A 542,791-nucleotide genomic window follows, 5' to 3' on the forward strand; every position below is an offset into this window, starting at 1 on the left:
CCAAATGGCGGGTTTCAGATGAGCCCTCAAAACAAAGTAGATTTATTTCATTAAAGGGACATAGTTCATTATCTTTCTAAAAACATCTTGGGTGCACATAATTATGCTTAGTTTCATTGAAAAAACTTAATAATTACATAACTTTGATTCGTACCATGGTTTGAACTACACTGTTCATGGTTTGAACTAAAATCGTACCATGGTTTGAACTACTGCAGCAGCCAGCAGCTCCTAAATATAATACTAATCACATGCATGAAACGCTGAGGAAATCTATAGAAAAGCAAATTTGTTTTACTATTCATCTTCTCGCATTAGATTACTAACTCGAAACGTGTGAAAATTGTTTAAATTATCGATTTAAAAACTGGGATTTTTTTCATACTGGAAATGTAAACAAAATGCTAAAGCTATTCGCATGCAGCGTTCATAGCGGACAACAGTAGATTATGTCTGCATGTACAAGTTCCAACCAAGATACGTTTTAGTTCAAACCATGAACAGTTTTCACCTCGTATAAATGTTTCTATTTTAACTAATTAAAAGGGATTCTCAATTGTACGATGATGTCAATCAATTACAGATAAAAATGGCGTTCTTTTGATATATTGATCTCAATCCTGTGTCATAAAATGCGTCCTTTACGAGCTTTTTGAAATTATGCCACTGGTGGGGGGAATTTAGCGCAAATTCAGGACGTTTTTAAATCGCTTTATTTTATTACTTAAACAATATGTACAAATGTTTAAATAAACTCTATCACTTCCAGTATACCTAAATATGCCATTCATACTGTTTGAGGTTCATTTCCTGCCAATGAGATGGTAATTTCTACTGATTTCAAAATGGTTCAAACCATGATACGCTTTTCACTAGTTCAAACCATGATTGGATACCCTATGAAGCGAACAGAAATTGAAATTTTTTAGTAGAGGGCCAGTTGTGAGAACAGCATTGTTGAAATCGCTGTTATTCTGCCTAACGTCCACCCAGGAACGGCTTGGGTAGTAGCATGGTGACTACTCTTACCAAGACAGGCAAAATAACCACCGATCGCTAGAACTGTTCTCATGCGCCGAACAGCATAATAGTAGGTTGAAATCGCTGTTATTTTGCCTGTCTTGATAAGAGTAGTCACCATGCTACTACCCAAGCCGTTCCTGGGTGGACGTTAGGCAGAATAACAGCGATTTCAATAATGCTGTTCTCACAACTGGCCCTCTACTAAAAAATTTCAATTTCTGTTCGCTTCATACTCGTCGCTCGCTTGTGACACCTATCCATACTGTTCTTCATTGTTGCGCTCCCTCTTACTTTGAGCTTTAGATGTTGTACTCACCGATAAATGCCAATAAATCAATAATGATTGACTCCTCTATGAAGGTCCAAAAATGGGTGGGATGGTTCTATAAGCAAAGACACTTATGCGAAATCCACGGGATGAATAGAGAATCTACTTCCAGAAAAAAGTTCGTACAAATAATAATACAAACACGCCCTCGTTTCGCAAATTGACCCAATAGATGGGGAGAAGAGCCCGCCCTTTATCCACGAAATGTTAACAATAGGAAGTTGGCGATTCCACTCTTCCTATCCAAATCGCTTCAATCGGGTGCCCTGATGGTTGTTTAATATGCAGTTAATCAAATAGTTTTTATTCAATTATTTGTATATACAATGGAATTCCCTCACCAAATTTTCTTCTGTTTGTCTGGGATGCACGGGATCCTTTCTTCAAAACCAGTATGTTTCTGAATTGATTGTTGGGGAGGCAAAATCTTGAGGCAGATTGTATTCAATGTTTGAAAAATACAAGTTAGAAATCCTTGAAAGATGAGATAAAAAACAGAAGTAGCATCAAACATTATAACAGCAGCGTTTAAAAAAATCTCTGGTTACTACATTACTACATTACTTTGAAAAAATATATTGTAAGTTCGTGGAAGTAGGCTGATGTGCAACACGATTAAATTGTTTTGCCTCATATTGGTGATTTGAATCCTATTTTTTATGATAACGAAGTGATAAGATGCGGGTTTGTTTGCCCTTTATTACTTCAAGACGAAGGATTACATTGTTATGTAGCGTTCTGATATAACTGAAAAATCTTTGAAATACTTTTTCGGATGTTCTAGGCCGTCCGAACTATTCTGCATATCCTCGAATGCATCAAGAAATATGTCTACAAAAAAATTGTCCTAAGCTGAGATATAAGCCCAAAAATATTAATATGATCATAAGACATAAACAAATCGCCTGCTTTGAGCGTGTTTACAGCAGCATACTAGGAGTTAACTTTCTCAAATCAATATGGCGAAAGGCTTATTCCGATTTTGTCACTGTTACGATTTTATCAACTGAAACTCACGTTGAAACCGTGTTGATAAAAACGGAACATATCTGTATAAGCTTCATTGTAGAGATCCCATTTTTCTGATATGTATGACATGCTAATTACAAATGTGTATTACCTGTCTAATCATTCTTAATATATTTCAATTTTATGAACACATAATTATTAAGACTTGTCTCTTTCTACGAAATAACTTGAATAAAAATTAAAAGATACCGTTTCATTGAATAGCTGTCTTATATGTCATATTGAAAAGCATTATGATTCTCCAGATTACTTTGTTTTTCAATTAAACCCACTTTCATTTTAAGTTTAGTTTGAGTTTAATTCGATAAATCAGATGTAGCTTAGAAGCAGATAGACGAAACATATGGGAAACATGGTTTAAGATAGATCGTTCATATTGGATGTGTCATTTCAGGTTTTTCTCAAAATATTTAACTTTGATACGGGAAGCACGAACAATTATCAACTCGTCATAATTTACATCATTGAATGCTAAACTTTTTTTCTAAAACAAATATAATTAAAAAAAAAAAGCCGACGCATGCTTACTCTTGTTATTCTTGTTATACTCAACGTATCCCCGGGCAGTAATCAATCTACATTGTATGACACTAGGCAATACGTTTACACTGCTGGCTCTAGCGACTGCTATGGAACCTATTTATTAGATAATTGTTTGTAGAGATAGAAACGGTTGTGTTTATGTTCATGATAGATTTTTAGACAGTTCGGGATCGCTACGATAGAGTTTGTTATAGCTTAGATGATTTATACTTATGGTAGAAGGGAAATGATAGATATCCGTTTTCTGGTGATTGTCGAAGAAGCTATGTAGATTGATTTGATAGAGGTACGTGCAGTTTGGGATTACCATGATCACGTTGGTTTAAGTTTGGAAACATAAAATAGAAAAGGAGGGAGCAGGAGGGGTGGGGGAACAAATACCTAATTATTTGACGCAGAAAGATTAAAATAATGAATTAAGTAAATCAATTAAATTTTACACTTTTGGTCGAACTTAAGTTAAAAATGTGTTCCAAGCGTGCCCACCGAATTAAGTATATTACGAGTACTAATAACCTATGCAACTAAATAAAGCTCGTGATTAAAAAATAGAGGTTGGCATTTTTATTGCTCATCAAATTATAATCAAGGATGTTATCGATCATTCAGCAATTCGCGTTCGATCACCTAGCAGTTCTTCAATAACTCATTCCAGAAGCTGAATTTCAAAATGTGCTGCATGGCGGACCTCCAGCGCGAAGGCTCCTCTACAACTCTGCCCAATGGCTCGTTGTCAGAATTCAACTAATAACGGAGTTATAACGCTAATTGCAGTAACTTAAACTGAATGATTGCAATTTTGTGATCATTTAGTCTAAGTCACAGAAACCACAGCTTTAACTCCATTACCAGTGGCATTCAAACAACGAACCACTACGCAGAGCTGCAGAAAAACCTTCGCACTAGAAGTCCACCATACAGCACACCAGGGCCGGATTTAGCCGGAAGGGGGCCCCAAAATGTACAAAAAAAAGTTGGTTTTGGTACATAAGATTTGGGGCTGTCCACAAACCACGTAGACCGAAATTTCACTTTTTCAAACCCCCCCGTCCCCCTAGTAGACTTTCGTAGACTTTTTCAAAACCCCTTCCTACCCCCCATGATGTCTACGTAGACTTTACCAAATTTTAAAAAACATCATATGTGATTGGAAAAATATGGAAATCAATCACGTTTTAAGCAATTCAGCTATTCAATTCCATTTCCATGCAAACATTACAACAAAATTCAAATTTCAAACTTAACAAAATCACACTGAACAAAATCCAACAAAATAAAAATCAAATTGAAACGAAACCCAATTTAATCCTCTGTCCATAACTCCTGAAATCAAATCTCAAAGCCAATTAATTTAATTACTGTTGAATTCAATTCCTCCTAGAGGTGTGCACCACCATCGCCGACATTTCTGCATCGGCGTGCCACTGATAAAATCTGTGACACATCTGACCTATAATTCTCAACTCCGGTTCACAATTGTAAAAATCGTGGAAACCTTGAAATACTCCAAAGAACTCTCAGTGATAATTCCGATGCTTTTCTTGAAAATTTCATGCAATAATCTTCTGTTGAAACCGAGTAATTTTCCGTGAAAATTTGAAATTATTTCCCGAGGTAATTTTTAGTTTAAACGGATATTCCGAAATATTTCCCGTGGAAATTTAGAATGGTTTCCTACAAATTTTTAAATTTCTCTTGCAAATTTGGAGCAATTTCTTGAGGAAATTTAATTAAGTCTTATGGGCAAACCAAAATATATTTTCTGAATAATTTTCGGTGGGTATTATGGAGAATTTTCAGTTGAACTTTTTTTTAACTTCTCGTAAAAAATTAAATTCGAATAAATTTTCATGAAAATTAGAAGGGCTTTTTTACAAAAATTGTATTTTTTTGTGGAAACTCAAACTGTTGTTGGTGAGAAATTTAAATAATTTCTCGTGGAAGTTTCAACAATTTATTTAGAAATTCCGAAAAAAAATTCCATCGATAATTCCAAAGAATTTGCATTAGAACTGCCGAAGAAATTTACGAAGGAGAACGGGCATTTCGAAAAATTTTGCTTTTGAAAATTTCGAAGAACTTCCGAAATTAAGCAAAAAGTTTCGGGGACTTTCCAGAAAATCTCCATTCTGAAGGGTTTCTCGTGGAAATTTCGGTGAATTCCCTTTACAAGTTTCAAAAAATATCTTTTGGGCATTCCAAAGACTTTTTCTTGGATATTTTTCACATAATTACCATAGTTTGCAAAGAAGTTCCTGCCGAATATCAAACGAAATTCTAGTAGAATCTGCAGTAAGATCCAAGTGAAGATTTTGGAAAAAATTTGAATGTTTTTATAGAATACTTTGGAGAATTTTCCTGCTCAACACAGAAGAATTTCCTGTTGAAATCCATGATAGTTTTAAAACGTAGCTCAGACTTTTACTTTAGTGAAATTCATATTTTTTTTAAGGAGAAATGCAAGAGATTATTTCGGTAAAGTCTTGCAAAAAAAACCGGAACATCTCAAAGAAATCAAACAAGTGAACTTCACACAAAGCTACTGTATAAATCGCTTTTAAAAAACATTAAATTAAAAAGTCTACGCAGACTTTTGGTATACCCCCCCCCCCCGTCCACCTTCGTAGACTATCGTAGACATTTTCTGAACCCCCCCTCAAGAGTCTACGTGGTTTATGGACAGCCCTTTGTGGGGCCCAGGGCCACGCCCCCCATAAATCCGGCCCTGCAGCACACTTTGAAATTCAGCCTCTGGAATGAGCTATTGACAAACTACCAAATGAGCGAACGCAAACCACCAAATGATCGATAACATCCTTGAATATAATATTATTCTAGATATTCTCTTAAGTATGAAAACTAAATCAACAATTACCATCATTTGTGATATTTCAACGGAATCTTATTGGGAATTCTGAAAACGCAGACAATCAATGCAGTTAGATTGCCAGGTAATACGTGCACATCGTAGCACTGGTGATGCATCTCAATCGTATATATATACAGGAGTATATGCAGATTTTACAGTTTCCAGACTACCAAAAAGAATTTATAATAACAACTGATGCATCCAAAATAGCTTGCGGAGCAGTTCTAGCTCAACGGCATGGAGATTTTGAATTGCCAATCGCATTTGCCAGTAAGGCTTTTACGAAAGGCGAATCGAACAAATCAACCATAGAGCAGGAACTAACCGCAATACATTGGGCAGTCGACTATTTTAGGCCTTACATTTATGGTCATAAATTTATCATTCGTACAGACCATCGACCACTCATTTATCTATTCTCTCTAAAAAATCCTACATCTAAACTCACGCGGATGAGATGGGATTTGGAGGAATACGATTTTGAAGTGGAAAATATTAAAGGAACCACAAATGTTTTATCTGATGCCTTATCTAGAATCCAAATAACGTCAGACACACTCAAGAAGATGTATATATTAACTAGATCTATGACAAAGAAAAATGCCACTACAACAACTGACAGTCAAACACAGAAGCCTGATCAACTTCACGTATATGAAACCGTCAGTAGTTTGGAGGCATTTGATTTATAAAATTAACATTTAATTATAATTATAACACATCGTGTATAGACATGATTATATATGATAAAAGATTCAGAAAGAGGCTAACCCCACCAGTTACCCTCGCATTAAATTCTAATCTAATAAACGATTTACAAATTTTACTACAACATATAGATGGCAGGCCTGCCCAAACAAAAGTACAATCAAAAATACAAAACGATATGCAACAAAATATCAAAATTAAGCCAAGAATAAAGAAGCTAGCAATTCAAATGAACGATGTTATTTTCTCATACATTGACATAAATACTTTTAAACAAATCGGCAATAACATTCTTCGGAATACTGCCATAGTAATTTATAAAAAGCCAGTTGAATTTCAACCGAAACTCAAATAAACAATATATTGAAACAATACCATGACTCTGCAATTGGAGGTCACATTGGTATAAATAGATTATATAAAAAACTCAAATCACTCTACACCTGGCCCAATATGAAACAAACGGTTTCAAATTATGTCGGGGTATGCAATCTCTGTAAACTAAACAAACACGCTATACCAGCGAAAACTCCAGCTGTAGTAACTACTACACCACACACAGCCTTCGATGTTGTGTCCATTGACACCATCGGTCCGTTTGTTCCTACTGAAAAAGGAAACCGCTATGCAGTAACACTGCAATGCGATCTATCCAAGTACGTAATCGCAATTCCTGTACCAGACAAATCAGCTGTTTCAATAGCTAAAGCAGTCGTAGAAAAGTGTATCCTCATATATGGCCCAATGAAATCCATCAAAACAGACCAAGGGACCGAATACAAAGGCGTATTCGATGAAGTTTGTAGATTGTTACAACTAAACCACACTTGCTCTACAGCGTACCATCCACAAACAATCGGCGCTCTAGAACGTAACCACAAATGTCTAAATGAATATTTAAGGACATTTACAAACGAGCGTAAAGACGATTGGGATGACTGGCTGTCATTTATTGTTTCTGTTACAATACAACCCCGAACATTCAACATGATTTCACGCCGTTTGAATTAGTTTTTGGAAAAAGATGTAATACTTTCGAACTTTGCAACAATACCATTGAACCTCTGTACAATTTTGACTCATATCAAAAAGAATTAAAATTTAGATTACAGGTTACGCACAACAACGTCATGCAAACACTAAACAAAGAGAAAATCAAAAGAACAAATATTACCAACAATAAAATTGCTCAAACAAATATACAATTAGGTGACATAGTGTATTTACATAAAGAAAACCGACACAAATTAGATTCCGTTTACAGCGGACCATTCGCGATATCGAAGCTAAATTTGCCAAATGCAACTATTATTGATAAAGACAATAAGCAACAAGAAGTACATATTTCCAGATTGATTAAATAACATAGCAGCACAAGAATAACTAGTTAAGACGCTTTTCTCCATTAGGGGGAAGGGATGCACCATAACTCCTCCCGTATGAAAATTTTGTAAAACAAAAATAATAAGGACAATACATTTATAAAAAAAAATAAAATTGTGAGAGATATTTGAAGCCAAACTGAATCACTTCTAGTTTACCTTTTTGGCCCGTAGGGGAATGGTGTAACATGTGCATCACACATGTTATTCATATTTCTTCTTTAACACACTTTCAGCAGACTCAGTGGGAACATGCTGAGAAGGTCAATTTCATCCGGCATTGAACCTTCAGTTCAATGCCTAGCAACTCTAGCACCGTTGGCGACAAGCAGAAAGTGTCGCATTACAAATGTATCGAGACATGCTGTTACCAAGTGAACAGTCATGTATTTTTCGAGGGTCTCTGTCCCTCGCTCTTTTGCGTTAACAACGATCACTGATTGGTGATCGATGTACATAACTAGGTTCATGTATTGGTGCTTCAAGTATCTCCCGTAGGTTAAATTATATTTCTTTAAATTTCAATAAAGCATTAAGATTCCAACCTTCTAAGAGGATGGTAATTTATTTTAACAGTGAATATCACTACCCAACGAAAAGAGCTATAACAACTATATGATGACATTGACCGGAAGATTAGATAAGCATTTATTTCCCCCCAACAATATCTAAGGCTGGATATAAGGATAATAAGGAAAAAAATATATGGCTTTCAATATCGATAACTGCAATCATATGATAAATTGAAAACGTTGTAACTCACTCCTCTTTGATATATTTTATGTATCTACATCGCTTTGTGACGTTAGAGCTTGATGCCACTTGATTACTGAAGAAATTTGGCTATAACAAAAAAACACAGACATATTTAAAACTCATGAACGCGGAAAGGGATCTAGTGGGTCTAGGTCAAAAGAAAGCCCTACTAATCCCCTTTGAGAAAAGCCCGAGGTCATGAAAATCGGTCAGCGCATTCCTGAGAACGAGCACTTTGAACGAGGTGAGTGTCGTCCCGGCCTTTCAAGGGCGACTATAAAGCAAGACCATGCTGCGGGTGGCTGGGTTCGATTCCCGGTGCCGGTCTAGGCAATTTTCGGTTTGGATTTTTTTTCGACTACCCTGGTCATAAAAGTATCATCGTGTTAGCCTCATGATACACGAATGCAAAATTGGTAACTGTGGCAGCGCTCACCAAGGATGGAAATCTTTTACGATGGCTCAATGTACTCTTAAGGATGTTCAGGACCCTGTGAACCTCAGAATTTAAGATTGAAAAGGATTGTAAAGATTGAGAATTATGTCGCCGATTAATGATGGTTTGGCAGACATTGCAGAAATCTCTCTCAATAGATAACGAACAACGATAAAAGAGAGGCAAAAACCTCTTCGAATCATAACAAGCCATGAAAACAAAACGACAAAACTATCGCACTTTTATTGTACAAGTTGGAAAAAAAAAAACTGATTCGGATAGGCAGCCCCCACCGAGGGGGTTTGATAAAACGCTTTGTTTTCGCTCATTTTATGTTGGGGACCACATTTTTATCGCACAGCTGTGTAAAACAAATTGAAACGCATCATCAGAACCGGTGCCCCCCGCAATTGGGGCTTATTAAAAAAAAATTATCATGGGTTGTAGCCCCCCGCATCAGTTCTAATGAGTTGCTGCTTAATAAAAGCACGTCTACTTCGTAGCTAGTGTAGGAACAAACTAATTTATTTCAATTAATAATTCCATAGGTTACTATAATCTAACATCCCCTCCTTAACCGGGAATTTATTTTAAACCTAATAACTTCACCGCTTCACAAAATTTAGGAGCTGGAACAGGTTTCGTGAGAACATCCGCCTTCTGTTGTTTTGATCCAACGTGATTGATTTCAATTTTCTTCATTTGGAGTTGTTCCCTTACGAAATGGTGTCTCAAATCGATATGTTTGCTTCTGGGTGAGTAGCCAATCTCATTTTCTGCCAAACAAATTGCGCTGCGATTATCGCAAAACATTGGGACCGGTTGCTCTATTCCAAAAAGCTCATCGCGGAATCCTCGCCACCACAACGCTTCCTGTGTTGCAGCAGAAAGTGCCATGTATTCCGCTTCTGTTGTAGAAAGCGCAACGGTCGGTTGCCTTCTGCAGCTCCATGACACCGAACCACCAGCGTATTGGAAAACATAGCCAGTAATTGATCGTCGAGACTCGGGATCGTTACCCCAATCTGCATCAGTAAACCCCTCGAACAGCACTTCATTTTGCTTCCGGTATACTAACTTCACCGATTTCGTTCCTTTCAGATGTGTGTTTTTCCGGGGTTGTTGTTATAGCTGCTTACGACATTAACCGCATAAGCGATGTCTGGACGAGTGCATTGTGCTAAGAACTGCAATGATCCAACTAATTCACGGAAAGGAATGTCCCGCATTTCTTGCTTTTCTTGTTCATTCTTCGGACTCATTGATTTGTCCAAACGTTGACTTGCATCAGCTGGGGTTGTCGCCGGATTACAATCAACCATGTTAAAACGATGAAGCAGCTCTTCGATATAACTCTGCTGGTCCAGTTCAACAGTTTCATTTCCTTTTGAGATCCTAATACCAAGAGCATGGTTTGCTTCGCCGAGATCTTTCATGTGAAATTTATCCATAAGCTGATGCTTGACAATTTCCACCCACTTCAGTTGATTTGAAAAAATCAAAAAATCATCCACATAAACGGCGATTATGATAACGCTACCACCACAAACTTTGTAGTAGACGCACGGATCGTAACCGGAACGCTTGAGGCCAACTCGCTTCAACACTACATCTAACTTTTCGTTCCACACGCGACTAGCTTGTTTTAGTCCGTAGAGTGCTTTCCGAAGTCGACATACTTTCCGTGGAGCTTTGCTGTCAACGAACCCTTCTGGTTGTACCATATAAATCTCCTCCTCGGCAAGATCACCCTGGAGAAATGCTGCCACAGCATCCATCTGAAACACTTTAAGATCCATTTGCGCTGCCAGTGCGAAGAAGTAGCGAATGCTGGCATATCTGACTACAGGTGAATACGTTTCGGTGTAATCCAGCCCTTCACTTGAGAGAAAACTTTGATGACGAGCCGGGCCTTGTACCTCTCCACCGATCCATCATCTTGATTTTGTGGTACCCACTTACTCTTCAACGCTTTACGACCTGCTGGTAAATTTCTCAGTTCCCATTGTAGTGGTAGCAATGAGGTTATTTAAAAAATATTAAGAAATTAAAGTTAAGCAAAATTCAATATTATTTTAATGTTATACATCTTTGCATATCACAAATTCTTGAACATGCGATGTAACCAAGTTATGAAAGTTCAGTGCGTATTGCTGACAATTCGCCAAAATGTAGGCAATTATATTGCAACTAATGAGCTTGAAGGCATTAATGGTAAGACATGGCAACAAGGTATGAATGGCACGAATGGAGTGTTAACTCATCACTAGTGGACCATGTCTCATATGTCCATAGATATGAGTAAAACAGGCAAGAATGTTTCGAATTTTTGGCCGATGTGTTGGAACGCATCGAAGGTGGGACGTACACCTGGGCGGAGACTACCATAGCGTAGTGCCCATTCCTGGACCAGGACGCAGGACCTACAGGAGTAGGTCCAAGCGGCGGAGGACCTACAGGAGTAGGTCCGTGTTCCCGGTGGCATTGGTAGGCAGCGGGTAAGCGGGTGGCACCGCCCCTGCTGGTCGAAATGTCGCCGGAGGTAGCAGTTCCCGATGACGATTAAGTCAGAGAGCGGGTAGAACTGCTCTCTACTTAAATTGTCGTTCGGAGGTAGCAGCATTAGCTCCGATGAGGAGCTTTGGTTGGTCTGGTCGCGACAATGGCGCAAAAGGTAGGCTTGGTAGGCTCTCCGGTGGAAATAGACGGAGAGCCGAGGAAAAGATAAGACTCCGGTTGAGGAAAACGGTGATCTGAATAAAGATAAAGATGGCTCTCCGGTGGAGATAGACGGAGAGCCGAAGAAAAGATAAGACTCCGGTTGAGGAAGATGGAGGTCTGAATAAAGATAAAGATGGCTCTCCGGAGGAGATGGACGGAGAGTCGGAAAAAAGAAGACTCCGGTGGTGGAAGACGGAAGTCTAAGAATAAAGAAGGACCGAATGAATTGTTTAAATTTGGATTGGTCGTAAAAGATCTGGGATGAGCTTCGGAAATGATTTAGACTGGAATGGGAGTAAATTAGATTTGTATTTATATGGATTGGATTCAGATAAAATTAAAACAGATTTGAAAGGATTTTAGTTGTGATTGAATTAGGATTTACAACATGGTTAGCCTAACAAGTGATCGTTTCCAAATTATCCATAGGGATTCTATGAGCCTGGCAAGCTCGTGAATTCGGATTCTCATGTTTAGTGTGGAAATGTTTTCAATGATTAGGCTTGTCCATGAACTGTAATTGCAGTGAAATCGGATTGGATTTTCATTAGATAAGATTTGGATTCGAGTTGAATGGATTTGAACTGGATTTGAAACAGATCTTGATTGGATTGGATTGGATTTGGATTGGATTTGTATTAGATTAGAATTGGACTTGGATTGGATTTGGATTGGATATAAATTGGATTGGATTTGGATTTGCATTGAATATGGATTGGATTTGTTTTGCATTTGGAATTGGAGTTAAATTTAATTTGAATTTGATTTGGATTTGCATTGCGTGTGGATTGGATTTGGATTGAACTCAATTGGATATGGATTGGTTGGAGTGGAGTTGGACCAAATTTTGATTTGGATTGGAATTGTATTAAATTTGCAATGAAATTGGATTGGATTTAGATCAAATTTGGATTGAATTGGGATAGCATTTGGATTGGATTAAATTTGAAATATACTCAAATATGATTTTTATTTGGATTGGATTTAGTTTGTATTTGCATTGAAACTGTACTGGATTTGGATTAAATTTGGATTGGATTTGGATTCGAGTTGGACTTGGTTTGTATTCGATTTGGACGATTTGGAGTAAATTAGATTTGTATTTATATGGATTGGATTCAGATAAAATTAAAACAGATTTGAAAGGATTTGGTTGTGATTGAATTAGGATTTACAACATGGTTAGCCTAACCAGTGATCGTTTCCAAATTATCCATAGGGATTCTATGAGCCTGGCAAGCTCGTGAATTCGGATTCTCATGTTTAGTGTGGAAATGTTTTCAATAATTAGGCTTGTCCATGAATTAATCTGAGTATCTGGATATGAATCGTAACTGATTCGTACTTAGTCGAAAGGATTTGGATCGAATTCGGATTGAGCTGATTGCATTCAAATATAAAATTGATTTCGGATTGAACGTGGAATAGATTTGTATTGAACTTAAAATTGAATTTAAACTGAATTCGGATATGGTTTGAACTGAATTAAGGATTGATTTTGGAATTGTTTGATCGCGATCTTTTGTATTTTAATGTATTTAGTATTGATTTACGATTGAGATGGATATGAATGGATGGTAACTTAGCCTTAGCCTAGTTTTGATTGAATTTGAAATTGCCCGAGCAACACACATGTGACATAGAGGGTTCTGCAACCTATATACAACTGAATTTAGCTACATTTGAGTTGCAGCAAAAAAATCGGTTCAACTTGTGCTACTAGGGTGATTAAGATTGCATGTGGACTGGTTTTGTATTGTAATTAGATTGGATTAAGATTGAATTAAGTCGAATTTAGTTGTAATTTTAGTTTAATTTGAATTGGAATATATACCGCAGGAGGTCTGAATAAAGATAAAGATAGCTCTCCGGTAGAGAAATAAAATAAGAGACTCCGGTGGTGGAAGACGGAAGTCTAAGAATAAATACAGCCCAACGAAGATAGACGGAATATAGAAATCAGGCAAAGATTTGATATTAAGACATATGTTTGGATTCCAAATAGAGTACATATTGTATTCGGTTTTTATATTATTTTAAAAATTATACCACTATTTGAGTTGGAAAACCAAATCATTTTGATTAGAAGCGACTTACAAACAATTTAATAACTCTCTTAGATATCGAATACATGTGATACTTTGCACTGGATTCAGATTAGATACGGATTGGATTGGAATTGGACATGGATTGGTTTTGGAATGGACTTGGAATAGAGAGAGAATTGGTGTGCATGGATTTGGATTGGATTAGATTTGAATTGGATTGCATTGGATCTGGATTGGATTCAAATTGGACTTGGATTGAATTTGAATTGGATTGTATTTAGATTGCATTGAACGTGGAATAGATTTGAATTTTATTGTATCTGGAATGGATTTGAATTGTATTTGCATTGAAATCGGATCCAATATAATTCTATTTGGATTGGATTAGATTGGATTTAAAGTGGATTAAATTGGAATTGTAAATTGGAATCGATTTGAAAAGGATTTGTATTTGGACTGTAATTGCAGTGAAATCGAATTGGATTTTCATTAGATTAGATTTGGATTCGAGTTGTATGGATTTGGATTGGATTTGAACTGGATTGGATTTGGATTAGATTAGAATTGGACTTGGATTGAATTTGGATTGGATATAAATTGGAATTGGATTGGATTTGGATTTGCATTGAATATGGATTGGATTTGTTTTGCATTTGGGATTGGAGTTAAATTTAATTTGAATTGGATTTGGAGTTGCATTGCGTGTGGATTGGATTTGGATTGAACTCCAATTGGATATGGATTGGATTTGGAGTGGAGTTGGACTAATTTTGGATTTGGATTGGAATTGTATTGAATTTGCAATGAAATTGGATTGGATTTAGATCAAATTTGGATTGAATTGGGATAACATTTGGATTGGATTAAATTTGAAATATACTCAAATATGATTTTTATTTGGATTGGATTTAGATTGTATTTGCATTGAAACTGTACTGGATTTGGATTAAATTTGGATTGGATTCGAATTGGATTTGGATTGGAGTTGGACTTGATTTGTATTCGATTTGGACTGGATTGGATTTTGGATGTGAATAGGATTTTGAATGGATTTGGTTTAGATTGAATTTGGATTAGATTTGTATTGAATTCCTGTATGATTAGAATTGGACTTGGATTGAGGTTGGACTAGATTAGATTTAAATTGCATTTGGATTGGATTGAATTTGCAATTGATTTGAATTGGATTTGATGTGGTTTGAATTGTGATTGAATTTGGATTGGATTTGGATTGGATTTGGATAAGATTAGATTGTATTTGAATTGAATTTGGATTTGAATTGTATTGGAATTGTATTGAATTTTGATTGGATGTGATTTGAATTGAATTTGGATTGCATCTGGGTTGGATATGTATTGAATTATTGAATTTGTATTGGATTTGGGTTGTGTTTCAATTGGATTTGGATTGGATATAAATTAGATTTGGCTTGGATTTGGATTGGATTTGGATTGGATTTGGATTGGATTTGGATTGGATTTGGATTGGATTTGGATTGGATTGGATTTAGATTGGATTTGGATTTGGATTGGATTTGGATTGGTTTTGGATAAGATTTGGATAGGATTTGGATTTGGATTTGGATTGGATTGGATTTGGATTGGATTTGGATTGGAATGGGTTGTATTTGGATTGGTTTGGATTGGTTTGGTTGGTTTGGATTGGTTGGATTGGATTTGGATTGGTTTGGACTGGTTTGGACTGGTTTGGATTGGTTTGGATTGGTTTGGATTGGTTTGGATTGGTTTGGATTGGTTGGATTGGACTGGATTTGGATTGGTTGGATTGGTTTGGATTGGTTTGGATTGGTTTGGATTGGTTTGGATTGGTTTGGTTGGTTTGGATTGGTTTGGATTGGTTTGGATTGGTTTGGATTGGTTTGGATTGGTTTGGATTGGTTTGGATTGGTTTGGATTGGTTTGGATTGGTTTGGATTGGTTTGGATTGGATTTGATTGGATTGGATTTTGATTGGGTTTGGATATGATTTGCATTAGATTGAATTTTGATTGGGTTTGGGTTGTGTTTCAATTGGATTTGGATTGGATATAAATTAGATTTGGCTTGGATTTGGATTGGATTTGGATTGGATTTGGATTGGTTGGATTGGTTGGATTGGTTTGGATTGGTTTGGATTGGTTTGGATTGGATTGGATTTAGATTGGATTTGGATTTGGATTGGATTTGGATTGGTTTTGGATAAGATTTGGATTGGATTTGGATTTGGATTGGATTGGATTTGGATTGGATTTGGATTGGATTTGGATTGGATTTGGATTGGATTTGGATTGGATTTGGATTGGATTTGGATTGGATTTGGATTGGATTTGGATTGGATTTGGATTGGATTTGGATTGGATTTGGATTGGATTTGGATTGGAATGGATTGGATTTGGATTGGATTTGGATTGGATTAGATTTGGATTGGATTTGGATTTGATCCGGATTTGACTTTGAATAGATTTGTAATTGGATTGTATTTAGTTTGAATTGTATTTGGACTGAATTTCGATTTGAGTTGGAATGATATTTGATTTGTATTAGATTAGCGTTGATCTGTTGGTTTTTTATTGGATTTAAAATAGGCTTTGAATAAATGAAGGTATTCTATCATAATAAGAATACCAATTGAATAAATAATAAAAAAAATTAAATCCCATGTTGTACAATGTTGGATGTTGAAAACGTTTGAAAATGAAATACTAATAAGTTGGATCCTGAAGATCCTAAAAAATAATAACATAGAAATAATATTTAAATGTACATTAGACAACACTGTCACATCTTAGAGAGTAGAGGTGAGCGGGATTGTAGTGGTAGCAATGAGGTTATTTAAAAAATATTAAGAAATTAAAGTTAAGCAAAATTCAATATTATTTTAATGTTATACATCTTTGCATATCACAAATTCTTGAACATGCGATGTAACCAAGTTATGAAAGTTCAGTGCGTATTGCTGACAATTCGCCAAAATGTAGGCAATTATATTGCAACTAATGAGCTTGAAGGCATTAATGGTAAGACATGGCAACAAGGTATGAATGGCACGAATGGAGTGTTAACTCATCACTAGTGGACCATGTCTCATATGTCCATAGATATGAGTAAAACAGGCAAGAATGTTTCGAATTTTTGGCCGATGTGTTGGAACGCATCGAAGGTGGGACGTACACCTGGGCGGAGACTACCATAGCGTAGTGCCCATTCCTGGACCCAGGACCTACAGGAGTAGGTCCAAGCGGCGGAGGACCTACAGGAGTAGGTCCGTGTTCCCGGTGGCATTGGTAGGCAGCGGGTAATTGGGTGGCACCGCCCCTACTGGTCGAAATGTCGCCGGAGGTAGCAGTTCCCGATGACGATTAAGTCAGAGAGCGGGTAGAACTGCTCTCTACTGAAATTGTCGTTCGGAGGTAGCAGCATTAGCTCCGATGAGGAGCTTTGGTTGGTCTGGTCGCGACACCCATGTCCGGTTTGCATCCAATGCATGGAACTCTCGCTATGCCGTACCACAAGTTGTGGGTCCTCAAATTGCAAGGGGAGCGCAGAAGTTTCCGCTGGAGATGCTTCGATGGTTTCATCGGCACTGTCGTAGTCAGTTTCGCTATCGGAGAATCCTCTAAAATCACCACTGGCACTGGGTGTCGATGGTTCTTCATCCGCAACTACTTGATCACTACTGCTTTCGTAATTAGCATCAACAATAACTTCAATTGCGTCGTTTTTACAGCCTAGTTCAGTTTCACCTTGCTGCATGGAAACTTCAATGGCCTCGCTCATAAAGACAACATCGCGACATACTTCCACCCTTTGCGTACTGGGAATATACACTCGGAAGGCCTTGGATTGTGCTGCATACCCCACAAAAATGCCGGGAACTGATTTCGGATCCCATTTTTGCAGTTTGACCTTAGGAACATGACACATTACCATGGCTCCGAAGACTCGCAATGCTGACAAATCCGGCTTCTTTCCACTGAACTGTTGCTCTGGTGTGACATTCAAGCCTTTTGTCGGCGAACGGTTTATCAGGAAAGCTGCCGTCGCTACCGCCTCCGCCCAAAATCGCTTCGGCAGTCCAGCATCGAAGAGTAAACACCGCGCCTTTTCCACCACAGTCCGGTTCATTCGCTCAGCAAGTCCGTTTTGTTCTGGGTTGTAAGCTACGGTTTTTTCGTGGTGAATTCCAGAATCGCGCAGAAACTTTTCCATTTCATGGTTGACATATTCTCGACCATTGTCAGTTCTAAGCCTCTTGATGCTCCTACCACTTTGATTTTCAGTGTACGCCTTGAAATCCTTGAAACATTCTAGTACTTCGGTTTTTGACTTCAGAAAATAAATGAACACTTTCCTGCTGAAGTCATCGATGAAAGTAAAGCCCGCAGTCCACTGTTTGTCATAATGACAAATATTTGTCAAGTTGATCCGGACATCTATCAAACCGATTAGAAATCGACATGGATATCAGGCTGACTTGACAAATATTTGTCATTATGACAAACAGTGTACTGATAGCTTAAGAAAGAATCTACTTCCACCAATTGAAGCATTTTCCATCGGTCCACACAGGTCGGAATGTATCAGTTCCAACAATCCACTTGCTCGTGATCCCTTCCTCTTGAAAGGCTGACGATGGTGTTTTCCCTGGAGGCACACGGCACACACAGGAATCTTCACATCGTTGAAATTGATGCCTGTTGCCATCGTGCGCAATTGCTTCAAACTGTGTTGGTTCAGATGACCCATCCGACGATGCCACAGGATCAAATCATCGTTCTTCTTCGCTGCGCAGGATGACTGCTGGTTCAATAATGCTAACTTGTATAAACCAGCTGTTTCTTTGCCGACAGCTACCACTTCGCCAGATTGTTTTCGAACCTCACAGGTGTCCTTATTGAACATAACATGGAAGCCATAACTGCAGATTTTGCTCACAGACAGCAGATTGAGCGCTAACTCTGGAACACATAACACATCAGAGATGGTTAATTTGCACGAATTACCTTCGATATCTGCATTTAGTTTCACGGTTCCAGTGGCGACTACCGATGCTTCTGCATTATTCGCAACGTTGATGTGCTGTGAAACTTCGTTTGCATTCTCGAGAACTACCCCACTGCGGCACATGTGGGAGGTAGCTCCAGAATCGAATATCCAATCATGATTAGGATTGCCAGACATCTGTGAAACGCTGAACGCTGCATGCTGATCGGTCTTCTTTTCCTTCTTTTTTTCTTACCTTTTGCTTCGCCCTTCCTGCACTCCGAAGCAAAATGCCCCAGACGCCTACACTTGAAACACTTGACGTTGGATGTCAATAATATGCACCATCGCCAACTGATCGTGGAGTACTGCTCATCTTCACATCCTGTAGAATTTTGGCTTTGACAGCATCTGCCGTCATACGCGTTCCGGATGCTTCCATACCCATGATCATGGGCTCGTACATTTCAGGTAGACCCATCAGCAAAAGACTTGCAAGCCATGTGTCATCGACTTGAAAGCCAACTTCCGACAACTTGTGACTCGTTGACATCAGCTCACTCACGTATTCCTCGACAGAGGAACATTCGGAAAGACGTATGCTGGTGAGTTTTCGCAACAATCCTATTCGCCTGGTCATACCGTCGTCCTGGAAAGCATTTTTTAATTTCGTCCAAGCTTCTTTTGCAGTTTTAGCACTCTGAACCAGACTATAATTGACAGGTTCTATACTTAGGCAGATCGTTGCTAGAGCTTTCAGCGAATGGCCATCGGCTAAATCCGCCCCTTCGCGTTCTACAGCGTCCCAAGTACCTTCACGTATCAGGATCATCTTGGTTGCAAACGCCCACGAAGTATAATTCTCGCGCCCACGCAATCGCTCTATCATCGGCAGTGATACGCTTCGTCCATTATTTCCGGCTTGAATTACGCTACTGCTTCCGATTCCATTTTCGCTTCCGTTCTGCGCCATTTGACTTGAAAATTTTTGCACTTGTTATATTGTTGCTATGGAAACTCTAGAGCCCATAACCTAATGAGTTGCTGCTTAATAAAAGCACGTCTACTTCGTAGCTAGTGTAGGAACAAACTAATTTATTTCATTTATTAATTCCATAGGTTACTATAATCTAACAAGTTCATTATCGTAACAGCTTCCGAAAAACGTCTCTCACGGTATGCTACCTATCGAGAGTGTATACAGACATGATAAGTGAGAGATTTTCTCATTCTCCTTGGGATTCAAACTCTGTGGTTTGGTTTAAAGGTCCACCATGACTGAGCCGAGAAAGTAGCAACTGGCCGATGGAAAGACCTGATCAGAGTTGTGATAAGCCACTATCAGAAGAGCGAAGTTCAGTAAAGCACGATCACTGCAGTTCTAATTGATATCATTCTGTGCATTGGCGTCCGATTATCCAATCCACCTAACTTTGATCCTCTGAGCAAACTTTTTATCGCGTACAACATGTTCCATGCCTACCAGTAGATGCTACTTGCTTCCATATCAAACGAACAAACGACGTTGGAATACGTTACCGGGTATCAGACGTTCACGCGAGCAGTGACGATTAGGGCCGATGTCCACGTAGCGTGTTTTCAAGCTGCATGCACACCGCTTCGACGCGAGGTACCCGGCATCAAATGTAGTCGTGCACTCGTATACGTATGCATTTGATGCTGGGTACCTTGCGTGATCGCGGCGTGCACGCAGCGTGAAAAAACGCTACGTGGACATCGGCCCTTATATTCGCGTGATATTCATCAAAACAAACGACGGCACATTCCGGAGAGGAAGCTCGAAAGTGTGACATATTTTCAAGGAACTCCAATCTCCTCCGCTTTGGCGCGCTTTCATTCTACTTTCAATCACTCGGGATTCTCGTACCAGTTCAACCAGTCTGGTTATTGTCCAGTACAGCATTGTTAACGTTCATTACCGAATATCGTTTTTCAATCCATTTCAAATTCGTAATCGTCGTTAAAATTAATTTCTTTTGTTCCATTCCACATGATAAAAAAAGTGAATAAGTTGAAGGAAATTTATTAATTTTTGTTCTATACCTAATAGGACTTCCTACAAACTAATCGAACAATTCCGAATTGATACATGCGGGTCCATTCTTGTCACTCTTATTCCCAACTACTAGAAAGCCTACCAAGTATGTATATATGAATCTACAGACAATTTGGTTTCTCTCTCTCAGGAGGAACTATTATCTCAATCCATGACATTGCTCTAATTGCTTTGCATAAAATTGCTGCCGGCACGGGCGTGTGTTGAAATCAACAAAAAAATGCGTCCTGAAATCTGGTTACAGAAGACTTAGAAAAAAATAATTGTCAACAGCTACGTACACAACACATACTGCGCGCCACTCGTCCGTACAATAATAAGAACGAATGTTCGCGTTAATAGTTTTATTTAGGATTCTGAGGGATACGGTAGGACACATTTAGTAGTACAAAAAATATATATTGACTGTTATCCAAGCGTATTAGGTTAATCTGTTATAGACTATTCAAATTTATCGTTCGTCTCTCGAAGGTGGTTCGTTCCAATTTGATTCAATCCGGCCGGTTCGACAGTATATCTAAACTAAAGCTTAAAACGAAGATAAAATGGAGTCTACCCCAGTTGGCATAATGTCGTTATTGAATTGTAATACAATGTAATGCGTTGGTTGGCTGAACTGAAGGGTTTTTTTTTAATAGTTTCCAAAAATAATAACTATTATCAATTGAGCAAAAGAGAATCGAATTTAACGGAGGGGTAAAATTGTAATTGCAAGAAAATTATCCCAAGATTGTCAAACGTTTTATCTATTAATTAAAATTCATTCAATATTCACATGCTTGGGATTGGATTCCATCAGTATTATATCAGCCCTTTTAAAATTGTAGCCACGTTTTAAAACTGTATAATAATGTCATTTTCCCAACAAATACCGATTGGTCATCGGTTCAGAAATAGAACATTGCTAAACGAAGATATGCCAAATCGGGTAGACCTCTAAAACGCAAAAAAAAAACTTACGAGAAAAAACTAGAACATTCGTGAATAAAACTAAGGATCAGTATTTTGCATTTCAGGCGCTAAATCTCACTCTTATACGCGTGTATGTATGTATGGGAGGTGGGGGGTGGTTAGTTGCCATTAAATTATGCGAAAATAAAAATAGAATGAAATGACTCCCGTCAGAAGATTAGATCATTTGAAAGAGAAACAGAACACAGATCATCGAAACAATGGTTAGCACAGCGCAAATGAGGACGATAAACGAAATGACCGATCGGCGAGTGATTCGGATCGGTGAACCCTCTGACCCTGTTCTGACCGATTCAAGGTCCTGCCCGACTGCGGTACCGAGGGTTACTTACGGTTTTTGAAGAGTAAATGCGAGATATAGCAAAACGGAAACAAACAGATGAAAGAAGAGAAAGAAAAGGTAGCGTGATTAAACTAAAAAAGCAAATCATACAATAAATAAAGCGACGACTAAATTAGGATGTTTGAATGTCTTCTCTTGGGTGACTTTCAAAAGAGATATCAAAATGTTCCGACTATTTTTGTTTTTTGCCATGTAAAATATACACATAAATATAAGTATATTATTTCTATCGATGCGCTTAAAATATTTCATCGAGCGCAACCCAGAGTATAAATGGAAAACTATAATTTTGCATCGGATCGAAACGCGCGAACCCCCCACGTTCCTACCGCATAATTGTCGAGGTGGCCATGGTTCAACTCTAGACTTCGTCGGCTTGTATAGAAGAAATGGTACCTGCTGGTTGTTGGCTGTCGACTTCGGCTCCACTCTTCTTGTCCACCTCGTCCTGCTCTTCCACCTCCATTTTTTGCTTATCGGGTGAGTCGTCACTTGTCCTACTGTTTTCCAACGATTTCGAAGCATCGTTATCGCCATCATCTTCGTCTTCTTCCTCGATCAGCTTCCGAGCCAGCTTGATTGCCTCGAACTCGTTGTAGTGAGCCTTCCGACGTCGCTCGAACTCCAGTTTATGTTGCTTCTGCTCTTCGGTTAGGTCTTCCTCTTCTTCTTCGGATGACTCCTCATCCGAGGGGGAATCACTTTTCGAGTTAGCAGCCACACGAAGTCTATGGAAAGAAAAAAAATGAGAAAATTAGTAGCACAAAAAGTTAGGTGTAGTATATTAGATGCGTTGGAACCAGTGGAAGCTTTTCCGAGTCTACTAGGGTATATGGCTCAAACCTTAGCATATTCTGCTGTGGTTGGTTGTACATCAGTATATATACATTGGAACTCTAACCAATATTATGTCATCAGGCGACTTGCCTACTTTTGGTTGTTGCGCCAAGTCGTTAAAAACAACGATAATTGCCCACAATTTCTTATTTAAGCCAGCAGGGACTATGTCTAAGGGCTTGACGGCCAGGCCATCTACGAGTTGTGGGGCTTGCCTAGGATGTGGTGGGGTTTGACAGTGGGCCCTGGTAAACCTCTATAAAAAGCTGCATGTATCCGCAAGTAGGCCCCACCAAAGCGACCGTGTGCCGTTCAAAGCGCACAAGCACAAGTCCTGGTGTTAGGTAGGACGCTAAACAGCCCTGACACGACGGCCCTCCGACGAGACAGGGAGTATGCGCAGGCCCAATAAGCCGCCTGGAAAACCAATAATTACGAACAATATAAGAGATAACAAACGAAAGATCACAGTGAACGATGCGTTACAATATCCAACGATTATCGACGGAAGGAGTATCGGTTGAGTACCGCCAGAAGCTCGACGAACGGATAAGTGCAATCAACGTTAGCGACAACATCAACGATCTATGGGAGTCGACCCATGGAGCGGTGAGCACAACAGCACGAGAAGTGGTAGGCACTGCACAGAGGCGACCCAGGACGGGTTGGTCATCTCCCGTCATGTGCAACGACCAAGAAGGGAATTTGCTGACAGATAAAACCGGCTGTCAGGTGGAAGCAACACTTCGAGACTTTGTTGAATGGAAGTGACGGTGCATCGGTGAACAGAATAAATATTAGCTGTGGAGTCACCTACACTAGATGAGTTTAAAAAGGCGGTTGAAGAGCTGAAAACAATAAGGCTGCGGGGAAGGACCAGCTCCTGGCTGAACTTCTCAAACATGGCAGTGAGCAGCTTTATGAAGTTCTGCACTATATTATGTCGAAAATATGGGAAGACGAGGAAATGCCTGCTAGCTGGTTGGACGACCTCATTTGCCCTCTCTTTAAGAAAGGGAACAGACTGGAGTGCGCCAATTACCGAGGAATAACCCTCCTTAATTCGGCGTATAAAATTATGTCCCATATTCTGTTCAACAGATTGAGACCCCTTGAAGAGTCCTTCGTCGGCGAATACCAAGCAGGTTTTCGTGAGGGCCGATCAACGACGGATCAAATGTTTACCCTGAGACAAATCCTTGATAAATTCCGGGAGTACAACTTGCAGACACAGCATCTGTTTATTGATTTCATTCCGTACGATTCAGTGAAACGGAATGAATTATGGCAAATTATGCTTGAACACATGGTGATGCACTCTCGAATCTACTGTTCAATATAGCGCTCGAGGAAGCGATTAGGAGAGCTGGTGTGCAAAGAAGCGGTACCATTATCACAAAATCGCATATGCTCCTGGGATTTGCGGACGATATCGATATTATCGGAATTGATCGCCGTGCCGTGGAAGAGGCTTTTGCGCCTTTTAAGAGGGAGACAGCGAGGATTGGACTCACGATCAATACCAGTAAAACGAAGTACATGGTCGCTGGCAATCAACGTGGGTTCATTAGTGGTGGTGGTAGCGAAATGGTGCTGGATGGTGAAAAATTTGAAGTGGTAGAAGAATTTGTGTATCTTGGAACATTAGTGATGTGCGATAATGATGTTACCCGCGAGGTGAAAAGGCGTATTGCAGCTGCAAATTAGGCTTATTACGAACTTCGTAACCAGCTTAAGACCCGTAGTCTGCAAACGAAAACAAAACTCGCGCTGTATACTACTCTGATTCTTCCGGTGGCTTTATACGGCCATGAGACATGAACGTTAAAGGAGGCTGATCAGAGAGCTTCCGGAGTGTTTGAGCGTAAGGTGCTGCGCACAATACTCGGCGGTAAACAGGAGAACGGTATCTGGCGGCGTCGCATGAATCACGAATTGTACCAGGTGTATAAAGGGCTGGATATTATTAAGCTTTTACAACACGGCAGACTACGGTGCACAGTGGTTCGCTCCAGAACAAAGGTTGGCCAAAACCTCAAAATGCCCCTAAAAATAAGTTTTATGTTTGTATTGTGATTTTTTTATGGTCTTTATCACATAAAGACTTAAAGATAGATGTGGGAGCTCTACTTTGGCAATATACAGCCGCGTTTTGGCATCCCTGGGGTAGTAAATACTTTCATTTTACTGCTAAATTCGCCTTTTGAAAACAGATCGTTTCGCAACAAAGACTATCTCACTTGCTATAAAACTAGTTAGTACTATTCCATTTAATTCCACCACTTGATTGTTACTTTACAGAACCGTATTTCGACTTTAACAGTAAGGCCGTCTTCAGTGTCTCTCACTTGACTCAAGTGGTGGAATTAAATGGGATAGTACTAAGCGGTACTAACTCGTTTTATGACAAGTGAAGATATTCCACAAAAAAAGCTATTAATAATTTTCTTATCAAAAGTCTTATTTGCTGAATACTGTGCTAAGACAAGACAAAACAAATAATTTTATGCTGTGCTAAGACAAAACAAATAATTTTATTCGGAACATCCTCAATGATGGAATATTTTTGACAAAATGTTGTATTTAAATTGAATCAATTAATTTGAATGACAAACGAACAACTTTTATTGCCACTGTATAATTACATTTGTATTCTTTATATTCTTGATTCGAAACAGGCTTTCTTTTTTGCTCATTTCAAGGTAGGTATCTGTCTTTTCTATAATTATGAGCACTAGCAGAATAACTATTTTCACAAATATGAGACAGTTCAGCTTTTCAGTTCAAATCTCAGAACCAACATTCAATAGAGAATTCAATCAGTGCAAACATTCTCTATTGCTGCTAAGAAGAGCGTGTTACAGCTCAAACATTTAAACTTGAAACTCTTGATATGTAGAATCACTTTAATGGCCAAGTATTGAACAATGCCAATTTGCTAAAAAATACTAAGAATTTTCATTTCATTTTTTGCTTTAGAAAAGTTTTCAACATGATTACGTAATTCGGATTATTAAACATAAACAAAGTCATTTGAAAGAATTTTAAAATTCGTAGATTCGCAAATGTCAGGAGAAAGTTTTGGAAGTAAGAAATTTTGTGTGTTGTAACTTCTAGCCGTTTGGGAAGAAAACTACTCAATAATTTCATTTACAGCAATAAAAATATTCAAATAAAAATATACAAATGATTCCGGCATTGAATTATCGCTTTCATTACACATGTTTTAAATGTTATATAATTATATCAAACGTTTCAACTTCAACCAAATAATTAAAAAAAGGCATTTTTAAGGTTCTTGTGAACAAAAAATGCGCATTTGTAAGGTTTTAGTTAGAAATAGACCAAAAATACTATGTACATTTCGAACTAAACGGTTAAAAAAGCAGCTTATCGCAACTTTTCGCAAAACAAAATAGTGATTAATAGAAAGCTTTTGCTTTAAGCTTTGTAACCGTTCGGTTCCAATATATACTTGCTGGCTCCACCACAAGTCCTTTTTACCCATATTCCCCTCTAAATATGACCAATAAAAATAAACAATAATTCATCTCACTCTCATTGTGAACAAATGTCAACATGAAAGTGTATTGTGTAGATTTTGTTCACTCATACCACAAGATTGACATTTGATCGGATTCGAGCAGTTTGAGTTTTTTCTAAGAACGAGCACAACCTTATCACAGACAAACAGACGTAACACTAGAGAAATTTCCATCGACCATGACTTCAACGATCAATTTGAATTTGATCGATTGCGCGTTTCACAACTAGAGGCGCTAGCGTCGTAATCCTTCGAGTTTGACATTTCACTCCAGCGCCTTCTGGTGACAATGTCATACGAAACATTGTTTCGTGCAACATGCTCGCGTGGTGGTGGTAGAGGAGTAGGACGATGGATTTTTTTGAAAAATGTTCAAACTGTTACGTCTGTTTGTCTGTGACCTTATGTTGTCGTCATGCTCGCCCACAGATGGTGCCACAATACAACAGTGTGCGCAAACAGAAAAGCATTAACATAAATGCAAATGGCCAATTTTATGCGAAATGGCATTATAAAAGAAGGCCGATTTCAAAGGAACTCCTCTTTTCTGACTGTGATCCTAAAAAGTAGTTGTAGTGTGCGCGTGTGTAAATTTTAATTATATTGTTATAAATCCTCAAATGTGGTGAAATTTCTAACTCTTTGTGGTGGCTTTTCTCTAATAAATTAGGATCAGCTAAGTTGCAAAAACGCGCCTGATGATTGTTAGTTTTGTTAGTCCATTAAAAACATAATTGTTAAGTGTTTGTATGGTTAGTATTTGTTTATTTTTTAATCCAAAACCTAAGACTAATACACGTTAAAATCTAGTAATATGATACATAATACCGGTCGAAACAAAAGAAGGCGTTAAAAAAACTTAAAAATCCAAGAAAAGGGTAATTATATACAAGAAAAGGAAAAGAGTGAGGTTTGGTGAAGTGACGTTACGGGGGACTAATTCTTGATGGCCAGGTCCATGACAAGGGCCTTTTTCTTTATGTTCATTTCGAATTTTCTGTAGTGCAGTGGAGGTGATTTCCGGAAGATAGTGCGATTCACGGGCAAAGTATATTCCGACGCTACAGCCGCCGTTCAGTTCTGTGGGCACAGCCGTGGTCGCATTCTCACGTGGTCACGTGGGTCGGCCCTGTTCATCGTCCGCTTGCATCAGGCCGCCATCTTCCAATGCCCGCCGAAATCCACATAGCCAAACCAGGATCGCTCGACGTTTCCGTCTTTCAACCATCGCCGCAGTCGATCGGCTGTTCCAATCGGGCCTCGATCCCTGATCGGCCAAGACAAGTCGTCATCGCCGCGTGCCGTCTATGACGATCAGCGATTTCCTCGATGCTATCCGCCATCACGATTTCCTCGAAGCCACCAAACTGTCAGCTACCACCACCAGGATCCGGATCCCAACGAAACAAACCAAGCAAGTACCCCTAATATGTGACGTCACTCAATAAATATGTAAAATGTAAACTCTTCAGGTAGCTGTTTATTAGAAAGAGCACCCCAGAGTAATAGGTCTTTCACCATAGTTGCTTTGCCTCGTTCTCCGGGTTCATAAAGGGACCATCAAGCCTCGACTTTCGTGGATCTTAAGTTAATTTAGTTTACCCCCCCCCCTTTGTATAGTGTTCTGTTTGCCTGCCCTCCGTACAAGTGACCTCCGTGGGTAGAGGTTCATTATAAATTGACTCCTGCTCGAAAAGAACATTTGCCACTTGTATATGGTGTACGAAATGTGTCCAACGACCCTAAGATCCAATCCCCATGAGTTAGCGAGTTTCAGCTTTGTAATGAGCATAGAATCATTGCGGGCACTCATCGGCGCCTATACTTTTGGACAACTTCAATCTGAAAAATGTGAGTATTTTAATTAATTTTGTATTTAAAGTTAACTTAAGTTGAGTTCTGTCACCTATATTTGACATAGACATATTATTTAAGACCCTGACAATGCAGTCTTGAAATAATATTGGGGTTAGCGATGTAGTTGAAGCCGTGCGATGCTGATCTAAACGCGTTGTCGAACAGCGTTTTCATTCGAAAATCAGCATTCATGTTGAATTCAAAATGATGTAACAAAGTCAAAACTCAACAAAACTACTTCAAATTTTGAATTTGAATCACGTAAGTATTCTATAAAATGAGAAAAATATAATTCCGACGGAAACACGAATTTCGATTTTTGAGGGTTTGGCTGCACTCGAACCAGTGTGCGGTGGGCTGGTCACGTTGTTCGTATGCCGGAAGAACGTCAAGCGAAGATAATATTTAGTAGAGAACCCGGAAGAGGCCGCAGGCTTCGTGGAAGGCCGCGTACACGATGGCTTTTTGCAGTTGAAGATGACCTGAGGGCGCTCAATGTTCAGGGCGACTGGAAGCGATTGGCCCAGGATCGAGTCCAATGGAGAAGGATACTCCATTCGGCGTAGGTTCATCGAAAAGCTGTAGCCCATCAAAACAAAACAATAAGAGATAATGCGACTCGATATAATCGGCAAAGACCTAGGCGACGAATAAAAGATCACGATTGGAAGCTTGGAACATGGAACTGCAAGTCGCTTGGTTTCGCATGTTGCAATTCAGGATGATCTACGATGAATTAAATCCCCACAACTTCAACGTCGTGGCGCTGCAGGAGATTTGCTAGACAGGACAGAAAGTGTGGAAAAGCGGGCATCGAGCAGCTACCTTCTACCAAAGCTGTGGCACCACCAACGAGCTGGGAACCGGCTTCATAGTGCTGGGTAAGATGCGCCATCGTGTGATTGGGTGGCAGCTAATCAACGCAATGATGTGTGAGCTGAGGATTAAAGGCCATTTCTTCAACTATAGCATCATCAACGTGCACTGACCTCACGAAGGGAGACCCGACGACGAGAAAGAAGCGTTCTACGCACAGCTGGAGCAAACATACGATGGATGCCCACTGCGCGACGTCAAAATCGTCATCGGTGACATGAACGCACAGGTAGGAAAGGAGGAAATGTATAGACCGGTCATCGGACCGGATAGTCTGCACACCGCATCGAATGACAGCGACCAACGATGCATAAACTTCGCAGCCTCCCGCGTAATGGTTATCCGAAGCATCTTCTTTCCCCACAAAAATATCCACAAGGCCACATGGAAATCACCTAACCAAGAAACGGAAAACCAAATCAACCACGTTCTAATAGACGGTAAATTCTTCTCCGACATCACGAACGTCCGCACTTACCGCAGTGCGAATATTGAATCCGACCACTACCTCGTTGCAGTATGCCTGCGCTCAAAACTCTCGACGGTGTACAACACGCGTCGAAGTCGGACGCCGCGGCTTAACATTGGGCGGCTACAAGGCGGTAGACTAGCCCAAGAATACGCGCAGCAGTTGGAAGTGACACTCCCAACCGAAGAGCAGCTAGGGGTCTGTTCAAATATTACGTAACGCGAAAAATGTTGTTTTTAAGACAATGTAACAATGTGTAACAGATTTCATAACTACCCACACCCCTATGCGTAACGCGTAACAAATACAGTTTTATGAAAAAAATACGTAGAGTTTTTTTTTTGTTGGGGCGTAGGACCACTGCGTCCATTGAGTTGAACTTTTGTGGTAGCACCAAACGATACAATAATTATTATGTACATGTATATTGTATGCTGTTTTAAAGATAATAAATATTTTTTCTCTATGCAAATAATTTGTTACGCGTAACAAAATCTCGAAGGACCCCCTCCCCCTATATTTTGCGTAACAAATCGTAATCAAAATTAAACAACCCCCACCCCTACTGCGTTACGTAATATTTGAACAGACCCTAGGCGCAGCGTCTCTTGAAGAGAGATGTAGAGATATTCGATCCGCCATTGGAAGCACCGCAACCGCTGCACTTGACACGGTGCCCCCGGATTAGAGAAACGACTGGTATGACGGCGAATGTGAGCAGTTAGTGGAAGAGAGGAATGCAGCATGGGCGAGATTGCTGCAACACCGCACGAGGGCGAACGAGGCACGATATAAACAGGCGCGGAACAGACAAAACTCGATTTTCCGGAGGAAAAAGCGCCAGCAGGAAGATCGAGACCGTGAAGAGACGGAGGAACTGTACCGCGCTGTATACTGTACTGTATAACGCACGAAAGTTCTATGAGAAGTTGAACCGTTCACGCAAGGGCCACAGCCCGATATGTGCAAGGACATAAACGGGAACCTTCTTACAAACGAGCGTGAGGTGATCTAAAGGTGGCGGCAGCACTACGAAGAGCACCTGAATGGCGATGTGGCAGACAACGGTGGCGGTACGGTAAGGGGCCGTTCAAAAATTACGTCCAAGGTTTGAGGGGGGGGAGGGGGGTCAGAGTTTTGTGACAGCTTGTGACAGGGGGAGGGAGGGGGGTTCGTCTTATGTGACGTCCGTCCACAAGAAAAAAATACTGAAAGCATTTTAGAAACAACTTGCATTTTAAAAACATTCAAACTGTTAGTAAGGGACATAACTCACTATGTTATTGTGAAAATAGTGTACGAAAAAGATAAACCACAGTAATCGCTAAAATATAAATGAGACATGTACGTACTGGGGGTGGGGGGGTCAATTATTTGTGACAGTTTGTGACAGGAGGAGAGGGGTTGAAAATGCCGAAAAACGATGGACGTAATTTTGAACGATCCCTAATGAACCTAGGAGCACGCACGCAGGACATACGACTTCCAGCTCCAAATCTCCAAGAAATCCAGAAGGAGATCGGCCGGCTGAAAAACAACAAAGCCCCTGGAGTTCACCAACTATGTACAAGGAGAGCTGTTTAAACACGGTGGTGAGGCACTGGGTGATTACCAAGGTTTGGGAGAATGAGGTTCTGCCGCAGGAGTGGATGGAAGGTGTAGTGTGTCCCATCTACAAAAAGGGCGATAAGCTGGATTGTAGCAACTACCGCGCAATCACATTGCTGAACGCCGCCTACAAGGTACTCTCCTAAATTTTATGCCGCCGACTAACACCAATTGCAAGAGAGTTCGTAGGGCAGTACCAAGCGGGATTTATGGGTGAACGCTCTACCACAGACCAGGTGTTCGCCATACGTCAGGTATTGCAGAAATGCCACGAATACAACGTGCCCACACATCATCTGTTCTTCGGATACTCAGTGAAAAAGGCAATGGACTGTAACTTGCAAAAAGAAATTTTTATTAAAACTAGAATTCAAACACGCGCCCTAGAACACGTCTGTACGAGCGGAAAACTCCAAACACTTTCAAATTTTTGTTCTCTCTCCTTTTTCATCTTCCTTTCTATTTCCGCCATGTGGAGAGCTAACTCTCCACATCTGATGTTTAATGCACGGTAATGGATTTTTTTCTAATTTTAGAGCAACATCCTCCCCCAGGTGAGGGGTGACCTCACTACATCTTGGTTTCCGTCTCATCTATGATGTCGTCGATTGGAAGAACTGCGATCTGAGTCGTTGGCCGCTTGTAGATGTTATTGTGTGAACGGATTGTAACCACACGAACAGTACTGGAATTTCTCAATTTCAATGGGAGATGTCATGCGATGTTTACATATCTGCCTCTTTCAATATCTATAGAAACGCGAAGGATGAATGGCATGCTACAAAAATCTCAAAAAATCTTTGTCCCGTGCCGGGGCATGAAATTGTGCAATATCTGCTTTATTTTTGTGTTTATTACCATTTTCAACTCGGTAAATAAAAGGAACATGATTAATTAATTGACTAGTCACTATTCTTTGCATGTAATTATTGAAATATTAAGAAATATTAATTTTAAAATAAAGCACTACATTCTTTCAAGGCTGCCTTTCATGCGAAATTGATCAAAGTACCCACGATTCTTTCATTTGGTCGCTTGAAATAGAAAAAGGCGCTTTTCTCTCTGTCTGATGACGATCACGACCTTTTCCAGTACTGCACACGAATTACTCCATCCTTGCCTGGATGCGTATCGATTATGCGGCCTAGCTTCCATGATTTGGGTGGCATGTTATCCTCCTTCATGATCACTAACAAGCCATTCCGTAATTGTGTAGGATCCTTGTACCACTTGCTGCGTTTCTGCAATCCTGTGACGTACTCGTTGGACCACCTTTGCCAAAAATGCTGCATTATATTTTGCACCAGCTGATACCTCGTTAAGTTGGACTCCTTCAGTTCACCGTATAAAGGCTCTGCTACAGCGGTCAACTCACGTCCAACTAAAAAGTGACCAGGACTTAAAGCCTCGTAATCAATTGGATCATCCGTTAGCTGCACCAAAGGTCTGGAGTTGAGTATACCTTCTATCTGTATCAGCAACGTATTCAACTCCTCGTACGTGAGATAGCTCTCGTTTAACGTCTTGCACAAATGTATCTTCATACACTTTATATTGGCCTCCCAAATGCCCCCTTGATGAGGAGCTTTGGGTGGATTGAAACACCACTTAATCCCTCTTGGCTGGCAGAATTCGTTCACTTTCTCATTTAGTATCTGGGATTTCAATAACTCAATCAATTCCGTGAGCTCGCGATCCGCTCCTCGAAAATTTGTCCCATTATCAGAGAATAATTCCGATGGGTTCCCACGTCGAGCAACAAACCGATGAAGTGCCGCCAAAAATCCTTCGGTTGTCAAGGAGCTCACTAGCTCGAGGTGTATAGATTTGGTGGCCATACAAATAAACAGACACACATAAACCTTCACCTTTGCTCGCATTCGCCCGACCTTAACAAAAAACGGTCCTGCGAAGTCCATGCCAGTTCTCGCGAAAGGTTGAGCCGCTGTAACTCTACAGCTCGGTAGATCTCCCATATACTGCTGCACATCTCTAGGATTTGTTCGAAAACAACGTATACACTTTTTCAGAACACGATGGATTGTTCGTTTAGCGTTCACTGGCCAGAACCTTTGTCGAACTATTGCTAGAAGTCCGTTCAGACCAACGTGAAGATGTTCTCGATGTACTGCTTGGATCAGGATCTCCGTGAAATGATTTTTCTCCGGCAAAATCATCGGGTGTTTCTGGTCTTGGGGAAATTCAGCGTTCCTTATGCGGCCACCGACACGCAGCAACCTATCATTCACATCATACAACGGGTTCAAATTACGCAACTTCCCTTTCACCGCTTGATTCTTCCGGATACGATCAATTTCATCCTTATACACCATATGCTGAACAATGATTACCATCGTCTTCAACGCTTCATTGTAGTCTTCACTAGTTAGCTCTCCATTTCTTCGTCCCACATTATTATGCTTCGCACGGCAATTGTAGACAAAACGTGTTACGTAGGCAAAGATACGTTGCAGCTTACGATAATTGCTGTACTTCAAAATCACATCATACAGTTCATACTGTTTCTTTGGAATAGTCAGAGAACCTTTTTCTGGTTGAACAGCTAGCGTCACAATTTGATAAGGAATCGGTTGCCCGTTTTCTTCAGTTCGCACTAACTCTTCACATTCGTTTCTCAAACCGACAGTATCAGGAAACACACTGGGACCGTACCACCATTCATGGCAACGCAGCATATCGGAAGGAAAGGAATCAACTGAGTGAGCAGCTCCACAGATAAGGCATCCTTCATTTGCTTTCGAAACCAGCACAGTGTGCGTTTTACTCGTCGCAGTAGACATACGTGTTTTAACTGTCACAGGTTTGGTCTTTGATACTGTAACATTTTGTTCACACCGCTCTAGAATGTGGCAGTGCTTTCGCAAAAAATCAATAGTATCCTTGAACACAGGTAGCTTACCGTGCTCGCAAGATACTTCCCAGCTTCTTCGGGTACTTACGTCCAGTTTTGACGTCAGCAACGTGATAATGATTGCTTCTGCCATCTTGTCCATCTTGAGTTTGTGGAACTCCAAGGACTCAACCCGCTTCGTGCAATCATCGATCAATGTTCGTAGTTCTGTCGACGACTCTCTGGCCATTGGCTTCAGGTTCAGCAACTTCGTGACATGGCCGTGAATCACCATCGGAAGATTTTCATACCGTTCGATCAAAATTCTCCAAGCGCCTTCGTAGTTGTTATCGTTCAGTGTTTGTTCGTCAATTGCACCTTTTGCCTCTCCAACTAATGCCTTGTCCAAATAGTGGAGCTTTGTCGCCGGTGAATCCTGGGTACAGCGATCGACAATATCTCGAAATCTTGCCTTGAACTTGTACCACTGCTCGTAACGACCATCAAATGTAGGCAATGGTGTTTGCTGCAGTAACAACGATGGCGGCATTCGATTATGTATACTGCTTGCCTGCAGGGTACTGGTGCTACCTTGTCCACCCACTGCTACTGTACCACTGGATAATTTCATAGCGAAAAGTTGCTTTTCCCGTTCCAATGCTGCTATATCCGCTGCTATATCAAGCTTTTGTTCGTCTTCGAATTGCTGAATCATTTCGCTCAACGAAATTCGCACAAACTCGTACAGCTCTTCGAATTCGATAAAGTTCGGTTCGAATTCTGCCTTTCTCTTTGGATCCGTAAGGTAAATACGGTTCTGGAAATTGTTGTATTCCTCATAGGCAGAATCGACCGTCTTCAGGTACAGTTTTAATGCATGATGCGTAAACTTACTGTGATCCTGATCGGCAGCCAAAATGGCCGACCTAATGCGCTCTACTTTCGACATAGTTGCCTGGCAACACTGACTCAAAGCATCCACACTTTCCGCCATCTTTTTTTCTTTTTTCCGGTTTTCAGCTTCTTCTTTCTGTTCACGAACACGAACCGCATGGAGTTAAAAATGGCGGCGTAGAGAACAAAACTTTCTTCACTTTTCCAGAGCGCAAAAACATTACATAAGTTCTTCTTATCCTTTTCTTCGAGGTTAAACCTCCACTTTTCGGTTCTGATTCCCTGTTAGTTGCACATTTCCGGAGCTCGCAAGCTACCGGATTTCTTGGGCTACTGTACCAGGTTCAATTTCCGATAACCTCAGCTATCGGAATCACTGTCCGATGCAGCGCATGCAATCGGATTTCCTCCACGGTTTCCGACCGTCGCAACCGCCGAAACACGCGTCGATACTTTCCCGTTCCGCGCACGAACCGAGAACTCAATGTCCTTTAATCCACTAATCCGACATCCGGCTCGTCCAGGACCAAATGTTCTTCGGATACTCAGTGAAAAAGGCAATGGACTGTAACTTGCAAAAAGAAATTTTTATTAAAACTAGAATTCAAACACGCGCCCTAGAACACGTCTGTACGAGCGGAAAACTCCAAACACTTTCAAATTTTTGTTCTCTCACCTTTTTCATCTTCCTTTCTATTTCCGCCATGTGGAGAGCTAACTCTCCACATCTGATGTTTAATGCACGGTAATGGTTTTTTTCTAATTTTAGAGCAACATCATCTATTCATCGACTTCAAAGCCGCATATGATACAATCGATCGGGACCAGCTATGGCAGCTAATGCACGAAAACGGATTTCCGGATAAACTGATACGGTTGATCAAGGCGACGATGGATCGGGTGATGTGCGTAGTTCGAGTTTCAGGGGCATTCTCGAGTCCCTTCGAAACGCGTAGAGGGTTACGGCAAGGTGATGGTCTTTCGTGTCTGCTATTCAACATCGCTTTGGGGCCCTCCTTAGCCGTGCGGTGAGACGCGCGGCTACAAAGCAAGACCATGCTGAGGGTGGCTGGGTTCGATTCCCGGTGCCGGTCTAGGCAATTTTCGGATTGGAAATTGTCTCGACTTCCTTGGGCATAAAAGTTTTATCGTATTAGCCTCATGATATACGAATGCAAAAATGGTAACTTGGCTTAGAAACCTCGCAGAAACCCCCCTAACTGTGGAAGGTGGTTCGAGGTGGTTGAAGAATTCGTGTACTTGGGCTCACTGGTGACCGCCGATAACGATACCAGCAGAGAAATTCGGAGGCGCATAGTGGCTGGAAATCGTACGTACTTTGGACTCCGTAGAACGCTCCGATCGAATAGAGTTCGCCGCCGTACCAAACTGACTATCTACAAAACGCTTATAAGACCGGTAGTTCTTTACGGACACGAGACCTGGACGATGCTCGTGGAGGACCAACGCGCACTGGGAGTTTTCGAAAGGAAAGTGTTGAGTACCATATATGGTGGGGTGCAGATGGTGAACGGTAAGCGGAGGAGGCGAATGAACCACAAGTTGCATCAGCTGTTGGGAGAACCATCCATCGTTCACACCGCGAAAATCGGAAGACTGCGGTGGGCCGGGCACATGGCCAGAATGTCAGACAGTAATCCGATGAAAATGGTTCTCGACAACGATCCGACGGGAACAAGAAGGTGGAAGGAACAAGAGGTGTATAGCGGGCAAGGTGAATCGATTAGGTGGAGGACGATTTGCGGACCCTCCGCAGGCTGCGTGGTTGGCGAAGTGCAGCCATGGACCGAGCTGAATGGAGAAGACTTTTATGTATTGCACAGGCCACTCCGGCCTTAGTCTGGTAATAATAATAAATGATTCGGCCTTATGTAGGTTTCGGCCTTATATGCTTTCGGCCTTTTGTGCATTCGGCCTTTTTTGGACCCTTTCTTCACAGGAGTTCTAAGAGAACGTGTGTTTCTGCAAAAAAAAATTTCTTAAGTTTTAGTTAATGCCTAAGATTTTTAGCGAAGGCAAAAGTTTTCAGCACAATAAAAATTGATTTTAATGATTTTATTGTTCAATTGATTTTACTCCAGTTTTATGAAAATTAGTATTGGGATATTATTTTTTATCATACTGATTATAGACGCTGGCAAAAAGAGAACCCACTCCCACATAGCATACTCAAGAGCTTTTACTCAAAGCAGGGCTGGTAGCGCTCAATGCCGCTCAAAATAGTGACTTTAGTGACCAACACTGTCGAAAGAAGGGACAAAAAAGTGACCAATTAGTAACTTTTAATTTCATTTTCAGTGACAAAAATTGACTTTTATATGAAGTCAATAAGGCCGTTACGAATAATTTTCAAAAATTATGTTTTCCTCTAATATGCTTTGGCCGAAAATTCTAATTTGAAGGGGCAATAAATTCCGCAAAAATTATGAATTGCTAGAACATTATTCAACAAATCCGATGAAAAGAAAAGTATGTGCTTATGTTATGTCTTCACTTGTCATGAGTTATTTCATTCCATTACTTTGCATTTTTACAAGTATACAGTAATAACAGTAAAAACGTCTTTAGTCTCTCAAGTCGAGTCATGTATGAGACACTGATGGAATTAAATGGAATAGTTCGTCTTATGACAAATAAAATCTGATCAATTTGTTTTGTTGAGAAAATTATTTTGAGCTTTTTAGTGAAATGTCTTCACTTGTCATAAGACGAGTTTGTACAATCCCATTGAATTCCACCACTTAATTGTATCTTGACAGATACGTATTTCGACCTCAACAGTAAGGCCGTCTTTAGTGTCTCGTACTTGACTCGACTAATTTGTTTTATTTTATTATTTTTTATATTTTGTTTTTGTATTTCCCGCCCCTTTAACCACTGGAAAACACAATTTAAGGCAAGTCATAGACAAAAAAGGTGCAATAATGTTTAATATGGGTTCGAACATATTCGGAAAATCTTTGCTTGTGTGTGAAAATTGCACTTTTTTATGATAGAAATTTATTTAAATAATGTTTCGACATAGATTTAACTTGACTTGCAAAGTTTATAATCTGAACCCAAGAATCATTGTTTCACTAGGTTTCCCCGAAACAACAGGAATTGTATCTAAATCTGAAATTGTATCGGATTGAGATGAAAATATCAGACTTTTATTGGAAACATGAATCTGAATACTCAACAGTTCAATTGATAACATGTAGAGTTCAATTGTTTTGAAAAGAGGTTTTAAAAAAAGCAGAGGGTCTGCTATTATACTGCCTGTAATCGCATAACTGCCCCATATAAATAGGAAACCCAGCAAAGATGGGACAACTATGCGGTTACAGGCAGTATTATAAGCCTTGTGAATATATTTAGATTCTAATTTCCCTGTGCCCATCCTGCTCGCCTACCCAATTGCATCACTGTGACACACAAATTACAAAGTGATCATTTTTTCTAAATCCGTCATGAATTTTAATTCCGCTCGATGCTATTAGAAACCTAGTCAATAGATTCAAAATAGTGACTCTTTCCGAGAAAAAGTAACTTTAGTGTCATGAGGTCGTTAAAAGAAATTTCGAAAATTTCGAATCGCCCTAATGGCTACATGTTACAGTAAAGAAAATGAACTTAACATCACCTCATACTAGTTATCTACAATTTTCAAACAGGATACCAAAACGTTGACCTTTTAAAATGCTAATAGCACATACCAATACAATGATTCAACGACTCTGCCCAATCAAGTGAGAATTATTATGACAAATCCCTGGACATGCAAACAAATTCATTTCCATAAAAGTTTACGTCAGTTGTAAATAGGCGATAGCCGGTAAATAAGTAATGATCATCGCACCCGCAGACAATCGCAACTCGGCTACCTACTTACGAATTCTTGTTATTATTATTATTTTGTAAATATTGAAACTTACTTCTCTGCAAGCAGCTCCGCATCCAATTGATCGTAATCCTCCGGCACCTCGTAGTTATAGGGCGTCTTCGGTTCGTCCACTTTCATGTGGCCATAATCTTTATCCGGTGGATGGTACGTCTGCAGCACATTCAGTTCATCAAACTTTGCACTTTTTCGGTGGCTGCTGAAACGAATTGAAGATCGTCTCAAATTTCATATTCCTTCCGAAATAAAATTCAGAAACCTACACTGACGAAGCGGCTGCCGCCGTTGTGGCATGTTTGTCGAAGCTGCTAGACGACTTCAGGATGCCCTTGCAGGGCTTTTTCGCATCCGGCGAGTCCGTCTGCAGGGACATCTTACGAACTCTCGATTCCGCGCTAATTTTGACTAATTTACACTTGCTCGGGTTCACTGCAATAAGAATATCATACGGTCATGGGAATTGTCAGCGAAATGGAACCAATTATGGCGATGATGATTCAATAACATCCGGCACAGGGGGGAAAACTGGCAAAACTAATTAGTCAACTAATCACCCAGCTTGTGCACTTTTATTGTTGTTGCTGCTGTTGCACCATCATCGGGAAAGCAAACAAAAGACAAGGCATTTTTACGGGCTTTGTTTGATGCGCTTTGTTTTTTCCAATTTTCCCCAGAGCTCAATGTTACAGAATCCGAATTGGAGAGCCATTATTCCGCCGAGCAATATTACTTACCAAAAATTGTTTCGGTGCAATCCTGGTTCCACCCAATAATTCGTACTTTTACGGATGCAGCTTATTGCCCTTCGTTGCAAATCAAGATTTTCCGGAAAAACTAGAATTTGGATCCGAAGCGTTTCAGGCTACAAACCAGGGACAACTTTTCAAAACAATTAACTTTGCCGTTTCTTCTTCACTTCAAATTTGGGATGAAAAGAAACTTAATCTCAGAGATAACGGAGATAATCTAATCACTACTGTTGTTTTACTGATGGGGTTTCTACTCGGTAGAAAGTGACTGCCGTTCCTTTTTTTCTGATGGCTTTTGCAAAAGACGGCGGTTCTTCGATATTTTTGATGGATCATAAAAAACAAGATGACAGTTTGCTCCGCTGTAATGAAATCGGCGTTGTTCACTTCGCATTTTTTCGAGCTGCATGGGGTTCTGCACAGTGCACAGTAAAAACGTTCCGAATTATTATTCGCGAAATCGAAGCTGAGCACAATGTTTCAATAAAAGATATTTTAGTTACTAGATAAAGATTGTCGCTGTCGTCGCTGTTCGGAACATCTTTTGCTGGCGAGGATAGGGGAGCTAAAATTCAAAGAAGGAAAATCCATACGATTTGACAGTTATGTACCACACATGTTTCGGACAGCAGAACAAAGGGAACCGAAGCGACAATCTTTATCTTGTAACTAAAATATCTTTTGTTCCAATACACAAAAACAAAAACCTTCCAAGAACTTAGCCAACGGTACTGGAACCAGGACATTAACGCAAAAGAGGTTCACAAACTATTTCATTCTTGTTCCGGTTGCTGTACCGTTAACTAAGGTTGTGAACCATTCCAACGATTCGTTTAACTTTTAGTTAAAATTTGACAGTTCGATGGTTATATTTTCACATCGTGGTTAAAATAGGTTAAAATTTTACTCCGAAGCCGACCCATTTGAGTTTTGACAGATTCATAGTTATTTATTTGGAGCAAAATGGATTTGGCGCCAATTTTCTCGCGAGCAAAGTTTAACTATCGAACTGTCAAATCTAACCAAGCTCCGGAGCAGGGTTATTTTTAACCACGGAGAAATAACCATCGAATTGTCAAATTTTAAATAAAAGTTAAACGAATCGGTGGAATGGTTCACAGCCTAAATTCACGACATGATAAATTTGCGCAAAATGGGAAGCAGTTTGTGGTAGAACTGATACAAGAATGATCAGTTGCAGACAGGGTTGTAAATTTTCTGCAGCACTGGATGAAGGTGATGTTTTTTTATATCATGTTTTTATTTTCTTCCTGCTTTGAAATCAACCTCACATTCCCGGAGAGGCAGAAAAGTAAACAACAGAACTCACATCACCCACTGCGCCGCGAAGATGAAATTTACCACAGCAAATTTACCCAGCAAATTGAAAAAATTCACCACGCGTTTAAATGGGCCACTCACAGTCATACGGTAAGGCGCGAACTGAGCAGCATGTCAGAGCGACTTGTGAGTGGCTGAATGCGAAATTGAACGGTCGGTGTTGGAAATGATTTTTCGGCTGCACCCAGTCGCACTCACCACGGCGGCGATGAAGGCGACTGCAGATTATACTGAGATCCATGTTTTTCACTGCATTGACTGTGAAATATTTCTACCCTGGTTGCAGATACATCGATGCCGATTATGCATTCATATAACTTCATTTCATTTATCACATCTAAACAGATAACACTGAATCAACAATTTGACGCCACAATGCACGGTTCGAGGCCGCATCTCTCCATCCTCGGATACGCCCCACGCTCGCCAAGTCGTTTTGCACCTGGTCTGCCCATCTCGCTCGCTGCGCTCCACGCCGTCTCGTACCTGCCGGATCGGAAGCGAACACCATCTTTGCAGGGTTGCTGTCCGGCATTCTTGCAACATGCCCTGCCCATCGTACCCTTCCGGCTTTAGCTACCTTCTGGATACTGGGTTCGCCGTAGAGCTGGGCGAGCTCATGGTTCATTCTTCGCCGCCACACACCGTCTTCTTGTACACCGCCAAAGATGGTCCTAAGCACCCGTCTCTCGAATACTCCGAGTGCTTGCAAGTCCTCCTCGAGCATTGTCCATGATTCATGTCCGTAGAGGACTACCGGCAAGGGGTGTCTCACATAGAATAAATTGATTATATTTGCTGGAAATGAACCAAGCAACCGAAGCGACTTTTTTTCGATGTAAATCAAAATCGTTCGAAGACAAATTGCTGATTTTAGCAACGCCGCGAGTATACCATCTGTCAAATCGAACAGTGGAAATGCTTTGTGAAGTTGGTACCGAAAGAAGGCTAGCCGGGCATGTTTTTAATAATAAAGTGCGTGGATCAACTGCAATACTGCAAAATTGACAAGTACGCGATGTACCACCGCCTTCAAATATACTGCAGAAAATTTTCGAAATCTAACGTCTCTTTATGTCGCAATGGTCATTACGCAATGGGAGGAGACAACATTCGATTTGGGCTGAAAATATCTCAATGCAATCGTTCACCGTGTACGATCGACCGTATTATCACATTCAATCCAGAGTCCTCAAAAATTTGAGGCTGTGGGAGTGTTAAAGCCTCAGTGGATACTGTAGTACTTTTGTGCAATTTTGTCCAGTCCCTGATATGGTGAACCTTGAATACATGTTCCACATTATTACCAGACGAAACTGAGCTGTCGACGAACGACCCACGATACTTTGGTAATCAGAAAATTAATTGGTAATCAGCAGTGGAATATAATGTGGAATATAACACCCAAGTGTTTCCACAATGGAACAATGTCAGAGCATATTAGTCCTGTCTAATGAGCAGCTTGAAGTCGCTCGAAGTTATTCCCATCCTGCCCGTTTCCATATTTTGTCAACAGAAAAGATCGAGCAGCATAAAAGTAACTTCGACTTCAATCTACTCATTACACGACTATTGATTAAGTCTAGGAATAGATCTAAATACTGGTCGCAGTGGTAATAAAGTCCCAACAAAAAAAGCCTCGGAATTCAGAAATTCAATATCTGAGGACTTAGAGTATGTGTGTATGTGGACAATAAAGTATTACACGGATTACCACGGATTGTAAAAGTTTAGTTCTCAAGAACATTGTTATATGAAATAAAATATGTAACACTATAATTTCTGTCGAAGTTTCTTTATGTTTTCCTAATAAATCAATCAAGCTATAGCGATAGCGTTGTCTTGAAGCATAATTTTGCAGACAAAACCTAAAATAGAAAAGCAGTTAGTTAATTATTAGTGCAAATTATAATTACATTCAGGAATCATGTCCACTGACTTGTTGAGATAAAAACAAACAACTTACTTGATGTCATTGGTAACGTGCAAAAATCATGATTGCTTAGACAAAAACGAGCAAAAATTACAGTTCAGTGTTGTTAGATGGTGGTGTTGCAATATTGATCAAATAGCACCTTCTGATAAAATCAATACAAATCGACTTTATTTCGATTGAAATTCGCTGTCATCGTTAGCAGTGAGACACCCCTTGACTACCGGTCTTATTAACGTCTTGTACATGACACATTTGGTGCGGTGGCGAATCTTTTTCGACCGCAGTTTCTTCTGGAGCCCGTAGTAGGCCCGACTTCCACAGATGATGCGCCTTCGTATTTCACGACTAACGTTGTTGTCAGCCGTTAGCAAGGATCCGAGGTAGACGAATTCCTCGACCACCTCGAAGGTATCCCCGTCTATCGTAACACTGCTTCCCAGGCGGGCCCTGTCGCGCTCGGTTCCGCCCACAAGCATGTACTTTGTCTTTGACGCATTCACCACCAGTCCAACTTTTATTGCTTCACGTTTCAGGCGGGTGTACAGTTCTGCCACCTTTGCAAATGTTCGGCCGACAATGTCCATATCATCCGCGAAGCAAATAAATTGACTGGATCTGTTGAAAATCGTACCCCGGCTGTTACACCCGGCTCTCCGCATGACACCTTCTAGCGCTATGTTGAACAACAGGCACGAAAGTCCATCACCTTGTCTTAGTCCCCGGCGCGATTCGAACGAACTGGAGTGTTCGCCCTAAATCTTCACACAGTTTTGCACACCATCCACCGTTGCTTTGATCAGTCTGGTAAGCTTCCCAGGGAAGCTGTTCTCGTCCAAAATTTTCCATAGCTCTACGCGGTCTATACTGTCGTATGCCGCCTTGAAATCAACGAACAGATGGTTCGTTGGGACCTGGTATTCACGGCATTTTTGAAAGATTTGCCGTACAGTAAAGATCTGGTCCGTTGTCGAGCGGCCGTCAACGAAGCCGGCTTGATAACTTCCCAAGAACTCTCACTAATGGTGACAGACGACGGAAGATGATCTGGGATATCACTTTGTAGGCGGCATTAAGGATGGTGATCGCTCGAAAGTTCTCACACTCCAGTTTGTCGCCTTTCTTGTAGATAGGGCATATAACCCCTTCCTTCCACTCCTGCGGTAGCTGTTCGGTTTCCCAGATTCTGACTATCAGTTTGTGCAGGCAAGTGGCCAGCTTTTCCGGGCCCATCTTGATGAGCTCAGCGCCGATACCATCCTTACCAGCTGCTTTATTGGTGTTTAGCTGTTGAATGGCATCCTTAACTTCCCTCAAGGTGGGGGCTGGTTGGCTTCCATCGTCCGCTGAACTGACGTAGTCATCTACTCCTGCCTTGACTTTCACTGCCTGTACTCTCCGTGCCATTCAGTTGTTCCTCGTAGTGCTGCTTTCACCTTTCGATCACCACACGTTCGTCCGTCAAGATGCTCCTATCCTTATCCCGGCACATTTCGGCTCGCGGCACGAAGCCTTTGCGGGATGCGTTGAGCTTCTAATAGAACTTGCGTGTATCTTGAGAACGGCACAGCTGTTCCATCTCCTCGCACTCCGCTTCTTCCAGGCGGCGTTTCTTCTCCTGGAAAAGGCGGGTCTGCTGTCTCCGCTTCCGTCTATAACGTTCCACGTTCTGCCGGGTACCTTGCTGCAGCGCGACCGCCCGCGCTGCGTCCTTCTCCTCCAGAATCTGTCTGCACTCTTCGTCGAACCAATCGTTCCGTCGACTTCGACCCATATGCCCGACGTTGTTCTCCGCTGCGTCGTTAATGGCTGCTTTGACTGTATTCCAGCAGTCCTCAAGAGGGGCCCCATCGAGCTCACCCTCTTCCGGCAACGCTGCCTCGAGATGCTGCGCGTATGCAGTGGCGACATCAGGTTGCTTCAGTCGCTCTAGGTCGTATCGCGGCGGTCGTCGGTACCGAACATTGTTGATGACGGACAGTTTTTGGCGCAGTTAAATCATCACCAGATAGTGGTCAGAGTCGATGTTAGCGCCACGATATGTCCTGACGTCAGTGCCGTCCATCAATCAGAACGTGGTCGATTTGTGATTCTGTCTGCAGTGGTGATCTCCAGGTGTACCGATACGGGAGGCTGTGTTGGAAGTAGGTGCTGCGAATGGCCATATTCTTGGAGGCGGCGAAATCAATTAGTCGTAGGCCGTTTTCGTTCGTCAGCTTGTGAGCGCTGAACTTCCCAATAGTCGGTCTAAACTCCTCCTCTTGGCCAACCTAAGCGTTCAAATCTCCTATGATGATTTTGACGTCGTGCCTTGGGCAGCTGTCGTACTCACGTTCCAGCTGCGCGTAGAATGCGTCCTTATCATCATCAGTGCTTCCGGAGTGTCGGCTATGGAAGTTGATTATGCTGAAGTTGAAGAATCGGCCTTTGATCCTCAACCTGCACATTCTTTCATTGGTCGGCCACCACCCGATCACGCTCCTTTGCATATCGCCCATCACTATAAAGCTGTTCCCAGCTCGTGTGTGTTGCCGCAGCTCTGGTAGATGGTACGATTACCTCTAAACGTTCGCACCATTGATCTCTTCCAACAAACCTCCTGCAGCGCTGCGATGCCGAATCCACGGTCCTTGAGCACATCGGCGAGTATGCGTGTGCTCCCGATGAAGTTGAGAGATTTGCAGATCCACGAACCGAGTTTTCAATCGCTAGTCACTTTTCGTCGCAGTGGTCTTCGCCGATGGTTCCGGTCCGTACTCTCTTGTTGGTTGTTCGTTGCTTATGATTTTTAAAGGCTGGCTTGCAGGGCCTGACACCAAACCCCCTAAATTTCCGGAGGACCATTCCTCCTTATTTCCCGTGGACCATGGTGCACAGTTTCACTTAGAGTCCCTCGCTGGCACTCGGACGATGATCAGCCGCCCCTAACATGGAGAACAGACGCTGTTGTGAGCCGATCCTGACATGGAGAACAGACGCACAATAAGATTTGCACCTCCGGAGAGGAGCAAACCCCCCCATTCCCTGTCAGCATACGACCATAGTTCCCACCGGGGTTGGTTACCCGATCTTCCCTAAGGTTGCTTGTATCCCGGCCAGCGCCGCGGAGAGGTAGGGATAGGAGTTGCTGGGTAAGAGGCTAAGGACCGCGAGATGGGGTCTATTTTATTCATCAGGTACGCGAAGTACCAATGGTACGCTTTACCCAGCATTTTCCGTGCCATTCATATAACTTGTTTGTCAAAAAAAAAAACTTTAGAGGTTGTTGCATAGAACAGTACCTAAATATATCAAAAGAAAACCAAGGATATTATTTCTTCTTTGTTTGTCATTATAACAGGATCTTGACAGTATACCACACGAAAATATTCTTTCTAATCTCAAAAAGACCGTCCAATTTGAAATATTTTCATCTAAGACAAAAAAAATATGAATAAAATAGGCTCTCAGCTAACAACCACTAATAGCAAGATTACCGGTGGTGAATATATAAGCCGTTTGGCAGCGCAGTATCATTACTTGACACTTTACCGGTCGCTATTAAACGCGCTGTTAAACCAGTAGCGCAACTGACAGGTGACCAAATTTGGCAACGCGGTAAGAGCGCTGCTATTTATTGAACTGTCAAACGTCACTGGTGCGGAATACAGCAACCAAATTGATAGCCGAAAACCGCCGAAAACAGTGACTGGTACGGAAAAGACTGAACTAAAATGACAGCGCAGTGCGGGTGATCAAAACACTCGCGCCCGTAATGATGCTCTGAAAATTGGCAGAGCTCTGTGCCTTCTATCGAATGGAAGTATGTAGTAAATACAGTAAGCAAGGAATAAAAAAAAGTTCATTTTTACGTTTGCGACTTTCGGCTTTGTGAAACAACAATGTCCACCCCCCTGGCGTCCTGTACTATCACAAGGGATTTGACAATAGCCACCATGTCCACGGACGGTAGCGCATTACCGTCCGTTGTTATTGTACGAAAATAAACATCATGTGTTTTGTTTACTATTTGTTTTGGTTAAATCTAAAAATTGTTTTCAAAATAATTTGCAAGATTTACATCTTTGACCATGGGAATTATGTTATTTGATGATAAAATATAATAAACTTACGAATTGGAGGGAATCTACAGGTGAAATCAAGCGCTACACGAAATCATTTTTCGTAACTTGTTCTCCCGCTCCGAATCAAACAAAAGATATTATTATTGTTTATACTGTGTTGAGCATCACAGTTGAAATGGTCCGGGGATGCAAATCGAACAACATTCATTAGTGAAATTGAAATGAAATAAATGGTGTGCTGAAAGATGTTTTAGGATTATATTTTCATGCCCATAATAGCTGGTATTATTTTTAAACAAATTGAAAAAGTGTAGCAAACAATATTTTGGATAAAATCCAGTTGCTTATAAAGGAACGATTCGGGAGAAGTACTTTTCAAAATGTATGCTGGATATATTCATGAAGATGTTCGCTACGCTGAGAAGCATCTCTTGCCACGGGGCTGACAATGTCGAATTATTTTTGATGTTGTTCTTGATGTTCAGCGATGTCAGCCCTACGCTTGGACTTTCAGATTCGTTATTCTTTCCGCGTGTCTCTTTATAAACATCTCTCATTTTGTGAAACAAAAGTGCCGCTATAAAATAACAACAAATCAAAACATTGCTCTAGTGAGCTTAAAATGCTTCTGCAAAAGATATTTTAGATAGTAACTAAAATATCTTTTGCTTCTGCCAACATTTAATAGAGCAAAATGCTTAGTAATTATTTATTAAACCAACAAAAAATCATCCTTATCAAAGGTAAGTACTACACGGTTCTCTTTATGATAAATATAATCAGTGCACATACAATGCGACTATAACTTAAATTCTTGCAGACCATCTAGGAATTGAGAACTCTGCCTTGGAAATAGTCACGAAATGGCTAAGCGACGGAAAATCACCAGATGCCGTTCCGCAACTGACCAAATCACTGGAAGAAGTTGCACCATTTCTTCTTGCTCGGATATCGAAACTTATCCGTTCGAAATCCGCCGAGGAGCTGTTTAAATTCGTCCAACGTTGCAAGCGTAGCAGTTCAGTTCAGTACCTGTTTATTTGGGCGGCGGAAAAGAATATCTCGCAAAGCTTCTTGGTACCTTATCTGGAACATCAGAGCGAGTTGATTGTTACGATCGAGGACGAACGGCATCTGACGATTTTGACGAAAAAATCTGGCGGCTCGATTAGCCACAAACGCTACCAATATCAGCTGCAGGAAGGTAGTTTTTCGGTGAAAGAGCTAAAGAAAGCAGACATGGCGAAGACGGGTGCTGCGACGAATGATTCAACGGCGGTCAGCATAGACCCGGCATCGCTGGGGACGTTTAAAATCGGTGATTTGAAAAAGGAGGAACAGGAAGCGAAAGAAGCGCTCACCCTGCCGTTTGAATTGTGAGTATTCTAATGCTTTGGCCAATTACATTTGTTGGTTTAAACAAGGTTTACTCCTAAATAAGCGTTTTATGGACACTCCCCATGGAATCCAAATTTGCAAGTACTCGCGTTTTCGAGGAGTGTCTTTGAAGGCATTAGTTTACAAATTTTGAAACAATATGCCAGATCATTATGTAATTTGCCCTTCAAGCACGAAATTTGATTTACATTTTGTTATTTCTAACAGCTTCAAAACAACTCCCGAAGGAGGTCGTGTGCTGTATCACCCTGATGCCGAGGACGATTTGGATGAAGAAGATCCTGATGATGATTTGCTGATATGAAAATCAAAAAGGCGAAACTGTTTGTTTTCGAAAATACAATCTTGTACATTTTTATTAACGATTTTCGAGCAGATTGGTAAAAGTCTATTATTCTATAGCTAGCAAATGAGAGGGGAAATAGTGTTTCTGCTACTTGGAGGTAAGTATGAGCTTGCTTTGAAAATAAAAGCGATTCACTTGGCTTAATGAGTACGTCCAGAAATGCAACTTTTGATAAATGTTTGTGATACAAAGCATTGGTAATACTTTTCTCCCTTTTGGCTTATTTTAAAGATGCTACAACATTTGTTCCTTTTGAACTGAAGAAATATTTTATATATAGAATCAGATGGGTAAAAGTTTGGTAGGAATTTGAATACTATTCAAGAATGATTTGAATAAAAGTAAGTCATGAAAGATTTTTTTCAATTTTTAGAAGTTTTTTTGGTATAACATTTTTGCAATTTTGCGATTACTTATCGCATATCATTATGCTATTCTTTTGTCAATACAAGAGTATTCCCTTGAACTAAAATTAACTACACAAATAAAACCACCTAACACGATAAACCGATGTATTATCAATTAATCCAATCTTTTCGATGCATTTCGTTTAGATTTAAAATTGAGTTTTACTCAAGGACAATGGCTTTCAATCATAGAGCTAATAACACCCCTGATGAATTTTAGCTACACTCAAAGAAAATGGCACGAACTTAATTTCCTGCTTTTTTCTTGGTATTACTTAAAACTAATACACAGCTAAACACAACAAAATAGAATTATTAACAGAAGAAATTGCAACCGACAGCAATTTAAATGCTTAAAGAAATCCTATCCCACCATCAAGATATTTGTTATCTGCAGCAGCGTGAATATCACTCTTCGGATCCGGTGCGTGACTGCTCCAGTTTGTCTCACTACATTCTCCCAGACCTTCCGGCCGGGCCACTTGTCTTTCTTCCCCTTCCTTCCCCACCCAACAGGTTTCCTTAATGTTGAAAAATTGTTGCACTATCCTATCTAGCTGCTCTGTCTGATCTCGAAGCAATTGCTCTTTGGTAGTCTGATTTGTGTTTGGAATATCCGCCTCCAGCATCGTACTATTGACGACCAGAAAGCGAGTCACCCCCAGTAAAACCTTTTTGAGGACCAATTTGGCAGTCCAAATTCCCGCCAAAAGAGGTGACTTCAAATTGGCTGCCCTACAGAAATGGACCAGATTCTCCGCCGGACCGGAGGGGGTGTCTTCAATACTAATTTCGGTAGTATCAGCCAGTTCTCCTCTGGGGTCCAACCACAAAACGGTCAAAGCGTAGCTGGTCGTGTTCTTTTCTGTTCGTAACCCGGCCAAACGGAAAATCAGGTTCAGGTCTGCGTTGGTTCCGATAATCCTTTGGAAATTACGCGAGATTTGTTCCTTCTGATCAAAATCGCTGCTAACTTCGAGCTGTGTTATCCGTCGTCCGAGAGCCGCTGACTTGGACACTTGAGCGGAAAACGTTGGCTGAGCACGTGTCTCTAACAATACCACCCCGTCTCCCAACATAGCCTCGTACTTGATCAGGAACCCTCGGTAACGATCGCGATCCAAGTAATGATTCAACTCTCGTATCCGAAAAGGTTCCTGAAATTGACTGAACTCCGCCTTGACATTGGTCCTCAAAATACTGTGGACGACATTCAGCAGAGCTCCATCTACAGTTACCAATTTATCTTCGCTGTGGAAGAAATTTTGCCAATACGAGTGAAGATTCAAATAATCGGCAGGGTAAGGCCCATTCACCCACTCCTCCAACTGTAGAATCACTTCCTGATTGATGATGGGTTCAAACTTCCTGGCAAAATAAAACTGTTTGGCTTCGGTACCCTGCAGTTTGGCCCAGTCCTCTGGCTTGAAGTCGTTCGGACTGCATCCGCACCAGTCCACGATCTGCTTGTATTGACATTTGCAGCCTAGTCTCCGTTTCCAATTGGTCACATGTAAATTATTGTCCACGTACGTATTGCAAAATTCGGAATTGCGGAGAACCGTGTGAAAGAACGACTCCGCTGGCAGTATCGTTTGTCTAAAAATAATTAACAACCCGGACACGAGTGGATCTTCATTTCTTCCCTCTGTCACGTATTGAGCGAACTCTCTCGACAGGCAAATCCAATCGCTGCCTCCATCGATCTGAATCCCGGACGGCAATATTCGATCGCCAATACGCCACATATGGTTATCACATTCGACGAACGTCCGGTCCAAGCCCTGTTTCTGAATGAAGCGCTGCACTTCACGGCCGTGACTCCGCACGAAGTTCTTACCCCGGTTCGCACCCAAAAAGTTGACCAACTTGTCCAATGTTTTCACGGGAAAGTCACTTTCGCTCAAATTCAGCACGAAGTCCCATCTCCAGTGAGGAATCTCCTTCAACATGTACTCTATCGAACCGAGCAACATCTGCAGCAATGATGCTCCGCCCCAAATAGTAGACCAGCGGTTCCGGGACAACCGAATGTTGGGAAAATATTGCTCTAACTTTAGCAACTCCCGGTAAAGATACTCTTGACGCTGTAATGAATTAGAATAAATATTTTAGAATTTTAGAATGGTTCTGATAAAAAAATAAACCTACCGAATCGATATGTATAAAGTAATAATGTCTAGGACTATAGAGAGTTTTCAACAAACGATTGACTTGTCGCAGGGCTCGACCATTCAAGGTGAGCAAGAACACAATTCGTATCGGTTCCACGCCGGCTCTGGTTGTCAATTCCGTCGTCTGTGGACTGAATTCTGTAACGAAAATCGTGCTTCTTAAATAACGGTTTACCATAAAAAAAAGATCTTATCTTACTCGCAATTCCGGTTTCATAGACGTTAGCCGTGAAATAGCCTCCACAAGCCTGTTTGGGATCGCCGGAGCATTTCATATTGCAGCTGGAGTCTGGAAGTTTGGCGGAAGCTTTGGGTAATTCGTCTCCGCAGAAACATTCACTCCTAAAAATATAAAAATGTAATTTTTGCAGTTTTTTAAGCCATTTCGAATCCACTTACGAGTATTGTACGCCGGCATAGAGAAACCCGGACTGCAAACATAGCTGAATGCACTGCCGCGGCGAGTTGTTGGTTTTGAAATTCGTGTAATAACCGGACAAGAGGCGGAAGTTTTTCTCATCCTGAAAGCAGCCCAGCTCTCGATTCGGAACGAACGCACCATTGGGACAATAGTTGGGCAACTTTCGTGGGTAGAACGTCCCTTTCTGAATCTCGCAAGCAATGTCCAGTATCTGTTTCTTGCATGCTTGACTCTTCGCTCTGTGTACCGCCGAAATAGTTTCCTTGCTCCGGATGTCGCACGGTGGTACAAACTCTAATTCATTCACATTGAGATATGTCCTACCTTGCTCCTTCCTGACTTCCCTCTGCTCTTTTCCGCGGGGATTTGCTGGCTGCTGCTGTTGCTCGACTTGGTTCCCGCCGGGATCCTCATCGTCGGCCGAAAGATTTGACCCGGCAACCCTCTTGACATACTTCTCGTACAGCCGCTTGCTCAAGTCCCGCTCTTCGGTGTTTCCACTGCCAGAGACGGGGATCTTGAGCAGTTTATAGGCCAGAAATATCTGCGCTCCCACAATCAGTAGGCCAATGAGGAAGAATACTTTGTAACGACGGAACCATCGCAGAGCCAAAGTTTGCAGCATTTCCGGGGTCACACTAGCTGGGTCATCTGGAAAAAACCACGATTGTTGGCCACACGTTGCACTATCAGGTCATCGAACCAGACACTTGCAGGATATCCGTTTTCGTTGACGTTGGAGTTTGCGTCGAATGTGTGAAATTCGAACCCCAAAACGCTAAGTCTTGCTGTATTTGATAACCTCGTGATGAATGGTGAGCTGCGATGAATTATCTTATATGACGAAAGAATAAATAGATCGCGTTTAATAACTTATGAGCCGACAATTTATTTGGAACATTTTGGGCGATTACAGATGAGAAATTAAAATTTTAATTTTTGTTCAACAGTTTTGTTTTGTTCGTCTGGTTTTGTGTTTGACTCTTTTGACAGCAGTGTGCCCAGAAACAAAAATTACCCGGTAAACGATATAAGCGAAGTAAGCCCTTTGGCGGGATTCTCATACACTAAACAAAAATGTTCGTCGGAAATCAGGTGGCCTCGGAAGTTCGCACTCCAAATAATCTAAACGTTGTTTCCACCTGAATTTTCAGGTACATTTTACGTGCACACGTAACTGCAAATGCTCCAGAAAATTCAGGTGAAACTTACGTGTCCGGTGAATTCTATGCAAAACTCAGGTAGATCTTACCTGACTTTCACGTAGAATAAAAATTCTATCAAAAAATCAGGTAAAGGTTACGTGAATTTCAGGTGGAAAGTAGATTGTTTGTACTTTGTACTTTTTCAGGTGGAAATAACGTGCAGATTTTTTTGGGTGCGGATATTAAGGCTTTGGTGCGATTCGTGAATCAAAATCGAATTAAACTTAGAAGTGACAGTTCAAAAATTCAACCGTCTAAGACGAATTAAGTACTCTCCATGGAGTGCTCTCCAAAAGGAGAGTACTTAATTCGTCTTAGACGGTTGAATACATTCCACTAAAAGAGCTCTATATATTTTTCTGGAGTTCAAAAATTTCCAAATAAGGGATCGTTCAAAAATCACGTCCATCGTTTTTCGGCATTTTCAACCCCCCCCCTCCTGTCACAAACTGTCACAAATCATTGACTCCCCCTCTCCCTGTACTTACGTGTGTCATTTTTGTTATGGCGATTATTTTGGTTTTTCTTTTTCGTACACAGAAAGAAAAATCATTAATGAAATTAAAAAAAAACATTGGTTAAAATAAAAAATTGCGTTGGTTCTTTTTCGTAGAGAGTTGCGTATGTTTAAAATAAAAGTACAGAAACATTTGCGTCAGCAATGGTTCAAAAGTGGAATATAACTCTGAAATCAAAAGTTTAAACTTTCAAAACAAAACTGTACAACTGTCAGATCCAAATGGTCCCACTGTGAAAAAAACAGTGAAATATTTTAATTTGGAAATTGAATTTCATTTTGCCCCAAAAGAAACCTCCATCCCATTACCATTTGTTCATATTTTCTTTTAAAATGTAATGAATTATTGGCAGTGGCTGATTTTCTACTCGCCGCGGCCACATCCAGGCGCTATAGTATATGTACAAAATAGCCAGCAAGAGTTAACCGCCAGAAATTTGTATGGCGAAAGACATCTAACGCTGGTTTTCTCAAAATTAGGAACTTTTCATGAAAAACTATTTGGTATCGGTTATGAGGGATGGTGTCCGCTACTACGCCTACCAAATATTTTTTCGATTAAAGTGCTTAATTTTGAGAAATCGAACCTTAGATGCCTTTCGCCATACTGATTTCAGAAAGTTAACTCCTAGTGTGCCGCTGTAAGCACGCTCAAAGCAGTCGATTCATTAAACCGTAATCATCTTAATTTTGTTTTATTTAATTATTTTAAGCAATAAGTATTCCATCATGTTGTGTCGTAGTCTCAGGTAAACTTTCAAAATTGTCGCCAAGGTGGCCTTTTCCTGGCCACTTTTTGGGCTGCGCATTTTAACATGCAAATAAAGTCTTTCTCTCCGATCAAAAATGACAAAATATTGTACGTGGATTTCTCGCTTAACTTTTCAAAAGAACCTAAGTAACATTTTTTTCATGAATTAATTTGAGTACAGTGATCGTTCGCTAATTGGGGCACGACCTCGCCCCAACTAGCGAATGCCGTTCGCTAATTGGGGCGTTTTGACAAGCTTCAATGTTGTTTACTTTTTGCATTGAACAAAAGGAAATTTTACGCGCCAGAAAATATCGATCCCGCCAAACACGGAAACAAAACGTCAACGCGTTTTTGACATCGAATTCTGACGTTTAGCTGCTTTTTAATTGGGTTTCGCCCCAATTAGCGAACCCCCAACTAAAAAGCGCCCCAACTAGAAAAACCCCAATTAGCGAACGTTCACTGTACTGCAATCAAAAGCTTGCATGTTGTTCTGTTGATTGCGCTAGTCAAATTAAATCATGAAAAAAATGTTACTTAGGTCCTTTTGAAAAGTTAAGCGAGATTTCCCTATTGGACCCGACCGTTCGAAATAGTCGCTCCTTGAACGGTCGTTGAAATCGCCGTTTTCACCTTCACAACCATCTTCATAGTAAAATCTGTCAAAACTGGCAAGTCTGACACGTGCTTTTTGCTGTTTCCCTCGGACTTCTCTTTCTTTTTCCGATGTTTTGACATCTGTTTTGATAGACAAGGAGCAAAAAACAAGGTAATCTACCAAACATTTATTGAGTTTGGCAAACCTTGCTGGAAAATGGAACGTTTGAAATAGGCAAGTGAACCGACCTTCGAATCCATTGGTCAAGTAAATCCACAATATTTATCTGTAAGAAATGAAACTTGCATTAGTAAAAAAAGTATGCCAAAAAATTATAATGTGAACCAGCAAAAGCCGCATCTAACTTCGTTCTCGCCATCGAAGTTCCAGAGTTGGGCGCTACTTTTGATGGCTGTTTACACACTGTTGTCTACTGTTTATATTCTTGATTAACAAATATTACTTACCTCCCGGTTCCGTAAGATGCCTCGGTATATTTGGCATATGCGCAGACCTGTCCTGAAGACCGAAACCGTCGACGTTCCGCTGATTTATCACCGTTTCGTATAAATAAAATGTTCCGCACTTGCATGGATCACGATGATGTTTTTGTTTATTTTCTTTTTTTTTGTGCTAATGTTCATCGTTGCTTAATTTGACAGTTTTACAATTTTTTGGTTGAATGGAAAAACTTTTAATTTCACATTGGGTACAAGAGAAAAATAACTTTCAAACAAATAAAACACTTTGATCTGATTTTTTTTTAACTTTTGTTTTTGGGAAAACGGAGCACTTTTCAAATTAAAAGTGCAAAACTTTTATTGAAACTATATTATTTGTTTTTTGTGTGTACACTATTTTTACAATAGACGATTGCACGAGCCAAAAACTCCATATAAAAAAAATGTAAACATTGCCCTCATGAAACTTCACTCGCCATTTGAATGCGGGTAAAAAAATGCCCTCATATGATGTCATGGTGCAATGGTTCATAACATAATGAGTTATGTTCCTTACTAACAGTTTGAATCGAGTTGAATACGTTTTTAAAATGCAAGTTGTTCCTAAAATGCTTTCAGGCTTTGGTCCGATTCGTGAATCAAAATCGAATTAAACTTAAAAGTGACCGTTCAAAAATTTCCAAATAACCCTGCTCGCAGAGCAAGATTACTTTTGACAGATATTGAATCATTTTTGATAGATGTTTTGTTGGTCTCGCAGGGTAGCACCAGCCATTCTTACACAGAAAGAAAAATCATTATTGAAATTAAAAAAAACATTGGTAAAAATAAAAGGTTTCATTCACGGATAAAAATATAAAAGCTATTTAGCTTAAATTTTAATCTAAAACCATATTCGGTCTATCCACTCATCCTAAAGATTATTTTCAATATAAGCCTTCAAGGATTAAACTTAATTTAATTATTGGAAATGATTACTTTGAAAATAATCCTACATCAATGATTATTTTTTCGATGTTTATGTTTATTTATTTTCCAATGCTAGAATCAAAACAAATTCGATTTAAAAATTGTTGAATTGGGTTGTTTAGGGGTATACATGTTTTTACATATTCTGAATCTGCATAAAAAACTAAGCCTAACCCCAATTTTTCAGAATTTTTGGAGCCCCGGAACTATTTTTAATTTGCATTTTTAATTTATATGGGACTAAAAATTTGTTCTTATGCTGCATGGGCCAACTGTCATTCTATGAATGTTAGTGTCATTCTATCGATTAAAATAGGTTTTTGTTTGCTATACAAAAATGAAAATAAAAGGTTTACAAACAAAATAAAAATATGTTGGAGATCAGAAAAGCATGCTCTTTATGTTAAACTATAAGAAACCTCATATTTTTTTCTGCTAAACAACCCAATTCAAATGTATTTCCATATAATAAGCTTCACTTTTGTGTTTATGTTATTCACCGGCATTTTTAGATGTTTCTTAGAGGATTTTCAGACGGACGGGAGCGATTACGGCGATGATATGTTGATATTGTTTGCGACGGCAGGGGATGTAGGAAATCCATTTCAACTTTACATTAATCGTGCACGAAATGCATTAATCATGCACAAATTCTTCATGGAGACACTGAAGGTTTGCTTAACAGCTTTGTGGTGGAAGTGAAAACGGTGTATAATCTTACGTTTACGTTTCCGGCCGAAAAATTGATTCCTAATTAGGGGTTTTATTAAAATAGTAAATAATTTATGTTTTTTTTTTGCGAAAACGATTGTAATGTATTACCTGGGGATTGTTTGCTGACGATTCCGAAAAACGGCCGCGACATTTTCTGCCGATTTTTTTTGCTGCAGTTTGTGTTGGCAGATTGGTATTTGTCCATCTGTGAATGGGTGAGGAATCACGGTGCTACATGAGCAATATCTGTTGAACAAGATTGAATGCCACTACGTACCCGTCCACCATCTGACTGTACTGCCGTTATCTTCCACGATCACCTGGTCCAAGATGTTGATGCTACTGTTGTTTTCCGTGGACCATACTTCTCTCCGGCGGTCATCGGGAATGTTGTCCAGCAATGTCATTTTAGGATACATGCTAAAAGCATATTTTTCATAAAATCCGAAAAAAAAACTTAGTGGACTATGGCCGTTACCTACCTTGCAAACCTTGATTTTTTCCTAAGTCCCAATTATACTAAGCGATGCAAAGAATACATTTTTTAAAAGCATTGCAATGCATAAAATGAAGCTTAATTGTTAAGCTTCAGATGGAATAAAATTTGAAAAAGATTTAAGAAGATTAAATATTAAGCTAACTTCCTTTTTCCTTTTTCTCCGTGTTGGTTCTTTTTCGTAGAGAGTTACACTGAAAAAAAATCCATGGTAACGGTTACTATTTTGTAGACTACGCCATGTTTTTAAAACAACCACAAATTTTCAGTTAAATTAACCACGCATTCGGACAAATTCACCACTGATTCAGTTCATGCAACAACATTCCACCAGGACCACAGTTGATTTTTACTGCGCGCATGGTAAAATCAAACGGGTTTGTTGTCTGCTGAAAATCGTCGGTGCGTATTCTTAAATTAACCCTCGGAATGGTAGTTTCGACCGCAACATTTTTTTGCGTGTATGAATGTTCAAAAGATATTTTAGTTACTAGATAAAGATTGTCGCTGTCGTCGCTGTCCGGAACATCTTTTGCTGGCGAGGATAGGGGAGCTAAATGTCAAAGAAGGAAAATCCATACGATTTGACAGCTTGGTACCCAACATGTTCCGGACAGCAGAACAAAGGGAACCGAAGCGACAATCTTTATCTAGTAACTAAAATATCTTTTGAATGTTCAAACTAAAAGTACGTTAACTTTTGTGGCAACGATGCTTTCAAAGTAGCATGCCGTTCTGAAATCAAAAGTATGAACTTTTAAAAACAAATTGTGGAACTGTCAAAGTGAAATGGTAGCACTGGTATTCGGTACAAATGTTATTGATCTGACTCAACCACCAAAACCTGCCAACTCATCCCCATCCCGCGGGGATTTCCCTCCGTCCAGAAAAAAGTTTAATTCGTATTTATTTATGACAATTATTTTATTTGCATTCCGCTATTACTTTTTGTATCCTCTAACCTTGTATATTTAGCTGATGTCTGTATAGTCTGAAGGTAAACCATCCGGTTCCAAATAGGCTGTTTCGCCGCCATTTGTGGACCTGCAGAGAAAATTCAAGCTTTCATCACGACCAAGTTCGAAGCGAAATATGTATAATTATTTATATTTAAACAAACCTGATGTTGATTTTATATTCTCAATATCCGGTTAGTTCTGAAGGCGGATGTTTTCCTCTTTTGGTAAACCGCCTGGAGGTAAATTATTCCTTTGCCGGTATCGATTCTGTGGAAGTGAATATTCGGGTTCTAATTACTGAACTTCACTATAATTTCAATTAAACAAACCTGCTCTAGTATCCGATTATCCGGTATCAGCTTTCTTTCCACCATTGGAATCCGGTTAGCCTTTCATCCGGAAAAAATCTAATGGCTTTCTTAGGTTCCACAAACTCGCGCGACGGCAAAATAAAAATAAGTATTGTGGATTTACTTGACCAATGGATTCGAAGGTCGGTTCACTTGCTTATTTCAAACGTTCCCTTTTCCAGCAAGGTTTGCCAAACTCAATAAATGTTTGGTACACTCAAATTAATGTAATGATTATTTTTATGTGCGAAACTCGCATAGAAGTTGAAAATTGATCTTGTTTCCCATTTTAAGTGCAACTTATACGAATTATATGTAATCGTAATGGATAACATAACCGTCTGCAAGCATTTTATATGCAACGTTCTGATAGTTATTACATGCTGCATATAGAGTTGCTTCTATAGACAACACAAATTGAAAGAAAAAAACAAAGCAACGATACGGAGGTTTGGAAACGATACCAAAGGAAAACCATCTGAAATGTTGATATCGACTCAAAGGTAAGTTAAATTACGTTCATGATACCGCCTAAACAATCATTCCGAATGATTCATAAATATTTGATTCTTGCAGTTTACAGCTTATTGCCGCAACAGAAAAAAACTTTGAAAAGAAAATTATGCAGCACACACCAAAAAGACGCTGACGCTCGATCATCCCCCGCCATCGGATACCTAAAACACGTTTCGGTGAGAAGACCGCGGATGTGGGTACGGAATTTGGTGCGGCTAAATCCGATCTCGAAATCAGCAGGGATGAACTGTGTCAAAAGGTGGATTTGGAGCTGTAATCTGCATTTTTACATAAAAAACTTTGACCATCCGATAGCAATTCTTAAGCCTTGGACGCAATGTAACGAATCGGTGATGAAAACAAATGTCGATCCGGCCGTTTCCGTCCGTTCCGCTTAACAATATAATCCTCCGAATCCTGTTGTTTTCCGTTATCGTTTTATTGCATTACGTTATAAATAAATGTGAATCCATGTGAATAATGACAAAATAACTCTAAAAATATAAACAAAATTAAAAAAAAATGTGCGTTGTTAATATATTTCGACCAGTAGTTTCAATATTGAAAATTATATGCAATACTAATAATGCCTAACCTTAACTCGTAATGCGTTTTATGTGCAAAATAATGAAAATATATTCGCGACGCACATATAATATTATCAATTTCCCAACTTATCGACCGCGACGATTTGAAATCGTCGCAAAGCAAATCGTCGCCGAAATCGTCGCCAGTAAAAATGGCCATAAGATCTGTCAGATCAACTGTGAACAAAATTGTTTGATTTCAATAATCACATTATTTCCCGAAATTTAGTACTATTTTTCATGCATATTTTCATAATTTGGCTTTGAACTACCACAGATTGGAAATAATGATATTGGCGACGATTTTAAAGGTGCTTGAAAAGTGATCGGCGCGTTTTGTTACCATCGAAACTGACAATATATAATGATTAAATCGACAAAAATCTAACAGCTCTGCGCATACTTTTTAAGATCGAAACTCACTGGTCAAATTCTAAGTGCAAAACTAATGCAAATAATAAGTATATTATTCTGAGTGTAGATTACCTTGTTTTTTGCTCCTTGTCTATCAAAACACATGTCAAAACATCGGAAAAAGAAAGAGAAGTCCGAGGGAAACAGCAAAAAGCACGTAGCAGACTTGCCAGTTTTGACAGATTTTACTATGAAGATGGGTGTGTTGGTGAAAACGACGATTTCAACGACCGTTCAAGGAGCGACTATTTCGAACGGTCGGGTCCAATAGGGAAATCCACGTACAATATTTACCGTGAAAGGGAAAACGGAGAAAATTACTGACAAGTTCTAATATTTTGACAGCGGTGAAGACACTCTGAGAAATACTTTTGAAATTGGACATAAATGAAAGTATTCTGCAGTGAAAAAAAAACTTGCTGATTATTTCATTTAATCAATTGCGTGATAAGGATTGACATATAGTTAAATAAATATTGCAACATTTTGTCATAACTTGAAATGCTATTTACCTACAGAGATTTGAAATATTCCAGCACTAAATATTTATTATTTAGAGAGAAATTCATATTTTTTTCTTGGGGTCCACCGATCTAATGTTTTGCGCTGAGTTTTTATTATGTGATCTGACAGTTCGACAATTTTCATGGTGAAAGTACGAACTTTAAAATGTATAATTGGAACTGACAAAAATACTTTAAGAACAATTAATTAACTTTTGCTGTGAACAATTTAACTTTTATTTTAAAGAAAAAGAAACACTTTTCAATTGTAAAGTGCGACATATTTAGCAAAACAGTATTATTTTTTTCTGTGTATGAGCGGGGAATTTAATAATTTCCGATCTGTCACTTTTAAGTTTAATTCTATTTTAATTCACGAATCGGACCAAAGCCTCAGTATTTTTTATTGTGGATGAACGTCCCATAAGACGAACCCCCCTCCCTCCTCCTGTCACAAACTGTCACAAAACTCTAACCCCCCTCAAACCTTGGACGTAACTTTTGAACGGCCCCTAACCCTGCTCGCAGAGCAAGATTACTTTTGACAGATATTGAATCATTTTTGATAGATGTTTTGATGGTCTTGCTGGGTAGCATCAGCCATTCTTATGAGCGGGGAATTTCATAATTTCTGAATTGTCACTTTTAAGTTTAATTCGATTTTAATTCACGAATCGGACCAAAGCCTAAGTGGATGTCGAGGTGGGTGTATTTATATTTATTCCGTGTATGGTAAAAAATCGGAAATTTGTTTTCAATAAAATTGAAATATTGTCAGATTTTAGCTGATAAGCCTGATAAAAACGAATAAAAATCGATAGTTTTGGTCACCCTATCACTACTTAAAAATTATAATCACGTTTTCGTTCAGTGTAGATAAATTTTGTTTACCTTTCATTCTTCAAAAACAAAACTTTCCGAACAAGCTAATTTATTTTCGATCGATAAGCGAAAATATTAAATTTTTCATATTTAATGGAAAATTTCCAAACTTATTTTAAATAAAACACCCCAAAATGGTAATGGTTTTCCATTTTTCATAGTTATCATCGATAATCGTTAGATATTTCAGGACCATTTTTGGAATACCCTTTCGAAGGAGGTTGGGCGCATCCCAGATACATTGAAAAATATCCTGGAGGTAACGGAGTACATAAACGCCGGTCTGGCCTTCATCGGCAACGAAGAAATAGCAGCCATCGAGGACGATGTTCGTCTGTTGCCAAAAATCATGAACAAATCGGCCGACGATCCCAGCATGATAAAGTTCTTTGGACGATTTGCTCACTGTCCGGATCAGTTTCGATTGATGGCGGGCGAAAGAGCTATACTGAAGTTGATTTCATCCTGTATTCAACGGAAGGGGATCGCACATTACATGAAAACGGTGGAACGCCGCGAGAAAGAAGTGGCCGTTGTCCTGGGAAGCGTGGACAAGGTAGCAAACGAAGTTCGCAGGAAGATTGTCGATTTTTACACCGATAGGTGAAAAATTGTGATTAAATGATTGGAATTATTTAATTACGATTTAAATTTCAGGTGTGACGGTAGTGTGGAACAAATTGATTTCTGCACCCGCGTGGCGATGATTCCAATAGAAATAACAGAAGCAGAAGACGGGGGAACGATTGCGAAAATCGGATGCATTTTTTGCACCAACGATAACGTTATCAGCTGCCGTCCGGAAAGATGCGGTGGAAGCTGGAAGGTGAGCAATTTTTTGGCCCACATCCGCAACGTGCACAAGAACATTAACTCTCCAAGTTCGATGCAACGGACGGTTGGCGCTGCGGGAACAAGTAAATCCTCGCCGATTGAAATGGTGGTCGGTGAAAACAGTTCCAACGGGGTCGGGGCCTACGATTACTGGACACACTCCAACGATGTGAGCTCTAGCCATGAGAACTCCTTCAAACGGAAATTGGAACACTCTGGTGGCGATGGATTGATGGAGGATTATGGATTCTCCATCAAAGAAGAACGGTATCAATAATGCAACATTATTTGATAAATTGACACACATTTCCTTTTAGATGTGAAGAAAAGTATTTTAAGGCCAAGTCAATGCATTTAGTTTAAGTATTATCACATATTGATATGTATGTGTATCCATGGAAATGAAATAGATGTCTGTAAAAATCTAAAAAGTAATGCTATATTGAATCCTTCACAGCCGAATTGCGAACATCTGCTCATCCATTAGAAGTTTTGACAGAGGCAATGTCGTACATATTGGTTACACATGTAGAAGCAAGGATGTTCTCCAAGTATTAGGTTTCCTTCATCCACGTAAGTGCATTACTACAACACTAGTCGTACTGCATGTCTCTGTCATCAATAGCAGACAAGAATTTTATTAATGTGATAGATCCTGTAACACAAAAGTCAGTTCAAAACATTTCGCATGATAAGCGGAGCAAACCCGCCCTACAACAGCTTAATGAAGGTGGCATCCATACACTTGGAGCAAACGTAATCGTTGGGGTCACTGATTTCGGCGCATATCAAGTGCAGCGTTTCGCCTCCACAGGCTTTGCAGCCAACCATCTGACCGGTGTTTAGTTGGTTGTCCAAAATTTTGCAGTTTTCTGCCGAACACTTGCATCCGTGCAGATCTTTGAAATAGGTTTTGTCCAACTCCCAGCTGGCATCTCTCATGGGAACGAAAATTCCGTGCGTTTTGACATGGTTCGGGAAGGTTTGCTTATCGTGACAAATCGGACACTTGAAATAATATCCAGCTTCGTAGGCATACTTCTGAAGACATTCACGGTGGAACCAGTTCACTTCCATTTGCTGATCTATCGTCGAATTTTCCGGCTCACAAAACGTGGGAACACAAGATACGGGATTGAAGGGTGGCAGTTTGTCCCAACAGATTGAGCATTCTGTTTCGGCTTCGGGTTGCAAGCTACTGTCAATGGGCAAGTGTTCGTGGCAGTACGAGGTATAATCACCAGTAAACTGCGTTAGGCAGCCCTTTCGGTAACCGCAAATGTAGTGGAAGTAACGCTTACAGTCTGCAGCATTGCATTCGATCGGAGCCGACAGTTGTTCACAGCAGTAGCAAACATTGTTGCGATACTTTTGAAAAGATTGTTTCACATCGTTGATTAGAAATCCAAATATTCCCGATGCGTCGATTCCTCTCTGGACGATGTGTGTGCCGGAAAGGAGGCATAAATAGTGGCAACGGAAAGTTTCCTTGTTATGCAGCTTCTCAATGCAGGGTCCAAACTGGATTGTGTTATTCTCTATAGCCAGACGACAAACGTCGCAAGAAACATTTTCTGCTGAAGTCACTAGCTTCAAGCGAGCGGTTTGTTTCAAGACCGGTACCGAAGGGCTTGATAGGCTCTCTACTGATGAAATAGCTTCTAAATCTGAAAGTATTGAAAAGAAATCTTAACTTGATATTTCAACAGGATTAACACTAAATATACCTTCAGACATAACGATCTCCACAGGCTTCGGTTTGATCTGAATGGTGTAGTATTCACGGATTTTGTCGCTGCGAGTGGCAATCAAATTAGATATTTCAGAAAGGCCCGAAAAGCGCCTGTTCTGTAAGAGATGAACGGCGGGGAATTGTTCCTGTAGTTTGAGCAGCTTCTCGTACATGGGAAGATTGTTATACTGGTCGCAGTCTATCTCCAGCCGAGTATCGGTGGTGATAAGTATTCGATATATTAGGGCATACCGTCGGAAGAAAGGATTCGAGTACTCGAACCCCTTGATCAGCTGGAGGAAATCTTTATTGATCAAGCTCTTCGAAACGGAAATCATTGAATCTGGCGGAACACATCCCGCGCAGAGGACATATTCAATCTAAAAATAAAGAAAAATAAATAGAGGAATTTAGGTTTAATTTGAAGCAGGTAAAACTAGATTTTTAACTGTTCAGAGAATAAGTTAGTTATTACTTTTTATGAACAGATTGGTTGTTTTTGCACAGAACAACATTATGCCAAACACATACACCTGTGTTCAGAATAATAGCAGCGGAAGCCGTTTTTCATACAAAATGGTCAACTTTGACAAGCTATAACTATGTACCCCGATGACCGATTGAGTTGAAATTTTGGCAGTGAACTACAAATATGTTGAAATTTACACATACTAAGTATCATTTTTTTCGAATGACGCGTTCAAAAATTACGCACTAGGTCAAATTGTTCAAAAAAAAATAGCAGTTTTGCCTTTCTCGTATACTAAGTATACGTAAAGGCTATATGATCGCTCCAAAAACAAACTTTTTATAGAAGGCCCGGAGACCCATAGTGTTATATACCGATCGACTCAGCTCGACGAATTGAGGTGATGTCTGTGTGTATGTGTGTGTGTGTGTGTGTGTGTGTGTGTGTGTGTGTGTGTGTGTGTGTGTGTGTGTGTGTGTGTGTGTGTCTGTGCGCACCAACCCAAAAAAATGTCACTCATTTTTTAGGTACTTATCCTTAACCGATTTACTCGCAACAAGTTGCATTCGACGCAGGATACTCTACCATTGTTTCCTATTGAAAATTGGTCAGATCGGACTATGGGATCGGAAGTTATGGCCAAAATACCCCTCTTTTATAGAAAAATTGATTAAAAAATGTCACTCATTTTTCAGGCATTTATCCTTAACCGATTTGCTCGCAACAAGTTGTATTCGACGCAGAATCCTGTCCCATTGTTTCCTATTGAAAATTGGCCAGATCGGACTATGGGATCGGAAGTTAAGGCCAAAATACTTTTTGCCTTTCTCGTATACTAAGTATACGTAAAGGCTATATGATCGCTCCAAAAACAAACTTTTTATAGAAGGCCCGGAGACCCATAGTGTTATATACCGATCGACTCAGCTCGACGAATTGAGGTGATGTCTGTGTGTATGTGTGTGTGTGTGTGTGTCTGTCTGTGCGCAACAACCACAAAAAAAATGTCACTCATTTTTAAGGTACTTATCCTTAACCGATTTACTTGCAACAAGTTGCATTCGACGCAGAATACTCTCCCATTGTTTCCTATTGAAAATTGGCCAGATCGGACTATGGGCTCAAGAGTAATGGCCAAAATACTATTTTTATAATGCAAGAGAAAGGCACCATCACCGCTAGGTGGATTTATCAGGGTTTTGCCAGGGTTGGCCAATGTAAATGTTCCACAGTTTGTATTTAACATAATGTCTCGCAGCACCTTAATCGATATTGATAACATTCCATTCAATTGTTTTCCTGATATTTCCAAAACAAAAACGGCTTCCACTGCTATTATTCTGAACACAGGTGTATATAGTGTTGTCGATGTGTGGAAGAAAATGGAGATGAGTATGTATGCCCACTACAAGTAGATTATTCATTTTATTCATAGTTTGTGAATAGAATTAATGGAAGTATACTTCCACATAGATTCGTCTTAATTAACGGTGATGAAAAAGCGCGTGATATTTTTTTTAAAAGTTGAAACGATTACTCGGTTGTTAGCTATTTTAAGTAGTAGTACTACAGAGTAATAGCAAGATAGTGAACAGTACAGAATGTCGAATCATTACCGTAGTTCGCCCCGGGGGCTACTTTGGATTTTTGATTTTATAAAAAAACCCAACTTAATTCACCGAGTAGTGATACTGCCTTTCTCGTATTTAGTCAAGACCTTACATGGTGCTTGTATGGCTCGATTCGATGTACCATTTTCTTTATAACTTTTCAACGCAACTGTCGATCCTTATCAAATTCAATAGTGATCAACTAGGTTTTGCCCTCTTTTGAATATAACTTGTCGCGAGAAAATCGGTTAAGTATTACTATATGAAAAGTTGTCTAATGTTTTTCTTAGCTTTTGTGCACACACATAGATACACACGGACAGACAGACATGTGCTCAGTTCAAATGACACAAACACCAAATTTACAACAGTGGTTTAATCCCCGGAAATAGGCAATTACCTTTGATTGAACTGAACTTGAGTTGCGTGCTCTTGCCTACGCAATGCGGTCGGGTCTGAGCTTGACGACCGACTGGCAAATAGCTTACACAACCTCACTTGATCAGTACCGTTGCTGATGAAGAATGTGTATAGCCGCCAGACATTCTAAATACTCACGCTCCTCTAATGTGGACGTGTACAATACACATGTGGAAGTATTGGCTTGATAAATGGATTGCGAGTGATTTGACTATGCGTCCAATTTGGAAATCTCGAGCTCGTTCAGTAGCCGCTAGGTTGCGAAGGCCGACGGAGGTCCTTCGTAGCTTAGTTGGTTAAAGCACCAGTCTAGCGTACTGTAGGGTCATGGGTTCGAGTCCCATCGAAGGGAAAGTGGTTACCTCCAATACATTTTCCAAATCAATATCTTCCACATAACGTACATATTCACATATGAGTTTTCATAACATTGTAAATTAACGTCCAAGTCGGGTGGTTTAATCCCCGGAAATAGGCAATTACCTTTGATTGAACTGAACAGAAAGTTATCATCAACTATCAACAAGACACCCAAGTGGTGATAATGGCTATTTGATAGTAATTTACATCATAGTTCTTGTTTTAAAATGTCCAAAGTAGCCCCGCACGACGATACAAAAGTTTCAAACTGCCAAACTAGTAGGCGTAAGAATAATTATTGTCATTAATATTTAGAAAATAAATCATTCGCATTTGTTCGTTCATTCTAACCAGACGTATTTCTATCCACTGAGAGTTTACTCCTCACAAGAGCTTACGGGTCCCAGTTTTAGTAGTTAGTAATGGCGAATTCGAATCCCGGAATCGAACGGCTGGTCGGCAGAGAAAATTGGACCACTTGGAAATGTGCCGTCCAAACTTATCTTGAAGTAGAAGACCTTTGGGAAGCCGTCGACCAAGAAGAATGCTGGATGATGGATCGTTTGCGGCGGTGGACCCCGTGAAAGACAAGAAAGCGAAAGGGAAGATTATCCTGTTTCTGGAACCAGCAAACTATTACCACGTTCGGGACGCGAAGACAGCTCTGGAGGCTTGAACGAAGCTTAACGCGGCGTTTGAAGAGACTGGGTTGACGCGAGAAGTTGGATTGCTTTACAAGCTGATTCGGACCGACCTGGAGTCCTGCGGAACTATGGAGGCCTACGCAAACAGGATGATTTCCACGTGCCATCAGCTGAACGAAATTGGGTTTCCGATTCTAGAACGTTTCGTCGGGGTTCTCCTGCTGGCTGGACTACCGGAGCGGTATCAGCCAATGGTCATGGCGCTGAAGAATTCCGGAACGGCCATAACGGGGGATTCCATCAAGACGATTTTGCTGCAGGAAGAACTGTTGCCATGTGAAAAAACTTCGTTCGTTGCTAGGGGTAAGTTTCAAACAAAACCACAAGCTCACCATGGCAACGAGAAAAACAGAAAAAAATCGGCGCCGCCCAGAGGGCCGCAGTGCAGGAAGTGCAAAAAATTTGGCCACATCGCGAAGTTCTGTCCGGAGAATCCAGGAAGTAAAAAGGCTGACGCCTTCTGCACGGTGCTGTCGACAATACAGGGCCAGGATGCGGACCAGTGGTACCTGGACTCGGGTGCAACTAAGCACATGATGAGGGATCTGCAGCTGCTAGATGACGTGCGCAACGCCAGCGGGGTATTTTTTGCCAACATGGAGACGATGAAGATTGAAGCTCGTGGTACAGCCACTATTTATCCGGTGTGCCGCGAGGATCAAGATGGAATTCCTGTTCACGACGTGCAGTTCATCCCGGATCTGTCGACAAACCTTTTGTCGGTGGTACAGATTGTGAAGAAAGGCTTCAAGATTATATTCCAATCGACGGGCTGCGAAATCTTCAACTCCGAAGGTAAGCTGATGGCAACCGGAATCATCGAGAACGAGTTGTTCAAGCTAGCACAGGTAAGAAAACCCGGCCAAGCAATGTTGAGCTCCGCATGTGCATCTATCGATACCTGGCACAAGCGGATGGGACACCTCAACTACAATAGCGTGAAGAAACTGGCCGATGGAATAGCGTGCGGAATCCAAATTTCAAACAAAAAGCACAGCGACTGCGTGGTGTGTCCGATGGGGAAACATACCCGGCATTCAGCAAAAGCGGTTCAAGAGCTGAAGAATTGCTGGAAGTGATTCACTCAGACGTAGCGGGACCAATGGAGGTATAGTCACCATCTGGAAGCCGTTATTACGTGACGTTCATTGACGATCGTTCACGTAGGATGTTCGTATACTTCCTGAAGACCAAATCTGAAGAAGAGGTCCTCGGCCGATTCAAGGAATTCCAGGCGCAGGCAGAGCGCCAGTGCGGACGAAAGATCAAGATCCTGAGGACAGATAATGGTAAGGAGTATATCAATAATGGATTTCAAAATTTCTTGAAGCAGATGGGAATACGGCACCAAACAACCAACGACTACACGCCCGAGCAAAATGGCGTGCAAATAGGACGACTACCGAGCGTGCGCGGTGCATGCTATTTGAAGCAAACCTTCCGAAATCTTTCTGGGCTGAGGCAACGGCAGCGGCGGTTTACATAATGAACCGATCTCCCACTCGCGGTCACGGATTGACTCCTGAAGAGGTCTGGAGCGGTAAAAAACCGGACATTTCCCACGTCAGGGTGTTTGGAACGAAGGCCATGGTGCAAGTACCCAAGCAGAAACGACGGAAGTGGGATCCAAAATCGAGACCGTGTGTATTGACCGGATTTGAGGAGGAAACGAAAGGCTACCGCTTGTACGATCCCAGTACGAAGTGCTTCCTGAAAAGTAGAGAGGTGAGTTGAATCAGTACGACGTCAACACCGCATTCCTGAATGGCGATCTTGAGGAGGAGATATATATGCGCAACCATGTGGATTCGTGCAAAGAGGAAGCGAAGGCAAAGTCTGCCGACTTAATCGAAGCTTGTACGGGCTGAAGCAAGCGGCAAGAGCGTGGAACCAGAAGCTACATGAGGAACTGATTCGACAGCAATTCGAACGCTGTGTATCCGATCCTTGCCTGTACCGGAAGAAGTTGAAGGGGCAATGGTGCTACGTACTAGTGTACGTCGACGATCTTGTAGTGGTGAGCGATGATCCGTCAATGATTGAAGCGCTCGTGAAGAAGCTGAAGCGGTCTTTCGGAATCAGCGAACTGGGTGATATTCGTCATTACCTAGGGATGGAAGTAGAGAAAGATAAGCACGGGGATTACTTTCTGACCCAACAGAAGTACATTCGAGAGCTAGTCGAATCAAGCGGATTGACGGACGCTAAAGCATCCAAAACACCGTTGGACCCTGGATACATCAAGAGCGAGAGCAACGGGACGCCGCTGAACACCAACACCGAGTACCAGAAGCTTATCGGGAAAGTGTTGTACATAGCTGTGAACACCCGACTTGACATTGCGACTGCGGTATCCATTTTGAGCAGGAAGACGAATCGGCCCACCCAAGATGACTGGACCGAGCTGAAACGTGTTGTACGGTACCTCAAGGGTACAGCCGACTATCGACTACGACTAAGCAGGAAAGGTGAGACCGGTACCATCATCGGCTATTCTGACGCCGACTGGGCGGAAAATCGAGACGACCGAAAATCCCATAGCGGTTTTACGTTCAAGGTCAACGGAGGAACGGTAAGCTGGGCTTGCCGTAAGCAAACATGTGTAGCACTATCAACAGCAGAAGCCGAATTCATCGCACTTGCTGAGGCGGCACAGGAAGCACTTTGGTTAAAGCTACTACTGCAAGAACTGAACGACGAGCAGCATGTAGTCATCCACGAGGACAACCAAAGTTGCCTGAAGATCATGGAGAGGGAGAAGCTATCAAGGAAAATGAAACATATCGCAACGAAAATTCATTTTACGAAAGATCTGGTTAAGAAGCAAGAAATGAAGTGCGTGTTCTGCCCATCCGAAGACATGGTGGCGGATCTACTAACGAAGCCGTTGGGGAGCACAAGACTGGAGAAGTTAGTCAAGTTGATTGGACTGACTGTTGCCGTTTAGGAGGAGTGTTGTAGAGAAAACGGAAACGGTCATAGTAGGCGTAAGAATAATTATTGTCATTAATATTTAGAAAATAAATCATTCGCATTTGATCGTTCATTCTAACCAGACGTATTTCTATCCACTGAGAGTTTACTCCTCACAAGAATAACTGGGTACTAGCAGCGATCTAATCAATCTTATTCAGTTTAGGTATTCAACGTGATTCGTCGAATTTCAATCTTGCCCAGAAGCAAAAGCAGCAGTTCGACTCCGGCGAAAGTGTCTGAACATTTTAAAAAAAAAAAAAAAAAAATTTTTCCAAAAATTTTGTCTCTGGGGGGGGGTTTGTACCCAAAACCACCCCCGTGGCTACGCCACTGGTCCAACCCCATACTGCTTACCGTTTTTTAATTAAATTGCTTTTAGAATTTTTGAGAAGAGTTTTAACTTAAGAGTTAACTTCTCCGTATGGTTTCCCGTGGAGATTCGTGCAACATCAAAGCGCCAATTGCGTGTGAATGTTTAGTTTATTTTGTAATTAAGGCATTCGCATTTAGATTATGTTTAAGAATTATGAATTATTTTCAATAATAATTTATTGAAATCGGAGGTTCTGAGGCTATCGAATTCATCATGATAGCGCAAATGAGGATTTGAAACAATTTGATCAAATATTTTTTTTTGTTAAATATTTTGGCTGTGCGTGTTTGTTTGTGTGCACATGTTTCGAAATGGACAAATTGATATGAAATTTGTGTCTTGGAGGGGACTCGCACCCTTAACCTCCTACTCTCTAGATAGGCGTGATAACCCCTACACAACAAGACCACTTGAAGGTCACGTTTGCGGAAAAGCCATCAGAATCCGAGTACCAACCTCCACCGTGGTTAGCTCTTTTTTGCAAATTGAATATTTTTCGGATGCTTGATTTGTCCAATCTTCTTATGGGAGCTCGTTCGAATGTAGTAGTGAAAGCTTTTTCGCCATACACAAATGGCATGCACACAAAATATGGATTTCCATACCTTAGTATTTATTTTCATTGCGTCATCACTATCTCTCATCCAACGTGGTAACCGCTCGTGGTAACCAAAACAGTGTAAAACCGCCCTTTATCAATTAAGCAAAAAGTATATGGAACAGATCAACAATCACTTCAAACTTTACAAATCTCGCTTAACTTTTCAAAAGGTCCTAAGTAACATTTTTTTCATGATTTAATTTGAGTATTGCAATCAACAGATTGACATGAAATACGTTGATTGCATTATTCAAATTAAATCATGAAAAAAATGTTACTTAGGACCTTTTGAAAAGTTAAGCGAGAAATCACCGCATGCAAACGAAAACACTACCCGCACTCTTGTCCGCAGTCAAAAAGTGTGATTTTATCACCAATAAATTAAACATCGCGATAACTTATTGCGCAGATTCCGCCTTATTAGACCCCTGCGCGAAAATTATTTGCGTGAATATTTTTCCCGTGTCACACACACAAATGAATTGACACTGTTTATTGTTTATTTGAGTAAACAAAAGCATGTGTGTTCCATAAATAACAACAACAAAAAACAATTACGAGGATAGTTTGAATGTATCGGTGTGCACGCTAAAAATTAGAAGTAAAACGAAGTTGCGCCAGAGTCTAAAAATTGATGCAACGGGCAATAACACTTGGGAATATTTTCCAACTTCCATTCAGCACCAGATTACACTCCAAATTTTTCTGTGATTGCATGGAAGAATGAATGGTAAGAAGAAATTTCAAACATTCCCCTCCCTGTTTATAATGATCTCCTATTCAAAACAATAAGGTTTTCATGACTTTCTAACGCATTAAAAAATGTTTTAAAAATAGGCCAGGAGCAAAACGCCCGAATGGTGGTGTAAAATGACCCAATTGGGTTGTTTAGGGGTATATATGTTTTTACATATTCTGAATCTGCATAAAAAACTAAGCCTAACCCCAATTTTTCAGAATTTTTGGAGCCCCGGAACTATTTTTAATTTCCATTTTAAATTTATATGGGACTAAAAATTTGTTCTTATGCTGCATGGGCCAAATGTCATTCTATGAATGTTAGTGTCATTCTATCGATTAAAATGGCTTATTGTTTGCTGTATAAAAATGTAAATAAAAGGTTTACAAACAAAATAAAAATATGTCGGAGATCAGAAAAGCATGCTCTTTATATTAAACTGCAAAAAACTCAATACTTTTCTGAGCTAAACAACCCAATTGCATGTAAAATAATGGTAAACGCATGGTTGCAAAAATGAACTTTTTATAGGAGGCCCGGAGACCCATAGGGTTAATCCGTGTATAGTAGAAAATCGAAAATTTGTTTTAAATAAAATGAAATATCTGCAGTTATCAGACGTCGCAACTCATTTCTGATTAGTGCGCATGATAGTACATCCATGCGTGCATTATGCGCACTACTAATGAAATATTCCGTGTATAGTAGAAAATCGAAAATTTGTTTTCAATAAAATGAAATATCTGCAGTTATCAGACGTCGCAACTCATTTCTGATTAGTGCGCATGATAGTACATCCATGCGTGCATGATGCGCACTACTAATGAAATATTTCAAATTGTCGCGACTCGCGTCGCAGCGCGAGTGCTCAATCGCGCGGTCCGGTTTGGTGCCGGCCCGACAATATTTCAAATTGTCGCGACTCGCGTCGCAGCGCGAGTGCTCAATCGCGCGGTCCGGTTTGGTGGCGGCCCGACAATATATACCAATCGACTCTGTTCGACGAATTGTGGTGATGTCTGTGTGTATGTGTGTGTGTCTGTGCGCACCCACGTACCAAAATGTAGCAAAAGTGTCACTCATTTTTTAAGCACCTATCATTATCCGATTTGCTCGCAACATTTGCATTCGACGCAGAATTCTGTCCCATTGTTTCCTATTGAAAATTGGCCAGATCGGACTATGGTATCGGAAGTTATGGCCAAAATACTTTTTTTACGGAATAATCGCGTATAAAAGTGTCACTAATTTTTCGGGCACTTATCCTTAACCGATTTTCTCGCAACATGTTGCATTCGACGCAGACTTCTATCCCATTGTTTCCTATTGAAAATTGGGCACGGAAGTTATGAACAACATACATTTTTTTTATTTTCCACCGCTAGGTGGATTAATTAGGGTTTTTTCTTAATTGATTGAACTAGGTATAATCCTACGGGTGAGGTGGAAGAATCGCAAATCGTTAAATTTGAGTGAATATGAAGGGATTTTGCTCATTTTTTTTCCAATGAAGCTCAATAATGGATATGTTAATAATTATAAATTGTAACGGTAATATTTGTTCATAAATGAGGACAGGAATGTTTTTGTTGCTACTAGAGACGGAGAATACCTCTGGATCTCCTCCAGGAAAGCAAGTTAAGTTAGAAAAAATATTTTAAGCTCTTTTTAGTGGAATGTATTCAACCGTCTAAGACGAGTTTAGTACTCTCCATTTAATTCCACCAATTATTTTGATATCTTTGCAGATACGTATTTCGACCACAATGAATTATTGGCAGTAGCTGATTTGCTACTCGCCGCTTCCACTTCCAGGCGCTATAGTATATGCACAAAATAGCCAGCAAGAGTTAACCGCCAGAAATTTGTATGGCGAAAGACATCTAACGCTGGTTTTCTCAAAATTAGGAACTTTTCATGAAAAACTATTTGGTACCGGTTATGTAGGAAGGTGTCCGCTACTACGCCTACCAAATATTTTTTCGATGAAGGTGCTTAATTTTGAGAAATCGAACCTTAGATGCCTTTCGCCATACTGATTTCAGAAAGTTAACTCCTAGTGTGCCGCTGTAATTACGCCCAAAGCAGGCGATTCATTGGTGAAATAAATGGAGTGTACTAAACTCGTCTTAGACGATTGAAGTTGAGTTAGTTGGGTAGGGTAGATAAACTAAAGCATAGATCAATGATTTACCAAGGAAAGTGATATTGTCCATGCCACATTTTTAAATAGGATAGAGCCTAGGATTGAGCGCAAAACCTCCTTTGGTTAAACTAAATGTTCATACTGATATTTTAAGCTCTTTCACTATTCTATTTAATTCCACCAAATTGTAAACCTTACATACGTAATCTGGCCTCAACTGTAAGGCCGTCTTCGGTGTCTTGAATTTGACTCGACACTGAAGACAGACAGGTACAATATGTAAATTCCTTGATAGGGATGTGGGATGCGCTACTCAGTTTGATAAATACTGTTCAAATTGCTTCAAATGCTTTGAATAACCAGTTATTAAATTGTCTATATACCTAATACTTACGGCCATTTCTACTGAGGCCCCATCAGGTGGTAGATAGATCAAGAATGGCGAGTAACGCATACAGCGTCGACATGACAGGAATAAAATACGATCCAATCCGGAATACCGATGATCCTGGTCCACTAGCAAGTCTTCGGCGTATTCCATGTTTCACTCTCAACCACTGTCGTCAAAGTTAAACAAAACAAAGCGCAGATCCTTTTCAAGTTTTTGTTTTGTTCCAAACGTTTTGAAACTGAAGCCCGCCCCTTTGCGCCTACTTAGCCCTTTTTTTTCAAATTTAAGTTCTGTCTCATTTGGAGAATTAAACTTAAAAGTGACAGTTCGAAAATTAAAAAATCACCCCGTTATAAGAATGGCTGGTGCTACCCAGCAATTCCAATAGGACATCGATGGAAAATGATTCGATATCTGTCAAAAGTAATCTTGCTCTGCGAGCAGGGTTATTTGGTAATGAATCGCCGGCTTTGAGCATGCTTACAGCGGCACACTAGGAGTTAACTTTCTGAAATCAGTATGGCGAAAGGCATCTAAGGTTCGATTTCTCAAAATAAGGTACCAGTCAAAACGATTAATGCAAGAGATGGCGTTTTTTCAATGGTAGTAAAATCTAAATTTCATCACTATTAGACTACTAATCAGTGAAAACTAAGTGCAGGAGACAATCTTTTCACCTCATACTTCATTCCTTATTACTACTTTCTTCAAAAACACCACCATTTTCCATAAATTTGCAAAATACTTGATTTTCCCATACATTTTATCGATTTCCAACTACCATTCTTCCATGAGCTCATGGTGAAAAATGTGAAAATCTCAGAACATAGAGTAGCAGGCTTAACAACACAGATAGAAACGCCGGTATCGCCACTCAGTGACGAGTACCGTAAACATGGTGCACGGAAGGTTGTTGTCTACACTTTTTACGGCTGCTGCACCCTGGAAGTAAATGTCATCGAAGTAAACAGTCGGTCCCCCATTAAACAGCTTGATCGAAAAAATATTTGGTAGGCGTAGTAGCGGACACCAGTAGCACTTTAATCGAAAGAATATTTGGTAGGCGTAGTAGCGGACACCATCCTTCATAACCGGTACCAAATATTTTTTCGTGAAAAGTTCCTACTTTTGAGAAATCCCGCTTTAGATGCCTTTCGCCATACAAATTCCTGGCGGTTAACTCATGCTGGCTATTTTGCGCATATACTATAGCGCCTGGATGTGGCAGCGGCGAGTAGGAAATCAGCCACTGCCAATAATTCATTATTGAGATGTCACTTTTAACAGAGTGTATGTAATTAAGAGTGGCGACACTGTCAGAATTGGAACAAAATTCATCTGTCATTCTCATACAAAATCGCGTTCCAAACGAGCAGGAGCCCTGTCAAATGCGGCACATGTCGCCACTCTTAATGAATTATTGGCAGTGGCTGATTTGCTACTCGCCGCTATCACATCCAGGCGCTATAGTATATGCACAAAATAGCCAGCAAGAGCGAAAGACATCTAACGCTGGTTTTCTCAAAATTAGGAACTTTTCATGACAAACTATTTGGTACCGGATATGAGGGATGATGTCCGCTACTACGCCTACCAAATATTCTTTCGATTAAAGTGCTTAATTTTGAGAAATCGAACCTTAGATGCCTTTCGCCATACTGATTTCAGAAAGTTAACTCCTAGTGTGCCGCTGTAAGCACGCTCAAAGCAGTCGATTCATTACATACACTCTGACTTTTAAGTTTAATTTCAGTTTAATTATCCAATGAATGCATTATTGGCAGTGGCTGATTTTCTACTCGCCGCAGCCACATCCAGGCGCTATAGTATATGCACAAAATAGCCAGCAAGAGTTAACCGCCAGAAATTTGTATGGCGAAAGACATCTAATGCTGGTTTTCTCAAAATTAGGAACTTTTCATGAAAAACTATTTGGTACCGGTTATGAGGGATGGTGTCCGCTACTACGCATACCAAATATTTTTTCGATTAAAGTGCTTAATTTTGAGAAATCGAACTTTAGATGCATTTTGCCATACTGATTTCAGAAAGTTAACTCATTGTGTGCCGCTGTAAGCACGCTCAAAGCAGTCGATTCATTATTGGCAGTGGCTGATTTTCTACTCGCCGCTGTCACATCCAGGCGCTATAGTATATGCGCAAAACAGCCAGCAAGAGTTAACCGCCAGAAATTTGTATGGCGAAAGTCATCTAACGCGGGTTTTCTCAAAATAAGAAACTTTTCATGAAAAACTATTTGGTACCGATTATGCAGGAAGGTGTCCGCTACCATGCCTACCAAATATTTTTTTGATGAAAGTGCTTATTTTTGAGAAATCGAGCCTTAGATGCCTTTCGCCATACTGATTTCAGAAAGTTAACTCCTAGTGTGCCGCTGTAAGCACGCTCAAAGCAGGCGATTCATTGAGACAGAGCCTAAACTGCCTGTGCCGCTGCAAAAAATATCCGAGAAACAAGAGAGCGATGAAGAAGCAGAAAAACCAAAACAGTCGTCTTTTGTGCCATCAGCCCGGGAAGGAAAAATCCATTCTAAAAGCGAAAGGGCTGTGTGATTCATCTCGTGCGTGCTAATCCAAAATATCTCGCAGAAGGTTTTGAGTGAAATTTAACCGGAAACAAAGCGATGACCAGCAAAAACATTCTGCAGTCGGTACGGGAGGACGATTTCGTCGAATATTGGCTCTTTCCGACCGGGTTGGAGCGAAAGGATGTGTCGCTGGAGAACTGCGAATCTCAGCTGGAGGAGTTACAGGCAGAGGTCAACAAACTAGCACGGGATTATTGCCGTCGCTACATTTGGCATCGAGATGGGTTCAAGGTCGTAATCCGGAAGGGCGATCGCGTGCAGCGACTGCTGATTGAAGCTAGTACCGATCAGGAAGTGCCTGCAGGTATTTTCTCATTAATTTTTTTGTTCTGCTTTTTTGTCGCAATCAGCATGAGTAAACTACAGGGCTGCCAGTTGGTGTTTTGCAGAATGATTAATGTTTAATGAAATACATAAAGTCATTCGTTTCTTTGTAGTCCAACTACCGTTGCATCTTTACGGTATCACACACTACGGCGATAACGTGCAAGACGAATGGTTCATAGTTTCATTGCTGTTTCATCTTACGCGCCGCATCCCCGGTTTGCTGGCACGGGTTGTCGATTCGGACGGTGAATTTATGCTGATAGAAGCCGCCGAACATTTGCCTCGTTGGGCAAATCCGGAACGTTGCGAGGGTCGGGTTTTCATTTACGACGGAGGTCTGTTTCTCATTGGAACAGAGGACCAGAAAGAGGCTTTTGCGATGGACCGGGTCGTACAGGAGCTGAAATCGGAAACGCGTTCCAAATGGGCCGTTGCTGAAGAAATCCAATCATGTATCGACGATAGAATTAAAGATTTTCCGGATAAAATCGAAGAGCATCATCACCGGGCAACTCTGTACGTTCCCGTTGGCGTTGCCGCAGCGTTAAAGGAAAATCCTCAACTGATATCAGCTGCTGTATTGGCGTTCTGCAATCGTGATCCCATCGATCTGAAAGCATGTCGGGCGATGCGATTCTTTCCGCCGGAGAACTGCGTCTATACCAGTGCCGTCTTCACCAAATGTCTTTATGCAATGTTGATGCACAGCAATTACCTACCAGATCGGAGGACCGGTTGGAGTATACCGTTGGCCAACGACTCGAACCATAAGGCGCACATGTTAGGCTTAAAGCTGGCCTGTGGGTTTGAAATTTTGGCATCACAGGCAAAGTCGTCCCAGGCTCTAGATATGGACAAAGGATGGCAGAGTTATTTTGAATTGCTGAAAGCTAAAGGATACTTCCAGGATAACATTGACGGATCTCAGGTCAGTAAGGAATATTTCATTTGCAATTGTTATCGGGACATATTTTTTATTGTGCAGGATTGATGTTTGTGACTTTTATTTTCATATTGCTTCTCTAAATGCATTTCATAGTTTTTTTTTCTTCGCAATTCATTACTTTCTGATAGCTGATTTTTTATTTTTATGTACATAATCAAAAATTTAATGTGCTTTACAGGAACACACTCGTCTATTGAAAATAGCCCAAGAATACTATCAAGAAAATCGCGATTCGATGAGATTTACACCTAAAATCGGTGAAGAAATCGTATCGATTCTAAAAAAGAACGACTTCGACGTGGACGACCTTCGCCAACAAGGCCTCAACCTGCCGGTTCCCGACGACGACAGCTGGATGAATATATCTTCCAAGGAACTTGACCAAATGCTGACGGACCGTTACGGCAGCAGGCAGCTTTTTTCGCTGAATGGTAATTCCAATCCCGAGACATTTACCACCCTGGTGAACGAATTTCTCGAACAGAAGAGTGAATTCGATGGAGTGGATCAGGACGCCGCCGCTGCTCAGCTAGATCTGGGAGCTTTCAACCCAGTGAAGCCAAAGCGTACCAAAAGTAAGGCCAAAGCAGACTTGCAGAATAACCTTCCACAGCCATCGCCTCTGCATCAACCGATTGACTTCGATCCGGACGCCTTCGGTGCCCATGTCAAGCACATGCTAGATCTAGTTATTCCGGATGATCGTTGGGATTCCTCGGATGCTTCCGACATGAGCGATTACGACGAAGAAGCTTACGACCAAAACATCGAGGACATGGCTTCATCGCGGAAGACAAAGGGTGCCAAGAACGAGCTTCAAACTTACATGGACCAAATGGATCGCGAGCTGGCCAATACAACGATCGGAAAGAGTTTCGAAACGGACATAAACGAAATAAATCGGGAGGACGGCGATGCCATACGGCAGTCCGATTTGGACGACTTTGATGACATCGAGAGCTTCAAGCCGGTCAACATTGACGTGAACGTGCTGAAGAACATGATGGAAAGTTACCAGTCGCAGATCGGAGGTCCGGGGCCGGCCGCAAATCTGCTTGGCTCGATGGGTGTTCATCTGTCGAGGGCTTCCAGTGGACCATCGAAAACAAAATCAGGGAACACGAAACAAACAGACGTATGAACTAGCGCGTGCCATGTTGTTCAATATTTCTCCCGCTAATGAAAAGCTTGTTTATTAGGAATTTCCCTCATTGCAATTCGCAATCAATTGAATTAGATAGGTAAAATATAAAGTACATATATCATGATTAGTTTTAGAGTGTCTGCCGATTCTGAATGCAACGACTTTCTATTTTCCTATTGAACCTCACCATAGTTAGCATAGGTACCTAATTTTAAGAACTTTTTTTTCCATTATCCGCGGAAATGATTTGCGTCCAGGTTTCACGTTTTAAGAGCACTAAATCTCGGCAGATTGTTCATCCATGCTTCTCATATTCTTAACTCAAACAAGACCTGATCGATGAATTATTGCTGATGTCGCTTCACGTAGTGATAAGATTAGCAATCCTAAAATCGCCGAAAAAATAGATTTTAAACGTTCTACCTTAGGCAGTGAGCCATAGGGAGTATTGTCGACCAATCAGTAGTTAATCATTCGCCAAATGAATGTATTTTGAGCACGTACTATTTAGCATCTTAAAAGATATGTGAAGGCCATAAAAACTGCAGCTTATTTTTATATTGTTAGTTGGATTTATCCTGTTTCAGAATTTAAAACATGACATTTTAAACCGGTGATCACGAACTAGGAATGCAGTGCATTTGTACTTTATCCATATATTGTAGGTAAAATAGATTTGCTTGTAAAGTCTTCTAATAAGACTTGTTGACAAACGAATCGTTTTCATTTCGAAATAGAAGAAAGATGTTCTTGTTTCCGATCCAACTATCCGACACTCGGGATCGTTCCGTCACACGCTCATCGTCTGGACGTTCTTCTCCACAGTACCCAGGGTTGGCAAAGAAATTCCCCAAAATCATCTCGCTCGGTTATCTTGAGCACATCATCCAACCCGGGACACGGACTTGCCATCAGTCAGCAGGAAGCCTCCAGTCATCACAGTCGTGCTGGCAAGTACCTAAAATACAGCAACTACACTGAACCAGAACACTCGTCATCTGTCGGATACATTAATAGAAAAGAGATTTGACAGAAAAGGGAAAAAAATAGTGGAGAAGAGTTGCGTTTGCTGAAACAAGACAAATGAATTATTAGTAGAATGGTAATTGTGCACCGCGGAGGGATGCTAGTCCTTGAATTCCTAGATGTTCGATTCCACGTCTTTCTGTCAACCGGTATCTGTAACTCCGTCCATGTTGGCTGGGAGTATCATCTTTTTGTTCATATGGATGTACATTTTCTTCAAATGCCGGTCGTCTGTAACAAAAATATTAAAAGGGCCTCCACCATATGACCCCGGAATATTAGTAATTGTCCAAATAAAAAAAAAAGTTCTTTTCTTGTTGATATTAGAGCCACTCAAGAAACATTCCAAACACGAGGAATCGAAGTGTGCCTTGCGTTGAATAGGACATGACACATTGTGTTTTCTCGTGCGTCAAATTTTTGCACCAGTCATTTAAACCTAGCTGGACACAAACCAAATTGTTTATAGAGTTTATTTAATTCATCAACTTGAAGAATTGAAGAAAGAAATAAAAGGTATAACAAAATGTGAATCTTATTAACTCAAGCATACGGGTCAAGAGTTCAAGTACATAAGCTTAAAATGTACGAAGTTTCAATTTCGGCCGATGGGAAACTATTCAGAAACTTGTATCCGGAAATTATCAAAAAAAATCATGAGGAAGTATCTGGTTAGTGGCGATAGTGGACAGGATATCGAACTTCCAAAAAAGGTGTTTTTCGATAAGCTAGACTCCTAATTGACTGAACCTCATCAGAAATTCATGAGGGCACGCATGCAAAAAATGTAAGGTGAGTATAACCTTCCTATAACCGAGAGGGGAATTTGATGACAGACAAAACTATGGTGGCAGCCAGGTGGAAGGAGCACTTCGAAGATTTGTTGAACGGTGAAAATGAAGGTGTATTAAGGAGCAGGATGGACATGGGCGACCGTCAAGCTGTGGAACCACCAACGCTGGACGAGGTTAAGAAGGCTCTAAACGAGCTGAAAAACAGTAAAGCTGCTGGGAAGGACAAGATCCCGGTCGAGCTTCTCAAACACGGAGGTGAGCAGCTGCATCAATCCATCCACCACATTATTCAGAAAATATGAGATCTGGCGTGCATATGCGGTTGCATATGCTCCTGAGATTAGCGGACGACACCGACCTTATTGGAATCCAGCTTTCCACGCTCGGTAATGGCGGTTTGTCGGTGTGCAAAAATCAATCGGTCACTGTACTGTTTGACACTAGCTGGAGGAAAACTCACTGCCGAAAAGGCCTTTTTCCCTTCCCCTCACCCAGGAATACCAGTGGGCTTTCCTCCAGCTAGTGTCAAACAGTACAGTGACCAATTGATTTTTACCCACCGATAAGTCGCCATTACCGAGCGTGGAAAGCTGGATGGATAGCAGAGCAGTAGTGGAGGCTTTTGTCCCACTGAAGAGGGAGACGGCGAGGATAGGCTTAACCATTAACTCTACCAATACAAAGTACATGGTGGCAGGTAGAAATAGGGGAATACGGAAGACCTAGTGGTGTTGGTGCAGAGGTAGTGCTTGATGGGGATGTGTTTGAAGTTGTTGAAGAATTTGTTTACCTTGGAACGCTTGTGACATGTGACAATGACGTTTCCCGTGAAGGGAAAAGACGTATTGCTGCTGCGAATAGGGCCTTCTACGGATTACGTAACCAGCTTAGATCCCGCAACATGCAGACGGAAACGAAATTTTCTCTATACAAAACTCTGATTCTACCAGTGGCCCTTTATGTACATAAAGCATGGACATTAAAAGAGGCGGACCGGAGAGCTTTCGGGATTTTCGAACAAAAAGTACTTCGTTCAATACTCGGAGGGAAACTAGAAAATGGTGTGTGGCGTAGAATCATGAGCTGTATCAAGTATACAAAGAAGAAAATATTGTGAATCGTATAAAATACGACAGACTTCAGTGGGCTGGTCACTTAGTGCGAATGTTGGAAGAAAGAATAGCGAAAACAATATTCAACAGAGAACCAGATAGGGGCCGACGACTTCGTGGAAGGCCACGAACACGCTGGCTGCACGCGGTGGAATCGGACCTGGGGACCCTGAACGTTCGGGGAAACTGGAGGAACATCGCCCAAGACCGACGATTATGGAGCTCTACAATACGCCAGGCATAGGTGTATCGACGCTGTAGCCAACCAGGTATCCAGGTAGGTATATAACCTTCACTTTTATCTTTAAATTATTTTTAGTAATATGTAGATGGTAATCTTGTTTAATAACGGCGGTTACTTATCCTTTCGTCATAGACTATAATATTCACCCGATTGCCACGAATAAGGACACATTTTTTTATTACGAGTTCAACAAATACAGCTTTACAATACTATTTTCTTTAACCTGATATACAGATATTTGCGGTAAGAATAAACTGGTAAACCAAGTTGCGCCTGTAGCTCTATTCGCCTAAATGTGGATTATACACTCGATTCTTTTTTTACACGGGAAATGCGTTCCGTGTAAAAAAGTTTTCAGTTCAAAATTTGAAAATCAGAGTAAAAAAAACCATAGCAAGAAAATTATGAGGCTCTTTTTTAGTGGAATGTTTTCACTGTCATAAGACGAGTTTAGTACAATTCCATTTAAGTCGAGTCAAGTACGAGACACTGAAGACGACCTTACAGTTGATGTCGAAATAAACTCGTCTTATGACAGTAACTATAGCATTTCCGGCAGTTAACCCTTAAAGGCGCAAGGCGATTTTTTCAGAAATCGTTGGAAATATTTTTAACGTAAATAACCATTGAAATTATTAACATTAAACGTATTTTCGGTTTGTTGTTTTAAAACAACATTGCGCATTTAAGGGTTAATTGTTCTGGGTGACTAATGAAGTGTCCCATATTGAGGCAATAACTTCACATCCAAATATCCTAAAACTTTGATGGAATGTTGACATTTTCATTAGTACAGATCATTCAGCTTATTTCTAGATTGCTTTGAGGATAGGTCGTATGTGCAAAAGAGAGATTCTCTTTGATCACGCTCTCTTTTGCTAATATATCGGCTAGTTTTGCTACATTTCCACTTCAGCATGATAGCATTTGTCTTTGGATATCTGCCAAGAAATTCGAAGTAAACTTTTGTATAATTTTGTAGGGGAAAAGACGGCTTTGGCAGGTTTTGTTCTATTATTGGCAGGGGGGTTTTTGTCGACCAAATTTTATGAAATTTGGCCACAACATTCTTTGATATGCAAAGAATGTTTAGGCCAAATTTGAGCATAATCAGTCATAAAAAAAACCCCTGACAATAATAGAACAAAACCTGCCAAAGCCGTCATTCCCCCTAATAAACGAAAGAAAATAGATTCAAAGAGAGACTCTCTTTTGCACATACGACCTATTTTCAAAGCACTCTAGATTTATGGATTTGTGCTGTGAAAAAATGGAAAAAATGAAAGCATTTGGTCATTGTTATGAAAAGTCGTTCAAAGTTGGCCAATAAAAAAATCTTTTGAAAGGTCAAAACATACAAACCGCCCTGCAGAATAAATAAGGTTGTCAATCCAAAAAATAACTCACCACATAAAGGTCATTTGTCTATACAGCTACTTTATTTTACCGGAGTCGGTAAAGTTTTAATGAGTTTTTGGACTACGGATAACCCAGTAATTTCAACAGCAATATTTTACATTACCGAGTTCTCAGCATAAGCGAGAAGTGTCAAATAAACATTAAATTCGGTAATGAAGGTTGTTTGTTTATATGAACATAACTGAGTTAGTCAGTAAATGGAAATTTGTTTTCTATGAAAATATTTTACCCATTGGAAAGTGTATTAAATCAATGTACCTTTGCATGAAATATAATAGCCTATTCAGATTACGATCATTTATAAGGCCTTATAGACATGAGAAAGAGTATCTTGCTGCCAAATTTCACTCATCTTATTGTTAATTTTCACGTCAAATTCCTTGTAAATTATTGTAATCTGAATAGGCTATATTAAATGAGAAATGAAGACTTGGGCGGGTTATAACGAGTTATAATTTATTAATTATCAGACAGGGATTGAATCCTAAACTAAAAGAGAAAATTTGTCACTCATTATCCTTAGCACACCGACAAATCACAACACACCGTCATCATTCTTAGCCATCCTTAGCTCATTTATCACCGATAGCATAGGGTAGAAGCACTATTCTTCGCCCCCTCCCCAATCTTCGCCCCCCTTATAGAACATTTATTGATTATTCTATTATGTTTACAGCAGGCCTTTTTGATGGATGAATAAATTGAAGAGCTACAAAGGCTATTAAGTTGGCGTATACAGGATTCTTTGAAAAAGTAATGCTTCCTAATAATTGCACATTTTGAAAATAGTCATGCCCGTTCTGTGTGTAATTTTCTATTTTATGAAAACGGCGCGAATTTTTTAACACTGAGATTTACGCATTCAAGCTGTGATATGCATTCAGAATATTTCATAATAATGATTTAGAACATGGCAGAAATTCATACCAAAGGTATAATGCCGTTAATTCTACCATTTTATTTGATTTTTATCCGTTTTTAGAAGTGGCGAAAATTAAAGCAATTTTTTACACGTATTTAATTTTCGCCCTCTGGCGAAAGTCCATATTCGATTCTTTTTGTTTTGATGGCTTTAATTTTCGCCCCCGTTTACAAAACTGTCAGAATTGCCACAATATTTACTCCCATCAAGAAAGTTCTGCAGTACGGTTGTTATTCCCCTATCATCAAATGGATATCAAGGTAAATATCTTGAATAACCAGGATTATGGTCATCGAGAGAGGTGATTTATCAATTTTTCTGATTTCAGAGACCGAAAAAGTATGGCGAGTGCTACACACCGGAGGTGCTCTACACCGCCGTTTTGAAGGTACAAAATCACGAAATGAGTATAAGAACGGCAGCAAAGCATTTCGGAATTCCACGCTCTACCATTCGATCTCGTCTTAAGAAGAAAAACCAGAAGCAGATCCGTGCTGGCCCAGACACAGCGCTACTAGCAGTGGATTTTCGTGGATTTTCGACATGCAAGATCGCGGATACCCGATCACGAACAATTGGATATTGGACAGCGTCTGGACGCTAATAATCGCGAAAATCGATTGGTGAATAACAGACCTGGTAGGTGTACTCTTGAAATCATGTAACCATGGTTATCATTCATAGTTGCCTTCCATAACAGGACGTACATGGCTGCAGCTTTTTATGAGACGTCATGCGAAAATCACTCTGAGGACTCCGGAGTTCATAACCAATGCTAGCGCAAAGGTGTCGTCTTCCGACATATTATCATGGTTCCGCAAAATCGAATCATATCTAGCATCACAGAACTTCCTCGACATTTTGCAGGATCCGAGCCGGATTATAAACGGGGATGAGACGTCTTTCCAGCTAAACCCAAAAAGCAAATTCGTTTTTGCTCTACGCGGCAGCCGGAATGTTTACGATATTGAAAGGAATTCCAGTAAAGTAAATATCACCACCATGTTTTCCTTCTTCGCTTCTGGCGAAACAATCCCACCCACTATAATCTACCCCTATAAAACTATTCCAAAGTCGGTAGCTGATGGTGTTCCGCCTAAGTGGGGTATAGCGAAATCCGACAATGGATGGATGACTGCTGATGTCTTTCGTAGTTACATAAGGAACGTTCTAAACCCGCATCTGGAACGAAATCAAGTAAAGAAGCCGGTGATTTTCAGCATTTTTGACGGAATAATCCAAATGCCGCAGTGACAACCCAAAACTTTGCATCAATTCTACAAGATTGTTTGCGTGAATCACTGACAGTGAAGTCTATTAAGAACGGATTCAGAGCTTCAGGACTATTCCCATGGAATTACGAAGCAATCAATTTCGACAAGTGCTTGGGAAAGAGTACGGTTCCATTGGTAGAAACTCCGGAAATCCAAGACCCACATGATGATGGAAACTCGAACGGAAACGACCTACTAGTGGCGAAAAGGGCCATCGAAAAGTGTGCGGAACATATTGGGAGCGACAAAATTAAAAAATTCAAAAGTGATTTCGTGTGCTTTGATAACGACGACGAAAAAACTCTACATAGCATTTACACCACTTTGCAATCCAGCTTTCCGGATATCATTGAATCGGTTACAACGAAATCGAATCAAGATGAGATTTTCTGTAACTTTGATTATACCTCAACAACCGAAGTCACCCTTGTATCCACAGAAGTGCAAGGAGAATTGAGCATTTCAACATATGAGGCAGATAACCCCGTGATGCGAAATGAGACTGTTGCATCTGGCGAGGAAATGCCAGGAACATCGGTGAGACCTTTAAAAGATTTTTTGAATGTACCACCCACACCTCAACGAACAGCTAAGAGGGAGTACAAATCGAAGAGATATCATGTTCTTACATCTGATGAGTTCATCGAAGAGTTCAAGCAAAAAGAGGTCGAGAAAAATCGTGTGGAGGCAGAGAAACAGAATAGAAGAACGAAAAGAGAAGAGCGCAAGAAAGCCCTTGAGCAGGAAAAAGAGGAGAAGGCAAAACTGAAATTACTAAAAGCGAAGGGGAGAAAGCAGAAAGAAAATCAAGAAAAAGAACCGAAAAGAAAACACAAACCAAAACGTATTGTTGTTTGAACTGGCTAACAAGCTGAAGAATTGAATTTTTTATTTTTGGATTTTTAATAAAAGTTGGAACCGGCATATCTATTATTTATGTATATGTATATATCTAGACCAACATTTGAAAAGGGCGTACCAGCCAAAATTTATTCCTTCTGATTCTTCGTCTACATACAAAGCTATATATGTGGATGAAGAATCAGAAGGATTAAATTTTGGCTGTTACGCCCTTTTCGTATGTTGGTCTAGATATTATTTTTCATCTCAAGATTTTTTTGTCCTGGACAAAAAATGCCTATCTAAATTGATTGTATTTTTTCCACCTTGAATGATATCAATCCTTCCTTTCGTCTTTTTGATTTCAGATAAGTCCGTTATAGACATTTATATGTATTTTAGAAATTATATTTTAGTACTTTGTGACCACTCCTGGGTGTTGTAAGGCTAATTTCAATATGGTAACATGGTAACATGGTTTAATGTAATTGAATGTACGCTTTTGGATAGGGGGCGAAATGATAGAGCAAAAAAGGGGCGAAAATTAAATTTGAGGGGTCGAAAACTAAAACATGCATTGATTCGTAATAAACGTAAACTATTTAATTGTTTCAATATTTTGAAGAAATTTTAACTATGATTCTCGAGGATTAAAAGATTTTTGACGGAAATAGTCAAGTAAATTCATTAAAAAGAGCTTGTAACTCTATATAAAACATATGCTTGGCATAATAACGTTTTAGGGGGGCGAAATATAGTACGTCTACCCTACCGTAGAAGACATTTTTCGCAAGTTGTTACGAACATTTGGGAGGCTATTCTCCATGATAATTTCTTTAAAAAACGGGTTCCAGAGGTAGGAAGCACCGCGGTTCTCATGTTGCATTTCACTTGTTTTACACAGCTATCCGATCTGCGGCTGCAAGTTCACTTTTGGAAACGCGTTTCCAACCAGCACGACGGAAATAATTTCCAAAATGGTAGCCCAACCGGAGAAAAATAATCACGAAAACAACATCGAGGGCCTCTACGTTCAGCGTTCAGCATTTTTTTAATGGCTAGTCGGTAAATATTCATTTTTCACTGGTGGTGCAGCATAGATCTGTACCGACTTTTTGTGCTGTTCAGCAATTTAGAGATTTAATGATTTGTTCAGTAAAAATAAGTAAACGTCAAAATAATCAACATAGTTTTTTATCGAAACTCGAGAATTTATAACTGAAAATCATTGATGGTCCACTAAAAAACTAGTATTTCAGTAAAAAAGAAATTTTGCAGTTTAAACTCGGTAAACAAAATACCGAACATTGAAATGCTGATTAAGTGTGTAGGTCTTTGCTTGAATTGTTCTAAACTAGAGCTATCGATACTTCCCAAGCAACCAAAAGTTCAGATTTTACTTAAATTTGTTCCTAACCGAACTAATTGGTTCACTTTTGGTTCACATTGAGTTCCAAGCACCTTAACGGAACTTCAAAGTACAAAAAAATTACTTAAAATACGAGCTGATTAAGCCAAAACATCCCCTCTTATCCGAATATTTGGTTGCTTGGGTTTCAAAAAGGTAGTGGAATTCTTGAAAGAAATCAAAATCGATCTGTAAATAAAATCAATTTGAATCGTACAGAACTGTTAAACCTTATGTCCGTTTCCCACCATAAATGTGTCCAAAGTGACGTTAAAACTAATCACAGGGCAATATAGTCTTCGTTACTCAGCCCTCCACTTCGACTTGTCGGCATGACAGCTCAACCAGAATAAAGAAGAGAGCTTCACTCTTTACGTTACTCTATGACGCTGTGACGCTGGCTTTTTTCTGTTACCGCGGAGCAATGAAAATAGATACTAAGGTATGGAAATCCATATTTTGTGTGCGTGCCTTTCGTGTATGGTGATTCTCATTGGCCGCGGAGTCCTAACCTCAAATTATAGATAGTGGAATATATAGATGAGCGAAGATAAATCCTCTGTCTCCAAACGAACTGTCAAACGTGTCTCCAAACGAGCATGACGTCACGATTTCAATGGAAACGTTAAGGGCTGTGACGTCACATGCGCGTGTGCACGGGCAAAAAAATCGACTCAGCCATGCTTTCGCTCATCTATAGATTCTACTATCTATACCTCAAATCGATATGAATCCGGACAATGCAGCGGTCAACTCACAACAAGCAGCCGCAGCTGCGAATCAGCCGCACAGTTAAGGTAAAACTACCGGAGTTTTGGAAAACAGATTTGGTAATGCGGTTTGCCTAAGCTGAGGCCCAGTTAATCCCAGCCGTAAAGCCGACCTGGTGTCAAGCCCACCGCAGGCGGACAAGTACAAGGACATCAAGGATCACCTTTTCTACTGGTTTGCACTTTTGCCCCAAACCCGCATTGAAAGTCTTTTTGGATCACAAATCTCGTGCTTTTTCTCCAACGTATGCCCCAACACGACAAATGCTGGGTAAAGCGTACCATTGATACTTCGCGTACCTGAAGGAATAAAATAGACCCCACCTCGCGGTCCTTAGCCTCTTACCCAGCAACTCCTATCGCTACCTTCCCGTGGTGCTGGCCTCCGGAAATTTAGGGGGTTTGGTGTCAGGCCCTGCAAGCCAGCCTTTAAAAAAAACATACGCAACGAACAATCAACAAGAGAGTACGGACCGGAACCATCGGCGAAAGGGAACTAGCGATTGGACACTCGGTTCGTGGAACTGCAAATATCTCAACTTCATCGGGAGCACACGCATACTCGCCGATGTGCTCAAGGACCGTGGATTTGGCATCGTAGCTCTGCAGGAGGTTTGTTGGAACGCTAACGTTTAGATGCAATCATGCCATCTACCAGAGCTGCGGCAACACACACGAGCTGGGAACAGCTTTCATAGTGATGGGCGACATGCAAAGGCGCGTGATGGGGTGGTGGCCGATCAACGAGAGAATGTGCAGGTTGAGGATCAAAGGCCGGTTCTTCAACTTCAGCATAATCAACGTCCATAGCCCACACTCCGGAAGCACTGATGATGATAAGGACGCATTTTACGCGAAGCTGGATTGTGAGTACGACAGTTGCCCAAGTCATGACGTCAAAGTCATCATAGAAGATTTGAACGCTCAAGTTGGCCAAGAGGAGGAGTTTAGACCGACTATTGGGAAGTTGTAAAAATTGTAATTGTACCATTCACTAGGAAAAGGAAACTTGATCTGAAAGCTCTAAAGCTTGGAGGATTAGAAATTCAGCTTAGTGAACAGGTCAAATACCTGGGAGTCATTCTGGATTCTAAACTAAACTGGAATGCTCATATTGAGTGTGCGATCGGAAAGGCAACTAGTGCCTTCTGGATATGCTCTAAAACATTTGGAAGAAAATGGGGCTTAAGACTTCCATTATTCGTCCAAAACTGACATATGCTGCTCTTGTATGGTGACCAAAAACAAAAGAGGCTACTGTACAGAAGAAGCTGACAAAACTGCAAAGGTTAGTGTCCATTGCTATAACGGGAGCGATGCGTAGCACCCCTTCCAAATCGTTAGTTGCCATTCTAAATCTGCTACCATTGTATGAATTCGTGCAGTTAGAAGCGGAAAAGAATATGCAAAAACTTAAACAATTGAAGTTATTCAAGTCAGGCGATTTAGTGGGCCACTTGAGTATCTCACAAAATTTTCAATATGGGCCAGTGATGAATATGAGTGGAGACTGGATGAAACCTGTGGAGAACTATGACATTCCTTATTACATACGTGAGCCATCACGTATGGACTGGGAAGTCGGAGGTCCCACTGTTCGGGACGGTTCCATAAAATTCTACACAGATGGCTCAAAAATAGGAACAAAAACGGGAGCAGGAATCTTCGGCCCTGGGATATCGATCTCCAAGTGGGAGCAGGAGTTACTGGCCCTGGGATAGACATATCGATTCCCATGGGCAGTTGGCCATCCGTATTCCAAGCGGAAGTTCACGCAATTCTAGAGTGTTCTGTAATATGTTTGCTTAGGAACTACAGACACTCAAATATTTGCATAATGTCCGACAGCCAAGCAGCTTTGAATGCTCTAAAGTCGGCAACATGCACTTCAAAACAAGTTTGGGAATGCATTCAGTCCCTCCAAAAATTGTCTTGTCGGAACCAAGTCAATCTATATTGGGTTCCAGGACACTGTGGAATAAATGATAATGAAAAAGCCGATATGCTGGCGAGACTCGGATCATCAAGTCGGTTTACAGGACCGGAACCTTTTTGCAGCTTACCAACTTCTTTTCTTCGTATGGAGCTGAAGGTATGGGAATCTATGAAAATAGAAACCAATTTTAGGAACGCATCTAATGCCAGGCAATCGAAACGCTTTATCACTCCAAATGTTTCCATGACTCGCAACATCTTAGAATTATCTAAAAGAGACCTAAGCAATTATACGGGTCTCATTACAGGTCATTGTTCGAGTCGATATCATTTGAAGCTTAAAGGGAAACTTCAAAATGATCAATGTCGCTTGTGTGACATAGAAAAAGAAGACTCGGAGCATCTGTTATGCCGTTGTCCGGCAATTTTTCGAACAAGACAAAAGTTCTTCACCAAGGGGCTTATAGAACCACTTGAGCTTGGTAGAACAAATCCCAATTCGGTGGTGCATTTCATTCGAAAAGCTGAGCCGTGTTGGGGAGAAGCTGTTAGTCAAACAATGGCGATCACTCCCAATAGCGATACGCCATAGTGACATAGCTAGAAAAAAGGGGAATATATTACAATAGATCAAAAAAATGGTCGCAGTGATAAAAAATACCCGACAAGGGAAAAAAAAGGAGGAAGTTAACTTGGAGCCATGCTTTGATCGGAGCCGAATTTTTGGCCCACTTCGGGCTGTTGGTTGATCTCCAGAACATGACACTAATCGATTCAAAGGCCTTTTACGTACTCTTTGGGTTATCTAAATGAGAAATGCAGTCAAAGCCGAGACAGCTAAAGTGTGTAGTGTAGTGATATCAAACAAAATAAAAAAAAACAGTTGAGAATAAACTTTTATTCATCTTTTTGTTTCTGTTACATAAAAATATGTTATAGTTGCATTTTTTTATCCATTTTACATTAATATGTACATTAATCATTTGTTACAAAATTTAAAACCATTATTCTTTAACTTCAATCATGCATTGTTTAATTGGTTGTCTCTTTTTGTTTTAAATTATATTGCTGGGTTTTCGTATTTGTTTACTTAGTTTAAAATAATCCACCTCGCGGTCGACGCTTTTGTGGAAATCGTTACTCTAAAGACTGTTTCTTGCTTTTAAAAAAATTAGGTTCGTCAATAAACTTAGCTAGCGAAATCGTTTAAATTAAATCTTATTAGTAACATTCGTTTCAGTTACACTGGTTATAACTTTTATTTATAGTCATTTCGAATTTCGTCGAATTATTGCATCTGCTCTTGGTTTTCCCTGCCCTAATATCGGGTAATTTCTCGATCGGAGTACTTCCCGCTCATTTTTCCTACCGAGAATCGATCCGAGTACCGATCACGCTCATCGAACCGATCGGTTTTGTAATCAATCTCGTGCGGCGTATAACCGATGCTTTTCTGCCAGTGCTTGGTCCAGTAGAGGTCCTCGTTGCGTAGCTGTTCCGGAGTTTTCGCATCCCGACACACGATCACACAATAAATCATGCTGCCGATCAGCGTTGCGAATCCAAACACCAGGAACACCACGCCCAATATCCTGCGGATTGAAGTTAAGAGATCAAAATCAAACACATGTCGGCCTCACAAATGTCAGCCAACCTACCATACAAACAGTGGCTCCGTGAATTGCATCACTATCACGAAGCCCAGCGTGACCAGAATTAGTCCCAGGTTCAGTAGAAGCATGAGGCAGCAGACGCCTTTTACGTTCGGGCAGAACGGATTCGGGGCAGACATGGCTTCAACCTTGGCACCATGGCGCCGCGAGCTACGACCAGTCTTTGCCGTGCTGGCCACACTGTAAACGCTGCGGGGACCCCGTGAGGTGTTATGATGATTCCGGTGGGCACTGTAGCGACTAAAAGTTGAAGATATACGGAATTGGAATATTACTCGTATTTGTACAGAGATTACCTTATTTCCGAGGGAGCTTTGTAGGCTGCCGATGTAACGTAGATATCGCTTCCGGTTTCACCGCCATGATCGTAACTCAAGGCTGACGGCGCTCTTGGTGGGGCACGGGTCGGTGGACTAGAGAGGGGTCGGGGACCTCCGTTGGTGGTTCCATTCTGCTGGTACTTGGTATCCGAGCGGGATTTGCGCGAAGGCGCAGTTGGGGGCGTTGCTCGTTCATTGGCTACCGTGTATTCCGAGACAGTGCGATCAGATGGCGCCCGTTGGCTATCCTCACCGTCGGTGGAATAGCCCCGGTTGGCTTGAGCGTACGGTAGATCGACGGTATCGCGACCACCATGGCTGGCAACGTAGTGATTGCCCTTAACCCTGAAAAAATTACAAACAAAAAACGATTGAGTGGGCGGAATTGAGCATTGCTTTCGCTTTCAATAGGAGTGTAAATGGCCCTCCCACAAATGTATCCGGCGCGCGCCTCATTGAGAGCGAAAAGATGCAAACTCACTTTTTAACCGTTCGCTCGTGGATGTTTTTCAACATTTTTTCGGAGTAGTTTTTGCTGGGAACCGGCTGCGGGTGGTAGGCAGTGTCGGTGGGAGATGATGGCCGTTAAACGCAAGTAATTATACGGTTGCGGACTCGGTCGGACGGTTCTCCTTGGCTGGTGATGTTTTTTGATCGTTCAACTATTCGCAGTTCCGATCTTCATGATCATGATCAATGCTTTTTCGTGATCGCGGACACCGGATCGAAATGGTGTTTTTTTTTAGAGAAGGTTGGTTCATTCACATAGTCCCACGCGCGTGCCTCGCTACCTTGAGGTCTAAACTTCCAGTAGATTTGCTTTTGATGGGTGGAGAAACGAGATTGCTTCGGCGGTTGATGATCTTAATGAGTCAAAATTGAGGGTTTCGATAACTGGATGAACCTGAAAGTGAAATTGAAAGAAGAAGGAATTATATAGTATGATAGCTTGATTCGTTGTCTTCTCCAGCAGACGTTTCATAGTAAGGGGTAATTTTCAGCCGGTCTATAATTGGTTTTACATAATGGTGAATTAAATTCGCTTGAAAAGTTATATAAATGGAATAAGCATTTTTATTTCTCGAGATATTGTAATCTGCCATAGTACGAATTAGTTTACTATTCCATCTAATTTCACTTCTTGATTATTTCTCTACAGATACGTGTTTCGGTGAAACCATCTTTAGTTTGTCGTAGCTACGTGACTTCAACATTCTTATCATATCATTTGCTTATGATGATACTCCTAAACTATATTCCATTCCAACCATCCAACTCCTTGACATCTATGAGGGCGTCGGTGAGTCGCTGGCCTCTCTTTAAGTAGATGTCATATCATCATTTCCTTCCCTTCCCTAGTAACGGAGAAGATGGGCGTGGCCAGCAATGGTAGCTTTCATGCTTTATCATTTTGGACCTCCAATTGGGTTGCTATTAATTCCCAAATAGTAATCCATAAGCAGTTGGGGTAAGAAAGATAAAGAATATACATGACAGCTATCAGTATGCAATCTACGAAATACTCCGTTACAACGCAACGCAACGCAACGCAACGCAACGCTACGTGACTTCAACATTCATCTCATGTTATACGCATCTGAGTAACTTCCACATAATTTTAGGAAATATGATATTTAATAACTCTGATTAATCCATCTGGCAATTAAGCTGCCTTGCTCTTTTTAAAAGTAGTATTTTGACCATGATTTTTTTGGAAAAGTTTAAATAAGTGTTACGATTTTTGTTATTTAATTCGACAGCACATGCAATTTTGAAATTTGGGGAATGTTATTTGTATTTGTATTTGTAATTTATTCATCGGTCTGTGCTGTCTACATGAAATTCTTGAATCTAGTGGTGGTCAAACATTACATACGGCTAAGCAAACGACAGCGAAATCTGGATGTTGAAATGTGGAAATCAAATTCTTCGGGCACTTCGTTGAATCGATGAATAATGGCGACAATGGAACTTTTAGCATAGTTAGTTGCTTGTGGCACCTCGCCTCGTGTAGCAGCGCTCGTGCTCGAAGCGTTCGGACAGGTGCGTATAAACTAATTCTCGACAGCAACGCAGGAGCATCGTATTCGGATGTTAAAATCTTGGCAATAAAACACACTGAGCGACATTCCTCCCCTTGGCTAGAGTATCCAATATGAGTAGACGATAGCGATCAGCGTAGTCAGGCAACTTCAACGGGTCATTCCATGGAAGGTGGTGCAAAGCATATCTTCTTTGGACAGATTCGAACCGCTCACTCCATACAGCCTGGTAGGGATTCCAAACAGCACATGCAAACTCTAGTATTGAGCGTACCAGAGAGCAGTGCAACGCAACGAGAAACACAACGGATCTTGAAACTCATTGGAGATTTTGAACATGAACCCAAGCGGGCGATTGGCTTTATCGATGGTATTTGAGAAGTGGCGGGTATAGGTATGTAAGCTTTTCATTCTAAATAACTCATAGGTTCTTTACATGATCCACCCGTTGAAGTGGAGAACCAGCAATACTGTAATCAAACTGGATGAAATTAGTCGTTCGTCGGAAACTTATGACACAGCACTTAGGAATGCTTAGAATCATCATAATAATCATAATCATCATCTTATAATCATCATCACATGGTGAGGTAGAGTCGGCAGAGCATGTGATGTTCGCATGCCCGCGATTCGAGGTAGAACGCAATGCCATGCTGCTTGTTAGCGGTATGGATACAACCCCGGACATCCTCGTCGAGAGGATGTGCCGGGAGGAAGTTATATGGAATGCGGTGAACACAGCATCTCAACAGATTATGTCGAAACTGCAGCGGTGGTGGCGTCTTGAACAAAACCAACGAATGCAGTAAGGGCACCTGTCATGCAGTGAACACTTTGCTCACCCCGACAACCAACATGTGGGTGGGCTGCGGGAACCTCCGTATGCAGATATAGAGGTCATTGCGGTTCATGCACGGGCCGGGGGTACGGACTGGCGAAAGGGTTTTGGTTTTAGTGGGTCGGAAGAGTTACATAACACAACCATCTCCACACTACCTGAGTTAACCTCCTCAGGTGTCTGGGTGCAGATTTCCGTTTACCCTTGCTCAAAAAAAAAGATCATCATATTCCGAGAACACCAGCGGAAGATTTCAAGAAGGTTCTGTAGTTCATAGCAGTCAGTGAGGCCTCAAACAACTACATGCAGGTCATCGGCATACAACAGCAGCATACCTCCACGTCGCAAAATAAGGGTTACGTCGTTTATGAAATGCGAAAATAGCATTGGTCCAAGGGTGCTAGCTTATGGTACTCCAGAAAGGTTCGAGAAATAGTCGGATGAATTATTTCCAATATTGACCGACATTTGGCGTCCAACCAGATAAGATCGGAGCCAGGTGCATAAAGCAAAACAATAGCCCATTTTTTCTAGTTTTGCAAGCAGCAGGTCATGGTTAACTTTGTCAAAAGCAGATTTGTGATCGGTGTAAACGGCATCCATGCAAAACTAAGTAAAACTGACAAGATTCGTTTCCACAGAGCGACCGGGAAAAAAACATGCTAATACGTGCTGATGTAATTCTTGCAGGAAGCGAACATTTTATCGTTCTCTATCTTGATCTTCTTTCCACGATATCTACGCAACAAATAATTTTTCCTGCCAACCCTTCATCAGTGGGCCCTCCTTAGCCGTGCGGTAAGACGCGCGACTACAAAGCAAGACCATGCTGAGGGTGGCTGGGTTCGATTCCCGGCGGTCTAGGCAATTTTTGGTTTGGAAATTGTCTCGACTTCCCCTGGGCATAAACGTATCATCGTGTTAGCCTCATGATGTACGAATGCAAAAATGGTAACTTGGCTTAGAAACCTCGCAGTTAATAACTGTGGAAGTGCATAATGAACACTAAGCTGCGAGGCGGCTCTGTCCCAGTGGGGGATGTAATGCCAATAAGAAGAAGAACCCTTCATGAAATCTGTCAAATGTACAAACAATTAGAAGCTTGAGAACAGACTTACATTTTTTTTTTTAATTTTTTCGCCAAATTTTTGTATTGCTGACTAATGGGGGATCAAGTGTCCCCATATTGAGGCAATCCAATCCAAACCAGGCAAATCCAAATATCCTAAAACTTTAATGGAATGTTGACATTTTGATCAGTACAGATGATTAAGCATATTTACGGCTTCTTGCTGTGAATAAAAGGAAAACATTTGGTCATTATTATGAAAAGTTGTTCAAATTTTGCGTGGCCAATAAAAAAACTTTAGGAAGGTCAAAACATACAAACCGCCCTGCAGAATAAATATGGTTGTCAATCCAAAAAAAATAGCTTACACAGAAAAAAATAATGAAAATTAAATAGCCCGTAAAACTTGACATGCGAAAATTTACGCTATTCTACGCTGAAATGGTCCTCTTGCCAACAAGATTGCTTACAACTTGTATGCAATATTGACGATTCACGTCGAATATTGTATACATTCAGGCTATATCTCGTATGGAATTACGCTAATAATGGCGTTCCATTTATGTGCATGCTTTTTAGCGTAAATTTCAGTGGATTTTTCTATCTGTGTACCACATAAAGGTCATTTGTCTACGCGGTGATCAAAGCTTTCCTAATTATAAAACTACTTTAGTTCTCGATAAAACAGGGGGTGATCAAGTCTCCCCACCTTCCCCTACGGGCCCATTATTTAAACGTTTTTGAAGCTTTCCGCATATCATAAAAACGTTAATAAAAAGATCCAAAAACTGCAAAGCTGATTTAGAAAACCTTGTGCATTATTCAAAAATACAAAATACAATAAAATATGCTCAAACCAGACACGATTAAAGGACATTACGATTAAGAATCCTCTGTACACTCAACACGCATTTATCTATAACTAGCTCATGGACTCTGCGTTGTCCGGGATCGACACTTTTGCTTTGTAAATGTCAAATATTGCAGCAACGCTGAGTTGAGTTATATTTATAAATAAATAGATTATAGACGAACAAAGCTTTTTAATTCCTATTCGTTCCAAGTTAGATCATTGCCAAATTTGATATGTTATCGTTATTCTCGAGTTAGTTGAGTCGTTTTGAAGACTTCTTTTCAATGAATCATTTTTTGAAGCTTGTTTCCTGGTATGCCTTTGCAGTTAAAGAATTGATAGGGATTTGTTAATTTTTGGTCCAGTCCTATTTTTGCTTGAATCTCCAGATTCGGCTGAGGTATTTTCGTCAATCAGTTGCGGACGTACTAATACACCGAATTGGTTACTTATATTCACGAATTTCCTATTAAGATTAACATATTTCTAATTGTGCAAAGACACAAAGTTTTACACATGTTTTATTCAATCATTTCGCACAATTTGTATGGTTGCGACCTCAGACCTGTAGTATTTACGATTCCTTCATATATCTACATCGCAATTCATATAAGAGCAGAAATTCTTTGCAGCCTGATTACCTGAGAATTGTTTCGATCCGATCTTCATGCTTTTTGAAGTAGGTGACCAAAGAATATATAAAAAAAAATCTAGGATATTACATTCTATATAATCGTGATGTTAAATGTAGAGTCTCAAATAATTCATAAGAACATGCCTCAAAATATGCCCAATTTCTACATTTTTTTCTAATGTAATTGGTATATTGCTTTTCCAAATAAAGTGAATAGGATTACATTTTGCAATATTACAATATACAGGCTTTTACAGCTGAGTGGGGTTTGTTTGTATTTCGATCTGGAAGGCGTTCTACCCCTTTTTCCGAATACATTATTAACTATGTCGCGTAAAATAAAGTGTCTTGACGTGAAACGTAAAAAAAAAAATTCATAAAAATAATTATATCTGTGTTCAAAATGTATAATTTCGATTAGATGTAGTTAAGGCACGTGATACTATTTCATAGCAAAAGTTTCAAAATGTTTTAAGTAAGTGATAAAATGTTTTTGATAAGTGTTTTGACGGAGATAATCGAGAAAATACTTCCAGGTAGAAAAAACGGAGCTGTTGTGAGTAAATATGCTAAATTTGTATCGTCTTATGGTTGAGTTTTCGCAAGTTTTTAATCGCTTCCTAGGCTTACATGTACACTGATGGACTTGAGTCATGTTTTCATAGTAATACATATGAAATCATACGAATACTTTTATTCATCTGTGCATGAGCCAGGGCACTAGACTAAAAACTGTGTCCCATCCCAAGATGTTGAGGACCCAAGGAGTGAACATTAATCATCTTAGCTAAGTCACTCCCAACGATTTTACAACCATCACCTAATAATGTAAACCGAGCGGTTGGTACGAGATGTCCCCGTTCTATGGCTTATTTGTGAAATCAAGCTAAAAATTGATTTTTTCTGGCCGCTTTTATGTTTGAACTACATTTGTGATGTACTTCAAACATAAATATTGACAAGAAAAGCGATAGATGTAGTCGAATCTATCACTTTCCAGGATTCTTTCACGAACTGGCTGTGTATGTGTAGACTAGACTAGACTAGACAAAGGAAATGAAAACTCATTTTTATATATACCGTCAAACGGGGTGACTTGCAACACTTTTCAAGTTTCTTTCTCAATATTTCTGAATTGAAAGTATTTATTCATTCAACTAGTATATGATACTTTTAATGTGTCCTAATATTAGTGATTAGACATATAATCAGATATACAACAGTAATAAAAATATGAAAATAATATCAAAATGATGGTTGTTGCAAGCCACCCCTACCCAATTCAATCAGAACATGTTTTAGAATAACTTAATCATAGTGATTGTTCATCCTGAGTCATACTTCACCACTGTCAATGCAGGGGCCTTAATTGAGGAAACCCCCTCCTCCCCTCATTCCGCTTTTTTACGATTGCAACGGATAGATTGATATTTTCAATTCGTCAATTCGTCGTTTTAAGAATGGTGTACACAATCGGTCATTCCCTGGATAGTTGTTTTTAAAACGGTTCTCCTTTATTTCCCTGCCATCCACATTTCCACGATTATTTTAGGGTCATTCTTTTGAAAAGGCATTTCCCACTCCGCAGCAAGCAGCAAACCATCCACCAGTGTTGGATCTTCTCGGGGATTCAACACCGTTTGACTTAGTTTGAGTCTTAGTTATAGTATTTTCTGTATTAAGATAATGTGAAATTGTTGTTGGGGACAAATCGTACCGCCGAGCGGCTTCCCGGGTAAACTATTTGTGTTTTTAACTTCTACCGCTGCCTTCATGAAAGTTTCCTTTGAAAAAATAGCATACATGCGACATTCTTGTAGTTTCGCGGCATGGTACAAAAACTCTGTAACATCAAAATCAATGTCAGTTGAGAAAAAATGTTTAAAAACTGAATTAGCAGTTTTTGAAAAATAAAACTATCGAGTATCAGCTGTTGCAAGTCGCATGGGGACAAATTTCAAAAAAGTTGATATCTCAAAAACGAATAATTTTATTATTTTATAGTTTTTGCGGAATTACAAACCTTATTAGATACTGTAACTGGAGAGGGGATCAATTTTGGTGAAATTATTTTCAATTTGATACACGAACTTACGATTTACGACGTTTGACTTTCAATTTACGAAACAGTTTCACAAAATAATATAAAAAAAATAACAGTGAGTTATATTTTTACCTAAATACCAACTAGGCACAACAAATACAATGTGAACTAGGGACGCGTGATGATATAAGTCGATGTTTGGGTATATTTTTATTGTCAAAAAACAAAAACTTGTGGAAAACGTAAGTGTTGCAACTCACCCCGTTTGACGGTAGACTAGCAGACCCGACGAACTTCGTTTTGCTTAAAATTGATTTATTCTCTGGTTAGGTTTCGAGTTATGCAGGAATTTATGTTCATTTGTATGGAAGCCCCCCTTTGACGAGCTCGGTGGTCTAGTGGCTACCGCTTCTGCCTCATAAGCAAGAGACCGTGGTTTCAATTCCAGGCTCGTCCCTTTCCTACTTTGTATTTCTAGCTTAGTTCTTTCTGTGTTTCACGTTATACCAAAACTATTCCTACTGTTATAACCTTCCACTCTGCATCTTTCTTAAGTAGGTGTCTAACAAACCATCCTTCCCCTTCCTCAGCATTCGCAAGGACGTGGCCAGGACAGATCTCGAGTATTGGAGAGTGCATTGCTTGCATTTAAGAGTTAATGATCAGTCCCAAATCATTATCTGTGGTAACGACGAAAGTGATGCTACTCTCATACAAAAGTCTTGGCTTGTACCACCTACGAATTTGTGCAAACTGCTAAATGCTAATGCTAATGATTATGCTAATTTGTATGGGAGCCCCCCTTTCCAAAATAGGGGGTGGGGTCTCGAACCATCTTAAGAACCTTCCCCGGTCCCAAAAAACCCCGCATACACGCCGATCGGTTCAGTAGTTTCCGAGTCTATAAGGTTCAGACAGACAGAAATTCATTTTTATGTATATAGAAGATAGAAGATACAAGAAGATAGTACAATGAATATGATAATTAGACACACGTATTGGCTAAATCAAACCGTTACTAGAAATCAGTTTTATTTCTCATAGTGAGTAATAATAACAACAAGACAAATGAGCAGTATGAATTAACGAGTCAACGGACGAGTTAATCAATTAATGAGAGTGAGTGACTGAGTCAGTGAGTAAATCAAGGAATAAAGAAGTAATTGTATGAGAGAGTGATTGACAGAGTGAATAAGTAAGTACGAGAGTGAATAAGTAAGTACGGGAATAAATAATTAAGTACGGGAGTGAGTAAGTGAGTGAGTGTATGAATGAGTAAGAGAGTGTATCGATAAACCAGTAAACGGACAAGTTATTGCGCAAGTGACTAAGTGAGAAAGCGAAATAATAATGGAGCAGGTGAATGAGTAATGGAGTGAGTTAGTAAACGGACGAGTTAATGACTCAGTTAGTGTGTGAGCAAGTGAGTAAATGAGAGAGTTAATGTACTTAAATGTTATAAATTTCATTGCTATTGACATAATACATCTTGGCTGGAAACCCATAACGCTCCCACTTCAGTAAAAGTGTAAAAATATGGGTAAAGCCCCCTACGCCATGAACCACAGAAAACAGACGTTCATCTTCATTCGTACGGTTGTATGAAACTTTGCACTGGTCATTTTGAAGTATGTCCACAGAGAACAGACATGGATCCTCGAACAAATTTTCGGTAAAAACGTGTGTAAAGATTTAAATCGCACCTCAGCGCCGCCAACGCAGGCTGCCCGACATAAAAACTCAATCTCACTAAGTGATGGCATTGGCATACACTACATAAACAATGTAGTGCTGCCACCTAGGAGCAAGACTAGGAGCAATTCGAAGTGAACACTAGCGCTAAAAAGTAAAACACGGCAAATTTTAACCATATTTATCAGCACACTAGCACCGCGCACCGGGGGCATAACGACATACTTCAAAATGACCAGTAAAAACTGGTCGCGAATGAAGATGAACGTCTGTTTTCTGTGGTATGTCGTTATGCCCCCGTTGTGCGGTGCTAGTGTGCTGATAATTTTGGTAAAAATATGCCGTATTCTACTTTTTAGCGCTAGTGTTCATTCCGATTCACCACTAGATGGTAGCATCACCTTGTTTACGAACTGTAAGCCAACGCCATCGCTTGGTGAGATTAAGTTTGTATGTCGGGCAGTCTGCGTTGGCGGCGCTGAGGAACTTTACACACGTTTTCATCAAAACTTTGTATGGGCCTCCTACATAAAAGATATTTTAGTTACAAGATAAAGATTGTCGCTTCGGTTCCTTTGTTCTGCTGTTCGAAAACATGTGTGATACCTAACTGTCAAATCGTATATATTTTTCTTTCATTGACATTTAGATCCCCTATCCTCGCCAGTGAAAGATGTTCCGGACAGCGGCGACAGCGACAATGTTTATCTGGTAACTAAAATATCTTTTGCCTACACGGTTAAATGAATTTACCCATTAATGGGTACTCTGTTATTGTTGATATTATTCCCACCGTGAAAAATTCACCTATTTTCTCATAAAAGTGCCTCTCCCCATTTTAATGGGTAGAGGCACATTTTAAAGAGGAACATTTTAAAGATTTTTTTCACGGTGGGAATAATATCAACAATAACAGAGTACCCATTAATGGGTAAAGTCATCTAACCGTGTACATGTCTGTTCTCAGTGGCGAAACGGTAACGGAAACGGCAGAATCACCCCCCTGGCGTCCTATACTATCACAAGGGGTTTGACCACCCCCCTGGCGTCCTATACTATCACAAGGGGTTTGACAATAGCCACCATGTCCACGGACGGTAGCTCATTACCGTCCGTTGTTATTGTACGAAAATAAACATCATGTATTTTGTTTACTATTTGTTTTGGTTAAATCTGAAAATTGTTTTCAAAAAAAATTGCAAGATTTACATCTTTGGCCATGGGAATTATGTTATTTGATGATAAAATATAATAAACCTACGAATTGAAGTGAATCGACAGGTGAAATCAAACGCTACACGAAATCATATTTCGTAACTTGTTTCCCCGCTCCAAATCAAACAAAAGATATTATTATTGTTTATACTGTGGCGAGCTTTACAGTTGAAATGGTCCGGGGATGCAAATCTAACAACATTCATTAGTGAAATTGAAAAGAAATAAATGGTGTGCTGAAAGATGTTTTAAAATTATATTTACATGACCATAAAAGCTGGTATTATTTTTGACCAAATTAAAAATGTGTAGCCAACAATATTTTGGATAAAATCTAGTTGTTTGTAAACCCACGATTCGAAAGAAGTACTTTTCAAAATGTATGCTAGACATATTCATGAAGATGTTCGCTACGCTGAGAAGCACCTCTTGCCACGGGTAACATTATCAGCACACTAGCACAGCGTAGCGGGGGTATAACGACATACTTCAAAATGACCAGTACAAAGCTTTACACAACTTCACGATCAAAGATGAACGTCTGTTCTCTGTGGTTAGATGCAGTAAAATCTCAAAAACATGAATTATCTGTTGTTATGCACTTCCATATAACTAGTCGACATTCATACGTTTAGAAAATGAGGTAGTACGATCATCGCTTCTGATAATCATTTGCATTTCATAGAAATATCTCAAAATCTACTTCCAATTTCAAGACCCTGATTTTGAAATGGAGCAAATTTGCCAAAGATTTTATTTCAGGATTACAAAATATAGATGTATGTTTATCTAGTGACTGTGTACTGAATTATTACCGAATATCGCCGAATAACGAAATGCAAGACCAATGAAATTGTAAGTTTTTCATCTTTGTTTAACACGCAGAAAAATGTATTGTAGAAACAACAACAATCCGGGCTGAATTCAACAATAAATATTGTTACCTCATGGCTAACAATATTTGAGTAATTCTCGCGGAAACCGGGCCACTATTCACACGAGGCTCTTGAAAATCCCTAAATTTATATTCTTTCGAAAGCTTTCGGCGAATATATTAAGGATCAGAGTTAAATTCTTCAGAAAAATGAGCCCCTCATTAGTTATACACGAAATTATTTTAATGGACCCCTCGATTTTTGTCAATTCTTGACTCATCCAAAACTATCATAACTCCAACATTTCTCAACCGATCGTAGAGATCAGCATATCGTTGGAAAGAGGAAGTGTGCATCCTCAATTTGCAATAGTAAAAATAGAAGCAGCCATATTGAATTCTGCCGCCATCTTGTATTTCTTTTTGAAAACTATTTTTCCGCCAGGTTCGCAACCACCGATTTTGAATATTAATAAATCGATGGAAAGCTTAGCTTATATTGTGCATTGTGTTCAAAAATCTCAGGTGTATGTTTTTTCTACCAAAAGTTATGTACTGTTTGAAGTATTTTAACCATATAAATATTGTTGATTCAACATTTTCATATTGTTGAAACAATATACCTATAAATATTGTTATTTTTATTTTTTACAAAAAAAATGAGTAATAAAGAAACGTGCTACATAAGGAATTGCCGAGCGAGAGGAATAGTTTTTTTTTAGTTTGAATTCATGTGTGCTTTTAAAAATAAACTTTACTAAACTAGTAAATTATAAACTAGTTTACTCATGATTATCGGCTATGCACGGGAAGGGAACAGATTGAATAACGCTTAAAAACTTGGTAATTCTCAGTTTGGCGGCCATATTTGCCGATAGCAGAGAACTTTTCTCACCTTTGATTACATGCAATGCGGGTCCACGCTTTTTCCTTCAAAACGGATTTCCGCCGACTTCGCCCAGAACTGTCAATAAAGTTCGAGATACATATGCGTGATACTTTACTGCTTTTTGCATTGATACCATATGCTTCAAATCATACTGTCTTCTACATTTTCTAATCGTTTTCACTAAGAACCTATCTTCCTCTGCACCGGTGTTGATAACCAACAGCAACACCACTTACTTACTCTAGCCGACACAAAACGTTTCGTTGCTCCCAAAAATTTCTTTCCTCTCAGAAACCAGCGAGCGAAGTGACAAACCTTGCATTTCCGGGCAGGCAGAATCCCTGGAACTATGTATGTCGTCAATCCCACAGATTTGAAGATGACTACCGGTTTCATAACGTTAAATTGCGTACAACGACTATCCATATTCGATGCCGCTTTCCTATCCTAGTGTTGTTTTCACCAATCAGTTTTCGAACATTGAAATAATGCAAAGTAAAATCATTTTCTATATTACCCTTCATTTTCTCCCATTGAAAAATCATAATACTATCCAACTGTTTGATTTCAAATAATTTTTATTTGTGACTGGTTACAGCACCAACTGACATCAATTTCGACCAGCACCACATCGAAGCCGGGAGTGGCACGCTTCATTTTCTGCTAATATTATTGTAATTTGCTCCCACTTTGCCATTATCATAGCGACGATCGGAGATTAACCTCAGCCACGAGCACCACCTTCTGATGGGAACTATTTTCCGATCGAACGGCATCTCGCAGATAGCGATAAAGTTGAGGAATGAAGTGCTCCATTGCGCTCCGGGCGGTTGCCCGATTAACGACCGAGGCGCAGGGGGACTGGCCGCTTTCCTTCGAACATAGACCACTAACAAGAGCTAACAAGAGAGCAATGCAAACGGCATGCGGCGCGCAATATCGTCATCGTGGAGCATTCATTCGCTAACCCGGAGCTGGGTTCTATTGGTCGAGTCCGACAGGTACACTCGTCCCAATTCCGGTACAAATCGTATCGTTACCCGTTTAACTGTTGCATCGTTGCTGTTTAATCCTGGTACTGAGCGTGTTCCTCAACAGACGATTCATTTTCCGGTCGTAGATACACGCAAGGAACCAATGAATGTGGAGTGCTTTGTATCGGAAAGTAATCGCCTGGAAATCATTTCTCAAATCGTCCCCCAATCAGATTTACTGAATTTAGGTTAAATGGTTATTTGAACCTTCTGCGAAGGAATATGGATGTGGTTGGGGACCGCACCCACCCACGGTTGAGCTCTATGCAGATCTCTTTTGACTTTTACACCGGTAAAACAGCTACCGGCCAAGGGATTGGGTGCATTGCATCGGTCTGATCGGGTTGGAAATTGAATAAAAGCATTCGACGGTAATTAAAATTTATTTCAAGCTCAGTAAATCCGAGATAGGGTGGTTAAGCGGGTGTATACTGAAGATTGACGTCAAATTTGAAAGTTGCTCTGATGCATATAAAAATAATAAAATTAGTATTATAAATAAACATTTTTTTGTTTATTTTATAATTTCTATATTGAGACCTACTTTATTTGACAAACAATTGGATACGTCGGATCGTTTTCTGCAAAAGTCGTTGAAACTACCGATTGTATGAATGTGTGAGTCCACTTTGAAAATATTTGAATAATTTGAATCTGTTTCATTGTCTTTCATTTAAACCTAAATTATTATTTTTGTATACAATCTTTTAAGAAACGATAAAGAAATAAGATGAATCCCATGGAGCCTTTTTGTAAACGTGCGTGCTCACTACCAGAAAAATCAGGAATGAAAACTTTTTTATTTTGTGTTCATGAGATGAAGAACCACCGCAGTTTTACAAGATTTATACTACACCCAGGTTTTTTTTTACGCGGTTGGAATTCATTAATTTCTCGGTTAACCTAAACTTTTACAGCTTTTCAAATACCCCCTGAATTTTCTTTGATTTTTTGTGAATTTTTTGGTGTGGTTAACTCATTGCTTCATCGACCCTGAAGGTCTTAAACGACCAAAACCAAACCGTGTAAAAAAAAACCTGGGATATGTATATATTCAGTTTCAAATTAAGTTTCGATAAGAGCCTCCAAAACTCATACAGCAGTGGGCTTGCCCTATTCTTAAAATATCGTCCTGTGATCTGGGGTGACAATGGGTTTAGCTCTCACGGGTATTTCGAAGGTCGATTGACAAACTCGTCGCATTTTCTTCAGATGAGGCGGAGAGCGGAGTGACGGAGGCTGCAACTAGCAGCACCGGAGTCTCCCCAGCTGTGACAGGGTATAGCCTTATCAGCACGCTCGGCGGGCCACTACCCGGGATGCGGGTGGTCGCCGAGCATCTCGATGAAATCATCGAGTTCGCAAACGCAATGCAGAACATCCGTAAGGAACTGAAACAGAACCTTCGGATGCTTCGCCAGGCTGTTCAAGTCGCAAGACAAGAACAGGATGCATTTATCAGGCGGGTGGGAAGAAGGAAGGCCGACAAAGGTGCTCAAACCGATGCCTTCTCCTTCCTTGGAGGAGCAACCATGGCCCAAGAGGCGATTGATTTCGCCTTGACGGCCAATGAAGAAAAATGCGCCTAACCCGAAACGGCTCACGGAACGAAACGGAAGCCAAACGACGTGCAACCATAAAGGCCAGACGTAATCTGGGCGGAGCAGATCGGGATGCAGAGGAGCCCGAAGGGCGTCGACCCGAAAAGGTGACTTCTCGGCCCAAAAAGACGAAAGGCATCAACCAGGCGCAAGTCGCCGGGCCGCAAGGGGGTACCAGCCAGCCTGTGCCATCGACACAAAGGATCGAAAATCCCTGGCATCTGGTCAGTAGGGCAAAGCGGAAGTCGAACGCATCTCGACCCGCAAAGAGAGCTAAGGACAGAGGCGAGGCCTTGTTGGTGAAAACTGATAAGGCTAATTACGCTGAAGCCCTTAAATCGATGCGGGCGGCCGAAAAGCTGTGCTAAGTGCGAAGCTTCAGACGCACCAAGTCCGGTGAAATGATCTTGGTTCTGAAACGCGGAGCGCAGGCTAGTGGGACTGACTACAGGAAGCTGGCCCAAGAGATCTTGGGTGACGACGCCGAGGTGAGGTCGTTGGGGGTGGAAGTGACCTTCCAGTGCAAGCAACTGGACAAGGTCACGAACGCGGACAACGTCGTCTCTGCCGTCAGAGACCAGTGCGGTACAGAGGTTGACAAGACCTCTGTACGCCTAAGAGGCGGTCCCTTTGGCACGCTGGTAGCCTACCTTAGGTTATCGGTTGCGGAAGCTGTAGAGTATATATTAGATACGTAATTCAAATTTATAAAATTATTTTATTACTTGTTTGTTGCATTGGAAAATCAGGTTTTCATTGAACTTGTTAAAATTATCTAAGTAGGTATTCTAAAATAAAAATCAGTTTTGCAAGTGAGTTTGATGCAAGCGGACGTAAAAAAAAAGCTGTTTAATCATTTATGAAAAGCGATCGTGAACTGGAGCTCCTGGGTGAGCTGGAAGCAGTTTTGGAAGACGGACACGACATTGGCGCAAGAGAGCAGGATTCCGAAGTACAAGCTCCCACATTTCCAAGTTCTTACAAGCAAGTTTCGAAAACTACAGCATCTGAAACTCAAGCTTCCGGATCATCCACGATGGCCTCATGCTCGACCAAAAAAGGATTTTCCAAAGCATCAAGTTCAGCGTCCGGGAAGTCTACCGGTGTTTCCAAGGCCACAATTTGTTCTGCAAAGAAGCTGGTCACTAACACAAGGTGAGAGAGAGCCATTTTATTTAGTTTTTTTTTTTTTTTTCTAGAAATGAACATAAAATTTTATTACTTTGCTGAGTTAAAAAGGCTAAAGGAAGGTGCAAATTTTGAAAATATTTTAATTTTCGGTTATTTTTTTTTTGTGTTTTTTTGGTGTTGCTAAGTGAAAATTTTCTAAACAATATGCTATACGGTTGCTAAGGAATAAGAATTATAAATTTAAAGCTTTAAGGTGATTATACAATCAAGCCATGTGGTGAATTTCAAATTCACCACACGGTTTTCTACTCCTTTTATCAAAAGTTCAAAACCAGCGTAATATTTTTTGTACAATGCTGAAAATAAAGTCGATTGCTTAGCATGAGTAATCAAACGATTTACAGATGTTGTGATCCCCATGGGCGTTGTTGTTCTCTCAATTCGTGCTCTTGAAAAATCACTAGAAAAAGCACGTGGTTTCCAAGATGGCCGATTTGTGGCTTTGTTGTATAACCACCTTAATATCTCTTTATGAATATGAAATAGAAGACGTAGAAGACATATTTCAGTGAAAAGGCCATATTTGTTGCAATCCAAAAGGCAATCTTTTGAATCTGTATGTAGCATTGCCAGCGAAAAAATTCGTCAAATGTCTTGAATTTTCATGTAGAACGACATGAAAGAAAGCACTGGTAAGATCTATTGTGGAAAACCATGCTGCTCCATCTAAATCAGCTAGTATTGCTTCCAATGTTGGCATAGGAAAAGGAATCCTGATTATGCTTTTATTCGGTCCCCTCAAATCAACTACTAAACGTATATCATCTTTTCCTTTCGGAACGACTAATAAGGACGAACAGAAAGACTTATCCATTTCATTTGTATCTTATTCAATTATTCCAGTCGTCAATAACTCCTTGATTCTTCGTTCAGTTTCATCTTTAAAAGCCGGTGGAATATTTCTCGAGTAGAAGAAAATATCTCAATAATATCAAATGTTGATAAGATAGCAAAATTAGATATGGACATGATTGATATAAGAGATAAAAGATCAGACGACAATATCAATATTTTGCACTAAAATATCATGAGGAGATCAAGTTATGCTATTTGTAATAAGGGATCAATATCATGTGCAATTGATTTGTTCTTATCCATAGCATATAATGATATTTAAGTGATATTTCGGTGCAAATTTTTGATATTGTTGCCTGTTCTTTTATCTCTTATATCAATCAAGTCCCTATCATGTTTTGTTATTCTGTTCATGGCTTCTACCCGGGTTGTGAACACGTTACGAGAAGGTGGTAAACTTCTATCATAAGCAAGTTCAACGGGAGGAACATTGAATTCAGGAAATTCATCAGAACTGACGGCGAAAATTTCACCAGGAAAATGTTTTATATCTGGCTTGGAATGCCATGAGTTGATTGCAACATTAAGACTAACTTGTAATACACTATATCGAATAGCAGTGTTTCTTCCTAAAAGTGGCCTACCGTTTTCAACGGCATAAAAATTTTCCATAACGTGTGGACGTTCTGCTGAAATAAATAAATCAGCCACAAAAATAGCAACAACCTTGATTTCTCCATGCGAAGCATATGGTCTTAATTGTGTATCGGTGCCCATAGATAAACAAAGATGTCAGAAGCAACGGATTCTGGAGGAGCTGGTCGTCCAAGAAGAAGTATCGTAAAACCTAAGAAGTTCCAAGATATGTTGTTGTATAATATATATGAATGAGAATAGATGAGAGATCGGATGTAGAGTATATATTAGATACGCAATTCAAATTTATAAAATTATTTTATTACTTGTTTGTTGCATTGAAAAATCAGGTTTTCATTGAACTTGTTAAAATTATCTAAGTAGGTATTTTAAAATAAAAATCAGTTTTGCAAGGGAGTTTGACGCAAGCGGACGATGAAAAAAAGCTGTTTAATCATTTATGGAAAGCGATCGTGAACTGGAGCTCCTGGGTGAGCTGGAAGCAGTTTTGGAAAACGGACACGACAGAAGCCAAAAAGGTAATGGAGCGAGGGAAGTTGAAGATCGGCTGGTCAGTATGCCCAGTGAGCAAACTCCAGCCGCCTTCAGTGGACAGGTGCTATCGGTGCTTAGAGTTGGGATGCAAGTCCTACCACTGTAAGGGCCCAGAACGTAGCAACCTGTTGTCGTCGTTGCCCGAGTAGCACACTTGCCACATATCAGTTACTGTGACTCATATGCGACCAAATCCAGTCACATTGGAATTGCTGCAACCAAATCGATCTGAACTGTGTTACTAGGGTGTGGTGAGGAAGGGCACAAGGCGCATGAATGTGATAAGGCACCAAAGTGCCTTATCTGCGCCAGCAAAAAGCAAGCCTGTAACCAAGGATGGCGGCTATTTGCACGACGGTGCGGTACCCGATCCAAGAGGTGGTACACTCCTCTGCTGAGGGTGTCGCGATAGCTAAGATCAATGATGTGTTCTATTGTAGCTGCTTTGCCCCACCAAGGTGGCCATTAAAACATTTTAATCACATGATAGATAGGCTATCGTCTGACCTAGTGGGTCGGAAGCCGGTCGTCATATCAGGAGATTTTAACGCTTGGACAGTGGAGTGGGGCAGCCGCTGCACCAGTCGAAGGGGTCAAGCGTTACTTGAGGTGCTAGCGAAGCTCGACGCAGTGCTAGTCAATGATGGTTCCGCTAGCACGTTTAGAAGGAACGGGGTCGAATCATGGATTGACGTAACGTTTGTCAGTCCTGGTCTGGTACCAGACTTGGACTGGAGGGTGGACGAGGGTTACACCCATAGTGATCGTCTAGCAATTCGCTTTAAGTAAAGACCGCCGAGATAGCGATCCAACAGAAAAGGCGAGGTATTCGATACTGTGCGTTAGTGACACTTGATGTGAGGAACGCATTCAACAGCGTAAGCTGGAATGTCTTCGCGCTCTCGTTACACCGGCTTAGCCTGCCGGTGGGCCTGTACCGGATTTTGGAAAGCTATTTCCAGAACCGTGTACTATTATACGAGACCGATGCCGGTCAGAGAACCGTACCGATTACCGCAGAAGTTCCGCAAGGTTCAGTACTGGGTCCGGTACTATGGAACCTTATGTATGACGGGGCTCTGAAGCTAAAGTTCCCTCCTGGTGTTAAGATCGTCGGTGTCGCAGATGATGTAACCTTGAAGGTCTACGGGGAGTCAATTCCCGAGGGAGATCTGACCGCAGCACACGCGATCAGCACGGTGGAGGATTGGATGAGTGCTAGAGGCCTGCAGCTCGCTAAACATAAGGTGGTTATCATCCACAACCACTTCGACTGCTGTTGCGGCATTATCGAGGATGATGTCCAATAGTTCCAAGGTGTGTGCCAGTAGACGTAGGCTACTGGCAGGCGTTGCCGTATCTATTCTTAGGTATGGCGGCCCGTCCTGGGCGAGACCTCTGGGGGTAACCAGTTACCTGCGGAAGCTGGAGAGCACGTACCGCTTAATGTGTCTCAGAGTGATGTCTGCCTACCGCACGATATCACACGATGAAGCTTGAAGAAGCTTGTGAGCATGATGCCAGTCGGGCTGATCATCCGGGATGACGAGGAGTGTTTCGAGCTACGTGGCTTCAGAGGAGCCCGAGAATGCATCAGGGTGACTTCGGTTGCCAGATGGCAGCACGAGTGGTATAACTCTTCTAAAGGTCGGTGGTCCCACCGGCTGATACCTAACCTATCTAGCTGGGTGGAAAGACCCCATGGGGAAGTTCACTTCCATCTGACACAATTCCTGTCAGGCCATGGCTGCTTCCGGCAATACCTCCACAGGTTTGGGCACACGGAGAGCCCCGTCTGCCCTGACTTCCCAGGTGTTGACGAAACTGTAGAGCACATACTGTTCGTATGTCCTCGTTTCGACGTGGAAAGAAGAGCTATGCTAGACGTTTGCGGTCGGGACACAACCCCGGATACCCTTATCCAGAGGATGTGCCAAGTGGTGGAGAAGTGGAACGCAATTCGTCTGCAACCACTCAGATTGCCTGCAGCTTGCAGAGAATCTAGCGCGCCGAGCAGCAGTCGACAAGCATGACCAACTTGTGATTGGTTAGTTAGAGCGAAAACAGGCTGAGCGCGGGGAAGTGAATGAGAGGTTTGCACATGTCGAGGTAAGAGTGTCGCAGCGGGTGGCAACCGCAGTCGCCACCATGAGGCATGGCAGAAGAGTGAGCACATAGGTGTTAGTAGGGGAGAACGGTCCAAAATGCACCCTTGGGGCAAAGTGACCTTACTCATTAAATCACTCATATAATCTGTTGTAGTACATTTATGAACGAATATTACCATTACAATTCATAATAAGTTATCCATCATTGAGCTCTATTGGAAAAAAAAATAGCAAAATCCCTTCATATTCACTCAAATTATACGATTTGCTATTCTCCTACCACATCCGTAAGATTGTAGCTCAAATTCATTGAGAAAAAACAAACAACCATGCGTTCACCATAATTTTACATGCAATTGAGTCATTTTAGACCACCATTCGGGCGTTTTGCCCTAGGCCTATTTTTAAAACAAAGAAAGTCATGAAAACCTTATTGTTTTGAATAGGAGATCATTGTGAAATGTAGCTGGGTTTGTAAATTTTGCACCTATACGTTGAAATGGTTGGGCATTTTTGTTTATATGGGCGAAAACATCGAAAAAGCTTAAGGGATGCATTTTGGACCGTTCTCCCCTATGGACTGCATATGCCAAGGGTCGTAGCGTAGAACTGTTGGTACCTATCGCTATCGACAACTTGAGGCATGGCAGAGGTGAGTGATTTTTCACTTTGTCAGCATTCAATGCTATTAGTTTGGAGTCATTGGCTACTTCTTCTTCATTGGCATTATATCCCACACTGGGACATTGCCGCTTCGCAGCTTAGTTTTCATTATGCACTTCCACAGCTAGTAACTGCGAGGATTCTAAGCTAAGTTACCATTTCTGCATTCGTTTATCATGAGGCTAACACGATGATACTTTTATGCCCAGGGAAGTCGAGACAATTTCCAAACCAAAAATTGCCTATACCGGGAATCTAACCCAGTCACCCTCAGCATGGTCTTGCTTTGTAGCCGCGCATCTCACCGTTCGGCCAATGATTCATTGGCTAATGTTACTAATTAACATACATAAGTCTAAAAATCAAGTATGATATCTCATTCAAGTATAATACCTCTGCAAAATTTTAGACAAATATCATTTTCTAGGCGATTGTTCGGGAGTTTAACATCGATATGTTGAAGGTCAGCTTGATGGTATTACTGTACACGAGGTTGATAGTTGGATTGAGTGAACGGAATAAAATATTTAGATTATTGCTGCGATCTATAGTGTTTCTTGAGAGATCAATATCATAACACTAGGAAAAAAATTAGTTTATCATTTAAACGATACAATCTAATGAGTTCTATATCGACAAGTTAGGATAAGTTTATTTTAGAGTTCAGTTTTCAAAGGAATTAACCGGTGTCTCAAGTGCAACATGTTCAATGTTCATCTTCGCCTAGCGCAAAAAACTTCATTGCGTCATATGCTAAAGGATTTTTTTGCCTTTATGAAATAATTATTTTGAAATAATTATTTTTATTATGATAATCTAAAAACCATTGCAAAAAACAACGCGGAGGCTACGCTAAGTATGCCAGAGCTCAGGTCAGTGAACATCTTCTCACAGGAAGAATTTGAACATATTATTCCCACCCTACCATTACCATCAGTCAGCAGATAAACGCTGAAATATATGACACTGAATGCCATAAAGGAAAATTGCATCAGAACTCACCGGCTGTTTCTTTCACTGACTGCGAGACAGCACCGGTCACGACCTACGCTCTACTTGCACTCGGCGATGACGGCGGCAACGACCGACCATCCCGACGATGGATGACGGTACTAGGTATGTAGGTAACCCCATATCTGTAAGCTTTTGCTTTAGCTGAAATACGATGATATCACCTGCAAAATGAATGCACCGAATGAAATGCTATCGAGCGATAGACGTTGCCTCGGCCAGGAGGAATAAATGTTTCTTTTTTCATTTGTACCACACCCCAAGATATGATACAGCAACAATTAGGAGAATCGGTCCTTTTTTCATCTTAGATACTGAATTGAATATCTCAACTAGAAATAAATAGAACTTACCTTCATAAAATAATAGAATGTTTTGATTTTAAATCATACTTATTTGAAAGTGTTGAAATAAGAAAAACTAGGACAGTTACCCTAAGTTTGTGCAGTGGTTTCTCTCAGGAATACTGAATGACTTCTTACATTTCTGCAAGCTTGTCCGCCTTGTCCATCCGCCCTCGAATCAGACAGGGTGCATATGAACACGTACAGCAGTAATAGTAGCGCTAAGGTGTGAAGAATCGCTAAGGGCTACTACCATTCGTCCATCCACCCAACCAAGTCGCTCATCGATTCGTTTCGTGACCAAAGAAGACATTGGTTGTTCTGTCGGGACCTTTGCTTACCTACCGTTAAGCCCTGCGGGAGCTGGAAATCGCCGTGGCCGCACAGAAGAACGAAGCTCTGATTTTCTATAAATCTACAACGTTTCAAACCATCGCGTAGCTTTGTTGGAAAGCGAGAGCACTACAACATGCTGACTAATCCCTGGGACGGACGCGCCCACGAGCAACCCCGTTGAACGGGCGGATGAAAAGACCAGCAGGTTGCGGTCACACTTATTAATAATCAATAACAAATGAACTTCAGGAGGCGTGTTCCAGTCGGTTGGCATTCTGAGAAAACTAAACCCGCGCCTGACCTCGATTTTCTGAAGGTTTCGCGGAACGTGAAGCAAATGTTTGAATAGGCATGTAGGCTTGATGCTTGAATGGTAAGAGATCGAGGCCCGGCCCTATGCCAAAAGTTATGGTTTGAATATACATTGACGATATCGTTTTTATTCAACGAGGAGAGAGCTAAATGGCCGATGAGTGAGTGGCGACGGTGGCTGCTCGGACAGCGCTGCATTACGTGAAATGTGAATTTAATTTGATATTTTGAACACGTTTGTTCCGGAGACAGTTGATGATGGGGAACGATGTTGATAATTTGTATGTTGGACACGTTTTGGCACTACAAGTGTGCGAAAAGTATAGGTTCGATGCATTTGGTATATCGACTATAAACGATAGCACGGCGGTATACGAGAGGAAATGGCTTGTAGATAGTGTTTTAGGCTCCCGTTTTGGTGGTTAATATTGAAAGTATATGGGTATTGAAAAGAAATCATGGATAGCATAATTATTAGTGTATAGAATCATTTGAAAGGACATATCAGTAGGACAAGTGCGAACACCAGACAAATATGTTTTATTTCATCTTTACTAAATGAAGATGTATGTTGAACAAAAGTGAAATGAATGAAAATCGATAATCAATACGTTATGTTCATTATCGTGGACGTTCTTAATCGTCTGTTGCCATTATATCCACCTCTGCATTCCACCTCTATCAATCAGCATTTCTACAGTTATTAGCTCTCATGTCAGTGTAGTGTTCGAAAAACTCAAAATATAAAAATAATTGACTATTTAAATCAAGTGCGAGGTAACTTGATTGATATAAATGCATGATGGTTCGCGAGAAAATTTCAAAATTGGAAAAAGGACACAACCTTATAAAGTTCATATAAAAATATTATAAAAAATAACCTTATTACAATGCAGGTAATTCATTTCATTTATTTAGTCTACATCTATACAGATAACACTGAATCAACAATTTGACGCCACAATACACGGTTCGAGGCCGCATCTCTCCATCCTCGAATACGCCCCACGCTCGCCAAGTCGTTCTGCACCTGGTCTGCCCATCTCGCTCGCTGCGCTCCACGTCGTCTCGTACCTGCCGGATCGGAAGCGAACACCATCTTTGCAGGGTTGCTGTCCGGCATTCTTGCAACATGCCCTGCCCATCGTACCCTTCCGGCTTTAGCTACCTTCTGGATACTGGGTTCGCCGTAGAGCTGGGCGAGCTCATGGTTCATTCTTCGCCGCCACACACCGTCTTCTTGTACACCGCCAAAGATGGTCCTAAGCACCCGTCTCTCGAATACTCCGAGTGCTTGCAAGTCCTCCTCGAGCATTGTCCATGTTTCATGTCCGTAGAGGACTACCGGTCTTATTAACGTCTTGTACATGACACATTTGGTGCGGTGGCGAATCTTTTTCGACCGCAGTTTCTTCTGGAGCCCGTAGTAGGCCCGACTTCCACAGATGATGCGCCTTCGTATTTCACGACTAACGTTGTTGTCAGCCGTTAGCAAGGATCCGAGGTAGACGAATTCCTCGACCACCTCGAAGGTATCCCCGTCTATCATAACACTGCTTCCCAGGCGGGCCCTGTCGCGCTCGGTTCCACCCACAAGCATGTACTTTGTCTTTGACGCATTCACCACCAGTCCAACTTTTGTTGCTTCACGTTTCAGGCGGGTGTACAGTTCTGCCACCTTTGCAAATGTTCGGCCGACAATGTCCATGTCATCCGCGAAGCAAATAAATTGACTGGATCTGTTGAAAATCGTTCCCCGGCTGTTACACCCGGCTCTCCGCATGACACCTTCTAGCGCAATGTTGAACAACAGGCACGAAAGTCCATCACCTTGTCTTAGTCCCCGGCGCGATTCGAACGAACTGGAGTGTTCGCCCGAGATCTTCACACAGTTTTGCACACCATCCACCGTTGCTTTGATCAGTCTGGTAAGCTTTCCAGGAAGCTGTTCTCGTCCATAATTTTCCATAGCTCTACGCGGTCTATACTGTCGTATGCCGCCTTGAAATCAACGAACAGATGGTGCGTTGGGACCTGGTATTCACGGCATTTTTGAAGGATTTGCCGTACAGTAAAGATCTGGTCCGTTGTCGAGCGACCGTCAACGAAGCCGGCTTGATAACTTCCCACGAACTCGTTCACTAATGGTGACAGACGACGGAAGATAATCTGGGATATCACTTTGTAGGCGGCATTAAGGATGGTGATCGCTCGAAAGTTCTCACACTCCAGTTTGTCACCTTTCTTGTAGATGGGGCATATGACCACTTCCGTTCACTCCACTGGTAGCTGTTCGATTTCCCAGATTCTGACTATCAGTTTGTGCAGGCAAGTGGCCAGCTTTTCCGGGCCCATCTTGATGAGCTCAGCTCCGATACCATCCTTACCAGCTGCTTTATTGGTCTTTAGCTGTTGAATGGCATCCTTAACTTCCCTCAAGGTGGGGGCTGGTTGGCTTCCATCGTCCGCTGAACTGACGTAGTCATCTCCTCCGCTGCCTTGACTTTCATTGCCTGTACTCTCAGCGCCATTCAGATGTTCCTCGTAGTGCTGCTTCCACCTTTCGATCACCACACGTTCGTCCGTCAAGATGCTCCCATCCTTATCCCGGCACATTTCGGCTCGCGGCACGAAGCCTTTGCGGGATGCGTTGAGCTTCTGATAGAACTTGCGTGTATCTTGAGAACGGCACAGCTGTTCCATCTCCTCGCACTCCGCTTCTTCCAGGCGGCGTTTCTTCTCCTGAAAAGGCGGGTCTGCTGTCTCCGCTTCCGTCTATAACGTTCCACGTTCTGCCGGGTACCTTGCTGCAGCGCGACCGCCCGCGCTGCGTCCTTCTCCTCCAGAATCTGTCTGCACTCTTCGTCAGAACCAATCGTTCCGTCGACTTCGACCCATATACCCGACGTTGTTCTCCGCTGCGTCGTTAATGGCTGCTTTGACTGTATTCCAGCAGTCCTCAAGAGGGGCCCCATCGAGCTCACCCTCTTCCGGCAACGCTGCCTCGAGATGCTGCGCGTATGCAGTGGCGACATCAGGTTGCTTCAGTCGCTCTAGGTCGTACCGCGGCGGTCGTCGGTACCGAACATTGTTGATGACGGATAGTTTTGGGCGCAGTTTAACCATCACCAGATAGTGGTCAGAGTCGATGTTAGCGCCACGATATGTCCTGACGTCGATAATGTCGGAGAAGTGCCGTCCATCAATCAGAACGTGGTCGATTTGTGATTCTGTCTGCAGTGGTGATCTCCAGGTGTACCGATACGGGAGGCTGTGTTGGAAGTAGGTGCTGCGAATGGCCATATTCTTGGAGGCGGCGAAATCAATTAGTCGTAGGCCGTTTTCGTTCGTCAGCCGGTGAGCGCTGAACTTTCCAATAGTCGGTCTAAACTCCTCCTCTTGGCCAACCTGAGCGTTCAAATCTCCTATGATGATTTTGACGTCGTGGCTTGGGCAGCTGTCGTACTCACGTTCCAGCTGCGCGTAGAATGCGTCCTTATCATCATCAGTGCTTCCGGAGTGTGGGCTATGGACGTTGATTATGCTGGAAGTTGAAGAACCGGCCTTTGATCCTCAACTTGCACATTCTTTCATTGATCGGCCACCACCCGATCACGCGCCTTTGCATATCGCCCATCACTATGAAAGCTGTTCCCAGCTCGTGTGTGTTGCCGCAGCTCTGGTAGATGGTATGATTACCTCTAAACGTTCGCACCATTGATCCCTTCCAACAAACCTCCTGCAGCGCTACGATGCCGAATCCACGGTCCTTGAGCACATCGGCGAGTATGCGTGTTGCTCCGATGAAGTTGAGAGATTTGCAGTTCCACGAACCGAGTTTCCAATCGCTAGTCCCTTTTCGTCGCAGTGGTCTTCGCCGATGGTTCCGGTCCGTACTCTCTTGTTGATTGTTCGTTGCTTATGATTTTTTAAAGGCTGGCTTGCAGGGCCTGACACCAAACCCCCTAAATTTCCGGAGGACCATTTCCTCCTTATTTCCGGTGGACCATGGTGCACAGTTTCACTTAGAGTCCCTCGCTGGCACTCGGACGATGATCAGCCGCCCCTAACATGGAGAACAGACGCTGTTGTGAGCCGATCCTGACATGGAGAACAGACGCTCAATAAGATTTGCACCTCCGCAGAGGAGCAAACCCCCCTTTCCCTGTCAGCATACGACCATAGTTCCCACCGGGGTTTGTTACCCGATCTTCCCTAAGGTTGCTCGTATCCCGGCCAGCACCGTGGGGAGTTGGGATAGGAGTTGCTGGGTAAGAGGCTAAGGACCGCGAGATGGGGTCTATTTTATTCCTTCGGGTACGCGAAGTACCAATGGTACGCTTTACCCAGCATTTGCCGTGCCAATGCAGGTAAACTAAAGGCAAATAAAAAAAAAAACCATATGATAAAACACACAATATTATCGAACTGACACCATTTAACAGTAGGGGAAACTGGACACACATGATCCCCACTTTTTGTTTAGGATATTTATCGATGTAACATGCACAGATTTGCACGCTTCTTGATGGACTTGATAAAGAATTTTATTAGCTATTCAAAAACGCCATTGGAAGCAATTATTTGTTCATAAAAGTTACCAAAAAATCTATTTTCCTCAAATCCTAGCAATTCTGCATAGTCTGTCGTAATATCAGTAGTGCGAAAATTAAATATTGTTGGCAAGTATTGTTGTATTAAGCAAAGCAAGTATTTTGGTTCTCGAATAGAGTAATAGTGACAGATAGAATGTCTGCTATAGCAACAAAATTGGCATGGTGATGATGATTTATCTGCAAACCATTCACTCCACTAAAAGACAGTGGTCATATCACGACAACCATGATGTTCCCAAGAGGATCTCTCTTTGTGATTGATACAGTTATGATACCAAAAATGGTTGGTCGACACATAAATATATCTTTGAAATTTTAAAATCTAATTATTCTATTAAATCTCTGAAAATTGGCCACACTGCAAATGCCATGGCCAATGGTAAATACCCCTGAGCAGTACTGAAATTTCTCATATTCAATAAGAGATGTCACGCGATGTTTACATATCTGCCCCTTTCAAAATCTATTGAAACGCGAAGGATGAATGGCATGCTACAAAAATCTCACAAAATATTTGTTCCGTGACAGGTCATGAAAGTGTGCAATATCTGCTTTATTTTTGTGTTTATTTTCACTTTCAACTCGGTGAATTAAAGAAGTATGATTAATTTATCGACTAGTCACTATTTTTCGCATGTATCTATTAAAATAACTTAGAAATTTAAATTTTAAAATAAAGCACAACATCCTTTCATGACTGCCTTTCATGCGAAATTGATCAAAGTACCCACGATTCTTTCATTTGGTCGTCTGAAATAGAAAAAGGCGCTTTGCTCTCTGTCTTATGACGATCACGACTTTTTCCAGTACTGGCCCCTGAGTACCTGTTTTTGGACCAATAAAAAAAGACAGTGATAGGTACAACGAGATCGCCAGACCACTACCAATACCACAACCGTGATCATACCAGAATGGTGACTTCATACATCAATATGGTACTGTCACGCATTATAATTTTTGTAGTGCGTGTTATTATTACACAAATGGGAATTCTCTTAAACGACTGACAAAAAGTTGTTGAATAAGCCTATTATTAAAAATTCTTTAAGAAGATTTACAAATAAATGGTGATTGTAAGCAAACTTCTCCTAGTTCAAACGAAAAAAAAAATTGTACCAGATCGAACAATACTGATTTTAAGCCCTGTGATTTGTTGAGTATTTTTTCAAAGCTTAATTTACACTCTTTTTCATTGAAAATAATGTTAAAATGCATTTAATAAAACTAATCAAAACTAAGTATGTTCAACTACACTTTGATTTGGTTAATAAAATAAGGCTATTGAGAAATTCAAATTGCGCGTGTATCGTCTGATTGCCAAATTAAAGAAAAAAAAAAATTTATACTTTTTAACTAGAAAAGAATTTTTACAGATCAATTAGCTACATACAATACAATAATATTCGACGGTATACAACAAACGTCTTAATATATGCAATATCGGGATAAAGTGTATCCAAACTGTGGGGGATCAAGTGTGTCCATGTTGAGTATTTATCTTGCTTTGTTTTTTGTATTCAATGGAAAATAAGCAATAGTTAATTGAATGAATTTATTCAATTCTACAATAATAAAACTTTGTCCAGTAAAAATTTGGTACGTTTTGGTTGGACATATTCAAAGTTATTAAACTTTTAAGAAAAAAAGGATTGAAAATGCTTTAATAATAAAACCTCTCTAAAACCCATATACATAAAGTAACTAATATCAAATGTTACTCAGATTCAATAATCTATCTAACGGATCCGTTTGCACATATCACTGGTATAAAAATGTGATTAGTTTTCGGGAAAGCAGGGGGGGTTAGTCAATTTTCCATTCATTACATGACATCACTTGTTTAATCACTTTTCGTAAAAAATGCACCTTCTGTCTCCGTAAAATAGTTATCTTATCATCCCATCACCTACTTACTGTCAAAGCACATCGTATAAAAGCCACAAATCACACAAGCCGTAGGCAAACGGCAGCCCGTGTTGGCTCTTTTCCAGGACATGAATGATATATAGTTTTAGTTAGTGCATCGTTCCGCCCAACAAAAGACAAATATGTGCACAGCTCAACAGTAATGGCGCACTGTAGCCATCCGGTTGCTAAAGTGCACTAACCTTAACGTACACTACATGCAGCAGTAGTATCGAGACATCCTACCGGCATGTGAAATAACAAAAACGGTCGGCGATAGTGTGCAAAAGTGAAAAATTACTCAAGCCAAGTGCTTCATCGCCAGGCTTCGAACGCCCAACCGGCCGACGGCCGGGCTGACTTGGGTGGTGTTGCACTAAATATGCATATGCCGGAATCGCGGATCCTCATTTATGGGCGCTGGTGCTCTCTCCGGGATTCTGAAATGAGTCCTTTGCCTTTTGTTTTTATTATGTTAAATGTAGGATAAAAGCGGAACGCTTAAGGACAATTTATGGTGTTCACAGGTTGGTCATTTATAATACCAGACACCAGCGAGATGGTCTTAAATCAGTATAACAGCTACGCTCATGATCGTATATGCAGCATTTGTTCCATTTTTTATCGATTCTGAGTCAAATTTCTGAATTGTCTTTAAACTTTCTTTTTTAGTTAACTCAGTGTAATAGAAAGGTTTGTTCTACAAAACTCTTAAAACATAAATTGGATTTGAAAACTCCGATCACCGGACTAGATTAAAATTTCAGATTTCATACTTGTCGAAATATTCAGTCTTGTGATTTTATGAAACAGAGTCTGTTATGTCCGTCAAATAACCAGAATCAAAGCTCAAATAACCAAAAGCTAAGCAAAATAAAAACAAATAAAACATATTCTTACATACAGGGGTTGGACAGAACGATCTGGTCAGGCAAAACTTTATCGAAATTCAAATGACCATAACTCTGTAAAACAACAGATTTCTTTGGTTCCTACAGTGTTGGACGGGAAAATTAATCAAGTTTTGGAAAACTGTTCAAAATCCATGTCCAGACCGTTGGATACCGGAGATAATCCGGATTATTAAAGGGCATGTCAAAATTTTTTTGTGCGTTTGCATTTTTTGCTTGGGTGAAATGTTGACTCTTTTTATATTTTTTTTACATAAACTAGATCTTTTCCTGAGTTGATTGATACATTGATGTCACAGATCGGACACCTCAAACCTGAGATAGGCCGTTTCCGTGAAATCCGTGAAATCGGTTCCACCCATTGTCGCATGCAAGTTCTTACACCAAGTGGCATCCTGTGTTTCTGAGCAAAAATTTAAATCACAATTGTCCTAGACTGCCTTCAGACGAATATTTTTCACGACATAATTCGATAACTCGAAAACCATCAGCGCTAAAGTTTTATCGTTTTCACACGAAATCATCTACACGAAAAGATCTATTTTTGGTATAATTTGTTATTACGGTGGCCCCTTTTGTGAAAAATTTTGTAAAATGATTTTTTTTTAATCTTTCAAATTAGAGGGTCTGTTCAACAAAGTTGTAAAAAAATTTAATTCTAACATTTTTGCTTGAATGATATTTCTAATTCCGATATTTCTAATTCTGAAGAATTTCCCAAGGAAATTCCGGAGAATTTCCCAAGGAAATTCCAAAGAATTTCCCAAGGAAATTCCGAAGAATTTCCCAAGGAAATTCCGAAGAACTTCCCAAGGAAATTCCGAAGAACTTCCCAAGGAAATTCCGAAGAATTTCTCAAATAAGTTCCGAAGAATTTCCCAAAGAAAATTCCGAAGAATTTCCCAAGGAAATTCCGAAGAATTTCCCAAGGAAATTCCGAAGAATTTCTCAAGGAAATTCCGAAGAATTTCCTAAGGATATTCCGAAGAATTTCCCAAGGAAATTCCGAAGAACTTCCCAAGGAAATTCCGAAGAATTTCCCAAGGAAATTCCGAAGAATTTCCCAAGGAAATTCCGAAGAATTTCCCAAGGAAATTCCGAAGAATTTCCCAAGGAAATTCCGAAGAATTTCCCAAGGAAATTCTGGAGAATTTCCCAAGAAAATTCCGAAGAATTTCCCGAGGAAATTCCGAAGAATTTCCCCAGAAAATTCCGAAGAATTTCCCCAGAAAATTCCAAAGAATTTCCCCAGAAAATTCCGAAGAATTTCCCAAGGAAATTCCGAAGAATTTCCCAAGGAAATTCCGAAGAATTTCCTCGGGAAATTTCCCTTCCGAAGAATTTCCCGAGGAAATTCCGAAAAATTTCCCAAGGAAATTCCGAAGAATTTCCCGATGAAATTCCGAAGAATTTTCCGAAGAAATTCCGAAGAATTTCCCGAGGAAATTCCGAAGAATTTCCCGAGGAAATTCCGAAGAATTTCCCGAGGAAATTCCGAAGAATTTCCAGAGGAAGAATTTCCCGAGGAAACTCCGAAAGAATTCCCGAGTAAATTCCGAAGAAATTCCCGAAGAAATTCGAAGAATTTCCTGAGGAAATTCCGAAGAATTTCCTGAGGAAATTCGAAGAATTTCCTGAGGAAATTCGAAGAATTTCGAGGAAATTCCGAAGAATTTCCTAGGAAATTCGAAGAATTTCCTAGGAAATTCGAAGAATTTCCTGAGGAAATTCCGAAGAATTTCGAGGAAATTCGAAGAATTTCCCGAGGAAATTCCGAAGAATTTCCCGAGGAAATTCCGAAGAATTTCCCGAGGAAATTCCGAAAATTCCGAGGAAATTCCGAAGAATTTCCCGAGGATATTCCGAAGAATTTCCCGAGGATATTCCGAAGAATTTCCCGAGGAAATTCCGAAGAATTTCCCGAAGAAATTCCGAAAAACCAGGAAGTTCCGAAGAATATCCCGAGGAAATTCCGAAGAATTTCCCGAGAAAATTCCGAAGAATTTCCCGAGAAAATTCCGAAGAATTTCCCGAGGAAATTCCGAAGAATTTCCCGAGGAAATTCTGAAGAATTTTCCGAGGAAATTGCGAAGAAGGAAATTCCGAAGAATTTCCTGGGAAATTCCGAGAATTTCCTGAAAATTCCGGAGAATTTCCTGGGAAATTCCAGAGAATTTCACGAGGAAATTCGGAGAATTTCCTGAGGAAATTCCGAAGAATTTACCGATGAAATTCGAAGAATTTCGAGGAAATTCCAAGAATTTCGAGGAAATTCGAAGAATTTTCCGAGGAAATTCCGAAGAACTTCCCGAGGAAATTCCGAAGAATTTCCCGAGGAAATTCCGAAGAATTTCCCTGAGGAAATTCCGGAAGAATTTCGAGGAAATTCCGAAGAATTTCCTGAGGAAATTCCGAAGAATTTCGAGGAAATTCCGAAGAATTTCCTGAGGAAATTCGAAGAATTTCCTGAGGAAATTCCGAAGAATTTCGAGGAAATTCGAAGAATTTCGAGGAAATTCCGAAGAATTTCCCGAGGAAATTCGAAGAATTTCCTGAGGAAATTCCGAAGAATTTCCTGAGGAAATTCGAAGAATTTCCCGAGGAAATTCCGAAGAATTTCGAGGAAATTCCGAAGAATTTCCCGAGGAAATTCCGAAGAATTTCCCGAGGAAATTCCGAAGAATTTCCCGAGGAAATTCCGAAGAATTTCGAAGAAATTCGAAGAATTTCCTGGAAATTCCGAAGAATTTCCCGAGGAAATTCGAAGAATTTCCTCGAGGAAATTCGAAGAATTTCCCGAGGAAAATTCAAAGAATTTCCAGAGGAAATTCGAAGAATTTCGAGGAGATTCCGACGAATTTCCCGAGGAAATTCCGAAGAATTTCCCGAGGAAATTCCGAAGAATTTCCCGAGGAAATTCCGAAGAATTTTCCGAGGAAATTCCAAAGAATTTCCCGAGGAAATTCCGATGAATTTCCCGAGGAAATTCCGATGAATTTCCCGAGGAAATTCCGATGAATTTCCCGAGGAAATTCCGATGAATTTCCCGAGGAAATTCCGATGAATTTCCCGAGGAAATACCGATGAATTTCCTCGGGAAATTTCCGATGAATTTCTTGAGGAAATTCCGATGAATTTCGAGGAAATTCCGATGAATTTCGAGGAAATTCCGATGAATTTCGAGTAAATTCCGAAGAATTTCCCGAGTAAATTCGAAGAATTTCCCGAGGAAAGTCGAAGAATTTCCTGAGGAAATTCCGAAGAATTTCGAGGAAATTCCGAAGAATTTCCTGTGGAAATTCGAAGAATTTCGAGGAAATTCGAAGAATTTCGAGAAATTCCGAAGAATTTCGAGGAAATTCGAAGAATTTCAGAGGAAATTCGAAGAATTTCCTGAGGAAATTCCGAAGAATTTCCAGAGGAAATTCGAAGAATTTCCGAGGAAATTCCGAAGAATTTCCCGAGGAAATTCCGAAGAATTTCGAGGAAATTCGAAGAATTTCCTGAGGAAATTCCGAAGAATTTCCTGAGGAAATTCGAAGAATTTCGAGGAAATTCCGAAGAATTTCGAGGAAATTCCGAAGAATTTCCCGAGGAAATTCCGAAGAATTTCCCGAGGGAATTCCGTAGAATTTCGAGGAAATTCCGAAAGAATTTCCTCGAGGAAATTCGAAGAATTTCGAAAATTCCGAAGAATTTCGAGGAAATTCGAAGAATTTCGAGAATTCGATTTCGAAATTCGAAGAATTTCGAAATTCGAAGAATTTCGAAATTCCGAAGAATTTCGAGGAAATTCCGAAGAATTTCGAGGAAATTCGAAGAATTTCGAGGAAATTCGAAGAATTTCCTGAGGAAATTCCAAGAATTTCCCGAGAAAATTCCGAAGAATTTCCCGAGAAAATTCCGAAGAATTTCCGAGGAAATTCCGAAGAATTTCCCGAGAAAATTCCGAAGAATTTCCGAGGAAAATCCGAAGAATTTCCCAAGGAAATTCCGAAGAATTTCCCGAGGAAATTCCGAAGAATTTCCGAGGAAATTCCGAAGAATTTCCTGAGGAAATTCGAAGAATTTCCCGAGGAAATTTCCAAAGAATTTCGAGGAAATTTCAAAGAATTTCCAGAGGAAATTCCGAAGAATTTCGAGGAAATTCCGAAGAATTTCCTGAGGAAATTCGAAGAATTTCGAGAAATTCCGAAGAATTTTCGAGGAAATTCCGAAAAATTTCTCGAGGAAATTCCGAAGAATTTCCCGAGGAAATTCCGAAGAATTTCCCGAGGAAATTCCGAAGAATTTCCCGAGGAAATTCCGAAGAATTTCCCGAGGAAATTCCGAAGAATTTCCCCAGAAAATTCGGAAGAATTTTCCCAGGAAATTCGGAAGAATTTCCCGAAGGAATTCCGAAGAATTTCCCGAGGAAATTCCGATGAATTTCCCGAGGAAATTCCGATGAATTTCCCGAGGAAATTCCGATGAATTTCCCGAGGAAATTCCGATGAATTTCCTGAGGAAATTCCGATGAATTTCCTGAGGAAATTCCGATGAATTTCCTGAGGAAATTCCGATGAATTTCCCGAGGAAATTCCGATTAATTTCCTGAGGAAATTCCGAAGAATTTCCCGTGTAAATTCCGTAGTATTTCCCGTGTAAATTCCGAAGAATTCCCCGAGTAAATTCCGAAGAATTTCCCGAGGACACTCCGAAGAATTTCCCGAGGAAATTCGAAGAATTTCGAGGAAATTCCGAAGGGAATTTCGAGGAAATTCCGAAGAATTTCCGTGGAAATTCGAAGAATTTCGAGGAAATTCCAAAGAATTTCCCGAGAAAATTCGAAGAAATTCTCGAGGAAATTCCGAAGAATTTCGAGGAAATTCCGAAGAATTTCCTGAGGAAATTCGAAGAATTTCGAGGAAATTCCGAAGAATTTCCTGAGGAAATTCCGAAGAATTTACCGAGGAAATTCCGAAGAATTTCGAGGAAATTCGAAGAATTTCGAGGAAATTCCGAAGAATTTCGAGGAAATTCGAAGAATTTCGAGGAAATTCCGAAGAATTTCCTCGAGGAAATTCGAAGAATTTCGAGGAAATTCGAAGAATTTCGAGGAAATTCGAAGAATTTCGAGGAAATTCCGAAGAATTTCCTGAGGAAATTCCGAAGAATTTCTGAGGAAATTCGAAGAATTTCCTGAGGAAATTCCGAAGAATTTCGAGGAAATTCGAAGAATTTTCCGAGGAAATTCCGAAGAATTTCCCGGGAAATTCCAAAGAATTCGGAGAATTTCGAGGAAATTCCAAAGAATTTCCTGAGGAAATTCGAAGAATTTCACGAGGAAATTCGAAGAATTTCTCGAGGAAATTCCGAAGAATTTCTCGATGAAATTCCGAAGAATTTACCGATGAAATTCCGAAGAATTTCCCGAGAAAATTCCGAAGAATTTCCCGAGGAAATTCCGAAGAATTTCCCGAGGAAATTCCGAAGAATTTCCCGAGGAAGTTCCGAAGAATTTACCGAGGAATATCCGACGAATTTTCCGAGGAAATTCTGAAGAATTTCCCGAGGAAATTCCGAAGAATTTCCCGAATAAATTCCGAACAATGATAAAAATAAATATATAATTCCCGAGGAAATTCCGATGAATTTCCCGAGGAAATTCCGATGAATTTCCCGAGGAAATTCCGAAGAATTTCCCGAGTAAATTCCGAAGAATTTCCCGAGGAAAGTCCGAAGAATTTCCCGAGGAAATTCCGAAGAATTTCCCGAGGAAATTCCGAAGAATTTCCCGAGGAAATTCCGAAGAATTTCCTGTGGAAATTCCGAAGAATTTCCCGAGGAAATTCCGAAGAATTTCTTGAGAAAATTCCGAAGAATTTCCCGAGGATATTCCGAAGAATTGCCCGTGGAATTCTGTAAAATTTCCCGGGGAAATTCCGAAGAATTTCCCGTGGGAATCCCGGAAAATTTCCCGAGGAAATCCCGAAGAATTTCCCGAGGAAATTCCGAAGAATTTCCCAAGAGAATTCTGAAGAATTTCCCGAGGAAATTCCGAAGAGTTTCCCGAAGAAATTATATAAGAGTTTTCCGAGGAAATTCCGGAGAATTTTTTGAGGAAATTCCGGAACATTTCCCGAGGAAATTCTGAAGAATTTCGAGGAAATTCGAAGAATTTCGAGGAAATTCCGAAGAATTTCCTGAGGAAATTCCGAAGAATTTCCCGATGAAATTTCAAAGCATTTCCGAGGAAATTCCAAAGAATTTCCCGAGGAAAATCCGAAGAATTTTCCGAGGAAATTCCGAAGAATTTCTCGAGGAAATTTTGAAAAAAAATTCCGAGGAAATTTCGAAGAATTTCCCGAGGAAATTTCAAAGAATTTCCAGAGGAAATTTCGAAGAATTTCCCGAGGAAATTTCGAAGAATTTCCTTAAGAAATTCCAAAGAATTTCTCGAGGAAATTCCAAAGAATTTCCCGATGAAATTCCAAATAATTTCCCGAGGAAATTCCAAAGAATTTCCCGAGGAAATTCCGAAGAATTTCCCCAGAAAATTCGGAAGAATTTCCCCAGGAAATTCGGAAGAATTTCCCGAAGGAATTCCGATGAATTTCCCGAGGAAATTCCGATGAATTTCCCGAGGAAATTCCGATGAATTTCCCGAGGAAATTCCGATGAATTTCCCGAGGAAATTCCGATGAATTTCCCGAGGAAATTCCGATGAATTTCCCGAGGAAATTCCGATGAATTTCCCGAGGAAATTCCGATGAATTTCCCGAGGAAATTCCGATGAATTTCCCGAGGAAATTCCGAAGAATTTCCCGAGGAAATTCCGAAGAATTTCCCGAGGAAATTCCGAAGAATTTCCCGAGGAAATTCCGAAGAATTTCCCGAGGAAATTCCGAAGAATTTCCCGAGGAAATTCCGAAGAATTTCCCGAGGAAATTCTGAAGAATTTACCGAGGAAATTCCGAAGAATTTCCCAAAGAAATTCTGAAGAATTTTTCGAGAAAATTCCGAAGAATTTCCCGAAGAACTTCCGAAGAATTTTTCGAGGAAATTCCGAAGAATTTCACGTGGAAATTCCGAAGAATTTCGAGGAAATTCCGAAGAATTTCCTGAGGAAATTCTGAATAATTTACCGAGGAAATTCCGAAGAATTTCCCGAGGAAATTCCGAAGAATTTCCCGAGGAAATTCCGAAGAATTTCCCGAGGAAATTCCGAAGAATTTCCCGAGGAAATTCCGAAGAATTTCCCGAGGAAATTCCGAAGAATTTCCCGAGGAAATTCCGAAGAATTTTCCGAGGAAATTCCGAAGAATTTCCCGGGGAAATTCCAAAGAATTCCGGAGAATTTCCCGAGGAAATTCCAAAGAATTTCCCGAGGAAATTCCGAAGAATTTCACGAGGAAATTCCGAAGAATTTCTCGAGGAAATTCCGAAGAATTTCTCGATGAAATTCCGAAGAATTTACCGATGAAATTCCGAAGAATTTCCCGAGAAAATTCCGAAGAATTTCCCGAGGAAATTCCGAAGAATTTCCCGAGGAAATTCCGAAGAATTTCCCGAGGAAGTTCCGAAGAATTTACCGAGGAATATCCGACGAATTTTCCGAGGAAATTCTGAAGAATTTCCCGAGGAAATTCCGAAGAATTTCCCGAATAAATTCCGAACAATGATAAAAATAAATATATAATGTTCGCTAAAAATAAATTCCGATGAATTTCCCGAGTAAACTCCGAAAAATTTCCCGAGGAAATTCCGAATAATTTCCCGAGGAAATTCCGAATAATTTCCCTAGGAAATTTCAAATAATTTTACGAGGAAATTCCGAAGAATTTCCCGAGGAAATTCCGAAGATTTTCCGAGGAAATCCCGAAGAACTTCCCGAGGAAATTCCGAAGAATTTTCCGAGAAAATTCCCAACAGTTTCCCGAGGAAAATCCGAACAATATCCCAAGGAAATTCTGAACAATTTCACGAGGAAATTTCGAGCAATTTCGCAATTCCGAAGAATTTCCCGAAGAAATTCCGAAGAATTTCCCGAGAAAATTCCAAAGAATTTTCCTAGGAAATTCCGAAGAATTTTCCGAGGAAATTCTGAAGAATTTTCCGAGGAAATTCCGAAGAATTTTCCGAGGAAATTCCGAAGAATTTTCCGAGGAAATTCCGAAGAATTTTCCGAGGAAATTCCGAAGAATTTTCCAAGGAAATTCCGAAGAATTTTCCGAGGAAATTCCGAAGAATTTCCCGAGGAAATTCAGAAGAATTTCCCGGAGAAATTCCGAAGAATTTTTTGAGGAATTTCCTGAGGGAATTCCGAAGTATTTCCTGAGGAAATTCCGAAGAATTTCCTGAGAAAATTTCGAAGAATTTCCCGAGGAAATTCCAAAGAATTTTCCTATGAAATTCCGAAGAATTTCCCGAGGAAATTCCGATGAATTTCTCAAGGAAATTCCGAAGAATTTCCCAAGGAAATTCCGAAGAATTTCCCAAGGAAATTCCGAAGAATTTCCCAAGGAAATTCCGAAGAATTTCCCAAGGAAATTCCGAAGAATTTTCCAAGGAAATTCCGAAGAATTTCCCAAGGAAATTCCGAAGAATTTCCCAAGGAAATTCCGAAGAATTTCTTAAGGAAATTCCAAAGACAGAAATTCCCAAGAATTTTCCGTGGAAATTCCGAAAAATTTCCCGAGGAAATTCCGAAGAAGTTCCCGAGGAATGTCCGAAGAATTTCCCGAGGAAATTCCGACGAATTTGCCGAGGAAATTCCGATAAATTTCCCTTGGAAATTCCGAAGAATTTCCTGTGGAAATTTCGAAGAATTTCCTGTGGAAATTTCAAAGAATTTCCTGTGGAAATTCCGAAGAGTTTCCTGTGGAAATTCCGAAGAATTTCCTGTGGAAATTCCGAAGAATTTCCCAAGGAAATTCCGAAGAATTTCCCGTGGAAATTCCGAAGAATTTCCCGTGGAAATTTCGAAGAATTTCCCGTGGAAATTCCGAAGAATTTCCCGTGGAAATTCCGAAGAATTTTCCGTGGAAATTCCGAAGAATTTCCCGTGGAAATTCCGAAGAATTTCCCGTGGAATTTTTAAAGAATTTCCCGTGGAAATTCCAAAGAATTTCCCGTGGAAATTCCAAAGAATTTCCCGTGGAAATTCCGAAGAATTTCCCGCGGAAATTCCGGAGAATTTCCCGCGGAAATTCCGAAGAATTTCCCGCGGAAATTCCGAAGAATTTCCCGTGGAAATTTCGAAGAATTTCCCATGGAAATTATCAAGAATTTCCCGTGGAAATTCCCAAGAATTTCCCGTGGAAATTCCAAAAAATTTCCCGAGGAAATTCCGAAGAATTTCCCGAGGAAATTCCGAAGAATTGCATTTTGCCGAAAATTTGCCGTAGAAACTCTTAAGAAGGAAATCTGAAGAATTTCCTGAGATATTTCGAAAAACGGACGGAATTGTAAACAATTTCCAGAGAAAAATTCAAAAAAATTACCCGAGGAAATTTTCAAAGATTTTTCCTAGGAAATTTCAAGAATTCCCGAGGAAATTTCGAAGAATATACCGAGGAAACTAAAAAAGAATTGAAGTCCAGTGAAAATTTTAAATAAATACCTGAGGAAAATCCAAACAAAAATTCCGAGAAAATTTCAAAGAATTCTTTTTTTTTAAAGAGTTTCCCGAGGAAATTTCAAACATTTTTTCGAGGAAATTCCAAAAATTGAATTGAAACGAATTTCTCGATGGTATTCCAAATATAATCCTGAAATAATTGCGAACAATTATCTTATCTAAGTTAACTGTACTCGTATTTGATAAGAAGAGATATACCTAATAAATATTCATATTGTAAAAGGTGGAGGGGGGTAGTGTTCGACATTTATTGTTAAAAGTAAGTGGCTAAATAATTCTTGACATTCTTCGTCACAGGAGAAGAAAGCCGTCTTGGTAAGCGGCTAAAAGGTACTTTTATACGAAACTACTTCGAAGACGCGAAGACGCAAATAATATTTCTAATCAATTGCGTGCGTTCAACTCAATGTGCTACATCTTACAAGACACCGAGCACTCTCCACAATACTCGCCAAAATTCGACTGAAGCGATGCGCATTAAAAAAGCTTGATCAATCAAGCACCAGTGTTGGTAAAATCACTCATAAATCTCAATCGACGAGCGCTCCCGTACGAACGAAATCGTCTGCGATTTTAAAGGAATGCATCACGCTTGAATTTTTCATGCAAAAACGCATCATTTCACTCATTTGCCAAAAAATCATTTTGGTTTAAAAAGGCATTTGAAATTAATTTGGGGGCAATTTATTGCTTATACATAAAAGAGTGTCTAATATGTTATGCGACAAACGTCAAGAATTATTCACCGTTTTTAACGAAGGAGAACAAAAGAAAACCTACGATGATTCAAATGGATGATTCGACTCATCCATGAGTTTTTAGATGCTGAGTTGGGTGCGTTTCAACTCATGCTTGATTTGAATCATCCATGAGTTTTGAAATTTTGAGTTTTTACCAACACTGTCAAGCACTAATTATTTACACTAATTATTGACGACGGTAAAAAAAAACCCACACAACCTCACCCGGTGGCTTATGAAGATTTTCTTCATTATCGTACAGGTTAGGCCGAAGGGTCTCAAATAATCACAACTTTTGGTCTAGCGATCCGATAACTAATTAAGGGTCAAAATCAGATGGTACCTATAAATATTTGTAAACCCATCATACTATGTGAATGTGGAAGTACTTTTGTATTACACAATGAAAATAATAGCAAAATACAAAAAGTTGCAGTTTTGATGTAACTTTTCATGTTTGTTAGCTCAACATTCTGAAGCTACTCTGGCATACTGTCCGCAAAGCTTGCACTGGAACACTCAGTTGGGCAACAAAATAACTTTTATCAGTGGTTAATATGATATAAAATTGCTTCCATCTTCAAAAATGTAACGATTTTCGAAAACATGTTTCACTGGCCAAAACGCCCCAGTGTAGGCAGGACAATATGCCCTTACCAACTGGACACAAGCGCAGCGAGCCTGCAGCAGTTGCTTCCAAATTGTATGGAAAATATTGAAATGTAATTCACACCTGCTTAAATGGACCTATGTTAGTTTTTCAATGTCAAGCGCATAAGGATTTGTAACCTTTTTATTATGGGATTGATAAAATACTAATGAAGGGCTATGAAACGTCTTTGGCTAAGGTGGGGCGTATTGCCAGACACTTGTTGAAATCCATTTTTTCGCGACTTTTCAAAAAAGCTTTATTACGTGTTATCTGTAATATTTTTATATGACTACTCACGGGCAATGCATTTGCGACTTCCTGGACTACCAAACAACACAAAGTTTGCATAAATTGCGTTGAAAAGTAAAAAGTTATCAAGGAGTTGCCTTAGGGGGGGCATATTATACCGTCTTACCCTATGTGAAAGTATCTGAAAAATCGAATGCAACGAAAACATTTGTCGTAGATATGGGTGCGAGCAGGCTTCTATTTTTGAATTGTTTCATCTTACGCATTAACATCTACGAAACATAATGAAATAGTAATCAAAGTAACACTTCCTGAATCGAAATCTATTTTTGACTAAATATTCAAGTTAATCGTTATTTTAATTGATTGTTATGTGGGTACCCGGGTACCTTTTTGAATTGCAATTAACAATTTTGAAATGATTTTCCATATTAAGCAATCTTTTTAGTTCATATTTCGTTGATTTTTCTTCTTCTTCCTTCTTCTTATTGGCATTACATCCCCACACTGGGACAGAGCCGCCTCGCAGCTTAGTGTTCATTAAGCACTTCCACAGTTCTTAACTGCGAGGTTTCTAAGCCAGGTTACCATTTTTGCATTCGTATATCATAAGGCTAACACGATGATACTTTTATGCCCAGGGAAGTCGAGACAATTTCCAATCCGAAAATTGCCTAGACCGGCACCGGGAATCGAACCCAGCGACCCTCAGCATGGTCTTGCTTTGTAGCCGCGCGTCTTACCGCACGGCTAAGGAGGGTCCCTACGCTGATATTTACTGTATTCATTGCGATTTGCATTTCATAATTGAGTAATTGAGCTTCTCGAAGCATAACACTCTAGATGAACATTAATACACACCATGAGGGACTGAAATCCGAACAGCACCGAAATCCGTCCACCTCATATGATTTTTGATTAAATTTAAAGAGTTTGGAAATGATTAATTTGCAAATGTGTTACTTTGTGTGTTATTTTGTGTGTATGTTTGGTGCAATTTTTTCTACTTTAGAAATGGAAAGTAGGGACTCAACATTATGTAACACGCTTAACATTATGTAACACATATTTCAAGTTCAGTTTAGTTCGTAAGGAGAATGCAAAATGGTGAAACGATTGCCTTTAAGGACCACACTTCTGATCCGTACAAACAATAACCCCTCCTCGTTCACGAGGATGCATAACATGGAAAGAGAACCTACAATACACTTTTTATTTTGCCTTTTCCTTACAAAAGTTACTTAATTTGCTGATTCAAAAAGTGAGCTTAGATTCGAATTATTGATTCACTTCACTTCAATCCGAATCATCCACCCATCTATCTGTTAAATATACATATTTGAACCAGAATCATTTATGAAAACATCTTTTCCCTGTCAAAGGATGATAAACTTGTAATTCTCATTACTTTTAAAACTGTGAAATATACAATAGCAATAATTCGTTGTGCAACATGATCTTCAGCAGTGCAGATTGACTAACATTAGAAAACTAAGCCCGATTGGTCAATATTTATTTGGATCGGCGTGGGCTTTGCTGAAACACTAGATTAACTCAAATGCGACAAGCTATTTAGTGTCATTCTCTATAAATACTACACGGATCTAGCGCGCAAACGTTCACCGACTGTATTGAGCATTGCGATCTTGTTTGTTTTACTTCGGTGACACCATGTGACATTAGAAGCCGAACAAAGATAAAAACACATATAAATTAAGCATTTTACGAGAGAGTCACCTTCGAGTCGGCTTTTCTGCGGCAGCCCTTTTTCGCGAATGTCCCCGAGGAAACGCGGCGTTGTTGGGGTGTAAAATGGGGACATTTATCGGCTGGCGTGGCACTTCGCCTGTCCGCAAAAATAAAGGTTGGGCAAAAGTTACGACTAGCCATACACGACCAACAGATAGACAGAATAAACCCTTGCCTGTTGGCATTAATATGGCCTTTGTGTTGTCAGTTTGGCGCGCCGGAAGAAATTCATTTGAGTGGATCCGTGGCTGGTGGTAAATCCAAATGGACTACTCCACTAGACGATTTATGGACACTTTGGCCGTCATGTTAAAAATTAAATCTATTCCACCCAGCTGATCCCAGCCAGCGCGGCTTTCAATGCATGACATTAGTAGAGGCCTGAATAAGAGAAACGCGGATAGGTATGTGCCGCCAATCGAACCGTCAAAAAACAGCAGCCAATCGAGCAGGAGACCTGTCAAGCAGCCAAAATGTTGGCTCAAATACTGAAAACGGCTAAATTTGTTTTTATGCCATTTTTAAATAAACAAATTTGAATGCATTTTACATTAGTTTGCAATAATATATGCAAGTCATTTATAGATTCTGAAATGAAATTGCATTGTTTATTGGATTCTATTGTCATGTGATGTGGAAACATTAAATAGCGGATTGTGAGATTTCATCTACACAAACCATTTCTTCCTTTTCATGTGTTGCTCTTTGATGAAGAAGATTGAATGCAGTGTTGGCAGAGTCATATTTTCTATCCGCGTTTCTCTTATTCAGGCCTCTAGACATTAGCAGTCATATACTTCTCCCCGGATAATAAAGTTGTCCAGCTCCGGTAAACATGAACTTACAACCTTGAAACCGCTCGGCCAGTCAAGAAACCGCCCTCGAAGGGCACATCCTTCGTGACTGGGATCACTTATGAGCTGCACGCATATAGAAATTGCAATAACAGCAGGCAGGCGGACGATTATAGACGAGCTATTAAAGTCGTGTTCCTCGCAGACCGAATTGTGCCGCAGGGAACCATTATCGAGTCATTGAATGTGTGCAGAAGCATCAGGAAAATGTGGTTTCTGGGTGCTCCTCCTACTCCTTTCGGGAATAGAAGTAATGATGCCTGCTTTTGCATGAGATGATTTGCTTCCGTCCGTCGTGATGACTGCCGGGGGCAGTCATGATTGCAAGGCAATCCAATTATGTTATGTGTGTTTGATTTCTTGTGCAAGCTTTCACAGGAATAACCTCCCTTACAGATCCACATTCTTGAGAACTGTTGCAAGCTTGAACTCAATTAGGCTTGTGTTTTAGGACTTAAGTAGTTGTATATGAGATAAATCCTTGAGGCATTATAATGTTCGTTCAATATTTGTTTTTAGTACCAATGTAGAGAGAGAGATACAAATAAGACAAATAAGACAAATAAGACAAATAAGACAAATAAGACAAATAAGACAAATAAGACAAATAAGACAATTGAGGCAAAAAAGACAAATCAGACAAATGAGGCAAAAAGACAAATAAGACAAATAAGACATTTGGAAGAAGATTCTCTATATCTCGCGGGCTTCCCGTAAGTGTCTCTGCTTACGGGTCCGCCACCTCCCTTTTTTCATACAGCAGTGCATTGAAAGCAGAATGGTAATTAAATTCGACTGTACTATTGCAGAGCAAGACAGCCAGGCTGGTGGATAACTACATACATATATACACATACTTTCAAAATTTATACTAAATTCCTTCGGAAATTATTTTAACAATTCCATTGGATTTTTTTCCAGATATTCCATAAGACATTTCATTCCCTCGAAAATTCATCAGCAATTCCTTCAGAATTTCCTCCACTATTTCTTTCCAAAATTATAGGACTTATTTTCAGATATTTTCGTACGAATTCCTAAAGCAATTTCTAAAGGAACTCCTAAATTGTTCCTAGACGTAGTTCTAATAAGTTAAAAAAAATCATTTCGTCACCGTGCTATCAAAGCTTGGAATGAGTTACCCAGAGAATGTAGAAAACAGACTAGTTATAACTCTTTTAAAAATTGCGTAGAATTGTATTACAAATAGTTAACAACATTGGCATTATTGTTTACTTTTGTTAGTAGCATATACTTTGAAAACTAATAATTGGTTATTTGTGCTATTATGATAGTTAATAAATAAATAAAAGGAATAGCCAACATTCTTAATTTTCTTAAAAAATTCACGAGGCTAACACAATGATACTTCATGCCCAGGGAAGTTAAAAAATACTACCAGATTGGGGATCCAAATCCAACATTCATTATAGTGTTGATTTGTACATAGCCGCGTATATAAGCACTAGACCAATTAAGATATGTATCATTCAAACTTTCAAAAAGATGCGACTAGAATAAGGTTATTCCACAATATGAGATTAGAAGTAGACCTGTGCGCCGATTGAAAATTTGTCGGCGGCAGTGTGATAGATCATTTTAAGCCAGCGGCGGTGTGGGCCGGCCTGAGCTTATTTGAAGCAATACAAATTTTCCGAAATTCTTCCAAAAATTCCTCCGTTAATTCTTCCAGGAAGTACTCTGAAAGTTCCTCCAAGAATTCCTCCAGGAACTCTTTCGGAATTTCCTCCAGGAATTCCTACGGAAGTTCCTCCATGAATTCCTCCGGAAGTTACTCCATGAATTCCCCCGGAAGTTCCTCCAGGAATTCCTCCGGAAGCTCCTCCAGGAATTCCTACGGAAGCTTCAGGAATTCCTCCGGGAGTTCCTCCAGGAATTCCTCCGGAAATCCTCCAGGAATTCCTTCGGAAGTTCCTCCACGAGTTGCTCCGGAAGTTCCTCCAGGAATTCCTTCCAAAGTTTTTCCTGGAATTTGTTCCTTCAAGGAATTTCCTGGAATTTGTTCCTGGAAGTTCCTTCAAGAATACCTCCAGAGTTCCTCCGTGAATTCGACCGGAAGTTCCACCAGCAATTTCTCCGGATCTCCTCCAGGATTTTTTCCGGTGGTTTCTTAAAAAAAAAGAGTTCCTCCGGAAGCATTCATATAAAAAATGCTTCAGGATGTTTGCTCAAGAAATCCCCAAGAAGTTCAGTAACTTCTTAAATATAGGCAGAACTTTCCCGCTCAAAACAAAACTACGTGCTTTTTGTCAAATGCAGTAGTGTTTGATTGTATTAGTGAGAGACAATCGGAGTCACTGAGTACATGAAGGGTGTTTTTTTGACAAGTGCATACCGTGGGTAAGATTGTCATTGACTTTGTCGTGTTTAGTGACTGTTGCGACTACCTGAGCAGCAACCAGCCGCAGTATTCTAGCATTCTCGAAATACATATTAATTACTCAAAGAATTTATCTTTTTTAATTCCTTCTGGAGTTCCTCCAGAAACTCCTCTAAAAACACTTCATAAATTACTTATACTACTGATTTTTTTTTCTGAAATTCACATGGAATTCCACTAAATCCACCTCCCGGGAATTCTTCCGGATAATTGTCCAGGAATTCTGGAAGAACTTATTATGGAAAATTGAATCTAGATTTAAAAAAGCTTACGCTAATTCCTCTGGAAATTCTTTCAGAAATTCCTGTCCAAAATTCCTCTTGGGATTCTCCCGGAGGGTCGTTCACAAATAAATTATTATGGAAATTAATTCTACTGGAATTTTATTTAGGAATTCTTCCGAAAAGTTTTACAAGAACTCCTTCACAATTGCCTTCAACAATCTCTCAGGCAATTTCCACGAAAACTTCCCCAGAGTTTCTTCAATAATTCACCTAGAAAACCTTACAGGGTTTTTCCGGAAAATTTCATTGAAAACTTCTCCGGAATATCATGAGGAAAATACTCCGAAAATTTTCCCGCTTTTTCTTCAGACTTCTTTAGAAATTCTTCAAGAATTCCTACTACAGTATCCGCCAAAATTCCTTCAAAAACTCTTCCAGAAATATCTCTATATGTTCACCTGGAAATTTTTCTAGAGAATTCTCTAAGGAACTGCTCCGAGAATATCCAAAGGAGTTCATAAAAGATATTGATGATCAATGCATGCTGAATTTCTTGACGAAATTCAAAAAGGAATTCCTGATTTGAAACTCAGAAGAAATTTTTATATAAATTCGTGAATGAATTTCGTGTGGATTTCCTGATGAGCCTACAGGAGAAATTTTTCAAGGAATTCCTAAAAGAGTTTCTGTAAAAATTCTAGAAGTAGACGTTTTCTTTAAAGAATTAAAAAAAATAGTTGTAGAGTTTCCACACATTTTTTAAATGAAGTTCTAGTATATTCTAGTACGTACTGCCGAAAAGGTTCTAGGAGCAATTCCTTGAATTCCTGAAGAACAATTCCCTTATTTTTTGAATAATTAAATGTCAGGCACAAAGGATCTAGTGGTTCCCCAACAAATATTTCAGGCTGAATAAGCTACTTTTTTAGCTGAAATAGCCTATTATAAATTAAATAAGTTCTTCGTCAACTTTTAATTCTGTTGGGTCTAGATTTTATTGGAAATGAGAATAAATGCTGCATAATTGTAAAGAGAATAATTGTCATATGAAAATTTTGCTGAAAATATATATTTCCGACAGGTGCTACATGAATCTAGACTTAACAGTAAAAATGTCATCGGCGTGGTAAAAAAAATATTCGGCGGCGTAATCAATTTTCATACGGCGGCGCGCCGATTCATTTTTCAAGGCGGTGGTGGCGTAAAAAAATCGTCAGCGGCGGCGCACAGGTCTAATTAGAAGTTCATAACTACGCTCGTTGATAGGTCTGTAGACTGCAGCCAAGAAGTTCTTGGATAATCTAACATTTACACGCCAAAGCGGGTAACAGTAGCAGAGATAAAAGCAAACAAATCTGCTAAAGGTATAATAGCTATTTAATTAATGCCTCATAGGTTGTCTTGGTTCGGCAGATACAAACGCTCTGTATACTGCAGGCATTGCAATATCATCTGAGCAAAGGATATCATCTTTGCTTGGGCAAAGATATTATCCCTAATCAAAGAGCACTCTGGAAGATATTATCATTTGAGCATTTGATGAGCATTTGATATCAGGATAGCCCGCGCGGTTCGGGGTTTGTTCATGTTGCGAGGGCGTACAACAAAAGCAGTGAAAATATTTTCTCCATGGCGAACATTGCACTTTGTTTACTGAGCAGATAGATAACTAAGATCGATATCCCAGCTAGACCTGTGCGCCGAAGTATTTGTGAACGGCGGCGGCGTAAGGCCATTTTTACACCGGCGGCGGCGGCGTCGGCGGCGTCACGCCGTAAGCAATGCTCGGCGGCGGTGGCGCCGTGAATCGGCGTGAATGATTTTAAGCTGAGAAAAAAAAACAACGCAGTACGGCCTATCATGCTTTTATTTTATTTTAGGTTTTTGTACAATTGCTAGCTACAGATAGACTGATAGGGTGAACATGCTTATAGCTATAGCTTGTATCTCCACAGCAAAAGTTTACATAACATCTTCCATTAGGATACTGCCGCATCACAGCACATAAATTCAGTGGAAAGTACTTCAGATATAAATCCAGAAAATCGTTTGGGAATTCCTCAAGATATTCCTCAGAAAATTCGAAAAAGGAATTCGGTAAACTAATTTAGAATTTCCCTATGAATTCCTTCAGAACTTACTCCAAGAATTCCCTTGAAAATTTATTTGGCTATTGCTTCGGAAATTCTTTCCAAAATTTCTTCAAAAATTCCTTCAGGAAATTCTCAATTACTTTAGAATATTCTCAATTACTTTAGGGATTGCTTCGGGATTTTTTTCGGAAATTCATTTGAAAACTTTTTTCCTTCGGAAATTCCTTTAAGAATTCTTTAGAAAATACCCATGGAAACTCCTTCATGAATTTCCATCGGAATACCTACGGACACTGTTTGAGGAATACATCCGGAAATCCCTTTAGGAGAACGCTTCGAAATTCGATTAAGTTTTTTTTAAATTCCTTCATGAATTTCTTTTGGGGATTTCCAATAGAAATTCTTCCAGTAATTCCTTAAAAATTTCTTAGGAAACTCTAAGAAGATATTTTTGGTATTCTTTCAAAATTCCTCTGGAATTTATTTAGAACTTTTTCCAGGAATTCTTTCGGAATTTCCTATAGGAATTCCTTCGAACATTCCTCCGGAAATTTCTTTAGCAGAAATTCCAGAAATTCCTGTATCACTTCGAAAATTTCTTTTAAAATTCCTTTAAGAATTCTTTCGAGAATACCTTCAGACATTCTTTTGGGAAATCTTCTAAAACTTCGTGTGTAAATTCCTTTAATTTTTTTGAACCTTTGTTTAAGTGTTTTTTTTAATTGAAAATGAGTTTAACGCTCAAATACCTTTGGAAATTTCTTCGAAAATTCCTTTATAAATTCCTCCAAATAAGAATTCTTTCCGGAATTATTCTTGAATGAATTTTGTATAGTTTATTGAAGGAATTTCCTATGGACCTCCTGGAGGAATTTCCGACTCAATTCTTGAAAGAATAACCGAAAGAGAACCAAAAAGATTTTCAAACACAATTTTTAAATGAATTTCAAAGAGGTGAACCAGGGCTGAAAACCTCTATAATAAATTTTGTTTGACTATTATCGGCTCTTTCAGTCATATAAGTATCACGAAATTATCACATCAACTCTATAATAAAGAATAAAAAAAATGAATTTCTGAAGGAATATCCGAAAGAATTCTGAAAGTAATTTAAGAAGAAATGTTTAATGGATTTCACGAACAAATAGCTATTGGTATGTACACAGAAATTCCTATAATTCTTCAGGATTTTTTTTCGAGAGTCCGGACAGTAGTAGAACAAACTCAGTATTGGCTTTAGAATCAAGACTGCATGCTAAGAAAAACTCCCAAAATATCGAGATTCCAGATATTCGGATATTCTCAAGAATTCTTTGGTAATTTCTTGCACGAGTTCCTTCGAAAATTTCTACAGATTTTTTTTATAAATACCTAATTTCCCTAGGAAAAATATTCAGCAATTAATTCGGTAAGGCATCAAGAATCTCACCCTAAAATACCTTCTAAAACTCCGTCAGCAATCCAATCAAGAATTTCTTGATTTCTTGAAAACTCTCCACAAGGCTTTTCTTTTAAATTCCCCCTAGGAATTGCTTCGGAACTTCTTAGGACCTTAAGAAATTTCTTAAGGAATTCTTCTGGAAATTCCTTCAAAAATTCATATAAGATTCACACTGACCATTCCATAAAGAATTCCTTCAGAATTTCTTTTTAGTAATACTTTAAATAATTTCTACTCATGTAGATGGGTACACTTCCCCACAGTTGTAATGGACTCGACGTGCCCTTCTTCAAAGAAGCCATCCCTCGGAAAACTCAAAAAAGATTGCGAATCTATTTATTAGTCTGTAGGATTACATTGCTGAAAGGAGATTCTCTCTATCCCGCGGGCTTCACGTAAGTGTCTCTGGTTACGGTTCCGCCACCTCCGTTGCTTGCCCTTCATACAGAAGTGCATTGAAAGCAGAATGGTAATTAAATTCGATTGTACTCGGGTGGAGCCGCATGCAGAGCAAGACTCAAGCCAGGGTGATGGATAACCACATACATACATACATACTTTTAAAAAAATCTACAAAATTCCTTCGGAAATTATTTTAACAATTCCACTGGAATTTTTCCAGGTATTTCATAAGACATTCCATTCCCTCGGAAATTAATCTAGTAATTCCTTCGGAATTTCCAACACCATTTCCTTCCAAAACAGTAGGACGAATTTTAAGATACCTATCTCCGTACGAATTCCTAGAGCAGTTTCCAAAGGACCTCCTAAAGGAATTACTGACATACTTAAATTTCTTAAACAAATTCTTTGGACATTCCTCGTAGAATTCCTTCATTATTTTCTCCAGAGATTCCTTCAGAAAATCCTCCAGAAATTACAACGGAGATAAATTCAGAAATTTTTCAAGGCTCTAAGAATTTTCTTCAGATATTCCTTCAGAGCTTCCTCCAGGACTTCATGGAAATTATTTCAAAAAAATCAAGAAATTGTTTATCGAAATAAATCGAAACTAATTTTTTTAAACAATTCTAGCAATTACAAGGAAGATGAATGAAATGTCAATTTGTTGGGTCACGTGCCCAATCGTGCTCCAGCTCCAGAAGCCAAAAGATCAGTTTTGCATTCGCATAAAGGACAATTACAAGGAAGATGAATGAAATGTCAATTTGTTGGGTCACGTGCCCAATCGTGCTCCAGCTCCAGAAGCCAAAAGATCAGTTTTGCATTCGCATATCATGAGGCTAACACAATGATACTCCATGCCCAGGGAAGCTAAAAAAATCATACCAGACTGGGAATCCAAATCCAACATTCATTATGGTGTTGATTTGTAGCTGTATTTTTTTCCCGGGATCTCAGCAATTTGTTAAACTTTTACCGAGATTCGCACAGCCGAGCCCCAACAAACGTGTTTTTTGCCAAGATTTCTGTCAAAATTGCTGAAAATCAGCAAATTATTTGCCGAAAACCAGCTAACAAACGTTATTTTTGCCGGGATATCAGTTTTTATTTTGCTAGGCTAAAGGCTGTGTGGAATTTGCCGAGCTTTATAAATAAAAACTGAGTGTGTAAGCACTGGACCAATTAAGATATGTAACATTCCAGCCATTAAAAAGATGATGAACCACCCAATGCGACCAGAATGAGGTTATTCCACATGAAGTTACATGAGAGATTAGAAGTTAATCGCCACGCTCATTGATTTGTAGATCTGTAGCCAAGAAGTTTTTGGATGACCTAACATTTAAGTGTTAAAGTGACAGGGATAAAATTAAACAAATCTGCTAAAGGTATAGGGTAAGACGGTATAATATGCACACCCTAAGGCAACTCTTTGAAAACTTTTTACTTTTCAACGCAATTTATGCAAACTTTGTGTTATTTGGTAATGCAGGAAGTCACAAATGCATTGCCCGTGAGTAGTCACATAAAAATATTACAGATAACACGTAATAAAGCTTTTTTGAAAAGTCGTGAAAAAATGAAATTTAAAAAGTGCCTGGGCAATACGCCCCACCTCAACCAAAATCATTTAATAGCCCTTCATTAGTATTTTATCAATCCCATAATAAAAAGGTTACAAATCCTTATGGGGTCTCCAGTAGCCTTGCGAGCAAAGGCGTAGGATTATCAATCCGGAGATGGCGAGTTCGATTCTTGGTCCGGTCTAGGATGTTTTCGGGTTGGAAACATTCTCGACACCCTGGGCATAGTGTATCCATTGTACTTGCCACACAAGATACATACTCATGCAATGGCGGGCATAGAAAAGCTTTCAATTAATAACTGAGGAAATGCTAATAGAATACTAAGTTGAAAAGCTAGGCCAAGTTCCAGTTGGAATGTAGAGCCATTGAAGAAGAAGAAGAAGAAGAAGAAGAAGAAATCCTTATGCGCTTGTCATTAAAAAACCAACATAGGTCCATCCAAGCAGGTATGAATTACATTTCAATATTTTCCATACAATTTGGAAGCAACTGTTGCAGGCTCGCTGCGCTTGTGTCCAGTTGGTAAGGGCATATCGTCCTGCCTACACTGGGGCGTTTTGGCCAGTGAAACATGTTTTCGAAAATCGTTGCATTTTTGAAGATGGAAGCAATTTTATATCATATTAACCACTGAGAAAAGTAATTTTGTTGCCCAACTGAGTGTTCCAGTGCAAGTTTTGCGGACAGTATGCCAGAGTCGCTCCAGAATGTTCAGCAAACAAACATTAAAATTACATCAAAACTGTGACTTTTTGTATTTTGCAAATATTTTCATTAAGTAATACAAAAATATTCCCATATTCACATAGGATGATGGTTTTACAAATATTTATAGGTACCAACTGAATTTGACCCTTAGTTAGTTATAGTTTTCTAGAAATCAAAGGGGGGCGTTTTGGCCAGGTGGGGGGCATTATACCGTCTTACCCTAATAGCTATTTAATTAATGCTTGATAGGCTGCCTTGGTTCGGCAGATGCAAACGCACTGCATAATGTGATTTTTGTGTTGGCCAAACATCGGCGTGAAATACGAAATTCGGCGGCGTGGAGCCAACCGGCGTATGGCGCGCCGCCGACACCTTGACCGGCGTCGGCGTACGTCAATAAGTGTCGGCGGCGGCGGCGCACAGGTCTAATCTCAGCATATCATCAGTCTCTTTGCTCAGAAGATCGAATGATGGAATAAATTGCAATGCCTGGTATACTGTTATTTTTATGTTGGCCAATCATCTGCGTGAAATACGAAATTCGGCGGCGTGAGGCCAACCGGCGCACATTAGGGTATTTTGCCAATCTAGCTGGAATAAAGTTGATGATTAAAAAATGGCTTTTTCATAGTGTAAAAATATGTAAAAAATAGCTGAATAGTGTGGAACCTGCTATCTGTATACATTTTTTTTTATTTCCAATGATATTTTGACAGCTACGATCTTTGAAACTTTGTGGTTTTTAGCTAACGTTTTCATTTTTGCGGCTTGCTTTTTCATACACTCTAACTTTCACCTACTCAGTGACTGAGTAAAATTGTATTGCCATCTCTTTTCTTCCCACGGAAATTTTACTCAATTTCCGTCAAAAGCAGGATTACTCATAGTTTTGAGTTGTCCTGCTTTTGACGGAAATTGAGTAAAATTTCCGTGGGATAGAAAGAGAGAGCAATACAATTTTACTCAGTCACTGAGTAGGTGAAAGTTAGCGTGTAGCACGAAATTAATTATTTCGGTGTTCATTTTGTATAACCTTAATTTACATTATTACCACGGATGATGATTATGGTGCTAATATAGTAGTCCATACATATTTAATTAATGGAAAAAATCGATTGTTCTAAGATAAATGGAGGAATCAATAGTTTTTCTTCTTATTGGCATAACATCCCCACACTGGGACAGAGCCGCCTTGAAGTTTAGTGTTCATTCAGCACTTCCACACACAGAAAGAAATAATGAAAAGTAATCGACGCGTAAATAATAAAGACGTGGAAAATTGCACTATTATTGGCGTACATGAATCTTTTCCAACAAATTCGCCCTAAATATATGCAATTTACATAGCATTATGACACTTATTCGTATAAAAAGTGTCATAATGCAATGCAAATTGCATACATTCAGGTGATAATATCGTTTAAATTTACGCTCTTTTTGGCATTCCCTTTATGTACATTACTTTCGTGTAAATTTCAACAACTTTTTCTATCTGTGCAGTTATTAACTGCGAGGTTTCTAAGCCAAGTTACCATTTTTGCATTCGTATATCATGAGGCTAACACGATGATACTTTTATGCCCAGGGAAGTCGAGACAATTTCCAATCCGAAAATTGCCTAAACCGGCACCGGGAATCGAACCCAGCCACCCTCAGCATGGTCTTGCTTTGTAGCCGCGCGTCTTACCGCACGGCTGAGGAGGGCCCAATAGTTCTTACTTTTGAATAAAAAAAAGATGAAAAACTCACAATTTCATTGGTCTGGCATTCTGTTATTCGGCGATATTCGGTAATATTTTAGTACATAGCCGCTAGATATAAATCCATTCCATATTTTGTAATCCCGAAATAAAATATTGCGCAAATTTGCGCCATTTCAAAATCGGGGTCTCGAAAGTTGTGATACAATTTGAGATTTTTCTGTGAAATGCAAGTTATTTTCAGGTTCGACGAACTTACCATCTCACTTTCTAAGCGTATACATGTCGATTAATTACGCTTGGGGAACATGGGGTAAAACGACTCATAATTTATAACGACTGGCAGGAATGTATCTGTGACTGTCAATTATTCACAAATTTAATGTTAAATGCATTTTATAAATCCAATACAATATAAGTCTTTCTGTTCTTATTTGGAAAGTTGCTAAAGGTCGTCCAGGAAGGTTATGATTTGTGACTCCAAAACAATAATATAAAATAATGAGATAAAAAAAAACAAAATTATCATACAAAGTACTAAGACGTTAAGCTAAAAATGATTGAACTGAATAAAAAGTACACTGAAGTCGGTTTTTACACGAGGGATATGTTCCATGTAAATCAAAACCACGCGAATTCCAAAAACCACAAAAACTCTAAAATCCGCGTGAAATAAAAACCGCGTAAAAATTACTTCCATAAGAATCGATTTTTCACGGTTTTTATGGGTGTATCCATCTTTTTAAAAAATCGCACTAAGAAAACTTATAAGGAAATTCGTGTAAAATATGCAACCCCAGTGTAAACAAAATGATTTCGTTGGAGCAAATTGTCACCACGGAGAACAGCAAAACTCTTTCTAGAAGAAATAAATAATGGTCAGCTGGTAGTAGATTACGACGAACAATGATGATCCTTTGGCACAAAAGGTGAAATCAATGCGATGTTTGAAAGGTTTAGCGAAGACTAACTCATTCATTATTTATTCAATTTTAAACGTTTACTCACTTCCCACTCATTCACTTACTTATTCACTTATTCATTTGCTTGTTCACCCAATCAGTCATTCACGGCTTCACACGCTTACTTCCTCACTAATTGATTAACTAGACCTTCTACCAACTCACTAAATCCCTCGTTCCCCTTGTTCATTCATTTTTTCTCACTCTCAAGCTCTCCTCATCATCTGATTAACTCTTCACTCACTTACTTATTGACTCACTTACTCTCTTACTAACTTACTTACTTCTACACTCACTTACTCACTCACTCATTAATTTACTCGCTCCCTTACAGACTCACTCATTTACTCACTCACTTACTCTTAATTACTTGCCCATTCACTCACTTACTCACTCTCTCATTGACTCACTTGCTCACTTACTCACTCGATTACTAACTTACTCACTTAAGCAGTTATTCATTCTCTCATTATATTTTCATTTTTCGATTTATCGCGTTCGTTTACTTATTTATTCATACTCTAATGAACGATAATCTTCCATTCACTTGTTCGCTTACTCACTTACTCACTTACTTGCTTACTTACTTATTCAATCACTAGCTCAATTACTCACTTTTATTTATCATCAGACTAAGGCCGGAGTGGCCTGTGCTGCACATAAAAGACTTCTCCATTCAGCTCGGTTCATGGCTGCACTTCGCCAACCACGCAGTCTGCGGAGGGTCCGCAAGTCGTCCTCCACCTGATCGATCCACCTTGCCCGCTGTGCACCTCGCCTTCTTGTTCCCGTCGGATCGTTGTCGAGAACCATTTTCACCGGATTACTGTCCGACATTCTGGCTACGTGCCCGGCCCACCGCAGTCTTCCGATTTTCGCGGTGTGAACGATGGATGGTTCTCCCAACAGCTGATGCAACTCGTGGTTCATTCGCCTCCTCCACGTACCGTCCGCCATCTGCAACCCACCATAGATGGTACGCAACACTTTCCTTTCGAAAACTCCCAGTGCGCGTTGGTCCTCCACGAGCATCGTCCAGGTCTCGTATCCGTAGAGAACTACCGGTCTTATAAGCGTTTTGTAGATAGTCAGTTTGGAACGGCGGCGAACTGTATTCGATCGAAGCGTCTTGCGGAGTCCAAAGTACGTACGATTTCCAGCCACTATGCGTCTCCGAATTTATCTGCTGGTATCGTTATCGGCGGTCACCAGTGAGCCCAAGTACACGAATTCTTCAACCACCTCAATTACTCACTTACTCACCCGATTACTCACCCGATTACTCACCTAATTACTCACCCACGCACGTGGGAAATCTGCACCCTCATCAACTAGCATTTTGATCGGATTCTACATGCAGTCATATATTTATTATACGGTGCACTGGGGTTGCTTTTTACGCAATTTGTTTTTGGTTGTTTTTGGCACTTGGAACTAATAAAGCTTTACGTTAATCGCTCGCAAACATCTACGAAAAAATCAAGAAAAAATTAGGTAAAATAAAAAAGTCGTAGAATTTGAGGTGACCGAAAAATTGATGAAAATCAACCGCATAAAAAGCGAGCTCGGTGTATATGAAAGTCATGTTATCCTTAAAATCCTTTTATATCACAATAACTAAAAAACTAAGTAGTTTGAGTGACGTATGGCGCGCTGCCGACACCTTGACCGGCGTCAGCGTACGTCAATAAGTGTATGCGGTGGCGGCGTGGTGCGGTGGCACACAGGTCTATTTCCAATATCTTATTTAATTCCTCTACTTGATTGTAACTTTACAGATACGTATTTCGACCTCAAAGGCCGTCTTCAGCAAGAGAAAAAACTAACTGTAAAGTTGTTATTAGGAGAGAAAACTAAATGGGATAGTACAAAATCGTCGCAAATACTTCAAGTGATATTTTAGATTGCAAAAGATCGATTGATTTGAAAGATAGGACTAGCGTCTTCGACCAGAGATCGTACAGATTAAATACTTAACAACTAGCATTAGACAACGGACATTACATTTACGCAACACCTAGTGGAGTTTTTTTCGCATTACGCAAAGTTTTCTTCTTTACCAGGGCGGGAATCGAACCCACACTCCACGGCTCACAAATAAGCTCTGACGACTGACGCTGCTAACCGTACGGCGACGAACCCCACGTTGACAAACTTCTTTGTAGGACTCAATCTTCTGTCGAATAACCCCATCCGAATTGCGATCATTCAGATCTACGACCTCGTAATTCCATTCAAGGAGAAAGTCCACTAAACTGCCTCCTAGCAGGGTCCGGGGGTGCTGAATCGCATCCTCCTGTGTCTACATACATCAAGCGAGGGAAAATGCAAGGGCTTAAATAGTTCCTATATGCGGACACGAGCACGATGCCAGATAGCTTAATGCCAGCCAACTGCCCTGCTCGGAAAGGTAATTCTATTTCAATAAATTTCTCAACTGTCAGACGGTCGTTGTTATATGCCCAATTCGCACTGCTTTGGAACCCGTTGGTGCTGCGCAGTGCACTGCAGATCAACGAGAGACTGCAGGGGAGGCTATTACCATTATTATTACCATTATTGCTATTATTGGGTGTAGGATTTCCCCCCGGATCGCCTGTGTGCCCGGGAGTGACGCGAAAATGGATCGAATGGTGTGAGGCAATCGAACAGGTTACCGACAACCACTACGACGAGGTTCTCACTGTCTGCAATATGTGTACCGGGCTTGGACCATTTTTTTGATTCTTATGAAGCATAGCTGTGTATGCAAAATAGTTTCGCTGCAAAATCGAGACACCATTCCAGCCATGGTCGCCTACGGGATGCAAGCAAATATGCATTTCGTGCGACTATGATGGAAAAAAGCACTTGAAAGTGGTAGGTATGCAAAATTGTTACCCTGGGAGTCGCGGCTACTCTGGAAATGATACCTTTCTATCAAACAACAGAACGCGAGTTTGCTTGGGTTATCACGGTGTTTCGAGAGAGCAGAAAGAGCATCCCTGGAGATCAAACCTCAAAGTTTTCCGAAACAACGAACAGATATTCTAAGTTTGTCCCTAAGTTTTTTATCAATCATTGTGATTTTTAATTTTGTTCAAAACTTCCTAACGTCCTAAGCATCAGAAATCTTTTGAGTGCATAGGTGATGTTTGTAGTTGTAAATAATTTCTACCAAGAAAATGAGGCTTGAATATGTTATGGGAGAAATTATCTCCATGCCCTGTACCTTCTGGATCACCGTGCACGAAGCACGAAATGGACTGGGCGGGTTTTTGGGCTCGCGCTAACCACCCTCCTGGCATATGATTTACTGGCTGGTGCAATGTTTTGTATTAGCTGACAAGCGGACCCAGCCGCAACGGGTGTGAAGTGCAAATAGGGAACGCGTGTATGCGCACTTTCGCTCGAGAAGGCACCCGTTAGATGTCAGACAGGAAGGTATGTGGCACCCATCTAAAGTGCAGTTGCGTGCTCAAACTATTTGCGTTTGTTGTCAACAGCAGTTTATTGTTTTGCGCTGTCGGATTGCATGGTGCAACAGGGAATGTTTTGCTCAGTAACTGTGAGCTTTGAAAAGTTGAAAGTGAATGCCAGTAAACAACACATGACACGTGTAAATTGAAACTTGACATGGCGGAAACCACAATAATTAGAAAAGTTCACGGGAATCATATTGTGTTCATCATGGTTTGACCTTTGGGAGCACAACACTCATCGCACAATGTTGCATTCACACGTTCAACATTTTTTCATTTGATTTACATTTATATTTGGCATGAGTTCTGATACAACAGGTAGCATCGTTCTTGGTATATTTTATTTGATAATTACAAAATAAAGAGTCTGATCTTCCACGAACATTAATTTCTATTGCGAACAAAACACTCATCATACAATGTTGCATTGCAAATTCATCAGCATTTTCACAAAATGAAAATCTCTTAAAAATTCCAAGGGAAATTCTTTAATGGAAGTTTTATTACATTTCTATTTGAAGTTCTCCAAAATTTCGACGGGAAGCACATCGAAATTTGCACGGAAATTGCGTAGAATTTCTCGTAGAAAAAGCGAAGAAACTCCCTTTCACATGTTTCAAATTATTTTGCATATTGAGATGATTTTAAAGACCACAACATTAATCATGCTGTACAAAATACAGACAATCCTTCAAGATTTTTCTATGTAAATCATAATGCTCATCTTTCCTTAATTTCGAACAATCAATTTAAAACTAATTAGCCAATGCCAGGATCAAACATAATGTGTTAAATTTTATTTTTTTGCAAATTAAAAAAATCATGCTAAAAGCATACTTTTCACTCTTTTCGCTGTTTATGGTCTCCTCCTCTAGTTCTGTCTCGACTACGCTGTCGGCGGCATCTTTGCACATTCCCACTGCATAATGGTTTTAATTTCTTAGATAAACACATAAAACGAAATGACCGAGCGGGCCTGTGGCCCAATCGGTCGGCACTGTTCTCACAAATGGTAACTGCTGGACCCCGCACACCGCGGGATTCTCGAAGGAAATGGGAAAAAAGGGTTCTCTCCCGACACGATAAAGGAACGCGCACATAGCTTTTCAGTGCTGCTGTCCATAAAATGACAGATAATTGATACTATCCTCGCTTAACGATCTCGCGAAATGCGATTTGAGGTAGGGACTGAGAAAATAAATCGACTCATCTGTACCGAGCGGCGGCTGGCTGGCCCGGGTCGGAAGCTGTTTTGCTTCAGGCGCAACTCTAGTTCTCACCAGATAAGACCGAAAACAACAATCATCTTCATTACATTCTCGTTCTGGGTCCCAGGAGGGCTCCGTGGGCTGTTGCTGTTCTTTAGAATTGACATGATGCTTTTAATGTCTTAATATCTTCCGAGAAGTCAGGGCCTTTGCACTGCTGCTGGCTGCGAGCTTATCAGAAGCTTGGCGGGGCCGACGCGGTGACGACGTCGACGGACAGAAATGTTATGAACGTTAAATCTCTTAATTAATGACTTCATAGGGTAGTAAAAAATTTGCACGCTCCCAGATGATGTCCAGCTTGTCTGCTGTGGGTGTTTCAGGCCGTTTAACATTCAACGTGCGTCATTTGCTCGGTGGTTTGTCAGTTCTAAAAGTTATCTCGTGTATCGTAAATCTGACAAGCTCATGCGTCGTGCGCGTATTCTTCATCTCATCAGCGTTGCCGAGCGCATCCAATGAGGAATGAGGTGGTAAATGCGATACCTTCCCATCGTTCATCAACGTGCTACCGGTTGATGGCTTGGTTGGGGTGAATTAACTGCATCAATTATGCTCAATCACGTCGCTAAGAGAACTTGTCTGCAGGATATCCTATTCTGTCAAATTCTTTCCGTAAAATAGAGCTCTTGATGACTTGTTTTTTACTTTGTTCCCTTTTCAAATATCTTGCAAGTCTGCATCGTGTTACTGACCTCAACAATGTTGCCTGCTTCCGTTTAATCGAAAATTCATTTGATGGCAAGGTAATCGATTAATGGTTCCTTATGAGGATATTATTTCCTTAGAGGTAATAATCATGAGTGGAATATTCACAGTCTTTTTTTGAGATCCCATCAGTGAGTGAGAATTGATGTGTATCAGCATCAGCATTTTTGGGCCTGGTGGCGTCACAATGGATCTCAAATGCTGAGCTACATCGACGATGCTTTCACAAACCGATATCAACAAAATTTCGGCAGCCGAAAAGGAGGTGTGTCGGCCTTACATTACGAAATAGTAGATACAAAACCTGTAAGTGGGCAATGGATTGGTATCCGGAAGGACATCGCAGCAATGGCAGATCAAGGAGATCGTGGCCATGAAGCCTTAACAAAGAAATAAAGAAATTCGATTGGAATTTGACCTGGGCCCAGTTTAAGGGTAAATCATGCAGCCGCCCAGAATGGAATAGGGGTGCTTAGAACAGTTGGGCGATGTTAGGCACAAGTACGTTATGAGAGGGGATATGACGGACGTCAGGCATAATGTACATTAGACCTGTAGGGATTGAGAGGAGTATGAGTAAATATATTTATAGACCCAATGAACATTTTATTTTAAGTTTCCCTTTCCTAATTTTAGTCGATTTTCTTCGGAATTGTAGAATTCCTCGAAAACCAATTGTCTGAATTGAAATTTCCCCATAATAACATTTCACTGATTTTTTTTTCAATAACATTGCTCCGGAATAAACATTATTTGTTCGAAAATTTGGTTCCATTTTGGTTCAGCTTCCTCTTCAATCGTTGACCATTTGTGAAAACCAACATGTCATCCACGTATATCGCCACGTAAGTATATCGTCATCTTCTCCCCACACAGCATCTAACATAAGCAAGTGTCCACCATTGATATATCCAGGCCAAATTCTCGTAGCACCTCGTCTAGCTTCGCATTTCATACTCGGCTTGATTGCTTCAGGCCGTATAATGCCTTGTTTTATAGCTTGCAGACCTTCCCATTTGTATCGTCACCCAGTTCGCCTTGCAAGAATGCGATAACCACGTCCATCTGGTCCACATCCAAGTCGAACTGACACCAGGTAGCAAATGGTCGAATATCGTATTACGGGAGCGTAGACTTCCTCGTAGTCAACTTCAGGCTTCTGTAAACACCCCTTCACGATATGGCGCCTTGTATCGCTCTGGGCTTCAATTTGGTCCTCGTTTGATCGCCAACACCCACTTGCTCCGGATGGATCTGTGCCCTTTGGGTAGGTTTAATAACGTCCATCAGGTCTGGTTTTCGCTGCTCAGTGACGCCATCTCTTGCTCCATCGTCGCGACTCAACAATCGCGGCCAGGTCGCCACATGACTTCGTCGTAGCTTTGAGCAATATTCGCCACAATCGTCAATGGAGTAGGCAAACCAGTAAACATACCGTAAGTAATATATTTGTCACACCTGCCAGGACAAATACGATCTCGATCGCTGCGCTTCCACCCTTTTAGACTTTCTTAAACTAGTCTTGACTGTTGCGGTGAAAGCGCATGATTGCTATAGGCATCATTAGAATCATCGCTAGACGTCTTCAACGTATTGTAGCTTGCTTCTTCTTCATCTTCATCATCATTATTGTTGGTGTACGCATTTGGATATTTGGGCACATTTAATACTGGGACCCTGTCCGTCCTCGATAACCGCCTCCCCATCACGGCTGGTCTTGAGCTCAAAGGCATATTCAGCGTATCCAGGAATTTGTTGCTGACGTGCTCTAGCCCATTGGCAGTTCTGAGAAGCAGGCAGGACTTCACTTTTGGCCTCTAGAAGCAGACTGCCACTATTTAGCTTGCATCATGTACGCACGTGAAACGTGACAAAATATCGATTCCTCTCCTGTCCAAGGAAGGTATTTTTACAGATTCGCAGAGATCTCAAATGCACAGCTCCCATAGTTTTTTAATGCTCAGCATTCGTTTTTTGAAAAAAAAAAAACTCAAAGGTGCGGCCCAATCGGATTGTACGCAAAGGTGACGTAGGACTACGTAGCTAAAGTAAATGGATTGTTTTTGCCATCATGAATTGTGTTTCTTTATTAACATTGAGCAAACTGCTCGGAGGTCACCTGAATCAGGAAACCGAATAGTAGCTCCCAGATGGATGGTCTTTAAGTTTCCAACCGTGGAAAAGGGATTAACACGACTCATCAACCGCATCGCCGCTTAAGCCACTCGACTTCCTTTCCTTAAAAATGTCCTAAATAAAGGAGAAATAAGCAGAATCGGAAGTGGCGTGCAGCCAAACGCCAGTGAAAGGAGAAATAAGCAGAATCGGAAGAAGCGTGCAGCCAAACGCCAGTGTGGAAGCTGATATAACTTCACTGGCAAAAGGAAGGTGGTTTGATTTGCTCATATGCTATCGCGTGCGGAAGGATTTTCTATCGACGAGTACTGTCTCCAAATTTCTAATAAGTCATCAGCATCTAGTCGAATAGGATTTTTATTGCACAGTTCTGTTTTCTCATTGCGTCCCTCCGCTCGCTTTCAAATCGACTTCTATATAAAAACATTCTTCATGCCTGCCGTATCCTAACGGAACTATCAGTCGGTGAACTTTTTGGCAAGATTCTTCGGTTTTGTTTCTGTTAGTCATTGGAAATGAAATCGGTTTTTCCCAGTCCGCCATTTTATACAAAAGTGATTGTTATTCTTCCTTATTGGAAAATTTTCAATACTTCGTTACCATCGATCTTACCATCTGGAAACTGCGCTGCAACCGTTCCTTTTGCCATGGCCACGATACTGTCATTGTTCGCGGTCCTAATCGCGTGCTGCAAGACTGTTCCGTGAACGAAATAGGACTGGCCGTGTGAAACGTCGCTTCTGAATCAAAATAACAGCCTTCCGCTTGAACATGACCACCGATCGCAAAAAATACTGCAGGTTTCGTATTGCTGACCAACTTGTCCGGATACTTGGATTGCTAGGCTTGCCACAGTTGAAGTCTAGTTCACAGGAACCAAATTTCGCAAAACCCAACTGACAAAAGTTTTGAATTTTTCCAACGATCATTTTGATGTAATAAAAAGTATATGTCACCGCAATAAATTTTGAAGGAAGCTCTTTTTACTTCAATCAAGTTTTTTAAATTCCATACAAAAGTTACCATTTCGGAAGAGCAGCATATTTTCTTGTGGCGCACGGCAGGAAAGGAGCGATGAGAGCGGAAGAAAGTCCGTCAACTTTGTATCTAGCGTGACACTAGAAAAAAGCGTATTACTATTCCTGGAGAAACTTCTGAAGGAATTCCTGGAGAAACTTCCGAAGGAATTTCTGGAGGAACTGCCGAAGGAATTCCTGGAGAAATTTCCAAAGGAAATCCTGGAGAAACTTCCGAAGGAATTCCTGTAGAAACTTATTTGTATTATTTGTCTTATTTGTCTCACTTACACCAGCACCACTGTTATCACCCAAATACTTTTCAAAGCTTGTGTGGAAACCTTGTACAGAAATCCTCCCACGATATTTTCTAATGTTGTTCTAGAAACGGCTCATGTTTTCATTTTCCAAAACCAGCTGGAGTTTGTTTATTTTGATTTCCTCATTGCGTGATTGGTCGGCGCTGCTGCTGTTCTCTTGCCGAACCACTACATGAGTGATAAATATCTTCCCCATTGTTGCCAATTCCTTTTATTCTCCGTTTACGGCAAATTCTCAAGCAATTGTAAACTGCATAATGATGAAATAATTTTGGCGACACTGACAGCGTCATTCTGGCGGGCTGAATTGGGCAATTTTCTCTCTCAGAGTGCTACCACGTGACCTGGTGACCTGACTGTATGCGTGTAGGGTGACCTGACTGTATGCGATAACTGGCGAGGCATTATGTTGCTGTGTACCGTTCTCAAAGTTCTGTGCAAAATTATCCTAGCCCGGATTCAGGAGAAGATCGATGCGACTCTCCGGCGGCAGCAAGCCGGATTCCGTGCCGGAAGATCCTGTGTGGACCATATTGTCACGCTCCGCATCATTCTGGAGCAGGTCAACGAATTCCAAGAGTCCCTTTACTTGGTATTCATTGACTACGAAAAAGCTTTCGACCGTCTCAATCACGAGAATATGTGGGTCGCCCTGAGACGCAAGGGAGTTCCTGAGAAAATCATCGGCCTCATCGAAGCACAGTACGAGGCTTTTTCGTGTAGAGTGCTGCACAATGGGGTCCTGTCCGACCCTATCCGGGTCGTAGCTGGTGTGAGGCAAGGATGTATCCTATCACCGTTACTGTTCCTCATCGTAATCCATGAGATTCTGGTAGGTGCGATTGACCGTGAACCAAACCGCGGGCTGTTATGGCAGCCTATAACCATGGAGCATCTAAACGACTTCGAATTGGCTGATGACGTTGCACTCCTCGCGCAACGGCGCTCTGATATGCAGAGTAAGCTCAACGACCTTGCCGAGCGCTTCTCTTCGGCAGGTTTAGTCATCAATGTCAACAAAACCAAATCGTTGGATGTAAACACGGCGACTCCTTCCAGTTTCACAGTAGCCGGGCAACCAGTGGAGAATGTTGAAAGCTTCCAATATCTTGGTAGCCAAATGGCGTCGGACGGCGGTACCAAGATCGACATAGGCGCACGGATCAAGAAAGCAAGGGCTGCCTTTGCGAGTTTAAGAAATATCTGGAAAAACAGGCAGATAAGTGAACGCACCAAAATACGAATTTTCAACTCTAACGTGAAATCTGTGCTGTTATACGCTAGCGAAACATGGTGTGTATCAGTGGAGAACACTCAACGGCTGCAGGTGTTCATTAACAGATGCCTGCGGTATATAATTCAGGCCTGGTGGCCTCACAACTGGATCTCAAACAATGAGCTCCATCGTCGTTGTCACCAGAGGCCGATAGCAACAGAAATTCGGAATCGGAAGTGGGGCTGGGTCGGCCACACTCTACGTAGGGGCGGAAACGAAATCTGTAAACAAGCATTAGACTGGAACCCAGCGGGACATCGCAGCAGAGGCAGACCCAGAGGCTCATGGCGGCGAAGCCTCAATAAAGAAATAAAAGAAGTCGACCGAAATCTAACCTGGCAACAGGTTAAAGCGATAGCCGGGCAACGCTCAGGATGGAGATCTTTCAAGTCGGCCCTTTGCACCACCGGAGGTGTACAGGATCCGTAAGTAAGTAAGTAAGTAGTGCTACCACGTGCTTTTTTAACGGAAAACCCTTCCCTCAGACCTTAAACAGCCAACCAGACGTGTAGTCTTGGTCCATTGGATTGGATTGTCACCTACGCACGCGACTACACATCTCCGGAACTCTCTCTCCGGCAGAAGGAGCACAGCACAGCACACAGCACACAAGCTATCTTCACATATTAGGATCATTCTCATTACGGATGCCCATCGAATGCCCCGGATGGAAAGATTCTCGCGTCCCTTAAAGTTCTCTTCGACCAGCATCACAACGGACTCCGTCGCATCTCGAACGTAGCTCGTCGCTTTCTGGTCGATTGCCGCTTTCGTCACAAGATTGAGTACTGGAGCTACCTCCCGTGGTATCATCTTGGATTTGCAATTTTCTCCGGTTACTGGCTGGGCCCATGTAATCAGTGGCGTTGCCAGAAAATTTGTGTGAGGGGGGGTTCTGAATTTCGTTCGATGAAACAATTTCAATGTTTCATCTGTTGTACTGGTTTTAAATTTTATTCAACTCTGATTTTGGCGAACTCAAATACAATGATGTAGATTTTTTGCGATTTCTAGCGAGTAAAAACATTGAGCGCAATGGATCGTTTTCAAATGTTTGAAATGTCTTCGGTGTCCGTGGACCAATCTAATTTGGATAAGGACAGAAATTTTCTGCGTTCGATAGTGTCGGCTTGTCAAAATTGGGTTATTTTATGCCAAGTTATGCTAAACTGAACATCGACAATTTTTTTTTCTATCGCAACCTTTTTGTCTAATTACTGTACATTTCAAACGTTTAGTATCATAGGGCGTAACTGCATTGGTAGACTTCTTATCGTTGACGTTTTGTTTTTTTAAATAACGTATGGGCTTTCGGAAGTTTGCGGATTGGTGTAATAAAGGGTGTTTGCAACTTGCACGAGAGCAACAATCACATTTGAAACTTTTGAAACAGTTAAGTTATACTTGACCGAAAAATAAAATCGTCAGTTATGCCCTTATGATGATTCTAAGAGCAAGATTTTCTTAATATCAAATTAGTAGATTTAATTCAACAACTTGATTGTAACTTTGAAATACGGTAGTCTTCAGTGCCTCGTTCATGACTCTACAACTTCCCTTATTTGCCCACTGAAAGTCGATAAATCGCCTAAACCTTCTAAAAAGTTTCAGATCCTTTGGATTTTTTTTTAAAAGGATAACTAGTTGTTTACTACGTATTTACTATTAGTTTTATTCAGCGGTGCTGTCGAATTTTTTTTACCGCCCAAAAATTTTCTTCTAAAAAACTTCTAAAAAAGAGGGAGTTTTACTTGAAAAAAGTGTAATTAAAACTTAAAATTAAGATTTTAATAATAAAATAGAATTTGGACGAATTTTGTTAAAAATGAAATCATAAAATTTGGACCATTGTTTTAGAGGTAGGGACAACATGGTCGAAAAATAGTTAAAAAAGTTTTTTAATAGCTTTTTTTTAAAGATTTTCATAAAAACAATGTATGTTTGATAAGAAAATTATTTTGAGCTTTTAGTGTTTAGTGGAATGTCTTTACTTGTCATAAGGCGAGTTCATTCTTCTTCTTCTTATTGATATTACATCCCCCACAGGGATATTGCCGCCTCGCTGCTTAGTGCTTAGTGTTCATTCAGCACTTCCACAGTTATTAACAGCGAGGTTTCTAAGCCAAGTTATCATTTTTGCATTCGTATATCACAGGAATAAATATATAATATAAAGGAGGCTGATCGGAGAGCTCTCGGAGTGTTTGAGCGTAAAGTGCTGCGGACAATACTCGGCGGTAAACAGGAGAACGGTATCTGGCGGCGTCGCATGAATCACGAATTGTACCACGTGTATAAAGGGCTGGATATTATTAAGCTTATACAACACGGCAGACTACGGTGGGCTGGTCACGTTGTTCGTATGCCGGAAGAACGTCAAGCGAAGATAATATTTATAAGAGAACCCGGAAGAGGCCGCAGGCTTCGTGGAAGGCCGCGTACACGATGGCTTTTTGCAGTTGAAGAGGACCTGAGGGCGCTCAATGTTCAGGGCGACTGGAAGCGATTGGCCCAGGATCGAGTCCAGTGGAGAAGGATACTCCATTCGGCGTAGGTTCATCGAAGAGCTGTAGCCCATCAAATTAAAAAAAAAAAATATCACAGGAAACTGAAGCGGCTGTCATACGCGGTACATTTGCCATCTACCCCACATCGGTTTTGATACTGATGATTTTGATACCCACTTTCTGCTCGTGCGTAGTTAGTGCTAATTATCGGTAATTCACTACAACAACTTTCACTTTGACAGTTTTAATAAGTTTCAAATACGATTTTTCAAGTGATTGTGCCAAAAAAGGCGCTTTGACATCTGATTAGTTACATGCTGCTGAATGTATTCTGCTTTGATGATGATGATTCATATAGAAGTAAGCGTTGGGATCAAACGTCAAATGGGAATCAATCATGGTCGACTGTTTTTCTCGCGATTCTGATAATAGATAGCAGTAGTGTTTTCTGTAAAACGAATGACGATAATTTTTCTAACAATTTACATGAAAAGTTACGTCTGTTTGTCTGTGGTAGAATAAAATAAATTTACTTTTGGCATCTGTTCTACCAGAGGCGCATCCACGTTCCGAGTCGTGGGTGGGACAAATAGGAGATGTCGATTTGGGTCGATTTCTGGTATTATCTTTAGCCTAAATCTATTCGCATAAGGGTGTTGCAAGTCTGAACCTTAGTGCCACGGGAGGTTTTGACATACAGACATGCAGATTTGGAAAGGAACGGCTTGCGATCGAACCCACGATCTCCTGTATATAGGCAGACCAGGTAGCAACTATATCACTGAGTTTGATCACTAAGATCACATTTTGCCAATATTGCCACTAAAAGCATGACAGTTACTGTCTCATATTCATCCGTATCAATATGATATAGATATGATTGCGGCAGCAACTTAATCAGTTCTAAAAAATATAAGGACTTGAAAAACCTTTACGGACAGAATAATTACATAATTTGAGAAATATTCTATGATTTTCAGGTCAAATATTGTTTTTCCAAGATTGTTTGAGGATTGCTAAGAAGCATGGCATACATCTTTGAATTCTTACGATTATCGAACATTTTTACCTGCTTCCAGTACAATTCATGGATCACAGAAATTTGTATAAGTTTTCAATGGGTTCAATCAATTTATCAGAAATGGTAATGGAACTACCGATTCAAAGCGAACATCCAAGAAATCGTATGATTGTCAAAGAATCTTTATGGAAGCTCAGAATTGATGACGGAGCAGATCTGTTTATGGCTCTTCAGTTTTCAAAAAAAAATTCCGTGGTTTTCTAACAATCTATTTAAACGTACTTTATTTATCATAGGTTTTAATTTTTTTTAATTAATCGCATTTGCTGAGATAGGGGAGGCTTTAGCTACCTGTTGATGGTGTTGGTTTGCGTAGGAGTGCTATCAGATTGGACAAATTAACGTTTGAATCATTGTTTACAAAATTACATACGTCCTTTTGAATTAGAACCCAAAAACTATTTTTTACCTTTTACCTTTTACCTTTTGCTTTTAGACCAAAGATATTTTCGATCATTTAGTAATCTTGGCTCGATCATTTAGTAGTTTGTCAATAACTCATTCCAGAGGCTGAATTCCAAAATGTGAACTTCTAGTGCGAAGGTTTTCTACTACTTTGTTCGTTGTTTGCACTAGTTGGAGCAACTAAAACTAAATGATTGATAATTGGTTATCATCTATTATGAGCTACTGCAACTAGCCTTTTAACTTCGTTATTAGTGGAATTCAAATCATGACAAAACCTTCACGCTGAAAGTTCAGCGTAGGACACATTTTGAAATTTAGCCTGTGGAATATTGACAAACTAAAAAAAGATCAAGCCCAGATTACTAAATGATCGAAAACATTCTTGCTTTAGACATTCTGATCACTATCGGGATTATAAAGTGCCTGAAGCTCTGAAGAACAGTCAGTACTCTATTCCTTTAGAATCCCAAACACGTCTATGATCATTCTAAAGACTCCCATTAGCTTTGAAATAACCATTTGATAACACACAGATTCTTGCCAGTCAATGACTTCATATGTTTTAGGGTTCTTTCTAAAATTACGTAACGCTAAATTTGGTGATTTTGGTCCCCCACCATCCCCCTCGTAACACTTTTTGTATGAGAGGTTTAATTTTTTGTATAAATCGTAACACTCGGCTTAACCCCCTCCCTCCCCCTATAGCGTTACGTAATTTGTGAAAGGTTCCTTATAATAATCATGAGTAGGACAATGCTTTGACTGTCCCACCCAGGCAAATTCATGCGTAGGACATGTCCTACTTGTCCCACCCACTCCCGGCGCCACTGTGTTCTACTTACTGTCAACTAATAAGGTGTTCCTCCTTATACCTGTAAATAAAGAAAAAAAGTAAAATAAGATAAAACATGAGCAAAATATTTGATAGAGGAAAAAGTTTAAAAAAATAAATAATATTAACCGTAACAGATGAAACTATATTAAGCGGTGTAATCCAATCCGTGAAAAAATTCAAATAAAATAAAACAACTTATTAAAATTAATTGCGCAAACATTTAGCACACCCATAACAAGGGTTATTTCGTTTTCAGCCGTTGACCGTCGAAACACCATTTTTATGCTCGAGGCAATTTTTTGTGCTTTAACTCATTCTCCAAAGCGAAATGTTGTCACCACGAGGGAGTCACCAGTGGTGGGTACACGAATTGTTATGAGTTAAACGAAAGAAAAAAAATTACATTTGTTATTTGGTGGTACACGCTCGACCAGAAGATTATACCTTAAACAGTGACAATTTTGAGCTTTGAAACTAAGAACTAGATTTGTAAAAGAATAGTAGGTAGGTATATTGATTCAATAAGTGAAATTACTGTTGAATTTTTGTACATAACTTTATTTGTTAATTATAAATCACACTAAAAACTTGTTCACACTGAAAAAATGGAGAAGAAGGAAAAGTACTTTTATACAATTTTATTCCTCTACTTCATTTCATTCGCATTTTAATCTCAATAGTAAAGCCGTCTTCAGTGTTTCCTACTAGACTTCAGACTTTGAAGCATCTTTCAAGTTATAATCAATTAGTGCTTTACTCTGTATTATCAGCTTCAGCACATCCATGCTAGACAGCCTTAGTGTTCGAGTTATTCGCTCCAACTCGGGATGACTAACTGGCTGACTGGTCCGTGCTACAAGCTCATTATCCAGAGCAATAAAAGTAAAAATAAAATTATAGTACCTTTGCCCACATTGTTAAGACACACTCTCGCAAAGGATGTGGCGGTTCAAAGGACGCAAAAGTTTGGGTGGTGCTACTTGAAACAAAAAATCCGAAGAATCCGAGGCGTGAAGCATGATGATGACAATTAAGATGTGCTAATGCAAACGGTTTTGGCGGGCCCTCGACTCTGCGATGGAATTATGACACGAAAGGGACTAATTCGCAGGAAAAAGTTATAACAATTAGATAAAACAAACAGCTTTTTAACGATTCAGGAACATCGGACTGAGTGACCAGACAGGCATAACAGTAGAGTATTGCGATGCATGGCGAAACATAAGCGTGGTTTTATTTTGCATTGATTTCAGACCTTGGTAGACATGCGGATGCGGATTTGTCTTTGCTTTTGATTTGATGAAGATTCCTATCGTGTTCCATAAAATATTGCTTCGTTCGCTTCGCTGATGTTTAAATAATAGTTCCATTTTTGCCTTTCTCGTACAATAAGTTCGCTCTTATAGGATGCCCTGCGACCCATAGTGTTATATACCAATCGACTCAGTTCGACGAATTAAGGTGATGTCTGTGTGTGTCTGTATTAGAGTGGGGCATCATGGTAATTTTTTCAAATCAATGGTTTTTCGATACCATTCGGGTTCCTAAGCAACTGTGAAGAATTTGGACCCAATTGGTTTCTTCCTCGCTTTCCGCATCGCGTTTGAAGTTTGTATGTAAATTAGTATTAGGGAAAACGTATATTTTAGCATTTTTAATTCTAGTGGTTTTAATTCATCGTAATCCAAGTGGCACATTGTGTTAAAGTATAACCCGAGAGATGTCGAAAAACTTTACTGAAGAAGGTACGTTGCTGGAATGTCAACAAAAAAAGTTATAACCCTTCGAAGATTGCTTGTTCAAGCCATGCAAAAAATCGATTATTTTGCCAGCACCGCCTAGCTACATGGGCCAATAATTTAACTGAGTGTTATTTCAAAATTATTGATCTTATAGGAAGCTAATTGTAGATTATGTTCCTGTTCGGATGTGTCACTGCGACCAGTTATTAGATATATTGAAGCGTTACCCGTATCCTTAGTGTTTAAGTGCATGTCGAGTTACTCCATAACTATTGATAAGCAATGCAGCATCGGTTTCACCATGACTAGGTCCCGCTATTTAGACCCTTCACAGAGAGCAATCCCATTGAAGGCGCGCCTCTTATCAATCCTTTCTTGAGAAAACAGAACAGTAATACTGTTTTTGGCCATGCATCGGAGCCCTAGCCACATCCTTGTCTTGCTTCTAGAATATCACCAGTAAAACGCTGAAAACCCGGGGGAGGGGTCATTTGGCCGGAACCCATTCGGCCGAAAGCCATTTAGCCGAATGCCACTAGGCTGAACAGACCATTAGGCCGAAACCCATCTGGCCGAAAGGTTTGTTTGGCCGAAAGGGTCGTTTGGCCGAATGGGTCATTGGGCCGAAAGGGTAATTTGGCCGAAAGGGTCATTTGGCCTATAGGGTCGTTTGGCCGAAAAGGGGCGTGAAACCCAAAAGGATCATTTAGCCGAAAGGGTAATTTGGCCGAATAGGACATTTGGCCGAATAGGTCATTTAGCCGAATAGTTCATTTGTAAAGTGAGAAATTAGCAATGAGAAGAGAGACGTCTCACTTCTCACTCTTCATTTTTCTCTCCTCACTGTAAAAAGTGAGAAGTGCGAAATGAGTAGTGAGACGTCTCACCACTGTGACACTGCTTCGCTCTTCGGCCTGTAATTTTGGAACGATCATCTTCTTATTATTGGCATTACATCCCCCACTGGGACATTGCTATCTCGCTGCTTAGTATTCATTCGGCACTTCCACAGTTATCAACCGCGAGGTTTCTAAGCCAAGTTACCATTTTGGCATTCGTATATCATGAGGCTAACACGATGTTACTTTTTATACCCAGGGAAGTCGAGCCAATTTCCAAACCGAAATTTGCCTAGACCGGCACCGGGAATCGAAACCAGCCACCCTCAGCATGGTCTTGCATGGACATGTTTAAGGTTAACTTTCCCAAAGAAGCCTCCAACTATTTAAAAAATCGACAACAAAAAAAGTGCTGCAGTATGGTCCGGACAGAGGTTGGAAGAAAATGGGGTGAATATTAGACCGCTATTAAATTGCACCACCCGATTTGTTTATTTTCAAACTTAAAAAAAATGTTAGAGGCGTCAACAATATGGATTGTTTGGGAAAGTACCTTAAGTAAATAAAGAAATCGATTCATCGAATAAGAATTTATGATGGAAAAGTTCATTCCAATAAACATGGCAGTCATCTTCTGAATTAGAATGTGAGCTTTTCACTTGCTATTAATAAGAACAACGTTTTAAATTTCAGAACAGTACGCACACATTCTTCGCATACGTTAAAACTTCGTTTTTATTACCACCATTAGAAACGCAACGAGAGTTGTTTTCCCAGAACATCTCCATTGAGTCTGACAGTCCGGACACGCTGCTGATAGGCTGGAAATGTAACTGGTCGGTTGTGCTGTTCCTTGCATGGTAGGAAAGATTGCAAACATTTTCCCTTTCGAAGTTAGCTTCGGAGAATTTTCAGCAAACACGAAAAAGGTTTTCCCATAAAGTAGGTTAAAAGTACACCTTTTCAACTTTTCTTGGTGACCCAGGCTGTGAGATAGTGAAACCGAAAGGTTGGCCGCATAGGCTGGATCGGACGAAGTAGGTGATAGAGTACCATGCAGAAGTGGATGGGTGTTGGAAATGAGTGTGGGTGTAGGATTGTAGGCAAGCCAGTGTAGACAGTGTGAAGATAATAAAGAAAACCGGAGTGCATCGAAGTGGAAAATTTAATTTATGACCCGAGTGCCAGGTTCTGAGCAAGTTCAAGTTTAGCCAACTGGGCAGTTGAAGATTTGTTGGTTGTTTTTCTGTGGTGCCCGGTGAAGGCTTCGTCCGGTGTGGATGGCATGGTCACGCGAGAACTGCTACCACAAGGTGTTGGCAGTTTCGCATGTTTCGTTCCTTTCAGCAAACTGCGGCACACGGATTGGGGAGTGTTGTTTTTTGTAGTGAAAGTAAGTAAAAAATGAGATTCGATACCCGTTTGGTCGTAGACCGAGATGTTAAATGATCGTGTGGGGGTGGTTAGGATTCGGATCGTGGTCATTGCCGTGTATGGTGAAAGTGGAACAAGAAAAACTCAATTTATTGATAGTGTCAATTTGAATTGATATAGTGCGGAAAAAATGGGCACATGTATGCAGTTTTTAGTGGAGTACGGCGATAGAGTGGATTCATTTATCAAACATGTGCAATTATAAAAGCAATGCAATGCAGGAATACTGGTCTTATGTCTTGTTTAATAATACTAGAAATGTTGGCAAATATTTTTCATTTGAGGATTGATTAAAATGTTTATTGCACAAATTTTGTTTCGTATTTTCTAACTTGATATTTGTTTAAACTTCCGGGACTGTTGTTGTTCACAAGTGGGGCGGGGCTGCATGAGGAGTCCCGGAAGATTAAATTGCTATTCAAAGTTCCCAACCGTTGAACAAGACATAAGATATACGTAAGCAGTATCACAATCGTTATCACTAGCACAAAAAAGCGACAGTTATACTTTCACTTTCAAAGCAAAACGTTCGACCATTAGAAGAAAAATTCGATTTCATCTAATGAATCGTTAAAAAGCGAACAATATTCTCACAACTTGTAAGCGCACAATGTCATCCGATAGGCGCCCCAAAAATGGAAGTTTTTTTTCTCACTCAGCATAGTGAACGGAGTAGCTTCACGACTTGAGAAAATACTACGCCGATGAGCACATCTATTTTCCCGCTCGCCGACACAATGATGAATAATTAACGAACAGACTTGTAAATTTAGTAAACGCCTTCATTTTCGAAACAAATACCTAAGGTCTCGAAAAGTAAATCTGGCGCACACGAGCGCGGTAGATACAATTAGGCACAGAAGAACTGATCCGCCAGGGTCGTGTAGCACGAGGTGTTTGGACAACCAGTTAATAAAGAAGAGAGGATGGCATATTCTTAAATTAGTTAGAAGCTATATGCAGGGCGATCGAATTTTAAGCTTCACGGCCGGTAGATGATGTCGAAAGCGATCGCTACCTTCTTGTATTAATTCCCACAGCGTTTGTAATACTAAGTTGCTCATACAAAGAAATGGTTATTACCGATGGAGACGCCTTGAAGCTACGCTGCACAAGTTTGATTCTATGAGTTGATTTGCTACAAAACTGAATGATAATAGCATCGTTTTTCATTGTGTTCACTTAGTAAATTGCAATAATTATAATCGAATAAATTCTTAATTTCCGGATTTGTTTTGCGCTGTGTGCCAAAAACAACTGGTGCTAAATAATATTATACTGTGGGCGTTCCAATGCTAATAATACGCTTTCGTATGATTCTGATTCAATTCTAAAAGTTTTGGTGCTCATCCCTTTAGTTTATAGTCGACAATAAAAGTGAAAAAAATTGTGTGTTGAATGTTACCACAATAAAATAACTTTTTCTTATATTTATTTCTTAACAAAACATTTACCATAGTTTACATTCTTTTATTTCTACTTCACGGTTTTAATGGACATTTCCGAAAATTCTTCGAAATTACCCACACCGGGATGGTTTCTTCCAACCTCCAACTGGCTGCCTTAGTTGAATCAGAATAATTTGTACACTTCACACAACTGCTACGTGACCGGCAATCTCTGCGCAATTTCTCACACCATCGGTAAAATGGCCCGCAACGATGCCGTTCGACCCCCTTGGGGTCGATAAATTTCCATGAACGAAATCTCGGTGCGACCCATGAAGAGGAGCATCGTATGGAACGATCCACCGGTATAAAATAATCGAATTTATTTGTAAACTACGGATACCATTTAAAATCAACTGTTAGTCGATAGTTCAATTAGAAAACAAAATTTGTAATGTGGAAAATACATTGAACGATTTTAATTTTCAAAATTGGAATAAAAGATTAACCCTTTCAATCCCACGGGGTCATATATGACCCCAACAGAAAAATGTATGTCGCAAGATGGATAAAAGTGAACACTATCTTCAACAAAATTGCTTAAAATAACTCCCCTATCAGAGATCAAGGCCCTACGACAACCTAGAGCATCATGAACACGGTGAAGTTAGGGAAGGGAAAATATCAGGTATATTGGCAGCGGATTGTACTGTTTCGAAATAATATATAACTTATCCGTAGAGTTACTGTGATGTACAATAACTATTTTCTAACGTCCTATGCCATCCAAACTTGAGTCTTAAGTTCATGACTTGAGATGTACAGCTGCTTAGAAGCTTTTTTCGCTACTGAAAGCTTCGATATGCACTATATTATATCCATTACATCTTCTGGAGATCAACAGATATCGTAAGATCGTTTTGGGACATTCTGGGCAATCCAAATTGTCCTTGAGTTCGGGAATTGCGATCTACAGCTGCAAGAAAATCGTTTTTCTGTACTTAAAGCTTCAATATGAATTCAATTATATCCATTACACATCCCGAGGAAGCCAAAGGATATCGTAGGATAGTTCTGAGACATTCTGGGCAATCCAAATTGTCCTTGAGTTCGGGACTTACGATGTACAGCTGCTTCTAAGCATTTTTCGGTACTTAAAGCTTCAATATGAATTCAATCATATCCATTACACCTCCCGGGAGGTCAATGGATATCGCATAATAGATTTAAGATATTCTGCGTCACCCAAATTGTCCTTGAGTTCGGAACTTGAGTTCTACAGCTGCTTAATAGCTCTTTTCGGTACTTAAGCTTCAATTTGAATTAAAATATATCCATTACACCTCCAGGGAGGTTAACGGATATCGTAAGATCATTTGAAGATAATATGAGCAATTCAAACTATCCTTGAGTTCGGGATTTGAGATCTACAGCTAAGCTTTTTTCGGTACTCAACGCATCTGTACGTACTGCTCCTGGATGGCCAATATACATCGTAAGATAGTTTTTATATATTTTGCATCATCTAAGCTTTCAGGACTATAGCTGCTTTGAGGGCTTCTTCTGTTGCCCAAAGTTTTGATATGTATCCAACAATTTGTGTTACATACCCTAAAAGACCAAAATACATTGTAAGATAGTTTTTAAATATTTTAGATTGTCCAAACTTTTTTTGAGTTCGGGACTTGCAATCAACAGTTGACAGTGGTTTTTTCCTTACACAAAATATTTATATATGTTCAACCACACCTATTACATCTCCTGGAAGTATAACATACATCGCCAGATAGTTTAGATTTTCTGGGTCATCCAAACTATCCATGAGGTGCAATCAACAGTTGTAGCAGTGTTTTTTTCATTACTCAAACTTTTGATACGTATTCAACTATATCCATTGCATCTTTTGGAAGTCTACAGGCACCGTTAGATAGTTTTAGATATTCTGGCTCATCAAAACTATACTTTCACTCGGGACTACAAATCTACAGTTGCTAAGAAATATTTACACACTCAGCACTGTGACAACTTCCAGAACTAGTTACATGGGCCTTCCCCAAGGTTCATGTTTAAGTCCCTTGCTTTATAATTTCTATGTTAAAGATATTGACAATTGTTTGGAAGGACAATGCACGCTCAGACAACTTGCAGATGATGCTTTGGTCTCTCTAAGAGGTCCATGTGCAGATATCTTGCAAGAACCATTGCAAAGTACCCTAAATAATCTGACTGTTTGGGTCAGACATTTAGGGATCGAGTTTTCACCGCAAAAAACTCAGTTGGTTGTGTTTATTAGGAAGCGGTACCCTTCTCAACTAAAACTAAAGCTGTTGAATGATGACATCAACCAATCTTCATCATCTATCACCTTGGGTTCGTGTTTGATTCTAAATGTACCTGGAAACTCCATTCTGAATATTTGATTCTTTAGATTCTTCCGTGTTATAATCCACCTCGAATTCACTTCACCAACGACAGTTCCTCCATTGCATACGATCTGTCCATGAAACATGCTATTCAATGAATACCAGATCATCTCATCTAAACTCAAGGACGCTTTCGATGACCCATGATATCCCAAAACTATCTGACCATGTCTCCTGATCTTTATGAATATGTTATGGCTATGGTTGAATACATATTCGGTCAATTTGTTTTTTTACAAACGTCAAAATTGTTTGACACTTTTTACTTGGGATCCCCAACTAAAGAAAACTCCTTTTCAGTCGAAAATTCTATCTTGCTTTATTGTCTCAAACGGTTCTTGGACTTCCCAGCTAACATTTTGATACGTATAGCTTTTGATATAAGTTGCCATATACAAGCAAGCAAACTTGTATATAATGCACTGAATCGCTATATACCTACTAAAGTGGAGGCCATATACCTATTAAACAACGACTTTCTTGAGTTTTCGTAAGCATTATTACGATCTAGTAATAGCAAAAAAAAATATTGTAAACAACCATGCATTGAACATTTGACCTTTGGATCTCAAGGCAAAAGCTCTACCGATGTGCTAAACAGCAACTGTTGAAAAGCAGCAACTTTTTGACAATCATAATCTAGATAAAACTCTAGTGTTGACTACGATATTACAGTATACGATGTCTATCACATTTATACGATTCAAGTACTATGTTGATATACGTACAAATGTAGCTTGAGTCTTATATAGAAACTGTTTGTAATTGTTCCGATAATGTTTATACATAAAACGATTACGCAGCATTCCACACGATTCTGCCCACATATAAACGATGATGAAATGTCAACATCAACATTTCGCCGTGTTTACCACTAGTACTGAGTTATTTTCATTTGTTAGAAGTTTAGTTGTTTTTTTTTAATGTTTGGCAGTGCGGAGCACAAATCGGCAGGATTTATAGAACGGAATTAGATAACAGCATTTATACCATAAAATTAAATCACATCGGATAGATTGAAGTAAGTAAAAATGAAATTTACTTTATCGCTGAGATACAGTGGGCTTTGGTCAATGCGCAGAAGTAAAAACTATTTACGTACAACGCACATCCGTATACGATTTTCATGACAACACGTATGTGGATATACGATATTCGCGATTCAATCTGATTAACCGGATATTGTTTATATCTCTTTACGATTTTTTTTAACACAATCGTAAATATTCCATATGCAGGTATTACATACGATAGTTATCATATTTGGGCTATTTTTATAAGTAATCATTTACGAGTGCGATGAAAAACTGCAATATATGCGATCAAATATATACTTTCATATACGATCTGAGGTTGACTGGGTTATTTAAGGACAAGCATCATGGAACAGAAGCCACGCACAACTGTCATTTTTATTATTTCACGCATGCTGCAACGCAGCAAAGCAGGAATAATAAAAATGACAGTTGTGCGTGGCTTCTGTTTTGAATGGGGTGTACTTGAAAATGCAAGTGCATTTGGTTTTGAATTCCATGATGCTTGTCCTTAAGAGTAATTTTTTAAAGAATTCCTCACTTCCTCCTTTCAAGAGGTTCGGAAGCTTCCTTTCAAGAGGCTCGGAAGCCTCCTTTCAAGAGGCTCGGAAGCCTCCTTTCAAGAGGCTCGGAAGCCTCCTTTCAAGAGGCTCGGAAGCCTCCTTTCAAGAGGCTCGGAAGCCTCCTTTCAAGAGGCTCGGAAGCCTCCTTTCAAGAGGCTCAGAAGCCTCCTTTCAAGAGGCCTCAAGCCTCCTTTCAAGAGGCCTCAGAAGCCTCCTTTCAAGAGGCTCAGAAGCCTCCTTTCAAGAGGCCTCAGAAGCCTCCTTTCAAGAGGCCTCAGAAGCCTCCTTTCAAGAGGCTCAGAAGCCTCCTTTCAAGAGGCCTCAGAGCCTCCTTTCAAGAGGCCTCAGGCCTCCTTTCAAGAGCTCAGAAGCCTCCTTTCAAGAGGCTCAGAAGCCTCCTTTCAGAGGCTCAGAAGCCTCCTTTCAAGAGGCTCAGAAGCCTCCTTTCAAGAGGCCTCAGGCCTCTCGTTCTAAGAGGGTCGGAAGCCTCGTTCTAAGAGGGTCAGAAGACTTAGTTCAAAAAGTTCGGATGGCTCCTTTCAAGAGAGTCGGAAGCCTCCTTTCAAGAGGCTCGGAAGCCTCCTTTAAAGAGGCTCGGAAGCCTCCTTTCAAGAGGCCCGGAAGCCTTCTTTCAAGAGGCCCGGAAGCCTCCTTTCAAGAGGCCCAGAAGCCTCCTTTCAAGAGGCCCGGAAGCCTCCTTTCAAGAGGCTCGGAAGCCTCCTTTCAAGAGGCTCGGAAGCCTCCTTTCAAGAGGCTCGGAAGCCTCCTTTCAAGAGGCTCAGAAGCCTCCTTTCAAGAGGCTCGGAAGCCTCCTTTCAAGAGGCTCAGGCCTCCTTTCAAGAGGCTCAGAAGCCTCCTTTCAAGAGGCTCAGAGCCTCCTTTCAAGAGGCTCAGAGCCTCCTTTCAGAGGCTCAGGCCTCCTTTCAAGAGGCTCAGAGCCTCCTTTCAAGGCTCAGGAAGCCTCCTTTCAAGAGGCTCAGAGCCTCCTTTCAAGAGGCTCAGAAGCCTCCTTTCAAGAGGCTCGGAAGCCTCCCTTTCAAGAGGCTCAGAAGCCTCCTTTCAAGAGGCTCAGAGCCTCCTTTCAAGAGGCTCAGAAGCCTCCTTTCAAGAGGCTCAAGCCTCCTTTCAAGAGGCTCAAGCCTCCTTTCAAGAGGCTCAGGCCTCCTTTCAAGAGGCTCAGAAGCCTCCTTTCAAGAGGCTCAGAGCCTCCTTTCAAGAGGCTCAGGAAGCCTCCTTTCAAGAGGCTCAGAGCCTCCTTTCAAGAAGGCTCAAGCCTCCTTTCAAGAGGCTCAGGCCTCCTTTCAAGAGGCCTCAGAAGCCTCCTTTCAAGAGGCTCAGGCCTCCTTTCAAGAGGCCTCAGAAGCCTCCTTTCAAGAGGCTCAAGCCTCCTTTCAAGAGGCCTCAGGCCTCCTTTCAAGAGGCTCAGGCCTCCTTTCAAGAGGCTCAAGCCTCCTTTCAAGAGGCTCAGGAAGCCTCCTTTCAAGAGGCTCAGGAAGCCTCCTTTCAAGAGGCTCGAAACCTCCTTTCAAGAGGCTCAGAGCCTCCTTTCAAGAGCTCAGGCCTCCTTTCAAGAGGCTCAGAAGCCTCCTTTCAAGAGGCTCAGAAGCCTCCTTTCAAGAGGCTCAGAAGCCTCCTTTCAAGAGGCTCAGAAGCCTCCTTTCAAGAGGCTCAGAGCCTCCTTTCAAGAGGCTCAGAAGCCTCCTTCCAAGAGGCTCAGGCCTCCTTCCAAGAGGCTCGGAAGCCTCCTTCCAAGAGGCTCGGAAGCCTCCTTCCAAGAGGCTCGGAAGCCTCCTTCCAAGAGGCTCGAAAGCCTCCTTTCAAGAGGCTCGAAAGCCTACTTCCAAGAGGCTCGGAAGCCTCGTTCTAAGAGGGTCGGAAGCCTCGTTCTAAGAGGGTCAGAAGACTTAGTTCAAAAAGTTCGGAAGGCTCCTTTCAAGAGAGTCGGAAGCCTTCTTACAAAAAGCTCGGATGCCTCCCTTCAAGAGATTCGGAAGGTTCTTTTCAAAAAAATTGGAAAACTCCTTTCAAGATGCTCGGAAACCTCTTTTCAAGAGGCTCGGAAGCCTCCTTTCCAGAGGCTCAGAAGCATCCTTTCAAGAGGCTCTGAAGCCTACTTTCAAGAGGCTTGGAAGGCTCTTTTCAAAAGGCTCGGAAAGCTCCTTTCAAGAAGCTCGAAAGCCTGCTTTCAAGAGGCCCGGAAGTCTCTTTTCAGGAGGCTCGGAAGCCTCTTGTCAAAAGGTGCGGAAGCCTACTTTCAAGAGATTTAGAAGCTTCTTTCAAGAGGCTCGGAAGGTTCCACTCAAAGGGCTCGGAATTATTCTTTCAAAGGCTTGGAAGTCTACTTTCAAGAGGGGGTACCTCAATTAATGGGAAAGTTTGGAGGGGTACCTCTCAAAAAAATGTTGATCTAAATAAAGAAAAAGTCGAGCACTTTTTCGATTTTTTTGTCATAAATATTAAAAATAATTATAGGCGTGGGTTCGTTGGAAAAGTTTATTATTATTGTCTTTATTTAAGAGGCTTGCAGCCCTAATGCGTTGGGAAAGTTAAAAAAGTGAAAGAATCAATAGGCTTTTTCCGTAAAAAAGTTGTATTGGCTCAATCGATTCTTTAATTCATTTAAGGCTAATTCTTCAGGTCGGTCTACACCTGCAGCATTTTTACAGTTTTGTTTTTTTATTTGAAATATTGAAACTGACATGAAGAAGAATTGGATATCCCATATTTTAGGATTTATTTTCCACTAGGACGCTCATTTAGAATTCTGGTGAATAATTATAACCTGATCTTTGATGTGCCATAATTTCTGTTTTTTCCCCAATGGTGCGTTTTGGACTCCATCCCTCTATGTATGCAAGACGTTGCTCAATAAATTTAAGAGCGTACTGCCCGCTGTGTCGTTAGGAAAAGCGCCTCCAGATGAATGACGGACACTGCTGCTGCCGCTGCTGCTTGGCTGCCGGCCAACGATGGCAAAGATTCCACTCAAGGATGTGCTTTCATGACGCCCCTACACCCGGTGCACGTTCAAGCGATTCTTCTTCGGGTGCCACGAGCCACGCGGCGGCGGGCGAGAAAGTAAACGAACATGGAAAAACAATCTCCAATATTGTGTTGTACGACGGAACGTTTGCTTTTCCGCTGGCTGGTTGTTCCTTGTTTGGTGCGCGTTACACTAAGGAATATCGGTGGCAAAAAATGTACTGCAGATGCTTTTACCTACTTGAGAGTATAAACAAATCTCTTAATCAAAGCAAAAAAGAAACATTCTGGCCATTTTGTTTCAGTATGCCCATAGTGCGGAATTCATGTCGACAGGATTTTTTGCACTTGTCGATACAACTTCCTGGCAGGATTCAATTTCGATTCTCTGCTCATGTACCACACTTCGAATGAGACCTTGCAAATGGTGTTGTCGTCGTCTACCGATCAAGGGTGAAGTACCTACTTTACATGCTGATGGCGGAATTGTTTTGGGGCGGCGGCGGTGGCGGTTTGTTTAAGTACAGTTAAATTGGACTCTAGTATTTACTGTGGAAAGGTAATATCAAGGCGGAAGCTATTTAGATATGCAAATCACAATGTTTGCTTCGTAATTTTGATAATGTCGCTTTTGAGGGAAGTTAGAACTTTCTTCGTTCAGTTCAATCGCATGTGGCTTGTGTAAACTTCCAGCAGTCGTTTAACAAAATGAATTCATATAACCTTCACTTTACCCAGTGTGTGCTTTAAAAGTATATGAACAATGTTGTGAGATTCGTAAGCTGATGAGCACATATTTCATTACCCGAACCAGCATGAGATTAACAAAATTATAAACCTGGAATTAAATTTTTGGTCGCTTAGTACACGAAATACGAATTTATAATATGTGAATTCCCAAGCAGCACGCGCAACATCTTTCAAATAGGTGTTTGTTCCTAATAAATTGCATTGAAGACACTGGCAATACATCGAGTCACACTAAAGCCACTTCCCAGTTTCAGAAAATCACAATGTTTCATTTCCGTTCAAGTGGCGTCGCAATATACTACCCATCTGACTTCTTGGATGGTTTTCAATTCGATGTGTTTCATATCAGAAACAAAACAGATAAGTTGCAGAATTAATAACACTTCGGTTCATTGCTGTTACGACAATGTTTCTGATACGTTGCAAAACACTTAGAGCAGTATTTTATTTTTGACAGTCCCTTGCATGTTCCGTATAAGGTACAATGAAGTTACAAATGACTTTGTTGTTTATGTAGTGCACTTGTTGCAGAATCTCCAAATAGAATTGTTGGTGTGATGGTTATAGTAGAAGGTTGCAAATCTCAAGGTCCATGGTTCGATTCCCGGTTGGTTTTGTGTTTTTATTTTCATTGTAGCCGCAAGATGTTGCAAATAGGCTCCACCTCTTGCGCTTTTTGTGTCACAAAGGAGTTCCAAATACGACGCGTTGTGCATAAGTCAGACCTTTAGTAAGTCACACCACAGTTGTTGTTACTCACTGAGAAACAAGAGGTGTTGCTTGGGTTATCATGCTACTACTTAAAAAATTAGTTATTTAAATTGTTTTAAACCGTCATATTCAGGGATCGTAATTCTCACGTATTCTCACGAACAGAGAATGCTCCCTCATGTTGATTTTCACCGAAAAATATATTTGGGGGAAAATAAAAAAGGTCTGATGAGAGATAACCATTTCCCCCTCACTACAAGTGCTGCGAAAAGTTGATTTGCTAGTTTTCTCACTTCTTTTTCCCTTTTCACCAATTGCAAAAAAAATTGCTTTTATGGAACAAACAGCCTAATACCTACATTAGGGTGGCTCAAATTAGTATGGAAAAAACTTTTATCAATTTTTCTGATGGGCCGTTCTATTTGATGTCCTGATGCTCTGGACAAAATTTCAGCAAAATCAGTCAACGTTTGGGCGGTGCTAAACTCGTTGGAAATTCATATAGAAAAATGTAGGCAGAAACATCCAAAACCGGTGAATTGCAGTTGGAAGTCACAACTTACGATGAAGAACTATGATACTCATTCAGATCTTGAAGAATTTAATGCTAATATGTTATGCCTTATAAACTCTAATTAGAGGTTGTCAGCATAACATTCTGTATTTAGCATTTCTCAAGAACTGAATGAGTATCAATTTCGTATCTTTGATCGTGAAATAAAGCCTTCAACTGCAAATCACTGTAAAATGTTTCTAATATCTTTTCTATATAAACTTCCAACGAGTTTAGCACCGCCCAAACGTTGGCCGATTTGGCTGAAATTTTGTCCGGAGCTTCAGGGCATCAAATAAAACCGAATAAGAGGGCGGCCCATCAAAAAATTTGAAAAAGTGTTTTTTGAGCCACCCTAACCTACATGCAGGCGATTTGGTGGTATCGCATCACACCGCCATTTTTTTCGATGTTCTAGGTTCGAATCTCGTTGCGGTCATAACATTTTTGTTATTGCTTACCGAAAATTTTCGCATAAAGAGAGTAAGGGGTAAAAGTAAGATCGAAAAAAGAAATTCATCAATTAGGCACGATTTTCGCTTATCTTCTTGGTTCGCTCTAGAGACAAGAAGGTATGAGAAAGATGTTTTTCTTCACTACTAACTCCGAAAAAATATTCTCCTTCGACCCGAAAATCGCTGGATTTCGTCTCATCGAAACGAAAAGTACGAACCCTGAGTCATAATACTTTAGTATGAAGATGGAGATGCATGGTGTGCAATGAATGGTGATAATAATGGAGTGAATTCCAAATCTTGAAGTCTGACACTATGCCTACCATTATTAATATTTGGATTGGATAAATCATACATCAATCTCAAAACTAAGAAATCATCTATCAAACTGAACATCTCTGCTCTTATTCATATCTGTAACAAATTATGCACGTTGTTTTAGAAAGTTTTCCTCCATTACCAATTAATTAATGCAAAAGTCGGGAATATGTTCTGCGAATCGATATCAATCAAACAAATTCTCCACGCTTATCCAATCTGTGCGATCTAACATTAATCTTTTTTCGGTATATAACTGGCCCAAAGATACCGACGGTGACCGCCCCTGGCGTCAATTAGCAAAATCATCTGCAAAACCTCCCGTATTTTGCGCTTCTTCATCCCTCCCCATCATTTGTTATCGGCGAAACCAAATGGACCAACAAAAATGTTGTTTCGCAGTGCTAATCACAAATCATGACAGCTATCAATTTACAACAGTTTCCTATACTAGGTCGGACGCATTCGCACAGCAGTTCGATTTCGGAAGGCTATTGCGTTCGTTTTGCCCCGGGCGAAGTACCAACTCGGCTGCGATGGCGGTGGTCTCGTTCGATAGCGGAAACTGCAAAAGCTCACCACGATTTGCAACCTTGGAAGCCGTTTCACTCATCTTACGATGTTGTTCATCTGCTGGGGCGCCGTGTCAGTCAGTTCTGAAGATAAACTGCGTGCGGTCCCGGATGGAAGATGTTGGGAAAGATGCCAGATTGCGATACAATAAACTACCTAATTTAATTATGTAAATAAAATTAGCTTAGATGCTCACACTCTACCCTTTTAATGCTTCGTTCTTTGGACTTTTAGCTTTACTGCTAGGATTACCGGATAAGGGTTGAGCCGTACTCCAAAGACCGAAAGAAAACTTGAAGCAGAAAATACCATTTGAGGAATAATATCGACTATGTATTCTTATTCGAAGTGGTTAATACTTATTACGATACAAATTGTTGATTTTGAAAGTGAAAACTAATTAAACTGATTTGGGCCTATATACAGGAAATTTAACAAAAGTAAAATAAAAAAGGTTTCATAAATTATAATCCTATCCATAGCAATTTCTTTTGAAACCCAATAGATGAATCCAAGTAAAAGAAGAAGTCACACAACGCGTCGGAGTTAACTTTGACAGATCCTATTTACAGCACAGCATAGGAAAATCATTTTAAAATGCTTATAGGGGGAATGACGGCTTTGGCAGGTTTTGTTCTATTATTGGCAGGGGGGTTTTTTATGACTGACTATGCTCAAATTTGGCCTAAACATTCTTTGCATATCAAAGAATATTGTGGCCAAATTTCATAAAATTCGGTCGACAAAAACCCCCCTGCCAATAATAGAACAAAACCTGCCAAAGCCGTCTTTCCCCCTTATACATTCTAGACAAAATGTAATTAAAATCTGATTGATGTATGATACGGAAAAAGTTCTGAATTACATATTCAGAAGTTTATCTCATTTTTTTATATTTTCCAAAAATGTATCTGTCATACAGTTCGGAGCTTTTTCCGTATCATACATCAATCAGATTTTAATTACATCAGAATCGCGGAGACTAGTTGTCGCCGTCGCGGCGATGAAATCGCTTAGGTCTGGAGGAGCCTTAAAACAATTGGCAATCGATGAGCAACATAACTTTCCAGTTGTTGCCCAGGTAATCGAGAACGATGTGTATAAGGACGATGTCGTTCCAGGAGCAGACAATGTGAACGAGGCAATTGAGTTACGCACACAGTTGGATGGTATGATGTTGAGTGTAGGTTTTAGACTACGTAAATGGGTTTCTAACAGCTTGTCAGTTTTTAATGGTTTACCCAAAGACTTTTTAGCCTTGCCGGACTTGGAAAACACGGATATTGATCAGGATCCACAGATGAGCATCCCAGGACTGAATTGGTTGCCTAAGTCAGACTGCTTGAAATATAATTTTTCAATTCCAAAATTGCAAAATGGGCAAGTCATCACAAAACGTCAAGTTATCTCAATAATTGCAACACTTTTCGACCCATTGGGCTTGCTCGGAGCAGTAATAACAAGAGCTAAAATCTTTATGCAAAGACTGTGGTGTTTATCAGACGAGTCAAGACATCAGATTGGTTGGGATACCGTGCTTCCAGAAGCTGTTGCTCATGAGTGGTGTGAATTTTGCTCAAAACTGCAGTCATTGAATTCTTTACGAATTCCTCGTTGTATAGTCGCTGTCGAAGAAGAAGTCGTAGACGTACACAGCTTCTGATGCATTAGAGAAGGCATATGGATGCTGCATTTACTTGAGAAGTCGAGATAAGGATGGAAGAATAACGGTACGCTTGTTCACTTCCAAGTCGAAGGTTGCACCTTTAAAGGTTCAGTCACTTCCCAGACTAGAATTATGTGCTGCACTTCTATCAGCAGAGCTGTTGACAAAGGCAAGAGAAGCGAGGAAATTCACGTGTGAAACATTTTTCTGAGTGGATAGTACGTGTGTTCTACGATGGATTGTTGCTATTCCGAACATGTGGACCACATTTGTAGCGAATAGAGTGTCAAAAATCCAGGCACTCACAATTGGACATTCTTGGCGACATGTTGCAGGTACTAACAATCCCGCAGATCTCATATCGACATCTGAGGACATTGCGGAGAACAGGTTATGGTGGACAGGACCCAGGTGGTTGAGCGAAGATTCGACACAGTGGCCTGAACTATCTTTCGAATGCACTGAACCAGAGGAATTGGAAAGAAAACAACAGAAAATTGCTTGCGTCGTGTCGGAAAAAAAAAGTTCATCAACGAATACATAGCAAAGTTTTCTCCATACACCAAAATGATCAGGATTACTGCATATTGGATTCGATTAATTTCAGCGTTACGACCCTGGAAGACTCCATTCAGGCTAGGATTTTTAACAACCGACGAACTAAACCATGCGGAGAAGGTCATCGTTCGAAAGGTTCAAGCTGAAACCTTTACTGAAGAGTTGGCGCATTTAATGAATGGCAGAGTGGTGAAGCGTAGTTCTTCCTTGCGTTGGTTTAACCCACACATTTCGAAGGATGGAATACTTCTAAGCGGTGGAAGGCTGGAACACTCGAGTGAACTCTATGAAACCAAACATCCGATCGTTTTACCAGCCCGAAGTCCGTTCACTACCCTATTGGTTCGACACTATCATTTAGTTCTTCTTCATGCAGCTCAACAACTTTTTGCAACAATGAGACTGCGATTTTGGCCACTTGTTAGTTCACCAATGTCATAGGTGCTTTCGAGCCAAACCTACAATTGTGCAGCAACAAATGGGAGACTTACCAATGTCTAGAGTAACGATAGCACGTCCATTCGCAAGGTCCGGAGTTGAATTTTTTGTTCCAGTTTATCTACATATGTAGCAATTTTTATATGCATGACAACGAAAACTTGTCAACTGACAGATTCTTATTGCAAGCTCTTGCATGATTTTTCACTCGGCGTGGCATGTGCACAGATATCTATTCAGATAATGGTAAAAACTTTGTGGGGGCCCATAATCAGATGAAGGAGCTTTTCACTTTACTAAAAACCAATGACATCAAGAAGTAGTTGCTCGGGAATGCTCCAAAAACAATATATCTTGGCATTTCACTACACCGTATGCTCCCCATTTCGGGGGAATATGGGAGGCCGCGGTACGCTCCACAAAATATCACCTCAAGAGAGTGCTCGGAGAATCGCCAACTACGTTCGAAGACTTCAATACGCTTCTTCATCAAGTAGAGGCATGTTTGAACTCCAGGCCGCTTACACCTCTTTCGGACGATCCAATGGATCTGGAACCTCTTACTCCAGCGCATTTTTTGACAGGTGCATCACTGCAAGCGCTCCCAGAAGTTTAACCGTCTCAATAAATTTCAACTGGTGCAGCGCAGATTGCAAGATTTCTGGAACAGATGGCGCATGGAGTATTTACAGCTGCTTCAAGGACGAGTAAAACATTGGAAGCCACCTGTCGAAATCGAGACTGGAAAACTGGTAGTTATAGCTGATCCGAATCAATCACCTCTTCGCTGGAAAATGGGCCGTATCCATGAAGTTCATCCTGGTGACGACGGAATTGTTCGCGTAGTGACACTACAAACTGCATCCGGATTTTTAAAGCGGGCTGTTGCAAGGATTTGTCTTTTACCCTCTTCAGAGCAACCAATTAGCTGCAACTAAAAGAACAACCACATTAACAGCAATAGATCAGCATCCAACAAGTTCATGAGAAAGGAAGGCTTTATTTGTTTATTTTCAGAGGTTGGGTCACTTCAGGGGAGGCGAAGATGTTCAGGAATCGAATTATCAGGAAAGGTGTGACTCCATAGTCTATTATCAGCTATGAAACAATTATGGGATTGTCGGACTTGGAATTGAGCCAATTATACATGGAGTCAATGGGACAGGAATCAGGAAAAAATTTCATCAGCCACGAACGAAAAAGAGAGTTTAGTTTACCACTGATCACAGTCGAGCTCGGATGGAGCCCTTTTGTATCTAGCCTTAAGAAGAAACTTAAATTTAGACGAGTAAAAATATGTGTTAGAAGTCTAACTTAGACTTAAGAATAAATGTGTCTCATTTAAAATAAATAGTGTTTTCAAATCGGAAGTGTCGGTGGTGCATTGAATTTAAAGAAGGAACAACCCTGTAAGCCATCAAAAGGACCCCACGCCAAGGGCCAACAGATGGAAATGGTCAAGGAGTAAACGCAATCCAGCCCCAGGATAGACGTCAAGCCAAGGTCAGCATTCTTTTATCCAACATTTATGTTTTTATTATTTCGGATACATTTAGCAGAAACATTATGATAAAAAAAAGTATTTTGACCATTTGATCTGCTATAGTTTGATGTTCTTTCGCAATACCATTATAAATTTATTGAAAATCACGAAGTTTTATGTACGTTATGCGTAATACAGGAGTGCCCAACCTTTTCAAGCCACGGGCCAATTTTTAGAATTCACATTTGTTGGCGGGCAAAAAATATGTTGTATCTTTTAAAAAAGTTCTTTTTTTTCATTTTCTAGAAAAACTAAACACGATATTCACACCCTTTACCGGTTGTTAAAAAATGGAAATTTCGTTACTTTACTAGCATATTGAACAGATTTGCATGAACTGTTTTCCACAGGATGAGATAAATGTATTAGATTTCAAGTCATTGAGATGTTTGGCGATATCTGCTAGAAAAGGCAAGTCACTCATCTATTCAGGATCATTCAGCTCGGGCAGTGGTTTTCCTTTATCTTGTAGAAATAGTGCCATTTTTTCGAAAAGAATAAAATCTCTCAAGGATGGTACCAAGGCTTAGTCAATGAAATTCGCAATAATACATCAAGTCTCCGTATTCGGCTTTCATTTCCGCTAACATTTATTATAATTGGTTGGGGTTCAGTTCCTTAACGTTGATAAACTTGATTGTCTTAATGACGATCGTCAATACTTGAGGAATCTTAATCGGTTTCGGCATATCGGCCGTTTCGCATACCGATTTTTTTTTGATAAATATGAAATGGCAGGAAAATATCGCCATACCTATGTGTTTGCTTTTCCTTGCTTAGAAGTGTCACAACGCCATTGTTCTTTCCTGTCATTGCTGGTGCTCTATCAATCGTAAGGTCATGTTTTTGAACGAGAAAAAAGATCCTTTACACAGGTCTTAACAGCCCGCAGGGTTTTCCCCGTTAGTTGTTCCCTGCATTGGGAATAAAGATGCCAATTTCTCTGTCATTCAAAAATGACCATGAAGACAGCAACCAACCACGTTTTTCACGACACTATTTTTATCGCTTGGGGAGAGTAGAATATGAAGTTGACGGCTTTTTCACGTTACGTAGCATTTAAATCTTCTGCGAGAATTTTAACTCTTCACCGTGTTCCGCGCAAACCATGCTCCAGAAGGAGACTGTTTCCTTAGGACAAGATGTCAACAACAACCGAATGCAAATGCATTCCACAAGTTCTCCGTCCTGAAAAAATCATCCGTTTTGCCAAAATCTTACTAACAGCAAAACTGGCCCGTACTGCATTTTCTGACTTCGTATTAGCTCGAGTGAAAAGAGTTTGTTGCTTCTATAATCCAATTTGAATCAATAAATGGAAATTTAAATCGAAACCTTTGAAATTCTATCATCTTTTGTTTTTTACCTGGGCCCTCATATCATATTTCATAAAATACTTGGATTCAGATTTTATTCTTTCAATGAAGCAGAACTTTCCAAACGAATTAGGCAAACCGGCATTTAGCTAAGCGAACATAAACTAAATACTTTGACTAATTTGAAAACGCGATGTTCCACATCAACCTTTTGTCTCTTGGGGTCACTTATCCCAATCATTTCAAAGGGAGCGGGCCATTTGGCATAAAGTCATTTGGCATAAGGCCATTTGGCATAAATACCATTTGGCATAACGGTCATTTGGCATAACGGACATTTGGCATAACGGACATTTGGCATAATTGTGACCATAAAAGTGAGGGTCTTTTGGCATAACGGATATTTGGCATAATTTTTCTTTGCGTTCGCTAAATGGTGAATAAGTGGTGCGGAAAACACCCGGAATAGTAAATATAACACCCGACGATAACAATATTAAAAAGACATTATCCTCTCGTGGGAAGAATGCTTTTTGCAATGCAATGCTAAAGTAGGCGCATGCCCGGATTAGGTGGTTATAATCCCTCTTTAAATGTAGGCGTGTGGCTGGATTATGGCAATGAAGCATGTGATCCCTTCTTTAAAAGTAGTTGCCCGGATTATCACAATGGTGGATGTGAAGGCGCTTGTCCGGATTGAGACAATGACGGATGTGATCCCTTCTTTAAAAGTAGGCGCATTCCCGGATTAAGGCCATGGAGGACGCGATCCCTTCTTCAACAGTAGGCGCTTGCATGGATTATGGCAATGGAGGATGTGTTCTCTTCTTTAAAAGTAGGTGCTTGCCCGGATTATGACAATTGTGGATGTTCTTTAAAAAAAAGGCGCTTGCCCGGATTGAGGCAATGGTGGGTGTGATCCCTTCTTTAAAAGTAGGCGCTTGCCCGGAATATAACAATTGTGGATGTGATTCCTTCTTTAAAAGAAGGCGCTTGTCCGGATTGAGGCAATGGTGGATGTGATCCCCTCTTTAAAAGTAGGCGCTTGCCCGGATTATGCCAATGGTGGACGTGATGTATTCTTTAAAAGAAGGCTGTTGTCCGGATTGAGGCAATGGTGGATGTGATCCCTTCTTTAAAAATAGTCGCTCGCACGGATTATGACAATGAAGGATTTGATTCGTTCTTTAAAAGTAGGCGCTTGCCTGGATTGAAGCAATGGTGGATGTAATCCCTTCTTTAAAAGTAAGTGGCCTTGCCCGGATTATTGCAACGGTGGATGTGACACCTTCTTTATAAGTAGGCGCTTGCCGGGAATAAATCAATGGTACACCCAACCAGCGGATGGCAGATTTTAATACAGTTCTGCATAAGAACCTTACAGAAACTGTATAATAATTGGGCATATACAATTTTGGAAGATTTTAATACAATCATTGTATTGAAATAATACAGATTTGTATTATTTTAATACAATATTTGTATAAAAAACTTACAGAATTGTATATGCCCAGATTTTATACATTAATTGTCAGATTTGTTTTTTGGGTGTAGATGCGTCCTCTTCTCCGAGTACCTCTTCTCCGATTGATTTGGTTGCAGTAACTCATATGTGACTTGATTAGTTTAAGTAACTCGTCTACGACAAGTGTATTGCTTGAGTTTTTAAAGTTGGGCGCTTGTCCGGATTAAGGCAATGGTGGATTTGATCCGGTCTTAAGGCGCATGCCCGGATTGAAGCAATGGTGGATGTAATCCCTACTTTAAAAGTAGGCATGTGGCCGGAATAAGTCAATGATGGATGTAATCCCTCCATCGCATCGGAAGTAATTCTGCCGTTTTGTTATTTCGTTCTTCCGGAACATGTCTACCATCAGTCTAAATTTATCAGAAAACAGTTTCGACCTACTTTATCTAGGCTAAACAAAACATGAAATATCCCTTTCGCTTTCACAGTTTGAAATTATGCCAAGTGTCCGTTATGCCAAATGACCCACTCTTTTCTTGCAGTACAAAATTATGCCAAATGTCCGTTATGCCAAATGACCATTATGCCAAATGGCCTTTATGCCAAATGACCTTATGCCAAATGGCGTTATGCCAAATGACCCAGACCCCATTTCAAATTATGTAAAATATTATTTTCTGTTTCAAATTCAAATTAATGGATTTGCAGCACGAGCCTTGATTTAAAACTTACATAGGGGAAGTGTACCGGTTTTGGCCAACTTAGTGCCTATTTTGGCCAACCCTGGAAAATACACATTTTTCCAAAATAATCGATCAGTTGAAAGCAGCGTTGAAGCGTGAGGGATATATCTCTTGTAGGAACTAATAACACCCTTGCGAATTACCTTATTTTTGAAGGTATTCGCAAAATTGGCCAAATCAGGAACATGGCCAAAACCGGTACAGTTCCCCTATTGAATAAAGAACAATTTTTTTTCTGGAGCCGGACCGGACAGAAAAGCTGGCGTGCCGATTATGAGGTTATTTTTCTTACATGCCTCGGGCTACAAAAAATGGAGCCGAGGGCCGCATCCGGCCCGCGGGCCGTACGTTGGGCAGCCCTGGCGTAATGCAATACTATGACCAACATATTTGGCATTATGACAGTCTCCCAACGTCGTTCTAATAGACACCTGGCTACACGTTCGCCTTAGAAGCGGATGGTCATGGGTTCGATTCCCAGTCCCTCCATGAAACCGTGTCGTTTTGGGGTACGCGCCTTACCGACACGGCTGCCTGGTGACGACTGGCAACTTGTTCTTCTCGGAGGCATTCCTCCAACGTTACCCGGATAAATGGCAAGCGAACAATGCAACGAGCATTGGATACCCGACATGGACAAACGGACACAATAATGTTAATGGAAATTCAAAAATCGAATCTGTGTGGATTCTGTACAGCAGAATACCACAGTAGATCTCGGCACAGTAGCGATTTAGTAACACAGAGTGCCTAACAAATAAAGTAATTAAGTTAAGAAAATTATTTTGAACTTTTTAGTGGAATGTCTTTACTTGTCATAAGACGACCGTTGAGATCGAAATACGTACCTGTCAAGGTACAATCAAGTGGTGGAATTAAATGGGATAGTATATTTTTTTTTAATTTCTTTATTATAGTGATTTTTCAAAGAATTATAGAGTTCATCACTTAAATGGGATAGTAGAAACTCGTCTTATGACAAGTGAAATAAAGACAGAAATAAAAAAATCATCAGACCACTAGTAAGATTATTGGGCATTTGACATTTATTGAGCGGTTTATTTTGGTTTTGAAGTAACTTCTTCTTTTTATTGACATTACATCCCCCACTGGGACATTGCCGCCTCGCTACTTAGTGTTCATTGAGCACTTCCACAGTGATTAAATACGAGGTTTTTAAGCCAGGTTACCATTTTTGCATTCGTATATCATGAGGCTAACACGACGATACTTTTATGCTCAGGGAAGTCGAGACATTTTCCAAACCGAAAATTGCCTAGACAGGCACCGGGAATCGAACCCAGCCACCCTGAGCATGGTTTTGCTTTATAGCTGCGCATCTAAGGAGGGCCCCAACGCATGGTTGCTCACCAGAAAATATAAAAATGAATACTAGCTTCACAATCACTTTGTTGATCTGAGGCGTTCATTGTGGATTGAGCGCTTATCTGAGTCCCATGAGAACGGATGCTTGATACAATATGGTTGCTCAAAGTGTTCATAGAACAATTCGCTCCTCAGTACTAGGACAGTTTGCTAAGGGCTTGAACAATCCTTTTCTCGTAAAATGTGATTCTCAGAACTCGGACAATTCGCTTCTCGCTTTTCACAGAAGTCTTGTTCGTCTCGCTATTCACAGACCGCCACGAATTCCTTCTTGAAACTTGAACGATTTATCAATCGGAACAGATGGCAAACTCGAACAATTGGTAATGTTGAACGAGCTTGGTGTTCTAGTGACTACTGCTTTTTCGTTTTAAGGCAGAGGTCGTAAACCCAATCCGAGGCACGATCTTCCAAAAAAAAAGGCTTATGTCACATCACTTTCCATAATAAATCCTGATCTATAGCTCTGTTACCATATAATCAACCTAACTTCCTTCACTTGCCACCACTGTGTAATCTTTACAGATACGTATTTCGAACACAACAATAATACATTCAACACTGTCTCGTACTTAACTCGAGTTGAATAAAACAATCGCAGTTTATACTTTTTCTACTATGTTAGGTAGGGTTTTGGCAAGTGTTTTCGTCTGCTCGTCCATTTCTCGAGAATAAAATAAAAGAAACACTTTCTTGTTATAACTGATCTGCACCCAAACGTTGGTTCAGGAGGAACGTTCTGATGGGGTGAAGCTATAGCAAATGGTTGTTGCTTTCATTGGTGTGAAGCTTATGACGGAAATTAGACCATAGACGTAAAAACCCGCCGTAACCGTACCCTAAAGTTACCAGATTTTTCTTAGGCCAAAGCAGGAAACCATATGCATCATATTTTAAAAGCGTATCAAGTTGCTCCAAAATAGATTTTTCTCCTATCAACCTGACACACCCAATATAATGCTAGTTGCTCGATTTCATAGAAACAAATACTCTTAAATCTTTGGATTTTAGCAAATATTTTCGAAATAAGAAATGTTTCAGAATCTAGACCTTGTAGCCGTAAGAATTGAGCGTGTTGTGCAGTTGAGTGTAGTGTTCATATGAGTTGAAGGTTCGATTTCGACTCCAATCGTGGACAGTATTCGATAAGCGAAACACGATTTTGCCGATTTTTATACCTTGACAGTTTTACGAATGATTCAGTTTTTACAGATTTTCTGACAACCCCTTTTTTTCCAGAATCTGGAGTGTTCTAAGATTCTTCCAATTCAAATTTTTCATTACTTTTATTTTTCGTCGGCTCGTTTCCCCACGAATACAACTACCTATTATTATTATTTATTCAGACTAAGGCCGAAGTGGCCTGTGCGGTATATAAGAGTTTTCTCCATTCGGCTCGGTCCATGGCTACACGTCGCCAGCCACGCAGTCTACGGAGGGTCCGCAAGTCATCTTCCACCTGATCGATCCACCTTGCCCGCTGCGCACCTCGCCTTCTTGTGCCCGTCGGATCGTTGTCGAGAACCATTTTCACCGGGTTGTTGTCCGACATTCTGGCTACATGCCCGGCCCACCGCAGTCGTCCGATTTTCGCGGTGTGAACGATGGATGGTTCTCCCAACAGCTGATGCAATTCGTGGTTCATTCGCCTCCTCCACGTACCGTCCGCCATCTGCACCCCACCATAGATGGTACGCAGCACTTTCCTATCGAAAACTCCGAGTGCGCGTTGGTCCTCCAAGAGCATCGTCCAGGTCTCGAGTCCGTAGAGGACTACCGGTCTAATGAGCGTTTTGTAGATTGTCAGTTTGGTACGGCGGCGAACTCTATTCGATCGGAGCGTCTTGCGGAGTCCAAAGTATGTACGATTTCCAGCCACTATGCGTCTCCGAATTTCTCTGCTGGTATCATTTTCGGCAGTCACCAGTGAGCCCAAGTACACAAATTCTTCTACCACCTCGATTTCGTCACCACCGATGCCAACTCGCGGTGGGTGGCTCACATTGTCTTCTCTTGAACCTCTTCCTATCATGTACTTCGTCTTCGACGTGTTGATGACTAGTCCGATCCGCTTGGCTTCCCTCTTCAATCTGATGTAGGCTTCCTCCATCTTCTCAAAGTTACGTGCCATAATATCTATGCCGTCGGCGAAGCCAAATAGCTGGACAGACTTATTGAAAATTGTACCACTCGTGTTAATCCCTGTTCTTCGTATTACCCCTTCCAAAGCGATCTTGAATAGCAGACACGAAAGACCATCACCTTGCCGTAACCCTCTGCGGGTTTCGAAGGGACTCGAGAATGCCCCTGAAACTCGAACTACGCACATCACCCGATCCATCGTCGCTTTGATCAACCGTGTCAGTTTATCCGCAAAACCGTGCTCGTGCATTAGTTGCCATAGCTGGTCTCGATCGATTGTCTCATATGCGGCTTTGAAGTCGATGAATAGATGATGTGTGGGCACGTTGTATTCGCGGCACTTCTGCAGTACTTGGCGAATGGCACCTGATCCGTGGTGGAGCGTTCGCCCATAAAACCCGCCTGGTACTGCCCCACGAACTCTCTTGCAATTGGTGCTAGTCGACGGCATAAAATTTGGGAGAGTACCTTGTAGGCGGCGTTCAGCAATGTGATTGCGCGGTAGTTGCTACAATCCAGCTTATCGCCCTTTTTGTAGATGGGACACACGACACCTTCCATCCACTCCTGCGGCAAAACTTCATCCTCCCAAATCTTGGTAATGACCCAGCGCAGCGCTCTAGCCAGTACCTCACCACCGTGTTTAAATAGCTCTCCTGGTAGTTGGTCAACCCCAGGGGCTTTGTTGTTCTTCAGCCGGCCAATCTCCTCCTGGATTTCCTGGAGATCCGGGGCCGATAGAATTATGTCCTGCGCGCGTCCCCCAGGTCCATCACCATACCGCCATATTCGTCTGCCACATCGCCATTCAGGTGCTCTTCGTAGTGCTGCCGCCACCTTTGGATCACCTCACGCTTATTCGTAAGAAGGTTCCCGTTTATGTCCTTACACATATCAGGCTGCGGCCTTACGTTCACGGTTCAACTTCTCATAGAACTTTCGTGTGTTATTAGTGCGGTACAGTTGCTCCGTCTCTTCACGGTCTCGATCTTCCTGCTGGCGCTTTTTCCTCCGGAAAATCGAGTTTTGTCTGTTCCGCGCCTGTTTATATCGTGCCTCGTTCGCCCTCGTGCGGTGTTGCAGCAATCTCGCCCATGCTGCATTCTTCTCTTCTACTAACTGCTCACATTCGCCGTCATACCAGTCGTTTCTCTGATCCGGGGGCACCGTGCCAAGTGCAGCGGTTGCGGTGCTACCAATGGCGGATCGAATATCTCTCCAGCCATCTTCAAGAGATGCTGCGCATAGCTGCTCTTCCGTTGGAAGTGCCACTTCCAGCTGCTGCGCGTATTCTTGGGCTAGTCTACCGTCTTGTAGCCGCCCAATGTTAAGCCGCGGCGTCCAACTTCGACGCGTGTTGTACACCGTCGAGAGTTTTGAGCGCAGGCATACTGCAACGAGGTAGTGGTCGGATTCAATATTCGCACTGCGGTAAGTGCGGACGTTCGTGATGTCGGAGAAGAATTTACCGTCGATTTGGTTTTCCGTTTCTTGGTTAGGTGATCTCCATCTGGCCTTGTGGATATTTTTGCGGGGAAAGAAGGTGCTTCGGACTACCATTCCGCGGGAGGCTGCGAAGTTTATGCATCGTTGGCCGTTGTCATTCGATACGGTGTGCAAACTATCCGGTCCGATGACCGGTCTATACATTTCCTCCTTTCCTACCTGCGCGTTCATGTCACCGATAACGATTTTGACGTCCCGCAGTGGGCATCCATCGTATGTCTGCTCCAGCTGTGTGTAGAGCGCTTCTTTCTCGTCGTCGGGTCTTCCTTCGTGTGGGCAGTGCATGTTGATGATGCTATAGTTGAAGAACGGCCTTTAATCCTCAGCTTACACATCCTTGCGTTGATTGGCTGCCATCCAATCACGCGTTGGCGCATCTTTCCCAGCACTATGAAGCCGGTTCCCAGCTCGTTGGTGGTGCCACAGCTTTGGTAGAAGGTAGCCGCCCGATGCCCGCTTTTCCACACTTTCTGTCCTGTCCAGGAAATCTCCTGCAGCGCCACGACGTCGAAGTTGCGGGAACGTAGATCCATCCTGTCGCAACCTGCGAAACCTAGCGACTTGCAGTTCCATGTTCCAAGCTTCCAATCGTGATCCTTTATTCGTCGCCTAAGTCTTTGCCGATTATATCGAGTCGCATTATCTCTTATATTGTTCGTAGTTATTGGTTTTCCAGGCGGCTTATTGGGCCTGCGCAAACCTCCTGTCTCGTCGGAGGGCCGTCGTGTCAGGGCTGTTTAGCGTCCCACCTAACACCAGGACTTGGGATTGTGCGCTTTGAGCGGTACACGGTCGCTTTGGCGGAGCCTACTTGCGGATACATGCAGCTTTTTATAGAGGTTTAACAGGGCCCACTGTCAAACCCCACCACATCCTAGGCAGGCGCCACAACTCGCAGATGACCTGGGGAGGGATCGTCAAGCCCATGGACATAGTCCCTGCTGCCCCCATACAACAACTACCTGGACCCTACATATCGAGCCCTTTCTTCTGATCGTTAGGAACTGTTCCAGATATCACATCTCATTTTCTACGTACTCCATAGATTCTCCTTTGGAAATCAGTTAAGTAGGTGGCGGTAGTGGGGTAACGTTGGACGTTGAGGACTCTCTTAGTAAAATATTTTTGTGATTTATTCATAGATATTCGGATAGATCGTGGGATTGCTCGTTTTTTTTACCAGAAAGAAGCATTCTTTAACTTCAATTTCTTGACTTTAGACTGAAACTGGGGCTTAGTCTTTTTTTCAAATGTGAATCTTCGAAAACGTCGCTTTTCTGATGACCACTCCTAAAAACTATAAATCAAATTATGAATGTTTTCTTTATTTATTAAAAATATTGCCAGAATTGAAGAGATCCTTTCTCGGTTTCACATTGAATCGTTGTACAATACTAATAGCACTTGGTTATGATCTCTATGGCATTTTACTGTTGTCTCAGAAGTACCCTGCATAGTTAATTTAGTTCTCTCTTCATGGGAAAGCAATTTTATTATGTATGTATGTCTTGTGCTTCAGATAGTGTTTTATCAAATGCCCTGCTTTTCAATCATCTCTTACCGCCTTACTCAAATTGGTGAACTTCAAAACCATAAAATTGCCCGAAACTTGTTGTTTATAAATCTTATATCTTGATCAATGCATCAGATGCCCGCCTTCAAGCCACCCACTATGTGACAAATCACCGTCTTTTGTAAATACCACGTTAACCTACTTGTGAACAACCCTCATCGAATGGGATATATACCTCCCCAAATTGATGTCTCTTTTATCTTCAATCCAACTTCACTTCACCATCACGGCCAGATTAAACTTGAAGCCAGCTCTGTCAGTAATTTAACGACTGGCATCAAACAAATCCCCCGCCCAATGAAAAAGAGAAACATTTCTCCAGCCATCCTCACCGCCAACTCAACCGATAGCCAATAACCAGCCGATGATCATAGATCTGAACCTTGAAGTTTTGCGTCCCCGAAGGCAACCCACCATCGATGGAATCGCAGATACGACGAGCAAACCCAACTTCAAAGCAAGCCAGACACAGCACAACAATCGATTGGCGCATGCCATCGGGGCGCTGATAACGTTTTAAAATGAACCCTCGCACGTGTACCCGGGAGGCTCTCGGTTTCTCTGGTTACGTTGCACTTAATAATCATCATGATTTGCATTCGCTTGTTGCGCCGGATTGCCCTACGCGACGCGAGTTCTCCAGGTCGGGAATCCACTGATAAACAGACAACCGTTTAGACAACCGTATTAGATTTAGGTTTAGTTTCTCAATCAAGTTTTGGTTTCGCACAGTCTCTCATGTCATAGAAAATTTGATGCTATTCTAAAAACTCGTTTGATAAAATGATTTAAAACAAATATTTTTCCTTCAAACTTTTGCAGTCATATAAAACGATAACTGCTGCACATTGGAACGCATCTGTGATTTAGGAAACAACTATTATAAATTAGGATTGAACCTGAAATGAAATTATCATGAAACCAGATTTAGTTTGAAAACAATTCGTAAGACCTGCGCGCCCGTAAATTCGAAATCTCTTTTATTGATTTGACACGCAGTTGTACCTACGTCTATAAATTTACCGTGAATCGAAGCGCGATGAAGGGCGATGGGCGAGATACGACCTACGAGCGAAGCGGCAGCAGGTCCCATGCTATTTGTTGTACATGAGATTGTGCGGTTAACAGTCTGATTATATTGATGTCAACGCATTTGACGATGGGTTTATTTATAAATCAACAACTAGAGCTTAGCCTTATTCCCCAGCGTGTGCCACAGGGCGCGGTGGAAGTTTAGTTTTACGAGCGCGGAATATTCTCATAGCCAGCCTAAAGAGAAAAATGGTTCGCAATCTATTCGTCTCCATAATCATTTGTGCTTGAAATAGGCATTTATTTGAGTGTCATTTTTACTTCGGACACACGCGCGAACGTCCAAAAATAATCTTTATTGTCCAAAACATTCTATATTCTATTCCTGAGCTATTTTTGCTTCAGTATCACTCATTTGAGGTTAGGGCAAATTTAAAAACGATTTTTTTTGTAAGAATTCGAACAAATGTTAAACTACATGAAAAAGCATTTCCAGTGAGAATTCTAACATGTTTTTAAATGTTAAATGCAAAAATGGAAATTCGTGAAAATTCAAACAAACAAAAATTTATTTGATTTTTAAGAAGAAAATCAAATAAATTTTCCGCGGAAATTCAAGCATGTTTTCTGTGGAAACTCAAATATATGTTCTTGTGGGATTTCATGGAAATCCAAGCGGAACGAATTGCACATAAGAGTTAATTCTTTTGGAAATTTAACGAATTTGTCGTAGAAATTCAAACGAATTTCCCGTTTAAATTAAAACAAATGTCCTACCAAAATTCACTATAAAATCCGGAAAAAATACAGGACTTATGTCAGATTAGAGTTGGACAACAGTACTTTCTTGATTCTACTTTTTCAATTTTTAAAATAGATGCGTCTAAAATATGAATCCTTTGGACAAGGTAAATTGAAATAAGTGGATTCTCGATAATAAAGTCAATAAAAAATTGTAATGCTTTATAGGTTGTTTTGCGTGTTCAGAAATCTTATCTGCATCAAAAGTTTCACTTTTTCCAACACGACTCAAGCAACGTTCTTCTTATCAAGAGTTTTCCAGGAACGACCGCCAAACCGCCGGTAATCACGCTAATGAACTGGATTATCCCAAGTGCAGTCCGGCTGGCTGCTGGAGGGCCGTCTTTCCGTTAATCCCATTCACCACAGCTTGGCCAACATTTGACACTGATTTGTAGCACTTTTCCCGGCACACATTTGCCAACCAGATATCGAATCAGATAGCGCAACGAGCTCCAGTGATCCCGCAACATAAACCGCAATCCCGGTCGGTGCCACTTCTCATCCAGAGATACCCCTCCACTGCTCTGGCGATGTAACGAGGAAGGAGGCCCACTCGGCTGGGTTCGTTTCCTCAGCCCCGATATGCATCACTGCACCATCAGCGGCTGACCCGGGACGCCCGCCAACAACGGTAGGTATCACTGTCATACCCATTGGCGATGATTAGGGTGGGAAAATGGATTTCCGCTTTGCCTGCCTTTTTTGAGCAGTTATTAATTTTTGTTTCATGAGAAAATGTATTGAGTTTAGGAAATTGACCAAAATTTAAATTTATTAGGTAATCTTTTTCTTTCATGATTTTCAACGGCTGCGTGGAACACGGGTGCACAATGGAAACTAACAAAATTATACCCAAAATCTGGTCCACCCTACTGGTGTTGCAGCATAGTGTAGTTCGGGCATAGAAAGAGAAAGGGCATTAACCACAAACAAGAAGGTAGGTTTGGTGTGTCCCAGATTGCAAAGTCGTCGTAGACGGCGAATCGCGTGGCCTGCTGCTCCTTGACAGCATCTCGAGGCTCGTCGTCGTCGGCGCGACAGACGACGGGCCATTTAGCCAGTCAAGCGGGAAGGCTCTGAATGGCCGGATTCCCGACTTCCGACCGGGCCAACCGATGCAATGGTTACGATCAGTGCGGTGCGGTCGATGGTCAGTATCCATGGTCGGAGGCATACAAGTAGACGGGCACGCATTTATTAATGATTGCATCGCAGCAAAACCGCAATGCTTTTTAACAGGTTTTTATCTTGTGCTTCCATATTTGCACTTGCGTCTTGCGGAAGAGGGGCTATCGTGGTCATCTTTTATGGTGATTTGCAGGCTGGGAAAAAGTTCCAGCGTGAATAAGTGTTGAAAAATATTCACATCGAATCCAAACTGGTAGGGAATTGATCGGGCATATTAAATTTCACTTTTCAAGGGAAATTTGTTTTGTTGTATGCATTGAATGTCAGATTGAATGGTTGATTATTTTGCATTCAATCAAGACTACAACTTTAGGATTCGTGCATGTTGTGTTGTCCAGCAAGCATCTAATAGATTCGCTTTGGCGATAATTTCCGAGATTTACAGTCTTTATAATTTATGTACATAATTACTTTTTTTACAACTCACTAACATTTTTGAAGAGTAGGAATGTGAAAGATATTTTGATCTGGTGTTTAAATGGTTTCATTATTTTCCAGAATCTTCAAAAAGCTAGTAGTTTTAAGGGTATTCAAACTTGAAACTTGAGTCGGATCCGAAAAGGTGATGACTTCATCGTTGGGCCATGTTTAGCCGCCAGGGAAGTAAGCAAACTGACAGACAAGTCAATTAGTATTAAACGTTCAATAGACCATATTTAATGTGGACTATGTTCTCCGGGCTAATGTCCTTGCCGCACGCTGTCGTTTGACTTTTATGATGCTTGTCCAAATTTTTGAAGATGTTTTCTAAAGCACCCATGTCCTGACCAGAACTGTCTCAAGTTTAATTTAATGAAGGATGGAAGACGCCCTCCTTAGCCCTTCTTAGCCGTGCGGCTACAAAGTAAGACCATGTTGAGGGTGGCTGGGTTCGATTCCCGGTGCCGGTCTAGGCAATTTTCGGATTGGAAATTGTCTCGACTTCCTTGGGCATAAATATATCATCGTGCTAGCCTCATGATATATGAGAATGCGAAAATGGTAACCTGGTTTAGAAACCTCGCAGTTAATAACTGTGGAAGTGCTTAATGAACACTAAGCTGCGAGGTGGCTCTGTCCCAGTGTGGGGATGTAATGCCAATAAGAAGAAGAAGAAGGAAGTCGCAATTCCGTTGCCATCGAACAATGGATAAGGTTCTGACAGCCTTACGGGCATCCTTTTTGTAACGCATGTCTTACGAGCATCTTCCCCGCAATGGCGCAAGTCGTATTTCGTGAAATAGTGCGATATGCGCTAATCATAATTAGGCACATAAGCCTATGCGTTCTCCTCATTTTTTGCACATTGATTTGTACGTAAAGTGTACTAGCCTATGCATGCAAGACCGACATACCGTAGGATACATGTTGCCACGCTTGCCTAGACTCACTGTCGAGCTGTTAATCAAGTATAGATACGGCTGATCAAGTTGAAAATCGGAATGGGAGACAAGCGAAGTTGGATTTCGTAATCCGTACGTTCAACTTATTTTCGCTAGTGGTGCGCTAATCTTATCAGGGGCTAATTAGACTAGAGCACTTCTAACAAAGTAAGGTCCAGTTCCAACTTCAATAGTCCCCCATTCCCGTTCTCAACTTGATTAGCGATATATGCTGTTTAAGTATATTCAACGTGGCCGTCAAAGTTTAGCTTGTCATTAAGCGTCACCTCCAACTACCGTTTGGGAGCGTTTGGACGAGATTTCGCAGCTACTGACTCTAATTAGGGGGAATGACGGCTTTGGCAGGTTTTGTTCTATTATTGGCAGGGGTGTTTTTTATGACTGACTAGGCTCAAATTTGCCTAAACATTCTTTGCATATCAAAGAATATTGTGGCCAAATTTCATAAAATTTGGTCGACAAAAACCCCCTGACAATAATAGAACAAAACCTGCCAAAGCCGTCATTCCCCCTACCATCTCGTAAACTCGGTCTTGTGGAGTGCCAGTTTTAACATCCGGGAGCACATCCACCTTACCACAATCGTGATAGAATGTGATGCAGATAGCTCAATCTCATTGATAAATTACTCGTGCACATTGAGCGTGTCATCATCTACGAAATTTATCAGTTTGACTGCTGGATGGCTCAGCCTCAACACTACGTCATACATAGCGTTCTATAACATTGGGCCCGTGATACACCCTTGGGGTACACCTGGCAATGATATGTGCGTTCTGCTGATCTACATCTGTTTCTTAACCATTTCTACCGGCGAATTGTGGGTGCAAACGATAATGAAAGTCTTCTGTAACTCCCAAATGCTCCCGAAACGATCTTCCGAAAGATCCAAAACATCTGCAAAAACGGTCAATTTCCAAAAGTTCATCTCAGAGATCCACAATTATTTGGTAGCCATTCCTACTGGCTACATATGTATTATAAGATGGGGCCCTCCTTTTTTTTCCTGTTCGAGTGTACCGCTGCGGTCAGTTATTAGATCTATTGTAGCGTTACCCGTATCCTTAGTGTTTAAGTGCATGTCGAATTACTCCATTACTATTGATAAGCAATGCAGTATCGGTTTCGATACAGTTGTTGTTTTGTTTTCTCAAGTGCACCATGACAAGGTCCCGCTATTCAGACCCTTCACAGAGAGCAATCCCATTGAAGGCGCGCTCCTTATCAATAGGAAATCAATCCTGTCTTGAGAAAACAGAACAGTAATACTGTTTTTGGCCATGCATCGGAGCCCTAGCCACATCCTTGTCTTGCTTCTAGAATATCACCAGTAAAGCTACAAACCCGGGATTTAGCTCTGTCTACAAGACCATTTCAAGCAAGAGAATTTGTTCAGTAATAAGAACTTCCGTGTGTTCCTCTCACTACCATTGTTCACCAGTTCAAGAAGAGTTAGTACGTATTTAAACCCCTAACTCGATTTTTCCAGCAGTCAGTTCAGCCTAGGGACGGGTACCGAGGTTTTTTAACTAATTGCTTGAAAAGTTGTTTCCGCTGCATACAGTTTAGCCTCAAACGAGAGGAATTCGAGTCTTTCAACTGTCTGCAAGGTAACATTAATTATGTTTTATTTCTGAGACTGCTGTTGGTAGCGGGGACTAAATACGATGAATCCTTAATTACCACAACTCATTGCCCTAGCTAGAAAATGGATTAAGCTAGGGCTCTGTTTGGTAGATCTTACACCGCAACACACTACGTCAAAGTGATCTACCGTGTTACGGGCCTCCTTAGTCATGCCGTAAGACGCGCGGCTACAAAGCAAGACCATGCTGAGGGTGGCTGGGTTCGAATTTTCGGCTTGGAAATTGTCTCGACTTCCCTGGGCATAAAAGTATCATCGTGCTAGCCTCATGATATACGGATGCAGAAATGGTAACTTGGCTTAGAAACCTCGCAGTTAATAACTGTGGAAGTGCTTAATGAACACTAAGCTGCGAGGCGGAAATGTCCCAGTGGGGGATGTAGTGCCAACGAAGAAGAAGAAGAAGAACATATGTATTACTGTTTATTCAGCCTAAGGCCGGAGTGGCCTCTGCAATATTGCCTTGCCAATATTAATGCAAGACTTTTGTTATTCTCAGTGACCACATAAGGGGCAAATTTTCGTAAAATTGGCCAAAAAAATACTGTGGAACTTTTAATTTTTATCATATTCGCTCATAACTTTGGATGTGGAAATTATAGTGAAATTCTTCTAAGGCCCTCGATTACAACAAATTGTTCCTCTGAAAGTCTCAGAATATCATCAGAAGCTTTCAAGTCTAACAGTAGATTCTAAAGATTTACAACGCTATACCGATGATTTGTGTATGCAATCAACAGTGTAAGTCTTATGTGACTTTCAATGGCTATATAAAGTTCATCCGGGAAGTTTCAAAATTGCGATGTCGTCAACGTATGTGTGCAATCAATAGGAAAAGAAATCACCCATGTTTCGTGATTTCTTGTAAAATAACTTCATCACTATCTGTCAGGCTTTCACTTCCCACAAAAACTCCTTCTAAAAAATCTAAAATATCCTACAGAATCCAATGGTTTAGGAATTAATAATTTCTGTCGTGATTCCTCCGAAACATGTGTAGTACAATTGGCTTAGCCGATAGAGGTGTTTCTGTATCCAATGTTAACAGAATGCGCATGACATGACATGACATGATAACCTGTACATAAAAAAATGTTGATCGAATCATAGAATATTGACTCATGGAGGGTTCACTACATACATCAACATCAATATCCCCAACTCAGCCATCTTGGATTTTTGTATGGAATTTATGCTCGTTTGTTTACGTTTTGCACTGAAAATGTATGTTTCCCCCCCGCGCTGGTTATTCCCATCTACTGACGAAGTCGGATAACCTGTACATAAAAAAAATCTTGGTTTCGATATCGATCTATGGATGTGTCCCTTCATACAGCTTCCCAAAAATTTTACATTCCACATTCAAAACTGTTTAGTAAGCACTAAGAGACTCTAGAACTAGTAGAACAGGTAATCTGAACTCTAGAGCAATTTGATGACGACACATACACTTGATGACGATATCGACACTTTAAATGTTTCACGTATTTTGAGAAAAATTCAATTTAGAACTTGCGAAGTTTAGTGGGAACTTCAACAGTAAGGCCGTCTTCAGTCCCAACGAACATTCTAGGAGGATAAAGCGTGTTCACGAAAAAAAAAATTACAAAAAAAACGCAACACTGTGAGAAGTTTTTTTTTTAATTGGATATTTTAACTGATGTTCCCGATCTTCCGGAGGACCATTTTGGGAGAATATCTTGGTCACAGAAGGCTTTTCCTTTGTTGATTCCTTCGTATGTTTTCTTCTTATCGTTGTTTCCCAAAAAATTTTGTTTGTCCCGTTGTCTTCCAAAAAAATTTTGTTTGTCCCGTTGTAGATATGAAACATCTCCAACAATGTCAACTATGCGAACATCTTCATTGTAATTAATTAAGCCCTCTAAAGTCCCTTCCTTTCCTACTGTATTATTGTATTCCTTAACCTCAATCAAACCGCGAGTCTTTCGGCTGTCCAAAACTAACATTATTGTTTAAGAATCATGAAAAACTGTAAGCATGATTTCGGCTCCGCAACGCTTCACGTCAAATGAGCTTAAAAAACGTTACATAAACAGTTTGCTCATATGAATGGTTGTCCCGGATCTCTCACACCTCTAGAGGCATATGGAGCCAATTTAGGAGATCTCCATCCTGAGTGACTGCTTATTTTAGTCTTGTCCTGGGCTGAGATTGGATTCCTATAGACCTTTATTTTATTTTTGATTCCCGAAATCCTATTTCCGATGTAATGTTCTGTAGGATTTCAGTCCAGTGTTTATTGATTCTCTTCTTCTACTTCTCTTCTACTATGGCTCTACATTCCAATTAATTATTAATTTAGCTTTTCTATGCCCGCCATTGCATGAATTTGTATCTTGTGTGGTAAGTACAATGGATAGACTATGTCAGGAAAATTCTATTCTAAAACATCGAACCAGCAAGAGTAAAAGAAAATCCATCTCATAAGTTTGCCTTCAAAATCAGAAACTTGCTGCCGTGGATGCTTTGCATCTTCAGAAGCTATGTTTGGAAAACAATTCATAGCCACCATGAGGAAGTAAACTGGATAAAGACATAAGTCTCTAGGAAGAATTCAAAAGCTTTTTTGGGTGGCAACATAGGTTCAAAGCGTGGTGCTATATTGGGGTAAAGGCTTAAATTTATTTTGGTATTTCGCGGATTATCGTTTATTTTCATTTTTGGAATTCATCTATAAGAACCAAAATAAAAAAATAATCTCCGTGAAATTTCGGCAAACTTTGTTTCGATTGACTTCAAGTTTTTAGGAATCTTGCTGTAGTGAAATAATCAATGTAACCGAGCAATCAGTTGACTTGTAGGATATGGTAAAAAGAATGCATCCAGAATCGAAAACTGACAGATGCATTCACTCTAAGGATATGTAGGTTTTTTTGCGGCTGCTGTTTGTGTAATAGGGTTTCTCACCCCATTCCCGGCCTAACATGCGCACGACTGCATTATTTAATTGATATTTATGACTAGGGGCAACTTTTCTGAATTTTGTGGGCCGTGTAATATTGCGATGGGGTTCACCTCTGCTTCAAAAATAGTTATTCTTGCTAAACACCGCTTGAAAAAGCTTTTTTGCAATTCCTGATCATAATACCTGGTTTACAGTTGGCGTTTGAGTGATAAAACGGCCTACTTTTCCATACCAATGACATGGGTGCTTTAATGAACATTATGCAACTCAAATGGGTTGCATAAAATCCATTAAAGCACTCATTTGGGTGCTATAATGGAAAACCAGCATTAGAACGATAGTTACATGATTACATTTAGCTAAATTGACTTGGGATGAGTGTTTAAATAGTGTATTCTCTGTGTCATGTAATAAATGAAATAATTTGATGGACATGACATCAAATTCTCCAAAGACTGGTTTATCTATCGCCTTATGGTCTGTCGAGCACACAATTGGGCGCGATAACATGGAATCTGTTTGTTTTCTGCAGCAACATGATTTTTTGGCAATATTGGTCATGTTAAGTGAATAAAATTGTACCATTTTGGTACAAATTTATCATATTTAAGCCCATTTTTCGTCATTGCAAAAAATAGCGTGTGCAACTCGTTGCAAAACTCGATTTTTTCAGCACTCGTAGTATTAATCCAACTCGGCAAGCCTCGTTGGATAAACGTACAACTCGTGCTGAAAAAATCATCTTTTTGCAACTAGTTGCACAAACTACTATTATTTGATTTAAATTAACATGGTGCAGCACTCATTTCAGTCATAGGCGATTGCTTATCCGGCATACCCCAAATCTCCTGCGACGAAAATGCGACGTAAACAAAAATATGCACGTTCCACGACAACAAGATGCCAGATGGTATTATTCATAATCATTTTTATTTGGTTGAGAAGATATATTTACTCATCCAAATTTCTTCCACACACATAAAAACAATATCTTTTCCACCTTTTGAAATCGACAGAAATCTACATAACATGATAGCGTCAACGTATTAGACAGTTTTCCTATTAACGATGAAGGATTATCTTCATACTAAAACAAGACTTATGGCCTTTTGGCAACACTGTACAGCTAGAAGTTCTTGGGCCGAGGTGATTTTTTGTTCGGTTTGAGGATACATTTTTAAATGTATTCCTATATGTTTATATAATATCTAGTGATACGAACAATTACAGAAGATTGAAGTGCGTGAGTTTAGCATTATTGTGTGGTGATAAACAACCTGAAGCAATGGTTGTATCGAGCACTGTGACGATTTTCAGGTAGGTGTTTATTTGATGATACCGTTTTGTAAAAGTGGAAAGAATCACTCCGGCTCAGTGGTTTTGCAACGAAGAGCAAAAGTTTGAAATCTACATTTTTATTTTCTATAATTGGATCGATTAGGAGTGAAATAAATGGTTGAAAAATATTGAGTATTGTGCGAGATAAATAGGAGACTTTTTTAAAATTATCAATCATAAACCTACGGCTACTAAACAGTATAAATCATTAGCTTTCTGTGCAGTGAGCCGGGAATGGGGTCCATAGGCCCAAGTAGTGATTTACCCTATAATAAATGTGTGATGTCAAAAGGAGGACATTCTTGGTTAGAAAGGACTGGAGGGTATTGTCTGAAATAAGAGGATATGTCCTCCCAAAGGATACCATCTGGTAAGCATACATAGGATGGAGGGGAGATCGAAATTGGCCAATTTTTGCGTTACGTAATTAATGGATCTTCTCTAGTGAATTGTTTGAAGCTACATGCGAGTAGTGGAAAGTGAAAAGTGAGTGATGAAAATGATAGTTGCGAAGTGAGAAGTAAGATGTGAGTAGTGAGAAAAAGCAAATCAAGGGGTGAGTAGTGAGAGATGATAATTGTGAAGAGAGAAGCGATATGTTGAGTAGTGAGAAGTGAGCGGAGAGAATAAGACAGAAAGAAAAAGGACAGTAAAATGACCGAAGATGGAAGAAGAAAAAGAAAGCCAAAGAATCTCGTTTCTTACTTCTCGTTTTTCCCTACATTTTCATATTTCACTTCTTTTCTCTCCCAAATCATTTCTCACTTCTCATTTCTCACTTCTCACTACTTACTTCTTACTTTAATCTTCGCACTTCTCGCTTCTCACCTTCCTCTTCCTACTACTCACTTCTCACTTCTCACTATTCATTTCTCACTTCACACTTCTCGTTTTTCACTTTATCTCACTTATAAATTCTTATATCTCATTTTTCACTTGTCGCTTTTCACTCCTAACTTCTAACTTTTCACTTCTCACTACTACTTCGCACTTAAAATTTCTCACATCCCACTACTCACTTGCTTTATTTAACTTTTTACTTCCCACTTCTCACTATTCGTTTATATCTTCTCAATTCGCCCATCTCACTTTTCACTTTTCATTTTCACTTTTCACTTCTTACTACTAACTGCACATTTTGAATTTCTAACTTCTCGCTTCTCGTTTCTCATTTCTCACTTCTTACTATGCACGTCTCACTTCTGCGCTGCTACAACTGTCGGTACACGAGAATAAGACTGATATTGCCTTGCTGTCTGTCACTCACTTCACACTGTCGCCGCAGTGCCGTGACGAGCTCTTCGACTTCGGTGATCTCGTCCAGGTCTTTAACCCTTAGATTCACCTCCGTCGTGAGTGCCCTCACCTTGACCGTCTCGCCAAGGACTTCCTCCGCCAACTTCTTGTAGGCGGCGCCCTTTTGCGAGACGCCCCGCTTCAGCTCGAGGATCATCTCGCCCATCCGGGTACGTCTTATTCGACGTACGTCGGCGCCGAGTTCACCGAGCTTGACGTCACTCCTCATCGCCTTCAAGACGTCCGAGTACTTAGCCTCGTCCATCTTGATGACTAGGGCATCGCCCCTGGAGCGATTGGCGCCTACCCTAGACTTCTTGCTACCCTCATTCACCTGGGCCTTCTTTTCGGCCCTTGACGTCTTCGATTTCCTCTTGTTCTTGACCTGGATCCAGGAGGCGTCAGCCCCCTCTATTTCCCTGGTCTGGTACGGCTGAGAGTTCTCAGTCTGCCGTAACCCCTTAGCACCGTCTTTCCTGGGTGGACGGACCTTTCCAGGTCCTTCCCCCCCGGTTTTGAAGGTATCTGGCCGGGGTACAGCTTCCCAGCCCCACTACCCTTGTTCGGGGTAGTAACCCTCCGCGTTTTGGAGCGGCCCCCAGGGAGCTCATCCCCTGGAGACTGTCTCCCCCGTTTTTGTGTCTGCTCCGTTGGAGCAGTCACCCCCGACGTGCCCGCAAATACTTGACCCTCAGTCTGGGTAGACTTTGGCACCACCGTCTTCGCTGGCGCGCCCTCGGTCGATTCGACCTTGCCCGAGTCCGCGAATCCTTGGGCCTCAGTCTGGGTAGACCTCGACTCCACGGATTTCACGAGTTTACACTTGGCCGTCCCGACCGCCTGCTAGACTGCCGTAATCTGACAAAGTGACGTATACGTATACGCTGAACAATTTTTTTTCAATTTTTTTTTTTTTCTAAAAATGTTGTCTTTGGGGGGGGGGGGTTTATGCCCAAAACCACCCCCGTGGCTACGCCACTGGGTCTTAGAGCTAAAAGAAGGTTGCGACGTGCTAGAACCGAAACGGACAGGCCAGAAAGACGCCGGGTGTTCCAAACAGCGAGCAGAGCTCTGAACTTCGAAATCAAATGTAGTAAGAGAGCCTGATTTGAAGAGCTGTGTAGGATGGCCAATAATACTCCATGGGGGGATGCATACAGGATAGTGATGGCTAGGACCAACAGCACACCTTCTGAGAAATCCCCTGAGATGTTAGCCAGGATCGTAGAAAGTTTGTTCCCGAAGCAAAACTCATCAGACTGCCCCGCCATATCGTACGAGTCAGTGAACGAGGTACCGGATGATGTAATGCTAGAGGTCACAGGCGACACTCTCGACGAAGTTGAGCAGAGTCAAAAAATGGCTCAACTCAAGCAGGTTGGCGTTAGCACATCACAAGACTGAGGTTGTTGTGGTGCATACACCACCATGGGTTGCAACAAGCGAGGATAAACGTAGGGACCTGCACAGTTAACTCCGTGAGGTCATTGAAGCATCTGGGCGTGATTATCGACGATAAGCTCAATTTTACGAGCCACGTCGATTATGTATGCCAAAGGGCTTCATTGGCAATAAAATCTTTATCGCGAATGATGTCCAAAGGATCGGCGGTGCAAAGTCAGGTGCGTAGGCTTATAGCGGGTGTAGCATTGTCTATTATCCGATACGGCGTACCAGCATGGTCCAAAGCATTAGAGGCCGGGTGCAATGTTAAGAAATTAATCAGGGTACACTGGCTGATGTGTCTGCCGTTTGCAAGCGCATACCGCACCATATCTTATGGGGCGGTGTGCGTCATTGCTGTGATGATGCCGATAGACATACTTAGGAGGAAGATGTGGAGTGCTTCAACGACAGGGACTCGGTGCAATAGGAAATGTGACAACATCAGAAAAAATTTCAATTTTTCGATTTGTTTCACAAATATGAATCAGTTTATGCCTTGGGAATCAGTTTATGTCTTTTTTCCTTATCTGCCGTAATCTGAAAAAGTGACGTATACGCCATTTTCCAAAAATGGTGTTAACGAGTGCTACTCATCGAGCTCTTTAACAGAAAAATGGAAAACATGCATGTTGTAAAATGGCTGTTACGTCACTTTTCCCGATTACGGCAGTTATGCTTTAATTTTTTTTTCATATGATGAAAATAGCAGAAGTTATACTAGAAATACAGTTGAAACAGCATTTTTCATAAGTGTCTATTAAAAAACCAGCAACCCTGCACCAGAATTTAACGCTGGACAGGTCAAGAAGAAGTAGGAGACCATGACACAATTTTAGACAAATGTCCGCCTCCAGTACTGCTTTGCTGCTAGGACTGGTCAACCGAATTTTCTACAAAAATCATGCCGAAGTCTTTTAGCCAAACGGGTTGTTTTGAAGGAAAAGAATGCAATGCTTACTATAAGGTATTGGTGAGTCTACAACAGGTTGTTGAATCCTGCTAACGTTGTTAGACTTCTATTCAGACGCCATACGAGCTTTTTATGACAGTTGTATTGCCGCCGGGCTCCTAATCACTTCAAAATTTCTTATTTTTAAATTTTATGTTCCTGAAATTTGTGAAGCATCCAGGGTTTGCAGAAATCCCTCTCAAGTGTCAATATTTGTTAATGCATCTGAAAAGTTGTGCACTTTAAAATTTATTGTTCAATATTACACTTGAGGACGCGATTAGGAAATCTGGTGTGGAGAGAAACAGAACTATCATCACACGGTCGCATATGCTCGGAGGAGAACTTGAAAATGGTATGTGGCACAGACGCATGAATCATGAGCTGTATCAAATGTACAAAAAAATATTGTGAATCGTATAAAATACGACAGACTCTGGTGCGAGGATCACTTAGTGCGAATATCGGAGGCGAAAGCAACATTCAACGTTGACTGTACGTGGTCGAATCGGACCATAAACGTTCGGGGAAACTGGAGGAACATCGCCCAAGACCGATGATTATTGTACTTCACAATACGCCAGGCATAGACGTACCAACGATGTACCCAACCAGGTATACAGGGAGGTATGTGGCTTGTAGGATATTTGAGTATATTCTGAACTACAGTTTAGACTACAGTAGTTTTATCGCTAAAATGGAGGACGATGCATGTCACTGCGTTTTAGTTAAGCATTATTAATTATGATACTAAAATTGAAATAATATGTGACTAACGTTCATGATGTATAATGCACTTATTCCCAACGGGATATACCAGTTCAGTGTTCATACCAATCATAACTTTGCATTGAGAAGCGAATGAAATTTTACGACTCCTTGAATCTAATCAACACTAAAAAGTAACAATAACCATAAAAGTGAAATTTACCAATCAGTGCACAGCACAAATCCATGTGAATTGAACAAATTAGCCCAATCATTATCTATAATTCAGTTCTGTGCTCCAAGTGCCGATGTCGTCTTTCTGATGTCGCAAAGGTACCGTGCCATCGAACACACATTTTCTCCCTTCGCCTGGCTAGTGCTTACAGTTTACAATCTTTTCCCACATAAGCTATCAACCCAAATTTCCAATAATCGCTCACGTCAATGCTCACGCCAGTCAGTCAAACCATGTGGGATGGTTCTGCCGTGCTATCGACAGTTATGAACGCATGGATCATAGCGGAGCCTGGAGGGCGATAAACGTGCTCCGCCGATTTTCTCACGCTTATTCCACATCACTGACTGGATGGGCCATATGAGTAGGTAAAATAGCAACATCGAAGTAAGGTGGCCTTGTGCGATAATTTGAGTTTCCTTTCTCCTCGTCATAGGTAGGTGCTGTATGTCGCTATAGTAATGGGAAGCTCACCTCTTTCCTACGAAAAGCATAAATAAAAGTCACAAAACGCCCGTTTGCTTTGGGCCCTTTACGTTCGGTAAGAGTAACAAATTAGCAGAAGAGCTACTTCCTTTTGAACCTCTTTGACTGAACATTCGTCTTTGGGTTGCCGATGAGGCGAGGAAAGGACTGTGGAAGATACCCAATAGGTACACGTGTGCGTCGGTTTACAGCAAATTGATGCCCCCGCCTTGATCCGCGAAAACAGTTTTGGAGTGAGCAGAAGAGGACCGTGAATTTGCGGCGAAACGTTTATGTTGTGGATTTTTCGGTTTTTTCTGCTTTGGCTTTCGTTCGGTTTGTCTTCTACCGCGCACCGGCGACCGCGCAATTGTGGGTCGCGAGGTTACGCGTGCCTCGGTGCGGTTTTTAGGGTGTTCAATAAATTTTAATTTCATAGATATTGATGACCCGAGTAATGGTTGTAAATTCTACGTAATATGTCACATAAATTAAGAGCAGAGTTATAATCAGTTTGTTAGTTTTAATTGTTCTTCTCTTGAACCACCCTACTTGGTGCAACGGATCGGCAGCAGAAGTTTTTTTTTCGGAGTTCGAACTTGGAGTGATAATGGAAGAGAAATTATAATTTGATGTTTATCTTTCGGGGTGATTATGTGTGGGAATTTTTTTCTTCTTTTCGGTGATGGCCCAAAGGGATGCAGTAGGACAGAAGTAAAAGTAAGAAAATGAGAGTTTGAGTCAGTGCGTCATTACTTACCGATATTATCACTGTTTGTAGTTTTTGACGTTCAGATAACCCACGAATAGTATTTGCATTCTGCTCGTAAAGTAAGTTGTTGATGGCAGTTTCATTACTGCTTGGCACTAGGTTTCCAATATTGCCCTGCAATAAAAGACAAAAAAGAATAGGATTAGTGTTTGGTTCGACAGCTCTTAATTTGGAAATAGCAGAAATGAAGAAAACTTTAGAACTTTAGTGTCAATGTAGATTTCTTTATAGGAACAACAGTAAGACAAATAAAATTGAAATAAATACTATTAATGCAAAAAGAGAAATGAAAAGGGGCAAGTTAAATTGTACTTTATAAAAACGTAGGTGAATCAGTATGCAAATGTTGTTAAATTACCAAATTCCAAATTCTGATAACAGTCGATTGCTGAGTTCTTGTGCCAAATTGTCTAGCCGAATTGAATTTAAGTCCTGTCAGTTCTTGATATGTTGAAGTTTTTTTTTTTCATTTCGCATGCTTTCAAGGTAAGGGGCGGTTTAAATATGACGTCCACTACTTTTTGAGATTTCTAGACCCCCCTCCCCTCTCTGTCACGCTTTTTTGTATACCTAGTATATGTACTGTCACAAAATCTTAGACCCCCCCTAAAATCTGTGACATCATTTTTGAACGACCCCTTAATATAACATCGCAATATTAAGAAACTACCTTCATTTTCTTGAAACGTTAGGGAGTGGTAATTTTTTTTCAATTCGAGAAATAAAACAAGAACTGAAATTGAGCAACGCTGATAATTTGAAAAGACTCAACATAGCTTTACACAGGCCTGGTAGCGAGTCACTTTTTAGTGACTAGGTCACTATTTTGAGTCTAGTCACTAATCACACTAAAGTCACTATTTGCATCCAAAAGTCACTAAAGTCATTATTTTTCGAAAAATGGTCACTAAAGCCACTTTTTTTGCATTGCCTTTTTAAAAAAATCGTTAATTTAAAAAAAATCATTTGTATTATTATTATCAACCAAATCAAATGTGAATTTGGTAGCAATATATAAAATTTGAGAAATATGCTCAAAAGCAGTTCCAAGTTTTTTTTTAAACTTTATTAGAGTGAAGCAGTTCCAAATGTGTTGAGAAAATCGTGAGGTTATTTCCGGTTCATGTCGACTATTATCTTTTTCTTCACGAATGGAATTTGTTAAAATGAGAAAGGTTGACCTCAATATAGAGAACAGAATATAGGAGTATTGGAACTAGAACCATTTCTGTTGGTGAACGGTTATACTCTCCGGAGGCAAAGGAAAAAATGCTTGAATAATGATGAATTAATTGGACGTTTTTTTTAAATCCAAAATAAAACATCAAACTAATTAGATTTAAAAGATTATTTAGACACCCATTTTTTATTAACTTTAATACTAAAGTCTGCTATTTAAAAATTATAGAGCATTACGATTTCTGGATTTCTAATTAGAGACAATGTTTTTATAGGACTTTCAAAATTTTCCTCAGAATGCCACGTCGAGTTCTAAATCTCAAAAACTTGTGTTCGAACGTATATCGAATCTGCAACTGTAGTGCTATCGGCTTTGGGCCCTTTCACTGATCTCTTTCATTGCCACCAGTTTTATCTTTTGTCTGTAGTTATAAGCACAACGTAGGATAAGTCAGACGTATGTACCAATTGTTCACTGTTCACAAATCAATAAAGATGTGATAATTATTATGTTATTACTGCCGTACGGAATGATCGAACCTTTTTCCCTACTACTTGCGCGATCAACTTGATTTAAATTTGTTATTGAACCAAAGTTTAATAACAGGTAGACTCGAATTTTTAAAACTTCTTTATTATTTTAATTTCTTTATATTTTTCAAACAAATGATCCTACCAAATATTTAAAAGCTTTGTGAGTCCAGATAGTTCACCGTCTAGGAATCAATTAGATTTTGTTTATATCATTATTTTGCTTTAGTGACCAACGATGACGAAAAAGTGGTTATACAGAAAACATCGAGCTCATACTTACTTGATACTTGATGGACTACAGCTCTTCGATGAACCTACGCTGAATGGAGCATCCTTCTCCACTGGACGGATCGAGCTCATATTAAACAACAAAACTTAACTTTTCAAAAGGACCTAAGTAACAATTTTTTCATAATTCAATTTGAGTACTGCAATCAAAAGCTTTCATATTGGTCTGTTGATTGCAATAATCAAATTAAATCATGAAAAAAATGTTACTTAGGTCCTTTAGAAAAGTTAAGCGAGAAATGTTGTGTAACAACTTGTAGTTCACTACCCGTTCCTGTGACGCCGGGTAGATACCTTCTCGATATCCAACTTCGTGGTACTTATGAATGTGTCGCAGTCACTGGCTTCTTGCTTTCATTCTCTCCCTCCTTACGGTGAAGATGGGCGTGGCCAGTAGTAGTAATCTTCATGCTTTTGTTGGTTTTGCCTTTTCTGGATTTCTGATAGCATTTTAGAAAAGGATTTCAAAAGTAAAACACTAGTTTGCAATCTACGAATTATACCATAATAATGTTAATGCAACTTGTAGCTCTATTCCCGGTTTAATACTTCATACATAAGTCACTATTTGGTCACTTTTTATGCAATTGAAAGTCACTATTTGGTCACTTTTTCGTCATCGTTGGTCACTAAAGTCACTATTTTGAGTGGCATTCATCGCTACCAGCCCTGTTTACAAGAAAAGCCTTGCAAGGCTGTGAAATTTTTGCTGACTCCACTTGAAAACATAGATTATGATCATGCAGCTGAAATAATCTAAATCGCTACTCCGTCAATCTTGAAATTATGTATTTTTCAAATCTTGAGTCTCCACGACTTTGGTGTAGCCTAAAGTGACCAGACCGGATTGTGCTGGACAGTCCCGGATTCAGCCTACCTGTATCGCATTGCCAGGTGTCCCGGAAAACGTCCCGCATTCCATGATAAATCCATAACGTTTGGGAAATCTATGGAATCATTAGGTAATGGAATATTTAGAAAATCTGTAAAAGACCGAACTATTCAGAAGAAAAAGGAAGAACTTAGAACAAGAACAAGAAACAAGAACAATTTTGAACTGCTGAAGCTGACAACAACATGTTTGCAGTATAGCTTGCAGAACATATATTAAGCTATTTCTCCCAATGATCATAATGTCATCCAATTCTAATATTTTCAGTTTTTGTTGAAGGATTATTGTTCTCTACAAAACAGTTACGATTCCTGATTATGGATCGACTGTACGTTTTAATTATATTTATTGAACGGCTACTCAGTCTTACAATTTTTACAACGAGTTTATAATTTACCCGACGTTTCGACACGGGGATTGTGTTTTTTTTTTCAAGGAGAAAAACAAAAATATATTCCCCTTGATAAAGACACAATCCTCGTGTCGAAACGTCGGGTAAATTATAAATTCGTTGTAAAAATTGTAAGACTGAGTAGCCGTTCAATAAATATAAGTAACGATTCCTCAACCTCATTCTATCTGTGCAAGGACTTTCAATATGCATAATTTGTGCGCGTGAATGTATGGAATAAAGAGATTTTGATTAGCTATGATTTGACTCTGATAATTTTATTTCCTATTGAAATCTTTCAATTCTTTGTCATTGAATAGATAAAAAGTGAGATTTCGAGACTCCACTGATCGTAACTTGTCGTGTCAAATAACGTCAAACATGTTTTCGGAGCCAGGTGAACTTGCCAGCCATTTATAGAAATTGAATAAATCTGAATTCCGCACTATTTACCGTGTTCCAGATTTTCGATCAATTGAAATTTACTGAAACCTTTCATTCATCAACTAATCGGAACATGGACAAAATCTTGACTTTGTTAAATATTCTAGGTAGCGTAAAGTACGTTGATATTCAGCTTATTTTCTGGAGTTAAAAGTAAACCAATTTGAGTTTTGCCAAATCCTAACTTGCATTGAATTATTTCTCATTTAAGAGCATTGTATTATTAAAGTAACATTGGACCCAGTTGGTGAGAGATGATTTTCTAAGGCGATATAGAGCACTGCACGCATGGGCTACTGAAGTTTTTTATGTCTTTGCTCTGCTGAATTTTGAACCTCACTTAAAAAACGTAGAAACGAAAATGACATGGCGTATTGTAGGGTCCATGAAAAGAAAATTTAAATGCAATCTCTACTATTGTGACAGTTGAATGAGTTTTTAATCCTAATAATTTCATACTAAATAATTGGGGCTCCGCAAAATGTCATACCCGACTGAGCCTACCAAATAAATAAACTAGTTGAAATATTATAATATTTGCACTATTTTTTGAGATTCTGCGAGACTTTTGTCAATCTTTTCTATGTTTTATTTTTTTTTTTGGAAATATTTTAAGCATTAAAAAAAACATTAAGACCCATTGAGAGGATTGAGATCCGAGCTCACTTCGGTTTTTAATAGGAACTACAATATTCTGTGAAAAATTCTTGTAAGTTTTCATCAGGGTTCGAAATTTCTGTAATTATGCATAGTTAGTGAGAATTCGGAAGGACCCTAAAATAAACAAATCTTGGAACCATTCTATTTTCATTATTTATAAGTTCATCATTAAACTAGTTCATAAAAGAACTTTTTTTCCTTATTCCACAACATTGTATTTGTTCAGATCTACGTTTTTCGATCTAAACAGTAAGACTGAAACAGATATATCTGTTAAGTTAAAAGGCCGAGTTTGGTGAATAACGATAACATATCATCTGGACTTGTAAGAACATTGTACTAAAAATCTTTATAATAATTTGATCAACTGTTTTGCTACATACTTAAATGATATCCAATGGGTTTTAATCGCTATTTTGGAAAGATTTTCGAAAGAATTATTGTTTGAACTCTCATTGATTAGCATACAAGCATACAATCATGGGGGCCAAGAATATGTAGACAGTTACGATTATTTATTATTTATTATTATTATTAATTATGATTTTCGGCTTACAGTCACATGAAAATGTTGATAGTTTCAAATCGTTGCCAATTTTGATCCGGTGGTTTAGATTGTCATCAGGGCTCGAGATTAATCATCAACATTTTCATGTGACTGAAAGCCGAAAATCGTAATTATTAGCAACGAATCCAGTCGAAATCCCAAAAAAAAAAAAAATATTTGGTTCTGGTCAAAACATGTTCGTTCCAGCTTCGTTTAAATCTAATCGCATTGGACAGAACCAGACAGAAAAGGAATGTATAGTTCTTCAAACAATCTGGGTTTTGAACGTGGCACAATTAATAAACCAGAATATTATCACGCTTTGCTAACACTTAATGTCAACAAAAGTGATTGGCATTGACAATCTGAAAATTTTATATGACTTGGACTTGACATTTTGCAATGACAAATTCGATACTTTGCCGAACAATTGACCATAGAAAAAATACAATGAGGAATGAGGAAATATTTTTGTGATACATAAAAATTGACCATTTTAGAATTCACTTTTCAAATTTTCTGGGAGGGGGGCATAAGTGGCTCTGGGGAGGGCCAGGCCCCTCCTTAGTTACGCCAATGCTGGGCATGATGAAAAGCATTTCGTGACACCTAATGCGTATCAACTGGCCACATGTAGTGTTTATTCTGGAATCCTTCGCGGGCCGCAGCAAAAGGCTTTGAGGGCCGTACTTTGGGGATCACTGACTTAAGTAATCTAGAGGGTTTTTACTGAACTTGGAGAACAAAGTTTGAATGTTTAGAGTTTTTAAATAATTTCTGTAATTTTTGTAATTTTTGTAATGTCTATAATTTTAAAGACCAGATGACCAGGCTATCTTAACTATTAAAGATCCCCAGGCTTTTTTAATCAACAAAAGTTGAGTTGTTTTTCAGCCTTTGGATAACGCAGAAATCTCCGAAATGAACTAAAAGGAGGAATGTGGTAATTTATGATTTTCATGATCTAGGTACAAAACTACAAATGTCTAATGGTATTCTGAGAAATTTAGGCCACCTTCAGAATCTAGAAAAAAATAAGACATCAGAAAATGTGTAACATCTGTGTATTCTTAAATCTGCAAAGATCTAAAAATTTTCATAATCAAGAAAATACTTGAAACATGCGAAATTTCACCGTCAACCAACGACGGTCGTTCATTTGGACACTTGGATAAGACAATGGACAACCGACAACATTCACTAAACCAATGAAGAATGTTTCGTTTATAGACGACTTTCCACTGCTACAGCGGAAATCGAACTCTCAACTCATAATTCTTCTTCTTATTGGCATTACATCCCCACACTGGGGGACAGAGCCGCCTCGCAACTTAGTGTTCATTAAGCACTTCCACAGTTATCAACTGCGAGGTTTCTAAGCCAAGTTACCATTTTGCATTCGTATATCATGACACGATGATACTTTTATGTCTAGGGAAATCGAGTCAATTCCCAATCCGAAAATTGCTTAGCCCGGCACCGGGAATCGAACCACCCTCAGAATAGTCGTGTTTTGTAGCCGCGCCTCTTACCGCACGACTAAAGAGGGCCTTGCATAACGATCTTCCACAAAAAAGTTTATCGTATAACTTATGGGCTCAGGTTCTAACATATGCGGAATGTTATTGACTTCTTTTTTTTCTTCTTCTGCTTTTTGAAAGTCCGTAGTTTATTTTGTATCTTGTTCGGTCGACTTTATTTTTCGATGTTTTCAGATTTTTTCAAATCTTTAACAGACGAACCATTTTTAAGGGAAAAGATTGAACAATTTGCCGATCGAGCAAATAGTTTATAGAGATCGATTTAGGGTAGAATACGGCTTTGGCAGGGTGCGACATTTGTTGGCACCCTCAACAATATTTGCGTTTTCCAGCAAACATACACTATTTATGAACATAAATTTGATTCAATCACACAATTTCAAGTCTAGGCTTTCATTTGAATAAGTTGTTTGTGTAAAAGTAGCAAGATTTGACGAATTAATCACCGAAACAAATTTGCACCTACGAAATCCTTGCCATTATTGCATCGCCCAAGAAAGCAGCAGACGGAAAGCAAAATGTTACTTACTTTTTTGGATCGCCTGTTTCTTCTCTTTATCGTGTATGATACGACAAATTAGGTACGTTAACTACTTTTTACACTTTATTACCACTTGATTATCACCACAAATAGCAAATTTATCCAATATTTGCCCTATGTTTCACTAAATAAAATTGGGACTGTTCTTTTTCTTTGGCAGCAGCGCACTTCGGAATAAAGCGAGAGAATGTGTTTGTGAGCATATCAAACACACGCTAAAAAAATACCACGCACAATTCCATGTGATTTGATTTTAGCAAACTACAAACAAAATATCCGGCGTTGGCATTTATTTTAAAAAAGTGTTAGAATACAAATGCTTCTATTCAGATTTTTACTCAGACCATGAATTATATCAAAAGTGATTGTCACACCGTAGTATTTTAAGCCTTATGTGGCTGACAGAACCGTTTTCCTTTTGCAACTTTAATATTTTCCAAGTTTATCAAAAAAATCATAACCATTCCCGTTCTTACATAGCGCATTTCAACCATAAATAATTGCCTACTTTTAGGGTATTATCAATTATTCAACTGTGAAACGTAGTGTACGAATGAGGTGGCTCCAGCTTAATCTTATGTGTATAGATTTGGTTTTACATGGTTTACGTCGTTGTACACAACCGCCATGATTATTTTGATGAAACAAACATATCATGTAAGGACCTTCAAATCTAAGGACCGTAAAGAGCAAGTTGTATATTTGAAACTGGTTGATAGACTTTTGCTTACGCGTGAAGACTCTAAGGCATTACAAAAGACAAAAGATGTAAATCTTGGCAGCGGACGAAAAGTATGTAAGTTCCCTTCTCCAAAATGGCCAACATTATTCAAATAGGTTAAAAATGGTAAAAGTTATGAAATTGTCAATATCTGGGTACACGGGTACCCTATCTGCCATTCACGTCTGTTTTTTTGTTGGCCGCATAAGGGGTAAAATTTGTTTTACAATGTGTTTAAATGTTTTTGCATATCTTCCACGTGACATAAAATTGATGCCAAGGCTAAAATTCATGTTTTGTCAGTTAGCCAGTTTTGATAATTAATAAAATTTCTTCCAAAATTGAGTGAAGCGAGATGAGCGTGCGGTCGATTATTATGAATGAATTTTACTACTAGAGGATATAAACAACCAGCATCTGGCACCAATACATTACTAGTTTTCTACTTCCATGTCTAGTTGCTGAAGGGAGCAAAATCATTGCTGATAATAGAAATTGCTATGCCAATAGAAGAAACGTCGACCTGTTACTTTATATTAAATTTACTAAGTTTGTGGTAAAAGATATTATATTAAGTGAACACCAATCATCAAAGGAAGAGCATACGAATGTATACCAGTTGAACTATACCTGTGTTTTAGTGTAATTATTAATTATTTTTATCATTCAATTTGGCGAATGTCTTAGACTGCCAAGAATAGGTATTTTCCCCTACGTAAAGATTCCCGGTAAAAAAATTAAGTGTGTATAATGCATATAGTGTCCCGGATTGGCTCAAGAAAAATCTGGACACTTTGGTCCTTTCTGTGCTAAAATTCAGCGATCAAAATCATAAAAAAATATTAATAGGATAAAAATAGTTTTCGTACGGCCGAGTTGCCGAATAATATGCAATTAATTATTAATAGGAAGACAAAACTGAAGTTTGAAAATAGGTAATGAAAAGAAATAAATGACGATTTTCCAAGGCATATCATTGCTGACCGGATGCCATCTTTGGTTGGCTGTTGCTAGAATTATTAGAAGAGCCAGAAAAACAGCATGATGCTTTTTACATACATACTTTTTACATAATTAAATTATCTCTATATTCAAAAATTTAGAAAGCCATTACTCTTGAAAGTAAACCAGGTGACGCATTGCTGTTAACAAAAAAAGTTAAAATTAAATATTTTTATTTATCACCTCTCATTATCATATTTTAATCTCCTTTCCCATCAATTGTATAATATATCGCCTGATTTCAATTGCAAAAAAAGAAAATAAAACTCTCTGTCAGTTGACACTTTCACCATTATTTAGTTCCGAAACGACTGCCCCGAAAGGCCGGTCAATTTGGCATATTTTACGAGACGCAACGACATCATCACTCTTTTCGGTACGATCGATGCGGACGATCCAACGACTGCGGCGGCGGCGGTGGCTGCTGGCATCCACGCAATAAGTACAGTACACCCATAAATCATGCAAGTTTATGAAGAACCGTCCCCTGTGTGGTGGGTTGGCTACGTGTCTGTCCCTTTCTCGCGCCACATATAAGCTCCCTTTGTGCGGTGGCCACAATTTGCGATAAAAAAAAGTCTTTTGCATTGAATGCAAATTTATTACGGGATTGATCTTGCCTACCGGTCTTGCCATTATTTGGATGTCGTGATTTTCTTTCCGACCGTCCGTCGTTGTTCAATTTCGCTTTCGGTGACAAAAGAAGCGCCTTGTGAAGGGGGACATGGTATAAAACATTCTCGTCAAGCTACATTGATAAAAATAAATTGAGAAACTTTACCCTTAAATTTATAAATTCCTTCATAGCATTTGATTTTTGTTTCAAATTCATCTTCAGAAACACATTTCATACCATCTTCCCCTTGGTTTTCTTTTTTAGCCATCTTTTGTGTGTGTATGAAGTTTATTAAAAATTATTGGGTCATGTAACCGAAAAAGGGCCTCCGATACGTGACAGGTCGGTCCGCATCGACACCGTCAAAGAAGACGCAGGTCGGTGATGCAATTATTTGTGTGAAACGCTGCGTGAGATAAGTTTCTTCGAAATTTTGCGACGTTGATACACAGCATGACATTACAGTTAGTAGGGACGAAACTCTTATGAGTTGAGCGAATGAGGTTCGGTCGCATTCATAAACAGAACGCTATCTCAATTAGGCAGTGCCGTGCAATAAAGCCGCGAGCATAAACCTTGATTGTTTCAAATTGCTTGCGGTAACATAATTTAGCGAATTTTTATTCAATATTCAAACATGAATCCAAAATCAGAAAATAATTTTCAATTTGCAAAAGTGGTCTACCATTGGTTGGTTGTTGAAATAAGGCAATCATCAATCAACGCTTATATTTGAATTGATTAATTATTTAATTGGGTGTGGTATGGTGTCGCTTTGTTTCATTCTATTGTACTTCCCTATATTAAACGTTATCAATTAGGTGCCTCGAGAATTATAAATTCAGTATTAACTAGACCGCATAAATGATTTTATCAGTGCGTAAAACGAAACAAAGTTGAGTTCTAGTCTAAATTAATATTTAATGGTGAACTTAAATTATTAATTAAAAATCACTTCAATGGTAACATGTTTCTATGATGCGATGAAGAAAATTTACTTTACTACTTTGTATATAAATATTAATAGGAGGTTCCGGTATTTTTCGCCCAAATTTTGGATTTCCTTTTCTACAGACCGATAAGGGTTGGAGATCTCTATTATTTTCCGAAATTTTAATTATAATTTATAAATAATTATAATTCATAATTTTTATTTTTTCTTATATAGTGTTTGCTGAAGGACTAGGTTTATAATGTAAATAAACATTGAGATATTTGAGCTTTCGTGCACGCTGATGGGATAGTGGGGAAAGATGTACCGTTTTGACTCAAATCTCGTACAGACTCATATTCCGAACACTCGGTACATGAAGATTTATCTGAAACATTTCATCATTTTTGCATGAATAAACATATTTCATCGGCATGCGTACAGATTAAGGACATCCTAATTTTCTTACAACGAGATAACGTTGAATATATGCATTTTAGTGCATCCAATGTAATGTTCGGAATTTGAATCAAAGTGTTCGGAAATTGAGACAATTTTTTCTATGCGTGCTCGGTATTTGAGACAGAGTTTGACAGAATAAAATCATGAAGTATTGATAGTTATAATCAATAAAATATGATTATCATGCACTTATATGAAAGTTCTAATCTTTCGCTACCCGGTGGGAACAATTCATTTATTAATATATTTCAATGCATATGCCATAAAGACCTCCGAAGTGAAAAATGTGCTTAAGTGTTCGTAATATAGGTCAAAATGGTACGTTATTGGCATTTATAATTATTAGATTTGATCGCAATAAGTTGTATTCGACGAGGATTGAAGCATTGAAGGTAGAAGCACTATATTTCGCCACACTAAACGCACGTTATCTGAAAAATTGCCGCAAAATGCATAACATTCTAAATATTCTGTAGATTTTGGAATTATAAGCTAAAACTAATCCTTTTCTAGTAATTCTGATTGAATTATGGCAATAAATTATTACTATTTCATAGAAACATGCCTGTTTAAGTTGCAGTTATTTTAATATAATTTTCGCCATACGTTTTTAATTTTCGCAACTCGCATGATCCAATATTCGCCACCCCTTTGTTGCTCCCTTGAAATGAATGTTTCGAACGAATATTGAATCCAATTACGCCCGGAGCTTAGGCTACGCTTGTTGTGCGCTTACGTTTCTTGGCTTATATTATCAATTCGGTGCCAAATCGAATTATAGCCGCTAACAAAGTTGGATTTTTCTCACAATCCATACGTTAAACGTAACTTCGGAAGTGGTGCGCTGTTTTCATTTGGTGATGTGCTATACAGCGCACTACTTCCGAAATTAGGTTTAACGTATGGATTGTAAGAAAAATCCAATTTCGATAGCGGCTATAATTCGGTTTTCTACTGAATTTATAATATAAAGCATTATTGCAGCGGTGGCCACCTTTTATTTCACTAATTTAGGTAAGGAAAAATATGAACTATTTTATAGCAAAATATTAGTAAGTGAATTTTAGGAATAGTGCTTAAGATTGTGTACGTATGTTGATCCTAAGTTTAAGGGTTTCATCAGTCTTCCGGCATTTGTTTATTTCGCCCTGTTCTTCAAACGGCCAAAAAAGGGCTTGGCTTCGAGACTACTATTTTCAGTTACATTTTCCATCAGAAATCAATGGTTTTTGAATAAGAACACTTTTAGATAACGTATGGATGTTTACTGAGTCTGTAAGATTGTTATATAAAGAGGTAAAATATTGCAATAAATCGTAAAAAAATCTATTTGTTTTACCAAGGTGGCGAAATATAGTACATCTACCTACATACATCTACCGAAATATAGTACATCTAAATATTAATATTGGGACATATCCACCTTACAGCGTTCTATTTGACTTTTCTTATATATAATTATCTCATATCAGATATTTAGCTCTATCTTGCAAATGTGCAAAATTTCTTTACGCTATCTGGAAGATCTGATGGTACTCTAAAATGTGGTACATGTAAAGTAGCGGGGACATGTGGCGACAAAACACTTTTTTCACTGTCAAAAATGCCAAATATTCAAAAAATCTTTCCCTTGGGAAGGTTTTAGTATAAGTATTGATATAGCTAATAACAAAGGAATTATGTGTTTTTTACGCAGTTAGGTCGTTGGAAATTTTTAATTTAAGTTATGTTGACGTTGACACGTACATTCAATAATTTCACCCCTTTCGCACTCACATATACTGTTAACATGTACCTATAATAAATAATTTTATTATTTCCTTACAAATGATTAGATAATTTGCTGATCTGAAGAACCGGATCTTTGAAAATGTGAGCTACGAATCATTCACTTAAAAGATCCGGATCATTTTAACGGTTCCGGATCTGAATGCCCATGCTACGTTGTATGGAGCCCAACCATTGTGCACGCGCTCTTCTTATCATGATCCACTTAAAAACTCGCACTTAGGAAACTTCTTCAAAATATATTTGGAGCTCTTCTTTATTTTCGAGACCCAATGAATTTCATGAATAACAGTAATAATAGAAATAACAGTACTCTTTCTAGCATGGCAAATGCTGGGTAATGCTTACCTGAAGAAATAAAATAGACCCCATTTCGCGATCCTTAGCCTCTTTCCTAGCAACTCCTATACCTACCTCCTCATGGCGTTTGCCGGGATAAGAGCAACCTTAGGGAAGATCGGGTAACCAACCTTTGAATGAACCCGCACGTGTTGGACTCCTGGCTCGTGAGCTGCGGAAGGTTGGCGTGAGTGTGGCAGCAATCCAGGAAATACGGTGGCTTAGAACTGGAGAACGTGAAATCCGGGCGGTGGACCCTATAGCGAACACTTAATTCAAGTACCTCATCTACTATAGCGATGGTGACAGAGCAGAACGTGGAGTTGACTTCATGGTGATTGGGAAGCAGATGGAGCGTGTTATTTGATGGAAGCCGTTAAGCGACCGAATTTGCGTATTGAGAATGAAGGGCAAATTCTTCAACTATAGCCTGATCAGCATCTATGCCCCAACGAACGATAAGCCTGATGACGTGAAGGATGAGCTCCATGAGAGCCTTGATAAGGCCTACGGAGAGCGCCCAACACATGATGTAAAGATTGTCATCGGGGATGCAAATGCGCAGATCGGAAGAGAAAGTTTCTTTCGCCCTGTCATTGGTACGGAAAGCCCTCATTCCGCTATCAACGATAATGGTTTGCGACTTGTGACCTTTGCTGCTGCTAGAGGGATGGCAATCAGCAGGACCTACTTCGCACGTAAGAATATCCGCAAAACACCTGGCAACATCCGAGTGGAGACACTTGTTCACAGATAGATCACACGCTGAACGACGGACGGCGTTTCTCGGATGTTATAGATGTAAGATCATTCAGAGGCCCGAACATTGACTCAGATCACTACCTTGTAGTTGCAAAAATTCGGGAGCGACTTTCCAGCGTAACGAATTCACGAAACAACAGAACGATGCGTTTCAATATCCTACGCTTGTCAATTGAATGAGTTGCTGAACAGTACCACCAAAAGCTGGACGAGTGGATAGGAGATGCCACCGGATCTGGCGACGTCAACAGATTGTGGGAAAATGTCCATGAAGCTGTGACTACAACAGCGCAGGAAGTGTTAGGCACTGTACAGCAACGCCAACGAAATGGTTGGTTTGATGAGGAGTGTCAGCGAGTGACGGTCGAGAAAAATGCTGCTAGGAGTCGAATGCTAGAGGCTCCACCCGTTCCAACAGAGAGCGGTACAGTGTAGCGAATCCACCGCAGAAAAAAAAGCACGAACAGAGTGTGATAGCTGAAGCGCAGGAGAACAGGAAGAGAGGAGGAGAGGAGCGCAGGAGAAGTTTTACGCAAATGGCGCGCGGCATAAGACTGCGCCAGTGCCCGTCATGTACAATGACCGAGAGGGGAATTTGCTGACATACAATGGTGGCAGCCAGGTGGAAGGAGCAATTCGAAGATTTGGTGAACGGTGAAAACGAAGGTGTATTAAGGAGCAGGATGGACATAGTCGGCGACAGTGAAGCTGTGGAACCACCAACGCTGGACGGTTAAGGTTAAGAAGGCTCTAAACGAGCTGAAAAACAGTAAAGGACGAGATCCCGGTCGAGTTTCTCGAACACGGAAGTGAGCAGCTGCATCAATCGATCCACCACATTATACAGAAAATATGGGAGGATGAAGAACTGCCTGCCAGCTGGTTGGATGGCCTCATATGCCCAATCTATAATAAAGGTCACAGACTAGAGTGTGCCAACTACAGAGGGATCACCCTTCTGAACTCGGCATACCAAAGTCTGTCGCGTATCCTTTTTAACAGACTGAGACCGCTTGAGCAGTCCTTCGTCGGCGAATACCAGGCAGGTTTTCGTGACGGCCGATCAACAACCAATCAGATGTTTAGCCTGCGGATAAACCGGGAGTACAACTTGCAGACTCACCATCTGTTCATTGATTTCAAAGCAGCGTACGATTCAGTGAAAATAAATGAGCTGTGGCAGATAATGTCCGAACATGGTTTTCCGGCGAAACTGATTAGACTGATACGTGCAACGTTGGATGGCTCAAAATCAAGTACAGTATACCCTCGCTGATCCGACAAATGTATAGCCGGACTATCGGGGTTTCTCTCGTTAATCTGACTGTCTAATCCATACAAATGAACCAAACCAAAATCACAGCACAAATTTGAAAACTGACAGCATAATGTGTTTGAATGGGTAGTGATACGAGTCGTCGGACTAGCGAGGTCCGGATAAGCGGAGGGATACTGTATTCGGATTGCAGACGAAGTGTCAACCTCGTTTGTGACCTTAGACGGACTGAAGCAGGGTGATGCACTTTTGAATTTATTGTTCACCATTGAACTCGAAGACGCTATTAGGAGATCTGGCGTGCAGAGGAACGGCACTATCATCACACGGTCGCATATGCTCCAGGGCTTTGCGGACGACATCGACCTCATTGGAATCGATCGCAGAGCAATAGTGGAAGCTTTTGTCCCACTGAAGAGGGAGAAGGCAAGGATAGGCTTAACCATTAACTCTATCAAGACAAAGTACATGGTGGCAGGTAGGAATTCTTTCTAAAACTCAACTGAGTTTGCCATGTACTCAGAAATCAATCCCAATTTCCTAAAAATAGTTAAGGCTCTATTTTTAATTTAAACTTAAAATTTATATTTAGATTTCGCATGAGATTTTTCCAAGTACAATATTATTTAAAATAATAAAACATTTGTATAAATCTGTATTTCATTCGAAAAATCTGTATAAAATCTATATCAAGTCTGTATTGTTGTTTAAAAATCTGTAAAATACAGATACTGTCGTCATACACACTTAAATTTTTTCACCGATCTCGGCTGTGCAAATCTCGGTTAAAGTTGAATAGCTGAGATATCGACTGAAATGACGTATAATTACAGCGGCACTCTTGAGTGCCGCAATAAGCAAATTACTTTTCCAGCTGAGACATCAGCTAAAAGTCACGAACCGAGCGATCGGCTGTGCGGATCTCGGTAAAAGAATCAAAAAATGCCGAGCTGAACTGAGTGTGTATGCATATTTGTCTCATGTTTGCTGGGATTTTCTATATACATGGGACAGTTATGCGTATAACGGCAGGATAAATCTGTATAAATGACAGCCCTGTGAAGGAGGCCGATGCAAAGTGAGAGAGTGGTAAGAGTCTACAAAAAGTGTGGGGAAGGGGTGATGAAATGGTCAGTTTTTGTGTAACGTTATTACAGAATTTCCTTTCATGGAAGTTCCATTGTTTGCGCCACGCGAAACCTGATATATTTTTACCTTTGTAGTTTTAGCCTTTCCCGTATACTAAGTATACGTAAGGGCTATATGTTCGCTCCAAACCCAAACTTTTTATTTGAGACCCGGAGACCCATAGTGTTATATACCAATCGACTCAACTCGTCGAATTGAGATGATGTATGTGTGTATGTAGAGGAACTGTTCCGATTTCCATCTCACTGAACATATATTCATCTCATCGCAAAACAAAGAAATACAGCACCAATCTCGTCGCTTTTTTTTGCTAACACGCGTGCTCACTGGTGAAAAAAATCACAAAAATAAGAAACAAACTAAATTCCTTTTCATTGCTTTGTTTTTGATGGGATGGAAATAGGAGCTATGAGATGAAGTGCTGAACCGTTCCCCTATGTGTGTAAGCAAAAATTCTTGCCCATTTTTAAGGTACTTATCCTTATTACCGATCGGTTAAACCGATTTGCTCTCAACAAGTTGCATTCGACGCAGAATCCTGTCCCATTCATTGTTTCCTATTGAAAATTATCCGGATCGGACAATGGGATCGAAAATTTTGGCCAAAATACATTTTTTACGCCAAAATCGCGTAAAAAAGTCTCGTCCATTTTTCACACTTTTACCCTTAACAAATTGCATTCGACGGAGAATTCTGTCATATGCTTTTCTATTGGCAATTAGCCGGATCGGGCTAAGGGATCAGAAGTTATGGCCAAAATACATTTTTTACGCCAAAAACGCGTAAAAAAAGTCTTGCCCATTTTTCAGGCATCTACCGTCAACCGATTTACTGGCAACAAGTTACCTTTAATCTAGGATAGGATACGCCAAGTAGTCATTAAAAATCGTACCGATTTTCTGTCACAATCGTACCGGTTGCTGATTGGTTGGAAATGACAATCGATTACTTCGATTGGCGGCGGCGCGTTTTTCGTAGGGCAGCATATTGTTAGTTTGGCCGTGTTGCTGGTTTGTAAAGTTGGTATTAAGCAATATACGTGAATGTTTGAGTTCGTGTTTTTTGGCACAAAAATAATTTATATTAAACTGCAAACGCCCTATAAATTATTCTCAAAGGTTGTATAGATTTAAAACTGTTGATTTTAGGCATTATCATTCACTTTTCTGTCATTTTAGATCTACAACTCTTTTTTAATTAGCAAAAAACTTCTATCTGCTAGTCTTCGCTTATCCGTCATGAATGATGGATGGAACGGAAAGAAAAACATCTAGTTTTGATACATGATATTTGGAAGATTTTGCACCAAATTAATTTGGCTGCACTGGCGACCACCTCGTCAGAGCAACCGACTAAAAAACAACAAGGCAGTCTGAATTGAATTGTCACATCCTATCCTAGCCTTTAATGGGGATTATTGTTTGAAAATGGGTCAGATCGAATCCTTAACCTATTTATTGCAACAAGTTGCATTCGATGGTGCTGTTCCATTGTTTGTATAAATTATAATCTAGATCAGACCACAATCTTGAAAGTTATGGCCAAAATATTATTTTTCTAACTTTAACTGCGTTTCGACACTGACTCATGTTTTGAGCATGGTCAAATAGAGATCTGAGTAGGCAACTAATCTAAATAGATTATTAAGTGTCAGCGACAAATACAGATTTAACATTTCCTCAAGTAACGCTTCCTTAGCAGATGAATGTTCCATAATGGAGCAACTTCAATGTTCATGGAAAATTAGTGAGCTTTTTCCAATTGCTTAAAAATTTAAGATTATACTATTCATAACTTCTTTTGGAAGATAATTCTGGAAGATAATACCTGTGTCCAATGGACACTGTCCATATCAGCCGGGCCGTTCCTGGGTGGATGTTAGGTAAAATAACAGCGATTTCAATTTCGTGTTGTTCTTCAAAGGCCCTCTGCTTACGTTCCAACTTCTATACTATTTCATATTCATTCTTTCAATTCTGTGCTTCATCGTGCTTTGTAAACATGCTCCCTTCCACTTTGAGCTTAGGTAGTTCTATCTCACCGATAAAAGCCAATGAAAATCAATCAATTAGAGTTAATAATTGAAAACAACTATACATTGGAAGGGTTAGCTACAAGACTTCTACACCCAAAACAAATGTTACAATAATCTTAGCATATGCCATTCTGCAACGTTTTAATTCAAAATCTTATACAGATATTATCCTAAAATAATACAAAATTCTAGGAACTTTTTTCAAATAGGCGTAACTGTGTTTGACCTTGAAATTTGAAATGGCGAATACTCTCTCAATTTAGCATATTTCGTTCAGCTAACGGTACTATCAGATAGATCGGAATCTATTCCTTCTGTTAGGCACATGAGTTCACCAAAACAGTTTAATTTATGAGCACAGTCGCCGTTCCAAAAATCAAGCTTAGAATCATGTACGCCCATTTGAAAAAAGTTCCTAGAATTGTAAGATTTCAATACAATGGTTGTATTGAAATCGCCCTAAATTGTATATGACAAATTGTCATACTGTATATGTAATGCAAATTTTTTTTATTGAAATTTGCTATCCGCTGCTGGTTGAGTGTCCCAAGAAGAAACGTTCTGAGTTGAGGTTTCGTCAAATGGGTAGTGAAACATTTAATGAAGGTACTACCTAGATGATGCATATTATTTACCACTGAACTAATTATTGATAATAGATTAGAACTTTAAGCTGCTTCTGTTGAATTGATATAAGTGTTTTCCATCCAGTGTCCCAGTCGGACATTGTCCTGAAGATGGGTGACATCGCGCCCGAAACCGGTCGACAGAAAGGTAATTTTTAACTCCTTTGACGATTGTAAGAACAATAAGTTTTATGTCTTGTCTCGCGTCGCGTCTTTAAATTTCATATCAAGCCCAATTTTCGTTGTTCTCTTGTTGTAGAAATGGAATCGCATCTCAGATAAACTGTTTTGTTCGATTGAATTCAATTTCGATTTCATGTTTACCACCCGATTGAATCAACCTCTCGACATCGTCGTCGCCGTTGTCAGCGCCAGCCCATATATCTATGTCCTATGTTTAGTTGGCGAGTCATGTGAGTGTATGGTGGCCATGACTGATGCCAAACGGGAGGCCATGCAGCCCGCATTGATTTCATTTCTCTTCAAACAAATTCCCCAATCATTTCTTTTGGGCACGTACCTACCTTGCTTTCCAAATAACCTCCTATCTGTAAATCGACGACGACGCTGTCGAAAGAAATATTACTCTCCAGAAAATGTATGTGAAACGTGTCAGTTGAAAAGCGTCGTCATACAGACGACGGGAGGCATTGCTAATACAATGTGATATGAAAATTGATATTTCGTTGCCTGAAAAAATGTACATTTACGATATTCCGTTTGGTAGATTACTTGGTCTCGGTGGTAGTGGAACAACGCCACTTTACTGTTGTAATATTCACGCGGAGGTTCCTAAGTTGAGTTATGTAAAATGTTTTGACAAACATCGTGAAACGCTCAAAAAATATTCATCTATCAAATCTACAAGGTTGAAGATTGGTGCATGTACCAATGCAGATACGAGTATTTCGAATGTAACAATATTGAATGGAATTGCACGTACCCAGACAAGAGGTAGATTTTTTCTTTAATAATATCGATCCTTGGAGCAACGCGGATGGGGTTGTTCGTATCATGTGTGGCAGTTTGGCCGGAAAAAAGCTTACCCGAACATGGTAACCACTTTGAGCTACAGAACCGGTGTGGCACCAATATCTTGCTCGATGTGGGCAACAACTTCGATAAAGCGCAAGCAGCAGTGCAGTCAGTGGATTCGGAGAGCAAAGAAACAAGACAAATAACTGTGTAACATGCTGAACTAGATGCGACGGAGATGGACGGACACTCCATGCCACCCATCAGTGCACTCCAAAGTTGTAAAAGAAAATAAAAGTTTTCCTTGAAAACTGCGACGACCAAAGACGCTCCCAGTCGGTGTTGCTGGTTGGTGTCATGTTGAAGCGATGTGTGCTGCGGATGAAGACGACAAAGACGATGGTCGGAGGTGTATGAAAGGCCGAGCCATTGTAGTGTTGTCCAACTGTGAAAACAGCATATATATGCGCATATATCGTACATGGCTGCATGGTCATAATGCTAAGCGGTCAGATGATGCACTATGCGCTTTGGCATAGGGGATTTGTTGGGGGGTTTGGGTTCGAGTAAAACTGTTCAGAGTTAATACTGGTCCCAAGCAATGACATGAACTTTATTACTATGTTTATCCACACCAGTGGACTAGCCAGTGAAACGGGTGAGGTGGACACCAACAACACAATGCAATAGTGTAGATATTTACCCTTGTATTGAGGTTCTTTTGGGGCAGAGTTAGGGAAGGATAAATAATATGTCGCCGAGTTGTATATTTTTCTGCTCAAAACATGTTCCGAAGGGGATTGGCTGATTCTAGTTGATGGGATGAATTGTCTTTCGCAAACTTGGTCAACTTGTAACACGAGTAATGGAATGGGGGCATCGTTTATCAAAAAGTTAAGGTTCAAATGACGCTAACTTAGTTTTCCAGCTAATATGGTTGGATATGATGATTTTCACACGTTGCACAGTGGGGAAAAAGGGACCCAAAATGGCACCTATTTAAAGGCCGCTACAGTAGAGCCCTGCAATATACCTTATAAAATGTGAAAAAATGCGTTGAATCTCGTAGTGGAATTTTGGTTTTGCGCAGACATCAGGAAGTGCCCGTTTTGCCCGTTTTGCCCCATTTTTCCGATAGAAAAATCAAATAATCAACTAGTTATCTCACTATATGTCTCAGAAATGAACAAAATTGCACAAGGATGCTGTGAAGATGCATGGGAAGTCAAACAGATGTGGTTTAAATTTCGATTGTTGTCCATTTTGCCCGATTTGCCCTATGTTAATGCAGAAACTAAATATTTTCAGCATTTTTATATTAATTTGAATTAAAATAAATATAACTTGAACATAAACATTACCATACTGTTGAAATATTAGTAAATTGGATAAAAAGCCGTCAAGTAAATAATAGTGGACCATTTTGCCCCGATTACCCCATGTATTGGAGGAAAAAACTCTATGTGAAACAGATATACGATCTCTTCAATTTTAAAAATATTCTACAGAATCGTTTCTTCCTGCAAGTAGTTACACTCGCATTATTTATTATTTCAATTAGGGTGACTAAATTTAAAATAGGGTGGTCGAAAAAACGACGATTTTAAAAATCTCCTTCCTTAAAAAATCACAACTTTGAACTGCTTAACCAATTGATTATGAAGTGAAAGCTGAAGAATGGTAATTTCAATGAAGTACGGAACCTCAAAATCTATATCTTCTTCTTCTTCTTCTTCTTATTGGCATTACATCCCCACACTGGGATAGAGCCGCCTCGCAGCTTAGTGTTCATTAAGCACTTCCACAGTTATTAACTGCGAGGTTTCTAAGCCAGGTTACCATTTTTGCATTCGTATATCATGAGGCTAACAACGATGATACTTTTATGCCCAGGGAAGTCGAGACAATTTCCAATCCGAAAATTACCTAGACCGGCACCGGGAATCGAACCCAGCCACCCTCAGCATGGTCTTGCTTTGTAGCCGCGCGTCTTACCGCACGGCTAAGGAGGGCCCCTATAAAATCTATATCTATTATTAGGGAAAATATCACAAAACAATTTGTTTTCGTTGATTTCTACTGCAATGGTCTGCAGCGACTCCTTGTGTATTATTAGTTTTAATTTCAAAAATGAAACAACCATATCTCGACATTGACTCTTCTAATAGAAAAATAGTCAAATATTTTTCGAAAATAATAGATTTTACCAAAAATTACTAACCGGATAGTGGGTTCCCAAGTAACAATTTCAAGGCTTCGTGGATTTATTGAAGTTTTTTAACGGTTTTATCACAGCCTTGTTTAATGCCATAGGATAAGCTTTTTTAGTGCGCTTATAGCTGTCTTCAAAACCACAATAATCCGCTTAGTAAAACCACAAATGTCAAATGCCTCATAACCTTATTAGTGGTCTTATTATTATCCTGAATAGTCTCATAAAACTACGTTGGGAGACTGTCACAATGCCAAATATTTTGGTCATAGTCTTGTCTTACGCATAACGTCAATAAAGCTTCAGGGTTTTCAATAGATTCATAACGGTATTGCACAAGAACATAATGTTTGTTTTTAAAGCCATGAACTATAGCAGAACAAATGGCTAAAACACATTTTCTTTGTCATAATGTTTCTTCTAAATGTGTTCAAAATAATGGAAACAGAAACGTAATCATTTTCAATTCGAATGCACAATTAAGAATGTCTATGTTTCTGTATCCTGTTTCCATTATTTTGGATAAATCTATATACATAAAAATGAATTTCTGTCTGTCTGAACCTTATAGACTCGGAAATTACTGAACCGATCGGCGTGAAAATTTGAATGCTAAGGTTTTTGGGGCCCAGGAAGGTTCCTAAGATGGTTCGCTTTGGAAAGGGGGGCTCCCATACAAATGAAACACTAATTTCTTCATAACTCGAGAATTAATCAGATAATAAATCAATTTTAGGCGAAACAAAGTTCGTCGGGTCTGCTAGTGTATAATATTAAATGCAGATAAATGCAGAGACATTATAACAAACAAAAAGTTTGTTGTGTGAAAACAATAAAATCTATTCCTTCAGAATGGACCATAGCATAACTTTTCTAATATATATAACAAACATTCAAACATTCAATATTATTTGCTTAATTTGTTATCCTTTTAAAAACTAGTATCGCCTTGACATTCATTAGTTTTAAAATGCTTTATTTATCTATAAATTATATTTATAAATTTTTCTTCATGTATTTCACTACAAACTTACAAATTTAAAAAAATACGATGAACAATTTTTTATTGAAGTATCCCTAACTTATGAAAAATAAATAAGATAAAAGTTGCACCAACCAACCTAATTATTGAATTTTGATTTACTTGGGTTTCGCTTTGCATAAGAAAGTAATTTGAGAAAAACTCATTTTTTTAAACAGAACCACAGCGTAAAAAATCAACTTGTGTTATTTAATAAAAAAAAAACATTATCAAGCGAGAGTGTATGGCCCTGAAAAATTTTATTGATTAATTGCTGAGTATTATGTTTACGTTTATTTTTGCATTACTGTACATAATTATTTAATTACTTTAATTATTTAGCAGTTAAATCAATTGTGTTAACTCATTCTGAGATTTAAAGATTTCTTTTAGTTACTGTATAACATCATATTCGACTGAAATAGGTATTTCGATTATTAAACAATTTTTGTCGACATATCCATATCCATCCATATCCATATATATAAAACTCAATGTTTGTATGTTTGTATGTATGTTTGTATGTATGTTCCAGCATAACTTCTGAACCCATTGTCCGATTTCAACAAAATTTGGAACACACATTATTTATCTTAAGGAGACGACGATAGGGGGGTGCTCTTTTGAAAAGAGGGAGGGTGTACGGGGAGGGGTATTGCTTAGTTATCGATCAACTCAGTGTAAATTCTGAATCCCTTGGCCGATTTCAACCAAATTTGGAACACACATTCTTTAACTTAAGGAGACGACGATAGAGTAGTTAAGCATACTCTTTGGACAAGGGGAGGGTGGTGGGGTAGGGTATTGCATAGTAATTGATCAATTCAGTGTAGCTTTTGAACCCCTTGACCGTTTTCAACCAAGTTTGGAACACACATTCTTGATATTAAGGAGACGACGATAGTTAGGTTAGAAATGCTCTTTGAAAAGGGAGGGTATGGGAGGAGCAGTATTATTCAGCAATCGATCAACTCAATGTAAGTCTTGAACCCAATGATTGATTTTTACCGTATCAAATATTGTCTGTCCTGAGGAAACAATTTTAGTGAATGTGGGTAGGTCATTTGAAAAGGGGGTGAGTTTGAGAGGGGTATTGTTTAGTTATCGATCAATTCAGCATAACTTTTGAACCCATTTACCAATGTCCACCAAATTTGGAACCCGCATTCTCTATTAGAGGAAGACTATATCAGACTGGGTAGGAGTGTCATAGCTGAATGACAGAGAGGATATTTATTAAACGAACAGTTTAGGCTGTGAACCATTCCACCGATTCGTTTGATTTTTGGTTAAAATTTGACACTTCGATGGTTATTTTCCCATCATGGTTAAAATTTTACTCCGAAGCCGACCCATTTGAGTTTTGACAGATTGATAGTTATTCGGAACGAAATGAATTTGGCGCCAATTTTCTCGCGAACAAAGTTTAACTATAGAATCGTCAAATCTAACCATGCTCTGGAGCAGGGTTATTTTTAACCACGGCGAAATAACCATCGAACTGTCAAATTTTAACTAGAACTTAAACGAATCGGTGGAATGGTTCACAGCCTTAGTATACCTTTTTATCGCATGGGTCAATTCAAACCAAATTTGTAAACAGGCATTCTCTACCCAGAGGAAGCTATTATAGAGAGGCTGGGAGGGACTTTGGACTTTGTTTAGAAAAAGACTTAAATTAAAATCCTTCTTATTTAGTTCATTCGAGGTTTTTTGACTCCGAAAACAAATTTCCCGAATTCCTCAAAAATAGCAAATCCTTGACAATAACATTTTCCCAGTAATAACAATTCCCCAAAAATGACGAAAATGATGTTTTCCAAAAGAGATTCTTACCGATACACATATCCCAGGATATGACATTTCCCTGAAAATGACATATCCCTGAATGAAACAGTCCATTAACATAACACTATTTAAGGCCTAAGGTCATTCGACATGAATTATGAACAGCATCAGAAAAATCTTTCATAGAAAGCATGCATTTGCTGGGTATAAAGCAATGATAATTGTTACCCTTCATCGCAATCATGGTTTTCCCATTGAAAAGCAATGATTAATGTTTTTCCTTCTGTATGGTGGATGTGATTGCTTCTTTAAAAGTAGGCATTTGCCCGGAATAAGGCAATGGTGGGTGTGATCCCTTCTAAAATATAAATAATGAATGAATAAAGCATCGGTGGATGTTTTTCCTTCTTTAGCATTTGACGTTTGCCCGGAATAAGGCTATTCAAAACAACGATCCCTTCTTCAAGATCAGTCAATGTTTCCAAAAGCCTTATTTTCATCAATCTTTCATCAAATCTTGAAGTATCAATAACACAATTACCCTGTTGAGCAATTAGTTTTATCTTTTTCTGATTGTGAAAAAAAAACTGAAAACCAAACTGGCAATTCCGAGCAAGGCCGGGTACATAAAGCTAGTCTTTATTAGATATTTTGGCTTTTTGTTGATATCTCTCTATTAATTAAGTTTCTCATAAAGGGGTTCTATGGTAAAATGGTGAATAATTGGAATCCACTTACGTATTTCACATAATTCTAAAAGCGTTTAAAAAAAATCGCACTAATTTTTTTTTCGCTATGTGCTTTGAGAGCACCATATTTATATTTATATATTTTATCATACACATTATGTCGGATAAAACCATAAAATGGGATCTTTAAATGAACACGAATTCCAAAATGCTTACATATTGATTTTTATGCTTTTACATTCTTTATGTATTTAATTGTCTACACCATTTGAATGATGAAAAAGAGGGATTTTACTTTAATAGGGATTTTACATTAGGAGTGTTATACAAAACCAATTCAAACCAAAATAGGAAAAAATCCCGATAATTCAATTTGGGGTTCCGTAGTTCATAGAAAGTACCATTCTTCAGCTTTCACTTCATAATTAATTGGTTAAGTAGTACAAAAGTTGTAAATTTTTTAAAAATCGTCGTTTTTCTGGACCACCCTATTTTTTAATTTAGTCACCCTAATCAATATACTAAAAAAATGCGAGTGTAACTACTTCAGGGAGAAAAGAGGAGTGATCGAATATCTATTTCACATAGAGATTTTTCCTCCAGCACATGGGGTAATCGGGGCAAAATGGTCCACTGTTATATATTTAGAGGCTTTTTATCCAATTTACTTATATTTATGGTAATGTATATGTTTAATGTTTATGTTTAAGTTATATTTATTTTAATTCACATTGATATAAAAATGCTGAAAATATTTAGTTTCTGCATTAACATAGGGCAAATCGGGCAAAATGAACAACAATCGAAATTTAAACCACATCTGTTTGACTTCCCATGCATCTTCACAGCATCCTTGTGCAATTTTGTTCATTTCTGAGACATATAGTGAGATAACTAGTTGATTATTTGATTTTTCTATCGAAAAAATGGGGAAAATCGGGCAAAACGGGCACTTTCTGATGTCTGCGCAAAACCAAAATTCCACTACGAGATTCTACGCATTTTTTTACATTTTATAAGGTATATTGCAGGGCTCTACTGTAGCGGCCTTTAAATAGGTGCCATTTTGGGTCCCTTTTTCCCCACTGTGCGTTGTATTGATGGATTTGTCCCTTTTTAACGAAAGAAAAGTTTTCGCATTCATCCAACTGACCATTTCACAGTTTGGTATCTTTTGTAAAGAAGCAGAGGAAAGTATTCCCTGAAAGTTGTAGCTAACTTGGTTAGTTAGAAATACTGACGTGAAGGTAATATGAGAATTTCAGATGCGTTCCATGGGAAAATAATTTATTTTCAGCAAGTCTCTTCTTTGCGTTCGATGAAAGTTTAAATTTGTTTGCAACACGTTTAAAAGTATTTCTCCATCGTCTAAGACGAGTTTAGTACTTTCCATTTATTTCAACTACGTTTTGTTATATTTGCAGATACATATTTCGACCGCAACTGTGTGGTCGTCTTCAGTGTCTCGTACTTGAGTCGAGTCAAGTACGAGACACTGAACACCACCACACAGTTGCGGTCGAAATATGTATCTGCAAAGATAAAAAACGTAGTGGAATTAAATGAAGAGTACTTAACTCGTCTTAGACGGTTGAATACATTCCACTAAAAAGAGCTTAACATATTTTTTCTGAGTATTTCTCCAAACAAGCTCCGAAAAAAAGGCATTTTTCGGGACTTTAAGGAAGTGTAGTGTCCAATTAATAATAAAAATCTCCAAGTCGAGTCAAGTACGAGACACTGAAGACGGCCTTACTGTTGAGGTCGAAATACGTATCTGTCAAGATACAATTAAGTGGTGGAATTCAATGGGATGGTATAAACTCGTCTTAGGACAAGTGAATAAAAATCTATCGTATAGTAAACACAAAAGCTTTTTAAAAGTTTATGTTGCATAGATTTGTTTTATCGAACTCATACCTACATATTTTTCACCGACAAACGAATCGAGCTACCGTGTGAAAGTGTGTTACAGAATAACTAAAGGCAGTACCACAATAAAAACTTGCTAGTTACAAAGTAATCAAGGCATCACTAGTGGCTATTGTCCAGGATACAGATTTACGCGGAAAGATGCATTTTACGCCAAAATTATATTTTTCAGAAAAAAATGTTGTTCTACAAAATTGTTCGGAATAGTAAAGCCTTCATTATGGTGCTATCAAAAAATTACTATTATAAAAAAAATCGAGGAATATTGACATGTAATGTTCTACAGCAGCTTTTTCCAATACATTTTGCTGAAAAAATGTTCTCTGTAGCTCTTAAGTTGGCTGATTTAGAGCAATTTAGAGCAACCTACTTGGGCCCTCCTTAACCTTGCGGTAGGATGCGCGGCTAAAAAGCAAGACCATGCTGAGGGTGGCTGGGTTCGATTCCCGGTTCCGGTCTAGGCAATTTTCGGTTTGGAAATTGTCTCGACTTCCCTGGACATAAAAGTATCATCGTGCTAGCCTCATGATATACGAATGCAGAAATGGACTTGGCTTAGAAACCTCGGAGTTAATAACTGTGGAAGTGCTTAATGAACACTAAGCTGCGAGGCGGCAATGTCCCAGTGGGGGATGTAATGCCAAAGTAGAAGAAGAAGACTTGGATTAGCGTGTCCATAAAAAACAGTATTGTTGATCTATTTTCTTTTGTTTTCGATTTTTCGGAAAAGTCGTCTTCGGGTGACTTTTAGAGCTCAAAAAATGCAACTTTTGATGTATAAATATGCTTAATATCTTTTTCCGATCAAAAGTAATTATTTTTTGTCGATATTGCGTTTTCTTTTCAAAAGTTGATATCTCCGATTAGGGCAGACCAAAAAAATATGTTTACACGGTATTTGAAGGAGCATTTTATTTTCCTAATTTTGTATAAGAAATTGGAGATATGTTCCAAGTTTTACCAATTTTACTAATGTCATATTTCATATTTTCAAGTAAATTGATATAACTCTAAAACTCTATAACAACGGAAAAAGATACAGACGAAAAATAAAAAATAAAATGAGCAGATCAAAAATGTTGTTTTTTTAAGGGACACCCTAATCCTAGTAAGTAAAATTGCTCTAAACAAGTGAGCTTGAAAGCTACAGAAAAAGTTTATAAAGCAAAGTTGATTGGATAAAGCTGCGCTGCAATTTTGTTGAACATTCTATGTCAATATTCCGCAAAATGAAAAAAAAATGTTTTCACATTTTTATAAAATGGTCCACTCTATTTTTCGATAACTCTATAATAAGGGTCCAAGTATCCAAAACAACTTCGTAGAATTTTTTTTTAAGTATAGCTTAGGCCAATAATGCGTTTTTTCGTTAATCTTGCAATAGGGTGATAATGATAAAACTTAAAAATGTTAAAGCTGTTTTTCACCAATGTCCCTTTCTGAAGACTTTTGGGGCTTTTCAAGGCGCATATTTTGCTATAAGAACATCGTCTGTAGCTTTTTCCGTTGTCTAGTTTTATCAATTTATTTTAAAAAATATGACATTAGTGATCAATTTCACTAAAAAAAATTACATATCTCCAATATTTTTAACATAATAAATAATATGAGTTGCTCTTTCAAATGCCGAGTGAACATTTTTATTTGTGTGCCCTAATTGGATATATTAACTTTAGAAAATTACATGATTTTGGCAGAAAAACGAATATAAATTTTGATCGGCAAACGATATTGAGCATATTTACTAGACCTGTGCGCCACCGCGCCACGCCGCCGCCGCCGACGATTTTCTCTCGCCGCCGCCGCTGTATGAAAATTGATCACGCCGCCGAATATTCTTTACTATGCCGATGACATTTTTACTGTTAGGTTCAGATTAATCTTTATATGACAATATTAATCTCTAATTAATCTTTATATGACAATATTCTCCTTTATAATTATGCAGCATTAGTTTTCATTTCCAATAAAGTCTAGAATAAAAAAAATCAAGCTGATGTTGAACTTATTTAATTAAAAATAGTCTATTGCAGCTAAAAAGTAGCCTATTCAGCCTGAATTGTACGTTGGGGAACCACTACATTCCTTGTTGTTCAACGTATGCTCGGTCAAACAAAACAATATTTTTTCAAACAAAATGCACCTGATTATTAGGAAAATAAGGGAATTGTTTTTCAGGAATTCAAGAAATTACTCCTAGATCTTCTTCGGCAGTATGTACTAGAACATTTCGGTCTGAAAATATTTCAGAATTCCATTTAAAAATTGTTTGGAAAATCGACAATCTTTTTTTGAAATTCCTTATGAACTAATATGTCCACTTCTAGAATTTCTACAGAAACTCTTTTAGGAATCTCTTCGGAAACCCACACAAACTTCATTTAAGAGTTCATATAAAAATTTCTTCTGAGTTTCAAACCAGGAGTTCCTATGCGAGTTTCTTGAAGAAATACTTAGTACATTGATCATCAAAATCTTTTATGAACTCCTTCGGATATTGCCCAAAAATCCGTCATAAATTCTTCATAGAAGTGGAATTTCCATAAGCAATTCCTTGAGGAATTTTTCTAGAAAAATTTTCAGGAGAACATATGGAGATAGTTCTGGAGAGTTCTTGAAGGAATTCTAGCGGATATTGTTGAAGGTATTTTTGAGAGAATTCTTGGAGAATTTCTAAAGAAGAAAAAGCGGGAGAGTTTTCGGAGTATGTTCATATATTTCGGAGGAATTTTCAAGGGAATTTCCCCGAAAAATCCTGTAGAGTAGAGTGGGGCAAGAGTACGCGTGGGGTAAGAGTACGTTTTCGATTTTTTTTCTGAAGTTATAAAAAAAGATAAACTAGCAGCACTGCATCAGTTTGACAGGTATTCTGGCCAACCATCGTCATGTGTAATTATAAACGATTTGAATAAACAACAAAGGATATATGAAGTTAGATAATTTTTTGATCATTTTGCTAAAAATAATTGTGTTTTCGCAACTAGTATACCATTACCATATATACGTTCAATCAAATGAATTTCTATAACCTATTGTATAGAGTACTTTATGGTGCAGAACACCAATCCAGTTGGTTTTCCAAGAGGTCAAAACCATGAGGTTAATAAATTTTGGTGCTGTGGGGTAAAAGTACGCACACAGAAAAAAATGTTGCGGTGGAAACTACCATTCCGAGGGTTATTTTAAGAATACGCACCGACGATTTTCAGCAGATAACAAACCCGTTTGATTTTACCATGCGCGCAGTAAAAATCAACTGTGGTCCTTGCGGAATGTCGTTACATGAACTGAATCAGTGGTGATATTCTCTGAAACCATGGTTAATTTAACTGAAATTTCATAGTAGTTTCAAAAACAAGGCGTAGTCTACGAAATAGTAACTTTTACCATTATTTTCTGTGCAGGAACGGCTTTGGCTGAAATTAAGACTACTTACAAAGAGTAAAGGTACACAACAAAGAAAAAAGGAACCGACATCGAAAATTATCACAAGTTCACCTTTTAAGGATAAGCTGAAGTCCCTTGGGATTTAGGGAACAAAGCACTGTTGCGAAATAATGAAATTTTATTAGGTATTATTTTACGCCTAAACATAGTCATTTAAAACACAAATTCATATTAATTATTATTTCATTTGATCAAAAGAAACATCCATAAATTACGCAACGCTTAGCTAGTAGGGGTTTGCGAGATATAAGACGATCCATACATTTTTTAGAGGATTCATATAAAAAGTGTAGGATAGGGGGGAGGGGCGATGAAATGGCAAAACTTTGCGTTACGTAATTGGTAGCCTGTCATGTTGCTTTGTTTTCGATGAGATGGAAATAGGAGCTATGGGATGAAGTGCCGAACCGTTCCCTATATCTTTACCTCTGTTGTTTTTTGTATATAAAAAACAACGTTTTTTCGTTTGAAAGTTATCATTTCTAGGACCCCCTCCCCCTTTCAGAGTAATCTCTTTAAAAGTAATCTTTAAACATTCCACATTATACTTTCAATAAAGATCGATTACATGTTATTGATTCTTATTTGTGTTAATATATACTTAAAACACATGATTGGAAAAGTGCGTACTCTAACCCCACCTGATGCGCACTCTTACCCCACCGGTGGGGTAAGAGTGCGTTTCTTAGGTGTCTTGCTATAAGGCTTCTGCTAAAACCGAATTTAAATAATTTCATTATATTTTCCACAACACAAAGGAAGAGTATACAAATCGTTGACATTGATTTGATATGCAGAGGCTTGCTTTATAAGGGCCACATGTTCGATTGAAAACTGATTCTGGAGAAGTTTCCGTAAGAATTTCCGGGGAGATTCTTGGAGGAATTTGTGAAGGAGCTCCTAAGAATTCCTAAACAAATATCCGGAGAAATAATTTCCAGAATAATTTAGGCCGATACAAATATTTAAAATCCATTTTGTCTCCCCCCCTCGGATTTTTTTGCCAAAAAGTGATATTTTGAGGGGGCAACAAAATAAAATTCGGATAATTTTGAGGATTTTCAAAACATTCTTCAACAAATCCGAGGAGTTTTTTGATTTTTTTAAATTTTAATATTTATTTTTTATTATCCCCCCCCCTTGACCTCAAGTAGCTTTTCAAGGAACTGCAGAAATAATTTCAATTTCCGAAGAACATTTGAAGCAGGAATTACGGGAAGAATTCTGAGGGCACTCCGGAGAAATTCCTGGAGGAACTTCCGGGGGAATTTCTTAATGAACTTCCGGAGGAAATCCAAGACAAAGTTCTACAGAAATTCCTGGAGGAACTTCCGAGGGATTCCTGAAGAAGGATTGAAGAAATTACCGGAAGAACTCTGGGGGCACTTCCAGAGAACTTCCAAATGAATTCCTGGAGAAACTTCCCAAGGAAATCCTGGAAGAACTTCCGGAGGAATTCCTGGAGGAGCTTCCGGAGGAATTCCTGGAGGAACTTCCGGAGGAATTCCTGGAGGAACTTCCGGAGGAATTCCTGGAGGAACTTCCGGAGGAATTCCTGGAGGAACTTCCGGAGGAATTCCTGGAGGAACTTCCGGAGGAATTCCTGGAGGAACTTCCGGAGGAATTCCTGGAGGAACTTCCGGAGGAATTCCTGGAGGAACTTCCGGAGGAATTCCTGGAGGAACTTCCGGAGGAATTCCTGGAGGAACTTCCGGGGGAATTCCTGGAGGAACTTCCGGGGAATTCCTGGAGGAACTTCCGGAGGAATTCCTGGAGGAACTTCCGGAGGAATTCCAGGAGGAACTTCCGGAGGCATTCCTGGAGGAACTTCCGGAGGAATTCCTGGAGGAACTTCCGGAGGAATTCCTGGAGGAACTTCCGGAGGAATTCCTGGAGGAACTTCCGGAGGAATTCCTGGAGGAACTTCCGGAGGAATTCCTGGAGGAACTTCCGGAGGAATTCCTGGAGGAACTTCCGGAGGAATTCCTGGAGGAACTTCCGGAGGAATTCCTGGAGGAACTTCCGGAGGAATTCCTGGAGGAACTTCCGGAGGAATTCCTGGAGGAACTTTCGAAGGAATTCCTGGAGGAACTTCCGGAGGAATTCCTGGAGGAACTTCCGGAGGAATTCCTGGAGGAACTTCCGGAGGAATTCCTGGAGGAACTTCCGGAGGAATTCCTGGAGGAACTACCGGAGGAATTCCTGGAGGAACTTCCGGAGGAATTCCTGGAGGAACTTCCGGAGGAATTCCTGGAGGAACTTCCGGAAGAATTTCTTGAGGAACTTCCGGAGGAGTTCCTGGAGGAACTTCCGGAGGAATTCCTGGAGGAACTTCCGGAGGAATTCCTGGAGGAACTTCCGGAGGAATTCCTGGAGGAACTTCCGGAGGAATTCCTGGAGGAACTTCCGGAGGAATTCCTGGAGGAACTTCCGGAGAAATTCCTGGAGGAACTTCCGGAGAAATTCCTGGAGGAACTTCCGGAGAAATTCCTGGAGGAACTTCCGGAGGAATTCCTGGAGGAACTTCCGGAGGAATTCCTGGAGGAACTTCCGAAGGAATTCCTGGAGGAACTTCCGGAGTAACTTGATATGATGAAGTTCCGAATGATAAATGAATAAAAAAAATTGTTATGATTGCAAAATTTCCCCCCAGAAAACTCAAAAGTATCACTTGTCCTCTTTGAAAATACAAAGAATTTTCTCTTGGATATTCCGAAATTAGGCCCATTTCATATTTTATATTTTACTCGTTGTGTTCAAGGTATGTTAGTTTGAACAAGCGTGTATGAGTTATTATCTACACAGATAAAAATATGTTGTGATTTTAAATGTATTTTCATGCACATATTTGGAGCATGCAAATAAATGTAACATTCAATCGATCTCGCTATTCTTTCAAATCAAAATAAATTTAAACGGTGCATGCTTGTAAAATTCAATCAAGTTTAATTGAATATCAAATGTTAATTCCTTTGATGGGATAAGCTGTAGTTTTACACGCCGTTGAATTTTCAAAATTATTTGCTGTGTAAGTGCAAACTTATTGAATAAAAAAATCACGCTCATCAATTGTATGATTTTAAGGATTTTAAAAACATACATTAACAAATCCGTGGTGGACCGAAATCCGTCCACTTCAAGAGATATCAATAAATTATAGGGGATTGAATGTAATTAATTTACAAATAATTTATCTTATCCTGTTCATATACTTGACAGCACGGCATACAGAAACAAGGCACTATCGACACGTATGTAAATATAAATGTTCACTGTAAACAATTGACGTAACTGCTATCGCTGCTCGGGACCAGCTCGAGACGAAGCAAGCCAACACTCTACGATTTAGTTTGGTCTTGTGGTGTGGTGATGTGTGGTCCAAACTCTAAAGTAGTATTTTTATTTGGTGGGGTTTCGGTCACCGTAAAACTTCATATTTTCTGGTTTGTTGATTTTGATCGGTGATGAAAAATACACAATTTCTGTTTTTTAATAACGTTTCGGCTTACTCCATTCAGCCATCATCAGATCTGTGATCAAATTTTATTAATTAGTTCAAAATATTCAAATTAGTTACAATTTTCTTTTCTCCCACTTACATTGAAAAACGTACACTTGCCACCAGTGTAACTATGCTGGAAACACGAATCAATGAACATAGAAGCAGCATAAGGAAAAGGGAAGCAAAGACTGGCCTGGCATCAGAGTGTAAAATAATCGAAATTTTTCAGTTCACTTCCGACACAATCATAGTCGGCTCTGGACAGTCAAAATTCAGTCGAATATTAGTCATTGAATATTTATGCACATTTTACAAATTTATAAATTATCTGAAATCTGAACACGTTTCAAATGAGTAAACTGATTTATCACACAGGACTGAATCCGAGCGATGTTTGTCAAAATTCGGACCGAAGTTGCTTCATGAAAATGAATATTTTAAGCTCTGCCTGGCACAGGACACAAGGAGAAGGACACAATTTTGATTTTGGAAATACGGAAATTTTAGAACGGATAGAAAACCAGGAGAGCAGGATCATCGCAGAGGCCTTCCACATAAAGATGATGGGAAACGATGCAACGGTGAACCTACAACGAGAATGCGGTGGAGTTGACTCGGCGTACAACCAGAGCTTAAAATTATGGTGAAACACATAAATCATCTTTTGGATTTTCACAATATTTGGTAGAATAAAAGACAAGAACACCGTCTTCGACCAGAGGTCGTACAGACTGAACACATAGACAACTGACAGGACACATAATACCCAGTGGACCGGTAGAGAATTTTTCGATCACGAAAAGTTTCCTTCTTACCGAGGCGGGAATCGAGCCCACGCTCCATAGTCCATGCCTCTAGACGATTGACGGCGCTAACCGCATAGCATAGCATAGCATAGTTACGGTGTACTTCGTAGATTAGACACTAGTGATACTCATGTTTCTCTTTTGGAATCCTTATTCAGATTGCTATCAGAAATCAAGGTGGGTGTGGTCCTTGATTTCAATCTAGGATAAAAATCACAAAAGCATGAGAATTACTACTCCTGGCCACGCCCATCTTCACCGTAACTTGGGAGGGGAAGGAAGTGTTGGTGTAGTACTTACTTAACGAGAGGCCCCTGACTCAGCGACACCCTCATAAGTACCACGGAGTTGGATATTGGGGAAGGTATTCGTTGGGTCAGGATTTGCCTGTAGCTGACAATGTGACCGTGGTAGATCTTACACCGCAACACACCACGCAAAGGTGTCTACCCAGCGTTACGGGGGCGACGATTGACGGCGCCAAGCGCACGGCCACAAAGCCCACAAAGAATCGTTCTTTATCTAAAATATTAAAATCAACTCATTTTGACATTTTAACTACTGAAACGATTTTCAAGGTGTTCTCATGGAATAAATGCTTAAGAGCGCTACTTTTGTGGCGAAATACAAAATCATAAAATTCAAGTTGGTTTTTCATGGCTTATTCGCAGAATAATTTCATTTTCACAGTTTCTAAGTGAGGGTCGCCAATGACTACATGTGATTCCATGAACATTGATAATTGGTCCAGTAGTTCAAAAATTATGTTTTAAAAAAATATTTTTTCAAAAATGTTGTTTTTTTCGACCACCCTGGATCGAAATCGGACAAAATTAAAAACTGAGTTTATTTATTTTCGAAAAAGAATGATTCTACCAAATATTCTGAAAATCAGAGATATGGTATATGTGTTTTCCATGGAATAGCTGATTTTTCATACAAAAACTAATATGAATATCAAACAAAAGTGGACAAACATGGACAAATGAAATACCATGGATTTGATGGGCCTTCATGTATACTTTCAGATTACGATTGAAATTTTCGCTAATATTTGCTACTAGCTGCAGTAGAATGCTCAGAAAAATATCACTTTTTCATGAAGAAACGCTTATAATATGCTTGAAAATGAAGTTATCAACATTCTAATGTAACTAAAAGATGCGCCATACAAAGACCGTGAAGCGATGCGTAGAAAGTTTTTGAAAATATTCTGTATTGATGAAAGTGGAAGCTTAAAACTATTTTTTTCGGGCCACCCTATCTAAATTTAGCAATTTTGTCATAAAACATCACATATGAGATAAAATAAATGTTTATTAAGCAAAAATTCTTAGAATTAAATTCTCTACAACTTTGTAGAATTGTATGAACTCCTAACTCAGAAGGGTAAAAAAATACATTTCCAAAAAATTTTACCGAAGGGCCACCCTAATGGCAACTTATACCATTGTGCAGTAGGACATAATTTTAATTAAATATTCGTAACGGCCTTAATAAGTCTTAAACCATTTATTCATACCTTTTGTGTATACAAATTGTTAATTAAAAAAAATGATATATTTGAGATTTTTTTAGCAGTAAACGTGCATGTCAGCAAAAAAAAACGAATATAGAATTAGTGTTTCTTACTGTTTTGCAATTCTAATAACATTATTTTTCACTTGTTGTCCTCCGATAGCTTCATGAATAAACCTACGTGCTAAAAAATACCGTCTTTCTGAAACTTGTTTCGCAAATAATTCCACAATTCGTTGACATTATCCTATTTGATTTAAAATACTTATGACGGAATTAACCAATTCGATGCATTTTTATTCCCATAAAATTAGCATACAAGCCTCGTTATGCAAATAAGTAACATTATCAACTTCCTTACGTATCCAAACTTCTTTCTATCTTGGAAACATATGCAAAAGATGACCTCAAAATAAAATATCAACAGAACTGCTGCCTGGGTGCAAAAAGGTCAAGATCAAATATGTTTTGGTGGGTTTCGAAGTCAAATAAATCCTGGCTTTAACATTGGTTAGCTGGTTAGGCATGTTCACAATATTCCGATTTTTGTTTGAAAAGTAAAAAAAACACGAAATTGGCGTGCTCTTTCGGGTTGATTTATGAGCGATACAATCGAAATATCCAGCCGTATAAAAACTCATAACCACCAAACCGTTAGACCGTACCTGTCGTGACCCTGATGAATACTTGCTTGAAGCGCTTCAAAGCTATGTGAACCGTTTTGAATGGATCCGCCTTTCATTGAAGCCACCGCTGTTCGGTTCGGTTCGATTTTTTGTATGTTTTTCGAAATGCATATTCATTATACGATGCCGTGTGAATTAATTTCAGTAGCTTTAAAATACCGTCGTCATGGTTCTTTTTCTTGACAAGGTTTGTTGCAGTTCTGACACTGCGGTACATCTGAGCTGAAAGCAACTATGTACAGTAAATGTTTCATTCAATTGTGTGGTCTTCGAGGTTTTAACGAATTTGTGATTGTGATCGAAAATGGATTACATTTCATTTGATCCAATCATTCAAGCTTATGTTCATTTCCTTTTCTCTATAACAAAAAAGAAATCTAATACTACTGTATTCCTTGCTTTTCTTTGTTGCCCACTAAAATTCAAATAAAAATACTTAATTGCAGTGTTATTCATTCTTTCTCGAAGCGAAGCCAAACATAAACAAACATTCCAATAACCAAAACAACCATAAAAGCACACACCTGGTGCATCTGATTTCATTCACCTTTTCGATTCCACTCGCTCAAAGTTGCAAGGCTGAGCCAAATCCGGTGCTTACCCTCTCGGTAGCGGTTGGGCAAATGACGCACTAAACCCAGCCACTAAATCTATAATGAGCTTCCGTTCGAGCAATAACTGGGCTGGTTTATGGACTTATGTCCGCATTTACCGGGTATAAGAGGGAAAACAATATGACACTAACCTGCACAAACCATCATCAGCCGTCGTCGTCGTTGTCGAGGTCTATAATATTTAGACGGATCGACCACCAGGAAAACCACAATCGAAAGCAACAACCTGCTGCGGGTTTAACTGCTAAAACAGCAGTCATAACCCGAATTAGGCCACCGCAATGGCAGCAGTCCAGTCAACCTTCGGCGGAGTCAGCCGCAGATTTGCGGTGCGTTGAATTTCAGTCCGCCTCTGAGACGTATCTATTCAGTCGTGCCAAAGGTATACGGGCATATAGCTACGAAAGTTGTCGCTTCGATGCGTCTTTGGAATGCCTTCCGAACGGTCTATCTCTCTGTGCCTACATGCATGGCGTCTTGTCTAATGCACGTGACTAAATATTGGTTTGCTGGCTCATGACAGGGTCCGTTTTGGTTTGACTCCGATTCATCTTGGCAGTACTCTCTGTGTGCCTTCTCGTTCCCGACTGGCATCGGCGGCAAGGCGATGGAGGGCTATGATTCGACGAATTCATAGTCAAAGGCACGTTAATTGAGCCAACTCATCATCACTAGTGAGGTATTGCGTGAAGGGAATTGCTACACGGTGCACTGACGAAGGGATTTTAGGGAAATGATTATGCTAAGATGTTTGTGGGTAACGCTGTCAGAGGGTAATGAGCTTCTAATTATTATTAATAGCTTCGAAGCAGGAAAATCCATTCCTATTTAGGCGGCAGCCTCTTTTGAATCGGAAATGCATTATAGTTTTTGACTGACACCCAATACAAATATTTGAAGAAAAATAACGAAAGTGTTTATGGTTTGAGTGTGTTCAATTTATCTTTAATTTATTTAAGTTGAGGCTTCTTCTATATTTAGCAGTAAAAACATGTTGGGATTTCTGTTTCTTTGTGGTGAGATTAGTGGCAATGGTATTAGACAATGTTTTTTAAACCATTTCAACATTCATCATACTAATTGTCATAAGACGAGTTTGTACTATTCCGTTTAATTCCACAATGTTAAGGCCGGCTTCAGTGTCTCGTTCTTGACTCGACTTACGAGACACTGGAATTAAATAGAATATTACAAACTCGACTTATGACAAGTAAATCTTTTTCTTCTTATTGGCATTACATCCCCACACTGGGACAGAGCCGCCTCGCAGCTTAGTGTTCATTAAGCACTTCCGCAGTTATTAACTGCGAGGTTTTTAAGCCAGGTTACCATTTTTGCATTCGTATATCATGAGGCTAGCACGATGATACTTTTTTTATGCCCAAGGAAGTCGAGACAATTTCCAATCCCGAAAATTGCCTAGACCGGCACCGGGAAACGAACCCAGCCACCCTCAGCATGATCTTGCTTTGTAGCCGCGCGTCTTACCGCACGGCTAAGGAGGGCCCCCAAGTAAATAGACAAGTAAATACACTCCACTAAAGCTTAAAATAATTTTCGTTCAACAACCACTGGACGGCATATTTAAAGTATATTAGAAACTACAACATGAATATTCCACCTAACTGTGATGTCGTTTTTTATTAATTAATGTCCAATTTTAAGAATCAGTTTTGTACATATCTTCTAAATGCATTAACGAATCTGCTCTATACTTATTAAGGACAAAAAATCTATAAAATGCCCAACTAGAAAACTTGTTGGACAGAGCTTCGAGAATGTAGTTTAGAAAACTCTAATCAGTTGTTTTGCCCACGTAAATTTTGCATTTTTTTTCTGAAACCAATGATTCTATGGAATTTGTTTTTATTCATATACAGTATATTAAATATTTGGACACATTTATTAATATAATATATTATTAATAAGATTTGAATAATAGTTGCATATTTGAGCATCGCCTAAAGACATCCATATGCCAACGCGCCAATAAACACCTACAGCTTCAATGGAAACAAAATCGCCCAGTTGATCCATCATGATGGCATGAGTCACTGCGTGATCCAGATTGCAGATAAAATCAAATCATTTGATCCCAACCTCACATCATACGAACCCCACCCCAAAACGGGCACGCTCCAACACCCCCAGAAGTAAGCTTCACTTTCCGGGGTGGGGGTGAAGTGCCATTTATCAGTCTCACTCTGTATTCACAAATTGTTGGAATCCGACAGCCATATAAACTCTGGCACCAAACACCGGACGAGGCTAAATGTTCGTGCACGCTTTTGATTCGCGAGCCGGCGACTACGACGGAGATGATGAATTGGCAAAAGTGGGGCTCGTCGCTATGCAGTAGGGTAGGTCGTCTGCTTGGACTAGGATTGATAGGGCCAGGATGATCATCGGAACCGACGACGGGCGTTGATGCTGACTGCGAACATCACGCCAGCTGTGAATGATGAATGGGTATTGGGTTGTCCAACAGAAAGCTATAGTCCAATGGTGATTTGCTCTATAGTGACGCGAGCATAGAGAACTACCGACAATCAAGCCGAATTGACACCATGAGCCCCAAGCAAACTATCGATCGGTGAATTGGAAGCCCGTCTCGAATCCTGTTCGCATTCGATCGATTTTTGATTGTCCAATGGTCCGTGGCGATGGCACTCGGGTTTTTAATTGAATGTGCTGAAATCTCTGTCATGACAGTGCAGTACAATCAGCTTATGGAAATTGAGAGGGTGCGGCCTAATCGTATTAGCCATCGGTATTCAATGGTGCTTCTAGGATGGTGAGTATATCTGAAGGCGTTTTGTCAGCTTGAGATGATAAACACGATTCTACGACGCAACATCCAAACTGTAACAAAGTTGACATGAAGCGCTTTGTCGAAAGAAAATAACAATACATACTTCAGATTGAGAAGATTTGCATTTGTTATGGATAGGATTTAGCTCGTTTGTCTATTTATGTTTCTAGAATTAAAACAAATTTGAATAATTCTAACTTACTGAAAACATTAGCACTTTGAAGGTTTGACATTTTATCGTTTGAATAAAATGTTATAAATATATAATATGTATGTGCATTTTTAAGGGAATTTCTACCGCAGACTACAGCAGACCATATCACTAATCTGGGGTCCTAAGATGACTGGAATACTTGGAATACCGTTATCGAATACCGAATACCTTAAATGCGAGAATATACGAGTAAAAAGAACCACACGCTTGAAGTCTACTACACATCGCATGAATAGCTTTCACACATCACGGTGACGCCTTTTGCGGAACTCACACTTGGTGAAGATTTTGTGTTAGATATGTAAAGTCGCTGAGTGGTGCCTTACATACACATGATATGTGTAAGTGATTTGTTTTCAAATAAGTGATTGAGTTGGCGCCACCCCAGTACCCCGAATCCCAGTACCCCGGAAACCAATACCCCGAGTGGGACACTACCATGAAATCCATCATCCCGAAAGGCCATTACTTCGAAAACATGTCGAAACTGTAGTTTTCCATCAATATTTTCAACACCCACAGATACCGTTGAATTGCAAAATGGCAATCTTTGCAAAGAATAAAAAAGTTACTATACTTAGAGTTACTTAGAGAAACGCAACGAATATTCTGTTTAGCCAACATTTTTGATTTTTTGTCTAATCAACTTAAACTGTCGTTCTATGACCTGGGAAGCGCTATTCTACACAGCAAAAAATTTGAAAATTTAACGATGTGTAAAATTGCAACTAGCCCTATCAAACGAATTAACAAGCAACCACAGTTTAAATTTATTTCGATGCATGAAAATACATTTAAAATCACAACTTTTTTTTTCTGTGTACGTAATGATGTAAGAGAGGAGACAATGCCTTCTTTCAAACAACGTGCCTGCCCGGTATAAGGAGGAGATAATGATTTTTTCTTTAAATAAACGCATTTTCCCGGTATAAGGAGAACAGAGGAGCAGAGCCGTAGCGTGGACTTCCAGCGCCCTTGGCGAAACCGTTATTGGGCGCCCATTACTTTTATGCATGTTCAAAACATGATAAGAGCCGGGATATTTTTAAAATCAACCTTTTTTTGCGTGGTGGATTTTATAAATGTTTGCTTCGTGAATTTCTTAAGGCTTTATAACCTGCGTATGATCCAATGGATAGGAAGTAAGGATTATTGAAAAGGCGAGAACATTTCTAAAAATCTCTTATCTTGAAATTTTAGGAATTTTCTGAAAGAGTAAATTAACCCATGCAAATAAAAAAACTTGATCCAGTAGTGCGTATGCTAACGATAAAAAATGCCGACTTTTTGCATTGAATTCACGCACTAGTGGATCGGATGTAGTCGCATCAAGGAGAACCCTAATTTGGATTGGATCGAATGACCTTCAGAATCGCTATTAGACCTTGGTCAGCAGTTTAAAATAACTACTGCACTGCAAATGAAACTCAACTTTGGAGAGAATTGGTAGAAGGTAGGAATCGTCGGCCAGGCCAGGCCAGGTCGTATCAAGAAAACACCAACTCCGGACCTATTTGTATAAAGATATATCAATTCCTGGGGTCTATCGGTAGTTTGGTGACATTAGTTGACGTGGTTAGATCAGTAAATATAAACTTTGAAGTTACTACTTACTACTAAGTAACCATCATTCCCGAAATCTATCGATGTAGATTCTCGTGTTCAACATGCCTTTAGATAAGTGCCTCGTTTAAAGTTTTACCAGCTTATATAGACCCGAAAGAAAAAATCAAATTCAAAATATCATCGAATATTCAACGGCTTTGCTTGTTTTTTCACCATTATACGGGATCGAAAATGTCACAAGATCAAATGCTATCTTTATGGTCCGTTTTTGAACCTCAAATAGCTTGCATAAAATGAGAGAATTTATCTCAAATTAAAAAAAAACTTCCTATCTTTACTTCCAATTATCTATTATTTGAAAACAGCTTAGATTTCTTAGTCACGAACACAAATTGAACGCGTTTTTTACAGTCTATCCTGTGTTTCGCCTTTGGCGTATTGAAGTCTTCACTCAGACAGGAAAAAAAATATGAAAATTAAACGGCATGTAAAATGATATCTAATGTAAAAATAAACGTGATTTGATGTCAATGCAACTGTCATATAAATTTAAATCTATATTTATTTTTCATCTAAACTTAAATTTAAATTTCATTTAAATTTCAATTAAATCTTATTTATTTTTACACGATCGTGTAATTTTAAATAGATTTAGATTCAAAATTACAATGCGTTCGTTTATTTTTGCGTTTATTCTCAAGCTCCAAATAAGTGCATCAAAATAAACGTAAGGTTTTTTTTTACATGATGACCGTGCATTTCGTAGTTGCTACTCCGTGATCGACCAGAACAATCGCAATTGCACAGGGAATCAATAGATGGAAGCATGGGATTTGCTCTCCAACCTCTATGTGCACAGTCCGAGAGCTCTAGTATTTTGGATGGTCGATAACGGCGCTGGCCACGTCCTCACGGTCATCGGGGATGGGAAGGAATTGATGATGCAGCCACTCGCCCACTGCATGCCGAGAACACCTCTGCACTCGCCACGAGTTCCTGCGGAATTTTATTGGAATGGGGGGTTAGGTTTTAAGGCAGAGGTTCGTCTTGGTTAACGGGTTGCCAATGTGATAGTAATGAAAGGGTGGTGTATATTCTAATTGGATGCCGAAACGAGTTTTTTTTGCTCATTTCTAACAGTTACCTGCTAGAACTAGTCAAGTTTTGTAGGTATAGGATAGAGGATGGAAAAGGTATGAAAGCCCATTTCCAGTTCTAGCGATTGAAAAGATACAAAGTAAAGGAATGGAACGAGTATGGGATTGAATTCATGACCTTCTGCGTATGAGGCAGAAGGGGTAGCCATATGACCACCAAGCCCGTCGCATCAAAATAAACGTAAATTTAGATAATATTTCTAGCTATGCAGAAATTTGTTCCATTCTCCTTTTCATTTATATTTCCTGTTCCTTTCTATTTTTCACTTGTTTTCCATCAGGTAAGTGATAAAAAAAGTCAGTGATGCTGTTCCTTGAGCCGACGTTATTATATCTGTATTAGTTATTGGCGGAAATGGGCCAATCGGAAATTAAATATACAAGAAATTTCTAGTGCTATCCAACCGCGTAAAAAAGCTTGATGAGATCATTTTCATCATTTTTCATAGTGCAATACTGGATTTCGGCGCACACCCCCCCCCTATGATAATGAGATGAGATAATGACTTCTTCAAATGCACGCGTTTGCCCGGTATTAGGCGAATAGAAAAAATATGCCTTCTTTAAATGAATGCATTTGCCTGATATAAGGCGAACAAAATGAGATGATGCCTTCTTCATATATTCGCATTCGCTATCACGGGCAACCAGAGGAAATAATGCCTTCTTTAAATGAACATATTTGCCCGGAATAAGGAGGGCAGAGGCTTGGCAATGGTTTCTTCAAATGAATGCGTTTGTGTGGTATAAAGCGAAAAGAGGAGATAATGCCTTCTTTAAATGGACCCGTTTGCCCGGTATAAGACGAACAAAGGAGATAATGCCTTTCTTAAATAAAGATAGTAGAGATGATGCCAGTAGTGAGACGTAAGATAAAACGACAGGAAAAGAAGACAACGTCTTCAAAAATATACAAAAAATGTAAAATTTATCTTTCCTTTGTCGCTTTCCAACTTTTGAATCAACATTTAATCCCGAAAATTAAATTTAGGTTGCATCGTCAACACTGAAGTAACAAGTTCATCAGATTGTCCTTTAAGTCTTTGCTTGGTCTTCAGACTGAGAACTCGCACCACACTGGTTAAAATACCATTTAGCCCATTTCAGGACATGTTGGGATTCTCCCTACAACCAAATAAAACACAAGTGAAATATTGTATTGTTTCTTTTTAGTCATGAAATTAATGGGTTGTTGAATAAAGTGCTGCCCAGATAGGTATACGAAAAACATTCAAAAACGTTGATTAAATGCGTATAAATGACTTTGAGTACGTCGATAAAGCGTAAACTGAAGATTTTCACAAATTACTCTAATAGAGACTGATTTATATTGGAGAATTTTGGGAAAGCGCCAATGCCTATTCACTCCAAAATCGAATATTTAATATTTTCTCAGGACATATTTACCTGAGAATGCTTTATTATCTCTTTATTCTCATAAACTTTATTTTTATTTCATAAAAGTTTTTTGAATTACGACTCACTAAATTGATAATTTTGCTATAAAATTTGTATAATTTTGACTAGTTCAGACAGTTGACAAATCAGGGTCAGATAATAAGTTGGCAAGGTTTGTAAATTTTGTTATTTATTTTATTCTATTTTATTGATTATAGCTCGACTACAATTTTTTTTTAATTAATATATATTTTTTTATTAATATTATATTTTTATAATTAATATTTTTTTAACGACTACGATATTATTTAAGCGACGAGTGAGAAATTAGCAGTGAAAAGTAAGGCAGCTTATTTATCGCTCTGCATGCCTCACTTCTAAGTTCTCATTGAGCAGTGAAAAGTGCCATATGAGACGTCTCATTTCTTACTCCTTATTTCTCACTACAAAAGTAAAAAATAGAAGAATAAGAAGTAGGAAGTGAGAAATGAGACGTATCACTCCTCACTTCTCTTTTCTTACTTCTCATTTCTTACTTTCTATTTCTCATTTGTTAATTCTTACTTCTCGCTTCTCATACACTCTTCTCACTGTGAGGAATGATAAATTAAAAGTAAAAAGAAGTAACGGTTGAGAAGTCAGAAAAGAGATGTGAGACGTCTTACTTCTTGTTTCTCGTTTGTTGCTTTTTGCTTTTTATTTTTCATTCTTTCTTCCTGTTCTTACCATGAGAAGTGAGAAGTAACAAGTGAAAATTGAGATATGTATATCACTTTTTACTTTTAATTTTTTACTTATTTTGAGAAGTGAGACGAGTTACTTCTCACTTATCATAAGAAGTAAGAATTAAGAAGTTAGGAGTAGTAAGTGTGAAATGAGATGTTTCTTACTTCTTATAAGATGTGAGAAGCAAGACTGCTTATCATTCCTCATACTTATGAGAAGTGAGAAGTTAGACGTCTCACATCTCACTCCTTAGATTTCACTTCTCAATTATCATTATTCGCTTCACACTGTTCACATCCACTGTTATTCTAGAATATAAAAAATACAATAATGAAGAAAAAATACATCAGTAAAACGACATTTTCGGCTGTATGACCCATTCGCTCAGAAGACATTTTCGACCGAAAAGTCCTTTCTGACAAACGACCAATCGGCATCGGACAAAAATTATCCTAAACACGAACGCACGGTTTGTTGTTTGAAGAATCCAATTCGACCGTCTAAGACGAGTTTAGTACTTTCCATTTAATTCCACTACGTTTTGTTATCTTTGGATGCAATGTGATTACAAACAAACTTAGAACAATGTGCGTGAAATGCAACATATACGGTAGCAGAAAGTCTATTTTACGGCCAAATGACCTGTTCACTTAAATGACCTATTCGGCCAAACGGCATTTCAAACCAAATGACCTCTTCGATCAAACGACAGTTTCGACCGTAAGTCCCTTTCGGTCAAATGATGTTTTCGGCCAAACCACATTTGGCCTAATAACCGTTTCGGCCAAGCGTTTGAATCGGGCAAATGGAATACTTCTAAGGTGATTTTTGACCTAACGCGTTTTCGGCCGTATGAATTCGATTAAACGACCCTTCCCTTAAGTCCAAAGAACAGCCAACAGATTCCGGCATCCAGTAGTTAGTGTTACGTCGAGTGTGCGTGTGGCTATGATGGAGGAAAGTAGCTGCGTCGGTAAGCACAAGAGTTGTTAGACTAGGCGGAACTGTAGAAGGTAGTCGAAGAAGAAAGATGATTGAGAGAATGAAACTGCCAAGAGCAGAAGAAGTTGTCTTGTAGCGGATGATCAGGATGAACTTCTTTTGAACCAGCTTCTAAGAATCCGGAGCTGATAAATACGATATTGAAAGATGCTGACAAATGCACCAACACCTCTTTCACGGTTTTGCTTTGCTTAGCTCAGTTTAGCTTTGCCTGACTACACATATCTATGGTTCCTACTTCATGATTGAGCAGAATCAGTGAAATTGCACACAGACTCAACTGAATGATTGACTGAGCTTTTTCAAACATTCTCAGTGTGCAAGTTTCAGTGACTCAAATGTTCAAATGATCAATAACGGCTGTTGCCACGTCCTTGTATTCAGTAAGGAAGAGGGAAGGAATATTAGTAGGTATTTAATTTTTGCCATTTGAAGTCCGTGTTTACCTCTGCGTCTCCACAAAATTTTTCTATTCGACCGCAAAGCACAAGGATCATGCGAAGTGTCTAAAAATCGAACATGAATACGATCAAACGCGCACTCGACACCATGCAAGCCCGGTGGCTAATTCAAACTGTGGAAGATCACGCTTTGGATAACCGAAACGACGCGCAACACTCCTGTTTCACGGTGTGTCGGTTCTTGACAGTTATGTACCGTTCAGAGAGCTGGTCGAATCTTACCAGTTTTGCCTTTTTCGTACAACTAAGTTGTACCGAAAGACTATCATTTCACTCCGAAAACGAACTTTTTATAGAAGCCTCTGAGACCCATAGTATTATATACCAATTGACTCAGCTCGACGAGCTGAGCACATGTCTGTCTGTCCGTGTGTATGTGTGTGTACAGAAGCTATAAAAAAACATTAGACAACTTTTCGTATAGATATCCTTAACCGATTTTCTCGCAACAAGTTCTATTCGACAGGGGACAAAGCCTTGTTGATCACTATTGAATTTTATAACGATCGGTCATTGCGTTTCAAAGTTATGAAGAAAATGGTACATAGGATCATATAAACCCCATATAAGGTTGGTGTCTTAACTAAATGCGAGAAAGGCACCACCAACGCTAGGTGGATTCATCTGGGTTTTTATATTCGGAAATAGTAAATAGTTTTCATTTATTCATTTATCGATTCACCTAATGACAGATAATTTTGCCCACGAAAGCAGTTTTCAGTGGATGGGAAATGTTAAACAAACCGAGAAAAAAAGTCAAGAGTAGGTCAAGTTTGTTGCATTTTAATGTTTCATAAATATTATAAACTTAAAATCTAATATACTAAAATAGTACTTCAGTTTTGAATATATCAAATTTTATTACGTAGTTTATGTAGTGTGGTCGTTTCTTGTAGGGGAAGTGGGGGTAGCACGCCCATAGGGGTTAAAACGCGCCACCCCTGAATAAGGTTAAATATCCCCATTTTGATTATTTTCAATAGTCTATACGATAAAGCAATGAAAAATATTGCCATTGGATACATATATTTCATGATTTTTCTCTAGTTATACATGAAAAACTCGAAAAAACGATTTTTGCGTGTTTTGATGCAATTCTAGCTCGGTGGAATTTAGTATTTCTGTCGCTGTTATACATTGATAAATTAATAATTGAGCCATGAGCCATGCTGCTTACTCGTGTTCTTTATGTTCCACACGAAATCGTCGTCAAAAATGGTTTTAAAACGATTTTATGGGCCTTCAAACTTCTGAGGTCGGTGTGGGGCATTACGCCCATGCTCATTTCGTATGACCGAAACAGCTGAAACATTCGGTTAATTGCCTTAATGTAGGCAATTAAAATGAAAATCAGTACGATAAGCACATGCGCGTTTTAACCCATCCACTGGCGCATCTCACCCCGCATGGTTTCAAAATCATTTTTTTTCGGGTGCTTTTTAAAAATCAAATTTCTGTGCAATGGAATGGACAATTAGATATCTGTTATCGGTAGTCAGTCGCAGATATGCTGTTCTTCAGTATGCGCTGATGAAAACTGGCTGAAATGGTGGTTTTCATTGATAAAAATGGCATTTTCCTTAACGTGGGCGTCCTACCCCCAGTTCCCCTACACAACCCTTCTGATTAAAACATAATAAAAAGAAAGAATTTCCTCAGGAATTCTTTCATACATATATTCAAGAGTTGCTTCGGAATTTCTTCCAGGAATTCCTTTAAAAGCGTTTTTAGAAATTTTATCATAAGTTCCTTTAGGAGGTCTTTTGAAATATTCTTAACTAGCTGTATGTTTTTTCGCAATCGGCAAATGAATAAAAGAGCATCCCTAACCCACTTTCGTCGTCTCCTTCAGATAAAGAATATATGTTCCAAATTTAGTGGAATTTCCCAAAAATAACTGTCCAATGTTCCTCCTTCCGGCGTCTCCCACAGATTTTGAAACAGCTCAAGAATACAAAACTTTGCATCAGGAATAGTTTAGATGGCATCTTGTACCAGCAGCAACAAGCATGGCTGCTCAAGATGGTTATGGGAGCTGTGAGATGAAAAATCGGAATAGTACTGAAAGTCGACGAATATTTTCAATTGAAAGTTTCTCTGATAGTAACTGGATTAGCGCTTATGGAGCTAAATACAACGGAATAGTAAGCACGCTTTCCCACTAAATACATATCTTCCTAGTTTCACTCTGGTTATCTATTGCCCCAATAAAGCCAGAAATAATTATAAATCAAAGCTGACAACCTGCACCCCCTATCGACCATCGTTTCGCCATCAAGAACGACCCTTGCGATCCGCTTTCCGACCGCCCATTGTGCAAATATGACTTGGCGCATTCGAGAATGTACTTTATAAATATTAACAAGCAGTATTATTTAGCATCACTACTTGGCAGCCACCGTCGTCGTCGTCGTCGTCATCGTCGTCGGTTGACAAGTTACTCCTTTTATCAAGCACCCATCTCGACGTTGTCATCATTTAGTTATAAGCCGCACCGCACCGTGCTCTGCTGTGTCACTGTTAATGGAAAACGGTCGTTAAATCTTCATGGCTTTTTAACTCTCCACAACCACGAGTTTTGTTAGATGCATTCAGAATAGCGCAGGCAACGAGTTTTTTTTTGCACCAATATTTCCCTTTCTGTGCCGCTGCGTTGTAGATACTTGTCCCGACGAGCAACGATTGGCCAAGTTTGCCCGTGCAATGTCGAAAAAAGCGGATAACTCCTAACGGGGTTGATCTGTGGTGGATTAGACGTTACAAGAAACGAGAAAGAGTGCACTTCTGGGTGCATTCCAATGCTTTTCACTCGGTCGTCCTAGTTTGCTGTAAATGCATATCCGTGCCAATAGAGGGCTGAGCGCGGTGACAACTGATTAGAGGCGAAAATAGTTCCACTTTTAATGCCATGCTTTTCCGTCTTTCTTCAAGCACCCGCAACAGTCCCCGTCAAGCTGACGACAAGCGGCGAATGAATTTATCTCTGTTGGTGCTTGACCATTTTAACCAGTTTATGCAGCCCTCTTGTGTGCTGTAGCTCCATCGGGGGGTGAAGATAAGCTCCCCCTTTCATCAGTCTTCGGTCGAATGTAGGTATGTGGAGTAACATACGATCTACGGTTAACCTCCGAAGTCCGTGAGTCAGGTGAAGGAAACGGGCCTCGCTCGGGTAGGTACCTGCTTGTTACTAGCGGTGGTGCTGCAACTAAACGGCACATTCAATTCAAGCTGATGAAAGGACGTGATGTGGCTTAGAGTAGGAAAATTACAAGCCTGCTGCTGGAGCAAAGGCCGTAGCACGCCTATTTGGTGCCTAAATGGGAGCAATTTGGTGAACCCCTTCCCCTTTTTGTTCGTGTAGGTAACTGTCATCAGGTTTCAGAGTTGCGACCCGATGGACCCTTTCGGGGGATGGCGATTAAAAACGGAGTTTGAAAATCGTGTTCGATTTTGAAACAACATGCTCAAATGAATGGGCTTCGCTGGAGTACACGATCGAGGAAATAGAGGTTTTGTTGATAACCTGATGGACATAAACATGAACCATTTAACGAGATGTTAACCTAAACGGCGAAACTGTATCACATACTAGTGGATGATTACTTTCTTTTAACGAATACAGTTTAGGAGGATAAGGGCCGATTCCTTCACCATCGCATATATACGGGGAAGCACCGCTTAAATGTTAGGTGGAATTGAAGAAATCGGACTCAGTGCTGCTTTACTTGAATTACACTCTTGGGAATAATTATAATGCCAGAACTGATTTTCATACAAAATGGTCATGTTTGATGTAAAGTTTCTTTTAAAATACGTGGAACTGTATATAATGAGAGTCGATGCATAACAATTCATAGTAGTTTGAACCGGTGCGGTGTGTGATCGTGGTGTGAGAGTTAATTTGTAGTATGTTGGAGGTATGCCCGCTGTGTCATTCTATTGGCGATTTTCAAGGCGATAGGACCTATTTTTGTCGCGGTTGGTTGGTGTATAATTATTAGGTCATCAATAACTTAAGATGTGGGTACAAGTTTAAATGTTGACGTTGCATGAAACGTTTGCTTCATCAGAAGTCCTTTCATTTATATCGAATCAGACTACATTGGATTCTGTTTGGTTGAAAAGTGGTCTGCGTTGGATAGTTGGTAGATGGTATGATTACCTCTAAACGTTCGCACCATTGATCCCTTCCAACAAACCTCTTGCAGCGCTACGATGCCGAATTCACGGTCCTTGAGCACATCAGCGAGTATGCGTGTGCTCCCGATGAAGTTGAGAGATTTGCAGTTCCACGAACCGAGTTTCCAATCGCTAGTCCCTTTTCGTCGCAGTTGTCTTCGCCGATGGTTCCGGTCCGTACTCTCTTGATGATTGTTCGTTGCTTATGATTTTTTAAAGGCTGGCTTGCAGGGCCTGACACCAAACCCCCTAAATTTCCGGAGGACCATTCCTCCTTATTTCCGGTGGACCATGGTGCACAGTTTCATTTAGAGTCCCTCGCTGGCACTCGGACGATGATCAGCCGCCCCTAACATGGAGAACAGACGCTGTTGTGAGCCGATCCTGACATGGAGAACAGACGCTCAATAAGATTTGCACCTCCGGAGAGGAGCCCCTTCCCTGTCAGCATACGACCATAGTTCCCACCGGGGTTGGTTACCCGATCTTCCCTAAGGTTGCTCGTATCCCAACCAGCACCGCGGGGAGGTAGGGATAGGAGTTGCTAGGTAAGAGGCTAAGGACCGCAAGATGGGGTCTATTTTATTCCTTTAGGTACGCGAAGTACCAATGGTACGCTTTACCCAGCATTTGCCGTGCCGCTTCCAAGATATATTAGATAAATATGTTATACCTAATAAGTCTCTAACCTTTCGAAATAACCGCATTTTTTTGTTCCGCGTGTGGAACTAAACTGCTTCGTAAAAACATGTATTCAGAGAGAAGCGCTACATGTGTCTCGTATATTGCAGCCTGAGAACAGCTGCAAAATTCAGAATTGTTTTGCTTTGTTATGTATCATCTTCTCCCGTAATACTACGCAGGAGTGACATCAACACAAGATTTCGTTACAATCGCCTCCCTCGGTAGGCGATCAAACAACGAACATGTATGATTCAGTAGCCTATGTGTGACAAGAGCATCGAAGTTTCGTGTTGCTTGCCGAATTTGTTTCCTCACTACCACTGGCTGCTTGTGAAGCAAACAAGAGAACGAGGCATGCATGGTTTGCTCATCTTCAGTGGATTACAAGCCCTGTTTTTTTGCTATACAGTGCGGAAAATTTGGTAGACCAATCCCATCAGCTAATGGACGCTGGGGGAGGGGTTTTGTCTAAAATTGTGTCCTTCCAAAAGATGATTATGAACACAATTGAAATATCTAGACCAACATTTGAAAAGGGCGTAACAGCCCAAATTTATTCCTTCTGATTTTTCGTCCACATATTAAGCTTTATATGTAGACGAAGAATCTGAAGGAATAATTTTTGGCTGTTACGCCCTTTTCAAATGTTGGTCTAGATATAATCGAGCATCTTTCTTGACCTGTCCAGCGTTAAATTCTGTTTCTATGGTAACAAGTGGACGGTGCAGGGTTGCTGTTTTTGCCTTTCTCGTATTTAATTGACACGTATGAGATATGCAGTTATACAAGAATTCGCTATCGAAAAATGAAATGTATGTTCAGTGTCAACAGTATTTCTAGTATAACTTCTGCTAATTTCATCATATGAAAATTGTTTTTATATGAAAATTTTCTTTGAAGCGTCAGGATAAAATTTGGTGTTTGGATTTTATATAACGTGTTTCAAAAAAATTTAAAAAGCAGAATAGATTTTTAGGTTGAAAATGTTCCCTTAAATGGTAAAAAAGTCAAATTTTCACCGGTGAAATATTTCAATCGACACAGATCCTTAAACTAGAGGTCAAAAACTATGATCTAACGGATTAACATCCGAGGTGCATTCACTTTGCATAATAGTTGCCTTTAAACATAGCGTGTGTGTAGCTCTTGCATTTGTTATGTGTTCGACAACACTGTTCATGATGATGATTGCCCGACCAGTAGATAGTAACAGATTTATATCAGAACTTGTTATTCTGTTACAGCAGTTTTTTATAACAGCGGTTAAAGCGGTTAAAAAATAGCTCAGGCTTATCCATAAAGAATAATTTTAAGATCCATAACTAAGCATAACTAAGCTAAAAAAATATATCAAATAATTGTAAAATAAGTATGTACCTTTAAACATGATCAAGAAAAACAATATCATTCCTGCTATTTTCCCATGAACGTATGACAAATGATCCATAAATGTTTGGAAAATTTATCATAGAAAACTACATTTAATAAAAAAAATACAATTTTTCGCAATTTTTATCGTGATTATGATCCATAACTTCGGTAATATGATCCATAATTTTGGTCAATTGACAAACTTTTTCTGTTTTGAAGTCAGAATCCAGCTTAGGCTTCTGGCACCTTCTGAAATAGTATGATTCTTCATCATATAGATAAGAATTCATTTTTTGCTGATGAGCAGTTCCGTTTTTGTCAATGCCATTTAACCACTTTTCAATTAAGATTTACGATTTTGATCCGACTTAATAAAGTCTTAGAAGAATTCTACTAGGGTTGCTTTTCTTCATATGGAGAGCATTTCGGAGTGATTAACTGAAAGTTTGATTAAAATTGATTAATTTTAATTTTCTTTTGTATATATTATACTAAACTGATCTAAAATTATTTATCAGATCACTATGGTTATCTATCCCTGAACAAAATTTGATAGATTACTCGTAACAGAGCTGGTGTTACCTAAATCAGCATACTTGTGCCAATAATGTGTAATACTTTATATCATACTGATTGCATAGCTGATATTATTCTATCAGGGAATCAAAAATCGTTGTTTGCGTTAGTGTAATTTGTTATGGATTATAGCAAGGATGTCTTCGATCATTTTGTAATATAGGTTCGATAATTTAGTAGTTTGTGAATAACTCATTCCAGAGGTTAAATGTCGAAAAATATTCGCATCAGAAGTCCACCATAAAACACGTTTCAAAATTTAACTTCTGGTATGAGTCATCGACAAACTAAATGATTAAACTTTGATTACTACATGATCCAAAACATGCTTGGATTGTAGAAAAGTTTGGATACATTTTCCATTGACTTACCGAAAAGAAAAATTCTCTCCGAATCCTTCCGAAACTCAGCTCCTCCCACATAATCCGAGTGCTATTTGAAATCTTCAAACAGATATGTTATCGCTATGAATGGGTTTTCAATTAATTGGTCTCGTGAAGTCCAAGATTTAGGATTCATGTATAGCATGAATTAATTAACTATCAAAAACACAGAAGGTATGCAAGCGAAAAGGTACGATTATAGTGAGTTAAAATTTATAGAACATCAAAACCTTTTACTAAAATAAATTGTTTTATTTACAAACTAATTGTTAGCCCAGCCATGCTTTACATATACTGTGCCAATATGAATTATTTGCTGCAACGCCAGGAAGAATGCATTACAGTGGATTCAAATCAAATGTTGAAATTGATTCTGAAGTTGCTTCCATGCACACCAAAACATTATGAATATTAGGTGACATATCTGACATCTGACATTATGACACAAAAGCACATGACGTAAACTCAATCGTATATGTTTTTCAACGTCAGATGATTTAAATATGCCACGGAACCTAAACACAGCACAGGTGCGTTGCCGCACGAATGCACAAGCAGCCGATGATCAGTGCAAATTGAGTATAACCTGTTATATTTCGATCATCATATGTTCAAGAAGCGGAGATAGCCAAGGGGTAACGCTTTAGGCTCTCACTCAGCGGGTCTATGTTCGATGCTCGTCCTGACTCTCTTTTGTTTAATGTTAAATTTAAACATTTTTTGGTTAATACCAATAAATTTTATTCAATTGTTTTTCCATAGCTCAATACCAAATTTTTAAAACGACTTATCTGCATTTTTTAAACAAAGATTAAAACATCGATTTGTCAAGTCTGAGAGACGAGAGCACTCCCATGCAATCCAACACCACCAACAGCTAGCCGGAGTATTTACCTATATGTTAGACACACAAGGATGTTATCGATCATTTAGTAATCTGCGTTCGATCATTTAGTAGTTTGTCTATAACTCATTCCAGAGGCTGAATTCCAAAATGTGTTATACGGTGGACTTCTGATGCGAAGGTTTTTCTATATAGCTGCCTAATATATCGATGTTTAAATTCCACCATTGAAGGAGTTACAGTGCTAGTTGCAGTGACTTATACCAAATGATAACAAAATTCCAATCATTCAGTATAAGCTACTGCTACTAGCTCTATAGCTCTATTATCAGTATAATTGAAACATCGAACTGTTAGGCAGAGTTGTAGATGAACCTTTGAATTAGAAGTCCACCATACTACACATTTTGAAATCTAACCTCTGGAATGTGTTATTGACAAACTACTAAATGATTGAACGCAGATTACTAAATGATCGAAAACATCCTTGTAGTGTAGATATGTAGCCTACATGTCTTTTAATCGAAATAATGAAACTTTCATGTTACCAATCTAAGAGAAAATTAAATTTCGAACCCGAAAAATCAAACTATTTTCGGCTAAAATGTGTTTTAACGTTTTAATTATCATTTTAAAATTGACGCCCTATATCCCTTGCCGGGTGAAATAAAAAAGCATCATCCGGCCCCCATTTTGTTTACTTATACTGACTAATAATAACTAATAAAAAAATAATGTTATTAACATTTAGTATAAGTTATTACAAGCTAGTGCTTTATCTCTGTTATTAGTTAAATTAAAACAACAAACTGTAGGACAGAGCTGTCGAAAAATATTCGCACCAGAAGTCCACCATAAAACACGTTTTGAAATTTAACCTCTGGAATGAGTCATCGAGAAACTAAATGATCGAACTTAGATTACTACATGATCCAAAACATGTTTTGATTGTAGAAAAGTTTGGATACATTTTCATTGACTTGCAAAAATGAAAAATTTTCTCCGAATCCTTCCGAAACTCAGATTCTCCCACATAATCCCAGTGCTATTTGAAATCTTCAAACAGATATGTTGTCACTATATGAATGTTACAATTAATTGGTCTAGCGTAGTCCCAGATTTAGGACTCATGTATAGCATGAATTAATTAACTTTCAAAAACCACACAGAAGGTATGCAAGCGAAAAGGTAGGAATAATACTAAATTAATAATTATAGAAAATCAAAACCATTTACTAAAACAATTTGTTTTATTTACAAACTAATTGTTAGACCAGCCATGTTTTACATATACTGTGCCAATATGGATTGGATTGATTCAAATTAAATATTGAAATTGATGTTGCTTTCCTGCACACCAAAACACTATGAATATTAGGTGACTTATCTGAATAAATTGACACAAAAGCACATGACGTAAACTCAATCGTATATGTTTTTCAACGTCAGATGATTTAAATATGCCACGGAACCTAAACACAGCAGCCGGTGCGTTGCCGCACGAATGCACAAGTAGCAGATGATCAGTGCAAATTGCGTATAACCTGTTATACTTCGATTACCAGTCTTTCAAGAAGTAAAGATAGCTGAGGGGTAACGTTCTAGGCTCTCACTCAGAGAGTCCTGTGATCGACGCTCGTTTGGCTCTAATTTTTTTTTCAAAAACATATTTTCTAGTATAATACCAATGAACTTTATAACAATTTTTATTTTCTATAACTCAATACCAAATTTTTAAAACGAATTCTCTGCGTTTGTAAACAAAGATTAAGGGTCGTTCAAAAATGATGTCACAGGTTTTAGGGGGGGAGGGGGTCTAAGATTTTGTGACAGTACATGTACTAGGTATACAAAAAAGCGGTATAGGTATACACAAATCCAAAAAAGTAGTACACGTCATATTTGAATCGCCCCTTAAAACATCGATTCGTCAAATCTAAGAGGCGAGAGCACTCCCACGCAATCCAACACCACCAACAGATAGCCGAAGTCTACACCTATATATCAGGCTACATATCTACACATGTTGTTTAGTCGAAATAATTAGACTTTCGTGTTGCCAATCTAAAAGTAAATTAAATTTCGAACCTGAAAAATCCAACTATTTTCGGTTAAAATGTGTTTTAACGTTTTAACAACCATTTTAAAATTGACGCCCTATATCCCTTGCCGGGTGAAATAAAAAGGCATCATCCGGCCCCCATTTTGTTTACTCGCTTTCGTCAGGGCCATGCGGTGTGTTGTTGATGCTTCCTTCTGCGATATTCATCCGACGGCAAGCGAATGAAGCGAATGCAGTGCCGTTCGCTCCCGCCGAAATGTGCTTGCATAGCGTCCTCACGCACATCAGCTGCGCTCCCATACGCTGATTGAACGCCGCTGATCGAACTCGTATGTAGGGTATGCGAGCGCATGATAGCAAAATAATAGAAAAAATGGGCCTGATTACGTTTAGTAAAGAGAAACGTTATTAATTATTGAACACATTTCTTTTCGTTAAAGGTTACCCAAATAAACACTTGTAGGGCGATCATGGCCTCAGTGGAGACAATGGGTTCTTAATAATATTATTCATCATTGCATTACTTAACGTTTGCTTTACTTGAAGCGACACGTTGTAATTGTGCCATTATGAATACTAATTGAAAACAATAATTTCTCCAACAAATTGGCTTTCCTACCTATATACTGCCGCCGCAAGCGTAACTGTTCCATATTTTCTTCCATGCAAAATCAATATTGGACGATTATGCTTGCGACGGCAGTATAGTGGAGCTCATTTTACCTCCAAGAAATTTAGATTAATTATTAAGACGAAATGAATCCAATTTCATTTTTAGCAAATTCAAAGTTTGTCTATTTGTTAATGCATTAAAACTATCAATTTCGAATTATCAAATATATATTTTCTTTCATTGATTCAATAATACTTCCAATATTGGTACCGTTACCCTAGCAGAGTGAACTCTGTGGCTTTGAAAAGAAATGAACACATACTAATTTGATAAATGCTGTACGACTTCTGCTTACTCATACCATGTGTGTTCCAATGGTTTTGTGGTATGGCAAGCGCCTTCCACCCCAGAGGTCAGAAGTTCGAATCTAGGTGTATTCAGTTGAGAACATTTTGCTATTTTTTTATTCGCAAAAACAGTTTTTTGGCCATAACTCCAGATTGCGATGAGCTATTGATCTAATTTTCAATAGCAAACAATGGGACTGAATTCCGCGTCGACTGCAACTTGTTGTGAGCAAATCAGACAATGGGAAGTTCAAAAAAGTGTGTCTACAAAATTTGTACACAGACACACATACACACACGCACATACTTACATATACACATACAGACATCACCTCAATTCGTCGAGCTGAGTCGATCGGTATATAAAAATCGGCCCTCCGGGCCTCCTATCAAAATTTTGTTTTTGAAGCAATATTATAGCCTTTACGTACACTTAGTGTACGAGAAAGGCAAAAAGGGGTGAAAATAACTTGTTCTATAACAAATTATGTTATTGGAAATATTATGATTATCCCTTAATGTAGGCAATTAACTTTGTCCAGCTGGTTCAACTTTGAATGTAGGTTCAAGTTATACTGAAGGTGGTACCTTCGTTTTTTTCCAGTTCCTATCTACCAAAAATGTAGGCAATTTTTATTCGGTGGAAATAAACATAACACATTATGTTATAATCATGTTATGAAGATCATGAAGTTTTCTTTCCTCCATCTTTGACAGAGAATTTATAACAAAATTATTGCAAATTTTGTTATTTGTAACACATGTTGATATAATTTTGTTAAAATTTTGTTATGACTAACTGGTCGGGTGCTGTTCACACTTAAATTGTTTTTTAGATCTCGGCAAAATTTTTGCCGAGATTCCAACAGCCGAGATCTCGGTAATATTTTTTACTGAGATTCGGTAATTCTTTTACCGAAATTTCGTCAATAATTTGCCGAAATTCGGCAAAGCTGATTTTTTGCCGAGATCTCGGTAACGATTACCGATGACTCGGTAAAGTTTACCGAAATCTCGGTAAAAAACTCAAAGGTGCAGCCCAATCGGGTTGTACGCAAAGGTGACGTTGAACTACGTAGCTGTATGTAATGTACAGGTTTTCGACTTTTATGTTCGATGAGGCCAAAGGGGCCGTACACATATTACGTAAGCACTTATGAGGGGAGGGGGGGTCGGTCCAAATCTTACGCTCCATATAAATAAAAATTCATTTGTATGAAAAAATGCTTACATGGGGGGAGGGGGGTCGAAAAAGCCAGAAAAATTGCTTACGTAATAAGTGTATGACCCCGAAGCAAACGTTTTGCGTTGTTTATCCTGTGTTCCTGAGATTGAGTGAAGATTCCGAGCGCTGGATAATCGAGGATGAACAACACTCTCAAGCGATCACATATCCAAATTATCAATTGATAAAAACTCGCAAGAGACTAAGAATTGTTCGATAATTGTACCTCGATTCGAAGCATTGGTAAATGCTACTTTTGAACTTATTTTCCTACATAACACCAAAACACAATGCTTAACATCCGTTTGAACATCATTGTTGACATTAAATTGGTATAAGTTAGGTTTACATTAAAATGATAATGTTGTGTTTATTATCAATCGATTCCAAAATTTGAAAAGTTATCGCCGATGATAACTCGCCTACTATTTAAGTTATCAAATGACAATTCCAATAATTATCGTATTAGAATGGATCAGCACAACCCTGACTGATAGTCTACCGCTGCAATCATCACCGACGCAAACTGGAACAGAGACTAAGCACCCAGCCACTAAGCATATTGTGAAAGCTGGGCTGTCAACGGCATTTGGTGGACATCCTATGAAGGAAGTAAGAGTAGACGCGACAAAGAAGTTTGACAGTTTATTGGTAATAATTATTATTCCTTCACGTAAGTTGCATCGGACTTTTCGTTTACTCCGGCAGACACCTAGGAATCACCAAAACCGAGCCGAATAAAGTTGTCCAGAACGTATTCACTGCAGCAGCGAAGAGCATTCCGAGCCCTTTTATCTTCTTCAAAAGACGTAAGCGAGAAGCTTCCGTCAAACGCCCTCAAGCTTTCGAGAAAACACGCGCGTGTAAGTTAGCAGAATCGAACTGCATCAGCTATAATCCCTGAAGGTTGCATTAATTTGACGTCTATGCTGGCTTGCAGTCTCCAGTTAGACTTGCGAACAAAGGCACAGAATTCGGAGATAGCGAGATCTATTCTCGATCAGATCTAGGATGTTTTCGGGTGGGAACCCAAGTAACATTTTGAGTTTTATAACGCTCTTGAAGACCATAACTTACTCTTCAAGAGTGTTATAAAACCAGTATAAAACCAAAATGTTACTAGGGAAACATTCTCGACACCCTGGGCATAGTGTATCCATTGACTTTGCCACACAAGATACATACTAATGCAATGGCGGGCATAGAAGTTATTAATTATTAACTAAAGAAATGCTAAAAGATTAGAAGCTGAAAAGCAGGCCAAGTTCCAGTTGGAATGTAGTGCTATGGAAGAAGAAGCTTACGATGCACTTACGAGATTGACTGATTCACCGAAACCGGTTGCTAAACTGTAAGCATGTTTCCAATAGTAAATATTATCATACATAAATATTACAACACACTGGAGTCGGTTTTCACGCGGAGGATATGAGCCGCGTGAATTAAAACAACGTAAAATACCGTGTAAGTCCCAAAATATGTCTGAATGATCCCCGGAAATCCCGAAATTCGAGTAATAAAAAATCACATAAAAAAGCTATTCGTGTAAGGAAAACCGCATAAAAAACGACTTCAGTGTACTTCGGATATGAAGCGTTGACTCTTCTGTGATCGAATGGTCCAAGAAAATTGAAAATTCATCGAGAAACGGCTGAGATATAAACGATCAAAGTCTATCATATTTTCGTGACGTTTTTCGATTTTTTGCAATCGTAAAGTGTACCCCAATATAGAAAAGACAGACGTAGTTCTACGTCAAAATTTACCGAAATTCGTCGAAGTTATTACCAATATCTCGGCTGTTGGATTCTCGGCAATCGGTAAACATAGAATTTTAAGTGTGTTGAGATGGTGACAGCTCAGCCTTATTTAGTCGCAACCGCGGACGGACGCGATCTCATACCCAGCAACTCCTATCCCTACCTCCTAGTGGCGCTGGCCGGGATACGAGCAACTTAAAGGAATAACGGCTATGGTCGTATCCTGACCAGTAGATGGTAACAGATTTGTATCAGAACTTGTTATTCTGTTACAGCAGTTTTTTTTATAACAGCGGTTGTTACAAAACATGTATCATTAGTAGTAAAAATAACAAAAATTGTAACAAAATCTCTTCTAATTTTAACAAAAATATTACTATATAAATCAGAGTCTCTCAATTCTCATGTATACATGAATGAGACAGTGTGCCATGAGCTACAAAAGCTCACGTAGCACCGATTCAGTGCGACGAGAGAAGCTAGCGCGTGCATAAAATATCTGAGTGAGCGTGTCTCAATGTGCGTCTCATGGGACTCATCTCATGCGCTAGGAATACATAGCTGGCGTTACTTAGGCGACTTTATTATTGAATGAAAATTTCCCGCCCAAGCTGCGCATGAGCTGATCGCATTGAGATGTCTCAATGCGACTCACCAATGTTAATGTGAGGTACACAAGCTTCGTGAGACTCGCGTGCGCTAAATTTTATATCCAGCTAGTTCAACTTTGAATGAAGGTTCAAGTTATACTGAAGGTGGTACCTTCCTTTTTTTCCAATTCTTATCTATGGCGGATCATCGTCCGAGTGCCAGCGAAGGACTCTAAACTAAACTGTGCACATCATGCTGCATCGTGCCAGCATCGAGAAGGCAGCCCTTCAACGCGATGTAGATAGCGCAACCCTGGTAAGGTTGCCTACCGAAGATTCTACAGTTACCAAGAAAGGCAAAAGTAGACAAACGGATTGATTCAACGGCAACAGACCCGGAAACGAATAAAGGACAATGATTGGAAAGTCGGATCTTGGAACGTGAGAATTTGGAATAAACCCGCACGTGTTGGTCTCCTGGCTCGTGAGCTGCAGAAGGTCGGCGTGAGTGTGACAGCAATTCAGGAAATACGGTGGCCCAGAACTGGAGAACGTGAATTCCGGGCTGTGGATCCCATAGCGAACACTTCATTCAAGTACCACATCTGCACAGCGACGCCAACGAAATGGTTGGTTTGATGAGGAGTGCCAGCGAGTGACGGACGAGAAAAATGTTGCTAGGAATCGAATGCTAGTGGCTCGTACCCGTTCCAACAGAGCGCGGTACAGTGTAGCAAGGAAAGAAGAGAAACGAATCCACCGCAGAAAAAACACAAACGAGTGTGATAGCTGAAGCGCTGGAGAACATGGATAGAAACGATATGCGGAAGTTTTACGCAACTGCGCCAGTGCTTGCCATGAGCAATGACCGAGAGGGGAATTTGCTGACAGATAAGACTATGGTGGCCGCCAGGTGGAAGGAGCACTTCGAAGATTTGTTGAACGGTGAAAATGAAGGTGTAGGAGCAGGATGGATATAGTCAGCGACGGTCAAGCTGTGAAACCACCAACGCTGGACGAGGTTAAGAAGGCTCTAAACGAGCTGAAAAACAGTAAAGCTGCTGGGAAGGAAGACATCCCGGTCGAGCTTCTCAAACACGGAAGTGAGCAGCTGCATCAATCAATCCACCATATTATCCAGAAAGTATGGGAGGATGAAGAACAGCCTGTTGGCTGGTTGGATGGCTTCATATGCCCAATCTATAAGAAAGGGCACAGACTAGAGTGTGTTAATTATTCAGGGATCACCCTTCTGAACTCGGCATACAAAATCCTGTCGCGTATCCTGTTCAACAGATTGAGACCGCTGGTGGAGTCCTTCGTCGGCGAATACCAGGCAGGTTTTCGTGAGGGCCGATCAACGACGGATCAGATGTTTAGCCTGCGGATGATCCTTTTTAAATTCCAGGAGTACAACTTGCAGGCTCACCATCTGTTCATTGATTTTAAAGCTGTATGATTCAGTGAAAAGAAATGAGCTGTGGCAGATAATGTCCGAACATGGTTTTCCAATGAAACTGATTAGACTGATACGTGCAACGCTGGATGGCTTGAAATCAAATATTCGGATTACACTTTGTCAACCTCGTTTGTAACTTTAGACGGATTGAAGCAGGGTGATGCACTTTCGAATTTATTATTCAACATTGCGCTCGAAGGCGCTATTATGAGATCTGGTGTGCAGAGGAACGGCACTATCATCACACGGTCGCATATGCTCCTGGGCTTTGCGGACGACTTCGACTTTATTGGAATCGATCGCAGAGCAGTAGTGGAGGCTTTTGTTCGACTGAAGAGGGAGACGGCGAGGATAGGATTAACCATTAACTCTACCAAGACAAAGTACATGGTGGCAGGTAGAGATAGATGAAGACTTTGTGGTATTGGTACTGAGGTAGTGCTTGATGGGGATGTGTTTGATGTTTTGTTTACCTTTGGAACGCTTGTGACATGTGACTATGACGTTTCCCGTGAAGAAAAGAAACGTATTACTGCTGCGAATAGGTGCTTTTACGGATTACGTAACCAGCTTAGGTCCCGCAACATGCAGACGGAAACGAAATTCTACCAGTGGCCCTTTATGGACATGAAGCATGGACATTAAAAGAGGCGGACCGGAGAGCTTTCGGGGTTTTCGAGCGAAAAGTACTGCGTACAATACTCGGAGGGAAACTAGAAAATGGTGTGTGGCGCAGACGCATGAATCATGAGCTGTACAAGTATACAAAGAAGAAAATATTGTGAATCGAATAAAATACGACAGATTTCAATGGGCTGGTCACTTAGTGCGAATGTCGGAAGAAAGAATAGCGAAAACAATATTCAACAGAGAACCACATGGCTGGCTGCACGCGGCGTGATCGGACATGGGGACCTTTAAAGTTCGGGAAAACTGGAGAAACATCGCCCAAGACCGACGATTATGGAGCTCTACAATACGCCAGACATAGGTGTATCGACGCTGTAGCCAACCAGGTATCCAAGTAGGTGTTCCTACTGAGAAATTAAAGTGAATTCGAATGAAAATAACTATATAAATACCTCAAACGAAAATAAAAGAGAAAATGCTGAAATTATGCAAAATGTATAGATGTTTCTTTCATTATAGCAGTACGGCAGATGCAACCGGTCCGTCTAACTACACTAAGCACCGAATGAGCAATCCACCTGCTTTTACCGAACTAGAAACCCATCTCATTAACTGACCCCTTTTTAATCTCAGTACACAAGCACACCATTGATCACGGCTTACGTACTTCACATTTCCCACGCAGCTGTTTGATCTGCGATTCTTCAAGAACAGCACTTCTTCGATGGGCACACGAAAAGCACCGCAACGTAGGCCTTATTACCCAGAAACCTACTCCAAGAGGTAGCCTTGTTGGCTTTTCCCTGCAGCACGTGAAGAAGAAAAAAATGCTCCCAACCGGTCATAAACGATTCACTTTGGGAATATTTTTCTTCTATCGTGCTCCTTCTGTCGGCGGCGTAGACCAAGACCTCACAGTTCTCCAGTCGGCTGTTATGTTTCGCAAGAACACGTGAGCAATTGGTACGTTCCAGCGCGCGTGGTAGCGCACCAGCATTCAACAAACGGTCTCTGCTTTGTTGTGAAGAAGCAGAAAAAAGAACCATCCAAGAGGGGAAAAAAATATAAGTCAGTGAATCAAACACATTCAAGAGGTATCCCCCAGCTCATGCTCCGGTCGGTGTAGGGAGGAAAATCTGAAATTATGCAATGAGACGTCCACAGCGAAGACCCGGCCGACGAAACGATGCGCAGGGGATGCTGATGAGGGTGATGATGATTTTTATAGCCTCGTTCATGGTTGCCCTGAGTCACCTCGCGCGGCACTGAAGGGCTCTAATAGGGTACCTCTTCTACCATGGACGAGGGCATATGTTTGGGGAAGCGAGCTCCGCCGGGCGCGTTCACTCTCCAAGTGTGAGAATTCAACCTGATGGGACTCGGTGGACGTAGCACTACCAGGCACTACTGACGTGTGGTACGTACGGTCTGTTGTGACCAGAGCTTAAAATATTCATCTTCATGAAGCAACTTCGGTCCGAATTTTGACAAACATCACATGATTATTCAAATATAGAATGACATAGTCAGACGACTACCTACATCACAAACTCATTCATTCGATTCTGTCACTGAGTGTGCTTACTATGTGCAGAAAAAAACATAATTAGCATTGTTTACATTGATGTTTACCGTTGAAAGTGCCTCGCGGATAAAAATCGGATTCAGTTCTATGTGATAAATTACTTTACTCATCAGAAACGTGTTCAGAATTCAGATAATTTATCAATTTGTAGAATGTGCATAAATATTCAATGACTAATATTCAATCGAATATTGACAGTCCAGAGCCGACTATGAATGTGTCTGGAAGTGAGCTGACAAGTGAAGACAGGTGGACTTCACCAAAAAATTTCGATTATTTTACACTCTGGTTGTGACGTGAAAATTAAACAGAGAAAAAAAAACGCGACAGCCTCCGCTGCTGTTGCAGCTGAAACGTGACGGCTCAAGAGTGACGATGCTTTTTTTGGCGGATGGAACTCATAAAAAACTGAACAGGGCTGCAGTAATTTACTATTACTCGTAACCACCTCCCGTCCAGCCCTCATCCGAATAGTTTATCGGAATACCGAGCTTTAGGACTGGAAATGCAATCTGTTAACAGCCTTCCCGGAGCACAAACTCTGAATTTGTGTTAACTGGTAATAAAAGGTGTGAGAAAGTAGTTTCTTTGTGCTATGTGGGATATGCACCAGTCCGGGTTGTCTCGTTACATATGTGGAAATGCACTTGAATGGTAATTTTATATCTCTCTTGAATGTTTTGAAGAGATTAATTTGATCTTTTTTTTTTCCAAGAAATAGCCTAGCCTTTTATGGTTTGATGTAAGTATGATAATTTCTTTAGATGTCCATTTGATAGTGGCTTCGACTACCCGAAATTGATGATGCATGGTTGGCCGAATAGTGTTTCATCAGGTTTCATCAGTACCCGCTAAGCTGCGGTGGACGACGGAGGTCCTTCGTAGCTTAGTAGGGAAAGCACCTGTCATGCGAACTGGGGTCGTGGGATCAAACCCCACCGAAGGGGCGGTTACCCTCCAATACCTTTTCCGAACTAAATCTATCACATGTTGTACATATGCATAATCAAGTTTCAGACATAGTAACGAATAGTGTGGTCAACACTCTGTACACGGCCCAAAAAGCGACACATTTTCATGGTATTAGAATCCTTCCATTGCTTAATGCTAGATGAGATATGCGTAATGTTAAATTACATTACATGTTTTGCCGTTGGCATTCAAAACAGCAAAAAAAATGACATAACGATAACATTTCAATGGAAGAGTCAATTTGAGGTTAAGCTGGGTTGAAATGAAATTTAAGTTATTTTGTCCTAAGCGTTAGGTCACAGAACAGTTACACAGAATCAAATTGAAACTATTCACTTTTCTTCAACTCAAAATTGACTTCCCCTATCAATGGTATACAATAAGGTTCGTATTTGATTTTTTTTAACACTTATTTAAGGTAGATAGTTTTCACCGTGAATGCTCTAATGCTAGAACATTAAAAGTTGGAAAAGATTTACGAAAAATTTACGAAATTTTTTACGATACGATCGATTCGGATGAATTACGATTCGGATCGATCGATACGATTCGGATGAATTTCTGTTGGAAGTTGGGATGAATTTCCTTTGAAACTTCTGTTGGAAACTCCGATGAGCTTCCGTTAGAAATTGGATGAATTTCCGTCTGGAATTTGATGAATTTACGTCTGGAATTGGATGAATTCCCAAAATTTGGATTATTTGGAAATTCGGATGAATTTCCATTAGAAGCTAGGATGAAATTCCACTGGAAAATTTAATGCATTTTCCCCGAAAATCGGATGAGTTTCCTCTGGAAATTCCGATGATTTATAAATTGGATGAATTTAAGTTCATCATTCGGCTAAAACATCGATCATAATTCGGCATTTAGATGAGTTTTCATTTTTAATTTGGCTGAATTGCCGCTGGAAAATCAGATGAACTTTCGTTGGGATGATTTTTTTTTGAAAATTCTGATGCATGTCATTTGGAAATGTGGCAAAAATTTCGTTCAGTATTTCCATTTCAAATTTGGATGATATTCTTTTGAAAATTAAGGTGAATTCGCGATGGAACTTCGAATGAACTTCTGTTGGAATCTCGGAATAGCTTCCGTTAGAAATTGGATGAATTTCCGTCTGGAATTGGATAAATTCCCAAAATTTGGATTATTTCCCTAGTGTTTCCTTCGGAATTTTGGATGCAATTCCGTTAGAAATTCGGATAAATTACTGTTGGAAATTCGAATGAATTTCCGTTGAAAAATCGTTGGAGGTTCGAACGAATTTCTTTTGGAAATCCGAATGAATTTCTGTTGGAAATTCAAATGAATTTCCTTTGGAAATTCGAATGAATTTCCCTTAAAAAATCCTTTGAAAATTCGATTGAATTTCTGTTGGAAGTTTGAATAAATTTCCGTCGGAAGTTGAAAATTCGAATGAATTTTTGTTGGAATTCGAATGAATTTTTGTTAGAAGTTCGAAAGAATTTCCGTTGGATGTTCGAATGAATTTCTGTTGGATATTTGAATTAATTTCTGTATGAAATTCAAATGAATTTCTGTTGGAAATAAATTCAAATGAATTTCCGTTAGAAATTCGTATGACTTTCCGTTTGAAATTCGGATGAATTTCCGTTGGAAAATCGGATGAAACTCCATTGCTAATTTGGATGAATTTGCGTTGGAAATTCGGATGAATAGTCGTTGGAAATTCGGATGAACTTCTTTTGGAAATTTGGATGATTTCCCCTTGGAATTTCGGATGAATTTCTGTTTGATATTTGAATTAATTTCTGTTGGGAATTCAAATGAATTTCTGTTGGAAATTGGAATGAATTTCTGTAGGAAGTTGAAATGAATTTTTGTTAGATATTCCAGTGAATTTCCGTTGAAAATTTGAATGAATTTACGTCGGAAACTCGAATGAACTTTCGTTGAATATTCGAATGAATTTCTGTTGGAATTCGAATGAATCCCTGTTGGATATTTGAATGAATTTCAGAATGAAATTCGAATGAATTTCTGATGGAAATTCAAATGAATTTCCGTTAGAAATTAGAATAATTTTTCGTTTGAAATTCGGATGAATTTCCGTTGGAAATTAAGATGAATGTCCGTTGGAAATTAGGATGAATTTCCGTTGGAATTTGAAATAAATTTCCGTTGGATAGCTGGATGAATTTCCGTTGGAAATTCGGATGAATTTCTGTTGGAAATTGGGATGAATTTCCGTTGGAAGTTGGGATGAATTTCATTTGGATAGTCAGATGAATTTATTTTTCCGTTGAAATTCCTGATGAATTTCGGATGAATTTCCGTTGGAAATTCGAATAAATAACTGTTGGAAATTCGAATGAATTTCCGTTGACAAATCGTTGGAAGTTCGAACGAATTTCCTTTGGATATCCGAATTAATTTCTGTAGGAAATTCAAATGAATTTCTTTGGAAATTCAAATGAATTTTCCTTAAAACTTCCTTTGGAAATTCGATAGAATTTCTATTGGAAGTTTGAATGAACTTTCGTTGAAAATTCGAATGAATTTTGTTGGAATTCGAATGAATTTTTGTTAGAAGTTCGAAAGAATTTCCGTTGGATGTTCGAATTAATTTCTGTTGGATATTTCAATTAATTTCTAAATGAAATTCAAATGAATTTCTTTTGGAAATTAATTCAAATGAATTTCCGTTAGAAATTCGTATGACATTCCGTTTGAAATTCGGATGAATTTCCGTTGGAAAATCGGATGAAATTCCATTGGAAATTTGGATGAATTTGCGTTGGAAATTCGGATGAATAGTCGTTGGAAATTCGGATGAACTTCCTTTGGAAATTTGGATGAATTTCCGTTGGAAGTTCGGATGAATTTCTGTTTGATATTTGAATGAATTTCTGTTGGGAATTCAAATGAATTTCTGTTGGAAGTTGGAATGAATTTCTGTAGGAAGGAGGAAGGAAGGAATGAATTTTTGTTAGAAATTCCAGTGAATTTCTGTTGAAAATTTGAATGAATTTTCGTCGGAAACTCGAATGAATTTTCGTTGGATATACGAATAAATTTTTGTTGGAATTCGAATGAATTTTCGTTCGAAAGAATTTCCGTTTCAGAAATACGAAAGAATTTCCGTTGGAAGTTCGAATGAATTCCTGTTGGATATTTGAATGAATTTCTGAATGAAATTCGAATGAATTTCTGAATGAAATTCGAATGAATTTCTGTTGGAAATTCAAATGAATTTCCGTTAGAAATTAGGATAATCTTTCGTTTGAAATTCGGATGAATTTCCGTTGGAAATTCGGATGAATGTCCGTTGGAAATTCGGATGAATTTCCGTTGAAAATTGGGATGAATTTTTTTCGGAAATTCAGATGAATTTACGTTGGAAATTGGGATGAATTTCCGTTGGAAATTCGAAATAAATTTCCGTTGGATAGCCGGATGAATTTCCGTTGGAAATTCGAATGAATTTCTGTTGGAAATTGGGATGAATTTCCGTTGGAAGTTGGGATGAATTTCATTTGGATTGTCAGATGAATTTCTTTTTCCGTTGAAATTCCCGATGAATTTCGGATGAATTTTTGTTGGAAATTCGGATGAATTCCCGTTGAAAATTCGGATGAACTCCGGTTGGAAATAAGGATGAATTCCGGTTGGAAATTCGGATGAATTCCGGTTGGAAATTCGGATGAGTTCCGGTTGGAAATTCGGATGAATTTCGGTTGGAAATTCGGATGAATTCCCGTTGAAAATTCGGATGAATTCCCGTTGGAAATTCGAATGAATTCCTGTTGGAAATTCGGATGAATTGCTGTTGGAAATTCGGATAAATATCCGTTGAAAATTGGGATGAATTTTTTTTCGGAAATTCGGATGAATTCCCGTTGGAAATTCGGATGAATTCCCGTTGGAAATTCGGATGAATTCCCGTTGGAAATTCGGATGAATTCCCGTTGGAAATTCGGATGAATTCCCGTTGGAAATTCGGATGAATTCCCGTTGGAAATTCGGATGCATTTCCTCTGGAAATTCGGATGAATTTCCTCTGGAAATTCGGATGCATTTCCTTTGGAAATTCGGATGAATTTCCTCTGGAAATTCGGATGAATTTCTCTTGGAAGTTCGGATGAATTTCTCTTGGAAGTTCGGATGAATTTCTCCTGGAAATTCGGATGAATTTCTCCTGGAAATTCGGATGAATTTCTCCTGGAAATTCGGATTAATTTCTCCTGGAAATTCGGATGAATTTCCTCCGCAAAATCGGATGAATTTCCTCCGCAAAATCGGATGAATTTCCTCTTGAAATTCGGATGAATTTCCTCTGGAAATACGGATGAATTTCCTCTGGAAATTTGGATGAATTTCTCCAATGAATTTGGAAGAATTTCCTCTGGAAATTTGGAATTTCTACTGGAAATTTAGATGAATTTCATCTGGAAATTCGGATGGATTTCCTCTGATGATGAATTTCTCTGGAAATTCGGATGAATTCCCTCTGATGATTAATTTCCTCTGGAAATTCGGATGAATTTCCTCTGGAAATTCGGATGAATTTCCTCTGGAGAATCGGATGAATTTCCTCTGGAAATACGGATGAATTTCCTCTGAATTCGGATGAATTTCCTCTGGAAATTGGATGAATTTCCTCTGGAAATTCGGATGAATTTCCTCTGGAAATTCGGATGAATTTCCTCTGGAAATTCGGATGAATTTCCTCTGGAAATTCGGATGAATTTCCTCTGGAAATTCGGATGAATTTCCTTTGGAAATTCGGATGAATTTTCTCTGGAAATTCGGATGAATTTCCTCTGGAAATTCGGATGAATTTCCTCTGGGATTTAATAGCAACCCAATTGGAGGTCCAAAATGATAAAGCATGAAAGCTACCATTGCTGGCCACGCCCATCTTCTCCGTTACTAGGGAAGGGAAGGAAATGATTATATGACATCTACTTAACGAGAGGCCAGTGACTTACCGACGCCCTCATCATAAGCAAATGATATAATATGTTTTCAAATCGCTGGGAGTGACTATGCTAAGAAATTTGTCACTCCGTTCTCCTGGGTGTTAGTCTTCTGGGATGGGACAAGGTACTAGACTTGTCTTGGCTAATTAGCCTAGGTTTAAGCGCCATTATGTACTCGCTCTCTAAAATGAGAAAAGAATAATAATAGTACATTGAAACCCCTCCCCGCATGTACTAATGTGAAATTCAACTAATTAGAAAGTTCATTAATCATCTGGCCCTTTATTTTTTTTCAATGCGAATTCTAACAAATAAATTGAAGTTATTTGGACACGTTACGAGAAAATAATTTATTTTATCACTGATTAGATTATCCAATTTTATAAGATAAACAGTCTTTCTTTAATCTTAACATTTTCAGTTCGCGATTGATCATAAGGTGCTTTCGAAAACCCTCATATGAAGTAGTAACTGACCAAATACCAACGATTATTCAGCTGTTTTGGTCCCTGTCAACATAATCACACCTGCAGACGCCATTGCGCTGGAAGAACCATACTCCAACCTGTCCGTGATTGTACATTTCAGCAGTCGGCCAAAGTGTGATGATGTGAGCACAAGGGTCATCCATCACTCTTCAGTTCGCTGTAGCTACACCAAAAGGGACGGAGGCGGAGGCGACGGCAGCGCCGGGATTAAACATCAGCAGCATCGTCATCCTCATCAACCGCCCCATCCACCGTCCCCACCTTTTAGATGTTAAAAACCGGTGATTTGTTCTGCTGCGCGGCAGTTGGAAGTTTCTCACGTCGGCGGCGTAATGCTCAGTGATGTAATTTTTCCTCTTTGAGGGCCAAAGGTGTGAACAACGCCACTAACGGGATCGCTGAAAAATTAGATTGTAATCGCATTATTCCGTGAAAAATTGCCATGATTCCAATAACTGTGACCCAGATATAGCGCGCGGAACTGCAGCATTTCCTTCCGCGTTCGAACGTCAGCTGGAGCACTGCGCTGTTGAAGCCAGATCGATAACAGTTCAATTACTTTCCAATCCATCTTGTTTTGCTTTAAACGGCTTGCTTGTTCGGTACAGTCAGTGGCCAATTTCCTTCGCTTCGAAAGAACGCGCGCGCGTCCCTCATGGTAATTAATCGCTCTGTGATTGTCTTTCCAAACAAGGCAAAATTGAATTTCAATGAGACTCCTTCCAGTCGAAAACGGATATGCAGATGTTTGCTTGCTTTTTTTCTCTGAGTGATTCGATTCCCCAAAGGGACATCGCTTCGGTAACAGACTGAGTGACGGAATCGGCATATCACTGAAAAGCATTTCCGCTATTTCACTGACTGCTCGACAATCTTTGTTTGCTTGTGTGTTCCAACTGAACGCTTCGCCACAGTGCTCCAGGAAAGTGAAGTTTACATAAACGGTGCCGCTCTTTTCAAGCAACACGTCGCATGTAGCTCAACATGATCCATTATCATTTCTTCGAGTACCTCTTCTCGTTTTCCATTAGAAGAATTTGAGTTGGTTATTAGGAAAATTGAAACCTCACAGCTTTGTTTGACCAAATCTTTCTACTGAATGTCTTTTCATCCACCGTCCGTTCAGCCATGGGTTTCCAATTTTTGAGTTTCGATTATCACGAGGTTGGAAACAAAGCTGTTCTCTCCATTAGAAGAAAATGTGCGTCACTGATGAATGGACCGTATACAAAAAGCTTTCGGGAACCTTTTTATTGAACAATTAATCAAGCCTCGTTCAGCAGTAATCAACTCCACCATCAACAATGCCATCAATACAGCTACGGTGGCGACGGCTGTAAGGCATGCGTGTGGCTCGTACCACTCTTTCTCCGGGTACTTAACGCGCAAGTAGGCACATCTAATCGCAAGCTGTTACGATCGGGCCAAGAAAAATAACACATCCGCCTAATTTGCATGAAATCGAATTCACATACTTGCGTGACGCCTACCACACTGGACCACATGCGAGATGTTGAGCATTTATGGACTGAAGTGGTTTATAACTGGACTTCACTACTTTAAAAGATAAGATTGAGTTGCATGAAGTACAGCGTGAGAGTTAATCCACCGCATATTTCAGCATTCGTATCACATTTCATCTGGATGCACGATTTAGTATATTAACGAGATCACGTAACAGCCGGCGTTTGTCCAATTCCTCGTAGATTTGTGATATGTATGTGAAAAGTGAGAAAACTTTGTTCATAAAGTTCCATTGAAGCTGAGAAATTGGGTAAACTTTCTTATGAACATTGACCATCGTGAAAGAAGAACATTGGTTCGCACTATGGAGTAACATGAATGTGTAGACACAGAATTAAAACAAGGTTGAAGTTACAATTTCTGTTGTGCTGCGTATGCTGACTGTACTGCTGCGTCGTTTTTTAAAGCTGCATCATCTGTTGCTTACGTTGAGTGAACTTACGAAGTGTGAAATCGAACATAGAGATTTATATGATTCATTGCTGTATTCTAAACTTTTACAATAATATTCGCAATTTGATACCCATTAGAAGTGATATAAAAGCCCCTATTCAACAGGCATTTGATGCTAATTAAACTCGACAAAATTCACCTTCAAATCCAATTCCTTAAATTCTTAAGGTGAAGGTTGTTTGAGTACGAACAAAAGATTTGGAAGTATTGGTACAATAAAAACAATCATTTGCTGCAGTAGTATTAGTGTCGTATTTATTACAACATAAGCGCCAGCGAAAAGAGAACCCCCATAGCAAAAGCAACACTCCGGAGCCTTCACTCAATGTAAACCACATCTCTAAAACCACTATTTTTTCTAACAATCATTAATCGATTCGCATAACTACTAAATACGGCGCAGATTATCAGAACATTGTGTGGGCGTGCGACCATCATCGTGCGAAGCATCGTGGCCCCAGATCTGCGCTAACTGAACATCTTTGGGTCCGACGAAAGCAGCCAAAGCCTATTAGGAAAGTGTTGTTGGTCCTCCAGGAATTCCTCCGGAAGTTCCTCCAGGAATTCCTCCGGAAGTTCCTCCAGGAATTCCTCCGGAAGTTCCTCCAGGAATTCCTCCGGAAGTTCCTCCAGGAATTCCTCCGGAAGTTCCTCCAGGAATTCCTCCGGAAGTTCCTCCAGGAATTCCTCCGGAAGTTCCTCCAGGAATTCAACCGGAAGTTCCTCCAGGAATTCCTCCGGAAGTTCCTCCAGGAATTCCTCCGGAAGTTCCTCCAGGAATTCCTCCGGAAGTTCCTCCAGGAATTCCTCCGGAAGTTCCTCCAGGAATTCCTCCGGAAGTTCCTCCAGGAATTCCTCCGGAAGTTCCTCCAGGAATTCCTCCGGAAGTTCCTCCAGGAATTCCTCCGGAAGTTCCTCCAGGAATTCCTCCGGAAGTTCCTCCAGGAATTCCTCCGAAGTTCCTCCAGGAATTCCTCCGGAAGTTCCTCCAGGAATTCCTCCGGAAGTTCCTCCAGGAATTCCTCCGGAAGTTCCTCTAGGAATTCCTCCGGAAGTTCCTCCAGGAATTCCCCCGGAAGTTCCTCCAGGAATTCCTCCGGAAGTTCCTCCAGGAATTCCTCCGGAAGTTCCTCCAGGAATTCCTCCGGAAGTTCCTCCAGGAATTCCTCCGGAAGTTCCTCCAGGAATTCCTCCGGAAGTTCCTCCAGGAATTCCTCCGGAAGTTCCTCCAGGAATTCCTCCGGAAGTTCCTCCAGGAATTCCTCCGGAAGTTCCTCCAGGAATTCCTCCGGAAGTTCCTCCAGGAATTCCTCCGGAAGTTCCTCCAGGAATTCCTCCGGAAGTTCCTCCAGGAATTCCTCCGGAAGTTCCTCCAGGAATTCCTCCGGAAGTTCCTCCAGGAATTCCTCCGGAAGTTCCTCCAGGAATTCCTCCGGAAGTTCCTCCAGGAATTCCTCCGGAATTCCTCCGGAAGTTCCTCCAGGAATCCCTCCGGAAGTTCCTCCAGGAATTCCTCCGGAAGTTCCTCCAGAAATTCCTCCGGAAGTTCCTCCAGGAATTCCTCCGAAGTTCCTCCAGGAATTCCTCCGAAGTTCCTCCAGGAATTCCTCCGAAAGTTCCTCCAGGAATTCCTCGGAAGTTACTCCAGGAATTCCTCCGGAAGTTCCTCCAGCAATTCCTCCAAAAAATCCTCCAGGAATTCCTCCGGAAGTTCTTCCAGGAATTCCTCCGGAAGTTCCTCCAGGAATTCCTCCAGGAATTCCTCCGGAAGTTCCTCCAGGAATTCCTCCGGAAGTTCCTCCAGGAATTCCTCCGGAAGTTCCTCCAGGAATTCCTCCGGAAGTTCCTCCAGGAATTCCTCCGGAAGTTCCTCCAGGAATTCCTCCGGAAGTTCCTCCAGGAATTCCTCCGGAAGTTCCTCCAGGAATTCCTCCGGAAGTTCCTCCAGGCATTCCTCCAGAAGTTCCTCCAGGAATTCCTCCGGAGTTCTCCAGGAATTCCTCCGGAAGTTCCTCCAGGAATTCCTCCGGAAGTTCCTCCAGGAATTCCTCCGGAAGTTCCTCCAGGAATTCCTCCGGAAGTTCCTCCAGGAATTCCTCCGGAAGTTCCTCCAGGAATTCCTCCGGAATTCCTCCGGAAGTTCCTCCAGGAATCCCTCCGGAAGTTCCTCCAGGAATTCCTCCGGAAGTTCCTCCAGAAATTCCTCCGGAAGTTCCTCCAGGAATTCCTCCGGAAGTTCCTCCAGGAATTCCTCCGGAAGTTCCTCCAGGAATTCCTCCGGAAGTTCCTCCAGGAATTCCTCCGGAAGTTCCTCCAGGAATTCCTCCGGAAGTTCCTCCAGCAATTCCTCCAAAAAATCCTCCAGGAATTCCTCCGGAAGTTCTTCCAGGAATTCCTCCGGAAGTTCCTCCAGGAATTCCTCCAGGAATTCCTCCGGAAGTTCCTCCAGGAATTCCTCCGGAAGTTCCTCCAGGAATTCCTCCGGAAGTTCCTCCAGGAATTCCTCCGGAAGTTCCTCCAGGAATTCCTCCGGAAGTTCCTCCAGGAATTCCTCCGGAAGTTCCTCCAGGAATTCCTCCGGAAGTTCCTCCAGGAATTCCTCCGGAAGTTCCTCCAGGAATTCCTCCGGAAGTTCCTCCAGGAATTCCTCCGGAAGTTCCTCCAGGAATTCCTCCGGAAGTTCCTCCAGGAATTCCTCCGGAAGTTCCTCCAGGAATTCCTCCGGAAGTTCCTCCAGGAATTCCTCCGGAAGTTCCTCCAGGAATTCCTCCGGAAGTTCCTCGAGGGATTCCTCCTGAAGTTCCGCCAGGAAGTCCTCCGGAAGTTCCTCCAGGAATTCCTCCGGAAGTTCCTCCAGGAATTCCTCCGGAAGTTCCTCCAGGAATTCCTCCGGAAGTTCCTCCAGGAATTCCTCCGGAAGTTCCTCCAGGAATTCCTCCGGAAGTTCCTCCAGGAATTCCTCCGGAAGTTCCTCCAGGAATTCCTCCGGAATTCCTCCGGAAGTTCCTCCAGGAATTCCTCCGGAAGTTCCTCCAGGAATTCCTCCGGAAGTTCCTCCAGGAATTCCTCCGGAAGTTCCTCCAGGAATTCCTCCGGAAGTTCCTCCAGGAATTCCTCCGGAAGTTCCTCCAGGAATTCCTCCGGAAGTTCCTCCAGGAATTCCTCCGGAAGTTCCTCCAGGAATTCCTCCGGAAGTTCCTCCAGGAATTCCTCCGGAAGTTCCTCCAGGAATTCCTCCGGAAGTTCCTCGAGGAATTCCTCCAGAAGTTCCTCCAGGAATTCCTCCGGAAGTTCCTCCAGGAATTCCTCCGGAAGTTCCTCCAGGAATTCCTCCGGAAGTTCCTCCAGGAATTCCTCCGGAAGTTCCTCCAGGAATTCCTCCGGAAGTTCCTCCAGGAATTCCTCCGGAAGTTCCTCCAGGAATTCCTGCCGAAGTTCCTCCAGGAATTCCTCCGGAAGTTCCTCCAGGAATTCCTCCGGAAGTTCCTCCAGGAATTCCTCCGGAAGTTCCTCCAGGAATTCCTCCGGAAGTTCCTCCAGGAATTCCTCCGGAAGTTCCTCCAGGAATTCCTCCGGAAGTTCCTCCAGGAATTCCTCTAGAAGTTCCTCCGGGAATTCCTCCAAAAGTTCCTCCAGGAATTCCTCCGGAAGTTCCTCCAGGAATTCCTCCGGAAGTTCCTCCAGGAATTCCTCCGGAAGTTCCTCCAGGAATTCCTCCGGAAGTTCCTCCAGGAATTCCTCCGGAAGTTCCTCCAGGAATTCCTCCGGAAGTTCCTCCAGGAATTCCTCCGGAAGTTCCTCCAGGAATTCCTCCGGAAGTTCCTCCAGGAATTCCTCCGGAAGTTCTTTCAGGAATTCCTCCGGAAGTTCTTTCAGGAATTCCTCCGGAAGTTCTTTCAGGAATTCCTCCGGAAGTTCCTCCAGGAATTCCTCCGGAAGTTCCTCCAGGAATTCCTCCGGAAAATCCTCCAGGAATTCCTCCGGAAGTTCCTCCAGGAATTCCTCCGGAAGTTCCTCCAGGAATTCCTCCGGAAGTTCCTCCAGGAATTCCTCCGGAAGTTCCTCCAGGAATTCCTCCGGAAGTTCCTCCAGGAATTCCTCCGGAAGTTCCTCCAGGAATTCCTCCGAAGTTCCTCCAGGAATTCCTCCGGAAGTTCCTCCAGGAATTCCTCCGGAAGTTCCTCCAGGAATTCCTCCGGAAGTTCCTCCAGGAATTCCTCCGGAAGTTCCTCCAGGAATTCCTCCGGAAGTTCCTCCGGAAGTTCCTCCGGAAGTTCCTCCAGGAATTCCTCCGGAAGTTCCTCCATGAATTCCTCCGGAAGTTCCTCCAGGAATTCCTCCGGAAGTTCCTCCAGGAATTCCTCCGGAAGTTCCTCCAGGAATTCCTCCGGAAGTTCCTCCAGGAATTCCTCCGGAAGTTCCTCCAGGAATTCCTCCGGAAGTTCCTCCAGGAATTCCTCCAGGAATTTCTCGGCAAGTTCCTCCAGGAATTCCTCCAGAAGAGTCTTCAGGAATTTCTGGAAGTTACTTCAGCAATTCCTCCAGAACTTCCTTCAGCAATTCCTCCAGAAGTTCGTTCAGCAATTCTTCCAGAAGTTCCTCCAGGAATTCCTCCGGAAGTTCCTCCAGGAATTCCTCCGGAAGTTCCTCCAGGAATTCCTCCGGATGTTCCTCCAGGATTTCCTCCAGGAATTCCTCTGCAAGTTCCTCCAGGAATTCCTCCGGAATAAACGGCTACGATTTGGCGTGTGACGTTCAACTCCCAGCTCAACGGCGCTCCGATAACCACAGTAAACTCAATGACATTGCCGAACGCTCCTCTTCGGTTGGTTCAGTAATCAACGTCAACAAAATCAATTCGTTTGATGTGAACACAACGACCCCTTCCAGCTTCACAATAGCCGGGCAAACAGTGGAGAATCTTTAAAGCGTCCAATATCTTGGTAGCCAAATGGCGTCAGACGGCGGTATCAAGATCGACATAGGCGCCCGGACCAAGAAAGCAAGGACTGCCTTTGCTAATTTATGAAATATTTGGAATAACAGGCGGATAATCGATCGTACGAAAATCTGAATGTTTAATTCTAACGTGAAATCTGTGCTGCTATACGCTAGCGTATCAGTGGAGATTTTTTTAAAATTCTTTATTAAAGTGATTTTTAAGTACGAGACACTGAAGACGACCTTACTGTTGAGGTCGAAATACGTATCTGTCAAGATACAATTAAGTGGTGGAATTAAATGGGATTGTACAAGCTCGTCTTATGACAAGTGATTTTTAAGGTTTGTACAAAGTTCATCACTTAATTATCAGTGGAGAACATTAAAAGACTACACTGCCTGTAATCGTATATCTAGCCCATACGAAGAGACAACCCAGCAAAGATGGGACAGATATGCGGTTACAGGCAGTGCAGGTGTTTATCAACAGATGCCTGCGGTACATAATTCGTGCCTGGTGGCCTCACAACTGGATCTCAAACAACGAGCCCCTAATAGTCATTATTACCAAAGGCCGATAGCAAGTGAAATTCGGGAACGGGAGTGGAACTGAGTCGGCCACACCAGGTGAGTAAGTCTCCCTTAATGAAACTCAGACGACTAGGGAATCCACTATGAACGCCTCAGAACAACACAGTATCAAAGTTTCCGTTTATTAGAATTCTTCCTGATCCCCCAAAAAAACTAGGTTTCTTGGTATGATTAGTTCTTCCTATGTTTGAAAGTTTGTGGGATAATGAGTAGGTGTTGCATACGAAAAACATATGTAGGTATATGAGCATTACAAAGATGATCAATTATCCGTGGCTACACACAAAAAAAAAGCGTTCATGAATTCGTGAACTAACGAGTTCACGGTGTATTTTTTTGAGAACAAGAGTCACGGATTCGGGAATACAGTCACGTTTTCTGGAACGTTCTGGATAACGTGACTGGTGTTCCCGAATCCATAAATTAATTTATTTATTTATTCAGACTAAGGCCGAAGTGGCCTGTGCGGTATATAAGAGTCTCCTCCATTCGGCTCGGTCCATGGCTACACGTCGCCAACCACGCAGTCTACGGAGGGTCCGCAAGTCATCTTCCACCTGATCGATCCACCTTGCCCGCTGCGCACCTCGCCTTCTTGTGCCCGTCGGATCGTTGTCGAGAACCATTTTCACCGGGTTACTGTCCGACATTCTGGCTACGTGCCCGGCCCATCGCAGTCGTCCGATTTTCGCGGTGTGAACGATGGATGGTTCTCCCAACAGCTGATGCAATTCGTGGTTCATTCGCCTCCTCCACGTACCGTCCGCCATCTGCACCCCACCATAGATGGTACGCAGCACTTTCCTTTCGAAAACTCCAAGTGCGCGTTGGTCCTCCACGAGCATCGTCCAGGTCTCGTGTCCGTAGAGGACTACCGGTCTAATGAGCGTTTTGTAGATTGTCAGTTTGGTACGGCGGCGAACTCTATTCGATCGGAGCGTCTTGCGGAGTCCAAAGTACGTACGATTTCCAGCCACTATGCGTCTCCGAATTTCTCTGCTGGTGTCATTTTCGGCAGTCACCAGTGAGCCCAAGTACACAAATTCTTCTACCACCTCGATTTCGTCACCACCGATGCAAACTCGCGGTGGGTGGCTCACATTGTCTTCTCTTGAACCTCTCCCTATCATGTACTTCGTCTTCGACGTGTTGATGACTAGTCCGATCCGCTTAGCTTCCCTCTTCAGTCTGATGTAAGCTTCCTCCATCTTCTCAAAGTTACGTGCCATAATATCTATGTCGTCGGCGAAACCAAATAGCTGGACGGACTTATTGAAAATTGTACCACTCGTGTTAATCCCTGCTCTTCGTATTACCCTTCCAAAGCGATGTTGAATAGCAAACACGAAAGACCATCACCTTGCCGTAACCCTCTGCGAGTTTCGAAGGGACTCGAGAATGCCCCTGAAACTCGAACTACGCACATCACCCGATCCATCGTAGCCTTGATCAACCGTATCAGTTTATCCGGAAAACCGTGTTCGTGCATTAGCTGCCATAGCTGGTCCCGATCGATTGTATCATATGCGGCTTTGAAGTCGATAAATAGATGATGTGGGCACGTTGTATTCGCGGCATTTCTGCAGTACTTGGCGAATGGCGAACACCTGGTCCGTGGTGGAGCGTTCGCCCATAAAACCCGCCTGGTACTGCCCCACGAACTCCCTTGCAGCTGGTGCTAGTCGACGGCATAAAATTTGGGAGAGTACCTTGTAGGCGGCGTTCAGCAATGTGATTGCGCGGTAGTTGCTACAATCCAGCTTAGCGCCCTTTTGTAGATGGGACACGACACCTTCCATCCACTCCTGCGGCAAAACTTCCTCCTCCCAAATCTTGGTAATGACCCAGTGCAGCGCTCTAGCCAGTGCCTCACCACCGTGTTTAAATAGCTCTCCTGGTAGTTGGTCAACCCCAGGGGCTTTGTTGTTCTTCAGCCGGCCAATCTCCTCCTGGATTTCCTGGAGATCCGGAGCCAGGAAAATTATGTCCTGCGCGCGTTCTCCCAGGTCCATCACCATACCGCCATCTTCGTCTGCCACATCGCCATTCAGGTGTTCTTCGTAGTGCTGCCGCCACCTTTGGATCACCTCACGCTCGTTCGTAAGAAGGTTCCCGTTTATATCCTTACACATATCAGGCTGTGGCACGTGGCCCTTACGTGAACGGTTCAACTTCTCATAGAACTTTCGTGTGTTATTAGCGCGGTACAGTTGCTCCGTCTCTTCACGGTCTCGATCTTCCTGCTGTCGCTTTTCCTCCGAAAAATCGAGTTTTGTCCGTTCCGCACCCGTTTATATCGTGCCTCGTTCGCCCTCGTGCGGTGTTGCAGCAATCTCGCCCATGCTGCATTCTTCTCTTCCACTAACTGCTCACATTCGCCGTCATACCAGTCGTTTCTCTGATCCGGGGCACCGTGCCAAGTGCAGCGGTTGCGGTGCTACCAATGGCGGATCGAATATCTCTCCAGCCATCTTCAAGAGACGCTGCACCTAGCTGCTCTTCCGTTGGGAGTGCCACTTCCAGCTGCTGCGCGTATTCTTGGGCTAGTCTACCGTCTCGTAGCCGCCCGATATTAAGCCGCGGCGTCCGACTTCGACGCGTGTTGTACACCGTCGAGAGTTTTGAGCGCAGGCATACTGCAACGAGGTAGTGGTCGGATTCAATATTCGCACTGCGGTAAGTGCGGACGTTCGTGATGTCGGAGAAGAATTTACCGTCGATTAGAACGTGGTCGATTTGGTTTTCCGTTTCTTGGTTAGGTGATTTCCATGTGGCCTTGTGGATATTTTGCGGGGAAAGAAGGTGCTTCGGACTACCATTCCGCGGGAGGCTGCGAAGTTTATGCATCGTTGGCCGTTGTCATTCGATACGGTGTGCAGACTATCCGGTCCGATGACCGGTCTATACATTTCCTCCTTCCTACCTGTGCGTTCATGTCACCGATGATGATTTTAACGTCCCGCAGTGGGCATCCATCGTATGTCTGCTCCAGCTGTGCGTAGAACGCTTCTTTCTCGTCGTCGGGTCTCCCTTCGTGTGGGCAGTGCACGTTGATGATGCTATAGTTGAAGAAACGGCCTTTAATCCTCAGCTTGCACATCCTTGCGTTGATTGGCTGCCACCCAATCACGCGTTGGCGCATCTTACCCAGCACTATGAAGCCGGTTCCCAGCTCGTTGGTGGTGCCACAGCTTTGGTAGAAGGTAGCCGCTCGATGCCCGCTTTTCCACACTTTCTGTCCTGTCCAGCAAATCTCCTGCAGTGCCACGACGTCGAAGTTGCGGGGATGTAATTCATCGTAGATCATCCTGTCGCAACCTGCGAAACCTAGCGACTTGCAATTCCATGTTCCAAGCTTCCAATCGTGATCCTGTATTCGTCGCCTAGGTCTTTGCCGATTATATCGAGTCGCATTATCTCTTATATTGTTCGTAATGATTGGTTTTCTAGGCGGCTTATTGGGCCTGCGCAAACCTCCTGTCTCGTCGGAGGGCCGTCGTGTCAGGGCTGTTTAGCGTCCCACCTAACACCAGGACTTGGGCTTGTGCGCTTTGAGCGGCACACGGTCGCTTTGGTGGGGCCTACTTGCGGATACATGCAGCTTTTTATAGAGGTTTAACAGGGCCCACTGTCAAACCCCACCACATCCTAGGCAAGCCCCACAACTCGCAGATGGCCTGGGGAGGGATCGTCAAGCCCTTGGACATAGTCCCTGCTGCCCTTAAATCCATAAATTAAATCACGGTGTATTTGTGCTGGTTCACGAATTCGGGAACGCTTTTTTTTTTGCGTGTAATCAAAACCTGCGAAATCGTAAATGAGCGTAAAAGATATATTCCTCATACTATGATGAAATACTCTCGGTCGCCAATCCTCTCAACCAGCACACGCCCCTAAAGCGCCAGCTATAGCGTTCTAACTTATGATTATATTTAATTGACCCATAATTTATACTACTTCATGCTTGGTTTATTTAATGAGGTCAAATCTGATATAAAAGTGAGTTTTTTCCGCTTTCAGTTACTGAACTGACTTTAAATTGTGGTGAAAAATTACTACCGTCGAATCTGCCAGCAATGTGACAATGTGTCCACCATCTAATCGATTGCTTACCTTTTGCGTCTGCGAGTGTTGACCTCAGCTTCTTTCGAAGCCACCAGCAACTTGGGGCGAGCTCCGTCTAGCGAAACCGAACTTGTCCAATCTGTAAGAAAAAGTGAGAAACGGGCGTAATCAGTGAATGCTCGTTCATTTCAATTTATCCTATTAAGTATTGCTGTTAGGACCGTCTACCACTCGACCGTTGACGTTCAGTTGTTGTTTTTTTGTCTTAAAGCCAAGGACGGGCCCGGAGTTGCCCGCCGGATAAATTGTCGTCTGGCACTCCGGTGATTTTCCCGCTCAATGTACGAACTAAACGGAACGTCCAACCAAATTGGTGAAAGCTAATAAAATTGATTTGCCCCAAACGTCGCGTCGTCGGATACCTACTTGCGTCGTGTTTTTACTTTATTTTATTTATTTTTTGTTCTGTTCAAGAAGGCGCCATCCGAAGAGGGCAGAGCCAAACCCACGAAGACGCAAATAGAGTAAAAAAGGAAGCCCCTCGCTAGAGACCGCAGAAATGCTGACTGTCGTTGCCAATTTTGCGGCCTATACAAGTAATTTGCAAGTTGGGAAGGAAAAAACCATTGACTAGACAACATTACTTATTGTTGGTTGGACGAAGAAAAAAAAACACCGAAGGAATTTCAGCTTAAATGATTACTTGAGATTGAAAGAGCGCATTACCATTCATATTGCCTAATTTTCGAGGAAAGCTATACGACACACTTTATTATTTTCTGAGAACTAATAGATGTTCATTTCTACTTCCACTAATTTATATTTTATTTCCTACTTGACAGCATCTTCTGTGTTTTGAATTCTTTTGATGAAACAAAATTTGAACTTTTACATTAAGAAACGAAATACTAATTGTGAACACAACACTTTGCATCTTATTAACAATTATTAGAATAGATTGCATCTTTTTACAAACCTGAAATTAAGTTTCTGAGATTTGACTTTGAATCGCAGTTACCAATAAACTTGCTAACAAACAATCGAGATATTTTTTTGTGTTCGGTGACCCATATTGAAATATCGCATCTGTTGAATAAATATTACTACAGTATCTGTTTAATAATCGCATATTCGAGTTTCGTATACTTTATTTTATTGCCATCGCTATCTTTCCAAAAGCCATCTATTCAAAAGCAGCAACTATAAACATCGATTTGATCATCCAAGCGACCCCATTTGCTGCTTGTGGTTTGCAATATTAGCGAATTTTGCCCATCTCGATTGGCAAGAATCGTCATATATCACAGCAGACTTACAATTTCACGTTCGATCATCGTTGTTTGAGTCATAAAAAGTATCATCATATGCTATCTGTTCGACTTTCAGCATACGGATGACAATCAAAATAACGGGTAATACATACTTTATGTTTTTGGTCGGAATTTCGGTAGCTCCAGATCCAGGTTAGTAAAGGAACTTCGTCCCATTATAAAATACTATCTTTGATCTTGTGCCACATTGCCGTCGTCTAGACCACTATCTGTAGATTCCCTGATAGCAAGAGTAGAACGGAAATGGAGATGTAAAATTTTCAAATTTAGATCACTCGCACCCCGTTAATTAAACGTAAGCACTTCGCTTTGAGCAGCAGAATCATCGCAGCGCATCTCATCTCAATGCGAAAGTGCTACCGATGCGATGATGATGGCTCCAAACCGCAGCAGAGTTGGCTGCTGGAAGAGATGACGGAAAACAGATAATGATGTTGTAGTTCGGTAATAAGCTGAATTGCCACCACACAGACTCATCCACCCGGTAGAAACTGAAACTGAGTGGAGTTTGGCGGCCAATAATGTGGTGTGTGTGTGTGGGGTGCGGTCGGTGGTCATTCGGTCCGGTTGGTGGTCCTCCCAAAACAGCTGTCCGATAGTGGTCAACCAGCAGCCAGCGCTGGTAAGTGGGAACGGCGCAAAAAAAAACATACCGACCGAGGAAACGAAAACACTTGTCATCATCATTGTGCAAGACAAGCGAGACGAAACGGGAAGGTCGAACGGGAAGTCGTATTATTATTAATTGCTTTCGAGCGTGTGGAAGACTTGGAAGACCAAGTCAGCGTGAATCCTTCCTCGTCGAGTTTGAAAGTGACACCCTCACTTAGTTGGCTTGCTTGAGGACAAGTGGCCCGGGGAGTTCATGGCTGGATGCCTGGAGCCTTCAACAGCTTTGGAGTGGGACGTTATTGATCTATTAATCATCTTGCGAAATGGAGGGGGCTACAGTTTAGGAGAAGTGTTTAAGGCTTCTCTGAAAGGATGATCAATGCTATTAACTTGTGGTAACCATCGCCTAAATGATTTAGTAGATCAGAAATTTGCAAATCACTCATCAGAGGTGAATAATTGTGCAATTGTTTATAGCAATGACTTGATATGAAAGCAATTAATAAGCATTTATCACTAATTCGTTTTAACACAAACATTTTCCGGAGTTTCGGTCGATCCGCTTGATGTGGAAAATCATTGTTGTTGATTGTTGCGAGTAAGCAACCAACGTGACGCATTTTCCGTTCAATATATTCAGCGCATTGGAATTCAAAGAGTGTTGACTTAAGTTTTATTTGAGGTAATTACATTTTTCTAAAAATGTTCAGATCTCTTTTATTGTGAATTTTGATTACAAAATAATATCACCTGTCAAGGATCAGAGGGTATCTTTTAAGAAAAATAGACTTGCGCACCGCTGCCAATTTTTTGCAATGGTGAACAACTGTTAAAAATATGTCACACTACTAATCTGCAGAGTAAATTTCTAGATCCATTTAGAGTGAAATAGTGTTTTAGTGCGTTAAATTAATGGTATTTAAAAAAAGGCAATTTAGCGTAATGATGTCATCCAGATATTTTATCAGTAAGTTAAAGCGCTTTTTAAGATGTATTCGGCTTAATGGTTAATCCCTCTCAAAGTGGGAATAAAAAATATTTTTTCCGATTTATGACATATAAGGTTTGGGACTTGTGCATCTTCAAATTGGACTAGGAAATTTTAGGATTGGAAATTTTCTCGACTTGCATGGGCATAAATGTATTATCGTGTTAGCCTTATGATATAAGAATGCAAAATGGCTTAGGAATTTCGCAACTGTGGAATTGCTAAGTTGCAAGACAGTAATGTCCCACTAGGTGATGTAATGTCAATAAGAAGAACACAACAACAACAACAGACCGCATCGTGCTTTCGTGCTGTGCGGTTCTTTCTCTCTTTGCGGAAGGAAGTTTTTTTTTTGTCTTTATTTAGGAGACTTGCAGCCCGAGGCTGGCTCGTCTCCGAGTTGCGGAAGGAAGTTTTTAATACTACCCGAAACTATTTTCATTTCAACAGTGCTTCTCAGCGCTATTTGTACCCACTGATCCCGTTACGATCTTTGCAAGGACCCGCGCCTTCGTTTTACGTTGGACCCGTTTGCGGAAGTAAAATTCCGACAAGCGGTGATAATCCGGCAGGGACACCGTTCTGGAAAAAAAAACCTCTTAGAAGGTCACGTCTCCACGCTCAGCAACGAGTATTAATAAAAACAAGAGGAAGGGGGAGTCTTTGAATTCTCCACTTCCTTCTAAGAAACAAGGTTTCAAGACCGTCCTGCCAAAGCGCGGAAAAAATAGAAGGAAGCTGAGCAATCAGTTCGATTTAATTAATGATGAAATTGAGCAAATCAAATCTACCTCTAGCCCAGGTGATTCGAATCATGCGAAGAAACAACGGATTCCGCCAATTGTGGTATCTGTTGCCGAGTTTTCTGGCTTTCGGAATGAAATCTTGAGTAACCTTCAGGGGATCAAGGTTTCATTTCAGATTGCTAGGAAGGGTGACTGCCGCGTTTTGCCGGGATCCTTTGACGATCGCAAACGTCTTCTTCAGTATTTAACTGAGAAGCGTCATAAATTCTTCACATACGACGACAAAACTGAGCGATTGTTCAAAGTCGTCTTGAAAGGTCTCCCCAGTGATGACAAATCACTGTATGAGATTGAAATTGAAATTTCTCAATTACTTGGATATCCATCAGTCCAAGTAATTAAGATGAAAAAGAAATCCCACTCTGGTGCTTCCCAGAGGGGCATTTCTCAAGAGTTTTATTTAGTTCATTTTAACAAAAGTGAACTAAATAATATGAAAAGTTTGGAAAAGGCCTGTATTATGTCTCATGTCCGTGTTACATGGGAACATTTCCGCAGGCCTGGGGGAAATTTCCAAAACCCCACCCAGTGCCGTAAGTGCCAAAAGTGGGGTCATGGAACCAAACATTGTCACATGGATGCTAAATGCATGATTTGTGGTGGAACCTCTCACGCCAAGGACGCCTGTCCTGTGAGAGAAGATTCCAATAAATTTAAGTGCGCAAATTGTGAGGGAATCATAAATCCAATTTCTGGGAATACACTTCACGCAAAAAAGTTTTGAATTCCCGTGCAAAATTGATGACGGAAAATTCCAATCGGATCCTTGATTCGACGGGTAGACATTTTTCAAACGCTCAAATTTCGAAACCAGTTACCGGTCGAGCAATTCATACCCATCACAATTCACAAACAAATTTTGCCGCTCGTCAACGGGTAGCAAGCACTTCAGTAAATTCCAATTTTTCGAATGTATGCAAACATCGCTGCTGGTAGACAAAATTTCTCTTTTCAAAATGAGGTTTATACCCATGTCCCAACGGAAAATAACGGTCATGTTGCCGATTCAGGTAGCATGTCTGCTTCCGATTTTGATTTTTTAACTGAACAATTGCATCACATGATTGATGCAATGTTCAAAGCAAATACCATACCTGAAGCTGTTCAGGTTGGTATAAAGTACACACAAAAAATTGTTATCGGACTCCGTTTTAATGGATCTAAATAATTGTGTGAAAGTTCTAAATTGGAATGCCCGCTCTCTAAAGGGTAAGGAAGATGAATTATTCAACTTCCTAACAGTTCATAATGTGCATATTGCCATTATAACAGAAACTTATTTGAAACCAGAACTCTCCATTAAAAGAGATCCAAATTATTTTATCTACAGAAATGATCGTCTTGACAGCGCCTGTGGTGGGGTCGCCATCGTCATTAAGAGACGTATCAAACATAAATTATTTTCTTCGTTCGAAACCAAAGTTTTTGAAACCTTGGGAGTTTCTGTTGAAACAAATTTTGGACAATTTTCCTTCATTGCAGCCTACTTGCCTGTGTGGCCAATTGGTAACTCATGCTGACTTTGAATCTGATCACCTTCCTGTGACATTTGAAATCTCACAAGAAGCCATTTATAATCCAATCAGCTCTACTTTTAATTATCATAGAGCTGATTGGGACTTATATAAAACGTATATCGATAGGAATTTTGATGTTAATATTCCTCTCGATACCAAAAGTGATATTGATAATGCTCTCGTATCTTTGACAAATTTAACTGTCGAAGCCAGAGGCATTGCAATTCCTAAATGTGAAATAAAATTCAACTCCATTATTATTGACGACGATCTTCAGCTACTGATCCGTCTTAAAAATGTGAGGCGAAGGCAATTCCAAAGAACTCACGATCCCGCGTTGAAAGTTATTTGGCGAGATTTGCAAAATGAAATTAAAAAACGTTTCGCTATTCTGAGAAATAGCAACTTTGAGAATAATGTCTCGATGTTGGATCCCAGTTCGAAACCATTTTGGAAATTAACGAACATTCTTAAAAAACCTCAAAAGCCAATTCCAGCGCTTAAGGAAGGAAATAAAATTTTATTAACAAATGGCGAAAAGGCTCAAAAACTTGCTCAGCAGTTCGAGAGTGCCCATAATTTTAGTCTAGGTCTCACTAGTCCAATTGAGGATCAGGTTACACGGAGCTTCGAAGACATTCTCAATCAAGAGAATGTTTTTGACCCTTCTTACTTACTTTACTTTTGGATCCTGTACACCTCCGGTGGTACAAAGGGCCGACTTGAAAGATCTCCATCCTGAGCGATGCCCGGCTATCGCTTTAACCTGTTGCCAGGTTAGATTTCGGTCGACTTCTTTTATTTCTTTATTGAGGCTTCGCCGCCATGAGCCTCTGGGTCTGCCTCTGCTGCGATGTCCCGCTGGGTTCCAATCTAATGCTTGCTTACAGATTTCGTTTCCGCCCCTACGTAGAGTGTGGCCGACCCAGCCCCACTTCCGATCCTGAATTTCTGTTGCTATCGGCCTCTGGTGACAACGACGATGGAGCTCGTTGTTTGAGATCCAGTTGTGAGGCCACCAGGCCCGAATTATATACCGCAGGCATCTGTTAATGAACACCTGCAGCCGTTGAGTGTTCTCCACTGATACACACCATGTTTCGCTAGCGTATAACAGCACAGATTTCACGTTAGAGTTGAAAATTCGTATTTTGGTGCGTTCACTTATCTGCCTGTTTTTTCAGATATTTCTTAAACTCGCAAAGGCAGCCCTTGCTTTCTTGATCCGTGCGCCTATGTCGATCTTGGTACCGCCGTCTGACGCCATTTGGCTACCAAGATATTGGAAGCTTTCATCATTCTCCACTGGTTGCCCGGCTACTGTGAAACTGGAAGGAGTCACCGTGTTTACATCCAACGATTTGGTTTTGTTGACGTTGATGACTAAACCTGCCGAGGAGGAGCGATCGGCAAGGTCGTTGAGCTTACTCTGTATATCAGAGCGCCGTTGCGCGAGGAGTGCAACGTCATCCGCCAATTCGAAGTCGTTTAGGTGCTCCATGGTTATAGGCTGCCATAACAGCCCGCGGTTTGGTTCACGGTCAATCGCATCTAAGAATCTCATCGATTACGATGAGGAACAGTAACGGTGATAGAATACATCTTTGCCTTACACCAGCTACGACCCGGATAGGGTCGGACAAGACCTCATTGTGCAGCACTCTACACGAGAAGGCCTCGTACTGTGCCTCGATGAGGCCGATGATTTTCTCAGGAACCCCCTTGAGTCTCAGGGCGCCCCACATATTCTCGTGATTGAGACGGTCGAAAGCTTTTTCGTAGTCAATGAATACCAAGTAAAGGGACTCTTGGAATTCGTTGACCTGCTCAAAAATGATGCGGAGCGTGACAATATGGTCCACACAGGATCTTCCGGCACGGAATCCGGCTTGCTGCCGCCGGAGAGTCGCATCGATCTTCTCCTGAACCCGGGCTAGGATAATTTTGCACAGAACTTTGAGAACGGTACACAGCAACATAATGCCTCGCCAGTTATCGCATACAGTCAGGTCACCCTTTTTGGGCACCTTCACTAAGATACCTTGCATCCAGTCGACCGGGAAAGTTGCGGTGTCCCAGATATTACGAAATAAACGATGCAATGTAGTTGAGCGGATGTCATGGGGTCAGCTTTGAGCATCTCGGCTGATATGCGGTCGACCCCTGGGGTTTTATTCGATTTCATGCTTTGGATGGCTGTTTGAATCTCTAACAGTGATGGAGCTTCGGTATTGACGCGTGTTATACGTCGGATCCTAGGCAGATCATGCCGAGGTGGTGATGGCCTGGCTGGCACTTGAAACAGTTGTTCGAAGTGCTCGAACCAGCGTTTCAGCTGATCACTTGGGTCGGTCAATAACTGATCATTCGCGTCTTTCACAGGCATCGTTGCATTCATCTTCGCCCTGCTTAAGCGTCGTGAGATATCGTAGAGGAGGCGAATGTCCCCGGTTGCGGCGGCTCTCTCTCCTTCGTCGGCCAGAGAGTCTGCCCACGCTCGCTTGTCCCGTCGACATGAGCGTTTTACTTCCTTCTCAAGAGCCGTGTATCGTTGACGGGCTAAGACTTTGGCTCCTCTGGTTTTCGATCGCTCTATCGCGGCTTTGGCTTCTCTTCGCTCCTCTATCTTCCTCCAGGTCTCATCGGTGATCCATTGTTTTCTCTGGGTGCGTAGTTCGCCCAGATTGTTCTCGCTGGTGGCGATGAAGGCATTCTTGATGGCGGTCCATTGGTCTTCCACGCTGCCACCTTCCGGAATATCTGCAGCACGCGTCTCCAGTTCTTCAACGAAGGACCGTTTCACCGTGGCATCTTCCAGTCGGCGTGTGTTGAATCGTCGTCCAACTCTTTCCTCCTGCCGACGAATCCGCGCAATGCGCAGGCGTATTTCGCCGATGAGGAGGTGATGATCAGACGCGATATCGGCACTACGTTTATTCCGTACATCAAGAAGGCTCCGTTTCCATTTTCGGCTGATGCAGATGTGGTCGATTTGATTTTCTGTAAAGCCGTCACGGGAGACCCACGTGACCTTGTGAACCGGTCGATGAGGGAAGAGCGATCCCCCGATCACCATGTCGTTATTACCACAAAATTCTGCGAACAGCTCTCCGTTTTCGCTCATTTCTCCGAGACCATGGCGTCCCATAATGCGCTCATGGTTCGAGTTGTCGGATCCGATCTTTGCATTGAAGTCGCCCAAACAGATCTTGATATCACCCTTCGGAATGCTATCTACGACGGCATTGAGTTGACTGTAGAAGTTCTCTTTGTCTTGCAGATCGGCAGCATCGGTTTGCGCATAACATTGGATTATAGTAAGGTTTCGGACCCGTGTTCTAAATCTGGCAACGATTATCCTATAACTTATAGGTTCCCACTTCATAAGCGCAGAGTGTGCCTGAGTGCTTAGTAGGAAGCCAACTCCGCGATGTCGGGGAGCGTGTTCACCTCGTAAACCAGAGTATAGCAGAACTTGTCCCGACGGCGTTCTGTGTTCTCCAAAGTTTGGCCAACGGACTTCACTCAGTCCCAGGATCTCAAGCTTCATGCGGCGTGCCTCATTGGCAAGTTGTGCCAATTTACCCTGCTGGGCTAGGGTTAAAACATTCCATGTTCCTATTCGTGTCCGTTGTTTCGCGCTAAGAGTCGTCGCCGTAAAATCAGTCCGTATTCTTTCATTATCGGATTCTCGAACAAATTGATGTTTCGGGAACAGTAGGTTGTTGGCCCAAGGTTCCCTATCCACCGGGATGGGGCTGCCATCTTAGGTATAGCTTCCGGGGAATAGCATTTCATACTCAGCCGCTGGATGCCAGAACAGACGCTGTTGGAGCCGCACCTCCTTGGTGAACAGACGCTCGGTCAGTCGGGTCAAATTTGTTCCACCCAACACCAGGACTAGGCTAGTGCGCTTTGAGCGGCACACGGTCGCTTTGATAGGGCCTGCTTGGGGACACATGCAGCTTTTTATAGAACAACCGTCTAAGACGAATTAAGTACTGTCCATTTAATTCCACCAGTTAATTTTCGTTATCTTTGCAGATACGTATTTCGACCACAACTGTGTGGTCGTCTTCAGTGTCTTGTACTTGACTCGACTTGTCAAGTCGACTTGTCAAGTCGACTGAAGACGACCACACAGTTGTGGTCGAAATACGTATCTGCAAAGATAACGAAAATTAACTGGTGGAATTAAATTGACAGTACTTAATTCGTCTTAGATGGTTGAATACATTCCACTAAAAGAGCTATATATATTTTTCTTTTTATAGAAGTTCAACAGAGCCCACTGTCGAACCCCACCACATCCTAGGCAGACCCCACAGTACGCACCCTCTCACTCTAGTTGATGTCAGAAGGACAACAGTGCCCAGACTGCACTACCAGCTAAGTACGCAACCCTTAGCTGGCGGTCAATTGTCATCGGAAGACCCGTGGAAGCGTGAGTATTGGAACTTGTGAGGACAAGAGCTATGTTAGGCGCCCCTTCCCGGATGTCAACTCACCATTTCGCAGCCCTTTTTGACCCTTCGTTGGGAGCTAATTTGGATGAAGTGAGATCTGTTACTAGGATACTTTCTCCACTTACTTGCAAAAATGGAAAATTTCCCCGAATGCTTCCAAAACTCAGCTTCTAATTTTCCCACATAAGCCGAGAGCTTCTTATTTGAAACCTTCTAGCAGACATATTGTCACTATGCATGGGGTTCCAATTGATTGGTCTAAATTGGAAGCTAAATATTTAGGACTTCTACTAGATCAAAAATTAACTTTTAAAAATCACATTGAAGGCCTTCAGGCCAAATGTAACAAATATATTAAGTGTCTATATCCACTTATAAACAGAAAATCAAAACTTTGTCTTAAGAACAAACTTTTGATTTACAAACAAATTTTTAGACCAGCCAATATGGACTAGTTGCTGCAATACCAGAAAGAAGGCACTTCAGAGGATTCAAAATAAAATTTTGAAAATGATTCTGAAGTTGCCTCCGTGGTTTTGTACCAATGAACTTCATAGAATTTCTAATATTGAGACATTGCAACAAATGTCCAACAAAATAATTTCCAATTTTAGACAAAAATCGTTGCAATCTTCTATTGCAACGATTAGCTCCTTGTACCCTTATACTAAGGGTAAGTTAAAGGTTAAGTTTAGTTTAAGTTGAAAACATTGTAATTCCTACATGGTTCAATTCAACCAGAGGAAAAATTCTAACTGCCAGAGGCAATTTAAATGTATTAATAATAACTAAAAAGTAACATAGCAAATAAGGATGATAGTGTTAAGAAAACACGGAACACCTAGTCTAAGAGATGAATGCATGTATAAGATAATAAGCAAATAAAATTACAAGGTTTCTTCTTATTGGCATTACATCCCCGCACTGGGACAGAGCCGCCTCGCAGCTTAGTGTTCATTAAGCACTTCCACAGTTATTAACTGCGAGGTTTCTAAGCCAAGTTTACCATTTTTGCATTCGTATATCATGAGGCTAGCACGATGATACTTTTATGCCCAGGGAAGTCGAGACAATTTCCAATCCGAAAATTGCCTAGACCGGCACCGGGAATCGAACCCAGGCACCCTCAGCATGGTCTTGCTTTGTAGCCGCGCGTCTTACCGCACGGCTAAGGAGGGCCCCCAGGATCTCGTACAGCTATTACATATTTGTGGCTAATCCATCGACCTAAGTTGCAGATTCGAAATACGAACCCAGCTACCTGAGAAAGAGAGAAGCCAGCTCGTTTATTTACTACTTTTTCTTCTTCTTTATTTATGTAGAAACCGTGGAAAGTCAACATTTCATAATGTCGGAAGCTAAATGTTTCACTCCAATGTAAACTTTTATTATAATAAAAATGATTTCTCATAATAGTTTCAAACGTTAATTCTCTTCTAATTTAAATTGAAAATCTCAGAGTTATCGGATCCGCAAGCTAAGAGTGCTGGAAATTCTATCAGTAAGTTGTCACGATAAAGAACTGATTCGGGAGGGTATACCTCATGGTAAAATTCTTTTAAAAAGCTCCAAACGCGAGAACTACTGGTTCTGATGATGCATTTTAATTTGTTCTACAGAGCTATGCGGTCCCCAACACAAAATTAGTGAGAACAAAGCGAAAATCATCACTTCTCTTTGGGATGCTGGGTCATTAGGTCAAAGGTCGTTAGGCCGAATAAGAAGTGCGGAGTGAGGAGCGAGTAGTGCGAAGTGAGGAAAAAGTAGAACTGCAGAAGAAAGAAGGAAAAAGGAGGGAGAAGAAAGAAGACAGACGGAAGAAGAAAGTAGGCAGAAGGAAGTTAGTCTCGTTGAGTGCCGCTCTTTTCGCTTGTCCTAAATTTCCTGAGTATCGAAATCGAAGCAGATCCACGCAGTGCAAAAAATGCTCGTGTTCGATTGTATGTCATACCCCAGAAAGTGATTCCCCAGAAATTAATTCCCCTGAATGCACTACTCTCCAGAAAACCATTCCCCAGAATACCACAATCCCCAGAATGCCCCCATCGCCCGAAAGACATTCCCCAGAATACCCTCATCCCCCGAAAGACATTCCCCAGAATGTCCTAATCCCCAGAATACCATACCCCATAATGCAACATTTCCTAGATTTGACTAAATACCACACAAAAAGTTCGTATGAATACTAAATACGATGTCGTTTGCCATAAGTCCGTTTGGCATAATGCCATTTGGCATACCGAGTTGAATGGCCAGGGCCATTTGGCATAAGGACCATTTGACATAACGACCGTTTGGGAAGAAAAACAGTCATAATGATTTTAGGGCATTTGGCATAACGACTATTTGGCATACAAATTAAAAGAATCATAAAAACTCTAGACAGAAGCTAATACCGGGTAAATTTAAATTTAACTTTAAATAAAGAAATGATGTGATTCCTGAAAAATTGTGATTGTTCAAAGTTTTTTTTCTTCAAATGCGTACTTTGAATGGAGGAATGATCTACTCATTAGATTTCTTCCAACCAAATTCGTGCATGCTTTCTCGTTAAAAGGAGAAATCGTGAGCATTAAAGGTCATTTATCTTATTCCGTTCGTATGCGTAGAAAAGAAATCATATACGTTTCGACTTTTGCGATCTTTAAAAAAATGGATCGTCTAGTTTTCTGCCTTCTTTCGAAAAAAGGCGTACTTTTGAAACGGTCATTTACTCTTTTGCCCTTTTCCGGGCAAATGCATACTTTTAAAGGAGTCATCGACTCTTTTGCCTTATTTCGGGCAAATGTGTACTTTTAAAGATGGAGTCATCTACTCTTTTACTTCATCCCGGGCAAATGCGTACTTTTGAAGAAGTAGTTATCTACTCGTTTGCCTTTTTCCGAGCAAACGCATACTTTTAAAGAAGAGGTCATCTGCTCTTTTGTCTTATTCCAGGTAAATACATACTTCTAAAAATGGAAATCATATATTCTTACCATGCCAAATGGTCATTATGCCAAACGGCATTATGCCAACATAGTTTCTTAGACTGATACCTTTTTCTGGGGAACGGGTCATTCTGGGTTTTTGGTTTCTGGGGAATGGGTCATTCAGGTTTTTTTTTCTTCTGGGGAATGGGTCATTCTGGGGATTTCTTTTCGGGGAAATGGTGCATTCTGGGGAATATCATTCTGGAGAATTGGTCGTTCTGGGAAATGAAATTCTGAGAAATACCATTCTGGGGAACTGATTCTGGGGATTGGTATTCTGGGCATTGACATACAACCTTTCACACTTGTTGTACCAATCCTGATTGACTAACATCATAAACGTGACCTAATTCATGACGTGACCTAACATCCTAATTCTCAAGCATGATTTGATCTGAAACCCTTTTTAAGGTAATCCATAATCATGCTATTAATTGCATGCTTTTTCTACCTTTTTAAAATAATGTGTTTTACAAAATAAAACTTTTGTTTAAGTTTAAGTTTAAGTCCAAGCAACAAAATTGTCAGCGTTGAAAATATTGAAGTTTCTCTTATAAGCTCCACAAAAAACATTTCACGTATCCTCACGGAATCGTGACATATTTTTATTTCAATAGAGTTAAATTTGCTAAAATAGACAAGAAAAATAAATAATAATGGTTTTGAGCAATAACACTCACATTAATTGAACCGGTGCCGGTCGTGTGGTGGACAAAAATAACTACACTCGATTCCCTGGAAAATTCTAGATCATACTAATAATGTGAGGATATTAGAAGATAATTTAAGAAATATAAGAACGTGGGGTAAAATAAGCAAGATTTCAATTCCCAACAATGTGCAGTAAGCAGAGCTCACATAACACAATTTTTGGCAAAATTTGGGTTCAAATGTGTTATGTTTTGTCGATTATTTGCAACTCCGAACTTGATGAATTTTATTACAAATAATGGACATTGGGGTAAAACAAGGTCTTGAGTTTCGTGCAATGAACTTAATAACTTTTGTACGATTTCCCAGAAAGTTCTACGATTTATGTCAAAATTTTAGCGCAATCTGCCCGTACCTAACCGATATATTTAATTTATTCGCTAGAACTAGAGGAGTCCAGGTATGGTTGATCGCCCCCTTGCAAAACCGGCGGTTGACTAACTTTTCAACGACCTTAAAGGTGCTCTTCTAGACCAGATGGCTTCCCTCTACAGGGTAACAGGGTAAAAGTGTTCTGTGGCTAATTGGGTCGTATTTACCGAGGTCACGGAAGTTCGGAAGAGATTCCCGAGGAAATTCGGGCAGAGGAGATTTAATAAAATTAAAGCCTAAACGTGAATTGTGATCAACATTTGTTCAAACCCGTAGACAGCAACGTTGTTGATCGAACTATTTTTAATTTGGTACTTGGTTGTTTTGGAAGTAGTTTCAATCTGTTTTTTTTTTCGGTGTTACAACTACGCCGCGAGTTCACAGTAAGCTTCATGATTTCTTGTAGAGGGTTCAAGTCACCAATTCTAGACCAACATTTGAAAAGGGCGTAACAGCCAAAATTTGTTCCTTCTGATTCTTCTTCTACATATAAAGCTATATATGGCGACAAAGAATCAGAAGGAATAAATTTTGGTTGTTACGCCCTTTTCAAATGTTGGTCTAGAATTGTGCCGGATAATGTTTCTAATATAGATTACTTTGAGGCTGATATTTTTTTCATTCAAATTAAAATAACGGGTTCCCATGAGCATCGTCAAAAATGTCGAATAATCAGGTTCATAAAAGTTGCTGTGAAAACAGCTCATGATTTTTCCTACATTTCATTGACGCTGTTCACATAAACGGATAATATTTTGAATGCACCTGGCCTTCACAACATTAGCATCTTTAAATGCCCTAATGCCTTCTGATGGCGCTAAAAGCCGCTTAAATGTCTCGAAAAAAGGGAAAGGGCATGTAATTTGTGCCCCGATCGTTACCCGGGCTCATTGTCCCCGACTATAGCTGCGCGTTTACCAGATCCAACAGCCAGTGCCATCATTGAAAGATGAAAGATGTGAAAGCGGCCACAACCGCCGATGCGGCGGTGGCGAATAGCATTCGCAATCGCATTTCTCGGCGGCCCGGAATCTGTTGAGGAAGGGGGAAAACTGTGGCACATAATTCTTCATCATTAAACATCGACATTGGGAAAGCACACCGGCGAAAAACTATTACCAATGGTTAATGATATACGATTATCATTACCCGCGGTGACTCCAACCGGATAAGGGCTAGACCTGTGCGCCGGTCATATCATCGGCGGCGGCGGCGTGGTGGTCACTTTTGCCCCGGCGGCGGCGGCGTCACGGCGGCGCGCCGTTGGCTTTTATCGGCGGCGGCGGCGTGAACCGGCGTGGATGAAAAAATCAATGACTGGAAAAATTAATTTTAATGCGGGTTTTTGGAGTCATGCGGTTTTGATTCACACGGTAGGAATCGCCCGTATACAAATCGACTTTAGTGGATTAAAATTGCAATATTCTACGTTTGCCGATCATAAAGCAGCACATTCAAAATAGTCAATTGTCGGCAACGGCAATGTTATGATCAACATAAATAAAAATAAATACTAGCTGAGTAAGACTGGGGTAAGAAAACCAAATTTAATATTTTCCCTGAAATTTGGTTAAATATGCCAAAAAAGTTCTTGGTGTAGTCCCTGAAGGAATTTCTGGAGGAATTTTTTTAAAGGAAATTTCTACAGACATTTCTTATTAAAGTTCATAAGGAATTCCTTCGTAAAATTCTATGAGAATTCCTACAGAAATTTGGAAATTCCTTTAGTAGAGCTAATCATGCAGGAATTCATTCGGAAATTTATTCAACAATGAACTAATTTCCGATGAAATTCCTAAAATAGTTTTCCAAAGGAATTTCCAAAGGATTCCCTGAAGTAATGTCGGAACAAGTTTATGAAGGCAATCTGGCAAGATTTTTGAATAAATTTCCGAAAAAAAACTTTGGGAACTGAAGGAATTCCCAAAGAAAAATCAGTAGGAACCCTTCAGGAAAATTTCGAAGAAATCCTCACAGACATTTTCAAAGTAATTCCTAATAGAATTTCAAATAAATTTCCTCATAAATTTGTTATAGAGCTTTGAATGAATATCTGACGGGACCCTAAAAAAACAAAAGAAGTAAAGAATGTCGTGAGGGAATTCCTGAGGGAAATGTCCAAAAATTTCATTCTAAATTTACCTATATCTATTCTGGTACATTCCGTGTTGTCCGGAGGAAAACCATATTTAATTTCCTACTCCAGGTTACTCGTTCTTGGGCCGTCAGTCGCCAATCTCCCTGCACACCTGCTGCACGAGCATCTTCCTCGATTGCGCACTGCCACCGAGTGTGGGGTCTACCCCGGAGCCAACGTCCTCTTCCAGGCTCTCGGAAGGTTTTTTGCTGGTCTCTCTTCCAGCATACACAGTACATGTTCAGCCCACTGTAATCTGCCATATTTCATTAGCCTGCCTTGGTCTGCATTTTAATAAACTTTCGTGATTCATTCGTTCGTCTGCGCCATTTACAATTCTCCACCGCGCAGTATTTTCTGCTCAAATACTTCGAGAATTCGATACCTAGTTTGCATCTTTTTGCCAATGTCATTTGGCCGAAAGTTGTTTGGCCGAATATACCATTTCGCCGAACAGACCATTAGGCCGAAAGTCATTTGGACGAAAGGGTCGTTTGGCAGAAAGGGTCATTTGGCCGAAAGAGTCGTTCGGCCGAAAGGGTCGTTTGGCCGAAAGGGTCATTTGGCCGAAAAAAATGTTTGGCCGAAAGGGTCGTTCAACCGAAAGAGTCATTTGGCCGAAAGGGTCATTTGGCCAAACGGGTCTTTAGACCGAAAGGGTCATTTGGCCGAAAGGGTCATTTGGCCGAAAAGGTTGTTTGGCCGAAGGAGTAATTTGGCTGAATAGTTCATTTGGCCGAATAGGACATTTGTCCGAATAGAACATTTGGCCGAATAGGACATTTGGCCGAATAAGACATTCGGCCTAATAGGTCATTTGGCCGAATAGGTTATTTGAAAAATGAGAAATAAGGAATGAGAAGAGAGACGTCTCAATTCTCATTCCTCATTTCTTACTTCTCACTGTAAAAAGTGAGAAGCATGAGGTGAGTAGAGAGACGTCTCTCTACCCACTTCGCACTACTAAGTTTTCACAGTGAGAAGTGAGAAGTGAAACGTCTCACGTCTCATATTCTACAATGAGAATAGAAAAATAAAGAGTGAGAAGAGAGACGTCTTACTATTCACTTTACTGTGAGAAGTGAGTTGTACGAAGTGGGTAGTGAGACATCTCACTATTCATTTCATGCTTCTCATTTTTTACAGCGAGGAGTGAAAAGAGAGACGTCTCAATTCTTGCTTTTTGCAGGGAACAGTGAGAAATTGAAGTGAGTAGTGAGACGTCTCACTTCTTTTTCTTAATTTTCCTCTTCTCACTGTAGAAATTGAGAAACGCGAAGTGAATACTGAGACGTTTCACTACTCACTTCGCTCTTCTCATTTTTTTCAGTGTGAAGTGAGACGTCTCTCTTCTCACTCCTCATTTCTCTTTTCTCACTGTGAAAAGTGAGTAGTTCGAAGTGAGTAGTGAGACGTCTCACTACTCACTTCACGCTTCTCTCTTTTCACAGTGAGAAGTGAGAAATGAGGAATGAGAATTGAGACGAAAAGAAATGAAGAAATGACCCTTTCAGCCAAATGACTCTTTCGACCAAATGACCCTTTACGTCAAACGACCCTTTCGGCCAAATTACCCTTTCGGCCACATGACCCGTTCGGCCAAATGACCCGTTCAGCCAAATGACCCGTTCGTCCAAATGATCATTTCGGCCAGATTGATTTCGGCCTAATGGTTTGTTTGGCCAAGTGGAATTCGGCCAAATGACTTACGGCTGAATCGGTTTCCCTTCCCCTTACAGAGGTTGTTTTGTCAGTGTCTGTAGGTAGCGTAGCTTCTTAAAATAACCAAAGAATTTACTGGAAGAATTTTCAAAGGATTATCCGGAAAAAATCTCTAGAAATTACTTGAGAAAGATTTGAAAGAATCCCTAAGGTAATTTCAGGAAAAAATGACAAGGAGCTTGCTAAGGAACCCCTAGAGAAATTAAAAAAAAATCCAAAAAGTATCTTTCGCTGGAATTTCTCAATTAATTTTCAAAGAAATTCCTAAGCAAATTTTCAAAACTTGATGAAATTTCCAAAGTAATCCGTAATTGAATTTCTGTAGGAGTTTTTAGAGAGTTTTTGGAGGAATTCTGAAACAATTTCCTAAGGAACTCCTCAAACATGTTCCGTAGAGATTTCAAAAAGAATTTGTGAAGGATTTTCAGAAGATGTATCCGTGTTTCTGAACGGCAACTTGACGAAATGTCCAAAGAAATTTGCGGAGAAATCTAAGACTATCAGAAGTTCCTTCAGGAGCTACTTTGAAAAATCCTTCAGGAGTTTCTTGGATATTCTTTCTGGAACTTGTTCAAGAATTCTTAAGGAAATTTTGTCCTAGAATTCTGCAAGGTATACCAAAGGAGTTCTTAGAAGAAATTCGAAATTTTCGGATGAATATCTCAACGATTTTCCCAAGGTTTTCCTTAAAAAAATTCTGAAAGAATGCGTGGATGAATTTCCGAACTAATTCCTGAGGGAAAATCCAAGGAATATCCGAAAGAATCCGAAAGACTTTCTGGAATTCTTTTCCAGAAGAGTTTTTGTAGGACTCCCTGAGGCAAATTCCCAGGGAAACTGCAAATCGATTTCTAAGAAAATCCAAAGGAATTCCTGGATTTATCTAGAAATTATTTTAGACATACCAGTAGGCATTTCCTCTGAAATTCTGTTAGGAATATATTCATAAATTCCTTCAAAAACACCTTCAGACATTTCTTTATGGGTTTATCTGGAAATTCCTTTAGCAATTCTTTGGGGAAGTCTTTTAGAAATATCTTCAAAATCTTTTTTAGCAGTTCCAACGGGAATTATTTTTGAAAATCGATTCAGGCTCTCTTTTAAAAATTGCCTTCGAAAATTCATTTGGAAACTCCAGGAATTTATTCAAAAACTCCTCCAAAAAATCATTTGAGAACTCCTCACGATTTTTTTTCTAAATCTAAATTTTTTTCTAAAAAAATCCGCCAAGAATTCCTTTTGATATTTCTCCATAGATTTCTTTAAAAGTTTCTTCGAAAAGCCTCCAAGATTCCCTCGTAGATTTCTTCAGAAATTCTTTCGGAATTTCTTTCCGGAAATCCTTTGAAAAATAATTATTGAATGAAATAGTTTTCGATGGAGTTACTAATTGAATTTTCGAAAGAGTAAAGCAAAAAAATAAACAACAAACACTAAAAAGTTACCAAGGTATTACCGAAAAATCTCGGAATTAACTCGTGAAAGCATTTTCGGAAGAATTCCTGCAGGAAGTACTGGAAGGATTCCCGAAGAATGTTTTAAAGGAATTGCTGGAAGAAAAGCCGAAGAAGTTCCTTGAGAAAATTTCTGATTTAATGAATTCATGGAATAATTGCTGAAAAAAATCATAAAGAGGAATTTCCGAAGCAATTCTTAAAGAAATTTCCGAAGGAATTGCCTAAAAAAAGTGTTGATAAACAATTTCCGAAGAAATTCTTTATAGAATTTTCAGAGGAATTCCTTTTTCGTAGGAATTCCTGAAACATTTTTTTCGTATACATTCCATAGGGAATTTCCTAAAGAAATTCGTAAAAGATGTTCTGAAATAAATCGTAATGGAAATTCTGAAGGAATTTTCGGAGAAAAAAGAATTCCTAAAGTAATTTCCTTAGGTTTTTTAGAAAACTTTGGAGGAATGTACAAGGAAATATACCAAACGGTTTTGTCAATAATATTCAAACATTGATTTCAAAATAAATAGTTATATTGGACAAAAAGCTAGAAAATCATTCACAGTAGGGATTTAATTATTTTGCTGAATTGGTATCCCAAATAAGTCAACTGTGCTCATAACACAAATCAAAAAAGAAAGAAAACTGATTAAATAAGTGGCCTGGTTGATTTTAATTTTAAAAAAATATGGTCAAGATAATAAATGTGCTAACTTACCTTGAAATTCCTGAGCTGCAATAAATTAACTGCACAAATGCCAGATTCTATAAGAATGGGGGTGCTTTGGGCATATATCTAAGCCATCACAAAAGCCACATCAAACATAATTTGCGAGTCACCTACAGGTTTAGGTGCCCGACTGAATGCCAAATCCAAGGCCTGGCTTAGACGAATTCCAAAGATCAGTTGAACATTTTATGTGTAATTCTACTTGGTAGACGAAATCCACTAGATAAAGCAGCATGCAAACTCATAAACTAATCAACCAACATATTTCTTGATCCAGCAGACAATGTATTTCACTACACTGACTTAGAGACACCATCTCGTAAGGTAGATTTGAAATTGAATTCTGACGATTTCCACCTTTTCACCATTTATGAACTATCATAAGACGAGTTTAGTACTATTCCAATTCCACAACGTTGTATTGCTTTACAGATATGTATTTCGTCTTCAACTGTAAGGCCATCTTCAGTGTCTTGTACTTTACTCGACTTAAGTTAATTGATTTTTTATTGCGATTAGTCATCGGCGTGGCAAAATTATGATCGGCGGCGCGCCGACCCAAAATCGTCGGCGGCGGCGGCGTGAGTAAAACCACCGGCGGCGGCGGCGTGGCGCGGCGGCGCACAGGTCTAATAAGGGCTACTGGTTCAATGACCCGCACGAGCATCTTCGACTGCGGTGGTGTAGGCAAAGGAAAACAGGTGACGTTTATCTCGTGAGATCCCAAGTTTCCGACCGGCTAAGCTAAAGCGATCGGGAAGAAAGTTACCAGCCGCGCAGTGACCCTGAAAGTTGATATAAATCTTCCATCGCAAGCTTCCGTGCGGGGCACTAATTCTTAGCCACGTACCGGCCATGTCTACGATTCGCATGTTGAGAAATTTTAATCCGCTCTTCAATTAACTCGACCTGCCCCAAGCTGCTGGGCTGCTGCTGGCGGCACGACTCGGGCGCAAATGAAAATCATTTTAATTATCGAAATTAAGATTGAAATACGAGCAGGCATTGATATCTGGCGCAAGGGCTTAAGAATTTTCTCTGGCGAAACTGCCCCCAAAGAGAAAACAGTTAATTACGGGGCTCGCTGGGTGGTGGGTTACCTCGCTGTCTACAGTTTTCAGGCAGGACTTTACCGCTCTCTTTCTCTCGAGTACGAAGCGGCGCATTAGTGGGTGCATCATCATAATCGATATTTTATTGACTGCACTCGACGTGTATGCTTTGCAGTTGATCGTTCTTCTAATAGGAAGAGAGTCAGTCATGCGACCAACTCTGTAATGTGCCGCAACGACCGGAGGTAATGAGCAGTGATTACGCGGTGTTGTGGTACGACATTTAAGAGCATATCATCTTGCATTAATTAAAAGACGGCGGAATTGCGGATTGGACGCCATAAAAGTGACTGGCGTTCGGGAATTTATGTTTGGTTCGGTATGCCAATCTAACCACTGATTATCAGAGTCAGTTAATTGGGAATGGAGCTACCGAAAATCCCGGAACCAGACCTTATCGGTTATACCATTGAGGTAACTGGATTAGTGGGAATCAGACGATAAAGTTAATTGCTATCATAAACCTTTTGAATGGGTGGGATTGGCAATTTACGAGTTCCTCAGATGGGAACTATTTTCGAACAAATCGCAGATTATCTCTCGTAAATTTCTTACGACTATATGGCATTTGTCGGTCTTAAGTTTGATCAATGACTCAGCAGAGTAGACAGTTGCGATAAGTGCGATTAGTGTTCGACGAGTATCTTTTAATTAAACATGTGTATCGTAAATCATATGATTAAGGAATGGTTTGAAGTTTAAGTACATTAGTTGTACTTTTCTATAAAGCAACGAGTCTACTCTACACGTTAGACGAGTACAGTCGCCATTCCATCCGCTATGAGTATTGACTAAGCTCATGTCTTAGCCTCATTTAGCGTTGTTTGTCCCAGAGCTTGACCGTCATTGATTATGTCAATCATGTTCGTACACTTCCTTTCCCACCCTTTAACATACATATTGATTCCTTGATTGGCTATTCATCATGTGTTAATTTCCCTGAGGAATTATTTTAGACCTTGTTTAGTGAAATTTCTTCACTTGCCATTAATTTCATTGCTTAGTAACTTTGCAAATACGGTTTTGGACTATAAAATTAAGGTAATTACGACTGTTACAAAAAGATGAAATTCACCTTATGCCAAGCAATTAAATGTGACTGATTCACGAGATGGCCAACGATTCTACTGAACTCATATGCGCTAACTAACCAAATGAACAGGAGAAATATATACCAACGGTGGTAATTCCGACTCATAACGAAACCGTTTCCTATTCTCTCGAACAAAGAAATTTATCACAGACAAAGCAACTAACCTTTCATCGCAGTACTAAATCAAACTCATCTATTTAGACAGGGCAAGCAGGCCCATCGTTTATAGCCTCATCATCTCTGGTCCCGTTTAAATGTCCCACTAAGGTCTACAGTTGCGTACGAAATTGAAATTACCCAATTCTTCCTAAAAGTTATTCACTCATACCAATATAACAGCAGATTAGTAAAAGTTCGTTAAAAATAAATAAGCGATTGCTATTTTGAAACAACAACAATACAACCTTTTTGTCAGATTACAAAATTTCCTATTCTTTTATACACGATCAGCTGGAAGTTACATTTGTCCGTCACTGTAAAATTCCACCATTTCACCTATACTCGGATCAGTGCTTCGTCGCTACACCTCACATGATCGCAATCAACTTTGGCTTTCGGAAGATCGGACGAGGCGCATAAACATTTAAATTAGCTGTTAACGGCGTACGCGCGCTTGCGCTCACACCCGTTCTGCTTCGGGACCCGATAGCCCCCTGGAGGCACGGTATGACTTAGCTGGATAGGTTTGGGCTCCGATCAAACAGCCACCCAATGCATTCTAATTAATTTCCTTTGTGGCTCCCGTAGGCAGCACTTTCTTAAACGATTCGTGGCACTGGTGGTTTGCCGCATGATAGTAGTTAAGAAAAACTGCCTCTTGATTTGCCTAAATTGAAAGGCAAACGCTCAGATTAAGACTTTTTATGGGGTGCGGCGAATTCCATACGAACTTCAGCCGCAAGTTACAGACACTGACTTATAGGTCAAGAAAGGGATTTATGTATGTACTAGCTTTATGTACCCGGCCTTGCTCGGAATTGCCAGTTTGATTCGCAGTTTTTTTTCACAATCGGAAAATGAATAAACCAATTGGTCAACAGGATAATTGCGTTTTCTTATCGATACTTCATCATTTGATCAGAAGAAGGCAGATTTCATTTGAAAACATTGACTGGTTTTGAAGAAGGGAGCAAACCCATAATCGCCATATTCCGGGCAAACGTTTATTTCTAAAGAAGGAAAAACATCCACCGATGCCTTATTCCGGGAAAACGTCTATTTTTAAAGAAGGGATCACATTCACCATCCAGAAGGAAACACATTAATCATTGCTTGTCACTGGGCAACCATAATTTCGATAAATGGTTAAATTGATCGATAACTAAACAATACAATAATGGTTTGAAGTTAGGCTGGAGCATACACACAAACATACAACCATTGAGTTTTATATATCTCGGTACTTATTCAAAGGACGTATGTGATTTTGTAAACAAAGATGCATACGTCGATTTGTCAAATATGATGGCACTCCTACGCAAACCAACACAACGAACATGTAGCCGAAACCTCCCCTACCTGTATGTGGCGATGGTTTGCGTGGGAGTGCTATCAGATTGCAGAAATCAACGTTTAAATTTTTGTTTACAAAATCACATACGTCACATACGTTGAATAAGTATCCGAGATATATAGATAGCTAATAGCTATATGTATTCGGCTTTGCTAGGGACTGAAAAGTAAATTATTCAATTAAAATGTCCAATGCTGTAGCACAAAACCCACAGAGGTAGATCTACCGCTCATAGAATTGTTCCTTTGTATCAATCTATTTTATATATTTGTTTGGCCCTTCTACCTTTTCAATAAACATCTTCCAAAATAGAGAATAAGTGTACCAAATCTGGTTGTAATTTATCCTGGGAGTTACACTGAATTGCTCATTTTTTTAAAGACAACCCCTTCCCCATAACTTCCCTTTTTCCCCAATGACCCTCCCACCTCCTTTGTTATCTTCTCCTTGGGATAGAAAATGTGTACACCAATTTTGGTTGAAATCGGTCCTGGGAGTTAGGTGTTACACTGAATTGCTCTTTTTCTAAATACAACCCTTCCCCCTTACCATCCCTTTTTCCCAATGATCATACCACCCTTTGTTATTTTCTCCTTAGGATAGAGAATGTGTGTACCAAATTTGGATGAAATCGGTCCAGGGGTTCAAAAGATACACTGAATTGCTTGTTTTCTGAACAATACCCCTACCCCCAGCCCCTCCCTCTTTACCAAATTACACTTCCATATGATCGACTACTCTTAGTGAATATGTGTACAAAATTTGGTTGATATGGGTACTGGGGTTGGGAGTTACACTGAATTGCTCGTTTTATAAAGACAACCCTCCCCCATACCCTCCCTTTTTTTACAATGACCGCCCCACCTGCTTTGTTATCTTTTTGTTTAGGGTAGAGAATGTTTGTATCAAATTTGGTTGAAATCGGTGCAGGGGTTCAGAATTTACTCTGAATTACCCGTTTTCTGAACCATACCCTCCCTCCAGACCCCTCCCCTTTCAAAGATTACACTCTCATATGGTTGTCTCCTTATATTGAATATGTGTACAAAATTTGATTGAAATCGGCCCTAGGAGATGCAAGTTACACATAATTGTTCGTTTTCTAAACAAAACCCCCCCCCCTTTTCTAAATGACCCCCCCCCCCCCCTTGTCCACTTCCCCTGAGGGTAGAGAACGTGTGTACCAAATTTGGTTGAATTCGGCCAAGTGGTTCAGAAGTAGTTAGCGAACATACATACATAGATTGATTTTTATATATATAGATAAAATGGGAACTCACCCTTCTACGGTATCACAGGTCGTTTATTTAATTAACCTTTGTTCCTGTCTTCCAACGTGCAGGGTAAGTGAATTGCAATCGACGCAATCGAGTTAAGCAACGTCAGCCACTCCTAGATGAGCTGTCAATCGGAGCATGATGTCGATAAAATTGACGGCAATTCCGATTGTAGATATCTCAATCGTATGAATATGAACTTTCTGATCACTGGTTGTCAGTATGTACAACTTTTATGTTAACATGACTTCAAGGTGTCGGTTTGGAATAAATTATCTACTAGAGTTAAATCAGCAATAATTCAAATTGTACCGAGACATTTGCTCTGCGTCTGCAACTGAAATATGAATTTTACCAGCTGTCGAACTAGATTCTTTTTTTTCCTAAGTTGTTATTCAATTCAATTTTGGCATAAAGACCATTTGGCAAAATTGAGAACAGCGACAAAAGTGAGGGTCATTTGGCATAACGGACATTTGGCATATTTTATTTCAGAAAAATATATTAGCTCTTTTAGTGGAATGTATTCAACCGTCTAAGACGAATTGAGTACTCTCCAACAAGTCGAGTCAAGTACGAGACACTGAAGACGACCACACAGTTGTGGTCGAAATACGTATCTGCAAAGATAACGAAAATTAACTGGTGGAATTAAATGGAGAGTACTTAATTCGTCTTAGACGGTTGATATTTTATTTGTTAATAAAATTAGTTACTAGACTAAGTGGTGCTGAAAAAATCCCGGAATGGTGAATATAACACAGTTCGATAATAATATTAAAACGATATTATATAGCCGAGTATGTAGCAATGATATATGTTATATCTCCATAGGGAATAAAGCATCTATCGGGATGCGTTTGCCCTGGTTAAGAGAATGGTGGATGTGATCCCTTCCTCAAAAGTAGGCGCTTGTTTGGATTAAGGCAATGGTGACCCGAGTAGCACACTTGTTACGCATAGATCACAGTAACTTATATGTGACCAGATTCAGTCACAATTAGGTTGCTTCAACCAGTTTCACTTGACTGGTGCCGCTTGGGAATGTGATTTTTTCTTCAAAAAGAGGCGTCCAGGCATAAGTCGATGGTGGATATGATCCCTTATTTAAAAGTAGATGCTCGTCCGGATTAGGGCAATTTTGGATGTGATCCCTTCTTTAATAGTAGACTCTTGCTTGCCTGGATCAAGGCAATGGTGAATATGATCCTTTCTTTGAAAGTAAGTAAGGAATAAATCAATGACGGATGGGATCCCTCTTTCGGAAATAGTTCTGCCGATTCGTTTGTCCCTCCTTCCGAAAACTGTCTATCATCAGTCTAAATCTATCCTCGATATACTCCAACTATGTGAAAAATACTTCAAATAATCCTTTCCCTTTAACAGATCCAAAATGTACCAAAAGTCCGTTTTGCCAAATAGCGTAATGCAGAATGACCCAGACCCATGCATTAACATTATTTTAAAAAAATGCTTTCTTTTGTGTCCAACTTTTTGCATGTGTAAAAATTGAGGAAAATTCTAGTACACTAGTTCAGAGTGTAATGCTTACATGTGTACCCGCGAGGAGCACGGCACCGACACCCATTTTTATCACTGTGGATTTTGACGGGCTTGCCTGTTCATTGTTTTTTGGAGGGTAAATTTATTCCCCATTGTCAAATTACCCCAATACTGCGCGAACTTTGAATGTTTACGTTTTTTCAGACGAATATAATGCAAAACGCCCATTTCAATTAATAATGCAACATGATACAATGATGAGGAAATAAAGGAAAAAAATGAACGACTTCAAATTAAACCTATTTTATACTCGATTCTTTAAGCCTTAAAATGTTCAACTTATTTGCTCAATTTGTGCTACTTGCACAAGGTACGGTCTATGCCTTTGTTCGTTTTACATCATGTTCACCCTTGGAATTGTTTATGTTGTATTTGAAGTGCACTCGAATTGGTGACTCAGAAAGGGTGTACCAAAGAAGGCATAGCTTGTCATCCCCTTGTGAGAATGTGTAATATTGCATCACAATCTGTCACCTAATTATTGAGATGACTTCCAAGCAAGCAGTGCTTTGACAAAAAATATGGGCGTGGTCGTGGAGAATCCAGGCCAGTCCCACAGGTGGTTTGCGAAACTGTTTGGAGTTGACAACTCGACCATGTCCCGTGTGGTCAAATCGTTTAAAGAGACGCAGACGACTCAGCGGCAAGCTAGCAGCGGTGGAAAAGCTAAGACGACCAACTCCGTGAACGCAAGGAAGCTGAGTAATTTCTAGTGCAATCCGAACAATTCACTTTGGGACGTGCCCAAGAAGGTCAATTCTTCCGTCTGGATCGTTCGACATGCAATGAGTGGACCGGACTTCATGTCTTCAAAGTAAGGAAGGTGCTTGTAGTAGGCTAATTATCAATGGTAACAAAATAGTAGGCGACAATAGTATCAGGCCATCATTCCGAAGGTTATTAGGCCGAAGGTCATTAAGCCGAACGATTATTAGGCCGAATGGCAATGAGGCCGAAGTAAGAAGCAAAACGTAAGAAATGAAAAGTTTTTCTTCACTAGTCAGCACGCGTGTTAGCAAAAGAAGCGACGAGATTGGTGTTGTATTTCTTTGTATTGCGATGAGATGAACATATGTTCAGTGAGATGGAAAACGGAACAGTTCCCCTATTTAAAAGTGGACACAACATTGATGATTACACTGTTAATGATTACACGTACATATGCTGTGAAGAATTTTACCAACTGCCGCGGGTCAAGAAAGGATACACCGTCTTGCTCTATAACGATGCTTAGGGAGTCACTTTCCAACGAATACACAATGCCCTGCAAAATTGTGACGCTGCACCAAATGTGGTAAGGCTGGCCATTTTGCATTTTGGAATAGACGACACTGAAGGGAAGCGTACGGTGGAAGCTATGGTAGTATGTGTTTCTGTCAGGTTTATGATCGACACTGGGGCTGATGAGGACGTCTTGTACAGAGAGGATTGGACGAATTTGAAACCAATTGTATTTAAAGCGTTCGACGCTAGGAAAGGAAGCAGCAAAAAGATCCAAGGTTATGGCACTAAAAATTCATTGATAGTTCTAGGCGACGTAGGTGCCCGCTTAACAGTTGGTGAAACGTCCTGCGGCAGTCCGGTGTCATCGAAGGGGTAAAATGTTCACTCCTTTCCTATAAAACAGCAAAAAAGCTTGGACTTGTAAAGGTTTTGCATGCTGTAACTACTGATGTGCTACCATGTATAAAAGGTAAGGAAGTTTGAAGATTTTTAAATGAAAGAAAAAGGGAAAAAATACATAAATTATTTTATTATGCAGGTTGTTGTGCTAACATTACAATTAACAAGACTATTCCTCCGATACGACAAGCATACCGTCGAATACCTGTTCCGTTAGAGGTACTCTTTTTGCTAAAATTGAAGGAACATTATAGAACGCGTAACTGAAGCATCTGAATGGGTGTCCCTCATGATGGTGAAACGCAAGAGTGCTGATGAGGTCAGGATCATAATCGATCTTAGGGAACCTAATAAGGCTATTGTTATGGAAGTTCATCCTGTATCTACTTTGCAGGAAATGGCGTCTCGTTTGTCGCAAAGTTTGATATAAAACAGGCTTTTTATCATTTGATGCTCTATGAAGAAGTTCGTTACATAACGATATTCATTTCACCGTTGGGACTAATGCGATTTAAGCGCCTTGTTTTTGGATTCGCGGCAGTCAATTCTTCCAAAAATGCATGGAGTTGATCTAAACAGATCTATTGTGATTGAAAGTGTTTATAGGTGAAGTTTTAACCATATTAAAAGACAGACTAGCCAGTTATAACGTGAAGTTGAATGAACGAAAAAGGATAGTACCGAAGAGGTAGATTTTTTTGGATTTCATTTGCCGGCCGAAGGCATTATTGTTTCAAGCAAAAAGACAGAATCTATAAACAAATTCCGACGGCCTCAATCCCCTGAGGAAGTTAGCAGTTTTCTCGGATTGATAACACAGCTCAACAAGCTTTTGTCCCTAACATCAAATAATGTGTCCCTAGTAGATTTTGACTCGCTGAATCCGAATCTGATTTCAGATATGCTCTATACACGTCGAGATTTTGAGATATTCCTCAATAAATGTCGTAAAATCAATGGTTTTCAGCATTCTAGAACGGCCATCGTTAATCCTATAAAAAGAATTACTAGTCGATCAAGGTTCAAAATGGACAACACACATTTAATCTTTCGAAATGTGGTGCATTTTGAGCAAGTTAAACATAATAAGAGTGATTTATCAATTTTAGTAAGTGAAAGTTATTTAAAAATATGTTTTATGCAAGCCACCTTCAAAGACTTGTATACAAGCCTGATTATTTTCTGTGACCGGTTTTGAGAGGAAAGTCAAAAGAATTCAATATAAATAGTTTTGTCCAAGCAAAAAACTAATATGTTCTCATTGAAGTAGGTTCTATTGAATGTAAATAAGATGTTTTATTTACTCTGGCACGACAAGTTTTCAATAATTGCTTAAGTGTTGTGGTGTATTTACTGTCAATTGAAGCTCTTTTATTAGCTTCATTGGAATAAAGCAAGTACGGAAACTGTACGCAGTTCCTTATATTTTGATTATTCATGCTATTTATGCTCATTCCAATATTCCTATGATAGAAACAGAAACCGGAAGGCAGGAACAATCTACTCGTGCGTGGTCAGCTTATGACAGTGAAACGGAAAAAAGTTCACTATTTTTATCAAGCTTTGTTATATGCTAAGAGGCAAAGTGATGCGCCAGAAAAAAAACTTGGGCTCCGCTCCACTTGTATGCTGTTCAACATGTTACAGGCTTCCTGCTATATGGCATTAGGGGCGATTCAAATATGACGTCCACTACTTTTTGAGATTTCTGGACCCACCCTCCCCCTGTCACGCTTTTTTTGTATACCTTGTATATGTGGTGTCACAAAATCTTAAACCCCCTCCACCCCCTTAAAAGCTGTGACATCATTGTTGAACGGCCCCTTATGGTGAGTTAAAAAAGTCCAAAAAGATGGAAGCACCGTTATCACCGTTATCCAAACAATTCAAATCCAATCCAAATTCAATCCAATTCCAATAAAAATCCAAGCCACATTCAATCCAATTCCAATCAACATCCAATCCTAATCCAATCTAAATCCAATCCAAATCCATTCCACATTCAATCCAAATCCGTTCCACATCCATTCCAAATCCAATCCAATCAAAATCTAATCCAAATCCGATCCAAATCCTATCTAAATCCGTTCCAAATCCAAATCCAATCAAATGCAATTCTAATCCAAATCTAAATCAAATCCAATCCAAATCCAACCAAAATCTAATCCAAATCCGTTTCAAATCCATTCCAAATCCAATCCATATCCAATTCAAATCCATTCCAATCAAATCCAAATCCAACCAAAATCTAATCCAAATCCTATCTAAATCCGTTCGAATTCCAAATTATTTCCAGTCTATTCAAAGTAATATAATTATGGGATATGAAGCAATTCATAATGGTTTGTTCAATCTAACGCGAACTCATTGTTTTAATCCAAATACCAAAGTCAATGTGGGAGGGTCGCAAGCAATATGCGATTCTGCTAGGTGGGTCGCATGTACAAGTAGTTTGGGAACATCTGGCCTAGGATATGATATTTATCTAAAATTTCGCATGTTAACCAGTACTATTAGCCAATAGCTCCAAACTTATGACTTTGTGAATGCTGGCAATGGTTTTTGAGCTTCGCGAATGTTGGATATCTCATCTAACGGGTAATTCCGCTACGACTACTAAGTCAGTAAATTCCAAAATAAACTTCAAGATAATATAGTAAGTCTTTCAAACAACTTTGTAGCATACGATAGATCTCCATTTCACACAGATTTTGTAAGAATTAGCTTAACTGGTAGTCTCATGAACATAAAAGTCGTCAAGTTATACATTTCAAACTAAATTTATTTTAACCAAAATCAATTGTAAACACAATTGTAAACCACAATTCATTTTACAGCGGTTTTCCAGACACGCTTTGTGATTTTCGAAACAACAATGCATTTTACAGCGGTTTTCCAGACGCGCTTTGTGATTTTCCAAATCACAATCCATTTTCAAATCAAAAAAATTTTCCTTATTTTGAAGAATGAAAGCATCCTTATTATGGCACAGTTTGTTACAACAATATTTTTTTTCCTGAAATTCAACGTTTAGCTCGTTGAAATCTGCAAAAAAAAAACACTTCCGCTATTTTTCTAACCAGGTAATACACATAATACACAGTGGCATAGCCAGAAAATGGGTTGGGGGGGTTTTCAGAACATTTCTTCTTAGAACTTTGTCTCTGGCGGGAGGGTTTTATGTCCAAAACCACCCCCGTGTCTACGCCACTGTGCCTACCTAACATCTTTGAAATGATGAATTTCATTAATCATGACAGAATTTATGCATCAACATCAAAACGATGTTAATTTGACAGAATACACGAGTAAAGTGAAAAAATGAGCACACTGAATAACTTCTCCTGTTATGTAATGCTTATAAATGGACCACATAGAGTATGAAATCCTTTCGCGGGCCGCAGGAAAGAGCTTGAGGGCCGAACTTTGGGAATCACTGAATTAGATGAAAAAATTGCCTGCTCTCCGTTACTATTGGGGAAAACCACTTCATCAATGTGGTCTTTGCTATTGGCTATGAACCGAGCGAAATGGACAAACCCTTTGACATTTGTTCGATGTTACATAAATAAAAAACAGAAGGAGATAAAAAAACGTTATATTCATGTAAGGCATTGGTTCATGTCACATTAAATGACCGATACTCAAAAAAAGAACATAAATTACATCGCTCCAGGAGCTCTTTGATCTTCCGGTGATCAAACCAAACAAAACAATTAACCTGCAGCCACATCTGCAGTTGACACATTCGTGAGTGCAATAAATTGTTGATTAAATCAGTCAACAGGGGCTGCCCGCAAGCGGTCCCGCTCGCCGTCAAGCCGCCCAACCGACTTCCACTCATTTCGTAATGAAATTGTTGCATGATAATTCCAAATGCTCCTCATCCGAAGCGCCCTCGACAACACTCGAGCACGAACTTCTCGTCTGCTATGCTACCGGCGGCGTTATTGCCAGTTGCATCTGATTCCGTCCAAGCCCGGCAGTCAGCGCTATTCTGGTTTCGCTTCGCTTCGATTTAATTAATATCGAAATTGAGTTAATTTGTTTAATAAAATCTTATTAAACTCAAGTAGGCAGATTGTGAGGGCGCTTGAAGCATCGGTTCCTTGTAGTCGACATCGTTTCCACTGTACTTACACGTTCCAACCAGCAGACTGACTGGCGAGAAGGCACCTTCCACAACAAACATGCTGTTACTTAGCTCGTCTCGCTGAGATGTCTCAGTTCACACAGTTTCAAATCGATCCAAATGGGTTCGCATTTACGATTTCATTGGGTCGGTTCGTGTTCGATGCTCACTCTGGCCATTGCTGCAGTGTGGGTTCGAAAAGATAGACAGTTTTCCAGCGTCTGTGGCGTTATTCCGTTGATGTCCCTTGAGTAGTGCACTGCTGCTTCAGCTGTTGCATTGCCATACTTGATGACTCAGATAAACCCGAAGAAAGAAAACTAATTTCCAAAGTCCATTAGATCGTGACTGAAACTGTGTTATTAGAAAATTGTTTTGCAATAATTGAAAAAAAAAGAGTACCCTTTCGATATCTAGAGACTACCGTGTTGTCGTCGTCGACGGCTGATGCTGGTGCCTCATCTAAAGTGAATCAGGGCAGCCTTCGGGGGAGGAAAGCTCCACACCGCTCCACGGGAAGGTAGTAATTTATGTCCCCGAGCGATAGATTTCGATTTCGCCGCTGTGGTTTCCTTGGAATCGCTCTCACTTTCATGTGCACTGGAATCAGCAGGTTAGCGAGGAAACCGACTCGTGAATATGTAATTCTAACTTAATTATTTGCTCTGGATCGTATTGAGCACATTGCGATGAAAAGTGGATTGGTTTTTCCGTATTCAATGGCGAAATTGACTTCCTCGGAATTGACATCATATTCCATGTGTTGCAAATGGTTGGTCGCGTAGATCGTGTCATCTTTGATTGAACCAAATGTAGTAATTATCTGAGATGAGACTTGCAAAGGGACCGACGAATCCCCGGAATCAGACGAAAAAAAAATATCTTTTTCAACAGTAGAAACTGGTATTGATGTTGATGTCATTCTGGAGTAATTCATTGAAGGTCACTGTTTCGAAATCTCCGCTGTGACTGATTCGGGCATATCGTCCGTAGTTGGACCGATTTACCGAATTGGTAGAAAACTATTGGTGCACTTTCATCATGCACGTAAAAAAGACGTTATCGAATTCGTAAACTAGCAAAAATACACCGTGATTTAAGCCACGGTTTCGAGAGCACCAGTCACACCGAAAACATGACTGTTAGTCCCGAAACCGTGACTCAAAATACACCGTGATCTTGTTAGTTCACGAATCTGTAAGTGCTTTTTTTTGCGCAGTAATTTATTAAATTATTTTTGGTTTTATTATATCCAGTATTTTGCGTTTGATAATGGCGGCCAAGTGAGTGCCTTTTTGACATTCAACAGGTAGAAAATATTTACAAATTTTAATCAATGTAGGCTTTGATCAAATGAAAAATATTGGCACTCATCAACTCAGCCATAAACCAACAGTTTTGTTTTTCAAAAATCAAAGAGTAACATTCATTGCTTGTTTGTTCCTTTTATTCCTCGCTGTTTAATATGTATCTTTAATTTCCAGCTGAAAAATAAGGAAAATGCAAGCACAAAAGTTGGAAAAGTTGATCCTGCTCCGATAAATTGATAAATGTGAATACTTTGTGCGAATCATTGGAATGTGAATTTCTAAAAAAGAAAAATGCTACTGTTATCTACGCTTTCAATTCCAGCTACAAAGAATTTATAATACCAATCTATTTTTGGATGTACTTATTATGAAACCTGAGAATAGGCACAATGTCTTTTTGCCTAAATGAAAACGCCCCCTCATAGCGCGGAGTAATGAACCGTTTTCAGTACGATGATCGATGGACAACTTGGAAGTTACTCAAACGGACAAGATGGACTTGACGTATGATTCGGACTCTTGTCACCAGTACATGGACATGGGACAAGCTTGACGGACATTATCCATTTGAATTTTACAGGTTAAATTTGCATTCAAAGGACTTGTAGAATGCAGACACAATGGGGCTTATGAACTCAGGCAAAGTTCCCCAGTGCTTAAGCTTGACGGGCAATTCTTTATGGCCAGACGGAAGCAAGGACTTTCTCTAATACAAGGACGCAGTTATAATGCAGTATACTAATTTTAACTGTATTCCACATACTCAATATTGAATTTTGTCTACGTTTTTCATGTCCGTATACCTAGATCCGTTGTTAAAAAAGCCAAACTCATCGAATAACGTTTTATGTTCGCCAAGCTTGTCCAGGCGTTCAGATTACCAAGTCCAAGTTAAGTGTTTCTAATACATACTGATCCCGACCATTGTTTTGAAAGCGAATCAGCAAATTTTTGTTAATTATCATGCTTAATAATAAATAAGAGGTACCATAGACTCTTCGTAGCTGAAACCAGAAGAACGGTAATTAATAAATGTTTTATGCAACTCCTTTTCAGAAGAACGCAATAAGATGTGATAGGTTTTCCGATTTTCAGTAGCAGCTGTTTTGTTGCATTTAGTTTTCAAGGTTTTGTGCTTGTGGTTTTCGTATTCCTCAGCAGCAAATAAAAGATAAATGTTCACAATCAGGATACAGCAAAGAAAGATACAAACAATTTCGGAGGACTTTTTGTTGACTTTTGAGAAACTCAATAATTATTGTTGTTTCAGTCAGAACTGGTGAGTGCCAATATTTATTTTAGAATCGAGGCCTACATTGATTAAAGTATGTAAATATTTTCTACCTCTTGAGTGTCAAAAAGACACTCATTTGGCCGCCATTACCGATCGCAAAATACTGGATAGTGTAGTATATATAGTGATCGTATGGAATTAAACCCACAAGGTGACGATAGCAGTGACAGTATCTCTCAAAGACGATTTACCGATATTTAAACCGGAATAAAAGTAAAAACCAAGATGAATACACCACTAGGTGTTCCAATCTGCCAAATTCACGATTCAGCCATCTTGGATTTTAGTATGGGAGAGCCAGCCGGTTTGTTTATGTTTTGCACCGAAAATGAATTTTTCACCCCCGCCTTCTTCTCGTCCATAAACTGAGCACATTGAAACACCTAGCTGTGTATTCATCTTGGTAAAAACTGTAAAGCTTTTAGGAAAATTAGATTAAACGAGCCGTTCCAAACCCTAGAGCTTGTTTATGGCATACAGCCAAATTGGTGTCAGACAAAATATTCCACGTTATCCACTGCATCTATCTGTTTCTGGCAGGGGTGGTGTAAAGTTTTGAAAAAGCACATGCCACGCGCGCTCCGTTAAATGTACAACGATTGAGTGACGGTCATCATGAATTGTTTTGAAGTTACAATCGAGACACCGAGAGAAGTTTTGCGAAACTAGTTATTAGTCTGTTGAATCGGGAAAGGGTCATTTGGCCGAAACCCATTCGGCCGAAAGCCATTTGGCTGAATGCCACTAGGCCGAACAAACCATTAGGTCGAAACCCATCTGACTGAAAGTCATTTGGCCGAAAAGATCATTTGGTCGAAAGGGCCATTTGGCCGAAAGGGTCATTTGGCCGAACAGGCCATTTAGCTGAAAGGGTCATTTGGCCGAAAGGGTCGTTCTGCCAAAAGGGTCGTTCGGCCGAAAGGGTTATTTGGCCGAATAGGACATTTGCGAATAAGACATTTGACCGAATAGGCCATTTGAAAAGTGAAAAATTGAGAGTGAGAAGTTAGTCGTCTCAATTCTCATTCCTCATTTCTCACTTCTCACTGCGTGAAGTGAGTTGTGAAAAAGAGAAAAACAAAAATTTGTCATAGCTGCATAAAAAATGAATCGGCAGTGGCTTAGCGTTTATGGAAGCTAATCATTAATGAAACATTTCGATTTCATGACAGATTTGAAGGAACGTTAACTTATAGTTTCACGTCATAAAACTTTCATGTATTCGTGATGGTTGATTTTACATACGGCTTATGGGATCTGCGCAAACTTTCTAAAAACTTTGTATGTCGCAGGGGGCGTTGAGTCAGGTCCCACCTAACCCCAGGATTTGAGTTAGTGCGCTCCGAGCGACACACGGTCGCTTGGTAGGGTCTACTTGCCCATATATGCAGATTTTCATGGACGTTTAACAGAGCTCATTGTCAAACCTTATCAATCCAGGCAATCCCCACAACTCGCAGTGGCCAGGGTACGGATTGTCAATCCCTTGGGCATAATCCCTGCAGCCCCCTAAAACCCAAACATCTGTATTTTTCATGGACTTTGTGTTTTCTAATTGTTAATTCTCCGCCGAATGATAAGGGACGATTTAGATATAGAAATGTCATAAATATTAATATAAACAAAAAAAAAATAGCGTTAGCTTCCTTTGATCACTAGCCAGGAAAATATTCATTGGAAGCGCTTTGAATTTTCCAGGATTCCAAATTTTTCTTGCAATGCGTAATATCATCTCTTTTCTGTTACACGTGCTCTGACTCAATTTAGAAAATGCCCATTCTTTCCTTAGGATTGTGGCCGATGTGACCAGATTGAACTTAAGTGGCCCAGAAACCCCTTAAAATATTATTCTTATCATTGTGTTGTGGAATTATTAAGTTTGAGGTGTCACATGACCTATTTTGACTGAATTTAAGAAACGGTCAGTTCTGATGTCCCCCGGATTGTGTTCGGTGCGGCCGTATTGAACCCGAGTGGCCCAGGAACCCTGAAAATATCATTCAGTTTATTGCTTTGTAAAATCTTTAGGTTTGAGGTGTAACACGACCAATTATGGCCAATGTGGTGTATTGAACCTAAGTGGCCCAGGAACACTGAAAATATCTTTTCCATCTTTGTGAAATCATGAAGTTTGAAGTGTCGCATGACCTATTTTGGCTCAATTTAGGAAATGGTCATTCCGGAGGTCCCCCGGATTGTATCCGAAACCCTGAAAATATCATCTCAATTATTCAACCGTCTTAGACGAGTTTAGTACTCTCCATTTAATTCCACTACGTTTTGTTATCTTACGCAGATACGTATTTCGACCGCAACTATGAGGTCGTCTTCAGTGTCTTGTACTTGACTCGACTCTACTCACAGTTGAGGTCGAAATACGTATCTGCGTAAGATAACAAAACGTAGTGGAATTAAATGGAGAGTACTAAACTCGTCTTAGGCGGTTGAATACATTTCACTAAAAAGAGCTTAAATTTTTTTTTCATTCCAATTATTGTTTTGTGAAATCATTAAGTTTGAAGTGTCACACGACTTATTTTGACACAATTTATTAAATGGCCATTCAGGAGGTCCCACGGATAGTGGCCGGATTGAACCCGAGTAGCCCAGGAATACTTAAAATATAATTCTCATCATTGTTTTGTGAAATCATGCAGTTTGTGGTGTCATACGATCTGTTTTGACTTAAATTTGTAAATGGCCACTTTTTCCGGAGACAACTGACCCCAACGAATTCTGGAATAATTCTAGAACCGTACTGAAGATTGACACAAATGTATGAATCAATAATTGGGATCCATCCGGATCGAATGCAACTTGTTGCGAAGGAATCTGTCAAGAAATGTGGTTTTTACAGCAGATTTAATTTTTGAAAGCCCTTTAAAACAGACGTCAGGGGCGTAAAGGTGCTCACCGGATCACCATTTTGTTCACAACCTTGGAATGCGTCGCACGATCTGGCTCATTTCCTACAGCAAACAGTGTAAAGGTAGCCTCACACCTCGGGAATTTGGTCCGCGGATTATTTCCCCATGCATTTTCACATATGCGATGTTTTCGAGATTTGGGCACGGAAAATCAAAATCCCGGCCCCTTTTAAAATGCACGGGGACCAAAATCCGGCGGAAAATTTTCCTGAGGTGTAAGGTAGCCTTAACAATGGTTCGTATCGCATAAGCTGTGTGGCAACAAAATCGGTTGACAAAAAGTGATTGTAATGACTTTTTCCGTGTTTTGCATGGAGTGGCATCATTGTGCGACGGTCATCGTGATTCTATCGTTAACAATGTTCTATTTACGCTTCCATACTATAGGCGACATAATCGCAGTCGTCAAGGGGGAACCTTTAAGGAAAAAAGGGTGTATAGATTTTCTAAAATTATTATACATATCAACCTTAATTGATGCTGAATTGGAATTCAATTTGATTTTTTGAGATTTTGCTCAACAATCTCTCAACACCTTTCGGTTGGGCGCAACTTTGGTGAGTTTGGGCGTTTTTTGTCCTTGGGTACAATTTGAACGTTGTCGGCAGTATGCCATTCCTGAAACATTTCCCAGTAATTACAAGAAGCTAGGTCTGGCCAAAACAGCACGGAACAAGTTTGTGTTCTATTTTTCTTTCAAAAACCAGATTAATCCACCTAGTGGCGATGATGCCTTTCTCGTGCATCGTAAAATGTACTGAAAAAATCACATAGGAAAGGTCAAAAAAACACTTTAGGGGAATAGATCGCATATTTTCTATCATTTTGCTTGTTTTTGCATTAATTACTATGTATTCCCACCATTCTTGAAAAAATTTTTTTTTTCGATTTTGAAATTTTTTTTCCAAGGGGGGACCCTTGGGAAAAAACAATGATTTTTCAATAATTCCGAAATGCAATGTCCGATCAGGCCAATTTTCAATAGCAAACAATGGGACCGCATTCCCCGTCGAATGCAACTTGTTGCGAGTAAATCGGGTAATGCTATGTTCCAAAAAGTGTGTCTACAAAATTTGTACACACACACACACATACACACACATATATACATACACACAAACAGACATCACCTCAATTCGTCGAGCTGAGTCGATTGGTATGTAACATTATGGGTCCCTGAGCCTTCAATCAAAAGTTTAGTTTTGGAGTGATCATATAGCCTTTACGTATACTTAGTATACGAGAAAGGCAAAAAGGCAAAAGACGTTTAAGTAAACATTTTTTCACGTTAATATCTTGGTTATTAGTGTCAATTGTCATGAAAATTGCACTTTTAAGAACCTGTGTGAAACTTTTGGCCTGGGACATGGGTGCTTTGACATAATATGTTTCATTGGTTTCTATGACGCCACTTTTAGCATTTGTGTCAAGTTTGCGTCGGAATGATTGGGATTTTGCTTAAGCGTGAACATCACCTCATACCTCTCGTTTCGATGCCATTTTAAAAACTGATTAGTAATAGGCAATGACAAAATATAAATTCGTACGCACAAAATGAGGGGTGTTTAAGGTTATTAAGAGCACGATTCGAAAAATACCCCCAATTTAACCTCACAGAAAAAAATAATGAAAAGTAATCAGCGCGTAAATAATAAAGACGTGGAAAATTACACTATTCTGGGCGTACATGGATCTTTTCCAACAAGTTCGCCCGAAATGTATGCAATTTACATAGCATTATGACACTTATTCGTATAAAAAGTGACATAATGCTATACAAATTGCATACATTCGGGTGATAATATCGTTTAAATTTACGCTCTTTTTGGCATTCCCTTTATGTGCATTACTTTCGTGTATATTTCAACAACTTTTTCTATCTGTGTGCCTAAAGCATTAAGAAAAAGTTACACATTGTGCATTGGGGTCCATTTGGAGCCAAAATTTCATCACGATCACAAAAATTTAAATTTCAACCAATTTTCGATCAAAAGGCACCAAACGAAAGCTGTAGCTGTTCATAAAACAAGCATATGGCGTGATTCATCTAAATTGACCTCTCTAGTCCCAGGGAAACCTGCACAGAAAAAAACTATGACAACTAATCATCGCGTAAAATATACAGACGCGGAAAATTACACTATTCTGAGCATACATCTTTTCCATCAATTTTCCCCTAAGTGTATGCAATTTGTATAGCATTATACCACATAATCGAATAAATAGAGACATAAAGCAATACAAATTGCATACATTCAAGCGAAAATATCGTTTAAAATTACGCTCTCTTTGGCATCCACTTTATGTGCATTACTTTCGTGTAAATTTCAACAACTTTTTCTATCTGTGTGTATTAAAGAGGTACTGTTTGAGCTTCTCAATTTGGCACCAAATTTTCGAGTTTCGTGTTATGAAACATAAAATTGCTTGCAATTATGTGCTCTGATGATCCTAACCGTATTAGCTATCTTGTATATACCATTTCGGGGCAAATCTATCTCTCGAGCGGTCATTGGAAAGCTCTCTGGAAGACCCGGAACTTCCGTAAAAGTGGCCAAATCTAAAAGCTAATCCCAGAGCTTCGCGAATTTTTCATAACCATTCATTCTGGCAAATTCTGGGTGCAATCAATAGTTAAAGCCTCCTGTGACCCCTAAATGTTCTAGAAACGGACCTCCGGAGGATACGGAACATTCGTAAAAGTGGCCAATTTCAGAAGTTTATCCCAGAGGTTCGCGATTTTTTGGTCACCATCCATTCTGGTATATTGTGGGTGCAATCAATACTGAAGTCTTTAGTGGCCTCTAAATGCCCCAGGAACGGTCATCCGGATATTCCGGAAAATCTGTAACATGGCCAGTTCCAAATATTCATGCCAGAGCTTCGCGTTTTTTTCGAAACCATTCATACCGTTGAATTGTGCATGTTATCAATAGTGAAAGTTCGCTGAGACCAAAGGCTCCCAAAACGGTACTTCGGAAGATTCGTAACATCCGTAAAAAGGTAAACTCCAAAAGCTCATCCCAGACATTCGCATTATTTCGTTATCATCCATCCTGACGAATAATGCATGCAATCAGTAGTGAAATTTTTCCGTGATTCCAAAAAGCTCCCGAAAGGGTCATCCAAAAGATCCGGAGCATACGTAAAAGTGGTCAATTTCAAAAATATATCCCAGAGCTTCGCAATTTTCTCATAATCCATCATACCGGCAAATTGTCTGTGCAATCAATTGTGCAAGTCTTCTCCGACCCGCAAATGCTCCCCATACGGTACTCTGGAAAATCATTCCATAGCATTGGTTTTATTCATTCGGGCAAATTGTGTACGCAAAAAAATGTTTAAGTCTTCTGAGGTGACCACAAACGGCCCTCTGGGAAATCCGAAACATCCGTATATAAAAGCCAATTCCAAAAGTTCAACTAAGAGTAAATTTTCGAAACTGTTTATATCAGCGAATTGTCTATTCTCTTTTGTGACCCGAAATGACCACAATACGGTCCTTAGGAAACCCGAAACATCCGTAAAATAGGTTAATCCTAAAAGTTGATCCCAGTATTGACCATTTTTGTTAGCATTCACGTAGTGACGGTGAATTATATGTGGAGTCAATAGTGAAAGTCCTCTGTGACCTACCGAAAATTAATCACATTTTTAGAAAACATTGTTAACGGCATGTTACGTCTGTAATCGACAGAAAAAGTCCTCTTTCGTCGCCAATGATTACAAAACCGGGAAATTTGGGACTTCCGCTAAAATGATTAATTCCAGAAGTTTATCCCAGAGCTCCACATTTTATTTCGCAACCATCCATAGCGGGGAACTAATTGTGCAACTAATAGTGGCAATTGGGTTGTTTAGGGGTTAATATGTTTTTACATATTCTCAATATGCATAAAAAACTGAGCCTAACCTCAATTTTTCAGAATTTTTGGAGTCCCGGAACTATTTTTAATTGGCATTTTAAATTTATATGGGACTAAAAATTTGTTCTTATGCTGCATGGGCCAACTGTCATTGTATGAATGTTAGTGTCATTCTATCGATTGAAATAGCTTATTGTTTGCTGTATAAAAATGTAAATAAAAGGTTTACAAACAAAATAAAAAAATGTTGGAGATCAGCAAAGCATGCTCTTTATGTTAAACTATAAAAAACCTCATATTTTTCTCTGCTAAACAACCCAATTTTTTGTGACGTCTGAATGTCCACAAAATCGGAGATTAGGAATATCAATTCCATTGGTCAATTCCAAAAGTTCATCCCACAGCTTTGCTAATTTTCGCTTTCATTCATATGGGTGAATTATGTATGCAATCAATAGTGCAAATCCTCCGTGATATGCAATGACAATAATAAAAGTCGAGTCAAGTACGAGACACTGAAGACGGCCTTACTGTTGAGGTCGAAATACGTATCTGTCAAAGGTACAATCAAATGGTGGAATTAAATGGAATTGTACAAACTCGTCTGATGACAAGTAAAGACATTCCACTGATAGCTCAAAATAATTTTCTTATCAATAATAAAAAGTTCTTCGTAAAAAGCGGAACATCCGTTAAAGTGATCAATTCCTAAAGTTAGAGTAATAGCGACGGCGGCGTGGTAGCGTTCCTCCTTGAATTCCGCCGAAGCTTCTCCAGATACTCCTCTGGAAGTTCAACAAGAACTTCCTCCGGAAGTTCGTTTACAAGTTCCTCCAGTAATCCCTTCGGAAGTTCATCAAATAATCCCTCGGAAAGTTCCTAAAGGCATTCCTCTAGAAGTTTTTCTGAGAATTCTGAGATTTCCTCCGCAAATTCCTCCAGAAGTTCATCAAGGAATTCCTCGGGAGTTGCTTCGGGAACTCCTCCGAAAGTTCTTTCTGAAGTTCCTCCGGGGATTCCTCAAAAAATTCTCAAGGAAGTTTCTCCAGGAATTCCTCCAGAAGTTCCTCCGGGAATTTATCCGAAAGTTCTTCCGGGAAATCATCCGGAAGTTCCTCCTTGAATTCTCTTTGGAATTGGCCACTTTCACGGATGTTCCGGATCTTCCGGAGTACTATTACGGGTGCATTGGAGGGTCACCGAAGACTTTCAAGACAAGACTTTGAGCACTTGGAGGTCACAGAAGACTTTCCCTATTAATTTGCCAGAATGGAGGGTTACGAAAAAAAATCGCTGTTCTGAGCTTTTGGAGTTGTCCACTTTTACGGATGTTCCAGATCTTCCGAAGGATTGTTTCTGCGACATTTGTAGACCACAGAAGACTTTCACTATTGATTGCACTCACAATGGAATGGATAATTACGAAAAAATTGCGATGTTCTGGGATGAACTTTAGGAATTGGCCAGTATTACGAATGTTCCGGATCTTCCGGAGGACCGTTTTTTAATGGCATTTGGAGGTCACAGAAGATTTTCACTATTGATCGCAACAATAATTCGCCAGGATAGATTATTACGAAACATTTGCAAAGCTCTGTGATGAAGTTTAAAATTGGCCACTTTCACGGATGTTCCGGATCTTCCGAAGGACCGTTTCTGGGACTTTCATAGGTCACAGAAGACTTTCACTATTGGTTGCATCCACAATTCGTCAGAATGAATGGTTAGGAAAAATCGCGAAGCTCTGGGACGAACTTTTGGAACTGGCCATTTTACGGGTGTTCCAGATCTTCCGAAGGCCCGTTTCTAGGACATTTAGGGGTCCCAAGAGGCTTTAACTATTGATTGTACCCAGAATTTGCGAGAATAACTGGTTATAAAAAAAATCGCGATGCTCTGGAAAGAACATTCGAAATTAGGTACTCTTTTACGGATGTTCCGGATCTTCCGGAGGACCGTTTTTGTGGCACTTGGAGATCACAAAAGATGTTCACTATTGATTGCATCCATAATTTGTTAGGATAGATTATGGGAAACAATCGCAAAGCTCTGGGTCGAACTTTTGGAATTGGCCATTTTTACGGATGTTCCAGATCTTCCGAAGATCCCTTTCTGGTACATTTGGTCACAGAAGACATTAACTATTAATTGCACCCACAATTTGGCAGAATGTATGGATACCAAAAAATGCGGAGCTTTGGGATGAACTTTTTGAATTGGCAATTTTACGGATGTTCCAGATCTTCCGAAGATCCCTTTCTGGGGCATTTGAAGGTCATAGAAAACATTTGCCAGAATGGTCACGTAAAAATCACAAAGCTCTGGGATTAACTTTTAGAATTTACCACTTTCACGGAAGTTCCGGATCTTTCAGAGGTCTTTCCGATGACAAATACAGTTGGGATTATCAGAGCACATATTTGCAAACAATTCTATGTTTCATAACACGAAACTCGAAAGCTAGGTGCCAAATTGAGAAGCTCAAACAGTGCCTCCTTAGTACAGGTTCCCCGGGGACTAGAGCGGTCAATTCGGATGAATTACCTCATGGGTTTGTTCTAGCAACCTACAGCTTTCGTTTGGTGCTTAAAGATCTAGAATCGGTTGAAATTTGAGTTTTTACGATCGTGATGAAATCTTGGGTCCAAATGGACCCCAATGCACAATGTGTTACTTTTTTGGGGCGCCTCTCCTAGATGTCGCTGGAAGCTGATATTCTCAGGGAATCTTAGTTTCCGAATGTTAAGAAAAGTCAGAATTTTTCAGATTTTTATCTCGTAGCGTTACAAAGTTACAGCGTTCTTTTGTGTGTGCTTGGATCGAAATGGACCCCAATGCACTAAAAAGGTTAAATCATCCAATTTTTGACCGTTCCACCCCTGACGACATGCTGTCCAAAAATCATCATTTTGTTTGATTTGGAATAGATATTGATTTTGAGGCTACAATATAATGAAACAGCCTAAACAAGCATTCACTAAATGTATCTGCATTAGGGCCTGATCAAACTATTAATGGCTGTGTTTAAGTATCATCTGTTGTTTTCATTATGAACTGTATAAGTCATTTTCAAAAGAGCGTCTCAATAATCTACATTATTTCGACGTAAACTACGTCTAAAAAGGACGGCTCGGATACAGGGTGTGGAATGAAAATTTCCAAATTGACCATCACGAAAATATAAGATTTAGAACGTTAATAGCGCCTTTTTCTTTAGATGGCTTTTTGAGATTCGAAAACTCTCCACCAATTTAGAAAATTATTTTGAGTTTTTTAGTGGAATGTCTTCACTTGTCATAAGACGAGTTTGTACAATCCCATTGAATTCCACCACTTAATTGTATCTTGACAGATACGTTTTTCGACCTCAACAGTAAGGCCGTCTTCAGTGTCTCGTACTTGACTTGACTCGATTGTTTCGACGCAATTGTTTCAAAAGCTACAAACGTGATTATTGATTCTGGTGCAAGATACAATCATCCTTTATCACACCGAACCATTAAACCATCGACAAAAACTAGCGCAATTTGGTACAATAATAAAATTATCGATAATAAATCGGTCTTTCACAGAGTGGTTTGTAGATATCCTCCAAATAACTCCCAGAAACAATGGGAATTTGTAAAGTTCTTTTGGAGGATAACCACATATCGTTATCTTTCAAGGGTTTAGATTTAAACTAAATAAATGAAAAAGAAATTCAGCGTTGATGATTTTCATGACACAGCTACATTCAAATTTGAGTGTCACAACGCTTTCACCTTACCATTATACCATATCTGATTACATTTTGAAGACCTATGAAGACCAACTTGACAGCAAGATTATTGAATCATTCGACCCACTTCTCACGGCACACGATGTCTAAGCTACATTACAGAAAGTGGTCAATTAATTCTCTTAACAGATTATTAATTATTGGTGATCGTTAAAATCATCATTCGAACATAATTGAATCGTTCATTAGCACGTAAACCATCCGAAATGCGAACGATTGGAATGATGTTCCAGCCGAAAGCGCCAGTACCATCCCATTCCAGCGTTTTCGGATGGACAGATGAATCAACAATGATGATAATACTCTTAGAAAAAATATTATTATAATAACACTCATGGCGCTGCTCGACGGCGATGGTGCTTGGAGAGGCTGGATTACGTGCGGAACCTATGCGATATACGATGGGAAGTAGGTGAGCCTCAGTTAATGCATCGAACCAGCCTCCGGATCAGAAGCCGCAGATCGCACCGCACGGCCCCGTCTCATGTCGATGTCGATTTTGATATTGATGTAGGCATCAGACGTGCGAGACTTCACCGAATGCTCGAGGGCTGTTTGGGCTCAAGTGTTGGGAGGCCACAGTGGACGCCTGTCCGACGCCAGAAGAGCGTGTGTGAGATGATTTTCGGTGATTAATGAACGATGCTCGTATGATGGGATGCGGCACTAATGGAGCCGTTCAAACGGTGAGAAGAGCCTGACACCGTGCCGCGATACATCTATCAATTTTTATTTACAAAAAATCGTGATATTCGATGTGATTGGCTGCGGTAGTGCCGGTGGTGAATGCGAGCAAAGGTGGCAAACGCCGGCACGATGAGGTGGGAATCAGCATAACACGAATTCTTGCGGCCGTTCGTTCGTTCATACTGAAAGGTGACGAACGGTACAAAAGGTGACGAACTAAAATTGTCGGTCACGGGCGATAAATTCGAGCACAAAATGTGAGAATATGTTGACATTTTGAGGCGTGCGGTTATGCTTTGCTCTATAATCTACAATAATCGACATAGTTGAGAGGTTGAGATGTTCTTTCTATCCCAACATACTTATGTCGAATTCGTTTTTAAACCTGGGTCAGTGCCAACCCGAACCCTGAATAAAAAAACATTTTCAGTTCCATCTGTCATTGGATATGTTGGTGTGCGTAGCATCGTGTTTGTTTTGATTCGAAACATATGATCCAGGACATCCAGTGCACTGGCAGTGCGTTGGCGTTGACTAATCAGATCATGATAAATAAATATGAGAGATCGACTATGATGGTGATATTTGAGGTTATGGCTTTCAGTCTTCTTATGCTCAAAAACGGGTTTTACGTTTTTATCCGACGTTTCGGTTACATATATTGTACCTTTATCAAGGAGTTAACTAAGTCCCGTCATTGTCTTAGCATAGAACGTTTTGTCACAACTTTATGTTAAATCGCCCCCTCTATTTTTCGGTAGGGGCTGCGAAATTTGAATTTATCCGGGCACCAGGAACTATCGTGTAGTACGTTTTTAGCGCCACTTCTATTCTTAGTTAACTCCTTGATAAAGGTACAATATATGTAACCGAAACGTCGGATAAAAACGTAAAACCCGTTTTTGAGCATAAGAAGACTGAAAGCCATAACCTCAAATAAATAAATATGTTTAAGTGCGTGAACTGATTTTTGCGAATAGTGGAAATAACTTTTGGGTGGATATAAACAGGGAAACTGCTCCTGGAATTCATCACATGGCTCCGTTATTCATCCCACCAAAAACAAAGCAATGGAAAGGAATTTGGATTGTTTATTATTTATGTGATTTTTCTCAGCAGTGGGCACGCATGTTGACAAAAAGAGGCGACGAAATTGGTGCTGCATTTCTTTGTTTGCCGTTAAGATGAATATATGTTCAGTGAGATGGAGATCGGTACAGTTCCCCTATTTAATTATATTCAATAATCCCGTGCACATTTTTATACCACGAATTCCGTATTTCCGTATTTCCTTCATGGCGGCGGCATATTCTTTCTTTGTTATGGAGCAACTTCCGGAGGAAATTCTGGAACAGTATTCAAAGATATTCCTAAAAGAATTTTCAAAAGAATTCATCTCGAAAGGATCCCTTGGAAAAAATATGGAGGAATGTCTGAAAGATATTGCCAAAAATTCAAGAAAGCATTTCTGAAGTAATTTCTGGCAGAATTCCCGAAGAAAATTCTGAAACGCACGAAAGAGGTTTTGGAAATAATTCTATTCGGTATTCCTCAAATATATTTTTCTGACAATTCTTAGCGGATTTTGTGAACGGGTTTCAAGGGGAATACCCAAACTACATAATTCCATCCACCGACCTAATTTAGGACACCATCTGTGAGGAAAACCTGAATGAACTTATGAATACATAACTTCCCTAACAATTATTTTTAAAACTGAATCTAGACAACAGTACCGGATTAATTGCATTTTAAACAACAATAACAAATATCACAAAATTCCCGGAAAAAAAATTTCAACTCGCATTTTATTTTAATGAACAGACAGTTTCGTTTCTCCCTTCTGCTTGTTTATTTCGCCCAGTCCCACCCACCCACGTGGTTTTGACAGTTGTAGTACAGTTGTATTGGTGAACCCGGTGCGAAACCGTGAAACAACACAGTGCGAACCCGACAGCTTTGGGGTTGGAACTAGTGCGAACCTAGTTCCAACCTGAGTGAATAAAAAAACACTTTGACAGCACTTAGGTTGGAACTGGTTCCAACCTAGGTTGGAACTTTTTAAAAACGAATTCGACATTACACCTATTCCGCTGAGTCATCAGAAAGTGAGATGGCAGAAACTGGAATTTTCAAGAGCTTAAAGTGATGAAGCAATCATTCAACTTCGAATTTTTGTTTAACAGACTCACCATTTAGCGCTTCGTATCTTCTGAAATTAGGCTTGTGTTACTTTCCTTCCTGCTCCACCCTGGTTTAAATCATATTAATCATACTTTCCCAGATGGTGAACTTTCGGATCAAAGAGTACCGAGTGGGGCTGGCGCACCAAGAGGTTAATTTTCTGCCAAAATCCTAAACGTGAGCACGCTTCATCCTGTTGTTAATCGCCGTGTTCTCTTCCACTTTAAAAATGTACCAACAAACACACGACATTCAAATTTACGTGCCACAGTGAGTGCCGTCAATCAGCATCACAAGAAGGCATTCCGATGTTTTCTTTTTTGCCAATTTGCGTTCCTTCATTTTTGGCGAAGAGGCGCATCATAGGTGTGGTGGGATCAAATTCCCGGTAATCATCGTTAAGGTTACGGCACTACGCGTTATTCGAAATCGTTCCGCGATAATAAATCATTTTGCTTTATTTGATTCCAACCACCAGCTGGTTTCCAGTCAGGATGGATGACCCAGAGTAAAAGGGATTAGGAAGGCAGACAGGGCAAGAGTTCACTTGTGATTTTTTGCTGTCATGTCGTGATGACCTGCTGGCGGCAGGAATCGAAAGATGAAGTCGACTAATTTGATTAAATCCTTTTGGTACACACAAAAAAAGTTTGCAGCGCTGTATAAAGGCATATATGTATAGGATAGCTGCAAGATTATAATAATAAAAATGTCAGCTTCTCATACAGATATGGCATAAAATCAGAATAAAGCTAATTGTATATGCCTATCGTATTTTACTTCGTTACCTTGTACAATATTTATTCAGTTGGAGGAAATAATCCAAGGAAACTAAAGTATTATTTATGAGCAATCTGTTTCCATTAGTATAAAGATTAATTGTTTCATTTTTAAAATTATATCAGATTTAAAGTTTAATCCCTCCATTTCGATGAACTTCTCAAAAAAAGCAACTTTAAGCAAAATCCAGTACATCGCATCTATATAACAAAATCTTGTATTGTTTAGGAAAACATTGCTGCTCAAGATAGCACTTCAAACATATTTTGTTTTAGAAGTACTTATTACTCTAAATTTGTACTATCGAAATAGTTAGAAACATAGAAAATCTTAATAACTTTCACAAATAATAACTTCACTCTATTGAAAATTTTCAATCACCATATAGTATTTCGGCATCATAATCCATTTGTTGTGAGAACTTGCAGCTGTAAAATATGGATGGATCGTTTTTTTTCCCAATGTATTAAAAAATCAAGATAAATCGCCAACGAAATGACATCAAAACTATTATGATCCAGGAAACGTCTTTCCGATAAACGCTCAGATTTCTCAGGCATCATTTCTAATTTGGTCACACCTGGTTGTAATCTATCTCACATCAATTCCCAGCCTCGAACATGATGCTTTTTCACCATTCCAGTGTGAAATCATAAAACTATGTTTTACTACTTTGCACGGCTTCAATTGCCCCCAGAAAGATCGCCTGACACCGATATCCCAATAAACTACCTTTCGCGCTGCCGCCAGAGCCGGAACGCCGAAAATCAAAGAAAGTGAATCTCAACCGCGCTGCTTCGTGACGGTCTTCATCTATTTTAGCAGCATCATTGTGGTGTGTAAATAAATCGGATCTCGACTATTCTCCATCCGTCCACCAGCAGCGCCACCGCTTCGACGGGATGTCGCGTCGGGTTTGCCGTCTCAATAAAAGTGTCTTCCCACGGAGAAGAATACGCGAGCGTGTGCCGATTGACGATACCAGATTAGAGTAAGTTGGGACGATTTCGCGCTTAGGAACAAGCTTTTACCTATCAATAAGCAGACGATTTTAATTCCTTTAAATTCACTTTTCATAGCTCATTAGACCCATCACTTTTTATGATGAATCCGACAAAACCTCAGTAGGTTTGCAGCTTCCAGGTTGAGGCTCACTACATGCAAAAAAATAGGCTCAGCATGTATGTAAACATCCAGTTTGAATGTTAAACTTTGTCTATTTATCATGTTTTCTGTACTTTGGCTTAAGTTCATGTACGGAGAATAATCATATTAAAGAATCCTTTTTGACAGCTTAATTTGACTAACTATAGTGGAAAGATAAATCATTTGATACCTACATGCAAATATTTTGTAGCAATTTTTCTTAAATTAGTGTTGTTGGTGCTATTTGTGTTCCACCGGTTTCACAAACTATCCCCCGGAAAAGCCGTTCAAGAGATAAGTACATAAGTCTATGCTTGTCGAAGATAGGTATGTATGTATTACTAATTCAAAGCTAAATTCTTTGCTGTCCTTGCAGTAGTCCTTTCGTTTTCTTGGAGTTTGACTGAGGTGGCGATCGAAGGCGATCCTATCAGGTGGCCATCTCAATTTCTACGTAGCTCGTCTAAATGGGTTCTAGTCACTGGCCGTAATAATATCACGCAAGCAAAGCACTGACAATTGAAAGATACCAATGGCCTTCGTTAGTCGATTCGCTGTTAAAAAAGTCTCATGCTTATAATTTCAATTTTATTTGATAGTTTTTCTTATTATGCATCCACAACAGCGGCGGCCAGGCACTGGTTGTTGTCTTGAGCTGGAACAATTATTTTAATTTTTCCTCAGTAGCAACCGCTACGCCCATCTAGGGGCATCGATTGTTGTTTGTTGAGCTTTTGCGTTGCAGTAGCGCATGGAACACACAATTTAGACATATTTTATCGAGTGGTACGAAGTCGCAGCAGAAGCCAATGGCCACAGACAATTGTAACGAGATTTATATGCGAAAAATCGCGTTCAATCTTTACGGGTTGGTGGCATAGAAGGATCCAAAGTAGGGCACATAAGCGTTACTAGGGGTTTTTCTACTTATCAGAAAGTCGACGTATGTATATCATGTTGAGTCCACATAAAAAACCAACAGAACTTTTTTCACTTTTCATAAGACGAGCATGTACCCATTTTATTCCACCACTTCACCACTTGTCGAGTGGTGGAATTAAATGTTATAGTACTAACTTAGCCATGCGGTAAGATGCGTGACTACAAAGCACGACCATGCTGAAGGTGGCTGGGTTCGATTCCCGGCTCGGTCTAGGTTGGAAGTTTTCCCGACTTTCGGTAGGCCTCATGATTTTTTTAAATCTTTATTAAAAACACATAATTTTTATAGCTTTATGATTTACGAATGCAAAAATGGCAACTTGGCTCAGGAACCTCGCAGTTAATAACTGTGGAAGTGCTGAAAGAACACTAAATTGCAAGGCGGCGAAGTTCTGTAATGCCATTAAGAAGAAGAAAAAGAAGAAGAAGAAGAATAAGAAGAAAAAGAAGACAAAGTACTAACTTGAAGTGACCAGATTTAAAAATAACGCACGCTTAATATAACTTATCAAATATTAGCTACTAATATTTATGCATCTCTTCTTGTAGAAAAGGTCAGGGAAATATTACACCTAATGTACAATTCATTACAACAAAATACACAAACATTATTTTGTGACAATATTATATAGTATTCAAAAAATCATAATACAGTAATATACCTATTTGTGAATTTTGATAAAATGGGAAATGTGATAAAATCGGAAGAAAACATTATTTTCCATTTTTTATTTCATTTCACAAATATGAATCAGTTTATGTCTTGGAAAGGTGAAATGCGTGAACAGTACCCGTTATTTCTTGTCGAAAAGGCTTAAACAATCCCTTACAGGTACTCAGATATGATTTATATAATAATCCACAGACGGTGAAAGTTATTTAATGAAAATCATTGTTGTTTGTAGTATTATTAACAAAAATTAAAAGAACGACTAAAATTTTCAAAATTTTCGGGGGTGACAAAATCGGGTCAAAAACGTGACAAAATCGGGACGTGATAAAATCGGGTAGAAAGCATCATAAAATCAGGGGGTAGACAAAATCGGAGAGTGACAAAATTGGGTCGGCACTGTATTAAAGGAGCTTGAAGACCAGTGAATAAAATTAAAGATATTTTGTTTACAAAAACTAAAGACCCATACCATAATACAAAAATACTAATGTGGTATATGAAATCCTGTGCGGTGCATGTGATGAGACGTCTCATTACTCACCTCGCACTTCTCACTTTTCACAGTGAGAAGTGAGAAATGAGGAATGAGAAGTGAGACTTTTTCCCTTCGCCCCTATCATTTCTAACTTCTCACTGTGAAAAGTAAGACGCGCAAAGCGAGTAGTGAGACGTCTCACTACTCACATTGCACCTCTCACTTACATAGTAATAAGTTAGAAATTAATAGTGCGAAGTGAGATGGATTGTATAACATTTCGCCAAAACCTGCACCATTTCGCGGAATATTTATTATAATAACTTAATGTTCATGCAGCACTTCCACAATTATTACCTGCGAGGTTTCTAAGACAAGTTACCATTTTTTTGCATTCGTATAACAAGTCGAAAAAAAAAATGTTTTCGATAAATTTTCTAGACCGGGTCAGAAGTTGAACCCAGCCTCCTTCAGCATAGCCTTGCTTGGCAGCCACGCATCTTCCCGCACGGCTAAGGGAGGCCTCTTAGAATACGTAGAAGTAGTTTTCAATTGCCCCTGATAGGAACACCGTCTTAGATCAGAGGACGTACAGACTGAATACTTAACACCTTGCATGAGACAACGGACAGGATACGTAACACCCAGTGGACCAGTGGAGAATTTTTTGATCACGAAATGTTTCCTCCTTACCGGGGCGGGAATCGAACCCACACTTCCTAGCACATGCGTCTAGACGATGGACGTCACTAACCGCACTCTATTTGCTTTGTGACGGATAGACGTTTTTATGAATAACTCTTCAAAGGAAAGCCTTGTACCGAGAAAACGTATTGATTTAAATATGGCATTATATCCCCTTTCACTTTGTACCGGGCAAACGCTACCATTTAAAAAAGGCATAACTCCTTCCTTCGCCTTATACAGGGGAGATTCGATCCTTTAAAGAAGGTTTTATCAGCTCCTTTCGCCTTGTACCGGTTAGATGCTTCCATTTGAAGAAGGTGTAACTCCTCTCTTCGACTTATACCGGGCAGACGCGTCTTTTAAAGAAAGCTTTTTCAACTCTTTTCTCCTTATACCGGGCAGATGTATCCATTCAAAGAAGGCGTTACCCCTTCCTTCGCTTTATACCAGGCGGACGCGTTCTTTAAAAAAGGCATTATCAACTTCTTTCGCCTTATACCGGGCAGATGCATTCATTTAAAGAAATCGAAATCCCTACCTTCGCCTTATACCGGGCAGACGCGTTCTTTTGAGAAAAAAGAGCATTATCCTCCTTTGCCTTATACCGGGCAGGCGCATCCATTTTAAGGAGGCATTACCCCTCCTTTCGCCGTATACCGGGAAGAAGCATTCTTTTGAAGAAGACATTATCAACTCCTTTCGTCTTATACCGGACATAGAGAGGGTCCGGGCTCCGGGTACGGGTTTAAGAAATAGAATACTGAATATAATTTTATTCAGTTTTGTTAATTGTGAGGCTAGTTCGTTGTATGGGCTTACATTTTTATCGATTTGAAAATAATAAGAAAATATCTAGTCAGAATTATCCAGGCAAAACTTTACTGCGGACTTAAATAATTAAATTATGTCGGGTTCGGGTCGAGTACGGGTTTACGAATGAAAAAAAAAAAACACGGGTACGGGTCGTGTTTAATAAAAAAAAATATTCTGGTTTCGTGTTTGAAGTAAATGCACAAATCGGGTTCGGGGAGGGTTCGCATTTGCAAAATGTGAAACCCGCCCAGTCAACACAAAATCGTATATGATGCAACATACGATGCTAAAGTGGAGGCGATATACGTACATGTTGTATGGGGAAGTACCTATATGGCCTCCAGTTCAGCATCTTATGTAACTTCATATATGATCTTGTGTTGACAGGGCCGACATCTCTAGAGCAGACGCATCCATTCAAAGTAGACATTATCTTTCCCCTTTAATTCATACCGGGCAGATGCGTTTATTCATAGAAAGGACTATTTCCTCTCTTTTCTTTATACCGAACAAACGTGTCCATTACAAGAAGGCATTATTTTCTCACGTTGCGTTATACCGACCGGATGCGGTCATTTAAAGAAAGCATAACCTTCTTTCATTAATTGAATCGCAATATAAGTTTTTTTTGCCCGGATTGCATGAAATAAAACAGAAATCGGTACATATTTCAATAATAATTATTCTAACTGAATTCCGCCAAATGGCGTTCCGCGGAATGATTTTCGGTGAAAAGGTACATTCCGCGAAATGTTTATCGGAAAAAAGGTACATCTGCGAAATGTGTTTCAGAGAGTTGATACATTCCGCCGAATGATTTTCGGCGTAATAGTATACAACCGTGAGACGCCTCACTTTTCGCTTTTCACAGTAAGAAGTTAGAAAGGAATAGTGCGAAGTGAGAAGTGAGTCGTCTCACTTCTTACTGCTCACTAACAGTGTAGTGCTTAATCATTATCAGACGATCTTGATTGCAATTTTCATGTGAAAACTTCTCACGTGAAAACAGTAGGCGAGTTGTCACCGGCGACAACTTCTCAAATTTTGTACTCAAACGATAATAAACACAGAATTTTCATTCAATCATTAATCTTCACTAATAATAGCTAATTGTTAACAGTCCCGTTATATCTTCTAATTGGCGTTATAGCTTCATGCTAGTGAGGAAAAAGAGTTCAAAATGTAACGGTAAATGCTTCAAATCAAGATACGATTTTCAAACGATTCTTAATCGCTGGCGAGTTTTAATCACTTGATAATTTAAAAGTAAAATCGCTGGTGAGCTTGATCATTTTCGATTTTTCGAAAATTTGATTTTTCCCAACCCTGACTCACTAATAATTTCTCACTTTCCCCTTCTCACTGTAAAAAGTGTGAAGTGCGAAGTAAGAAATGAGACGTCTCACTAATCACTTCGCAATTCTTACTTCTCACTCCTCATTTCTAACTTCTCACTGTGAAAGGTAAGAAGGGCGCAAAGGGTAGTGAGACGACCCACTTATCACTTCGCACTACGCACTTTTGATAGTGACAAGTGAGGAATTATTAGTGAGAAGTGAGATCTCACTGTGAAAAGTGCGTAGTGCAAAATGTGAGAAGTGAGACGTCTACTAACTTGTCACAGTTAGAAGTGTGAAATGGGATGTACCACTTCTCACTTTTCACCAATAATTTCTCACTTCTCACTGTAAAAATGGGTAATGCGCTCTTTACATATAGGCATTATTGCCGTGGAATGTGGTCCTTCCATTATTTTGAAACGATAGCAAACCTAGCGGTGAAAGTCAAGCTTTACTGAACAACGTACATAAGACAGAGCAGCATCGCATATTTGCTGTCTCTTTTTCTCGCCTTGGGCATACGGGAGTGTCGTTCGTCGATTGTTGATACACAAAGAGTAACCTTTGAAGGTTTGTTCTATGTTGCCTGTCTGTTTAGTGCCCTCATCGTTTCTAACTTCTTGTTTCACACTTTTGCAGTGAGAAGTGACAAATGATGATTGAGAAGTAAGATGTTAGACGTCAAATGACCTATTTGGCTAAACGAACTATTCAGCCAAATGACCTATTCGGCCAAAATACTTATTCGGCCATATGACTTTTTCGGCCAAATGAACTATTCGGCCAAATGATTTTCAGCCAAATGCATTTCGGCTTAATAGTTTCTTCGACCTAGTGGCATTCGGCCAAATAACTTTCAGCCAAACGACCCTTCTTCTTATGACGAAGCTTAATACCGCCAATAACAAACCGTAGCAATAAGAAGAAATGTGAACAACCAGTAATGGCAGTCTTACAACAATCTGGCAAAAAAAATCTTTCTCGAAGATTGAAAAGTCGAAGGACAAAAGGTCGACGGACAAAAGTCGAAGGGACAAAAGGTCGGAAGCCCAAAATTTAAAAAATTATACTTCCTCCAGGAAATCCTTCTGGAATACAAAAACTTACTCGAAGATTCCTTCAGGAATTGCTCCGCAAGTTTCGTACATAAATGCCCCTAGAAGATTCTTGAGGAATTCCTCTGGAGGCTCTTTGAGAAATTCCTATGCAATTTTCTTGAGGAATTTTTTCGGAACTTCTTTGAAGCATTCCTGCGGAAGTTCCCTTAAGAATTGTTCCGGAAGTTCCTTGAGGAATTCCCCAGGAAACTCCTTGATTTATTCCTGCAAAAGTTCCTTTAAAAACTCCTCCGGAAGTTCCTTGAAGAATTCCTCTGGAAATGGAGGAGCTCTTCTGGAAGTTCTTGGAGGAGTTCTAGCGGAAGTTCTTTAAAGAAATCCTCCAGGAATTCCCCCGGTAGTTCCTTCACGAGTTTCACCGGAAGCTAACACACAAATTCCAACGGAGATCCTCCAAGAAGCAGGAAGTTTTTCGAAGAAATTTCTGGAGGAATTAATGGAGGAATTTCTAAAGGATCTTCCGGGGGAGTTCCTGGAGGAAATTCCGGAGAAAATCCTGGAGGAACTTCTGGAGGAATTTCTAGAGGAACTTCCTTAGGAATTACTTTAGGAACTCCCGAAAGAATTCCTGGAGGAATCCCTGAAAGAACTTCGGGAGAAAATCATGTAGAAACCTTCAGAGGAATCCCTCAATGTACTTCCGGAGGAAATCGTCAAGGATCTTTCGGAGGATTTCCTCAAGGAAACTTCAAGTAAATTCCTGAAGGAACTTCCGGAGAAAGCGTTGTTAAGTTTTCCATGCTGCACTTTTGAAAAATTAGTAATCTCAGAAGGAACTCCTAGCATTAAGGTAGCCTCACACCTCGGGAATTTGGTCCGTGGATTTTTACATATAGTTTCGGAATTTGGGAACGGAAATTCAAAATTCCGGCCCCATTTAAAATGTACGGAGCCCAAAATCCGGCAGAAAATTTTCCCGAGGTGTGAGGCTATCTTTATCAGGAGGGGTGGCAAGAAAAAAAGCGAATCCTGGATAATTTTTGTTACATGCTTCTGAGTGTTTTTCCGGAAAAAATAAGTTTTACAGAAATAATAAGGCCGATACAAATATTTAACATCCATTTTGTCTCCCCCCCCTCGGAATTTTTTCGCCAAAAAATAAGATTTTGAGGGGGCAACAAAATAAAATTCGGAAAATTTTGAGGATTTTCATAACATTCTTTAACAAATCCGAGGAGTTTTTTGATTTTTTTCATTTTAATATTTATTTTTTATTATCCCCCTCCTCGACCTTTCGGAGACCAGTAGGACAAAAAGTAAATTAAATATTTGTAACGGCCTAATTGGAATTTAAATATAATTTATTAGATAAATTCTTGTAGAATAGAAAATCCCCTATACATGAATTCTATACGGAATTCTTGGTAATAACAGCTTAAATTGCATATTATTCGATGATTCAATAATTTTAATTAACGAGGTGAACCGGCCCAGGGCCGAAAACCTCATTAATAAAGATAATAATAATAATAATTTTAATTAACACTTAAACACGCGTGATGTTATTAAAAACGAAAAATTATCTCTCATGTTACACAGCATGAGTTTTCCTATTTTGGAAATGTTATTTTTCAACTTGCTATAAGGTCCCTTTTCCAACTACGACAATGCAAACCATCCTAGAGAGTGCGAACCTGGAGATCAGAACCCTAGAAACAAAAACCCATCGAGACAGATGAGCAATTCCATCGCAAGTCGGCTGGCGGCGGCGGCGGCGCTTATCTGGAGCGAATCATCGATGACAGTGGCGGCAATTGCGGCTGCGGTGGTCGCGACGATGACAAAGACGACGACGACGACGACGGAACTGCCTAAGAAGGGGGGGTTAGATCCCAATGCCCACCAAGAGGTGCTTATTTATTCTGCCATTTGTGGCGCAGATGGCATCCGTCGCAGAAGCGGCAAAAGTACAATAGGCAAATAAAAAACGGTGTGACGATTGGACCGTGGGACGAAACCTACGCGGAAAGTGCCGATAATTTCTATTTTTATCCACGCGGCAAAGTTTTCCAATCTAGCGACCATAATTTCCACAGTGCACCCAGACTAGACTACGGTGTGGATCGTTTTCCTTTGCAGCGATGCCGTGTGGCGCGCAGACAGTTGTTTGGGCGATCTAGGTGGTCAAAATTTGATGTTTTTGACAATTTTTAATTTTACTTCAAACAAACTTCAAATTGGCGCTAATGAAAAAAAAAACTACTTATAGTTAGTTTGGGATGGCTTAGAAGCATTTCGCAACAAAGAGGTTTAATCGCCAATAAATGCAGTAGTTCGGAGCACCACAGCCTACCAGGTACGGTATTCTAACTGACCCAGACTCTAGCTCTGACGGCCGTAGTTAAGGCAGCCTCAAACTTCATGAACATTTCCGCTGGGATTCGATTCCTGAGTACATATTTTAAATTTGTTGGATTTTTTGTTTTCAATTTCAAAACGGACTTTATCAGTTCTAAATTACTTGTACTCGTATTGTCAATTATTGCTCAGGGTATTATTGGTCTTATTGAACTTTTAACCAATCAACAGGTTTTCTAACACGAGAGTGGTTATTAATCTGCTGTTATGCGAGATTGTATTTGTCAACAAGACCATTTTGGATACGAAGAATATAAGACCTGCGAGTTTTGCCCAACCGCACCGAAAGTTATTACCACAGTGCGGCGGTACTGACAAAAGCGAAAATCCAACGCGTCGCCGCCAACGCCGCAGCGCGGGCTTCTGTTCGTGTTCGCTTTCAATAGATCCCGCGATAGAGCCTTTTGTATCTTTATGTAGGTATGTACCGAAGTTGCATCTAAGCACACACATAGTCGAGCGATGCTGCAGAAGCCCACAATTGCGGTGGTGGCGTTGAACCGATTCCACAGGACCGATGGGAATTAAATTCATTAATCAACGGGTTTAGTTTTTTGCTTTTGCGCCTCGGCGAGCGCCCTACAAGATTGCACGGGGACAGCCGACCACCACCGTGGTGTAGCAGAGCAAACTGCGGACCCCGCTCAGCGAGGAGAGCAAATTACATGCAGCCAAGGCTGGAGACCGAAAGATCTCGTTCGGTTGATAAACTTCCGAAGCGGTTGGCTCCTTGAGGATTTGAATCTCTTTATCCGTCGGTGTGTTTCCTATCCTCCGTATCTCGTCAGTGGCATCTAGAGCTAGACTTTTTCTTGCCACTTTGTCCGCCGTCGACGAAAGATGCAATCTTGAAAGTGGCGTCCAATGAGTGATGATAGCGTAGCGAAAAAGTTTTCACTTTTTATCGACTGCTTGCCTGTGTGTGGTAATCAATAACTATATTCAGAATCTTCTACATCATCGTAGAATGACTTGTAGTTGTTGAGCTTTAGAAAAAAAATTGATATAAAAGACAGAAGATAATTATGCTATAAGTTGATAAAAATGCACGAGATCAGAAAAATGGTATGAGTTTTTTTTAACTATTTTATTTTGAAGTTGTGAATAATGGGTTAACCTTCAATTCATGTGAAAGACGAATCGGTAAGATCAATTCTATAGTCGAGGTGAAAAAACACATTTGTGCCAAGGACGTTTTTACAAAATACTTGTAGGGAAAGGATTCTTAAAGACCATATTCCATTTAGCATTTATTTTCTATCTCGAACTGAGTCGAATTCTATTTCCGAAAAATATCGTTCTGATTCATCGATACATATTCTGAATGTTTTTACTATCATATCTTATGTGTTTCTTTCAAAAAGGAGACATTTTCCTTATTATTTTGCTCTCAATTCCGGTGACATCAAACATTTCTGATTAATTGATTTTCATCATTTTTAAGTTTGCACCGATTTCGATCGATCAATTGCGGTGGCCTTTTTCCCAGTGAACGTTTTATGCTTTTATGGCATACAATTTACCACACTGAGCAACATTTTCCCAAAGCCCTAAATCAATTGAGCAGTCGCACTGGTTTCAATATCGCAACCAATAAAACGTCCGTTCGTCTTTATTGTTTTGTCGAGTTGAAAACGTGACATAAAAATCAAATCAACGTCAATAGAATTGACGTTGGCTACGTGGACGTAATTGCATTCGCTCCACTTCCATTATTGGTTCAAAGTATTGGCAAATGTTTCAATTGGGTTGGGTTCGATTCTATTCTTCGCATTAGTATGATACTTAAAAAAAATCTTGTTTGTTAAAACTACTAGGTATAATAATTAATTTTTGATGCCGACTCTATGGAAAATGTAGGATGGTTTTCCGAATAAAACGGATATATGTATCTCCGAATTCTTCAATATTTGATAGAATCGTCCCTTTCCGACAATTAATAGACTAGTATTTTTGGCTCCGTCGCTAGGCTTCAAGTTTCGGAAAAGGTGATCTAAAGTATCGATGATTTCGAAAAATCTTTTTTTTAGCATCTTCTGAAACCTTTGGTCAGGAAATTTGTTCTCTCAATTTTACATATTATTGAAAAAATGAGATGTTGGGCAAGCCAGAGATACATATTTTGAAAAATAAAAAGTCATTGATTACAAAAAGTATTAGTTACACAATACATAAATACACCACACGAACATGGAGACGCATGGTTGCCCACCATGTTGTTTGTATCGCGAATTATTAAATTTATTTCTTAAAACAAAACTTCCAGAACTGCTAACCCGATATCTTAATTTTTTTTATATAATATGTGAAGTAAATTTTATGGCTATAGATTGAAAATCGGATCAGTATTTTGAAAGTTAGGCGATTTTACTGATTTTTCAAAAACGTAGGTTTCTTAGATCTCCTTGTCCGAAATTGGTGGCGAAACAAAAAATACGAGTCTAATAATTTTCGGAAAAGCACGATTCTACAAAATATAAAAGCATGCGTATATATCGTATATTCGTTTCATTAGGAATTTCTGTAATCAGTTGATTTTCCATGCATATTAATACCAAATTTGGAACATTCGCATAAAAAAGTTCACATGTCTTCACATTGTTTTCTTCCCAATATCTAAGCTATAAGTTTGATTTATATTCAGACAAAATTTCAGCTGCCGCCATCTGTCCATTCGTAAATTATTCATAATAAAAAATTCGCGTAAAGTCAAATGCCATTTGGCAAAAAGTTGTTTGTCTGAATTTAGGGGAGACTGAGGAGACTTGATCCCCTTTCCTGATTTCCGATATATCAAGTTAAAAATGACTACACACTCAGTTTTTATTTCTGCAGCTCGGCAAAAATCCGCACAGCCGTGCGCCAGCAAAATAAATAACTGATATTCCGGCAAAAATAGCGTTTGTTAGCTGATTTTCGGCAAATTATTTGCTGATTATCAGCAATTTTGACAGAAATCTCGGCAAAAAACATGTTTGCTGGGGCACGGCTGTGCGAATCTCGGTAAAAGTTCAACATTTTGCTGAGATCCCGGTAAAAAAAATTAAGTGTGTAAACTTACGTGGTTTTCGCACCGATTCTCTAAGAGACATATAATTTAACTGGTGTGTGGTAGTTTGTGAATTATTGTTGTTATTGATACATAATCAATTTTTTGGAATGCTGTCAAAAATCTAATCTCAAAATATTCGGGGAAATTGATCCCTTTCCAAAATCATACTTTAATAAAAGTAGTAAGGTGCGCTATGATTTTTAAAAAATATTTTTCCAAAATACGCAGATTTTGCGACTTGCTGTGCGTATTCATAAACGGTTTTTGATATGGATTTCAACAGCGCATACAATTTTAGAATTTGGGGAGACTTGATCCCCTTTCTATGATATCTACTTAATTAATATTTTTGTTTTTCGAGCCAACGAGTCGATCCAAAATAAAACTGTGCGATCTGTTGGCGCAGAAATAGCTGCAAGTACCCTGCTCCCTATCGACTACTACAGATATAAAATGATTGAATGTAGGAAGAATTGATAGAAATAAGCAGTATTCAAATTGCCCCCGTCATTGCTGGATGGCCCAAAAACGGTTGTCTTTTAATTAAATCCGTACTAAAACACAACGTATTTATAAGGTCTTATCCGCTGCGCGATCACGATAATTTGTCTAGAAAATCTATAATAAAAATATGCTAGACAAAACTACTTTGGTTCGCGGTAAAAGTATCCCAAGGGATCAAGTCTCTCCACCTTCCCCTACCATTTGGCCGAAAGTAAACTGGCCGAATAGGAATGGGTTATTTTGCCAATTGGTCGAACAGATCATTTGTCCGAAAATTCCGTTTGGCCGAAACGGTCGTATAACAGCAAGGGCCATTTGGACGACAATGTCGGCCGAACATGTTATATAACCGAATAGGCTGAAAACGACGTTTGGCCTTAATGGTCGTTAGGCAAAAAGGAACCATTGTAAAAAGTGAAAAGTAAGAAATGAAGAGCGATAATGAGTCCTCTCACTTTTAATTTTGTACTTCTCACTTTTCACAGTGGGAAATGAGAAGTGAGTAATGAGGAGTTAGAAATAAGACGTGAGACGTCTCACTTCTTACTTCTCACTCTTCATTTATCATTTCTCACTGCGAAAACAGAGAAATGCGAAATGGGATATGAGAAATGAGAGAAATGATGAGTGAGAAGTGAAAAGTGAGGCGTCTCATTTCTCACTGCTCTTATTGTACTTCTCACTTCTCTTAAAAAAATGATCGAGAAGTGAAAAGTTAGACCTGCCACTTCTCACTGCTCACTACTCATTTATCACTTCTCGCTGTAAAAAGTGAATAGTGCGAAGTGAGAAGTAAGACGTCGCACATCTCATTTTTCGCAGTGAAATTCAAACTTCTCACTCATCATTTCTTACTTCTCATTTCTCACTTCTCCTTCTCACTGTTAAAATTAAAAAGAGCGAAGTGAGAAAGGAGAGGCCTATCTTCTCATCCAACATTTCTTGCTTGCGAGGTGAGAAATTGTAATTGAGAAGTGAGAAGTGAGGTGTCAAATGACCTATTTCTCTGACCTATACATATTCGGTTGAATGACTAATTCGGCCTAACGACTAATTCGGCCAAATAACCTATTCGGTAAAATGTCCTATCGGCCAAATGACCTATATTAGGCCAATGGCCTATTCGGACAAATGACCTATTCGGCCAAATCACCTTTGTATTCGACCAAATGACCTATTCGACCAAATGACCTATTCGACCAAATGACCTATTCGACCAAATGACCTGTTCGGCCGTACGAACCATTTGGCCAAATGGCTTCCAGCCAAATGAGTTTCGGCCGAATGCCATTTGCAGAATGCAATTGGCAGAATAATTCGTTTGGCCGAATCGGTCATTTGGTCGAATGGGTCATTCGATAAAATGGGTCATTTGGCCGAATGGGTTATTTGGCCTAATGAGTCATTTGGTCGAATGGGAATGAATTATTTGGCCGAGGTCATTTGGCCGAAATGGTCGTTTAGCAGGAAAAGCTATTTGGCCGAAAATGTCGACCGAGCAGGTTATTCAGTCGAAAAAGTTTGGCCGAATAGGTCATTTAACTGAAAACGCTTTCAAGGCACATATCTCCAAAAGCAAGCGATAGGCAACAATGCAAAGTAGTTTTTATTTTTAATCATTCACAGGATACACAAAAAACTGTTTTCTAGATGTGCTAATTGGAAGGAAGGAGGCAGTGATTGAGTGATTGAGAGATTTCCTCGTGATTGGTCTTTCCCGTAAAACTTTTTTATTTGCTCAATTGACTCTATACTTTATTTAAGCTCGACTTTCCCAAAGAACCCATATTTTTTTACGAGTTCAAGTATTTTTAAAATTCAAAACAAAAATTCTAAAAAGTACAGTTTTTCAATATTGGCCTAACGTATGCCTGATTTTGAGCAAATCGGAGGAATTTTTCAGACCGGTTTACACATCTAGCACTTTTTCTGGTTTCGATTTTTAAAATAGTTTGAGGCTTCAGAAAATATGGGTTCTTAGGGAATAGTAAATTTTGACGAGAAGGTCAATTGTCCTGATTTTTCAAATTGTGGGGTGTATTATCCTTTTTCGGAATAGGTCTATCTGGAATAAGGGCGAATGTCTCCAGAGAAGATTCACTTCGTCGACTTCCCCTCTTTTAAATTAAAAGTGACAAGCAGCACACTTCTTTGTGTTTTAACATCTCAGAACGATAGAACACAATGCGAACTTGAATTCTGAGGTGATAAACTGAAAAGAAATCCCCTGCTTGTCACTTTTATCAGAAGGGGGAGTCGACGACGAGAATATTCTTTTGCGACGTTCGCTCTTTTACCAGATAGAGCTTGAAATTAAGATATGTAGCAGTATAAAATAACTGTGACGATTAATCTTTTGGCTTATACTGACGCCATTCAGCCCCAGTGTGTCAAATAAGGCGAGGCACCTATATCTGATCATCGCTATATCTACTTTGAACACTTGCATGTTGCTCCACAATATTTGCGTTTTAGAAATACGCGTTTCAGAGATATGACTTGGAGGAGTTTTTGAATATCAAACCAAGATCCGAACGGAGGTTTCAACACCGAGAAGATCCTAGCCGAAAACGTTCGTGAACAGGCAGATTCTCGCTAATAATTAAAAAAAAAACAGTTTCGCGTGTGGAACTTTGCGGGTGCAAGACAGTCTCGGGCGTGAGATTCGTCGTCTTGATAGGACCGTCAAAAAAGGTAAACACCCAAGAATCGACAAAAACCACCACCCTCAGCAATCAATCCACCGTCAGCACGAAAAAATATAGGAGATAAGTTGGGATCGCTGTGGATGAATGTCTCGACAAGATTCTATCCAGTAAGCAATTTCAAGGATGCGTGTCAGTGAAATGTACTAACATATCAATTCATGCAGTTGGAATTCTCGATCTCCGAGTGTTGGTCGGAGCGATTTACGATCCTCGAGGGTTGGGCATTTCACTGATCATCCCATAATCAAACAAATTAATTTCACAACACATCGTGGAGCCAGCATAAACACGTTTTAATGTAAACCTTTAGCACAGGATCACCACCTGTATCGAATTCCTTGGTCTCTGTCACATTCGAGAACGAGAAGAGCCTTTCCAGGAAGTAGGACGAATACTTAGTAATCATTTGCTGTATTCATTCTGACCCGAAACGTGCTACAGGGCCCTTCTTTCAGTTTCTTTTGCAGTTTGAATGCACTGCGCGAAGATTGGGCTCAAATAACCCAAACTGGGGAAGAAGGCGCAAAACGACACCCCTGAACGAAGGACCGGTGGGTGACGGTGAACGAGGTGAAGGATCACCAAAACACTGATCTGAAGCATCTGGGCAAGGATTATCTACTTGGAGGGAGCGACATCAAACGCTCCTCTCGAAGCAACGAATTGCGAGGATTATGGCACTGACAAGGGACGATGTAAGCGGATCATATCCGGTTAGTATCCAGCAGCCGTGAGGTAATATGGCGAAAAAGCTGTCACTCCTACATTCGAACGAGCTCCCATAAGAAGCCGTGCAAATATGTACGTCACGATTTGCTGTTCACATTCTCCACCATTCACTAATACACTTGCATTTGGTCTTCTTCCTCACCTTCTATCTATTCTCATTGGGTCGTGAGGGCCAAGTTTAAGAAGATAAAAAGGGAAGAAGAAAGAAGAAGAGCATGCACAATGAGCAGGAGAATTCGATCTGGAAGGAATGAGGTCGCGTGAATGGGACGAAATAAAATATGTTTGCATACTGTGCTAAGTTTTGTGGCGTTACATGTTGCTAGTCCATTTGCGCTACGGAAAGGTCGTTCGACAACATCTAGTATTGCACATTTTTGAGGATGCGACAGTGAGTATGGATGCCGGATGGATGGTTTTCCGTAATGAGAAACACGGAACCGTTTGATGCACTCTTGCCCTTGTTCAAAACAAAGGTGGCCCTGCTCAAGTAACTATCAGTGCCAAAAGCCATTTTATAAAACATTCTTCTTTTTCTTCTTATGAGCATTACATCCCCACACTGGGACAGAGCCGGCTCGCAACTTAGTGTTCATTAAGCACTTCCACAGATATTAACTGCGAGGTTTCTAAGCCAAGTTACCATTTTTGCATTCGTATATCATGAGGCCAACACGATAATACTTTTATGCCCAGGGAAGTCGAGACAATTTCCAATCCGAAAATTGTATAAACCGGCACCGAGAATCGAACCCAGCCACCCTCAGCATGGTCTTGCTTTGTAGCCGCGCGTCTTCCGCACGGCTAAGGAGGCCCCAATAATTTCATCAAATATTGTATAAATAATAGTTTTACGTTTCAACTTTTGATAATACTTAAAAATAGTGGTTAATGATAAACAATGCACCGTTTATTATTGAAGGCATGTTTTTTTTCAAATGTTACTGTTATGCAATCTTACGCTGTAAAGCATTAGGCCAGTGGTTTTGTTTTTCTTAATTTTTTTTCAAGAATATTAGAAATCATTTATACTATCAATAGGATTAATAAAACATTGAGCTAGGTAGAGCAGCATAGCTCCCTATAAATGTCACCATTATTAAAAATTTCTTCATACCAATAAGCTTGAATTTTGACGGTGACTGTCTTTACCCTGACGACTGACGATAGTATATCGAATTGAGCGAATTGGATCAGTGGATTCAGCTCAAAATAATGAATATATAACCGTGTCATAAAACGTGCTTGATTTTTGTACCACCTCGCAATCCCACTCGACACGATTCCCTGCATGTGGGTTTTGACTCCTTTTTTCGGTGTTACACAAATAACTCCATTTATAACACTCACCACAGACGTCCCCCGAAGGGTGCGAGAAATCACGTGCTGAGGCTGCGATGAGTTCTCACCGGTACATCGCTCTGCGGGATCAGACAGGGGCTGTCGTAATCTCGCGTGATAACTCTGCTGCTTCGTATGACGATGCCGCTGCCTGCAGTCTGCAATGAAAGAATGGAGGAGAGAAAATATGTTTCTAATAAAGCACACATACGTAATTTATGTTCTGTTATGTAAGATATTGCTCCAATTGTGGTGATGAATACACTTCTGGCTGTAGGAAAAGTGGCGTTTTATCCGAGTTCGGTGGGCGAGATGGGGGTGATAATCAGTTGGCTGGTTTGTGCGAGGGACCCTGCTGCAGTTTGTTTTGTTTGCTTGTTACCCACCGCATTTATGTGTTCCAACGGTTGGTTGGGCGCGATGGCAAACCAGAAGGCAATATCTGCTACAGTTGTGGAAGTCGGTGTAGGAGTCACGTGCCACAAACCACACAGTATATGGGAAAATAAACCTCAGAGACCAACGAGAAGCTATTACAATGGAACGAAATTGAAAGCTCCGACTGTTGGTGGTTCTCGTGCCGTGCTGTTAGGTGGTGATGGTTGGTGAGAGAAGACCTATTCTTGATAATGGTGAAAGAAGGGCAAATGAAACTGAAAATAAGTGAAAAATTATGCGGAAAACGGTTGTTGATTAAACTGTCTGATGTAAGAGCGACAAGCACTTCGTATTTATAATGAAGAGTAGTATCTCCCCCTAGCTCTGTTCTATGCTGTCATATATCGAAACTAGAGCACAGTCTGCCAGCATTGTCCTAATTATTTAGTATTGTTGTAGCTTATATTTGGACTCGGTTTCGAGTTTTTTTAAAGCGACATGTGTTGTGCCAGATAAGCACTCGAAAATAATATAGTGCATCCTTGCTTTTTGATCTGTGAACCAAATAGGTACCTATTTATCACCGCCTCTTCAAACAAGTGTATAAAAAAAGTTTAGTAATGTAACGCTAGATTCATGCACTTCTTCAACTGATAAACGCAACAAACTTATTAAATATGTATATTAAATTTACAATTTTTATTTGTCTAGATGTCGATAGAGATGTCGCAAATTAATCGATTACTTCGATGATAATCGATTACTTCCCAACGCATTAATCGATTCAATAATCGACAAGAATCGAGAGCAGTACTGCAACTTCTTATTTTCAATAAGAGATGTCACGCGATGTCTTACAGATTTGTATTATTTTAATACAATATCTGTATAAAAAGCTTGCAGAATTGTATATACCAAGATTTTATACAATGATTGTCGGATATGTTTTTTGGGTGTAGAAACGCGAAGGATAAATGTCATGCTACAAAAATCTCAAAAAATATTTGTCCCGTGACAGGGCATGAAAGTGTGCAATATCTGCTTTGTTTTTGCGTTTATTATCACTTTCAACTCGGTGAATTGAAGGAATATGATTAATTTGTCGACTAGTCACTATTCTTCGCAAATATCTGTTAAAATAATAAAAAATAAAATTAATAGGGGAACTGTTCCGTTTTCCATCTCTTACTTGATACTTGATGGGCTACAGCTCTTCGATGAACCTACGCCGAATGGAGTATCCTTCTTCACTGGACTCGATTCTGGGCCAATCGCTTCCAGTCGCCCTGAACATTGAGCGCCCTCAGGTCCTCTTCAACTGCAAAAAGCCATCGTGTACGCGGTCTTCCACGAAGCCTGCGGCCTCTTCCGAGTTCTCTACTAAATATTATCTTCGCTTGACGTTCTTCCGGCATACGAACAACGTGACCAGCCCACCGTAGTCTGCCGTGTTGTATAAGCTTAATAATATACAGCCTTTTATATACCTGGTACAATTCGTGATTCATGCGACGCCACCAGATACCGTTCTCCTGTTTACCGCCGAGTATTGTCCGCAGCACCTTACGCTCAAATACTCCGAGAGCTCTCCGATCAGCCTCCTCTAACGTCCATGTTTCATGACCGTATAAAGCCACCGGAAAAATCAGAGTAGTATACAGCGCGAGTTTTGTTTTCGTTTGCAGACTACGGGACTTAAGCTGGTTACGCAGTCCTTAATAAGCCCTATTTGCAGCTGCAATACGCCTTTTCACCTCGCGGGTAATATCTTTATAGCACGTCACTAATGTTCCAAGATACACAAATTCTTCCACCACTTCAAATTTTTCACCATCCAGCACCATTTCGCTACCACCAACACTAATGAACCAACGTTGATTGCCAGCGACCATGTACTTCGTTTTGCTGGTATTGATCGTGAGTCAAATCTTTGCTGTCTCCCTCTTAAAAGGTACAAAAGCCTCTTCCACGGCACGGCGATCAATCCCGATAATATCGATATCGTCCGCAAAACCCAGCTCTCCTAATCGCTCCCTCGAGCGCTATATTGAATAATAGATTCGAGAGTGCATCACCCTGCTTCAATCCATCTAAGGTAACAAATGACGTCGATATTTTATCCGCATCCCTTACGCTTGATTTCGATCCGTCCAACGTTATACGAATCAGCCGTATCAGTTTCGCCGGAAAACCATGTTCAAGCATAATTTGCCATAATTCATTCCGTTTCACTGAATCGTACTCCACCTTGAAATCAATACACAGATGATGTGTCTGCAAGTTGAACTCCCGTAATTTATCAACGATTTGTCTCAGGGTAAACATTTGATCCGTTGTTGATCGGCCCTTACGAAAACCTGCTTGGTATTCGCCGACGAAGAACTCTTCAAGCGGTCTCAATCTGTTGAACAGAATACGGGACATAATTCTGTACGCCGAATTAAGGAGGGTTATTCCTCGGTTGTTGGCGCACTCCAGTCTGTGCCCCTTTTTAAAGAGAGGGCAAATGAGGCCGTCCAACCACCTAGCAGGCATTTCCTGGTCTTCCCATATTTTCGACATAATATGGTGCAGAACTTCATAAAGCTGCTCACTGCCATGCTTGAGAAGTTTAGCCGAGAGCTGGTCCTTCCCCGCAGCCTTATTGTTTTTCAGCTCTTTAATAGCTTTCTAACCTCATCTAGTGTAGGCGACTCCGCAGCTTGTCCATCGTCGCTAATATTTATTCTGTTCTCCGATGCACCGTCACTTCCACTATTCGACAAAGTCTCGAAGTGTTGCTGCCGCCTTGCAGCCACTTCGGTTTTATCTGTCACCAATTCCCTTCTTGGTCGGGATGACGGGAGATGGCGCTATCTTTCTCCGCACGCCATTGACAGACTCATAAAACTTCCACATATCGTTCTGCTCCATTTTTTCCTGCGCCGCGCTAATGGAACGTACACACGGTCAAGCAGTTTGACCAACATTGACTCCACCTCTCGTTTATTCAAACATCCATCAAGTTTTACCAACAGCGGCACGAACAATCAATTTATTTGACCAACAATATCACACACGAACGACCGAAGCGCCAACTTGAGCACCAACCATCAAAAAATATATGGGGGGTTGTGCAACTTCACTACAAATGCTCAAATATGTTCGGCGAACCTTGACTCCACCCCCAACAACTCAAACCAAAATCAAAACGTTTTAATTTTTTCCAACCGAGCCGCCAACTGTCAAATGGTTGTTCGAACAACTTCACACACGTTCAAACAAAGCAGCAACCGAAGCGTTTTCTTGGGGGCGGAGTCAATGTTCGTCGAACTGCTTGACTGGTGTGTACGTTGCTTAATAACTTGTTCTTCGTACTCTTTCTTCTTCCTGCGATGGGTTCGTTTTTCGGCTGCTCTTGCTTCCTTGTACCGATCTCTATTCGATCAGGTACCCGACACCAACATTCGGCTTCTGGCAACGTTCTTCTCGTCTGGATTTGGATTGGATTTGGATTGGATTTGGATTGGATTTGGATTGGGTTTGGATTGGATTTGGCTAGGATTTGGATTGGATTTGGATTGGTTGGATTGGATTTGGATTGGATTTGGATTGGATTTGGATTGGTTTGGATTGATTTGGATTGGTTGGATTGGTTTGGATTGGTTTGGATTGGTTTGGATTGGTTTGGATTGATTTGGTTGGATTTGGATTGGTTTGGATTGGTTGGATTGGTTTGGATTGGTTTGGATTGGGTTTGGATTGATTTGGATTGGTTTGGATTGATTTGATTGATTTGGATTGGTTTGGATTGGTTTGATTGATTTGGATTGGATTTGGATTGATTTGGATTGGTTTGGATTGGTTTGGATTGGTTTGGATTGGATTTGGATTGGTTGGATTGATTTGGATTGGTTTGGATTGGTTTGGATTGGATTTGGATTGGTTTGGATTGGTTTGGATTGGTTTGGTTGATTTGGATTGGATTTGGATTGGATTTGGATTGGATTTGGATTGGATTTGGATTGGATTTGGATTGGATTTGGATTGGATTTTGGATTGGATTTGGATTTGGATTGGATTTAGATTGGATTTGGGTTGGATTTGGATTGGATTTGGATTGGATTTGGATCCAAACAAGGCCTCCGTACAACATGGAGAAACACTGCTTTGATATGGTGCTGAAATGCGATCACTATCGATAAATAAAATAAATAAAAAAATGATAGTACTTCCAAAATATCGTTTTGTTACTTTATTTTTAAAATGTCATGGTTGGGAGCAAAACAAACATCATTTTAAAAAATATATTGGCATTAATCTTTATTGGAATAATCATGAAATAATCTTTCCAAGGATTAAACATATCTCAATCATACAAAGTGTATTGTCGAATTGATCATTACAATGAGTGGATAGACCGAATATGGTTTAAGATTAGAATATTATCTATTTAGTTTATTTTATTTTGCTCGTGAATGGTTTATTTGTTCATTTTTTTTAATTTAAGCTTTACACCCCCTGATAAGCTTCACACCACAATGTGAGTTCGATGAAATCTGTATCGGTAAACGATTTGAATCATGCTATCTTATGCGATGTGTGGTTGTCTGGGACTTATATATTGCCTGTGTTTCTGCTACCGGATCACTAAGGATTGTATCAGATTGATGTCAATGTCGATCTTATCGATCTTTATGACGAAACTTGCCTGTTTTGCTCTACTTTTTGAGATTTTACTTGCTCAGCCTTGTACCGCATATACAATAGATAGATCTATCAGCACAATGCGCGGAGTAGCAACATGGCTGAACAGCGATAGAATCCTCTTCGTTTGTTGAGTGTCCATCGACAAATTTCAAACAATAGTTTTTGAGATTTTTCGGCTATGCAGTCTGGTTTATTAGAACAAATTTTTAAATTTTGTCCAACGTTTCGACATCGGGCTCGATGTCTTCTTCAGGGAAAAAAAAATGTGATTGCTCTTTGTTAAGTGTGATGGGTATTCTGTAACGGTCAATTTGATTTTTTTGACCGTTACAGAACACCCATCACATTTAACAAAGAGGAATCAAAAAAATTTCCCTGAAGAAGACATCGAACCCGATGCATAAACGTTGGACAAAATTTAAAAAAAATATCTATTAAACCAGACTGCATAGCCAAAAAATCTCAAAAATTAACACTACAGTCGAAGTCAACAATTCAAACAATAGTATTAACCAATTAGAGCAGCTCGTGAAAGAGAAGTTTTCAGGGGATACCACCACTCTATGTTTTAATGAATTTTGAATTTGTTGACAAGTAAATCTTTCTTAGGGCTGCAAAATGGTGGGTTGACATCAGGGAAGGAGCTTCAATACGTCCATATGCCTGAAACCAAATACGTTTTGGGACCTCTTCCTCCAGATTGCCACTCCTGAGAGTTCGATTTTTGGTTTGGTCAAGAATGTTTTTGAGTGGGAAACATTTTGAACTCTTTGGTCGTAGTGTGTACATTGTGATTGCCACACATAATATTGCAGAAATAGACAAGCACAGTTATTACTGTGGAAATGCCAACAGAATTTAAAGAATATAAAGCAAGTTAAGTCTTTAAAAATGAAATAGCTGTGGCTACGAGTTAAAATGTAGGTTTTATGCATATTTTAATTTAGGCTTCCCAGCATAAATCAATTATCTTTTCCATAATGTTCATCACCCTTCAACAAACAGAGCCTACCTCACAAATCGAATTAGTTCTAGCACCGATCCGCCAACCAGCCAACCGTACAGCAGGTGCGCTTTCGAGCCGTCCCATTTCCAATAGTTGATGTTACTTCCCACACCATGATCAGCGCAACAAAATACGAACACAAAACGTAGCTTTGCCTATCACAGAAAACCATCCATCGTTGGTCTCGCCATCATCAGCTGGCTCTGCAACTGTGTTCCCGTGTGCAGGCATTAAGTTTTAAACCCCGCGAAACGACCCAAAGGCCTGCCTTTTAGCTGCCACCGACCGCTGGCGCTGCTGGCTGCTCTGAGACCAACGTTGATTTGTGTGACTCTTCACACTGAAAGGTATCATCTTTCGTGCTCCAATTTCCTCGGCGTGGCGGCGAGCGCTTTGCACGGCATCGGAGGTTTAACCTGAATTGTTGTTCCTCTTCTCGGATGGCGACTCAAAAGCGATTGCCCGCCGCCGCTAAATTTACCGACTGCGGGGTTCATCATCAGCTGGGACTGGACACTATTTGCTGAGGAACCGTTCGTCCGGATGGTTGCGTTGGAGTTCGTTCGCTGGCAGATTATAATCGGTAAATATGGGTTAGTGAGTCCGTGCCCGTAACTGCTGCATGGGTTGTCCATCCGAAAGGGACCGTCATACAATCTGGATCGTTGCTTGTTGGAACGATGTCAGTAGTTACGAGCGGAGGAGGAGAGGGACTGTTCCATGAGATTGAGATTAGAGATCGAAAGCGAAGTTAATTTAAGCTGGCAGAGGGATATTTTTACATTTTGATCTAGTTTAGTTTCTCACCCCGCCATGAATTGTGACAGATTTTGATTAGTGGATTCGGATGCTAGGAATGCATTTGAATTAACAAAAGATCGACTTGCCGGCGATCGGCTGACTAAATGTTTTTGGTCTCACGACAGCATAGGCATCTTTGGGACATGAACCAGATTCGAATGCATCACTGTTTTGAGCATTCATAAGATTTTAATATTTTGTTGTTATTTATATATTTTGTTCAATACTGTATTGTATACAGTGGGGCTTTATTGTTTCTTTTTAAACTACAATTTTTATTCATCTTCTCCTATACTAAAACTTCTTTATCTGTCGTATACTTAAAGCGATTGTTAATTTCAAAATATACAAAATATACAAAATTGGAATAGGGGGAATGACGGCTTTGGCAGGTTTTGTTCTATTATTGTCAGGGGGGTTTTTTATGACAGATTATGCTCAAATTTGGCCTAAACATTCTTTGCACATCAAAGTATATTGTGGCCAAATTTCATAGAGTTTGGTCGACAAAAACCCCCTGCCAATAATAGAACAAAACCTGCCAAAGCCGTCTTTCCCCCTATTTATGTTTTACAAATTTCTTGAAAAAGATTAAAGGGTCAACAAAAAATCAGATTAATAAAAAGTAAAACAAAAAATAGTGTTTTACTTTTTATTAATCTGATTTTTTGTTGACCCTTTAATCTTTTTCATTTATTCCATATATTTCCTTTTTTTGCACTCATTATTGATGTCATATTCAATCTTCTCTCATAACACATTGATGAAGATTCAACAAATTGTACTCTCATTCTTTAAAATTTATTTTTCATCCTTTTATTAATTATCATTTATGAATATGGTTAAAAGCTCAGGATCATAAACGATAAATGAATTCCAAGGGGAAGAGTTTTCTTTTTCACTCATCAATAATAGAAACAACTAACGGATAGGACGCATCTGGAAATAAAAATTGTATCATGGTTTTTGTGGTATGCTACATGAATGTATTTTCACTAGATCGATGGATCAACACTGTTAGACAATTTGGGGAGGATTGAAACAGATGATATAGTTTAAGGACGAACTTTTTGGGATACAATTTTATTCCACCTTGCGTTATCAAAGGCACGACTTTAAATAATTAAGCTACGATCAGCTGTCATATTTTTACTCAATGCTTGTTGTGACACAGCAAAGCTATATTCAAAAGATGACAGTCATTCGTTGCTTCTTTATTGCGATTGGTGCCTCGTAAAATACGAGGTGACAATAATTTGGTTTCTGGACAATTTTACCTTATAGGTTTAGAATAAAAACAATGGATTTTTTTTTTAGTGCATCATGTTTCCATTTTATGCATCATTATCATTCAATTAATTAATACTGAATTTGTTAATATAAGATTTCAGTCCGCAACTTTTATTTTTTTTAAATTCTCAACTATCCAAAAAAGGTGTCAAAGACCAGGATATAAATGTTTTGCCACATTCGCTTCAGTGAAATCTGCCAAATGATCCATCAACAAGCGATTTCTTGAAGACCTTCACCCGTCTCACACTACCACCCTATACCAATGCGTGAAATGAGCCAAATCGACAAAAAGGGTCCATCGCTACCGTGCCAAAGTGGGTGCGAAATCGATTCTGTTTCGGTTCGACACCTGGACAATGTCGATAACTGCGGGTGCATTTTCCGGATCATTCACCAAAAGTACACCAAGCGTAGAAAGTGCCATAAATCTAGTTACTTTCTACGGAAGGCGTTCCACCTTTGGATGGCGCGCGTTCGAAGGAGGACCACCTACCGCCAACCGATGTGGACGCCCGCTACCGTGTTACGGCACACACGAGTTAGTTATGGGTAGAGCGTAGAGGGCATATGTACAATGGTCTTTTGGGTATGCTGCCTTGTTAGTTGCTTGTTTGCAACGCATATACCACCTCGAGTGTAAGATGTTTTCTCTTTCACTTTTTTGTGCATTCTCATTTTTTCGCATCGCTTGTTTGGCGGGTGTTTAGTTCGAGTCTTTCCCAATCGGTTTACACCCCGATCTCTGTGGAACACGTTACTATTTCCATAACATGGTTCATGCTGTTTGACTTGTGAAAAATGGAACAAAAACTAAGCCAAAAGCCATTTACCGCAACCAAAAGGATGAATAAACTATGAGGAATCTTAAACATTCAATAAATCATGTTGGCAGTAAGTAAAGGGAGCTTTTTATGAGGCAATAACATTTTTAATTGGGAGATGAAACTAGCTTGATTATAAAATTAACAAATTTTCCAGACGGTTGTAAAGTGTCGAGTGTAATAAATATTAATAAGACAAAAATGGAGACATTTTTGCAATTATCATGAGGTGTTCTTCAAATGAGAGGGAAAATCATTAGTTTTAGAGCAGATATTTAGACCGATAACCCAATTGTTTGCTAAACTAAAATCGTCTAGAAGGGGACGAACTGAGCTGAAACAAAAACTTGCAGCACTTTTCAGTATCAAATCAAAAAATAATTGATTCTGCCAGGAATGGATATAATAAAAAAAACTAAACTACTATAAATGCATTATAAGCAATGTTGTGTTTTAAATATAAATAGATGTTAATGAGTTGAATAAATTGAACTATCGCAGTATTTAAATAAAATCAAACCAAAAATCGTCCAACGACTGATTTTGCATTGAGAATTTTAGCAACTCAATGATTCATTGTGCGAACATTTCCCATTCATCGTTTCGCGAAACTGGACCGGTTGTAAAGAAATAAAATCATCAGTTTATCCACTTTAAGTTATATAATGGCTATCTCATTGTCAACAGCGGCATAAGAAATATTCAGCTCAATCCGCACGCCACATATTTCATTGCGTAAGAGGCAGCGAAGCACTCAAAAGACAAACAAAACCTACTCTTTATTAATCACACCCTCTCTTGGCCGGTTGCCAGCAAATAACCACCTTTTACTGTGTCATTATTTGTAATGTGACTTTCGGAGAGCAACGCACATTTTGCACTTGGAAGAAGCATGCTGTGATGTAAATTGGATGCTCTTTTGGATTAATTTCGATGATTTTTTTTGCCGTCGGCCAAATGTCATCTGTCGAATTCAGCGGACGGGTTTGCTTTCGGAGCAGTGTTTCATCATCACGAAAACGAGCTGCATTGGAGGTAAGCAGTGCAAGATATGGTCCAATAAAACTGGATTCGATCTGGCATGCAGATATCTGGAGTGGTATCGCAAAATAAGAGCTGTAACAACAAAAGAATTGACGAAACAGTACAAGCCACACTCCAACTGTGAAGTTGGTGACGTAGCTAGGTAGGGGATGCTTTTTCGATCTTGCCACCACTTCAAACAAGAATAATGAACCATTTCATCGTGCAGATGCAAAATTCAGCTACATTTCACAATGAAAGCAACAAGGGTTTTTGACTTTCTAACGCATTCAAAATGTTTTAAAAAAACGAGCAATGGGTAATGTTTTCAATAACCGCGAGTAGACGTAGGACTTGTATAAACGTAACGTATTTACATTTAACTTCTAACTTTTGGATCTATGGAGTTTGATTATAGGTATTGATATTGGAAACGACAACTTCCATGCTGTGTAGAATTATTAGCAATTTGTTTATTTAAAACTTCTGGAAATAAAACTAATAATTAAATACATAATTAGAATTGCTTTGTTTCTAACTATTAAGCCCTTATTTACTCAAGCAAATGTAGGGCATTTATAGATTTCTTATTGATGATACATAGTATTTGAAGTTTAAAAATTCTATTTATAAAATTTTCAGACTTGGGCAAAATGTGCTATTTTAGGGGAACTGTCCCGTTTTCCAAACAAAGAAATACAGCACCAATTTCGTTGCTTCTTTTTGCTAACATAACATGCTGAAAAAAATCATAACAATAAGAAACAAGTCAAGGAGCAGTAACCCTACTAAAATAGAGGAGGTACTGCTAATACGGCAACGAAAAATTATTTAATGTTTTGATTCCAAACTCCGAGTCTACGTCAAGTTTAATAATACCATTTCTTAGTAAATAAAAAACAAAGAATAAGATAAAGTTTATTTAAATATTCTTCTGGAAATTATTTTTTGCGGACTTTTTAAAACATTTACATGTAATACAGCGCAATTTTCTAATCTAAAATATATTAACACTATTGCTGATTGTGCATCTTTAATTGCTAATGCCTTCTGCAAATAAATGAAAGTAATTATTTTAATCAAATTTTTATTTTCATCAGTGTAGTTGATTTGTTTTGCTGGGGAATCAGAACCATGTTTTAATGTAAGTGTCGTTTAGTAACACAACTTAACATATAGTCAGTCATATGACATGACTCGTACCCATCCCGGGATCATGTGGATTATGAAACCAAACACTTTTCGTGGATGAGCAGAGCAAATCTCTCAGAACAGAACAGAACAGAATGACAAAAAAAATGCGCCCACTACTTTCATGCATATTCGCAAACCCACCGGCAGTTCTACCTTTCGCAGTGTAGATAGAGGAGAACGGTCCAAAATGCACCCCTTAAGCTTTTTCGATGTTTTCGCCCATATAAACAAAAATAACCAACGATTTCAACGTATAGGTGCAAAATTTACAAACCCAGCTACATTTCACAATGATTCTCCTATTCAAAACAATGAGGTTTTCATGACTTTCTTACGCATTTAAAAAATGTTTTAAAAATAGGCCTGGGGCAAAACGCCCGAATGGTGGTCTAAAATGATTCAATTGCATGTAAAATGATGGTGAACGCATGGTTGTTTGTTTTTTCTTAATGCATTGAACTAAAATCTTACGGATGTGGTGGAAAAATATAAAATCGTTAAATTTGAGTGAATATGAAGGGATTTTGCTTTTTTTTTTCCAATGAAGCCTTATGATGGATAACTAATTATGAATTGTAATGGTAATATTCGTTCATAAATGTACTACAACAGATTACATGAGTGAGGCCATTTTGCCCCAGGGGTGCATTTTGGACCATTCTCCCCTAAACACAGCGAACGAATGAACAAAACGAAATATGTGCGAGCAAAAAGCACGTCAGTACGCGCTGCTGTCACAAATTGTAATGATTCGCACACGGCAGGCACAAAGGCCCGTGACATACCGCATTCTGATGGCCGTGTAAGGAATGCACGGCATTGGTTACATATGAAATTTTTACAGGCTTTGACAAGAATTGAAATTTTCAATAGCTTATCGTTAATAATCTTAAGTTTCAATGAAATAGGCGAAATGGTGGAGAGTGTCCGAGTCGATATAAATCTTAAAAATCCATCGAAAGATAAAGGCGCTAGTAACGTTCAAAATCTTCCCTTCCAGCATAACGCTCTTGATTTCCAAAATATAAACGACACCCAGTATAGTAAAGAAAGACGTAAGTCCCACGTCAATAGGCCTGGGGTAAAACGCCAGAATTGTGGTTCCTAATTTGTTAGCTGGTAATTGTGGTAACTAATATTGAATTGTAAAGGTAATATTTGTTCAGAAATGTCCCACAAAAGATTGTATAAGTGATTTACTGAGAAAGGTCATTTTACCTCGTAGGTGTGTTCTTCTGCTTGTTTTATGATGGGAAAAAATTAACTTCCTGTGGGATTGGTATTGAGCAAAAACTTTATAGAAGTGACTTTACCCGTCAGCTGCACAGTGGCGGGCCCTCATACAAATCCCGGACAAAACCTGAGATTGCGTTCAAAACTTCACCACAGAGTAATTTTGAAACGTTGAATTCATTTTGAGGTTAAAATGGTTATCTGACATACTTTATGTTATCCAAGGGCTTCCGCAAGCGAAGCCCTAGGATCTAGAACAAAGACAGCGTCCTCATTCTAACATTGCACCAGTCAATTTCCCGCGGTGGCGCAGCTATGCGCAATTCACCACCTTAACCACCGGAAAGTAGACAAAAAAAAATAGATTTTAATACATAATACCAGATCTTTTCGAATCTTTCCCAAAAAAGTTTAGCCAAATTTCATTTTCCCATACATATTTGTTCGGGAGACACTTTACGGGATGAACTTCAACAAGACTCCAAAAATTAAATTTACAAGCTACAATCAATTGATTTTGGAACTAGCTCATTCATTATTATTATTCATTCAGACTAGGGCCGAAGTGGCCTGTGCGGTATATAAGAGTCTTCTCCACGCAGTCTACGGAGGGTCCGCATATCATCGTTCACCTGATCGATCCACCTTGCCCGCTGCGCACCTCGCCTTCTTGTGCCCGTCGGATCGTTGTCGAGAACCATTTTCACCGGGTTACTGTCCGACATTCTGGCTACGTGCCCGACCCACCGCAGTCTTCCGATTTTCGCGGTGTGAACGATGGATGGTTCTCCCAGCAGCTCATGCAACTCGTGGTTCGTTAGCCTCCTCCACGTATCGTCCGCCATCTGCACCCCACCATAGATGGTACGCAGCACTTTCCTTTCGAAAACTTCAAGTACGCGTTGGTCCTCCACGAGCATCGTCCAGGTCTCGTATCCGTAGAGGACTACCGGTCTAATTAGCGTTTTGTAGATTGTCAGTTTGGTACGGCGGCGAACTCTATTCGATCGAAGCGTCTTTCGGAGTCCAAAGTACGTACGATTTCCAGCCACTATGCGTCTCCGAATTTCACTGCTGGTGTCATTTTCGGCAGTCACCAGTGAGCCCAAGTACACAAATTCTTCTACCACCTCGATTTCGTCGTGGGTGGCTCACATTGTCTTCTCTTGAACCTCTTCCTATCATGTACTTCGTCTTCAACGTGTTGATGACTAGTTCGATCCGCTTAGCTTTCCTCTTCAGTCTGATGTAGGCTTCCTCCATCTTCTCAAAGTTACGTGCCATAATATCTATGTCGTCGGCGAAGCCAAATAGCTGGACGGACTTATTGAAAATTGTACCACTCGTGTTAATCCCTGCTCTTCGTATTACCCCTTCCAAAGCGATGCTGAATAGCAGACACGAAAGACCATCACCTTGCCGTAACCCTCTGCGGGTTTCGAAGGGACTCGAGAATGCCCCTGAAACTCGAACTACGCACATCACCCGATCCATCGTCGCTTTGATCAACCACTTGGCGAATGGCGAACACCTGGTCCGTGGTGGAGCGTTCGCGCATAAAACACGCCTGGTACTGCCCCTCGAACTCCCTTGCAGTTGGTGCTAGTCGATGGCATAAAATTTGGGAGAGTACCTTGTAGGCGGCGTTCAGCAATATGATTGCGCGGTAGTTGCTACAATCCAGCTTATCGCCCTTTTTGTAGATGGGACACACGACATCTTCCATCCACTCCTGCGGCAAAACTTCCTCCTCCCAAATCTTGGTAATGACCCAGTGCAGCGCTCTAGCCAGTGCCTCACCACCGTGTTTAAATAGCTCTCCTGGTAGTTGGTCAACCCCAGGTGCTTTTTTGTTCTTCAGCCGGATTTCCTGGAGATCCGGAGCCGGTAGAATTATGTCCTGCGCGTGTTCTCCAGGTCCATCACCATACCGCCATCTTCGTCTGCCACATCGCCATTCAGGTGTTCTTCGTAGTGCTGCCGCCACTTTTGGATCACCTCACGCTCGTTCGTAAGAAGGTTCCCGTTTATGTCCTTACACATATCAGGCTGTGGCACGTGGCCCTTACGTGAACGGTTTAACTTCTCATAGAACTTTCGTGTGTCTCTTTCTCCGTCTCTTCACGGTCTCGATCTTCCTGCTGGCGCTTTTTCCTCCGGAAAATCGAGTTTTGTCTGTTCCGCGCCTGTTTATATCGTGCCTTGTTCGTCCTCGTGCGGTGTTGCAGCAATTTCGCCCATGCTGCATTCTTCTCTTCCACTAACTGTCCACATTCGCCGTCATACCAGTCGTTTCTCTGATCTGGGGCACCGTGCCAAGTGCAGCAGCTGCGGTGCTTACAATGGCGGATCGAATATCTCTCTATCCATCTTCAAGAGACGCTGCACCTAGCTGCTCTTCCGTTGGAAGTGCCACTTTCAGCTGCTGCGCGTATTCTTGGGCTAGTCTACCGTCTTGTAGCCGCCCAATGTTAAGCCGTGGCGTCCGACTTCGACGCGTGTTGTACACCGTCGAGCGTTTTGAGCGCAGGCATACTGCAACGAGGTAGTGGTCGGATTAAATATTCGCTGCGGTAAGTGCGGACGTTCGTGATGTCGGAGAAGAATTTACCGTCGATTAGAACGTGGTCGATTTGGTTTTCCGTTTCTTGGTTAGGTGATCTCCATGTGGCCTTGTGGATATTTTTGCGGGGTAAGAAGGTGCTTCAGACTACCATTCCGCGGGAGGCTGCGAAGTTTATGCATCGTTGGCCGTTGTCATTCGATACGGTGTGCAGACTATCCGGTCCGATGACCGGTCTATACATTTCCTCCCTTCCTACCTGTGCGTTCATGTCACCGATGACGATTTTGACGTCCCGCAGTGGGCTTCCATCGTATGTCTGCTCCAGCTGTGCGTAGAACGCTTCTTTCTCGTCGTCGGGTCTCCCTTCGTGTGGGCAGTGCACGTTGATGATGCTATAGTTGAAGAAACGGCCTTTAATCCTCAGCTTGCACATCCTTGCGTTGATTTGCTGCCACCCAATCACGCGTTGGCGCTGCTTACCCAGCACTATGAAGCCGGTTCCCAGCTCGTTGGTGGTGCCACAGCTTTGGTAGAAGGTACCCGCTCGATGCCCGCTTTTCCACACTTTCTGTCCTGTCCAGCAAATCTCCTGCAGCGCCACGACGTCGAAGTTGCGGGGATGTAATTCATCGTAGATCATCCTGTCGCAACCTGCGAAACCTAGCGACTTGCAATTCCATGTTCCAAGCTTCCAATCGTGATCCTGTATTCGTCGCCTAGGTCTTAGCCGATTATATCGAGTCGCATTATCTCTTATATTGTTCGTAATGATTGGTTTTCCAGGCGGCTTATTGGGCCTGCGCAAATTTCTTGTCTCGTCGGAGGGCCGTCGTGTCAGGGCTGTTTAGCGTCCCACCTAACACCATGACTTGGGCTTGTGCGCTTTGAGCGGCACACGGTCGCTTTGGTGGTGCCTACTTGCATATACATGCAGCTTTTCATAGAGGTTTAACAGGGCCCACTGTCAAACCCCACCACATCCTAGGCAAGCCCCACAACTCGCAGATGGCCTGGGGAGGGATCGTCAAGCCCTTGGACATAGACCCTGCTGCCCACAATCGATGATTCTTTGTTCGTAAAGTTAAAAAGGAACTTATTTATCATCTTATTATGCGTGTAGATATTTGAAATATCCTCAATGACAGAATATAAGGACATTCTACGAAAAACGTAAGCATAAGAAAAGTCCAACCCCGTACTTCTAACCATTTGTAATTGAATAGCCTTTAGACTTGTTGAGAAGAGTTTCAAAAATTCTTTCGGTTGCTTTCCTGTGCAATTTTTTTTCGACTTTGAAAAAGGTGGGAACTTTAAGTTTTATGTAATTTCCTTTAAAAGTCGCACTACTTGCACTGACTTATCTTTACACAAGTGAAAAATTGTGTTATGAATGTGTATACTTGGGTTGCTTTTTAAGCGGATTGCATAAATCACTTGATTTTTTAAGCGAATTTCGACATTTACGCCGTTTTTCTACGCAATTGTTTTCACAAAATACGTGGAACGTATTCCCCTCGCAAAGACCGACCTCATTGTATTAGATTCAAGCGAGTAGGAACGCGGTTATATTTTAAAATGCCGCTAAAGTTTACGATATTGGAGGACGGTTTTGTAATCCTGATTTTTTTATCTTCAGTCATTATCAAGGTACATCATCGGAAAACATGTTCAAATAATCAAATATGGATCGTATATTTTGTGTATGCAGGGTACACGAATTTTATAGAATTTTACGTAATCTGACTAAGTTGTCCGGCACTGAGGGATTTCTCTCCACTTGAGATGGAAATGTGTGTACATATTTTGGCAATTTGACAATGCAATAATCAACAATCAGGAGTATTCATTATATAAGTCTCCATGTGATATCGGAATTATTGAACAACTAATGCATAAATTTTGACTCACGTGCTTTACTATGTATCTACCTACCAAAGAAAAAAAAAACAATTCTATATGTTCAACACAATTTGTTGAGGGTTTGTGGAAAACAAAGTAAGTTGACACATAGTCTACAATATCGAAACATTTTTATTTTTTCTTCAATTGGTCTACATTTCAACTGCAACTTAACCTGTTTTCAACTAAGGGTTCCCTATTAGCATTTAAAGTAACCGTTATAATTGAGGCTTTTCTATGCCTGCCATTGTATACATGTGTTTTGTGTATCTTATGTAGCAAACACAATGAATATACTATAATCAATTAACTGATCCGTTTATTGTACACTTTTTATGTTTTTGTTTTTTAGGAAGATTTTATATTTCATTTGGAAGCGGGCTTGGTAGTCATATGGCTACTGCTTCTGCCTTATATGCAGGAGGTCGTGGGTTCAATCCCAGGTCCGTTCCATTCTCCTACTTTGTATCTTTCTATATATTTCTCATGTTCTAGCAATCGCTAGAACTGGAAATGGACTTCCATACCGTTTCCATTACTATTCCTATACCTTCAACTTGACTATTCTAACAGTAATCTGCTAGAATTGGAAATGAGCTTATAGAGCTCGTTTCCTACATCCAATTAGAAATTCCATCAGTTACCTTCTCCTATCTATCACATTGGCAGCTCGTTAACCAAGACGGACCTCTGCCTCTCCAACCTAACCCAGAAATTCCAAAGAATTCCGCATGAACTCGTGGCAAGTGCAGAGGTATATTCGGCTTGCAGTGGGCGAGTGATTGCATCATCATTTCCTCCCCCTTCCCTACATTGATTTGCATTCTGACGTGGCAGGCGCCAGTATAACTTAACAAATGAGATCACCAGTACTTTTACATTGAAGATGTGTGCTAGTCCCAAGCAAACATCTGTTGGTTCCCTGTGCAAGAACAGCTGATCTAGTCATAATGGAGTAGCAACTACGAGCAGTCAATCAAGCTCAAGCTCAAGCAAGCTTTAGGAAGATTTTATATTTCATTTGTTTCCCCAATTGAGTTTCATTCTTTCAATGAAGCTGGATAGAAACAATAATGTTATGTACCATCTTTGCTTACAAACTAAATTTTCATTTTAAAGTTAGTTTGCTTCACGTTTTGGATTATTTTCAACTATAAAACATAACACGCTTGCTTTTCACATACTAAAGGGCCACGCAGAATGGGTACTTTTGCGAACGTTTTGATTCTTTTCCCGTTTTGACGCACGCAAATGCAAATGCTGAAACCATAACTTGTTTTCATCTACGAGCTCCTATTCGTATTTTTTGGCTATGCCGCTCAACTATGTTGAATTCGAAACGTACCGCATAATCATAAAGCATCGCGCTCAACCCAAAACCTATTCTCACAGCCTCAGTTCTCAGCCTAAGCACACAGCATGCTGGATGAGCACACAGCCTGAACACACAGCCCAAGTTTTGAACTTGAGCTCGAGCCTGAGCTGAGCCGCACCGCGTTCATTTTTCGCACCATGCTGATGGTGAACACGAGCTTGAAGGAGAACACGCGCTCGGGATGAACATGAACTTGCAAAAACTGCACTCAAGCTCAGCGCCGCTCATGTTTTCGTGAAGACTGTTAACGAGTAGTACTCATCGTGCTCTTTAACAGAAAAATAGAAAACTAGTATGTTGTAATTTGGCGCATACGTCACTTTTTCAGATTACGGCAGTACGGTTGTCGTCTACGGATGGATTTGCGTGCGTCGATGTCCGTCGGTCGTCACCAACGGAGGGAAAAACTGTTGCTTTCTCTTCTTCTTCTCTCTTCGGAGATGCCCTGCCTAGGGCGCGTTGATTGGCGATCGCGTCCCTCTTCCGGCGTGCCCCGGGAAAACCTCGCAATCTGATGGTGGGGTCAAGAATGGCCTCGATGGTTCGTTGTGGGTTGTCGGGCGTCGTAGCGGCGTGGTCACGGATCTAAATACACGAGACGACCGTTGCACGTTGCACGTGTCAGCACAATATTTCCACCAATAAATTGCACAATTTACCTGTCTTTATCAACCACCAGCTCACACGATAACACACCGTTTAACTTTTGCACACACGACTAATAAGTTACGCTATCTGAGTAAAAGGTTTTAAAATTTAATTTCTTTGGGAAAGGCTTTGTTGAAGATTCACTAATTGGAAACACTTAATGTGGCTTTTACCTTACACAAACTACCACGGCGCGAGAACACTTGGGCCACTCCTGCCTCTTCCACAGATCAGTTCGAAGTGAATCTGATCACTTCAATAATCCTCAGATTAACCGCCGAATTAATTCCGTCACCGGAAATCACGAAGGTAAATTCGCGATACCGACGGTTGCTCTCATGCTCATGACAATCATTTTCGCGCATGTTCGCGGCTCTTCACACGAACAGCCTAAGTTAGCCACCTTTCTGTCCATGTGAGAGGGACTTCCGGAAAGGTCAAAGAATTATCAAAAGAATCCCAACAGGTCGATGCACGCCGAAGTTCATATGCAAATTTTGCGGGATCAAGCAATCTAGGGTGGCTTACGCAATTTAATCCCACGGTATCTCACCACCTGGCTTAGATCTCATTAACCATTTTATTGAGGGGAAATGCAGAAATAAACGCGAATGAACTCTCTCTAGTGGTTTCTGTTTTCCTCATTAGGCTGGTTTATCTTTTTTAATTCTCGGAATTTGTTCAACTTTAATCTATTTAATTTGTTTAACCGTAAATACAAACAAAAACATTTAACAAGAAACTAAGAACAATAATAACCAATAAAATATTTACAATAATTGTAATGACCCGAAGGCTAGTTACATTTACGAGATTGCATTAGAACGGGCAGTGAAATTGGCGTGCATGTTCCGAGCGATCCCATAGCGGATTAAAATGCGTTGTTCGGAAATAAGGTGTCTGTCAGAGGTCGAGCAAGATAAAGAGAAAAATTGTATTCTTCACCATCGATTTGTACACTATGCAGTACGTATCGTTAGGTTGTTAACAGCGTCGAGAGGAACTCTTAACCATCACGGTTGCATGCAGAGTATGCTGTTCGGATTTGCTGCATATGAAGCAGAAGCGGTAGCCATATGACCACCAAGTAAGTTTGGACTTGGAACGTCTCTTGAATATAGGACAAAAACTTGATGCGCTAAATTTTCCAGCGTAAATTTTCGGTGCCGAGAAAACTGATTAAGCCATCGAGAAGCAAAACAGCGCTGATCAGAATCTTCAGAAATCTTTTCAGTAGTTGTTGCAACAATCGCGGTGGAAACTTCAGGAAACGATCCACCGGGCCACAACAAAACCAGCTGCAATCACTACACGATTTTCGGACTCTTAGGACTTCTGGGTATGTGGGTATGTGTTAGTATCGTGATCAAGAGAAAGAGTAAAGGTGCTTTGGCCGAGGCACAAGAGCTAGGACCCCAAGTAACATTTTGAGTTTTATGATTTACTACAAGAGTATTTTCTTCCTACGGCAATAAAACCCTAGTCAAGGCAATTGCTTCTACGTAGCTTACACCAAAACCTCTTGAAGAGTAGCATCTGCCTAGCTGGCCCACTCTTGCAATGGTTTTGAAGTGTAAACATAAGACGGGCTTCAAGATCAGAGTATGACGAAAAATGAATACAATCTCGGCACCAAAAACCATTCGAAATCATTTTGCAAACTACTATAAAAGAAAGTTGGCATCATTTAAAGCCTTTTCTAAGCCATTTAATCTTGATGCCTTCCGTATTCTCTAGATATAGCTTTATTCAAACAATCATATGAATTTATATAATACGTTCAGTCTCGAGAAAATAAATTAAACTTTTACATTGAACATGAAGACCCAAAATACAGTGATCAAAAATTCAATTGAAATATTCTCAATCATCGATAATAATAATGAAAGAAGTGACTTACGGTGCATTAATTTTAAGTGCGGAGTCAGATTTATTGTGTCATTTAGTGCAAAACACCGATAAAATTGACGCGCTATCAGTAAACCCAGTTTCAACAATTATTTTTCAAAACAATTTTTTTTTCAAGAAATCAAAATTCGCACTTTTATACTAAATTATCATTATTTATTATTTATTGTTCGTAGCTGAATCGTTTATACAATATCGCATACCTGTAACCATGAATGTAATGCAGTATTTGGATTCAAAATATCTACTAAAGTGAAGTGAAAACAATATGGCGATGGCATACAAAATGATTTTTCGAGATCTATTGGTTCAAATTGTTTTGCTTCGATGAAATCAACTATAAAATCATAATGTTTAGAGATGGCAATAATGAGGCTTTTTTCCATGCTGAATTGTTTATGTACTAGATCGATTGGCTGTTGCAAATGCCGATTGGTTATTTTTCAACATATGTGATGGCCATAATTAGAGAGAATTTTACAGTTCAAGTTTCTCGAAAAAAAAACAAAGGGCATGGATGGAAGCAGGAGAAGTTACGGATTATAACTTCGAAATGATCATTTTATTACACGTAAGTAGGAAATAAAATACTCGCATGTGACGGCACTTTATTGGTCGGAAACAAGAATGCACAGTTTCGTGTCACCGTCAATGAAAGTGAAGTTCAAGGTATCAGGGGCACTTCTACGCATCGTGTTATTTGCTGTTAATCGTGTTAGTCTCTCTCTAGAGATTTATTTCGAATTTGTCACCTCGCAATTTGGCTTAGGTAATTTTCAATATCAAGATGATTGATGTTGCTGAAAATGTATCAGCATGTATATTATGAGTAAGCACTCAGCATGGTAATAGTAAAGTATGTATATCTGCTACTCAAATAAAGTTTTCAGTCCTTGCCACTCATATTCACTTGACAACATGTTTTGTTTTCAATCAGAAATGTAAAATGTGTAGCCATCACAAATACCAATTGATCTCATTTGAAGCCAAATGTTTTGGAAGTAACTTTTATGGTTACAAAACGACTTTAAAAAGTATTTTTTTACGACAAATAAAACTAACATCCATGAGCTTTAATATTATTTCTAAAATGCGTTTTATCAAGGCATGGAGTGCCGCAATAGATCCATATTTAAATTTTATAGTATGCGGAATTTACAACCTGCTTCAAACAGTTTTGACAACAGCTAGAAGGCAGATCATAATTCATGCCTTTTAAATGCCTTTCCTAAACTGAAGAGCATGACGATTGTCGCAATAAAACCACAATAAATATCTTCAAATGCCAAAGTGCTGTTCGAATGTTACTTGGGACATATGGTTTGAATACCTACATCATCCCTTAAAACTTGATCAACAAGGTCACAACACCCCAATCTACGAAGAAATTTTCTGGTCTTGAAATGTCATACAAGCATAATTTGGCCCTTTATGTATCAGTCCATGAGGTCTCACGACAATATTTCTCGATAGAAATAGATTTCTGTTGAAAACGCGAGCATTTTCAAGCCGAACCGGTTGGGGTGCATCACTCGAAACGGGATGGAATCGAACATTAAAAAAATTCAAATGAAGTTTCAACATAATTGAAAATGTTTAAAAACATTCTTTTAGATATTCATGCTTGAAATTCATGTTTAGGGGCCATTTATAAACGATGGTGGAACATATATTTAGAACCATCGTATAATATTTTCTTTAGTTTCTTCAATAGCTATTACAAAATTGCTAGAAATACAAGAAATCGAAAGTTTATTCAAAGTGTGTCTACATTCTGGCAGATAATTATCTGAAATCAGATATTTGAAGTGGAAATGTCCCTCTTAACGTCACTTTGCCATATTTCCCCTAAATGTGGAACGGTTCGTACGACTGTTCCCGTTTCTTCCTTTCGTGAATTCAAAGCTCTTTGTTGATCATGTTATTCATCTCCCATTCTCAAGTCTGCATAGTGGACCTGGCCATTCAAATATTTGCATCATATTTCTTGGGGTCATTAGTCAATTGACCTATTCGGCCAAATGACCTGATCGGCTAAATGGTCTGTTCGACCAAATGACCTGTTCGGCCAAATTACCTGTTCGGTCAAATAACCTGTTCGGCCAAATAACCTGATCGGCCAAATTACCTATTCGGCCAAATAACATGCTCGGCCGAATAACCTGTTTGGCCAAATGACCTATTCGGCCAAATAACCTGTTCGGTCAAATGACCTGTTCGGGCAAATGACCTATTCGGCCAAATAGCCTGTTCGGCCAAATGACCGATTCAGCTGTATGATTTTTTGGCCAAATGGTATATTCTATTTCTTTCATAATTTTCAGGTATTTTCTAAATTATCTTTACTTTTATCTAAAGTGGGGAATCTGTATCGGAAAATGTTTCCGTCAATTCGTTTTCTATGTAAAAATCCATTAGATGCGAATCATATTAATTGAATTTTTGAGACCTTTTTTAAACAAATGTTATATGTATTTGACGTCTTTGGGAATACAAAGTGCCCATTACTACAATATTTTCCCTGGTTCTTTAAGAACTTTCATACGTTCGATTTTTTTTTGGTTTAGCTATGAAAACACAATTATATATTAGGATTATGATCTGATACCAGCATTCGATTGATTAGTTAACTATGTAGAGTGGATTTTTGATACTACGAGAATTCATATATTCCTATGTTTATTTTCATCGTTATGTTATTTGTCCATATAGCTATATTTCATTTGTCTCTTTTAAATGTATAAAAGGGGCCCTCCTTAGCCGTGCGGTAAGACGCGCGGCTACAAAGCAAGGCCATGCTGAGGGTGGCTGGGTTCGATTCCCGGTGCCAGTCTAGACAATTTTCGGATTGGAAATTGTCTTGACTTCCCTGGGCATAAAAGGATCATCGTGTTAGCCTCATGATATACAAATGCACAAATGGTAACGTGGCTTAGAAACCTCGCAGTTAATAACTGTGGAAGTGCTTAATGAACACTAAGCTGCGAGGTGGCAATGTCCCAGTGGGGATGTAATGCCAATGAAGAAGAAGAAGAAGAGAAATGTATAAAAAGTATGTTTGTTCATTTGAAATTTTTTTATGATAATCTATTTTTTTTATACATCTGCTCATGTTATTATGTGTGATACTGCTCTCCGTCTTTTTATTTCATCTTTTCAGAAATCAAGAAGACTATTTTTCGATCCTTGAGCCAGAACGAAACATATTCCCCGAATTAAACCAGGAACTATTGGTTTTCCATCTCTGACGACAGCATAAATCTAAAACTAGCTGTTGTTGAAGAAAGGTCATCCAGGACAAACGAATTGAAACTTGGTGAGAGAATTCCATTATATATTTTTACCAAATTGTATTGCAACTATATGATTATAAACTTAAAAAAAAGCCATCAGGGCACCCGATTGAAGCGATTTGGATAGGAAGAGTGGAATCTCGTGGATAAAGGGCGGGCTCTTCTCCCCATCTATTGGGTCAATCTGGGAAACGAGGGCTAGATTATATTATTCTATGTACGAACTTTCTTCTGGAAGGAGATTCTCTATTCATCCCGTGGATTAACATAATTGTCTCTGCTTATGGAACCATCCCACCCATTTTTGGCCCTTCATACAAAAGTCTAATGAAATACAAACAATAGTATAATCATGATCAAATCGTTTGTCAGATATGGCCAGTGCTATCGGCAGGTGCCTTGCTACAATAGATGGTAGTATCATCATCATCATCATCATCATCATCATCTTAGGACTTCTGGGTATGTGCAATCAAAGACTACTAGAATCGTTCAACTAAAATTTGCCAAATAATTACCCCTTTTTGGATGACCGGAACGTCTCCCATACGTGGCTATCAAAATGTATGGCTTGTCCCTGAAAGCTCTCTTAGACAGTTGTAGTAATTTTACTATCATCAGTGAGAATATGTTTACTCGCATGAATTCTGAAAACCTCCTCCGTATTCCTAGTAACATCACCCTAAACCAGGAAGCTGTGATAAACTTCCAATCAGTACTGGAATTTCTCATTTTCAATGAGATATGTCACACGATGTTTACATATCTGCCTCTTTCAATATCTATAGAAACGCGAAGGATGAATGGCATGCTACGAAAATCTCAAAAAATATTTGTTCCGTGACAGGACATGAAAGTGTGCAATATCGGCTTTATTTTTGTGTTTATTACCACTTTCAACTCGGCGAATTAAAGGAATATGATTAATTTACCGACTAGTCACTATTCTTCGCATGTATTTTTAAAAATACTTTAGAAATTTTAATTTTATTTTAATGCACAACATCCTTTCATGACTGCCTTTCATGCGAAATTGATCAAAGAACCCACGATTCTTTCATTTGGTCACCTGAAAAAGAAAAGGGCGCTTTGCTCTCTGTCTTATGACGATCACGACCTTTTCCAGTACTGCTTCCAATCATAGGTCAAGCAAACCTGCCTTTTCGTTTCCGTGACCAATTAACGATCATCCCAGCTCTGGTTGTTCGTAACTGGACTCTCGACTGTATTAGGCAACTAACTTCTGTTGATTCGATAAAAACAGAAACAGTTTGAACGGAGGAATCGATGAAAACATTCCCAGCTACAGACAAGGCCTGACCAAACGAATACCTTTCCAATATCCAACTCCTTGCTATTTATGAGGATGTTCATAAGGACTTCCGGTTAAATAAGTACTATATTAACATTTACTTTTCCTCTCTAGTTAAGCCTAGTGTGTTATTACAGTCGCCTCTCCAAATCTCGATATTGAAGGGACCATCGAGATAAGGAGACCAAATGGTCGAAGAATGGAAGGAGAACTAAAATGTGTACAAAATCGAAAAAAGCTCGTTGCTACGAAAAACGATAGCAAAACAAATGTCATTTCTTGTTTTTGAATATATTGTCCCAAAGTGACCTAGTAGTTGAATAAATATTAAGTACATTTTTTATGTTAAAAAAAATGATTTGGAAAAACTAACCTAACTAACTAAACTATCTATTCAACTTTTTTTTTTAATTAACCACTTACACGTCGAATCAATTGGGTATTTTCGTGGTGTCAGAAATCTAACGTGAATAGACTATTTGATTCGAACTCTCCCATTAGCCCACTGCTTCATACAGAAAAACTAGACGAATAGTGCCAAAACGCATAAAAATCTAACAGGCCGTGGTTGGGTGACATCCTACTACGCCAGCGAAAACTCAACCACTGACCATCAGAAACCTGATGGCATTTTAATGATTGATGCACGAATTTCACCGCTTTGGCAGGTCGAATGACCCCACGATGGGACGTTGCATTTTAATTAAGTCGTGGCTCGGGCGGGTTATGTTGCGAAACGGGGGAACGCGAAAATTTCAATTTCAATGCACACCGGGAAACCACTTTCACGCCATCAGGGACGACTCCCGCTGCATCCAGATGAGAGGGAAAACTGCTGCCGCTGTCGCCGTCACCATGGCCGGCGGGAAAAGTTGAAGTAAAAGTTGTGTACACGGCTTTTAAATGGTAAGTCATTAGCAAATATATGTTTGTTCTCGGTTGCTGTCCGTTTATCACCGGTTCCAATCTGCCGTCTCGTGGCGGCGCGTCGGTTGTGTCGTTTCGCGCTACGCTCTTCCACTACGTATGACGGTTCACATTCGATGAGTGTGCAATGTGACTCCATGAGTTGCAGAACGAATGTATGGATTCCATATGTGCATTGCATTGGCAAAGGGCAAAGTAGACAGGGAATGCATCGGGGAAGGAATCGACCGCGATCATAAATATCTTTTGCGCACCAGTAATACTGGATATGAGCGGGCGGGTTCGTCGCTAGTTATTTCCAAAGTCGCCACTAGCAGTGGAAGTGGAAAAGTCAAAGACCCTTTTACTTTTGTTTGCATCACCTCCTGCTGTGGGTTCGGTTCGTCCTCTTTCGGCATTCGCCTTTAACGGTATTCACTGCTTGTATATAGGCAACGGGTATCACGTTCATAGATATGGAAAATCTCACAATATTTTTTTCTATGTACCGACCGTCAACGGGTTTTATGTTGTCACCAATTGGTAGCTTGTCTACGCTTATGATTCCTAAAAAGTTAAATAGGTATCATAAACGTGTTAGAAGGATAAAATAAATCGTGTAGAGACCACGTAATTTATATAAAAAGATTACTTTCATTTTCAATCCGTTAATTCCTATCGTTTAGAGTAACTTGTTATACAGCACAACATGCAATTAATTAACATTGGTCACGTTCTCTGCTTGGCACCTCCAATTTTGACCCACTTAGTTCGAAATGGTTCACCTTGACTCTGCACGACACGGACGGCTCCGGACCAACAACGAACAAACAAAAGTTCCCATCTTGACTCCTATCTGCATTTTTGGCGGTCATGCATCCGGCCACTTGAGAGCGATTGTATGTATACTCTTATGATTAGCGGTACTAATCTAACAACGAAAAACTCCACAATGTTAACCACTGACTGACTACCTCTTGTTGTTCGGGAGGAGTACCCTATTGAGCGGAACTGCCGTGCTGGTGTTGTACAACGCCAGCGCGGGGAACCGGTACGAGTGTGTTTACTTGTCGAACAAAACAGCCCGCAGCAGTTGCTGTTCATCGTCGTCTTCGTCGTCTCCGTGAGTGCAATATGCTTAAAATGTTTGATGCTCTTCTCCAACACCGCACCGAATCGCTAGTCTTGAACGGTAATTTATGCACGACACGATTTCAAGCAGCGCATACACTTCCATACTCAGTGCAGTGAACGCGTGCATTTTCGTGAGTGGAACTTCCTCACTCAAGGGCGGTCAGTGATGGTGTCTTGTCTTGACTGGGCCTGCATAAGATGGACAAGTGGTTTGACCAAACAAGATGATGGGCATTGACTGCGCGGTGGGTGATTGTTGGAAGTAGAAGCTGTGGGTGCTGAGGTCTCTTTCGTGTGCATAAGGGTCGGCTGGCCACCGTCACCCATCGTTTGATGAGTTTTGAAAAGAATGCATGTTTATTCATTGTAGTACCTACACTCAGACGGGGGTAGAGACTACTTGCCGCTGCTGTGTCAAAGACTCTTTAAAGTGCTACAACGAATTTCAATTACAAAGCGTGTCGGGTCTTCACAGTTACTGTCTTTACAATGTGAAACAGTAGCTTGATTGTAGTTTTTCTGTCTGCTTTGGTGGTTCATTAAATATAGATATGTTGTGTAAATCAGAGTAAAGATAAAGAGTTTTGCACAAATACTCAAAAAGTCTTGTTCTCAATTCAAGGATCTCATTGAATGATCTCCTTATGTTCCTAAATCTATCTATATGAATAAAACGCAAATTAGTCCACCAACAGTGAAATTTTTACCCCTCTTCTTCTTATTATTATTATTATTATTATTGGCATTACATCCCCACACTGGGACAGAGCCGCCTCGCAGCTTAGTGTTCATTAAGCACCAAAGTTATTAACTGCGAGGTTTCTAAGCCAGGTTACCATTTTTGCAATCGTATATCATGAGGCTAGCACGATGATACTTTTATGCCCAGGGAAGTCGAGACAATTTCCAATCTGAAAATTGCCTAGACCGGCACCGGGAGTCGAACCCAGCCACCTTGTCTTGCTTTGTAGTCGCACATCTTACCGCTAGGGAGGGCCCCTCCTCAATCAAATGTAAGTATTGGACTCAGCGTACGCACTGTAAGTCAAGGTGCCAGGAGCACGTCGGATTGAGATTGAATAGCTATTTTAACATGGTTAGTAACTTTTGTAATGTCAGTAGTATATTCGTGATTTCCAGAGGCCGCGTTTTGAATGATCCATAATTAACTTATTCGGTCGTGGATATGAATGAAACTCATTAGCATATTGAATAATTTGCACACATACGCATATATACATCAAAGTTTATGGTTATAAAGTTGCGCAAAGGGGTTAGGGACAAAAGGTCGAAAGACAAAAAGTCGAAAGGACAAAAGGTCGAAAGACAAAACGTCGAAAGACAAAAGGTCGAAGGGACAAAAGGTCGAAAAGGACAAAAGGTCGAAAGGGACAAAAGGTCGAAAGGACAGAACGTCGAACGGGACAAAACGTCGAATGTTACAAAAGGTCGAAAGAAACAAAAAAACAAGAAGGCGAAAGGGACAAAAGGTCGTAATAGAAAGAGAAACTGAAACGGAGAGAATCAATCTCGCATCAGAGTTGGCCTACACAGTTGGCAAAAATTGCTTTTTTTATTTTCGCAATGTTTAACAATGAAATGAAATTCATTCAGTAAGTACAATTAATAGATGGATGTTTTAGTTTTCTAAATGTCACTTCGTTTTGTCAAAATGGAGCACGCCGCACATTAAATACACCGGCGTGTATTACACGCAGATGTATATTAAATACACGTGTCTGCGTGGCTGAGGCGTGCACTGTTTTAACAGATTTAAATGACATTTAGAAAACGTAGATATTCATCTATTGAGTGCAAATAATTGAATGGATTTTTTTATTTGTTAAAAATAGTGAAAAATAAAAGGACATTTTTTTGCCAACTGTATACAGTCAAACCTCCATGAGGACATTTTTTTGCCAACTGTATACAGTCAAACCTCCATGAGTCGATGTTCTATGACTCGATATCGACTCATGGAAGCAAATTATTCCATACTTAAAAATATTTTCTGGGTTACTGTGATGGTCCTTCCAAAGAGCTTTCCAAGGATTTTCTATTCTACATCTCAATGTTTCTATGAGTCGATGGTCCCTTTAATATCGACTCATGGAGGTTTGACTGTAGAACAACTCTGTCTCGATCTATACAAGTTTTATTCATTTCCAAATTCAACAATCTATTTTATCTCTAACAGAACTATTTAGATATTCATAATATTGTTTCATAGTAATTACTCCTTCTTTGAAAATTGCTCATTCTTCAACTTTGATTAATGAAATAAGTGTGTTATTTCTGCTTGAAGTTAAACGCATTTCTCAAATTCCTTTGGAATACACAAAACTTGTTATTAACTTGTTCTTGATCAACCTTTTATCACTTTCGACCTTTTGTCCTTTTCGACCTTTTGTCCCTTTCGACCTTCTGTCCTTTTCGACCTTTTGTCCCATTCGACCTTCTATGCCTTTCGACCTTTTGTCCTTTCGACCTTCTGTCCCTTTCGACGTTTTGTCTTTTCGACCTTTTGTCCTTTCGACCTTTTGTCTTTTCGACCTTTTGTCTTTCGACCTTTTGTCCTTTCGACCTTTTGTCTTTCGACCTTTTGTCATAGATTCGCGCAAAGAGGATCTTCTTACACTGATTCTGAATGATACTCTTGTTATTATGTTGGCAACTTTCATTTTTGTTCGAACCTTCAAGTGACTTCACGGGAGTGTTTCCTTCTAAATCTTTTTAATTCGACAACTACCCACATAGTGCAAACACGTTTTTGCTACTTTATTAGGGGGTGTATTGAAATGTTTTGAAACTGTTTCTAGAACAAATCCAATTCATTTCAATTGTTGCAATCTTTTTGCTTTTTAATTCGCCATAATTATTATTAGGGGACAACAATACTTACTAACAAGCATTTGTTTACTTCGCTGGATAGGTAGATGAATTGACAGTTCAATAGGTAGATGTGGCTTCACTCTTTGCGCAACTTTATATATAATAGAATCTGATATACATGTCTCGCTTAACTTTTCAAAAGGACCTAAGTAACATTTTTTTCATGAATTAATTTAAATAGCGCAATCAACAGAACAACATAAAACCTTTTGATTGCAGTACTCAAATTAATTAATGAAAAAATGTTACTTCGGTCCTTTTGAAAATTTAAGTGAGATGTGACTTATGTCGTATTCGTTTTTAAACCTGGGTCAGTACCAACCCGAAACCTGAATGAGAAAATTACAGCCTTCTTGTACAACTTTGTTGTACGAGAAAGGCAAAAACGTTTTCTGTCATTGGATATGTATCTAATAGTATTCCTGTGCAATATTTTTCACAAAGAATTCCGTAAGAAATTCATCTAGGTGATTCTCTATTCTACTATTAATCTCTATTAATCTAAGAATTCCTTTTAAAATTCCAATCAAGGTTGTTTATTTTTTTCTAATAATCACTCAGAAACTTGTAATAAAAATTCTCTAGGACCTGCTAATTTTTTTCGTAAAATCTTTGCCCCAAAAGCAGTTTCTCCTGGAGATAGTCCGTAAATTCATCTCCCAAGTAGCATATTTTGAAAAGATTTAGTTGCGACAACTCGAATGTGACCGAATTAGGTCACATATAAGTTGTGTCAACAAAATTGCAACATGTGTGCTCCTCGGGTCAAGAAAGTCCTCCTGAAAATCTTGAAGAAATTGATCATGTAAATTTTTTAGGAGTTCTTTCCTAATCCTTCAAAAGTCCAAAATGGAAAACTTAAGAAAGTCTCAACTAAAAATTCCCTGAAAATTCCCCAGGAGTTGTAAATTAAGTTTCTTCGGCTCTGCATAGAATTTGTTCAGAAAATCCAACCGAAATCACTCCAAGTAACCCTCAAGAATTTCAACCAGAATTCCTACAATTCCGCGGAAACTCCGCCTGGAATTCTTCCGATTTTCCTTCGTAAAAATTCTTTATTTATTTATTTATTTATTTATTTTGTAACGTAATCCAGGTAGTCAGGACTTCAATCAGGTCAAGGAAGCTATTATTGAGAACACGTTTGGAAAAGACAAATTTACACAAACAAAACAAGAAAAGAAAAATATCGACATTTGAACCAAACAAGAATTCACTCGGAAGTTTCTTCATGAATTTCTCCGAAAATTCTTTTAATTATTCATCCGAAAGTTCCTTCAGGAATTTCTCCGGAAGTTTCTTCAGGAATTTGTTCGAAGTTTACTTCAGGAAGTCCTCCGTAAGTTTCATATATAAATGCATTCAGAAATTTCTTCAGGTATTCCACCGAATGTCCCTGTAGGTATTCCCCCGAAAGTTCCTCGAGGAATGCCTCGGAAGCTCGTTCAAGAGCTTCTCCAGAAGTTCGTCCAGAAATTCCCCCTAAGTTCGTTCAGGATTTCTTTTAGAAGTTCCTTCAGGAATTTCTCCATAAGTTCGTTCAGAAATTCCTCCCAAGGTTTGTTAAGTAGTTTAAGTTTAAGTTTAAGTTTGTCCTCCAGTAGGGCGTTCAAGATTTCCTTTAGAAGTTCCTTCAGGTATTTCTCCAGAAGTTCCATCGGAAACTCTTTCAGAAGTTTCTTCAGTAATTCCTCAGGGAGTTCCTTGAGGAAATTCTTAGGAAGATCCTTGAAGAATTCTTCCGAAAGTTCCTTGAAGAATTTTTCCAGAAGTTCCTCCAGAAGTTCCTTTATGAATGCCTCCGGAAGAATGCCTGAGGGAGCTGCTGGATGAATTCTTGAAGGAACTTCTGGAGGAGCTCTTGAAGGAACTTTAGGGGGATTCCTGGAGTCACTTTCGAAGGATTTCCTCTCCAGGAGAAACTTTTGGAGGAATTTTTTGAGGAACTTCCGGTGGAATTAATGAAGGAACTTCCGGAAAAAATCCTCAAGGAACTTCCGGAGGAATTCCTGAAGGAATTTTCGGAGGAATTCCTGAAGAAACTTTTGAAGGAATTTCTGAAGGACTTCCGAAGGTATTCTTGAAAGAACCTCCAGAGGACTTCCGAAGAAACTTCCGAATGAATTCCTGAAGGAACACAAATTCCTGAAAGAACTTCCGGAAGAATTCCTGAGGGAACTTCCGGAGCGATTTCTGGAAGAACATCTGGATGAATTCCTAAAGGATCTTCCGGATGAATTTATGATGGATTTTCTGGACGAATTCCTGAAGGAACTTCAAAGGAACGCTTGGAGCGGAGGAAATACCTTAAGGAGCTTAAGAAAGCATTGCAGAGGGATTGCCTATAGGAATTTTTGCAGGAATTTACAGATAAATTCCTGGAGCGACGTTCAGAGAAAGTGCTCAAAATATTCCTACAAAATATACCAAAAGAATTCGACAGGAAGGAAATTCCTAGAACAAAAAATGCAGAAATAACTGAAAGATTTCACTGAGGAATTCCTGGAAGTTATCGCCAAGAAATGCATACAAGAAGAAAATCCTGAAAGAATGCATAAATGGTTTTTGACGTGGGACAACGTCTTACCCGAAGGTACTGGGTGTCAAATCAGTATCTAAACTTGGGGAGCGTCACGAAATCATGTAAGATTTTGAACGATAATAGAGCCTTAATTCATTGATGGATTTTCGAGATTTATATATCAATTGACTCGGAAACTCTCCCGAAATTTGTCAATTTAATTGTAACTTTTGATGATTTACGATAAACTAGTAAACCAGTTAGAAAAATTATTTTGAGCTTTTTAGTGGAATGTCTTCACTTGTCATAAGACGAGTTTGTACAATCCCATTTAATTCCATAACCTAATTTACCTTGACAGATACGTATTTCGACCCCAACAGTAAGGTCGTCAGAACCAATCAGAACCAACCAATCCCGTTCATGCATTCCCATCACGGACATAAGAATGATGTAAGTTAATGGCCTTGTGACCCACTGTTTCATTTTCTTCGGGTATAAAAAGGCCCATGTTTCGCGCTCGCGCGTCATTTCTGTACGATGATCCACGGTGATTGGTCAAGGAGAGCGGGAACGGAGAACGCACATAACGATGGCGTTGGCGGTTTAGCGGCAAACTATCGCGTGGCTATCGTCGGCGTCAGCGGCACTCCAGTGAAACTTTCTTGCAAGGTTTTGGATGTGGTTTTGTTGCAGGATTAATCAATTGGTTCTTTTCAGGACCACCATTTTATACAAGAGAAGGTTGTTGTGTGAAGAATTTTGTTCAAAGTGCAAACCAATCGCTTTGCCAGAAACTTGCCATCCATAACAGAATCACAAACGCAAATAGTAGGGAGGTGCTACAAATATTTATTCGCATGGATGGCGTCAGTGGCAGCCAGGTGAAATATTCAAGATTCCATAATCTATAACATGTTTGATCAAAATGTGTCGCCATTTAACATTTTGATACGTATTGGTTTTGATATAAGTTGTCATATACAGGCAAGCAAACTTGTATATAATGCACTGAATCGCTATATACCTACTAAAGTGAACGCCATATACGTACTAAACAACGACTTTCTTGAGTTTTCGTAAGCATTATTACGATCTAGTAACTTTTTTAAATGTTTGGCAGTGTTGCAGAGCACAAATCGGCAGGATTTAGAGAACGGAATTAAATAACAGCATTTATGCAATGGAATTGAATCACATCTATCTATCTGATTGAAGTAAGTAGAAATGAAATTTATTTTCATCGCTGAGATATAGTAGGCTTTGGTTAACGAGCAGAAGTAAAAACTATTTACGTACAACGCACATCCGTATACGATTTTTATACAATATGAACAATATCCAGCTTTTTTGCGTGTAGTAGTCATATTTGGGTTATTTTCACAAGCAATCATTTACGAGTGCGATAAAAAAACTGAAATATATGCTATGAAGTATATACTTTCATATACAATCTGTTGTTTACTGGGTCTCAGATACTTAACCATATTTATATTTTAACAAACAAAACAATAATACTGTAGTTAACACCATAATAAACTACAATGTGTATTGTGTTACAATAATATCCTTACGTTGTCTAATGTCTATCTTGCGGTCGTGTCTTGTACACAACCCATCTGATTTTTTTTGGAGAATTCTCGAAAAAAAAATTGAAAGAACTCCAAGGCCCATATATTTCCGTTCAAATCAAATACTTCTTATAGATTACACTATCCAACAAAATTGAACTTTTTTTCGCTCCCTTCAACAATTTTTAATGTACTCAATAGATTTTTTTACGCTGAATTCAGGTACGTATTCAGATTTTCTGTAACACGTCCAGTTTTTGAGAAAAACGCATTTTAATTCACGAAAGTACGTATTTTCATAGAAATTTGGTTTCTCTCCCCCGCAAAACTGAATTTTGGCTCCTCACTTTTAGAATGAAGTTTGAATTTTGTAGAATGGGCTTTGTAGAATGCATGTGGGTTGTTGGATTTCATTTGGTACGTACATTTGTTGTGAATAACGGAATTTCCATCACAAAAGTACGTCTTTTCATAGAAATTTGGTTTCTCTCTTCTGCAAAGCTGAATTTCGGCTCCTCACTTTGGGAATAAAGTTTGAATTTTGTAGAATGGGCTTTGTAGAATGCATGTGGGTTGTTGGATTTTATTTGGTACATACAGAAAAACGGAATTTCATTCACAAAAGAACGTCTTTTCAAAGTAATTTGGTTTCTCTCCTCTGCAAAGCTGAATTTTGGCTCCTCACTTTTAGAATGAAGTTTGAATTTTGTAGAATGGGCTTTGTAGAATGCATGTGGGTTGTTGGATTTCATTTGGTACGTACATTTGTTGTGAAAAACGGAATTTCATTCACAAAAGTACGTCTTTTCATAGAAATTTGGTTTCTCTCTTCTGCAAAGCTGAATTTCGGCTCCTCACTTTGGGAATAAAGTTTGAATTTTGTAGAATGGGCTTTGTAGAATGCATGTGGGTTGTTGGATTTCATTTGGCACGTACATTTGTTTTGAAAAACGGAATTTCATTCACAAAAGTACGTCTTTTCATAGAAATTTGGCTTCTCTCCTCTGCAAAGCTGAATTTCGGCTCTTCAATTTCAGAATAAAGTTTGAATTTTGTAGAATGGGCCTTGTAGAATGCATGTGGGTTGTTGGATTTCATTTGGTGAATTTCATTCACAAAAGTACGTCTTTTCATAGAAATTTGGCTTCTATCCTCTGCAAAGCTGAATTTCGGCTCCTCAATTTCAGAATAAAGTTTGAATTTTGTAGAATGGGCCTTGTAGAATGCATGTGGGTTGTTGTATTTTATCTGGTACGTACATTTGTTGTGAAAACGGAATATAATTCACAAATATACGTATTTTCAATGAAATTTGGATTCTGTGCTCTGCAAAGCTAAATTTTGGCTCCTCACTTTGGGAATAAAGTTGGAATTTTGTAGAATAGGCCTTGCAGAAAGCATATGGTTTGTTGGATGACATTTGACGCATTGAGAAGCCGAATTTCTATGAAAATACGTACTTTTGTTAATTAAATTCCGTTTTTCACAACAAATGTAAGTGCCAAATGAAATTCAGCAACCAACATGCATTCTGCAAGGCCCATTCTACAAAATTCAAACTTTATTCTAAAAGTGAGGAGCCGAAATTCAGCTTTGCAGAGGAGAGAAACCAAATTTCTATGAAAAGACGTACTTTTGTGAATGAAATTCCGTTTTTCACAACAAATGTACGTGCCAAATAAAATCCAACAACCCACATGCATTCTACAAAGCCCATTCTACAAAATTCAAACTTTATTCTAAAAGTGAGGAGTCGAAATTCAGCTTTGGAGAAGAGAGAAACCAAATTTCTATGAAAAGACGTACTTTTGTGAATGAAATTCCGTTTTTCACAACAATTGAACGTGCCAAATGAAATCCAACAACCCACATGCATTCTACAAGACCCATTTCACCAAATTCAAACTTTAGTCTAAAAATGAGGAGCCGAAATTCAGCTTTGCAGAAGAGAGAAACCAAATTTCTATGAAAAGACGTACTTTTGTGAATGAAATTCCGTTTTTCACAACAATTGAACGTACCGAATGAAATCCAACAACCCACATGCATTCTACAAGGCCCATTCTACAAAATTCAAACTTTATTTTAAAAGTGAGGAGCCGAAATTCAGCTTTGCAGAAGAGAGAAGCCAAATTTCTATGAAAAGACGTACTTTTGTGAATGAAATTCCGTTTTTCACAACAATTGTACGTGCCAAATAAAATCCAACAACCCACATGCATTCTACAAAGCCCATTCTACAAAATTCAAACTTTATTCTAAAAGTGAGGAGTCGAAATTCAGCTTTGCAGAGGAGAGAAACCAAATTTCTATGAAAAGACGTACTTTTGTGAATGAAATTCCGTTTTTCACAACAAATGTACGTGCCAAATAAAATCCAACAACCCACATGCATTCTACAAAGCCCATTCTACAAAATTCAAACTTTATTCTAAAAGTGAGGAGTCGAAATTCAGCTTTGGAGAAGAGAGAAACCAAATTTCTATGAAAAGACGTACTTTTGTGAATGAAATTCCGTTTTTCACAACAAATGTACGTGCCAAATAAAATCCAACAACCCACATGCATTCTACAAAGCCCATTCTACAAAATTCAAACTTTATTCTAAAAGTGAGGAGTCGAAATTCAGCTTTGGAGAAGAGAGAAACCAAATTTCTATGAAAAGACGTACTTTTGTGAATGAAATTCCGTTTTTCACAACAAATGTACATGCCAAATAAAATCCAACAACCCACATGCATTCAACAAGGCTCATTCAACAAAATTCAAACTTTATTCTAAAAGTGAGGAGTCGAAATTCAGCTTTGCAGAGGAGAGAAACCAAATTTCTATGAAAAGACGTACTTTTGTGAATGAAATTCCGTTTTTCACAACAAATGTACGTGCCAAATAAAATCCAACAACCCACATGCATTCTACAAAGCCCATTCTACAAAATTCAAACTTTATTCTAAAAGTGAGGAATCGAAATTCAGCTTTGCAGAGGAGAGAAACCAAATTTCTATGAAAAGACGTACTTTTGTGAATGAAATTCCGTTTTTCACAACAATTGTACGTGCCAAATAAAATCCAACAACCCACATGCATTCTACAAAGCCCATTCTACAAAATTCAAACTTCATTCTGAAAGTGAGGAGCCAAAATTCAGCTTTGCAGAGGAGAGAAACCAAATTTCTATGAAAAGACGTACTTTTGTGAATGAAATTCCGTTTTTCACAACAATTGAACGTGCCAAATGAAATCCAACAACCCACATGCATTCTACAAGACCCATTTCACCAAATTCAAACTTTATTCTAAAAGTGAGGAGCCGAAATTCAGCTTTGCAGAGGAGAGAAACCAAATTTCTATGAAAAGACGTACTTTTGTGAATGAAATTCCGTTTTTCACAACAAATGTACGTGCCAAATAAAATCCAACAACCCACATGCATTCTACAAAGCCCATTCTACAAAATTCAAACTTTATTCTAAAAGTGAGGAGTCGAAATTCAGCTTTGGAGAAGAGAGAAACCAAATTTCTATGAAAAGACGTACTTTTGTGAATGAAATTCCGTTTTTCACAACAAATGTACGTGCCAAATAAAATCCAACAACCCACATGCATTCTACAAAGCCCATTCTACAAAATTCAAACTTTATTCTAAAAGTGAGGAGTCGAAATTCAGCTTTGCAGAAGAGAGAAACCAAATTTCTATGAAAAGACGTACTTTTGTGAATGAAATTCCGTTTTTTACAACAAATGTACATGCCAAATGAAATCCAACAACCCAATGCATTCTACAAAGCCCATTCTACAAAATTCAAACTTTATTCTAAAAGTGAGAAGTCGAAATTCAGCTTTGCAGAGGAGAGAAACCAAATTTCTATGAAAAGACGTACTTTTGTGAATGAAATTCCGTTTTTCACAACAATTGAACGTACCGAATGAAATCCAACAACCCACATGCATTCTACAAGGCCCATTCTACAAAATTCAAACTTTATTCGTATGAAAAGACGTACTTTTGTGAATGAAATTCCGTTTTTCAAAACAAATGTACGTGCCAAATGAAATCCAACAACCCACATGCATTCTACAAAGCCCATTCTACAAAATTCAAACTTTATTCCCAAAGTGAGGAGCCGAAATTCAGCTTTGCAGAAGAGAGAAGCCAAATTTCTATGAAAAGACGTACTTTTGTGAATGAAATTCCGTTTTTCACAACAAATGTACGTGCCAAATAAAATCCAACAACCCACATGCATTCTACAAAGCCCATTCTACAAAATTCAAACTTTATTCTAAAAGTGAGGAGTCGAAATTCAGCTTTGGAGAAGAGAGAAACCAAATTTCTATGAAAAGACGTACTTTTGTGAATGAAATTCCGTTTTTCACAACAAATGTACGTGCCAAATGAAATACAACAACCCACATGCATTCTTAAAGGCCTATTCTACAAAATTCAAACTTTATTCTGAAATTGAGGAGCCGAAATTCAGCTTTGCAGAAGAGAGAAGCCAAATTTCTATGAAAAGATGTAATTTTGTGAATGAAATTCCGTTTTTCACAACAATTGAACGTGCCAAATGAAATCCAACAACCCTCATGCGTTCTACAAGACCCATTTCACCAAATTCAAACTTTATTCTAAAAGTGAGGAGCCGAAATTCAGCTTTGGAGAAGAGAGAAACCAAATTTCTATGAAAAGACGTACTTTTGTGAATGAAATTCCGTTTTTCACAACAAATGTACGTGCCAAATGAAATACAACAACCCACATGCATTCTTAAAGGCCTATTCTACAAAATTCAAACTTTATTCTGAAATTGAGGAGCCGAAATTCAGCTTTGCAGAAGAGAGAAGCCAAATTTCTATGAAAAGATGTAATTTTGTGAATGAAATTCCGTTTTTCACAACAATTGAACGTGCCAAATGAAATCCAACAACCCTCATGCGTTCTACAAGACCCATTTCACCAAATTCAAACTTTATTCTAAAAGTGAGGAGCCGAAATTCAGCTTTGGAGAAGAGAGAAACCAAATTTCTATGAAAAGACGTACTTTTGTGAATGAAATTCCGTTTTTCACAACAATTGAACGTGCCGAATGAAATCCAACAACCCACATGCATTCTACAAGACCCATTTAACCAAATTCAAACTTTATTCTAAAAGTGAGGAGCCGAAATTCAGCTTTGCAGAGGAGAGAATCCAAATTTCTTTGAAAATACGTACTTTTGTGAAATAAATTCCGTTTTTCACAACAAATGAACGTGTCAAATAAGATTCAACAACTGACTTAGATCTTGCACGATTCCTTCTATATAATTCAAACCTCTTTTTCAAAGTTATAAACTGAAAACCAGCTTTACAGAACAGAGAAAACAAATTCCCATAAGACTACGTAGTTTTGTGAATTTAAACCCGTTTTTCTCAAAAACTGGACGTGTTACAAAAAATCTGAATACATGACTGAATTCAGCGAAGAAAAATCTTTCAAGTACACTGAGAATGGTTGAAGGGAGTAAAACACTGTTGACTAGTGTTATTGGAAGAAATCTATAAGGGATTCATTTAAAAAATCCAAATGAAGATAAATTTCAAAAGAAATACTAGATATTATCTATTTGGTATTCTTCACATATACTTTTCTGGCAATTCTTATCGGATTTTCTGTACGGGTTTCATGGAGGATTCCCAAACTAATTCCATCCACCGACCTAATTTAGGACACAATCTGTGACGAAAATCCTGAATGAACTTCTGGATAACTTCCCAAACAATTTTCCAAAGTTATTTTTATACTTATTGTAGAAAACAGTACGATTATTTTCTACTTAATCTTAATAATAGTATCCGCTTAACTACATACAAAATTCCCGAAAAAACGGATTTCGGCAATCGCTTCGGTCTGGGGGAGCCTTAAAACAACACATGGCGAACACGCCAGTTTTGGTACAGACAAACATTGGTAACACCATCTTGCAACACGCATTTTACGGTTTCTCTCATATTTACCATCATTAAGATGTTCGTAACAAAACTAGATCGAAAATTATGTAGGTTAGGCGAAAAAAGTTTCAAAACAGTGTATGGGAAGGTCGGAAAAATCGAAATTTCCACATCTTGAAGAAACATCTAACATTTTGGCGAGGCAAAACGCCTTAGTGACACTAACCTACAATGTACTTGCGTCTCCACGCACTATCCATACCAGAATGCTGATTCTCCGACGCGTGCTAGGTGCTTTCCCAACAAACAACGACAAGCTACAAATAAGCATCTAGGTTGAATTATTGTTTATTTGTGATCTTCGTAGCTGAATAAAATGGATGCTGAATAATTCGCTAGACAGATTTCATTTCAGCATTTAATCTAACTAATATTTGACATGGCCTATTAATTTGTTTACTACCTTTATTTGAAGTCGAACTAACGTTTTCGTTTTATCACATTTCAGCACATTGGGGAAGTTTAACAATGTGCTGAACTAATGATTTTAAGGTTCCCTGTTCGACTGTGATGTGATGCTCTGAAAGGGTGGTCGAATTGAGTTTGAATAGTAAGTTAATAAGCAAGCATTAGACATCCTTCTTAACCTTTGTCCTTCTTAACCATTGAATTTCACATTTATCTGATCTACCGCACAGTGGAAAAAACATTATGCTTTTCAGTTTGAGAAAAAATCTGGATTCTAGATCTGGAAAATTTGATTTATAGGAAAATAAAGATTTGTTTTCAAGACATGCTTTTTATATTCGTGATTTATTAAGCTGTCGGAGATTATAACGAACAAAACTGCTGGAGCAATGAAAAAAGACATGCATTCATGCGAAACTAAATTTACTTAAAGCCGGACATAACGCCGTTGAATAACGTTGGAAAATTATTGAATCTTTGAGTGTGGAATCCCAATATTATCGCATGGATGTTGATCTTTATTGCGGCGAAATTGGAATAATCTTACCATTTGACAATAATATCGCAACCGTTCATCAAGAGATTCTGAGGAAGGTCGAATATACATGGATTTTATTTTCATAAATTTATAAATAGCATTGGGGACGGATTTTATTTTATCGTTTATCGACATTATTTTTACGTATTTTCCTAGTGTGCGATGGTTATGACTGCCTGAACAATGGTTGAAATAAAATCTTGTACAGTTATTAACAAACTGTAGTTTGACAGATTGACTTATTGAATAAGAGTCCAATTATGATTCATATTCAGCAATAAGATTATTTATGTTATGCATTGAGTGAGCCATATCTAACAAATCAAGGATGGCGCGGATGGCAACGTTACCGGCGGATGATCAAATGACAGCAGTTCGAGACCCGATATAGGAAAATTTTAAAATGATTATATGAAAATAGCAATTGCTTCAAAATACGTTCATTTGGAGATCTTGATGACGTTACCTTCTATGCGTTATTATTTTCGAAGAATTCACATGTAGCTGAATTGAGGCTTAGTAAAATGTTTATTAAAGGTTTAACGAATCAGTTAATAAAGTTGTTTTCCAAATGAGATGTTGTAGTTGTATAACTTCGCCAAAATTGTGTGAACAAAGCTTGAACAGAAGTTGGGATAAGAAATAGTACAGACATAATTCAACACATCGCTGAATTAAATCATCACACTGATGTTAGTTCAATTAGTGAATGTTTGTTGGGTTGTTCCCTAGGAGCTGCCAGCTAAAAGGCGTCTTGCCTCATTAGTTTTCCGGCAACAGAATATCATCACTTTTTTTAATTGTTGACAATTTTTGAATGGCATCAACAAGCTATCTTGTTTAACTGATGCATAATGTAAAAGTACTCATGAATTGCGTTACAAATAAGACAATAAAGCAGTGTTTGCTTAGCTAGGGCATATTGACCCCCCTTCCCCTACACAAAACAATGTTTCGTATGATATTGTCACCAGAAGGCGCTGGAGTAAAATGTCAAATTGGAAGGATTACGACGCTAGCGCCTCTAGTTGTGAAAGGCGCGATCAATCAAATTGATCGTTGAAGTCATAGTCGATGGTTATTTCTTTAGTGTTACGTCTGTTTATCTGTGACTTTGGGGTTGGAACTGAACTAGTGCGAACCTAGTTCCAACCTGAGCGAATACAAAAAGGTTTCAACAGCACTTGGGTTGGAACCTTTTAAAAATGAATTCGACATTAGTGATCTATTAATGTCTCAATGCAGAGGCGCATTCACGTTCTAAGTCGTGGGTAGGACAAATAGGGGAAATGCCTATTCGGGCAGCAGTTCTAGTGTAGAGAAATGGATGCATATTTTACATATAATAAATTTAAAATATCAATAATCTGGCTTTCCGGAATCCGGACCATCCCGACAGAATCCTCACATAATTAGTGTCATTTTCATTGACTTTCTGAAGAAATATTGCTTTTTCATTTAGCATGATTGTACATTTCTTAGTTGCTAGTTGCTCTTTTAATTGAAATGATGATGATTACAGTCAACGTAGGATAAGGAGCGCCACAACCTATCCTGGAATGCTTCTGATTTTCAAAAATCTTTACAAGCTTTCAACAGAGGCCACACGTGGGATCTGATTTCTCAAAATATGTAATGGTTCCAAGTAATTATTACTATCTTCTTGCAGTTTTTAATAACTTTGAAAAAATCCTATGGATCGAAGCAGGTCGCTACCAGGAAATCGTCAAATAATCGTTTGGAGAATTCAGAACCCCCTTTGGGCCAGATTTCATGCGGTCTTAGGCATATTTGTGATTCAATAAATCCTTCCAGGTTTCTACAAAACTCTTTTTCGAGGACTTCTAATAATCCATTTGAACGTGCTATAAGTAGGGGGACTGTTCCGATCTCCATCTCACTGTACATATATCCATCTCATCGCTAAACAAAGAAATACGGCACCAAATTCGACGCTTTTTTTTGTCAACATGTGTGATCACTGCTGAAAAAAATCACAAAAATGATAAACAAACCCAATTCCTTTCCATTGCTTTGTTTTTGATGGGATGGAAATAGGAGCTATGAGATGAAGTGGCGAACCGTTCCCCTATAACAAACGGCTAAAAATTATTGTAAACTTCGAAATAATCTTATTTTCAAATCCCTTCAAACACTTTTCTACCTTTTTGGTAACAATGTTGTTATGTGTTAGAAATGCCAAGCTGATGTTTGGAGTTTGGAGAATGTTCATTGTTATTTTTTCATTCAAATCATATGTTTATATTATTTATCTAAATCCTTAGTTTCCACATCTTTGTGTTTGAATATAACGTTTATTGAATGCTTAGTTGCTTAAGTTGTCTTTATTTATTATTTGTTCTCCTCCTTCTTACATATTCCGATTACAGATTTTGTTTTGTTTATTCAGATGCTTTATTTATTTATTTTTTATTTATAATTAATTTTTATTCAATTTATTTATTAATCTATTTATTTAAATGCTTTATTTACATTTATATCGAAAATAAATTTTCAAGAAATTATGGAGCAAATATAAAAGAAAACAAGTGTCTGGTTAGGATTGTGAAGGCTTTGCATGCAGCCAACAATCTGAATATAAAATTGAATAGGGGAAAATACCTATTCTTGGCAGTCTAAGACATTCGACAAATTGAATGATAAAAATAATGAATAATTACACTAAAACAAAGGTATAGTACAACTGGTATGCATTCGTATGCTCTTCCTTTGATGATTGGTGTTCACTTAATATAATATCTTTTACCACAAACTTAGTAAATTTAATATAAAGTAACAGGTCAACGTTTCTTCTATTGGCATAGCAATTTCTATTATTAGCAATGATTTTGCTCCCTTCAGCAACTAGACATGGAAGTAGAAAACTAGTAATGTATTGGTGCCAGATGCTGGTTGTTTATATCCTCTAGTAGTAAAATTCATTCATAATAATCGGTCGCACGCTCATCTCGCTTCACTCAATTTGGGAAGAAATTTTATTAATTATCAAAACTGGCTTAAAACAAAACATGAATTTTAGCTTTGGCATCAATTTTATGTCACGTGGAAGATAGGCAAAAACATTTAAACACATTGTAACACAAATTTTACCCCTTATGCGGCCAACAAAAAACAGACGTGAATGGCAGATAGGGTAGCCGTGTACCCAGATATTGACAATTTCATAACTATTACCATTTTTAACCTATTTGAATAATGTTGGCCTTTTTAAAGAAGGGAACTTACATACTTTTCGTCCACTGCCAAGATTTACATCTTTTGTCTTTTGTAATGCCTTAGAGTCTTCACGCGTAAGCAAAAGTCTATCAACCAGTTTCAAATATACAACTTGCTCTTTACGGTCCTTAGATTTGAAGGTCCTTACATGATATGTTTGTTTCATCAAAATAATCATGGGGGTTGTGTACAACGATGTAAACTATGTAAAACCAAATCTATACACATAAGATTGAGTTGGAGCCACCTCATTCGTACACTACGTTTCACAGTTGAATAATTGATAATACCCTAAAAGTAGGCAATTATTTATGGTTGAAATGCGCTATGTAGGAACGGGAATGGTTTTAATTTTTTTGATGAGCTTGGAAAGTATTAAAGTTGCAAAAGGAAAACGGTTCTGTCAGCCACATAAGGCTTAAAATACTACGGTGTGGCTATCACTTTTGATATAATTCATGGTCTGAGTAAAAATCTGAATGGAAGCATTTGTATTCTAACACTTTTTTAAAATAAATGCCAACGCCGGATATTTTGTTCGTAGTTTTGCTAAAATCAAATCACATGGAATTGTGAGTGGTATTTTTTTTTTAGCGTGTGTTTGATATGCTCACAAACACATTCTCTCGCTCTATTCCAAAGTGCGCTGCTGCCAAAGAAAACGAACAGTCCCAATTTTATTTAGTGAAATATAGAGCAAATATTGGATAAATTTGCTATTTGTGGTGATAATCAAGTGGTAATAAAGTGTAAAAAGTAGTTTACGTACCTAATTTGTCGTATCATACACGATAAAGAGAAGAAACAGGCGATCCAAAAAAGTAAGTAACAATTTGCTTTTCGTCTGCTGCTTTCTTGGGCGATGCAATAATGGCAAGGATTTCGTAGGTGCAAATTTGTTTCGGTGATTAATTCGTCAAATCTTGCTACTTTTAAACAAACAACTTATTCAAATGAAAGCCTAGACTTGAAATTGTGTGATTGAATCAAATTTATGTTCATAAATAGTGTATGTTTGCTGGAAAACGCAAATATTGTTGAGGGTGCCAACAAATGTCGCACCCTGCCAAAGCCGTATTCTACCCTAGTTAGTCTTGCAAGAAACTCATAGTTGCTTCGAGAACTCATCCGTTATGAGATGTTTTAGGATGAATAATGACTTGAGAATTTTCTAGAACCCATGATGAAAAAGATAATAAGCATTTCTCTGGGAAAAACGAGGCTCTTCGATTGAGAAGTTTGGTCCGGAGTGGTGAAGAAAGACGGTCCCGGTGACGTCCGTGTCATAAACGTACCGGGAAAAAATCACGTGTTAGGGATAATTTTGTAACAACTAGTCACCATTTTTATAAAAGCTAGTAGGGGAGAACGGTCCAAAATGCACCCCTTAAGCTTTTTCGATGTTTTCTCCAATATAAACAAAAAATACCCAACCATTTCAACGTATAGGTGCAAAATTTACAAACCCTGCTACATTTTACAATGATCTCCTATTCAAAATGATAAGGTTTTCATGGCTTTCTAATACATTTAAAAAATGTTTTAAAAATTTGCCTGGGGGAAAACGCCCGAATGGTGGTCTAAAATGACTCAATTGCATGTAAAATGATGGTGAACGCATGGTTGTTTGTGGACGTGTACAATACACATGTGGAAGTATTGGCTTGAGAAATGGATTGCGAGTGATTTGACTATGCGTCCAATTTGGGAATCTCGAGCTCGTTCAGTAGCCGCTAGGTTGCGAAGGCCGACGGAGGTCCTTCGTAGCTTAGTTGGTTAAAGCACCAGTCTAGCGTACTGTAGGGTCATGGGTTCGAGTCCCATCGAAGGGAAAGTGGTTACCTCAATACATTTTTCAAATCAATATCTCCCACATAACGTACATATTCACATATGAGTTTCCATAACATTGTAAATTAACGTCCAAGTCGGGTGGTTTAATCCCCGGAAATAGGCAATTAACTTTGATTGAACTGAACCTGAGTTGCGTGCTCTTGCCTACGCAATGCGGTCGGGTCTGAGCTTGACGACCGACTGGCAAATGCTTACACAACCTCACTTGATCAGTACCGTTGCTGATGAAGAATGTGTATAGCCGCCAGACATTCTAAATACTCACGCTCCTCTAATGTGGACGTGTACAATACACATGTGGAAGTATTGGCTTGAGAAATGGATTGCGAGTGATTTGACTATGCGTCCAATTTGGGAATCTCGAGCTCGTTCAGTAGCCGCTAGGTTGCGAAGGCCGACGGAGGTCCTTCGTAGCTTAGTTGGTTAAAGCACCAGTCTAGCGTACTGTAGGGTCATGGGTTCGAGTCCCATCGAAGGGAAAGTGGTTACCTCCAATACATTTTTCAAATCAATATCTCCCACATAACGTACATATTCACATATGAGTTTCCATAACATTGTAAATTAACGTCCAAGTCGGGTGGTTTAATCCCCGGAAATAGGCAATTAACTTTGATTGAACATGGTTGTTTGTTTTTTCTTAATGGATTGAACTACAATCTTACGGATGTGGTGGAAAAAATTGTTAAATCTGAGTGAATATGAAGGGATTTTGCTATTTTTTTTTTCCAATGGAGCTCAATGATGGATAACTAATTATGAATTGTAATGGTAATATTCGTTCATAAATGTACTACAACAGATTATATGAGTGATTTTATGAGTGAGGCCATTTTGCCCCAGGGGTGCCTTTTAGACCGTTCTCCCCTACCAACCGTGCTAGGCCATCTTAGATCGAAGAACGTACAAAGAATCCGAGCGAGTGTGGTGAAAAAATAAATAACTGCAGTGATTGGTAATCGGAAGTGGCAAAGGTGTTTTCGTGACGTTCCGTAAAGACTGTACCTTGCAAAGGAAGAATGGTGTCAGCTCGCTCGGATCCTGACCAGAAGATACTGCGCGCATCAGTACCAGTATCTGTGGCATTGAAGAGTCCTGCGATGGCGATGATCCTTTGATCAAGTTCTTTGATGGCGCGAACATTAAGCACAATAGGATCTCGGCTTCGAAGTGGCGATACAGATTTCAGGTCCACTATCCCAACCAATTTTATTTATTCTTGTCTTCGTCTCGAATTTATAAATTCCACAGACTAACTATTCTATACTAAGTTCCTAATTCTACTTTTAAACATGGACTTTGACACACTAAAATCAAAAACATCACTAACATTATTAAAAAGTCTAACGCAATTGTCGAGTGGGTTGTTATAACCATAGGCAGTTCTATGCCTTCTTAAAAGAAAAAGATCTCTCACTCGGAGCTGACGGGAAGGTGCATACAAATTGACGTTTCTTAAAAGTGACGGGCTGTCTACTTTGCTCATAATAAGGTCAAATATAAAAAGTCTTGTAATTTTTTTTTCATCTTAAATCTAATGTTTCTAAATCTATTAATCTGCAACGGTTGCAATAGTCTGGAAGATTAGATGGGTCGTTCCATGGTAGCTGTCGAAGTGCATTGCGTCGTATCGTACGAAGCTACGTTGAACTCGCTCCATGCGGATAATTTGAGTTGTGTGATGGGGCGATCATACACACACTGCTTTGAACAATCGAGCAGTATAAAGCTTTAATCGCGTGAACGTCAGTGAAACCACTAGTGTTGCGTCGAATAAATCCCAGTGCCGCGAATGCTTTTGCTGTTGTCGTACTAACGTGTTCGTTGAATCGAAGTTTCCTGTTCATAATAACACCCAAGTCATGGATATAGTTTGAACTCGTTCCAGGACAAGCGAGTTGATGCAATATTCAAACTCGGTTTGAAATTGACGGCGCGAAAACGAAATAATCTTACACTTGCTAATGTTCAGTTCCATTCCATTTTCGATGCACCATAACTGAAGCTCGTCAATATCGGTTTGAAGAGCACAGCTCAGTCAAGAAACAATGAGATCACTTTGTACATTTTGAGATCGTCGTCATAGAGTAATGCAACGTACACACCAGTCAAGCAGTTTGACGAACATTGACTCCACCCTCAAGAAAACGCTTCGGTTGCTGCTTTGTTGGAACGTGTGTGAAGTTGTTCGAACAACCATTTGACAGTTGGCGGCTCGGTTGGAAAAAATTAAAACGGTTTGATTTTGGTTTGAGTTGTCGGGGGTGGAGTCAAGGTTCGCCGAACATGTTTGAGTATTTGTAGTGAAGTTTCACAAACCCCCATATATTTTTTGTTGGTTGGTGCTCAAGTTGTCGCTTCGGTCGTTCGTATGTGATATTGTTGGTCGAATAAATTGATTGTTCATGCCGCTGTTGGCAAAACTTGATGGATGTTTGATTAAACGAGAGGTGGAGTCAATGTTGGTCAAACTGCTTGACCGTGTGTACGTTCCATAAGAGACGTGATTTTAAACGGTAGGAAGATAATAAACAACAAAGGTCCCAAAACGCTGCCTTGCGGGACGCCCGATGTAATAGAAATAGTACGAGAACGTACTTCATTTATGCTGACAAACGCCCCTCTTCCACTCAGATAAGACTGCAGCCATCCAGTTAGCCATTCGGGAAAGCCAAGATATCTGAATTTAGCTATTGCGAGATCTTGGGGAGCTTTGTCGAATGCCTTTGAGAAACCGAAGTATATGGCATCCACTTGGCGGCGACTTTCAATTACCGTAGAAAGATTATTCACAAAGGTCATTAGATTGGTTGTTGTCGAGCGCTTTTTAACAAAACCGTGCTGCACGTCCGTTATCAGTGGAAGAGAAGCCGTGTACAAAGCTCTGTGAACCAGATCTTCAAACACCTTGGTCAGGCAACACAGGATTGAAATACCTCTATAGTTCTCCACAGCATGATTATCACCAGCCTTGAAGATCGGAGTTCATAAGAAAATTATTTTGAGCTTTTTAGTGGAATGTCTTCACTTGTCATAAGACGAGTTTTTACCATCCCATTGAATTCCACCACCATTCCACCAGTGGTGGAATTCAATGGGATGGTAAAAACTCGTCTTATGACAAGTGATCGGAGTTCATTCATTGGTGGTCAGATTGTCCACACGAGATCCTTTCGAAGTGTCGAGTTTAAGTAAAGCCGACAAAACATCCCTCTGGCTCATTACTAGTATAAGGATGGGAAATGCATGTCGAAAGTCGGGGCTGTGCTCATACTGGCCGGAGAGAAAGTTGTTGGAGCGGTGCTATACACACTCTCGAAATAATCCGCAAACAGGTCCGCAACTCCTTCTGGTAAGTCAGCAACGGCGTCGTTGAAAGTCATCTCGGCATGCTTTGGGGCTTTTTCTACTTTTTATATACGACCAGAATGAAGCCGGATTTCTTTTGCAGACGTCTCCAATCGAACAATATAACTACGGAAAGCAATTTTCTGGCAATAACTGTATTGCGATTCAAGAGAACGAAGACTGTTCAGATTCTCATTCGATCGGGAACGGAAGTAGCGTTTACGTGATTGGCGGACAACATTCCGGAGATGTTGAATGTCCGGTGTCCACCAAGGTTGTCGGTATGCAATACGCCTCTTCCTTTTAAGCGGAACGTGGGTCTGCAGTATATCGAATATTTTTTCATAAAAAAAACCTACCATGTAATCGGTGTCAACAGCATGAATCATTTCCGTCCAATCCACGTTCGACATTGCGCTATTCAAGTCAGAAAAATTACATCGCTGGAAGTCAAAATCAAAGCTACCGGACCAGACACCGATCCCTATAGCGTGCTGCATACTGTTGCTATTGACCTCGATGTGAAGGATGAAAGGTTTGTGATGATTGTCAATTTTAAGAAGTGGTGGTTGAATGAGATCAGCAGCGTTCGGATCGTTCACAAAAGCCAGGTCAATAGTGCGACCATTCATATTTAGCAGATTGTTGTGTTGATACAGTCCAGAGCCAACCATTGACTCAACCAAAGCTATTTCTTGTTCAGATGATACATTCGATGGGATCAGGCTGTTTACGTCTTCATGCCATATCATATCACAGATTTGATGTACAGCAGAAGAATGCGTAGAGTACAGGGCCGGCTAGCAGCTTGCTCGGAGGTATATACCGCATACGTAGAGGGTTGTTCTTTGAAGTTTAACACGCACAGCGATTTGCTCGAGATTTCCACAGTTTGCGAGTTCCACTGAATTGCAATTTAAGCCGGATTTAACTACTATCAAGACACCTCCACCACGCTGAAGATTGCTGGAGGCGGCATTTCGGTCACAGCGGAAAACTGAGTAGTTTGCTATGAACTCTGAGCTACGACATCGGAGCGTAACCACGCACAATAACATCGTATTCACAGGTACATAGTTTGAGTAAAAGCTCGTCACAAAGCCTGGATAGTCTAGTCGGTGTAGCGAAGGTCAGGCTTGCGCGTTATTCGACTGATCGATTGTGAAGGTAAGGCTGCTACCCGTCGATGATGACCCATCTTCCACCTCCACTGCCAGCGAAGTATCTGACATCCAGTCCAGCGACACCGGTCATGCTACCACCCTTACATCTTAAGATTTTGAGCTCTGATGTAGGTACACCTTTGAATAAGAATTTATGACGAACCACCGTATGTCTCAACCCATCGAACTTTATCATGATCTTTCCTTGTAATCACTCATATTATTGCGTTGCTAAGGGAGGGGTATCCACTACTTACTATAATTTGCATATCTTTTGCGAATGCGATGCCAGCGATGAACAATGAAATATGAGTACCAGCAACCCTGATTGGTATTTCTTCTAATCTTTAACATAGAAATCCGACCAACTTCAAAATTAACTTAAATGAAACTCTCTGTAAATTATTTGATATGGGTACGTAAGATGCACGATAGTTTCGACACTTTGAGTTGTGCGTGTTTTGAGGTCCAGCATGATTTAGTCGTTTTTGCACAATGTCATGTTATTAAAAGCAGAAATCTTAAAATGCATTACTGTGATTAACTTGCTTGTCTTGTCTTGACTTTCGAAAAGAAAAAAAAACTTTTAGAGAGGTACATCCTGCCAACCAACGGTCCAGCAGGAAACCCACTTACGAAAAGTTGCGCCCTGCTTGTTGCACGCTTCGCACTGTGATGTATAAATTTTCAATTAAATATGCAAATTGAAAGTTTCGTATTTCGTCTTCCCGCTAAATGGCACCAAACAAGCACAACCGAAACCGGAGTGGAGACCGCATGGAAAATAACAAGAATCTGGATCAACATGGAACGCGGGTCCCCGAAAAGAGGTGTAGGTACCGAAATTTGCATTTCAAGATTTCGCAGCGGTAGGCAAATGAGTGAACAACCGTCAGTGATTTTTCATCTGCGAGAAGAAAAAAGAACAAAGATGAGGCACTGAACCGCCGGACTACTTGAGGGGACCGCAAATTATCTTGTTTCTGTCGCTGGTACGTCTTGATAAATTAGTTTGGGCTAAATTTATTGGAAAAATGCTGCCGGTTCGGGCCCGTGCTCATGCGACGATGATAACTTGCTCACCCTGGAGGCATTCCAGGAAGCTATCGTTACAGTCAATCGATCTGATGATGTTCGACAAGAATTAATTGCACAATAGACAGCTGCATCGGCAGCAGTAACAATATCGATCGACTGCAATTAGAGTTGCCTAACTGACTTGCACCTTGCCCTTACTGCAAGTAGGCAGGCAGAGAGCGATCGGATCTAAGTTGGAGCAGGATTTTCCCACCGCACCGACACCGACGACGACGGCGACTGCATTAATGCCCCGTTCCATCTTAATCACCTGCACATTCCATTATTGGCAGAACGTGGAGGCAGGTTTTTTATGCTGCCGCTTCTCAGCCTCTGCGTCGCTAATCTCTAATGCAACAGCCAGAGCTACGACAAATTCCAGAACCCACACAACGAGAACTGAAGCCCACTTCAGTGTTGTTGCCGTCGAATAGCACTTAGGCTCTCCGTCGTCTTATACCTACTCAGGCACTTCGCCTTCCTTCAATTGGAAATGAATAAATTTTGCTCGCAGCATTGGCAAGGATTGGGGGTGGTGGCCGAATCAAGGGAACGAAGTGGTGTGCCCACCAGCCGGAGATGAACAAAAACCTGAATGCAACAAGTCCGGAGCTTTCAAAGCTACATAGACACTGTCATGCAGACAAAAACTCACTTTGTTTGTGACATTTCTAACGATTCTACACTGTGGCCTGAATTGGCTGGACTGAAGTAAGAGGAAAAAAGGGGGGCGGTCGACCTTCAAACTATCTTCCAGCCAGAGCAGCGCTAGAACGAAGTTGGACTGTTCTGTTCCATGCAATTAAAAGCCGCGATACACCGACAACAACGACGACGACGATCCGGTTGCTGCTGCCCACTTGTTGTTCTCGTGCCAGTCCATTGATCGACATCGACACCACGACGATTGGGTTGGAAGAATACCAAGGTGGAGTAGGAAACGGCAGGCAGAAAGTCGTCTATTTGTACTCTAGCCAACATCAACTTAGGTGGGCGTATTTGAAAAACAGTGACGTTGGGTGTAATTAGAATTCAGCGCTAGATGAGCAGGGATTGGTTTGATATATTACTGACTGCTCCAACTGTATGTGTGGGAATGGCCTTCAGAAGTGGGTGAGAAATTTACATTTGCAGGTCAATCGTGATGTAATGTTGTTATACAAATAAGATATTATTAAATGTGTAAAAGCTGTTTCATTCTCACAGTAAAAAAATCATCTCAAAAGCACAGAAAAAGTATACGAGGTGAACCGGCCCAGGGCCGAAAACCTCACTAATAAAGATAATAATAATAATACTAATTTTATTGATTCGTTTTCTTCTAACATGCCGCAGAAAAGAAAATGAAGATGAAACTGGAAACTATCGCATCAGTTTTTTACTTCTTTGTTTATGATGAGATGGACATGATATCTATGAGATAAGAAATCGGAGTAATAAGTAACAATAAATGAACAATCGGCGCGTTCCACTTGCAACGCGATGTCAAAAAGAAATGTGCAAAAATTTAAAGTCTCTCCATTATGCAATCTAACCACGCACCAACCAAACATTATCCAACATCATATACTTGCTCCTGGAGACGAGGTCAATAGCGATGCAATCAATTTCATGATAATTGATTTCAAATAAGAGTAAACTCGCCGTCATCAGTTCCACGCTTCTGATGCAATTCTGTAGTAGAAATAGAAACTCACCGACCGCGCCATCGTCAGCAAAGCACACGGAATCCAGACCAACATGTGAAAAGACACCCAGTCCGAATAGCTTGGATCGATGCGAAAACTCGTTCGGACCATAAACAAAATAAGATTTCATATTGAAATCTTAGGGGTGAGGGTAAATAGAACTAAAAGAATTGCTTTGGGTGCTTACAGTACAAATATTAATTGATACATTCATTTTATAAAGGATGGAGACTTGTACATCTCATATTTGTTTTTAAATTGTTTGTATTAAAACTTTAATACATTTCAAAATGTTGCTTCTAAACCTGCATCCATAGGATGCAACCGAGAGCAAAAGACCATCCAATTCAATCGTTGTTAAGTCCGTTTATAATAAGTTCGTACAAATTATCTGCACGATCTGAGCGTGATTGCATTCTGTTTCTCTCGTGCTTGGCATTCTTCTTCGTGCGCTGCTGATGGACTTTAAAAGTTGAGCAGACAATCATCATCCCAATTGCGGTAGCAGGGCAGTTAGCGAACGAAGCACCACTACACTACATACCGATTTCGGCATTCAACTTTCGCTTTCGACCCTTAGCCAATAGCGGTGTGGAGCCATCGAAGTCATCAGAAGGGATTTTCCTTCTGATAGTTTTTCTTCTCTCGTCGATGGAATGCTGAAAGACCATTGGATTGGATGGGTCTTACGGGTCTTACTCAACTTTCGTGCTACCGTTTTGGCTGTTCATTCCGTTCTTCGCTGCACATCGCGAATGCATTGGATGATGTGTCTGCTTTATGACAATAGCGCTTGAATAGAAATTGATCCCTAATAAAAAAGAGGGGGTATGGGATGGATTCATCCACTGAATATTATTTTATTTTTGTTTTATTATCTACCGTTTTGATTCAACAGTCGTTTGCACGTTATTCTTCCCACAGGGTCTTGTATTCTTTTGATAGCTTGATCCTCCATATTAATTCCATTGAAACATGTTGCTAAAATGCTAAAACGCCAATGTTTGGGATATGAATTCCTCCGGAAAATCTCCATAAAATGTTTCCTAGAATTTGTGGAAGAACTCTCAAAGGAAATTCAGAAGTAATACTTGAAGGAATTTCTAGAAGAATTTCGAATCAGATGGAATAGCTAGAACAATATCAAGAAGAATTTCCAAAGGAATTTTAGAGGGAACTTCTAAAGAGATTCGCCTAGGAATTCTCCAAAAAGTTTTCAGAAGAAATTCAAAGAAATTTTGGGGAAAAATACGAATAATTCTTCTTTATTTTTCTAAAGAAATTCCTGGTGGAGTTTTTGAATAAATTCCTGATGGAACCCTTCATCTCTAACTCTTCCTTGTATAAAATAATGGTCCAGTAGAGGGCCAATTTATTTTTAGCTAGCTATATGTACCCGGCATTGCACTGGACTAAAAAGCAAATTATGCAATTAAAATGTCCAATTCTGTAGCACGAAACCCACAGAGGTAGATCCACGCGCATCGAATTGTATCCATGCATTGATCTATTTTCATATATTTCTCTGGCCCTTCTATCTTTTCAATAAATATCTTTCAAAAATAGAAAATATGTGTATCAAATCTGGTTGGACCATCTTCCTCTTCCCAATCACCATCCCGCCCCTTTGTTAGCTTCTCCTTAGGATACAAAATGTGTGTACCAAATTTGGTTGAAATCGCTCCAGGGGTTCAGAATTTACTCTGAATTGCACGTTTTCTGAACAATACTCCTTCCTCCAGACCCCTTCCTACTTTCCCAAATTACCCTTCCCTGATCGGCTCGAAATAGTGAATTTTTGTACAAAATTTGGTTGAAATCAGTCCTGGTGGTTGGGAGTTACACTCGTTTTCCAAAGACAACCCCGCCTCCCATATCCGCGCTCCCTTTTTCAAATGACCGTCCTCCGCTTTGTTATTTTTTATTTTTCTTAGGATAGAGAATGTGTATACCAAATTTGGTGGAAATCGGTTCAGGGTATCAGAATTTACTCTGAAATGCACGTTATCTGAACAATACCCCGCCCCCTTTCCCAAATTACCTTCCCATATAATCGTCTTTTCATATTCATATTCATTTTCATATTCACATGTGCAAAATTTGGTTGAAATCGGTCATGGGAGTTGAAAGTTACACCGAATTATTCGTTTTCTAAAGCAAACCCCTCCCCCTTTTCCAAATGACCATCCCACCCCCTTGTTAACTTCCCCTGAGGATAGAGAATGTGTGTACCAAATTTGGTTGAAATCGGTAAAGTGGTTCAGAAATAGTTAGCGAACATACATACATACAAAGATTGGTTTTTAAAGGCTCCCCCAAACCTAAGCGATTTCATCGCCGCGACGGCGACAACTAGTCGCCGCAATTCTATCGTTGGGTCGCTGCAGGCAATACTCTATTTACGCTTCTATACCAACGGCGACAGAATCGCTGTCGTCAAGCGATAGAATCGCGTCGCGACTGTCGTGTCGCGTGTGTTTGGGGGAACCTTAACTCTTCCGTTACCAACCCCCTTTTGAAAACGAAAATAAAAATCTTTTTGGCTGTAACTTTTTTGTCTTTTGACATTTTGTTTCGCAACTTTCACCAAAAGAAGCGGAATTTATTCAAGTTTCAGGTGCTCTATGCATTTTGGTACCGGAGTTATTCCGGATTTAAAATGGGTATTAGCTTTTGGCCATATGCCAGAACGCATACACCCAGGTTTTTTTTACACGGTTTGGTTTTGGTCGTTTAAGACCTTCAGCGTCAATGAAGCAATGAGTTAACCCCACGAATAAAATCACAAAAAATCAAAGAAAAATCAGGGGATATTTAAAAAACTGCGAAAGTTCAGGTTAACCGAGAAATTAATTAAATCCAACCGTGTAAAAAAAACCTGAGTGTACTTCGGAAATGATTAGTTTAGATATTTTGAAGAGAAACGACGCATAAACTATACCAAATTTGATCAGGAATTTGATCGGTTCGAAATATGGCCTGTATTCCGGAATCCGGACGTTCCGCCGGAACCTGTAACGGGGTCACTTTACGGAAATAGGCGAATACCATCATGCGACCCATCAAATTTCATGATTTCAAAAGCTATGGCATTCTATGGTAGTTTTGTACTTCCTGGACCGTATTAGAAACGATTGGAACCGGTAAATTTATTTACCGAGAACCGGTTCAATGGTCAATTTTGGAAAATAAGCAAACCCCATCATGCGGCGTATCAAACTTCATGATTTCAAAAGCTATGCCATTCTATGGTAGTTTTGTACTTCCTGGACCGCTTGAAACCGGTAAACTGATTTGCCGAGTACCGGTTCAAGAGTCAATTTTGGGAATCCTTGCTAAAAAGATAGAAAAAAATGGTTCGATGACATGGCAGATGTGGTTATTAAAATGGCTGGGAACAAAAGGAGGCTCCCGAGCAACACACATGTTGTAAATCAGTTGATGATACTCATATATGACCAAATTTGGTCATATATGAGTTATTGCAACCAAATCAACGTGAGTTGTGCTGCTAGAGCTTGGGCTTCCTAAGCTGAACTGAAAGGGGGTTCACTGAGGGGGTGGGACTTATATCCGAAGAAGGCCCGTTCGCCTTAGGCAGAGGTTCAGATCTATATCGCGTACTACAGACCTGCATCCTTCAGGAAGCAAAAGAGTGCAGCCGTATTAGCTTCATCGTCAGCTAGCGCATCCCGGATTGCTAGCTGGAAGCATTAGCATTAGCATTATTAGCATTAGCATTGTTACGGTGTAATTCGTAGATTGGACACTAGTGATACTCATGTTTTACTTTTGAGATCCTTATCTAGAATGCTATCAGAAATCAAGAAGGGGAGTGGTCCTTGATTCCAGTCTCAAACAAAAATAACAAAAGCATGAGGATTACTACTCCTGGCCACGCCCATCTTCACCGTAACTAAGGAGAGGAAGGAAGTGTTGATGTAGTACTTACTTAACGAGAGGCCACCGACTTAGCGACACCTTCATAAGTACCACGGAGTTGGATAATGAGGAAGGTAATCGTTGGGTCAGGATTTGCCTGTAATTAGCTGTAGATCTTACCCCGTAACACACCACGTAAAGGTGTCTACCCAGCATTACGGGTCAATCCCGGATTGCTAGCTGGAATATTATAATGATTCCTGGTGGTCAAATTTTGGGCACCTGCATACAAAGTGCTCGACGCTGTTCCTAACCTCGCAAAAGTCACATTCCGACTCTGGTATGCCCAGTCTGGAGTCTGGATATGATGGTCTGCTGTTTTTGCGAGGTCAGATCGTGCCAGGGACCAGTGGTGCCTATCACCTTCCTTAGGGGTAGAACGTTGTTGCTGTTCCAAGCCCGGGCCCAGTCCTGGCCGACGACACTTCTTGTCTATTTTTTAACGTCGGCCAGCGGGACGGAATGGGTATAGGGCGAGCCTTCATGCCTCATGCAGGAAAGGGCGTCAGCTTCCACATTTCCCCTAATGTCGCAATGGCCGGGAATCCAGGCGAAACAGGTGTCTGGTGCCATACCTGCAAGGATTCCTAGGATCCACGGGTGCTTTGGTGTGTGGCTTCGGAGGGCAGCCACCACACTGGCCGAGTCCGTAAGGATTGAAATCGGTTTGTTTGCTGGAAGGGTGGCAGCGACGAAGATTGCCGGCTAGATTGGTACCGGAAACACCGAAACCTACCCCTCTGCTAGACACGGTGTACCGTACGGTATGGTTCCGGAAACGAGTGGCCACGAGCTTGATGACCGCCCTTCTTAGATCCTCGGAGTTGTCGCCTCTCCGGAAGCGCGCGGCGATTTTGACGGGAGGCATTGACCAGTTTCTTGCTCCGTGCCAGTAGACCCACGCCACTGGGGGGAGACCGGTGCCGGCCACGCTTCTAAGGATCCGGTCAGCCCCGTCGAGGAGAGGGATCCCGTACTCTCCTGTTATCACCGCAGCATAGGAAGCTGACTTGCAGTAGATAGCCGTGAGGACTCTATGCTGGAAAGGAAAGATTCCGGCTTCGACACAAGCTGCTTCAGCTGGCGTGAAAGGAAGGATACCGGAAGCCAGTCGGACGTAGCTGTTGAATACTAGGGAAAGCACGCTGATGAGGTCCCTTCGCGCAGAACGGGTCAGCTCTAACCCATATTGCAGGCGACTATCAATGGTTGCTTGGCCTATACTTAGTCTGTGGTGCCGGTTGTTGGTACGGTGTTTTGCGGCCAGGACTTTCATCAGGCTGATTCGCGGCTTGCAGGCCACCTTTACCGCCCGGAGGTGTGGTAAAAAGGTAAGTCGCCGGTCGATATCGACGCCAAGAACGCGAACGATTTTCCGGTTAGGTATGGGGTCGTGGCCAAGCTTAATAGACGGGCCTCCGACTTGATGGTGGCCATGGCAAACGTGGCCCCGGATGCACTTACCCACATTCATAGTAAAGCCAATGGAGATGGCCCAGCGGTGGATTGTGCTATTCGCCGCCTGTGTTTTAATCCTAGTTCGCCCGGGAGTACCACCTACGACAACCAGGAGGATGTCGTCGGCGTAGACAAAGAGGTGGACGATGGCCGGTAGTATGCCGAAGACCCCGTTCATTGCAATCAGGAAAAGGGTGACCGCAAGAACTGACCTTTGGGAGACCCCAGGTTCCTCGGCATACTCTCCAGATGCAGAGTCGCCAATGAGGACCGTGAAGGTCATACCGGTCAAGAAGTTTTTGATAAAGGCAAACATGTTGCCAGTTATGCCCCATTCTTGTAATTTGTTGAGGACCAGGGGTGTCCAGATCTTGCTGAAGGCTTTGGCAATGTCCAGCGAAACCAGGTCAACATGCTTGCCTTCGTTATATGCGCTCTGCAGCACACTGCCCAGGTTGGCAAATTATGTGCTGGTGCCATACCCTGGGCGAAAGACGTGCTATGGGAAGCCGAATCTTCCATCTGCTTCCAATTTTTCTCCATTCTCCATTTCCTCTCCATGGTCTTACAGGCACAGAACGTGAGGGAGGTCGGTCGAAACTTGGAGGGATCCCGATCCGTCGTGTGATTTTTGGGAATGGGGATCACGTGGCTTTGCGTCCACTCGTCGGGGAAAGTGCGGTTCTCCCAAATGTCATTGACGAGTTAGAAAAGATGGGTTTTAGCGTCTGGAGGAAGCCGTTTCAGCATGGGATACCCCAACTGAAATAATTTTCCCAAAATTGACAATCAAACCAGTACTCGATAAATTCGTTTAACATTTACAATCGATTCAAATACGGTTCAGGAAGTACAAAACTACCAAAAAATGACATAGCTTTTTGAAATCATGAAGTTTGATATGCCGCATGATGGGGTTTGTTTATTTCCCAAAATTGACCTTTGAACCGATTCATGGTAAAACCGTTTACCGGTTCCAATCGGTTCAAATACGGTCCAGGAGGTACAAAACTACCATAGAATGGCATAGCTTTTGAAATCGTGAAGATTGATGCGCCGCTTGATGGGGTTTGCTTATTTCCCAAAATTGACCCTTGAACCGGTACAGTAGACGTTCGATAACTGCAAGTCATTTAACTGCAGTTCGATAGTTGCAACAGTTTTGCAGTTATCGGACCGCTAAACTTCAAACTGATGTCAGATTCAATGACAGCTGCATTGCACTGCACATTTGTATGCACTTTTATTGCATCTGACGTCGATTGACAACCGTTTGACGTCTAGAATGCGTTGCAGTTATCGAACGGCATTCGTTAACTGAAAAGTAAACATCTTGCCGTTATCGAACGGCTACTGTACTCGGTAAATCAGTTTACCGGTTCCAATGTTTATTTGAAATGATGATGTTTATTTGAATTCACCAAGATTTAAGAGTTGTAGGGGGATTTGAATAAATTTTAAGTTTTTTCCATACAAATTTCCCGAGCAGATTCTTCGGGTGGAACAGTTTCATTCAATGACTGCCGACGGAACCCAGTAGGAGGGAGAGAGCGGGGGCCATTCGCTGGTGGTAATGGAGCTTGAACCAATGCAGCTGCTATAGCCAGTCGCTTATGCGATCGTAACGGTGCAAGGATTTGAATCACTCGCCGGGGATTCACGAGGAACACGGTTCTGCTTCGGCAGGGTCCTGGTGGATGCCTTCTCCCGAATTTCAGGAAACTCTGCCCGATTTGGACAGTCGATGTCGAGCCCGAAGTTGAAGCAGTTAGTACACTGCGTGACATCGCGATGCACCGGCCAATGTCGCTTCCAGTCAACGACGGTATGGTTGATTACTCCGACCGACCAGCTTCAGGTCTTTGATGGTGGTGGAGCCATATTCCAGATTGACCACCTAGAGCTGGTCGCGATACTTTCTCGTACACGGAAACAAATGCATTCCCACAGGCATGAATAAAAAATCATGAAATCATGAATCAGGTCAGTTCATGAAACCATGATTATAATTCATGGTTACAGGAACATAATTCATGATACTAGGCAATCATCATCAGTCGACAGTATGCATAACCGGTTATACTTCGAACACTCCATTCCCAAGAAGTAAGAACGGCTGAGAGGTAGCACGCCGGACTCTCGCTCTGTGTACTCAAGTTCGAATCCCCTGTTGAACTTTTTTTTATTCTGGCGATTTTAACAACCAAATTGTAACGCATTGCGTTTCTAAATAGTGTTCGGAAATTTGAATGTCTCTATTAGCTTGAAGAACCCTTCGTCGGTGAATACCAAGCAGGTTTTCGTGAGGGCCGATCAACGACGGATCAAATGTTTACCCTGAAATCAAATCCTTGATAAATTCCGGAAGTACAACTTTTTTTTCCTGTTTGGGTGTGCCACTGCGACCAATTATTAGATCTATTGTAGCGTGGGGAGTACAACTTGCACAAAATCATTTGTTTATTGATAACAAGGTGGCGTACGATTCAGTGAAACGGAATGAATTATGGCAAATTATGCTAGAACATGGCTTTCCGGCGAAACTGATAAGGCTGATTCGTACAACGTTGGACGGGTCAAAATCAAGTGTAATAACCAACGTCATTTGTTACCTTAGATGGATTAAAGCAGGGTGATGCACTCTCGAATCTACTGTTGAATGTAGCGCTCGAGGAAGCTTGTGTGCAAAGAGCGAAACCATTATCACAAGATCACATATGTGCCTAGGATTTACGGACGATATCGATATTATCGGGATTGATCGCCGTGCCGTCGAAGAGGCTTTTGTGCCTTTTAAGAGGGAGGCAGCGAGGATTGGACTGGCAATCAACGTGGGTTCATTAGTGGTGGTGGTAGCGAAATGGTGCTGGATGGTGAAAATTTTGAAGTTGTAGAAGAATTTATGTATTGTAAAACATTAGTGACGTGCGATAATGATGTTACCCGCGAGGTGAAAAGGCGTATTACAGCTACGCATAGGGCTTATTACGGAGTTCGTAACCAGATCAAGCCCCGTAGTCTGCAAACGAAGACAAAATTCGCGCTGTATACTACTCTGATTCTTCCGGTGGCTTTATACGGCCATAAAACATGGACGTTAAAGGAGGTTGATTGGAGAGCATTCGGAGTGTTTGGGCATAAGGTGCTGCGGACAATACTCGGAGGTAAACAGGAGAACGGTATCTGTTGGCGTCGCATGAATCACGAGTTGTACCAGGTGTATAAAGGGCTGGATATTGTTAAGCTTATACAACACGGCAGACTACGGTGGGCTGGACACGTTGTTCGTATGCCGGAAGAACGTCAAGCGAAGATAAGGATGCATACTCGATGGCAAGCGATTGGCCCAGGATCGAGTCCAGTGGAGAAGAATACTCCATTCGGCGTAGGTTCATCGAAGAGCTGTAGCCCATCAAGTATCAAGCAATTATTTATTAGCGGAGATAGAATTTCTTGATAGCTCTTGAAAGGAGAAACTTCTGGAGAAATTTCAAAAGGAACTCGTGGAGAATTCCAGGTTTTCAGGTTTAATTCTTCAAAGATGTTGTTTTACATCCTGTCTCTTCTCATGCCGGGTATTCCTTAGGATATCCAGGATGATTTCCAGGAAGGACTACTCCGCCCATGATTTCATAGTAGACGATTCAACCATTCAACATTTAAGCAAATATGAATTAACATCGGTACGTTTCATGTTCCACACCTCGTTTAAGTGTCTACGGGTTAAATTATTCAAAATTTGCAATGTTTGCCCCTAAATTATTCGACATTCATGCGAAGGTGCAATGGTTCTTACGTCAACTATGAAATCATGGGCGGTACTGGAGGTGGACAAAGATTGGCTAGGCATGAATAGCCTTACCAAATCTTTCGGTAGTCGTCATTCCACCGCAGAGCTGTAAGTAGGACGCATTATCAATGACTTTTTTTTTCATTCTGGTTCAGGTTTACTCTTATTCCAATTTTGAAAATGAGTTCGACATTAAAACACAGAAATTCCTCTAGATATTCCTTTAGTCCAGAAATTCCTCCGGAATTGCTTAAAAAACTTCCCCAAGCATTTTTCCCGCAAATTTCTCATAAAATACTTATTTCTAGGAATTTGTTGAAGGATTCCTCGAAGGTATCCCGGAACTCATTTCCAAAAGAATTCTTGGAAATATTTTGAAAGACATTTCTGGAGAAATCCCTGAAGAAGAATGGTTGAAAAAACAAAGAACGCATTATGAAAGGTCATGGTCTCGGAGAAATGAGCTAGCTACTCGCGGAATACGGTGGTAGCTCAGACATGATTTTCGGGGGACCGCTCACAATGTCACGTGAGTCTCCAGTGATGGATGCACCAAATACCAAATCGACCTCATCTGCATCAGCCGAGGAAGGGACCGGAACCTCTTGATGTGCGAAATAAACGCAATTCCGATATTGCTTTTGATCATCACCTCCTCATAGACGGACAAGGCCATTGCTGATCTCTGTTTCAAATGTTCGCCGGTTTCTATTTTCTGCTTGGCATACCTGAAAAGATAAAAAATAGAACTTGTTATAAATTCCAGTTTTCTAATGGAATGAAATTTTGTTATTTATTTGTTTAATTTACATTTATCCACAACTTTATCTTTGAGCTTCAGTTCACATTTCCCCCATTCTGTTGCAATGCAATCCACCCACAATTCATATCGATTGAATTCAATGTCCATTACTTTGTAAGTGCCCTTTCTCTAGATAATGATGGCATCTCGGCCCATGATCACCGCCTCTATTGTTGTCCATTCGACACCTTCTTAGCGGACGACACGCGACACGCTTCTTGTCGTCCCAGGTGGTCCGGTCACTCTCATTTTCTTCGAGACCATTAGCCGCCCGTTTCTGGTAGATACCTGAATAGACCTCCGCTGGCTTGGTGGTCGGCATGTTGCACCACCAATTGTACTCGATGGGGGTGGAGAAGAACGGCTAATTGAGCCAAAAGAGCATATCACCGGGGCCTTTTCTCGAAAAGAGCATCGCGTTCGTGCTTGAGCGCGAAAAATTTCACATTTAACGAATTCGTGACGTGAAAGTAATTGAATCAGTGTTGCTCTTTTTTTGTGACCCTCAACGCGACTTGGCTTGGATCGACGACAACAATGCGAGAAGGTAACGAACGAATGAACAACGCCGCCCGTAGTGGTGGGTGCCAACACGAAGAGCGTCCACAGCTGCACCAGCAGCCATCAGCGCTAGAGCGAACAACAAAAAAAGCGACAGCTTGGTGGAATGTGTAGCAGGTTACCGTCGTACCTGGGTTAAGGTATGTGCATACAAAAACAGCTGAGGAAAGTTGGGGTTTAATCAAATTCTGTGCAGCCCAGTTTCCGTGAGGCGTGAAAATAAAGTCTGTTGGGGAGAATGGAGTGAAAATGTAAAATATATGAAAAAATGCATAACAACCATGCATTTTTAACAACATTGTCTTGACATCATGATCCACGCAAAAAAAAAAATCAAATATTCAGTCCGAAAAAATCGTTCATGTCCTTTCGGGACACTGCAGACCATTTACCCCTTTCGGCATACTCTTACTCAACACTAGACTCAGCAAACGATGGCCAGCATTGAGCTTTTTTGCTCCTTCTGTAGACAGGTGTGTTCAAGTTAGAGCGATCATGGCTATGATTATCGCGTTTACATGCACGATTATAATCACGTCCGTTCCTCATTTTTTCTTCAATTGGCTTCATCGTTGCCACGCCTGGGAGATAGGTGCGCAAAAGTGGCATACAAAGGAATACCAAATCAAAACAAACACTTACTCGGAGGATTTGATAGGCCGCACACGGCTGTTTGTAGCATCATTAGCATCGACAATAAACGAAAACGGTTGGTGTTTGGTGAAAATGGGCTTTTTGTGGAGCATGGTTCGTAAGGAATGCCAGACACGTGTTCTTTAATTGGGTAACCCTGCGTCGGAAAGCTGGTTCTCACTTTCCTCGCATCAATTACCATTTGCACGTTTCCAACTTTGTTAAAAAATTCCATCAACTCACTCGTGCTTCCCCGAGCAGTTCACCTTCAGATTTCTTTGGCAACACGACGCCGACGCTTCGTTATTCATGCCATCTGAACATTCGGTCCCCAACAACAGCGCCTCAACTATGCCACCAGCACGACGAACCCCGTCAGACCTTCGAATTTTCCTACCCCGGCATCCCTCTGTTCGCATGGTAATATAGGCAGGCACTGCTGTGCCGGCGGCCAGTGCGGCTGTCGTTTGTTAGCATAATCAGCTATAACAAGACTCTATGCTCTCGAGCCGACTCATATGGCAAGCCCTTGTGTTCCGCTACCGCTTAGCTGTCGCCATTGCTGAGTAGAGTGAATGCTCAAATCTTGCATTTTTATCACATATCAACACAATCTGTAGTGCTCGTTAATCTCCATATTAATAAATGTTGTTTTGAACTTCATCCGCTCTGCTATAAAAACACCCACAACGTTACAACTATTGAACAAACTACCCTACATTAACGCCAGCAATGCCATGACGACATTGGGAAGCTATCGGAAGACCTCCGTCTGCATGGGCACATACGCGTGAATTTAACGAGCAGCAGTAGCGCCGATGATCGCCTCTACAACTAACTGCAGTAGCAGAGTTATTAGACACATCGGGATGGGGGTTGGGGAACAGAACGGTCACAACTCCAACCGCCTCCCACTCCGACTTACTGCAGTGACGGTCGAAGACGTGTGAGAACTGACAGTGATAAATGCTATTGACATTTGTAACTCGTGTCATCGAATGAGGATTTATCTGAATACACCGATGGCAATGGCCGTAAACTGACAATTACTATTGGTAATTGCGTTAGTTTTTTATGCATGTTGCAGCTGTATTCATGATCACTGTTGAACAAGAGTCGCGTGAGCAAATTAGACTTAATTGAAAGTAGGTTTCCCTTTTACTTTTGTAATGTAAGTACACGTAATTAAGTGAGAAATTTTTTTGATTGTTTACTTCAACTGGCATTTGTAAGCAAATTATTAGGCTTAATTATTAATGTCTTCACCTGTCATAAAACGAGTTTTTTACTATTCCATACGTATTTTGACCAGTGTCTCGCACTCTCGACTTCTTGAGTTCTTCGCGTCAACTACGAGACACTGGAGATGGCCTTACAGTTGAGGTCGAAATACGTATCTGTAGAGACAGTGAACTCTCCCTTACTCGATATTGAAGGGTCCATCGAGTCAGGGAGGTATCGAGATAGAGAACACATTTATATTTTTCTTTCAAAATATCAAACACTTTTTATTACATGTAGAAATATGGTTTAGCGTCATTTGACAGAATGCCATTTGGCCGAATAGTTAAAATTTATTTTCTATCAAGTGTAAGATGTTAGAAATGTATAGTGAAAAGTGAGAATTGAGAAGTGAGAAATGAAAAGTTCGGAATCAGCACTTCTCACTTTTTATCTTTCACTTTTCACTTCTCATTTCGAAGCTCTTACCTCACAAATTTTTCACTACTATTTTCTCAAGGAAAGCAGAAAGGAAGGACAAGGAATGATGAGAAGGAATAAAGATTAAGTTGAAAAATTCCAATTTTCACCTCACTTTTCACTTCTCACTACTTGGTCCTTTTACTTGTCAATTCTCATTCCACTCTTTCCACTTTTCACTTCGCACTTCTCGCTCCTCACTTCTTCCTTCTCACTTTTTACTTCTCACTTCGCATTTCTCACTTCTCACTTCTCGCTTTTATTTTTTATCTTTTACTTCTCATTTTTAACCTCTCACTTCTCAAACTTTTCACTACTTACTTCTGACCTCTCACTTTTCACTTTTCAATTCTTACTTCTCACTTCTTCCTTCTTCCATTTCTTCTTCACATTTCAAAATTTACTTTTACTTTTTGCTTTTCTTTTCTCAATTTCGATTTGTCACATCCCACTTTGAATTTGTCACTTCTCACTTTTTATTTTTAACTACTTACTTCTCACTTCTGGGTTCTTACTTTTTATTTCTCATTTTTCACTTTCACTTCTCATTTTTCACTTCTCACTCCTCACTCCACAGTAGTCACTTCTCAAATTTTTTACTTCACACTTCCCACTTCTCACTTCTTCTTACTTCTCAATTTTTACAATTTACTTTTCCATTTTTACTATTCTTTTCTCACTTTTAATTTCTCACTTCTCACTTCGAATTTGTCACTTCTCCTTTTTTACTTTTCTTTTCTCACTTTTTATTTCTCATTTCTCACTTTTCACTTTTAATTTTTAATTTTTCACTTCTCATATTTCTCATTTCTAACTTTTCACTTTTCACTTCTCAATTCTTACATCTCACTTCCCCATTTAGACTTTTCACTTTTGACTATTCACTTCCTATTTCTTATTATGAGATGTCCGAAATGTCTCATTCATCATTTCTCGCTGCCCTTTTCATGTAATTCCTACTATTCATTACTGACACTAATTACACAAGGTTTTTTAAAACTTTTAACAACATCGAGTTAGTGAGGTGAAAATTCTTTGGGAAATTACTTTGACTTAGTGAATATCGAGTAAGGATGCATCCATTACGACTTACGGAGGTAACGCTGTATGCAAAGTTCAAATGACTTTGAAGTTCATCAAGTAAGAGAAAATATCGACTTACAGAACATCGAGCAAGAGAGAAATTCTCTGTGAAATAGAAGGTCGATTTATTTTTTGTATTTTTTGATTTCTTAGAAATTTTGAAATTCAAAAAACAAAAAACAAAATTTTCGTCATTGGTTTGCCATTTTGACTCTCGCCTAACTTTTGACAAGGGCCGAAGCAAAAACACCTTGAACACTTTTAAAAAAACAAGTTTTCCGATTGTTTTGGTGTCTTCGGCAATGTTTTAGGTTATCATTGGCACTATGTGAAAAAAATATACACTGTGAAGAAAAATGTTCAATCATTGAAAATAAAACTTCAAAAAATAATTTTCTCAAAAACGAATTATTCAACATTTTTTATTTTTTGATATGTTGTAGCTGTTGATATATGTACTTTTTTTGCACTATGGGCCACCAAAAATGATAGACAAAAAGGTTATAATTTTTTTGAATAAGTTGTTTTTTTTTCAAAAATGGTCGAAATAATGTTTTTACATTTTTATCGACTTGATTTTATGAAAGCACGTAAAATTTCCAATGTAAAAGGAGCATGGCCATTTTTTTTCTAAGTGCTACCGTTTCTGAGATACAACGATATATAAGAATAAGATAAAATATACCAATTTTCTAAATTTTCGAATGTTTCCTTATTTTTTTCGACCTAGAATCAAATTTTAATGAGCCGTTGATATTTATTGACAAATGCTAGCAATGGAGTAATGGTTGGCCATGGCCACTTCCACGGTATGAGATGGTGGAGAAAAAAATCTTTACTTAGAAAAAATAAAATCCGAATCATTCATTTTTGGTATATATAGTGGAAGACTTTTATTCAAAATTGAAGGTGGATCAGGATGGATAAGTGATAGACAAATATTGGAAATGAATTTGAAAATTACAAATGTAGAAATTTTGGCTATCTCAGTCTTAAAAACCATTAAACGATTAGCGTTTTACTATGCCCGACGTTTCGGCCATTGGATGAGGCCTAATTATATTTTTTGAGAGAATGTTTTGTTACAATGTTGCACAGTTTCAGTTACTTAATCTAATCTTACCTGGTCAATCGTTTTCGTCTTTATTTACATGTCGTTCTGGGTATCGTATGGTCATAGTTTTGGCTTCTAAATGTGTCAAATATTAGTATTTAGTTAATGTACATTGTTTTAAGAGTAAATAATAACGACATAACAACGACTGTTTTGAAAATAGTGAATTTATGTTCATTACTTTTATCCTGGACTCAAACTCTGTGTGTTGCTAATCTCATCTGTTCGTCTTCTTCTGTTCGATGACGACACTACTCCTATAGTTTTTGATAGTGTGTAGTATGCCAGCATATGTTGTGTTGAGATTATCAACATCTGTACGGTAATTGACAGTATTGGTGTGATTTGAGATGTGGCACATCTCTAAGATGAGGAGAGCTAAGGTTCTGCGAAAATGGTCAAGTATGCATGTTTTAGTTAAATCAAACTCATGGTCTTGGTCAATAATGTGTTTCATAAGTGCTGTTGTTTCTCTTAGTCGGGCTATGTCATTGTCTGTGATGTGTTTACTTCTACGAGCTTTTGGTATTTGTTGATGTGTTTCTGACGTCCACTAAGTCGTTGGTTTCTAGTCATGCCAATGTATCTCTTACCACAATTTTTGCATGGGATTTTCTAAATAACATTTGATTGGTGTGTTATAGGGACTGGATCTTTTACCTGTTTCAGGATGTTTTTGTTGTTTTTATGGTTTGATAAGCTAATTTCACCTGAGGATAGTATATTTTTAGGCAGTGTGCGATGTTGGTGTCAGCTGAGAGATGAACGGAATCGATTTGTAGATGGTTTGAGTTGGCAGTTGTGGATTCTGGATGCTGATGGAGTTTGGAGCGGAAGTCATGTTAACTGTTGCTGAATTGATACTGTTCGGATCCATTTGATGTTGTGGTGATGTGGTTGCGAAACAGGTGAAGATAGTAGGGTTGTGATGGATGATTGGCCGTTGGTTTGGTTATTGTCCTGGGTGTTGATGTGACATAGGATTCTGTTGATTAATGTTGCGGGACAGTTGTTTTGGCGAAGATTTTGAAATATGATCTGCTTTAGGATGTTCCAGTTTGTATTCGTTGTCAGTCTTATTACTCGGTCTATGTAGTTTGATGCTATATTTATCTTCATTGTAGCAAATATATTCTATTACTCTATACTATATTTGATTGTAAATGCGCAGAGTAAAACGCTAATCGTTTAATGGTTTTTAAGACTGAGATAGCCAAAATTTCTACATAAAAACATTTTCCAGACGTTTCCAATATCATATGAAAATTACAAATTTACGATAAAAAGGAAGCCTAGACTATCCTTGGTCAATAGTCAAGAAACGCCGTGTGCATTTTTTCAACCCTTTGGCATTCGTTGCAGTATATGAAATTGTTTTCAATTTGTTTTGGCCTTGCATGAATTGAGAAATATAGCCAAAAGGTGAAATTGAGTCCTAACAGTGAATTTGCTTGAAAACTTCATTTATTGCAAAAAGTTACATTCGATCGTACTGTTCCATTGCTTTGTATAGGCAATAATTTAGATTGAACCAAAATCTAAAAAGTTAAGGCCAAAATCTATATTTTTTCAAACTCAAACTGCGTTTTAAAAACTCTCTCTTTTTTCGAGCACGATGAAATAGAGATCTGAGTAGGCAGTATATGTTTATGAATATTAAAAAAAATGTCAATACGCAACTAGTAAAATCTCAAAAGATTATCAAATGTCACCGACCAATACAGATTGAAGATTTTCTCAAGGCATGCTCCCTCAGCAGTGGCATAGGAACTTCAATGTTCATGAAAATTTAGTTTATTTATACAGTTCGGAAGTTGGCTTTCTCAGTCTGAAGTATCAAAACGATGGTTTATTTACTTGCCCTACGCGTCGCTACGTTTCGGCCGATGGGTTGTGGCCTTTTTCAAGGGTCGTAAGGTCTATCGTAAATTATTTCAAGATATCCCGGGTAGAAGCCGTGATATTGATAACAAAACATGATATGAATTTGATTGGAATAAGAGTAAAAATAACAAGCGAAAATAACAAAAATTTGCACCGAAATATCATAAGAATATCATGTTTTGCTATTAACAAGAAAAAACTAATAGCTCAAGATATTGATAAGTTCTTGTTAAAGGCAAAACCTGATATTTTTATGATATTTCGGTGCAAATCTTTGTTATTTTCACTTGTTATTTTTACTCGTATTTACTTTATTTACTCTTATTTTGAGATTTTTGTAGCATGTTATTTACACTTCGCATTTCTATAGATATTGAAAGGGGTAGTTATGTAAACATCGCGTGACATCTCTCATTGAAAATAAGAAATTGCAGTGCTGCTCCAGACAATGACATTCATAGCATTCAGGTCCGGCAATTCACAGCAATCAGGACCCTGGTATCAAAATAACGACGTGCCCATGGTTCGACGATGTTTTGTAGAACTAGTTCCTAATACATATTTTGTATTATATCGTTTTGACTCAATCACCGGACCCTCTAGAAAATGACGAGTTCTGCTTTAATCAGAGCAGTTAAAAATATCTTGTCACCCAGTTAGTTTCCGGCTTAACGCACTTCTATAGAATATAGTATATATAGTAGATATATCTACCACTAGCTATTCATATGTCTAGACCAACATTTGAAAAGGGCGTAACAGCCAAAATTTATTCCTTCTGATTCCTCGTCTACATATATAGCTATATATGTAGACAAAGAATCAAAAGGAATAAATTTTGGCTGTTACGCCCTTTTCAAATGTTGGTCTAGATGTAATCTTGAATAGGCTTTTGAGCTAATTTGCCCGTATTTCGAATTATCGTCCAACGAATTCATTAACAATAAGCTTCTTTAGTTTTAGATATCAAGGGATATAATTTTCTACTCTTTTGCGATGATCCGAAAGCTCATTATCTCTATTTTATCCAGAGCGTGCCATAACTGCATCAAAATCCTTTTTTGTTACTTAAAATTAATCCTCCAATTATTGGTGCAGTGTTCCAATAGTTGCGGTATTTTGTTATTCATGTTCCTATAGTTGCGAATCCCATAGGTTGTATATGGGATTCGCAACTATTGGAACACTACCACAACTATTGGCGCAAGGAAGAGAAAAAAATAAAGTATTTTAAAGATACTTTACCAGTTTAAATGGAATTCCAATGTTGTTTTTGTCTCTATCGTGTTATGACAGGTCAACTAATTGACCGGTAATGTAGGTTACTGCGTTTAATTTGTTGATTCGCTACAAACCGTACTACCGCAACTATAGGAACACCAACAACTATCAGAACTTTTACTTTTAGATTGTCACAGTTCCTTATTCATATCAAGAATGTTTGGTTTTCTAAACCAATGATGATGAAAGTAATGACGAGCTTTATAACTTGACATAATAATCAACTACAATAAAATGTGTGAGCCTTGACATCAAGAAATGCATTATCAATACTTTGAATGTACTACACGTAAAAAAATAACCTTATATGTTATGGCAAAAACCATTCGAAAATACTTATACTCTTCATTATGCCACCTAATGAATGAACCCATATCAAAAAGCTAATAACATTCATAAGTTAATGAAAAGTATAAGTTTCCGAATGACTAATGCGATGTATAAGTTTTTTCTTATACATGCCATTAAGCGCCTGCTTTGGCAAAAAAAGTATTAGAAATATTAATAATAAACAACATTAATTTTTTTACGTGTATGGATTTTGTTCAGATTTTGAACAGTAAGTAATTTAAGTTTTACACTATTTTTGGCTTTTTGGCTTGTATCAAAAAATGAACGGCTTCTGATTGATTATTTTTTAACAATGTAACTTGAAAACATATTGATTTCAATATTTTGCAATGTAAGTGCCTTAGCATCATTAAATAAATAAATATGTACAAGAACCGGTGATGACCCGATATTCAACATGTTCAAATTTTGACTACCCCTGGAATTAATCTATAGAGTCTATAGAGGAAGAATAATTATTCCCATTTTTTTGAAGTCTATATTATAAACTTGTGCCCGAAACAATGGACCGTATATGAATTTTTCGGTATCAAGCCATTAATTGCTGTGCTGTTTTGACCTCCCAAATGAACTTTTCTTGATACTTTCTATTTTCCTAGAATTTATATAATTATGTCTTTCTGGTTCCTGTCATATCTCACAAAACTTGGAAATTTTAAATCATTGAAGCTAACACAATTCGCTAGTTTTACTCTGTTTGATTTGAATTGCAACATATATGCCCATAGCTCCCTACTTTTAATTCAAGTCGTGTACTTAATATGTGACAAATCTTCAACAATTCCTGTACAAAATGAACAAAACGGTTGAGGGACGAATTTGGAATCTTTTCGTTAACGAATAGATACAAAGAGGGAACTCCATCAGAATCAAGTCCTCGACAATGTATATTGTCGTCCAAAACCGGACCGAGAACCGAAATAGCCATCTCCGGACTGGCAATCATAGGGAAGTCTGTTAGAATTGTGAACAACATATTTTTATCTGTATCTATGCCTTTTGTATGATAAAAAGTCATATTACGTGCAGAATTTGGGTTTTCATAGACTTGTGTTAATTTAAAAAAAATAGACTCTGATCAAATGTTCCATTCGGGAAAATGATCTACAAAAAAATGTTCGTTGAGTTTTTTTTTAAGAAATTCAATATGTGTCAGAAATATGAACTCACTAATTTCTTCCATCCCATTATACGGTTAGGGAGAACAATGTTATTAGCCTTGGGACACTACCATCTTCAAGCAAGTATAGCTCCGAAAGACAATCATCATCGTGCAGAAACAAGCAAAAGATGAGACTTACCGCTTCATGGTCACAAGTCACCGTGGAGTCGTCAATGCGTGGTTGGTACCAGCAGAAGAGTTCGCAACCTCCGGTGGTCATTGACGGTGCTGCTACTCGCCATGGTGACTTTTGTTGCTGTTGTACGTGTACATGTTGGCAGAGATATTTAACTTATTATTTTTCTTTCTGAATCCATGCTGTTCTGTTTCGAAACCGACCGCATGGTAAGAGTTGATGAGGTAAACAAACCAGATAAATAAGCCCACATTTGTTGAACAAGGTAAAACCGGAATGAATACTGTGCTCGCAGTGAGTTCGACTGACAATTGAAAAGTCTCCTAAAATTGGTCGTAAAGCAGAGATGATTCGAATGCATTTCGGTTCGGGTGAGTAAATGAGCCGACACGCCACCCTGGGGCAACCAGAGAGGAATGCCAACCCCAGTCTACAGATAGGTGATGTCATACTTTCGTGTCAGCCAACCAAAGGTGATACAATCGTTTGAATTTAGCGGGATGAGAAAACTGGTTGTGAAGACGCAATTCGCGTGATCACATTGTTGTGTGCTTTGGAGCGCTATTAAATCACTTTAATAAATAACAGCCGGTTGTAGCGCTACTACATTAGCCTATTTTTCCAACCACACCTGTGCGAAATATTGTAATTAATCAGAGCGTGATCATTCTCCCCCATCCCCCTCGATGGTGCGGTGCAGTGCTCAAAAGTTGTTTATCAATCCACCATCTTCCTGTCTCTTTAAGAAGCTCTTAAATACCGTTTTCCGTGGCGCGTAATTTTATTACCCGTTTGGTTGACGTTCCTTACCGCGGCATCCGCGGTTTCACCCCTCTCGCTGGGCCGAATCACGAACTGGCATCCCAGGTGCAACTTTGGATCACTTGTTTAATCTGCCAACTTGGTGGTAGCTGCCAGCAGCAAGGTGATTCATAACTTTTCTTCTAGAGTCGGAAAAGAGTGAATCGTTTGCCATCGGAAAGCGGGTGCCGCACTTGGTCGAAAAACCAAGCACCGTCAAAGTGTTCGATGTGCATTTCCAGTTGGAAATTTACGCACAGAAACGAAAATGAGGTTATGCTATATAGGCTTTCCTGGCTTTTATTCAGGACAACACTCAAAGCCTCACGAGAAGACACTGACTGGATGTAACATTTTGAACGTAAGAAATTCTTTGATCCTATGATTTATTTTTGGATTTTTATATCAATCGACTTGAAAACACTTTGGTAATTTTCCAAACCATATGAAACTATCCATCCTATTATCCATTTGAGTGGAAATAATAGATAACATGTGAAAATCTCCTTTGCAAATTAAAAAGAATACCTCGTTGAAATTAAAGAGATTTTGTTAAGGAAGTTTGAAATATTTCTATGGATTTTCCTGCGGAAATTTTGAATTTTTCATAAAAAATCCGAAAAAAGTATTTCCTGTTGGAAAAAAATCAGAGGAATCTCCAGTAAAAGTAACAGATTTTTCAGGAGAGAAAGTGACTGATTCACAAATTAAAAAAGCATACAAAATAAATAGTTAACACAACAATCAACAAATTAAAATAACTTACGTTCTCTTTGTGCCCCAAGATAAAGTCTAATGTATTGCCCTGTGCGAGATATGACGAGGATTCTTTAATGGGTTTTGTCCATCAGTCAAATCCCGCAAATGTTCTCGGACAAGGTCAGTAACCTAGGACTCGTTATGGACAGAAGTTTAAACTGGGTACCCCAAGTTACCTTTCGAACATTCCGGAGATTTCAGAATGTACTAACTGCAAGAAGAAAATTTGTCCAAGCTGTCATCGTCCCAATAATGTGCACTTCCTGCAGTATTATGTACCATCCAGGTTTCACAGCTGAACTCAAGCAAATAAAAATAAGATAAAGATAAGATAAAGATAAGATAAAGATAAGATAAAGATAAGATAAAGATAAGATAAAGATAAGATAAAGATAAGATAAAGATAAGATAAAGATAAGATAAAGATAAGATAAAGATAAGATAAAGATAAGATAAAGATAAGATAAAGATAAGATAAAGATAAGATAAAGATAAGATAAAGATAAGATAAAGATAAGATAAAGATAAGATAAAGATAAGATAAAGATAAGATAAAGATAAGATAAAGATAAGATAAAGATAAGATAAAGATAAGATAAAGATAAGATAAAGATAAGATAAAGATAAGATAAAGATAAGATAAAGATAAGATAAAGATAAGATAAAGATAAGATAAAGATAACGGCATAATGGCAAAAGCGATATGGATCCTTCATTCAATTCCCTTTCATGACGATTTTTTATACGGATTTAACGTAAGAAAGCTTAAAAACACATTGATAAAGTTAAAAAAAAAATAGTATGGAAAGAACTAGAAAGGTGTTGAAATATTTTTTTCGGATGTCCTAGACCGTCCAAGCTGTTCTGGAGTACATATCCTTGAATGCATCAGAAAATATCTCTAGATACCAAATGTCCAAAGCCGATTAGATTACAAGCTACAATAGGCCCTCCATGATTCGATGCTCTGCGACTCAATATCGGCTCGTGGGAGCAAATGATGCCATTCTAAAAATATTTTCTAGGTTAGTCTTATGGTTCATTCGAACAATTTTCCAAGGAACTTCAATTTCACATATCGACTTTATTATAGACCCTTTTTGGAGCTCGGATCATGTGATCTAACCAACTTATGAATGGTGTATGACATGATATCCCAGTAGGATATCCATTGAGTTGATATGACTTCAAATATTATTCAAACAAGCTACTACAAACCTTTTAGGTTCACCAAAACGTCCTGGAAACCGTAACGATTGAAATACTTGATCATCCAAGTCCGTGAACGCAGTGCTTCTAAGCCCCGACAAAATAACAAATCGCAGGTTAACCTCATTGTCATTGTGCATCTTGACTGTATGTCATGCTCATGGAAATTAGGATATGCTTATTACACCAGATCGGGTAAATACCGATGATGAGGATATTACGAAAGTCTTGATTGATCTGGTAGATACTATGAACTAAACTCAACAATATTTTTGAGTACCATGAGCATCTCTTATTCAAGAAAAATGGGATTTACATGGTGCGTATATGTCTATTGAACCGGATCGGGTGTATACCGGCGATGAGGACATTGCAAAAACCTTGGTTGGTCTGGTAGATACCGTGGGCTGAGCTCGAGAATGTTTTGGAGTACCTTGAGCATCACGTATTCCTGGAAATTAATCACTGGCATAACGTTCAGGATGGCTCGACAAGTGTTCAGAACTATAAACAAATGTGATTTAAGATTGAAACATGTCAGATTCATTTGCATGGTCTCAGAAGCGAAATATTCTCAAAGTTTTGGATGTCTGGGTCTTCAGGGTATAGTCAAACTTGACCCCCGATATTTTTCCTGCAAAACCAACATCCGGGCGAACAATTTAGCTGAAGAAAGTGGGGTCCTGTCTCTCTTCTGTGATTTTACACAGCCAATCCAAAACGCTGGGCATATATGACCCATCCGTCCTAAAAGGGTAATGGCAAGAGTACGTATAGTCCCTTCTTTGAGGGCTGCGTTTTCCCTACAAAAGGCAAGAGAGGATTTAATTCCTTTTTCAAAAGAATGCATTTTCCCGGAAGAAGGGAAGAGAGAGTGTGACTCGTTCTTTCTATCCACGCATTTGCTCATTTAAAGGCAAGGGGACATATGGTTTCTTCTTTAAGGGCTGCGTTTTCCCTCTAAAAAGCAAGAGAGGATTTAATTGCTTCTTCCAAGGGATGCATTTTCCTGGAAGAAGACCAGAGAGGGTATGACTCATTCTTTTAATTCACGCATTTGCTCGGTTTAAGGCAGCGGGACATTTGATCCCTTCTTTGATGGCTGCATTTTTCATTCAGAATGCAAGAGAGGATTTAATTCCTTCTTTTAATTCAGGCATTTTCACAGTCTAAGAGAATGGCAGATATGACAAGTCAGACATTTGCTTGGCTTACAGCTGGGGATGATTTAAACCCTTCTTTCGAAGGAAGCGTTTGCCCAACAACAGGCAAGAGAGGGTATGACTCCTTTCATTTAACGCATTTGCTCGATGGCACAGTGATCCATAGTTTAACCAGATAGTAAATGAAATGGCCAAATGGAGCATGATGCACGAAGGTGGTGCAAGAGGGGGCAATGTGGTGCATGAAATGGCCAAATAAAACATGATGCTCCAAGGTGCAAATTTCGAATAATTCTCTGAGAGAATTCCGACAAAAATGCCGAGAAAATTTTAAAGAATTTGTTGAGGCAATTTTGAAAAGTTTTACTAGGAAATTCCAAAGAACTCGCTAGGAAAAGTTCGAAGAATTTGGTGAGGAAACTCCAAAGAGTTTGCCGTTGAATTTTTGGAGAATTTCCCGAGGTTCCGAAGATTTTTCCGATGAAGTTTCAGAATTATCCGAAAGAACTACAAAGAATTTTCAAAAAATATCAAGAAATTTTCCACATTTCAACAAATTCCATTGCAACAAAATATAATCCTGGAGAAATCTTTTTTTTAATCCCGGCAATCAAATGCAATACTATATTGCCACGCCGGTTCATTCCGCTTCCAGCTAAAATGACTCCTGGCTTCATGCCGAAAACTCCGCTGCCGTCAAAAATCACGACAAACACCGGCGCCGCCGATTTCTGGACTGGTGCACGGGTTACAATTTCTAAAAACGCATGAGAGACTTAACTCCAATCCAAATAAAAATAGCACCACTTTGGATATTCTGCTTTGCGAGTGCTTAGATGCGCTCTACATCGCTGAACGTGTCAGCATGACAGCACACTTATTCTATGTGCATTTTAACATTATACCGTTATAATGCTCGAGCTTAGATATCTGAAAATCACATTAATTACTTTAAATTAGTTATAATTTTGTTATTCCCTCTTGGGCGCGTATGTACAATTCCCAAACACCAAAATCTACTCATCGGATTGATTGACATGTCAAATAATTTCTCAGTGCTTCTCAAAACCAATACACTCGAATGTCGCACATCCTTAGGCTACAATTTACCCACTAGAGACAACACATAATTAACCTTAAACACCTTTCCATTTCTCTACAGCTAAGCTTTATGTGGATGCGTTGCGCCTGAGGTATATTTTGCGTAAACTAACTCTACAAATGCTAAACTACCCGCCAACCCAACCGCAAATACGTGCCATGCTCTGTAGCATCAACGCCGCCGCACCGACATCCAACATTTGGCTCGAGGGCTTTGCCCGCGCTTCAGAGCACAGAAGGCTTTTAATTATATCACAACGTGGCGCGTCCGCTCTTTAGGCCTGGCACAGGTGGTGACGACAATGAACGCAACTGCATCCAAACCATTAACGGAGCAGGTTGATGGGCCGATCTGCCGTCTTCACCGTTTAGCGCAGTGACAAAAGGGTTACCACAGCTCAACAACAAACGAGGATTAATGTGCCGAACAACGGCTACGTCTTTGTCGATGCGAGGGCTTGGGTGCTTTTGGTTAGACAAATATCTGTGTCATAGCATCCGCTGATCAAAGATTTATTGTGAGCTCTCATTTGCATTAATTGTTGTCGGTTCTATATATAGGTTTCACAGTACAGCAATTTAGATCTATTTGGTAGCATTGTGGAAAATTCAAAACCGACGAAATTTAGATCAGGAGCTAAGCGGGTATTTCGCGTTATTGAAAATTATTTGTGGCGATGATTGTGTACATTATAAATAATTGAAAATTTCAATTTTCAAACATTTAATGTTCTGATTTACTTCCTAGAAATCTGGCTATTATTTTGCTAAGATTCATATGCACCTGTTGGTTGGTGTACACCAAATTAACTAGGTTTATGTTGATTTGCTGGTTCGGTTTGTTTACCACCCAGAAGTTGTATATCATCATCCAATCAACGATCTGAATAGTTGGGCTGGGTTGCAATCTTCAAGATTTCTCAAAGACTAAAAGACCACACGATTTGTCTGGAACTTTGCTTCCAAACGAACATAAATGCAACAACCATCTCCTTGGATGTAATGATTCGGAATGGAAGCATCTTACTTTGTACAATAACAATCTTTCGACGTCGTCGTCAGCATAGCATATACAAAGTACTTGAATACTCGCTTTTCACCCACCGACTCTGGGCTGCGATTGATTGATTGATTTTCTTTGTGGATTTACAGAGTACCACAAATAAGACAAGATTGAAAGTGCAACCAATAAATGGGAATCAGAAAAGCAGCTTTTCTGATTTCCATTGCTGAGTGCGCAAGCGAACCATACGCAAATCGTGCCAGTCGGCCTGCAGATCCAACCGGACGTGTTGTTTCAACTGCTAGAAAGAGCTTCGTTGGGTTAGGAATAAAGTAAATAATGATGGGGATGACTGGATAGAAAATAAACGTTTTATTCACCATCATTTGCACTGTTCTAATAATAAAATGTGGGTTTTCAGGAATGTTAAATTTTAATGTGGCGTGAAAGTAGTCAATTGTTCATTTCAATTTTTGCTCCGAAATGTTATCCCATAGTGATAATCTCCAAAAAGCATGGAAAGAAGTTTGCGAAATATACAATGTACAAAAGAATTCGCTTCGGTGCTTTAGAAATCCTGGGCAAGGTTTAATCAAATTTCCATCTACGAACCGCAAGAACTCCCTCAAACGATACTTAATATAGCACTTCAGAGATTGAGTAATAAATCTTTTCGTTCTTCCAGGTAACAATGAAGACAATCATCTATAAATGTCACCCATCATGTGAGAATGGCACCGGCAGCAACACCCACCGCATTGAGCCTAGCTGCCTCACAAACCAGCCGCTCGATCAGTCACTCGCCTTGTTTGGTTCTCCCACGAAGGCGAAGGCCGAGGCAGCATTGAAGTCATCAACCAAAAGGTGCGAGAGCGCGAGCGCCACGGAAGCATCAAACGAAAAATATCACTGTTTTGTTGGTGGTGCCTACACTGACTGACTGCAAGCGTTTCAAAACGACCGAGACGCATCGTAAGTAGGTACCTATCAACACGCGCGGCACCATAGAGCCGAGCCATTCTTCAAGCAGATAATGGCTAACAACTCCCCCGCGATGGCCGTGCCGCGGTGCCAAGCAACTTACAAACCACCGCACCGCATCACGGCACTGCCACGGAAACACACACGCCGAAAGTTGACATTGAAACGTTCTGGTGAATAGCATCCAGTTCGCTCTCAAAGTGCTGATTCTTGCCTATACGTCCGTATTCCCCATCTGCAGCGATACAGAGCTGCCAGATATTATGGAACTTCTAATACAATACCAAAATTATAAAAGAGTTTAATCACTGTATCTTGTCTTATGGTTGTGATGAAAATTTCACAATGAGCAAGAAGAACGGTAAATCGGTTTTCGTTTCAGTGAACACCTTATAAATTTTAACATTTTATCAGTACAACTGATAACTAATGAATTGAAATTCTTTATAAAAAGTGATGTTAGCGATCTTACATCGGTTTTTGGTTCATTTAGCTCAGGCCTGCCCAACCGTTTCCATCAACAGGCCATTTTTTTGTAATTAACACCTGCTGGCGGGCCAGAAAATATTCTGTACATTTTTATGTTTTCAAAATAATCAATGTTTTTCTTTACACTTTCCAGAATAGCCAAAAATTCTATAGAGAAAAACTAACTACGATTTTATTGCGTTCGAACAATCTTTTTGGCTTGTTTAATTATAAACATGAAATTGTTGGCTACTCTACAATACTCGCAAGCAGGATTACAAGTTTTCACAGGATAATGAAAGTCGATAATAACTTTTTACTGCTTTCATTCTTGAAAAGAAATTTTTCACAGATCTGTTCTTCCGAGAAAGAAAATATCTAGAATGATGTTTCTTTCTGAAATTTAGTTTCGAACTCGACGATACATTGGAGGTCAATAATCTCCATTTGAAAAATTCAAATACATCATTAGGGTTAGTCAAAGTTGTTAAGGAATTGGAAATTTCGCTACCGTGATCTCGATAGTGAGCGAATGGGCATGAACATTTCTGTTGATGGGCTGTGATAAAGTGAAAATTTTGTTTGAAAAGCTTTGACATGTTGATTCTTGCTCCACCTTTATGCTCAAGTCATTGAGATGCTTGGTGATATCTACTAAAAAAGCCACGTCAAGTCACTCACCAAATGAGGTTCACTTATTTCGGGAAGTAGTTTTTCTTTATCTTGTACAAATAGAGTAATTCTCATTGAAAGAGATGAAATTCTCAAGCATCATACCACGGCTTAGTCAACGAATCGCAATAATACAGGGTGCGTCAGAAAATAATGCGAAAATTGGTTCTATTTAGCATTTTCGATTTCTGTTATCATTAGAAGGCCCTATCAAACAAATTTACTGAAAGTGTGCTCTATTTTTCTTAATAATATCTTCAAGGCGACGCTGGAGCTAAAACATCCCTTTCGAACCTAGTCCTCCGATATCGACTGCCAAGTGCATGTTAGGGCTAACGTTAGGGTCTTCACACAAGGGTGCGATGATTTGCAGGCTCGTGCTTCAACATACGCCCCAATCGTATAACCGAACGGATTAAGATCCGGACTGCTAGGGGGCCACAAATATTTCGACCAAAATTTCATTTTGTTCTTTTGCCATTGTTGGGTCGATTGGACGTGTGACATGGCGCTCCATCATGCCGTAGAACAACGTTATGGTCATCTGAGAATTTGGCCTTCACCCAGGGAAGCACTTGGTCCTTTAAAATACCGATAAATAATTCGGAATTAGTCTAGTCTAGTCTAGTCTACACATACACAGCCAGTTCGTGAAAGAATCCTGGAAAGTGATAGATATGACTACATCTATCACTTTTCTTGTCAATATTTATGTTTGAAGCACATCAGAAACGTAGTTCAAACATAAAAGCGGCCAGGCCTACTGTGTAGGGTTATTGAATTTCGTTGTGAAAATCAATACTTAACTTGATCCCATACTCAAGCCATAGAACGGGGACATCTCGTACCAACCGCTCCGTTTACAGTTTCAAGTAAGGGAAGATCCATTAATTACGTAACGCAAAAATTGGCCATTTTCAACCCCCCTTCCCCCCTATGTCACACTTTTTGTATGAAGCATTTAAAATTTTCGTATGGATTGTCACACTTCGGGCAACCCCCCCTCCCCCCTTTGAGCGTTACGTAATTTATGGATGCTCCCTAATATATGATAATTCGTTGGGAGTGATTTGGCTAAGAGGATTAATGTACACTCCATGGGTCCTCGACATCTTGGGATGGGGCACCGTTTTTAGAAAAATATTGTTTAATTATCGATTTGAGGTAATGTGATGGACATGCACGACCTTCCTTCTGCCAAGCTCCTGCATGAAGGGGAGGGAAAATATCAGTGTGAAGCTGATATATCTCCACTGCCTTCACCTCCCCTTCATACGGGAGCTATAGAAGGAAGGTCGTGTGATATGTGCCATCACAAATATTGCCCTCCGCTCGCTTTCAAATCGACTTCTATAAAAACATTCTTCATGCCTGCCGTATCCTAACGGAACTATCAATTCTATACTTTCGCCTCTAATGCTATCATGAACATGTACGTCCAAGTTTGGAAGATGATATTAGCATTTCCATATCATTGTAAATCGTTTAACTTCACGTAGAAGTAACACACACGAAATCATTAATTTAGTGTACTACCCTTGGTGGGGGCATCCATCAATCCAGCTGTTATTGGTCGACGGTACAGCAGCAGTGCCTTTCTCTGCTTTGTTCTCTCCGAGGCAGCCAAGTTGGTTGCGACGAGACGGACGCAATGAGAAAACAGAACTGTGCAATAAAAATCCTATTCGACTAAATGCTGATGTCATATTAGAAATTTGGAGACAGTACTCGTCGATAGCAAATCCTTCCGCACGCGATGGCATATGAGCAAGTCAAACCACCTTCCTTTTGCCAGTGGAGATATAGGGTAAGACGGAATAATGCGCCCCACCTGGCCAAAATGCCCCCCTTTGATTTCTAGAAACTATAACTAAGTGTCAAAATCAGTTGGTACCTTTAAATATTTGTAAAACCATCGTACTATGTGAATGTAGAAGTATTTTTGTATTACATAATAAAAATAATAGCAAAATAAAAAAAGTGACAGTTTTGATGTAACTTTTCATGTTTGTTTGCTCAACATTTTGGAGCGACGCTAGCATACTGTCCGCAAAACTTGCACGGGAACACTCAGTTGGGCAACAAAATAACTTTTCTCAGTGGTTAATATGATATAAAATTGCTTCCATCTTCAAAAACGTAACGATTTTCGAAAATATGTTTTACTGGCCAAAACGCCCCAGTGTAGGCAGGACGATATGCCCTTACCAACTGGACACAAGCGCGGCGAGCTTGCAGCAGTTGCTTCCAAATTGTATGGAAATTATTGAAATGTAATTAAAACCTGATTAAATGGACTTATGTTGGTTTTTTAATGTCGAGCACATAAGGATTTGTAACCTTTTTATTATGGGATTGATGAAATACTAATGAAGGGCTATGGAACGTCTTTGGCTAAGGTGGGGCGTATTGCCCAGGCACCTTTTGAAATTCATTTTTTCACGACTTTTCAAAAAAGCATTATTACGTGTTATCTGTAATATTTTTATAATAATATACTCACGGGCAATGCATTTGCGACTTCCTAGACTACCAAATAACACAAAGTTTGCATAAATTGCGTTGAAAAGTAAAAAGTTATCAAGTTGCATTAGGGGGGCATATTATACCGTCTTACCCTATCAGCTTCCACACTGATATTCTCCCCTCCTCTATACGGGAGCTTGGCAGAAGGAAGGTCGTGCGATATGTGCCATCACAAATATTGCCCTCCGCTCGCTTTCAAATCGACTTCTATAAAAACATTCTTCATGCCTGCCGTATCCTAACGGGAACTATCAATTCTATACTTTCGCCTCTAATGCTATCATGAACATGTACGTCCAAGTTTGGAAGATGATATTAGCATTTCCATATCATATTAAGCTCGTTTAGTGGAATGTATTAAACCGTCTAAGACGAATTAAGTACTGTCCATTTAATTCCATAATAATTAACTGGTGGAATTAAATGGACAGTACTTAATTCGTCTTAGACGGTTTCACAGTTTTTAGTCTAGTGCCCTGGCTTATACACTGGTGGGCAAAAGTATATCGTATGAATTCATACAGATTACTATGAAAACATAACAAATACTTTTGTCCATCAATGTACATATAAGTCTAGGTTCAAGCGCCTTTACTCGCCCTCTGAAACGAGAAAAAGAAGCAATACCGAAAAGAGGAGTTTACACCAACATCCCTAAGAACCCCAATAATTATTTTTATTATACTGATTAAATATGGATAGAGTACCGATAAATACTTCGGTATTGATTTCAAACTCAACATAAATGAAAACAGGCGGCAGTTTCAAACCGCAGATGTTCCTGATAGTTACTTAACCTGAAATATTATTTCTTCATTATGAAGAGGCCACCAAGTCAAACAGCATGACATCAGCCGGATTGGTTTGGAATTTAAACTTAATTTTTTCCAGAACATCCACAATTTTCTTCGGTGAAATAAACCGGTCCGTGCGGCCGTTGGCGTCAGCATCGATGTTGAAAAGCTTTTCGCGTTGGATAACAGGATTGTATTTTTTTCCTTCTTCAACAAAGAAACTAATCTTTTTGAACGAGTCACTCGTAGTTCCTATACCCAGTCCGAAATCACTCAAATTCACTTAAGCTCTGGAAGGTACATGCAAGTCTTCTTTGATGGATCTCGCATGGGTTTCTCCGAAATTTTGACTTCCTAGGCATTTTTTTTATGGAACGCACCAGGCTGCGAGTAATCTTTCCACGAGCCGATTTAATCAAGTTTGGCATACATGGACGTCCACTTCCCGGCTTCCGCTGGTTAGACCCATCCTGTAGAGACGTTTTAAGGCGATAAACTGTGGCCGAAAGACATCCTACCACCATAGTAATCTCATTCGGCGTCTTCTGGGCGAGCAACAAACTAGTAACCAATTCTTTTGCACATATTTTTATAAATTTGCAATAAAACAATTACTTTCGGTGCAGCATTTGAAAGTAAACATAAACAAATCTCGGGTACTTATTCAAAAGGACGTATGTGATTTTGTAAACAAAGATTCCAACGTTGATTTGTCCAATCTGATGGCTCTCCCACGCAAACCGACATCACTAACAGGTAGCCGAAGGCTTCCCCTACCTGTATGTAGTGACAACTTATGTCAACTTATGTCAAAAGCTATACGTATCAAAATATAAACTGGGTTGTTTCTTACTTTGAAAATGAGATTTCGGCTTTCACTTTGCGAATAAAGTTTGAATTTCTTAGACTGGACCTTGCATAATGCATATGGGTTGTTGGAATCTATTATCACAAAATTACATAGTTTCATAGAAATTTGGTTTATTGGCTCTGTAAAGCTAAATTTTTTCTTCTCACATAGAGAATGAAGTTTGAATTTCATAGAGTGGGCCTTGCAAAATTAAATTCACAAGAGTACATAGTTTCATGGAAAATTCGTTTTCTGCTCTGCAAAGCTGAATTTCGGCTTTTCACTTAGAGAATGAAGATTGAATTTTTAAAAAAGGACTTGGCAGAATACACATGTATTGGTGATTTTATAAGACACGTACACTGCCGTTATACGCATAACTGCCCCATGTATATAGGGAATCCCAGCAAACATAGGACAAATTTGTGTATGACGGTAGTACATGTGTTGTGAAAAATGGAATTAAATTTACAAATTAGCAAAGCTGAATTTAACTTTGAGAATAATGTTTGAATTTCTTAGATTGGGCCTTGCTGAATGCATATAGGTAGTTGGATTTCATTTGGCAGGCACATTTATTGCAAAAAAACGGATATTAACAAAAATACGTATTTTCGTAGACATTGACACTTTGAGAATAAAGTCTGAATTTTCTAAGGTCCATAGTTGGATTTCATTTATCACGGACATGTGTTGTAAAAAACGGAATGAAATTTACAAAAGTACGTATTTTCATGGAAATTTAGCTGAATTTCACTTTAAAAATAAAGTTTGAATTTCGTAGAATGGGCCTTGCAAAATGCATATGAGTTGTTGGATTTTAATTTGTACGTACCAGAGGCGTCGCGTGGTCAATTCTTCAACCTGTGCACCGAGCGGCGTATTTCGGTTTCAGATGTTTGATGTAGCTGTCAATGTATCAGCATTAAAATTACGAGTAAGCACGCGCCGGTGATACTTTTTCAAAATTATATTTGTTGTAGAAAAAAGTTAAGCATTCAATGATGAAAATTATGACTAGTTGATGATTGTTCGTGCTTTCCGTATCAAAGTTAAATATTTTGAGAAAAACCTAACCTGAAATGACACATCCAAGTGGGCTTCGTGGCCGTGCGGTTAGCGACGTCAATCGTCTAAACGCATGTGCTGTGGAGTGTGGGTTCGATTCCCGCCCCGGTAAGGAGAAAACTTTTCGTAAAGCGAAAAGTTCTCCACTGGTCCACTGGGTGTTGTGTAAATGTCCTTGTCCGTTGTCTAATGCTAAATGTTAAGTGTTCAGTCTGTGCGACCTCTGGTCGAAGACGGTGATTCTGTCTTTTTAATATAATCGATCCATCTTCAACCGTGTTTCCCATATTTTCGTCTATCTGCTTCTAATGGAACGTACACACGGTCAAGCAGTTTGACCAATATTGACTCCACCTCTCGTTTATTCAAACATCCATCAAGTTTTACCAACAGCGACACGAACAATCAATTTATTCGACCAACAATATCACACACGAACGACCGAAACGCCAACTTGAGCATCAACCATCAAAAAATATATGGGGGTTTGTGCAACTTCACTACAAATGCTCAAACATGTTCGGCGAACCTTGACTCCACCCCCGACAACTCAAACCAAAATCAAACTGTTTTAATTTTTCCAACCGAGTCGCCAACTGTCAAATGGTTGATCGAACAACTTCACATACGTTCAAACAAAGCAGCAACCGAAGCGTTTTCTTGGGTGCGGAGTCAATGCTCGTCAAACTGCTTGACTAGTGTGTACGTTGCATAACCTACATCCTATTTATCGAATTAAAACTTAAACTAAACTTGAAGTGACAGTGCGTTAAATTGAAAAACAAAATAATCTGGAAAATCATAATACTTTTCAATATGACAAAGACATCTATTCAATGAAATTCATTAAGAATGATTAGTGTAGTGGGTAACCATTTGTAATTATCATGTCATACATATAAGAAAAATTGGGTCTGTACAATGTAGTTTATAATCTAATCGTTCCTCAATTATTAATTATTCTATTTTAGTTTAATTTTTTCATGAATCTTTTTTCCGAAGGGCTGGCTTCATACTACGTGGACAGATGTCAAACAGTTTTAGATGTGTACTTCCCTCCATCAGCGTACACATCTGATCATGCAATTTTTCATTAATTTGTTTGAACCTGGACATTCTTCCTAGCCCTCTACCCCCTATGTTGTCCACATGGTATACGAATAGATTTGACGAAAAAATCATCATAAGCAAAAAATCCCAATCAATACGAAATATTGAAACGCTTTTGATATGCTTATTCAAAACCGGACTTTCGCCATGGAACACTTTGATAAAGCAGAAAATTTATTTAATCACCACCTCTTTTCTTTTTCTATTTTGTTCCGATTGCGCGCTCTTCAACCAAACGCGCATACTCGGTAGGCACCAAGCCGATGTGCTTTTCTGCATCGGCACCAAACCGTGCATTGCAAACGATGAACGCTTTGGCTACCTATACATCGTCGATTGCGGTTAAAGCGGATGACCTACACATACAAAATAATGCGTGTATGATGCATAGCAAACCGTTCTCTGCAGAAAGTGCACGTGTTGGACAACATGTGGCGGTGCGTCGTTTCGGTATCGTGGAGTAAAATATAACGCGCCCCCATCGCAGCATTTCGGTTTCCTCATATCACATGTCGCTTACGCTTACGATTATGTATTTATGTCTAATGTTTAATTTATACTAAACATATGACAAATGCACATAATCCAAGTATATATTTGTATAGGAATTACAAGAAATCTATCGTGAGTTTAAATGTTAGGGACAAAATTGCTACCTGTGCAGTGCACAGGTTGCACATGCGGACGCGACGCCTCTGGTACGTACATTTTTGTGCAAAACAGAATTAATTTCACAAAGTACGTCTACTTATTGAAATTTGGTATCTTTAATCTGCAAGGAAGAATTTCATAATTTCGTGCAACTTATGTGCATCCTGCTCTCCTTAGCCGTACGGTAAGATGTGCGGCAAGCAAGACCATGCTGAGGGTGGCTGGGTTCGATTCCCGGTGCCGGTCTGCGAGGCGGCAATTTCCAAGTGGGGGATGTAATGCCAATGAAGAAGAAGAAGATGTGCATCCTGCAAGATCCATTCTATGGAGTGCAAACTTTGTTCTTGAAATGAGAAGCCGAAATTCAGCTTTGCAGAGAAGAGAATCCAAATTTTGAAGAATGGAATGGAATCAAAATACATACTTTTATGCAATCAAATCCGTTTCTCGCAGCAACCCAAATGCATTGTTCACGATCCTTTCAATGAAATTCAAACTTTGTTTTTAAAGTGAAAATCGTAAATTCAGCTTTGTATAGTACAAAAATCAAATTTCTATAAAAATACGTACTTTTGTGAGTTCAAATCCGTTTTTTACAACAAATGTACGTCCTAAATGGAATCTAACAAATCAAATGCATCCTTCAAGGTCTTTTGAACTTTTTCTCAAAGGAAGAAGCAAATTTTAACTTTGCAGAACAAAAAAACCAGTTCTACAAGACAATACGTACTTTTGTGAATTGAAACCCGTTTTTCTCAAAAACTGGACGTGTCACAGAAAATCAGAATTTGTATCTAAATTCAGCGAAAAAAAATCTATTGAGTACATTGATAATGGTTGAAAGGAGCGAAAAAAAAGCTCATTTTTGATGGATAGTGAATCCTTTGTTCCACCAATAATTTGAATCAATAATCGAAATTCGAATTAAATACGTTTGAAGCTCTTCCAACTTTTGTTTTTTTTTCTGATACAGTGTAAACATCATACCGTGTGGGACCGAAACCCGTACAGCACCGAAATCCGTCCACCTCATGAGATATCAATAAATTAAGGGGGGGTAAAAGTTAATTAATTTAGAAATAAATTATCTTATCCTGTTCAGATACTTGACAGTATGCTTTTAGAGCAAAGAAATGGAACGAAGGCTTTAAAATTAAAACAACCAAAATCAAAAACAAATCGTCACCCACCAAGCGCGGAGTTTCTGCCGCCATTTTGTTTTCGGGTACCGTGCGGGACCGAAATCCGTACAGCAACAATCCGTCCACCTCATGAGATATCAATAATTTAATAGAGGTTAAAGGTAATTAATGTAGGAATAATTAAACTTATCCTGTTCAGATACTTGACAGTAAGCTTTTAGGGCATAGAATTGGAAAGAAGGCTTTGAAATTAAAACAACAAAAATCAAAAAGAAATCTCCACCCACCAAACGCCAAGTTTGTGCCGCCATTTTGTTTTCGGGTAGAGCATAATTGCACCAAAAGTAACTGTTTTAATTGCTAATTGCAAATCATTACATAAGATAAGCGGAATACAAATCGAATGGATCACTTCTCAAGGTGCGTATCGAACTATTTACAGTGGTAGTTCAGTCAATCAGACTGTTTAAATTTGAATATTTAGTTAAGAAATAGCTGTACGGATTTTGATCCTTTGATTCGAAATCCGTCCACGATGGATTTAATTCATTATTAGTTTTTAATGAGTAAATGTGAAACACTCCAAAAGTAGAAGCCTTCATGCGCCTGTGTCAATGACAAAAGTTTTATTCACATTCGATTCCTATTTTCTAATGACTTTTTCATATACTAAGGTTCTTAAGTGTACGGATTTCGATGCCCCACGGTAGAGCTTAATTTCACCAAAATTACTTGTGCTTTATTTGCTAATTGCGAATCATTACATAAGATGAGCGGAATACAAATCGAAGGAATCGCTTTTCAAGGTGCGTATTGAACTATTTACAGTACAGTATTTACACATTTAGTCAATCGAACTGCTTCAATTTAAATATTTAGTTGAAAAATAGCTGTACGGATTTTGATCCGTCCACCATGGACGGATTTCGAATCAGGATAAATAATGTTTTTTTATTTATTTTATCATGTTTTTCGTGGTTTTTAATGAGTAAATGTGAAAAACTTCAAAAGTAGAAGCCTTCATTTTATTTACAATCGATTCATATTTTCTATTGACTTTTTCATATACTAAGGTGCTTAAGTGTACGGATTTCGATGCCCCACGGAATTTCGTAGAACGGGTGTTTCATAATGTCACTGCAGTTCATATTCCTATAAATAAGCAAACAGGATCCTCTTCGGCCAACTTGGATAAAAAAAAAACTCCATGGCCAATCTTCATTGAAAATGGTGTAGCAACACAAACCACTTTGCCTTGCGATTTTTTTATTCCATAAAATATTTTATTCTTCGCACAATAACCACTTGAATTCAATCCACCTTTTGAAATCAGCGTAAGGATTCAAAAAATAACCTGACACGATCGCCAAAATGTGAAGCCCCAAATGATAGGAGCTAAATGCGATGACCGTAGCTTTCCGAGGGTGCGTGCTCGCGCCACGGATATCTGACAAGAAGAGGCCGAGTCACGGCTTGCTGATTGACACGCCGAGGTGTTAATATACAATAGACTGACCTAGCCTAGTATGGGGAGAAAAAAATGTCGTCGAATTTTACGGGGCACCCCCCAGGATTGTGTCTCTGGGTGAGAAAATCAATCTCTCAAAATTTCAGCTCAATCGCTTGGTGCATAAGCTGGCGCATTTGATTTCAAGTTTGTATGAGGATTTCAGCCAAAATGTATAGGAAAATACACCTCCGTCACTCATTCGATCTGAAAATTGGTTCTGATTGCTCGATTGAGCTCAGAATTACAAAAACAGCAGTTGGTATGTTACAGAACAATTTCACAGAACGTTGTACGATGATTAAATGAACTTTTACTTAGCTTTCAACCGATCTATTAGGAGCTATATTTTGTATTTTTGGATTTATTGATCGAATCGTATGCCCCGGTGCCCCGTGGAATTCGTCAACATTTTGTTTCCTGTCTAATATACAATCACACGCTGATGGTAATTTACTCACACCTCATAGCCATCATGGGCTTGGAATCTTTGAAACAAAGCTTTGTTCATGTAGGTATGGCTTTTAAGCCCTAATCACATGTTATAGAAGAATTGTTCAAAGCGTGATCAAATCTCACTTCTATTTGGTACATCGTCATCATTGATGACAGTACATAAATTATATTTTAATGACAGAATAAAGACTTACCAAAAAAAATTAAAAAATTCCAAGAAATGGCCAATAAAGGAATCAGGGTTTGATCATTAAATAAATATAAAATTACCAAAAAATAATGCAAAAAAGTTCACAAACAGCTAAAATTTTTCCACAAAACAAAAATTAATAAGCACTTTTAAAAGCAAAAACTGCAATTATAAAAGAAGAATTTTACATAAAGAAATCAAAATGTTCTACGAAAAAAATACAAAATTTCCATAAATAAATCAATATTACTAATAAACAATTACGCATTTTTCAACAAAATAAATATTTTATTACAAAAAAAAAATCAAAAAATAAAAGTTTCCACGAAAAAATCAATAAAAAGCAAAAAAAAAAAAAATGAAAATTTCTTCTCCTTCTCGCTGCAAAGAAATTAGAAAACAACAAGGCCAGTAAATGACAAATTTTATGAAGTATGAAAGAGAAAGACATTTTTCCGTGCAGTGCCCTATATGGCATCCAAATGTGTTAGTTTGTTGCTTCGGAGGTATCGACGTGATATTTTACGGCATAAAATAGCTATACAAACACAAAAGCCTCGATAAACATCCTCCAATTGCATTTTTTTGTTAGGAAAAGTGAAATCCCGATAATTGGCACTAACTACGCTCAAGCCATTCACCCAAAATGAGCAACTGAATTACCACCCAGAAAGTGGGTACCAAAAACACCAGTACCAAATACGATGTGGGGTCGACGGCAAATGTACCGCGTATGACAGCTACTTCAGTCTCCTGAATAAAACTTAGCATTTTTCCATAGATCTGATTTTTTTTAATTGAAAGCGATTGAAGTTAATTGAAAATTTTATCGTTCTTTTGTATTTTTTTTATGGAAATTTTCTTATTTTTTATTGCTCTCTATTGATTATTTCGTGGAAGTTTTTTAATTTCTTATGAAAAATTTTGCTTTATTTATTGAAATTTTGTATTTTTTCAGTGGAACATTTTTCTTTTTATAATGATTTCATTTTTATAATTGGAAATTTGCTTCTAAAAGTGTTAATATATTTTTGTTTTGTGGAAATTTTTCAATTGTTTATGACAGCGGTTCTCAACCTGAGGTACATGTACCCCTGGGGGTACCTTTGCTGGCCCTAGGTGTAAAAATTTCAATAAAAACTATTTGATAAAGTTCTGATAATTTTTGATTCTACGACTTTGTATTGTACATAATATGCATGGCGTTCAGTAAATCAAAGACTTTTGAATCCTGCTTTTCCCAGATCAAAGGCACAAAACGTCGAATAAACAAATTTTAAAAATCTTCAATGCAATCTACCTGATCGAGACAAAATGTTGAATAATATATTAAGAATATTTTTCTGAACTAAAATCAAGAATCTAAAGATGAAAGCCCCCATTTGAGAAACATTAAGGCTTATTTTTTAAAGCTCAGTAGCTTCGTTGCAAGAGGTTTGGAAGACTTCTTTTAAGAGACTTGGAAGCCTTTTTTTAAAAGGCTTGGGAGCCTTCTTTCAGGAGACTTGAAAGCCTCCTTTCACGAGGCTTAGGAGACTTTATTTCAAAAGGCTTGAGAGCTTCCTTTCACGATGCTTAGGAGACTTTTTTTCAAAAGGCTTGGGAGTCTCGTTTCAAGAGGCTCGGAAGCCTCCATGCAAGAGGCTCGGATGCCTACATTCTAGTGACTTGGAAGCCTTAGGAGCCTTTTTCAAAAGGCTTGGGAGCCTCCTTTCAAAAAGCTCTGAAGTATCCTTTCAAAAGGCTTGGAAGCGTCCTTTCAAGAGGCTCGGTAGCCTCCTTTTAAAAGGTTTAAGAGGCTTGGAAGTTTCCTTCCAAAAGGCTCGGAAGTCAGCATTCAAAGCTCAGATAGCTCCTTTCAAGAGGCTCGGAAACCTTCTTTGAAAAGGTTCAGAAGCCTTGTTTTAAGAGGCTCGTAAGTCTCCTTCCAAGAGGCTATGAATACTTCTTTTAAGAGGCTCGGAAGCCTACTTTCAAGAGGCTCGGAAGCCTACTTTCAAGAGGCTCTCTTTAAGAGGCTTGGGAGTCTCCCTACAAGAGGCTTGGAAGCCTCCTTTAAAGATGCTCAGACACCACCTTTTAAGAGGCTCGAAAGTGTGCTTTCAAGCTGCTCGGAGAGCTCTTTTCAAAAGGCTCGGAAACCTTCTTTCAAGTGGCTTAGAAGCCGTAAGAAGCTTGGAAACCTCCTTTTAAGGAGACTCGAAAGCCTCTTTTCAGGAGACTCGAACGCCTACTTTAAAAGGTTCGGAAGCCTTCTTTCAAGAGTTTCGGAATTATTCTTTCAAGGGGCTGAGAAGCGTCCTTTCAACATGCTCAGGAGCCTCCTTTTAAGAGTCCTCAAAGTCAAAAGTCCTCAAAGTATTGTAGTAAGGTTGATGCAAGGTTCATGCAAGTTTCATGGAATAACGAACATTTCAGTCAACTTTTTGGAGAACCAGAACTAACCGGATATTTAGTTTTCAGGTCCATTTTGCATATATCTTGAGAGTTACGCTTATTTTTTACGAAGAAATATAGGGGGTACATCAAAAAATGAAAAAGTTTGAAAGGTATCACTAAAAAAAGGTTGGTATTTGGTATTTGTGGAAATTTTATATATATCTAATCACTTTAATCACCACTTAAGTGGTGGAATTCAATGGGATTGTATAAACTCGTCTTATGACAGGTGAAAACATTCCACTAAAAAGCTCAAAATAATTTTCTTAACATATATTTAATGCTTAACTCTGATTTCTTTATTGGCAATTTCCTATTTTTTTTATGAAAAATTTGTAATTCTCCTTGGAAATTTTATGTTGCTGCCTATTTTAAATGTGTTCTCAAGATTATAGCTTTTCAATACTAACCAATTGATAATTTTGTCTTTTCCGACCTTTTGTCCTTTCGACCTTTCGTCAGTGCAACCTTTTGTCCTTTAGACCTTTTGACTATTCTACCTATTTCCAATCGACCTGTTGATTCCATTCGAAATTTTGATCTTCGACATTCTGTCCTTTAACCTTTTGTCATAGATTCCTTCCAGGGGCTCTCCTTAGCCGTGCGGTAAGACGCGCGGCTACAAAGGAAGACCATGCTGAGGGTGGCTGGGTTCGAATCCCGGTGCCGGTCTAGGCAATTTTCGGATTGGAAATTGTCTCGACTTCCCTGGGCATAAAAGTATCATCGTGTTAGCCTCATGATATACGAATGCAAAAATGGTAACTAGGCTTAGAAACCTCGCTGTTAATAACTGTGGAAGTGCCAGATGAACACTAAGCTGCGAGGCGGCTCTGTCCCAGTTTGGGGATGTAATGCCAATAAGAAGAATAAGAAGAAGAAGAAGAATATTCCTTCCTACATGGCATAATCCAATTGTAATACTTGTCAAGACGAGTTCGTACAATTCCATTTAATTCCACCACTTGATTGTATACCTTTACCTTTCACAGATACGTATTACGAACTCAACAGTAAGGCCGTCTTCAGTGTCTCATAATTTACTCGACTTGACCAAAGAATACGTATCTGTGAAAGGTACAAACAAGTGGTGGAGTTAAATGAAATTGTACGAACTCGTCTTATGACAAGTAAAGACATTCGACTAAAAGATCGAAAAAATTGAATTAGTTTAAAAAATCTTGTTCTAAGAAAATGAAAAACTATGAATGACAAGTTGAATTACTTCGAAAAAATATGTCAAGAGTACTCTTTGATATATTTTCTGATACATAAGAAGTAAAGGTTCATATATCAATCAGTCAAACATCCATAGTCATTTGGACGAATACACAAATCTTTATAAAATATCCAGAACTCTTACAGATTTCAATTTAATCAATTCGTGCAATTGGAAATCACAGTACCTCTAAAATAAAGACTGGCATCCGTGGCGCCCTCGCTGTGATATCACTTTCCGACGCATGCTGCACACGTTTCTATTTATTATGCAAATGACAACCTCGGTCGGGAGGTTTGTGCGCCCAGCCTCAGCTGTGAATACAGCCGAGCCGAGCTGAGCCGCGCCGAGTGTGATGTGACAGAGCGCTGTTTCTTCCTATCGACACTCAGTCCCATTCGGAAGGAGCCTGTCGTAAGCGGCGGCGTGTGTATGTGGGAGCAAGGCTACCGCTGTTCTATGTCAATGATAATATTCAACACTAACAGCACCTACAAAAAGAGGAGCGTAGCGTTGTATGTTTGGAGATGACACATGTCACTATGCGATTGTATTATTTACGACTGAGTGCGTTGTCAGCGTCAGATCGATGTGAGATGTAGCGCTGTCTTGTTGGAAAATATATAATGGCACAAAAAATCTGACGTAATTATCTAACCGGAACAATGTGCCTTTTACGAATGCAAGAAATCCTGATTCATTAACAGGCCAAGGTTTTAAGCTTTCTTTAAAACTTGTCTGGTATTCACAAAAAGCACTTATTAGAGGCCACTGTCATATCTTTCCTTGGAATCTGTTCACTAGCTGACTCGGCAAATGTTGTGCTGCATAGTAGGCAAGAATGCGCATTGTAAACTACCCAGTTTCACGTTTTTCCCAATTTTCGCTCGTGATTTTCATATAAGGCCGTTACAAATATTTAATTAACATTTTGTCCTACTGGTCTCCGAAGGGTCAAGGGGGGGGATAATAAAAAATAAATATTAAAATGAAAAAAATCAAAAATTTCCTCGGATTTGTTAAAGAATGTTTTGAAAATCCTCAAAACTATCCGAATTTTATTTTGTTGCCCCTCAAAATATTACTTTTTGGCTAAAAAATCCAAGGGGGGAGACAAAATAGATTTTAAATATTTGTATCGGCCTAATAAAACATTACAAAAAATTATGACGAACAGATTAGCTGGAGCAATAGAGAAAATTCATCCAGCCTTTTTCAAGTTATGCACACAAACGACCACAAAAGAAATTCATTTTTACAGAAAAGAAAGGAGAGGAGAATTGGAATTATGGTAAGTAATAGATGATAATCCGACGCCTTAACTAAATCATTTTTATTCATGTTTTTGCAAAAGTTTTTTGCATATTTTTTTTTATTTTTCAAAATAGCAAGTATAATTTATTATTACATATAGGTACATAGCTAACGGATAATTAGAATGTGAAATAGGCATTCAACTGGTTTAACACTAGAAAATTCAACTGGTTTAACACTAGTAACACTGCTCGCAAAAAAATGTTGTTTAGCAATCAAAGGTGTTCTAAACATGGGTTCGTCGCTTTAAATTATTCCTCAAATTCGTTGATGTCTCTATCGCAACCCAGTTACAAATAGTGTGGAATGGATATACAACTGCAATCTCTCAACAATAGTATCACTATGCATTATTACAAATTTACTGTTTTAAATTAATTTTAAGTTTTTAATTTAGTTTTTCGACAAGTATTTTCATCAGTTATATAAGGCTTGGCATAAAAAATAAAGTAGGTATTTCAGTTAACGTTTCTAAAGGGCGATGCTCTTTTTTAATTTGCCAGTGCCCCGTTGCAAACTTTAATTGATTTCGTTCTAAGAATCGGCTTCAGAAATTTTAAAGAGAAGAAAAAAGCAATGACCTCATCATCTCAGTACTGCATTTGATGCAAATCTGACAGGCGAAAAAAACGAATTTATTATATCATCTTTCAAAACAGGTTGAACGTGAAGAGTGAGTCTGCACATATCTACGTTCTGCTGGTACAGCCTTCTTATTGCTCGCCTTAAGGCACGGAAAATCCACTCACGCATTAACACGATCGCCAGTTTCATTAACTGAGTTTCGGTGTTTCTTTTTTATTGAGGTAAGCTTATTTGCGTCTCAATCGACCGGCAGGTCGTGGGGGATCAAGGATATTGCGACAGTTCTGATTCAATGCAACCCACGCACACATACCTAAGCGCACAACACGTCCACAAGATTTAAAAAAAGATCACCGCACTCACTGCGACGTGACATGGCAAAACCAGTTTCGCAATGCTTGCCACCGATCGAATGTCTGGACACCATTTTTGGGCAGCAATATCTCGCATTATTGGCTGCTAAATGAACGAGGAGACTGCACGATGACGAGGTAGGGGTAATCGAGTTGGCCGTGGTCCGTCATCATCCTCGACCGTGCTGCGTCCGGATCAAAACAACGGACTCGATTGAATGCGCTGGAATGGGGGTGGCCTCTGTTTTGGATGCCTTGAACTTCGGCATCATTTACGGCTCGCCGGAAGATCTCAGGCTCCAATCCGGGAATGAAATATGCAGATGGATTAAACATCTCGAACGAATTCAAGAACGGATTAAAAGGTATATACTTTTTTGACTGACCGGCTTATATGCAAGATGAAACTTCTTGATTTTAAACAACTAACATTTTAGAAGATCGAACGAAATTGAAAAGTAGCTAATGTTGAGTGCCTTTATTTCATCATATGAAAAAGATTAGCGAGCGATTGGAAAAACAAAAATCAGCTCAGAACCCGATTAGACGAAAATAGCTCACAAATATCAGTGTCGATTAGATAGCAAAATGTGTTATGGCCAAGATTGATAGAAGACATGAAAGATCAGACGACAATATCTATATTTTGCACTAAAATATCATGAGAAGGTCAGGATATGCTATTTGTAAGAAGTGATCAATATCATGTTAATGGTTCTGCCCGGGTGGGGTGCATCCAATGGAAGGATGGACAAACAATTGAAATTATTTGAAATTCTGCCAAATTGCATCAAACGCCAACAATTATCTGCCAATTTGTCTGCCCAAACTTTCGTTTAACATATTTAATTGATCACGAGTTGTATCGGATTCCCTCAATCCTATTATTGGTTTGGAAGCATCTGCTGCTGGATACGCCGCGGTTGTGTCCAGTAGGTAAGGCCATATTGTCCTGCCTACATGGCAGTGATCTTACCAGTGAAACATATTTAAAAAAAACCCAGATTAATCCACCTAGCGGTGATGGTGCTTTTCTCGACCTTCGTAAAATGTGTGTGCTTGAAAATAGATGAGTTAGTAGCTAGGAGTAAAAACAGACAAATTTCTTTGTCCGTTCTATGAAAATCAGATTATTTATGGCAAAGATATTGTAGATCCAGTTGAAAACCGAAAATCATATTTTGTCCCATTCCCGGATGTCGCGACTGCATCGCGAGTGGTGCCCGACTATGGCACAGTTGCGCACTACTCGCGATGCAGTTGCAACATCCGGAAATGCGAGAAAATGCGATTGTCGCGAAACCTCGGTTCGGTTTTCAGCTTGATCTACAATATGCTAATAAGAATTTCGACATTTTTGTTTCTCTTTTCTATCTTTTTGACGTACATACCCCTGTTTTATTTTACCCAGTCATATATTTTAAGGATATCACTTTTGGATGTAAATTGAACTGAAGCTCCGACTACACAAAAAGAAAACGAAAATGTCATTCCCATCAAGCGAGCGGAGGGCAATATTTGTTATGATATAAATCTCATGACCGTCTTTCTACCAAACTCCCGTATGAAGAGGAAGGGAAGTGTATCAGTGTGGAAGCATCCGATAGTTCGTTTTCGGAAAGAAATTATAGCCTTTCGGTACAACTTTGTTGCAAAAAGTATTTTGGCCATAATTTCAAAGGTAATAGTCCAATCTGGCCAACTTTCTAAATAGAACAGGATTCCGCATCTAATGCAATTTGTTGTGAGTAAATCGGTTGAGGTAAGTCCATTAAAAGTCAGCTAGACTTTTTACTCGCTTTTATAACACATAGTATATTTTGGCCATAATTTCTGTGCCCATGGTCCAAATTTTCAATAGAAAACAATACGACAGGATTCCACGTCGAATGAAACTTGTTGGAATTAAATCGATTGAGGATAAGTTCCAAAAAAGTGAGCTAAACTTTTCGCACTTTTGGTGCGCGCGCACACACACACACACAGAGACATCATCGCAGTTCATCGAGCTTATACGTATATAACACTATGAGTCTCCAGGCCTTCTGTGAAAGTTTGGTTTTGGAGCGAACATACAGCCTTTTCGCAGAAAAAGGCAAAAATGGTGTTTCAGCCATAATTTCCGATCCCATAGTCCGATCGATCGGGTAGAAGATGACTTGCGGACCCTCCGTAGACTGCGTGGTTGGCGACGTGTAGCCATTGACCGAGCCGAATGGAGAAGACTCTTATATACCGCACAGGCCACTTCGGCCTTAGTCTGAATAAATAATAATAATAAGTGCTAAAAAAGTGAGCTAGACTTTTTCGAACTCTTTTTCACAATAAATAGTAATTTGACCATAACATCTAAGCCCATAGTCCGATCTGGCCAATTTTCAATAAGAAAATATGAGACATTCTGCGTCGAATGCAACTTGTTGTGAGCAAATCGGTTAAGGATATGTGCCCGAAAAATGAGTGAAATTTTTTACGCGTTTTTTTCGTATGAATTTGTATTTTGGCCATAACTTTCGATCCCATAGTCCGATCTAGCCAAATACAAATAGGAAACAATGGGACAGGATTCTGCGTCGAATGCAACTTGTTGCGAGCAAATCGGTTGTGGATAAGTGCCCGAAAACTGAGGGACATCTTTTACGCGATTTTTTTGTATGAATTTGTATTTTGGCCTTAATTTCTGATCCCATAGTCCGATCTGGCCAATTTCAAATAGGAAACAATGAGACAGGATTCTGCATCGAATGCAACTTGTTGCGAGCAAATCGGTTGAGGGTAAGTGCCCGAAAAATGAGTGACATTTTTTACGCGATTTTTTCGTATGAATCTGTATTTTGGCCATAACTTCTGATCCCATAGTCCGATCTGGCCAATTTCAAATAGGAAACAATGGGACAGAATTCTGCGTCGAATGCAACTTGTTGCCAGCAAATCGGTTGAAGATAAGTGCCCGAAAAATGAGTGACATTTTTTACGCAATTTTTTCGTATGAATTTGTATTTTGGCCATAACTTTCGATCCCATAGTCCGATCTGGCCAATTTCAAATAGGAAACAATGGGACAGGATTCTGCGTCGAATGCAACTTGTTGCGAGCAAATCAGTTGAGGGTAAGTGCCCGAAAAATGAGTGACATTTTTTGAGTAATTTTGCACACACACACACACACATACACACACATACACACACACACACACACACACACACACACACACAGACATCACCGCAATACGGCTAACTGAGTCGATTGGTATATAACACTATGGGTCTCCGGGCCTTCTATAAAAAGTTTGTTTTTGGAGCGATCATATAGCCTTTACCGTATACTTAGTATACGAGAAAGGCAAAAACGCAATATTTTATAAGATGGAAGCAATTTTATATCATATTAACTACTGAGAAAAGTTATTTTGCTGCTGAGTGCTCCAGTGCAAGTTTTGCGAACAGTAAAGAAGCATTGCTTCATAATGTTGAGCATCCAAACATGGAAAGTTACATCAAATCTGTTACTCTTGGCATTTTGTTATTATTTCCATTATGTAATACAACAATACTTCCACATTCAGATAGTATAATAGTCTTACAAATATTTAAAGGTACCAGCTGATTTTTAACCTTAGTAAATTGTAGTTTTCTAGAAATCACACCGGGCGTGAGACCTCTGTACCTCCATGATTGCCACAGGAGTTGTATTTCGTTAGGTTTGAAACGCAAGTAACAATTATGGTTTAATAACGCTCACGGCGATAACGATTTACTATTCAAGTACGCTATAAACCTCAATAGGGGCCCTCCTTAGCCGTGCGGTAAGACGCGCGGCTACAAAGCAAGACCATGCTGAGGGTGGCTGGGTTCGATTCCCGGTGCCGGTCTAGGCAATTTTCGGATTGGAAATTGTCTCGACTTCCCTGGGCATAAAAGTATCATCGTGCTAGCCTCGTGATATACGAATGCAAAAATGGTAACCTGGCTTAGAAACCTCGCAGTTAATAACTGTGGAAGTGCTTAATGAACACTAAGCTGCGAGGCGGCTCTGTCCCAGTGTGGGGATGTAATGCCAATAAGAAGAAGAAGAATAAACCTCAATAAATCCATTGGTGTCACTATGGAATTGACATAGATCTGTATTGACTTTGGTAAGCGATTTGATCTATGCACAGTTAGCACATCAAACATTGAATCAAACAGAGTTGGTCATTTCTCACATTTCGACTCAAAATGTGTAGATCTCTTACCAATAATGAGAAGTGTGTCACGACCAAGCTTTATTTCTATGCCGCTTTAATACAGCGAGCATAATACTTGACTGTCATCGTCATGATAATAGCAGAGGCATTAACCTGTTGGTTGCAGCGAGGAGAACCTCACAAACACAATATTTTATTTATCAACTTGTACATATCACTACAAAGTATATTGATTCACACTTGAGATAGATAAAGATAGAGAATATTTTCAGCATTGTGTGTTTTAGTGTTCTGTATAAGAAAGGTTTATATTTGGGCATTATCAACGTTTATTTATACAAAAAATTTAGTACACATAATGTATACTTCATTGTTAACAGAAAATGGTAATTTTCGTTTAGTTGAGGGATTGTGTGATGAAATGTGGGTATGATCTTCGGTATGACGCACTTTATTTCATACACTTAGTGTGATCCTGAACGCTGGAACGCTGGATCCTGATTCACTTGGAAAACGGATTTAGAAAAGGAGGTCCTTACACTTTCTCTTGAATACTCCTCTGAGTGAACCATCCCTGGAAACAAATAGCTTTATATATTGTAGAAACAAATATTTCATCCATTTCCGGTATTGTGCTCCTTCTCAGAACCACTCTTATTCCCTATACTACTCTCCTGATCAGATTATTCGTATATTATCGGAGAGTAGCAGAGGAATGGTCCTACTTGGAATAAAATTTAGTAGAACTAATTTGTGCAATATAACATCGGAAAATTCTCCCACCTTAACAGGATTTTTTTTCGATAGTTTGTTACAAATTATCCAATTATTTTGTTTCAACAATTTACACCGCTTGAATCTTGGTTTTAACTATAACCATATGCGCAGTCCATTTACGTTTACCACAGGGACTACCTGCATGGGTTGAACAGAATGGTCGGGACATGCACAATTTTGTCAAAATTCAAATGAACATAACTTTGAGAAATATCAACTTGGTCACTTAAGGGCATGTCAAAAATGCTATTTTTGGTCACTTGTAGCTTTCACATGAGTTGAATATTGTCCCTTTGTATACTTTTAAAAAGAAACTAGAGCTTTTTATGAGATGAATGATATATTGATATCACAAATCTGTCGATAGACACCCGAGATATGGCCGTTTCCGTGAAATTTATGAAACCTGTTCTGAGCAAAGTGGCTTTTGAACGCCATAACAATGCAAAAAGCTTTCCATAACCAAATAAAACGGTTGATATTTGTCGGGGTCAGCAACTAACGTGTAGCTATTTTAATTATTTACAAACCATATCAAACATTTTTATACTCAATAATCGAAGATATTCTGTATCAAATTGGCATATGAATGGATATAAATAGTTTTCCGTGCGCCATTTTAAGCAGAGTATCCTATTACAGTCAAAAAGACGTTTGATGTGGTTTGACAAAACCCCGACCATTTCACAGAGTTATGCTCATTTGAATTTTGATAAAATTTTGCCTGCCCCGACAAAATAACAAGACTCCACACCGTGCACTAAAATTGTTTGTGTGTGATGATTTTAGTTCGTGACGATTTTCAGTAGAAAATTTGAAACAATCGTTCGCACTTAGCTTCCTCTTTAGGTACTTCGTGTCACGAACGTTCATGCAACCTCTCAAAATTTTATACACGTCGCCTTGCTTAAATTGAATTTTGGGAAACTTAATAGATCATGACAGGAAAAAAACAAATGCGGTCAACGACGCTCATTTTTTTGCCGCCTATATATTAAAAATCATAAGCTTCTAACGAATGATTTATAAATTTGACTAATTCCATGATGTGATGGCTTGAAAAATTGTTAATTGGATGGATACTATTAAATAGAGGATCAAGTCTCCAGAAATTCTAAAATTCTGAATCAGTGTGCACCTCTATAGTTCTATTAAGCTGGTTTTTGAAAAGGGATCAAAAACTCCCGAATATTTAGAATTTCAATATTTGACAACATTTCGATTGTGCATAACATGTTTGCATGAAATCTTATGCTTGATGAAGTTTTAGTGCTGTGAGGGCACTATTCAGTGTTCAGTTATGGACACCACAACGTGGGCCCTCCTTAGCCGTGCGTCAAGATGCGCGGCTACAAAGCAAGACCATGCTGAGGGTGGCTGGGTACAATTCCCTGTCCGATCTGGGAAATTTTTGGGTTAGAAATTTTATCGACTTCCCTGGGCATAAAAGTAGCATCGTGTTAGCCTCATGATATGCGAATGCTAAAATGGTAACTTAGCTTAGAAATCTCGCAGTTAATAACTGTGGAAGAGCTTAATGAACAGCTGCTAAACGGGAATGTCCTTCTGGTGGGGGAAGTAATGCCAATGAAGAAGAAGAAGTATCTTTATAAAAAGGTAGATGCTGTGAATTGTTTGATAAATCAATACTATGTTTTGTGCTCAATAGCGAACCAGATAGATACCTCTACTTTGGACAATGAACAAATCTTTTACGTAAAAATCAACACGAAAATTATTCTTGACTTTTTTTAAGTGTTAACTGAAGTCATTTAATTGAGAAAGTCAGACATCAAAATATAAGCACGAACATTCCACGTCACGGAGGTCTGACAAGAAGAGGCCGAGTCATGGCTTGCTGTTCATCGGCAGACACGCTGCGGTGTTAATGTATGATCACACGCTGAAGGTAACTTACTCAAACCCCATATTCCCCTTCTTCTCTCATAAAAAGGCAAAACATATCCTCCATCATAGAACGGAATGAATTCTCGCTTAACTTTTCAAAAGGACCTATGTAACATTTTTTTCATGAATTAATTTGAATAGCGCAATCAACAGAAAAACATGAAAGCTTTTGATTGCAGTACTCAAATTAATTCGTGAAAAAATGTTACTTAGGTCCTTTTGAAAAGTTAAGCGAGAATTTATTAGTTATTTGCGCGAGACGAAGATGAACATTTAGAATCTTTGAGAAACCGATTAATTCCTTTGAAAACTTAACTCCAAAATAAACTTGTCTTAACCTCATAGTTTTCAATCGCAGAACAACGATATGGAAGTCAATAGATTGCATAATTTAAATGTTTGGTACCTAGTGTTGTGTTATTGATCTGTCAAGAAACATTATAGATTGCAGCAATAATCTAAATGCTGACGACAACGTTTTTTAACTTCGTGAATATCTGATAGCTGATCCAACGGGTAATTCCGCTTTGACTACTAAGTCAGAGAATTCCAAAATAAACTTCAAGATAATATATTTTGCCATCCAAACACCTTTGTAGCATACGATAGTGTTCAGATATCGTGAGGATTAGCCCAACAGATAGTCTCATGTACACTAAAGCAGCCAAGCGTATTTTTTTAACTAAACTAAATTTATTTTAACCAAAATCAGGACTCACCTTGAAATTTTTTTAGACCGTCAGTCCTTTTCTCGTCAGTCCCCAGACGCGTCTTGTGGTGTTCCAAGCCACAAACCATTTTCCAGCGGTCTTCCAGGCGCGCTTTGTGGGTTTTCAAACCAATCAATTTTCCAGCGGTCTCTAAGAGGCGCTTTATGATTTTCCAAACCACAATTCATTTTCCAGCGGTCTTCAAGACGTGCTTCGTGATTTTCCAAAACTCAATCCATTTTCCAGCGGTCTACCAGACGTGCTTTGTGATTTTTTAAACCACAATCTATTTTCCAGCGGTCTTCCAGACACGCTTTTTGGGTTTTCAAACTATCCAATTTTTAGCGGTCTCTAAGACGCGCTTTATGATTTTCCAAACCGCAATCCAGTTTCCAAAGGTCTGTCCGACGCGCTTTGTCCTTTTCCTAACCAAAAACCACTTTTCAGCGGTCTTCAAAACGCGCTTTGTGAATTTCCACACCACAATCCATTTTTCAGTGGTCTTCCAGACGCATTTTGTGATTTTCTGTACCACAATCCATTTTCCAGCGGTCTTCTAGACGCGCTCTGTATTTTTCCAAACCACAATCAATTTTCCAGCGGTTTTTCAAACGCATTGTGATTTTTTTTTTTAAATCATAAGCACATTAACCGCTTGAATTCAACACACCTTTTTAAATCAGCGTCAGGATCCAAAAAATAGCCTGGCTGGACCGCCAATATGTGTTGCTCCCAATGGCCGAGCGGAATATACGTAATATAGGAGCTCACCGTGGATGCGTGTGCACGCCAAGGAGATTTGACAAGTAGAGGCAGAGTCATGGCTTGCTGTTCACCGATAAGCTAATTTACGAAACGGGTGAAATAACAGGAGACCTAACACTAGGGGAAGAGGCTTGGGAAGAGGCCTCAAAACGCCTCCCGGGGCAAAACGCCTTTTGAGTACTCTCTCTTATTTACCGTATTTGGCATGGCCGTAACGAAACTAGACCTAAAATTATGTAGGTTGGGCAAAAAAAGTGTCAAAATTAAAAATAGGAAGGTTGAATAAACCGAAATTTTCCAAATGAAACATCTAATATTTCGGCGAGGCAAAACGCCCTAGGCAGACTAACCTACAATGTACTATGCGTCTCCACGCACTATCCATACCAGAATGCTGATTCGCCGACGGGTGGTGCGTTGTTCTCAAAGAGCTGCTAGCTTGAAGGCATTTTGCCTCATGAGTTTTCCGGCAACGAAATATCACCACTTTTTTGAAATGTAAATATTATCAATATGATTGAGATTATCTACAATTATTGAATGGCTACATTGTGTAACTGTTCTAGCTATCTAGCTACATTGTTTAACTGTTACATGAGGAAAAAAATACCCATGAAAATCGTCACATCTAAGACATTAAAGCAGTTTTTGCTTAGCTAGGGCATATTGCCCCTCCTCCCCTAATATTTACTTTTTATAAAATAGCTTATTGACACGCTGCGGCAGGGATACTAGGTGATATTTTAAATGTCGAGTAAAAATGTCTTCAAATGCCTTCAATATTAAGGATTTGGTCCGATTCGCGAATTAAAATCAAATTAAACTTAAAAGCGACAGTTTGGAAATAATAAAATCCTCTGGTCATAAGGGCTGGTGCTCCCCAGCAAGACCAACAAAACATCTATCAAAAATGATTCAACATCTGTCAAAAGTAATCTTGCTCTGCGAGCAAGGTTATTTGAAAAATTTGGAACTGCCATTTTAAAGTTTTATTTTAAAGATTTTAATTCGCGAATTGGACCAAAGCCTAAAATTATGATTATCAGCGAGAATTTTCAAATCCAATAGGTTTGAAAATTTAATCATCTCCTTGTTTTATTTATGTGGAAATGTTTTTTTTACATTCAAATTGTCAGAATTCCGAATGTTTTTAGAAGAATTCCCTATAGGGATTCAAAATTTACATTGAAATACTTGAACAAACTTCTAAAGGATTTTCTGAAGGAACTTTCGGATGAATTCCTAATGGAGCTTTTGGAGGAATTCTTGAAGAAGCTTCCGGAAGACTCCTGAAGTATTTTCTTTTCGGAGCAATTCCAAAGGATTTTCTGATGGTATTTCCGGATAAATTTCTGACGTAACTTACAGAGCAACTTCAGGAGGAATTCCTGGGTAAACCTATAAAGCAATTCCTGTAGAAACATCAGAATGAATTCCGGAGGGATTTTCTGTATAAATTCCTGAAGGATTTTCCTGATGAATTTCTGTAGGATATTCCTGAGAAATTACTGAATGAATTTCCGGTGGAATTCGTTAAAAAAAATTCTGAGGAAAGTTCAGGAGGAATTCTTGGAGGAAGTTCAGGATGAATTTTCCAGAACTGAATAAATACTTAAGAATATGATGCTTCTTGAGGTATTTCTGCAGAAATTTCCGAAAGAAATTCAAGAGGAAATAACAGAGAAATTCCAAAGTATACTTCAAGAGGCATTCTTGGAAAAACTTACGGCTACATTCTTGGAGAATCTCCCAACGGAATTCCTGGAGAAACCTCCGAAGGAATTCATTGAGGAACGTTCGGAAGAATTCCTCTAAGAACTGCTGGAGTAATTCGTGAAGGAACTAATGGAGGAATTTCTGGAGGAACTCCTGAGAGAGCTTCCGATGGAATTCTTGGATGAACTTTCGCAGGAATTTCTGGACGAACAAAGCACCTAGGTCCTAGAGGTAATTCTAAAGGAATTCCAGGATGACTTTTCGGAGGGATCCTTGAAACTTCCTTGTTTTGGAGAATTTCATAGAGGAATTCTCAGGGCCTGTCTCATGTGGAGAATTAAAATTAAAAGTGACAGTTCGAAAATTAAAAAAATCACCCGGTTATAAGAATGACTGGTGCTACTCAGCAATTCCAATCGGACATCGAGGAAACGTGTTCCTATATCTGTCAAAAGCAATCTTGCTCTGCTTTTTATAATAATTAAAATCGATAATTATTGAGAATTAACTTTTAAGTTTAATTTCAGTTTAATTCTCCAAATGTGAGTGTGTAACAAGTTTCCTTTGAATTTTCTACTGAGTCTGAAATTAAAATTATACCGGTTTTTTCGTAGATTTTTTTTTAATTTCTTTTATGAGGATTTCCCTGTAAAAATTTACTGTGGAAATTGTGAGAAATATTCATTCAAGAACAATTACAATTTCTTGTCTACATTTGTAAGAATTGTCTTTAGTAATAATTGGGGCAATTTTCTTGTGAAAATAGAAATTGTGGGAGTTCAGAAGATTTTCTCACAATAACTTAGAAAAAAAACTTGTGGTAATTAAGAACAATTTCCCCATTCAAATTTAGGAGGATTTTCTTTATTTCTCCATACGGAAATTATCACACACTTAAATTATTTTGCCGACCTCAGCAAAATTTTCGCCGAGATTCCAACAGACGAGGTCTCGGTAATTTTTTTAAACGAAATTCATTGCTTCTTTTACCGAAACTTCGTCATAATTTTACCTAAATTTGGCAAAGTTGACTTTTTACCGAGATCTCGGTAACGATTACCGATGACTCGGTAAAGTTTACCGAAATATCGGTAAAAAAAAATTAAACGAATGCTGCCTTCAGGTTTTTTAAACAGCACACACTTAAAAAAATCGCCGAATTTGGTAAAATTTCACCGAAATCTCAACAGCAGAACTGTTTGGTAAACAATTTTAGTGATTATCGATGATTTTGACAAAAAATCTGTAAAATAATTACCGAACAGTTCTGCTGTTGAGATTTTGGTAAAATTTACCGAATATGTACTGTGAAATGAATTAAGTGTGCACACAGCTCAAAGTTAAGTGCGTTTGACGTTTCAAATGCGTTGTAGTTATCAACCGACTAGTGTAAATGTATTTTTATGTTTGAGATTTTAATCCCGAGACAAAGACTATTATAACTTTTTTTAATATTTATACAATTGAAAATGGATTGTTCGCGTTTTCATCAGAGATCAAATTCAATCGAGAAAAATTGTCGTGAGACCTCATGGACTGATGCATACAGGGCCAAATTAGGCTTGTATGAAATTTCTAGACCGGAAAATTGCTTCATAGATTGGGGGAGCTGTGAAGTAGCTTAAAGTGTCGGTTTTACCCACTTTTCCCCTAACGAGCAGCTGTCATCCTTTTATTCTACGCTTGCTGCGACGCAGCAAAGCTTGAATAAAAAGATGACAGATATTCGTTGCTTCTTTGTTGAGAATTGTGCTTCTGAAACGCTAGGTCAAATTTATTTGGATTCTGGACAGTTTTACCTTAATTAAATGTAAAACAATGAAAGAAATAAATCCTATGTTCCTAAATGCGTGAAAGTCCGTATCACTAATCGGTGAATTAAGTTGTTTTTTTATACTAAATTAATGATTTCGTGTGTGTTACTTCTACGTGAAGTTAAACGATTTACAATGATATGGAAATGCTAATATCATCTTCCAAACTTGGACGTACATTAGAGTGGGGCGTCTGGGTCATTTTTTCAAATCAATGGTTTTTCGAAGTCATTCTGGGTCCTGAACAACTGTGCAGAATTTGGGACCGATTGGTTGCTTCCTCGCTTGCCGCATCGCGTTTGGAGTTTGTATGAAAATTAGTATGGGAGAACGTATATTTTTGCATTTCTACCACTAGAGGTTTCAGTTCATCGTAAACCAAGTGGCAAATTGCGTTAAAGTATAACCCAAAGGATGCCGAAAAACTTTGCTGACGAAGGCACGTTGCTGGAACGTCCACGAAAAAAGTTATAACGCTTCGAACATTAAGTGTTCAAACCATATGCAGAAAATCGTTTATTCTGCCAGCACTGCCGTATTACGTAGACCAATAATTTAACTGAGTGTTATTTCGAAATAATTGATCTTATAGGGATTTAAAGCTAATGGGAGCTATCCGGAATTATTTCACAAAGCAAAAAATCCGACAAGAAGGAAGATGGGTTTTGCCCTTCGATAATCATAGGTTGTCCGGTAGTGCTGGCAGAAACATTGATTTCTTGCATATGGTTTGAACCAACAATTTTCGAAACGTAATAACATTTTTTGTAGACCTTCCAGCTACGTACCTTCTTCGGCAAAGTCTTTCGACATCTTCCAGACTATATGCTAATGTATTGAGGCACGTGATTGATGATAAATTGAAGCCGCTAAGAGCAAAAATGTAAAAAAGTACGTTTTCCCATACTAATCTCCATGTAAATTTAAAACGCGATGCGGCATGCGAGGTTGCAACCAATCGAGCCCATATTTTGCACAATTGATTGGGGTCCCAAAACGATTCAGAAAAACCTTGATCTCACTTGATCGGAGGAAGTTTGCGTTTTTCCATACAACTGCGCCCCACTCTAACGTACATGTTCATGATAGCATTAGAGGCGAAAGTATAGAATTGATAGTTCCGTTAGGATACGGCAGGCATGAAGAATGTTTTTATAGAAGTCGATTTGAAAGCGAGCGGAGGGCAATATTTGTGATGGCACATATCGCACGACCTTCCTTCTGCCAAGCTCCCGTTCTTCCTCACCTACTTTCGCCTCTAATGCTATCATGAACATGTACGTCCAAGTTTGGAAGATGATATTAGCATTTCCATATCATTGTTTTTTTATGTTAACTAATAGTTTTCATAAAGCTTTTTAAAGGTAAATGATAAATGGATGATGGATCCTATTCTGTATCAAATGAGGTCGCTTTAAAATCAAGTTGACAAAGAATCAAGCGTAGTATATTTTCGAATGGAAAATATTGTAATAGGTAACTAATAATTTATATTTATATATCAAATTTCGAAAATTTTATATGGAAAATTTCTTGCACTTCAATTCTTTAATTGGAATTAAAAATTATAACTGCTATTTCTAATGACGCATTTTTATTCTAGTCATTACCGGCCTCAAGCCACTGTGCGCTGCTTAGCAACTTGCCCGACTAGGAGGCAATGTGGGATGAATAATCAGTCGGGGTGGAATTTGAAGGTCTGCTGCACTTAAATGGCACGATTCATCGCCGACTATAGAATGGTAAACTATCGCTACCTAAATACGACGAATGATCGTTTCATTGCGTACCAACTCACAACAGCTGTGAATTGCTTCCTTAAAAGCACGGATGACACCGTGCCAAGCCGATCGTGGGCCGGGTGTTGGCGAACCTTCGGTTTGTTAGTTTCCGTAAATACAGCTCGTCGGGGCACATGCTGAGGTGGGGCTTTTTGATTGGCTTCGATTTTTCTCGGTTGATGATTTAATGGCAGTTTTGTTCAATCGTAAACTTGTTTGTTGGTGGGATTGATTTGTAATTTTGATTGGTTACATTATATTGGCAGTAAAGTTGATGATTGAGTTTGATGGTCCGTCATAAATTTATGTTCAAGGTTAAAGGGTTCGTTTCTCGAAAATATCAACCGATCACAATAATGTATCTTTTCTTTATCAACACATTATAGACTAGCCAAATTGATGCTTCTGAATGAGAACTTTCCAAAATTTCTATGAGAACTGGGCCTATACTAAATATCTAGATTATTATAGAAACATTGTTAGCTCTTATACAGGTACTAAGAAAATTATAGAAAGAATAGCACTTGAAGCGCAGTTAAAACGTTAAATGATGCTTCGCTAAACCAAGAGAAAATTAATTAAACAAACCCCATCCAAAATTTGATAGGAATAGTTCTTTTTGAGTATGCTTCACTGTATTAATTACCTAGTACTGAACCTTACTTCCATCAGGTGCAACAGTGAGATTTACATGAATACAATCGCTTTACCTCATGTATTACACAGAACGCACAATCCAGTAATAAAGGCTGATGGTATTTTTGGCCAAACTAACTTAATTTGAAAAAAAAAAGATCAGCACTGCACGTTTGTGTGTTGTTTCGAAATAATATAATAAATCATCAACTACATCGGATCGATTTCCTAGCATGCTCACTGTTGAAAATACCACAAAAACAGAAAACATGCCTTCACGAAATAATTTTACAAAAATCTAGAAATTCTTCCGCCTGATCATTTAACCCAATCAAGGCTAAAACATTCCACACCGTCAACAAATATATAGTTCACTTTCCCTTGCCCCCGTATTCCCGTCCAAGTGGTGCGATATGCGCGTCCTAAATACATGATCCGGAGCGCGTGCCGCGGAAATTTTATGCCGTCGCCGCCGTCGGCCAGGCAGCAAACACTTTATTTCCAATTAATTGGCACTGAAATCCGACCCATCTGCGATAAAATGCTGATTAATTTTCATGCACTCTCTCTCGCTCATTATTGCGATCGTCCTATCTACAATCAAACTGACGTGCGTTACCGAGGGAAGAGAACGCTGCTAACAACAGGTGCCCCAATTCGCGGCGAGGACCGGCGGCCGGTGCCGGCGGTGGCCTTCCCCAAGCTTTTATAGAATACAAATTGCGTGCTCCACGTGGGCCACCACTACGGTTTGTTTGTTGCGCCGTGGAATGAGCTTTGATCAATTGGTGCTCGCGAAGTGTGGCGCAGGCTGAAAGTACCAATAATGATGGGAAGAATACGTATGCGGCAATAATGATGTTTACATTCTGCTTTTGAGATTTGGCAATGAAGCAGAATCTGTTTTTTTTATCTTCTAATGAGCAGCAACTGAATTGAGCTGAAAATAAGTCGAATACTGGCTGCTTACAAATTGTGTAATAACAGCTTAATATCGGTCCAATTATCTACAGTACCATCTCAATTTCAGTAGGAATTTGCCTGTCCGATACTTATCAATTACCAATTATTTGCTCTTCTACGAACCAGACCTTCATGAATCAGTATTCCGTGAATCAGTATCAAGACATGGAAACAAACTCAGATAACTGTCACAATCTGATTAAAGTATTTTTTAGTTCCACCTCCCAACAACAGCATAATTTTTTTCTGTGAGGCGTAGAACTGTGAATCGGTGAAATCGACTGTAAATGATTTCTACAAAAAATATTAAAAGGATAATTATCTTTACAGACAGAGTTTCGTCTTTGATCCTGCCAAATAATTGGGAGTGCATGGGTTAACTAATTAGAAGGCACGGCTCTGCAGATGGAAACTGCGAGTAGTAAAAACTCAAAGCCGGTTCCGGTTCTGAATCTCAACGCATTCTATGCGGGCTCACACAGTTGAAAATATTCAAACAAATTCCCTATGGAAATACCATAAAAAATGCGCACAAGTTTCGATGAACGTCCTGAAGAAACAAATAATCAAAAATTGCAAATAACTGAAGGTAGAAAAAAAATGAAGATTTCCAAATAATTCTGCGTGAAAAATTAAAAAAAAATCCTAGTGAAGAATAATAAAATATTCGCCATGAAATTTTTAAACAATTTCCCGTAGAAGATCCAAAGAATTGTCCGTGGATATTACGGAGATTTTTCCGCGGAAATTTCAAGAAGTTTTGTCATGGAAATTTCTAAGAATTGCTTGTGGAAGTTCTCAAGAATTTTTTGTCAATTGTATGTCGCTTTCCGAGAGCGTCTTCGACATCACAAGGTGAAACCGATGGACAAATCATTCAATCTGAAGCTCTTCCAGAGCGTCTTCGACATCACAAGTAGAAACCGATGAACAAATCATTCAATCCGACGCTCGTCCAGAGCGTCTTCGACATCAGAAGTCGAAACCGATGAGCAAATCATTCAAACTGAAGCTCTTCCAGAGCGACATTACAAGTTGAAACCGATGAGAAAAAAAATCATTTATTCCGACGCTCTTGTCGAAGGGAAGTCGAAACCGATGGAAAAATGTCTCAATCACGCTAACAGGATACCGTGGGGCATCGAAATCCGTACACTTAAGCACCTTAGTATATGAAAAAGTCATTAGAAAATAGGAATCGAATGTAAATAAAACGTTTGTCGCTAACACAGGAGCATGAAGGCTTCTAGTTTTGAAGTGTTTCGCATTTACTGACTAAAAACTACGAAAAACATGATAAAATAATGAATTAAATCAACTACTCCTGATTCGAAATCTGTCCACCGTGGACGGATTTTGAATCAAAGGATCAAAATCCGTACAGCTATTTCTTAACTAAATATTTAAATTGAAACAGCCTGATTGACTAAACTACCACTGTAAATAGTTCGATATGCACCTTGAGAAGCGATCCCTTCGATTTGTATTCCGCTTATCTTATGTAATGATTTGCAATTAGCAATTAAAACACAGTTACTTTTGGTGCAATTATGCTCTACCCGAAAACAAAATGGCGACACAAACTCCGCGTTTGGTGGGTGGAGATTTGTTTTTGATTTATGTGGTTTTAATTTCAAAGCCTTCTTTCCAATTCTATGTCCTAAAAGCTTACTGTCAAGTATCTGAACAGGATAAGATTAATTATTCCTACATTAATTACCTTTACCCTCCTTTAATTTATTGATATCTCATGAGGTGGACGGATTTCGGTGCTGTACGGATTTCGGTCCCGCACGGTACTTACAAAACAATAATTTCCGACCAGGAACAACCTGGCAGGCTCGCCAAATGTGCGGCCTTAATCCGCCGAACGAGCTATCCGTTGGTTGCTCGCTTGTGTGCTGTCTTATCGAGCGTGCAACTGCGTTGGTTGCTCGACGAGCAAAGAGGCAAAGTCATGGCCTGCTATTCAATAGTCGGATAGTATACGGATGATATTTGCATATCTGTCATCAATGCACGCTGGAAGTGGATTGCCCAATTTCTAATATATCTCACCCTCACTGGTCTCTTTGTAAATTTTGAAGAACTTGGATATTTCCAGGACAGTTGAACCGCAAAACAAAAACAACATTCATTTTACAGAGAATCAAATGCATTTCTTTAAAACTGCTCATCACAATAATATTGCCAACGCGTAAAACGACGAAGTTTTAATACCGATGTTGATTTGGGCAAATCCAAGCCAACTCTGAGCTGTCCATTCATGCCACAAAATCTTCCGCTCACTTAAAGAAGCCTTCCGGAATCCAAAAACTAAATGCATTCGCGTTTTCAAGGGCACCCTATAGATAGTGGAATATATAGATGAGCGAAGATAAATCCTCTGTCTCCAAACGAACTGTCAAACGTGTCTCCAAACGAGCATGACGTCACGATTTCAATGAAAATGTTAAGGGCTGTGACGTCATATGCGCGTGTGCACGGTCAAAAAAATCGACTCAGCCATGCTTTCGCTCATCTATAGATTCTACTATCTATAGTACAGCCTAACTTCACTAGGACGCCTTTATTTGTACTAGCTACTCAGGGAGTAGAAGGTCGAGAAGAGCCACTGTTGGAACCGGTGAAACGATGCCCTGAAGGTATTTAGAAGTAGCTGTTATGAATATGTAAGTTGATAAATCGATGAAGGTAGGAAAGATAAAGAGCTGTGCTCACCAATTTAGATCATCCAACTCGATGTTCTGTAACACGATATTTTCCATTACCCAATGAAATTCAAAATCCATTGAACCTAGAATACTGCGTTCCCTCCGTAAGGCGATATCTTCCCTTACTCGATATTCTCTAAGTCGAAGCAATTTTCAGTGTATTTTTATCTCGCTAACGTGATGTTGTCTGAAATAGTTACATGCATGGTACCTTAGCTTAGCTTGATTGACTGTACACATCGTAGTTGCTAGTCGTCATTGGCCGAGAAACAACAAATATGCACAGCTCACCAATTGCATGGCCATCTTTGGATTAGAAAACTAGTCTAACTGTATATGCTTCGGAGTTTCTTTAGCTCAAGCCCAATAACGATGCCGGCCACGTCCTTACAGTCAATTAGAATAAGGGGAGGAAAATTAGTTTGACACTCATTGCTACAAGAGACCGAGGAATCCTCTGCATCTCCGTGGGTGCCACGCGAAAGGGATATTTGTTTAGATGAGAAGCTAATCCAAAGGAAGTTGTCTTGGTAGGCGGCTAAATAATTGTTTTGTACGAAATTATATTGAAGTAATTTACTCATCCGCACAAAACAGAACCAAACATTACTTAAATCACGCGCTCTTTATGCGTCCAATGTAAAAAGACAAGTAAACACGCACTGAGGTTTTACTTTCTTTACGCTTCGCATGCTCGATGAATTGAGCAAACTAATCGCGCTTCTATCCGCTGAAACAACGCGCAATACATTTGCACGATCGAACCACTGAAAAATTACCATCACTATCCCGCGACGAATATCATTAAGGTTTATATGCGTATTATGGGCTCTGTACGAATAGTGGGCACTTTCACTGAAAGAAATGAATCACCACTCGTATCACCGCTCATTGTAAACAATTTCTATTGAAACTTTTCTGCTATTTTTATTCACGTTTTCCATATCCCTGTTCACACTACCCGAATCTAACCAGCCCACCGTAGAATGTCGTATTTTTTGGCATTTTCACTGATTTTGTCGTCGACAAGCTGACTTACACCGTTGTACATAGTACAACACCTATTAGGCGAAGCACGCTGTTTACATCACAATGCAACCGATACTTCATAAGTGATCCAGGAGCAAGCAAGCCCCAGTGGATTAAATTGCTAGTGCGATTTTCTATATGCGCTATATAGCCATCAAGTCGTTATGCTCATTGCCTCTTTTCTGATATCAGTCGAGAAACTGTCATTTTATCATTTTATCAGTCTTACTGCTGCATTCACGTATAGACAATAAGCAATAATTGTATTTCAAAGAGTCTTATTGTTTTAAATTGACGAAAATTTGTCTAGCGATTAATATCAGAACTCTATGAGCTTTTCCAGTTTCCTGATGTGTCAATTGCATAACGAGCCTTTTGATTCCAGCATGTTTGCCAACAGTTCGACAGTAATGCTTTGCTTCCCTCTTCAGTCTGATGTAGGATTCTTCCATATTTTCAAAGTTATAATAATGAAAGTAGTGCATGGAGAACTGGAGTGCGATGACCTGCAGTGAGCACATTGTGCTCATGGATCAATCATCGCCGCCTAAAATATTCCTGGGTTGAGTGCTAGGAGACCGACTAGTGCAAAGGGATTTGGTTTTACACAATTTGGATACTCTTGACCAATGTGCAGAATGCAGATTTCTATTACCATTTTAACAATGGAATGTCTTATGTCTTGGGTTCATTTTTTCCATAATGTTTTCCATAAAAATCCATTATATAAGAATGCTATATTTGTAGCACATTTAGTCATTTTGTATCCGTCGGATCGCTATTTGATTTATATAGTGAATTATGATATTTTTATTAGCATTTTTGGTGGACTAAAATTTATATGAGATGTCAGATTGAGGTCAGCACTTCAATGAACTACAGTCGCGATTCGCTGGTTGGGACATGCGCTATATAGCCACCTTGGCTCAACTAACGAATTCAGTTTTTTCGTTGGGTCGACCGACAGCCATTTGAACACGATTTCGACTTGAACATCACAAATGATGTCCAGTGATGCCCAATCTCGTTTTCCGTGTTTACATTGAATTTTGACGTACGGTTGCTTTTTAGTTGGGTCAGAACCTAGCGGAGGCCCAACTAAAAAGTGACACAAGTATTATCAATTCAGTGGAAAACCGAATTATAGCCGCTAACGAAGTTGGATTTTTCTCACAATCCATACGTTAAACCTAACTTCGGAAGTAGTGCGCTGTTTTCATTTGGTGATGCGCTATACAGCGCACCACTTCCGAAATAAGGTTTAACGTATGGATTGTGAGAAAAATCCAACTTCGTTAGCGGCTATAATTCGGTTTTCTACTGAATTGATAATATTAAAATCCCAACCAGCGAATCCCGACTATACAATAGAAACATTTCCACAAATTTTAGTAAAGACGTGGCCGGCGCTATTGTTAATTTCTAATATTATTTATTATTAAATTTGTATTATCTTCTTATTGGCATTACATCCCCACACTGGGACAGAGCCGCCTCGCAGCTTAGTGTTCATTAAGCACTTCCACAGTTATTAACTGCGAGGTTTCTAAGCCAAGTTACCATTTTTGCATTCGTATATCATGAGGCTAACACGATGATACTTTTATGCCCAGGAAAGTCGAGACAATTTCCAATACGAAAATTGCCTAGACCGGCACCGGGAATCGAACCCAGCCACCCTCAGCATGGTCTTGCTTTGTAGACGCGCGTCTTACCGCACGGCTAAGGAGGGCCAATAAATTTGTATTATGAACTTGGCTAATTAGTTACATTATCGTTTGATTACTATTCTTGAAGCTTTTCCAAATCTGTTTGAACTACATTCTCCGAGTTATGAATGATACCGCAAAAATGTCAATTATGATGCACGTGCATCACTTAAACACACTCCACATACTTTGTAGTACATATTCTAAATATTTAGAGTAGATCATGAAAACAAAAAAAAATTGAAATTTTGTATGATTTTTTTCCCCGTTTTTGGCAACATCCCCATTTTGGCAACATTAAAATCCGGTCGTGTTGACAAAATTGGTACATACTATTTATTGTGAAAAAAGCGTGCAAAAAAGTCTAGCTCACTTTTTCGGCACTTATCCTCTATCGATTTACTCGCAACAAATTTCGTTCGACGGAGAATCCTGTCTCATTGTTTCCAATTGAAAATTTGCCGGATCGGACTATGAATTTACAAGTTAGCTGTCTACATGTGCGACTCTTCAATATGAGTGACTTTTGACGATGGACAACGTCTTACTAGAAGGTACTGGGTGTCAAATCAGAATTTAAAATTGGAGACCATCACGATATCATGTAAGATTTTGAACGATAATAGCGCCTATCTCCTTCGATGGGTTATAAAGATTTATATATCGATCGACATGGAAATTCTCCAGCAATTCAGTCAGGAAATGAAGGCGTCGGTAGTACTGACGTTTGGCAGAAAGTTCAAGATTCAGAAGTGCGCATTGAAGGTAGGCGCTGCCGAGTTTGCTCTTGCGATCCAATGAACTAGATCCAGAGCCGTAGCGTGGAGTCCCGGCGCCCTTGGCGAAATGTTTTTTGAGCGCCCCTCTCTTACCAAGGAAATATAAAGCTCTATCTGGAATAAGGGCGAATGTCGCAAGAGAGGATTCTCTTCGTCGACTTCCCCTCTTTTAAATAAAAGTGACAAGCAGCTGATTTCTTTGTGGTTTATCACCTCAGAACGATAGAAAACAATGCGAACTTGCATTCTGAGGTGATAATACTGCAAAGAAATCCTCTGCTTGTCACTTTTATTTAAATGAGGGGAAGTCGATGAAGAGAATTCTCTCTTGCGACATTCGCCCTTTTACCAGATAGAGCTTGATATGTGCAATATTTCACAATCCAATAACATTTTGAATCCCACCATAAAGTTTTATAAATTTGTATTAACGAGATTTTCTTCACTATTTTTGCTCATCTTGTAGAACAGTAAGATTACAAAGTTTAGTGAATTGAAGATGCTTCATATACAGTTGACTCTTACATCTCGATGTTCTATATCTCGATATCTCTCCCTATGTCGATGGTTTCCTCGGTCCCTTCAATCTACATACATTATGGCTTTCTACATCTCGATAAGCCCCTATCTCGATAAATTCTGATCATATTTTGTTCAGGATTAACTCTCCTTATGTCGATATGTTCAAACTTTATGGCTACTAGACCATCTTTGGACAATAACAAACACATCAACAATAAGAAATGACATTTGTTTTGTTGTCGTTTTTCATATCAACGAGCGTTTTTGGATCTAGAACACATTTCAATTTTCCTTCCATTCTTCGGTCTCTCCCTATCTCGATGGTCTCTTCAATATCGAGATGTAGAGAGGCGACTGTAACAAGCAGTATATTAGGCGGTATGTCTCTGGCAAATTTTAAAATGTTGTGAACTTTCACACTAATTTGCAAAATATGGTAAGATATGTTAGGAACTTGGCAGAATCGTGGGCATTTCTGCATTCTTGTATGGAATCTGTTGGAACATCCAGGCTGAAAGATCATTAAAATTGCTGAAAGTTATTTACTTACAGCTCATAGTGTCCTAACGGCTGTTTCTTGCTCTAAATGGAAGGAACTGACGTACTTGCAAGTATATCGCAGAGAAAAGGGATTTGAAAATCGTGACAAATCATATACAAATGTCAAATTGTTGGAACAAGAAAATCCAACTCTGAAGTGGATCGGTCGATGAACGAAATCGCTATCGGATTTCAGATCAAGAAAGATACAACATAAGAATGGGTCTGTCAGTGGTTTGGAGGTACTTTGTTGGGTCAATAACATCCAACTTTGAAGTGGTCGGAATCGACATCGGAAGCAGGAAGGCCATGTGGTGAAATGAATGCTTTGATAGCACATGCCTTGGCACATGTTGTATGTATTGAGGATAAATTTTGCTAATCTACGAGAGCTTTGAGAAATGATAACCAAAGTAGTCATTTGAGGAAGGCCATTATTACTGCATATCGTAATGCCGCCAGAACAAATGTGACCATGATGATAATTTTTCGGACTAAAAGAAGTTTTTCTGAATAAAATGAGCAAATTTGTCTTAAATCTACACCATCCTTATCCTTACCCCTACCCGATATAAGTCATAAGCGCAAAAGGTCTTTTAGAATATTGGTCAACACCTGTGGCTTTTGAATATAAGTTTTCTAGACTTTTTTTAGCCCCTTGTAGCCGGTTCCAAAAGGCTCAGAGAAACCGAAATGGCAGTCAAAGTTAAGACCAAATCATTCGACTTGTTTATTTGAGATAGAAGAAAGATTTGAGTTCTTGAAATATCTCCGCCATAGACCTTCGGACTTTGTGGTCGGTTTGTTGCTATTTGGCCATGTAACGAATAAAATTGTTGGTTCCCATACCGTAGTTCTCGATTCCGGGCCAACCCGGCCAACCCCACGCTACGGCGTTGACTAGATCCATTACAAAATGTCCGATTTGTTTTTATGAATGCGCCTTTCCAAACATAGTCTTGGTTCTTCCAAAACGCACCAAGCGGCTTTTTGGCTGACTTGTGATATTTTGTTCGTATAAGGAAAGCGGAAATCATTTCATAATAATTCATAAAACAAATTGTTGTAGAATACACAGAAAAAAATAATGAAAATTACGTGACATGTAAAACAGTACAGTGTCTGATGTAAAAGTGAACTATATTTGAAGTAATCGTTTTAGTTTTTTAGACTGTTTTAGTCATGTAAGTTTAAATTTATTTTCATTAAAATTTCAATGAAATCTGCTTTATTTTTGAACGATCGTGTAATTTTAAATTGATTTATATTTAAAACTAGCCGACCCGGCAGACGTTGTCCTGCATAGTAGGCGAAAATGCGTTGTGGCGAACTGCCTATGCGAAATTTCCATACGAATCTTTAATTTAGTTTTCACGGTTTACTGAACTTTGCTAATGATTTTCGACTGAGAAAATATCATACAAACCCATCGGAAACTGCAACGAATGTAACTGCTGAAGGAATGAATAAAATCCATCCAGTCGTTTTCCAGTTATGCGGATACGAACACAGACCATTTCATTTTTATTATATAGAGACGAAGAAGAAGATAAGAAGAAGAAGAAGATTACAGCGTGTTTGTTTATTTTGCGTATATTTTTATGCTCCAAATATGTGCATAAAATAAACGTAAATTTACATAATTTTTCTGGCTATATGTGTTCTCAGTTATGTGGTTGAGGGATATCCAATTCGATGTGTGATCAATTAAATCTGCTTATCGGAAGCTTGGGCAGAAAATGTTTTTTTTGTTGGCGCTTAATGCGATTTGGCAGAACCACGGCCACATTAACAACAACCAAATGTCTGCATCTTGCGAGAAAATGTCTCTGCGAACAAATTTCCTGCAGCAGGAGCAAACTTGTCTCAAATCAACTCTTTTCCATTTAACATAGTGGTCCTAAAAAGAACTGATTCACATTTACAACCATTTACAGAAACCAAGCGATAGTTCACAGAAACCAAATTTTGCAAGAATATTTCATTTTCTGTCGACATTTAAATAACCTGAATTATCATTTAACAATTGTTATTTGTAAGCATGTTTACTGAAAAGGCACGGTTTAGTTGGAAATAATTAAAGCTCCAAAATCACAAGCGCACATCGGAGGTAGTGAAGATTTCTTCCAGAAATCTGGCTCTGGTTTTCTTGCTGTTAGTGATTGGAATTGCGCATTATTATATTTACAATCGGTTATTTTCAGAATCACAATTTTAACCAGGAAAGTTTGAGCCAAGACGAATTTTCTTCTTTACAACCTATAGAATTCAAGATATTTAAAAACTAATTTTTTACCAAAAAATTCATTTTGGTATTACCGCAATAATTTTTTACCCTATGAATCAATATGGTCGAAACTCAGGTGTGGTAAAATTCAAGTTATATCTGAGCTCTGGTCAAATTTTCAGCAAAATTGGTTCACACGCAATCGAGATCTAGATCTTCAAAGTTGACCATTTTGTATGAAAAACGGCTAGTGGGCTTTTTATTATGTCCAACAAGAAAAAGTAGCTAATTACATTTTAGAAACAATTTGATAAGCAGAAAAATATTTTAATTAACTATTAAGAGAGTTAATTCTCACTAAGTTCCATGTAAAAGTAGTGTACGAAAAAGACGAACCATTATATAATTTACAGTTGTACGCACAGGGGTGGAGCGATTTGTGACAGTTTGTGACAGGAGGGGGAGGGGGGTTGAAAATGCCGAAAAACGATGGACGTAATTTTTGAACGATCTCATTATCAAACTTGATCTGAAATTGAACTAGAGTACGAGGTTAACGATTGACAATTTGACCGAGGAAAAAACAACTCGAGCGAGATCGGGCAGGTTTGTCTAGTAGAAAATAAATTATATCCAAACATAATTGCAATTGGTGGTAGACGATTTGCGGACCCTCCGCAAACTGCGGGACTAACAACGTTTAGCCTTGGAAAGAGTTGAATGGGGGAGACTTTTATTTACGATACAAGCTACTCCGGACTTAGTCTGAAATTTTTTTTCGCAAAATACAGAAAATAAAACAAACTGCCGCACAGTAAATACTTTAATACAACTTAATAATTTTTTATTATTCATAAAATATATTACCTTTAGTGAGACAATCTTATACAAAGATCCCAACGTTTCATAAAAAATATCAGCGGTTTAGCCTGTCCTAGTTCTTAGTTGAAGAAAAAGAAAAGATTCTAACAGCCACTGCACGGCTTATCAAATGTAAAGCGGAAGGTTAAAACGTATTATTGAGAAAATGTCACTATCGATAGTATTCGGTCTAACAGCTACGTTCAATAACTAAATACTTTGTTCTTACAATAAATTCAAACACATCGAGTAGTTTTTGTTGGTATTAGGTTTTGGTTTTGAACGTTTAAAAATAATAATAAATCTTTTTTTTGTGAATTTCATCAAAATATATACATCAAAAGTATACGGTAATTATGTCACAAATTTTCTGCAATTTTGTTCCATCGTTAAATTCTCAAAATTATCGAAATTCTGAAAAACATATAATAAAAAACTCTGCTGATTGGAAATCTGTAAATTATTACTTTACTGATTTGTTTAGTGTAGGAACCTAAACCATGGAGAAACAAAATCTAATAAAAACTGAAAGTTTGCCTTTATTGCGTTTTGAGCAAGGAACTCAAATGTTATGTCCCGCGTTGTCATAGAATTCATCTGGTCACCTTATAATAATTGCAAAACATAAATCAATGTTGTTCGCTATCTTAAACGTATATGATGTACCAAATGAATGTCAAAGGAGTAATGAAATGCATTCCAGTTGGATCTGATATCATTATCGTTCACAATTGCATATTTTTCCCTATTAATGGTTTTAAGAAGCACTTTACTTGCGTATCTTGAATGTGTTGTTTTAATATAAAATCTTTTTTAACCATCCATCTTCTGATGAAAACTTGCATCAAATACAAATTGAATCGATAAATAATTTATGCAAAATAGTTGAGAGATAATAACTGTTTAATTGCTTAACCAGATACTTCGTTTAACCAGTCTGAAGGATGCACTTTCGGCTAGCATCATACTTTTGAGATACTGTTGAGATGTTTCAAAAGTGGCTCTTGACACCCACACGCGAACATCTCTATACCGAAGAGGTACGAACCAGTAGAATTGCATATCAAGAGAAATAAAGACATGGCAACAATAACTAAAAATAACTTAAAGCTAGGTTTTGTAATTGTTTGTACATATCCATACCGTTTTTGTATTATTTCTTCTGCAATGTCGACAGCAGCAGCTCCAATTTCTCGATAATCAGCAGATAAATCACTAGAATGATAATCTTCTCACTCGTACCCTATCCGTCACTGTTTCGTTGTATATATCACTGGCTTCCCTCATAAACTTGTTTTCGCAATTCCGATCCGCAACTTACGTAATTGCTTTCCCACTCTTGTCGTCACTTTATTCCACCGACATTCTTTTACGACGGGAAAGGCCACAGCGCCAACGGACACTTGGTCGCTAGCAAACACACTCGAACGGATGTATAACAGCCCAAGCAACAACACTGCGAAGCCGGTCTTTTGACGTTCTCGGCTCACTTCCTAGACTTAATGACACTCGTCAACAACACCGCTTTGCCAGACTGGGCACCGGTTCTAAAGGTCGATTATACACTTGCACACTTCAACTCTCATCCAAGAATCGTAGCTCTAACGCCCGCCAACCGGAAATGGTACTTCGTCACTCTGCCGCTAATTGATCGCCGCCAAAAGCACCATGAATCGGCAAACAAAATTCAAACCTTTGGAAGCCTCTCAGCGATGAAAACAAAATCAAAAGCCTGTCTAACAGTGATGGAGAGGCAAAAACACTTGTTCAATTAGCAATCACAAATACTCCATCGATCTCTGGAACGTACGCAATCTCTTTTGCCATTAAAACACTCAAATCCGGCTTCGATTCACACACCACTGACTGGCTCGCCCCAATCGATAGACGAAAAAGCTCAAAATCCGCATCCACGAAAGTGACTTCAGCAGGGATCAGGCGACGAACCCGGTCAAACTGCTAAATTGCTGTGTGATCTATGCGATCTTGCACTTCTAGCTGCTTCGTTACGAAAGTCGCGCTTTCCGCAACCAGAAACTGCGCAATTCTACTACACACGCCAACTGCACCGCACTATGCGCACTGAGTTGATACTCTGAGCCGCGCGCGCTCGCACACACAGGTGAAAATGAATACCGAGTTTGGTAAAAGGAAAAGAAACACACGCCGCGAGAACGATCGCAGGAAGACCGGCCGTGATCCAACGTTGCGTACGCGTCCAAGTCTCGAAGAGAACTGATCGCTGAGCGTATCGGCTGGGTGGATGGAATGTAAACAGAAACCCTACGAGTCGGTGGATGCGCGCCAGCAAGCCTCGATCAAGTGGCTTACCATGTGTTGGTGAAAGATTTGGCGGGCGAAAAGCTTTGGGAAGCTTTGATGAATCGAGTCCAGGATTGTTTAAGCGAAAAGCGCTGATAGTTAAGCTCAAGTTTATTGGCGTAGCTTAGGCTCATTTCCAATGCGTGTGGTAGTGGTACCGATGGGCGAAAATTGGGGGTTAATCCATAAAAAAAGAAATAGTAGGGTAATGTCTACAGTTGTGGGCCACCCTGCTTAACTTTTGCAACTTGACAGATACGGCAAATATGAGCAATGTCCGTCTTGCAGTTTAACAACACACAAAATCAGAACCATTACCGAAGCGTGCACACGCATAGCAAACAAACAAAATCGTGCTCGTGCTTTCGTGTTACTTGTTTTTTTTTTCAAGTGTCATAAAACGAAGCATAACATTGGAAAGGTTAAGAAAAATATTTTGGGATTTTTAGTGGAATGTTTTCACTTGTCATGAGACGAGTTTGTACAATCCCATTTAAGTTCACCACTTAATTGTACCTTGACAGATACGTATTTCGACCTCAACAGTAAAGTCGTCTTCAGTGTCTCGTACTTGAGTCGACTCTATAAACCGTGATCAGTCCGATAATGACGATGAATTTATTCGAATCCGCACTAATGCAGGTTTGAACTAAATTCAATATTTTGGGGCTATTTGCCGATTTACCTTCATCATTGCATATTCATTACATTTTCATATTAATTTTTCACTTATCCAAACTAACAATTACTGAGGAATTGCTGGAAAAACGCTGAAAACTGCTTCTTTCCTAGGCCGACATTCGTATTTTTATTGAACGCATACTAACTCCGAACGTTCAGAGCAACCACATACACACCCACTTGATTTTTCACTTGATCTTTTCCCACTGTTTCCTTGATTTTATCACTCTTAAAACATATTCATTAACTGAGTTTCACATTTATCTTCAGTCTTGATTACCAATTAATTCACTTCACGTCCAAAAACTGTCGAAAACTGCTTTCCAAAAATCGTAGTGAGAGACAAATCTGACGACCGTATTGTGAATGTAATAAAATGCGTAAGACTCAAATTCACTAGCGCAATAAGTGAAATGGTGAGTACAAAATCTACACGATGCAACTTCATTCAATCCGAACAATACAACGTATATCTACGCCAGCCAACATGTGTTATGATATAAAATAAACATTTCGTCAAGTCTGGCAACAATATGTATCAGCTGGCGTATTTTTAACACCCCATTTCCACCCACCCCAGTTGTAAACAAAATTTATTTATTGCTGCTGCACTTCTCTGTGCCAATTGCATCACTATTACAAACAAGTGATACAGTCATTAATTTTCAAAACATTGTGATGGAGTTTTGAGCTTTAAATAACAAATATAAAAATACAGAAACATTAATATATAAAAAAATGAAAACAAGAAAATATAAAAATATGTGGTCGATCACGAACTGCGCTCACCTTCGTAGCTGATGTTAAAACCCAACAGTAGTTGGATTAAATGGAAAGTATAAAACCATGTTAATAAGAAAATCAAGGAATGTAATTGTCGCTGAAAAATGCAAAAAAAGCAACAAAAGAGAATAGCAATAACCCTCTGTCCTCATCTGCAGAGGATAAGGACAATGTTGCGTTCCATTTTATTTGCAACAAATATGGAGTGGTAATTGTTGTAAACTTTTCAAACTGCGATAACTTCTATATTTCAAAATTAAAACAAAAATCATATCAACAGATGTTTCTGTTTATGTCTAAACATTGATAAATGATACTTATTTAACCAAAAACATCATCGGAAACCAACTACTTCTCGAAATGCGCGGCAGGCGATCATTGTCCTATTCTGTTGCAACTCGCAGAGTTTGTTCCAACATTTAGGGTAAACTGGGGTAAAATGCACCCCCGGGGCAAACGACCTTTTAGCTTTTTTGGTGGTGTTTGAGACATATTTTCAAGAATGTTTACAGCTAGATTCGTAGTTTCGAGATCTGAACTACATGCGCTGTTGTAAACACTCCTGAAAATCTGCCGAAAATGTACTTAAAAACGTCAAAGGGTCGTTTTGCCCCGGGGTGCATATTACCCCAGTTTCCCCTACAAGAGAGGACAATGTTGTTGTTATTGGCAATGTGGTAAAACAGCCATTCCCTGAAGAAAATATGAAAATGTGAAAATAGTGAAGCATGGTAGTATAAAAAATGAAAATGTAAAACATATAAACAAGAAAGTACGAACATACGAAAAGTGCACAACTTAGTTAAAATTATATATTGCTGGAAAAATGTTATATTTTCAAGCTCTAACGTTTTTAAATGCTAAGAAACTGTCCATAAACCAATGGACAGTCACAACATCACATGTCAACATGCTAGTGAGAGGCAAGGGTTAGTGAAAAGAGACGTGTTGTACTTTAAATACGACTTTATTCTAGGATGGTTGGGTACAATGAAAACCTATGCATGCAATCAAAGGTGCCTGCGATGCGTGATTTCGCGCGCACTAAAACATAAGTAACTGCACGCGCATCACAAAACATATCGCAGCTACCTTCGATTAGATGCGCTTGTTTTCAAGGCTATTAATGAATTTCAAAGTGCTCAACCAAACTCCAAATAAATCAGCTGAAAACTAATTTAAAGTTTATTAATCATAGTAGATTTTTATGTCGAATTGTTCATTGGCATGTTAACTTCATTTCCTGCAAATCTGGGCTCCATCGGGCTTTTCCTTCCAATTTCCTGTATGAAATAGTAACAGAGGTGTATTTTGCCATATATTTCGGCTGAAACGCCCATATCAACTTCAAATCAATTGCGCCAGCTTATGCAATAACCGATCAGAGTGAAATTTTCAGAGAATGATTTTCTTACCCAAAGGCAAAATCCTGGGGGGTGCCCCGTAGAATCGGACGACTTTTTGTATCCTGGGCCAATCTAGTGTATCACAATAGATCTAACAAATGGTCGCAGCAGTGGCGTAGCCACGGGGGGGCTTTGGACATAACCCCCCCCCCCAAGGGACGAAATTTTTAGAAGACAAATATTTTTAGTGGAAAAAAAAATGTCCAGAAAACCCCCCCAGACCAATTTTCTGGCTACGCCACTGGGTCGCAGTGATTGAAATACTCAACAGGAAAAAGAAGAAGTGCACGGCACGTAAAAATCAACCATTTTCAAACCCTTCTTCCTTTATTGTCTCGCTTTTTGTATAAAATCTCCAATAAATTGATATGAACAGTCACACTTGTTTTTATGACACCGATTCGAAGCTATCATCGAAAATCCAAACGGAAACAGAGTCAGATATCCAAAAATTTTAACAAAAATATTAGAATAAAACATGTATACTAAATAATGATCTTACTCTGAGAACATACCGTCGAACATTTATCAAGGGCTGCGCTATTCATTTTCCGCAGACGTAGAATATCGACAAACCCATTCTCTTCTGCCCATCGGAAGGTATAGTTAAGGCATTCGACCGCTTTCTGATCACTACAAGTGATATTATCCAACGGAGCCAGGTTTTCAATGTCCATTGTCGTTTCCGAGTCATCCAGGTCGTCATCCTCAAGACATTCTTCTTCGGGATTTTGACGAGCATTCACCATAGCAATGGTATTCTCAACGTTGTAGTCATCAACGCATAAGTCTTCTTCAAGATATTCAGAAGGTGCGACGTCCGTTTCAACATTCGGCATATTGAATAACGTCGCCAGAGGTACATCATTTTCGTGCATCAATTTGGTGCCAACCATCACTCCGATGTCCTTCCACGATCTCTAAATCTCATTTTCCCAACAAACAATTTAAGCTGAATAAGCTAGTACTCTAGCTGAAGAAGCCAATGTTTGGCGAAATAAGCCCTTTTTAAGCTTTTAATGTTTGTTGGGCTTCCATCCAGGATTTCTGAAGCCAGAAGGCGACGTCCTTGAAGTATACTTGCTTATAACGCTGTGCCGCATCACCGCCACAAAAATATATTGTGAGGCAGAAATCCCACAAAGATCAAGTCATTTTCAAACACTAACTCATCCTCGAAATGATGTGCCGAACAGTTGTCCAAAAACAGGATAGCCTTGGGTTCTATTCCTACTCTTGGATTAAATGTGCCAAGAAACAATTGCTTGAAAATAACGCGATTGATTGATTGATTGATTGATTGATTGATTGATTGATTGATTGATTGATTGATTGATTGATTGATTGATTGATTGATTGATTGATTGATTGATTGATTGATTGATTGATTGATTGATTGATTGATTGATTGATTGATTTATTGATTGATTGATTGATTGATTGATTGATTGATTGATTGATTGATTGATTGATTGATTGATTGATTGATTGATTGATTGATTGATTGATTGATTGATTGATTGATTGATTGATTGATTGATTGGTTGATTGATTGATTGATTGATTGATTGATTGATTGATTGATTGATTGATTGATTGATTGATTGATTGATTGATTGATTGATTGATTGATTGATTGATTGATTGATTGATTGATTGATTGATTGATTGATTGATTGATTGATTGATTGATTGATTGATTGATTGATTGATTGATTGATTGATTGATTGATTGATTGATTGATTGATTGATTGATTGATTGATTGATTGATTGATTGATTGATTGATTGATTGATTGATTGATTGATTGATTGATTGATTGATTGATTGATTGATTGATTGATTGATTGATTGATTGATTGATTGATTGATTGATTGGTTGATTGATTGATTGATTGATTGATTGATTGATTGATTGATTGATTGATTGATTGATTGATTGATTGATTGATTGATTGATTGATTGATTGATTGATTGATTGATTGATTGATTGATTGATTGATTGATTGATTGATTGATTGATTGATTGATTGATTGATTGATTGATTGATTGATTGATTGATTGATTGATTGATTGATTGATTGATTGATTGATTGATTGATTGATTGATTGATTGATTGATTGATTGATTGATTGATTGATTGATTGATTGATTGATTGATTGATTTCGTTTTTATTCTGTGATCCGTATACCGTCCACCCAAGCCGGGACTTAGCCGCAATAGGTTCCCCTGGTTGTCCTTCATGATGCCAATGAGGTTCCGGAGAAGAGCATTTTCATATCCCCTAATCGGCAATTCTTTTCAAATATGGACACGCCCGCCTCAACTCTCGGTAACGTAATGACTGTCGTGGGAGATCCAGCTTACGCACCGTACGCACGTCTTTGAGCGCGAACTTAGCTTCACCAGATATTTCAAGCGTTAATCGCTTCAAATTTGATTCAACATGTTTTACGTTAGAAATCCATTTCAGACAGAAGTAATGATTCTCCAGTGACCCCAAGCTGCTATATGATCTCTTCATCCACCAAGGTTTTAGCTGATCCATCATCCAAAATGCATAGGTCGCCAATGACCGGTGCAGCACCACCAGGACAATACGGAACAACACCGCTCGGCCGGAAAAGTGATGGCTAGTGATTATGTTAGATCTAGCCGTCGTCGAATTGACATTCGTATCTTCCGTTCCCGTTTTTAGTTTAGAATGAAGTAGTGCGTGATGTCGAGATTTGCACCCATGGATTTCTGCATAGTCGGTTACCATGAATTCCCAAACATATGCGGCAAAGTCCCAGTGTTCCTTTTAGCTTCCAACGTTCATTTAGCGGCATGCGAGCAAACCTGCAACAATTCTTCATTTGGTACCCTGGATCCTTGCAGATAAAGTCATGCTGGTACTGACGATTCGGACTCCATAGATAAACTCTTCCTTCTTCGACGACTCGTTTGTTACTTGCGAAGAATGCGCCCCACAGAAACTTTTATCTTTGCCACCTTTCGTGAATTGTAGCTGTAGCGATTGCTGGTGTTGTTGTTTGGGATCCAAATGTAGGGTCACATCGGTTGCCGCTCTAACCAAAGTTACCATGTATTGTGAAAACTATCGAATATTACCTTCCACACAACGCTGTTTATATAACGACCAGTCAAGCTTTAAATTGGCTGGAAGTTTGTCCTCCAACTCGAACAGCAGCATCGGACTATTAGGCTGTGATTTGTTGAGCGCTCGTCCCCCGATAATGTAGGTTTGCATTGAACGCAAGATTGCCACTCGGATCTGGAAATTGTTGTTCCGCTGAAAGCAATATCGTCCTTTCTCTTAACTCGTTCTCCGGCTGCAGTCGCCGTCGCTGGTTTGCCAACGGCAGCTGGAATCGGTTCACTGGCGGCTGTACGTATTGAATCGTCGATGTAATCGACGAGTAAGCTAACGCCCTATCCTGACTACCTACAGCCGGTTGCTTCTCGCTACCCTGTCTGTTTTGCTTCCCGGATGTCGTTTCGGCTTCATTCTGATGATCGGTCGCTGATGGTGTTGCCATATTCGAACTAAAAATTTCGGCGTGCTTCGATTGATATTCTTCAACCTTGCTACGAGAACTCTGCTGCGAGTGTACGCTACCAAAATCGGTTCGATCTTTTAATGCCATCTCTTCCCGTAACCGAAAAGACTCCTCAAGTACGTCCGCCTCAAGTTGAAGCTTCTTGTCCTCCAATTCGATGCATTTCAAAGCCAGAGCTTCTTACAATAGTTAGTTTTTGTATTGATTCCATTTCTTATCAGCTCTACAATAGGCCCCCTTACATATCCTTGTTCAATGGATGGCGGTAACCGTGTTAGCATACGGTCTCCACCAAGATGAGTACACTACTAGGTGCTTCAATCTGCCAAGTTTATAGAAGAGAAGTAAGCGGGGGTGAATTCATTTTCAGTGGAAAACGACAACAAACCGGCTGGCTCTCCCAACTAAAATCCAAGATGGCTGAATCGTGAATTTAGGAGATTGGAACACCTAGTGGTGTATTCATCTTGGTCTCCACCGCGCGAGTGGGTTTTTAATGGAACACCGCAACAGCTATCCTTTCCTCAAAGAATTGATCATCACAGGTATTTTAAACAACGCTGCACAGTACCCAACAAACAATTTAAGCTGAATAAGCTGGAGCCAAAATTAGCCCTTTATCAACTTCCAATGTTTGTTGGGTAAGTCTGGCCGCTTTTATGTTTGAACTACATTCATGATGTGCTTCAAACATGGATATTGACAAGAAAAGTGATAGTAGTCTAATCTATCGGTTTGCTGGATTCTTTTACTAACTGACTGTGTGAGTGTATACTAAACTACACTAGGGTGACCGATATCCTTTCCTCAGTGTCTGGAATGTCTCATTCCTCGTGCACTCGGTTTGTTCTGAGCACTACTGGCAGACTGGTCAGTGTCACCTTGGCAAAAGCCTCACTCACTTAGGCCATTATTATTAAGTCGTCTTCAGCATTCCAATTTTCTTCAAGAACTCGTTTCGTTCAAAAAAAGCTATCTAATGTTGTCCTTCCCTGCAGGAACGCTGCCTGATTTCTATCAATAGGTTCAGACTCATCAACAAAATTGCCGAGTAGCCACGATTCGTAAATCTTGTATCTAGCCCTGTTTAAGGACAATCCTCACGGAATCCAAAACTAATTGCACTCGCGTTATCAAGGGCTTTCCATTCAAAACAGAAGCCACGCACAACTGTCATTTATATTATTCCACGCATGCTGCAACGCAGCAAAGCTGGAATAATACAAATGACAGGTTTACATGGCTTCCGTTTAGAATGAAGTGCCCTTGGAAACGCGAGTACATTTAGTTTTGGATTCCTTAAGCAGATTCTACGATGGTCCGACATCTCCTTTGGTTTAGTTAGTACCAGTAGGGAATTTCTTCATATAACTACCAGAGGTTATAAGAGGGCAAAACCCGTTTTCCTCTAGTCTGGATTTTCACTTTGAAAAATAATTTCACATAACTCCACAGGTTTACCAAGCCCTATAAGATAAATAAACAAACTTCAAACTCCATGTGGAAAACAAGGAATCAATCAATTGGGTCCAGAAGGGTTTCGAAAAACTATTGATTTGCAAAAAATGATCCTGATGGTCAACACTAATGTACATTTTGTCGTCCTAGCGTGCAATACTGCAATTGACATGGCCATTAATTTGAATTGCCCAAAACATTTCTGGAGACATCAAGAAGATCATGTTAAAAAAACCTCCTTTCAAGAATCAAAACAGAATCACGATAACGATTCGGAACTTTTAGCCTTCGTTTCTGGTACCAGACATTGTTAAACATTATTTGCGATGACACTGTATCAACATAATGTGCGGCTTGACTGATATCAATATTAAACTTGTCACCCGAACAAACATCCTCACGCGGCACCAAAATGTAGAAAGTCAACATCACGGGTTTCACACATGCGGAAGTCATATAGAATTTCTTCAAGTACTCCAAACATTGATCGAGTAAAGAAAAATAAAAAAATGTTACATGTATACTGCTTTTCCGGGAAGGGTAATAGGGTTTGCTTACCTAACCTAACATCCGCATATGCTTTGCAATGAATTGGCTTCGGTAAAAAAGCAGCTATTTTGTCGCCCAAAATATCTCCGTTTTGCAAAATAAGCTCGGATATTTAGATGTTAGCAAACGATGTACCCTTTTCATATGCCCTCGTTCTTTGATTGATGATGCGCAGGTTGTGTGAACCGAACGGCTTGATTCCCTTTGCTTCGTTCCGATGAATTACACAAAGGATGGCTTCGTACGGTGACATGTCGAGAAAAAGGATGACTTCATGCGAGCTTTTGTGTATGTACCGGGAGCATCCCACCATATGGTTTTAAGTGAATCCTTCCCGAGTGATGAATGGAAAGTTTAGAATTAAATGATAGCTATCTTTTGTCGTTCACCGGGGTTCATTAGCGAGGAAGTTAATTAGCTTCCATAGATAAGAAAACAAGGAATAACAGGTTGAATAATTAAATTTGGTTTTCGGAAAGGCAAACTAAACTATAATTAACTTTTTGTTTCGGTTCCTTATGTCGGATAGCAGAAAGGTTGGAAGTTGACATTGATTTAGTTCACAAAATTAAAAAGGGGTTTAGGGTGAATAAGACATAATCATAATAAAACAATAGATCAAACACCAAACATCACTATGACATAATAGACATTTTTTTTTCTAATTTTTAATCTAATATTTGAAAGAAGGTGGAAACTTATCCATTATACCCACGCTGGAATAATTATCTTTGTGAACAATAAGTTTTTTTGCGTTCTCCGCATGATATTTTTATTGCAATGAGCAACGCTGTTCTGCTGAAATTTAAAAGATTGAGAAAGACAACCAATCGTAGAACAAGAAAAGTTCTTCTTCGAAAGCCATACCATCCAGATAAGAAACATTGAATTAAAAGTCTATTGCCTCCGAAAAATTTGAAATGCTAAAAAATCCCCAAACTAAGACCATTAGTAAAGAAAAACGGATAAAAAGATTTTCAACCCTTTCCATGCAGAGTAATAATAAATATATACATGCCAATAAAGCGCATATATAGAAAATGATATCGTAGAAATGAATAAAGACCTTTGGCAAAACTATGCAGAATACAAAATACCACCGATTTTTTTAATACTCTGGTGAGCAACGTCCTCCGGAATCATGCTTGTAAAGTGGAATGTTATCAGTGAAAAGACAAATCATTGTCAGATCAAAACAAGACATGTTCAAAACAGCATTATAACACAATGTTACGAGTCAACATGTTATGCTGCCAATTGAGCCAATCTCGTCTTTTCACATTAAACTGATTCATCAGCAGGGACTATGTCCAAGGGCTTGACGATCCCTCCCCAGGCCATCTGCGAGTTGTGGCGCCTGCCTAGGATGTGGTGGGGTTTGACAGTGGGCCCTGTTGAACCTCTATAAAAAGCTGCATGAATCCGCAAGTAGGCTCCGCCAAAGCGACTGTGTGCTGCTCAAAGTGCACAAGCCCAAGTCCTGGTGCTAGGTGGGACGCTAAACAGCCCTGACACGACGGCCCTCCGACGAGACAGGAGGTTTGCGCAGGCCCAATAAGCCGCCTTTAAAAACAACTATTACGAACGACAACGTACCGCATACCGTATCGAACGACAACGGCCAACGATGCATAAACTTTGCAGCCTCCCGCGGAATGGTAGTCCGAAGCACCTTCTTTCCCCGCAAAAATATCCACAAGGCCACATGGAGATCACCTAACCAAGAAACGGAAAACCAAATCGACCACGTTCTAATCGACGGTAAATTCTTCTCCGACATCACGAACGTCCGCACTTAACGCAGTGCGAATATTGAATCCGACCACTACCTCGTTGCAGTATGTCTGCGCTCAAAACTCTCGACGGTGATCAACACGCGTCGGAGTCGTCCGCCGCGGCTAAACATTGGGCGGCTACAAGACGGTAGACTAGCCCAAGACTATGCGCAGCAGCTGGAAGTGGCTCTCCCAACGGAAGAGCTGCTAGGCGCAGCATCTCTTGAAGATGGCTGGAGAGATATTCGATCCGCCATTGGAAACACCGTGCGCAGTTCGAGTTTCAGAGGCATTCTCGAGTCCTTTCGAAACGAGTAGAGGGTTACGGCAAGGTGATGGTCTTTCGTGTCTGCTATTCAACATCGCTTTGGAAGGAGTAATACGAAGGGCAGGGATTGACACGAGTGGTACAATTTTCACGAAGTCCGTCCAGTAACTTTGAGAAGATGGAGGAAGCCTACATCAGACTGAAAAGCGAAGCTAAACGGATTGGACTAGTCATCAACACGTCGAAGACGAAGTACATGATAGCAAGAGGCTCAAGAGAGGTCAATGTAAGCCACCCATCACGAGTTTCAATCGGTGGTGACGAAATCGAGGTGGTTGAAGAATTCGTGTACTTGGGCTCACTGGTGACCGCCGATAACGATACCAGCAGAGAAATTCGGAGGCGCATAGTGGCTGGAAATCGTACATACTTTGGACTCCGCAAGATGCTCCGATCGAATAGAGTTCGCCGCCGTACCAAACTGACTATCTACAAAACGCTTATAAGACCGGTAGTTCTCTACGGACACGAGACCTGGACGATGCTCGTGGAGGATCAACGCGCACTGGGAGTTTTTGAAAGGAAAGTGTTGCGTACCATCTATGGTGGAGTACAAATAACGTGACGTGACGTGCAGACGGTACGTGAAGGAGGCGAATAAACCACGAGTTGCATCAGCTGTTGGGAAAACCATCCATCGTTCACACCGCGAAAATAGGAAGACTGCGGTGGGCATGTAGCCAGAATGTCCGGCAAAAATGCGGTAAAAATTGTTCTCGACAACGATCCGACGGGAGCAAAAAGGCGAGCTGCACAGCGGGCAAAGTGAACCGGTCAAGTGGAGTACGATTTGCGCACCCTCCGCAGACTGCGTGGTTGGCGACGAGCAGCCATGGACCGAGCTGAATGGAGAAGATTTTTATGTGCAGCACAGGCCACTCCGTCCTTAGTTGGATAATAAATAAATAAATGATTCATCAAAATTGTTTTCAGCTTCTATCGCATTTCACATTTCTACTTCTATCGCATTTCTACCAAATAATCACACTAAATCGATAAGACAAACTATCAAGTAATTTGGTTGGAATGCAGTTGAGTAAAAAGTGCTGGAAATGGGAATAGGGGTATAGCCCAAATGGGCCTTATTAGTTTTTCCGTTTGCTTCATGAACATAAGTTACGTATGTTGCTATAATTCAGAAGTATAATATGTTGTTGATCTGAAAAGTATTGAGTAAGCCTCTAATTAAAAAATAAAAGAAAAATAATACTTCATTCCTATCATAACAAACTACAATACTAAGTCTCATTGCTTAACGAATTTGTTCAAATCTATTTCTCTCGTTGTCCTGTTCCACAAAGCAAAAAAACTGAGATCATTGCTTCGAACTTACAAATTGAACGCAGTCTTCGACTGTTGTTGTTTGCCCTGCTCCGGATTCATTAGCGGAACGCGCTGAATCCAATTATAAAGTTTTATTTCGCGGAAACCTTCGGAAAACGGACACTCCACGACTCTACAAGGTGTTATCGAATACGAAGAATAATAACCATCGGGAGATGGAAAAAAATAACAAGTTGCCGAGCCGAGCCTACGCGCGCTGTTCCGTTGATGGCTTTGGGATGAAGTGAAAACGAGTAAATATTTTCGTGCAAGATTATTCGCTTCCCAGTGATTTTCCCCCTGAAATAATTTTCCTTCGAAAAAGTTGGCTGACACGACTGGCGGGATGTGCGGTGGAACGGGTATTGGAAAATTGTCATCCGATTTAATTAAGGTGGGTGTTGATTGAAATTGACAATAGGAATGCAGACTTATAGTCGCTCCGGGTTCGAGTAGGATTGGGAAAGAGCAAAAGTTTTCCTATTTCGATTGTGGACTTTTGTGTCTGTTCTGGTAGAGCACAATAGCGTTGATGAGGGGCTCGAATGTCAAAGTTCCAAAATAATTTTAACTCAAGCATGGTTCAGTAACTGAGGCGTTCTATGACTATGACAAAGTACACTGAATTAAAGGCAGATCGAATGGAATCAATGCGCTTGGGTGATATAAAAGAAGTAAAATAGTCCTTCAGTCTCCGAAGATAGAGAAGACTTTTGATGCTAATTGATAGAATTTATTTTTAATTTCAAGATCTATCGTGGCTTATGATAGCAACATACCTGTAAGTGATGCAATCTGATTAAAGATATTACATTTAACCATTCTTTTCATAGAGATTTCTCCATAGAAGGTACTGGTTATGATGCAGGACACATTTAGCATGCCCCATATAACATTTGCAGTAATGTTTTCTGCACTGGAAGGGATCAATCGTGCGCAAATCGTACGTGGTTCTTGATGCTTCCACTTCGAATCGCAAATGGCACACTTGAGTGCTCCATTGGCATTGGTATCACGTCATAGTAAAAAGACATGTCATACATATGTTTGCTTGCACTTTATTCCTTATTAAATTATCCTTTGCCATCTGTGAACTGCGATGCATTCTTTCCGTGTGTCGATTTCAATTTAAATGAGCTGGAAAATCGTGTAACGTTTCTTTTTATCGTTTCAACATTGTGATTATGGAGTAAAAATGAACACTCTTGAGCCCACCATACAAAGCGAGTTGGTAAAATAAAATACTCGCTAACAGGTTGGGCAAGATCTTACTTGCATATCAACCAGAAAAACTAGCTCCACAAAATGTACGTGAAGCTTCGCGATTCGTTCGAGTTAATTTGAAAACTATTATTAATGCAACTACATAGGGGGCTGCAGGAACTATGTCCAATGGCTTGATGAACCTTCCTTAGGCCATCTGCGAGTTGTAATGCCTGCCTAGTATACCTGTTCACCATTTTAAAAAGTTTCCAGATTCAAAGTGCCAGCCCTCTATTTCTATGAGTATCTTAAATGGAGTCTCCTAACCAATTTTCAGCCAAATCCATGAATATTTAGAGGTGCATCAAACGAGATTTGCGATTTTTTAGACTTTTTCATAGCAATGTCGTCTGAATGCATCAATTTAACTCCACATACAGGCCGGACTCGATTATCCGGAGTGTTGAAAAAATTTCACTCCGGATAATCGAGCCATTTTTTGTTGTCGATGAAAAAACTTTTGCTAAAATAATCTTTATTCTAGTCATATAAAATCTAATCAAATATCCCGTTGGTCTGATTATGGGTTCTGACTACCGACCGTTAGAGGTTAGCGCCGATCGGAAAATCGTCGGCGGCGGTGCTTGTTATAATTTTGGTCGGCGAAAGCTTGGCGATTTATTTATTACGTTCGTAACGTAAAGTTTTTTTTTCAGGATATTTTAAGACCATAACGGGAGAATCTCTTTATTTCGCCGGAAAAATCTAATGAACTGTCCCAAGAGATTCTTCCAAGTTTTTAGAATTTTCAACAGAAAATGCTCTAAATTCAACACCGGAATATCTTTGAATTTTTTTACGAGAAGCTTTTACGATTTTTTAATGAAAAATTGTATAGAATTTTCAAGAAAAATAGCTTTTTTCACGAGAAATCCTCTGGAGTTTCAACGGGATTGCCATAAACTGTCGGCGGCGACGACTCCCATATTGGATACGTTACGGATACACAAAAATAATCTTGCTATTTTTGTAAGATGAGTTAAAATATTACTCCGGATAATCGAGCCATTTTCTCCGGTTAATCGAGCCTCCGGATAATCGAGTCCAGCCTGTTGTAGAAGCATTCGTCGTGAATAGCTTCTTTAGACTATTATCTACCACTGTGTCATTGATGCTAAGATATTTAGAGGGCTTATTCTATGACTTTAGTAGATTTAGCTGAAAAAAATGCCTAGGATGTGGTGGAGTTTGACAGTGGGCTCTGTTAAACTTCTATAAAATGCTGCATGTATCCTCAAGCAGGCTTCACCACAGCGCACAATCCTAAGTGCTGGAGTTAGGTCAGACACTAAACAGACTTGACATGACGGCCTTCCGACGCGAAAGGAGGTTTTCGCAGGCCCAATAAGCCGCCTGTAAAACCACAAATAAATGACTCGTTCCCATTCCGGAATGATTTGGATTATGAATCATTTTCCTTGGATGAGCAGACCAAATCTCTCTGGGCTAATTTTATTTTTCTTTATCCACCACCAAAATCGGTCTTGATTTTTTTCTAGTTTCAAGGGGGGACTTATGACAAAATGGCAATGTTTTATAAATAACTCTGGAACGATGGCTGATCAGGTAAATTTTCAACAGCAAACAATGGAACTGGATTCTGTACCGAATGCAATTTGTTGCAAGCAAATCACTTGCTAAGCTAAGTACCCAAAAGTGTGTCTCACATTTTTCAATTCCTAAATTACACTATTCTGGGCGTACATGGTTCGCTCAAAATGTGTGCAATTTTTATAGCATTATGTCAATTTCGATAGCATAAGTCATATGAAAAGTGACATAATGCAATAGAAATTGCATACATTCAGGCGATAATATCGTTTAAATTTACACTCTTTTTGGCATTCCCTTAATATGGATTACCTTTGTGTAAATTTCAACAACTTTTTCTATCTGTGTATAGCATTTCCGAATACTTAGTATACGAGAAAGGCAAAAACCAAGAACAAGAAATAAAAAGTGAGAATTAAGAAATAAGAAGTGAAAAGTATGAAGTTAAAGTTAACATCAGAAGTAAGAAATAGAGTGAGAAATGAATAATGAAAGAGGTTTTCAAAATTGTTAAAGAGAAGTGAAGAAAAGGAAGTTAGAAAAGAGAAGTGAGGAAAAAGAAGCAAGAAGTGAGAATTGAGAAATAAGAAGTTAAAAGTAAGAAATCAGAAATCAAGAGTGATGATGGGGACTTGACAGGTGAAAAAATAGGAGGAAACGGGAAGTAACACGTCGATACCGAAACGTAGAGGATCGTCTTTGATACCTACCAAGAGGATCGAGTGAAGTCCGGAATTGTAGAGTGCGCCACCGCTCGGGAGTAAATACAAAACCAAATTAGGTTAACCCCCTCACCATTTCTCTTGGGGACAGTTCCGGAGATACAGGCCGACAACCGAGTCCGTTAACACACTCGGACTGGATCCAGGATAGCGTATGAGACTGCAGAGGACGCCATTGTATCCTATCACCAAGTCGTTACGGGAAGAATGGCCAACCGCTAATTGGTGGGAAGGAACCACCCCCCCTCTGTTTCTAGCTTGCATAGCCATTACATCACCGAAACCATTCCGTGGCGTGGAAGGGAGCTAGCCACTGATTGGCGGATAAGAAGTGATGATCGTGGAAAGTCAGGTTAGCGTAGGTTAAGAAAGTGGAACGGTGTGGAAGAGTGTCGGAAAAGTTTGAATAAATGAAGTCAGCAATACCTTGAAAGTGAGTTTTTCTGTACTTCAAGGCGGTCATTCCTTGTATCTCGAAATGTCCCTTTAAGCATGCTGACCCTGAAATGTATTGTAGTAAGGGAGTTTCAGGAAGGCTCCAACCGGCAGTTACATGTGTGAGCTGTCAGAAGTGAGAAGTGAAACATATAATTCTTTATTCTCTTCCTTCTTCATCTGTTATTCTTTCTATTTCTTCCATCCTTCTTCTATCTTCCTTAATGCTTTTTGCTTCATCTCTCCTTCTTTTTCCCTTCTTCTGACCTCTTTTTTCTTCAAATTGTCTGTCTCATTTCTCATTTCTTTTTATCTATTTCTTCTGCCGTACCAATTATGATCTCTTATTGACTGAAATAAAAAACCCATTTAAAAAACAACTGCTGTTAGATTTTCTAACAGTTCTGTATAACCTGTATAAGAACTGGGCATATGCATAATTGTTAGATTCTTATGCAAAAAATGTAAGCTAACAAACAAATATTGTAAGAAAAGCTTGCAACATTGTAAGGTCTCACACAATGTTTGCATAAGAATCCAGCATGTTCGCATATTCCCAGATCTTGTACAGGTTTTGGTAGGTTCACATTCAATCTTCTCACCTTATACCAATTCTCATACAAGCCTGAAACGGCTCGTCCAAACAATACAACAAATTTTAAATGTTCCACTTTTTACCTTACTCGTACACTATGTTTATGTAAATGCTATAGGATCACAATAAGAATTAACCTTAGGTGGCCAATAGTATATGACAACTCAATGAACTAAGCTGATGTCTGTATGTATGTATATTTGGGGTATGTATGTATCGACATTTTATAGACACACCGTTTGGTAATTAGCAAATTACAATTTCTCACAGAAAGCTGCATGAGGAATTTGAGTCCAATATTTATTATTGAAAATTTGTTAATAATGAACGGTGGCGGATTGGTGAAGACGAGCTCGGTGGTCTAGTGGCTACCGCTTCTGCCTTATAATCAGGAGGTCGTGGGTTCAATTCCAGGCTCGTCCCTTTCCTACTTTGTATTACTATCTTAGTTCTTTCTGTGTTTCACGTTCTACCAAACCGATTCCTACTGTTATAACCTTTCACACAATCCCAAAAAACCTCCCGTGGCACCTATGAGAGGTCGTAGAGTTCTCTGCATCTTTCTTAAGTAGGTGTCCAACTAACCATCCTTCCCTTTCCTAAGCATTCGCAAGGACGTGGCCAGGACAGATCTCGACTATTGGAGGGTGCATTGCTTCCATCTAAGAGATAGTGATTACTCCCAAATCAATATCTGTGGTAACGGATGAAAATGATGCTACTTTCATACAATAGTCTTGGCTTGTACCACCTACGAATTTGTGCGAATTGCTCAATGCTAATGCTAATATTAATGCTAATGAACGGTGGCGGATTGGTGAATGTTCTACAAAAACGTGTATTTTTGTTAGCCAAACAACTTTGTGGAAAGTGGTAAAAGTGCCTGAAACATAGAAACAAGTTATGCTCACAAACTGATTTAAGGGACCTTCCACAGAAAACATCACTTATCTTATATTATATAAGCCAGAGGTATGGGGTGGGGTCAGCAGGGACTATGTCCAAGGGCTTGACGACCCCTCCCCAGCTGTCTGCGAGTCAGGGGGTTCTGCCTAGGAGGTGGTGGGGTTAACAGGGGGCTCTGTTAATTCCCTCCCAAAAACCACAAGTATCCGCAAGCAGACCCTATCAAGCGACCAAGGTGGTACCCACACACCCCCAAGTGGTGCACATGTGGTGCAAGCGAATGGGAGTTGGGGGTATTACTCGTAATAACCCCACAGAGTGAGGGACCGAGTGTATGGGTGAGCACACAAGTAAGACTCGCATGGTACGCATGGTTGGTAGTGTTAGAATGACTGAAGTCTGGTGAGGCCTGGCAGGAGTGTCGGGGGGCAGATACCTCTGCGGCACCTCAGAAGTAGGGGACACGAAAGTCCCGCTGCGACTGGCAGGAGTGTCGGGGGGTTGATGCTTCTACGGCACCTCAGAAATCGGAGAAATGTAAGGTAAGTGGTAAGTGGAGACCACCACACTGGCTGAGGACTATCTGGGCTTCGAAATGTCAATAGGTGGGTGCTACCTGCAAAGTACCCGTTCTCGGAACCTATCGGCCGTATCAAAGCCCGGGTAGGTGAGTGTTAGGCACGCGGGACGTGCTCCACGCCCAAACGATGCACAGGAGGTGCACAAAGTGGATACAAATGGGAGATGGGGGTATTACAACCCCCACTGAGTGAGTGACTGAATGTCAAGAGAGTGGTGCACAAGTGGTGCAAGCGATTGGGACTGAATGTATGAGCGAGCACACAAGTAAGACTCGCATGGTACGTATGGTCAGAGTGGCTGCTTAGGCAGTAGTGTGATCCGGCTGTCAGGGACGGAATGAGTGAAGTTTCGCTAGGCCTGGCAGGATTGCCGGGGGCAGATACCTCTGCGGCACCTCAGAAGTAGGGGACACGAAAGTCTCGCTATGACTGGCAGGAGTGTCGGGGGATTGATACCTCTGCGGCACCTCAGAAATAGGAGACATGAAAGGGTCTGCCTCGTAGCTGAGGTAGGAGCGGCATAGGAGCCACCAACCTAGGGTCGCCACCGGCTTGGTAGACAAGTGGTGCCACTCTGTTGCAGGACGGGGTGAGCACCATGCTGAGTGAGGACTGTCTATGTTGTGAGATGGCGGCATGGGGTACCCCCTTGCAGGGTACCTGTCGTTACCAGACATTGCAATATCATCTGAGCACGGGATATCATCTTTGCTTGTGCAAAGATATTATCCCTAATCAAAGAGCACTCTGGAAAGATATTATCATTTGAGCATTTGATGATGATCCTGATAGCCAGCGCTGATCGGGGTTTGTTCACGTTGCGAGGGCGTTGCTACAACAAAAGCAGTGAAAAGACTTTTCTCCATGGCGAACATTGCACTTTGTTTACTGAGCAGAATATTATTAACTCTAGACCAACATTTGAAAAGGGCGTAACAGCCAAAATTTATTCCTGCTACATATATAGCTATATATGTGGACGAAGAATCAGAAGAAATAAATTTTGGCTGTTACGCCCTTTTCAAATGTTGGTCTAGAACTTTCAATTTGATCTTTTTGATTATTACTTTCATTATCTAGTAATGCAGCTGAAAATCAAAAACGTCGTCTGTTTTCCAAAACACTACTTACAAATCCTACTATGTGTATCAACATATATGTGTTTCACTTCCTACTTGGAAACTTCTTCAGTATTTTGTTAACTTCGTCACGCGTTGAAAACCCGAAGGAGCTAGTTCGCGCGTGAGGGCTCGATTGTTGAAATTTGAGAATGATTCAACCAACGGGATCACAATTCAATATCATCTCCAGTTAGACTGAATAGGTACTGGTTCCCGCAAATTGCTTGTTTGCTCATAATTAACCATGTTCAAACACATATTCTCGGATCCAATTAGTCGTGCAACTAGTTATCCATTCCACCAATACGTTCACTGATCCGTCTAATGAGTGCTCGCTCAGTTTGCGCAAACGAAACTTTGCTAATTAAGCACTTGTTGCATTTGTTGACAGCACCAGTACAATATACTCGGAGATTCTCCCCCGGGGGAAGTTTTACACCGATTGATGCTGCATAACATCCGGCTGTAGCTTCAAGTGCCAATATGAACAGTAACTTTCTCTCGTACCCCGCTGCCATGGACTGCACACTGACGGATTTCCACGTTTATAAGCACTAATTTGAACACATTGCACCTTTCCATCGTCACCCCTAACCCAACGGTGAGACTGTTTTCCATGCTGTCAGCTACGTTTGAGGACCACCTTTTGCATGGGTTGGCCGCCAGAGAGGCAGATTGTTTGAATAGAATTATGATGCTTATTCACACGCTCGGAAGGTGAACCTGGCTCAGCTCAGCCATGCGAGGATATTGTACAATGCTCGGAATTGCTGTTTTCCCCGATACGAGAGTTTTAATTAGGAAAGTATGAATAACTAGCCGCTCAGTTCTAGGAGTCGTCGTTAGTAGTACACATTGTCATTCCACATGCCTCTGATTCAGCTATTCCAGAGAAGGGGATATTTTTTTATTTTGTAGAGTTATAAACAAGACCAATAGATGCAAGCTTGCGATTGGAATATACATTTGCAATGGATGGAGTTTTGAATAGAAAAGTTTTTGTGAAACACTGTATTCAAACTGAGAAGTTAGATATTTGTCTTTCTGGTGCTTATTGTACTAACAAATAATTCTATAATTAATGATGTATAATATTACAAAAGACTATTGAAAAGTGAGGAATGAACAATGAGTGGTATGAACTGAGAAGCCAGAAGTAGGAAGTAAGATATGAAAAATCAAACGAGGAAAGTAGAAATAAAGGAATTGAGAAGCGATAAGTGATAGGCCAGAAATCTATATACATAAAAATGAATTTCTGTCTGTCTGAACCTTATAGACTCGGAAACTACTGAAACGATCGGCGTGAAAATTTACATGCAGTGTGGACCTCTGTCGAAAGTTAATCAAATCCAAATGTACGCTAAATCTAATTCCAATCTGTATCCAATCCAAAGCAATTCACATCCGATCTAAATTCAATCCAATTTGAATCTTATCCAATATACAAATCCAAGTCCAAACGAAATGCAAATTCTGTACTAATCCAATCCAAACTGAATCTAAATTTACGTGCACGAGCACGAGTCTCCAGTTCTTCAACGAGAGACCTTTTCAGCATGACATCTTCCAGTTGTCGTGTGTTGATTCGTCGTCCAACTCTCTCCTCCGCGCAATACGCAGGCGTATTTCGTCAATGAGGAAAACATACATGCGTCCATAGTTCGCGTTATCGGATTCGCAACGCTTGATGACTCGAAATCAAGAATTGCAAACGAAGTGCCGACCTTGTTGATTACTTTAGATGGATTAAAGTAGGGTGATGTACCTTCGAAATTTAGTCCATCCCTTTGAATTTGTAGGGGAAGGGTCGTTTGGTCGAAACCCATTCGGCCAAAAAACATTAGGGTCATTTGGCCGAAAGGGTCATTAGGCCGAAAGGGTAATTTGGCCGAAAGGGTAATTAGGCCGAAAGGGTAATTTGGCCGAAAGGGTTAATTTGGTCGATAGGATCATTTGGCCGAAACGGTCATTAGGATGAAAGTATTATTTGGACGAAGTGTCTTTTTTACGAATGGACCAAAGGGTCGTTTGGCCTAATGGTTTGTTCGGACAAATGGTATATTCGGCAAACCAACTCTTGGCCTAGTTGTATTCGACCAAATGGCACTCGGCATTCTATGATTCTACTCATCAGCTCGTTTTTCTGATTTCTTCATGAACGAAAATAGAACTGTTTGCTAATCAGTGTTTAATTCTTGGTGCTGTTTGATAACCTTTTTGTAGCTATGCATATTTAAATCGAGGGGGCGCTCGATTTAAGATGAAAATACATCTATCAGAAATAAAATCAATTTCTTGAAATAAAATAAAATTAGATACATTTTAAATAAATACCTCAAAAGTTCATACAATTCGTTGTAATTGTCGTTAAATTCAATGGATTGCTTATCAGGCGCATGTTAGCCATGCTGTTTCTCATCATATTCCGCGGGGTACGAGGCCCAACGAGCAAAGACGTTGGATTCTCGGTTCTGTTTTGGTGGTTTTTGGGGAGAAAATGTCAATGGATTGTATTGGTTCCATTAGAAACTTGTAGCTCCACCATAAGCAAAACAAAATCCAGTATTAAATATATTCCTCAAGACGGCCCTATTTCAAATAATAAAATGAACAGTGGGATGTTCCTTCCTCATGTTGCCTCAGTTGGTCAGGTCATACTCAAATGTCACTGGCAGCGGTTAACGTATACGTAGACCACAGTTTGAAAGAAAGGGACAAGCCTTACTTGGTCGTTTCCCATTCACAAACAGAAGGAGTGCATAATGAATAGGGTGCACTAGCCGCGAATATATTCCATACATAAAGTATGTTTGATCCAATAGTCATGACCTATAAAAGACGGGTTTCGCTATTTTATTTGTATGTGATCCTGGACCGATTAGTAGTGCGCGCGTGTGTAGCATACTCCGGTATTTTGAGGTGCAGCTGCCGTAAGTTTGTTTGTAACTTAAAACTAGAGTGAATTTGTCAAAACTAAAACGAGGTTCCTACTATACTACATCTAAAAAGTAAATCTAAAAGCTTAACAGAGAAACTTCCAAGGAAAAGTGGGCTTTTTTCTCCTACTTGACAGTGAAGTTCAAAAATTGGTCAACCTATAGCCAAACGGCAGCTAAATAACATTTCCATTTAAAATTAGAAATTTTCCATAAACAATTAGGAAATTGCCAATAAAAAAATCAGGGTTTGAGCAATAAATAATAATAAAATTTCTACAAATAATGCAAAATTCACAAAAACAATTGAAAATTTTCCACAAAACAAACATAAATTAGCACATTAATTAAAGAACAAAAATAGCAATTATTGAAGAAGAATTTTCCATACAGAAATCAAAATGTTACACGAAAAAAATTAAAAAAATACATAAATAAATCAATATCAGCAAAAAACAATTACAAAATTTTCCACCAATTACTTTTTTTTCAATAAAAATTAAACATTTCCACAAAATAATCAATAAAAAACAATAAAAAAATATGGAAATTCCATTAAAAAATATAAAAAAACAATGATATTGATAAAATTTGCCATGAACTTAAAACGCTTTTAAAGAAGGGGTCATCTATGGAAATAAAGCACAGTTTGATTGCTTTTTTATATTTCTTTATGGAAATTTTCTTATTTTTATTGCTTTTATTGATCATTTCGTGGAAAATTTTTATTTTTTTACGGAAAAAATATATTTATTTTGTGGAAAATTTTGTAATTTTTTGCTAATATTGATTTATTTATGGAAATTTTAAGTTTTTATTTCGTGAACATTTTATTTTTTATGGAAAATTATTCTTTTATAATTGCAATTTTTGCTTTTAAAAGCGCCTATTTATTTTTGTTTTGTGGAAAATTTTCACTTGTTTATGGAAATTTTGTTTTATTTGTGAAAATTTTATATTTATTGATTGCTCATACCCTGATTTCGTTATTGGCAATTTTCTATTTTTTTATGGGAATTTTCTAATAATTTAGGGGGAGTATTTATTTTAGTCATAGCCAAACTAAGACTCGGAGCGAAGCGCATTAAATTATGACTAGGGAGCAGCGGAAGTGGAGCAAGTACGATATCTTCGCAGAAGGTTTGAAATGTTTTCCGGAACCGCAGGCGGTCCACCATTTTGTTGGACCAAAGTAATCGCTATCTGGATGTCGGCCAAAGCCTTGTCAGCGCCATGTTTTCAACGCTTTTCCAGTTCAATCCGTTGTGACAAACGGCATCCTGATTCCGGAACCGTCTGCCGTAGTGGAGGTTACAATCGTCCTTCGAATCAGGGACGAAACCAAGTTCTTCGAATCGTTCCTCGTCCAAAGCCAATGTACCACCCATCGGGCAAACTTATGTGATGTGATATAGCAAAAAACTCAAAGGTGCAGCGCAATCGGGTTGTACGCAAAGGTAACGTAGAACTACGTGGCAGTACTGGTAGTTTTCGTGATTGTCTGCTGAGATTGAGTGAGCATTACGAACCCTGGTGATGTATACAATTTTTAGACCCAAATTTGAAAAGGATGATAAAAATAAAACTTTCAAATAATCGAGGATGAACAATACTCTCAAGCGATCACAAATCCAAATTATCAATTGATAAAAACTCGCTAGGGAGTAAAAGTCGTTCGATAATTGTATCTCGATTCGAAGCATTGCATTGGTAAATGCTACTTTTGAACTTATTTTCCTATTGTTAATAGATCACTAAGTTGAAAAGCAGGCCAAGTTGCAGTTGGAATGTAGTGATATGGAAGAAGAAGCTTGCGATGCACTTACGAGATTAACTGATTCACCAAAACCGTTTTTAGCAACTGTTAACAAGTGTTCAGTAGTAAATAATAATACATAAATATTGTAACACACTGGAGTCAGCTTTTACAATGTAAAAAACCGCATAAACTCCAAAATATGTCTAAATGAATCACGTTAATCCCGAAATTCTAGTGAAAAAAAATGCGTAAAAAGCGAGTCCTGTAAAAATAAACCTCGTAAAAAACGATTTCAGTGTACATCGAAAATAAAGCGTTGACTCTTCCTTGATCGAATGGTCCAAGAAAATTGAAAATCCGTCGAGAAACGGCTGAGATATTAACAATCAAAGTCTATCATATTTTCGTGACGTTTTTCGATTTTTTGCAATCGTAAAGTGTACCCCAGTTAAGAAGAGAAAGACGTAGTTCTACGTCAAAAGAAAAACCTATGTGATACTTATTCAGAAATCAGCCCTGAACATTGTCGTTTCACATTCGTTCTGATTCGTTTTCCCGTGCTTGCAAAGAGCATTCAAGCCTCGTCGTTCCGGTGGTTCTTCAAATGGAAGGTTTCTCTAAGTGCCCTCTACCCCTCACAATATGCATGCTAATTCGTCATGTCCCGCTTTACATTTTCTGCGTCAGTTTGTATCATCTTAGTACCATCGGTTCCTGTTCACATTTGGGACAGACAGAACCCAGTCAACATTTTGATATGTATATCCATTAATATAGGTGATCATATACGAGAGAACTTAATTGTATATAATGCATAGAATCGCCATATACAAACTGAATAACGAGCTTAACGAGTTTCTGTAAGCATTATTACGATTCAGTGAAAATAGTTAAAAAATAAATGTAAACAACACTATCTCGAACATTTTTGATCACTACATCTAAAGACAGATACTCGACCCCTGCACTACTCAGTAACTCTTGAAAAGAAGTAGAACTTTGACAATTATTAACATAAAATATACTATACATATTACATTGTTACGATTTGAGTACCTTTGGTGTTGTACGTTCAAATGTGGTTTGCATGTGGACATAGCTTTTGATTATACTGATAATGTCCATAAATTATAACGAAAAGGCAGCATTACAAACAACTCTGCGCTCATATTAACGATAATGAAATGTCAATATCAGTAGTGTTTTACATCTCCGTATTTACCCCAGACGCATTTCAATTTGTTGTATTTTAGTTGCTTTAATCATTGTTGGGGAGTGATATTTGGTAGTATAATAGCACAGTCTCTGTGAAATTCAGCATTCAAGAGCATCGGATAGATTAAAGTAGTTAAGTGAAAATAAAATTAATTTCATCACTAATGTGCAGTGCAGCGGTCTTTGATAACCGTAAAAAAAGTCACAAAGTGCATACGTACAACGCATTTTTATTTACGAATTGCATGACAACTATGTATAAACGATATTTACGATTCAATCAGATTACACTGATATCGTTTATATCGATATACGACTTTTTTGAAAGTTATTACATACGATAGTAATCATGTTATGACCATCTTTATAAGTTATCATATATGAGGGTGATATAAAATAGCAATATATGCTAGGGCCCTCCTTAGCCGTGCGGTAAGACGCGCGGCTACAAAGCAAGACCATGCTGAGGGTGGGTGGGTTCGATTCCCGGTGCCGGTCTAGACAATTTTCGGATTGGAAATTGTCGACTTCCCTGGGCATAAAAGTATCATCGTGCTAGCCTCATGATATACGAATACAAAAATGGTAACCTGGCTTAGAAACCTCGCAGTTAATAACTGTGGAAGTGCTTAATGAACACTAAGCTGCGAGGCGGCTCTGTCCCAGTGTGGGGATGTAATGCCAATAAGTAGAAGAAGAAGATATGCTATCAAATTTTCTTTCCATATACGATCTGGGGTTGACTGAGAAAGACGAAGAGTGAGTTCTTAAGTTACAATAAACGATCATGTAGATCCTTAACCCAAAGATACATGAGCTAGGAGGGTTTCAGGATTTATCGTGGTTTTATAGCACACCAGAAGAGTACAACAGTGCTTTAAAAAGCTATCTCCAATAACGTTTTGAAGCCAAAATTGTTATCCACGACCCTAAGTGTATCCCACCGAAAAAAAAAGTGTATAGTAAATGAGCAGCGTCGTTCTGTGGTGCATGGTACATTGTAGGTTATTGTCACGAGGGCAGCCCTTGCTTTGAACACTAAAATCGTCAAATCATCCATAATCTTTTTTTATTCGATAGCTATCCCGCTGGTCAATACATCTTGAGTGAAGCCCCCTCAACAGATAAATATTATAATGATATACATAAAATAAGGCTTCATGATCCATAGCTTTGAATGTTTGACGAAATAAATAAATAAAATAAATTAGTAGAATAATATTTATTTTCTAATATTTAATATACCAATGAACCACACAATTGATAATGTGTGGGAAACTAACGCAATGTTGTTTCTATAAGCTATAAAACGTTTTGTATGTCGCAAGGGCGTTATCGCCAAGTCGTCATATTTCTCATGCAACACAGTACACACATGATGTAGAAAGGTTTCTTCTATTCATATGCAACCAAGTTTGGTCCTAATTTAGGTGCCGATACAAAGTTAATCAGATTTGTGTTACTAGAGTTTTTATTTTTAATCAAACATTTCATGTATCTGTTCAAACCGAGGTTTTCTTATATCATTTTTGGAAAACGCTAAACATATTTATGGGTTACTTTGGAAAACTTTTAATTCTCAGGACGGCTAGCGAGAATATTAGGGTTAGACAAGACGCACAAAATTCCGGCTGACCCCAGTTTTCGCTAAACTAATTTGTTAACTGCATTTCTCTAAAAATTGATTCTTAAAAACAATGCACAACCGATTATTAAAACTTATTAAATGGTTATGGTTCTATTATAACTCCTACCGCTCATAGCAGACACATCTGTGAATTGTTTGCTCCCTGCCATTTTTGCACCCAGTACATGCTATTCTTACATGGTTTGTTATCCTTTCGGCGCCGTTTATCGTTGTTATTGATGTACATTTTTCTACTCACTTTAAGAGAAGTGAACGCAGAGGCATTCCGGCCTCTTTCACTTTGAAGCAGTTCTGCTGGATGTATTTTTCTGTATCTGTCGAGAACTGATAAGAACTCTAATCTCGAAAAATCAACGACGCATGTACGCGAGAGCTGAGAACGATGTATCAATGTGGTCCGTACTCTCCAAAGTTCTGAACTCTCATTTGTTTGCACCTGAGAGTAGCAATGATGGAGACGAATGATTCCCATCAACGCTTCCATCATCATTGATTATAACCTGTAGAATCTGTTTTCGACGCCACCATTTTGAGCTTCTTCTAGTATTCTAAGAAGATTTATTGGCATCGAGGATATCGATGTTAAAAAATGATGAAACAATTGAGCAAAAAATCGCCTTCGGGATGACAATGAGCATCCCATGTTACGTGGCATTATTTTCTTCTAATGACCTAGTTTCCGAATTTGATAATTAGCAGTCTACCTTGATATGAAATGGAATCTTCACTATCATTTTATCTCGCTAGATGAGATCATTCAGAATTTCTTGTCTGGGTCGGTTAGCAGAAGGTGGTGAGTGGGTGTGGTTTGTGCGCGTTTGGTTGCCGTGCTTACCCCCCATGACTCGATTCATGAATGAAAACATCATTTGTCAATGTCAGCGTCCACTATCAAAACAAATAATAAAATATCTAGACTGAGTATTATCTCAGCTCAGCACAGTGTATCCTACCTCCACCATCATAGCTAATGAACCGAAACAGCCTGTCGAAAATGACGCGATAACTTTGGATGAATTTTTAGACGAAACTCTCCCGAAGGCGAGTTACAAACCATCGGAGAATAAGCAGAAAGACACTCTGAGAGACATCCAATTATTGAGAACATGTGAAATCCCGCGAATTTTCCTCCTTATCATAGCACTATCGACAAACGGAAACGCAAGCATTATTCCCTGGTACAGCTGTGAACTGATGGGCGACAGTTTCGCTCCTTGGACAAACCGCTTTGCTCTGCTGTGTGCTTTTCATCCAGTTTCTGTTTGTATTGTCGAATCTTCCTTTTCTCCCTCGCACCCGCGATATGTTCCATTGGGGACTATCTTGCTTTGGTTCCAGTTTGGGAAAAACTTCACTTCGCGTTGCTTTCAGTGAGACACACTGTGAGAGTGGAAAATGTTAGGATGAAAACGGAAATATTTTCCATCTACGAGCATTTCCGGCTGCACAAGTCTGAATGGGCGCCTGTTGCTGCTTCTATTCCCATCATAATCGTGCCAGGATAGACGATGTAGTTCACAAATGGGATACTGTAAAATTTTCATGCTCCGCCATCAATATCGTAGCTTTTTAATACTCGGTCAGATGAAAGTAATTTGATACATCTGCTGGTTTTCACCATCCATTTCTCGTACATTTATTTTTGGGATGTCATTTATCTATTTTTGATGAAGTTACTCTATTTCGGGTGACAACTCAATAGTGGAGAACCATATTTTCTCTTTTTTATCGTAGCTAGAGTAGAGGGAAGCATTAGTGATGCATATCGTTTCAATCACAATGATGCCACCTGTTTCTTGGTTTTATTGTATCCTATTACTCGGTGTTCGGAATGATATTGGTACATATATTTACATATTTACATTTACAGCGGATAATGAAGTATTTTTGACGTATTGAAATAACTTTGGATATTTGACCATATTTGTGCATGTATACTATTTAATCGAATCATTGTAGATTAGTTATTTGAGCTCTGGAAAAACCGCAAAATCCAGAGCTTTCCTGATGGCCATTTCGATAAATACATCTAATTTATTATTATTAATATGACTTTATTATTATTAATATGACTTTATTTTACTAACTGTATAATAAAATGATATTGATTGTATATATCACAAAGAACCATGGCTCCGTAAAGTGTTATACACGTCTGAGCCTACCAAATAAACGAACTTGGAAAAAAAATATGATTTTATTTGTCAGAAGTTTGAATCCGGATCGTAACTTTGGCAATGATTTAAAATTATCCAAAATTTCATGTGACTGAAAGCCGAAAATCCTGATTTATCAAATTAAAAAAATCATCGGACTTGAATAGTTGAATAGAATGTTTTGATCAAGAAAATTGACTGTCTTAGCTAGCACTTTTTGCCTTTCTCGTACAACAAAGCTGTCCCGAAAGGCTATCATTTCTCTCCAAAATCGATTTTTTTATAGAAGCCATGATGTTATATACCGTCGTCAGGGGTGACCATGGGTCAAATGGGGGTGAGAATGGGTCACCGTTTCAACTACTTAGAATACTTATAGAATAGATTGAAAGTATCTGAGGGCAAGAAGACTAAAATGTAAGATACCTTTTTAAACGATTTTGCTGTACGATCTCCAGACTGCCGGTGAGAGCGATTACCCATTCTCAATTTCCAAAGATTTATGAAGGAATTTTTAAAGGAACCCGTAAAGAAACATTCGTAGAAATTTCGAATGGAGTTTCTAAAGAAACTCTCAAACAAGTTTTCAGATCAATTCTTTAGGGATTTTGTACGGTTTTTCTGAAGAATTCCTGAGGGAAATTCCGAAGGGATTCTTAGGGAAGGAATTACTAGAGGCATTGAAATTATTCCTAAGGAACTGAACTATTTCTAAAGGAGGAATTCTTGCAAGAAGGAATTTCTTAATAAATATCCGGACCAGGGCTTACAATAGTCATTCTCGTCGTATGAAGAAAGCCAAAAAAATATAGTCTCCGTCATAACATTGCACGACGCGAAACCTATTCGGATTCTTCGCGCCGCATGCCTACCACAAAGATAGTCGCGCAGCCAAAAGTTATGATGACTTCCGTTGTAACTTCTTCAAATACAGGGTGTCTGTAAATTATCCGTGAAACAAGACAGGTTTTTAAATATTTTTTGGAATAAATTAAAGAGCCAGCATGCATTGCATGTTATTATAATAGGACTACATAAACCAAGCTGAATTTGTTCACATTAACCCTCAAACTGCCGGGACGAATCTTGACAACTTAAAACAGCTCGTTCTCGGTCAATTTTTACCTAAATTGCAAGCGGTTTCAACTGTGATCATGGGGAATAGTAGTTTCAGCATGTAAAGGGGTAAAATGCACAGGATGACCCTCCCTCTTTTAGAGGGGGGAGTTTTTAAGTGTGGCATAAGTTATTTTTTGAGCAAATGTTTAGTATTTTGAAACGTTTAACATCATAACAGGTATTTTAGTATAAGAAAATAATGGTCAATGTGAATGGTTGACAACAATGGCCTAATAGACATAAATTGATCCCCGGATGACCTCCGAATAGGTTCTGGAAACCCGGAATATCCGGTATAAAAGACCATTATAGAATCACTGAACATATCGGTCTTCTGACACCTCAAACTTCTCAGAATCTCATAGGTAACTTAGAAAACACCATAGTTTCTTGGTAGGGTAAAACTGGCCATTTGATGGCCACGGAACAGGTTCCGGAAACCCGGAATTTCCGGTAAAAAATGGCCAACATAAAGCTACAAAACAAATTAGGCTTACGACACCTCAAACTTCTCAGAATCTCATTAGTAACTTAGAAAACGTCATAGTTTTACAGTAGGGTAGAACTGGCCATGCAATGGCATAACAAATTAGGCTTCCAATGCCTCAAACTTCTCAGAATCTCATAAGTAATTCAGAAAATTCCTTGGTTTCTTGGTAGGGTAAAACTAGCCATGCGATGGCCACGGAGCAGGTTCCGGAAACCCGAAATTTCTGGTACAAAGCAAACATAAAACTACATAACAAATTTGGCCTCAATCCTCTTAGAATCTAATGAGTTATCTAGAAAACGCCTTAGTTTCTTGGTAGGGTACAACTGGCGATGCGATGGCCATGGAACAGGTTCCGAAAACCCAGAATCTCCGGTAAAAAATGGCCCACATGAAACTACAAAACAAATTAGGCGTCCGACATCTCAAACTTCTCAGAATCTCATATGTAACTTACAAAACGCCCCAAGTTTTCAGTAGGGTAGAACTGGCCATGCAATGGCCACGGAACAGGTTCCGTCAACCCGGAATTTCCAGTACACAAAGCCAACATAAAACTACATAACAAATTAGGCTTCCGACAACTTCTCAGAATCTCAGAATCTTCAAAACGCCTTAGTTTTTTTCTAAGTTACCTATGAGATTCTGGGAAGTTTGAGGTGTCGGAAGACCGATGTGTTCGGTGATTCTATGCTGGCCTTTTATACCGGATATTCCGGGTTTCCAGGACCTGTTCGAAGGTCATCCGGAGGTCAATTTATGTCTATTTGACCATTGTTGTCAACCATTTACATTTATTACTAATTACTTATACTAAAACACCTGTCACGACGTTAAAAATTTCAAAATACTAAACATTTGCTCAAAAAATGACTTATGCCACACTTCAAAACTCCCCCCTCTAAAAGAGGGAGGGTCATCCTGAGCATTTTACCCCTCTACATGCTGGAACTACTATTCCCCTTGATCACAGTTGAAACCGCTTGCAATTTAGGTAAAAATTGACCGAGAACGAGCTGTTTTAAGTTGTCAAGATTCGTCCCGGCAGTTTGAGGTTTAAGTTGACAAGATTCGTCCCGGCAGTTTGAGGGTTAAAATGACCCCTGTATCCTGAGTTGTACGCCTTCGATCGTGTTGGAAAAAAATCACGATGGCCGCACGTTTCTATACAGATACTTTTCACACATTTTTGACGGCTGTGACATGATTTCAATTGTCTCGATAATATGTTCGGTGTTTTGATGGCTGTTGATTTCAAAATAGGCCATACCGAATGATAAATTCAATCCAAATCGGATGAGTAGGAAGGCAATTCCTTTTTGCTCGAAAAACCGGCAAAAAAGCATTCACAAAGATTTTTTTATACATGAAATGACGCTCAGTGTTCTCAGAATATACATCTGTTACAGCCTGCTGAGTTGTTATGCCCATATAGCTACCGATTCAGTCCATTATTGTCTGTTTTTGATTTGTAAAAGCAAACTATCAAAATCTGTACGGATAATTTGCAGACACCCTGTAATTGATTGCTCGTCATTATAGATGGAGTGGTTAAAAACATAGTGGTGTCTCAAATAAACAAATAGTTGGAACTTTAGTAACATAAATGTGTTGATAAATAACACAACGTCTTCACTCTTATCTTCTTCTTATTGGCATTACATCCCCACACTGGGACAGAGCCGCCTCGCAGCTTAGTGTTCATTTAGCACGGTGTCAGGCCACTAGGCCGAAGGCTGTTATGTCGAAGGCCTTTTGGCCGAACGGACATTAGGCCGAATTAGCAAAAAGAAGCAAGAAGGGAAAAATAAGAAGTTCTTTCTTCACCTTACCCCTTCTTCCTTCTCCCTTCTTGTATCTTCCTTCTTCTTTCTTCCTTCTTCCTTTTTCCTTCTTCTTTCTTCCTTCTTCCTTATTCTTTCTTCTTTCTTCCGTTTTCTTCCTTCTTCCTTCTACATTCTTTCTTCTTCCTTCTTTCTCCTTCCCTCATCCTTCTTCCTTCTTCTTTCTTCCCTCTTCCTTCTTCTTTCTTCTTTCTTCCTTATTCCTTCTTCTTTCTCCCTTCTTTCTTCTTCCTTCTTCCTGCTTTCTTCTTCCTTCTTCCTTCTTCTTTCTTCCTTTTTCTTTCTTTCTTTTACCTTCTTTCTTCTTCCTTCTTTCTTCTTTCTTCTTCTTTCTTTCTTCTTCCTTCTTTCTTCATCCTTCTTCCTTCTTCCTTCTTCCTTCTTCCTTCTTCTTTCTTCTTCCTTCGTTCTTCCTTCTTCCTTGTTGCTTCTTCCTTTCTCCTTCTTCCTTCTTTCTTCTTTTTTTCCTTCTTTCTTCTTCCCTCTATCTTCATCATTTTTCTTTATTCTTTCTTCTTTCTTCTTCTTTATTCTTTATTCTTTCTTCTGCCTTCTTTCTTCTGTTTTCTTCCTTCTTTTTCTTTCTTCTTCATTCTTTCTCCTTCCCTCATTCTTCTTCCTTCCTCCTGCATCCTTCTTCTTTCTTCTTTCTTCCTTCTTTCGCCCTTCTTCCTTCTTCCTCCTTCCTCCTTCCTTCTGCCTTCTTCTTTGTTTTTTCTTCTTTCTTCTTTCTCCCTTCTTGCATCTTCCTTCTTCTTACTTCCATTTTCCTTATTACTTCTTCCTTTTTCCTTCTTCCTTCTACTTTCTTCTTTTTTCCTTCTTCCTTCTTTCTTCTTCCTTCCAACTTCTTCTTTCTTACTTATTATTTCTTCTCTCTTCTGCCTTCTTTCTTCTCTCTTCTGCCTTCTTTCTTCTTTCTTCTTTCTTCTGCTTTCTTTCTTCTTCCTTCTTCTTTCTTTCTTCTTCCTTCTTCTTTCTTTCTTCTTCCTTCTTCCTTCATTCTTCTCCTTTCATCCTTCTTCCTCCTTCGTTCTTCCTTCTTCCTTTTTCTTTCATCCTTCTTCCTACTTCTTTCTTCATTCTTCCTTTTTCTTTCATCCTTCTTCCTTCTTACTTCTTACTTCTTCCTTCGTCCTTCTTCGTTCTCCCTTCTTCCTTCTTCCTTCTTCCTTCTTCGGCCCAATGACCTTCGGCCCAACAACCCAGCATAATTTAGCACTTCCACAGTTATTAACTGCGAGGCTAGCACTATGATACTTTCATGCCCAGGGAAGTCGAGACAATTTCCAATCTGTAAATTGCCTAGACCGGCACCGGGAATCGAACCCAGCCACCCTCAGCATGGTCTTGCTTTGTAGCCGCGCGTCTTCGCAAGACAGCTGCCGCCCTAAGTATAATGGTATGATTACGTTACACTGGGATATGGGTACTCTGAAGTAACGGTGTAAATCCGGTCATATCGCCAGGCTCGGTACAACACTGAAGCTGATAATATGACCTAATTAATTGGGAAAGAAGCGGATACGAATTTGGTGGATCTGCTAAACCCTCTGACTCATAGCAGTTCTGTGTAAAGGTGAGATTCCGAAATACCTAACGCATGAAATCAGATCTCTGTACAAAAACGAGTCTCACCATTGCACGCAGTGTTGGTAAATTCGTATAAGAATTTCTAAACAAAGTGGTGGAGAAACTTCCCGTGGATTGTTAGGAAAGATATAATAATGTATGGGGTCTCGAGTGGCCTTACGATCATAGGCGTAGGATTGCCAATACGGAGATGGCAAGTTCGATTCTCGGTCCTGTCTAGGATGTTTTCGGGTTGGAAACATTCTCGACTCCCTAGGCATAGTGTATACATTGTACTTGCCACACAAGATTCTCATGCATTGGCGGACATAGAAAAACTTTCAATTACTAACGGAGGAAATGCTAACAGAAAACTAAATTGAAGAGCCAACCAAGTTCCAGTAGGAATGTAGATTGTAGAGCCATAAAAGAAGTCGAAAAAGAAGAAGACACAAATGTATAATTCAAGACAAAATTTTCCAAACGACTTATCTGCTTTTGTAAACAAAGATTCAAACAACGATTTGATGAATCCGATAGCTCTCCCACGCAAACCATCACCACCGATAGGTAGGTGAAGGTTTCCGCTACCTGTTGATGGTGTTGGTTTGCGTGGGAGAGGGAGACTTCAGAGTCTTTTGAAAGAAAGCTTCTTCAAAGAAGAATCCCGATCCTCTTGAAGGGAGCCTTCCGAGCCTCTTGATAGGAGGCTTCCAAGCCTCGATAAAGGAGGCTTCCAAGCCTCTATAAAGGAGGCTTTCGGGCCTTTTGAAAATTGGCTTCCGTGCCCTTTGAAAGGAGGCTTCCAAGCATCTTACGAGCATCTTGAAAGGAGTCTTACGAGGCTCTTGAAAGGAGGATTCCGAGCCTATTGAAAGGATGTTTCCGAGACTCCCAAAAGAAAGCCTCTTGTAAGGAGACCTAGCCTCTTGAGAGGAGGCTTCCTAGCGTCTTGAGAGGAAGCTTCTGAGACTTTTGAGAGGCGGTTTTCGACATCTGGAAACCTCTTTGAAAGAAGGTTTCGGAACCTCTCAAAAGGAAGCTTACGAGTTTCTTGGAAAAAAAACTTTCAATCCTCTATCAACGAGGCTTTTTCTTCATGCCTATCAAATAGAGGTTTACAGATCTCAAGATTCTAGATTTTAGTCACTAAACTTTTTGTCCTTATGATCTTTTGTAGCACAGCCATTCATACAAAATGGTTCTGACCAACGATTCGACGGGAACAAGAAGGCGAGGTGCACAGCAAGCAAGGTTGATCGATCAGGTGGAGGACGATTTGCGGACCCTCCACATACTGTGTGGTTGGCGATGTGCAGCCATGGACCGAGCTGAATGAAGAAGACTTTTATGCACTGCATAGGCCACTCCGGTCGTAATCTGATAATGAATAAATTAAATGTTTGTAGTAGGCAGGATGCAATAGATTTTGAGCCATGCATATTACATACAATACAAACATTTGGAATCTAAAAATTCATAATTATCAAAACTGTATCAATAAGTTTTATTGCAATTGTGATACATCCGTCATTACGCTTTGTGGTTCAAGCTAGGTACCCCCTGGGGCCGGCAAAGTACCCCCAGGGGTACATGTACCCAGGTTGAGAACCGCTGTGCTAAAACAATGTTTTAGGGAAAACCCGAAGCACGGTCAAAGAAATGTCCGGAGCATTTCTAGAGGAAGTAAAAAATTATTGGTGTACGTTCAGAGGCTGTTAATATACCACGATCAGGAAATCAATATTCGAGTAACGTCTAACAATATACCCTTTGTCAACAACAGAGTCTGTTACTATTTTTTTTCTTTATTTGGGAGACTTTTAGCTCGTCTCCAAAAGTTTGTTACTGACCTAGCGGCACTTGTTACGGCACCTAGCAACAAGCCTTTATCAGAAACCAAATACAATATGACCAGAATCATTTACATTGCATGCTCTGATATTTCCAAAAATACGATGCAAATTTTGTAATCATAGTTAGATTCTCGAATATTTCCACAAAAGCAGAAACTATGATAGCATAAAACCGGAATTTGCTGTAGAAATAATGCAAAATAACGGATTAAAAAATTAGCAACGAAATTGTCTTATTTTTTTATTTTTCTTATTTTTCGAAGCTTTGTAATTATATCATATCCGAGCTTTGTCGTTGGTTCTCTTTTGTCGCTTGTTTCGCATGAGCATCCAAGGAAAATTGATTCCCTGACCACGGCGACAGATCAAATTAGTTTTAGATTGTCCTCCCTCCAGCTTCTTATTCCATTTTGCTGGATCCTGGGCACGTAAAACAAAAAAAAAACGAGAAATTCAAAAATCTCAATCAATAATTACAAGAAACATTTTCTCACTCTCACTTTAAGCATTAATAATAAGAATTGATTTTTACAATAATGGTCTCCAAGTGTTGTTAAGCATATTAACGAATTCTCTTAATTTAATATTCATTTACAACGTCAAAGGATCATGCGCTCGAGATTTCCATTCTTTATTTACAATCACATTGTCAGAGATAAAATCTGGTTTTACCGTTCCAATATTTTGTTATTTTAATATCATCATATTGATTCCAAGCTACATCCATTTCTTATTTCCTCTTCCATGGCCCTAAATTCAAACTGGACCAGCCTATCAACTTAGCCATTGCAAGAATTATGTATCTTATGCACAATGCATACATTATGCCCAGGTACTTGTGAATATGTTTTGATTACTTTTTAAGTTATTAACACTTTCTTTCTGTTTCGCAAACATTACTTTATTCGAAATAGTTGGCCGTATGTATATTGTATATATCTCATATTGGATTCATGCAGTTTGCATTGATTTTTTTCTTCTGTAAATGAATTAGAAGATCAAAACCACCGTAAATAAAAGTTTTCTTCAAGTTTTCAACCTTTACCCCAAACCTCCTACTTCCAGACAGTGCCATCTGCCCACCTTCCCAGTGCAAATCTCCCACGCTTTCGGTGGCATAATGTACATATCCCCACGTCCTTATAAATGAGACTCATTCCAGACAAGCCGTAACATCCCGACTAGTTAGTCATAACAAAATTTTATCACAATTATATCAATATGTGTTATACATAACAAAACTTGCAATAATTTTGTTATAAATTCTCTGCCAAAGATGAAGGAAATAAAATTTCATGATCGTCATAACATGATTATAACACAATGTGTTATGTTTATTTCCCCAGAAAAAAATTGCCTACATTTTTGGTAGATAGGAATTGGAAAAAAGTAAGGTACCACCTATAGTATAACTTGAATCTACAATCAAAGTTGAACCAGCTGGACAAGATAATTGCCTACATTATGGATAATCATAATCTTTGCAAGAACATAATTTGTTATATTATAAGCTATTTTCACCGCTTTTTATGTAACACAACGAGTTATAATTTTGTTCAATTAATAACATATTTAGTAATATTTTTGTTAAAACTAGAAGAGATTTTGTTACAATTTTTGTTATTTTACCTACTAATGGTACATGTTTTATAACAACCGCTGTTATAAAAAACTGCTGTAACAGAATAACAAGGTCTGATATAAATCTGTTACTATCTACTGGTCGGGATCGCCCCGCTTCCAGAACTCTCCCTTTTGTGTCGCAACTCGTGCTTTGTTGCCTGTTCCTGACCCGGTCAGAAAGAAGCTTATTCCAGCGTAAATTTGAACTCTGAATCCATCCCAAATTGTGCTATTTGTTCCGTTTATCTTTTGAGCCAGCCTTCGCTCAAGACCAGTAGCTACCAACAACAACGTACATGACAAGTAAGTAAATCTGAGAGGACAATTCAACCTCACACCAAACCAAGTCTGGACTGTCGTTGTACAAATGAATGAAGCATTTTACTCAGTGCTCCTTTAAGGTGCCAGTAACATGGATGACGATGAAGAATGTCGGTTCCCTTGGTGTGCTTCCTTTATTTACAAATAAACGACTAAGTTTTGCCCGGTTGATCCGTTCTTTACTTTCGACGACGTCGTCGACTGCGACAACATGGGTCAGGAATGTCGTGTGATGACTGTGCACTTCGAGGACTAGGTCAGAGGTCGGAAGCCAACCTTGCTCCTCGGGGTATCCTTTCTCCAGTCGGGACCGTGCTGTTGCAAATGCCTTTTATTGCACCACGGTGGATCGTCGCTGTACTCGTTGTTGACTGTGCACATTACTTAACTGCGTGTATTTCTTCGTGGTACCTATAACGACCACAATAAATAGCAAAATAGACACAGGCTATTGACTAAGGGTATGCGATAAGACACTTTTTCCTGACGAAACGAAACGAAACGAAATTTAAAATTTCTGTGTTGATTCGAAACGAAACGAATCGAAATAAATATTTACTTTCGAGATTTCGAAACGATACGAAATCAACGTTCATTTAATTCGAAACTTTTCGAAACGAAACGAAATTTTAATGTTTTTCCGCGGATTTTTTGTTGAATTGATTTTACATTATGTGCGCAATTCTGATTTAATTTTCTTAAAGTCAAATAACTGCTTTGCTATCAGTAGAATTATAGTTACAGAAAATTCAGCCTGTAATAAATCGCCGTGTTCCCGTTTAGCATTGGCGATAAGGCAATACCCCAGCATTTGTGCCGCTTTCAAAGGAATTCATCGTGGAATGAGTGCTCCCGAATGTGATCAATTTTATATCAGTTCAGCTTTATATCAGTAAGTATGTATATAAAAATATAGGAATTGTGTGATTTTTTTGTATTCTGATTCAAATTCTATTTTAAACCTTATTTAATTATGTTTATGCTGAAGCATACATCATATTCATTTATCAGCGTGGTTTGATGGTATTGAGCTAAATCAAAACCAGAATATACGAATATAGTATATGCAGATATTTGAGAATTGTTAATAGCATACATTTGCTCACTAGACGAATCCTCTGCACCTTTCTAAAATGCACAAAGATATGTCTTTCAGATTGTGTTTCAGAAATGTGATCGCAAAGTTTTTACGACGACAGTTTGCCAGGTATGAAGAAATCATACAAAACCTTGCAACAAAAGGATATCATTTCCTTCCAAATTCAACCTTTCTATAGGAGACTCGGAAACCCATAGTCTTTTATACAATCAACTCGACGAACCAAGCTGTTGTCTGTTTGTCCTTGTATATGTGTTTGTGCATATGAGGCATGCAAAAATTGTTGTCAAATTTTTATCCTCAACCGACTTCAATTGAGTGCAAGAAACAGCTGCTATGGACGGTATGAACCAGTCACGCCCTTACAGTCAATTTAGATTATAAGAGGAATGCTCTGCATCTCCGTGAGCGCCACGGAAAAGGGATAGTTGGTTATGTTCTTCTTCTTCTTCTAATTGGCATTACGTCCCCACACTGGGACAGAGCCGCCTCGCAGCTTAGTGTTCATTAAGCACTTCCACAGTTATTAACTGCGAGGTTTCTAAGCCAGGTTACCATTTTTGCATTCGTATATCATGAGGCTAACACGATGATACTTTTATGCCCAGGGAAGTCGAGACAATTTCCAATCCGAAAATTGCCTAGACCGGCACCGGGAATCGAACCCAACCACCCTCAGCATAGTCTTGCTTTGTAGCCGTGCGTCTTATCACACGGCTAAGGAGGGCCCCTATCTTTGGTTTGTTGAAAAGGTAATTTATGTAAAGCCACCTTGTTAAACAACTAAATATTTATTGTAAACAAACTCGAAGACGAAAACCGTGCTTCAAATCAATCCAACGCAAATAAATAGAATAGTCATGTGCTTCGTTTAATGTTTTCCTTAGGCCTAGGGGTTCTATTTTTCCCGGAAATCAACTTCTATCTATCGCGGAGAATGGCTTGAAATAATAATTTAGGTTAAAAATTTACATTCGACCTAAAGGGATTGATGCTTGCTGTTCTGTTCGAAAAGCGGTAACTCTTCCTGCAAAACGAGTTCAAGAGAAAAAATACAATGTGCTACATTTCCATAATGTTCACATTCATCTTTGAAAAACGTCGCCGGAGAGTTTCTAACTTTAACCATTCAGAAACTCGACCATATATTTTATTTAATACAAACAATCTTTTGGACAACGTTGATTGAAATGCCACTTTGATTAATATCACGAACATTTGAGCACATTTCCTTTATAAATTAAGGGTATTTGAAGTAATATTTGAAAATACATATTTTGAAAATAAATTGGAATCCCTGCCACGACTGTGCCTCTTTGACAAAGTTGTACTGATCTGATTCATGTCTGATTACATTTACACTCTGAGCCTGACGTCTTAATTATTGAGGAGGATCACGTTTGAAAAAAAAAATGGGATAGAATAGTTAAAGATATTTTTCGTTTTCTATTGGACATTTCTAACATTTCTAACAAAACAAATAAGAAAACTAAATACCTACGTCGTCGACTCAGAATGGGATTATATAGTGTACGCGTGAATGGATTTTTTATAACGTTAAGTTTATATAGTGTACGCGTGAATGTTTTAAGATTTTGTTCAGCGGCGCAGCCAAAATTTTTGATAATACACGACCGCACGAGGCAGTATGGTTGAGGTCTAAATTTGTTTCGAAATTCCGCGGAATTCCGTTAAATTTCGTTATAAGCTAGTTTTTTCTAGCGAATTTTTTGTAGTTTCACGAAACGAAACGAAATCAAGAAATCAGATTTCGCCATGATCAAATTCCGCGGAATTTCGTTTCGAACCACCTGAAACGAAATTTTTCGAAATACCGCATATGCTTACTATTGACTGAGCCCAAGAAGCTCTCCACAATCGGGATTGTTACAATGTGCACAGAAAACGGAAGCAAGGCGGAAGAGATGGTTGAGCAAATAAATATTGTGGGGCATGGTACAGAATCGGATGTGAGCTACAAATTTCTCATTCCGTACCATTTCTCATGCCGTGGAGAGGAAGTGATAAGAAGTAAACTTCTTCTTGCCGGGTTGAATACGTGTTCGCTCGGCTGGACTGGTACAAAGGTGGCTGGATACTGCACGGGAAAGATAGGATGTGGAATAATACAAGAAGGTATATAATCATTCAGGAAACAGCAACAAATTCTCCCGGAATTCTTGAAATTATGGAAAATATTTTGAGTGCGTCTTTGCTATCTTTATTTGCAATAATTGGGTGAAATTTGGTGAGGTTTGATTAATGCACGCGAAGTTTGTTCTGGACAGAGAAAGTGGGCGAACCAGCAATTTTATTTGAGAAAATAATCAATCAGGAGTTTCTCAGTTTTGATAGATGCCACAAATAGCGCTTGATCATTTGATCAAGATACTGCTTTCTTGGTGTCAAAGTTCACATATTATATTATCGTTTTATATTATATCTCATTATAAAGCTCGTAATCTGAACCAATATTACCATCCACACATTTTTGAAAACCATGCTTAAACGAAAATATACAAGACCTGCTTGTCAATGTACACCAATTAGTTCAAATTGGACTAATTTTATAATTGTAGGAAATTGAGGTAAATTGAGTTATGGGGATAGTTTTAGTAAATTGAATAGCAATGTTATTGAATTGAAGCATTCCACGTCGAGCATCCGTGCGAGACGGTTGTAAGTCCGCGTACGGTCTGCTTCTCATTCGGTTTTTTTCCTGAAGTACAGGTAGTGGTTTTTTTTTCCGAAAGTGTTTTGAAGCATAGTGCTTGAGTGGAAGTGGTGCTTAGCTGTAGCAGTTAAGTAGCCATTTCGTTGGTTTTGCAACTACGCAAAACTTTGCAGTTTATTCGGCGTCCATCGCAGGCGCAGGCATCATCGTCCCACGCCGACAGTCATCATCCATCGTGCGTCTCCACCAACACAGACGCCGCCGTCCTGCCACCATCCATCCACCCAGTTGCAGTGTTGGGTGCGGCGAGAACACCAACAATAGCGTGGTTCGCTTCGACCGCACCACCGGCGAGTGTCCATCGAGCTAGTGTGTGCTGCCAGAACTGTTAGCCGGCAACACAGCAGTGTGAACGCAAGTATTTAATTGAGCTCCCTCTCATTGTTCCCCTCTCTTCTCCATCTTATTGGAATAGTTTTTTCTTTCTTTTTGCTCGTCTTCCCTCTGTCCCAAATCATTATTTTGTTTGTGTGTGTGTTTTTTCTGCCCTTGTGATAATTGTTTAGTTTTAAAAGAGATTGTGCCTCGCTGCAGCGGCGCATTTCGTGTCCGCAATGCGCGAAGGCGAAGTTGGGGGGGTACTTCGTATTCCATGTCAGATGTTTCGTTGCATTCGGGTGTTCCAAACCAAAACGAAATGGACACCAGCAACGCTAAAATTTTCTCTACGAGCCCCCGTCCCAAGGTCTACCCTCACGACTCTAGTGGGCCGTATGTTGTTTTCTTTCGACCCAAAGGCAAACGTTTGAATATCAGCCAGATTAGCAAAGATCTGGAAAAGCGATTTTCGTCTGTCACGACCATTGACATGGTTGGGTCCAGTAAACTCCGTGTCACGGTCAGTGATCGCAAACAGGCCAACGAGATTGCCACCTGTGAGCTTTTCACTCTCGAATATAAGGTGTATTTACCGTCAGCAGTTTGTGAGATCGCGGGGGTGGTGACGGAGGGAAGTATGACATGCGACGATTTGAAACAAGGTTTCGGTCGTTTCAAGAACGTTTCTTTGCCTCCTGTTGCGATACTGGATTGCAAACAAATGTATTCGGTGTCGCAGGAGGGAGAGAAGCGGAGTTATTCCCCGTCTGACTCTTTCTGCGTCACTTTTTCCGGGTCCGCACTGCCTGACTACGTAGTGATTGGCAAACTTCGTCTACCTGTTCGGCTGTATGTACCGAAGGTGATGAATTGTGTTAATTGCAAGCAGCTGGGCCACACCGCTCAGTACTGCTGCAATAAACCTCGTTGTGCATCATGCGGAGAGAAGCATGTGGAGGGTGCGTGCAAGACGGCACCGAAATGTGTCTATTGTAACGAAAACCCTCCACATTCTCTTGAAGCTTGCCCAACGTACATACAGCAGCGAATCCACCAGAAGCGGTCTCTTCAGCAGCGTTCTCGGCGAAGTTACGCCGAAATGTTGAGGAAGGCCGCTTCTCCACTCGTTTCTGACACCATCTACCCGTTTCTACCTTTGGACGATCAAGGTAGCTCTGACTCCGAGGTTGGAAATGGGGTTCCCTTTGTTTTCAATGGCTCAAATGTTCACACTTTCTGGCATCGTGGAGCTCATCCTCAACTTCTTTGATGCTTCCGACCCCGTGAAGAACATGGTCAAAACTGTTCTTCCTATTCTGACTCCTCTCCTGAAGCAGCTGGCTTCGAAAATGCCCCTCCTCGAGTCATTTGTATCCTTCGATGGCTAACTTAGTCAATAAGGGTAACATGATTTCGATTCTACAGTGGAACTGTCGAAGTATTCTTCCAAAATTAGATATTTTTAAATTTTTAGTTAACAAATTACAATGCGATGCTTTTGCTTTATGTGAAACATGGCTAACACCAGATGTGAACCTTCATTTTCCTGATTTCAACATAATCCGCCGCGATCGGGCAAATCGATATGGAGGAGTGCTTTTAGGGATCAAAAAACAGCACTCCTTCTATAGAGTCGATCTTGTGCCGATGTCTGGCACCGAAGCTGTCGCATGTCAGGTGACTATTCGAGGAAAAGACCTCAGTATCGCCTCGATTTATCTTCCTCCAAACACCGCGATATCTCGAAGAGATCTCTCGCACATCTGCTCGGTTATGCCCGAGCCACGGTTGCTCCTGGGAGATTTTAACTCCCACGGAACAGGCTGGGGGGAACTGTACGACGACAACCGTTCATCAATGATATACGACCTCTGCGACGACTTCAATATGTCAATTTTGAATACAGGAGAAGTTACACGAGTGGCTCCTCCAGCAAGAGATAGCCGTCTAGATCTTTCCATTTGTTCGAGCTCATTATCGTTGGACTGTACTTGGAAGGTGGTCCAAGATCCCCATGGTAGTGATCATTTGCCGATCGAAGTTTCGATTTCCAATGGACATAAGCAATCTGCTTCCATCGATCTTTCATATGACCTCACGAAGCACATCGATTGGGGCAAATATGCGGACGCCATCAGCGATGGCATACAGTCGATAGAAGCACTTCCCAGCGGGACGAGTACACGTTTCTATCACAGTTGATTATTGAAAGCGCTCTTCAGGCACACCGTCGGCCGGTGCCAGGAGCTTCGGTTCGTAGGAAACCCTACAGTCCGTGGTGGGACATCGAGTGTACGCAACTTTATCGCGAGAAATCCGCCGCGTTCAAAGAATTTCGAAACACGGGGCGATCGTTCTTCACAAACGATACACCGCGCTCGAAATCCAGTTCAAGAAACTGGTCAAAGTGAAGAAGCGCGAATATTGGCGCACTTTTGTTGAAGGTTTATCGCGCGAGACTTCAATGAAAACTCTGTGGACCGTCGGGAGAAGAATGCGCAACGCGTCGTCCGTAAACGAAGATCGTGAAAGCTCGTCGCGGTGGATACTTGACTTCGCAAAGAAAGTTTGTCCGGATTCGGTACCGGTGAGGCAAGAGCTACGTGATGCTTTTGCAGACAGGGATGATATGGATCGTCCCTTTTCGATGATTGAATTCTCACTTGCTCTCCTTTCATGTAACAATTCCGCTCCAGGGATGGATAGAATCAGGTTCAATTTGCTCAAAAACCTCCCAGACGTCGCGAAGAGGCGCTTATTGAACTTGTTCAATCAGTTACTGGAGTGCAACATTGTTCCGGATGATTGAGGGAAGTGAGGGTGATAGCCATCCAGAAGCCCGGAAAACCCGCGTCGGATTGTAACTCGTATCGCCCCATCGCGATGCTGTCATGTCTTCGGAAGCTGTTGGAGAAGATGATTCTCTTCCGGCTAGACAAATGGGTTGAATCGAATAGTTTGTTGTCAGATACACCATTTGGTTTCCGCAGGGCAAGGGAACGAACGACTGTCTTGCGTTGCTTTCTTCAGAAATGCAGCTTACTTTCGCTAAAAAGAGCAAATGGGCTCAGTGTTTTTGGACATTAAGGGGCTTTTGATTCAGTTTGCGTCGATGTCTTATCTGACAAACTCCACGAGTGTGGACTTTCACCAATTTTGAACAACTATTTGTACAATTTGTTGTCAGAGAAGCGTATGAGTTTTTCTCATGGTGACTCGGCAACTTCACGAATTAGCTACATGGGTCTCCCCAGGGCTCATGTTTGAGCCCCCTTCTTTACAATTTTACGTCAGAGACATTGATGAATGTCTCATGCCAAATTGCTCGTTGAGACAGCTTGCAGATGATTGTGTTGTATCCGTTTCAGGGCCAACATCGGTTGATCTGCAAGGACCATTGCAAGATACTTTGGACAATTTGTCTACTTGGGCTACATGAAGCTGGGTATCGAATTCTCTCCGGAGAAAACTGAGATGGTTGTCTTTTCAAAAAACATAAGCCGGCAAAGTTCCCGCTCCAACTGATGGGTAAGACAATCACTCATAGCATATCTTCTAAATACCTCGGGGTCTGGTTCGACTCGAAATGTACCTTCAGGAAGCACATTGTGTATCTGACACAAAATGCCAGAAACGGATCAACTTCATGCGATCAATAACCGGAACATGGTGGGGAGCGCATCCCGAAGATCTTATAACGTTGTATAGAACAACCATTTTGTCGGTCCTCGAATACGGTAGTTTCTGCTTCCAGTCCGCGGCTAAAACACACATGCTGAAGCTTCAAAGGATTCAGTACCGCTGTCTCCGTATCGCGTTAGGATGTATGAATTCGACACATACAATGAGCTTGGAAGTACTTGCGGGAGTACTGCCACTAACAGATCGTTTCGCGGAATTATCGCTCCGGTTCCTCATCCGCTATGAGGTTCTCAATCCATTGGTCATTGATAACTTCGAGAAGCTGCTCGAACAAAACCCTCAATCTCGATTCATGAGTATTTACCACTGGTACATAACGCTGGAGGTAAGCCCTTCTTCGGTAGATACCAATCGTGCTAACTTCTTAGACTCTTACAGTTCCTCTGTTACTTTTGATCTGTCCATGAAGCAGGAGGTTCATGGAATACCAGACTTTCTGTGTGCGGAGGTCATACCTCCATTATTTGCAAGCAAATACGGGCACGCCAGTGAGGAGAGAAGCTTTTGTACAGATAGATCAAAATCGGATGACTCCACTGGTTTCGGTATTTTCAAAGAGCCATGTTCCGTGTATACTGCTGAGCTACCAGCTATATGTACACTATTCACTGGAGCAAATCGTGTCCCTACCTCCTGACTACTTTTTCATCTTACCGACAGTCTAAGTTCCTTGGAGGCTGTTCGGTCAATGAAACCAGTTAAGCACTCAGCGTATCTTCTAAATGGGATACGGAAAGCTTTGAGTGCCTTATCACAACGGTCTTACACAACCACCATGGCTTGGGTCCTTTCTCATTGCTCGATCCCGGGAAATGAGAAAGCGGACTCTTTGGCGAAGGTGGGCGCTATGGAAGGTGATATTTACGATCGGAAAATCACCTTCGATGAATTTTCACATTAGTTCGTCAGGAAACCTTGAACAGCTGGCAACAGAAATGGTCAAATGAGGAGTTGGGTAGATGGCTGTATTCAATTCGCCCGCAGGTGTCGAAGCGTCCATGGTTCAAAAATTGAATATGGGACGAGACTTCATTCGAACCATGTGTCGTCTAATGTCCAATCACTACACTCTAAATGCACATCTTTTCAGAGTGGGGCTCTCGGAAGGAAATCTCTGTGTTTGCGGCGAGGATTATCAGGACATCGATCATGTCGTGTGGGCGTGCGAGGAGCATCGTGGCCCCAGATCTGCGCTAACTGAACATCTCCGGGTCCGAGGAAAACAACCAAAGCCTATTAGGGAAGTGTTGTCGGGCCTTGATCTCGAGTACATGTCCCTGGTCCACCAATTTTTGAAAGTTGCTGATGTAAAACTGTAATCATTGTCTGCCCATTCCCTTGTCTGTCGTACCCCATATCGTACCCCATATCTTGTTGTACATTTCCATGTCTGTCGTTAATCCCTTCCGTATGTCCTCCTCTTGTCGTTGTCTCCCAAAAAAAGTTTGTTTGTCCCGTTACAGATGTAAAAATGCGAGGAATGTCAACTTTGTGAACATCAGCATAGTAATTACTTAAGCACCCTAAAATCCTTTCCTTTCCTACTGTATTATTGTATTCCCTAACCTCGACTAAACCGCGAGTCTTTCGGTTCCCCAAAACTAACACTATGTATAAGAATCAAGAAATGTATTGTTAAACTTGATTTCGGCTCCGTAACGCTTCACGGCAAATGAGCCTTCCAAATAAACGAAAGATAAAAAAAAAAAAAAATGTTATTGAATTCTGCAAAATAAACAAGCCATGCTCATCGAATCATTTGGGAAAACTACGTTAATAAGATTGTATATATACAATCTTATACCTGCGCTTATACCCGAGCAAAAATGAATAACTAATTGATAACAAATTCTATTATCCGGTTATCAAACATATTGATAACTGAACTTGTTATCGTTTTGGTTGAATTAACAGCCAACATAACAAAAATGATACCAGAATTTTGTTCCTGAAATAACAAAATTGGTTATCACTGATACCAAATTGATAACACATTTTGTTATATATGTTATTTACTCAACTAACTAATTTAGTTATTATTTAGTTATCAGCCATCACTGTTTTATCGACCAAAATAGTTAAATCTTCTTTGCCGACTTCGTAACGCATTAAAAAAAATGTTTCGAACGAAAAAAATGTTTCGAATTTCGAAAGTATTCGAACCCGAATCGAGTGATTGTACGGCGTCGTCTCTAGGCACTCACCCAATTACGCTTTCTTGAGGAGCAGGACAGAAGAGCACTGCGCTTTCTACGATCTTGCATTTAGTGAAGACTATTTATAATCAAATCATGATGCCATGACCATTTATGTATATAACAGTCGGCTGGACAGAGTGCAAAGCAGAATAACTTATTAATAACAAACCTTATTATCCAGTTATATTGATAACTAGAATTGTTATCATTCTGGTTGAATTATACAGGGGTTAGACAAAAAGGTTGAGATAGGCAAAAATTTGTCGAAGTTCAAATATGCATAACTTTGCGTAGAATGATCCGATTTTGATCAAACTGGGACCATCGGACGCGGAAACTCTTCTAGTATACTGGCCCTATGCGAAACCTCTGATTGACCCTTGGCCACCGGTGGTGTTCCGGGTTTTCCAAGGGTATGTTAAAAATGCATTTTTTCTGCTGCTTGTCATTTTATATGACGTTTACTGCCATCATGTTTTATGCTTTCCCCAGAAACTAGAACTAATATGCTGACCAATGCTGGCTGCAGATCGAAAATCCGTTAGGTATACGCAGAGATATGGCCATTTTCGTGAAAACGATACGGGATTGGCCATACACCCTGAACAAATGTCACTTTCGCAGAACTTCCGGAACCTGTTACAAATTGGCCAAAAAGTCTTACAGTCCTCAAAATATATCTAATAAAGATCCTATATTCATCGTCTTGGGAAAACATGAATTTTGACACCCATATATGCATGGTTCCAGATGGTGCCAAAACCGGCCCCTCCTGGAAGGCCCATGGAACCTGCTATAAGGGTGGCAGTGGACACTATCATTCTGGAAATGTTTCTGTAATCATCGTCTTGCAAAGACATGAAGTCAGATACTCATATTTGCATTATTCCTATCTGTTATCATTTCATCATGTTCCCGGTACCGTTTTTACGGGAATGGTCGTATCTCTGTGTAGTTTAGATGGATTCTCGATCTACAGCCACCATTGGCCGGCATATAAGTTCTAATTTTCGGAGAAAGTATAAAAGCAGTGGAAAAAATGAATCGTGAACATACCCTCGGAAAACCCGGAACATTTCCGGTGGCCAAGGACTAATCTCAGAAGGACAGTATACTAGAAGAGTGTCCGCTTCTGATGGTCCTGGTTTTATCAAAATCGGATTATTATACGCAAAGTTATGCTGATTTGAATTTCGACTTATTTTTACCTATCTCAACCTTTTTGTCTAACCCCTGTAAGTCAACTTTACAAAAATGATAACCGAAATGTATTCAAAATAGCGACACAGCAATCAGTTAGGATAAATACGGTTCGTCGTCCTTTTTTTGAATACACTTTGTTTTCAGTTGTGACCTATTAAATATAATAGGCTTAGGTTAGTTTTTCTCTCGAATATTATCAATCATTAGGGTTTAAAACAATTACTAGCAGCGCCATGCTGTAAATCGATTTCGGTTATAGTTTCAAACTAAACCACAACCTTGCATTTCACAGTAAAAAGTTTCATGTTTTCATATGCATATCTATCTATCTATCTATCTATCTATCTATCTATCTATCTATCTATCTATATATATAAAACTCAATGTTTGTATGTTTGTATGTATGTTTGTATGTATGTTCCAGCATAACTTCTGAACCCATTGACCGATTTCAACCAAATTTGGAACACACATTCTTTATCTTAAGGAGACGACGATAGGGGGGTTAGAGTTGCTCTTTGGAAAAGAGGGAGGGTGTTGGGGGAGGGGTATTGCTAAGTTATTGATCAACTCAGTGTACCTTTTGAACCCCTTGGCCGATTTCAACCAAATTTGGAACACACATTCTTTATCTTAGGGAGACGATGATGGAGGGTTAGGCATGCTCTTTGGAAAAGGGGGAGGGTGTGGGGGGAGGGTATTGCTTAGTTATCGATCTACTCAGTGTAACTTCTGAGCCCCTTGGCCGGATTCAACCAAATTTGGAACACAAATTCTTTATCTTAGGGAGACGATGATGGAGGGTTAGGGATGTTCTTTTAAAAGGGGAGGGTGTGGTGGGGAGGGGTATTGTTAAGTTATCAATCAACTCAGTGTACCTTCTGAACCCCTTAACCGAATTCAAACAAATTTGGAACACACATTCGAGACGGAGACGACGATGGGAGGTTGGGGATGCTCTTTGGAAAAGGGGGAGGGTGTAGAGGGAGGGGTATTGCTAAGTCATCGATCAACTTAGTGTACCTTCTGAACCGCTTGGCCGATTTCAACCAAATTCGGAACACACATTCCTTATCTTAAGGAGACGATAATGGAAGGGTTAGGGATGCTCTTTTGAAAAGGGGAAGGGTGTGGTGGGGTGAGGTATTGATAAGTTATCAATCAACTCAGTGTACCTTCTGAACCGCTTGGCCGATTTCAACCAAATTTGGAACACACATTCTTTATCTTAAGGAGACGACGATGGGGGGTTAGGGATGCTTTTTGGAAAAGGGGGAGGGTGTGAACCAAATTTGTATCAAATATTGTCTGTCCTAAGGAAACGATTTTAGTGGATGTGGTTAGGTCATTTTAAAAGGGGGAGGGTGTGAGAGAGGGGTATTGTTTAGTTATCGATCAATTCAGTATAACTTCTCAACCCATTTACCGATGTCTACCAAATTTGGAACTCATATTCTCCGTCTAAGGAAGACCATATGAGACTGTTTTTTGAGATTGGCACGATTTTTAACGAACATCGGGTGAATTTGTCAGGCCAGTATACACGTGCAGCACTTTTTTGGTTTTTGTTTTCGAATCAAAAATAGTTCAAGGCCTCAAAAAATATTAGTTTTTTGGGAAAGTTGACCTCAAATTAGCCAAAGAATCGACTGAGACAATAAAACGAGATTCAATTTTCGACGGGAAAGGTCAATTGTTACCCTTCATCGGAATCATAGTTTGCCCAGTGAAAAGCAATGATTAATGTGCTTCCTTCTGGATGATGGATGTGATTGCTTTTTCAAAAGTAGGCATTCGCTCGGAATAAGGCAATGGTGGGTGTGATCCCTTCTTTTAAAATATGCGTTTGCCCGGAATAAGGCATCGGTGGATGTTTTTCCATTTTTAAAAATACGCTTTTGCCCGTAATAAGGCAATTGTGGGTTTGTCCCTTCTTCAAAATCAGTTAATGTTTCCAAAAGTTTTCTTTTAATAAAATGATGAAGTATCAATAGGTAAACACAATTACCCTGTTGATCAATTGGTTTTAACATTTTCCTATTGTGAAATCAAATTGCGAACCAATCTAGCAATTCCGAGTAAGGCCGGATACATAAAGCTAGTATAAACATAAACACTGCTGATCCCAGGAAGAATTAATCCGTGAAAAAATGTTGCTATTCGGTGGTTCCAGGGCCGGACAGTTTTCCCCCCTAAATGTACGAAAAGGTTGATTTTGATACATAAGGTTAAGTGGGAGCCCGGGGCCATGGCTCCCGGAAATAGGATTCGAATGAAAATTTCGTTTGGGTACCTGGTCCACAACGCGCATTTCGCCTTCAATGTCTGCCGGGTCGACTAGTTAAAAATATTTTTTGCAATTCCTGATCATAATACCTGTTTTACAGTTGTCATTTGAGTGATAAAACGGCCTACTTTTCCATACCAACAGAATGGGTGCTTTAATGACCATTATGCAACTCAAATGGGTTGCATAATATTCATTATAGCACTCATTTGGGTGCTATAATGAAAAACCTATATTGGGACAGTAGTTACATGACTACATTTAGCTGAATTAGTTTGGGTGAGTGTTTGAATAGTGAACTCTAAGCGTCTTGTAATAAATGAAATGGTTTGTTGGACATAACATCACAATTTTCCAAAGGCAATTGCATCCATCGCTTCATAGCTTTTCAATCTATGCAATTTGCCGCAACATAATTTATTGGCATGAATGATCATGTGGAGTAAATTCGATTGTACAATTTTGGTATAGATTTATCATATTAAAGCCCATTTTTCGTCATTGCAAAAATTGCGTTTGCAACTCGTTGCAAAACTCGATTTTTTCAGCACTCGTAGTATTTATCCAACTCGGCAAGCCTCGTTGGATAAATGTACAACTCGTGCTGAAAAAATCATCTTTTTGCAACTTGTTGCACAAACTACTATTTTAGGCTACTGTGATAATCCATTCAAACACCTTCCAAAGGATTTTCTAATTCACATCTCGATATTCCCATGAGTCCTTTCAACATCGACTATTGGAGGTTTGACTGCAAATGATCTTGCTCGTTTGCGTTCAAACCTAGGTTTGAATAGTTGAGCAATTGGTCTTTGGCTGAACACATTGCTAGATCGACTAAAGTGCGAGCATGATTGTTTTCTCCCCAACACATCAGATCGTTGCAATTTCTTGATTATCTGACACTTCCAGTTAAATTTTACGCTTCACCATATACATAAGCACTGTGGATCCCAAGACCAATTATATTGCGGTTTGTCAAGACTATTCACCGTTCCTGAGTTAGCACATGCCCTTGGATCACATGTTCCGGAAGTTGCAAGGCCATTTTAAGTTCTTATTAAACTACAACGCTTGGTTCTCAGATACATATTTCATTATTCAACGACACCTGAAATGAAAGTAAAGTTAATAAGGATAGTATAAAACAACCAGGAAAATGTCAACTTTTGTGCAAATTCCTTTGTTGACAGAGAAATAAACAAATCAGTAGATATCGTAAGTAATTAGGAAACTCACCGTCTGCATAGACGAAAATTTCAGATCAGTGTTTGGAAACAGCTCTTGTCACACTATTTATAGCATAGGCCGGATACATTTATCAGAAGTTAGTATTGTGCCTTGCAACAAAATGACATCTTTCGTGATATTTTTTTCAAAGCTTCTACAGATCTGGCATTCATCGCTACAAACCACCACGTGGCGGTCAAATTTTCAAAATTATCATACTAGCTTTTTTGCTACAGGTATGTTTTTCTTGGGGCCCTCCTTAGCCGTGCGGTAAGACGCACGGCTACAAAGCAAGACCATGATGAGGGTGGCTGGGTTCGATTCCCGGTGTCGGTCTAGGCAATTTTCGGATTGGAAATTGTCTCGACTTCCCTGGGCATAAAAGTATCATCGTGTTTAGCCTCATGATATACGAATGCAAAAATGGTAACCTGGCTTAGAAACCTCGCAGTTAATAACTGTGGAAGTGCTTAATGAACACTAAGCTGCGAGGTGGCTCTGTCCCAGTGTGGGGATGTAATGCCAATAAGAAGAAGAAGAAGAAGATGTTTTTCTTAGGCGATTTACTTGGTGCTTATTTTTGGATGCGTCGAAAAATAAGCGGATGAGTAGATTTTTTTATGTACGCTGTATAATATGTTAGAAAGAATAGAATGCTTGAAATTTGAAATTTAAAAGAAAATACCAAATTTGTATTGAGAATAAATTTTGTTATTATTCAGTTATCAGTTAATCACATGATTGATAACTAAATATCAAGATGATAATCTTCTTCTTCTTCTTATTGGCATTACATCCCCACACTGGGACAGAGCCGCCTCGCAGGTTAGTGTTCATTAAGCACTTCCACAGTTATCAACTACGAGGTTTCTAAGCCAGGTTACCATTTTTGCATTCGTATATCATGAGGCTAGCACGATGATACTTTTATGCCCAGGGAAGTCGAGACAATTTCCAATCCGAAAATTGCCTAGACCGGCACCGGGAATCGAACCCAGCCACCCTCAGCATGGTCTTGCTTCGCAGCCGCGCTTCTTACCGCACGGCTAAGGATGATAATAAGGATAACTAATAGTGTTATCAGTTTGATATCATTTCAGTTATCTGCCTTTGCTCGGGTAATTTGCGAAATACACCCCAAAAACAAATCTTACAATTTATTGTAAGGCATATACAAATCTGCAAGGTTTTAGTCCAAGAAATGCAACACTTATTCATATACTGTATTAAAATAATACGGTTGTATACTATTTCGCCGAAAAACATTCCGCGGAATTTTTTTTCGCGGTACGACATTCCGCGGAATGTATCAACTCTCCGAAACACATTTCGCGGAATGCACCTTTTTTCCGAAAGACATTTCGCGGAATGTACCTTTACACCGAAAATCATTCCGCGGAATGCCATTTGGCCGAAATCAGTTAGAATAATTATCATTCAAATATTTACCGATTTCTGCTTTAATTGCATGCAATCCGGGCATTTCTTTAGATTTAATGCGAACCCGACCCGTTCCCGATAATTTTTGCATTCATAAACCCGTACTCGACCCGAACCCGACATAATTTAATTATTTAAGCCCGCACAAAAGTTTTCCCCGGAAAATTCAAACAACGAACTAGCCTCACAATTAACAAAACTGAATAAAACAATTTTCAGTATTTTATTTCTTAAGCCCGTACCCGACCCTTACCCGATTTTTTTTATCTCACAAACCCGTACCCATCCCGAAACCGATATTGTACTAATTTTCAAACCCGAATCCGGTGATTCGGGTTTCAGGTTTCAAAACCTGAAACCCCACCATATGTTCGGCCCGGTATAATGCGAAGGGAGTTGCTAATGTCTTCTTTCAAAGAACGCGTCTTCCCGGTATAAGGCGAAGGGAGGGGTAACGCCTTCTTTAAATGGATGCATCTGCCTGATATAAGGCGAAAGGAGTTGATAATGCCTTCTTTAAAAGAACGCGTCTGCCCGGTATAAGGCGAAGGGAGAGGTAACGCCTTCTTTATATGGATGCATCTGCCTGGTATGAGGCGAAAGGAGTTGATAATGCCTTCTTTAAATGAATGCGAATGAATGCGCTGAATGGACAAAGGCTATTATTATTAATATTCCGCGAAATGGTGCATTCCGCGAATTGGTACATTCCGCCAAAAGTCATTCGGCGAAAAGGTACAAACCGCCAAATGTCATACCGCGAAAAGTTACAAACCGCCAAATGTTATTCCGCGAAATGTTCATCCGCGAAAAGGAATTCCGCGAAATAGTTTTCGGTGAAATGTTATACAATCAAATAATACAAAATTGTGAGATTTGATTGTATAACATTTCGCCGAAAACTATTTCGCGGTTGAACATTCCGCAGAATAAAATTTGGCGGTTTGTAACTTTTCGCGGTACGACATTTGGCGGATTGTACTTTTTAGCCGAATGACTTTTTGCGGAATGTACCATTTCGCGGAATGCACCATTTCGCGGCATATTAATAATAATAGCTTAGTGGCATCCAGCACTTCCATTTTTTGGATTCGTACAACACGAGATTAATACGTTGAAACTTTCATACCTGAAATAGTCGAGGAAAATGTTTATCGATAAATTTCCTGGACCGGGCAGAAGTTAAACTCTGCCGGGTCAGAAGTTAAACGTATCTCCCCGCACGGCTAAGGAAGGCCTCCTAGAATATGTAGAAGTAGTGTTCGAAATTTCAATTGCCCCTTCTTCTTCTTCTTCTTCTTCTTGGCATTACATCTCCACACTGGGACAGAACCGTCTCGCAGCTTAATGTACATTAAGCACTTCCACAGTTATTAACTGCAAGGTTTTTAAGCCAGGTTACCATTTTTGCATTCGTATATCATGGGGCGAGCACGATGATACTTTTATGCCCAGGGAAGTCGAGACAATTTCCTATCCGTAAATTGCCTAGACCGGCAGTTTAAATCGAACCCAGCCACCCTCAGCATGGTCTTGCTTTGTAGCCGCGCGTCTTACCGCACGGCTAAGAAGGGGCCCCTAACAAATTCTTTATTATATCTGGCAGACAGGTCAGATATAATGAAGTGATTATCTTCTCTCTTTACTTTCTTACGGATAAACGTGTTTATGAATAATTCTTAATTTCTTCCTTTCGCCTTATACCAAAAAAAATATTGTTTTAAATATAGCATAGCATAGCATATGTGATTGAACACACAATGCTCAATTGAGCAATCTCATCTTCGGGACTTCGCGAAATCATGGAAGTCTTGGTTGATCCGGCAGACAATTAC

At 39.7% G+C, this 542,791-nt stretch overlaps 7 protein-coding genes, 1 long non-coding RNA gene and 1 pseudogene across 11 annotated transcripts; 4 read left to right on the forward strand and 5 right to left on the reverse strand.

Annotated features, from left to right (window-relative positions):
- Positions 1–22,393: 22,393 nt before the first annotated feature.
- LOC134217775 (protein phosphatase inhibitor 2) lies at positions 22,394–40,127 on the reverse strand. Of its 2 annotated transcripts, none has more exons than XM_062696591.1 (4): positions 39,793–40,127; positions 39,322–39,487; positions 39,093–39,257; positions 22,394–22,946 (listed from the first exon to the last, which is right to left on the reverse strand). In XM_062696591.1, exons 2-4 carry the CDS (start codon positions 39,429–39,431, stop codon positions 22,580–22,582), a joined length of 642 nt encoding a protein of 213 aa, XP_062552575.1. In that variant the 5' UTR covers positions 39,432–39,487; positions 39,793–40,127; the 3' UTR covers positions 22,394–22,579. The 2 variants fall into 2 exon arrangements, with proteins under 2 accessions (XP_062552575.1, XP_062552576.1); XM_062696592.1 differs by having other exon boundaries at positions 39,093–39,254; positions 39,793–40,123.
- Positions 40,128–47,714: 7,587 nt separating this feature from the next.
- LOC134217777 (elongator complex protein 5) lies at positions 47,715–48,915 on the forward strand. Its single transcript, XM_062696594.1, has 3 exons — positions 47,715–47,888; positions 47,966–48,521; positions 48,751–48,915. Exons 1-3 carry the CDS (start codon positions 47,840–47,842, stop codon positions 48,845–48,847), a joined length of 702 nt encoding a protein of 233 aa, XP_062552578.1. The 5' UTR covers positions 47,715–47,839; the 3' UTR covers positions 48,848–48,915.
- LOC134217776 (xylosyltransferase oxt) lies at positions 48,868–52,888 on the reverse strand. The gene is made up of 4 exons (XM_062696593.1): positions 51,870–52,888; positions 51,670–51,812; positions 51,448–51,608; positions 48,868–51,383 (listed from the first exon to the last, which is right to left on the reverse strand). Exons 1-4 carry the CDS (start codon positions 52,514–52,516, stop codon positions 49,650–49,652), a joined length of 2,685 nt encoding a protein of 894 aa, XP_062552577.1. The 5' UTR covers positions 52,517–52,888; the 3' UTR covers positions 48,868–49,649.
- Positions 52,889–58,499: 5,611 nt separating this feature from the next.
- LOC134214031 (uncharacterized) lies at positions 58,500–59,028 on the reverse strand. Its single transcript, XR_009979614.1, has 3 exons — positions 58,894–59,028; positions 58,726–58,831; positions 58,500–58,649 (listed from the first exon to the last, which is right to left on the reverse strand). It is a non-coding gene; the product is annotated as an uncharacterized LOC134214031 (long non-coding RNA).
- A 2,767-nt stretch (positions 59,029–61,795) lies between these two features.
- On the forward strand, positions 61,796–63,081 carry LOC134217800 (uncharacterized). Its single transcript, XM_062696618.1, has 3 exons — positions 61,796–61,953; positions 62,007–62,419; positions 62,474–63,081. The coding sequence occupies exons 1-3, from the start codon at positions 61,951–61,953 to the stop codon at positions 62,925–62,927; spliced, it is 870 nt and encodes a 289-aa protein (XP_062552602.1). The 5' UTR covers positions 61,796–61,950; the 3' UTR covers positions 62,928–63,081.
- A 169-nt stretch (positions 63,082–63,250) lies between these two features.
- Positions 63,251–75,396, reverse strand: LOC134217798 (PHD finger protein 7-like). The gene is made up of 3 exons (XM_062696614.1): positions 75,175–75,396; positions 64,378–64,762; positions 63,251–64,317 (listed from the first exon to the last, which is right to left on the reverse strand). Exons 1-3 carry the CDS (start codon positions 75,319–75,321, stop codon positions 63,362–63,364), a joined length of 1,488 nt encoding a protein of 495 aa, XP_062552598.1. The 5' UTR covers positions 75,322–75,396; the 3' UTR covers positions 63,251–63,361.
- A 2,262-nt stretch (positions 75,397–77,658) lies between these two features.
- On the forward strand, positions 77,659–80,909 carry LOC134217780 (protein ecdysoneless). The gene is made up of 3 exons (XM_062696598.1): positions 77,659–78,083; positions 78,217–79,034; positions 79,231–80,909. The coding sequence occupies exons 1-3, from the start codon at positions 77,816–77,818 to the stop codon at positions 80,191–80,193; spliced, it is 2,049 nt and encodes a 682-aa protein (XP_062552582.1). The 5' UTR covers positions 77,659–77,815; the 3' UTR covers positions 80,194–80,909.
- Positions 80,910–85,961: 5,052 nt separating this feature from the next.
- Positions 85,962–96,517, forward strand: LOC134217801 (uncharacterized; annotated as a pseudogene).
- LOC134217799 (uncharacterized) lies at positions 92,824–487,060 on the reverse strand. 3 transcript variants are annotated; one of them, XM_062696617.1, is made up of 9 exons: positions 485,980–487,060; positions 361,182–361,330; positions 294,381–294,471; positions 210,782–210,907; positions 164,511–164,540; positions 94,415–94,837; positions 93,910–94,278; positions 93,599–93,844; positions 92,824–93,532 (listed from the first exon to the last, which is right to left on the reverse strand). In XM_062696617.1, exons 6-9 carry the CDS (start codon positions 94,447–94,449, stop codon positions 93,259–93,261), a joined length of 924 nt encoding a protein of 307 aa, XP_062552601.1. In that variant the 5' UTR covers positions 94,450–94,837; positions 164,511–164,540; positions 210,782–210,907; positions 294,381–294,471; positions 361,182–361,330; positions 485,980–487,060; the 3' UTR covers positions 92,824–93,258. The 3 variants fall into 3 exon arrangements, with proteins under 3 accessions (XP_062552601.1, XP_062552599.1, XP_062552600.1); XM_062696615.1 differs by having other exon boundaries at positions 93,599–93,853; XM_062696616.1 differs by lacking the exon at positions 164,511–164,540 and having other exon boundaries at positions 93,599–93,853.
- Positions 487,061–542,791: the final 55,731 nt, after the last annotated feature.

Source organism: Armigeres subalbatus, chromosome 2 (genome assembly GCF_024139115.2).
Source record: "Armigeres subalbatus isolate Guangzhou_Male chromosome 2, GZ_Asu_2, whole genome shotgun sequence".
Classification (NCBI taxonomy): domain Eukaryota; kingdom Metazoa; phylum Arthropoda; class Insecta; order Diptera; family Culicidae; genus Armigeres; species Armigeres subalbatus.

Bases quoted from the DNA above. Each gene is read 5' to 3' on its own strand.
- LOC134217775 (XM_062696591.1), bottom strand. From the start codon at position 39,431: ATGTCCCTGCAGACGGACTCGCCGGATGCGAAAAAGCCCTGCAAGGGC. The intron at 39,258-39,321 runs GTAGGTTTCTGA...AATTCGTTTCAG, and splicing joins GCGGCAGCCGCTTCGTCAGT to CAGCCACCGAAAAAGTGCAA. The intron at 22,947-39,092 runs GTAAGTTTCAAT...TTCTTTCCATAG, and splicing joins GCGGAGCTGCTTGCAGAGAA to ACTTCGTGTGGCTGCTAACT.
- LOC134217777 (XM_062696594.1), top strand. From the start codon at position 47,840: ATGCTTAGTAATTATTTATTAAACCAACAAAAAATCATCCTTATCAAA. The intron at 47,889-47,965 runs GTAAGTACTACA...AAATTCTTGCAG, and splicing joins AAAAATCATCCTTATCAAAG to ACCATCTAGGAATTGAGAAC. The intron at 48,522-48,750 runs GTGAGTATTCTA...TATTTCTAACAG, and splicing joins CTCACCCTGCCGTTTGAATT to CTTCAAAACAACTCCCGAAG.
- LOC134217776 (XM_062696593.1), bottom strand. From the start codon at position 52,516: ATGCTGCAAACTTTGGCTCTGCGATGGTTCCGTCGTTACAAAGTATTC. The intron at 51,813-51,869 runs GTAAGTGGATTC...TTATATTTTTAG, and splicing joins TATGCCGGCGTACAATACTC to GAGTGAATGTTTCTGCGGAG. The intron at 51,609-51,669 runs GTAAGATAAGAT...TTTTCGTTACAG, and splicing joins CTATGAAACCGGAATTGCGA to AATTCAGTCCACAGACGACG.
- LOC134217800 (XM_062696618.1), top strand. The intron at 62,420-62,473 runs GTGAAAAATTGT...TTTAAATTTCAG, and splicing joins GTCGATTTTTACACCGATAG to GTGTGACGGTAGTGTGGAAC.
- LOC134217798 (XM_062696614.1), bottom strand. From the start codon at position 75,321: ATGGAATACGCCGAAGACTTGCTAGTGGACCAGGATCATCGGTATTCC. The intron at 64,763-75,174 runs GTAAGTATTAGG...CTTTATTTTTAG, and splicing joins GGGCCTCAGTAGAAATGGCC to ATTGAATATGTCCTCTGCGC. The intron at 64,318-64,377 runs GTATATTTAGTG...CAATACTTTCAG, and splicing joins GGAGATCGTTATGTCTGAAG to ATTTAGAAGCTATTTCATCA.
- LOC134217780 (XM_062696598.1), top strand. From the start codon at position 77,816: ATGACCAGCAAAAACATTCTGCAGTCGGTACGGGAGGACGATTTCGTC. The intron at 78,084-78,216 runs GTATTTTCTCAT...GTTTCTTTGTAG, and splicing joins CGATCAGGAAGTGCCTGCAG to TCCAACTACCGTTGCATCTT. The intron at 79,035-79,230 runs GTCAGTAAGGAA...TGTGCTTTACAG, and splicing joins ATAACATTGACGGATCTCAG to GAACACACTCGTCTATTGAA.
- LOC134217799 (XM_062696616.1), bottom strand. From the start codon at position 94,449: ATGTTGAAAAACATCCACGAGCGAACGGTTAAAAA. The intron at 94,279-94,414 runs GTGAGTTTGCAT...TAATTTTTTCAG, and splicing joins CACGAGCGAACGGTTAAAAA to GGTTAAGGGCAATCACTACG. The intron at 93,854-93,909 runs GTAATCTCTGTA...TTCAACTTTTAG, and splicing joins AAAGCTCCCTCGGAAATAAG to TCGCTACAGTGCCCACCGGA.